Below are 576,716 nucleotides of genomic sequence, written 5' to 3' on the forward strand. Positions count from 1 at the left end.
GAATGGAATAATTGGGTCATTAGCAAGGCTCTGGAGAACTGATCTACACAAGGAGGAGGTAATTAAGCCATTTCATTCCAGTGTTTTGTACCTGTGACACTTATAAAAACTGCAGGACACCGGCCCTTGAGGACTGGAGTTTGACACCCCTGCTCTAAATTATTGACCCAGAGGGCTGAATCCATTTATGCATGTAACAATTTTTAAGGTTTATTGTAAGAAAAATAAATAAATTAAAAACTTGTAATATTCATAGTTAGGCAATAGTTTTTATTGCTCCATAATATTTGTGGTTGAAATGGGGCAAACATTCAAGGGATCTAAAGACTTTTGCAAGGCACTCTGTCTCATATGTCATATCTAAGCCTTTCTTGGTCCTTTAACTGTGACCTAAATCAGAAATCAGGAATACTTTGTTTATCCCTGGGGTAGACGTTTCGTCACAGCTACACCGGCCAAAGATTCAAAGTAAATAGAAGTGTAAAAGTAGAATATTTGGTAAAAATAGTTTGATAATAAATAATAAAGTATTAAACAAAAACTCTTCCCTAAGAAACTTTTAGAACCGCCTCTGCCCACAGCAAATGCAGTGACAAGAGACAAGAAATTGTACTGGGGAATAGAGAAAAATGAACAGACTGAAAAACATGTCCCAAAAAGAATATAAATATATTTACGCAGCATTAGGAGATAAGAAATAAAAATTTTTGAACTCCTAGACACCCAAACTATAATACAAAAAATTTTAAGGGCCAAAAAAATAAATTTTGCATATGTCTTTTAGAACCTTAGATTGTTTTGTAGTTTGATTTGATTATAGTTTTGTGAGGGTTTTGCTGCAGAAGGGACTGGTGTATTTAAAAAAAAAAAAAATTTATTCTTGGGAACAAATGGGTCTTCCTAATGGGCAATGACTGGGTGCACCACCAGTAGATCAAAGTAGATATTGGGATAACAAAATGAATTACGCCAGTTATGCTTGTAAGAGTCCATAATTTCCACCAAGTATTTGAAGGAGATCGCAGCAAGAAGTTCAAAATGTATGACTTGTTTCAAGTCATACAGTTTAAAGGCAATGCTTCCAAACACCAAGGAAATGTAAGTAAACATCTGACTGTATATGAAGAATGTTTAAAATGTGTAAAATATTCCTCTTGCATTTTTCTACATCTTAGTCAGTCAAGTTCTCCAGAGTCCTGGTAATGACCTCATTATTTGAATCAGGTGTGTTGAAGTAGAGATACATCTAAAGGTTGTAGGAGACTGGCCCTCGAGGCTTGGAGTTGCCCGCCCCTGATCTCAGTAGATGAAAATCTTTCTTGTAATCTTAATTTAAGTTAAGATCTTACTCCAATTTAGCAATATACATGAAGAAAGAAATTTTAAATATTTATGTGCTATTTGGTATCAGCTGTGGTTATGAGCTTGTTATCTGCAAACTGATCTAAGACAATTTAGATCCATCATTGTAAAGCATACAACTTTAACCCTGCAGGACCAATATTTTTTTTTTCCAGCATCTTTCTATGATTCTCAGGGATCTTGTTTTTATCACCGTCCTCTGTTTCCTTGTGTACAGAGGATTTTTATGTTAGCAATTAAATTTAGGGGGACATTTGCGCCACAGCAGGCCTTTATTCACATGCCTTCTGGAATAATAGCTGTTTAGAAGTCTCTGGGGGGATGGTAGATTGTCATCTCTGTTATGCATGAGTATTTTCTGTATTTTTGTTATTTCTTTACTTTTCCTCACTTTTATTCACCCATTTTTTTAGGCTGATTTTTTAACTTTTAATAATTGCTTCTTTTGTGACATAATCCGTTTTTGTTGTTGTTTTGTTTCATTTTGCCGTTGTGTGTTGTTTCTCATTGTTTCGCGCTTCAAGGACACTGACTGCTGAATCCACAGAATAGTGAATCGCTGTCCAATATTGTTCATTAGGAAACTTACTGACCTCATATGGCCAGCCTGCAGCAATACATTCTGAATTTTGATGATGGAAATTTTACAGGGATCATAGCTTTCCTCCCTTAAATCTCCCACATTTCTATCCTCAACAAGCTGTCATATAAAATAAATCCTGACATATGAAACCACTTTGGTCTGCAAGAGCCTGTCAAAATAATCATTTCATGCTACAAAAAAGACCAATAACTGTGGCAGACTGCTGCAGAGCTTCAAATCAAGTTTAAACCAACACATATTCTTTCAGATCTTAGGACATAGACACTGTTCAAAAATGGCCCTTATCTGGACAGTTTCCTGTCAGTCAAATCATTGGGGCTGCTGGTGAGGGTCAAAGGTGTACAGAAAAATTAGTCAATTTTTTTTTCCACATTTAGAGCCTCATGAAACACTTTTTAGATATTGTGGTAGGACTCTGTTATACCTTGGACAAAAATGATAGGCCAGTACCATAGTTCACTTTAGATAGTGTTTATTGTTCTCATCTTCAGGTGAAAAAAAACCCTGAAGAAGCTGTGCAGCATATTTACAATTGGCGTCCAGGTAAGGTAAAAAGGCAAAAAAAAAAAAAAAAATAGCAGTACCTTCATTGCAACTCAAAAGTCCATCACCTGTTGGGATTCTAAACTCAGACTTACTTGCTGTGATGCAGAGTCTGCCTGTAAGGCAATACGATTGGCAAGAAGCTGTTTACTGTTTAATTTAGAATGTGTATTCTTGTTTTTGTTGTTTTTTTAATTACCATCTCAGCATATGTACAGCATTATTTGTACACACATTTACTTCTGCTGACATTTTTTCTTCCCCGTGTTTTTCTTTAATTGTGTCTAATTACATTAGGCCAAGGGTGTCAAACGTACTTTTTATTTTGATCCACATCAAAATCACAAATGTCCTCAAGGGGTTGTAGCAGAACATCACTCCTAATTTACAAACTGGTTAATTATTAAAAACTGACTACATTTTATGAGTTCTTAAAATTAAATATTGAAATATTGGCATTATAATTTGTCAGTATACAGATAAAAACTGCTTTGATTTGATTTATAAAATAAAGTATATTTTTAGCATGTGTCCTGCTAGAGTATATAGGGCCACAAAGCAGGCCGAATTTAGCCCCTCTGCCTTGGTTTGATAAATGTGCATTAAAACAAGACAAGGACTGTTTTGTCTTATTATTTGATATCAAACACAACCAGATATGTAAAACCATTTCTTCTAAAAAAAAATCTACATACCTGATTGTTCTGATGCAAGACTATATAACACTAGCTATATATTTTGTACTCTTTTTATTCATTGGGGTTTGCTTGGTGATGCAGTGTCATGTTTTTTCTATGTGAGTCAATAGTGAAGGCCACAATAACAGACTAAAAAGGATTTAAACAGTTTACTGACAAGATAATAAGTGAATTGTTTGTCAAGATTCAGGAAGGCTAGGTCTACACTGTGGAGGGAAGGTAAGTAGTCATTGAGATACTATATGATGAGATGGTTCAAAATGTAACAATACTGTTTGTGAGATGGCAGCGTTTCCAGGAAAGAAGCAAGTTCATCCACGAAGGTTGAGATCGGCAGTAGGTGGTGTGTGATGCATGTTGCTTATGGTTTCTCTGTTCTTTCTTCCAGAAGGAGATGGAGAGATAGTGGAACACTGGATGATGGGCAAGTGGGTATGCTGGTTGAGGAGAAGTCCAGACAGCAAGAATCACAGGAGCGGTGAGGAGCGGTGAGGAAATTCATGAAGAAGATCTTGAGGTGAGTTCGCCAATGAACTCAAAGAACAAGGAGGCAGAATGCTGGAATTCGGGAATGGAATACGAACAGGAACAGATTTTCCCAAAAGTAGGATAACAAAGAGGGTATGCGCAGGCATCAGAGAATGCCAAACAATAAACTAGTGGAGGCTTGATTACTACTCGTGCAGTAAGAACAATCTGGCATGTGTCTCAAGGGGATTTACTCCTCCTGAATAAACTTATTAAGCTTCAGTTGTGAAGACACACCTGCTGGTCGCACCCTGCAATCAGAGAAGGAAGCTGCACACAAAACACTTACCAACCTGCAAACAGCCCTGTATGCCATTCAGAAATTCAGAATTTCTAAATTATAAAAATAACATAATTTACAGTATATCAAAAGAACACTTTTGCATGAAATGCTGGTAAAAACAAAACAGCCTTTGAGTACAAGAGCATAGCAATATCTTAAAAACACATTGGTCCATCATCTGTAGGACTGTGTGAAGAGGTTGTCGTGTCTAACTTGAAAAGTTCAGCAAAGGCATTAACAAAGTGATGGAAGAGAGCAGTGAAAAGTGTCTGAAATGTCAGATCTGAGGTGTTTGTATGCATAAACAAATAAAAGAGGATAATATAAACTGTTGCGACTCACCATAGTAGACCCACATGAGTGCTAAACGTGCGATTAGGCAAAGACTTCTCATATTTCAGACATGGAAGGCCAAAAGTACAAGCAGAATTGATAAAATAAGTCTCCATCTTGACCAACCTTTCCTCTAATTAGCAAACACCTTTCAATCTTCTCGTCTCTCCGGGAGATTTCCTGAGATTCTTCCTTAAAGGGCATTGAGCCTGTTCTATCTTCTTCTGGTTCCCGTTCTTTGTAGTGAGTAACTTCCTGCTGGTTTGACCTTCAACATGTCAGATTTCAGCATCTGTAAAGCCATCAAGGCTTTTGCTCAAATCATCGACCTGTGTTTCTGAATTTATCTTTGAATTCCTGTCAGGTCAAAGTCACTTTTCAGCTTTCAGCCCACAGCAGCATTCATTATCCTTAGGATCGAGAACACAAACTCTTTAATTTAATTACCCCAGCTTTGCACTCCATACGATGCTAAACTTCTTTGGACCAGAAAACAAAATTAAGACAAATTGAATGTTTGTCATGCATGAGAGAAAACAGCAGCTTCACAGAAGACAAACAAGCAGGAGGTTTGGTGAGACCCAGAAAGAGGACGAGGTGTGCTTTGCAGTATAGCTCAGCTCCTCTGATCTCAGCAGTGATTTAGTGTACTTTTATGCAGTATACATCCCAGAAGGATGGTGTGAATGTGATTTCTATTGATGGTAGATATAGAGCCGTGATCTTTCCCTGATGCCCTGACAGCAAAGCTTTCCTTTTTACAAACTAACATTTAACACATGTCTGCCTGCAGCGGCTTGTCTCTCTGTTTCTCTTTCTTTCTGTCCTGTGTGATTTACTTTCATATCCAGCTACCCCTCATTCTTTCATCTCTGAATCCAATACTGTCAGAGTCATAAACTCCCAGCGGCAGAATGCATGGTGGTTTAGTGACATTGTTAGTGCCTTAAATGTAGAACTGCTTAGTTCTAAGGGAGAAAGCCAGCGGTTTGTGTTCACAGAAAAACTTTTATTTTTGAAATGTCCTTTTAAAAAGCCCAATTTTTATTGTCCTTCTGTCCTCTAAATAAGTTATGGCCATAAGATTTCTTATAAAATAGTGTCTCGTGAAAGTATTCATACCTTGAACTATTTTATTGTTTGTCTAGTTACAACCACCACAAATTTGAGCAAATGTAGTGTTTTGACCAGCACAAAGTTATTCATGATTTCGAGATGAAGAAAAATGACATGTCTTGCAATACTTTATATGAATAAAAATTAAAACTGTACTTGAATGTGGATTTTACTGATTCACGAACAGGGCACATTCATGCTCTTTATGACAGATGGAAAGCACACAGAAAAGTTTTAATGAATATGACACAGATTATTTGCCAAGGTCAAAGTCTTTATTGAATGTGAGGGGAATTCCTCAGACACCTGTCATTTCAGGTGGGAAGAGAGATGGAGAGGGCAAAGAGAGGGAGATGGGAAGAGAAAGCAGTGCAGCGAAGCAAAGAGAATGTAGTCTGTTTGGTTCCCTCAGCACCTTTAGCTGTCAGCAAATAGTTCAAGCAGGAATTGCTCCTGCCTGTCTCAACCAAAAAGGACAAGGCAGCAATGTGATGACAGAAAGTAATGACACAGTGCCACCGTAGCAGTATTAGGAACCGGCTCCAGGGAGCAGGAGTTTCTCTAACAAAACTCCCAGGTGCAGCTGTGAGGAAACTGTGAAGCATTCACTCTCAAAGCTGCATGCTGGTTATTAAAAAGACAAAGTTTTTTTTCATAACACAGGAGTCAATGTTTCAATTTGTGCATGTTCAATGACCCTACATGCATTCATGTCCTCCTGTTTCTATACCATTCAAAATATTTCGACTGACTAAAAAATGCCTTGTCATTCATTCCGAGTCATTTTTCACAGCTGAGTTTTACAAACATATTAAATTAATTATCTAACAGCCATGCAGCCACAAACATGGGGACAAAATGTCTTCTGAAACGTACTCTGCAAACACCCTCGATTTTGAAAATAAGCCTTGTACACTTCATTTTGTGTCATCAACTTAAATTCACCATTAAAAGCTCCAAATCAATAACAATCATACCCAAGACAAGTGAAAATAAACTCGTAGATAATACTTTATGGTCTTCCGCAGCGGTTCCCAAGCCGATTTTCTTCACGTTGTGTGGAAGAATAGTTGACAGTTGTGAGGAACATTGAGGCCACCCGTGGAGCTTTCACCTGATGACATCAAACACATTATTTCTGAAATATATATATTTTTAAGATCTCTTCTTAAAACGTCTTTTCCAAACTGTCACTTTCCTTGGATACCTGCTGTGTTATAGCCTACACATAGCTATAACTTAAGCTGTAATTAAATGTTTAACAGAAAACTGTGCTTGTCAGTTTTAACACTTTAGGTATCAAAGTATCAGTTTATTTATTAAGCATACAACTCGCATGCTCGTTGGTTTGGAAAAACAACTGCAGCATCAACATAAATGCTTAATGTATGAACTATGATACAATGATTGAAAAATCTGTGTGAAAAGGAAGAAATGTTTTGGCTATGTTTAAACTAATTCAGTTTTTCAGACATTTATTTCCAATATTGCACTTTTAAGGGTTAAAAAAGACATCAGGATAAAGGTAAGAAAAAGGCTATAAAAAAGGTATATTTTTCTGAGGTCCTAATGTTTCTCAAACCAAGCTCTATGAAAAAATAAAAAAACATTTCTTTGATTTTTATCACATTTTCCTTAATTTGAGGGTTGAATAAAAAGCCCTTATTGATAGACTCTCTGTGAATGATATTTCTTCTTTTAAAAGAAAAAAATATATCAATACCTGACTTATTGATACTTTCCTCTTCCTCTGTCACCCTATGCAATGTCAAAAAACCTCTGTAACATACCCTTATATTGTCTTCAATATTTAATAGCTCCCAATGAATTTCTTTTGTAAAGCTTAGGGAAGAGGAAAAAACTTGTGTCCCTTAGAGAGAACAGAGATGTTCCCATGATGAATGGAGGCTGGCAGCTGCATGAATGAGAGAAATAGAAAGTTCTAAGTACTACTTGTTCTATTCAATAACAAGAAGAGTCAGTGGAGATTTTTTTAGCATCGTAAGTGTTATCATGATTACGTCCATCTTTTCTAGTCCGCCTCATCCACATGGGTTCACTCAGCTATTTTTGTGTATTTCTCGGTAACCTTCGACTCACAATCACAAATCAAGTGGGTGTTAATGAATGAACTTGACACATTTTGGGTGTCAATGAATGAATTCAATTCTGTTTTAAGTGTTATTTAGTTCTGTTAAACAATCTCCAAATCTACATATCCCACCTACAGATACATAGTTCATTGTGAGTAATAGTGATGGATTGCCAACATTTTCAGGGCTTGTTTCGAAACCTCACAATTCATTGTGTATTCCACCCCCTTCATCTGAATAATTCAGCTTCAATGCCAGTTCTTTTCTTAGTACTTTACGAGTGTTTGTATGGCTGCAGAAGAAGTCTTAGCATACGGACTGAATAACATAAAGAGTACATTCCCATCTCTGATCCTTACCTTCAAAAACTCTCATCTATGCACAAAAACGTCTGGGTATCCTGGAGTCTCCAGAATTAGGTAATAATTTGTTGGGAACTGAAAAATGTGCAACAATGAAATTGCAGGCTTGAATTTACACACTCGTGGTTACACACCCCCCCACACGCACCCACACCCCTACACCCCCACACACCTAGCCTTATATGGACTGGAATTAATCATGTTTCAAGACAAAGAAGCCTAGATTAAATCATGTTGGGAAGCAATTGAGTCTTCAAGGAAACATCAAAGGTTTGCAGATGTCCCCCTGGGCCTTTTCACCAGCTTCGATTGAAAGCACTGGTGGGAATGTGCTTACAGCCTCCTATTCTGTGTTTTTTTTTCTTGTATCTAACCATGCCTCAGAGCTCAGATCTGCTAATCTCTCAAGTCTTTAAAATTGTTCCTCAAATAGGTGTAGAGACAGAAGGAAAAGTGAGATTGAGAAAACTGCAGAAGGTGCTACAGTCAAGGTTGTATAACTGTTTGTGGTGGTGGTGTTGTTATGAGAAAATTATTACTGCTAATATTAAAACTCTATTCCAAATACAGTCTCTCAGAATAATATTTTTACTTTGGGGAAAGGAACAACACAAAGTAGAGTAAAGGTGAAGCGGAATGAAAATAATATAGGGTTTTCACTTTTGTTTTGCAACTAAGATATAAAAAGTGTGGCATATCTATCTAGACCTCAAATTGATACCCCTAAATAAAGTTTAATGCATCTGTCTGGCTTTAGAAGTCACCTATTTAATAAATAAAGTCCTGCTACATACCAGACTTTTATTCATACAATATATATTAAAAAAACATGCATTATTTTCCTTTAGCTTTATTAACTGTTGTCTAATTTAAAAAATTCAATGAAGTGTATTGAATTATATGATTATAATGTGACAAAATGTGAAAAAGTGCAGAGGGTGTGAATACTTTGCAAAGCACAAAACATTGCACTTTGCATGCAATGAGCCATATAGAAAGAAAATATAACAGACTTTTTGTGTACCGGTAATTTATTTTGATATCCAGACTTCATTAACATTTGCATTGTTGCAAGGGTGTATTTGCAATAGCAGCATCAAGAGAATTTCTTACTGTGAAGTTATTAATAATTCACAATAATATAGCCTGAGCTTCATCTACCGCCACTAGTGATTTGATCACTCAGGCATAGCAATTACTATAGGCCGAATAATTAAACTGAAGATATAATTTAAACTGCTGAGGAAGATAATTATGCCTTTATTTGTAGTAAACTGAGAGATTCTGAGATTTCTTTGCTTACAACCTGATCAGTTTCAAACAGACTGTCTAAATGTGATTTAACTGTTAAACTATTATTACTTAACAATGATTTAAAGGTAACCTTTCACTTTCTGTCATTTTTCATACATTTGGAAACCTTTTTCTGGTTTGAATTATTGATAAATAGCTGGCTGTTGCATGCTGAGCTGAAGGCTGAGGAAAAACCTGCACTGGATTTAGCTGCTAAGGAGACTCCCCCTGTGTCATATAAAAGCAGCTACATTGTGGACATTGTTTTCTGCTTAAATTATTCATTTTTAGTTCCTGTTTTACTATAAAACTGCTTTGTAAATGAGCTTCATTAGTAAGAGGACTTTGTAAATCTTACGCTTTTGTTATTTACAGGGCGACACTGCAATCATGTGCAGACCAATGAGACCTTTAATCCTTCAAAGCCTGATACAGGAAACAATAATCAGAGAATTCTGGATTTTAAAAAATGAACTGTTTTTGGATTCTTTTAATAGAACAAATACAAGTTTTTCCTTATCTTCAGAAGGACTCATTTTGTGTATCATGATTGCTACTTTAGGAATTTATGGTTATTTATCATATTCTCTCAACCAAGAAGATATGGATTGTAATCCTGAGAAGTCAATTGCAGAAATCATCTTAAACATCTGTTGCTTGAATTGACAAAAGTGTAAGGGACTAACTTATTGATATTGCTCATGCTATTTTGGTTCATGCTTCTTAAAAGGTTTGTGTTGATGTGTTGGCCTCAGAGATTCCAGCAGGCCACAAAACTATAAAAAAGTATTTATTCCCTTTTTTTGTGTTTTTGCTTTTTGTATCACTTAAATTTCAGGCCACCGGAAACTGTTTTGAACCAGACAACGACAATGAAAACTAGTATTTTCAAATAAAAAAAAGTATTTTAATTATTCAGGGAAAAAAACTGCCAAAAATGTGAAGATGCAATTAATAAGTTCAGAATTCACACATACTGACCATATTCTTTGGTTTAATTTTACCTGCCACAGACTGGCCTGATTGACCGACTGGTAGAATTACTACAAAAAGCACTTGTCTGACAACATGAAGTAGGCCGAAAGATTTCCAGAAATCCAGAAAGGTTCTATAGTGGTTTAATCAAAATCTGCTGGATGCAAACAAAATTGAAGACAAAACAAAAGTTATGCACTCTCCTCTCAGTAAAGCCGTAGTTATTTACTGCAGTCATCTTTGGGTAAGAGTTTTGCTTCCAAACACATAATGACTTCTCATACTGGGTTAAAGCAGGATTAAATCATCACACTAACAATTAACCTCAAAGGGAGTGAAATAGCGTCAAACTTGATGGCTGATATTAACACAGTATGATATGAGCTGTGAATTATACAAATTTCTTTTAGCTCAGTTAACTCATAACGCTCCACTAGCAACACAAGTAATCAATGTAATCTGCATACAAAGCAAGGACTGCCTCTCATTATCACTCCAGTTGTTTTTTTTTCTCTCTCTCTCTCTGAAATGTTAGCTGTATTATGGGGGAAATATTGATTCCACCGACACTTCCAGGGAACACCATTATTGACCGACTGCCACCAATAAATTGTTGAAAGCTAGCTGATGAAAAAGCTTCGAGCTATGGTGAAGAGATCCAATAATTACTGAGTGCAAATGTTTTCTTATGCAGTGTCATGCCCAAGCCTCTGTCACTGCTTGTATTCAACATGCATACTGTCATTGATTTCTGATCATTCAAAGGCCACACTAGCAGACCCAGGTAGCCTCCAGCAAGTTCAGGATTTTGGTGCAGCTGCTGCAGCTGCCGTTGCCAGGGTTATGGCATCAAAGTATGCAACCTTGTTATTAGATCCAGGCTGCCTAGGAGGCAAAAAGGCAGCGGCTTGGTTGCTTTGTTGGTTTTCGTCTTTCCCAGCAGGATAGCCTCCAGTCATTCCACAGCATCAGAAACACAGAGAGATGGAATAAGATGGCACAACTTCTTCTAATTAGAAATGTACAGTATCTCTTGTACATATAAAACATCCTTAGAGTAAAACAGCTACCAAAACTACGGGGCATTTAATGAAATTCATTAAACAGTGAAAAATTCTATATGTATTGACAGATAAATCCACTTTTAAAACACGAGAATGACCAAAACAATCTAGTCATAATAGAGGTGATAAAAAGATTTTGCTCTTATATCTTAATAATCTTCTCCAGGATGGATTTACTTATTTATCATGGAACTGCCAGTGCAGATTTTTGCATTATTTAGTCCTCCTCTGTTGGTTTTATAAAGCGATTAAAACCTTGTTGACCTTTAAGATTACTGTTTAAGTAATCTTTAAAAAAAACCCAGTAACATTACAGATTATTGTAAACAATGAAAATATAGATTTATTTACTCGAATTGAGTTTTATTCTTGCAGGATTTACAAGATCCCTGGATTATTTCAGTATTGAAAGGACATGAATGCATACGGCGCAGTACTGGACAAATTGAGTTGTTGACCCTGGAGATCAGAGAATCATACAAGCATTTAATGCACCTTACAAATAGGAATTTTGAGCTAAAACATAGCTTCTTTAGATTCTATTCATATCCATGCACTAAACAAATAAAATAGTAAAGCAAAAAAATAAATAAAGCTAGTCTCTGCCATTGTCATTAGTTCACCTGATTGTAGACACAAAAACATAAAACCAATCAACATATCCCACTGTTCTTTTGCTATAAATAGGCTTTAAAGGTGCAGAGCTGGAGCTGAAAGATACATAAAAATCTAGAACTCGTTAGTACTTCAGAATGAACATTTTGAGTGATATTTTACTATTTCCATTATTTTGATTGTGTGGCACAGTGTGCAATGGAGGCTGGAGAATCCATACTAAACATACTCTATTCCGGCTTTTCCTTCTCTCCCTTCATGTGCAGCGCTGGTTCATACGTTCAGTGATGCCTCTGCAGCCTACAGAGCGGTACAGGAAGATACTACGCTCTGCGGGACCTTTCCGTGCAAGTGACGTGCCGTGATCAGTCCTGACTTCAGATCATTTTAAAAGAAACAAGGAAATTTGAGCGGAAAACACAGGATTACTCTTTCAGGGGCTGCCGGACGGACTCCGCTCAGACAAGGTAGGCAGCAAATGTGTGCATGTTGCGTTCCCCCCCGCCCCCCACGCTTCATTCATTCTGCAGAGAGAATTTGTTTGTCATCAAGTAAAGTGATCATGTACTTTATGAAATACACACTTTTGGACTGGTGGAACTCAGACCGCAATGTCCTGTCGTGTTGTCTGATTTTTTTTGCACGGAGACGTACAACTTTGTCTTAATTCTGGTAATTTTAGAAATAAGGTTAACGTGCCCGACAAACTTGGTAGACTGCTTTATTTTAATTGGCGCGTTGACAGCTGTCCCTACTATCGCCATCTGTGATAACAAGGCAGTTGTGGAATATCCAATCTTCCCCATCCGTGCGCTTTGACGGCAGACCTGCGTCTGCTATTGCGTATTTGGCATTTAAATATGAGGACTAGCTGCAGAATTTCTGTTTTTCTGCAGCGATCCTACTTCTACCTTTTCTTTTTACCATCCATTAACGCTGTTATCACTTGTGGGATGAGGTCACAGCTTTATTCAGTGTCATCTCACCGCACATTAAGGGCTGTGGGATGTTAAATTGACCAAAGCCTCCAGTCATTCCACACCATATCTTCATTTTTGAGGAACACTCTCAAGCCTTTTCACCCTCATCCTTAGTAATAGAGACTACATGGATCGTTCATGCATCCATGTCGAACTTGTTCAGCCTCTGTGGTACCCAGCTATCTTCAAAGATAGTTCAGTTTCTCCGAGTCTTTCCTACTAGCACTTCTCCACACTGACTGTGTGATTACAGTCATTAAAACACTGCCTGAAGTAGCATTGCCAGTGCAATTCAGCCAGTATAAAAGAACAATGTTACATCTCCAAATTACTCCCCAGACTGAATCCAGCTGCGATTTGAATGGATCACTTGTCTGATCTAAATGCTTGACTGGTTTGTCTTGGGTGATAAAGTTGTTTGTCTGCCGGTTGAAGATGAAAATTATTCTATTAGGATATACCCAGTAATTAGGCAATAGTGTTTGAACTGAGGCGGATGCAATAAACCTCTTGGTTCTGGAGAGGTAGACTGAAATCCTAAGATCAGGAATAAGAGGTCAGTGAAATATGCTGAAGCCATAATTCATCAACTAATTAGAATGCAAAGCCTGAATATCAGGGAAAACACTTAACGCTGCAGTTGAACTGAATTACTTTTTTTTTTTTATTCTCTCCTTGTGTTATCGTTAGTTTTACTTTTCTAACAAAAGCCTTAAGGCGGACATTTTTCTGCTCTCTTATCTAAAGTATGCAGCAGTCCAATCCAACAATCTGTTGATCTTCCACTGCTGCCTCTGGAACTTGTGAAAAGACCAAACATGCACGCTTTCCTTATTATTCACAAGGCCACAGCAGTCTCCCTCACACGCCAGAGACTGTCTGCTTCTTCCTTGACTGTAGGGGTTTCATTGTACTGTGAAAACAGAAGTCTTGCATTTTCTTGCCTGTCAAGTAATGTTAGTGTCTGTGCTGAACTCTAGAAGCTCATGCATCATAGTCCATATTTTTCTCTTCAGTTTGGCTAATAAATTAAATAAATCTACCTCTTTGAAAATATGTTATGACTGGAACCTATTTGGGGGTTTTTTGTCAGTGAGCCAAGAGTTTTTTCTGCTCCTGAGTTAATTTTTCAACTTTACATATAATATCATCAAGTTCATCATCACACTTGCACATTTCAGCAACAACATTTAAAGTGCTTTAAATAATAATAACTGGCATGTTTGTGATTGATCTCTACACTTTTAATAAAGTTTTTAAACAACATTAGTGATTTTCTTTAATTCACACTAGCTCAAAATTGTACATATGGGGCACTACAGTAATGTGAGCTTAACATCTGTGTGGGAAGACCACGCTCCAAAATTAACACCTTCTAGCACATGCAAAATTTTCAGCTACCTGCACGAACAAAGAAGATGTTTATGGCCAGATGAGACAAAGATTGGGTCATTTCACCAACAGTTTGACAACAGTTTAATGGAGCCAAGGAGAGATTTGAAAACCTAAACACTGTACTAACTGTCAGACATGATGGTAACAGCTTTACCCTTTGGGCTGTTTTTCTCCCAGTCATATGAAATAGTGAAGAGAATACCCCCCCCCATCAACAGACTGTTGAAAGTCGAATGCTACTGAGTGTTTATTCTAATCTACTTAATCTATCTTTTTATCTAATCCATTGTATGTATATACAGTACAGTCCAAACTTTTGGTCTGTACTGTATATATACTGTGTGTATATATATATATATATATATATATATATATATATATATACACACAGTACAGACCAAAAGTTTGGACACACCTTTCTAATTCAATGGGTTTTCTTTATTTTCATGACTATTTATAAGGCAAGAAATCCCACTTATTAACCTGACAGGGCACACCTATGAAGTGAAAACCATTTCAGGTGACTACCTCTTGAAGCTCATCAAGAAAATGCAGAGTGTGTGCAAAGCAGTAATCACAGCAAAATGTTGCTACTTTGAAAAAACTAGAATATAAGGGGTATTTTTAGTTTTGCACTTTTTTGTTTAGTGCATATTTCCACATGCGTTATTCATAGTTTTGATGCCTTCAGTGTCAATCTACAATGTCAATAGTCATGAAAAGAAAGGAAACTCATTGAATTAAAAGGTGTGTCCAAACCTTTGGCCTGTACTGTATATATATATATATATATATATATATATATATATATATATATATATATATATATATATATATATATATATATATAATATTCTGCTTACATTCCACCCTGAAAAAAGGGAACAAGTTTAAATAAATCATTAGTGCCCCAAATTTAATCACATTATGCCCTTGCATAAGTATATGTATTTTCTGACCTGCACTAAGTCATCTTCTCTGCTACAAGACACCTACAAAGACTGCCTTAGTTAATCCCTTGTAGGTGATGCCAGTGGAATATTGGGAATGTTTTCAAGTGAGATAAGAGCTGTTTAATAATTCAACATCTCTGCATCTTTTTCACACTTCTTACATGCCCCAGCTCGTCTCGCTTGATTATGCAGATAATGCTGTCCAGATGAAATGCGTCATCACAGAATGGTCTTGTTGTTGTACTGTTTGAGATCGACTTTGAAGCATCAGAACACTGAAATTAAAATGAAATTATATATCTAGATATAAATGTAACAAATGGCCGTTGCGTTTTCAAGGACCAGAGGGTAGAGGAGCATTGGCACAATGATTGCTTTCTAACACCCCAGGGGTTTATCACACAAGAAGATTCTGCAAAGTGCAATGATGATGGACCTGTTACTCATAACTTGGGCCCCCTGCAGGTTTTATTAAAGAAGGCCAAAAGTCTTGGCTGTGTCGTAATAACGCTTGTGGATGACAGCAATGATGAGTCAGGTGTTATTATGTTCTCTGACGTGCTGTAAATCCTGCCCGTGTGTCTTTTCCTTTGCCAAATTTTAATTACGCCGCGCTGTTGGAGAACCGGGCCTTGTCAAGTCCAACTATGTCTTGTCTTGCAGAGGGACATAGTTACTTGCGTAACAGAGGGAGCTCTGTTACTTGCGTTGGAGAACAGGAGTTGTTCCATTTCCAAGACTTCAATTTCGTGATGAACATTCTTACACTTTTAGCTAATAACGGGACTCTTTAAGCACTCCCGTACAAATTCAGAAATTTTAGCATGTATACTGTCTAGAGCACTTTTGTGCCTTTTGAGTTGTAGTAAAAGAACTACAATCAATCTAATATAGTTTCCTAACTTTATTTCTCAGTGCTATGCTGGTAAAAATGTTAAAGGGTTAATAGATGAGTGCTGTTGTGATGACTTCCTGTAGGCAGGATTTCAGAAACAGCAAGTTTTTAAAGAGACAGATGACCAATTACAAGGTGTTAAAATAGTATGTAAAATGTCTTTTAAGTCATATTTGATATATAGATGTAGCATTTTTATAATGGCTGAAGTTAAAAAAGTTGTTTGATTCTGCTGAAAAATGTGAATGTGTTTGGAAAACACATAATGCTACCCCTTTAATTACCATGAGTCATTTATCTGTTAGATATTATCATTGATGAGACAAATAAAAACATTTTGATCAATTTGGATCATACACTGGTAAAGTGGTTTACTATTAGATATTTCTGTCGCTTTCCTGGATATGCAGGTTTATGTTCAAGATTTCTGTGTTATGACTTTTTAAAGTCACAACTTATTGAATGTCTGATGGAAAATAGGACTGTTTAAAATGACGCTAAATAAAAAAAAAATCATACCTGCAGATCTCTGATCTCCTTTAGCTCTGTAGCTATGTAGCTCTGATCTCTGATCTTTGTCGTTTGACAATATACCACTTCCAGTCTCTCTTTCTCTCTGTTTGTAGTTTGTATGTACACAAGCTTAGTAATCCATTGTTCTTTCAAGGCTTTTGTTTGTCTCAATTTTTTGTCAGCTTAAGCGTAAAGAATCTGACTATTTTTTTTTATGTTTTACAAGAATCGTAAACATAAGGGAAGCTTATTAGATTCCCTGGAATCTAATGAGCTCAAAACAATCTGGACATCAGTCATGAGCATACTCTGCTTTAAGAAAAAAACAATAATAAAAAAAAAAAAACTGTTTGTTTTCTTCTTTCTTTGTTGCAAAAAATAGGACTTGCTTTGGTAGTATAAAAATGTATTCTAGACATGCTTTTTGTCAGGGGACACTGTTAATTCTGGTGGGAGAAGGAAAGGAAGATGTGTTTGTATGCCTTCCAGCAACTGGAGCATGCTCCAACTGTGAAAGGCCAGTGCCATTGTTGGGTAACATAATCCACCAGGGAGGCCTTAAGCCGGAGACTGGGGGAGAGCTGCCTTTATCAACGTTCCCGTACGGATGCAGATGCCTTTCAGTGCTTGAGTCTACCGTAGAATGCTAAGCAACTGTTACTTAACTTGTGTGATGGAGTACACACATTCTAACCTTGTTATAATTCTGAACTTAAAGAATGCAATGTGCCATGCCTGTATAAGGAATGGCAATGACAATGGCAGCTTGTGATTGAGTTTTTTCATGATGTCAAGGTGAGCAGATATATTGCCAAATACAAATGGCTCCTCTGGGGTAAAGGCATACCATAGATAATGGTATGTTGATGATTTTAATGAAGTGTTGTGGAGTGTATGGTCATCTGCAGAATTGATGCAGATAATAATGTGTCTGTGAGAAGTCTCTTAATGGTTACTGTGGCTCAAGATAGATTTTATATAGACTTTTGCTTCTGTATTGGATTCCCTGGAATCTAATAAGCTCAGTCAATGCTGCTCACAAGCAGAAAACTTTCAGTAGATTTACAGCACTGACTGAGCATATTGTGCACTTGTTGTTAGAGCTGCAGCAATTACTGATTGCCATTCATATACATGGTAGCATTGGATCGATATGTGCACACAATGAAATCAATGTTTCATTTTCTGTATGCAGGTGCTCATACATTGGTTAGATCACTTGTCTTTAGGCATGACAATGATGAGAAAAAATTGTTCATGCCTTCAATTAAAAAAAATACACATTATTCTTTAATGGCTAGAGACACAATAGGTTATGGACCAGTAAAACAATTTGTCCTGGAACTATTTGCAAGTATTATTTGAGGGGAAAAAACAGTTAGAATTTTGGAGTTTAGAAAATAGTTCGGATTTTTTAATCAAAAATAGTTGATTCAAATCTGTTCTCATTGTATATTTTTAATTAGTAAAACAGGGACACTTGACTTTTCTGTCACAATTATCTTGACAGTGTAATAGCGTCTGCTGTCAACCTGAAATTGTAAGACAGTGTTTTTAATGTATTATAGTCCCAAGGTACATTGTCTAATTAATTTAGTAGGAGTAATAATTTTACTGCAGTCGCTGGGATGTGATGATCCACAGTCAGTGCTGCTGTCATGTCAGCCTATTTAACCTCCACAAAGTACAGATTTCATGTGCACAATAACAAATTAGTATGACATTTCGACTTTTGTCAGGCACTGAGTAGGAAAATTTGTTTTCCAAATATCTTGGTGACCTCCATTTTATTATATTTCAGTTTCACATAATTTGGCAAAAATGATAATCTTGCATAAAAAACAGCCAAGCTTTCTGATGATGGTAGGTCACTAGTTATTGGTCTGAAAACACAAATGAGATACAGCCTGCTGAAAGCTGAGCTCAATCATCAGTTGGGGAACTTTCAATCACGTGGTTATATTGACAGTTTTGGTGTTTCCCAGAGCTATGGATTAGCTTTCTGGAGCAGCAAAGGAGCTTCTATGCCAGTGTCCCTCCATGCCAAAGCTCTCTGCAGTAGCCTGCAGCTTCTGGCTTGGCCGCCTCTCACTAGCTGTGACAGGAGATGGAGAAAGACGATGAATCAGATGCATGACAAAGATCTTCCCGGCACTGATGACGACTCAGTTTCCGGAGATCGTCACATAGTGAGGGAGTGTGATCACAGTTACATTTATTTTAAAGTTCTTAAGTCAGTTTGCTTAAGGACCATGTAACTGACCAAACTATGTATCTATTGTGTACGTTCTGCAAATTCTGTTTTTTGAAAATCCTAATTCATCAAACACACTGTATGAGATTCTCATAGTGTCATACCTGAATGCAAGTGTAGCAACAATTATTCATAATTCCACTATGTAATTGTTTTATGATGCCATCATTATCAGAGTTTTATCAGCTTATGCCACAACTAGATCTGAATCTGTCTACTTCCCCCTTCTTCAGAGAAGAAGTGGGCCTTAAGTTACCTAATGCTAGTTCGAGTCTCCACAGGAGGTCAGACTATCATGTCTCCAAACATCGAAGTAAGCCTTTGTGAGCCCAGATCCTGTGTATTTAAGGCAAGGAGATTTATTTCAAGAGCCCATTACACAAGATAAGCTGGAAAAGGTAGGTCTCTGAATGGTTCACTGGAGCCTATTTTTAAATCAGATGCGCAAATCTGAGGTGATGAAGTAGCAATAAGCAGCACAAGGTAGATGATGTGTAGTGACAGGTTTTGATTGATCTGATCTTGTAGAAGAAAAATATGAGATTTTAATTGAGCTCATCCCAAGTCTGACAGCACCCAGTGGATGGATGGCTTACGCTCTTTTTTTTTTTTTTATAAGGGCTTGAAAACAGAGAACCTGTCCTTTCTTTGATCTCATCCTTGACAAGAAAAGAGAATGTAAAAGATGGTCTGAGGCAGTCCTAACTCTGCACAAAGGTTTGAAGCCGTTGTCTTGCATCCAACTGGCATCAGCCCAGACTAAAAGCCCCTTTGTGTTCCTGATTTTAATATTTAAGACTCTTGAGTCTACCGGCAAGTTTTCCAGTTGGAAAAACCAAGAGAAGCCTTTTCTGCTTTAAAACCTTCAACTGCTCATCATCATTCTGTGCCAGCTTGCAGCTCTTCCAACATCTTCCATTGGATTTAACATCAGCCAGTCTAGATTTAGCATTAAATTAATATGACTAAATTTGTTGGATTACAAAGCTTAGGCATGCTCCTTTCTAATTAATTATGACTTGTACATCAATGCTTTTTAATACCCATTTTGACAAGGCTCCTTTAGCAAAAAAACATCACATGACAAGAATCATGTTTATGCGAGTTTTACAATCATACTGATGTGACGGAAACACGTATGGCTAATAGATAATTTATAAAGAAAGAAGGTGTGGGCCTTGATGTAATCATAGTATGGTGATGGATTTCATATTGGGGCCCATGAACTGTGGAATGTCCATGTGAGGAGAGGCAGGGCCCTAAAACGCTGCCAGATTTCATTTCACGCTCCGCAGAGCACAGCTTCTGAGATGGTGACATTTACATGGCCCTCTATACCACTGCTAGATGCTGCTGGCCCAAGGCGCCGGCTAAATCAGGCACAAGAGCCAATGAATGAGGAGCCAAAGCAAGCAGTAGAACAAGGCGGAGATAGCTAATATGCTGTGTAGAAGAAGCACACAAAACGAGCCGTTATCCTCAGTTTAAACACCCTAATTCATTCTTTTTCCTATTTTCACTGATAAGATCATACAGTATAACGTGTCTTGTGAAATAATTTATACTCCCTCATCACATTTTTGCATCACAAAAACTTCTGTTGTTTTTTTTGTTTTGTGGATTTTGGCAACAGATCAGAGATCCTAAGTCTGGATCCAAACTGTGGTCTTATCAGGACTTGGATCATTTGTGATGTAAAAGTTGTTTTTTTAAATTATTTAAACAGGATGAATTCCACTGATCTTTTCATGATGAGTTTTAAACCCATTTGTGTAATACGATGAGAATTAAACTTAATAATAAAAGAAAAATAAAATTAAGGAATCATCCCCACCTGTCTCTAATTTTTTAGTAGTTATAGTTAATTTTGTGACTTGCTGAATTAGTGAAAAGCTGATCCTTAGCCTGCTGGATTTTGTTTCAATTTCAGCAGGTGTTAGAGTGGAAGTTTTCAGTGTATTCTATTTTGCTGAGGTTGTGTATAAAATAGTTTGTTATATACATACTTAATGCTTTTTTTTCCCAAGTTTCCCATCTTATTTTTAGTATTCACTGTGTTTAATTAATTGAAAAGGAAATCCGGTTGACTTGCCAGTAGTGACAATTTACCAAATTGTGTAAATGGCTTCTATAAAAAATGAAAAGATTGCTGAAAATAATGTTTGGTTAAGACATTCACTTGTATTCAGCCACATTTACTCTGATTAACCTAAATAAAGCCCATGCTCAACTGCACTACATTTTACCAATTTTTTTTTTTTTTTTTTTTTACAAACGTTTAACCAGATTAAATGACTATTATCTATGCGCATCAAAGTTTACGTTTTGCCACAGATACTCATTTGGACTGTAGTCTGGACTTTGATGAGGTCCTTCTAACAAAAATGAATTCAAACTATTTGAACTGTAACTGATTGTAAACCTCCACCCCATTCGTGAATCAGCTAAATCCTCTACCAGGCTTTTCTCGACTTCTCGCTTTCCTCTGCCTTTTGGCAAAGGTAAAAAAAAATGTGTCCATGCCATAATGCTGCTAATATTATGTTTCACTATGAGACTGGTGTGAGGATTTTTTCCAACACTGTGTTGTTCCACAGTTTTTTGTTTTTTTTCCCTTTGGGGTATTAAAGTAAGGAGAGTAAAATACAAACAGTATTCATGCCTGACTGACTGTACAGACTTTTGCTTGCAAAAAGTTTTTTTAAAACATGTCATTTTCCTTCTACTAACAGCCTCACATGCAATTCTACGAAAACACACTGAAATTTATGATAACTTTTGACTTGTAACTTGATAAACCGTTCAAGAGTTAGTCCTATTTTTTCAAGACAGTGCATGCAAAGCCATAAATTCCTGGTAACATATTGAAGCAATTCATTTATACTTACAAACTGTCCTGTTACAGCTGTACTAGTGTTTACTGTGTGTGTATGCGTGTGTTAGAGGGGAGTGAATATTGCTAAGTCTGTAAGACCAGCTTGTCCAAAGGATTATCTGCTCCAAAGACCAACTGCTCATCTCTTGACCAAAAGGTCATCATAGTGTCGGTGCCAGTGAACCAGCTCTCACCAACTTCACTATGCTAACGTTATCCTTCAACATCCCGTCTCTCTTTCTTTATCACTTGTTGCTTGATGTGTTCAGAGCAAAATGAAACCCACTTACTGAAATCTCTGCATGAGTTAACCAGTGGGGTTGAATTTCTGTCAATTAGAGAATCATTCTATGTTTGACAACTTTCAAATGGAAAAATTGTTGAGACTGGATAAAGAAATACAATTCTTTCTTGTTTTATATATACACAGGCGTTTCCATACTGGATTCTTAATGAGGCAGACAGCACTGGAGTCAGTTTGTTCTTAGAGAAAATACTGATTTTGAAGGTTGTGACAAAGTTCTGTTGGCATTCAACTAATCAGTCATCATGATCCCCAGAAAGCTGTTTGTAAAAGGAATTGAGTTTTAAAACATATTTCAGTAAAATGTTGCACAGTGACTATTTCGCCTGCATTATCAGACACAAAAGGGTATGAGGCAGATGGACATAATGACTGGAGTAACTCGAGAGCAGGTGGATGTCAGCATTGTACATGTACGTCATGGACTGATGAATCAGCGCAACTGTCACACAGATGAGTGTGCAACGCTTTGTCCATTACCAAGATGTAAATCTAGTTTTGGCTCTTGCTAACTGCCACAATGAGGCAGTAATAAAGTTAAGGGAATCATTAGTGAGGATGTCCCAGTGGAACAGCAAGGGAAGGTGAGCTTGGGGAGGTTTCAACAGATGGCGATCGTACATGGGTGTCAGTGTGTGAATACACGCTGCATGAGTGCCCTTATTTTGCACAGAAACAAGTGAGAAGGGAACCAAATGTGGTAATCCAGTTGGTGACACTGATAACAGCCGGCTTTGAAATTATTAAGTTTGTTGTTTTTCTTCAATTCTGATTCATTTCTGATTCAGGCTTAAGTTTGACAATAGCATATTGTCATGGCCCTGTTTACCATTTGTAGAGTCATTAAGTTGTAAACCTTTAGACATTCTGCCATGAAAATGCAGTCATATTCTGAGGGAGCTATTCCTGTGAGGTTATCGGCAGGTTATAGTAAACAGAGCAGGTCCAAACTATGAAGACAGTTCTGGCTGCTGTCAAAGAAAAGCCTCAGGCCATGGAAGAACTATTCTGAATCTGAAATCATTCCTGACAGTATTTAATAATCTTACATGAAAAATGCTAAAGCTGCCTAGATAAAAATTTGAGCAGCATTATCCACGGCCTTGTAACATTACAACCACACAAGTCAGTAAATTTGATTGAAAATTTATTTAATAGTCCAACACGAAGCAGTGTATAATGTGAAGTGGAAGACATGAGACAAAGCTTGCAAAATGTTTTAACACATTAAAATTCTGAAGTTTGGCATTATTTTATATTCTGCCCCGCTTACTCTGCTATAATAAGTTGGTATGTGGGTTACCAACCTGAAGGCGTACCACAGTTTTAAAAAGTATAATTTTTCAGGATACTGTTCCAAAGGTTTTATGTCCCATTAATAAAATGCCAGGGAACATCTGGAGTGTGCTGAGTTTGGAGCAGAGTTTCTCCTCACCTGTCCTTGCATCCCTGCTTAATAAAACAGCAACCCTGTCACTCTCATAACTCTGGGTGAAACCTCTTAAATTTGCTGAAAACTAAAGGATATGGCCTTCTCCAGTTATTAAAGTTATGATTTTTTTTCAAGGTAAAGTTGATATCTGAAATGTCTAGAGCATTTAGGTAGAGAGCAGGAGGACTAATGGAGCCCAACTAATTAGCCAGCTAATATTAGATTTCAGTGTGACTGTGTGTGAAGAAGTGATAATATCCATCACAGTAATTGCATTTATTTAAATGCTTCTCCTAAACTTAAAGGGTTTTTATTCCATATTATGCTTAAGTTTTCCACCACTTACAATTTCTTTTGATAAAAAAATCTAAACAACCACAAAAAACTGTTTCAGCAATGCATGATATATCTGCATTACCTTTGGTATCTGCCAATGTTTGTCAATTTTCAATTTGTTCCACACAGTTATATGTTGTTACTGTTTTTGTATGCATTTTGAGAGGGAGAGGTTTGGGCAGATAATAGTCACAGTGATGTAGTGCAGGATTGTGGGCCGTTTGAAGCAGAGAAGCAATGTGAATGGTCTGTTCATGTTTTCATGTTGTTGAAAGTACAGGGAATATATATTTATACTTGATTAAATGGTTGATATTGGTGCATCCCTGGTTTTTATATAATAACTTCTAAAAGAAGTATGCTTATTTTCCTCTTTTTTTGAATATACTTACCTAAAAGCTTTACTTTGAAAAATATGTAGTAAAAACAAGCTTTGTTTTCAATCATTTCAAGACATATTTCAATTTTTTTGTTGAGTCTACCAGCTGGTATTCTCTGTATTTGGCCTACATTACAGCATGTGGCAAAATACCAAATGTTATTTTTGTATTAATACCCAGATTATCTCCTCATTTGTAGAGAGAATAAATTGTCCAATTATGTTTGTGCTCACAAAAATCGAAGGTCATATGACATCACAAGAGGCCATTAAACATGCTAGTCAAGTATAGGTAGAGGCAGGATAGAAATGGCTCCAAAAAGGTGTTACTACGCAAAACCATGGCTGATACCAAGGTGGCAGGCCTGGAGAAGAGAGAGAACATAAGAGGGAAAAACCCTCTTCTCGCTCTAATAATCGACATGAATGGATCCTGAAGTACAGAGTCCTTGTTTCAGAGCCAATCATCCAGATTGCCTCTCTATTATTTGTCTTTCCTTTTTATCTTACAGCAAAGCAGGTAGAGTTGGGGTTATGTTTTTACACTGGAAAAAAGGGTAATTTTTCCTTCTTCCACTTACTGCTGCAGGAAAAGGGCTTGAAAAAAGTACATAAGAGACCATAATAAGTAAGTTGTAACAGTTTTGGCTTATATGTGTCATGCACAATCACTCGCTGCTAGTCAAATCTCACCCACTGGAAGAAAACAGGGTTGGTCACATTGGTTTTTGCTTTTTGTGGCTCAAAATACAACACTCCAAATAAACTGGAAACTTATAAATGCCACGTATTATTTTAGAATAAACTGCTAAATAATAGCTGTCCTAAATTATTTTAAAATGATTGTAGTCATTGAAAGTTGGAAAGAAAAAGAACAAGGTTTCTCAATGGAAGTTCTCAATTTTTTCACACCAGTATAGTCCGTTTTTCACTCCCAGGCTGAATCTTGTTTTTTTAACTATAATGTTGCAGCTGATATTAGTTGGACCATAGTAACCCTGTTTTACAAATTGAACAATGGTTAATATTGTTTTGTTACCAGCTTCCCACCTGCAGATGAGTTTGTGGGGAAACAAATTAGTCATGTTCATATCGGCTTGCCTCTACCCTTGACGTCCACACCCGCCCATTTGTGACAAAGAAATTTCATCTGGATTTTCTAGTAATTAAATTAGCAGGGAGAAAAGGTCACATTTGCTGAGATCCAGTGCATGCATAGGGAGAGTTCCTTTCTAATTGAGCACAGAAATGAACAGACAGCTGGAGGTCAGGCTTCAGCCTGGCCCTTTGGGCTGGGTGATGGGGCGGCTGTTCTGGAATTAGCCAGCTTTTTTCCTGGTTTAGTTGCCACTTTTCAGGTCACTTTTCTGACTGAGCTGTTTCTGAGACCATTCCATTTTAGATGGATAGATAAATCTTTATTGTCATTGTCACAAGAACAACGAAATTTAAAAAGTGCCATCAGTCAGTGCATATGCTTAAAAACAAAAAATAACTGTCTCACAATTTACACACAATGTAAGAAATAAGTAACCAATAACTGACAAAAAACTAATAAATAAGAATAGCCACATTCTCACACGCATCATTCATGATGATTAATGGTTGTTTTTGATTGCAATTAGTTTTGTTATTGCTATCGGGTAAAAAACAATATATTTGGTATAGATAATATAGATTATCTATACCAAATATAGAGAGATAATCTAGATGTGCATAATAGGTGGTTTTGGATTTGTATTCTAATCAGCGGGCTGGGGGAGTGCAGCCAAATGACTTCGTTAAGAGTGTTTGTGTGTATAAAAAGGGAACAGAAGATGGATGAATGTTCACAACATCCAGTAAAGTTAGCAGCTGTGAGGAATAATTTCAGCACCATGGACAGCACTAAGTTCTTCATGCATATGACAATGCCTTCTTATCTGTACTGGTGAACACTTAGACTTAGACTGACTTTATTGTCATTTTGGATGCACAGGGTGTATACAGAACGAAATTCATCTGTCATCATCTGTCCAAACCTCTCCCTCTCAAAATGCATACAAAAACAGTAACAACATATAACTGTGTGGAAAGAACACTGTTTCTTTCTGTTTCAGTCAATGAAATCTGTTTTTCATCTGCAGGTTTAGGATGTATTTTATCACAAGTTTATCACATGCACCCATTTTCAAATGCAAATGTACATTTCTAGATTAATGAAAACTGCTGTGCAACAGAAATTTGAGGCTCATGTTATACAGTAAATGTGTTTGCAGGATGTGGAGAAGGACACAACCTTACTAAGCCGATATCTTTAAAGTTGTCTGCCCCCTCATTTCTAACAGACTTTATCATCTCTTGAGAGGAAAAAAAAACGATAACCCATATAATTTTATTTGACTTTTGACATTTCTACAAAACATAAAATGAACAATACAAGATAGTTTTCTGTTTTGTTATGTGATAGTTCTAATTTAACAGATCCAACTGCCTCTTGTTGAGCAGAAGTGTCCCACTGAGTTGGTGCTCAACTTTGTTAGTCATGAGAGAGTTTAAACAACTAGCGTACCTCACTAAGGGCAGAGTCTGGGATCATGTCTCTCATTGTGTTTCAGCTTTACCTTACATTGTATTTCCATCTCACTAACTTCAGCGACTTCACTCAGTTATTTTGTCAAAGGTCCAGGTGTTCATATTTTGAAAATATGGCTTTTGTTATCACTGTACCAAGGTTTTGGTTTGTTCAAAAAGATGTACAGAATATGGACAAGCTTCTCTCCACTGTAGTTTGTGAAGGTAAAACAAATCGGTTATCTTTTTTTGTTGCCCTTTCAGTGAAATGTAATAGATGCATGATGAAATGTAGGCAATCCTTTTATTCGGTGACAAACATGTTAAAAATAGAAAGTAGTTTTTTGTCTTGTGCCTCGCCTTCTCTAACTGCTTTCCATGCTGCCTGGAAGACTGACGGTAAAGGCATATGTGTTGAAAGCATGAAATACAGGCATTCATGAAGAGATGCAGAGCTCCTTGGTGATTCTGCCAGAGAGAGAGAGAGAGAGAGAAACAAGTGCACATGCAGCAGAACATGGCTTAGTCAGGGTCATCACTGGCCAACAGCTTTGGTAGCTGTGACAAGCTGGGGCATTTTCCTCAGGCTTCAAGAAACCGAGTAGGAAAAGATTTTAATGATGCCACTTTCCCAGCATACATTTTACTAAAGTTACATCAGCCATGAGTATTGGATATTTTTTTTTAGCAGATAGGAGTTGAGCTAGTCAGAGGAAGTACATTTTTCTTTTTTATAGTTTTTGAAAGACAGCCCTATTCTAAACTATTTGAAGTTTGTCATTCTTTCATAAAGTTTAAGTAAAAGCTGAGCTTAATGTAAATAAGAAAGTTTGTAAAAATAGAAAGGAGCAAAATATTTTCACAATACTGTAACTGTTAGTCATACAGATGACTTTCATGTGGAAGGTGGTTTTACAAGCTCTTGCATCATGGATTGTTCTTAGGTTCTTAACACATACTGTATTTTAAAAGAAATCTTTTGTGCTTTTGTACATTTGAGTTTGGATTTAAAAAAAATGTACAACAATGTTGTTTTTTTCTTTTCTTTTTATGGTCTGATTTGTAAAACTGAAAGAAAGGTTCAAGCCTTCTTTCCTTCAAGACCACAACTCTATTGAAGCAGAATTAAAGCTGCATTTTTTTATATCAGGAATGACAATAACCTTCTCATTTCTTTAAACTTAGGGTTGGTTATAAACCACTAAAATTATATACCAGTACATTGCACACATGTCTTATGTAGCAAATGATTAATAAATAAAATAAAAGACTGAACATTGTATGTGTAATGTATGTGCAACCCATACAATATGTTGCACATACACAGTGTATGTGCAAATACTACTGCATTTGCAATAGCATTTTTCTTTTTTTGCAAATGCTACTGCAGAAGAAAGAGCAGCAATGCACATGAAAAAGCTTTAATACCTTGAATAAAGAAAGTGTATTGTCATGAACAATTTCTCTAATCCCCTTGGTTTTTTCTATCACTTAAGGTGAACCTTGTGATTTCTGCTGTGATATCTCATTGATTCGTTTAGCAACCTTGGATTTGCAAATGGAAGGCTGGATGCTTCAAATGCAAAGCACACTTGTTACAATCTTAATTGGTAATTTTTATCTACAAACATCTTTAAAATATTTCATAAAATGTGTGCTTTGTTGGCCATGTGTCTTGCTCAGGTAAAATCACTTTAATATGATCAAATTCTCGTGTTTTTGGATATCGTATTAAATAAGTGATTCTCATTGTGCACATCAAAGTTCATTAAATCTTTGATGTGCAGAGTCGATTGAATCTGCTTGTCAGATGAACGACTCTGTCGAGTTTTTTGATGAACTGAATCTGCCTGACTGGAATTAATCAGATTGAAATGTATGAACTTTTTCTGATCAGTAAACGCACCTATGTGCAGTACACTGTGCTGACAACAACACTGTTTGGTGAATGGAGTTGCCAGATTGAAAAAGATTAATTAGCTATTTTTGAATTTGCTGAGATACTTAAAAAGTCGGCAGAGGAGATGCTAAACTTGCAAACACTTTCGAGAAAGAAAAGTGGATTTTCTGTTTAGGCATGTCAGATGATCATTCAGGCTGCCACAGCACAGAGCATGACGACAGCAGATAACAGGATGCTAAACATTTTACATCACAGTTGATTTTTCTTTTTGAGAAGTACAATTTCTCATTTCATGGAACATGCTAGTTAAGAAAATGTCTGCAGGCGCAGGGGCTTCCCATAATTTAGATATGGGTCTCCTGGCTCTATGTGAAACACAATAATGTTAGCTGTGCTAAATTTACTACAAATAAAACATGCTATAAATAACTTAAAATGTCAACCCACAGTAATTATGTCTTTATTTTAAATGTCAGTGAGATTCTGTAACTGTAAAGTTGTGCAACACAAACCTCTCTTTGTCGCTGTCTTACTTTCTCTCGTACAGTTTGACAGGGTTCCTGATATAGTAATTGATGATCATCCATGACAGGCTTTTTTATGGCTACTGCAATATTTCAATATCTCAGTAAATGATAACAGAAAATCCTTGATGTTTATACTGAAGTGTTGGGTTGGACATCACTCTTTTTTCTGGAATTATTTATTTTAAAAACATTTTGTAATATGATACACATATTTTGAGAAGTAGATGTCTGTAAGCTACAATATGCCTTAGAGAGAAGAGTAAATAGGATGTGTTTTAATTCATTTTAGTTGTGTTTTATTTATAGAACCCTTTGTCCCAAAACTTTGAAGATTTTACTGCATTTGCAGACTTTTTTCAGTGACTCAGAGAGAGACAACTTTGTAACTTTTGGCTATGTTTGAGAAATAATTGTTTCATTTATTGCAAAGATGGTTCATTTTTCAATTGCTAGACAATGTAGTTTTTTTTTTACTGAAGTCAGAATTGACAGGACAGAACGTCTCTGCTCAAAACTAATCAGCTCAGTGATTTGTGAGTTGAGAAATCAACCACAAAGTCTGGAACTGGGCTGGTTTATCTCTAAAATAAACTGAAGATTCAAATTTGGTTTTAGGTTTGGCAAATCAAAATAAACCTGTCTTTGTCATGACTTCAGTTTTACAAAAGCAATATTTTAAGCAAGATAATGTCCAATTGTATGCATTTTTCTTCTAAGTAGATTATGTAGACATGAGTTCCTTGTGGGTTCGCAACAACAAAAAAACATATTATGTAGCTTAAATGTTAATGCTTTTGTGTAATGCTTATAAACTGCATGATCTGAGTGTAAACATGCTCGGTCTATGATATTTGTACTTTTGAAATGCTTGGAAATGTGCAAGCAGATAAAGCAGTGTCGTAGCACAACGTCGAAAGAATGCAACATAGCCTTTGCAAGCCGGAGCACAATACAATAACACACTCAGTGATGTCATTTCTATAATCTGATGGAATCTGGGCCAGCTTCAACGATGAGGCAGCCCGAGGGATGAGCAGTCACTGTCATAATGATTCGGTGTGTCAGAGGGTGGAGCTTTATGGAAGAGAGGGAGATGCATATCATTTATGTAGACATGCGCAGACACACACACACACACACACACACACACACACACACACACACATATATATATATATATATATATATATATATATATATATATATATATATGTATGTATGTAGGGGTGCGTGGGCGTGTGTTGGGTGTGTGCATGCGTGCATATTTTGTAATGAGAAGGATTCCATTTTAATGGCATTAATTTTTGTGCTTTGCATGCAGGTTGCATAAAGAGTTGAAAACTCCAATGTTGGATAATTTTTGACACACTGCTAGAGCATAGTCGCATTTACTAAATGCGGCAATTAACTTGTGTAATTTATCACAGTAGGTTTCTCTCAGCCTTAAACTTTGTTGCTTCATAATTTTTAGCGAAGTTGCCAACTTATAATTTTGATGTTGCATGTTTGGAATCTCTCCTGCATTCAGACGCCAGATAATTTAATTTAATTTTCAGGACAAAACCTTTTGATGGAGAAAAAAGCCCAAAACATTTTATTTGGTGTCAAGCCATGCCATAATTTCTTGGAGCAGACCCTGTTAAAATTACACCATGCTTTCAGACATTCTAATTAAGCTTGTACTCAGTGCCAACCACAATTTGTGGTAGTTTTATTCTCCTGACAGTAAACTGGTAGAATGTTTTCAAAGCAAATTCTGACACTGATTGGATGTCTGTAAGTTAGGAAGACATTAAATAAAACACAAACACTGTAGTTGTTAGAATAAATTTCTCTTTAAAAATGGTGTCTGCTAAAGTCTGCCCAGAGCAATACAATTATCTAAGAGTCAATGTGTGTTTATTGATTTCTTTGAAGGCTCAATAAGGCCATACTAATGTGTCAAACATTCTCATATTGCCTGAGCCAGATGTCAGCATGAATAATTAACTCAATGCATTCTCAGTGGAGAGTGAATGTTTTTGAGTATTATCCACTAAATCTTATTAAAATCAAATGTGGTGGTTTAAAATGTTTCATTTTCAGTCTATGTAATAATTCAATATTTTCCAACGGATTACATTTAAAAGATTGACTGATCAAGCTATAAGTTTAATGCTGCAGCCGTCAGTTTATTGGATTACGAGTACATGCCGGTATCTTACGACTCTCTTCTTCTTAAGAACTTCCTTTTCTTGCCATTGGGGGCTTTATCTCTAAGCCTACTTATTTTACAGATACATTTTAGCCTTAAACAGTCACTGGGATGCTGTTTCTGTGGATGGTAGCTGAAAATTTTAAACACTGGATTTAGATTATGTTTCTTTTCCTTCTCTGTACATGGCTGCAAATTAGAACTGCTAAATAGATAAAACCACAACCATCTTTCAAAAACTTGTCTTTACTTCTCTTTTTGTTTTTAGTGCTTGGAAGCAATATTTGATAGGATGTATTATTTCATGTGTTATGTTTCTACATAACACATATGTTATGTAGAAACATAGAAACATATGTTCTAACATAGAAACATATGTTTCTATGAAACAAATTGTAATTTGGTCTTTACAATTGGCCAATTGTAAAGGCCAAATTGTAAAGGTCACAGAGAGTGGTGGAGAAATTATGTTGATGGAAAATGATGAGAAGGGGAATATATGGCTTAATCACATCTGGTATTATCATGGCAATATTTAGCAAGACAGCAATGCCTGTTTTCTAACATTATGTAGCACTATTCTTTTAGTTTGAGATTCTCAGGTATGGACAACACTTGAATGAATTGAATAGTTCATTAGCAAGCCTTTACAGGGCCAGGTGGCATGCTGAGGAGGTAATTCACCCATTTGGATGAGCTGTGTTGGAGCAACGACGTATTTAAAACCTGCCGTGCAACTAGACCTTTAGGACTGGAGAGTGACAATTTCAGTGTATTTCTGTTGTAATAATTGTTCCCATGACTAATTTTGGGTGAAGTGTTTAAAACGGATATGTAACAAAATTGACTAGCAGTTAATAATCAGGTTGTTTTGAGTCACAAGATATGGAGCTAAAACTTACTTTGTATAAGTGGAGCAGTTGGTACATTTTCTCTAGTATTTTCTCTAGTAAACAGTGGAAATTATAAACCCTAAGCAAAGTTGCATTTAAATGCCAGAAATGAGCTCAAAATATGCTGTAATATCCAAAAATTGCAGTCTGTAAAAAGCTGCAATTTTCTTTGAGGACAACGAACTGCATAGAATATCATCTTAACGGTATTTCTGGGTTTCCCCTTTTAGAGCTTTTATTCTATCAGTTCTGGCAGCCTTTTGTTGCTTAGTTACTTCTTTCGTCATGAATAAGTAGAATCTTTATTGTGAACATACGGTGTTATACAGTCAAAACAATTGCTCCCTTGCAGCAAGAAGGTCCTGGATTCAAATTTTTACCCGGGGTCTCTGTGCATGGAGGGTGCTTGTTCACCCTGTGCATGCATGGGTTCTCTCCAGGTCTTCAGTTTCCTCCCACTCTCAAAAATTATGGCTATTAGGTCAATTGATTAGGTCAATTGATTTAAATTACCCTGGGGTGTGAGTGAGTGAGTTTGTGCATGGTTGTTTGTCCTTTGTTGCTCTGTGATGGAGTGGTGATCTGTTCAGGCTGTAGTCTGGCTCTTGCCCAATGTTTGCTGGAGGTATGGACTCCAAAAGCAATATAAAAAGTCAAAATACAGTTTTTAAATGCTTTTGGAGAGATGGCAATGTTGTGTTTATACGATCATGTTCACATCTTTTAAGATACGTAAAGAACAAATGAAGTCAAAAGTCAACAAAAACACTTTCTTGGCGAATTGTCCGATAAAGCAAAATTGTAGGTATTTGGAAGAAACGTGAAACCACTACTCAAACTTTGAAGTAAGAGGGTGGCAGCACCATGTTGAGTGGGTATTTTGCTGCAGTAAGGACTTATGCACTTAACATCAGGAAGTAATACCAAATTTGGAAATACCAAAGCAATATCTCCAGTCACAAGCAAGAAACTTTTAATTTTTTTCTTTATTTAATCAGGTAAACCCCGTTGAGATCTAGATCTCATTTTCAAGAGGGACCTGAAACAAACTTCACTCCCCATCGGGGAATCGAACCCCGGTCTCCCGCTTGACAGGCGGGGGTACTCACCACTATACTAACGAGGAGTTAACTTAGAGCGCAAATAGACAATGACCCTCAGCATACCGTCAAATTAGCTACAACATGGCTTAAGAACATCAAATGGATTCTTCTGGAATGAATATAAGAAGCGATATGTTTTTCTCTAACCTTCCTTTTAATTCTAGAGTGTGTTAATGAACATTCTGTGTATGTTCTGATGAAATGTTTGCTACCTTGTGGGTGTGTTTTTTGTAGCAGCCATATTGGATCCCTGCTAAAGAAGAGGCCAGCCTCAAACCCATCTGTTTAATGGACAGTACAGTGATAAGATCTGGAGTTTGATTAGTTGAAGCTTTAAGTAATTAAAATAATAAAATGACTTATAAATTGTGCATTTGCACACACAGAATTTTGTTTGATGTTTTATTATTGATAAATAATTGTTAGTGTTTACACTGTGTATGTGAAAGTCAACGTTATTTCCTTTTCTCCACTCTAGAAGGTTGAGGTGATTGGCCAATGTAAATTGAGAAGGTGGGATTTAACCAGTGTATGGGTGGACTGCTGGGTGTAGCAGGAGGACTGATGGGAAAGGCTGCCATCTTTGAAATCTGCTGTGTTGCATCAGACTTAATAGACCAACTTTGTTTGCTGTACAGCCAAGATTTACTTGCGTCTCTTTCCACACCACACTTCTCAGTGTAACAGAATATTCGAGTCTGATTTGTAATTTTGACAAAAAACTGTAGAAACACCAGGATCAAACTTGACTATACAACACTTGGGTTTCCAGAGGTCGTGCCTTCTTGTAGGCTGCAACAACCACGCTGGTAAACTGTTGCTCATTAAAAATCACTGGAAAATGTCACGACAGCCAAGATACCACAATGTCTGTAGTGGGCTGAGTAGTTTATCTGGTGCTGATAATTCATAAGAGATGGAATAAAGTCATGGAGGAGAAAGGAACGTTTATCACTCAACATATTACCTAGGTACCAGGAGGTTGATATTTTCCGAGGGTTCAGTGGGAGCAGGAGTTCATGTGGACAGACAAAAGACTAAATATATTTCACATGTCCATAATAAAATATTGAAAATGACTTGGGAATCACCCAAATCTGTAGTGAATCTTGGCAAAGAACTATTGATTTATCTGTTTTGATTAAATGAAAATATTATAATATCTTACATAAGGTTTTTCCTCTTGTTGTTTTTTTAATCCAGTGTATGTTTTTCTTTTCTGATGCTTCAACTCTTATAGTAGATGACCAATAATACAAACGGTTAACTCACTGCTTTACTCTTTATTTTTTCTACTAAAGATTATCCATGTTGGGTACAAGCATTTATAGTCAAGTTCCTTTAAAATAACATCACGTCTCCTCTGCTGTGTCACAGTAGAACGGTGCCAAGAGCTGGTATTACACATATTCCACTTTGCAGAAAATATGATTCATTTACTTTTCTCACACGGGAATTTCTTGTGTGTTACATGTCCTTGTGCATGCAGCAGATCTTCTAGTTTTCTGACTAAGCCTTATTTTGTTCAGCTTGTGTAATCCCCTTAAATTTCCCTCTGATATCCCTACTACCTTCACTTTAGATTAGGAGAGGGAGAGATCAAGACTCCTCAACGACCAGCGTGGAGAGCCTTTCTGAGGGAAAACACATGTTTTCTGGATAATAAAATGCCTGATCCAGCTTTGCATTTGGATTTCTTTCAAAGTAAAGCTCCTCCAAAATATTAAAACATATGTTGTGTGCTGTAATGTTTACACTGTAATCCTGTACTGTCACATTTTTTTGGCATTTATGTTGCTATTAAAATCCTGTTTTACATGCATGCCATTCCTTGAATTTATCATAAACCTGATTTAGTTTTGCATGGAAACTAGCTTCTTATGTCCCAGAGATATTCCCACATAGCCACTTAAACATGGACTTGTCTGGTGATGAGATTTCAACCTTGTTTTGTTCTAATAATCAAGCCCTCTTCTTGCATGAATGTCACACTCTGCTGCATTAATGTCGTAACTCAGACAACTTGTCCATGGTTACACACAGTGTAGTAATTTCAGAGGAGGCTGCACATATTGTGTACACACAGATTTAATGACCATGTACTGTCTACTTCTTGGGATTGTCATGCATAGCTTGTAGGTGTCAACAAGATGAATGGAGAGATGCTCCGCCTGCTGGCTTTTTTATATTCTACAACGGTCTGTCTCTAGGATTTTCTATCTGGTGATATACATCACCATCTATTTTTGATTCAGTTTTGCTGTCTTAATTTTTTAATTATTTTCCATTTGAGAGATTTTTTTTAATGCATTAAATGTCATGTACATTATTTTGTTGTCAATTATAAATGAATCTGTTTAAGAAAAAGTCTTTATTAAGGTAAACAACAATATAATGCTTTAAAACTTAATATGAAAAACAGGTCAGAACATTTTTATGACGATGTTTACTGGATGATTTTAAATATAATCTGGTTTCCCAACTATGCGCATCACAACTGTTGTATCTGGAATTTGTGACCATCCATTCAGCAAGAGATGGTTTTACACATTGAATGATTTGCCAGCACATCACAGAGTAGTAGAGACACGTAGGACAAACAATAATGCATCTATATACTTATATCTGGTCAACTTAGAGAGACAGATTAGACTAATGTGCATGTTTTTGAACTGTAGGAGGAAGCTGGAGTACCTGAACAGAACCCTGTTCAGAATCCTCATATAAATGTGGAGAAAATGCAGAAAGACCCCAAGACAATTTTCTTTGAAAACAACAGTTCACAAAAAATGTCAATGCACATTAAATATGGGATATTGTGGCCAACACATGATTTTAACACACAACTTATTTATATAACATTTGGTAATATATTTTTTAGTATGGCTCTATTAGAACCTTTTGTTTAATAATGAAAAATATTTTCATGCTCTGGAAAATTTCAGAAAATCGAATACTTACGAAATGAAAACTGGTTCCTAAAAGTTGGGTGTAACCTTCTTGGACTAAACTTTCAACATCAAGGCAACATAAGTATAATTACTTCACAATCAAAGGTTTATTTTGGTAACCTATACAAACTAAACTTAATTCTGCACTTTAAAAATAACATTAGCAATAATCGTAAGGACCATTTTGACATGAGCTGCATTTAATCGTCATATAAATCAGTAGTGTTTGTTTTTACAAATGTCAATACAAAAGTATATAACACATCTTAATCTTAATTTATCTCATCTTCTATTTGTGTTTTTCTTTAATTTGTGTTTTTGTCTCACCCTTGTTTCATACTGGGAGTTTGAACTACAGTATATTTGTTTTATATGTAAACAACAAATACCTCCTTTTTAGTTTCTGAATCAGCAGATATGACAATCTCGAGAGAAGCTGTCCTGTCGGGCCTGAAGCTGTGTGCTTGTGGTCATTTCGCTGCTGCTATTAGATAAAATTGGCTTATGCTGACAGCCAGGGGACATGTTTAAGTGTGACAGCAGTCAATGCTGCCAATCCTCAACAAATATTTTTGTCTTTTGAGATTTGAATCTGCTATAAGGTCATCACTGTATTGATCAAAATTTCAGCAGGTTTTTTTTTTTGAGAATTTGTCTTATGTGCTGGAGAGCCAATGTCAGGTTCCCACTCTAGTGGGCAGTACAGATATATTCTATTCTATTCTATTCTATTATGTTCTGTTCTACAGATATTCCTTTGTACCTTCATTTTGCATCCAATTTATTGATACATGTTGTTGGAGGTAACTTTAGTTGTGTAAAAAAGTATTGATTCTTGATTTTCTACGGTAAAATACCTTGTAATGTTCTTCAAAAAGTGAGGTCTTGTATATATGCTCATATGTGGCTCATGTATGCCTTCATTTATGAGACACTTCATCGCATCTTAAAGTACAATTATGACCATGCATTACCTCAAAAAAATTGACCAGACGTTCATCTGCCATATACACAAATTGGGTTTTAGGTTGGGTAAAGGCCTTACAACTAGTTTTTTCTTTAAATACTTAGGCTTATGTCAGTTACAACTATCAGTTTTTCAAGGTTTTTTTATTTTGTTATGGGTGGATATTTCTTACACTGACTCATATCTGTCTGTGTACTAGTGCAGAGTGTCCTTATAGTGGTGCACTGCTGGACCTGGTTGTTACAGGGACTCCAAAATCAGGAAACAAACCCTTTCAAAATAAAACCAGGCTATCCAGATTTGCATGCAAAATTAATACTTATACACAGAATACAGTAGATAGGTCAGATTTTTTGGCAGACACACTAGTTCTATCTTTCAAACACAATGTAGCTGTTTCTCACTCAAATCCTGAGCCACATAAAAAAATCTCAAAGAGAAAACTGAGATTTAAGGGTTTCAAGCAGTGCCTCTGAGTTTTATAGAGATGTCTGAAAATGGCAGAAATTGAGACTTCCTGAGCTCTTTAAATGTCTTTACTTGTCAATCTAAACCAAGGTTCCTTGTATTTCCAAAACGTATTTTGTCACTTCCTAAATTGGAAGAAAACTAACCCATCAATTTTAAATCACTAAAATGTCATTGAATTATCTATATGAGAAAAAGGAATTGGGACCATTTTGTTGAATTTAGTTGGACAGTGGAGGCCCGTCAGAGCTGTTTCAATTAGCTCGTTTTCAATCATGAGAGATCAATTATGTTGTGAGTTTGGGTATATCCAATACATAAAAACCAAAATAAAGCATTTAGAGTAGGTGTGTGAAAAACCCACCTGAGCTGCACATCTGCCTTACAGTAACCTACTCAAGTGACAGTTTATGCTCTTTCAGATCCATATTTATTGCTCCGTGAAACACAATTTTCTCTTTCAGTCTGAGTTAAATGTGGGTAGCGATGGGTTCTGCATGTTGCACTTATCTTTGGATTGAGAATTGAGAACTGTAGCTAAGAAATTGACATGTTTTTCCTTCTGCCATTAAGTGTATTCAAAAGAGCTGGAAAAATCCCTTTCAGACTGAAAAGATGTGTATTAAAAGTAAATATTTGTGCATATATTCCTGAAATTGATGTATCAGGTATGCAAATGTTTGAAAATAACATTCTCATTTAAGGTGCATAACATCTAGTTCATGTAAAACGGTAGGTTTTGAATTCATACCATTGTCTTGAAGCCATGGGTGTGTGTCTGCACAGTTTGTCCTGTGTCGACCTGTCCAGGATGTAACCTTAAGCGTAATTTAACAAATGAACATTTAAAACTTTTTTTGTTTACCAGAACTTTCAATTAAAAAAATATGTGTGCTGTGGATTGTTTTGGAAATGATGGAAATAGTGTTCTGTTTTTTTTTTTTTACAAAAAAAGGAAGAGGAAAGGGGAGGAAGAGTGTAGGAAGAACACTGGAAAAGTGTTCCTACACTGGAAAATCAATATAGGAGGAATGTTAAATAGATTTTTTTTTTTTAAGTGATCCAAAGTTATTTAATGAAGGGTTTACTTTCAGGGATATCCATGACGATATTATAATGCACAACAAGCATAAACAGTCTGGTGAGAAACCTGTATACATCATAGTCGACAAATTCCCTCCATTAATAATTTAAACAGCTATTTAAGTATTTACATTTCTTTCAGAGCTGGGAATCTGTGGCTTTCTTTTTTTTCTCCCCTCCAGGGGGTCTTTGGGTGGGCTCCAGTGTCCCCTACATGAAAGTAGGCTGACAGGGAAGGGGGAAGGAGAGGGGAAAGACACGCGGCAAACGTTGCCGGGTCCGGGAATCGAACCCACGACGGCCGCGCCGAGGACTCAAGGCCTCCAAACGTGGGTCGTGCCACCCCCCACGCCACCTCAGCACGCCCATCTGTGGCTTTCTTAATGTAAATGCAGGCTTAGTGGTAGCATTATATGAAAAAAGATGAGCTTGGCAGCTGCCTTTTACTCTATTTTCTGAGAAGAAACCGTAAGAACAACCCTTACGTACTTTGCAGAAAATTACCATGACAAGTTATTGGAGTTTGTATAGACTCCAATAACTTGGAGTGGACAATTATAATAATTTACTTAAATAATCCTCACTTAGCAGCCTTACACGCAGATTTGGTGAGATGATGACCCGAGTCAAGTCTGGAGTCTTTCTTTTTGCAAAGTGCATCTCTGTTTCATACACTTTTCTTTTTAACTTTAGTTGGATTCAGTTGCTTCTGACACAACAGATACTATAGTAAGCCCTTCGGACTTGGACAGATTTATCATTGCTCCCTTCCCGTTATAGAGCAAAGCTATTCCTGTACTCATAGCAGCATTGTAACCCTTCTTCAGCATTCTGTCTAAGCAACGGAAAAAATATTGCTGATATGCAACTTTTTTGGGTTGTATTCTGTCTGTGAAAGAGGAGGGGCTGGCCTGGGGGTCCTGACTGAAAGAGCTGTGGGAATGCCAGTGGGAGCAGTAAGACAGCTTTATATCTGATGGTGGAATTTACATATCAGCCATTTCCTTTTCTGTGTGAAGCAGAAATTCATTGTTTGCCTCACATGCAGGAGTATCTGTATAAAAAAACTTGATTGATTGATATCTTTTCTAGACTTTGCGTGATGCAAATTGTAGTCCACACTAGTATCCTACAACAATCATTAATATGAAGTTGACCCAAACCTGCAGGTCTATCAAATTAAGGCAGCCTTAACACAAGTTATCACACTCTCTATTCTAATCTCAGCAATATTGCATGCAGGCCATGATTGCAACTCTAACACTCCCCTCATTGATTTGGCTATTTTTCTAAGTCCAACCCTCACAGTGGGAGGTGTCCTCTTACTGTCTTTGTGGACATCTTCCTACTAAACAAAATAAGCAAATGAGTGTTTCAAAGGAAAAAAAAATCTGGAAGAAATCTTTCATTGTGGAGTATTTTATATTTTTAATCTTTAATATCTCAGTCAGTAAGAGTTTCAGAACAAGCTTTTCTATGGAGTCCAGTGGTGTACAGCTCTGAGAACCACATTTATTTTTGGATGTACTCTGAAGAGACCTGTTGTGAAAGTCATTCATGTAATTGATGTTTGAATAAGGCTTGCAATAGAATGTCTTTATTTTGTTTATTTGAAGAGCTGTTCTGTATTCGCCGAACAGTACATGGTGTGACTGAGAATAGGCACTACACTCAAAGAATATTCTATGTATCAGTTTCCCCTCCGTTCCGTAGTGTTGCAAATGACAGATAATTTACTCTGCCACAGGCACAAAAGCATGGCAAGGCCATTTCAAAGTGCTTCATGTAAAATAAAGAAACCGAAGTCAGAAAAATTGTCTTATTACTTGAGATATGTTCAAAGAATCACTATAATAATGTTAAAGCATCACTTTAGAAAAAAGATGTTAAAGCAAAATTTAAAACAAACAACCAAGATGTAATTTGCTACATGATTCTACAAAAACATGAATCTGATATTTTTAGTGAATATTTTGATGGTAATGATTGCAATTACTGCCATTTCCCTTCTCGTTCTTTTGCAGGATTTAACTGAGGTTTAACTTCTCTGGCTTGATCAAATGTAGGCAAAAAAGACAGGGAAGGTCCATCCAACAGTTAAAATATTATACAAGCAAGCAGAGTTCAAATTTATGGCTTCAGAAAGTCAGCTTACCAACTACTGCAACCAAGCAGTCCTTTGCCATTACAATATTGCACACATTGAAATTGCAATTACATGAATTTAACATGTTAAGCAACTCTTACAGCCAAAGTTATCTGATTTAGACCAACAAACATTCCTCATCCTATAAGGCAACAGGATTTTAACATTTGTATTGGTGTGATATGATTAATTGGAATAATGTCAATCTACACTCAGGCTGCATCTGTATGTTTTTTTTACACCATTAAAGACACTGACAAAAATCTAACCTAGTGAAGATAAAATAATTCCTCAGTTTTTTGTATGTTTTTATGGAAAATATTTTGTTCTACTAATGTAGTGAGGGGTAGTAAGGTGATCTGCCAATAGACTTCTCTTGCCTCATTGTGTTGAGTTTTGTGCATCTCATATCATTAGTATGAAATGCGATGAATTAGTACTCCATAATCTTAGCTAGCAGGAGCAAATATGTGGCCTTAGAATGGAGCCTTGAGGAACCTCACATGTGATTTGCATTGACTCTGGATTTGCTGAATTACAGAAAAGCATTTGCCAAGTAAGATCAGAACCACTGTACCATTATACCAGTCAATCCAGCAGATCATGTAATATCTAGAAGAAAACATTTTAGATGCATCACTGTTAACCGATACTTTTTTGGATCTGTTGTACATTGAAAAACCAGATAGGAAGACAGTGATTTAAAAAAAAAAAATCAGTATGTAATGTACTGAAGCAGTTGAATTTCGTCTCTTGAATATTTTGCTAAAAGGAGTACTTGGAAAACTTTTTTTTAACAACGCCTTCAGTCTTATACAGTTATTTCAAGTTCAGAACAGATTTAACTTAGCCGATATTGTGATTTGTAATCCAGTGCCAGAAGAAATTTCAAAGAGCACATATTGTTGGAAGATTTTTAGAACCAAGTAGTTTATTTCAATAAATGTACCCCTCTTTGTTGTCTCCGTCCCCTTTCAGTCTCTAGCTCTAGGCAAAGTCTCCATCCTGAGCCTTGTTTGCGTCTTTCTGTCAGAAATATAATTCACCTTTTGATGGTCTACTCATGACAGGGAAGCAGAAAATGCATCTGTGCACAGATTTTTTTAATAATCAGTTAAAGGTTTTGGTTGAGAAAGGAAGAAAGAGAGAGGATACCACAGACAGATAAAAGAGAACCTGACAAAAGAGGCTAATCAGGCTGAGGAAAAATGTCATCACTTTACCACCATCTTATTCGTCATTACTTTTCCCCTTTTCCACCGTATAAATTTTATTTTTCATCTTATCAGAAAGCTGCTGAGCATTGAGCTATGGACAAGAGATAAACACTTGATGTCTGACCTGCTGTCAGAATAAGCCTGAATACCATCAGATCTTTCTGCAGAAGGGGTGGAGGGGGCTCTTGCTTCTTTTATTGAGCTGGCTTGCATCCAGAGGTTTCAATCAATCCATTCACACCAGGAGCTCAAAAAGAAATTGAATTATGTCCGGGGCATTCAACCACAGTTTCTTAATTGGTACGGGATTAGTCCACATTGATTTGGTCTGATTAGAGGCCCCAGTTTGTGTTTCCACTTAATCACTGAGCACACCCTTCTCTTCCACTGCTATTTGCATGCTCCCCTTTCCAACGGCTTATGCCAATCATTTACAGCCTAGGGCAACTTTTAAAATTTGCATGAAATCACTAGTGCTGACTATTGCTTGATCTGCTGCAGCAAGGCACACACTTTTCTACTCGTGGGGGTGTGTGTGTGTGTGGGTAGGCGTGGGTGTGCGGGCATGTGCGTATGTTTGTGTGTGTTGTATTATAGTAACACTACTGCCCAACAGGTTCTGAAAAGTTGGCTTGTGGTTACACCAACCCTTTCGGGGCAGTTGAGGGCAATAAAGTAAGAAAGAAAAGATCAAACGAGTTCTTCTCTAGAGGCAAGAAAGTAAAAATGGGAAGAAAGTCCAGCTATGCATGAGAAAGAATTTTAAATGCTGGGTACGTGTGGAGATGAGAGGCAAATGCGCCATTTGTTTTTGCCCTTCAGAAATTAAGCTCAGGATGGATAACTGAAAGTTTAAATCATTATTCCTTCTGTTAAGATTTTCTGTGCATTTGCCATGTCACAAAGTGGAATTTTGTTGCCCTTGGTGTTCAAGTTGAGGGCACACAGTCTTTCCCTTCTAACCTCTGATTAGCTCCATTTTTATTGGACTTTATCTTTTTGTTTCATTGTCTTATGCACACGTGTATCTTTTTTTTTTCAATTTAATTTTGATTGTGCCTTGGTGAACCAGTGAGTCAGAACAAAACAATTGCTGGTTACATAGTCATTTTTTCAATAATTCACAACATACAGTGGGACTGTCTTGAAACGTGACTTGATGATAAGGAATTATGCAGAGTATGCACATTAAATCTGTTGTTGTAGACATTGAACAATTGAAAGAGGGTAAGAAACCATGTCAACAATACTCAGTGATTCTTTACATCCCTTCTGACCAATATCTATTCCATTTGCAATACCTTACAATGTAAAAGTTGTTTCTGCTTCAGGAGTTATATTAGCCTTACTATGTTTTTAGCTGCATTAACGATGTCAACCCGCTGGTCTGTCTTAGGTGGGTCAGCAATAACTATTTGGAGGTTATAGATTTTTTTTTCTACTGTTAATCTTTAAAATTCCAGGAAGATCTCCCAGACATTCGAGTACTCAAGCTGCGGATCCCAGCCAGTTGTGCGTTTTGCTCATGTTCAAGCTGTGCTGTTCTTGGCAGTTTATTGTTATTTTTGTGACATTTTTAATAAGTCAGTGATTAACTTATTTTTCCTAAACCATTGGGATTTAATGGTTCATTTCTCACTCCAAAATGCCTGATATAAAACAAGTAACAAAATTACTTGGTTATGGGTAGAAAAACAATCTATTTTTTTTCAGCATTGTGATTTGTGAAATAATGTAAAAATAGCAGTTGGCAAATTTCCTGATATATAGTTTCTTTGGTTGCAATACCTTGGATTGAAAATTAGATTTTCTTTCTTATAAGCTACCTAATGTTACAATAACAATGATAATGAGAACACATCTACATAGATCCACTCAGAAGCTACAATGGGAGTATACTCTCAGCCATCAGCATCCACTGAGTCAGTCTGGAGAAAGCAGAACAATGTAGAATGTTTCTTGTATTGCCTTTTATGATTTCATAAATATCACATTGGTATTCATTTCATTCCCAGGCTCAGTAACAGTCACACAGTCAGACATAATGCGCCATATGTTTCTATTTTCTCATTTCACAGCATTGGCACTACAGGCTTTCACTCTCCATTCCAAGATTTTAGTTGACTGACTGCTGTCCTTAGGTAAAAAAAATAATGTAACTCTTAATCTGATCTAACATAAACTGACAGTGGTGTCAAAAATTTAAATTTGTTGCAGGAACAATGAAGAACTGTTTTAGTAGCTCATCATAAAGAAGAATATCATGTTTAGAGGAATAGCCTTTTCTATCTTTCCAAAAGAATAGTACTTCACAAAATCACTGGTGTGATCCAGTTATGAAGCTGGGGTCAATTTATATCAACAAACATTTATACATATAAATAAACTGCATGGTTTCTTGTTTTACCTTGTTTCCTTTCAGTTATCAGACAATAACAGGGGTCAAAACGTTTCTCTCAAATGCTTATCTGAGTATTTTAAGACTAGCCATGAGTCAATATGGAGTCCTAATCAGTTCAAGCCAGTTCAAGGGCTGTATTGGTATTATGATCTAGCTCACTCCAACAGTGGCATTCTGGATGCTGCAGTATCTACTTTTCTTGATAGTAAAATTTTGCCCCAAGGGGGGATGTCTATAGGAAACTTTTTATCGTGGGATTTTTCTAAAATGACACATATAGGCTCCTAATGATGCTGTATTAATGCTACAAAGTGTTTGGCTCTTTTCTCTGTTGTGACGCTGTGATAGTTTTCCTATTGTAAACTGGACACACGAAAGCAGCCCATTACCACCTGCATAATCTGAAGCAGGGTTGCTCACTGAAGATTAGTTGGCAAATAGTATCTGGAGTTTTGTCCTAATCTTATACATTTCTTCCAGGATGTCTTTTCCGTGACATCCTGGAAGAGATGTTAGCATACTGGTTCACAGTCGTCTTGTTGAAATTGAATTGTAGATTAGGCCAAATGTCTGTAAATTGTAGTCATGAGCAAATCCTTTTTCTGAGTTTGCTTAAAATGTACAAGAAAATGATTTTTTATTTCTACTTTCTGCTTACAGTTATTTGTTTGGAGCATAAGATCAAGTAAAGATCTTTAGATATTAACCTAAAATTACTAATGTGTTCAAACTAACCAACTCATGCTTAGAAAACTGTTCCGTGATGTGAAAGTTGTGATGTGTAGTTTTTTTTAGGACTCATGGTATGTTGCTCTCCGATCACATCTCTGTCACTCAGGTGTGTGTCTGCGGAGATCTAAGCTTCATCTCAACAGGCCATATTACACGGACAGGCTGGCATAGAGCAGAAAAAGAAACAGACTCTTTGTTACTGCTCTCTTTCCCCATGAGCATCAGTTTAAATGGTACTTTTATTTGACTAGATTTGTTGCATGAAATGCACAGATTAAATCCAGACTTTGAGAAAAGCGGGGTTAGTTGGACAGATGTAATCTTTGATCACAATCAAACCAATGAAAGACTTGTATAATGTGTTAGAATCAAGCTATTTTACTCCAGAAAACAATTGTGTGTAGTGTCTTTCACCAGAGGATTCCTTGTTTGTCAGTCATATCATTGTAGCTGCACCACAAAACACTTGTCTAAAACCCCTGTTTCCAAAGACAACAGACACAATACCCTCAAAATAACTTTGAGAGTAACAAAAACATTGAGGATGAAGAATTATTTTTATCCAATCCTGAAAATACTCAGACCTGAATTCACTTCACCAATATCTGAATAAGCATTATATAAATGTACATATAAATACACTGGAGAGCCAAACACCTGCTTTTTAATAAATTAGTGCCTGTCACCAGTGTTGGGGTTTTCACATTGCACCACTGTGAATTCATTAAAAGTGCCCTTTGGAAGTCTAAAAAACCAGGTGGGGTGCCATCAACCCCCATCTGCCCTCCAAATCATTCCCTGCATTTCAATTGCAAATACTGTAGTCTTGTTATTGTCCTTGGACAAACACTACAGATTAAACAGTCAAACACTCATCCTTACATAATCTTGACTGACCAGGCAGGTATGTGTTTAAGTTTCATTATAACCCAGGGGCCTAGCGGTGCATTTAAGCAGCTCAGAGCTTCCTCAAGAGTAAAGGGAAAAAACCCCAAAAAACTTGAGACTGTGGCATCAGATGAGTCTGTTAGTTTAATCACCTACTGTTTTATTACTCCAAATCTGGAACTACTTTAATCACATAGAGATTTGGTTCTATACTAAATCGGATTGTTTTTTTTTTCTTTTTTTTTTCTGTTGCAAGATGAGATTTTAAAAGCTCACAATCATTGCTATTTCCATGCTTTCTGCTTGTCCATACATTTGCCTTTCAGGGTTTAGAGAGATGTTCTATAGTTGATTTTTACTTGATCTATACTGATGGTGCAAATAGTAAACATTGCATATGAATAGACTAAGTAAGTGACTTGGCTTGAAATTATATTTTATGAGGTGATAAAACCAAATGTTAAACATTATTTTTACATCTGGAAATATCATGAATTTAGCTGTGAATACATGATCCCCACTTTTGTAAAGGTCTGATCTGCTAATTCAAATTTAAGTTGATTCCAGTTTTCCCTTAGGAAACAAAAAATGACAACAAAACACTGGGTCAATCCTTCTTTATTTTCCAGTTACCGTACCAGGGTGGCTGTGATTCCATATGGTCATAACTATTTTAGGACCAAAGGCAATGTAAGACGGCATGTAAAAGGGATATAGTGATGTTGACATGTAAACCATGTTCGGAATTTCATGTTAGAAATAAGTGTTGCTAGCGTTACTATTGTGGTGTTTGTGTGTATCCACTTGGGGGGCGGACATTTTTAAAAGATTGATCCATGCTCTTGTATGGCAAACAGAATTGGACTCTTCAAAAGCAACAGAGCAATTTTGCTGTAATGTGTTTATAATGTTATGTGTTGACATCTAGTTTGTAATAGGCAAAGTAAACAGACTGTAGAAAATATTATTCCTTTGTAGAAGCTTCTTCAGCCTGTTACATTTACATTTGACCTTATTTTTAAATGCCTCCATGACACTGAAAACATCCGACTCAGTCATCACTTCCACACTGATGACTGTTGATAGTTTAGCCTCTGAACGTATAGGTCTTTGGGCTGTTTGTACACAATTTACTTATCAGTGTCATCCTCCTTTAATCAATCAGGCATAATTTCAGTGTGTTTTTGTATCTTTCTGTCAGTGTGTTTATCGATCTTCACTGATCTTGATTTTGTTTTGTCACTTTGGTGTTCCTGCTTACTGATAAGGAATCAAAATAACATCTGAGTGTCACAAGCTCTTGCTCCACAAATTTAATCTGCGTCCAGAAATGAGCAGCAGCAGGAGGCCTGCTGCTGTCAGGTGTGAAATTATACTGCTGTGAAAATATTACAAAGCACAGTGATGATTGCTGCTGAAGTTTGAATCTTGGTTTTGTATAATGGACTTGTGCTACACAGAAGTGGAGATTATGCCTCACGCTGGGCTGGCTGGCAGCCAGCTGGTGCTGCTGCTGACGTCGTGCGAGCATAGCTGAAGCTTGGAGGGGGTTAATGCAGCGGGGCAAACGGGCTGATCCACACCCCGTCCTCAGCTGCCAAAACTTCAAAGGATCCCCTGATAGAGTCTAAATCGCCATCTCCTTCAGTCCAGGCTCAGCAGTTCACTTCCCCTCCCTTCACCTCCATGGTCAGGTCAAACACAGCCTCATCTTTTATGTATCGCTTAGTTCATTGATTGAGCTCAGAGATTCACGACTACTGGAAAAGCTATTTCTGTATTCCTCTGAAGCAGGAGAATGGATTTTTTTTCGTGTGGAGAGAATTTATTCATTTCCTCTCAGTTTTTCTGTTTCCACTTCCTTTCTACAAGTTGTTCTTTTTTTGGATAGGTCAATCATTTTCTTTTTTTAAATAATTTAACACAGATAAATTATTTAGACTTCAGGTATGATCTACTGGGAAGTTGCCGCTGCAGTTCCACTGCTGAATTTCAATATTAATTAAAAATATATATAATGACTGTAATATAATTCATGTTTCTGTGCATGTAATTATGGGAATAATGGAGTTTCTGTTTCTTTCGCAGCACAGTTTAAGATAGAAATTTAAAACTGTTGTTCAAAGTATATAGTGTGCCAACAATGGTTCTTATGTAATTGTTTAAGCTTTTCTCTTGGTTATTTATTCATTAATTTTACTGTAAGTTGATATATTGTTTTCTAGATTGCTGCTCCTCCCTTTTTCCTGTTTCTGTGCTTTTGTTTAGGTGATGTGTTAAATGTATGCTGGCACAAAGTGTGTTAAATGGACATTTTCCCTGGAAGAGTTGGTGAAAATAATTCAAGGGAGAGAAAGTGACAATAAATATATTACGATACATGTTTTTACACCCCAAGCAGTTTTTAAGATTTCAATTTTAGATGCAGTGGTTTTCCTGTCTTGGCTGAATTAACTACTTGCTGATATGTGGCATATTACATTTTAATGAAAGTATAATATGGCAAAAAGAGAGGAGACACTAATTTTCAATGTTTAACTTAGGGGATATATTTAGTTATTCTAATGTTTTTAGATTTTTAGATTAGGAAATATTTTCCCAAGCTAAAAACCTCGGTCTTGGTGAAATGCATATGTAAAGGCAAGCAGACCAGAGACCGTGCACCGTACTATAGCGAACTATAGTACAGTGCACTCTGAGTCAATGCAACCAAAACAAACATGCAAGTCTAACGCTATAAGAAGAAAATACAAGATCGAAGACAAAATAGAAATCACACAACTGCTAAAATCTGACGCTAATCCATTTTTGTTTGCATTTTGTGAGGAAGGAAGTTGCACTCTTGTCATCTTTGAATGTTTTCGTATTGTTTCCTTCAGTGGCTCATGGTGGAGTACCACTACAGGTGAGAGTATGAGCAGGTTTTTCAAATAGTTTGGATTGTTTGACACAGTGCAGTGTGAAAGCGAATCGGACCAGCTGAAAATGTAACAAATGTTGCAATTTTGGTCCCCAATTGAACCGAGTCTACTAGACTATCAGGTGTAAAAATACCCTAACAGCTAATTGTACATGGATGACTTTTTCTGACTCCACCCAATATATGCATGCATAGTCATACAACAGATTAAAGTGATTGGATAGGATGACATGCCATGTGGTTTGCATGTCTTTGAACAGAAAATTCCCTCACTTGAATCCTTTCAGGGCATAGAGAAGCTGTAAAACATCTGATTTCAAACTGCTTAAAATTACGGCTAAAATTGGTGGTGTAGGGGAAGCATTGTAGTGAAAGTGTGATACCCTTCTTTCTTAACATTAAAATTTGGTTTTCCAAACTTTTCGAGATCCAGCAGCTGTCAGACAATAACAGAAAATGTGACGTTTCACCTTCTTTGGGAACCAGTGAGGTGAAAATAAACTGGTGAGAAGAGTTTCTGCATCATAAGGCCAATCTGTTGACCTCTACTTTTTGTAATCTCTTTGACATTGGGAATACATTTAAAAGCTAGTGAAAAATCAGGGAGTCGCATATTCTCTTATGGTGTGAAGTAAAGGGAAAAGCTGAAAATGATTTCTACTGTGTATTTTTAGCACTAAGCCCTGCCCCCTTGGTGCTTTAAACAGATGCTACTCCCAGTGGAGAGCATCTCCAGCAGAAACTCTCCCACTGTTCAGTTCATGTGTGAACATCAACTATGGAAAGGGCCTGGATTTTTTCATAATCTCCCATGTTGGACCAAAGGAAAAAGTAAAGCTGAAGATTCAACCAAACCCTCTCTTTGTTTTATTATGTTTCAATGATAGATGGGTTCATTGGACAGGTAAATCTTTTTTTTTCTCAGAAACCTCTCCAAAAACATCTTAATATTAAGTATTAGCACTTAGAAAAATGAGCGTCTCAAAGTGTTAAGCTGTTCCACTCAACTTCATTTAAACCAGATGTCAGGTGTAATGCTAAGTGGTAATAATCCTCTTTACAGATAAAAACAAGATAAACCCAGTTAATCTTAATTTAAGAGGTGTTTGGAGCTCTACTTTCAAAAGTTCTGCTTTTGCATCATCACATCTGCTGTGAGCGAAGACATGCAGCGATACCTGATCAGGCTTAATGTGACACAAATTTCATGAGTAGATGACATCAATCCAAGTAACCAATGTTAGAGGACTTGCCTGTTAAGTTACTCTGGATGCATGGATGAATAAGATTCTTTTTATCTACATGACATAAAGTTTATGTTCTTTGTTTTGTTTTTTAGGGATTTCACACTATCTTTGCTTGACCTACACTTTCATCTTCTCCTTATAAAAAAACTCTGGTGCTCACTGGAGTATTAGTAACCTTCCTCTGACCTGTGAGATAGTATGTGTGTATATGTGTGTGCAACCTGTTCTATCCCAGTTCCACCTGGCGTGAGTTATACAGACCACCATCTGTTCGGTGCCCCCACGCTGAACTAAATGCCACTTTCATAGAGTATCAGGAAATTGTTGTTTTTGCTCAACCTAATTTACTAACAGCATCAATTTTGTGTTTTTTTTTATAATTGCTTTTTTCTTTTGTTTGGTTCTGTTTCCTCCAAAGACAAAATCAGTTTGTGTTACCTTTGTGCGGGGGGAAATCAAGAGGCTAGGCCATTGATAAAAGCTATAGGAAGTGGAAGGTAAACGCAATCTGCTCGCTCTACTTTTCAGCAGTGAGGAGCCACTTCTCTGAGACAAAGGCTGGCTTTCACTCTCTTTCAGAATACCTCAAGGACTTGACATGCTAGATTTAAACAAGTGCAAATAGGCTTAAAATGAATTCTGCACATCCCCTCCCTCCTTCCGTTTCTGTTTGCAGCTTTCCAAGCAGGCGGGGTTTTAGGATCAAAACCAACATGTTGGCGCAGATTTTTTTTTTCCACTAAAACTAAATGGGACTTAGTTAGGTATGCACATATTTTAATGTCATTAATCCAGACCATTTTATGTTTGGTTTTTTTTCTAGTTTTTGATTTCAAGGTCATCTTAAAAGCAGGCATAGATTCTTAAAAATGCCTTTTGAAGAGTTACACCATGCTTTGTCACCAAGCATTTCACCAGTAATGAAACACATGCGGTGCACTCTGAAGTGAGTGCAGGAAAGAGAGCAGAGAGCAACAGCACAGCATGAGCACATGGCACATGGACCAACACATTACCCACAAAGGGGGTGGGGGATGGGGGGCTGTACGAGTGTTTTGATGTGTTGTGATGAATTCTTAAACCCTAACTGTGTGTGTTTTCTTTTTTTATTATTCTATTCAAGGTGCAGAAATGTGGAAATGCAGACGGCAAGGAGTGTGGAATTGAGAAACTGGAAAAAAAGATGCCAAAGATGAAACAATAAAGCAGGTGAGTTACTTACGACTGTGGATGAATGCTTTTCATGTGACTGTTACAACTCCTACAGTGCATTGCAAAAGTATTTATACCTTAAATTTTTCACATATTTTGATGAAGGTGTTTTTGGTGCAAAAGTGTTTGTGCCTTTTAACTGTGAATTTGAAGTCTGAGAGAAAAATCCTATAGGTGTTTTGTAATTGTAGTTTTTTTTTCAATCTTTCACAAAGACAAAACAGCAGTTAAACCTCTTCAAATTCTTAAGTACAAGTACACACATTGTATTCTTTGAGTCACATTCTGAAGATTTACTTGAAATGGAGCAAAACAAATCCACACTCCTATGTCGGGAAAAAAAAATTACTTGTAACATCCACTTGTGTTTTGTGGCTCTGAAAGAGACCATTTCCCCCTAAGACATGCTTTCAAGGTCCTTGTATAAATTAACCGAGAGCCGTGTCTGCATTCTTAACATAAAGTCAAGCTTGTTGTTAGTGCATGTTGGACTGCCTCTTGCCCCCGAGGTTTCTGTTGTTCATGGACAGGATCTCAAGGTGTCATTGTGGAAAGGAAGGGGTTTGGTTTGAGAGCCTCTGGGACACAGCTTTCCTTTTTTGCAGATGAGATTATGTTGGCATTCTCAGGCTGTGATCTTCATTGTTCCCTGGAGTGGTCCGCAGCTGAGTGTGAAGCATCTGCTGTTTCACACTTGAGTCAACGAGAGTCAACTCGTTTTTCTCATTGCTAGAAAAACGTGGATTGGTTCCTCTGGGTTGGGGGTCAGTCTCCCCTTCATTGGGAGAAGTTCGGGAACCTTAGTGTCTTCTTCAGGAGAGATGGCAGGATGACCAGGAGATGAATAGACAGACTCGAGTCACATGTTAATTTTCTTTGAGCAGAGAAAATTAACATCATCCACCATCAGCTATAGTCATTGGATATGAACCACGACCGAAAAACCAAGATGCCTGAAACAAATTGCTAAAGTTGGTTTATTCCAAGTTTACTCAGTTAGGGTGAAGAACCTCATCATTCAGGGGGAACTCTTGAAGTACTTGAATAGCAAAAGCTTCCAAAGTGGATGGATTTTATTTAGGGTTTTCAGATTAAAATAAAAAAATTCACAACACACTTTTTATATCTTTATTATTAGAGTAAAACAAAAAATCACATAAAATTGACTCTTCATTTCACATTATAAACTAGCTTGTGCAGGACTCTCATACAGAAGTCCAATAAAATGCACCGAAGTTTATGTTTGTAACATGACAAAATGAGAAAAACATTACAGAGCATAAATACTTTTACCAGGCACTGCACAGCAGTCTTCAAGATGTATAGCTTTGGCCACAGTGTCGCACATGAACAATCCAATACCGCAGTGTGAATAAACCATTTGAAATGTACAATATCAAATTTAAGTCAGCACATTCATAACTCACCTCTGACCTTTTGAGAGCCATCTTCTGTGGTGCAGCTATGGTGCATCTTCAGTAGAAACGCATCTGTCAAGGTTGACAGGTTACAATCAGCAGCAGAAATGAGAGAGAGACACAAAGATATCTCTGAGACTGATGGTCTGGGGAAAAAAAAATGTCAGGAAGATAAAGATCGTGGGACAATTCTGGAATGAGAGGGACTGCAAATTACAGACAAAATAAAAGGTTTTCTGAGGCTGCTTGAGTAAAATAATGTTTCCTGTTTGTGTGCAATGATAACTGGTGACAGAGCAGATGGCAGTGGTGGGATTTACAAGTGGACAAAGTGTTCAAAAATGCCTAATAGCAAGTAAAAGTGCTGAACATGTTTTCTCTGCCAGGCATAAGCTTTAGCACTCTTGCAGTGTTGTGCAGAAAGCAAAACAGAAGGCAGAGCCAAGGATTTAGGGACACATTTATAAAAACATTAATACTTTCATAATCTGACACTAGGATAGTAGCTTTTGCTGTATCGACTTGTTGATGGATGCTATAGAGCTGTGCACTTTATCGTCATTTTTGCCTAAAAGCACCAAATTACAGCTATACAAAAGGGCAAAAGCAATGGCCCAAATGATGGTAACAACTAGATACATATAAACTGTACATATGCCCGGGGTTTTGACTTTCTAAAGTAAATTATGTCTAATACCTGCTTAAGACTTATTTTGAAAAGGTGGTTTTTATTTGACAAAGAAAACGTATTGAAATAAACATTTTAATTGTTTATATATGTGACTGTATACAGTTAAGGCGGACATTTTTCAATTAAAATGCAAAAAGTCAGTCAGCAGTTTAAATGGTATATAAAATTCTCTAGAATTTTTCAACATGAAGGCAGTCAAACTTTTTACTTAAATAAAAAATAATTTTTATGTTAATCTGCCATTCATATAAATAATAATTTGTGAATTTTGTGCTCCTTGATCATATATTTCAATACCCCAAAGTTAGTTTGAGACTCAAAGGAAATTAATAAATTTCCTAGCAGGTTGTGTGAAGTTTAGATATTTTCCATGAATCCTTTTTTGTTCTTTATTAAATTGATTCATGTATAGAAGCTTATTCAGATCAAACACTATAGTTTTTCTGCTTGAAATGCATTATTATTGCAATATGTTATTTAAACTATAAAAGCACTGAAATATTTTTGCTGGACTTTTTAAAACTGATGTCCTTTAAAATCAAATGTCAACCTTTCTTCTTAGATATTTTCTTATGTGCAAAACAAACTTGTAGCTATATATGTGATTTTTTTTTCAGTTTTGTCATTAAATCAAATGTGAAAAATGTATGTCAACACAAGGCAAACCGGTTTAAAAATGGCACACACCTGAGGTGATGTAGTCTCATGATTTGTTGCACCTATCATGACAATAACCAGACCATGAAGTCAAAGGAAACTCTTTGCAGACAACCAGATGATTAATTTTGATAGGTGGTAAAACAGGTGGTAATGTCAGAATTAGCTCACAGATATGCTCATTGTGTAGTATTAATTTAGAAAAACGTTTTGAGGATTTTAATAACGTTTGTTGAATTGAAATAATGTAAAAAATAACATTTTATGAAAATGTGGATTATGATTTATTTAGTGGTCTCAATATTCAGCAGTGTTACTGCAGATTCACCTTTTTTCATCACATCACAGCTCTAATTTTAAAAAAATATATATATCTTTTTTTCCTTCTGCTTTTTGTAAAAATGTTATGCAGCTGTTAAATAAGATACAAATTCATAATTTTACATATTTTTGAAAGGTTTACTTTTTTTTTAGCTGAGGAAAATTGTAACTTGTTGAATGGCTCGGCTCTTTTCTGATCAGCTTTAGTTTGCAAGCCAGCTGTGAATCCTCAGGCCAAGGAATTCGGCCAAATAACTGGATTTACTGCAAGCAGAGCTTACTTACCACTTGAGAACATATCACTGCCTTGGCATAGGTCATCATTGAAGGCTATTTGAAAATAAGCCATGTTCTTTCCAACTCTAAGCCACAAAGTTGAGTATCAGAGGAAACATTAAAAAATAGAAAAGGCCCGGGAATTGGAGGCATAGATTGTGTCCAATATTTCTTCAGAGCTGCTTTGTCTTTTTTTAATCGTTTCACATACCAAAGGTTTTGATGTTAGACTGATGAAAGATGATTCATTACAACATCAGAGGTGAATGTTTAAGAGGAGTACAGTGCAAGCTAGTGAGTAACTGGGGACTGAATCCTCACAACTCTGATCTGGTGATAATGATGCACAGCCAATGGATAGGAACTGTGCAAAGATAGAAAATGAACCTTAAAGCTTGGAAAATGATTGTTGGTGAAAGCAAAACACGCCGTAATGAAGAAAGGAACGTGAAGTGCATGATTGGACATGCAGAGGAATATTGGATACACAGCTGACAGTTTGAGAGTGTTGAATCTTTTCCTCATGCAGCATTCACTTCTACATTTCTGCTCAGTTTAACAATATATAACACAGTCTCAGATAATCTACTGAAGATGCTGTGACACATTTGTTCAGATGGAGTATCTAATGAAGAATGTTGTGATTCATTTTTTACACTGTGTGCAAAGACAATAGACAAAACACTCAATGGCAAAAATAGATTTCTGAAGAAGATAATATTTCTGAGACAGAATTATGAAGCTGTGATGTGGCTGTGAATGTGATCCAAAAATCATTTTGACACATGAGTGATGACTTTTCACACAATTTATAGGGATGATATACTGCTGTTAAGTTGTACAAATTGTAGGTATTTCTAAGCCTTCTCCAGCACTTTGCTTAATACATTTTTGGATTAAGGTATTAAGAGGGGCTATTTTGACTCTTAGTCTTTTCTTCAAGCATCCTCAGTTAATTTATTTTTAATTACTTTTCAAAGTTTTAATTAAAACCTTATTTTTTAAAATATATTTCAAATGTGAATTAAGGTCATCTCTTTTGGAAAACCAAGAACCTTTATGTGCAGTACTCATCCAAACAACACCCATGATAACATCTAATAGGCAAGAAGTTAATGTTCTTTGATGCACCGTGTCACCTCGGTTACCAGTAAAATTAGGGAACAGTTATCTGTGTGTACCTGAGCAAATTACGAAATGGGAAGCTAATTCAACTTGCTCATTTCACAGTTCATTTAGCTGCTCATAAAACACCCAACCGCAAATCACCTTTTATATTCTCTGGAGTTTATTAGAAATTCAAACACTCGCGCACAGGAAAAATACAGGTAAAATTTGTGCACCAGTTATCAGCACACTTGAAGAAAAAAACAAATCAAAATTTTTAAGCATTGTGAGAAATATGACATGTACAATAGGGGGAAAAAAACACCAGGTGATATTGAAGGAGAATGTTGAATCTGGAACCGTTCTCACTATTTCACTGAAATTTAAAAAAGAATATTCTGAAAGTTTCTAAGTAATTATGTAGCATGTGAAATATTGCTGACATTTACTTCACTTTTGTAGACTTATTTTAAGTCTTAATAATGATTTTTTTTCTTTATCAAAAACACAAAGCTTATTTCCCCACTATGTCAAATTAAATCAGACCATACGTTGTTTCAAATCATTTTGGATTACTTTCTTTTGCTGGCTAAAATCCCAGAATGATGAAAGAAGATTTAAAATTCAAAGGTTTCCATATATTTTTATAACATTTTGTAGCGGTATTCTTAAGGTTATTGTCCTTTTGGAGATCGTAACCCAGGCTAATTTCTTGAGATGTTATTTCAAGAACATCTCAAGATGTATCATCTTGCAGCAAAATACCCCCAAAACATGCTTGCAAGCTCCTCCCCATATCTCAGAATGTTAAAATGTGTATTATTGCCAAAAACCTTAAACTGCAAACATGTTTTATTTTATTTTTTTCCATATTTGTTAAAAGTGCCACCATGTCGTGACAGAATGATATAAGACAGTCTCTGGAAAAAAAAAAAAAAAAAAATCAAGCTTCTCTCCCTGCTCCCAGTTCTCCTGTTGCCACCTGCAGAAATGCACTGCTCCCGGTCAAAGACAATCAATCAGAGCAAGGAGGAAGGTCTTGGCGCTGTCAGAAACAACCAAAGTAACCAGACTTAAACATGTGCTACAGGGAGTATTCAGTTTCTTGATTTTGCCCAGTGACTCTGTGATCAGAGGAAAGCAACTGGACTTCAGTCTGGAGTCTGTGATAGACTTTGGCTAAGCATGGGTTGACATGAGACATAATGTCCACTTTCTTGGCATAAACCCTGTAGACTCTTGTTTACTTAGTAATTTACGTCCCCTGTTCATGTCGCCAAGTTCTGATGTGAGGTCAGCTGGGAGCCGAGTTGCCAACCATCAGTGTGCAGCCTTCACCTGCTCTGACACCTGCTCTTTATGCTGGCATTGGTGTAGGAGGAAATCTCCACGATGTTCAGGGAGAGCTGGAATAATTCCTCCCAGTCTCAACAGGGGTATGTGTGTCCCAGTGTGTTTCCTTGGGGTTTGTATCTGTATTCGTGATTGGTTGACTCTGGCATGTGGGTGTCGCAGTGGATACATGTCTACCAGTGCTCATAGAAGAAGACAGCAAGTTGCACACCACCCTCCCTTCCTTGCCTCCCTCTTGCTCAGTTGGATCTCACTCCCAGATCTGTCAATGTGTCCGTTCATGTGTCTTTGATGTGACGTGCCACCCATGGTACAGGGGAGGCGCAAACCATCAAGATTTCCCTCATCTTTTCACCTCCCATTACAAAGTCATGACCTCTCCCCTCATGAGTTTAACACATAGCTTTATGGAGGAAGAGTAGAAGGATTTCTTGAAAATGGCCTCTTGCTAGTCTATGTTTATGACTTTTTTCTTTTTTTTTTCTGAATTCATTAGAATAACAATATATGCAAATCCTAATTATGATTGGGCCTTACTTCAGCACACTATTAATATAATATTTAATCCTTATTCTGCACGTAATGTTTAATTAAAGTTGATAAATTCAACAGCAATAGACATTTAATGTGTATTTAGACTGCATTAGCTAAGAGCATAATAACACATTAGTTGTGTGCACACAGCTTTCTTTCCCTTCATGTAATTAACTGTAGTCAGTGACTTGAAATCACCTGACACTGTGTCCCCCTCTGGCAGCATTTTGATGCTAATGCTGGATGACAGAGGCAAGTGACTATACTGTGCATACTGTACAATCAAAGAGCATGAATATAACCTGATTTTTTTTTTTTCTGCAGAGAAGGTGAGTCACTTTAGACAGGATATCTTGTCCTAAATTGAGGAAGATATTAACATAGAAACAGCTTGAAAATGCACTTAGTTGGGTACCTATTATCTGTATATGCTCTGAGTATATGCTGCACTTCCAAGTCTCTGCATAGCTAAAAATAGCAGTGATAATGAAATTGTACAGTTATTATAAGCTATAATAAATGAAGAAGGAATCAAGTAGGAAACTGCGGCAAGCCTCACATTGACATTTACAGCAACTTTTATTACCTTCTGGGTAATGCTTGCAGTTGATATATCAGGGCCCAATATGCGATAACACTCAGACTCACCAGCCTTTGATTTACTTGTCACCATCACAGTGCTAGCCTGCGTTCCCATAGACCAGAATAAGCTGCCCTAGATTTTTTACAGGCTTTAATAAAAAAAAAAGTGACATTGTTTCTCTGTTTGAGCGCAGGAGAAAACAGCATATATCCAAACAGGCATAGGCTGTTTATCGGGCGCTTCAAAAGCCTGTTTACTGACGAGCTAAAATAAAAGCTGCATGAATGCTACAGTGTCCCAATTTGAGAGGAGTTGTAATGGTGTATATTGAGAAAACAAAATCATTTGCTTTTTATTTAATTATGAAAAGCAGTGTAGGCTTGAGTCGGTATGAGGTAGTCACAGTGTAATTGCTTCAGTAAAAACAAAATGATTTTATATCACAGTAGGTATAAGCAGATTTAAAAGATATAGTATGCATGACAACATCTTATTTCTTTTATTTAAAACAAACAACAGCAATTTCAGTGTTAATGCAATATCACAGCAAATGATTACAAATATAATGTTATATTTTATATTGTTGTTTTTGGGTGCTTTGTGACTCAGGAATAGCGCAGGTTCAGCATATTGTGATGAATAACTTGGCTGCTCTAGGCTCAAGTCCAGAACCCAGGTGGAGTGCAACATATCTTCTCCTGTTCTTGTCGCTCTCCTTCCTCTGAAGCTTCTTATTAATAAAGACTATAAGGTCCACGTGACCTTTTAAAAGCAAAGCACATATGGAATAACAAAGTGTAAATATAAAAGCCAGTTTCTCAATTTTGATTGTGCAAAATATAATTAAGCATTTTTACTTTTTACAAGTTAACTACCGAGCTGGCATAAACTAGCTATGCTGTTTGCTCAGGTTTCCTGCCTTACAGACTCTTGATGGATGTCACTTTTCACCTTGAACACACATGTATGATGCATTGAGCTGAAATGTGCAAAGATGACACAGATTTTATGATGTCCACCTTTTTCACTTTCTTTTCAGAGACAAGAGTGTTTGAGAATTTAAAAGCGTGAAAATCCCGTGGAGCTGCAGACAGTGCTGGTGTGGACCGCTTTGACTGAACTTTGTAGAGGTGTATTTATTGATGTACACCATAAACCGCTGATGTGCTTTACATTTTGCTGCTCTTTTAAAAACACCAAAATTGATGCTTTTTCCCAAACTACCTTAAATTGGGTCATCTTTGTTGGATAAGTTAAAGTTTAAGAAAATTATTATTCAGTTTGTGATTGATAAAACCTTACTTAATTTGCCAAAATCACTGTAGGACAATAGCTACAATACTATAGTGGCTCAAGTTGGTCAACAAGATGACACAGTAAAAAGTCACAACAGAAGTTATGCTGAAATAGAAGTTAGCAGAACTTCCACGTTAGCAGCCAAGTTAGCATGGCTTCTGTCGTTTTTGTTTTTGGGATCTGGCTTTTGCATTTTGTTGATCTTCGTTGATCAACAACATGCACTATACAGTTTCCTTTACTGGAATCATTGTTAACCTCTAATAATACTTTGCAGACATATAGTCTGTACTTCTATGGCCCCCACATCAAAGATTACTGCTTACACCATCATCCCCTTGAGAATGCTAAAGCATATTCACAATTTCCCTACAAAGCCTTTATACACTTACAAAAGGTGATCATGTGATTGCTACTCACATTTAATCTTAAAGTACCTACCACCTGTGAGTTTTCATAAAGAAAAAAATATATAATTATTTTTTCAACAGAAAATCTATTTGTGATGATGATGGTGCCATCCTTTCTTGTCTAATTTCCCTCGGCTACTTTTTATGGATGTTTTTATTAGACTTGGGGAAATGAAAGAAAACAGGAAATTGTTATTCCGCGTTATATCAAGGTTAGTTAAAAAAGCTTAAAATGACCTCCCTTTAAATGCTGTAATTATCCTCAAAACAGGCTTTTGGACAACCTCTATAATCAATTAGCACTGTGTTAGTGAGTGTATCTTGAATTGTGAAAAAAGAAAATTACCTCTTTTTTATGAGATATTCTGAAGAAAGGCAGAATATGCTTTCACATTCTCTCAAGGGGATGATGGCAGAAAAGATAGAAAATGGAAAATGTTTAGTCAAACATTACTAGCTGTAATGCCTGACTTTCCAAACATTATATGTGAAGATAGTTCTCATTCACAACACATGCCATGTCAAGGCTCTACAAAAAGTCAATACAGTTCAATCATTCAACCATTCCAAGTGATCCGAATTTACGTTCTCTGTATTTGTATTGAATAAATGTCATTTTGAAGTTCAGTACAGCTTTTTGCTCAACACCTAGCAAAGGTATTCACGACCCTTGAGTTCTATCACATTTTTTTACATTTATCATCTAAAAATGGAGAGAACATGGCAGCTCTGGAAACTTAGCAAGACATGGCCTTGTCAAACTAACGAGTTTGACAAGAGCAGCATTAATCAGAGAAGCAGCCAAGAGGTCCGTGGTAATTCTTGAGGAGCAGCAGAGATACGCTGTACAGTTGGGAGCATCTTTTGACGGACTACTATTAGTTTTTAAGTAATGACACGAACGATCTAAGAAAATGAATTTATACATTATTGTGAGAAAGTCTAGCAGGTGATGACGTGTTTGCACAGCGATATGACAAATTCCTCACACCAAAATAGTCCTGCCACTTTAACATTATTTCTTGTAAATTTTGTATTTAAAATGGATCATTAGAGTTTTACCTGACATCTTATAGATATAACATTTAATAGAAAGAGAGAGGTAATTCCTTTTCTAGGAATTACCTCTGACATGACTGCCTGATAAAGAATAACTTCATATCTGACTGTAAATGTAACCTTTAAAATGAAAAGCAGAGGTCTGGGCTGCCATCATTCTCTTCAGTTCCTACCATATACCCTTGATGGAGTCAACCTTAAGCCATCAAAAGCAATCTCAGTGGAGTCGTGGCCTTTTGTTATGAAGTCAAAGCCAAGTGTCAAGGCTTTTCAGTTTTGTTTTTTTTCTCTGACTCAGATGCCAAGATTTCTTAAATGATTACATAAATTTTTTATACAAAGGAGAAGATATATTTTTAAGCTGATTAAAGTTTTATATGGTTTGTATTGCTATAGAAATGGTGAGCTGCTTGTCAAGTCAGTTTCCCTCTTCCAAGCCTGTTTTTTTTTTTTTTGTCAAATACTTTAGACATACAGCAGGAGCTTCTACGACAATACAGTGCCTCCTCCCAAACCCTCTGCCTAGGTTAAATTGTTTACTCTTCTCAAATAGTCCTCATCACTAGAGGAATTTGTCTCTGGAATTTGATTGGTGGGTCCCCTGCCATAAGTCAGCACAGTCACTCCATTTGTCAGGAAAAGGCCCCGACAGTCGGCCTAATTATATTGGTTGTGACAAAGGAGCTGTCTTACAAGAACCAGGCGTATTCATTCACCCGTAAAGGCTTGTTGTATAATAATGCAGCCAATACAGCTGGCAGAAATATGCAGATTTCAGTGTCAAAGCACATCATCCCATTAAGAAAGTAGATGCTTTGAAGCATTGCTGTACATTTGACTTGTTGAATGTGTTGAGGACATGCCAAGCTGTTACTTGCAGTCACATCAGGATAAAAACATGTCATGGAAGCAGTCATGACAAAGGCGTGTTAGTGCTTTATATTTCTGGGTGTAGGTTTAAAAACACTCTTGTATGAGTTATTTGGTAATATCACCGCATAAGATTGTACAAGTTTGCGTTTGTTTTTGTAGATGGTCACAAAGTGTGAAATTGATCAGCAAAACCACAAGCTATGAGTTGCGTTTTTCTTCCAAACCACTGTTCTTACTACAGCTAAAAACAAAATATTAGTTCATTCATCATTTACCTGTCTTTGTAACAGCAAGACATTAAAGTTGTCTTCTCTGAGTCTCCTGACATCTCTAAATCAACTCCAGCATATTGCGGAAACACAAGACAATACAATCATCCTTAATGTCTGACTGGCCTTTGGGTGAATTTAAAACACTATACTATATCAGTCTGGTGTAGATTTCTTCTTTAAACATTCATGACGTCTGTATCTGACTGCCTCCAATCATTTTTTTATTTTCTCTCTACAGCTTTCTGCTGATTGTCTCAGATTTTTCAAAAATCTTATTTTCTTATATTCTTTTTTTTTCTTTCACAGGGATGCATGGTGGCACAGTTGGTAGCAGTATTGTCTTGCAGCTACTGTGCTGAGTTTAAATCCCAGCCTGTTCTCTGTCTGCATGGGGTCACATTATTCTTTGGGTGTCAACCACATCTCACAATGTTAAAATGCTTTAATATTTCTCATCAAAGTGAGGTGTGTCTTGCAAAATGTTGTTTATTTGTTACTTTCAACGGTGATGCCTAGAATATTTTCTATATAATATTTTTCCACCTCATCACATGCTTTTGTCAGAATTTTCACTTGTGGAGTCCAAGACAGGTCCACTAAGTTAGCAGATTCTGAGTGGTATCCCCTCACAGATGGTGAAATTGTCGAAGGTCTCGTTCAGGCAGAGGCTGAGTGTGGGGGACATCATCAGCAGTAAAACTATAAGTGTTGGTTCTGCCACAGACTGACTCACCTTTACGACTTTTATAGAGTAATGTACAAAGGAATTTTGTCAAAGCTAAATTAAGTTTTACCTAACAACATGTATACCTGTCCACTTAGTTATATTCTCAAGGCTTATTTGATTGATCATCTAGAAATGTGTCTATGAAAGCCTTCAGTTCTGTTTTTCAAACTGGAGTTTTAAGACAAAGAAAATAGTCATACTAATTGTAGGCCCTACCCCAGACTTTTATTTTTTTCCAACAGAAAGTAGTGACAGTCCTCCTGCACTAAGTCTTATTGATTTCCCCGTTTCCTTTAAAGATTGTGTGGAGTGAGTCAATGTGGCTTTGCATTTTAATACCACATTTGTTTACTTTTCTTTAGGGAGACTTGAGGCTCAAGGTGATGAAAAGAACATTAAAGATGGAGCTAGCCACTGCAAAGCGGCACAGCTATTAACAAAGTATGTCAGATAACAAGTGAAATATGTCTTTAAGTTATGACATATGAAACCATTAAAAGCAGATTGCATCCATGCATTTTGCTGATGCAGTTTTAGTGAGCATCAATAGATTGTATTTGTTCTTTATCATATTAGTACTATCATAGTTTCAGTGTGTAAACTTCCATTTTTTAAATGTTAACATAAGATACAATAGATATGAGTTTTTTAAATATCATTACAGATATGTGTTTCATTAGATAACAGCATTCATGTTCATATCTCTCCTTTTATTCTGCTTCAATTATTGTTGATTATTCTTAGACTGCCCTTTAGAGAACTTTTAATCAATTTAAAGCAAATTTGAAAAAGTTGGTGACAGTTAGGTTTTGGTTTATACTTTTGATTGATCAATCAACAAGCTGCATCCATAAGATCAAGTCCAAACTCTTTTAAAATTTCTGTAAGTAATTATCAGATATACGGGGCTGTGGGTGGAAAAGCGTTAGTGTTACTAGGGATATGATATATAGAAAAGAACAAATTAGTTGTCTGTGCGAAAAGCTGCATTATCATTGGATCCTACTTCAAAGAGGCCTGTTGGGTTGTTCATGTGCTGTATGGGGAGGTTTGACCCGAGAGGTAGAGACACAAATAGGTCAGTCAGCTACGATGGACGTAAAGTATAATCCATGACCACAGCTGTCTTTGAGGGCTTGCCAGTGTGGGCCTTACCTGACAGGCACAATAAACCCAACAGATCTACCTGCTGAAAGCTGCACTTTTTGAGCAGCATCAAAAATCCACACAGATATGGTCTCTGTCAGCTGTACACCGTGTTTGCTTTCATGTGTGCATGTTTACGTGTCTGTTGCTCACAGGAAAAATGACATATATGACCGAACGTTGGTTTACAGCTCTAGTGCAGTGTAGCAGACAGCTGTGTCACAGACTCGGTGCTGTGGATCACCATGAGGGCCCTTTATTTAGGTCACATTCTGTGCTTCAGTAGCCAACAGAAAGGATCTCTGTCTACTGAAATGAATACCTTTACCTGGACACAACCCTGCAAGAAGTGTACGTCTAACTGATATGTGGTGTTTACTTTGAGTTCCTTCTTGTGGGTCTGTTGTTGTTGAAACAGAGCTGCTTAATATTGGTATTGGATATAATCCCGTGTTAATATTAGCAGTAAAATTGCATGCATAATTTCTGAGTTTTCAACTAATCAAGCAAGAAAATCATAAATGGACCTCAATATCTTGCTTTTGACCTACACCCTGTCCTCTACTTGCATAAAGGAACGCTTCCTCCTTTTTTATATTTCTTGCCCTCCCTTTTTTTCCCCCACATTTTGTTTATCTACAAAACAGTCTGTGCTGTATTATAAATCGCAGTAATGAATTGCACTCTGAGGCTCAGCCGTTCTGCTGTCGGTGTGCTACACTGAGGTGCATGGGATTTTATGTTTGCTTCGCTACTTTTACTTTCAGTCTATTAAAAACTGTGTGGATTCAGCAAATAGCCATCCTCAGATGAGTAAGAAAAGTAGTTTAAGGGGTGCTGATGGATGTATTTGTTTTCATGACAGGAAAAGGTCATTTATTACAGTTGCTACTTGAAGCCCAGAAGTTATTTGCTGGGTCAGATAGTTTGCCATGTAAAGTACTAAAGGTTTAGAGGGAAAGTCCACAAGCATAATTCATGTTTGTGGACAGGCGTGTACATGAATCCACTGTGTACAGGTGTACTGTAAGCCTAAAAATAAATGCTCTTTTTGACCCAGTTTTTTCATCCAGTGTTCTGTTAAAGCCCTAGATTAACTGCCTGAGACTGTGGGTAGTTTGTGTGAGCTTCTCTAGCAGAATTAAAACAACCCGTCCACTGCCCTGGATCTGATGGTTGCAGTGGGTACATATCCAGAGGCTTGGTGGACAAAAGAAAAAAATAATGATTAGAGTATTTAACCAATAAGAATCGATTAAGACCTACTTTCTGTTTGTTTGTTTAAGATAAATTCCTGTATTAAGCTTTTATTAGCTTCTTTATTAGAAACACTTGCTTAATTTCTCCTTAACACAAATGTCAACTAAATCATTCAGATGGCAGCGACTTGCTGCATTTAAGTAATCTAAATGTGGTGAAGATGACTTGCCAATGATGCAGTTTAAACGGAGCAGAAGAAGGTGTATTTACAGGATTTTGAACATGACATGGTTGTTAGTCCTGATCTGAGTATTTTGGAAACTATTGATTTGCTGCCCCAGATGACTTTCTCCCTCACAATAACTTACTAGCTCTACAGAAAATGCTAAATAAAACACAAAAAATCCAGGGTAAAACTGTAGAAAAAATGTTGGTAATATCGGAGGACAATGGGCAAAGTGGTTTGAAATAATGGAAAGGCAACAGTAGTTAAAATCACTCGTTGCAAGAATACCACATACAAGACATTTTGAAACTTGTTGGACAACGTACTCGTGCGTTCTGCACTGCAGAATTGCATCTATTTAGTAGTGGGTATTGTAGTGACCTCTGATATTTGCATATTTTATCATCTTTTGATGAGGACAGTGATATGCCTGACGGTAAAGATTCTGATGATAATGATTGTGAGAGCTTACACCAACAGGAATTTGAGACCAATTGGAGGGCTGCTGTATCTGTTCTCTGTTTATATCTTGAGTAAAATTTTACAATTTAAGATAAAGCAGCATAAATTTCCTACAGTTCAATCTGTAGGAAATTTAACTAATTTCCTACAGATTGAACTGTAATCTGGCATGTGTAAATGTTCTTCGATAATGAAAGTGGTTCAAGGTCAGACTTTTGTCATTATGTTAGTTATTTTTACAGTGATCTATTTACAAATTTTGAAAAAAATAATAAAAAAAACTTTTTGTTTTGTTTTTTGCAAAGTGCAAAGCTTTTTCTAACGTGATTTTTGAACAGTCGCTCTGCTTATAAAACATCATAAACCACCTCAATTTAGGTCTCTCCAAAAACTGCCCCGATAAGAATCTTATGTTTATAACATTTTATAATGATTAACTTAATAAAGAAAATAAATTAGTCAGAATTATTTATGTTTCATGTATTTAGGTGTATGTCAATCTTTGCCCTTTGTGTCACTTTCATGAAGTTTATTCCAGCCCTGCTAATCACCTGCGTTTTTAGTTTGGCATGACACTCAAAGATAATCACTTCCCCCGCTTTAATCCTCTTTACAAACTTCCTGGATACACCCCTGCTCAGCAGTCTTAAGGAGACATTTAAAGTGGCAGTATTATGTATTTTTCAGACACGAAGTGTCATATTGAAGCACACTCAAGTACCTATCACCTCCAGTTGTTATAAAATGCTGTCTATGTTAACAAGGCTTTAAGGAAATTTTAATTTGCAATTTAGCACATTGAAATCGGGCTTCTGTCTCTTTAAGAAGCTCCTGCTCTTTTAGACACTCTGCCTTCAGCATGTCATTACAACAATATTCCTCCATTAAGCCTTTAACAGTGTTTTACCAGCATAGCACTGAGAAGTAGTTCGTATGATGAGCTCTGTAGATGCTGCTAGGAATGGGTAACAGCATAACAACTATTATGTTATGCTGTTCTGATGATGAGCTGAGGGTGGAGTGTTGGGAAGAGAAGGAGCTTCTTAAAGAGACAGAGGTCAATTTTAAGGTGTCAAGTTGCAAAGTCAAATTTTAATTTAATGTTTGATATATACAGCGATTTTATGACAACTGGAGGTAGCACAGTTACTTGTTTGTGGTATAAAATGCCACTGCTTGCCTGGCAAATACATATCACCACCTCTTTAAATTTTTAAAACTGCTGTTTGTTTGTGGTCTTTTATTTTGAATACATTGTTGCGCAATTTGACAATATCCTTGAACAAATGCAGTTTATATCTGCTGTTTTTTTTCTGGTAATTTCAAGCCAAACACAGAAAAAAGTACACAGAAGCTTGACTACAAATACAGGTGTCAGTGGCATTGTAGCTTGTTACTTCTAAATTTAGAGTTCTTACATGTGTGGACATTAAAGGACAAACATGAAACAGTGACTGAGATGAACAGGTTCCGCGTCAAACATTTTCATCTGCATTTCTGGGTAATGAAGAACTTTCTTCGAATTGAAGCAGACGCTATAATGTGCTTTGAGTGTGCAATAGTGTTTCCTCATTATGTTTAAATAGGTGGCAACCTGATTTCTTATGTTACTTGATTGGTTTTCTGCTCCCACCTGGTGAAACCTCTTTAGGAAACAAGATATCTAGTTGTCTTCTATTATTGCAGTAAGAAATGTCATGGATGATGGAGAGTCAGCACCAACATATTTATAATTCTCTTTTCTGTCTTTCTCTTCCTGTTTGTTTTATTTCATGGATACGTGTTCCTTTATAGAGCTAGATTTGGGGCCTGTGCAGACTTTCTGCAGAAGCAGTCGGGTGCACAAGCCAACCGGGCCAAAATGACCATGAAAGGCCTGTCCAACAGCCGCAGTCATCACACAGTGACCTGCGACCCATCTTATGACTCCATGACTTTGGGGCACGCCAACCGCCGGTCCTACATCCTCAACCAAGGGGAAGCTCATCCCACTGAAAACCCCTGCTACACACAGCGGAGCGCCTTCCAGACTGAGTGCAGTGCCTATCCTGACCTGACCAGCTGCACTTTCCCTCGTAGACATTACAGCTCCCACCATGAGCTGAAGGAAGAGTGCAGCACCATGGTGCCTTACACTGGGCCTACAGGGAGCTGTAAGGGAAGCGGAGGGAACAACAACCGCATACCGTCAAACTTGCTCGAGCAGTTCGAGACCCAAGCTCCGTTGAGACATGAAGGCTACCACACGCTGCAATACAAGCATACGGCATTGGAGCACCAACGCAGTGACAGCCCTGGTCGAATTCGCCACCTTGTGCATTCTGTGCAGAAGCTTTTCACCAAGTCCCACTCTCTAGAGGGGCCCTCAGGCTCTGGAGGAGGTGGGAGTGGAAAGATAAATGGCAGCAAATCCAGCCCAGATGATCCTCCCTCATGCTCTGGGACCCTCAAGCACAGCAAGCGTAGTAAGAGCAAAGACCGCTCCAAGTCAGAACCCAAGATGCGTACAACTACATCAGGGTACTGGAGCTCAGATGACACGCTTGACCGAGAGGTGTGTCTGTACCATCATCACCAAGGGGGTGGAATTGGTTCCATGCCTTCAGGGGTCATGACTATTGGACGCCACCCAGATAAATCCCAGTCACAATACTTTATGGAGTCCTACAACACCATCAGCGCCCAGTCACTCAAGACGTCACGCAGCAACAACGACGTCAAGTGCTCTGCATGCTCGGGTGGCAGCAGCGGAGGTCTGCCGCTGATGAATGCCCTCGATGGACAAGTCCAGCTGAAGAAGAGCTCATGGTCCTCTACCCTGACGGTGAGCAGAGCGAGGGAGGTGTATCAAAAGGCCTCCGTCAATCTAGATAAAGCTCTCGTCAAAGCCGAGCCAGGACGCACTTGCCATTTCTTACAGGTAGGATTGTAGCGTCGTCCCCATCTCTTGCATGTCATGTTTCAAATATCATCTGTGGCCCGCTACTACTCCATGCATCTGTTTTTATTCCCGCATGAATATGCATTTGTTTGTCTGTAGGCGTTGAATGATTGATTCATTCTGTCAAACCTTGATCATTGTCTTGTGTTGTTCTCTTTTGTATATTCATAAAACATTCTTGAAAAACCATACCATGGCATCTCCTCTTTTGTGTTGATGTGCACTGAATTTTGTTTTGTAAGTTTGTATATGCTAATGCTGTGACATGTTTATGGAGTAGGGACAAGATCAAGTTCTTCTGTAGTTTCTTCTACTATGTTTCTTCTGTAGAACAATTACAATTGCAGCACACCTTTGTGTCAAACTACATTTATTCTGCTGTCAAGATCATGCTTGGTCTGGTCTAAGCAGCAGTCATGAGATTGCGTGTTTTAGTCAGTGTGGTGCCGCTGCAAGATCAGAGAGAGCAGGAGTTCAGCAGACAGAAGCTGAAAGTAAACTGCCCCAGTCCCAAAGCTCAGTGGTCACACAGCAACACAGAGAAACATGCATACTGACACTGCAACGTTGCCGGGTCACGCATATGTTAGGGGGGTTTTTCTGCTTTTGGAAGAATTTTCAAGATTTTCAGTTTCTTACAAAAGTATTCATACCTCATACCTCAGTCATAAAATCCTATTTAAATGCATTGGAAAATTAGCAAATAGAAAATAAACTAATTGTTTTGAATAAGATAAGTTACCAAAATGTAGTGTACATTCGTATCCAGGTCTTATGAGTCAATACTTTGTGGATATGGCTAACTACAACTGCTGCTACTCTACTGGGTTATGTCCTGACCATTTTACCACATCTGCAGATTGATTTATTTCTTCTATTTTTCTAACAGAATTGTTCAAGCTCAATCAAATTGGAGCTAAATATGTTCTAAACTTAATCATTCTACTTTAGCTTGGGCTGTACCCTCCAGTCTGAATAATTTTGCAGTAGTTACCATATTTTTCCTCCATGACTCTCCATCCATCTTCCAATCAACTCTTACCAACCTTCCTCTCCTGCTGAGGGAAGATATACTTCTCTTATTGATAATTTTCTTGTCCAGACTGCATACTGTCCAGTCAACATAGGTGGATACCTAGGCTCATGCAGATTTATGCTTTTCATCCCCTTTCTATTTTGAAATCTTAAGATGTTGTTTTATATCACAAACCTGCTTTAAAATGTCCTTCCTGTTCACAGTTTTGCACTACTTTGTTTTGGTCCATCATTTAAGTTTCTGGATGCAGGAGGACAAAATACTACAAAGTTCAAAGTGTACAATATTTTATTCCATCTTGTGCAGTTGGTTAAAATACACTTTTTAAAAATGTTGACAAATTGTAAAAACAGAGTGTCAGTGTGCACAGTTTATGCCTGTGTGTGCATACGGTGCAAGAAAAAAAAACGTAAATAAGGGCAGCAGAGAAAAGCATGAGTGAAAAGGACAGAGTGGGGGAAAGCAAAGGCAGTGAGTGTTCTCTCTGGCCATGCATTTTAACATCCTGGAAAGACGACTGAGCCGATTAAAGAAGGATGTTGTCATTGCAACGAGGCAACAATTCTTTCAGACACAAAAAGCTTTGTTTTTTCTTTTTCCTTTGTCTTCCAAGTGCATCTAAGCACTTAGTGGGAGCATCAAATGTTTACTGGTGTTTTTATACAAAAAAAGCATACTGCAAGCTAATGTTTGCAAGAAAATCTCAATCCAGCATATTACAAGTGCTTTATTTTATGAAGTGCAAAACAATAAATAAAAAAAAAATTAAGCGTGCCCTTATTTCACGAACGTCTTTTCACAGTAGCGCAAACATGTTCTTTTACCACTCTGTACTTGCCCCTGACATTAAGGTCAGCTCTCGGTTCCCTAGCTACGCAGTTGTCCATTGAATGATTCCCCTGCACTTTTTTCCTCACTCTGTATCTCATTTCTTTCACTTCAGAGCTGGTGCCCTAAAAGCCACTCACATTGGGAGTGCAGTGGTTGTGTCGAACAAAACCCCCTTTGTTTTTCCCCTCCTCTTTCCATCTCTGCTGTCTTTGACTCGCTCTCTTTTAGATTATACCAGCTAGGAGATGGGTTTTCCTTTTGTGTATTTTTTTTACCTTCATTAGTGAGTGTGAAAAGCCAGGAGAGCAGGCAGAGGCCAGGGTTTACAGAGGTATTCTGTCAAAACAATTAATTTTCCCACGCTTGATATGCAGCACTCATCATGGGACGGACAAAAGAAGGCCATCGGCATTGTGAGATTAATGGTAGGATCAAGACAGGCCGGTTTAGAATATATTCTAGTCTTGTTGGATACATTTTTGGATCTGCTTGTGGGAAGGATGTTTTTTTCTTTTTTTCCCCTCTTTGTTTTACTAATCTCACCTCATCTCTGCAGGTGCCTCAGGATGACTGGAGCGGCTTCTCTCCGGTGGGGAAGGATGATGAGATCCCTTGCCGGCGAATGCGCAGTGGCAGCTACATCAAGGCCATGGCAGAGGAGGATAGTGGTGACTCGGATTGCAGCCCTAAGCCCTCGCCCAAGGTGCAGGCACGGCGAGCCAGCTACCTGAAGGCCACACAGCCTTCTCTTACTGAAATGACCACGCTCAAGTGAGTGTACACTATAAATGATTTGGTCATTTTTGGGAGGGCTGCTTTTTGTTTTCACTCAAAAATGCATTGAGATGCAATATTAAAAGGTGGTGACCGTCAGCATGAGAAATTGGCAATATTTTTAGAGCCAGCCAAACATCATCTAGTTAATTTTTCAACTGAATTTGGACTCAATCAGGTAGTGCGGACTGAGTATCAACCCAATTTCAAACATCCCAGCAGCCAATGAAATAGAAGGCATTTGCTCGTTCATTTTTTTTCTGGTTTGCCAAAAAGTTGAATACACTCTCTTTGCTTTGACAAATTATGCCATCTGTGAGGCACAATACTTAAGCCCTTATTGTTTGAATGTATAACTTTCTAGAATAGAGTGCTTATGATTTTGCAGTCATCGTGATTCTAAAAAGGGGGGGAAAAAATAAAACATTGTTCTCTGAAGTCATTAACAAAAACATTAACAATGCACATGCCTTGTTTGTGAGGGTTGCCAGATTAGCAGACTCTCCTCTGACCGTAGCATCTGAACTTCACTCTATCAGGTCTTGTAATACATTTACTAGCTTTTTCACAGAGAAAATAAAAAAGTAGATGTCTGATCTGTACATCAACATCAATCCCAGTACCAATGCTGTGGCCTGTCAAAACAAATTCAGAGAAAATTGCACAATTCTACCAACTCAGCCATAAAAACTTAAAAGAAATTACCCATCGATTAAGCTCCTCCTGCTGCTGTCTTCATAGGCTACCCAAAGGTTTTCTTAAGAAACTTCTTCCTGTCATTGCATCTGATCTGATTGAAATAGTAAACTCATCCCTCTCACCAGATGTTTTACTCCAGGTTTTAAAAACAGCAGTTATTAAATCACTGATAAAAAAAGAACAATCTGGGCAAGTCACTTTTGCAGAATTACAGGCCAGTCTTCAACCCTCCATTCATCTGCAAGGTTTTTTGAAAAAGCTGTGTTTCAAAAGTTAAACTGCTACCAAACTGTGACCAACCACTTTGACGTCTTTCAGGCCAGTTTCTGTGCTGACTACAGTACTGAGACTGCCCTTGGCAAAGTGTTCAATAACATTCACATAAATTCAGACTGTGGAAGAACCACAGTGCTGGTTCTGTTGAACCTCAGTGCAACATTCAACACTGTTAACCATGATATATTATTGAAACGACTGGAATTGAGTAGCACTCTCTGGCACAATATTTGACTGGCTTCAGTCTTACCTAAAGAATAGGGCTTTCTTCATGTCAATATCTAACGATTTATCGGAACTAACAAAAATCACACCCGGGGAGCCCCAGAGTGCCATTCTCTTACTTAATATATGCATATTTCTAGTAGCACAGAATATAACAAGTAGTAGAAACCATTTAATTCTGTCACCACCACTGGTTGTGTGTGATTTCTGTAACACCCTCTCATCACAGCTCTGATGCAATTCAGGTTTTTTTGTATCTTTTAATTTCAAATAACATTTAAATTTCATTTCAAATACACCTTGTACAGACCAAAGCATTATTTCAAATGGATCCCTGTTTGTGTGCAGAAATCTTTCTGAAACTAATTACAACATATCTCAAAAATCTGCTATACTTCAGGAATGTTTTTGATTTTTTCTTTCTTTCTCAAAGCAGTTCTGTGACTGAGATGTGAGATTAAAAACTGAGTGTTATTAATGGGGAATCATTTAATGATATTGTTAGGTAAGGCATTTGCTTCTCAGTGCTGCTTTTATTCCTCACAGCGTGAATTCAGAAATGTTTCCAGCTGTAAGTCCATCAAGGACATCTATTAAAGTCTTGAAGTGCAAAAATCTAAAAGCACTGTGAAGACAACAACAAAAAAACTTTTTGCATTTTTAAGAATTTAAAGGTCAAAGGCATTAAAGTACACCGTGTATGCCAAGTTTGGTTTTAAGAAGAGCAAAAATCTTTTTTGCTGTTTGTGGCTTAAAGTGATTTTAATGTGATATCAACAAAATTGCGGAAATTACCAATATTCGGTGGCTTTATGAAGCATATTTACTCTCGGATTGGTTCCTTTGCAAACAGCAGCCAATAGCATGTCAAGTAGCATTGTTCCCAGGTATTTAAGTTTCCAAAGCTGTATTTTTTGTTGAATTTTTATGGTGTACAAAACAATCCACAAATAAGTGAGTCCATAACTCAATCATATGTCCTTTTACAATCATAAAAGGATATATAGCTGCAAACATACTTATGTTCAGTTGCCTGACGACTAACACCGGCTGTATATAAATGGCTTATTCAAAGGTAGCAAAATACAGTCATTCAAGTTTTAAAGTTATTCTATACCAGTAAACAAATCTCGTTCTTATAAATATTTTAAAGCATTCATTAAGTCCTAGACACTCGATCTTTATCATTCACCAAATGGAGGTATTTTACTTTATACTTCACATAAACGGAGAAAGAAAGAAGGACACATTTCTTGGTTTGAAGCACGGGGCTGTGACTGATTAGCTGTGTAATACTTGGAGATGAGAAAAACACAAGTGTATACTCAGTCATTGTTCATGGTTGCACAAACACTAGCATGCAAAGACACACATTCTTATATAAGAACATGTGGCACAGCTTGGGGCCCCACTAATGACTAGAGTGAGGTGCAGGGAATGCCATCATCATTTGATACAATCCAGCGAAACAACCCCAAACTGCAGTGCTGCATTTTGGAGATAGGGAGTGAGTCGGGAGCCGCTGACAACTTGTTTTCATACTGAGTCTTTGTGAGCTGGCTCAAGTCTGTTCCACCCTGCAATGATTGAATAATCAGCTTTGTCCGTCCATATGTTTCAAAAGGCAATCTGTGACCATTTTGTCCTTGGTGTGCCTGGAATTGCTCCCAAAAAGTTAGGCAACGTGTTTATTCTACTCTGCTACTTGAATGTTGTTTTTTTGTTGTTGTTGTGTATGTTGTTTGTTTTGTTTTTTTGTTGTTGTTTTTTTACAGAAGAACTACAAAGAAAGAATTTGCAAAGTGGGGAACAGGAGTAGAATGATTTCATCAGACAGCTAGAGTTACTCCATTATTTATTGGTGGCTATGAAAAACGTCTAAATGTCAATTGCTCTGTAGAGAGATCCTTTAGAAATCACTGACCAGTCAGTCTCATGTGTTACAAGTTGGATCTTGCTTTTAAAATGTCAAAACAGAGGTCATTGATTCCATAAACAGTCTTCACTGAAATATTGAAAAAGATGTGCAGAACAAAGACGTCAGTAGATTTTTGTTTTTGACTCCATTCCTCTGTGCATCACCTACGCCCACATGTGGAATTCAAGTTTCTGTTATGAATGATTCACAAGTATCTCTGACATTTGAAATACTTGGTGTGACAAATTTGGCTCAGTTGAAAGGTATCTAATGTCTCCTGAGTGCAGAAGAATATAGTGGGACAAGGTCAGCACAACTTCCATTTTAATTCATTGGATGTTACTTAGTTGTATTTTATTTATTTTTTTACAAAATTGTCGAACCATCAAACAAATCAAACATATTATGTACAGACTTTATTAAATTGTTAGTAAGTATATTTTCTTATGTGCAGCTTCTACATTTACAGTGAAGTCAGTCCCGTAAATGTAGTCATTTTTAAGAAACATTTAAGTGAAATTTCAATACTTACTGAGTTTGAACAGAGCTGCTCAAATAATCCTAACAGATTAAATTGAGCAAGGCAGTCTGCAGTTGATTTTAATTCAAACATTTTTAATTTAGCCCCTCTAGAGCACTGGCCGTGCATGAAATTGCCTTTAATGTTCATTATGGATTGAGGAGTTATTTTTCATATTTGATATTTCTGGGTTATGACCTGAAAATTGTACTTTTAAGATAAAAAATGGAAAGAAAGACATGGAGCTGTGCTTTTAGAATATATTGAAAAAAAATTTATATGAAAAGAATGATAATCAAACTATTCTTGAGGTGCTTGAGATCCATATTGTTTGATACCTCTTGAAAGAGGGTCAAACAACATGGATGGAAATGTTGCAATTGCTAAATGGGCATTTGACATCCTTATTCCTGTCCCAACAATTTGTCCCTTCAGTTCACCTTTATCCTCCAGTGTTCCATCCAAGGATGACTAATCTGGTTTGCTTTGCTGTGGCAACCAGGCTCTATTTTAAGGAAGAAATGCATAATTGAAGAGATCTGACCTGGAGGCAGAGAGCAGGAGCTGTACAGCATGTTTTCATGTGATGTTCTTAAATACTTGGATAATAAAATGGGAGCCAAAAGGAGAGGGAAACACTGAATATTTTTGCCTTTGTGTTAGTAGATTTAAGAATCTAATTGACGATCTTCTAAATTGTTGTTTTTGTGAGCTGTAAGCTGGCCATGATGTGTACAAGGAGGAGAACAAGTCTGATTCCTATTTCGATGTCTCCTGATTGATGACTTGTTTGACCTGTATTCAATGACCCAAACACACACAGTTGTTCACACCTATGCAAACAGACACCACAAATCATGCAGAGCAATCCGATTGGAAGCAGGTGGGAGATAATGAGGCACTGTTTGTCGCCCTTAGAGACAGGCCTAGTGGGTTTTTTACCAGGCTGAAAGTTGTAGTGTTTATTTGCTTCAATTCAAAAGACTGTGAATTAACCCAAACCTAAAGGCACAGATACAGTCACATCCATTTCTTGACATTGATGAAACAGTCTCAATGGTTAAGTGTTTCAGAAAATGTTGCTAAGTATCTCAAGGACAGACTAAAGGTGCTACTGAAATGTTGTAGTATTTTGCTTCTTCATTGGATAAGAGTTTGTCCAGAAGCAGCAGAGCTTGATCATTGCATCCTATATATTCAGGTTCACATACTCTAAGCTCCGTAACATAAAATACCATAATTTTTTAGCAGTTTTGCCACTGGTTTAAAGTAAATATTCCACCTTATGCCTACAGTTAAATTTCTAAATCCAAATCCAAAAGAATAGTCTGAAAGGAAAAACCAACCACAGGGCAGAAAATACTGAAGATAATGGTGAATGAATGGGGGTAATTACACATGACACAGGCTTGGGCATTGAATCATAACTAAGCTTTTTGTTCACTAACAACACCCACGGTCACTTTACTGGTCTGTCTGCTGATTCACCTATATTTATCTGCGACACTGGTCTGTCCCCGTCCCTCACCCTTTGATTTTTATTTCTCTTGAAGCAAAGACTGCAATTATTTTAATATACTGAGGTAAAAAGTTTTCTGGAGTAGCGGAGCTGTTCTTCATTTTGTTCAGAAACTAAATGTACTATTTTAAATTGTTAGACAGTTATCAATCAAAATAATAGTCAGTTGAGATGACACAACATTAGCCTCTCTTTACATCGGAAACTCATACTATCAAATTATATTTCTGCTGTGAAAAACAATGTAAAGATGGATTCTAATTTAGTTATTTGCAGGGTGTTTTTTTGCTCTAAAACCCTTTAAGGTTCTCCCACCCATTTGTCCTGCTTCTACCTTGATTTGTTTTGATTGGTTCATGCTCTTTTTCCTCTTTCTTCAGTAATCTGTTTCCCTTCTCTTGTGGCAGGATTTCCACAGAGCACTCGCCCAAGCTGCAGATCCGAAGTCACAGCTACCTACGGGCAGTGAGCGAAGTTTCCATCAACAGGAGCCTGGACAGCTTGGACCCAGCAGGGCTGCTGGCGTCGCCTAAATTCCGCTCCCGCAACGAGAGCTACATGAGAGCCATGAGCACCATCAGTCAGGTCAGTGGATATCTGGAGGCCCGTATCTTGTAGCTCATCCGCCACGTCTTGTAAGCTTTTGCAGTGGGGGGAAGTCTTCTCTGTGGTCAATTTAACGCCCCAACAACAATCCTGCAGAGACAGAAAGTCAGAAAAACCCCTGGACTCCTAATTAGTGTGTTTGCTGAGGCTCAGGTGATACATTAGTATTCAAATTGGCTATCTAAAGGAAAAAAAACACCCCCTGGTCTCATACTTCTTCCTTGATTTGCTTTTTCTACTGTCTAAACACATTCTTTGAAACAAAAGTAGCAAATGTGGGTGAATTTGCAGAATCTAAAATAAGGGGTCCATTTTTTTTCTGCATGTTAAATACACTAACAAACATGTTTGTTGTGGTGACCTTATCAGAATCAATTATCAAATACCAAAATATGTTTCCCTATCTTGATTCTCCAGCATGTTGTGATTTGTCTATCAATTTGTAAATGTCACCTTTCAAAGTTTCTTTTATCCCATGCTTTGTGGCATGCTGTTATTTGGGGTGTTTTCCTTTCGCAGGTGAGCGAGGTGGAGGTGAACGGGCAGATAGAGGCGGTGTGTGAGTCGGTGTTTAGCGAGATGGAGTCGCAGGCTGTGGATGCCCTGGACCTGCCCATGTCCGACTGCTTCCGGATGCGGAGCCACAGCTACGTGCGTGCCATAGAGAAGGGCTGCTCACAGGAGGAGGAAGAGGGCGTCGTCACGCTACGTGAGAGGGGGACAGACTCCCCCCCGCGCACCGCCACTACCGTCCGAACCATTCAGAGCAGCACAGGTTGGGGAAACATTTGTTTTTCACATGCTGACTCATCTACTTGTGACTCCACCTAACATACATATTCTACAGCCCATTATATATTAATCTGAGTGCAGAGAGGGTGCTGTGGTTTCGAAATAATGCAGCTCGAGAATAGAATTAACTGAGGAAGAAAAGAGTAGTCCAATTACAGCAAACGAAGGCATTTGATTGACATTTTATTGCACTTGGTAGCCCTTACAAAAGCCGTGATCAATCTGCAGACCATAGTCACACTCTGCAACCGTCCTCTATATTTCCGTCCACCTGACCCAGTTTCCTTCTTCGATACAATTAGTTGAATCCAGAACTGTTTTTTTCCCACGTAGAGAGCTTATCTAAGCTCCGAAGCTTGTGGACTGTTGGATCTTATTTTAGCCCCCTTTTGTGCCTCATGGTCTACAGAGCTTGACTTTTCAGTATCTCTATATGCCGGATTGATGCTTAGTAGTCCTGGCATTCAGCACGAGTGCCTTCATGTTTCAGGCTGCAAATCCAAACATCATTCGGGTACATTGCGCGTGTTGAGTCTCTGTCGCCTGATGAGGCCTGGCTTTCCCTTCAGCTCTTATATAATTATGCCAATTAGACGAGAGCATTTCCCCAGACCAAGCTGACAAGTACACTAGTTGACTAATTAAACACATTCATTGCAAACTGGAACAATGGTGACAACAAGTAAATTTTTGAGTGCGACAAAAGGTTTGTTCGCCAGAGTTTAACTCCTCTTCAATTAACTCCTTTCAGGGTTTCAGAGACAATCTTTGCAGTGTAATTCCTTCTTTTCATCACAGTGTCTTGCATGACCCTCGAACCTTTGTGCATTTTATTATATTACAGTCACAAAGCTCAGTGCATTTTATTAGGATTATTATTTATTAGGAGAAATTAACATTTAATTATGAAAAGGAAGGAGAATGAACCATGACGTTAAAATATTTTACAGAAGAAAATCTGAAAAGGTTTGCATGCATGTGCAGACACCTGGGCATTGTTCTTCTGAGGCTGGGGAACTTTGCCCTTTTTTCCAAAATAGCTTGTACTGTATATTATTTACAGCTGCAAAACTTTATTTTACAAGACTTGCCATAGTGTCACCATTAAATTTAGGTTTAGGCTTTGACTGGCCCATTGTAGCACATGATTATGCTTCTTCTAAATCAGTTTAGCCCTGGCTGCATGTGTATTGTCGTTGTCTTGTTAATGGGTGAACTTTTGCTCCAGGATTTCCTTGTATTTAGTTGGCTTCCATTTCCCCATCAACTTAAACAAGCTAAACTTGTCATGAGTCTTCATGACCCTCCTTGCTCTCTAATAAGCTTTAACAAACCCCTGCGGCCTTCGCAGAACAGCTGAATTTAAAGTGAGAACTCTGTTTTCAAACTGCCGTGTGCTGTGGAAAAATGTCAGGGAAATGAATACCTTGTGAAAGGAACAAACAGTGCAGGTTAACATTGCAATTAAAGACAATGATTAATTCAGCTGATTGTCCGGTTGTGTGACTGTAGTTATTGATCTATCGAAGACCGAGATGAAGACACAGATGTTTGCAGTTCCTTCCCAGGAGGAAGCAGGAGTTAATGAAAGCCATCTATCAGGGGAGATGCAGTGGGAAACAAAACTCGGTTTTCAACCTGCACAGTTGCTGCACTACAGATATACCACAGAGAATCCCTCTTCTTTTCCTCTCTTTTGCTATTTACTGTCTCTGATAGCCTTCACAGAAATATTTTCTCAATTGTAACACAAAGACAACAACTTTAAATGTCAGCAGAAAAAGCACTCATATCAGTCATAATGGCTACAGAGAAGCGGGCAGTTAAGTGGACATCCATTTTTTTTTGAGCCTCGGTTTGCCACAAGACGAGATTAGTTGGCGGTGTGGTCAGGGCCGATACAGCATTGCTCCTGATTGGTTGTCAGAGTTGTATGTAATTTGTTCTCGACTTCTTCTGACCTTTGAATGAAAATGTGCCTCATAATCAGCTGCAAACAAGCAGACGAGACAGGGAGGTTAGGTTGGTGATGCGGGGAGCAGTTTGCCGTGGTTTTCCTGGAGATAAAGGACTGCTTCACGTTACTGTCATAGTTGCACTACTGCACTGTTCATCACTTCCTGAGATTTTCACCACCTAGTCATCAGTCAGTGAAATTAATTAGCTACAGCTTTTTAGCCTGGCCCAGTGGGAAGGCGCTGACTGGAGAGGGAGAACAACTCGGCATGGCCACATTTTCTCGTTCTCGCTCCATATCGGAACATAGGCTAATGTGAAGAGGTTAACATTATCGAGAGGGTGGCACAACAGCAATTTTCTGCTCATGCAGTGTTAAATACAGGTGTCATGGCGAGTCTCATTCTTAAAGAAACTCCATGCCTTAATTAAGTCTCCTTTTACATCCTTCAAAATTGAGGGTTATTATTTCATTTTCATATCTGTTGTGACCCCTATTAGCATAATGTATTACTGAAAGAGTGGCTGCACAAGAAATATGATTAAATGCCCACTCATGTCCCTTAATGTTCAGTTTTTCCATTTACATATTTTTGTTAGATAATATTTTTAGATAACTTTCATTGAATAAAATACTAATAGGCTGCATGGACTGCCTTGTACAAGCATTGCATAATTAGAATATATTTTTTAACCTAATGCACATACAATAGCCCCCAAACTTATTGCTGTTCTCCTGATCCCTGTTAAAGAATGAATAAATAGTTAAAATTATACTGACAAATGTAAAGAAATCCAACCTTTAATTTGAATATATTTATTTAGTAGACAGGGCTTGACATGTTTAAAAATAATTTTGAAAACACAGTCGAGGTGGCACAATTTTTTGCAACATCTTTAGAGTAATTTGAGCCTGAAGACACTTTTAATTAGAAATCAAGAATTTCCTCTTTCCTTGTGGTCTAAATGTGGTGTGATACATAGATCACTTCCTCCTATGCAGTTCTCAAAATGGGGACAAACGATATTACAGACCATTCAAGGCCATGTAAGTATAACTTACTCATAATCATAGCAATAATTCTATATTTTTAAACTAATTGAACCATAAAAAGCTCAAGCCTGGATGAGGAGAAGTATGTATTTTGACACAATACATCCTACCGTCCGAACCATTCAGAGCAGCACAGGTTGGGGGAAACGTTCATTTTTCACATGCTGACTCGTCTACTTGTGACTCCACCTAACATACATATTCTACAGCCCATTATATATTAATCTGGGTGCAGAGGGTGTGCTGTGGTTTCGAAATAATGCAGCTAAACCTTCACCTTCACCTTCACAATTAGAAGGTGAAAACCTTGTTGGAGGGCACAGGCTCATAAACTCTTCAAAATACCAGGACATTTTAAATGGAAAAACTGGTGATGTTGTAACAGGTCATGACTGGGACTCTCAGCAGGATGACAGGTTATCCTGTCATCTTTTTCATTCAACCTCCTAAAGCCACCAGATTTTTATACATCTTTATCAGGAATGTCAGTATTTATGGAGAGTACATACATCCAGAAATTAATTTAACCAACAGGACAAAACAATTTTGCATTTGAAACCACATCCTGCATTCATTTATGCTCTTGCATATTGTTGTGGACAGCGTTTGCATTGCACTATACAGTCATTTCTCACAAAGCGAAATCCTTTAACAGCTTTTTCACAGTTATTTATTGCCATTGTTTCACGATACAGAAGAAGCGCAAAAGCAGGCATTCGTGCACATACACACATGCGCACATGCAAAAATTACGGTGTATTTCACAGGAAATCGACTGGGGGCCCCAAAGTGAGAAGTGAAGATGTTGTTGTAGTAAATATTGCACGATGTTTCAGAAGGCTGTTCTCAAGCACTGGTTCCAGAAAAACAACCCACACTTATGGCTCCTGCTCTCGTTTGTCCCAGTGGCAAACAGCCAAAATATCACACCAAGCACACACTCGCACTCTGGAAGCTGTGAGAATCCCATCAGCTTCCTTTCCGTTTCACCGGTGTGCTTCTCCTGCCCATTATTATTGATGATCTTTTAAACCAAAGGAGGAGAACTGAACCTTTGATCTCCTCTCTTTGAACGTCAAGTGGCTTCCTCTCTCTCTCTATCCCTCTCTGTCTTTGCCTGTCTGCCCACTCAAACTGGCACACCGCATCACACTCGAGGTACCCTCGCAATCACTCACGTGTTTGCTAACTGCAGCCCCCGACAGACACGTTTGGCTGAGACATCAGCTGCATCGGATCGGTTTAACAGAATCTGTGGCAGATCCTCTTTGTAAAGCTTGGGAAAATCCGTAGTAATCAGTTAACGTGAGGATTTCACCGCCACTAAGCTGTGGCTCCTCCACCTCGCTTCGTCTTCAGTTAACATATTAATCACCTTTTCACCCTGTTACGTCTCGCACCTCCTTCGCCTCTGTTACAACTTTCACATTCCCTTCCTTTCCTCTATAGTAAAAGGTTTAAGCAAGAGAGCTTTCAATTACAAACGTGTCACACTGATTTTAATGGAAACTTGTCATAATTTACTGTTTCTTTCTCTGGCCTGCCTTTGATAGTCCAATCACATTTTTTATGCATTTTTTTTCTATAGAAGTGGTAATAGTTTGACTAAAATGCTAGGCTTTTCCCCCCACCTAGACTCTATAAAACGATCCAGGTCTGTGTTTAATGGCTGTGAATTTTCTTCAGCTCCAAAGAGAGGCGTTGTACTGAATAAAGCACTCCCTAAGGGGTTCGGCATTTGAGGAATACTAGCAGTTTAAATTGCTGAGTGCCTTTTCAGACACTCAGTGGAATATCACCTCTTCATTTAGTTTTTAGCTCTCAGGTGGAGATGTGCTTTTATCTGCCTACATTGCTATGCTGGATTTGGAGCAACTAAACAAAGGTAGATAAAGCTGTTTGCAAGGAAAAAAAAAGATGCATGAAATTTTTGAGCATTAGAATTGGACATTTGGAAGATAAAAATACAAGAAATAATTTCAGTTATAAAAAGATCCATCTTATTTATACTTTTTAAAAATATATTTTTCCTAATTTTACAGGCTAAATGCTTAAAGAAAAAAGACAAAACAGCCGACTTATTATTTTACAGAACAAACAGACACTCAAATGTATTTATTTTCAATTATTCCACATTTATTTTTAATATTTGCAATTCCTGTATTCAGAGCCAGCTGCATTTAGCTCCTGGTGAAAGTGCATATAAAGTCTTTAAAATATATTCTTCTTCAGAAAAAGAAATTGCGTACATTTTCTCCACTGAATTAATGTATTCAAATTAATAAAGATTAGATTTTATTCCAATAAGCATGAAAGACACATAATTTACCACTTAAATAAAAAACTAAACACAGTGAGTTCAGACTGCATTACTCACCTCATAAGCATGGCCTTAGTAAGTCCCTTCTTGAACACAGTGCTCTTGAGTGTTTGCCGCTCTATTTTACAGTGGAGTACTACAAGCTGAAAGTGAAGACCTGTACAACACTGCCCCCAGGGGCTCAGTTTAACACAGCAGTCCACCTCTGCCCCTTCTTCTACAGTAGCTGGGTGAGTGGGTGGATGGAGAAACTACCAGACAGCTTGACCCAATTAAGAACAATCCTTGCCATCGCCGACTCCTTTCAGTGGGTCTTGATCTGAGAATAGAGCCCGGGAGAATAAATATCATCGGATTTCCCACACCGCTAAATATAGGCAGAAGGGATGCAGAGTGCCACTGTGTGACCAGATCAAGATCAAGCCGATCACTCGAGTAGCACGGGCCCACGCAAACATCCAGGAGCAGGGCCAGAAGTTGTTTGTCATGTGCCGGGGTGACTCAATTTTGGTAAAAGCAAAAGAAAAGACCACTCTAAGGTGTTTTTTATATTCTTTGTAAAGGTTCCCTTCCAAGATGGGCTGGGTGAGGGAATTCAGGTGAAGAATCAGTGTTGTAACTACTGGTTTAATAAAAATTTGTGGTGGAACTTGGCTGCAATTACGTAATTGGTTTTTAATCAAAAACTATAACATAATAATCAAACTGTTTAAATTCAAATACCCTTTTTGCTGCGTAATTATTTAATAAATTGGCATAGGAGACTGTTATGACAGGTTATGACTTAGTAATTACTTGGTAAGAGAAAAATGTTTTCTAGTGCAAGAACAAAATGAATTGATGACTAATTTGTGACACAAGCTAATACTGGACTTCTAAACAAAATACACAAATTATTACTAAAATGAAAAAATTTACTTTGTCCTATTCTTAAATCTGGGTGAATGATATCACTTACATACATAGACATTTGAGAAGTCAGGAGGCTCTACGGGGGGAGGTTAGGATGATGACCGTAAACGAGACTGTCCCACCCTGGATAAGTTCGTGTTGGATATGTTAGGTTGGAGAGGGGTGTAGGGGTTTCCACTGACACAAGATCCACTTGTGTCAGAGAGAAAAGTAGGACAGTAGGACGCTGTCTTGTGTGAGCTAAACTGAGATCTAGAGACTTTTCATGGAGATATTTCAGTGTTTGTACAACACGCTCCACAGCATGTGGGACTTCTGGATCCGACTCTGTAAGTAAAGCTCTAGTGCTGTTTGTTTCTGAGGACGGCATCAGGACCGGGAATTGAAAAGAGAAGCATTCACAGGAAGCAAGGATGGTCATTTCAGAATAAGAGCATGGTTTAATCGAATAATTTTAAAAAAGAAAAGTTAAGTATGTCCAAAATCCATTGAAAATTGTGAAATCTTAATTCTACTTGTTAAAGAAAACTATTTAACGGCCACATTGGTGGCACAAGTTGAACTTGTCCAAACGGTACTGAGATATACTTTTAAAATTGGGTTCATGATTTCTAATTACCTCACATGTTTTGAGGTATAGACACCAACACCCTTCTCATTCTCATGGTTTCTGATTAGTCATCCTTCATTTCAAAATGTATTTGTCTTTACAAAGCAATTAATTTAGAGGTCACTAAATTAAGTGCTATTTGAAAACAGTGTAATTTATTTTGTTATGTTTCTAAAGATATTTTTAACACAAAGTTTCAGTCTAGTAGTAGTTATCTTACTCTACAGACACACAGTGTGCCTTTTCAAAAAAATATTCATACCCATAATCATCTCTGCGTTTTCTCACACTACAGTCCCAAACCTAATTGTTTTTTTCACATTTGTATGTGATAGACCAGTACAAACTACTGTAGCATTTAATTGTAAGGTGGAGTGTACATATATCTCTTAAATTGTGGTGTGCGTATTTAGTATTTCAAAATATGCTTTTTTTCACTGTGCATGAATACGCAAGGGCAACATTTCCACTTTAGATCACTAAATACTGTTTCTGTGTGGATGTGGAAATTTTTTTTTTTAAATCTTCCCCTGTGGACAAGACCTTAAGTATGTCTAGCAGACCATTAATAAGAGATGTAAGCAAGATCTGTAACTGGTGGAGCTGCTGAAATCCACCTTCCAGGTGGGAGAATCTATAGAAATAAATGTCTTGCTCCATGTAGATGTGGTCTTTATAAAGGAATGACAGGGGAAAAAACATTGTAAGAAAGACTTCTCATTTATTGTAATGCATGGCATCCAGAAAAAAACATGCAGAAAAAAGACTGGTCAGATGAGAGCAAAATAAGACTTTTTGGCCAACATTATGTGTGATGGAAAACTAACAACCTGAATGCACCGTCTATGAGGTGACACGTGGTGGTGGTAGCATCGTTCTGTGGAGATATTGTACCACAGCACTGACAGGAAAGCTGGTCAGAGTTTATCTGAAGGTAGCTGGAGGAAAATCTTGAATAAAATGCTTGTTGAAAGCTGCTGCAAAAGACTTGAGTCTGGGGTGGAGGTTCACCTTCCAGCACGACTACAGGAAACACACAACCAGAGCTTCAATGGAATGGCTGAGGTCAAAGCAAGTCCATTTGTTTGAATGGGTTATTCAAAGTCCAGACTTAAATTCAATGAAGAATCTGTAGCAGGACTAAACATTGATGCATTGATCATTTTTCTTCCAATGGACTAGTTTAGTTTGCATTTTGTGAACACATAAAATCTATTTAAAAATACACAGAGGTTTCTGTTGTTGGATAATATGTTCAAGTGGTATAAATACATTTGAAAGACACTGTAAGTGGACTGTGGTTTACAGCAATGAGGCCTTTATAAACTTTCAGGATCTTTCCATTCTCTTTTCCCTCCAAAATGGACTCCGTATGAGCATGTGGCCACGTCAGAGCATGTGGTCGCTGGGAGCTTCCAACTGGAAGCTTCCAGCTCTGGATTTATTTTGGGACGTATTTCAGACATGGGGCGGGCTGACAGGTGATGGAGGAAGGCATGGTGATACTGTATCACAACATGAGCCTCTGCATGGTCTGGATATTTAGGTCACACTAAAGTCCCCTCTGGAATTTGGCTTCACAGGGGTTCATCTCAGAGTTCTGTGCTGCTTAGAGAAGAAAGATGCTGCACCCTAAATGCTTTCAGGGGGAAAAGATAAGTGGTGCCACTTACCGGTCCAAGGCCTGCGAGGGTCGATAGGGAACCTCTGACACCCTACTGCCTGACAGATGAGCAGTCTGTGGCCCCATGTTTCTGTTCAAGCATCTGCGTTTAAATGAGTCAGGGAGACGCTTGCCAAGCTGAGCTGCTTGCTTGCTCACCTACCATCTTTCAGAAGTCTATTTTAAGAAGAGGTTGAAAAACCCAGCTGAGCACAACATGTCATGGATACACACAAACACGTATTCAGCACATGGGCATGTTCATCCAACTAGGCCATGGTCATGAGGGATTATACTACTATTGTGCCAATAGGAACCGTATGAGTTTAAGAAGACAGAGTTGTTGCCCTGTAGATACATAAAAAAATTAAAAAATGTAATTTTAATTTACAAAATTAATTTGTAAATACTGGCAACAATGCTAGGATTTATTTATTTTTGTTGTACTATTATTAAATTATTCTGTATACTGTTATCATTTTACTCAGGGAAACTGATAGTTTGCATCTGTCTTAAAGTAAAAGGAGTTACAATTTCTGATCATTACCCTAAAGCTTCAACTTAAACATATGTTTAGACTTAATGTTTAAACTTATGGTGCTGGACAATGTTTTTAGATCTCAGCCCTGTTGAGTCACTTTTCAGTGACTGAACCTCAGACAGGAAGACCCCAAAATAAACTGCAACTAAAGGCCATTGTGGTAAAAGCAATGCATAACAAAACATAAATACTCAGCATCTGGTCATAACCAGGCAGTCAGCATTCAAACATAGTATTTCATTTTCAATCTTTCTTTTTTGTCCAGATACATTTGAGCTTCTAAAATGAAGGAAATGTATATAGCAATGGTCCTAATTTCTAACATTTGTACATCACTATTTGGTTTGATGTCCAAAGCCAAACCTTGTCATTGTCCAAATATTTAAGGACCCGACTGTAATGGCTTATAAAATGCTCAGAGCAGGAAAAAGGCAGAGACTCTGAGCTTTTGAGGATGCAAAAAACAGTATTAAAAATCTGTTGCATTTTAAAATCTCTTTAGTTGAGTCTGATTTCTTAAATACGTTTGCTGTTGAATTTAATAAGTATCAGTTTGTCACCACTAGAGGGAGGTGCATTCCTAACTATTTGTGTTGCATCCCTGCAAGAGACATCTGTATATGGAGAAATACATAACTTTTTTTTTTTTTTTCTGCAAGCACTCTCAGATATCATCTTCTAGGCCCAGATTCTGTATCGACATAATTATAGTGTGTTTACATAAGAGATGGATTCTGAGATACAGCGTGAGCATTGTTGGATATTAAAGCCCTGAGTCATGACTGACATTCATGCTTCACTTGATGTATATGTGCCTCCAAGTCATGAAGATTAAGCTGCTTTTTGTGAGGATGTTGCATTTTGAGCTCTGTCAGCCTCCCGTACTCCTTGGTTACACACAAACACATTTTAGGTTTCTTTGTTTCCTCCTCTGCTCTTTAATTACAGGGCCAGTCAAAGCTCAGATTTAACTGTGTGTGTCTTTGCATGCAAACTACAGGTGCGTGTGAGCAGATCAAAGTCTCCATCTTCTAAGAGGGAATTTATATTCAAAGAGGAATATAAATTAAACACCACTCTCTCTCTCTGTCTGTCATCCATTTCTTGGATTCTCTCTCCTCTGGTCTCCTTTACACACCTGCATATAATGCTGTCATTCCCAATGCTTTGAAGGAGAAAGTAGGTGTGTTTGACAGGAAACAAGGGCCGAGTCGAGGCATGTGGGGACGCACTGTGCTCATGCACTGCTTGCATGTGAAATAAAATAGAAAGAGAGAGAAAAAAGATAAAGACGGCTCGTCTAAGTCGTGGCTGGCAGCTGTACTCGCTTTGGAGCATGTGTGTGTTGGAGGGTGTGTGCGCACATGGGATGTGTCAAAGTGTTTGTGTGTGGCTTCTTGGTTCGCAGCTGCGGGATCAAGCCCGAACTGGGAGCTGGATGTGGGTAAACTGTGATTTGGCTATCTCTTTTCCTGGAGGAGATAAATCCTTACCATGCTGGTGTGTCAGCCACTCGGTAATTACTTCGTCCTGTCACGGCTGTCTGAGAATGCGAGCCAGTGGGAACTTGCACTGTCGCTCTTTCACTGACACAAAGAAGAAAACAAAAAAGTCAAAAAGCACTCAGCGTTTCTTTCAAACAGCTCATTGTCAACATATAATGTTAACTGCTATATAAATAGAGCCAAATGATATGTGTGAATGTTTTTTTTTTCTTTTACTTTTACATCTGAAGTCTTGTGTAGGTGTTGAGATAAACTGTTCTTTTATATTTGTCAGTGCCTGTCAAATGATTCTATTCAAATTAAGGGTCTTATTCTGCAGGTTTAGAAGTCAATAAACTTTGGAAGTGACAGATAATTAAGCGCTTATCTTAATGCTACCTTCCTTTTTTTACTGCGACTGACAAAGTCAGTGCTTGTCTGAGACATTAATTTTTGTCTCCAGGCAGGAATAGAACATAGAAAAGAAAAAAAAAAGTAGAATCTAGTTCTCTGTCATCTTAAGTGATGTTGTCTTCCACAGAATAACAGGCTAAAAGATGTGGAGACAGAACCAAGAAGCGAGCCCAACTGGCATAAAATAACTTTTTTTAAATATTAATATTTTTATTCATTGTGACTATTTAATTGTTCACCATCTGATCTTTAAAGTTCCAACAATCTTAATTATGCTTTCACTGTTTTCTGGCATGGGGACATACTGTATCAAAAGGAGGCCTTCCTCCTTTTGAATTTCCTTTTATTTTCTCTCTCTCTCATCTAAACTTAGATTTCAGTCATACTTAGAAATTCCAGATAGCCATAAGACCATTGAGTTTAGCTTTTAGAGAAAGAGAGATGTTGATTATTTCGTAATAAAATTAGGAATTTAATTAGCTAAATATATTCTACATGCTCTTTTTCAGCTCCCATCATAATTTCTCTTTACGCTAGTTTAGAGTTGTTTTGTTTTAGTTACTAACATTGCTATTCTGACATTAAATACATTTTTATAATATCCCTCACATCTATATCTGTAAAAGGTGCAACCAGGACTAAGTGATTTAGTAGAACTTTCCCATTTAAATAAATATATCATAGGTTTGATAAAGATTTTAAATAAATGTATATAAACCTAATGATCCATAGATTGTAAGACATTATTAAATCTCTTCTTTTATGCAGCACAATATAAACATGAGATATGAAATAAGATGCCATGTACCAGACAATTACATTTAGAGAAATCAATTGTCCTCAAGATGTCTGACTTTAGCAACTGAAACTAAATTGTCTTTTGTTCTTCTTGTACCTTGAAGATTATTTGGTGCTAAAATGTTTTTTTGAAGTAAATCAGGATTTTTATCAGATTCTTCACTAGATGTCACCATTGTCACACCTGTGTGTAAACTTGCTGCTATTAAAGCTTGTGTAATCTGATTCAGCTTAAGTGAATACGGCCCCTGTAAAGTGTGACATGATGTGATCTCAAGTAACCTTTCAGGAAAAGCTTTGTCTTTTTGTGACCTGAAATATTGCCCGTAACCTGCCTGAGCACGCTCGTGAGCAGAATAAAAGGTAAAAGGATAAATCAGAAGGACTTTAAGCTTTTCTTTTCAGTCGCTGCGGGGTGTTTATGTTTACTTACGACTTAATTGGTCCTGGCTTGTTAGGGGTCTTTGGAATGCTTTGATTATAGCCATTCAGGGAGGAAGAGTGGCGTTTGGATATCTTTTGACACAGGAAGCGCAAAGCATGAGAGTGTCATTCATGCTTCTCCTGCTGCTCTCAGTTCAAAAACAAAAAAAAATTTAGGAGAGGGGGCGCAAAGAGGTGGAGGAGGAGGTGGTGACGGCAAACAGCAAAAGAATGGCTGCTGCTGTGCACACCCCTGCTGTCAGCACACATGCAGTTATTTCCAGTTGAAAGTAAAGCGAGGATTACACCCACCCTCCCAGGTTTGGAAAAGAAGTAAATGGGCCGACTGGTGCATCAGGTGTGTGGTGGGTCTGCTCTGTCCCACTCCTCCTGTTTCCTGCCCATGTTTTGGCATCAGAAAGAGCAAAGGAAAAAGCAAAGCCCCGAAAGGATTTCCTCACTGTTGACTGTGGATGATCCCTGTGGCTCCTGCATGCTGAAGCTGGGCAGGGCAGGGCCTGCAAACCTAAAGCCCCAGGGAATGAAAAACATGAGGGAACGGGTTGTATAGTCAGGCTTCATGCAGGGGAGGACAAACATGTTTCTGTTCAGCGCTGCGTTTTTTGCAGAATATTGAATGTTTTGAAACTCTGCTTGACAGCTAAATGGTGTGGTTACCGAGTTCATGTTGCTTTCAGAGCAGAATCTGTCGGAGTAGCTCGGTGGAATGGTGCACGGCTGTAAGTGGGTGGTTTGGGCTGCGCAGTGTGGGAGGCCAGGCCCCAGTGCAAATTAAAGACTTCTCTGTGAAAGTCCCAGACTCGGCTACAGTAATATGACTGAGCAAGAAGTCTGTGTGCGAGCGGCGGCCAGCGGGGGAAGAGACCCTGCCCCTCCCTACCCCATGCTTTTTTTTCTTCTTCTTTTTTTTCCTTTTTTTTTAACCAGTCATTAAAAATAAGCCACAAACTCAACCCTGATACGTACTGAGAGACAGAAAAAGAGAGAAAGAATGCATCCCCTCTTTCTCCTCCCTTTCTTAACGCTTTGCTGCTTCACTAACCAAGTAAAACAGGAGGACGAGGGGGAGTTTGGTTCAAGATTTTTAAGACATGCTCTCAGTCCCCTCCTCCATGTAAAGAGAAGCAGGAGGGGTTTTTTTTCTTTTTCTCTCTTCTGCAGAGGGAGAGAGAAATGAATGGGGAAAGGAATGCCGGAGACAAACGACAGCTCTCGGCAGGAGAGTGGGAATGCTGGGGAAGCCATTGTTCCCCAGTCCTCAGTCAGATTATGCAGGTAGTGAATGTAAATACGCAGGAAGCGAGAAGGGAAGATTGGTGTGAAAAGTCACACCTCAGACAGACAGACCCAGGACTGATGTATCAGCTCAGTAATTCATATTTTTCCAGAAAAATATGCTTTTTATGCATTGCACATTCCTCCAAACTAACATACCCAGCCAAGACTTACAGCTGCCATCTGATCCCTTCTCCTCCTCCTTCTCTCTGTCCTCCTCCTCCTTCAACAGGATGTATAGGGTCACAGGGTCAGGACTGGAAACCACGAAAAACTTTATGCACCAGCGTTGCCTGGTTCTTGTTCTAAATCCCCTCCACTCCCCCACCTCTTTTCTACCTCCTGCCTTTTTTTGTTGTCTCCCTCATTTTCCTCTTCCTCTCTCTCCTAACCATCCAAACTCCCATCGCCTCCTCTCTCATAGAAGGCCTGACGTTTGGTTTTGGGCTCAGATGGCTTAAGTGTGCCTCTGGCAGTGGATTAGGCTGCTAGTGTCTCCTCTCTCCCCCTCCAGCCTCGCTCCATGTGCAAGTGGTCAGGACAAAGAACGTCAAACAGGGGGAGAGAGGGAAAGGAATGCAACAGGGGAAAAAAATAAAAACAGGCACCAACACTGATGTTTTACTGCATTCCTCAAGAAGTAAACTCGGCGCACTTGCAAAAGCAACCGTCCTCTTTTTGAAATTTTAAAGCACAAGTTTTACTTTTCTTCTTTTGTTGTGAGTCCCTAGAGAGATTGCAGCAGAAGGCTGAAAGAAGTGAACTTTTGACCACATTCTGCTGCATTTATATGTAAATAACAGCTGCAGTGAGCGCAGCAATCTTTCATGTAATGACACGACATCGGCATTGTGTTTAGGCCCTTAAGGCTGATTCCTTTGCGCCGTTTACGTGTGGTTTATTTCAGAGGTTTGTGCTAATTTTGGGGTTTCTTTTCCTACACTTTGCTACAAAACTTTTTAGGATTTATAACTGGTGAACAGTAGACAAGACAAGCTTGTACAAGATATTGGGTAATGAGTTAGAGACTGATATTTTAGCAATATTGTGATGGAAAACAGAAGAATTGAAACGGCACAAGGTGGTTGATGTGTAAGCAAAATATTACAAAAATATTTGTAAAATATTTAATTGTCTTGAAGAGGTTGAAAGTACTTTCGTAATGTTATTCAAATTATTATTCATAAATATTTTTGTGACACATTAAATTTAAGACCTATTTCAGTGATTTAAAACAAATTGAACTGCAGATGTGCAGCTCCTTCTTTCAATAAAAATAGTTAACTAAACAAAATAATTGTTCTCTGAAAAGTGATTCAGTAGACACAGTTGAAACCCTTTTTTGATTTGTGGAGACAAAACAAAAGCTAAACAAACGCTCCAAAAAATTGGCTGACCACAAAAATGTCATTCTTAATTTTTCGCAAAATATCGCTAGTTTCATCTTATTCTGGCGAGTTAAACATTTCACATCTCCTGTAAGCTGGATGCATTGATTATTTAGAACCCTTATAAAGAATCTGTCCTTTTCTAGCCCAGAGAACTCCAAAGCACTTTACACTACATTCAGTCATTCTCGCACACATTCACACACTGATGGTGGTATGCTACAGTGTAGCCACAGCTGCCTTGGGACAGTTTGACAGAAATGAGGTTGCCTCTGACCACTACAAGCAGGCAAGGTGGATGAAGGATTTTGCCCAAGAACATAATGACCAAGACAGAAGAAGCGGGGGTTGGAACTGACAACTTAGCACTTACAGGACAAACTCTTGCTGCCGCCGCCACTGACATATTCCTACTCAGAGACTTAAAAGTCCTTATAGCTTCTTCATTGCTTTTTCTAACCAAGTATGGATGGTCAACTCTACAAGTGGTCTTTCTCAACTGACAATGTCAACACAACAGAGCAGATTTAATGGAACACAACTTCTTAATTTTTTACTTCAAGATAAGAGTCTCAAACATACTAGCCAGCAACTTAATCATAACATAACCATCAGCTCCTATAAGCACACAAGCAGCAGATTTCATGATGATGAAAATAATAGTGGTGTTTTAATCTTTTGAGATCTTGTGACATCCCTAGTGGACAGTGATGTATGGCCACAGCTGTGTTTGCTAATTCAAGATAGTGAGGAGTGGTTAGTGTTCTGGTTATTTTTACTTTTCTACTTTACTCTAATTGTAAAGTAGAAAAGTTTGTTTTTCGTTTTTTTGTTGTTGATTTTTTTTGGGTGGGGGGTCAAAAGAAGCCCCCCCAAAACAAACTGTGTTCATCAAAACTGACTTGCCGTTAACTAGTTACATATTCAGAAACCTTTTTTAGCCTCAGTCACAAATCCAGTTTTGTTTAATGACTGACTGATTTCTTCCAGCTACATGATTTTGCCCTCAGCTATGCTGGACTCCTTACAGTTGCCACTGGAATTGCTGCCGACACATCTGATGTGTCACTCAGCACAGTGAGACAGTCATGCTTTTAAAGTATCAGTCAGTCAGTGAGCAATGCTTTGGGAAATGAGACTAGTGAAAGCATGCGTGAGATGTGTGGGTGTGTTAGCTTTAGTGTTTTGGCTAAACCTCAAGTTTATGCCCCACAAGGCTGCTGGAATGTACATGAGCTGAAGGAAACAGCACGGCCAACTAACCCCTTTGTCCCATTCTCTTTTTGTCTCTACTTTTTCTCACTTTCTTTCTCCCCTTTAAATGGTGACTATGCTCTCTCTTTTCTCTCTCCATGTCTGAGTCCCCTGAAGCCAGGTCTTTTGAACAGTAAAAGAAGACTGATGTGTCTCTGCACATAGTTATGGGCTAGTCAGGGAAAAGCTGTTGCCAAGGAGGAGTGAAGAACAATGCGAAGTGGCCTGGAGCTGTGACAGAGCAGGTCTACTATGTGAAAACCCCTTCATGGAGTGAGATCTAGCCAGAGAAATTGGCAGAGAATCACCACTGGAAACATGTAGTCTCCACTGCTGCTTAATTCACTTGTACTGATATCTGGGATCAGATGTTCTGGATTTTGCTAATGGGAACCACTTATGCTAAAGTTAACCTGATATTTTCTTGCAAATGCCAAATGTTTGGAAAACTTTGCAAGAACAAACACTTAGTGTAAGTCATATTCAAAAAATATTATATTGAATAATATTTGGCCCTTCTGATGACACTAACGTTATCTATTTCCAGTGGAGATTCATGTGTAGTAAAACACTGTTACCTTCATGAAGGAAAAGTCTCTATGACAGTATTTAGAGTGCTCCAGATTTTTAGAGTTACATCAAAGATTTAACTACAGAGTTCATCTTTTCTTTTGCCAGTGGTACTGTTTTTAGAACAACTTGCAGTAAAGTAATGCTAATTTTAAAGACTATCAAACAATCATCTGCATACATCATATTTACATAAACTAATAAAACTTAGACATTGCACTAAAGTCAAACTGAAAACAATTTGATTCAAAGTGTGTAAAATTCAAATTATCACTATACTTGGCGCGGAGAGCCTCAAGCCATTAAAGAAGCATGGGGGTAACAAGGCTTTTAGTTTGAACTTGGGTCATAGGAAAGTAGGTTAAGTGAAGTGAATCTGTTGCTTAACACCACACAGTTGGCTCCCATATTTAGTGGCAGCCGACAGTTGTAAACACACTCTTATCTTAGAGATTGAATAGCTTGGCGGGGCAGTTGACCGTTGTTGACACAGGTTTGTGTCAGAAAGGGCAGCCCAGCTTTGTTGATATCATTGCCAGTCAGATGACACTGCACTTACATACAAACCAAAGCTTTGCAGTGTTATGCAAGCTGTAGTTTATCTCAAAGAAGGAAAAAAGTGCAAAAGTTAGCACAGGATGTTTATAACTTCCTCCCCAACCAACGCTCACACATGCTAAATATACTCCCTTTTAAAAGGCCCTCTCAGACTGCCACCTTCCCCTCATGCTCACACATGCACATAGGCGCACACAGTGAGCTATTGTGTCTGAGATCTCAGGCATCTGGAGAGCAGAAACCCTCTACTGTGACCTCTGACCTCTGCAGGCTAAGAGTTGCAGACTGACATGAGGCTTTCAGAGGGACTTTCAGGTGGCTCAGAGAGCTGTCAGTAGGTTCTTTTAAAGGGGCTATTGTATACAGCATTTAGAGAGGCTTTTTCTGTGCTTGTGAATTAAAGACATAAAACTCCTTTTAAAAAAATTTGAAAACCCTCTAATTTGAGTGCATTTTTTTAGTCTGGGAAAACTAATCATACATTAACAGGTACTTGTTTAGAAAAAAATGGTGGTACTGGATAACATTATTATATGACAAATGTAGCTGAATATATTTTTTTAGTATATATTTTACTTTTGTAACTATTTTACTTTTGGTAATTGTTTTACTTTTCTAATCCCTGATCTGGTTTTTCCTTGATTTATAAGTATGACATGACATAGAAGCCCACCATTCAAAATAGGAAAGACAGGAGAACTTGCCATTCAAGTAATTTAGATGTGTGTTGACATCAGAAAATGGCTAAAACAAAATAGCCACTCACCTGTAGAATTTTCTTACAGGTGAGTAAGTCCTCTTTACTTGCCTTAGGAGGTAAAGAGGACTTAAATGTACCTTATCAGCACTGACAGCAGGGTAGTATTGTATGGGGAAAAAAGTCTGTTTCCTGATTTTTGAAGATCAGCACACATCTTCCTAACTTGAATGGCATGTTCATTTGTCTTTCTTTTCAAGAAGTACTAAGTGACATAGGTATCAGTGTCATGTCACATTCATACTCCAGAAAAACAGAACAACACAAATTTCTCATCAATCATAATATTCAACATTAAATAACTCTACTGAATTTATTTCTGAAGCATTATGACACATCCATACCAGTGATTGCACCCAGGCAACAATAAACTAATCAAGTAGCATCTGTCATGTTGCCTTTCTGTTCACAACAATGGTGTAATGTTGCACAGTGTGAACCTTGTAACGTCATTGTCATTCTGTGAAGCTGCCCTAGAAACAGAAGGACAAGCCTTTTTTTTTTCTTCCTTTTTTTTGACTAGGATCCAAGACAAACTGGTTGGGAGAGTTTTAGCAATCGGCTTCACAAAGCTGATGCTACAAGGCATGAGACGTGCTGGTGTATCCTGCTTTCTGTTTTATTTCTTGTCAGTGTTATGCTGGCTGCCAAGCCAGCGTTCCTGCTGTGTTTTCTTGTTGGTTGGCGCTCGGAGTAGTGTCCCAAATGGCCAACAGAAGCTCTCCTCTGCCTGCTGCTGGTACATCACAGGGCCTACTGGCAAACCTTGTGTTGCTGTGTTTCACCATGGTGACACTGTTACAAAGGACTCCAGCTGGCTCACAGTGGGAACCTGCGTGAGGGAGTGTGACAGACAAAAAGAGAGAAGACAGAAAAATGGACAGAGCCTTGTCGTAACTTATCCTCATCCCTCCTGTTCCTCCTTTTCTTCAATCTACTTCGGTTTTTCCCTCTCTCTTAGCTCACCGCCCCCCCTACAGACCTTCACCCCCAAATACAGTGCAGCTGGGCTCAGCTGTCAGTCGTTCACCATCCACCCCCTTTTCTTTATCTTTGCATTTGTTTGGCTAGCAGTGGATTTCCCCTTAGCCTCCGCACGGGGGAGCTCACTTGCTCCTCCACCAACTCAGCCAACCCTCTTAAACCAAACCATCTGCTCTTTGAAGTGGCCTATCACAGATCCACAGATTGGAGGTTACAAAGCAGCTGTCTGCCTTCAATCTGAGCACAGTGATTAAAACAAAGGAAACAGCGCACACCTAGGCAGACACACGGAGTGGGACACAGCAATCTGTGAGTCAAGTAAAGAGGTGGGCTCCAGGATTGGCAAGTTCTGTTTTTGTTTCTGGGGCTAGAAAAATGAATGGAGGCCGCTTTGTCCCGGGGGAGGGAAGAAGGGTTTTCTTTGATATTATCAAAGCCAAGGGAGGGGAGAGTGCTCTGCCAAAAAGAAGAAAAAAAACGAGCCACTATTCACACCAGTTTGTCGGCATGAGACTTTTGAAGCATTTGTCAAATAAAAAGAGATTTGGCAGGGAGACACTAGAATTTTGTCATTCACAAACTCCTCTCCTCTTTTGGGATGACAATGATCACAGCAGGCTGCAGCTACCTCTGTGAGGGGGAGGACGAGATGAAATTCCTCAAGACCATTTCCACGAAGTGAGAACGCTGTCCTTTTCTGTTCCATGCAAGAGAATAAGTACTCTCTCCTGCTTGGTCTTTGATATTATTAGGTGAGGAGATCTTTCCTTAATTATCATGAAAGGATTTTATGGAATCCTGTGTCGCATTCCTGTTTTGCTCTGTCCTTGACCGTCTCTGCATGTGGGAGGTCTGGGCGCAGTGCACTTCTCCCAGCGCCTTCACTTGTGCAACAGAACCAAACTGTTTTGTCATATCGCTGGAAACTATGGGAAGCTTCACCTCTCACCCCCCTTCTCTCTGCCCCATGTCTTATCAAGACAGTTGTTTTCCTCTCACTTCAGTCAGGCCGGAACAAATTTAGGGATTCACTTGTTTTCATCACTGGAATTTTTTTAAAACGCCAACATAGTCCCTTGCACAGACCGGCACATTGTTGACAACGCCTCCTGATGGATGGAGAGCTTTTCACGGACAGGAAGTCTGCACTACCCCCCACCTACATCTTGATGTTGAGAGGCTGAAACATTACGCTGGCTTGTGTCAGTGTTATAAGTGTTTCTCTGCAGACCTGCGCATTTGCTCGTGTGTACGTGGGCCTGTCCAGACTCTTCTGTGTGTTTACTTAACCTGCCTTAGCATTCGAAACCGCTTGTCATTCTCTGGAGTCCCTGGCTCTTGCCCTGACAGCAAGGTGGGACGCTACCCTGCCGTCTCCGGTTTCATATAGTGCTTTATTGAGAGGATGAAAACCCTCTAACTCTTCTGAGGGCCCAAGAGGAGTGCACACACACACGCGCGCGCGCGCACACCCCCACACACACGCACACCCTCATGTGTGACTTTTAGATTACTTCAGGGGATAGATTGTCTGAAAGCAGCTGACATTTTATCCTTTGAACCTCCTGGTTGATAGGGGCAGGACCTCGCCCTCTCCCTCAGTGCATCTGCATGTGTTTTGTTGTTTCTTTTTTCCCTCTCCAATTTTTACCTAAAGGGCGGTTGCAGTACTTAACAAAAATGTTCGTATTCCTTTTTAAGATGTTTCTACTGTGCAACCACAAACTTCCATGTGTTGTATTTGATAGAAAAACACAAAGTACTGCATATACATGTGAAGTTAAATAAAAATGATTGATTGTTCTCCAATTTTTTACTTGTTAAATTCTGAGGCATGTTTTGATTTTTAATAACCTTGAATAAAATCAGATGTAACCAAGTGGAATCATTACTTATTAAATGGAGACCATCTGTGTATAATTTATTCTCAGTATAAATACAGCTCGTCTTTGAAGTTCTCAGGGGTTTGTTAGAGAACATTAGTGAGCAAACAGCGAGACCGAGTAGCACACCAGATGGTTATGGCATAAAGTTGTGGAGAAACCCAAAGCAAGATCAGGCTACAGAACTATTTCCCAAAGTTTGAACATCTCCAGGGTCTTTGTTGCCTCTGTTAGTACAGTGTATGACACAGTTGCAAAAATCTACCAAGACATGATCATCCACCTACACTGACGGGTTGAGCATAAATTACAGTTTGTGACTATGGATGAACTTCAAAGGTCTACCTCTCTGTTTGGAGTATCTGTTCAATGGACAACTGCTAACTATTCACCCCACAAAAATAGTATTTACAGAATACTATTGGCTCGGGCATCTGGTCAGGATGCCTCCTGGACGCCTCCCTGGTGAGGTGTTCCGGGCACGTCCCACCGGGAGGAGGCCCCGGGGAAGACCCAGGACACGCTGGAGGGACCATGTCTCTCGGCTGGCCTGGGAACGCCTCGGGATTCCCCCGGAGGAGCTAGAAGAAGTGGCTGGGGAGAGGGAAGTCTGGGCCTCCCTTCTGAAGCTGCTACCCCCGCGACCCGACCTCGGATAAGCGGAAGAAGATGGATGGATGGATGGATGGACAGAAAAGTTGTTAAGATAAAGTCATCATTGAGAGAAAGTCATTATGCTGTGGGTTCTTCAGCACAGACAGGCTAGTTGGTCAGAGTGTTGTTGGGAAGATGGATGGAGGTAAACAGAGCAATACTGGTGGTTTGAGGCTGCAACAGAGTTTACCCTGGTACAGTCAACATACTCCATCTAATCTGACTTAACGTTATTTTACAAAAAACAATAGAAAACAATTTCAGTATGCATGCATGCATGTACCGCATAAAATCCAAATAAAGCACACTTATTTGTATGGCTGAATACTCAAAAACTCTGAAAACTTTCAGGGGTCACACATTTTTAAAGCCACCACGTGCTTTCAAAATAGGCCCATTTTGTGGCTTGCTTACTTTATGCATCCTCTTAATTGTTCAAGTTGACTTTCCTGCTCACATTTCAAGCAGATGACATTCAGTTGTTGACGTGAATACATGAAGTTTTTTTGTTTTTTTTCTGATATGCTGTCATTAAAGACACTCACGTTGTCAAACATGATCTCAGCACAGTGCAGATCATCAAAGGTACATTTCCAGCCTGTCAAGGTCTGACTGAACTCTTGTCTGGGATCATCCAATCACTGCTGCAGCTGGAGGCGGCAGATGACTCAGGCAAATCAAAGTCAGGATGAAGTCATCCCTCTCTTCTCCTCCAGTATGTCAGGACACAAAGCAAACAAGATCCTCGGCTCTAATAGTTTTTAGACACGGCTACTGGCGCTGGGTGTGGCTGGCAACAGGTTGTCTGTTGCATGCAGAGCGCCAATCTCACTAGGGTAGGATGTTTGTCTTTTACAGGGATTAAAAGAGAGCCAGGAAACCCGCTGGCCTACTTTTGCCGCAGAGCACAGAGAGTGCGCGACCTAGTTTTGATGACAGCACCATTACAGGAAGAGGGGATTCCAAGTCATAATGTTGTTAGGAGATGGCCATTTTGGTCTCTTCACAGACAGGCTGTGTTTTCGTTGTCTGCTGGAGTGTTTCCATAGACAAGCTTCTGAGTCAGGGTGTGTGAGAGCTTCCATTGTCTGTACACGACCTGCAGCTGTAACATGAGAAGGAGGGAATGCTGACAGAAAGAATGACCGTGTTACAGAAGACAGCTTTCATTATATATATATTTTAAGATATTTATTCAGGTTGAATAGATCTCTATTGTTGATTTTTGTGGTGTCAATTAACCTCTGTGGTAATTACTTGTCCAAACAACAGACAGATTCTTCAGCAGGTAAACATTTTGTCAGCATTACCAAGTTGTTTTAGATACAGTCAGCTTGTAGAGAGCTTAACCATTTAGATCAGTGGGTCAAGTTGCTCACATGTTAATCCTCTTATAAGATGCATCTCTGATTTGTCAAAGTTGCCCCTAATCTACTGTTAACGTGACTACAACACTTGGACTATAGATGGTGAATTGATGCAGAAAAACTTTGGAACTAGTATTATGTAATTGCTTTAACAAAATAATTAGCATCGCAATTATTAGCCCCTCTGACTGTTCCTATGCAATTAACATTGCTGAAGCTACTTGGATTCATATGTGCTATCTCCATAAAATAAATCAGTTATGGACAGATAAAGGCCAATCAGTGCATCTCATTCACAGTGTAGATCATTGTGAATCGGACGCAAAAGCTTAGAGAGAGTGGTAGAAATGTTAGGATTTCATTCAAATCACATATTTGAATGTAAGCTTCTCTTGTTTTTCCCATTTTGAGGAATCAAAATAGGGAATGGACTATTCACATCGTGAATACACCCTAGGAAAATAAACCATCACAGATTATGATGGAAAAATTCATAGTCATCGATTTACATAATAAATATAGTGTACTTCGAAACACTTAAGACATTTATTTCATAGGAATTTTAAGAGGTTGAACCAGAGATTTAGATTTTCCCTCTTCACCTATACATACACACTGCATAAATATGCTCATTTTAAAAATAAACCCACCACCAAAGAAGTTGAGACTATGCAAATGTAATCAAATGTAAAATTTATTTTAAAGCTTTTATGCATCATTACCTTATGGTTTTATTTACTGTCAGTATGTGCAATATGCTTTTGATTTATTCTCCAGATATCAATACGTCTTTTTTTTGTTTGTTTGTTTTCCTGCTATTTTGCCGCAGTGTCATCATGCATCACTACATACAAAAAGACGCCTCCACCTGTGCCGCCAAGGACCACCCCGTCCAAACCATTCATCTCCATAACGGCCCAGAGCAGCACCGAGTCAGCCCAGGATGCATACATGGATGGAGGCTCCAGCCAGCGGGCCGGCATCAGCTCCCAGCAGGGCCTCTCCAACTCCACGGAGAGCATCGACAGCATGAAAGCCCTGACCGCGGCCATCGAGGCAGCCAACGCTCAGGTACACGGCCCCGCCAGCCAACACGTCACCAACAGCACCATCACCATCACCGCCACGGCAACCACCTCTGTCTCGGCCAACAGCAAGGTGCAGAGAGAAGCGCTCAGAAAGTGCCTCTCCATCGGGATTCAGGTGTGAAGAAAGCGAAACTTCCAATCACGCGTCTGAAAATAAAACGTGGTTGCCGTGTTGACAGATTCTTCCCTCCTCTTAGGTGGACCCGGAGGAAGGAGGGCCAACAGACGAGCAATCGAAATTCCAGTCGATAGGAATTCAGGTGGAGGATGACCGATGGTGAGTTGGGGGGCACAAAGAGAGAAACCGGATCAGCCTAAGGGGAGGCATGGTCTGTTTGGACTGGGCCTGTTTAGACAGATAGGGATTGTGGTGTGGGCTACAAGCTTTTGACTCCCACCCCTCCTTTCACACTGACAACTCCTCAGCAGCTGTCCCCAGTTTAGGGGAGGTTGGCGTCAGAGTCCCCTCATCCAGGGGCCCCAAGCGACAGCTGGGCTAGAGGATGTGGGGCGAGCTGAGAAGGGTGAGGGGGAAGAGTTGACAGCCATCTGTTGCTCAACACATTGTGATTCAGGCAACTTTGAGGGTCTGTGTTTGTGTATGTTTAGGACAGAGGAGAGAGAAAGCAGAGGGAGGGTGTTTTATTGGGTTTGTTTGCCTCAGAGAGACACAGAGTTTCTTTCTTGCTCGGTTTCAGGACAAGCAGCCCAGCTTGCACACCGTTTGTCACTCTTTGTCCACTTTTATTCTCCCCGCCAATACAGTGAACTTCTATTCAGTGACCGGTACTGGGTTTTTTTTTTACCTCTGTTGTCAAGGTGCTGTTAACTTCTAGATTTCAAAGAGATCAGCTACACTACAGAGCCGAGTCCAGCACTTTTTTTTTTTTCCAAATGCACACTTGAACAGTGTCTGAGAATGTGAGGGGATTTCCTCAAAGACTAGGTCTCAACTGATCAGCCAAGCTCGGATTTCCATGAGTCGCCAAGCCAAATATTAACTCATGCAGACACCTTCGAGTCTGTCTTGGCAGTGTGGGATGTTATGCAGCACAGAGAACTTCTTTTTCTTTCTCAGTTAATGTTTAGAGTTAGTTGAGCTGCATTTTTTTTTTGTGGTTTATATAAACTATTTACCCTTTGGCATGCACCTACTTTCCTGGTTTGCTTGGGATGTTTTAGATGTAAGAAAAGTAAAAAAAAAAATAATAATAAATGAAAATGACCGACCAAAGTGGTAGACTTTTTTTTCCTTCTAAAATGTCTGGAAATGTTCCCAATTACCCGCTTATTTCTTTCTGTATGACATAGCAAGTTTGTGGAGAATCTTTTAAAACATGCTGAAAATCAGCAACTTGTTGAGCTTTCAGGAGAGGGTTCAGATGTTTTGGTGGCAGATGGCTTTGCAGTCTGAGCTCTGCAGTGACTAAGCCACAGTCAGGAAATGTCTTTGTAACAGACAGCTTGGCGTCATTGCCTTTTCATTGTTACCTTACTTACTAAGGTATTGACATCTGACTTTAAGCTGAGAAGACAACAAGGAATCTCATCCTTTCTACTGTCACTTTCTGGATGTGTTGTTCTGTTACCAGTCACTCAGTTATTCTGTTTTACATTAATACTAATGTTTCAGTTTTCTAATATTTTGTGATTTAAGCAATTGTACAAAATCTAACTTATATCAATTCTCTCTTTGTGTTTACAATGCCTGTTGAAAGTATTAATGCCAATTGAACTATTGGACTACCTTCCTTTTGGTCACATTACAGACCCAAATTTCAATGTATTTGGCTTATTTACAGGGTTCCTAAACTGTCTGAAGAGAACTGCAGAACTTTATAATCTTCCAAATCAGGATAAGTGCATAAAAAACTTAGTGTGGAAAAATAATTTTAAGTTTTCTGGCTTCACTTTTTATCATTATCGAAAAAATTAAAAATCTAATCAAATCGGTACTGTGTGAAGATGAGGAGCCATTTGCATTTATTTGTGTTTATTTGATGGCCTTTATTTTTGGTTTGATCACCACAACTTGTCCAACTCACAGATCATTTTAATACAAAAATAAAGACAAAGTCATTCAAAAAAGAAAAAGGGGTCATTTTATGGCTTTTTTGACCTCTAAGATACTTATTTTGGGTTTCAAACTGGACCCAAGTTTCTTGAACTGGATTGGGTGTAGATACCAAAAAAATAGATATCACTAAAGCCAATTTGGTATTCAGAGGATCTAGAATAACCCAATCCAATATTATTCTGGGTTTAATTTAATTTCAATTATAAATTTAATCAGATATAAGTTTATGAAGATGCCAAATGATGCCCTTTTACCATGCTTCTCAGGTGGAAACAATCTTTATTACTGTATAGTTTCATGTTTTATGGGGGAAAAATAGTTAAAAACAACCCAACTCTCTAAATGTTTTCTACAAGTGTGAGTAAGGCATCCCCACAGCATGATAGTGCCACCTCCATGTTTCCCACCTACGACGGCATGTTCAGAGTAATGGGCAGTTTAAATTATTGGTTTCCCAATTAAATATATTGAAATTTCCGGTTGTAAAGTGACTAGATGTGAAAATATTGTGTAAAAGCCTTGCATGTCGTCATTTATTGCCTTTTCTCCTTAAAAGCCTTTCTTCCTTTTGACCTCCTGTTAATCAATACACCTACATGTCTAGGCTGTGTTTTGCCTCGCCTCTCTCTTCCCCTGCAGGAAGTTGTAGAAATTCAGCTGAAGTCATTAGAAGTGAACACCTGCCCGCTGCAGTTACTCTTTAACTGCTCTTCACACATACTTACACACACCAGGGCTGCCTGTATGCACACACGAAGCGCAAACACACACGCTGTTTGATCTGCTTTCTGCCACTCCCCCTGGTCTTGCTCTCCTGCTCTTGCTCACAGAAGAGGAGGGATGAATGAGGGAGAGGAGGTGGGGGACTAAAGATGAATGCTTCTGGAGGAGGAGTGTTCCTCCGGAGATGGGCTGAGGCAGGGGTGATGGAGTTCTGGTTGATCGTACAGTCAGGTCAAGCTTAGGTTCTTGTGTGAGAACACTGTGGTCATGTTTGGGTCAGAGCGCTTTGAATATACTTGGTTACTGAGTCACTGGTGCATCCATTGCAATCATGCAAACCTAACGCCCGCATCCCTCCTGTATTTTGTTCATTATTGGCCTGTTAAGCAGCACTTTGTCTATGTGTGTCTGGCTTCACAGTCACATTGTGTGAAGAACTTAGTAAACCCTGGCAGGCTGTGGCACAGCGCTTCAGAGCCAAACATTACTCCGCAGCCTCCCAGGTGTGTGAATGAGGGTGTTTTTCAAGCCTTGTACCCTGTATGTGCACGTCGGCTCTGCAGCAGTCCTTGCGGTGTGACAGGTGTTTGCACACACTATTGCTCCTGAATGAGAGGTGACAAAACACTACCTATGCACACACACATATGCTTAAAACGATCGGCACTACAAAAGCTATTCATCACTATCTGCGGCGAGATCACTGCGATGATGATTTCAATTTTTCACTCTCGGCAGCCCCTCCTGGAAATCCATGTTAATGAGTTGGCTGTGGCATAAAAAGAGAAAAACACGAACTACTCCTTACCAAAGTTTCCACACCTCTTCATTTTACATTTTATGTTACAACCTCAAATATCAATTTAGTTTTATTGTGATTTTTTGTGAGAAGCCAACAAAGAGATGTGTGATTTCCCATATTAACGTTCCACCGCACATACAGATGTGCAGTATAAGATTTTGTGTTTCCACAGCATGACCTTGCCACTGTCATGTCTCATAATGTTTGATGGAGGTCAAAAGTGTCACATTTTAGAATTTTCTTCCAATTTTCAATAATCCACTACTTTGTGATTGTCACATAAAAATCTCAAGAAAATATTATTATGGTTCTAAAATGGTAAAACCTTTAAAAAGATCAAGGAGTAAGAATACGTTTGCTAGGTACTGTATGAACTCTAATACCTTACCTTGTTTCTGCATCTGTCTGTAGTCACCGCAGGATGACCCGGTCCAACAGCGTGACCACAGCTGTGCAGGCCGACCTCGATGACCCGGCTGATGCCCCTGAGCTCCCGCTGCGGCAGTATGCCACTATGCCTCGCCAGCATTCCCACGACGCCGCCACCTCCACCGTCAGCATCCAGGGCTCTGGGAACCACTACCACGCCTGTGCCACAGATGAGTATGGCGAGGTGGGCTTTGACCCATCCATCCTGCCTCCCCCGGACCCCTGGATGGACAGCGTGCCCGAGCCGGCTGCAGCAGTGCAGGCCCTGGAGGCCGTGAGCAGGTCGGTGTGCCCCCGTGATGGGCGCTGGTTCCTCAAGCTACTGCAAGCTGAGACGGAACGTATGGAGGGCTGGTGCCGACAGATGGAGCAGGATGAGGTGGAGAATGAGCTGCCTGATGAGGGTAAGTTAGATAATTTGATGTAAATGTCACATAAAGACATTAACATTAATTGTACAGTAGTATTAGATGTGGCTTCCCATCATTGCATCCTCCCTGGATTTAGAGGGTGCAGGCATTCGTGGTATTGGACCACAATAGCTTCTTGTTCCTGTCTCAGGCCCTTTGGCCTCTACAGACATACCGTGCATGCTTATCAATAGGCCACTGCTGGCCCCAGCTCCACATGTGTCTTCTAGTCTGTGTAATGATCTTCCACCCAAACAGTGCAGCCCTCAGTGCTGCTCCAGAGCAAGTATTTGATCTTGAAGAAACCCATGAGCAGCTCCCAAGTGCATGGTCATACCAGTGTGAGCAAACAAGCCCCCAGGCAGGAGGCCCTGTATTTATACCTGTCCTTACTGCGCAGCTGATTTCATGCCTTACTGAAAATGTCATTGCTTATGCAGCTAGTGTTTTTGGTTCCAGGCAAGAGATTCTTTCACAGAGCGCAGAGAACAGGGAGGGTGTCTCAAGGTTATGTTTTCCCAGATCCCACGCTACCAGACACACACACACATGCGCACACGCCCGCATACACAAACATCCCGAGGGAGCTGAAGACTTAGTGCCGATTCATTACTCCCCATCTCAGGTTCTGATTCTTCTAAATGTGGCATTTTAACTTGCCTGGTAAATGGTGTGCAATATGGGGCAGAAATATGCAATTTAAGCAAATATTCAATTTTCCAGGATGGATTATATCCTCTAAAGCACCTGTCCTTTTGTTACATTACCAATGCACCTCCCCTTCTATAAATGGTGCAGCATGCCTGCAGTATGCAGCTCTGTGAGTAATTGCATTGTGAATTGCGTGCGTGTGTGTCTGGTATGTCGGTGCACGTGTGTGTGTGTGCATGCATGTGCTTCTATGTCTTTTTTTTTTTTCTGCAGTCCTAGGGAAGATCCGCAGTGCAGTGGGGAGTGCCCAGCTGCTGATGTCCCAGAAGTTTCAGCAGTTCCGGGAGCTGTGTGAGGAGAATCTGGTATGTGTCACCTCATCCTCTGCATGCCGTCCCTCTGTAACCCCTTCCCCCTCTTTACACTGACATCATCCTGCACAAATCATGCTGACAGGCCAGACTAGCAGTCATTTAGTATGCATCCAGTGTAGACATTCCATCTATTCCATCCATCACATATAGAAAAGATCTTACTGAGTTTAACTAGTAGCCTGATGAAGATGGATCTTTGAATTCAGACACTTGTACATTTAACTCCTTACCCTTTGTTGCACAACCTTATGTAACAAAAAAAGACACTACTTATTGAAACTAAATTGTGAAAGGTTTTGCTTTCTGTTTTGCCTTGTATAACTGCCTACTAAATGACAAGAAGATAGCCTCTCTTCCTAAAGTATTTATATTCTTTTGTCACATGACAAAAACATTTCAATGTATTTTAATGTTTTTTTCTTTTTTTGGTGATAGACCAACTCAAAGTTGAGCATAATTGTAAAGTGGAAGGAAGATGGGATACGATTTTCAGCAATTTCCTACAAATAAAAGTCAATTGTGCATTTGTACTGGCCTGTTACACTGACAGCCATGAACAAAATCCAGACAACACCTAGCTAGTAAACAGAGCTAACGTGTATAATTCCCATTATGAATTCAGCTGTTCCTTGAGGGCCACTGAAGTTGGTTGGAGAACATTGGTGAGCAAAGACCAGGGGTCACACCAGATGTTTTAGGTATCAATGTCCAGGTTATAAGGCCCAATCTTTGAACATCTTAAATGGCATTTCTTAGTCCATCATCTGAAAAGAAAAGCAATATAGCACAACTGTAAAATCTACCAGGACATGGTGATCCACCTAAGCTAACAGAAGAACATTTATCAGAGAACTAGCAATGGAAAAGTAGAATGATGCTCTACATCGATTCCGACTGAGATTACGGTGATCCTACATTTCTCTAATTTTTATTTGGAAATAAATAAATAATGTTTATTTCATTTTCCTTTTACTTCATGATTATATTTTGCTCTTTGTTGGTCTGTCATGTAAAAGTCCAAAAATGACATTAAAGTTTATGGCTGTAAGGTGAAAAAACCTAAAAAGTGAAAGATTAAAAAAAAAGCTTCTTTGTCCTCGCTTGAAGAAAAACAAGGGGTATTGTAGTTGTCAAGGAACATACTGTAAATCAGCCCATTTTCCACTTATTACAGTATGGTGCTAAGTGTCTGATAAACGCCGCCTCCTTCAAATATGTGCCAGTAGAAAAACCAATAATCAAAGCTGTGAGTAATCAAGCATATAAACAGTATTTGTCTGCATGCTTGTGTTCATGTGTATATGTCAGAATCCAAATGCACACCCGCGACCCGTCTCCCAGGATCTGGCGGGTTTCTGGGACATGCTCCAGCTGTCCATCGAGAACATTAGCCTGAAGTTTGACGAACTCCACCAGCTCAAAGCCAACAACTGGAAACCTCTGACCCCCCCAGAAATTCAGGTGCGCACACATGAGGCACACATAAAATCCCACAGAGCAAATCTTAAGTGCTTTAGCCTCCAATATGGATTTGGAATGCATTAGTAACCTTGCATGCTTTCTGCTGTCATATTAGCTTTGTTGTAGCATGTATATATGTGTTGCCTGCCTGACGCCGCTACTTGTCTTGTGTGTTTTGCTCTATCTCGTTATTGACAGTGAGCTGCTTTTGAGAAGCCACTCTACCTGCCATGCACCGTTGGGGCCTGTCCATCTCCAATGGTCTTTTTACCTCACACAAAGGCCACCATTGTGCTCTCTTACCCCACACAAATGGCTGCCACCGTGAACCATAACCTCATTTGAGATTGCATGTTCTCACATTATGCCGCCAACTGCTCTGCATAACCTCCATACAAACTTACAGTTTCCCTGCTTATTTAGCTTCCGCCTGCCCACAAAGGAATCCCAGCTTTAAGATTGTTTGTCATCCCTGTCCAGGAAAGAAGGATGCCCCCCCCTGTGCCAAAGAAGCCCCTGAAGGGCCACCCACCTCTGGCTAGGGACCGCTCGCTGGAGAGCTCTGAGCGCCAGCGCCTGGAGGCTCGCAAACGCTTGCTTGCTGCCAAACGTGCCGCGTCGGTGCGGCAGAGCTCGGCCACTGAGAGCGCAGACAGCATTGAGATCTATATTCCCGAGGCTCAGACCAGACTCTGAGACACACGGAAGTGTACGCCTACATGTCTAATATTCTACACTGTCTCATAAACACTGTAGTAGCACTGAATGGTAAGGCTAGGGTGCTAGCATAATATAATCACCTTTTCTGCCGACTTTCCAGATCACTGTGGGCTCACTCGCCGTGGAGGGTGTCTGAACAAGAATTGTACATTTACAGTATTTATTGAATTATTTATATATCTCACGCTCATTTTCTTTTTCCCAGCTTTGATGTAGCAATTCTGTTCATCACTCACAAAGATTTGTCTAAAAACAAAAACACCTCTTCTGTTAATATACATGAGAAAGAGATCACGTCCTTGGCACTTTTACACATTTTGTCACATTACAATCACAAATTTCAGTGTTTTATTCTGATTTTATGCCATATTGCAGCACTAATTACTGCTTTTACAAAGAAAGCCATTCCTCACCATGTTTCACAGTGAAAATTTACAGTTAATATTCTACCATGCGTAGTGTGTTGCATCTCCACAGCATGATGCTGACACCGCCATGTGTCAGTGTGCGACAAGTGGATTCACAATTCTATTGCACAACATAAAGTAAAAAAGAAAAAAATCTTAATTTTACTTATTTTCAAAATTAATATCATTGTACTGTACATCAATCTCTGCCCAATCTAATGTATTTTGGTTTTCATCTGGGAAGTGCACACCTAAGACTTTGTTAAAACAAGACCACTGTCTGGAAACTGTTGGTATTTTAGATGTTTGAGAAAAAGTTCCACATTTAGACGACACTGCATCACTGTTTAGACAACACCGCCAAGAAGCCTTGAATCTGCTGTAGTTGTCATGGCAGGTATCTAACTATATGGCGTCGAAATTCTTGTAGAGATGTAGATGCAGTTAGAGATGTAGATGCAAACCAGACAGTTTAAGACATCTCCATATCAGAAGATGTCTTAAACTGAAAATATTGAGTAGCACACAGTACAATGCTAACCACCTTTTTTTTTGTTTTTTACTGTTATCGCCCATGCATACGTAGAACAAATCCTGCAGCTGTGCGTTCTGCACGTGTGCCCTTTCACACCTGCAGAATACTTCACACCTCTGTTGGGGGTGTTCCGGAAAGTTCCACTCTAAGAGCAGGTTTCCTCACCAGAGACGTGTAAACAAGCGGCTGGAACGCAACAAAAATATTTGGGTTTCACCTAAAATCATCTCCTTGTAAACATAGTTTAAACATAGTGTCAGATTCTCACACCTGAGCTTTGGAACTCTGCCGCTCCCCCAGAGGTATACTATAATGTTATCTAACAAACCTCAAACGTAAGGCTTACAAAACAGTCATATTCAAACTGACATTCAGTTAGGCACAAGTGAAGTCTCATTAAAAGTGGGCTCATTTTTAATTAATTTTATTTAGAGGTATCAGAATAAAGAGGGCTAAATACAAAATCACACCACACTTTTCAAATTTCTGTGTGTAAAAGTATTTGTAAAGCTGTGTATTCTTTTCCATTCACATCACCATCACATAAAACATGAATATTTGCGGTTGCAATGTGACGTTAAAACAAGTTCAAAGCATTTGAATACTTTTGCCAGGTTGCGTATTTGGCACAACTAGATGTCTGTCTAAGCTTCATTGGAGCAGTTTGAAAGGCCGGATCTACATGAGGCCAAGCAGTTGGGACTGCAGTCCTTCTTTTGAAGGAGCCACAGGCTTAAGTTTGTGTGTTTGCGTGTCACAACGTGTGTGTGCTTTCATTCAGATCTCAAAAGTGCTTCCTATTTTTCTAGAGCCTAAAGAGTCCTGACTGTCAAGGTAGCAGCATAAACAAACTGAGTCTGTCCTGTCTCATTTCAACTCAGTAAGACGTCTGTAAAAAGGAAACACAAGTATAACGTAACATGACTCGCATGTGGACGTTCTTTTTTATTTTTATTTTTTTTTAACGTTTATTCCTAGACAAGTGTTGTGTTCACACACCTCCTGTATATCAGACTAAGCTAAAATACTGATATTTGGTACAATATAATGTAGTTGTACTATATTTTTCTTAAATGTCATTTACAGCCAAGAGACGTCTTGGTAGAATTGAGTCTAGAGAAGTGGAAAGGGACTATTTCTCCTCACTGTGTGTGCATCTCTGCCTCCAAATGAAGCAATTACTGAAGGTCATACAGAAGAATTCTATTTCTAATATTTTGTATTCATGTTTAATTTATTGATGGGGGAGGGATGATTGTTTATTGACATTGTGATTATTATTATAAATATTAATATGCACTAACTATACGGCCCTTATACTGTGTTTGGGTTTTGTTTATTGGCTCTTCTGCATGAAAGGCACCTTTTGGGTTTTTTCTTCTGTTCCTGTGATCAGCCTTAATTTCTACTACAATAGTTGAGCACAACAGCAGTCTCAGGGGAAGGGGGGAGTGTGTGTGTGTGTGAGGGTGTGAGTGACTGTGTGTCTTACTTCACATGAGTGTTTTAGTAAATCAGTAAATTCAAATGTCATAGAAAAGTTCATTTACTACAGACAAATTGAAAATTTAACATGGAATAATAACACAGAGTAAAATATTTCAAGGGTTTTTATTATAGTTAATTTGATCATTTTATTACAGTTGTTAGTTGTTGTTTTCTGGCCATGTGATGGCATACACATTCATATGGGGAAATTTTGACTTGCCAGTGTTGCCGTTACACAAGTAAGAAAAGTTCATTTCTATAGAAGCTGCCTGGGTCGCAGCATACTAAGGAAAAATTTTGTGAAAGGAAAAGCTGTTACATCGGCTATAAGTAGATAATGATTCTTTTTAGAAAAAAAAGATCCTGTGAAATATTTAAATCCAAATAAAAATAATCATAATTGCCTATAAAGTGTCATCTTTAAAATTAGCTGGAATATATTACTCTGTGTGTAATGAATGCCTGTATGAATTTAACATTTGGAATTTAATTACCGCATTAAGTACTGTTTCTATGCTAATCTAATTTATTGAACTGCACCTCTACTGTATGTGACCCAAAGTTCCATCTCTTGTTGTGTTTAGTCCTTCTTATAAGGATTATCCCACATAAACTGAAAATAATTTCTGCCATATTCTGAACAATTTTGATGTTGGGGACACTTGACCCAACTTTCTTCAACTGTAACAAGGTATTTCAGTCAGCTGCTTGAATGTGGAGACAATCCTCATCCGGCCTATAGTCATTTTTATTAGTTTAGCTAACCGAACAGCAGGATGTCATGTGCAATTTAGTTGTCCATGTTGATCTGATAACGTTTGTGCCATTGAATATGCGGGAATACATTTGATCCTGCTATTTTACCTTACAAAACAGCTACCTTACGTTTTCATCAAGAAAGAAGTCATTTGTGATGGAAGTGATGATGTAATCTTACAATTGGTATTTCTTTTGCTGGATGGATGAAATTTTAGAGAATACACATAATATTTTTGGTCAAGGCCATTTTAGTTGTTTTTTTTTTTTTCATTTATTTTTTTATTTACTTGTATTTGCATTAAATTGTCTGATAAAAGATAGAACCTCTATTTCTGTTTTTTAGTATAACATATCAGTATAAACCTCCTCATATAGCAGGGAATTAGAAACCAGAATGTTGAATTGTGGGCAACAATCTTGACACTTCTGAAGCTTGTGACGTACACCAGCATCTCAATAAATTAAAATATCTTTGAAAACTTAGCCTATTTTAATAATTCAGTTTAGAAAGTGAAACTCATATGCACTCGTTACACAGTGATATAATTCAAGCTTTTATTTCTACTCATTTTGATGATCATGACTTAACACCAATACAATTTTAACCAAAATTGTATTAGCATTAATGTTAGATAACACCAAATAAAAATAATTTCCAATATCTAATGCCAGGGCTACTGAAAGCAATGTAAATGTACATTAGAGTATGTACACTTAGTACTTGGTTGGGGCTTCTTTTGCCTGAAACTACTGCTTCAGTCTGCTGAGACATGGAGGTGAACTGCTGGTGTCTCTGTAGTTTAACAGAGTTCAGGTCAAGAGGGTTTCCTGGCCAGTCAAACACAGCAACACTTTTGTGATTGAATATTTGAATGGACTTTGCTTCACCGATACCTTTAAACCAGCAGTTACCTGTGTGCTCTGTCACATTTCTTCACCCGTTTTACTGACTTTTACTGAACTTTCAATGCAAGTTTCTCGAACAGCTGTGAGCTGTGGTAGCTTACTCTCCTTGTGGAGGCTGTCAGTGACAACTGTTGGATAACTATCATGTCTGCAGTCTTCTCAATGATCGCATTACCCAAAGGTTCAAGTACTTTGACTTTTCCCAGCATGTTTTACATCATAAAGTAAAAACAAATATTTTTATCCAGTTCAAATTTCCAAGACTGATGTTTTTAAAAAGTAACCAAAGGGTTCGTTGGAGTTGTAATTTTGAGAAAGTTGAGACACTGAGCATAATAAAAAGCAAATGCCATTGGTTTTTTCCAGTTGCATCCAGGTTTTGAGTTGAGAGATATATGGGCCAGCAGCAGAATTTTTTGAAAAACCTGATTCTCTGAAATGATGGCTATTCATTAGCTGAAAGACATAATCATTAAAATTAAGACAAATAAAGGCTTTAAATATCACTTAAATTGTAAAATTACATGAGTTTCACATTTTGACTTGAATAACTGAAATTAAACTTTTTGACGATATTATAATTTGAGGTGCACCTGTGGTTGGTCAGATAAATATTTGTACATAAATGAATGTTTCCCTATGTAAATGTAAACTAAAACACATGAATAACACACTGAACAGATATACATTTTGTAATTATGTTATTACACTGTTGATGTTATGGCACATGTATAAGCTCTTATCAGCATTAAAAAAAAGAGTCCTTGCTGTTATTTTGTTGGGTTCATTTCTTCTTTCCCTGTCTCCACATGTGTTTTCAATTGGAATATAATTAAGCAGATTAGTAGGTCGTTTTTGGGCGTTTCCCCTTCCGCAGGGGCAGAGCCCCATAATTAGACGGCACTCTCGGGCTCGGTTTAGCCTTGATGCTCCCGTACACAGCGCAGCTTCTGGTGATTTGTCACTCACACATCAGTCATGCTGAGAGGGAGGCACATTGGTCTTGGTGGTCACAATTGGGGTTAGGGGTTTGTGCTGTGATGGTTGTGGGAGGATGTTGTCTTTGTGTGCACTCTGGGCCAAGGTCTTCTACCATATGCATGCTTCAACTTGGTGGTTAGTACCTGCTGTTCCTGAAGGTCTCCTTTAAACTTTTATTGGTGTGAAAGTTTTTAGAAAGCATAAAAATTGTAAACACTTATACCAGAGCATTTGGGACTTAAAACGCTTCCAGACATTTTTAGTTGAGATCTAACAGGAACCAATATGTAGTTCTCTATTCTCTAATCTACAGAAAACTAAAAACAAGAATAGATTTTTCTTTGTCATACTAAATCATGATTCCACTCTAGAATTGAGTGTTTACTGTTATACTTTTCAAGAGCTGTATGTACCAAGTCCATTATTAAGCTCCAGACATAAATTAATATCCCATACCTAAAGACAGAATATTTCATCATTTATATCCTTAGAACAAGAGGATTTCATTTGTTTCATTATACATTTTTTTAGTATATTTGAAACAACGGATTAAACAAATTAGCTTTTGAGCTAATGGGTCAATACAATTCTAGTTTTATGGCATGTTCAAGTGACTGGAATTTTTTTTAAATAGAACAATTTATATGAGGGCTACTTTGGAAACTAAACCTTCCAGTTTAGTTATTTATAGAGAAGTCTGTGGTTATTTACTCTGGAGACTGTAGTTAGCAGTGTGGAACAAACATAGTAAAATGCATGCTGTAAAAAAGAAAGCATCAAACAATATTTTTGGTTTCTATTCTTTTAATAGACCTCAAATATTAAGTTTTTTTAAAAAATTTTCAAACACTGTGCTCTGAGGTGATTGGAGGTGGTGCACCACTAATGATGTCTCCTGAGTGAAACATGTAGATGATAGAACATGAACATGCATGAACAGAATGGTAAAACAGTATTTGCTTAATTCAAACACTACAGATTTACATGTATCGTTCTTAACAAATGTTGCACACAGGAACATCATTTTTGGTGCACTGCCCTCTGTCCCCATTGGCTGTGAAATAATCCTTTGATTTTGTGAGAATAACTTCTCAGTGTGAACACAATGATGATTCATTTTTTCATGAAATAGTTTTTTATATTAACTGAAATATTTCAGATTAGAGATGTTTTAACATAGCAGAAATCTGCTTTGGTCTTGGACCCTCTTCAGCTAACAGTCAGTTTGGTGCTAACTAACCTGTATGTACTAAATTATGACACTATAAGAGACTTGTCTATTCCAAGTTATATGTTATTTGCTTTTTCTCACTTTTAAGCTCACATCAGAAATTCTGAACTACCCCTTTACGTACCCCTTCTGCCCAAACAAACAGCAGGCGTAAAAGGGAAAAATGTTACAGTGGTTCAATTTTATTGTACTTTGTGAAACTTTCAAGGTGTACAAGTCATTAATTACTTTTGCCCAATATGTTTAACATGCTCTATTTTGTTGAATGTTTCAAATGGAGAGGCCATTGTTGGAGAAGGAAATGTACAATCGTCATTGTAAATAATCATGACTTGGTCAATATCAATCTAATGTAACTATGATGGCAGTTTAAAAAAATTAAAACAGCATTTACATGCATTAAGACACTAACAATTGTTTTTAACATGTAAGAAATATATTTTTAGCTGCCTGAAGTGGGGGAAAAATAAGAGCTTTCAGCTATTTTGACAAAGTTGCTGATGTACACCAGCTCTCTGGGATGTTGACCTCGGAGACCCCAGGGACTGCTGACTTTCCAAACTGGAAGTCACTCTTTGGTGACACTTGAACTTTTCCGACTTTCAACTCTGAGATTTATATTTCAGAATGTAAATCAAGTGTACTGATTGATCATAATCTCCTAAATAAGCTTCGCTTAAAAACCTTTGGGGTTTTTTTTGTTTTTTTGTCAAAGATGTAAATAATTTAGATATTAATTTGGAAGTTAAATAGCTCTCGATAAGGCCATTGATAGAAAGTATTCAGCAGGATCAGAATGATGCAGTTCAAGCCTTCATTTTCTGCCTGTTGTGAGCCATTGAGATGTAGATGCATCAGCCCCTGCTGTCAAGAAACTGTTGACGTCTGCAGTTTGCTCCATGATAATTTATGCAGGACTATGCTAATTCACAGGACTTGTCGTAAAACCTCTCACACCCTGGAATGCCTGTGGAAAGAATGAGAGTGCCACACTGTTTCTGTGCTCCTGTATTCCCTGCTTTTATTTACAGAACAGTCTAACTCTACGCCTTCTGCTTACCTTGAAAGGGTGAAAATGTAATCTCCAAATTTAAATTTTATTTACAGGACAGTAAACGCATATTAAAGGGATAGTTGAGGATTTTTGAAGTGTGGTTTTGTTAAAAGAATATAAGTAACTAATATCTAATTCAGTAGATATCTCCCAAGACTTAATTTAATGTACATTAAGACTAGTTGGTCCCAGAGGCTGAAACTAACCTCCACTCTCAGAGGGCAAAGACCAAAGTGTACTTTTGACATTGTAATACCACATAGAAAATGGCAGTTGGAGGTTGTGTGCCACCTATTATCTATCGACGTGAATCACCCTGGAATGCCTGTGGAAATAATGATGCAAATACTCAGATTGAGGTTGTAAAGGATGTACAGTCAAGGTAGTTGCTTCTTTTGACAGCGGGGCACTACAAAAAATCTAATTTTTAAGTTTAAGTAACCTCTTTCTTATTTGTATACTGCCCTACTCTTCTATTAGGCAGTTCGTAGCTGTAACTGGAAAGACATTGCGTGTGATTCTTAGTATACAGGTGATACATTAACTATAATAAAAAAAAAACTCCCGACTCAATGCATATTTTATAGAATCATTAGCTGACAAAAACATACAAGTCGACACACATACAGTGTGTCGAGTCAATATTTGGTTGTGACTACTTTTGCATCTCTTAATACTTCAATGCTGTGTGTCATGGAGATGACCCTACTAGCGAGGTTATTCTGTCTGCGAACTTTTCCTTGCACTCAATGTTCTAATGGCCTGCTTGGATACAGCGCAGCCATAACAGGTTTCTTCAACAATGACGATTAGTGGTTTAAGCAACAAGGAATTATCACAAAAAATAGAGAACATCAATATTTAGAAAAAACAAAACTTTATTTGAATCCCATGTGACCACTTTTTGCCACAAACATTGCACAGTATGAAAAGAAATCACATCATTGGGCATTGTGTCACATCAATTGTACACATGATCCTATTATAGGTGAAAATGTTTGTTTTTGGTGATTTCAAAATAATAAAAAAAAAAAGTCTTTCAGTTTGTAAAACAGCAATATGTAGTGTTTAACTTTACAGTCCACTGGCCGTTGTTTTCGCTGAGTGATGGTGAGGGGTGAAGGCTCAGTCTAAGAACCTGCTACATTGATCATATGAAAAATATCCCTTGGTATGAAAATAAGAGTATAAAAAAAAGTTCATTTTAAAATTAGCTAAAAGTAAATGACAAAAATCATAACTATACTTATGAAAACAGTTAAACATTAACTACAGTAGTGAATAAGTTTTTCATCGATGCCAAGAGCAAAGTGTAAGACACTGAGATGACCTTTTTTCTGCCTTTAGTGTGCAAATGAATGAGGCAGAGCAATCAGGAACTCTGAAATGTTTTTAACCGTAAATGAGTGTGGACGCGACCCGTCTGAATCATCCAGCTCTTGCTCCATCCCTCTATGGCGATATTCAGTACAAGTCAAAGACATAAAGACAGGCAGCATTTCTTTGATAACATTTTTGGTCCCTGTGTGCAAATAAAATACACATGTAGATACATACGCATGTATATGAAATGACTAATCTTACAGCCAAGGCACCTTGATACAGTTTTTTTAAAATTAAAAAAAACAAACAAAAAAAAAAACATCCTCATCATGTCGATTGGTATACCAAAAATAGAAATGATCAGGCTTTCATGTGGTTTTGTTCTTTCTTGCGTGCAGAAAAAAAAAGTCACTGAACTGAGGAGTTCCATCCACATTCGAGACGCAAAGTCAGTCTCCTCCCCCTCCCCCGCTTCTCCTTTAGGACACCAGCTGTTTGGCTTGCAGCTCCATCTCTGCAGCCCGTTTGAGGGCCACGTCCACCAGGAGCTGGAAGCCGCTGAAGTCTTGTGTGAGGTCTGGAGGGGTTGGGGGAGGGGTGTTGAACAGGCCGCTGCGGGGGCTGAGGTTGCCCTCCATGCTGGTGCTGCTGAGAATGGTGGTGGTGGCAGAGAGCGGCCCCTCATCCCGGCACCGGAACATCGCTTGAGCCTGCACGGACTGCAACAGCTCGGCCGCCCTGTCGCAGTTCATTCCTGGCGCTGAAGGATGGGAGGCTGTCGGGCTGGCCTGCATGGCTGTGGTGACAGTGGTGTGACAGATGACAGAGGGCCGGTTTGGAATGAGGCCAGGAGAGGGAGACGAGGAGACTGGAGAGGACATGGAGTGGGACACGGGCTTCCTCAGGACGCTGGGAATGCTAGGGTCGAAGCTGGAAGGGTGGAGGGCGCGTTTGTCACAGGCCTCCTCTGCGCCCGCAGCAGGACTGCTGTGTTTCGGGGACTGGGAGCTGTCAGAGAAGCTGTCACCAGCCTTGCTCCCTTTCCTGGAGATGGTGAACTGGTTGGGGTCTTTGCCGTCTTTTCTCAGCATCTCTGGGAGGAGTCGTCGCCGGGCATTGATAAACCAGTTACACACCTAAAAAAGACAAGCACATAAGTCACTTTAATGAGAAAGCTGCATTGTTTGGCTAACATTTTATGCCTACAAAAAAAAAAAAAAAAAAAAAACTTTTCACAAATTAAGAACTGATTAAAGTGGGTAAAAGGCAATTACCACATGTTCTGGGACTGCAGAAGAGCAGAGTTTATCAATTCAAAGTTTTAAAAATTTAGACTTCATAGAGTGGGAACTTTTTAAAAGTTCTTTTTAAGGATTAGCAGTTAATACGAGACCAGAAGTAAATGGTGCATTCGATTTGTCTCATAAGAACTGGGAATGTTGCATCATTCTGGGAATGATGCAACATTTCAGTCAAATTCTAGTTCCAAGCAGGAAAGTCACTGGGTTTTGCTTACTGTCGTGGTGCCAACTTGATTTGGCATTAAAAGCTGATAATGGATTTCTCCAAATTTTACATGTTCAACTCTACAGGAACATATTGTGCGCTACTTGTTTAAGCAAATGCATACCATCAAAAGATCAATTCTTATTCCCTATAACTTTCACTAGGTTTTCTAGGCACAATCGCCATTCTGGAAGCTCTTCTACAAGGAGACTGCAAACTTCAGGAGGACCTCTTGTTGTGTTTCTCACTGGAGACACTAAAACTACACTTAGCACAAATAGCATGCACCATAATTCCACTGGCACCATTTAATTCGCATGAGTCCAAATGAGTTGTACTGAAAGATATAGCTAATGGCTAGTCCAAGAGAGGCCAAGATCAAAGTAGGCTGTTGCCATCATAAAAACAACTCTTATCTCAAAACCAAAGTGGCTGAAGCAAATGCTATGTTATGAACCTTTAACCCTTCTCATTTTATCATTAGGCAGTTAAATTCACAAATTACCTATGATAATTCAGACAAGAATTAAAGGATTCTTCCTGTGCATCACCAATGAGCTTCTACAGTGAAACGCGTCCTGAGAAGGAACATGTAAAAGGTATGCAGGCACTTCTTTAATAGAGATAAAGAAGTGTATAATTGAGAAAATAGGCATTTATGTGAATTACATTTTACTTATTTTAATCATTATTTTATACTGCAGTTTCTATCAGGAAGACACCACCTCAAAATGAGACTTCTCTGTAAATAGCCAACCAAAACAAATTAATTATGAATAAAAAATTTGTAAAATAGTATTCACTTAAATGTGTATGAGACTGTCGTTTTTGTATTTTTAAAGATAGTTGAACTTTGCTTTTGATCTTGGACCCTGCTCTTGAACGCAAGTGTAGGGAACCAACTTATCTGGATTAATACTGAATAAAAATGCTAAGAGTCATCTACAGCGAGTAGCACATTAACTACCTATGACTTAACTTGAAAAATCCTTAACTCTCCCTTTAAATGATGTATTTTAACAATAAGAGCTAATCTCCTTTGTCAAACTATTAACAACCATTGTCCCACCCCTATTTTTGTTCACTCCTTTAGGCTAGTTGTAACTGGCTCAGGGAGGCCTGTAACTCTAACTATGTAAATGACTATGCATTGTTCCCAGACAGCTGGGATGGAATGAGGCTGGAGGGAGGGAAATTCCTGTCCAATGTCTCTTAGCCAAACCCGCAGTACTCACAGGGAGTGAGTTTACTCACGTTGCCTCATATACTTTTTGTGTTGCAACGTCAAGCTGGTTTGGATGACCTTCAATTCACTGTTGACGTGTTGCGTTTGCCATCTTGACAGGATATGAGTCAGTAAAGCTCACGCTTGTTTCCTCTCAAGTTTTACAGTGGTGGTTTTTTTGGGGGTTTTTTTTTACTTTAATTGTTTACTGGCAGCAGGTCTTTGGTAATTTTATGTGTCTTCACTTCATACCTGCAACGTGGAGAGCTGAGTCTGCTTAGAGAGAAGAGCCTTCTCCTGCTCTGATGGGTAAGCATTGTAACGGTGCTCATACAGCCAATCCCTAAGAATCTGGACCGACTCTTTGGGCAGGTTCCCTCTCCGTTTCCTCTTCCCGTTGCTCCCGGCGCTCGAGGACAGATCCAGGGGGGTGTCAACGCTATCCTCGTCATCCGTTTCGCTCCCCGACAGCATTGTCAGACCTGAAACAAGAAAAGGAGAGCACATTAGGACAGGACAGGGTGGGGGGAGAGAGAGAGCCTATCCTGTTTTTATCAAGTCCCGCAGAGGCTGTCTGGAAGGCAGCTGATGTGTCAGAAGCGAGCTGTCAAGTTCAGCCATGTGATTCATATAAGGAGCGAGGGAGGGAGGATGTGAGAAGGAAAAAAAGAGGAGGGGGAGAGATTGAAGGAGGGGGGGACGTCACAAAGGCTTGCCTGATGCTGTGTCAGTTAAAAAGCCCTGCCTTCACAAACCAACCAAACAGTAGGGAAAGGAACATTTAAAAAGGGATTCCGTTTTTGAACAACAGGAGCGGTGCCTTTAAAAAAAATTAGAAGGTTCTGCTTTCAATGTTAGTCATTATCAAACAAGGTTTTGGGTGTTTTGAATCAGCATGAGAGTGACATATCAACAAAGTCACTCTCATGACTAAATAATATACTTAACCCCTTTTTTCCCAGAATTTCTCTGATTCTCAGTCCCATAATGTATTTATTATGTCATCTTAGGTAAACAGCAGTGGTTCTGCTAGGGGGAAAACAAGAGATTCCTCATGCTGACTCTTCAAAGGCTGGTATGTGATCCTCACAAGAAAGCAAACTTTTGCAATATTAATGCTACAAAAACTGTAATAATTGAGGCAATACATTTGTTTTTGTTAAAACTGAAAATATTTCTAATTATTGCACCCAATGAGTGTTATCGGTAACATGCATTTTTGTTCCCTTAACCCGTGCATTGACTAATTTATTTTTATGCATTAAATTAAACCATGAATAACGCCCAGTAAATCTGCAGTAGTTTGTAAATGACAATTTGATATTAATTTTGATATTTGTTAGACCCCACAGCCCTACTACATTAGAGCGACGTGTGACACCTCTTACGTTTTTACACCATGACTGTCAGTCTGACTGACAAATTCAAGAATTTCAGGCCATATCCATGTGAGAATGTGTTCTATTCATTTGTGTTTTCTAAAAGATGTTTTGTAAACATGGCAATGATTATTGTCCAGACATATGAAACAAAAGTGACCCAAATGTCACACTAACTATGCCTGTAGGTGGCGACAAATAGCAGTCATTGAAGTACACCAAAAACAAAGGAGGAGGAATTAAATCTGACATTTTGGGGGTTTGAGGTTTAAGTTTGTATTTGTGAATTAGGTGTGTAAAGTATATCTACTTGGAACAATACAACACCTTTAGCACTATGAACCCTTATGGCCTCTGTAAACCTGCAAATTCTTGCTGGTCTGGTTAGAAATATTTCTAAACAGCCAAATGAGTATTTTTTTTTTTTTTTGTAAATGAGAGAAATAAACATTTCAGCCAGCAGATCAGCAGTACGCAGCAACAGGTCAGAAGGGGGCAGTGCTGTGTTACTCTATGCCCTATAAACCTCGAGAAAACTCCAGTGCTTTGGGACTTTCCCTGGCATCTTATGCAAATTACTTTAAACTCCAAGAACGGTACATGGAATTTTTTTAAACTTCAAATTTAACTTCAACATATTGATAAGAGTATATAATCCCTGCCTGACTGGCAGCAAACTGAAAACTACATTTAAGCAGAAGTATTCATTTGGAAAATTTATCTTCTGAAAGAAATAACTTTTGAAGCAGCTTGCCAGTAGCTTGTGTGATATTTAGACCAATATTTACACCTGGACAGCTTAGAGAGCCATGTAAGAAAATTCAAAGGATAGACGAGGTTTAAGTGGTCTGCATAAGAACAAAGTAGTGGGAAAAGAGCAAGAAAGTTCCCAACAGGATGAGGTAATTACGTAGGCTGGAGAAGAGGGGAAAGGGGGAGGGGAGACCTGTTGCAAATCAGCGTCTCCAGACTAAACAAAAGAACCCAAGGGCTGCGTGCGTCTTTGTACCCAACTGAAAAGTTTCCACTCGCCAAGAGATACTTTATGCTGAACTCAACACCTTCCTAAAACTTACAACTAATCAGAATGATCAGAAAAGTGTTGAAACTCATTCAAGTCGTTGGTTTAGTAAGTTTAACACAACTTGTAAGATGGTTTCTATTGTGTGCCTGCGTGAAGGAGCTGCACCACGAGGTCCATGAACAAGGCAACAGCCAACTTCCCAACAATGAGGTCAATAAGAACATTAGCCTACTTTCTGATTTCAGACGCTTTAAAACCGTGCTTAATGTGTTTGTCTCTTTAAGACCGAAAATATACAACGTATCGATTTTTTTTATATTCGAAAGCACGTTGTGAAAATGTCACAAACTCGCGAACACAATAGTGCCACCAACTTGGGCTTTTATCATCACTGTCTTACTTCGTCACTTATTTAATGAAAAATGCCTAAATACAAAGGTTCAAAAAGCAAAACCGTGGTGTCTTCCTCTTAAGTTTTAACGTTTTGCGCTTTCAATCTAGGTCGAGACTTCGTTATAAAAACACGTAAACATAGGATAGCGCAACACAAACAAAAGTAGCATAAACACACGTGTAACTAATCTTAAACGGTGAGTGAAAAACAAGCATATCGACTTTTGACACCGCGCCAGCACATGGTGGAAGAAAAGCCCCCTGTCATGTCTGAGAAGGAAACAATGGACTGCATGGTTTGCATATGAGGCGAATCATTCTGTTTACCGTTTTCCCAGCAATGAAGCTCCATTTTTTTAAATATTCTTCTACAACAATCTCATCCAAAACATCCCACCTACCTTTTTTCGTCTTCATCTCCGTTTGTAAAATGCCCAGTAATTCCTCTGTTTTTCGTCCGTTCAGTGTGTATCCCAGGGGGGGAAAATCCTTATTCATCAAGTTTCTTTTTTAAAATATGTTTTATATTGGTCTCTCTTCTCTTGGTCCCTGTTGTGAATCTTGATATAAAAAAAGAAAGTAGAGGTGGCGGTGGGGGTTTACCTGAGACCACTCCGTCCCTTCGGCTCTCAAAGCCGTTTTCCTCGTTGACTCTGTGTGTGTGTGTGTTTGATCCTGAAACTGGGTGACAGCTATCTTTGACAGCTGCGTGACTCAACGCAGAGATCCTCCCACCATGTTGAGCTGCATGGGGAAGAAAATCTCTGACATCAGCACGGCTTGTTCCACTGACATGAATACATACGGTTTCGTAAGGCTTTAACTACTGCAGAATTACCCCTAAATGCATAATAACTTACACATACACACACATTTGAAAACAATATGCTGGGAAAGCATGTTATTTCTTCAATAAGGGAGATCGGAATGAAAACAAAACAGGCTGGTGGAGGGAACACTGCGGACCTCGTGGCAGTAACTGAGTGAAACAAACACGGTTTGTCTTTAGGCAAAACCTCTTTTAAAAAGTCTAGAACATGTTTTGTAGGTTTATCTCCAGACTTACCAAAGGCTGTGCTTTTTAAGATCGTGATCCTATTATGCGTATTAGGGTTCAAACCGTTCAATTATTAAGTGTTGGACAATATAATGTGCCTGCTCCTCCTCCTTTCTCTCTCATTTTGCCGTGTTGCTACAGGAAATTCATTAATGTTAGTTAAATTTGTTAATAATGTTACCATTCCTAGTATAAACCTCCAGACGTGGGTGTAGTAGTGACTTATTGACCCCGCCTTATAGTGCGCCAGTTCAGGTTATTGAAACCAACAACAAGGACGGCGATGGGGAGGGAAACGATCGATGCCTTCATTTGTATGCGGACCACAATCTTGCGACAGCTGCTGTGGCATCGGCTGTTTGCATGAATTTGTTCCAAACAACCGCTTGGGTTCCATCTTTGAGGTGAAAATGTCCCCCTCTAGTGGTTCGTTTTGCCGCAGATTTTATATTTGAATATGAGGGAAACCTGAGGTCCTCGAGCTCCCTCTGGTAGTTAAAATGCTTCCGTGCAACCCCATATGCATAAATACGAGAATAAAATAACACGTTTCAACTATAAAGTAAAAGAAAATCTTCTTATATATCTCTTTGTAGCCCACATATCAACTGAAGATATCTGTTTACATTTTTGACTGAGAATAACTGAGAATGCCTTGCACTTTTTCACATTTTGTCATTTCAAAAACCGAGGTGGATTTTTATTCAGTCCTTTTTAATTTGATGTCCCTAACTAAAATTAATTTGAACTTTTTGCCTTTAGAAGTCATCCAATTAATAATGTCTACATTTGTGTTGTTTAATATCAGTGTGAATGCAGCTTATCAGTGAACAAATAACATCATGAACGCAAAAGAACACAGAAGATTGGTCAGGAAAAAACTCAAAAGCACAACTTTATGGAAAACTGTCAAAAAGAATGCTATTGTTGAAAGAAAGTCCAAGTTAAAGAGTTCCCCATGCCATGTAGAGGACACTGCAAACGAATGGATGAAGGTGTTCTGATTTGATCTAAACAAACCTGAAATATGTGGTAAACATAGACTTACACCACCTGGTTCCTTCTGTACACCATGTCCAAAGTGAAACATGCTGGTGGTGGGAGCATCTGAGAGTAAGGATATTTTTCTTTTGCAGGGCCTAGTTAGAGCTATGAGGAAGGAGAAGGGAAATCCACACTTGATCGTCAATAAATCTTTCTCAGTACTTGGTTGCACCTGCATTGACAATGCAGGTGCTATTCATATAGATGGTTTCTAAGTCAAGTGTATTCTACTAGTCATGTCCCAGATCTCTCCATTTTATCCTGACCTCAATCCATATGACACCAATTTTGCAATAAATATTGGAATTCTACATCCAGCCTTTAAAACAAAAACAGAAAAAAAAGTTAATCTGAAAATTTAACAATGCTTCTATAAAGATTTTATAACATAACATGGATATTCTACAGACTAAATAATTACCTCCATTTATTACTAAGCATAATATTTCCTGAACGTGCATCAGGAAATGCACGTTCAGGAAATATCAGAACATGACGATCTATATCATCATACTCTGATGATATCAATTAATCAGAACATGTAACAGCTTGAATTGTAACCACATGACTGCTATGAGGTAAAGGCTATATAAAGCAGTCACATTGTGGGAATCTCCAGAAGGTATAACAGTCCAGGCGTTAAATATAGGCATATGAACAAGTTTCTCATATCAAAGGCTTATAGCCTTCTGTCATTCAAGAATAAATCTAATTGAAAAATGTCATAATAATATTTAATACGATAATATAAATATACATTCAACAATTTGTAGTTTGTTTGCAATTATTGTGGTTATTGTATGTATTTATTGTATCCCTCCCAAAAATGGACTGTCTACAATTATTACGTCCAAGTCTCATAAGATTATTTCTTTTTCTTCCTTCCTTTCTTTCTTAATTGTGACTTTTCTTTAACTTCTTTATCCCCCTCTTTCTTTCTATGCTTCTCCTTGGCTATTGGGGAGTAATCTTGTAAATAAAAAAGAGTGACTATCTATGACTTGCACTGATGGGTCAAGTCACCTAGTAACAAAAAAAAAAGCGGATGGCAAATGCGTCCTTTCAAAATAAAACTTTATCTTTACAAATAAACGTGTAGGCCACTTGTTTACGACAAAAATGTTGTCACCTTCCTGGGCATGTACTTGCTAAGTAGCTAAAATATAAACTCTTAATTAGTCACTTTATAAATAGCTATTTTAACTTTGATGTTTAGACAGATTGCAGTCAAGTCAAATGTATTTTTTTTTCAATGAAAACTTAAATTTACCATAGATATATTTGAGAAAAGTCTTTAAATTTATCAATTACATTTTATTATTAAAATGTAAACAAAAAGAATCTGAAGGACTATTTACTGAATTAATAAGGGAGGGAAAAAATCATACAAACTGTTTCTGTGTGCTAATCTGCTTTAGGAACCCTTTGCTTGCACATCTCAAATACTGCCCTAAGTGTTGTTTCACATAAGTAAATGAAACAAGATGTTTTCAGAATATGATTTAATTTATTAAGGGAAATAAACCGAACCAACATGACCTTATATTAAATGTTATCACTGTCTAAACCTGATAACTTGTTTCACAAACTCCTAGCATCAGCAACTACCAGACAGCGTTTGTGAAAACTGTTTATGGGCTTTTCATAACACTTTGGAGTAACTCTTCTTTGGATATTTGTTTTATTTTTGCAACATTTTAGGGTTTCAAAGTATGAATATCATACTTGTATTTGTCCAAGCTTTGACGAGGCCAATCCGAAATGGACTTAAGTCCTTCTTTATAACTCACAGCTATAAATCACCACCTGACAACTGGACATTCTCCTTTATTAGTTTCTAATAATTGTGGCAATTTGTCCAGGCCCTGAAGCAACAAGGCAGTCTCAGACCATTGCTTTTTCTGTGTGTTTGTCTGCTGGCATGTTTGACTGTAGTTGTCTTGTGCTATGTCACAATTCATGATTGGTGTTTTTATATTTTAAATACATTTTTGGACAATTGTACATGAGAAACTGGCTTGAAAAAGATACCGAAACTTTTTTAAATGTAATTTTATCTTGAAATTCTCGAAGGGAAGTCTATGTGATTTAAGCCTGCCTGACTGTATAACTAGCAGGGTCCAGTTGCAGTTTCAACTCTAAAATTAGGGAGGCACCCTGTCTGCAAATGACGCAAAGAGCCCGAACTGGAGCTTGTCGTCGTCTCTGCGTGTTGCTGATAAGGTGACTGGGGGCCATGGAGACGTTCCCAACAGCTCCCCGCTGTTGTTACCGATGACACGGGTCTTAATATATTTTTAGCCGCTGTTGTCATGTTTTCGTAACGGCACGGCCGCTTCGCCTGCTATAAAAGACTGCGTTTCAAACATGCAGCTGTACAACAGCGTTCTCACACACTACCCGAGGGCGTCCACGTCCAGGAAAGTTACTGTCAACCTGTCTCCGGCGTCCGAACACTCCAACGCGGCGACGCAAAGTTCCTCTGAGGTCGACGGACAACTTCGACTGCGCACAACTTCAGCGACTAACGGCGGTGAGACAAACATGCCAGCCTTTTCCTGCTACGAAGCCTCACCGGTGAGGCCAGTTCACTTCACATCGACGGCTGAGATAATAATCCGGAGACCTGATGGAGTGGAAAGGTCTGTACCTGTTCACATCATCAAGGAGCCCAAGAACAAGTCGCAAAGAGGTGAAAATGAGCTCTGCAATGACTGTGATTCAGATATAATGGGGGAGATGATTAATCATCTGGGACACGGAACTGATGAGATGTTTCCTGGGAATCATGTTTTTAGGAGGAGCAGTATCAGTGGGATGAGGTATTCATACGAGGATGAAACCTCTTCCCAAACATCTTCTTCTAGAAGGAATGGATTTGCCTCATTGGATATGGAAGAACTTTCTCCCATGGGGTCATCACGTAAAGAGGAGAAGGCCTTTGAGCTCAGTGTCCTCCAGGAGTCTCCACCGCAGAGATGCCAAAAAACAGGGGACATCAACGATAAGGTCACCAGGTATCTGGCTGAGGTGGAGAGGCAGAACAAGTACCTCCAGGAGAGACACAAGTACAGGTACCACATCATTCCAGATGGCAACTGCCTGTACAGAGCTGTGTGTAAGGCCACATATGGAGACCAAGCAAGGCATGGGGAGCTGCGGGAGCAGACCGTGCACCACATCGCCGACCACCTGGACGAGTTCATACCCATCATTGAGGGGGACGTTGGAGAGTTCTTGATCAGCGCGGCGCAGGATGGTGCCTGGGCTGGGTATCCAGAGCTCCTAGCCATGAGTCAAATGCTGAATGTCAACATCCACCTTACGACTGGTGGCAGCCTGGAGAGTTTCACTGTTTCCACCATGGTGCACTATCTTGGGGAGGAGGACGCCTCCAAACCGGCAATCTGGCTTAGCTGGCTCAGCAATGGTCACTACGATGTCGTATTGGACAAGCGTCTCCCCAACCCAGAGTATGAGGACTGGTGTCGACAATCGCAGATGCAGAGGAAGCGGGACGAGGACCTGGCAAAATCTATGGCAGCCTCGCTGTCTAAGATGTACCTAGAGCAAAATGGTTATGTTTGAAATAAAGTTTGTCTGACGGAGCACATATTTTCTTACAAAATGACAGACAGAGACTCTTCTGATGACTTTTTTCCTGCTTTAAATTATTTTTATAAGATTTCTAAGTGTGAAACAAAGTGCAGTGCACAGACTTGAGTTTTTCTATATACCAGAACTTCCAGATTGGAATTTGAAGGATGTATGCTTGTTCTTTGGATGATTTTAGTTATGTTGACATCAGTGATGCTTTGAGTTTGAGTATTTTTGCAGTGTACAGCATTTATTTGCCTTTTCTTGGCTGACCATTTATACTTTTAACATCATTTGTGCAACAATTGACACATTTTAAACAGGGCTCCAATGTAGTCTGGAATTTGTACAAAAAGCACTTAGGAAACTGTTAGATTTCTGACTTTCCCTTTTCTATTTTCTGAGGATAAACATTTAAAAATGGCAAAAAAAAAAAAGTGTTTTTATGTCTAAATAACATGCTTTGTCTTTGATTTGCTTAATCACAACTACATTTTAATGTTACCCATTATTATGTTTGGTTTTTGACTCACTGACTGAATGTACCTCAACCCCCCACAAAGAACCATTTCACTACTTTTTAGGTTTCAGGCAACTGTAAAGTGAGGTTAAACCAAAGATGTGGTTGGTGATTCAGGCCTGGGTAAAATGTAAAACAAAGCACCGTATTTGCTGATCTTTGTTATTTTGACCAACCCTAATAAACTTGAAAAAAGTTCTTGATCTAATATAAAGAGCCCACATGTTATATGAGATCCTTCAATCTTTATTTGAGAAATCAATTATAGATTTTAAGATGGAGCTGATCTCAGTTAGTCCAGACACTAAAAAGTAGTGAAACCTTGCATTCCAAAAAATTAAAGCCAGTTTAATTTTCATGACTTGCAAAACTTACAGATAATAGAACAACTGACAACTATTTAACCCATTTCAACATTAGTTTTTTTATATTCAAATGTCCAAAGTGTTACGAAAGACTGCTGAAAAAAATGTCCATTTGAACTGGGAAATGTATGGAATTTTGTTTTGAAATGTTTAAGAACCCAGTTTGAAATGCAGTGAGTTTTAGATTGCATTTCCTTATGTATATATGTATTTTTTTATTTGTCTTTTTTTAAATCTCTTTTCTCTCTTTTGCACAAAAGTTCTAACTAGGTATAGGTTGGTTATTGGATTCTCACCACGCTTTATCCACAGTAGTACAGCATTAACAAAAAAGTACAACCTGTTCTAATTGGTTTTCTTTAGCTCAGTAAAACTTTCCTACTGCTTCTGAGGTAATATATTACTACAGCTATAACTGTTTATCTTTTTTTTATCTTAATGCATTGGCATATACAAAGATATAAATTGTACCAACTCAGTTTTGCGGTAGTTTTAAAGCAAACATGTAGTACCTTAGTAAGAGTGATGGGTTTATTTTCATTTTTTTTGTTTTAAATCATGTTTCTTTCTCTTTTTCTAAGCAAGTAAATGGTGCATTTTCTTTTTTTCAGACAGCTGACTAGCAGCAGCACATGGGGGAGGGGTAGCGGTAGAGAGTCTATGCTCCACACAACTGGAGAAAATTCCAGTCACTCTGGCACTTTATCTGGCTTGTCATTAAAACAACCATAAACTGTAGGCACATAATATAGTACAATTTAGAGTTTGTGAAACCAGATTTGCTTCATTCAGTCCATGCCAAGTCCCACCACAATTAAGTTTTGGTGTCTTGATGATCTTGAGTTATTTCTATAAATTTCACGGAATTGTTTTTATTTTTTGGGATTGTTTCTGAATAAAATGTAAAAATGAGATTACATTTTCCTGCTTTTTTTATATACATATTAACATTTCTTTTTTTTTTTCTAATGTACTCTTGCTAATATTATCTGAAAGGCTTTGTAGTACAAAGACTGTACTTGACTCCATTTGAACTATGTCAATTACAATGATCCTACAGCCAATTCTTCAGGTCCAACTGCAGAACTTGGTGTAAAAACAAAATTAAAATCATGAGTTTGCTTCCACATCAGTTAGGTGCTAGTTTGTGTTGGTCTGTCACATAAAATCTGATTAAAATATACTACAGTTTATGGCAGTTTATGTAACGTAACAGTTTAGAGATGCGAATATTTGTGCATCACACAGTACATGACAAATCTACGGATTTATAAACAGAAATAGATGGAGGTGGCAACCTTTGTCACGTTAGAAAAGGATCTTCACTAGTAATCTGTATCTATGACTCTTATGACCAAGTAAGGATTTTAAAAGCAAAGTCTGCAGAACTTTCAAAAACAAAAAATACCGTAGTCTTACTGCAACACATTCCAGTCTATTTTTATAAGGTTCCTGGAAGTGTTTCCGAAATACCTCCATTATGGTTTGTTTCAGTAAATTATTTGGAGTACAGAAAATGACCCTTGAATTTTTTTGCTGCAAGAAAAAGAAAAGAAAAGAAAAGAAAAAACAGTTTGACTTTGCTTCCACTAGATGGCACTCTAAACTCTAATATTTCCTAAATTACGTTAACGTTATGCAGTAATTATTATTTTTCTTTTTCTTTTTGTTCAAATGTAGGGGCTTCTTTATTAACTCAGCGCACAAAGCACAAGTCTTAGTAAAATGTATATTTTTAAAGTGTGCGTTTAGGCACTTCATATTGCGATTTTCATTTTAGTTAAAAAAATTTAACTTTTTCCTGAAACAACCTAACAATAACATAAAAGTTTTGTGATGTGAGCTTCAACTGCTGCTTTTGTTACATTCTTTTACCTGAAACCTTTACAATAGTGATGTAACGACGCAATCACAAGCACATAGAAGAAAGTTTTAATCTCTTTAATGCGGGAAGAGGAATGGGCTCCTCTGGCGCCTGAGTTTTCTCCTACGGATCATAAACAAGCAGGCAGGCTGAGCAGAGCAGAGCGGAGAAGAGAAGAGGAAGACAGGTGAGAACGGACTCCTTCTCTGCAGTGGACTACTGTGCTGGCTCTGAATCAGCGCACAGAGAGAAAGAAAGTCACCGACGGACACTGACGCTCTTCTGTCGCGCGCGGTGCGCCTGTGAAGGATTCCCACGCGCCAGAACTCACGGTCCACCTCGACACTCGGGAAATTTACGGAGCGGATTCTGAGGAACAAACAGCCAACATGTCGGGACACCGGGTGCAGTTCGCGGACCTTCCTCCTAGTGAGCACAAAGGAAGCCCCAAATTTACCAGTAAGAAAAAATATATATATATTTTGAAAAAGTGCGTTTTATTCCCTTTCCAGTATTAAATGAAACCTGTGAAATACCTAATTAGCTCTAAAACAGCTGTACTGTACTTTAACATTGCTAGTTAACTTTATAGCACATTTTTGTCTAAAAAGCCCAAACTTTATTATGCATAATTATTAGTCATGTTAAAAAAAGCTGCATTTTAAAGGGTCGTTTTGTTCTTAAAACTAATATTTTTCTTAGCCAACATTACTTTCACTAACATGTTACTCATGCTACTAGAAATTGTGATAGTCATACACTGCAATGACAAAATGATGGATTTATGATAAATTACTGGGAACCAGTGGTTGTTTTACCAGTTTTAGTGCCCTTCTTTCCTCATTTAACTCATTTTTGGAAAATACATTGTTTCCTTATCAGAACCATTAGGAATAAATAATTCTGCTTAGTCAGATATTTGACATCTGCAAGTTTATTTAAAACACATGACAGTGGCATATGTGATATTCTGATCTGAATGAATTATATCCATTTGCTTACACAAACCCCCACTGTTATTGCTATGTATACAAATATACCTTGATGTGGATGACTGTGGCTCAGTGGGAAGAGTAGTTCTCTTATAATCGGAAGCTTGTAGGTTTGATTCCAGCCTCCACATGGCATTGTTCCCCTGGGCAAGACACTTAACCCCAAGTGGCCCACCAATCTGCATGTCAGTGTATAAATATGTGTGTATTTCTGAGTGCGAATGGCTGAATGTGACTCCTGTGTAAATTTGAACATGGTTTGATTTTTATATACAGCTTTGAAACAATATACACCAACAAAGTTAAATAAATAATTTCTATAAAATAAATATTGAACATTTAAAATGTATATATATCTACAATGTTGGTCAGTTTGTTTCAAGTTAAGTCACAGTTCTTCATCAGGTACACAAGCATGATTGACAATTCTATGACCTTCCTCCTGGCTCTGATTGGTTCTTTCTGACGACAGTGTAATTTGGTATTTTTGCAGATGGCAGTAGTAGCACTGGGAGAAGGGAGAGAGTTTTATTTTTTCACAGATATATGTTTCATATTATAATATCACAACATAATGACAGTACACAATATACATTTTATTACAGTGTATATTGTGAGATAATTTACTGTGAACAGAAATTAATTTTAATCCTTAATATGACGTGGGAAGAACAGCTTTCAGTAATTTATTGTAAATACCTCAGTTGGTTTTTACATCGCCAGTGATCCTTTGAGCTTGGGCGTCACTGGGAATATTCCATGTGCTTCCCTTTTTATACACTCATCTGAGGTGGCAGTTTGACCTTTCCGTGATGCTGCAAACTTTTTTCCTCCCTGGTCAGACCCGCCTATCATGAAGTCGAGTGGTATTCATGCCTGATCTTAAGCTGATGCTGAGCTTTTAGAGCATTTAGGGATGAGCTGACTATAGCTGCCATCCTTTGAAGATCAATGAAGTCAGACCATAGTATATCAACAATAGAAGGTTAAAGATGTAGTACAAATATGGTTTATTCTCTGTAATATTAGATGTGACCCATCTATGCTTTCCTCTATAGCTGTGTACTGCAGCACAGGGACTATGGCAGAGAAACTGAGCCCATCTCCATAGTGACAGGTTGAGTGACAGAACAAGTGAGCTAGGATATGGTTGGTAAATTGCCTGTTTACTGCAAATCGCTTGAGGAGTGCATCTGTAGTCCTTTGTGGGTAGGTCTCTTTTTAGTTGTGATACAATAGAAGCATTTGTGACAACTTATCATCACTTCATATACAGTTTTAATTTTTTTAAGTCATTAGGTCAGGGACATTCGTTTTGACTGCAGAGGGTAGAAGTGCTGATGCTGTGTGCAGGTTAAATTCAGATTGCATGTGGGCCATGCGGGGTTGATGTATGCGAGGACACAACAGCAGCTTCAGCAACAAACTACACATTCTGACTCAGCCAATCCATTTTTCTGCCGCTTTGTGGCAGGTGACATGGAGTCGAATTTCACTGTCTTCATCTTCTTCTGTTCTGTTGCACATGCTCATAAAGCATATGATCACAGGAATAATGGTAATGCACCCGCTTCACAATTCATTGTTCTAGTCTGCTTTTTGGAGTATGTTACACTGATTTGAACATTACTGAAGATGCTTTGCTTAAGAAATTATCATTCAATACTGATTTGGGATATTTTCAAAGTCTCTCTAAGACAAGATAAATAACTTCAGGTTGAAACCGTTAATGTATAAGAAATGCAAGGTAATAAAAATGTAGAATTGTAAATAAATTGATTTTTAATTGTTTACATATACTTGTTTATTTGTTGAAAAATCTTTACTTTCTTGATGACTGCCTAGGAAACAAGTCATAAACTTAATTGCATGTTGTCACCCTTAGTCCCTGCATGATCGTTTCAGCAATATGGTAAAATCTGTGTTGGAAACATAAACACAGATTACACTTCTGTACCATCTATTTAGAGCAGATGGTGTCTGTGTCTACATTAATCTTCAGAAGCTGAGATGAGATCCTGCCAGTGCATCTTATAATTCTCTGTGAAAACAAATCAAACAGACATGAAGGTGAGGATGAAGCTTTATGTTTCTCAGACATATTCTGCTATTGATGGATCATTCACTGTTTTTCATTTTAGCTGCTGGTAATTTAGGTACAGTGTGAAATAGCAAAATCTGGTAGGATGATTGCATCTGATAACCATTTGAGGTGATCCTTCTTCTGGACTTTGTAAGCTGTTCAAAATGCTAAACAGCTGTTTTTACTCTTAATTAAAGACATATCCCTGAAGGGTTCCTTAAGTTCCCCTAGAGAGCAAAACAAAGCATTAAGCATGGACAACACGCTGTTGTACTTCCTGTTTTAATTAGCCGCATTCCAGTGGTTTTCTTAGAAAAGGTAAAAAAGAAAAAGTGAAGTAGTGGAAAGAATAAAACCCATTACATTTCCCCTGATGCTTAAGAAAAGTTTGAGGTGGTTTTAAGGCGTTTCAAATAGGATTTTAGGGGGATAGAAATAGCAAAGGATCTCCAAATTAAGATTTTATGTTCCAGATGCCAATGAGGGTCACTTAAGTTTCAGCATACTAATTTCCAATCTAATAGTACAATAGTTAAGTTAGTACTACAAGTTAAGAAAGAAAAACTAATGTTTTGTATACACCTGGAAACCTCATAGCTTTAAAGTGCAGAAAAGGAGAAAAACTGTATTCTATTAGTATAACATAGTCTAGATTGCAACTACCCTCTGCAGTAATTTCAGGTCTAGCTCATGCTGATGATGCTATTTGTGTAAAGCATTAACATGGCATTTTATGACGTAAAATCAAAGCATAGTAAAAAATCTCTAACACAGTCGGTTTAAATTGCTTTACTGCAATCCCAGTTCATTTCTGTGGGTGGTATAAGGACATCCCTATAAACATCTTGAATTGTTTGACCTGGTATGAAAGGAAATGACATCACTGAGCAGCTGTTCCCTTTCTGCTCAAAGTAATTTCACATGACTGTGTCATAATATCTCAGATATCTCTTATGACCAAAATGTTTCTTAAAAGGAAGCACTATGAATTCCCCTCTTTCAACAGTGGTCATTTCACTCCTTAGTATCTCTGTTTGTACAATGGCTTCTTTTTTGAGGGAAAGTTGTTGCCTATCTTTTTTTTCAGCTTTGTTTTTTTTCCGAAAAACATAGTTGATTTACTAATAAATCAATGACATAATGAATTCTTCTAATTGTTTTTTTAAAATACACTTTAAAGCTTAGAAGTTTACAAAGTGAACATATTTTTTTCTGACTGCCATGTAATGCGCGGCATATCCAAAGTGTATATTATTTCAGAAAAGAAAAAAAAAAAACAATATATACTACACCCTGACTTGTGACATTTTGTCCTGTCATCAAGTGTGAGGAAGGCAAGTCTGAATACAGGTCTTATTTGAGAAATGAAGATAAACATTGGGAGGGAAGTTTATTATTTATTTATTTTTTTTACAAGACTAAAGAAGAAAGAGAAACACAACAGGGGTGGACAAGAGGGTGTAAAACTTGTTATGCAGCATATTCTTGTGGTTGCAATTAGTCTTGGTAGAGTCATCATCTCCTTCTAGCTGGCTGATGAGGCTCTAGATGCCTGATGAATGAACCACCCTCCTCTGTCTTCTTCCGCTGCTGGAGGCTCCAGTGTCTCCTACAGTGGGATACTTGTGTTGTAGAGAAGGAACAGATGTTTTTTTCTTTTCGTTTTTGTTTTGTTTTGTTTTTCTAAACCATTTCCCTGCATGAATTCCTTCCTGAAGATGATATGATGGAGTAGCTAAAGAAATGCATTTTAGTGTAATGGTATAAGTCGGATATAATGTGGTTTGTCGTCTCTGGGAGCAACAAGTGATGAATGGAATCGGCTCCTTTTTTGTCACATGTAGAAGCAGCTGAGAAACAACCGACATGCCTGTGATGTTAATAGTCATCTCAGAGGATCTAAGGTCGAATAACACAGAAGAAAATGTTCACTGTTAAAATAAAAACACCCTGTGGGCTGCACAGCTCTCTGCAGGGTTATTATTCATCCACCACAAGATGTGCTTTGGAAATAGATACTCCTCTTTACTTGTGAAGTGAGACAGTTTGTCTCGGTGTTAGGACTTAGGATGTAATCACAGTCTCCATTTGCCCTTCCCTACCACTAACCATGTATGATACACTCCCTGATTAAGCTTCTTTTTTCATTTTTTTTCCAAAGGAGCAAGGTGAGCAAAAAACTGATTTAGGCACACATCAGTTAGAAGTGAAATAGCCTCTCGTTTGATGTTGCAGCCAGGTCATGTTCAAAGGAAAATACCAAATAGGTGTGTGGGGAGAAAATGGGCCAGGTTTTATAAGGGTTTGCGCTGATTTTCAACACAAAGTACGCATCTGCATTCATGTCTGCATACACACCCTTGTATGGTGGTACTTGATAATGGAGCTTGTGTAAAGCTTATCTCTACACTCCATGCTGACAACACTGAATCTTTCATCCACATTTGGTGGGTTTAATGACTTCACAAATTGATCAGAAGATCTCAGTCACTGCTGCAGAGGTCAGCTATTATTACATACACGTGCATGCACGCACACATGCACAAAAAGTTGATTTCCTTTCTATTCACTTTTTGATACTTCTAACCTTTCTAAACTTAGATGTTTGTATATGGTGTACCATTTGCTTTTCTTCACAGTGCAGATTCTACTGTGAAAAACAAGGGTTGACTTTTTTCCCCATACACTCATGCCATGTACTAAAATAAACTGCGGTGTTGTACTCCTTGAGAAGTTTTCTTGTTTCAACATTAATATCTGCAATCTTTATTGACTTTAATGAATCAAAATCACTCCAGCAGTTCATGGGGACCGAACCACACAATTCTGCCATATTATGGAGGGTCATAATATGCACTATTATGCTGAAAAACTATTAACAAGAAAGGCAGACTGTTGCAATGTTCAACATTTAAAACACCAGCCCTGTGACAAAGAGGGTAATGAGGTTGTAAAACAGTATTTTAAGCATGCTTTATGTTTTAATCTGTTACAGTTAAGATCATAATATATATTTTACTAAATCAGACTGAATAGATTCTGGAAAAGTACTCTAAACCATCTGTTATGCTGAGTGGTGTGGTTTGGATAGAGAAGTCAGTCAATTGTGGCTGTACAGCAAACAAAGCTGGTTTATTAAGTCTGATGCAACACAGCAGATTTAAAAAATGGCAGCCTCCGCTGCTGGAGGCTCCAGTGTCTCCTACAGTGGGATACTTGTGTTGTAGAGAAGGAACAGATGTTTTTTCTTTTCGTTTTTGTTTTGTTTTTCTAAACCATTCCCCTGCATGAATTCCTTCATGAAGATGATATGATGGAGTAGCTAAAGAAAGTCAGTCCTACATCCAGCAGTCCACCCATATATCGCCCTCTCAATTTACATCAGCCAATGACCTCAGTCTGCCAGAGTGGAGAAAAATAAAACAAAGTTAACTTTAATATACACAATGTAAACACACTCCTTTTTGTGTCAATAATAAAATATCAGGAAAACCTTTTCTGTATGCACATGCACAATTTAAAAATAATTGTATTATTTTAATTTCTTTAAGCTTTAACCAACCAAACTCCAGCTCTTATCACTGCACTTTCTATAAAAGAGCTGGTTGAAGGCAGGGCTCCTCTTTTAGCAGGCTCTCAAGATGGCTGCCACAAAAGACACACCCACAAGGTAACAAACATTTCAACCAAACACAGACAAAAGGTTCATTTACACACTCTAGAACTAAAATGGTTACAGAATTACTTAATGCTTTTTAACACCATCTTTGTTTCTGACTTTTGTTGTGCTCAATAAAAATCTAAACTTCAAATGAAAACCAGTAAGACCAGTACAATTAAAAAAAAATAAATAAAGATTCTAAGCTCATCACAAATCAAAATGACAAATCAAAATCAGAAAACCAAGACAAGTAGTCATAGTTATAGGAGGTATAAGAGAAACCAAAGGCAGTTACTCTGTAACTGCCGTTCATTTAAACAGTTCCTCCTGGTTACTTATTATTTACCTCACTTGGCAAACAGCAATCATTTAACATTCCACACGCTTTGCTTTTGTATCTAATTTGATAACTATGTTTGTGAATTTGAAGACAGTCTGCTCCCAGTCAATAACCGCAAGCCGCTCCTGTCAATATGACAAATGGGAGGTTTGGGTGGGCGGGTGTGTGTGTAACTGGATGGGACGCCACTGATTGGGTGCGGTAGCAGCATAGCGGCTGTGGGAGGAATATATTGAGAAAATGCTGAGAAGATTTTAACTGCAATCCATATACAGCAGTTATCCCTTTCAGCTGCTCAAAGTCTCCTTTCAATGATGCAGTGTCTTGCAAAAATATTCATACCTTTTGAACATTTTAACATTTATGTTACAGCTATCAACTTCAATGTATTTTGCAGGAAATTTATGATTAACTATGTTTATACATTCCGCATATACTGTTATCTTAAGCGATTAACAAATGAGGATATAATAGTGCCATTAATACCAGAGATAACAATAAGCTACTTAGAAGGAAGTCTGACATGACAGTCTAGAAATAGAGTGCAAACATGCAGAGAAGTGCACAAAGAGACGGTGTGTGAGAGGGATAGGGAAGCTTAGGTGCCAGCGTCAGAAACAAGCAATGCCACACAAACAGGTATTTGAACCCTTGAACATCAAAAGTTTGGTGCTCTTACATCTGAGCTACCTAGCACAAAATAGATCATAACTGTGCAGTCAGAGCATAATAAGACACAAAGTTTTTACAAATATTCACACCCCTCTACGAGGAAGAATCTGTTGACAGGACAACTCTTAGTCATTCATTCCACAAATCTGGCCTTTATGGGTGAATGGCAAGAAGGTAGCCGTAAGAGGTCTTGTTTGTACCACAAGTGCCACAAGTTATTTATGTTTCACAGGAAGCATGTGGAAAATTGTGTTCAGGTCAGATAAAACTAAAAAGTAACTTTTTGGCCTGCATGAAAAACATTAAGCATGGGAGAAAATTAACATCGACTATCACACCAAACACAAAGCCCCCATGATGAATCATATTTTGTAAATCATCTTCACACCATGCATCCCTTTCTTTTCAGTTCTCTATATTTACAATTCCAAAAACAAAAACAAAACATTCACCCAGTATGTTGATCTGTTGCATAAAATTCCATTAAAGTACATTGCAGTTTGTAGTTTCAGTGTGACAAAATGTGAAAAAACTGTCAAGTTCTTTTTGTAAGTTATCGGAGCTCAGCTCAGAATAATGAGCACTGTGCTACTGCTTTATCAGCATCTGTCTCATAAAATAAATGCAGAATACATATTTTGTGGGAACTACTTGGTTTTGTTTAACTTCTTTTAATATTTTAGGTCGATTTGGGCTAATCCACTTTCCTCACTGAAAGGTCTTTGAAATACGAACATGCCAATAAGTGCAAAGCTGACATCAGCAAATAGCTGCTGATCCTTTGATCCACCTCTAATCTAAAGACAAAGGATTTCTTCAATCAGGAGCTGTTTCTTTCATATTGAAGAACTGACAATGAAATTCTTTCTTAACTTCATGGTCAAGCACTTTCGTTCAAAGATTAAAACAATCCTTGTATTGATTTAGCTTTTTAAAGAAAGAGTAACTAATTACAATTTAATGAGGATTTTTCAGACTATTAAACATCAACACATCTTTAAAGTCAACTCATCAGCACTCTCACAGGTAATCTGGCTTAAAAACTAAAATATGATGAGCAGCCTCTGAAGTCAGTGATGATGAGGTCTTGGCTGTCAGAAGCCACTGCAGAGGCCAGCAGTTGTGTAAGAGATTTAATGGCTGTGGCTTTGCTTGATAATCAGACATCTTGGCAAGCTTACTGAGAGCTTTTACTCTTTGGCTCTTTCAGTCAATCATTTTCTGTTTGTCAGCCTAAATAATAATTTGTTGATCCTACATGCAAACCTTTTGGACACAGGACTCCTATGAAGTGTTGTAGGATCCTTTAACATTTTGAAATGTTTTTCAGTAAATAACACTACTTATAAAACCAAACTTTTCATCATAACTGAACAGACATCCAAAATATGGTTCAAGATATAAGCCTCATATACATCTATGCATTAAAATCCGATGTCTTCCAGACTAGAGCTCAGGCCTCTCTCCTGTACTCGAAACTATCTTCTAAATGTTCACACTGCCCTGGGGAATTGTGGTTGTTTTTATCTTTAGATGATGACACACAGAAATGCATGTTGCTTTGCTGCATAAGTTCATGTGTCAATGTTCGTGCTTATGTGTGCAGTAAGTGCAGATCTGGAGTTTATTGGACAAACACTTTGGGTTCTTCTTGGGGTTATGATTCATTACTCTAAGAAGAAACATATGTTCTTTGAATGTTTTTCTAATCTTCAGCGTCTCCCTTCTGTATTGTTTGCATATGAGTCTGCTCAGCTGCAGCTCTTAGACCACCAAGATGGACCCAGTGCTAATCTAATACTAATCTCTTTAGTATGTATGGAGTCATCTAGGACAGGTTTCTGTTTCATTTTTGTTAATCCCTGGTATTTTTTAACTGTTTGATAGTGAGCTTATCATTTTCATACCAACGCCTTTAGGACAAAACAAAGTGCTGTGCAAACATTAGCATTTTTATTCTGTTTTAATAAGACTCATTTTGCTCATAACAGGTTTCAGAGTTGTTTCAGTTAATAATGTGCAGAAAAATCTCACAGAAATAGTTGTTCCTTATAAACTTAAAACTTCCTTATAAACTTAAGGAAGAAAGAAAAACAAAAGGAAAGAATGAGAGAAAGAAAGGAATAAAGGGAAATAAATACACAAAAGGACCTGACACATCAATGAGCTTCATTTTATTCTTATTTTTTTAGTTTATTGATGCCAGCTCATAAATGATCAAAGTAAAAGAGTTACTACAGAAAGGTTCATAGAGGTTTAAATTACCACCTAGCCTGAAATTTGGTTGCAAGAGATTTTCTTAGAATATAGGTTCAAATTTGAAAGTATTTTCTTAAATCAGTGACTGCAGCAAGCCACGATATGGTTAAGTTCACTCCCAGCAAGTTGATATTACATTTTAGCTTACTGGAAAACTATGAAAATCATAAACAAGCAAAGGAAGTCAGAATTTGGTCAACTTTGAAATATAACTAGAAAAACATCCTTCACAAAAAAGTAATTGAATGTAAAAAAAAATGCATCATTGAGTTTTGAGATCAAGTATGCATTAGAGCTAATAAATAAACTCTAAATGAACTATGTTCTACTAATTAAAAGCATCTGAGAGACTTGTGTCTTTCATTGTAAAGTGTTTTAGATCATACTCACAGCTCTTATTCCCCCATTATCATCCCATAGCTGCTGGCTATCATTATCTCCTATTTTTTCTTCCCACAGAAAGATTGTTAACCGCAGGGAAACACTGAGGTGGGCAAAAGTTAACTTTCTTCTGACCTCGAGGACCTTTAAGTCCCCCAGCCCCAGAGTCAACCAAGTTCCTCTTCATGTATCAGAACACTGAGCGGCGCCCAGTTTTTAATATCATGGGGATTGTGGCTGGTCTTCACTGATAAAGGTTTTGGGTTAGTCTTTGATGTTCTTTGGACTCTTTAATGAGCATCAGACTCTTGGGTTTTCTGGCCAAAGCCACAGAACTCTCTTACTGCCCTCCCTCTTTTACTTGGAGCAGTGAGGTAACAGAATGAAGAACCAGTCTCATCAAAAGAGAGGGATTTTCTTCCTTCTCTTTCTCCTGGAGTATAGTTTCCTTTCCTGTACTGTCCTCTCACTTCATGTATATTTTTAGTCCAGTTTCTTAGCCCCAGGAGTGACTTATGTTATCATTTCATTGAGGGGAGCTTGCCTCAGATGAATTCCTTCCCCAAAGGAGCACACTGGGGATGCATTAGAGGTTTCCAAAGACTCGGGATAGGAAACATACCCAAGGGGCTCTGACTCAGTCTCGGCTGGGCATAGACACTAAAACGTGTGTACAGACAAACCAACAAGCAGCCAAAAGGGTTAGGTTAGGTACCAGACAAAGTGGGCGTCCCTGACTGACCTCTGACCTTAGCTCTGAAAATAAAAGCCAATCAGAAACATGTGTGCTGTGGTTATATTTTCATTCTGGCTGGAGCGTCACATTTGCTCAGGAAAACAAAGACCCACTGTTTCTTCCTTAACCTTTGGAGAGAAGTGGAGATCAAGTAAGGCAAAGGAAGTTCTTGCAGAACCATGTACCAGTAAACCACTTTACCTTTTTGTCCTAAAGTGGGCAAAATATGTTAAATCACATTCTTCAAATGAATATTTACACCACAATCCTTGTCTTAAGTATCCACTTCCAAAAATTGGCTGGAGCAAATTGTGATACAATTTATTGCAACTAGCTTCAAGTTAGTGATAGTTGTAGTTCAGAGAATTGACTATAAATTTGAATTATGACCACAGAAGGAACATATAAATTGAGGGACCATTATTCCTGTGGGATTCCACTGTACTATATAATGAAGAGAAGAAGAGCCAAAGAATTGCCCTTCTAGTTCCAAGCCAGGAACCCATTACTACAAGCAGATATCCCACAAAGCTGTTCCTTCCCCCATTGTCCTTCATACCTATTTCCAGTCCTTTTTATGCCATGATTTCTTTCAACACCATCCAGCCTTTTCAAACTTTGCTCAGTCTCCTATATGTGTCTGTCTCTTTTTTTGTGTGTCTCTTTTGACTTAGATTCTTATCTCTGTCCGGTGTCAGCCCAGGCCAAACGTTTCTTGTTTGCTCAGCAGATCTCTACTGCTGACTGAAGCCCTGTGTGTTTGTGTGGCCATACATATGTGCACCCATGTCTGTCCACTTGCATTTATGTGCACTGATGGGAGACATCCTGTTGTATAGTGACATAGATGCTGGCGTTTGCTGCTGCTGCAGTTCAAATGCTTTGCTCTATTCTCAACTAAGTATTAAAGAAAGGGTCACAAGCACAGGGAAGTATGATTTTCTTTTCGGTCTGTATTTTAAAAATGAAAAAGTAGTAAAATAAGAGCATCAGTACATATTGAATCACAGTCATGAGTTTCTTTGTGTTTGGTTAGCTATGTAGAATATTTGAGGTACCATACATTCAAATTTTGCCAGTGAAAGAATGTCTGTTTGCAGGTATTAGGAGGTAAAATGGATTTTTATCAGTTTAAATGACATCATAGAGAGGTGTATATGTTAGGTCTTATCCAATCTCCTGCCCAGATCTGCCATATTTTTGCGGTGAGGGAAGGATTAGATGAAGTGTGGAAGAAATGCCATTTGGGACTTATAATATTTACATGCATGGCTAGCCTAAGCTTTCTCTCAAGTGTCGATAGACACGCCAAAGATTCAGTGATTACCTGAAGTTTTGAAATTAATTAACTATTTAATCCTAACCCAGTTAATTTGTTGCAGAAATTTAAACATTGGTTAGTTTTTTTTTTAAAGGTATATAATTCCAGCACATGACTTTCTGTATTCACGCTGCTCCACTGATTTACAACTAATCATACGATTTAAATATCTTATAGACTTGAGATGGAAAATAAAATGATACATGCTATATATGGCACGCTAAATTATTGTGCTGATATTCAGTCATTGAAACTGATTGGCTTGATTTAGAGAGCGAAGCACAAAAAATCCTCCAATGGAAATCTCTGGGCAAGCATAACATACGTAAATATAGACTCAGAGACACACAGATTATTTATAATCCCCCCAGAGAGTGCTCAGACAAGTGGCATTTTCACATGTGAAAGATCACAAATGAAATAACTGTTAGCGTAAATTACAACCACATGGCTGTGATGGTCCAGAGGGAGTCATCACTGTAAAATGTTACTTATTTCAGGTTGAAAAACTTGCTGAATAATTGGTGAGGAATTCAAGCTTGGCCTTATGAAGGCCTATATAATTCAGTGAGCACGCTCTTTGCAACATATTTCACTCTGGGTGGAGGATTCATGGAATTTTATAACCATTCTGTCCCATTCGGATAAGACTGAATGTTGATTTAATGGTGGAAAAATTATCTTCTGTGCATGCACTGTAGAATAATTAGCCCAGATCACATTTAAATGGAAGAAAAAAAGTGTATTAGTGTAACTATTAAGCAATGGTGGGTGTGAAAAGATTTCAGTATAATATCCTTCTGAAAACATACACCTTTATGCCATTGTGACATTTAAACAGACCTTTTAGAATGCTTTAAATAGCTGTACTTGTATGTAAGTCTCTTTCTGTTTTAGTGTAGATTAAATAATTTTGTGTCAGCATTTTACTTTTATTTTATTTTTTTCATATATAGATGTTACACATTAAATACATTTTTGACAAAAAGTTTTGTTTAGTTTCATTTTATATTCCTTCAAGTTTTATTTATTTTTTTTCAGTTTGAAACCGTTAGCCTGGTTTTGATGTAAGGGGAAGGACATCAGATGACAGCATTTCTTATAATATGATTCATGATGCATCTAAAGGGAAAGTAGAGGTGCTTCTGGGTTTGTAAATATTTGATTCAATTTACTTTATAGGTTATATCAATAAACAAATAAAATTCTCAAACAAGGTCCTGCCCAGGAAACCCAGGAAACAGGATCATTTAAAAGTTCTGAAATCAGTGCAGTGGTTTCTTGTTTGTAAAAAAAAAAAAAAATTACATTTTGTTATTGGTCTTAAAGGCACTGAATAGTCCTAGGCTATTCAGTGCCTTTCAGAAACTCTTGTTGCTTCTCTATCAGGAACTGTTTAGACCTCCTAGGTATAACCAAAGGCTTTATAGACCTGTTGAGCAACATTTCGTTTCTATGCTTCTCTGGAACATACTCCCTCAATAAATAAGAGGTGTAGAAACTGCTTGCTGACGACAGAAAATATTACTGTTTAATACATTTTAACCATAGAGGTGACATATATATTTATTTATTTTTTTTATTATCTGATTTTACTTTTGTGTAGCTACTTGTTTTAAATGAACTGTTTAAAGTTTAATTCTTTTTTATCAGCTCAGTAATGTTTACTGGTATTTCCTTAATGTATTTGTAGTTTTTAAAGCATGTCTCTTTCTCTTTGAATTGCCTTTTGCAAGAAAGATTGCAGACTAACCTCCTTGGCCTTCCATGTGTTTCCCAGGTTTCTGGTTTATAGTGTTTTCAGTGTTTTGACTCAAGTGTTTAAACTGTTCTGAAAGAGTGAAACTGACGTAGTAAGAAAGAAACCATACTGTTCCTCATGCCGAACAGATGATTCAATAAGATGCTTCTTTCTTCCTCAAGCTTTTTGCATAATAATAAGTACAAGCTCACACAGGTGCTGACCTGCTGAAGTGTCTTCATGACTGTATGCCCTCATTTTGGGCATTTAGTTTTACCAAAGATGAGGGAGGAAGATATTAAGTAAGAAATTCTTGTACAAATATTTATTTCCTTTTTCTTTGACTGCAAACAGTAACATTTAGAAAACCATTGTAAATATTTTGACAGTTTAGGTTTGCATAATTTCTAAAACATTTTCATTTTAGAAATTGAAATGTTCCAGATTCTTTAAGGAAGAATCTGGAACCTTAATTTCTCATGAGAATGTTACTATCATAAGATGAGAATCTCACAAGGAAATGCAAGAGGTTTATATTTATACCTGTTGTTGTAGTTACAGACAAGAGTATATGATGTAATAAAATAAACACATAAATTACCATAATTTCCCTACAGCAGTGTGATTACCTGTTTCTATCTTTCATTAGTTAGGCATAAACTTGTTTTCCTTTTCCTAGCGGAACGCCTTTAATGTGCATAGAAAGGAGCCTGGGACTCCTCTCTGCTGTACAGTTTATCTCCCGTCTTCGCTCTGCAGTCGGCCGCTGAACAAAAAATCAATATGCCATAAAGAGAATGGAGAAACCATTTATTTACATCAGTCTGGATGGAGAGGTAGTTTGTCTTCCCTCATATCCCTTTTATCCACTTCAGACAGAAGCATTTAGCTTTTCTCCAATCTCACACTTGACATGCTGTCAAAATAAGAAGCTGAATTCTTTTGAAATGTTGATGTGTAGTTGCTGCCTGTGGGACAAAGAGGCGGAAATATGAAGTTTAGATGTTTTCAAATGGTGAGTTGGTGCTCACATGCTTCATACCCAGATGACCGGGGACCGGAACTGTCTCACAAGGCCACAGGGGGGCCCCAGAGACAGGATATAAAGCCCTGATGACAGTACTGCGTTCTCACTAGAACCTGCATTATTGATTTTTTCAACCTCACAGTCTCTCAATATTTGATTTATGCAACAGTTGAGCTAAAATGTTTATATTCTTGTCTCTGGGATAATAAACCATCTGGATTCTTCTTAAGAAAGACTGGCTTGTTACCAGGGTTGTAGGAATATTTTGTACCTTCACAGCAGCTTAAAAAAAGAGACAAAGCCACTCTCATATCTGCTTTTATTATTCATCTGCTACAACAGCGAGGGGGAAAGAATTTGGCTATTAAGAACAACATTGGCGTTTTTCAAGCAAACCCAAACTAAAGGGGTCTATGCATTGAATGGCAGTTATAATAGCACTTTGTATGCAAACTTACATGTCATTTTGAACCCAAAAACAAACTGTATCAGGGAATAAAAATTTAATACACATATAAAACTAGTTTGGAATTAAATGACAATGATTACAGAATCACCTTATGGGTTTTGTCCCCCTTAAAAGTTACAATTAAGCATTGGGGATCAGTCATTTGTTGGCATCCATCTATCCGTCCATCCATCCAGAAACTTTCAAATAATTGTTGAATTTACGTTTTCTAGCGAAAGAAGCTGTATGTTGTCCATCCTTCATTTTTAGAATCAAGTAGGTTTAGTTTTCTGTAAGGCAAAAAAGTCACTTTCTTGCTGCTACTGCAGCATTTTTCACACTCAACAGTCAGTGTTAGCTTCTGTCTGTCACACATTTTTTCAGTTGGGAAGTTTTCTATGCAATTCTTTGTGCTGACCAAGTTTTTGTACAGGTCACCAAAGAATGATTAGCATCTATACAGCTCATTCTGGTCAATTATCCTCCAGAAGAGTCTCATGTACCATGAATCTGGTTTAAGCAACAGATGATAAACACTTCTCTTGACTACAAAAGCATCTCAGACTTGTTAACTGAGTGATGGCCCCTTTCTCCAATGATTGGGATAGCATTATCTTGACTTGATGCGGCAAATACTGTGAGACATGCTTGGTGGTTCTCTCCGGGGAACTGCTGCAACTTAAAGCTAATTGGTTCCAACTGTCGCAGCGAATCTAGTCGTCTCATTTCTGCCCTTGAGTCACTTTTCTTCAAAAGGGATTTAGGGACAATCAACAGCTGAAAATACACAAGGGAGTAAAGGATTTCTTATTGAAAATGAAAAGCTCACTTTGTTCTTGTGTAGGATGGTGTGTTTCAGAGAGAGATTGGAAGCACATTTTAAATTCATGAGCCTGAGAGTTACTAAAAAGTCTCTAATCAAACATTGATGGCTTGCTCAAGTAGGAAATTGTGATGGAGATCAATTTAGGTCAACTGCAGTATAACTGAAAGTTTGACAGACCTTGACACATTTTTCCAACAAGCTACAGACTAAATGATTATTTAGTGTCCTTTCCTGTGGGAAGGATTGGTAATGCTACCTCTCTGTTTGCACAAAAGAAAAATATTCCTTAAGTTTTGTCAGTGCGGAGCTTTCTGTTGCCCTCATTTACAGATTGAACTGTTGATGTCAACCAAATGCTACAGTCATTAATGACTCATGATATGGTTGAGAGGAAGCTCTGAGATGAAATGAAGGAAAAGAAACAACCACCCCTTAAGGGTTGGAAAATATACTCATTGTTAATCCTCTCCAAAGAAGTACAAAGCACACCCTTCCCCCCTGCATCGGCCTCCCAAGTCCTGCTCCCACCGCAGGCCGACCTATCCTTTGTGTTTAGTTAAACTGCAGATAAATTAACTTTACTGATAATTATCAGTGATCCACAGCTTTGCTCTTTAATCAACAATGTGTTCAGACACTGTTGCTTCCTTAAAATCCAATCTGATAAGGGCCCTGCAGGCTTCCTGTTCATCACCACAAACCAGACAGACAAATGCTTCAATTTTTTTTTTTTCTAGCCATAGTGGTGCTTAGGCCAGTCCTTTTTGAATGCAGAAACTAAACAGAGTCACCAGGTATGAAAAAAATAAAAGAAAAGTATTTGTTAAAAATGGTACAAGGTGGTACCGTTTAAATACCTGAAACCTCTGAGTTAGGATTTATGTTTGTAAAATTGACTTTTTTGAGCTTTACATCATGTTATAATGTTATTCCCTCATCTATAACATCCCTGGGGTGCTGCTTTGATTCTTTAATGCAGGCTTGAGAAATCTTTTAATCTTTGTTGGCAACCATTCAGCTATGCAAAACTCTTTGGGGGGACCGAGCTTCACCTTCAAGGAGAAAGCTCCTTCTTGGTGCTGCAGTTTCCAGGCTTTCAAGCTTCTGCCTCACAGAGCAGCCTATCTCCATGACTCTCCCACTGAGCTCCTTCAGACTAGCCATAAGCAATTACCAAACACCTAGTAGAACTGCACATCTGTTTCTTAAGTAGACAGAGGCCCAATTTCAACGCATTAAATCACAGAGTCAAATTCCTTCTATCATATTCGACATGCAGACGTTTTATACCAACTGAAGGTAACATAGTTTCTTGATTGTGCTATGAAATTGAACTGTGTGCTTGGAAAACATATAATACTGCCCCTTTAATACTTCTAATCAGACAAACATCAAACCTGGCCAGAATGTAGAAACATAGTGTTGCAAATCAAACAGGGTTCTTAAAACTTTAGTGAATCAGACTTTTGATAACACATTTTAGAGTTCTTTTATATAAAGAATATAATCTCTACCTTCCTAATGTTGCTTGGAAATGCATTGAATAACTCTAAACTTGAACTCAAGTCAACTACGATTCAGAGTTCCGCAGTTGTATAGACAGACCTGCACAGCAGTAATTTTAAAATATCCTCTCTGCTGAGCTGTTCTGAGAACTCTGGCAGATTGTGTTTTTAAATAAATAATACTGCTTACCTCCTTCTTGGTTTGTCTTGTTTTTAGAATATTTTCTTTTTCTCCTCATTAAACCACTCCAGTTATGGGAAGCTGTATCTGCATAAAGTCTTGGTGGTCATCATCAGTTCTGTTTTGAAAGGCCCTTTAGACAAGCTTATGGAAAATACACACTGGCGAGCTGATTTTGATTTTTCAATCAAAAAAGAGCGGTTTATAAAGAATTTGTACTCAGTATAGAAAGTTTATAGATTCTGAAATATAGCTTTTCTTAAATTATTTGAGTGCTCATGCTGACTCTAAGGTAAATCCACAATGACCATTTGCCCTGAGCAAAAACTACAGGTGAAGCATTTTCTCTGAAAACTATAGTGGAGACAATCCCCACTGATACATCAAGACTATATTTTTGAGTTGCCATGAAAGCTGCATTATGTGACATTTATAAAGAATATGTTTTTACATATCTGCTAAAACTATCACAATGTCCTGACAGCATGTTACGAGAGAGATAATCTTGGATAAGATCAAGCTCCTCCACCTTCTCCCTGAGCTACTAATAACATCTGAAGAAATGCACCGCTCCTGACTAAAAACAACCAATCAGAGCCAGGAGGAGGGTCTTGACTCTGTCACTCAATTTCATATACCGGTACTCAATGCTAAATGTGCTAATGGTAAATAAACAACTTTACTGTTGCAGAATAACCATTAATCTTCTGTCATTGGTGACTATGCTAACTAGCCTTTAGCATTCACAACAGGCTCTGTTGACAGAGAAAAGCTGTAATGGTAGTAGAGAGCAAGGAGGTAGTTCGAGGAGAATGAATAGCCCCACAAGATTGAGACTCACAAGCACTAAGACCCTCTTCCAGGCTCTGATTGGTTGTTTCTAGTTACCACTGGGAGAAAACAGAGCAGCTGAATTTGTTCACAGATTATCTGTCACATAACATACTGTCACAACATAATGACAGTTTCAACAAACATGTAAAAATATATATTTTATGAAAGTTACATACTGCCATTTTAAGATGATAAATTTACTACAAGTTATCTTTAAGCCAAATGATTGCAGTATAACTTGCTAAGTTGCTTCTGAATTTAGACATGAACTTTTAATGTTCCATCAGCTAATGACTTACATAACTACCAGTTTGGTATATTAGAATAAACCTGAAAAACCATTGCACATGCTCTAAAAATGTCTTCAGCCTTTCTTGATTTATTGTCAAATGTTGCACATTCTTTACTTGTTTGTCACTTTTACAGGCATGTCTAAATTAACAGCCACTCCTCTGCACATTTATCGTCTAAGATCAAAGTCTGTGGAATTATCTCCATATTCCTACAAGACCTGCTGTTTTGTTACTCTGATGTGTCAGTCTCTTACCTGCCAATGTTCAAACTGTAGCTGGCTCTTAGGCCTGGACTTGCACAACAACAGGCTGCAGGTTTGCTAATTTTGCTTTAATTGCTGGTGCTGATTTTAACTCATCAAACAACCATCTTTTCCAAGTTGCTTAGTTGCAAATTTGAAGCGCGAGTAGTAGATTGTTTTCTGCTTTGACTTTTTAAAAAATGTTTTATACCTGATTAATTTCCCCTCTGCATTTATCTGCCCTGTGATCAGTCAAATTATGCTAAATTACAGACTTAATTGGGAAACTGAATTATATCCATTCCTAAATATAATATTTAAAAACCCTTTGAGGTGAGTTCCTACTATATATTTGGATTATGGCTTTAAGTGTTGGAGGCTTTCAGTCGCTGAAGAAGGCTTTCATTTACTCCAACCATATATGTTGATTTACCCAAAGCCACAATCAAATCATAAAAGAGTTGACGTTTTTTGGCCTGCTTTACCACTGTCCCTATTTCTTATGCTTGATGTAATCCTGATTACTATAATTTTGTAAACACAACAGCTACAGTAGTGACGCACAAATATAATCTGACACAATTCTAATATTTCATCTTGTCTCCGCCCTTTTCTCTAAAATCCACCAGACATGCAGCAGTTCTCACGAGGTTCTTATCCCTCAGATTTTTGTCAGCAAACTATTCGTTGGGAAAGTATGTAGGTCAATCTGCTTTGGTCTTTGTCTAAAGCCACAGAGATAAGTGGCAATGTGATTAATATTTAATATCTATATGATCAGCGATGGCTGCTGTCATGTTCAGAGCGGGTTTAGAAGTGTTACAGGCAGTCCATAAGGGGGATGGGAAACTAAAATCTTCTATAGAAAATCTCTGTGTTTTATCATTTTGTGGCAGCACATTTGACTTTTCATGCATTGGAGCTTGTGTGTAAGTCCTGTGCCACAGTCTATGCAGATTGCTGCTCTTTTATTTATGAGTGTTGCCTGATCACAGCTGATCCTTTGCTGTAATCCATTTTCTGGTGTTTACTCAGCGAGCAAACATTCACATCCGTGTGTGTCATTTCACATGTCTGCTTAGATGCTGTGGCATATTTTGAAAGTGTCACAGACTCATGTGGCATGTGGATACGGTGACCTCTTTGCAGAGTTTGGCACATTTAATTTTTTTTAGATTAGCAATAATTATTTTAACAACTGAAAATAAACTGATTTGGAAATGCACAAATGTGCATTTGGTACTGTATATCTTATGTCAACAATAAAATAAAATGTTGCATAAGGTGTTAAATAACTATCTCTGCTAAATGTCAAATATTATAGGTCAAAACTGTTTTACAAGTGTTAGAATGTATTTTAGAGATGCATTACTCTTAATTTTATGGGCTTTATGTAAAGGTTTGACCTGTTGAACAGTGTGGAAAATGTTCTTCACACGTTCCTGCTATTAGTGGTCATTTGATGTGATGTTGCTATGAGAGGAGACCATCTGTAACACTGTGTTGACAAAATGATCACAGACTTGACATTTTAATCTGTACTTAAAGTTGATACACAGGGCACACTTTGGTTGTGATCGGAACTGTCTGTGAAAAGCTGAAACACTAAAGATGAAAATGTTCACAATTTATTATTTTTTTGCAACACTATATATGCCAGTGATTTAATGAGATACTTGTCAGAAGTGATAATAGATAGTAAATGCCAACAGCTTTAATGATGCTGAACTTGGGGCTGCTTAGTCACCTCCAACTTTCCCAGCCAGAATTCTGGGAGTATTCTTGTTGCATTGCCAACTATGCAAATTAAGTTTTGATGCTATTTAGCAACTTTTAGACAGTTAACAGCTACCTTTCTTACTGAGCAGTTAATACCCAAATTAATTGTATGCAATTTGCCAATACTAAAAGAATGAGATCCCAGATACAAGTGGCTGAAATGAGCTTCCTCTGGAGGGAGGCTGGACTCAGCCTTAGAGATAGGGTGAGGAGCCCCATCATCATTCAATACATGATATCTAAAGTTTTTCCCTCACTAACAACTGGGATGTTGAGGTCAGTGTGACATGGTAAAGATTAGCATGGTGCATTAACTGACTAGAAAAGTTTGGATTTTTGAGATTCTGACCAGTATGTCACTGGTGAGGGACTATCACACTGAAAATCGGCCAGTTTTGATCACTAGCTCATCTTCAGGGATGCATTCTTAAAATCATTCTCATATTTAAAACATTTAAAATTCAACTGCTAGTATTCCTAACTTGCTACATGCATAATGAGATATTTCTATTGATCAGAAAACAGAGTTTGATTGTATTTTGCGTTTTTTTTTATTTTATTTTGTCTCTGTCAAACATGTACATGTAACAACCCAAATCAGCTTTACTGTGTGTATCTTGCAGACTCATGCACATTTACTAATGCTCTGAGGATTCCCTCCTCTGGGCTTTGTAATTCTGTGTAAAAATCCACACATGAGTGTGTTGTGTTGCGCATGTGTGATTCCTGGCTCTGAACATTTCATCACATGTGAGGAGCGCAGGCTGACTGGATTTAAATAACTCGAAGCTGACAGAGAAGGAGTTGAAGAAGAGAAGAGTAGGCAAAAATAGGACGAGGCGAAGTAGTGGTTTGCGAAGAGTGTTGCTCCAAGGAGTCCGCCGATGACGTGAAACGCTGTGTTCACATCTGGAACAGCTTGTGCAGCTGCACCTGAAGAGAAAAGCTCCTCCGCGCAGCCTCTGCCGGCAGTTTCTCCTTCCTCCTCCTGCTCTTTTTTCTCCAGTTTTTTTTTCTGGTGCTCTGTAATTCTTTCTCTCTCTGGTTTCTGCCTGCCTTAGTGCTGGGATGGTTTCCTGCTGTGCATCAGACAAGAAGAGCATGTAAATTAAAGACAAAGAGAAGAGGGGAGACAAGAGAAAGGCGGACATTAACACGGGAAGGAACTATTAAGTATGAGGTAGGAAAGAAAAGTTCATGTTTGTGTTATGAGTGTAGGTGCAGAGAAGTGGGGGCAGGAGAGGAAAAAGAAAGGGATGGAGGAGGAGGCATAGGGGGGATTAAGAAGCTGGAATGTGCTGACATTGGAGACCTGAGTTTTTGTTTGCATTTGGCACAGCACATCCTGTCACTCCACAGGTTTGTCCACACGTTCAGTTATTTACCAACACACACACTTACTTACATGCTCACTGTTTGCTTTGGAGGATGATCCCAGGAGGCCATGCCAGGAGAGGTGAACACCTTCCAAGGAGCTAAGTTTCCTCCCACCCTGCTTCCCAATAGTACCCTCCTTCTCTCTTCTCACTCCTTTTCTTGGCCCATCTGACTTACCTGCACCAGCTTCAACATGCTGCAGCTCCAGAGTAACAAAAAGACAAGAATTCTTCCAGAATGCCCTCAGGATACAGCTGCAGTCACCCCGGCTGAGGAAAACTAAGTAGCTTTCACTTGTTGACTAACCTACAGGATGTCTAAAGCCTCCCGGCTTGCTCGCCCCCCATCGGCAGGAGCAGGATCCAAGCTTCCTTCCCCAAGGAAGGAATGCCCCAGCACCACTGGCTTGACTGGCCGTGCCCGGGTACTAAGTGTGGGGGAGAAGCTAATGAGGGCAGGTAACGATGGTGCCCTGAACAGACAGAAGCCCTTAACTGGAGCTGTGGCACAGGACAAACCCCAAAGTGAGACCCAGACTGAGATTCGGGATACTAGCCAGAGTCCATTTGAAAAGGACCAGAATGCGGAGATGGTATCTTCCAAGAGCAGGATCAGCCCACCTAAAGTTTCAAGTCAGCAGCAGGGCTCAGTGCAAAGTAAGTAATAAATATGCATTATTCTAAAATAGATAGTTTGTTATTGGTCTTGTGGTTTATTAGTATGCTGTACTTGCTGTGTTTTTTTATTATTATTTCTGCTGTTAACTTTATTAATAATGTATAAATTGACGCAAATGTACATAGTCTGGGGTTCATTTTTGTTTGAGGGGTTGTTTTTATTTATTCTGCTAAACCAACTAAAATATCATCTTGACTGAAGTGAGATATCATGAGAAGGAATTGGGTGATCTACCCACACCCCAAGACTATGCTGCCAACAATGATAAAAGCTTGTACCCTTGCAACCTTCAGTAGAGCCCCGTCACCAATTTTAGGAACCTTTCAGGTGCAAATGATCAAATCGGCAAAATTGCAAAATGGTATAGTAGAGAAATGTATGCTAGAGCATCTAGCGAACTCTATCTGTTGTATTTGCCTGAATAAACAGCTGACATACCTCCTTTTAAAATATGTCCTTAGAGCTTCTCTGCTTTAAGTACATTAAAATATCCCATTTTAACTTCCACACTCAAGAGTGTTGTGGTTGTGTTGACATATATGAGGTCACTGTCCTGCTGTGTTGGTGTCCACTAGTGCTTATTTCTCTCCCCTTTGGTTCTCCTCAACATTCCCAACTCTGCATGACACCTGTTTTCATGTCCTGCTAGGACTCAACCTTTTAACACTTTCAAGTGAAACTTGGGCAAGACTGTATGCAACTGAAGATTTATCAGAATGCTTTACATCTATGATGCTCTTGTTGAGAGCTTGACTGACTTTTCTTTGAGCTGCTGTAACGTTCCCTGTCAGTCAGTCATAAATCACTGCAGACTGATTGGTTTGTAGTCAAAGACAGGGAATTGCAAAAGGAATGGGGGTGATGTAGATAAAGGCAACAAGGTGGAGTCCAATGGTAGAGTGACAGAAGGAGGTCAGGAATGTGAGCTGGGCATGCTGGGAAATCTACAGGTCCCGAGTTGTGTCTCTGTGTGAATCTCGGATCGTGAAGTCAGGTTAGGGGCAAGAAGGGGGAGCAGGTTTGTTCTGGAAACCAGATGTGCTTGTTCTCGCTGAGCTTCTAGTATCTTCTTTATATAAAGAAATGGTCTTTCTGCAGAACTGATGACCTTCTTAAAAGCCTGGGTCAGCCCCTGTAGAGATGATTAAACAGCAAACCCAAAGTTCTTAATTAACCACACTTTGATTATGTCCGGTAATTAAAGCTTTCTTTGTTTTCTTTTATGTCCTCACGGAGTTCTTCTGTCTTCCCTCACCCCTTACTGTGATTCCTTTTGTCTTTCTCCTCACCAACACCCTCTCCGCTTTTGTGTCTCCTTGAGTCACTCTCCTCTTCCTATCTCTTTCTCCTGTTGTGTTATGACAGCATTATTGAAAGACTCCTCCACCAGCCCCCGTCATACACATAGGCAATCATAAACTCACAAAAGACCATCAAATAGAATAAATGAACTGTTCTCTACATTTGCCCGTCCTGCAGTGCATTTTTAAGCAGGAGTTTTACTTCAGTGGCTGCTCAACTTTATTATATCTCTGGACAGTACCTTTGAAGTTCTCAGTTGAAAAAGCAGTACATCAGCAGCACACTCTCTGCAGAAACTTTCAACAAAGTAAACCTATTTCGCATAACTTTGATGTATAAACTTTGTGCAATGCAGTGTCTTGACTTAATGCAACCTCTGTTAAGTGGTATCTTTGTTTTTGCATTTGAAACACATTTTGCTGTTAGCAGTATAATTAGCTATATCGTGACCTCTATAAAAACTGAGTGTTAAAGTTAAAGTCCATGTATAGTCAATTCCTGAAATAATTCCAGCCACTGGGCTTGAGAGTAGCAATGACCCAAGCCCACAAGTCAAACAGAGCTGTTGCACATAGGCCTGTCAGACAATAAGTGTGTGTGACAGGTGACATTTCCACTGTGTAAAAGCTTCAAAGATGACTGCTGCTCACCAAAGGATCCAATTTCAGCCGTTAAAGTGAAATCCCCCACCAAGAGTGAAATCCGTTTGATATATTTGCTCCAGACAGTGTGTAACATTAAGCGTAGATTCAGGTATAATTTTCTTCAAAATTCTGCAGTAACCCTCAATTTGATACTATTTTGGTGAGCTAGAAGTTTGACAATATTTATTAAACTTCAAAAAGCTTTTGAAAGGAAGCAGAGTTGAAGCCTTACGTAACACAAATTTTCTACTTTTGAGCTGGTTTTCCAAAGTTTGTTCACATTATTACTAATGCAAACCAGGATCCACTATGCTGGCTTGTTTTGAGCACAATTTGGTTATTTAATCATTGCTTATACAGTTTTGCTTAGATGCAATCTGTATTTTGTTGCCTTGTTCTTCCAAATGGTGTAACTTGGAACCATTACAAGTTACAAAAGTGCATTTCACCCACCCCCCCCTCCCCAGGCACTGTGACTTTTGCAATTTTTCATACCAACTCTTTCATACCAACTCAGTTTGTTTCAATGAAAACAAACTGCATTTTGAATTTTGCAAACTGCATGTGTAGGGAGCAGTGTTTTTGAAGTAAGTATAGCTAAATTTGTTCCCACACACTTATGAAGACATCCTTACAAATCTTCAGTGCTTGTTGTGTTGTTCACTGCTGTTTCTGTATTGGGATGAGGTTAAATTTGTGGTCTCACCAATGTGTCTGTAATAGGAAAGCAAACAAAAACAATAGTAAAGCAGTGGCTGACAATCTTATGTACAAGTGAGCTCCCAAGTCAATTTCTTCTGTTGGGCTGACTGTGTTTTAACAGATGAACTAACGCATGGATGATTCCAATCTAAAATTGTTCTATTCACTAAAATTTTCAGTATTTGTTTAGAATTAATTTGTGACAAAAGTAAAAAATGCTTTTGGAAAAAGAGGTTGGAAAAATTTAGCTCTCCACTGCGTAAGTCTGTCACCTCTCCCATTTCCCCCCCTCTGTATAATCTTCTGCAGCCAAATAAACATTAGGCACTGTCATCATGTGAGTTATCAAATGTTGTGATTGACATAAGTGAGACATTAAAGTCTGTCTTCACATCGACAGACACAAAGTGTCTATGATATGCAGTGAGCCCCAGACACCATTTTGACTCTTGAGTCAAGATTTTACCCTTATGTAACCCTGAAAATCTTTAGCCAAAGGGAGGTGAATTGACTTTTGCACTTTTGTCATGAATGTTTTGTACCACATAAAAATATTAAAAATAAAAATTGCAAAATCCAATCTATTTATCTATTATAAGGGTGACTATAAAGCAGTGAAAGAGTGTGTAAAAGAAACAATCATTTCATTTGAGGTTTGATAAAGGAAACAATATTCTGAGGATATACTAAGCGCATAGGAATGCACTGGCCAATTTTGTTTTAAGTGCGCCTTGTTTGTAACAAGTTGGAGCATCATGCACACAGGTTGAAGCATCACACGGTTGCTGCAACACCCAGTTGCTGCTGATGTGTCAATTACACGTATGTGATGCATATCTCTTGTTCTAACACATCCCAAAGGTGCTCTGTTGACAACTATGGAGGCCACTGGATTACACTGAACTAATACTAAATTTCTAGAAACTTGTTTGAGATGATTTGAGCTCATATAAGATGGACATGGTCAGCAACAGTACTAAGGGAGACTGTGGCATTTAAATTATGCTTAATTTATATTGAAGTATGACAAGAAAATATCCCCCACACTGTCTTACCCCTACCAAAATCTTGTAAAACATCTTCAAGGAGCAAGAGATGAAACCCAGTTTTCTTCTGTTTCAGCATGACTCTGATAGACTATTGAAATTCAACATGAACTTCATCAGGTTATTTTGAACAAAAACTTCAAGGCTGTGTATTTATGAGAGCATCTTAACTTGGAAAGTCAAATCAGTTGGTACAGGGATTTGGAAAGGTTAATGTTTGGACAGTCTCTAGTTGATAATGACTCAACCTGTCTTTATCTCCCGATCAGTCTTTGTTATCATCAAAGCTCCAGGGATTTTTTTTCAGTCTAGACAAACTTAACGTTTTCATCATGTGTATGATCATTAAAGTCTTTAGACTTTATGACCCACCAGGTAGCAATTTGTCTCTGGGAATCTCTGATTCTGGATGACCTCACTTCTGGATGACTGGAAAGGAACTGAGAACAGTTTGTTTTAAGAGGCACTCACACTTGTGTTTTTGCTGTGTCTGGCTTTTAACTGTGTAACCACATCAATATGTGCAGGGTTGCTTCAGCTTGTCTTCAAGTGTCAAAGGTTAGTGAGGCATTTGATATTTTGTTGTACTCGCCTGGGTGTCTGTAAAGGTTTGATTCACTGGTGAGAGATTTACTTTGACATATTCACTGCTGAGATCATCATGTCAGTTTTGCTCACTTACTGTAAAAGTTGTGTTGATATGTAACTGACATTTTGGTGACTATGTTTGTTTCTTTAAAAAAAAGCTGAAAAGCAGCTTAGTATGATATAAATGAGTTTTAGAATTGGAATATGTTCATTCATTTATTTGACATTGAATCTTTGATTGGAGATAAAATGAATTTGTAAAAACAACATAAAGAAAAAAACATAATTTCCTGATATTTTCATCTTTGACAACTGTAAAATTGCAAAAATAAATACCAAATTAGTCCAGAACAGCAGCTTACAAACATAGTTGACATAGCATGTCAAATTTAATGAAAAACCTTTGAAGATTTTGACAAATCCGTTTTAAAACCATTTCTATCTGAGAGGCCATGTAGACTTAGGTGTGAATTCTTTACTAGACAGAAAATAATGATTTTCAGTGATTTTAAAGGATCTTTCCCATCTTTACATTTGAATTGAATGTCTTGATATATTGTCAGTAAGTAGGAAGTTGATTGCAAGCTACACCCCCTGCTTTTACCCTGAATCAAGCAATCAGAAACTCATTTTATGGGTTTATGTGAATTATGCTCAGTTATTCCTACATATTTATATTCATTTGCACAAAACTGAGAAAATTTGCTAAATCACATACACTTGTTGCAAAATAATCAGGAGGCATTGGATGGGTCTGAGCAAGCAAATGTTGACAACATAAAGCTGCAAATTTAACACACTTGAGAAAATAATTAAGGTAGTTTTAGTCATTTATATTGCACACGTTTGAGAATGGGTGCTGAAAATAAACCATATCTGTGGTTCCTCAATTCACATAGCTCAGGCTAGCTAGAACCTCAGAGTCATCGATCAGAATGTTCATCATATTTAGCCCTTTTTGGATATGCACTTCTGCCACATACTGCATACTGTTTCTCCACTAGAAGTAAGAAGTTCTAAAAACACGCATCAGTTTTTGCACTGGTCTAGTACTTCATGCTAGCACAACTAATCTTGCTATACAAGCACACTGGCGATGGCTCAGCTTAAAAACAGCTCAGTAATCTGACACAGTAAATGACTGTAATTTACAGACTATAAGCCACAACCTTTTTCTCATGCTTTGAACATTGCAATGCTACCAATGTGTATATTTATTATTCAGAACATGACTCGAACAAGAGCAACAAACATGCTTCAAATATGCAATTGCTATTCATCCAAATCCCTGTTATTGCCTCATGTTTAGACATGTGAAACATGCAGTTTTCAATAAATCAGCATACATGGGAAGAACAGAGACATTGTAACAGCACTATTCTATTTAACCAAAGTTGTGTCAGTTCTTTCTATCAAAAAGACTAAAAAGGATCAATATTAAGCTGCAAAGATTTCAAAAAAGAGAATCATAAGAGAGAAACTGAATCATATTGAAACAGAGCTCTGTCATTGTAACCCATATCACTTGCTATTGTATGTAGCCAAAGCAGAAACACTTCTCTGCTTATCTGATTTCTGTGCTTAAAGAACTTGAGAGAAATAAAAAAGAGCATTGCAATAAGAAAAGTAAAACAAGTGACATACAATGCAATGGAGACAGAATATCTCAAATCAATTTTTGAACCTCTAACCCTCTAAGTTTGTTGCTTTTGTTAAAGTTAAAGATTTTTTCCTTCTACAGGAGAAAAAAGTCAATTAAGAGAGTTTGGACAGGGCTTTCCATCTAAATGCCTCAAAGGCAGCAGTCACAATGCCAGGATGTTTTCACAGCTCTAGGGGACAACTTACCTTTGTCCTTGGTTTGTCAATAAGTACCCAGCAACTGAAGAAATGTCCAATGAATCATTAGAAGCAATGGACTATAGGTGAGTTAATGGTGTGTTCATTGACCTGGGGCTTGTGCTCAGAAGATGATTGGATGTGACTCATCTGCCAAACACAAACGGACAATAACTGGTTCACTGAGCAAGAAGAAAGAGCTAAAGTTATGTGGCCACTCATGAGTGTCTACTGTAAATCCTTCTTTTTGGGACTGGTGTGTGTATGTTTTGATTCTAAAGTTTAGTTCAGGGAAGCAAGGCTTTTCTCTTGATCCTTAGTCTGTCTGGTTCTCAATGAAAAACAGCAGAGGGGGTTTGGTTTCTCTCTGTGTTAGATTCAATATGAAACAAAGGAATTGGTTTCAGTCACAGTTTCTCTGATTTGCACGTGCAAGGTCTTTACTTATTTATCAACATCTTGCATGTATTTTTGTTCCACAGTTTCCATTTATTGGCTTAATTAAGGGATAAAATGATCAAAGCAAAAATTCCAAATGCAGCGTGAAATTCTTTCCATCTAGACACTGAGAGATAGATCTATTTTATGTTTGTGTTTTAGTCCAAAGGATAAATGAAGTTAATTCAGCCAACTGAAGGGTGGAAGTGAATTTAAAGGCTCCCTCAGGGTTTCCTCTCAAAGAGTCGACAGAGAAATCGATATCTTTCCACTTTCGCTCTTTTTCCCTCTCAGGCAAATGTGATGCGTACACATATGTATTCATCCATGTCTGTCTGTTCTTCTGACTGTAAGCAAGAGCAAGAGCACGTAGATATACTTGTTCGACGTCAGACATTTTTAAAGCAGACTTCTACGTAGTATGTTTTCAATTTAAACCTATTAAAGTGCTGGATTTTTGTGCTTCTTTGATTGAAATGTGAAGATTTATTCAATTCTGCACAGCATATAGTTAATAGAACTATGTAGTTAATAGAAGGGATGGGCTTTTGAAAGATCAAGTTAAGATTTGTAATTAGACGTTTGATCCACAAATGATCAGAAATGTCTTGCTTTGATGCAGGAAAAAAATACAACACTAACATATCAATATAAATATTGTATGCTACAATTACCAATAAACAGTAAATACTCAGAATATTACTCAAAGTATTACCTATCTAGGTTTTGACCAGCCTTTCAAAAATAATTGGCTTGGATCATTCATTCACTTGTGTTGTATTATTGGAGAATGAGAATTACATCTACTTCTTTAGATAATGTAGTTGTGATGCTTTTTTGTCTGTCCGTCTGTCCGTCCAGCCATCCACAGCATACTTTTTTAGATGCCTTTTTATCTTCACATAATCCCCACTGCATTCCTACCATCATGTTTCACAATGTGGTTCTACCTTTTGAAATTGCAAATATTTATCCATTCAATATTTGTTAAAGTGGTATTTATGTCTGGGTGGGCAGTGTGGCATAGTTCAAATTATGGGTTCAAATTCCAGCTGGGGCCTGTAAATGTGTATGCCAGCTTCTTCCCACAGTTCAGAAAATATGCATCTTTGGTCTGCCACACTGAATTGGTCTTGGGTTTGTGTAAATGATTGCTCTTTGATGGTCTGGACCTCTCCATTTTACTTTGCTTTCAATCTTATTCATATAGAAGTTAATTACTATGTTTCCATTAATTTATATTTGTTACCCTTGTAAAATGTGCTTGTTCACCATCTTCTCTGCAAATAATCATAGTTATATGTAGATAATTATCTAATGCAGCAGCGACATTCACCTAAATGTTTAAACATTTTTATTGAGAAAAGAAACAATGAACTTTTTGTGACAGGAGTTGTTTTAAGTTGAAAGAAATCAACTTTGCAAAGCTAGGTTAATAGTTCACGCATTGAACCAGGCACAGGAGGGCACACGCTAACCGTGCCGTCCCAGCTCCTGTGTGTTGACCTTGGACGCTGTCATGGTGCCTGGTCATGCACCTCTGAATTTTGCCACACTCACGCACTCTCAGTGCAAACTTTCAAAAGTGCAACTATAACTTATCCTTATCTTGGCCATAGGGTTCTGGTGAGAAATTTTCTCCATACTAACACCACTCTGAGAACACTTGACCACTGGTAAGTCAATGACTGCTGATAGCAGCTCCATCAAAACCTTACTTCAAAACCAAACAAAAAAAATCTTCCGTAAAGACAAGGTTTTGCGTTCACAGTTGTATTTGCTTCCTGTTGTATTGAGAAACCAGGTTTCTATTTGTTGTTACACGATGCTCCTTATAATTACTCCCTTCAGTCCATATTTTCTTCTGGATTGCTCTTTCCCATTTTTTGGTTGTTTTTCTGTAGGTGAATTTTCTGGATTGAAAATAAGACTAGCACATAAGGTTAGTACAGTGAATGCAGTCCTTGCTTACTTTTTGATGATGCCTTTGGGAGGGCAAAACTGTGTCCCTGAAGTTGTGTTATGTCATGCCCACAATGAAACAATGAAACACTTCTTTCTCTGTAATTGGTTGCTCCAATAGAAGCATTATGGGTGTCTGAATCACCACAGTCACTCTGTATTTTCCTTTCAACTTTAGTTTCTTGTCTTCTCTGCCACTTTCCTGCGGCAGCAGCTTTTAGTGCCTCAGATGTGCCCTTGTCTGCCCCAGTTTCTAGCACTGAAAATGACAGCAAACTGTGAACAAACCACATTTGACAGCAACCTAGATCAGCAAACAACTGAGATGAAAGGAAACAGAGTTCCTAAAATACTATTTGATGATACACCTTGATCTGTTATCTAGTGAGGATATTTAAGCACTTTTTATAAAAGAAAGAAATTTCTTAATACACCAAGACTTGATAAGTAATTTAATGCAGTGGAACATTTGTTGCTGTTCAATCTTATTTTAAATGTTTCCTCTTCTGTATTCTTATAATTTTAATAGAACAATGTTTGTACAGAGAAGCCAGAGAAGATACAATGTAGAACACATGTTCAGTGGTTCCTAGTATTAGTCCTTGAACACCAATATTCTACAACTTTTAGATGCATCTCTGGCATGAGCAATCTTGATCCAAATTGTTGTTTCTCTGTATATCTGTTTATTTGTTAGTTTTGTTCAGTTGTAAAGCATCACTAACCAATAAGTAAAACCCCATTGATTTAAAGAATAAGAGTTTTGCAGCAGGAGACCACCCCATGGCATTTGTTTTTTGCATTTAAGGTCACACAGAAATCTCTCATTTCTATATACCACATTTAAGCTTCAAAAACTGGCTAACCCTTTCATTAGTTTCTTTTTCCAATTCCTTCCCTACCTTGTTTGGCAGCTCAGAGGAGGGGTACACTTCAAACACAGAGATGGCTTGAAGGCAGCTAAGCTCCAGCTTTAAGTGTTTTGTGACATGGTCTTCATATGAATTATGTTTATAGGTCTGTTCCACTTTACACACACCATCTGAAGGAAAGAGATTATTCAATACAGACTGTAACATTGGAACAACTGACCTTTTAAGCTTCTGCTGGTCGAAACTCATTGTTCACTAAAGTACTGCTGATTGAAGACTCACTATTTATGTCAAAGCACAGTGAATGATGGCCCTTTGAACTTCTGTTGTGTTCTGGGTGTAGCTATTTTTGATTGACTTTAGATGTCACTATATTCTACCAACCTTTTCATTATTAGCAGAATATGTAAGAAATTCCCAATTTTCTCAGTATTCCCAAATACTGAGAAAATTGCCTATGTACCAGTTTTATTATGGGTTATATAGATCCTTACCTTTAGGAAGAGTAGAGCAGAACACATGTGTGGCTTATTTGATGTGCAAATACCACATGACGTCACCTAACTTGTGCACTCCACTTTCATGTGCCTTCAGTTTTTCAGATGAATTCAAAATTTGAGGCCAGACTGGATTAATGTGAATAAATACATTAATGGGACAGTGTTTTAAATGGCTGTTTGAAAGGGCTCCCTTCAATTCCCTTCAACAATCTGTAAAACTCATTGCCAGGTAAAAGTTTATGAAAACCACAGCCTCTTTTCACTTAACACTTCTATTATCAGCTGAAAGTCTCACACTGTAAACACATTGTAGAAAGTAGATCTTTCTTTGAAATCACTTTTTGCATTGCTGTGCTTTCTCTAACTTAACTTTACTCAAAAGTCTAAGCCAACAAAACTCATTTTTGTGTGTTCTTCACTCAGTAATAGCACTAACTAAAGAGTGTTGTTGTCACTGCTACCAAGGTTGCACTTTGAAAAGTCTGTTCATTGATTAAGTGTCCAGGTCATTTCCAGTCACTAGGACATGTCTTAGTGCATCTTTACTCTACATCTCTTTAACTCTGATGGAGCTAATGAAGGTATGGGAAGTAAATGAGAAAAAATATGTACTTTAAGCATTCTAAAAAAATTTAAAACATACATTTTCAATATTACACAGAATTAAAGCATTTTTAGGAAGAGGAGAAACATGTGGTCCTTGTTTATACATCAAGGCTTTAGTTTAAGATTGATGACTTGGACCTTGTGAGCTGAGCAGGATAAGACAATGTTAAACCTAATTGATCTAAAAGGCCTTTCTTTTACTTTGTATCACCCTCACTTCATCCTTTCAGAACAAAACAGACCTTAAAGACAAATAAATATATTAAACAGCAGAATAAAACCTTTTTTCTGATCTTTATTGGGGCTCTGTAGTAGTCACTGATCACAGTTCTTCTTGTTGAATTTACTTGGAATTACATTGTAGTTTTTTAAATCGGAGGCTGAATGCAGGATGTGTTTACCTGCAGAGTTCAGTTATCAGTGGAGTTGATACTTCAAGGTTTTTATTTACCCCTGAAGTATCTGGTTGGTAGATTTTTACTGGAATGTGCCCCATTTTATGACTGCCAGAGTCTGCAATATGTGGATAATAAATAATAACTAATGAGCTATGGGCTGTTTTGCCAAATGTCTGCTTTAGGTTTGCAAGATGAAACAAATTGTATTCCCTAGAAATTCCTGTTGCTGTAAAGGAGTGCTAACATTCTTCTCCAGTTTCTGTCTCAATATAAATGGATTTTTAATTCAGATATTACTTATTGCATTTCAACATTTTTTTTTTACTAATGTAGTGTTTTTCTGAAAGTACCAGTTTGCTATTTACTTTTTAGAGGGGGAGTCTAGCATCTCAATTTAAATGTTCATCAGCTATGCTGCTTTTGGGCTTTGATCAGATTCCTAATTAAGACTTTATTCAAATATTACGAGTCAAACATATGTAATGCAGTGTTTGAATTACTAGAACTTAAAGTTTCCACTGAAAATAACATTGATCACATATTAATTAGAAAGATAAAGAGTTGTCCTGCTTTTCCCAGAGCTTCACTTCAGTCAGAGAGTATATAAGGTTGTTTCCCCATCTGCGCTGTAGTACTAATAAGACACAAATAAGTTCAGAGGCAAGCATTTGGTTCTAAGTTCAGAGCCTGACCTTGGGTTTACCAGCGATAACTGACTCCTTTTTAAATTGAACACATTTGGCTCCAAAGCAACAGACACTTTGCTGTAATTAGCATGTCCTATGTAAAGTTTTAGCTTCTGCGCCTTGCTCTGAAACTATAAGAATTGCTATGCTGAGATTCCTAAGTTATACACCCTTTATTGGGTTGCAATTTAGAAAAAAACTATCAAACTAATTCACATGACTCTCTTAGTTGTTCTCACATATGTGTCTTATTCATCTTATTTTTTTATTTTTCCCTAAATCAAAATTATATTTCCCTGATGTCTTTGACAAGAGCCATTGGTTGGTTTTTGATTTAAAAGTGAATTTCTTCATACACTATTTCTGTGATTTAAGCACTTTTTTCATGACATGCCCATGGCAGTATGGGTTATTTTTTTCATCACATTGTATGTAGTGTAGGGTAGCGCCCCCCTTTCTCCCTGTTGTTACTTCAATCTGTCAGTCAGCTGTGGATGATGGCCTTTTGAAGAAAAACTCTCTGAAATTCCAATCTCCTTGAAACTACAAAACGTTTGCAGTAGCAAATAACACCAAAAACACAAATCATTGTCTGGATACAAGAGTAATGTCATCCATCACTCTTTTCAGACATTTTTGTGTTTGTTGGATGTCATCTGGTCTGCTGGTAAAATAAACAATACAGTCCAAGCTATTTACCGGAGCAGAAAAGATGGCTAACTAGCAAGCTAACATCAATGTGCCAGGCTGCTAACGTTACATTCAACCTTATGGGGGTCCCAACAATAAACTCACAATAATCTTGTCAATTTTGAATGTAAACAAATACAAATGCATATGAGGTGACTCTTTGTGTGGTGTTGGTGCTTCAGAAAGACTTTCGAGTTACTTTGAATATTGTTTTATTTCATTATTATTTCACCATGCAATGCTAATACTGACTATGCTTTCAAGTAGGAATAACACATCTGATGTGCACGTTTTAAGAGGAGTTGTCATAATTTTAATTTCCATTTGCAGTTAGGAAAATTTGTTTCATTTATAAAAGTTGAAGAAGCAAATCACCTTTCTGTATTTAGTATTGACAGTACTGTAACAAATACACTGAAACTAAAAGGCATAATACTTAATATATTGAACATGCTTACTTTTTACTTTAAGCTAGTGTTAATTTTACATGTTTATGTACATCTTCAGTCACTGAATTTATGTTTAGTAATAAAAGCAGTTAGATTTTTAAAAAATTGGTTTAATACAGAAAAAACTAAATTAATTATTTTAACTGCATAACTATATGGGAATGGATGTTTAAAATATATTTTCACAGAGTCTATCTGCTTCAGACAAGCTTGTTTGGCCCATATGGAGACATTTCAATAGCTTGCATTCTTTCTACAACTTCAATAAATTACAACAAACAGTTGTAAAATATTTTACATAAAAAAAAGATAGATTTCCCTCCACACCAGGTCAATCAGTACAAAATCTCCTGGCATGTACAGTAGCGCCCCCAGGTGTACGGCTTCTTGGATTTCAAGTTTAGCCTGCAGTTTCCCTCTTGGTTTTGTTTTGATAGAGTTTAATATGACCCTATTCACTTTATCCCCGCCAGCACAGCTCGTTCAGTTAGGATGTGACTAAAACTTCACTTTTGCCAAGTTTCTCTCTCTCACCCCGTTAACAGAGAAGCTGAGCCGACAGCTGCCCTGTGCCTCTGAGCGTCTCTGATACATTCTTACAGTATCAAACACTAAGAAACATTGAAGCAGGGATCAAACATATTCTGTCCCCATACTCACTCTGAAATCTGGGGATTTTTCTTCTCTCAAAAGGGGGCATAAAAGGGTTTGGCTGTGAGATGACGTCACTGGTGAGACTCACATGCTTTTCAGCTCCTTCGCGAAAGCTCGTGATGAGACTGACACAGCACTTTTGTGCAAGATTATGGAGACTGAAGAAGGGGATTTCTTCTTAACTGTAATCACCAGCTGGAGGTTTTGATACTTTTTCAGAAAACTGTGACTCAGAAGAAAAGTTTCCATCTTTTTTTTTGTCTTTGTTTCATTTCTTTTTCCCACCCCTCTCACTTTAAATCAGTCGAAATCGTATAAAAAAAACTTGAATATGTAATCGGATTTTGTGCCTTTGGTGAGTACTTCACAGACAAAGCAGCAGCAAAACAACAATTCAAATAATCATACTTTGGCAGTTGTTCTGCACAAAATGAATGTTTATTATTATAATTAATTTTTTTTTATGAATATGCGACCTATATCTGACTTTTCACGGCATTCCAATTCCGATCTTCACACACAAAAGCAAAACCCAATTTGTGCCACTTCCATATGTAGTACGAAATCGAATATGTATCCAATTGTTTCTGCTGTGTGAACGTGCCATTACATCTCCTGTTATATAGTAAAGTAATTGAATGACAACAGTGTAGGGGCAAAAACAAGGCTACACAAAGAGTACATATTTTAGAACAAAAAAACAACAGAGAGCTTGAGAATTGACTTTGTGATTTCCTAAAATTTTTTTTAACTTTCTTTTTCTCTTTGAGTGCAGAATGTAGTAAATTCTCCACCTTGCTGCCGCAAGTCTATAAAAAGAGTAAGAAGGTAATAGTGCAGCTGTTTTGAGGTGCTGTTGCATGTTAAGTTCATCGGGTGATGGTAGTAACACTATGTGGATGGTTCCACATGTGGTCTGTCCCTGGAGGCTTGTTGTTTTCACAGAACAGATGCTGAGTTTTGACACTCTGGTGACAGCCCTAACCTGCAAACCTTCCTCCAGACCGTGAACCTCTCTCAAAAATCACCCAACTTAACAACAAGAAAAACCTCAGAGGAGATTTGGTGTTTCCAACATTTGATAAATCTATTTCTCAAGAAATTAAGGACACAAAAACTGCATGCTAACCAAAAAATTACATAATCCTGTCTCTTCAGTTTTCTGAAAAGTTACCAAACAAGCCCTTTGTCGCCCCCTAAATGAGGCTTTAGTTAAAAAAATATCTCTGAATCAAAGACTAAGCTTCAACTCCCCTCAGTGCGATCCAAGCTGCATGCATTCCTGAACCCTGAGAAATATGTGGAGACCTTTAAGTGTTTGCTGTAGATCAATGTTATGACATTGTTCTGACATTTTGCTGTTCTTTCAGCTGGACACAAACCTCTGTAGAGTTTCCTTAAAGTCCTCTTTCTGACCCCTTCATCCACCACAAAGATCAGCCTGAAAAATGCCACAAATGCAACCAGACAGCAGTCAAAGCGATGTACCCTTTTATTGTCTCTTCTTTAGCAGATTGAATGTTAATTGTGTTTGGGACCAAATGCTTCTCTGTGCTGCAAATATCATAATGCATTTGTTTGTTGTATGATCCCCTGAAATTAGGTTTTGACAGGCGTACTGTGCGAGTTCTCGCACCGATGAGACGTCGACAGAATTATGCTAAGTTGCTGATTGAGGCCAACAGCTCACAAGGCGACATCTGTCACTTAATGTGAAGCTCAAAATCATCAATTATTCACAGCTAAAACACTTTTAAAAGTACCAATAAAGTGAGCATTTATAGATAAGCAAATTACTTTATATCCAAAGTCCTTGTAGACATGTTCCACAAAATGAAAATTTTTAGATGGATGAAGTTCTTCAGCTTGCTGTAAATCCCTTGCTCATTGTGAAAGCAATGTTTCTGTTGACATCGTAGGGCACAACTGATAAATATTTCATACTTGTTACTGTTTGCCATGCTAAATGGATTTTATTAAGCCCAATCATTCTTGTCTTGCACCAGAAGGCACAAAAGTGCACTCATGGGCCAAACACAATTAGCCTAAATGCCTTTTATTACTCTATAAACATTATTAGATCTACATTTCTATGACAACAAAACCCATATTTACAACTATGGTTTGCTGCACTTGCAATGATTTACATGTGTGCCTTGAATTTTGGTTCCCTTATTTGTTTGTTTAAGCATTTCTACTGCTTTCTCCCACCCATTATTACTTTAGGTTGATTTTAGGTGCCTTGCACAAATATACACACCTGTAGAACTTGTCTATATTTTATTATGTAGCAGCAGCTATGCAATTTTGATGTATTTTGTATATTTTGGGTGATAATCAATGCAAAATAGGTTCATAACTGGTGAACCATTCCATTCCATTTTTGCCAGTGACTCAGTTTGATTGAACAGAAAATGCCCTGCTCTTTGGACCTAACAGCTTGGACAAGATCCTTGTTGAGTTCTCTCCTACGAGAACCTGCCCAGTGTGATCGCCATTTAAATATGACAAGGAATTTTAACATTTAATCTAAAACGCATTTGTCTTCTTCCCATTTTAAATGTAGATATCTGAAATGAGGGTTTCTTCTATTGATGAATTCAATTTTAGCCAGGATATTAACTTAAAAAAGCAGGCATATACATTTATTTATGCATGAAATTTTGACTGGAGATGTAGCGTTGTGCATCATTTTGACGCCTGCTTCAACCTGTATATGGACTGTGGAACTAACAGAAGTTAAAACATTTGGAATGACAGCGAAACTAAGTCACTACACTGGCTAAAATTCAAAGTGGCATGCAGCTGCCTAACTCCTGCAAACAGAATTGTCCCTCTGTTTGGAAAAAGTCCACAGAAAAAGGATAGCTGTTTAAAAATACCACAGGGGTTTTTTGCTTGTTAGCTGGTCTTCAAAGGACTATATTCTTCAAACATGGGGGCATCACAGAAGGCATATCTGTATTAATATCAAACTAATGATGCAAATGATTGAAAACCACAGAATGCCAACAAACTGGAAACCAAGAAGAGGTAAATGCATTCAAATTTGTCAGCCCCCTCCACTCCCCCTAAGAGTTTTAATACATAGATATCCCCTTGTGTTCTATGTATAATGGTTTTGAAAATTACGGGTATAAGATAATGGGTATAAACTTTCAAACCCCTCTATTCTATTGCTTGTGTTTTAGGATGAGATTATTTTACTGCTTGGAGATGTTAAATCACTGTAACCCTCTGCTGGTGGACTGGGATACACTTAGGGCTCATACACAAAAGTTTGGAGAGGTGACATTTAGATTTGATTGAAGTATTATCAGGTCCTTCCTTTCTTCCTTCTTTCATCTTGGAATCTTAGAGAACTGAGATAACAAAGAAACAGGTCTGTAGTTTGCAAAATGATTTCTATCCCCTGCTTTATAAAAGAGCCTCACTTTAGCAATTTTCATGTTACTTGGAAATAAACAGGTGTGAAAAGACAAGTTACAAATGTGTGCAATTGTTTTTTTTTTTTAATTCCCCCAAATGCTTTGGATGATTTTTTAAAATAAAAAAAATCATACAGTTTTTATAATTTCTTGTTCTTCTATAGGGCTAAGAAGAACTCTACTGGGATTATTGAATTGATTTATCCTTTGATCCGATTTTCAAGCACCAATATTTTCAGACAACCCCAACTTTAACGCCAGTCTCTGCCAATTTTTTCACCTTTACTTGTTTATGTTTACATGACTAAAAAAAGGAGACGGAAACAAAGTCATATGGCTCATCTGACCTCCTGTGTGGTGTTTACTGGGCGAGCTCTGTCTCATTGTTCTTTTGTGTCACTGTAGCAGCAGGCTACGGGACCGTCAGATGACCTCATAGTGCCACATTCATTTCTACAGATTGGCTCTGATGTCACACCTCTCACTTCATATTCTCATTACTTTAATGTGTTATTAATTTATTTAATCAAAATCTGTTTAGATCCTGCTCCCAAGAAACTCAAAATGGCAGCAGATTTAACAGTCTGCTTTATAAGCGTGTTTCCAGCAGTCTAGGATGGATTGCAGTCAAAACACAAATGTCCACTTACTCAAAACCTCAGTGTTTAATGACATTATAGAAAAAGACTACTCAGTGGGCCTGTATATTTGTAACGAGGACATTTGGCCCACACATCTGACCTGTTGGTGGCGGTAGTGCCCCATTAAGTTGTTTGCCAACCGCCATTTAAACAGAAGTAGAAGAAGAAGCGGAACCAATTGCAGTACAGCCAGCATCACACCTAGCAACATGGTTTACCTCACTTCCTCACTAAGATGGGAATTTCTGTCATCTCCTCGCTCAGTAGAGACTGAATCACTCTGAAGCTGGGACTCCTTGGCAGAGTTTTAAGTCTAATGCATGGTAAATAATTGTGGCTTTAACACAAGCCCCTGTTGTATGCCACACAAAATGTTCGAACATTCAGAATTAAACACAGACATCAACACAATTTGTTGCCTGTTCGTTATTTTTTTGCATGTTAGCTGATAACGTAAAAAAATATGGTCATATTTTTGTTTGAAATAAGACTCGTCTTTTAAATCAATTCATTCAGCCTCATCTAGACTCCTGTTTTCTTTCATCTTTGAAATGTTGAGATCAGGTTTACTATTTATTCATAGTAGAGATCATAAAGCTCTTCGGTCTCGTTTTCTGCATCCGGTTTGTATCACAGAAGGCAAACCACACACCATTTTACCCTCTTTACTCAAGTTCAATAATACAAGTGCCTTCTAGTTCTTCCAAGACTCACAGGTGGCTCATTCACTGTGGTGACTGACTGAAGGATCGACTTCTCAGAAGCAGATTGGCATGGGCTGAGACACTGAGCTGAAAAGCCTGATGTAAAATCCTCACCTGCTCTTTTAACTATTCAATCCCCAATTGTTTTGATTTATTTTGTCTCCTTTTGGCATTTGTTTGGGTCTCCTTTCAACAGTGGAAGTATTTAACGCTCAAGGATTAGTCAAAGTGAGACCCATTTGCAGTTTTGATGAAAAACTAAAAATCAGGAAAGGAACTTCAATGTCGCACCAGCACAAAACCAATGTGAGCACAGATGTGAAAAAAGTTAAGTCACACCCATACAAAACACACATTTGCTGCTCCATAAATATCTCTCACTTTGAGTCAACATATCTTTCTCACCCATTATTACGTGATTAAATAAATGCTGATGCATAAGGCCGTCATGCCTGCATATCTGAACCACAGGTAGAGTGACAGCACATTTCATCTTTGCACATTTCTGCCTTGAGGTCCATACTAGCTGCTGCTTTAAAGTGTTTTTTGTTTTGTGTGACTGTCCAGATCACGTCTGTCAGTGTGTGGTTTTTTTATTCTGTGCCAAAGGGAAAAAAAGGGGTTTGGTGAAGGAGGGAGGCCTCTCTGCTCCAACACATGGTGCCCAGACTAAACAACTAGACGAACGTTTCCTGAATCCAACTTGGCACAGAAGCACCCCAATCTGCCCATGTGTCTTGGCTGAATGGCTGAAAGGCTTGCATTCAAAACAGGATGAAAGGAGAGGTTAGAGGAGGAATGGGGTGAAATTAGTACAGTCAGATTGAAGGAAAGATGATAGAGGGGCTCATTTTGGTCATTTCAATCTCCCATGTAAAAGTATTCAGATCTCTTGAATATTTTTACATTTTGTCACAACTGCAAATCTCAATGCATTATTAGGATTTTATTTTGTAGACCAACAAAAAAAATGCACATAAGAAGTGGATAAAAATTACAAATATCCATAAAATCTGAAATGGGATGAATGTATTTTCAGCTTCTTTGAAGTCAATACTTTGTAGAACAGCTGCAGGTGTAATGGGATACAACTTACCAACTTTTGCAGATCTAGACACAGAATATTTTTGCCCATTCTTCTTTGCAAAGTTGATCAAGCTGAAATGGATTAAACAAGCTTCTGTGAACTGAAATTTAAAAGGTTTGTCCATAATTTCCAGTTAGATTTTGGTTTTGACCATTCTCACACATGAATATCCTTCGATCTAATTCACTCTATTTGTAGCTTTGGCCACAATAGAGATCACTGCTTCAGTTTGAACCTCCATGACAGTAAAATTTCTTCCAAGAATGAAAGAACCTGAAAGAATCCAAGGTGTGTGGTAGAAAATAGTTTCCTTTCTAGATAGCTTCTTGCATTTTTGTGCATCCTCCAGCTTAATTTTAAACAAGTCACTGATTCTTGTTCATTTAGTAATATCCACCACACTGATTAGAGTTGGTATTAGCTTGACCTGGTCACTGTTTATGTTGTCCACTTCCCTGCCCTTACTGCTCTGTACTCACATGTAGCACCGTAGCTCTTCTTTTATTTAAAATGAACATTGGCTAGCTTGCTGGGGAAATAATAATTGAAAGTTTTTAAAGGGGTTGGGGGAGTATGGAGAAAATTCTTGGCAGACTGCAGGAGAGGCTGAGGCTCTGTAGGGGCTATGAAGGGTTGAGTCGGCTGTGGTTTTTAACAACAAGCTGTTGGATTTGGAGAGAAAGTTCCAGACACACCCCCAGCCCTAACTGAACACTGCACCTCCTTTTCCCATATGCCTTAAAAATGTATCTGTCTCACTAAGACGATTTAGCAGGAAGCCCTTCCTCCACCTTCACCCTTTCTCTCTTGGTCTTGTGACGGAGGAGAATCAGATTCCCAAATTGTGGCGAGAGGTTAAAACACCTTTTAAAGTTCGGAGGGAACACACAAACGGATGGACGCCTGCATGTGACAAGCCTCTGACAAACAACATTTTAGAGAGAGAGAGAGGCAGAGAGAGAGAAGGGAAGGGGCTAGCAGTAGTTTCTTGGATGGCCTGATTGGAGCATAAACAACAGCCCAGGAAGTGCTGAAGTAAGAGCGAGAGAGAGGTTGGGAGGGGAAATCAGGAGATCTGCCGGCAGAGAGCAAAAAGTTTTAGGGCTGCGGGGAGCAGAGTGTTCGTTTGTGTCGCTGTGGTTGTTTCCAGTGGGAAAAGAAAAAGAAATCTTATCAGGACATACTGTGTTACAGAAAGAGTTCAGGGTGAGTAGCTACATCTCATACAATAACATACTCTCTCAGAGAGAGCTGATGGAAGCACGGATGTTTCATCTTCAAACATAACCCCTTTTTTTTCTATTTGTCTGTGGATTCATGCAGACCGAAATAAACTTGTTTTGCTTAAGAAGTGTCTCCACACTTGCAGTATGCAATGTTGTCTTTAATTATACCTGGACTTGGAAGTTTTTCATTCAGCTCACTGTTTTTAAAGTGTTGCTACTTTCTGATGCTGATCCTGGCTCTGAAAGCTGCTTGTTTTGCATAGTTGTTTTTAGTTTTTGGGAGGTGAGGGGGCCTGAAATTCAGCCAACCATTCAGTACAGGGCTGAAAAAAAAACAGAAAGAAGGCAGAGAAAAAAGGAGCCACTAATGTGTGTGTGGCTTTGTCTAATTAAGCTGATGGGGGAAGAGGAGAGTGTCGAGGGTCAGATCATGAGAGGGTGAACTGGGAAAAAAAAAGTTTTTACAAGACACAGTCCTCACACTATCTGTCATTTTAATTGTCTGAGATCTGTAAAGTCCTAGCAAGCTGAACTTTTCTCAACCTTTGAACCTTTTTCATCTTTTTAGATCATGGTTATCTGTAGCATCAAAGTAGCCTCTTGTGCTTCAGATTTACTGGGGATTTGGTCTCGTTTGGATCTAATGGATTGCAGTATTTTCCTAGTCAGAAGACTCTGCATTCCTCCACTCAGATTAAACATTAGTGTCAGAGGAATCTTGGACTTAGCTGCTGTAAAATCTGTAAGGGAGTCCTAATTAGTGACTATCTCTATTTTATCTTCACAATTTCCTCCGAATCTTTTCTGTAACACTGAAGACCATTTGCTTTTTTCCTTGCCTCTAGAAACTTTAAGCATAGTGTCAAACTTAGTCCGTGTTTAATTTATCAAGGTACAACCAAAATATTACATATTTATTTTTACTACAGTTGATTTCAAAGAGTCAGAATATAACAGACAAATGAATCTATTTCAGTTATTTAAGAAAGTGAATGCCATTATGGCCTACAGATAAAGAAAAGTCAAGATACAGTTCCACTGAAAATGATAATATATTACTTAAGACTAATAAAAAACTTATTTTTAAATAGACGTTTTGTTTTTGCCAGGTTAAGATTGCTGGCACAAAAATTGCCCACCAGACAATTCTGGACACCCAGCACAAGTTGGATAAGCCACAGAAGGTTACAGGTGTAGAAGTTTTAGAGAGGACCATATTCAAACATGTTATTTGAAAGTTTAGTGGAAGAAAAAAATGTATCGCAAAAGTTGCACAAGCAACATCAATAAGATAAAACAGGAACTTTCCTATGCTGGGTGAATCTCGATGGTCCTTTTTAGATGTAAGAGCATTTTATATTTCATTTGTAAAACAAGGTACCAGTGTAAAGGAGAAGCACAGAGTCAAAGTTGATTAAGGTGTACTCTGAAGTTTCCATAGTGAGCCATGTTCTCACTAAGGAAGTCCATGACTTCTATAGTGAGTATATTGCAGGTGTTGGTTTTATTTAGTCCAGGGTCAGACAAAATTGAACTTTTAGAACTCTTCATGCTTCTTTCTCCAAGCATAATGAGGATGTGGATTTTCATTCATTCAAGACTTGGCAGCTACTCACGCTACCACATGTATCAACACATGCTTAAAAGATCTCTGGCCAGAAAACTGATCTGTTGGTTTATTCATTATTTATTTAGAATCGTTTATTTTTAAGAGAAAAAATCAGAGACACCAGATACATCAATGCAGACTAAGCAAAGACAGTGAATAAAGCAACTTGTCTAAATGCCTCTGTGCCAAGCAGCAACTTGCAATATGGACATTTCTGTATTAAACATTCTTCTTTCTTGACATTCTGCATAATTCAGATTTTCTAAGAAACTGAATTGTGGCTGTGGTAAGCTAAATGAGCTACACTTTCTAATTTGCTGAATTAAATGAACTTGTTAGCTCCTGAATCGCAAGTTGTTGTTGTGATTTGTTGTGTCTGTTTGAGCTGCGAGTACATCGACCTCAGTCTTCCTGCTGGGAAACATGATGAAAAGACAGAAGATGAGTGTTCCTCTCAAAAAGACAAACGAGCTTTCACCCTTACACCCATCTGAGAGCCCCCAAAATTCATCATTTATCACCAGTTTTGGCATGTTGGCTGAGCTTAACTGTCTCGCAGGTTTTATGTGTGCTTTGCTGATATAGCAAGTTGTCTTATTTTTTTTTTTTACAAGACCACAGGAAACTGTTATTAAGTGTAAGGTAATGCTTTGGCTGCCAGTGCAATATAGCCGTGCTGTTTTTCTAAGTGCTAGCATATGAGGCGCAGCGATTTTGGCAGCGCTTTTATAAGCAGAGGTACTCTGTAGCTTTTAATCATATGCTTCAAGTTGTCTAACATTATCAGACAATTAACAAGTATTGAATTTGAATACTTTAATACCAGTCTGAACTAATACATCGGATCAGTCATAGCATTTTCCATTTGTGACATACATCAAGCACCTGAGCCAGCTATCTTAGTTGATCTACAACAGAGTTTGATGGCTGTCATTGAACATAGAGATTTGTGATTACTTACCTGGACCGATGGCATCTGGTGAGTGAAGCAGAAGACGTCGTTGGGATACAAATCTGGATTTATTATGGAATTGTGTGAGAGATCTGACTGGAAGTTTTTCCATTAAGCTGGCTGCACTGTCATCTTTCTGTGTGGCCCGAGTCAGCTGTTGACACATTGAGTTCTTGAACTTGATCAAGCCTTCTGAGATAACATCCATTATCAGTCGTAGGCATGATTAAAGACGGATGTGATTAAACTTGCCCACACAATGGAAATCTCAAAGGCTTTGGTAGGCTTCTGCTCACATAAACAGAGTCTAATATTAAGGCAGACACACCCTTTTTTAAAACACATTGTTAATCTAAGTCAGTATTACTCTAAAGTTTTCCCAATATTTATGATTGGCCAGCAGTTAGCTCCCATATTTTACTAAATACAGCTTAGCTAATGAGTGGTTTACTGTGTTTGGTATTTGCACTTATTCAGAAAACTATTGTATGATAAACTCGATATTAAACCACAAAAGATGGGGAATGAGTACTGACAGTTGTTACTAGAAAAGGAGCAGTTTGTATAAATACATTATATGTATTTATACAAATACATGATATGTATTTGAATAAATAAATACATAAGATGTATACTCAACAGAAAGATACTTAACAGAATCTTTTCTGTTGAGCATTGTTAGAGTCAGGGATGTGTGATTTGTTCAAATGAGGATTATACAGTGAAAATAGTGTAGGATAGCTAATGAAGAACTTGACTGGGTAAAATGAAAATTTTCTCTTTGATTTTTGTGTCGGAAGAGCATTTTAATCAGCTCAGACAAGTTTCACTATATCTCCTGATTAGCAGTAATTCCACAGCACGGTGCCGTCACCACCATGTCCCACTATGGTGATGGTGTGTTCTTGTTGACGTGAATATGATCAATTTAACGGTGCTTTATGAAATGTTCGAAGTTTAAACTATTCATTATATTTTGCTGCTATAAATGTCTTCACAACTTTGTCCCTGACCAGTTGGCTGTGTTCCTTGTTCTCTATGATGTGCGTTTATTAGTGTTCTCAAACAAAACTCTGACGCAAGATATATATCTACATAAAATTATACACGGGTTGTTGGTTGCAATAGATTTAATTTAGGTGTGTCATAGTTAAAAGGGGCTGAATACAAATGCACATCTCATATTACTGGTACCTCTTTGCAAAGAGAAATTGAAATCCATGTATTAATTTCCTTCCACTTGACAGTAATGCAGTACTTTGTGCTGCTCTGCCACATAAAATCTGAATAAAATGCAATAAAGTTTATTATGGCGAAGTTGCAAAATTTGGATGAGGTTAAGTAACATGATAAAAAAAAACTGAAAAAGATATTGATACTGTTAACCTGTTGTGGGGTTTTTTCTTTCAAGATAAATACCCTGGGTCTCCCATTTATCATGTCTCTGAGGCTTTTGGCCAGACATGGTGCCTCCTGCTTTACACAGAGGCTACTGGGGTCTGCTTGTACCAGTGATAGACAACTTTTGTATACAAATTAACAGAAGCTTTACGACTGAGCTAGTGCTAAAGTGAACCCGTAGGGAAATGAATGAGAATCATGTTTGAGATGTGATAAAGATTTGAATTTGCCTTTATTAACAACTTATAAATATGGCCACATGTCACAGTTTTTTTGAAAGTATACATCACCGAAGGTTTTTTATCCTCATAAGACATTAATTAAGAAATGGCTGAATTTGAGAATTAAGGCTGACTAATCCCAATAAATATGAATGAGACTTACAGCCTTGTTAAAAACCTGCAGTGGCTTGCCCTTTTCCTTCAGATTTATTTTTTTAATGCTTTCTATGGATTAAATTGACTTTCCACTAATAAGTAATTATTAACATATGATTGTATAATTACTCCTCAAGGCTCCTAAACTCTTATTTAAGCATGACTGAGATTACAAAACTCCAATCTCTGAAATAGTTCTGGTAAGTCTGTGACAAATGCAGGATGTTTTTTTTTAAACTGGGATATTCTAGGAACGGTGGCTAATCGGGTTCTGGAGTTTGGACATTTTGAGGAAACCTGTCCTCTGTCTGTATGTGGTCTGTTTGGAAAACTGCTTCCTGCCTTGGCTGATAAATAGACAGGACCATGTAAATACTGGAAGGATGCCCGGCAGAGCAGTTTAATACTTGGTGTCTAATAAAACCATTATATGCTAAAAGTAATGACAGGTATATATTCAGAGAGTTGCTGCTTTTGCACAGAATGAACTCCATAATCTTTGAGGACTTTATTTGAATTGGATTATACAAGTGTGACAGCTTTAAGTCTAACTGCGGTTGAGGATAGTTTTGGTGAAACATGTTGAATGCAGCACATTGTGAACAAACATGTTTCCTAGGAATGTTTAGCCAAGCATAACTTTAGCTCGCTTGCCTGACAATTGGTTTGCTCATAAAGTTAGCCATGACTGACATTTTTTGCACATTTTTCAATAAACCACAATGAGATTTTGTGCAGAGATTCTTCCTGTTTGGAGCCTGAGATGGAGACGTCTAGTTTCTAAGGTTTTCTTAAAGCTAAGCTAAAAAAAATGTGTGTTTCTGAAGGGAAATATCTACATTTAGCACTGAATTCAGTTGGCAGTCCTAACAAATATCTATTTGTTTTCCCTAGTTTTATTCACTAAGGAGACATTAATGTTTTACAAGAAGATTTAAATAAAATTTGTGGGTAACATAACACTGATTTCCTGAATCATCCACTTTAACCACTACTCTAACAGTACATCTACCTGTATATTTCTATTTATGTCAAGGTTTTCATTTTGCTGATAGTTTCTTTAATATGAGGTAGAGTTACTCATTTCACCTTTAAATCTGCAGAACACTTTATAAGGAATTGCGTTGATCTGTTTTTAGAAACAGAAATTGTGGAAACATCCACTTCACACACTATTTTATGCACTCACATTGTTGCCTCAGCTATGCCCCTCGACACTTTTTCTTAGCGCTTTATTTCAACATTTCCTTCCTGTAAGGTTTTCCTTTCACAGGAGAGTGTATCCTTCCCAGCAGTGCGACAACAATGCCCCTCTTCATTCAACTTTCCAAGATGTAAGACCCCTGGAGCCAATGGTCTGGTGGGCACATGCTAAAATCATCAACTCGTCAATAACTGTGGTTAGCCACACAGACATCACAAAACTATCTCACTGGGTGCAAAACGAAGCTGAAGGCAGGACTAGGGTGTTGTTTCAACTTCCTCCCTGTGGATTTGCATCTGTGTTGAAATGTGGCATGCATGCTCTCCAACCAGCGGATTGCCAGCTTTTTAAACTTTCCTTTGAGCTAGTAGAAAGTGGAAAATAGCACCGTATGCCTTGCTTGCATACTATAATATCAGTTTGACTTATTTTGAAATTACCCGATGTCCTCTTGCCTTTCACAGAAGCAAGCCGCGCTGAGGGTTTTTATTATTAGCCACAACTCATTTGGCCTCCAAAAGCTCAGCTCAGACATTTTGATGGAGGACTCTCTGTACAACTGGAGAATTACTTAATTACAGTCACTATCTTAAACTGAATTAACAGAGTGGACATCTATTATGCATGACTTGATGTTGATGCACTTCTCCTTAGAGCCGAGTAATACCCATGATGTAGTTAAGAAGTTAAGGTTCTTTAAATTACTTTATCTGCATAAGGAAGAAAAGTTGCAGCAGGCATGATTTATTTATTTTACCACTTGTTTTTAGCTTTAATTAGGTGAACAATCATAAAAAATGTAATGTGGTGGGATTTCTTCCCCCCATTCTGGTAAAGTTCAACAGTAAAATTGTGTACTTGTTTTTGATGTTTGTCCAAAAACAATCTGTTTGAATAGGGAAAGTCTGTATTTGGACTACAAACATGTAAATTATATGAAATGTGTTTTTATTGTACTAAGAAGAGTAATCATTGGGAAGTCAGTAATCATTGCCAAATTGAAAAGCACTCTTTAGACTCATTGGTGTTGCTATCTGCTTCAGTCAGTGGTTCTAGTTTATAGCAGGAAAATGTGCCTATTTAACCAAAGCTCTTCCTTAGAGCTTTGGTTCCCAGCGGCTCACAGACCATCCCTCCACTGCACCTCCTCCACACAGCTCCACCAGACTAGCGGCAGCAGCAATTAGTACCTGGTGAAACTGCACATCTGCTCACCATGTGCAAACTACAAGGTCCTTAAGAGGGGTTGTAAATCACATCATGAAGAAGCATTGTTGTGATGACATGCTGAAGGTGAATGTTGGAAAGGGTTGCGGTTTCTTAAAGGGACAGAGGCCAATTTCAAGGTGTGATGTGAATTCAAATTTCTTTTGAGTTATTTTTGATATTTATAGGATTTTCATAGCAACTGAAGATAACATAGTTACTTGAGTGTGCTCCAAAATGAAACTGGGTGCCAAGAAAATATGTATTACCACCTTTTAACAAATTTAAACTTTGAATATGCAATGCATTCTTTAGCTTTACTTTTACCTGCAAATTCTTACCACAAGTTTGATATTTTGAAGAAATACACTAGTATTTTTATTTTTTTCGGTTCAGGAAAATAATTTTTGATTTCTTCATATTTGTCTTTTGATATGACAATACAAAAAGCTGACATTTAGAAAAAAATGCGGAACTTTTTATCCTAAGATACAAACAGTTTTCAATGGTAAAAATAAAATCTTGAAGAAATGATGGTATATATGTGATGTGCGATAATTAACTGGCACATTGCATAAAGTTTGTACCTAAGCAGTTCAACTCGACTCATCAACTCACTTGATGATGCTAAAAGATGGTTTAAAACAACCAACAATAGCTTATAAGAGTTTAGCAGTTTTTCTTATAGCTTATAGTGTTGGGGTTCAGTTTGCTTCCAAATAAGGCGTTAGTTCTGTAAACATGTTGTCTTTTGACCACACACATTATCGATATTATGTTAGGGGCTGAGAGGCTGATGTCGACGTATGAAAAAGAGGGCCTGATATGTCTCCATTAACAGTTTGAGTTTCTATGGAGCAGCTGACAGCTGCACGCTTTGCACTTGATGGCAGCACTTTGAATGTCTCTGCCCAAACTTCCATCTTTCTTTTTGTCTCCCTCTGACTGGGGTTCCTTAAATTGTAAGAAAGATCTACTAATGCTTCCAACTGTTGCTGTTCAAGAGTGATTCTTCATTAAAGCTGGCAAAATGTCTGCCTTTGGCCTGCATGCTTTTGCCTCTGCGTGGGTTATTTGTTGCACAGTTTGTCCCAGTAAGCTGGATTCTGCGGCGCTTTGATCAGGGCAGAGTACCCTCTCTAATCCGCTTGAGCTCTGGATGTTTGCCGAGGACATATATACGCACACACACATCAACAAACTGTGATTAAAAAAACATATGTGTAGGTCTTGCCAAAAAAGGGATGAAATAGTCTGAATAAATTATAAAGGAACAAGCTGACATAAATCTCAGATTACATATTTGCATCTGCTTCGAGTGTCACTTTTGATAACTTAGAGGTTGAATTTGTAATAAAAGTTTGGGTATTACACCAAGTGTAATATATGTAAGTGCTAAGAATAATATTTAGCACTTTATCCAGAGGAGTTTAGTGCTTAATTGTGCAATGCCCACCTCAGTTTGCACCTCAGCTGGAAAGAAGGTACAATCTCTGATATATATTTTAATAATAGCCACAGGACATTGGCATTCATTAAAAACTGCAAATTGTCATGTCTTGATGATTGTTTCAGAAGCTTCTCACTTGCTCTTGGCCTATTGCGTTTGAGTGCTATTAAACAGACAGTGAAAGATTTGATCTGAATCCAGCTGATGAGATGAGAGGCTGCAGCGAAAAGATAGAGGAATTATGTGAAGAAATAAGAGTTAGGTGGTGGAAGAGAAAAAGGAGAGGAGGGTGCTACTTGAGCGTTTATGATGGCCCTCCCTGCATTACATCACTGAGATGTTTTGGCACTGATTACATTGTCGGCTGGAAAGGAGGTTTGGATCTGGAGGATGATGTCATCAATAGCCAATCAGAAAACCTGAAGGCTGTTACAGTCTGGCCAGCTGTGGAGATGAAACAGTTGCTTTTCTTTGAAAATGAGTTTTCTTCCTGCAGCCTTTTCCCGTTTATTTGTTTTTACATTTACATGATTAAACCGATTTTATCACATTCTGCTACTGCCACTGTCATTAGGCAAAATGCATCAGCAGCTGACTTGAAAGTTTGAGCAGGATATCTAAATATACCTACAAAGGAAAAAGTGTTTAACTAATTCATAAAGAAACAGTTTTCCACCCATCCCTGTTAAAAGAACACAAACTATTCTAAAAATGCCAGTAATGCCTTTTAGAACTGTCCAACGTTAACATATACTTAATGGGAAGCGGGTGAGAGCCTTTACTGGAACATAATGGTAATTTTAGAAAAGTCTCGGCATTCATCTCTGTGGGCAAAATGTTTAGTAAAGCAGCCATCTTGGCTAGTGCCTCTCTACTTCTTAGTCCTGAAGGGAAAAAGGGCTTGCCTTTGATCAGTTGAAGGAACTCTGCTATCGCTGCTCAATACATATATATATATATATATATTTATCTATGCAGTTTCCACAAAAATATTTAACTGAGAAGATTAGCTTAATTTGGTTTGGTGCTGTGCTGCTAACATGCATCCCAGGGCTGTTGGAGGGATACAGGAACTCATCCAGCACTTCTAAAATGTTGGACAAGTATGTCAATGAAATAAGACATTACACAGCATTTTCAAAGATTATTCCTGTGAGGAACAGTGTTCCAGGTCATGTTTGTATTTCAGTGTGACATAAACCACAGTTAGAATGTGGTCAGGTTCCCTCTTTAAGAAATGTGTCTTCTTTGCCATCTTTAATTTATCGATACATTAATTTTGTGGGAAAGACCACAAATGAGCTATTAATAAAATAGGGGCATGCTATTTAAATATTTTTTCCAGTGGCCATATACTTAGCTTAGCAAGTTCATAAACTGTTTCATAAATCACACATGGAACAGGTCCTAATGACTTTTGTGTCCATTTTTGATAAGGTAATAAGGAGGTCTAACACATATTGTCTAGTGTATAATTTTTTTCATCCCATTTTTATCTGAATTATTTTCTTATTAAAGTAGCTTTAAAAAGAAATAATTTGATATTTCGCTGTAATAATTAACTTAGTCTGTTGCTACATTGTACCCTGCGATTGAGTTAACTGTGTAATTTAATTTAGTGTCAAATTAGGTTAAAGGTACAAGTTCCTGATCAGAGCGCAAAAAGATCTGGAAGAACTTTCTATTGAGATTTTGTTTAAAAAAAAAAAAAAAAAACAATCTGTCATATTGTGCGTTTCTCCTCTGATTCATTTTCCCACGACCTGATTATAGCTTTTGTATTGTGGCCCCAACATGGAATAACTATTAACGTTTGCAGAAAGTCACTCTTTGTCAGCCTCTGCCATGGGAAAGCTGTAACATTTTTTTGCTTTTCACATCTGCACAACAGTAAAGCTTCTGTTTCTTTCCTAATATCCCCTTAGAAATAATCACCTGCATTCTTATGATCTCATTAGAAAGTCCATGCTTCCAGCTCCTTTATGGGAAACATAAACCCTGCTACATTGCAGTTCATCCAAATTTCCACTGTTCTTCAGAGCAGATCCAACCAAACTGGTCCACATTCAAAAACCTCCCAGTCGAACCCCCTATCTGCTCCTTGGACTTGTACGCTTGGACACAATCCACCCAGCTCATTGAATGGCACACATATACATTAATGTGGGAATACACAGTCAGAAGCACACAGAGGATTTCACAGATAAAGACTGGGACAGAGGCACCAGTGTTCTCAGGAGTGGATCCCCCCCTTCATGGGGGCCCTATTTCATCTCCCACCACCTGCATCACTTATCAGCTCAGGCAGCACTCACCTCCCTCAAGCAGGGCCTCGTGCAGCCACTCAGCTTCACCTGCTACCCTCGAATGCACAGAACTGGACCTGATTTATCTCGTCATTGAATATAAAGAAGCTCAGAGCTGACGGGGACAGCACAGTTTAAAACAGAATGCCACAATGTGAATCTTCTGGTTGAACAAATGCTGAATTGTGGTTTTGCATACTTGAATCGTCAGTTGGTAATAACCGCTACAGCTGATTACTCCTGGCTTGCATGCAGGGCAGAACGAAGCGGGCGAGATATGAGGTGCAGCAAGAAAAGTGAGCGACACATGATTGACTGGCTGCAAAGTCTGGGTCTTAAGCTGCTTATCGCTAGGAGGGATAGAGTCAATTGCAACGCAATCACTTTTTAACAAACTTGTGAGAAAGCCGGCATATTAAAAGAGACATTTAAATGGAGGAGTTGTGCAGGATGAATACGTAGTTAACTTCCTGCAAATGAAAACATTTCAGTCATTTGCATAGGACTGCAATTATAACGCATCTTTTAAAGTCTCCCCGGCTGCATCTAAATTTCAAATGAATGATTTATTCCAAAACTTTGAACCACTTCAGTTCTAAGCAGGTAGCATCATGCATTTTTTGTGGTTGCATTACACTTTTTTAGGTTATGTTTCTGTAAGCCAACTGACTTCTAAAGTAAAATAATTTTTAAGCTTCATATCACCTAAAAACCATCTGTGTCTGGGCACCATCCAAATCATTTCTGTATGCTTTGTGCTTTCTTGTGTGTTCATGTCCATCGTGTTAGTTGACATAGAAACTTGCCAATAAAGATCTTAGATATGTTATCAACTCATACACACTCACACATACTAAAATGCCTGAGTTTTACCTTTTTGTCATCTCAGTTCATGCAATTGCATTTCTTAGTAAGAAAGGGGCAGACTGTTATCTTGCATTACTCCATAGGCACATATAGTGTGATACTATCAGTCAGGAGTTTTGAATATCTGGTAGTTCTCCTTTAAATTCTGATGAAATTCTCAAAATGGCCATGTTTTGTTTGAAATGTCAACATTTGTGAAATAATCTTTCATAGGGTTTATACTGATAAAAACGAGTGCCATCTGATAAAAAAATATGCTAGATGCAATGACATATTTACTTTAGCCATATAATATAATGTAAAAGTATTCATGCCCCTAAAGGTTGTAGACGTTGTGTAAAAGTAACATCAAACTTCAATGCATATTACTGGGGTTTTGTGTGAATTACTGACACAAAGCAGTGCATATTGGGAAGTGGTTTTCCACATTTGTTTTACAAATGAGAATCAAAAAACCAAAGCATGCATTTGTATTCTGCTGCCATTTTTCAAAACTAACCTCTTAAAGGAATGACACTTTTTAAGGTTATGTTTCTGTTAGACCGGCACATTTGAAGACAACATTTTTGTGCATTTATTTTTGCAAAATAGCTCAGAAAATGTCTTGCTGCCGATTCTCAATAAGATTTAAGTCTGATTGGGCCATTCTGGCTCACAAAGCCATTTTAATCTAAACTTTTCCAGCTCTGAGTAGGGTTGATTTATCAAACCTGATATTGTCTTCATAATATTAAACAATGAAAAGTCATTGGATGTTAACCAAAAAGATAAATTCTGTGCTCTTCTGTTCAGATGTAAGCTATTTGTTAAAATGTGACACAGCTCAAGACGTGTGAATATATTTTCTGAACAAAGTACTTTTGTGAGTGTAATCTACAGTGTTTGCTTTCATACCATTTGTTTACTTTTTTTTTTTCTGAAAATGACCAAAGAACCACTAGTTGATATGCAGCCTTGCTACACTTGTTTAGATGTTAAACTGGTTATTCACACTGGGTATATGTTATGATTAAATGAACTGTACCCAGAGCAATTCCTATCTTTTATCCAGCAAGAGACCAAATTCCCTTTGGTGATTAAAGCGGTCAAGCCAGAGTGAGTCTGATTCTGCAGTTAGTTTTTAGACACAGAAGGAGAGGGAGAAAATTCCTCCCCCCTGGCTCCTCGGTTGATGTCCTCTCAGTCACAGCTGTCCGTAGCGTCGCTTTACCCCTCCCTCAGAACTCCGCTGTTGCCCCAGCAAATGTTGTCAAGGGAAACTAGCCGACATCTGAGCCGAGGGCTGGATTGGCTTACACCTACTCTGGCCTATGAGTTAATGAAGTGCACACACTGCTGGAGATTACTGGCAGTCACGCACAAAGTCACAGCTAAACCAAAAAGCACAGCAACAGACACACCAGTCCGGTAAGAAGCACTTAGTGTTTTAATTAATAAATGACAGAGGAAATATTAACATCTTGTTTCTGGTCTAATGTTTGCAACAGATGCTTTGTTTCATACACGCACATATTTTGACAACAAAACATTGCATAAGTGGGGGGGTTTCAACAGCACCCCCTGGTGGGGAGGGAAGAGGCAGATCTTTCTAAACACAGCTATTTTTTGTTTGATAGAGATAGCTCAACAGGTAAAACAATATTGTGGATTCATTAGGTTACAAATAAATAGAAGCTTTTATTTATCATTTTTGCTGATAGATGGAGATGTGGTTGGCCTCTGAACGTCTAAAGCAAAAGTTGCACAGCTCATCTCTTTCCTCCTCTCTGTTTTTTATTTTGCTGGCTGAACAATGCGGGAGGAAGACTGAGGGGGAGGACAGTGAATGATCTCTAAAAGCACAACTAGCGACGTTACACTTGTCTAATGTAATATTGACTTCTACAAGGAATATAGAACATCTCCTTATGACTGACTGTGCATTTAGAGTTTTAATGACATCGTCTATTCAGTAAGGATGTAAACTTTGCACTCCATTTAAAGAGTTACACCTGTCAACTTCTCAGGAGGAGCTTCGTCAGGAGGCAGTAAACAAAAAAAATCAATTACTGCTGCCAATAGCCTCATTTAACACTTGGTATTTCTTCTGTACCCATTTTTTTGTCTTTAAGTAGCTCACATCCTCCTTTGGAGCTACTTTGGTATACTAGTCACTCATTACTCTCATATGCTGATGCTCAAGTAAACACACACCATGTGTCTGTGGCTCATCTTTTGGCCCTGTGCCTTCCTGTTAATGCGGGTATGTCAGGGCAGAAAGTCTGGAAAGTCTTGTGTATCTGATTATGCACACTCACACTGATAAAGCACACATAGTATCTTAACTTGAATAATAGCTGCACTAACAGTATGTAACACAGAGATTTAATTTGTAAGTTTTAGACTTAGATCTCTTTGTGATCTTAGTTAAAGGGATGGCTCATAATTGCTGAAGTGAAGTTATGATAATTGGTTATAATAGGTAGTAGCCTATTTGCAGTAGGTCATTCTGTCTGTGCTTTCATGATGTATGAATCCAGATTACTTGGGTTTGAAGGATCAAGTCTAAAGCAGACTTCCACCATCCTTAACAACCCCAAGCTCAAAAAGTTCATAGAACCTCTAAACCATTGCAATATTTGCATTCGGTGCTTATTTACAGAGAAGCCAATGATTATTTGCACATCAGATTGAGATTGGAGGTGGTATGCCACCATGGATCTTCCTGTGTCAAATATGTTTTGAAGTAGCGAGTATATAAAGCAACTCTGGTCAAAGAAACGTAACACAGTGTTAAAAAAAACAAAGTTATTATAGAAGTTTAAAAGAATGCTAATTCACCAACATGTTTTTTTCCTGCAGACAATGGCGTAATGACGTTACAATCTTAGTGCGTGTTTCACAAAAGAAGGTTATCGGTAGCGCATTGTCATCCTAGAAATAATCATCTGCTTCTCTGTAAATAACCACCCAGTGCAGAAAGCACAATGGCAGAAGTCTGCTTTGATCTTGGCCTCTCTGTGACTACATTGGATCTGTGTCAAATAAAGATGCCACATACAGTGATCCACCACACGTCAGATTTGACTTTTTAACATAATCTCATTTCAAAAATTCTGATCTATCCTTTTAAATAGTTTGGAGCAGGGACATATTTATAGCAGCATATAGATGTTTAATTAATTCGCGACTCAGCAGATCACCTAAGCATAGACAAAATAAACCAATATTCTGAAATAAAACAACATTTCCAAGTTATGTGAGTTTAATAAAGGAAACTTTCTTGATAGACATTGCTAAACACAGTAAGACCATTTTCAGACTTGTTGACTTAAAACTGATATAATTCTTCTTAATTATTACATAAGGTATGTATTTCTCCCTTTAAATAAGCAGTTGCATACAAAGGTTAAAACTCAATGTGTAAAATATGTATATGTCTGAGAATTTTAGTTTCATACTTTGTGCTTTAAAAAAGGAAAGCCAATATCTTGATCTGAAGAAAGATATTTCCGTCAGTAGATTTTTAAGGTATGAATGTGTTGAGTGACTTTGAAATATGCGACAGAGCAGCATTGCCTTATGAAGCTGCATACTTGGAAACATGTTGGTCATATTTGTAATGTAAGCTTATTTATTCTTGTAGGCTACGTCTACAATTTAATGCTCTTTCTGGTAGCTTCAATGTGCAGACAGTTTGGTCAGAGGAAAGTGCATGTAAACAAATGAAGAGCATAGAATACATGTATCAGCATTAGCAATGAATTCTTTCAGGTCTTGAAGGAACCTAAATGTTCCTCCATTTTGGGGTTCACATGGCCAAAATGAATGGTCATGCAACGCCAAAACGCTGAGAAATTTCTCTCTGCTTTTTTAAAATCTTGGTTTCATAGATAGGAATATATTATTCAACTGCTGTGGAAGAACAAACAAGATCTGGACCATGGTAAAGTGGTGTGCTTTTTCTGCAAAGGTAGTTTTCTGGTGCTTGGAAATTTATGTGTTTTGTGTTTGGAAACTTTAATTCCTTCCATGCCTTGTCTCCTCACAGACTTTTTCATCACAGAATCAACTTTTGTCACTCAAAATTAAATTTCCAAGAGAGACCAAGTAAAATTCTGAAGAAGGTCATACCTTCTACCAGCTTAGATATATTCTACATCATTTCCTATGTCTATCTTTATTTACAGAGCCATTTTGATGAGGGTAACAGAAAGTTATTTACACAGGATAAAAATATAAGGCAGTAAAAAAATAACAAATCAAGCAAACCAACAAGAATATAATAATGAATTATAAAATTCATTATTTTCATATGTTAATGCTAACTATTGTAATTCATTACTTTGTGTTTGTGATACAGCTCCGTGTGAGGTTATCCCATCTCTGATTACTTACACATAATAAACACTGTAACTATAGCAGAGAACCATTATTGGGTTCCTGGCTTCAGGGTATTGCCATGTGAGCCCTGCTTTTATTGCACACAACAGATCTTTGTGTCCAACTGCATAGTTATGGGACAGTAATAGCAGGGGAGAGTGGGTGTGTGCACACTGAAGCATTCCTCCATAAATAAGTGACAGACAGAAAGTCACTGCAAACAGAAGGACTGCCCTGCTGTTCATTGAGCAAGTGCCCCATGTTGTCTTTCAATTGAGATGGCCATCATTTACTCAACGGTGGCAGCTGGGCAGAAGAGAATCATATTCTTGAGCCACTACAGTTTGACATAATTCACTTCCAGGTCTCTTGTGACACCCTAAAAGGAGGATGTCTTTTCTTCCCTTTGTGGTCTGAAATGCTGACAGCGAAAAGTGCAGCCACGCAGGTTGTTGGGACGTAAGGTTGTAATTGTTGGTTTGGGGAAACTGCTTTGATTATAGGTTTGATTTTGGAAAGACTAACCTGTTGGTTTGGGATGATGTATTTGTCATTGTCAAGACTGAGGAATTTTGACACATAAACACTAGCATTGCTTTCAAATCATAGAATTTTTTGGGAGTAACTTAACTTTTAGATGTAACTCCAAAATAACTCTTTCCCAGTGTAATAACATTCATTTTTCAAGTCCTCGGGTCACAACTGAGACCATACAAAATTCTGAAATACATTTCAGTCAGTTCTGTCATTAGAAATACCCCATACACTTATTTGAAAATGTGCTAATTTAATTCAGTCATTGTCAATCATAACATTTTTAGGAAAACTGCCTGTCAGCAAAAAAAGAACAATAAAACCTGCATGAGGTTAATTAGATGCTAAAAACAACTAATTTTTTTCAGACAAACCCTGTATTGGGAGGGGGTCTATTAAAGGTTTATTTTCGCAACACCCAAATGACTAGATATTGCATTTTTATACAATTATTTTCCCGGGGCTCCATTTATCTGATTTACAGACTGTGAAATGTATTTTAGGTCAGTTTTATGCAAATCATGAAGGCCATATACTCCCTACAACCAGAGCAAGATTTATATGAATACGGTTATGTAAGCACTGTGTTAAAGCTCATAGCCAGGAATGTAGTTTCATGTTATCCTAGCTCCAAGAGTCATAGTGGGGGAGAAATATGTCTTAAGTATTTCTGCAAATAATGAATACTACAGAGTACAATGAACCTCATCAGCATTGCATCAGCTCCGCAGTATGACCAAATGACACTACCCCCCTGTGGCCTGCTAATTTTCAGCCAGTTGTGAGCAAGTTCCCAAGCATGTGGGTGGATGAAAGAGGCAAGCTCGTCCTCATGTGGTTGACATTACAGGTCAGCTGCTGCATTGTGGGTTCTTTTCACTCATTCACCCCAGAAGTTTTGATTAAACAAGCCACAAACTGGCTCATTGATCCTATCATGTTTTGTTGATAAAACTACATTACTTTGTTCCTTCTGCTGGTACATTCAGACTGGGTCACCTTACATCAGCAACTGCAGAGAAACTGATTTACAAACAGATGCAGGCCTTTTCTGTTAAGACAAATAAAATGTAGGTAACAGTTTGTTTCAATTGAAGACAACATTGCCTACTGGAGTGGCATGTGTCTTTTTCTGTCCCATACATCAAATGAGTTGATTAAATAATGGCCGACTGCATATGCTGAGAGCAGTTTGTGATGTGTTCAGAAGTAGATAATGACACATTGGGATGTGTTCTAGCATCTGATGCCCCCCGCCTCAATATAGACAGAAAACTTAATGAGACACAGCCTGCAGACAGAATCCTGATGAAGAACAGATTGCAGGCAAACGCGTGAGGGTTCATGTCTGTCAGTCAATCTGACACCTGTTAGTCTCTTAGTATATGGTGATAGTTCCTGCTCTTTATCTATTGGGTTTTGGGTTTTTTTTTCCCATTTTGCATTCAGTCTGTGATCATTCCAAAGCAGCAGTAGAGCCTTTAGCCAGAGGGGTGAGGGTCTGGTCGCTCTGTGTCCTGGAATGCAGTTGACTTTCTAAATCCCCACTAGTCTATCCTGGGGCAAAGGGGCAGGGCCTATCTCCGGCCCCCTTTTTTTCCACGTGAGCTGCATTTGGAATCTGTAAGCCTGCTGAGAGTTGGTCCTCCTAGCTTGGACTTCTTTTTTTTTTTTTTGAAAGGTTGATTTTATAGAGCAATGGAGAAAGGAATTGCTGATGAACCTAAAGATTGCTCACTTAGGAAAGGTAATGAACTTTTTGATATGCCTCCCATATATTATTTCACATCTTTCACAGTATTTGAGTGTTTTCTTTCTACTGAGTGTAATTTTGCTAGCAGTGGGGAAACTGTTTTGGGAGTTAAAAATAGTATTGGAGTACATGAGACATGCTGTGACATGAGCAGGGTGGAGGTTTGGGTGGATGACGCAAGACCACTTAGTTTTTATTGTTTCTTTTTTTTCAAATTTATACCTGTTTTTGTAAAAATAAAAAATCATAGGTGAAAACAAAGCAGACAGTACAAACAAAAATGTAAAAGCTGCAGTCCTCTGGATAGATTCTCAATCTTTCAGTGCTTAGACAAGTCTTCTGGATTTTATTTGTGTGTCGTGACAATATTTCACATCTCATCTCAGAGGCTTCTTCAGTTCTGGCGTACTTCGGTTATTAGTAGGTGTGTATATACTGCAGCTGTTAAACCTACAGCAAGGTTACAGCAGAAACTTTGAAACTGTTTCAAAGTTTCTGAGAGGGTAAGATTAAAAAAAAATAAAGTCTTTCCCGCATTTGTGGTACACTGTGTGCTTTTAAGGTTTTACAGACAAAAAGTGTGGCAACTCTCTGGAAATTATTAATTCAACTGTTCATGGGCTGAAATCTGCAAGACGTGCTTTATTTTACCCTTTGAAAGGTACAGATTGTATCTGCCTATAAAACAAGAAAGCAGATAATTTCAAGATATTGCATTTCTACCCTCTGACACATTTTCCAAGGCACCGTGACAGCTTTTCAGTTCCAGATTGATTTTAATATGTGAAAATAAACTTAAATTATAACAGGTTTTTGACAAATTAGTCTGGTAGTTCGAAGACTGTTGGTTTTATTCCAGCTTCCTTTACACAACTTGTTAAAGTATCCTTAAGCAAGACACCAAACTCCTGATCTGCAAATAAGTGTGCGAATGTGTGTCTCGGTGTGAATGTGGTTTTTTGTGGAGCAGCAATTGAACAAGTCTACATAAACGCCGTTCACTAACTATTTCAGCCAAAAACAGACCCAATGAAATATTACCTTGGTTACAGTGACTTGAGCTCCCTGTTTTAAAATTCTACAGAATAGTTGTTTATCCTGGATTTGTGGGTTCAGACTTTTACAGGAGACATCACAAGTTAGGATTCTACTTGCAGGTGGGATTGATTAAAATAGTAATTGTTCAGAGTTTTGACTCCTTGTCTCTCTGCTTCCCTTTGCTGTCTCAGAACAAACCAAAAGCAACCTGAAGGTGACCTCCCCAGAGGACACTGAACATGTAAGCCGCAGGCAGGCATCTCCAAATGGGACAGCTTCTACAAAAGGGGATGCCAAAGGCAACCGCACTGTCCCTCGAAGGCACACATTAGGTGGGGCCCGCAGCTCCAAAGAGATCCTGGCCATGCAGCCCTCAGATATGGACAAGAAGAGAGAGGCCTTCCTGGAGCACCTGAAGCAGAAATACCCCCATCATGCCTCAGCAATCATGGGCCATCAGGAGAGGCTGAGAGAGCAGGTCAGTGGGTTTAAGGAGGTTTAAATTAACTCCAGCAGAAACAGGAGTTGATTTATGCAATGTGTATGATTTATGTAAACAATCTCCTTTTACACTAAACAATGCTTTGGAATTTTCTTTAAGCAAAAACAAGCAGGTATTTACAGTGACTAGCAAAAGTAGGCATACCTCTTGAACATGTTCATATTTTCTCATGTGACAACAGTCCATTTTAATCTACTTTATTCAGATTTTATACATAATTAAGAAGAAGGAAAATGATACACTAGCTTTGGACAACTAAATGCTGAAACTTTAGGAAGTTCTTTCTTGATAAAAGCTATGAATTCTTTAAAGTCTTGAAGCAAATCCTCCCTTGAGCTCTGGCTATATGTTTGTCTCCTATCCTGCTGTAAGGTTAAACATAAATGGAGCTTGGAGTTTGAAAATAAGACCATATGAATACATTTGCAAGACACAGTAAGACTTAACAATGGGATAACTGTCTCTCTTTGTAAATACAAAGTAACTCAGAAGTTGTCTGCAATATGTGGAAGATTGTAACTGTTTCTTAGTTATTTTCTGCACTATTAGTCAGTGCACAGCTGTTTAAGCGGATGGTGAAGTCAACATCTGAAGTTGATAAATTGTGTGATACATTAAGCTTTGAGTAGGGTTAGTGGCCATTAGAGCCTCTTACAGGTTTGGTACCCATATGTGCCTTAGCTGTGGTTAAGTTAAGCCCTGTCTTTTGTTGCCAAATAGATCTGGAACAGCTGCAGTGAAACCAGACATTAGACATAATGCCTGATGTGACCTAAGCTAAAGAAAACCCCACTTGATAGTTTTGTTCCCACCAACCTTTAAAAATAGGGGCAGGATGGAAGAAATTATTTACATCCTGAAATACAAAACATACAATAACCTAATATCTGCAATAAAAATGGAAAACAAACAAACAAACAAACAAAAAACATACAGATGGAGAAATGCACCACAGATTTAGCTGAATCATTTAGATAAAATTGTATTTTATTTTTATTTAATTTATGTCTGAGGACGTGCATGACTATGGGAGAAGACGGATTTTGAAACCACAATCCACTATATATGTCATTTAAATGTCATTGTATTTCAAAGAGTTTCATGCACTCTCTCAAGTTTCCTGTTTGGAAGAGAAAATCTTCCAGCCCCACGCTGAACATTTGCTATGACATGTTTTCTCATCATGCTTCATGGTTAACCTATCTGTGATGTTTGTTGTCAGAAAAGTTCATATTTAGCCTGCTCTGATCACAGGAGATGCTATTCTAGTTAAACTTCCGTAGCTTTTCTCAAATCTACTTACTTTAGTGATGGTAGGACTCATGGGGTTCTATTTTGGCACGTCGCCTAAGCAAATGATTGACGTATGGATGGCATCTAATGGTCTTTATGGAGACTTGTAGCCTTAAGATGCCATTCTATGCTTCTGCTCTCCCAGTGGAGTTTGGAGATTTTGTACCTTCTTCCTGCTCTTCATGCAGACTGACGACAAGTTTAGTTCCTCATTTGTTTTTCTTTGCAGTGTCGTCATATTTATGCATCAGGGAAACCGAGAGAAGTAAATGTTTCCAAATGTTCTAAATGCTTAATTTGTGTTTAGTTGTAAATGATTTGCTATGGATGCTGACTATTTTGCCTCTGGTGATTTTATTAAAAAGATTTTTTTTAAATGTTTTTTTTGTTTGTTTTTTTTCCTCTTGTTGAATAAATGCACTGAAATTTTTGTGCCGTTATTATGCTACAGCCAAGAAAGTTGCATTTATTTTAAAGATCTTTACTCATCTTTTCTGGGAGAGGTAAGAAACGTGTCCATGTCTGAATTTGTGAAAATAACAGCTGTGTAAAGGGCTTTTGTTTAGTTTTAAATTATGCTGATTACTTTTCTTTGTACACTGCAATGAATCTCAAAACTATTTCCTTCCTCCTTTTTGCCGCGGGTAATATTCGAGGTGCATCCAATAAATCTGCCTGTCATTGTTCCCTCCCACATCTGTAGTGAAAGAGTGTTATGAAGTATAGCAGAAAACATGCAAATATCAACAGTTCAAATTGGCCACATATGCTCCTGCTTTAATCACCTCATTTGACTTCTCTTCAGTTTCAGGCAGACTGATGTACTCTAAGCGACACGATAATGGAGAATATATATTTCCCAGTTTTGTTTCTGAGTTTTTGGAGGTTATAAAGTTGTGTCGTGTCTTTCAACACTGATATATCTGGGCTAGAATCAAGGTGAACATTTCACCTCACCTGGTCATTCTCTGCCTGTTTGCTTTTGGTCAGAGGACACTAAAAGGATGAGCAAACAGAGGGTTTGTAGCCAAAACAATTCAGGTAATGGTAAGATAGTTACTGAGTCATGGGGTAGCCCCAGGCGAGGGTGCAAAGCATTGTCCAAGAGGGGTTTTGTCAGGCAGCCTTTACACGCACAGTGAAACCTTCTTCCACAACAACATCATAGACTCTGACATATGCAAATCTGAGTGAAGATAATAGGACGACACCAGCCCAGTTGTTTACATCTATCTGAGTCTAGTCAGAGTTTTCCCGTCATCCAAATATAGATAAATATACAAATCGTGTGGTTTATTGAATTAAAAATAAAGGGAAGAGAATACTTCGAGTCGGAAGGAGTCAGACAGGTAGGATCAGCTCCGGACCGGGGTGGAGTCAGGGTTGCCATAGGGACTCGTGATGTCACAGCTGAAGGGCTCAGTTTACGTGTAGGTGCTTGTAGGAGAGAACTGGCTCGATGTGAGAGGAGCAGGAGAGCTCTGTTTGAACGGGCTATGGACCTAAAGGTGGTTTGGAGGGATATGGTTCTCTGCACGTGAAGTCCGGCAATAATTAAACTGAAAAGGAACTTTCTGAAATTATTTGAGCCAACAGGAGTACATGCGCCCGGATCAGAAGCAGTAAAGGTAGAGTACATCGAGATTTGCGATGTCTTTCTAGTCAGCAAGTGCAGCTGAAGTCGTTTCAGTTGCTACTGTGTTGGAAGTTTGAGCTGGAAGAGATCACACCGATGCGTGTTTTTGTTGCGGTTTTCTAACACAGCAGTGCGCCAGCCTTAAGCTGTTTTGTTTTTTTTCTTCTTACCGAACCATGCTGTCACAGTTTGCGCACAAGTTTTACTTGCGGAAAAAATTTCCAGCTGCTCTATGACTTAATTGATAATTCGTTTGAAAGACCTATTAAGGTAAAAAAAAAAAAAAAAAAAAAAAAATCAAAACGATGCGTTCACCTTCAACTTAATTGCAAAATAAGTCACATTATGATCGCGCGTTTTGGGGTCTGCAATAAGGCTACATGTTGCATCTTGCATGAAAATAATTGTGATGACATAGTAATGACGAGTAGTTGCTAGAAATATTGACTGCTGTGTACTTGTTTATATATATATATATATATATATATATATATATATATATATATATATATATATATATATATATATATATATATATATATATATATATATATATGCTACCAGAAAGTTTTTAAATGGGTTTCCTGCTGTCCTGCTGAGGGCCCCAAACAGTCTTAGAATGGCAAAACAATTAAACCCCAATGCCTTGACTGCATTTTTTTTAAATGGACATTCTATAAAAATAAATAAATGGGAAATGACCTGTACTTGTTTAGCGATTTATCAAGTCCAGAGCAACCCCAAAGCGCTTCACAGTACGTTCAGGCAAATGGTGGCAAGTCACACTGTAAAACGGTTTGGTACAGACCCCACATCACTGCAGATGTATCACCCATCTGCACCAATCCCATGGGCTTGTTCACAAAAAAGGGAAAAATAGAGCGGGAGATTGATAGCTGGATGGTGTTGTGTATGGTAATAGTTAATACTCCCCAAATTCCCTTTTTTATAGTGTCTCACCTTTTTTGGTGGTGAGACAACAAAATTACAAAGGCAAAGAAGTTGCCTTTGTAATTTTGACATTTTTAGACATTGTATTGAATCAAGTGTAAAACATTTTTTATAGATGAAGACTGATGCTAGATGGGATGTCTGTAACATGTTCAGAATTGTTTAATTTGTTTTGGCTCTAATGGTCTATCATTATCTCAATTTTACAAGACCAGATGCTTGCTGCCTACTTACAGGAAGCCCCAAGCTCCTTTCTTTTATTTTGTATCTAAATATACTTTGGGTCATTCCAAGTACATGGATCGTTGAGGATGTAGCCCAGTATCCTCAGAAGAGGTCATTTCTGATAATATTACTTTAATCTAAGTTTAGATAGTGTAAAAAAAACCCAAAATGTGTTGTTGCTTTTAAAGTTCATCAACCCAGAGTTTAGAGGCACAGCTAATGCTGATTGCAAGTTTGTTATTCAGATTGGTGAGATGGAGCTTACTGGTGATTACTTTGAATTTTTTACAGGATATTGCCATAAGGCAGGCAAATACAAGTATGAATATTTGACAAGTGAATTCAGGGTTCATGAATAGAGGAAACCATGATTGCAAACTGTGCTTGGCATAATCTGATTGGCATTCTCAAGAGGAACGCAATCAGTAACTGCTAACACATGCAGTAGAAAATGAAAACAAAGTACAAACAAAGAGTTTATTGCAGCATTTGTCATCTTGCATCCCGGGGAGGTGTTATTCAGCTTCAAGACAAAACAAGCAGAAAACAAGCCTCACAGTAGCACTGCTGTGTGAGCGATAGAGTGGAGGATTTGTTGCCTTTCCCATGCAGGTGTAAAGATGCCGGCCATACAGGAAAAGCCGCATCAGTGGCAGTGCATGCTTCAGAGGTGAGAATGAAATGTCTGCTTGGGTTTGAGTTACATAGGCGGAAGTTTTATCAAGGTCAGCCGGAGGTTGGAAAGATAATATCATGGGAGCCGGAAAAGTTGATGACCCTTGTATTTTCTGAATGGCTGCCCTAACACTGACTCAAATGAAGAGACTGATGAGATACTCTTTTTCTCCAACAAAAGCAAGTGGTTTAATCTCCTCTACTCCTCATACCCCCCCTCCTCCTTCTCCAAACACCTGGAAACCTCCCAAAGGGAGATGAGATAACTTCCCACTGGCCCAGACTGCCACACATCCTCTTCACCCTTCTGCCTTTGCCCAGGGGCGACGACTGCGACTAAATGAGCTGCTTGACCGATCACAAACACACACAGAGACACAAAATCCAAATTCTTTCCTGTGGCTGTGTCAGTTTCTGTGCATGTGATGAGCTGTGAACAGGTTTTTGAACAGAATGAAGCAGATATTTTGGAGCATCTAAGTGCCTTTGTGTTCAAAAGGCAGACAAACTGACCGAAAGTAAATTAAATTCTCCTTTATTCACCTTTTATCTCCCCCACCATCATCTTCACTTTGCATTATGGTGAGAGAAACGTTTTTGGAATCAATTTTCCAGGTTTTTCATAATTGCACAAACTATGTGAGCTTAGGTAAGAAAATATTTTGTTGGAGCTATTTTCTGACTTATAAACCCTCATTTGCCTTACTTGAAAGTTATGTCTCTGTATCTTTCCAATTTTTAAGAGTAGGTAGGACAAATGGGCCTTTGTTTCACATTGTATCAATGCCCAAGAAAAACAGGAAGTTAAACTAACCCAAAAATTCTTGACACTCTTAACATATCAAAAGTGAAGTATACTTAAAGTATACTCTTTAATTTAACTGGTTTTATAGAAATTGTTGGGGGCACAAATTACTGTAGTAGGCCTTTTAATCATTTAATTTACTGTAGTCAATTATTTCTTAAGGTGAAAATCACTCCAATTAAAGTGATTTTCCAAATTGTTTCATTAAGATTTTTCCTTTCTTGTACAAAGAAAGGTTACCTGATTTGAGGGCTTTTCACATATTTACCAGTGATACAAAGAATGTGGAAGGCTTTCTTCAGTATTTCTTGTTTTCGAGGTCACAAACTTCATGCTTCTATCCAAACATTTGCTAGATTGTGTATGTTAGAAGATGAAAGTATTAACTCTGAATTATGTCACTTTGGATATCAATAAATCAATGTCATTGGAATATCACTTGAAAAACAAACTGAAGAAAGTGTTGATATTTTTTCTTATTTAAAATATTTTTAAATTATTCTGTTGTTTGAATTAGTATAAACATAAAAACTGCATTCAGTGCTTGTAAATTACAATTTTTATTTTTGCTGACAAGGATATTTCCATAATTTTTTATGTTAACTTTTCCTCTAATGTTAGATCTGCAGTGATCATACATAATATTTTTTCGATATGCTTTGCTGAATGAACATGCACATTGAAACTGACTGATAGTCAAAAGCAGCTCTGTTTTCTTATGATGTTGCTTTATATAACAGGTTGTAATCATTTTGCTGTTGTTTTATTGAGATCAAAGCTGTTGTATTTCAAGGAAACTTTTGCTTACTTACCACCTTTAGTGTGTTTTGTCTTCTGTATATGCATTTTTCTGAAGATGTGTAATGTGTCATAAGCTGCGGTTTAAGTTAATTTCTTCCTCATAGTTTGCCTAAGATTGTGGTGAAGCAATACTCCAGAGCATTTTGGGGTAGTTTTCCTACTTCTATACCTTCAGCTTAAACTTTTCCTAAATATCCAGACCCATTTGGAACATGATGTGACGTTATTTTAAACTCTGCAGTTATGCTTTTGGATTAGGTTTAGAAGGTGGAACTTGGACGCCCTCATAGGTAAATTGAGCACACTTTATGTGGAAAAACAGCTGGATTTAGTGCAGTAGCCAGTAAAAAAATACTTGCTGGTCTTTTTGTCATTTTATTGTTTTGAACCACTGTAGTCTTGGACATGTGCTGTGGGAAAATAGATTACAACAATGCAACATTTCATAACCTTTTTTCACCTAAAAGGTGATTAGTGATGTTAGTGATTTTCCTAAAAAGAATCTATTAATAGTTAAGTAATCTCGAACAGATTTTGATTGATTAGCCGTGAATCTATGAAGCAGGAAAATATAAAGTTTTTGATGGGTACATAAATGGTAAACAGTGCCCTTAAAGTGCCTATGCTTGTAGAGACCGTGTTATAGAGTATATCTGCATCTGAAAAGAGGATTATAAATTCATTGCACCACTGAAGAAAGACCTCACCTTACCACATTTTTTAGCAGCTTAATCCATGTTTGAATATAATAAAAACTTTGAAAATGGGAGTTTAGAAAGTAGAGACAGTTTTTAAAGACTCCACCTGAGTCTTTTTTAAGCAACATTTGGTCAGCCTCCCGCATTCTTTTCTCTGTGGGTTCCTGGCTCCGCTACACTCTTGCCTCACAGATTCAAGGTCAACAAGATAATGCTGACTCCAAGTGCAGCGTCCTGCAAGAGATTGGAACATGATTAAAGAAAAGTTGAACTGAGCTGGGATTAGTCTTGGGATGGAATCGCCTCTGGTTTTAAATACAAGCTAAACTCAAGATAACTTACCGTACTTATATCCAGTGCTGCCTCAGTATCCCTGTAGGACTTCACAGCATAACTCATTGAAATATAAAAACTGGAACTTTTAAAATCCTAGTAAATGGTTTCATGTTATTCTGTTGTTTGTTACATTGTGCCTTGAATGCAGTAGGTTAATTATAGATAACTTTAATTTTATTTTTAGTTGATTTTTTTTTTTACAATACATACAAAAAATTTGGATTGCATTTTGATGTGAAACCTCTGAGTGATAAATCTTTTTTAGGGTGTGCTGCTTGGTGTGCAAATTTCATGTAAAGTACAATGATACATGTTTGGACCCAAACATCACCTTTCAAATCAGCAGGAGATGTTCTTGCTGCCGCTTCTACATAAAATGACGATCGGAGAAAAACAGGACGCAGAAAGATGGAGATGTCTATTTGATGACTGGATCATTAACCAGGATGTTTTGTTGGGGAATAGGGTTTGTTTTTAGGGGTGCGGTACCCCAACTGAGAGGACAAGTGGCGCCGAAACTGTGTCTAATCCCAGTGTCATTGGAGGGGTGGGGAGTTTTAAGCTGCTCTGACAGAAGGCCCTGATGGACCTGCCACTGACCAATGCTGATAATGAGGCAAGCCAGACAGAATTTTACACGCTGTCTCAAACGCAACGCCAGTGCACTAATCAGACCAGCTAATCAGGTCTGAGCTCTTCTCTGTGCCCAGTTCTGCAGCAAAAACAGAGCTGTATTACCACTGGCTTAAGTTAACAACAGCAGTCTGACTTGGAGCTGCTCTACCCCAAAAAGGCATGCAAAGGTGATGAGGATCCTAACAAGTTTGGATCATTTTGACAGGCAAAGGCAGTGACATTTTTAACCTTGTGCCCTTACGCTCCTTTGGAGCACCATGAATGCCATTTGTCAACATAGGAGCTTTACTGGCTAGTTATTTAACATATTTCTTCAGCTTGTTTGCCCTTTTACAAAAACTATGCCGACACAAAGAAAGCAAAGAGGCAATTACATTAATTAACAAAAAGTTTTTTAATTTATGATGATTCCGACTAATGCGTTTTGAATTGAAGAGTAATAATGGAATCACTCTGGAGTAAAGATGACTTGCATTAATTATTTCTGAATTTATGGTTATGGTTCTGGCCATGTTACTAAGCAATGGTAGAAGTAAATGTTGTGGCCGAGGCTCAACACCAGCATAAGTCTGCAGTGGAAAAGTACATCTGAGTACCAACAGTGAACAGGGCTTATATCTGACAACATATAAACCAGTGGCTTATAACTTTAATTTTAGTGTCTTTGTTAAACGTCGTCAGATTTGGCAGTGGTTGGATTGAGTTATTTTGTTAGTCATTGGTATTTAGCATTGGTATTCAATGCTGTGCCATAATCTCACACTGAACATTTCAGAAAAACAATAATTAATCTCAGTACTTTAAATCAGAGGTGGAAAAAATCCAATGTGAAGACACAAAGTAACTGTTTTGAAGCCACAACTCTTGCTACTCCAACCAATTTCTACAACACTTTTTAAGGAAGCCATTTTTGTGATTTATTTTTAACACTAGGTTAAAAGCAAAATGTAGGGATTTTTAAATAGTGATTCCAAAAGCTCATTCTTCCCTAGAGTATAAATACAATGTGACATAAGATCTATTTCTGTTGGTCGTATGTCTTTATAGAAACACAAAATGTTTCCCATTTTATGTTTCCCTTCAAAATGGAAAACACAAAAGAACATGCCATTCACACAAGGCAGACATTCATAGGCCAGAGATTATGTACTCCCCTTAAGTATTCTGCTGTTGGAGCAATAATTAACAACCTCTAAAACAACTGCAACTGTGACAAACAGGGCTGGGTGACGACCAAGCAGTAAAAAATAGAGAAAATCTCCTAAGTTCTAGACAACTGCAGCAATAGAGTAGCTTCTAAAGAATACTAAGTAAGCTTTACCAATTTACTTTTAAAGCATAAGCAAATATCTTAATGTTGGCAAGAATAGTTGTGGGCACTGTATTTGAATATATAGGTTGAATTTTCCCCCTTTACCTCCAATCTATACCTTTGGTATGCAAGTCTATCCTACATCTGGACCCATTCCTTTGCGTCAAATGAATGAGCCTCACTTCAAAAGACGATTCAGAGATGAAGGAGTACCGGGATGATTTCACAGCTCTGAGCATCTGGCTCAAACCTATTTTGATCCTCTGTATTTTATTTCCCGCTGGCTCGCTCTTGGTGAAGATAAAGGGATGGGTTGGCAGCACAGCAGCTGAATTATTTAAAGTCAAATAAGCTGCATTCATAAGATATTTGAAATACGTTTTCCAACTAATAAAATGAGCGCACAGATTTGCCTTGCACTAAGCAAGATGACATGGATGATAGGAAGCACCTGTAATTTGCAGCAGTAAAGTTTCTCTTGGTATTTGGAGCTAATTTGTAGTAACTAATTGGTTTGATAGATGTGGAGTGTGTGGCACAGTTCTCTTAATGTTTTTGCCTCAACTGGGGTTTCATGCTTTACATAAGCAAGCTAGTCACATTTTCTACTAATTGATCATGTATTTTGTTTAGACTGCAGTTTAAAAAGTGCAGTAGCTGCTAACACATTAAAACATAAGTCCAGAGATTTAATGGTTTCTACTGTTAATTGACTGGAACAAAGGTGGATGATTGGGAATAAGTTTTTGGACGAGTCAGCAAAAATATGAGAAAAAAAGTACAGTAATATTGAGTGCTAGATGCTTGTCTGTGATTCTTTTTAAAACCCTTGGCTAATTATTAAGTATCTGCTCATGCAAGCAGAAAGTAGATATAATAAATACTGTATGTGGCACAAAGAAACCATGCAGTCTTCAGGAAGTTGCTTATTGGTTTCAAGCATTCCTGACAACATGTTGTGTCTTACAAGATAACAGGTTTCCCATAGAAAAACAAAACAAAAACCAAAACATTGTATCAGTTATTTAAATACACCCATGTGCCACTTTATTAGGTGCACATTGTTAGTACTAAGATGGACACCTATTTGGTGACAGATTCAACAATGTTTCTGAAACATTCCTTAGTGATTTTGGTCCAAATCAACTTGATAATATCACACAGTTCCTGTAGATTTGTCCGCTTAATGTCCTTGAGGTGAATTCACCTTTCCATCACCTTTCAAAGGGTGCTCTAATGATTGAGATCCAATGACTGTGGAGGCTGCTGAAGTATGGCAAACTCATCCTTTTCCTCCTGGATAAAACCCATCAGAGGATGGGTATACCGCGGACATAAAGAGATGGACAGGATCAGCAATAATACTTAAATAAATTGGAGCTCATTGATCCAATGTGCAGAAAGGAAATATTCCCCACATTGTTACACTACCAGCACCAGCCTGATGCACCTGAATCCCTTTATGTTGTTGACACCAAATTCTCATGCAACACTACAGTTTTTGTGTTGAACTGAGCGCGGTGGCATCCAGTGTCGGCTTCTGCTGGCATAGCCACTTACTTCAAGGTTCAACTTGCTGTACAGTCAGAGATGGTGCTCCTCATATCATGGCAGTAACAAAGGGTTATTTCATTACATCTAGATAGTTAACTGCACTGAATTGGCATTTGTGTTAACAAGCATTTAAAAAGCTGTACCTAAAGTAGTTAGCATATGTTTCACTCTTCCTTTTGTGAATTTTCAGTTTGCTATACAGCATGAAGGATTTTCCTTTTATAGGAGAGAAGAAAGCTCTGTTTCTCTTTGTAAAAACAGCTGTAACTTGTGCAAAGACCGGTTTTCTGACTAGTGATGGCAAATGTGTCCACTTTTTGTTTTACCATGAAGGATTTATCTGCACATGTAAGCAAATTGAGCACGTATTGCGCAGTTCTGGGCTGTCCTAAATGTTCAGTCTCACGGTCGACATCGAGGAGCAAGTTGGGACAAATCAAGCCGTAAGCAAATAGTTTGCATGTGTTTGTTTGGCAAGAAGGATAGTAGGTAGGTGAGAAGCAGACTGAATATGTGCAAATTACTACATGCAGTAAGGGATCTTTCAGTCTTGGTGTAAGTTTGGACCTGTTATCTTTTATAACTGCCTGTCTTTAGTGCAAGACTTTAGTAACTTTTTGAAAAGCAAATAATTTTGGTAACGACTTATTAGAATATACTCAAAAACAAGATGAGCCTTTCAAGAAAAGAATATAGCACACTCAATTTTGTGTTGGCAGGTTAGTTATCAAACATTGGCCACAAAAACTTTCATTGCTGGAACAAGTAGGAATACCCTTTGTTATATGGGGGAAAAAAACAAAGGTCAGAAAGAAAACACAAACTCTCCTGCTAAACAAACTCAAAGTGATTTTGATGGCAGACTATGTCTGCCATCAAAATCCTGGTTTATTACTATTTGATGAAAATGCTGGCAACTTATAATTTACAGCTGTGCCAGGAATGGCATAATTGGCAGAAGTCTAACTGTATCTGAAGCTGCTGTTCCACCATTAAGTTGCTTCCTCAACTGCAGGACTTGTGTTAGATAGTTATCTCTATCATTTTGTCAACCATGTCAACCCACTCATTTACCAAATATCAAACTGATCATCTGTTTACCATTTTAACCCCCTGAGTTTGAAGCCAAGACTAGCTTTGGATTTTCATTAACACTAAAACCCATGTTGTAGTGTTGGAGCAGTTTGTTTTCTATTAAATACAAGTGTCTGTTTCAACGTGTCTTATTTATGAAGTTTAGGGTTGCTGCAGGTGTCCAGAATTTAACCTCTGAGCCTTCAAGAAAGTAAGAAACATTCAGACATATTCAATAAGTCCCTACCACTCCGTAACTTGGGCTGGACAGTCATAGTAAAATTTAAAAGGCTCACATAAAAACAATGGTTTTTCCCCTGCTGTCTTCCTACTGTGGATTGTGTGTTTGCTTGCAATGTGCTGCTGGATCGTTGGGGACGTGGTAGGTGGTTGTAGCGGTGGGGGGCGGTGTCTGCATCCGCTATGGAGTGGAGTAGAGAGGAAAGGGAGCAGGACAGGGGCCAGTTGTGCAGAGCAAGTGCTGCGACGATAACACAGGAAGAGACTGTTTCTCTCTCAGAGCAGGGAGTTTCTAGTCTCACATGGAACTCACTGGTGGACTGTTGAAACTTGGCAAAAATGGTAAATAGTGCATTTTTTAGCTCTCTACCAGGTTTTGTGCTTCATTTATTATTGAAGATTGAATATTATGTTGACTATTTATTAGTAAGTACAGGCCAAATAATAGCAGAACTAGTGTGCAATGCATTTAATGTTTTACATGTTTTTTTGTTCTCACAGCTCCTTTTACAAGGTGTCTAAAAGATATTTGCCATGCTTCCTTTATCTTATTATCTTATGTAACGTCCTGTTCTGTAGCTACGATCCTAATTTGCATGTGACTAATTTGTTATCCTACTACTCAATCTGATATTTAATTAATGCATAAGAGTTGTTATTACTGTTTTGCATATTTAATTTTGCGAGGGTCTCTTAATATTTACTGGGTTTTCTGGCACTGTTCTTCCTCTCCATTGTACGCTTCGATTGTTACTACTATAAAGTCATCTGAATAAACACACCAATTAACAAACAACCCATCTGTGAAAGGTCATGCGAGGTTTGTAGCAAAAGGATTAGAAGAGAAATGCATCAGTGGAGGGAGCGGACAGAGGGTGGTGTTTGCAGTGAATGGGAATTGGTGACTGGGGAATTTTGATATAATGTCTTTTAGAGTATAGAAAACAAAAGCTGATCGTCAGCCCACAGACAGAGTACAGACCAGTTGTGTAGAGCTTTCTGTACACTCATGCGCTTGATTTTCAATTAACTCCCGCTCTGTTGAACACTGTCTCTGCGGCACACATAAACACATTTATCCTAAGGAGATGAGAGTCCAGCTTGAACTTTTTCTCATATCACATACATTTTCCCAGGCTTTGCTCTTTCATTGACATAATGTGTTGGAATGAAAAAAAAAAAGTGAAGTTACAGCATTTCTAAAGCCGCCTTGTTCTGTTTACGAGTTTGCTGTTGAGCTCACATCCCGGTAATTACCGTAAGCTGTACGTCTTCTCCCCAGAGCTCCAGCCAAATTAGCATCTTAAGTGAAAAGTCGTGCTCCCAACATCAGTGTTTGCATTTTTAAAGCCATAACAACCTCCTCTTCTGTCCTCTGTTGGCTTTCTTTTCACCATATAGAATGAGTGAATAAAATGTGTTTCTCTGGTTACCTTGTGTGTATTTGCTCTGGTTGTGCACATAGTAGATGTTGTGTGAATACATTCTATTGTATTCAGATAAACACCTCCACAGGTGAGCTTTGTTTGATATCTTTGGCTGATATAGCAGTGCCATAAAAAGTATTTACACCCCTTGAACCTTTTTTTGTTTTGTCACATTCCAACATCACTTTTCTGTTTGAAAGAATCTTATGTCATAAACCTGTAAAAACAACACTTAGAAATTTAAGGTGGAGGGAAAATTGTGCATTGTTTATAATTTTTTTGCAAACAAAACCTTAAAATTGATGTATGCATTTTCTATTGACCCCCTTTAACTCTGATACCCTTAGATAACTTCCTAAATGTCTAATTTATTCTCAGCATAAAAACACTTAGGAGGTTTGTCTGAGAGATGTTTACCTGAGAACATGTGTTAAGTTATGTAACAATATCCCAAGCTTTGAACATTTTTAGGGTACCATTTAATTCATCATCCCAACATGGAAAGAGAAGGACATCAATCCTAACAAAAAGGCAAGGAGCGCATTAAACCTAGTAGGAGGCCCCTGGTTACTCTGGAGAAGTGTCAGAGATTCACAGCTCAGGTGTTGTGAAAATGCCAGTTTTTAGAAGCTGGTACATGCCCTTCAAATATTCTACTTGTAAAAAGCTCATTTACAATTTTCTTCCACTTTACAATCATGCAGAAAATTTTGTCTAAAACAAAAAACTGTGGTGTTACATTTGATAGAGACATGTTGCAGCTAACAGGCCAAAAAGGGTTTGTGCAAAAATGACAGACAAATGTTCACTCCTTACAGTAAAAAAGGGGTTTGTGTAAGAGAAAGTCATTATAACTTTAGCTATATACTGTAGATTATATAAGAACGTAGGCACCAATCAGCTGGCTTTGTGTGGACTGGCTGCAGGAGGTGTGCATAACGGCAACCTTTGAGGCCATATCTATACTTAAATCTCCATGAGTGACACAGCAGGCTCCTGCTGGAATCCGCTATTATTCTTAACAATCATAATTTACTTTAATCGTTCCAGCTCTGCTCCGCGTGGCAGCCTGTCCATCAGGAGCCAAGACGATGCCTGGATGACATAATGTCATCTACATTGCTTTAAGAAATCATAAAACATAGCCACTTTGCTTTTAAAGAGCTCCTTAAAGACTCACAACAGGTGATAAGTTGCAGTAAAAAAGCTTTTATAGGCGAGTTGAAAATCTGGAAATGACAGCTCTGACCTGCTCTGTTTGAACAGTACCTCAACACACAGACCCGAGTTTTCTTCATGATGACAGCAGACTGTTGCATAAATGTTTGCAGGATGTCCCGGGTTCAGGTCAGATTTTCTGGAACAATGGCCCGAGTCACTCATGCACGCACCCAGTCCTTCTTTACATCTCTCTTACTCTTTCATGGGCGTACAAGCAGACTCACACAAAGCGACAGAGTGCAACCAAACTACTTCCAGCCTTCTCTGCTTTTTTCCCCACAACCGTGGCTGTTTGCCTGATCACTGCTTGCCCACACTGCATTAGTCTTGACATCCATGTCACATAAAGCTCCCTTCATGCATGGCATTCAGACAAATTTAGGAGCAAAGGCTTGATGACTCGAGGAAAAGGTTGGCTGCAACTGCAGTCACAAAACTGAGACTTCTGATTAGGCACCACGTTATTTCTAAACCTTCTCTAACCTTTTCTAATCACAGTGACTATTGGACATGGGCCTCTTATAACAGCCTACTGGCACTGGCTGCAGCTCACCACACAACATGACATTTTCAGATTTTTTATTTATTTTTTTGACATGTTCAGGTATTATTTTCAGACATATTGCCTCCCAGCAGCCTTGTTTCATGACTATGTACCTTTCCATATTTCAGCATTGAAGCTGAAATATGTCGCCAATGTCTCTGTTTCACATTCATCATAGCTGTCAAAGCCAATGCGGTGTAAAACAGGGACTCGCAGGCTGCACAATTTTGACTGGAGTGTGGGATGGAATGCACTGTAGGTCCAAGAAGGCTGAAGAGGGTTTTACATTGCGGCTTTCACATCTGAAAGCTGTTGGCTGGGACAGCTGTGTTTTCATTACATTCAAACTGATAATATTCTGGTAAACTCAAAATTATTCATATTCCTGGCATATTTAAACTTGAAGAGCCAAGAAGCTTTTAACTTCCAGATTTTAGCGTTATTTAAAAATAAAATCCACTTTTGCATCGTCAATTTGCTTTGGTAGTGGTAATGCCCAAAACTTTTAAACACATTAAACTGTGATGGCACCATGAAATGAACAATTTCAGTTGCATTACCTAGCACATCACAGCAACATTACCAAATGTTGCTTAATAATGTTGTAATAGTGTAATGATGCCTGTCTATGGATATGTTCACACTTTTTGCGATAAAACTTTAGTGCATTTGCTTTGATAGAAGGGTTTGACAGAATGGTTATCAGGTGCACTTCATAACAGGAAAAAGAAAAATCTAAAACCTGTCCTATATCTGTATTCAAAACATTAGTTAATTATATATGATTTTTAGCCATATTAGTAAGAGCCATGGAAGATTCAGTTGTTCCTCCAGAACCGCAGTCCAAGGCATAATGGAAAAACTGTTCAATAAACATAGTATTTCATCCATAATAAAAGGCAAGCTACATGGGAAAGTGAACCTATGATCAAGGCCAGGTTTGGAAAAATAGAGCCACTGCATTCTCCAAAATTAAAAAAAAAATTCTGTTTTATTTTTCTAACAGAAATCTATTATATTTTGTGCTGTTGCAGAAAAAATGCAATAAAGCTTACATTTTTAAACTTCTTAAATATTTTTTTTGTTTGTATTGTTCTTCTACACCTTTGGAGTTTCAGATGATATACTGTAAGTTTACACAGACATACCGCGCTGACATAATTAGTACCTAAAGTTGGTGGAAACCACTAGTTCTCCCAGTGGAGCATGTGAGAAGCTTGAGCAGCGGTGTGGGAGGGCTGTTTGCTACCACCATCACTGAATGAGCTTTTAAATCATTCAGTGCTCAGATTAAATTCCCAACACTTGTCTGGTTTCAGGTTACATGTTAACTCCATGTGACCTCATTCTTTTTAAAGGTCACCATAACAATACATTACAAATGCATGAGCGCAGTTTAATGCTGTTACATGGAGCATCATTTTAATCCCTGATTTATGAAACGTATTGGTGTGAAATACGTTCATTGTCTTGCATCTATGTCTCTCATGCTGCTTCTTTCTTCTTTTCTTTAGCCTGCTAAAGAGATTGATATGTTACCAGGGCTCTTCTGTTTTCTTTGATGAACATCTCCTTTTCCATCTCAAGCTCCCACTGGCATTTTTTAGCCATGTTGTTTTTGTTTTTTCTCCTTTTATCCCTTTTCTTTTCTGCCATCAGTCTTTACAGGCCATGATTGCTTCTCTTCACTCTGAGCTTGACATTCAGAGGTATTTGATGAAAATCCAATCACCCTACGAAGTTAGTTTGCCTTTTATCTTATCTGCAACATGCTGGGTTTGTGTGTCATTAGGTGTGTGTGGCTGTGTTCTCACCCCTACTAGCATCTGTTGTATGACCGTGTTCCCAACCTTTGTGCTTCTCTCCTTCGCTGCCAGGATGAACTGGTCCAGGCAATGAAGGCTTCTAAAATATCAACTAAAAAAACAAAACTTTGGTTTTGAACATTTTCAACAAATGACTCCGAATGTTCAGTAGCATGTTCATGTAGTGTGTTAGATAACCCAATAGGCCTGGTCTACAATATTTCAGCTCTGTACATTTTGTCAGAGCTGAATGTTATGACAAAACATTTGTTGTTTTGTCAGAACATGTAATTTTGTCATGTTACGAACAAGTGACAATTGAGTGAAAAAATGTAAAAATGTTTTACAAATAAAGATCAGAAAAAGGGTGTGCATAGTATTCAATCTACCACAATTAATACTTTGTAGAATCTTCCTTTACTACAATTACAACGACGAGATATTTGAGGTTTGTCTCTACCAGCTTTGCATGATTCGCAGAATTTTCTTTGCAAAAAAAAAGCTCAAGCACAGTCAGATTAGATGGAGAACATTTGTCAACAGTAATATTCAACATTCAAGTCTTGCTCAAAATTGTCAAGTGTAGTCATACCTGAGAGTCTTTTCATCTAAACCAATCCACTGACTTTAGGTTCCGACTCTATTTAAAATTTAAAAAGCAACACGGGAAGTTTTTATTTGCAAAAATGTCAAAACACCATGCAACATTTCTCTTCCATTCCACAGTAACTTTGTGTTGGTCATAAAGAAACATCCTATAAATACATTGAAGCTTGTATTTGTAATATGACAAAATGTGAAAAGTTTGAGTGGTCTGAACATTTTTACCAATTTTTTAAAAAAGTAGGAAAAACATCAACTTAAAGGACAACAAAGCACCTGTGTGATACTGTTGTCATTTTCCTCTTTAAGGAAGTTTTAAGGAAGCCACATCATACAGATTAGATTGAGGTTTATCATAAATGGAGCCCCAAAATCCTTAAACTGTTTTCAAGGAACGTTTTTGAGATTAATGCCTCCCTGCATATTTGCATGGCTGCTGTTTTAGCTTGTTTTGTTACTGTGCATGAATCAAGCAGGGCAATGTATTTGACTTAAAAAAAACCGGGCAGAGTCCAAGTTATGAGCAGTGTGGTGCTGCAAAGCAAACAATTTCAAATTTGAACTTTTATCTTTCATTCCAGTATGTGCAGTTTCATCATAAGCATCAATGGTCTCACTCCTGTTTCCATTTGCCTCCTCCCACTCCAGAGCAGAAGTCCAAAGCACGGCCCCAACCCACAGCCTGGCGTTGGGGATCAGGTCGACCACCTATCCTTGGCCTCACTAGAGTCGTTGGACACCATGTCTGAAACGGACGCACCCACAGCCTTCACCCGCGGCAGTCGAGTCCGTGCCAGCCTGCCAGTGGTGCGATCGACCAACCAGACAAAGGACCGCTCATTAGGTATACTCTCTTATTTGCTTCTTTGGTATCACATTTATACTTGAATTTTTTTTACATTTTGTCACATTACAGCTGCTGCTATCAGGCACATCTTGCCTTGACATACTGTATGTCATGTGGTGTCAGAATATATGTATTATTTAAAGTACTATGTTGTATGATGTTGGAAACCCTGAAAGCACCATTTCCACAAATCGTGGTGGCAGCCTCATAAGGAGGGTTTACTCGAAGCTTGATTAAAGAGGATGGGAGATGGAGCTAAAGGGGTATAATGAGGTTTAAAGGGGCATGAATACTTTTACAAGGGATTGCGTCTGCATTGATATCTGCATTGGATAATGCATCAGGACAGTAGTGGTGTAGCATCCCTACTGTTACTTCAGAAAGATACAGTTACGGAACTTGTGTGTTGTGTTTTATTACACAACACACAAGCAAATACAGGAGTCCTTAAATAAGACTGATGACTTTGCAGGAGAAACATTTATAAAGCTTATGTTATTATCAGCTATAAAAAGTGTTCTCAATAAGTACTTTATTACAAAGTTCATGAGCCTTCTGTACATGGTGATGTCTTTCTGCAATGCAGCACTGAAACCAGGCCTGCACCTAAACAAGTTCTAATAAATTTGTTTTTGCCAAATAAAACTTTTAAAGTCAAGTACAAAATAAGGTAGAAGACTTTGCAATTTCCACATCTTGTGTTGCCAACAGTTCCTCTAATTTTCAGTTTACTTTGCAAAACTATGTTTTCCATTAGTTCTAAAGACTCAACATAAACAAAGTAATGATCAGGGATGTCCTCTCCCTAACTGCATTACATTCCTATTTTTCATTAGAGAGCCCGAAAACCTTCCCTGTCAAACTGAACAGTGCAGAGCAGAGTAGTCTTAGCCCAGGGCAGAAAGTTTGTGAGACTGGGGAGTCAGTGAATCAGGATGGGTCTCTTGAGCAAATTACCCTAATGGCTGCAGACTCAGCCCTGTGGCGTGCCCACCATCACCTCACTATGCCATAGGCTTACATCACAAAATGAAAGAGAAAATACATTAGAAGAAAACATTTTTTGCTTTTCATGTCTTCCCCAGATGGCTTAACAGCCTCAGTCTACAATTTTACACTGAAAATGTTTTCTCTTTAAATTGGTAAACTTCTATGCTCATTCTTTCAGTACAAATAAAACACCTACACTATCCATATTTTGCAATAAAGGTTTGTAGACAAGTAAACAAAAAACAGTTGATGTTGGTTCTACCATCTTCTGAAGATCAAAGTGCTAAATGCAAAAAAAAATAGTTTGTTTCTTTTTTTTTTCTTTGAGAAAGCTTCTTCATGCTTCTCACTTCATTATTCGCTGTCCTGCCTTAAAAACTAGCAGGTTTTTAACTTTAGAGATGTCAGTATTGACATCTCTAAAGTGTTATGAAGAACTTACAGGTGGATGATTTTGTTTATTTAGGGCTAATGTGGCTGTTACACAGTGTTGAAATCCCAATGTTTGGTGAAGGAAATTAGGTTTTAAAACCTGAACTGACAGCAGGAGCAAGGTGAACATTCATCATAAAAACAGCCAAATATCAACTTCAGTATCAAAATATAACAAATTGAGAAAATTTGTTAACAAATCAACATATTTGACCTTTTTAAAATAGTGACAAAAAGAAAACCATTTTGAAAGAAAGTTAATAAATTCCATTTGCAGTTTACCATAAGCTGCGTAGGGGACACAGTAATAAATGTAGTCCCATCTGGTCACATTATACTAAACCTCGGTGGCAGAAGACTCAACAACTGTCTCTACAAACCAGCTCGACATTTAAATAAGATGGTGGCAAGATCATGCTGTGGGATTTTTTTCTTGACCATGGACATGGAAGCTGTTAAGGGATGGTTGTTGGTGGGTGGTTGTGAAATTGGAATTAGCCAAAAACCTGTTTGTCGGCTGCGAATTACTTGAAATTGCAGTAGAGGTTACTTTCCAGCAGGACAACCTTAAACATACATCCAAAGCTAGTACTAAATGGTTCAATTCAAAGAATACACACTGGTCAAGTCATCACAAACAAGTGACAAGTGTATTTGCCGTGGAAGGTAGTTTTACATTTTAAATAATGGGGGGATTGAACTGAAATGCACAACAGTATTATCAGATTTTCTTTTTTCTTTCACTGAACTGTTTTGAACTCATTCATGTTGGTTTGTCACATGAAACCACAATAAAAGCATGCTGTTAAGAAAATCTCATGAAGAATTTGAGACACTATTGTTAAACCTCTTAGTGTTTCTGACTCGTTGTAAGTTAATCTTCATTTTAAAAAGTTTTCCACTGTTACTCAAAAAGGTGTACAACTGTCACTTACAGTTACTAATGGACTTTTAACGACTTATTCAGTTAGTTCTGACATCAGCAAACTGTTACATAATTGAACACAAAAATTATTATGTTTTAACTCTCCCAGAATTCACTGACCCAAAAAGAAAAATCTGAAATCAACACTTAGTTGGTTTGCCTTAAGATGTTAGTTTCCTGTATGTTTTTAATATGCATTCTTGTTGCAAAACTGTATGTACGTTTTTGCTTTCATCATTACATCACACGATTACACACAATTTTTGCCTTCAATCTAATAAATGGAAAGATATCTTTAATTCACTTTACAAATCACTACAAAAAAATAATTGTGGTCTAATTTTTTTTTTCCGTCATGTTCTATCTACCTCTTATATTTCTCCTTTCACCATCTTTCCACCACCCCTCTTAGTTTTGTCTTAGTTTGTATCCATTTTTTCTTGTGTTGAAATCTTAGTGAATCCTCCCATGGAATTCCTAACAGAATCAAAAAACGTTGTGTATAACTTGTCTGCAGATGCAGAAAATGTACAAATTTTGTCAGTCCTGGATGTGTTACTGCAAGGAGCTTTCACACTTTTCAAACAAACAATAATGTTTGAAGGTTTTTAGATGATTTTTTGCAGTTCCATTCTTAGCAAACTCCATGGTTACGGATAAACAAAGAGTTGCGTATTTTGTCGGAAAGAATCAAGCTGCTGTGGGGTGTCGTTTTCCACAGGTTTTGATTTGTTCAGTGCAATGACTACTGTAGAAAACCAAACCCCATCAGAAAAGAGGCTTTACGACACACATATATGTACACGCATGAACAAACTCACACATATGTGTACTCTATTGCGTTCCTTCTCTCCATCGAAAACATCAGGACAAAGCGTGGGGACAGCGGGGTGTTATGGTGTGATGTATGGGTGGAGAGAAAACGGGGGGCACCACTTTACAACTGTGTCCCTCCCACAGTTTCTCAGGCACATACGGGTGCACACACAGAGGCAACGGCACACGCTCCACTTTGTCCCAACGGACATGTGGGGATTCCTTGTACCCTCGTCTCTCGCTGCACAAGTTGCTGCCTGGTCTTTTTCTTTACACCATAAGGCTGAGCAAGGAAACTGGAAATCCTCCAGACCTCGTCAGTGAGTATCACATTCAATAGTGTAGCATCAGTTGGACTCTATTTAATGGCTTTAACTTGTGGCTGAAATTTAGTATTTTACTGTTGTTTAGTTGTGGTCCAAGTGAAATGGGGGTCGGGGGTTACTGCTGTGTTTAGTTCGTGCATCTGTTTTTCAGGGAAGACATGTTAAACTCAAAAAGTTTCCAGTCTGTGCCCATTTGGTTACAAAACCAGCTAGCCATTTGTTACAAGCTTTCAGCAACGTCAGGCACCCTGGAATGTAACTCGATTCTTCTTTCTGACCTACTTATAGTACTTTAAATTCAGAAGAAATCCTCATAATAGTTGTGTTTCTTTCCAAGTGGACAACATCTGCATAAAAAATGTACATTATTCTAACCTATCTCACAGAAAAGATGCAAATTTTCACTATGTGAAGTTGCGACTTCACAGAAACACAGACAAACCAAGGAGTGCAGTGCAGAGACTCAGCAGTTTTATTTCCTGGATTTGCCTTCCCCCTGTCTCATGAAGCATGTAGTGTCTTGTATAATATTTCACTAACATCTGGTAGCTTTTATAGACCTGGATTTTATTAGTTTTACCAAGTAAAATCATGTCTCCTTTCTGTTTTCATTGGAAAAATCATAAACATACTACTAATCTGCCTTTACATGTAAGGGTATTTGATGTTTGGGCTAATTTTTGCTATAAAATGGTTGAACTTTTACAATCCAATTTTATCAAGTTTAAATGTTTCTACTGCGTATGTCAGTGTCAACCATTGAATCAGACAGAAAATAGAATTTGTTTTCTCCCCCCTGGCACTGTTTATACAAGTGCAGTGTGGGTGTGTTCATAAATGTTGTGGGAGAGCCATCTGTTTTTTTTTTTAAAAAACACAGCACAGAAGCCACACCCAGAGTTCAGAGGTTCAGACTTTGGTCTTTTTGATACATAACATTTACCATTCCTCCCAGAGCACACAGCTTTGCCTCTGTCCCATCTAACATGTTATTATCAAGTAATTTTCTTGACTAAAAATGCTTTCTAATTTCCAGGACAGATTGGGACTGGGTGAAAGATTTAAATAAATATTCTGCCTATAGAAAACCTGACAGTTTTTAGGGAATCACTTTGATTTATTTTGTTCCATAGCCTAGGGTAGAAATCATTCAGCATAGAAAGTAATGATTTTCAGTTCAGTTAGGACTTTTACTAAGGTCACTATGTGTCATCAACTTAATGGGAAATTTCTAGAGGTACAAAAACTTGGGCTGATATCAATATCCAGTATTAATTAATACCACTGTTAAGACTGATATTTACTGATATTATATGTACATTGTATGTGTTTCCCTGTACTTATGACTCTGTGAAAGCAACCACACCACCTACATTGCTTCTCTGCTTCAAGCACCCTAACAATCCTGCACTGCATCACTATCTCTGTCACATGACCAAACTAATACCACATGTTGAACCCATTCCATTCCACCTCCTGAAACACTCACAAACGGCCCGGTTTTACTTCTTAGATTGATACCAATATGTTAAAAAATGACTAACATGTGCCAATGCCGATGTTGGTGCCAATATATTGTGCATCTCTAGAAGTTTCTTTGTTTTTTTCTGCCTATACTTTTGTACTGTAGTCCAAAACATGTCATATCAACGATCACATTTGGCAGGTCATCTAGTGCAGATATATCGTCTATCTTTGTTAAGCTTGTGCAAACATTGTCTCCAGATCCCTCTATTCCGTCCCTTAGCTTTTACTGGATTACACTTTAAGCTTCACATTAGAACTTCAGCTAAAGACAGAGCTATTGTATGACAGCTTTTCATTCTTGGTGTCCAGTCATTAAGTTATCACCATCAGTAAAGACATTCTACTGCTTTCTAACTGGACAGTTTTTATAGTTTTGTAGCTTCATAAATGGATTACTTCCACAAACCAAACCAAATTAAAAGTTGTGGGTTTCCTGTTGTAAGAATAAATCAAATTATGCATTTTCATACTTGGAAACCACATCTGTTTTTGAGATCTTAATTTCATTCTAATTTCATTGCTCTTCTGTCCCTAGGTGTACTCTACCTGCAGTACGGCGATGAGACCAAGCAGATCCGCATGCCGAATGAGATCACCAGCATCGATACAATCAGAGCTCTGTTTGTCAGTGCCTTCCCGCAGCAGCTCAACATGAAGATGTTGGAGTCACCCAGTGTTGCCGTCTACGTCAAAGACGACATGAGGAACATGTACTACGAACTCGCTGACGTCAGGTAAGGAGTTATGTTTGTATGTAAAATCAAGGAAAAAATTACTAGGATAGTGTGTTAAATGACAATATCCATCCTAACAAAAGGTCCTGAAACAGTTAGTGATATGCTGTCAGTTTTAGCAAGATGTTGTGTCACATAATAAGCTAGTCTTAGCATTTCAGCACAGCTAGCTGCTGCAGGAAGTTAGAACATTAGCAGTTTAAAACACCAAAGCTAAACAGTTTCAACATTTGTGACATTTTGCCCTCTGGAAATTATTTAATTGGATTATTTTTGTCGTGATCCTGTTAATAATTCAATAGTTAGCTTTTTTACACATTGCTGTAAAATCAGTGACTGATAATAAAATCAGACTCTCTAGCAATTTGTGATATGCTCAGTGTCCACGAGATGTCAAGCTCTCAAAAAGCAAACGTATATATCAGAGTATTTTTTATATCTGCTTGAAAAGTATGTAAGCCATACTAATGTTCTAGCTCACGATTTGTGAGTTAGAACATTACAGTTGAATTTACTGACAGCTACACTTGGAAAAGTTGGGTTCTCACTTGTTGCATTAAACATCTGCAAATATCCAATCTCTGGTTTTCAAATACAGTAATTCTTTGACAAGTCAGAGATATAAATGAAAAAAAAAACCTGAAGGAATAGTATAAATTAAGTTAACATTTTTATTGGTGCATTGAACGCTCTGTCTAATTAGGAAATTCACCCAGAACTACCCTGAGGAAATCTATTGCTCCAGTGACAAATCTTCTAGCCAAACTAGTCTGATATCTGGCTCTTTTGTTCCTAGTTTCCTTTGAACAGGAAATGTCTCAGGGCAGGAAAGTTTGCATCCTTTTCCCATCTATGTTAAAAAGAAAGTTATTTTGAATGTGGAGCTGTGTTTCAACATGTCTCGAGCAAACAGAGGAAGACTTTTTGGAAATGTTTTTTCTTTTGTCCTCTCTTATGCAAAAGTTTTGCAAAACTTTAGGTTTGTTTATGCTTGGGGAAAAAACTTCAAAAGTATGGTGTTGTGTGGTATTCAATTTATGTGCGCAGCAATACAGATTGTATCTAATAACATGTTTTATTTCTTCTTGTGGATTCATGGTATTAACTAGAAAAGTACATCAAAATGGTGGAGCTTCTCTGTGCAGAGATAAAAAGCAGGAACCAAATGCTCCGAGACATAATAAACTTTGCCCTCTTACTCTTACCCTCCCGCTCAAGTGAAGTGTGTACTTTGTGACTAATCCTTTATCAAGGTTGTAAAAAATTGTCTTGTGGTGCCTTAAGGTTGGTACAAGGTGCAACACACTTAGAGTGAGATCAGCACAAAGGAAATAACAGGTCCGCTTGATGTTTATGTAGATCAGCCGCATCCCAGGAAACTATTAGTGGATATTTTTGTTAGAAAAAATGTCACTTGACGATGGACTGTCAGACGCTCTGTCAGGTTATGTGCCGTTGGCTGAGCAGTTAAAGAGATCTAGGTTGAGGCAAGACCGGCCGCGTTCTGACGGGGATATCTGGGCCACCTTCCTACCAACCAACACCTCCTTCCCTTACAGGAACATCACAGATCACTCTTGCCTCAAAGTGTACCACAAGGATCCAGCTCAGGCTTTCAGCCATGGACCTCGGCCTGCCAACGGCGATGCCAGGGTGAGTACGTCTCTTTTGTCCCAGCAGCTGAGGGGAGATGAATAGATCTGGTGCAATAAAAGAGCAGGCTTTCCCTCTAGTTCTTAAACTCACATCCTGTTTGGAGTTGAGGGAAGGAATGTCCCCCTGGCTCTTGTTAATCTGTCTACAGGGGGGGTTCTTTTTGTTCTCCCAGAGACCTTGCCTTATACGCTCTAGTGAAACTTTTTAGGGGACAATCCAACTCCATTCCTCGGACTATATCCCTTACTCATTTCTTATCCCAATGTAAGCCTTAATCTCTTTCTCGGTTTCTAATTCTACTGTTTATTTCCTGCTGATTTACCAAAACCTAAGCCCAAAAAGCTATTTCCTCAAATGTTCCTCCTCAATCTGTCTCTCTGTAATCCTCATGGCTCTTTATCTGACAGTCTTGTTATTTCCTGTCTTCAATAGATTTACTGTTGTTTCACTGGCAATATTATTTCTTTAACATTATCCATAGACTTGTTGCCACAAACCAGGCCTTATGTCAAAAAAAAAAAGATTGATAGCAAATTATGTATGGCACAATGTTGGTTTTGTAGGCCTGAACTCAGTTGGTAGTATAAGTTTTTAGTAAAAATATAAAAAATATTAAATGTATGAGTTAATAAATAGAAGTTGACATTCTTTTTTATTATCAGTACTTATAAGATAGTAAAACACACCATAGAAAATGCTTAGTAAATGAAGAAATTAAAAATAAGAAAAATAAATACTTAAATTTGTTAAGGAATTAAATTCTGTCACACACTGTGCAGTTTCTAGCATGGAGTTAGCAATGCAGAAGAGTGGTGTTGTCCTCAACAGTTCTGTCATTGTTTAACAAACCATCAGTTGACATAAACTTTGAGGATTGAGTAAGGCTGTGGGGTACTAGAGATTAAGTATAACCAAAGGAATTACTTTGTTGACATTTTATCCATTAATCCAAACCAATGTTGCTCTTTCTTAATAGCGTTATTGTTGCAAGTTTGAAAACTAAAACAAAACTACAATAAAAATGTATTATGGGACCTATAAAGATTTGAAATGACAAATGATGTGGAAATGCTACTGAAAAACTATGCAATGATCAGTCCTTATATTGATACCATTCATAATATTACTGGCGCAAATCCAATTCTTATGAAGCTCATGAGTAGATCAAGTCTTTGTAAATATACTTTTGCACTGCCCTGTGCAGCTCAACTTATTGCCCATAGATCATGGTTAAGACTAGTAGAAACTAAATGCCATCAGATCTGTCTACCCAATTATTTCTACAACCACAACAACTTGTGTTGTTACTTAATGTCAATTTAACTTAAGCCTGTGAAGCACTTACAGAGCATTTTTTGGGTATCAACTTTGTTTTGTTGAAGGTGAAATAGCAATATAATGCTTCATAATCACTGGAGCAAACTGCCTAGCAATAGGGAAAATTTAGTAATATTATTTGAAGACGAATAACCAAATATTTTAAAATACTAATATTTATTTAGATCACCTACTGCAAAGAAATTTGCAAAATAAACAAGATTTTACAGACTTCTGTTGTCACCAGTAGTCTATGTCAGAGAGTTTTGTTATGTACACTGAAAAAATATGCTTTGTAAACAGAACATTAATTTTTGCCCAACTTCTGTTCTGCTTTTCCATTTTCAATAATAGTATTGAAATGATAAATGTTTCACTTTATGTAACATCATTATTTCCAAACTCTAATCACTTTCTAACATCATTACAGTTATTTACACATTTACACACAGTGCGTCCATCCAGTGAAGCTTCTCTAAATGTTCACACTCTACTGCTTTACCACCACAGCTCAGCTCTTTATCTGTTTAGCTTGGCGTCCTGTGACTCTCTGCAGTTTGTGAATCAGTGTAGAAACCTTATCCAATGCTGACATGGCAAGAGACTGAAGCAGCTCTGTGTACACAAACCAAATAGGCAACCCGCACTACCGGAGGCTTAAGACCACAGTGGAAAAATAAGCCTGGGTGTTGGAGTTAGCTGTTTTCAACAGGACCCCTCACATCAGTCTAATCTGGTTGCCTGTGTGCTTATTTTTCAAGCCGCTGGCTTGTCTTTTTTTTATCTCAAAGCAGAAACTCATCCTTATTTTACAACAAAATATGTGTATTTTAGGGCTATTTTGAGATGTTTTGTTTGGTAGTTTAGGGTTCTAGCATCTGTTTGAGATTGACCTAGAATGGCTAAATACTTTCTGAATATAGCTCTGTTAGAATTGGAATTTTGCTTCTATGCACCAACATTTAGAGAAAGTCAAGATTTTTTCTACATCAAGGTGTAAACTTTCAGAATAAAAAGTCATTTATGCTCTGCAGATCACACTTGTGATACTTTATGCAGGTTGTGCGAAGTTTCTCTGTAAATATGTTTCTCTTTTCATTTGTTGTCACAGCCAAGCATGAACTCTTTGTTACAGTACATTTTCAGGAGTTGTTTTCCTCCAGTTCACAAAGCACACTCACTTTTGCACACGCAAGAGTCACACCCACGTCATTGTTTTCTTCCCTACAATGATCTGTCTCGGCGTGCTTGAATAAAACAGATAAAAAACAACACTGCACAAAAAAGTGCTCAAAGAAAAACTGTCCCTGACGTGTTTAAGAACTTCCACCAGGGCTTTTGACACATCTTGGCTTCTAGGTGTAACCTATGAGTCATACCTTGATGAAACAATAACTTGTTTGTTTGACAGGAAGGAAAATGGAGTGAATCCAGATCTGCATGTGACAGCTTCCTTCACAGTGTTATCATACAAAGCATATCTCAAATCTTGAGGTTTTGTTACTGTTTGTGCACTCGATATTAGCCTTGCTAGTTCATTTGTTCTTGTAAAAACAAATTGTCTTGAACTAGTAATACAGAGAGCATTGTTACTTTTTTGTTTGGTATCTATCTAAACTATGGTATATATTTGCAGCTGCAGGTTTGGATGTGAGCTAAAGTGGCTAAAAGGTTTAACTTTTCAACTTTTCTTGATTGAAACAAAATCTGCACTCCAGACATCATGTAAACAAATTCTCATTGTAGAGAATACATTTATTCATATTAGTGGAAGTAATCCACACATTGTACCCAGCTAAACAAAGGGATATTGTGTTCAAACTGTTTTTTAGATTGTTGATTAGATCACATCATGTGGTCCTCTATAAAACCTAGATGTTAATCTTGATTCCAATTCTTTTTTTTTTTTTGCTAACCAAATCTCAAAGGTAATTTCCTCAAAAGTTATTATCTGAAGCTGGTGTCATTTTTCCTACATAACCCATTAATGTTTCTTTAAGTTAGTAGGGCTAACGATAAATGACAATGATTAGCTGACTGGTTAAACAGGCATTGTTTGGCAGATCTTGTTGCAAATTAACCAACTGCAAAGGCCCACACTTGGGTAGGCTAAGCGAGCAGCCAAAGATGAAAAGATGAAGACAAAAGTCTAGGCTAAGATAGACATAATTACCTTTTCAAATATTCAAATAAGGAAATACAAAGAAGCACCTCTGTACAAACCTTTAGGAGTTTGGCTTATTGTTTACTAAACCATACATTTTGCACCTTTCCAGCTAGGATTTGGTATTTTCCATCAAATTATGTGCATTTTTACAACTGCAACTATCACACAAAGCTTACTCTTTACTGTTCCTGGTTCAATTTCTTCACCTCTAGGCTTTCAGAAAAAACACATAGAAAAATTGTAAATAAGGCAATTCCATTAAGTGTGTCTAATTAGAGTGCTGTAAAAGCAGCAAGGTACACAAGGACATTTTTAAATGAAAAAAGACTTTTCCTACATTAATTAAGTGCACAATTAAAAACTAATATTTGCAGTTAAGCCTAGGCTTTTCTTTGCATAGCTGAAAGCAAATGCAAAATCCTATGCTAGGCTAGGAGAGGCTTATGACTTACGACTTTGGCAACACTGTGTTTTGCTTAATTGGTAGCTAAAGACAAACTATCTAGATTTGTATCATAATTTCCATTCTACAAATACAAGCATAAAAAAATATTTTAAAAAAAACTTTATGTTCTAAACACCGTGATGGATCCAAATACTTATCCATATCCTTCAGTTTTGGTGACAACCAACAATGGAGGACACAGTGGCTTATCAGTCAGTTTCTTTGTTTCAATTTGACAAAGTAGTTTTTTTTATAATTGTACCAGTCAGCAGACTACCTTTTAGCCTTTCAGTGGCTATTAAATACTTTGTACACAAATGCTGTTTTAAGCTTGCACATCTGTTTAGAGGGTCTGACAGTGGTGTATTTGGACACATTAGTCAACACATTCTCACTCCCAACTCGTCATATATTGACGAGTTGGGACGATTTCTGACCATGCGTCACATATTGACGCGAAGGGTACCCCCTTCGTGTCAATAGTTCACGACTTGGGCAGGGTCCTTCAGCGTCACATGTTGACGATTTTTGACGCGAAGGGTTCTCGTAACCGCTGCCAAATCTTCAAAACCCACTGATTTGGTTAGGCTTAGGGCAAAAATTACGGTAAGGCATAGTGTAAAACCCCTCGCGTCACATATTGACGCGAAAGGGGTACCCTGCGCGTCAACATGTGACGAGGATGGACCGTCCCATGCATCAATATATGACGAGTTGGGAGTGAGAATGGGTTGCATTAGTTTAGCCTATAGTGCATAAGGCTTTGCTGTCTAATACACCAGAAAATATGATTAAACAGCTTTTACTACATTTAGTAAATACTAAATAAACAACAAAGGCATTCAATGGAAAGACTGAGTCTAAGGAAATAGCAAATCGCAAATAAAAATACCTAGGCTAGGCTAAGCTTGAAAGATTACTGGGCAAAGATAAAGGGCTAGGCTTGTAACACTATTGTCTTTCTAGACATTAAAATAAGGAAATGCAGAAAAGTAGTTTTCCATTGCAATCTACGTATTATCAATAATAGTTGAACAAATAAAACCCATATCGTATTCACCTTTAAGCTATTTGCTAATAAATGTCCATCAAAAGATTAACATTTATACCACCGCACCCTTTGTTTGCTCTTACTGGCATAATTTCTTACTCTCCAGGTATGAAACAGAATTGCTGTATCCGACAGGTCCTTTAAAGAGTCTTTTACATGAAACAATAATAATGTTTTGGGATTTTTCCAGATGCACAGCGAGATGGCACATGTCACCCGTGATGGTCAGCACCCTCTAAGACATCCACCTATGGGTCCTCCATCACACCATCCCCTGCAAGGAGCACTCCCACCTACTCCCCACTCCATGCCACCATCCCCCTCCCGAATCCCATTTGGCCCACGTCAGAACTCTGTCCCTGGAAGCGCCACTATCCCAAGAGACCGGATGTCTAATGTCAATCCCTCAACCCGGTCTGTCTCTCCTTGTCCCAGCGCTATACTGGAGAGACGGGACGTGAAGCCAGATCAAGACTTGGGTGGGAAAAGTCACACTCTAACTAGAGGGAATGAGGGTTTGTATGCAGATCCATATCTGCTCCAAGAGGGACGAATCACCATGACTGCAGGTCATGGGCAGCACAGCAGCCCTGGACTTGATGGTCCAGAACATGGCATGGGGGGATTTCACCGTGCCTCCATCCGCTCTACAAGCTCTTATGGTGGGCCCAGTCCTACAGACTCTGTGGATCACTCTCCTTTGTATAGGCAGAAGTCTCGAAACAGTCAGTTGCCTACTTTGGGTTCCAAGACTCCTCCTCCGTCCCCTCATAGGATGACTGAGGTACGGATGATTGATATCCACGGCATGCCCCCTCATGGTGTACCACCTCATGGTGTACCACCTCATGGTGTTCCACCTCATGGTGTTCCACCTCATGCTGTCCCACCTCATGGTGTTTCCCTGGAGAGAGGCTCACCAGTGCGCCAGTCCTTCAGGAAGGAAGAAGTTGCAGGGGCTAAGCCCAGGAACAGCATGGGATCTCCTGTGGTCCCAGACCCTCAGGGTCACTCTCAAGGGCCGGCTCCAACTCCAAATGACCAGGAGACACGGTAAGCAACTGAATCCTGGATGTTGCAGTCATTTGGCATGGGATTGTTTGTATTAGGATTAAAGCATAGCATGAGAGCATGTACTAATTCTGCATCACAGTTTTACTTTCACCATAAGCTGCTGAGCGCCTGTGACTGGCCATTTCTCTAATTCATCATCCACAACTAAAGCCAAATATAACCTGTGTTCTCACTGTTCTTTAAGGTCTAAAAATTTGGTTATGCAGACTAATTCATTTCATATGTGAGTACATAAATACAGATGAAAGTTCTAGAGGCTTCTCTTCTATGGTGTCTGCAAGAACTTTATGCATATGGAAAATCCAGAAAAATATTGACCTGGCTTTACTCACTCTGTCAGTCAAACAAGATCAGAGATGACCACCTGGGAGACTTTAAAAATTTCATTAGGAATGCTCTTGCATACTTAAAATGAGCAGATGAATTCTGTTGGAAAGAACTAAAGTTAACCTTTAAGACAAACTTTATTGAGCTGCCTTCATGTCTATTCGTGTGCGATATTCTGCGTGAGACTGTAATTAGGACTTGACTGTGTGTCCATCTATTGTCGAAAGTAGCCACAACCACAGTCCGCCCTGTGTCCTTAACTTGCCTCACATTCTTCTTAAGGTAAACATTCCGAGCAGAAGACAAAAGTTGCTCACTTTTCCAACCACAAACAATCTCATTGTATACTTTTGTGTTACTTCTTCTGGTGTTATTATTTTCAGTTTTCATTTTTATTCTACTTTTGATGGCTACCACAGTTGTTTTATTTAAGGAGAGTAAAACAGTTTCTCTCCAGTCTATTAATAAAACAGTCTATTAATCTATTTTTTTTTGTTGGGGGTGGGGGATGGCGCAGGATGCTAACTATGTTTTGGTGGTGCAAATGCAAAGTAGTGTTCTTACTTATTGAGTTGATTTGCATTTATTATACTTATTAAATGCAAAATGTGTATGTGTATAAATATTGTATTTTTAGTTTTTATAGAAAAATATACACCATCACTAAAAGCAAGATTGTAAAACAAAACCTGGAATATTTTATCAAATCACATCACCTACAAGCTACAATCAGATGTTTCAATCAAATGTTTGGGATTTTGCAAGTGATTTTTTAAAGTGTATTAAGGATTAGGAATTGCTTTCACATATTAAATAATTGCAAGGCTATTTTTATTTAGTATGTAATAGTGAGATATTTGCCACCAAATAAAAAAAATATATGTAATTGTGTATATTCATACAAAATCCATCCATTTATCTTTTATTTACCTGTTTAGGGTCATAGGTGAGGTTTGGAGCCTATCCCAGCAGTTGCTTTGTGAGAGGTGTGAGTTCATCCTGGGGAGTGTGCCAGCTAGTCATAGGGCAACACAAAGACACACAGTCTACTTGAGTCTAAAATAATAAAGAAAGAATTTCCACTATGTTACTAGTATTTTACTTTTTTTATATTTCATTTTACTGACTCACCAGAAACAGACGACATAAGCAGTAATATTTACTCCGAGATATTCACAAGTCAAATTTAAAAACAATGTTCAGTAAGCAATAAAACAAAACAAACTATTGTGTTAAGAGCGTTGGTAATTAGCTGCTTTGTGTTAGTGCAAGATTTAACATCAGTAGCATTTTTTAATGTTTCTGCAGAGAGCGAATGAAGTTTATGGAGCAACAGATTACCAGCTTGACTGGTCTTGTTCATCATGTACTTTTAAAGGCTCCAAACTCTAGTGGCAACAAGGAGTCTCAAAGGTAAGCAAGTCCATTATAGAAGAGAGTGAGATCCCAGAGAAGGTAAAAAAGGAATAGTGAGTCAATAAAGGAAAGGAAGGATCAATGGTCTGAAGAAATAATCAAAAGTGAAAGTGATTTGACTGATCTTAAAGTTGGTTTCTATGTATTGACATTGTTTATGGTTTTGGCTGCATTTAGACTCTTTGCATTATGATCTTCTGTTTTAATGTGTACTTGGAAATTAGAGTACAGTCTATGTGAATGCAGTGATTTTATACATTCCTATGAATGTCATTAAGCTTAACAACATTAACACCACCTTTACCCTCTGGTTTAACTTCTCATACTTTGTTAATGTATTCATCATTACTAATATTACCCTGTAAACCTTTTTTCAATATTTCTTTTGTGTGTGTCAAAATCCTGCTCTAATGGGTTTGTTTTTTGTTTTTTTCTGCCTGCAGCGAGAGAACACCAAATACTTCATCTCCAGCTCACAGCACACCTAGTTCAGGTTAGTATTACTGTAATTCCCCTTAACCTTCTTTTTTTCTAAATCTGTTCTATCTTTTAATGCCAAAATATCTGGTGCAGACAAGACCACACATTGGCATCTGTCAACAGGCTGCAATGAGCAGAGTGTGGGGGGAGTAAAAAAAAAACACAAAGTCTGGCTTCTTTTGCTTGTCATCAGCTTATATTTTCTTACAATACATCCAGTTTAATTTGAAGTAAGAGACAGGAGACAGCAGATCTCACACCAACACCTCAAAGCACTTCTTAAAACAAAATGCTGTTATTTGCTAAGCCTGCCAAGATGATTCAGTGATCCAATCTATGCTCTGCAGCCCCCTGCCACCTGATCTGTGTTGAAGGAAAGATTCACAAATGCCACCGCCAGTGGCAGAGCAAAGCATAACACTGTTTGTGTGCTTGAAAAGTTTATCAGGAGACAAAATCTTTCCTGTGACTGTTCGTTGCAGTTTTTTTAAAATATCTAAAACAGTATCAATTTGTCTTTTGAATAAACATAACAACACGCTGAGAATAAAACACAGTAATGTACTGTATGTGTCCTTTTTAGGTGAGAGGTATTTCTTGAAGCCAAACAACAGCAGCAGTTTGAATTGTAACTCGTATTTCAGGTCACGGCATCTATCAGGTGGACACATGAGAAATTTTAAGGATTACGCAGATTACTGTTTCTTTTTTTACAGCCTCACGGTCTGTTTCTCCTGTTGACAGACTTCTGAAGTTAATGGATTGCGTATGCAAAGAAGCTTTGCTTTTACTTTGATATAAAGGTTTCAAGTGATGATTATTCTGTTTTCTATTAAATGACCAATTTTCATTTGCAATGCAAGCAAATTTGGAAGGATGATTCAACACATACATGGCTGTTCAGTCTAGAGTCAGTTGTCTCGAGTCTCTATAGGTCATATGCAGCTCTTCCAAGTACCTTACTCCTAATAAAATGATAACCAAAAGAATAATGTGGCATACATAGCACATTTGTGCATTTTGATGCAATTCACAATTACAAATTATCATATTAGCAACAAATTGCCACTATCTATTGACTACAGTTATGCCCAACTGTGGGTTATTTTATTAAATTTAGAATTTTATTTGTGCAATATTTAGATTAACAATCTGATTTATTCAGCAGACACTTGACAGCAAAAAACACAACATATTAAATTTGTATATATATACTTCTAACTAAATGCAGTTTGCAAATATTCTAAATTACCATCTAAAACTGTTCAACTAATGTAACAGAAGAATTTCACCAAATCCTGCTGGGTCATAAATTGGAACCACATGCGTGAGACAAAGCTTTTCAGCACCAAATACTCTAGGTGTGACTAGTGTGAAATAAAGAATGAGATGTGGAAAAGTCGTTAAGCAGGGGAGGATCTGTCATTCTGCAGGCCTGCTTTTCTTCCAAAAGCCCTAGGAATCTTCTTTGAATGAATGGTATCATGAACTAAAATAGAACATTTTAATAAAAAATATTGCAGAGTCTGCTAGTAAATTGAAAATTGGTCCTCACTGGGTCTTTCAACAAGATAATGATCCATGAGAATTGGCCAAATTACCCAGAAATGGTTCACCAGACATTTAATAACTGTTCTTCAACGACTATTAAAGTCCTCAGGCATAAATCCAATTGAAAACCTGTAGAGTTGAGCTAAACAAAAAAAAAGCATAAGAAAGTATACAGGATTCTAAGTGATCCATACGGTACAAGCTGTGTGAAATGCCCAAGTTGCCTTTCTGGGAAAAGGGGGCTGTACAAAGTGTTAACAGCAGGGGTGCTAGTACTTGCAGTATATGTGGTTTCACATCAAACAAAATATATACAATCTTCATACAAGTGAAAGTATTTAAATGGTTTCAGCTTTCCATTTTATTTCAGGGAAAATATAAGAGAAAAGTTCATACATTGTCGACTGTGTGGTTTATTAGTGCATTTGTGCTCATTTTAAAGGCCAAAAGCTTTGCCGCAAATTATGAAAATGTTTATAACGTATTCTTTTTTTTTTCTTTGCCCCAGCAGGTGGATCTACTATCGTGGCTCCTAAAGCCAATTCAGCCCCACCAGACAAGAACTTATCTCCACTCAAAGTGAATCTCATGCAGTTCAGAAATAATGTTTCTGACCTCAGGATACAACTTCATCAGATGAGACAGCTGCAGGCAAGAACTCCATCTCCGTTTACCTGATCTGTACTGTTCTGGTTAAATTTCAGACTTGAACTCGTTTGCACACCTCTGACCATGCACGCATCTTAAAGGCTCCTCGCTGGAGTCCTTTGATATCTTATTTTACTGTGTACATCCCCTCCAGGTCCAGAACCAGGAGGTTTTACGGGTGCAGCTGAAGCGGGCAGAGCAGGAAATTACTATTAAACTCACAGAGGCAGTGCGGCGGGCAGAAGACCCTGTCCAGAGGCAAAGAGCTGTGGTAGAGGAGGACAGGCACAAGTACTTGGGTCTGGAAGAACGTGTCCTTGTACAGCTCAGGTACGATTATAAAATAAAATTAAACACAAGTCACATTTTAATTTCTGATAAGGTTTTTTAGATGGATAAAATAAACAATTTGGACATTTTTTTTACTTAATTTTTTTGACTATATGAGAATGTGTTAAGATTTGAAAAAGACTACTTCATGCCATTAATATATTGCATGTTTAATATTGCTGATCAAGCATAAAGAAAATAATTCACAACACCTATATTTTGCTCCTTTAAGTAAGAAAAGGGACCTAAAGTACTTTTCACTTGTAGATTTTGACCCACTGTGAAAAAACATTTGAACACAACTGATTTATGTGTCAGAATGACCCAAATCTAATTACGAATCTGTGGCAAGAATATAGATGTTTTACTTGCTGTAATTGCAGCAAGAGATGGTTACAAAGTGTACAATGTTTTCAGATTTTATTTTTTAATTTTAATCTTGTGTATCAGTTTCCTTTCTTTTCACAGTTCCTCCTACTTCATGTTGGTCACATAAAATTCCATTTAGATTCATTTTTAGTTGTAACGGGGTAAAATATGCCCAGTAGGTTTGCATCACACCATCTCACTGACATGCTGTACTTTCATAAACCAGTCAGGATGCTTCGCTCAGCAAATCAGCTACTTCTAGAAATCCCACAGAGTAGGTTAAAAACCAGAGGTGACTGAGCCTTTGGGAAAACACCCTCAAGGTATTAGAATAGCCTGCTATGGCACATTAGATCTGCTGTATTTTGTTATTTTTAAATCTCTAAAAATCTTTGTGTCATTGTGCTTTTAACATGGTTGAGTTCCTGCTCAACTATGGAAAGTACCATTTTCAAAATGAGAAAATGGCATTTTCTCATTTTTTGATGGATATGATCACTTTTAACCCTATTTTGCACAATAATGTTGTCATTGTTCAATAAAACATTAGTTGTGTACTTCCTTGTTATCTATTAAGTAATTTGGTCAGCCTTTTGGTTTAAACGTGCCTTCTTGTAAAGCTGAAGGCACATTTACAAGATTATAAGACACCTTATAAGTGTCTTATAAAGTGTTCATAAGACACTTTAACTCGCAGCCTGCATGTTCAACTGGTCATAAACTGATTTCAATAAATTAGGAACCGTAAACTGGGAATGTTTGAAAAATGTTATCAACATTCTAATTCATTGAAATGAAAATAAAATCACACTCCAGAAAAATCACCATGTTTTAAGGTGTAAAGCTAAAATTATGTGCTAAACCATCAAAACATGAACAAGACCTAGAGGTACTTCTGCCTTTTTATTTTTTTCTTTTGCATAGTGTATCTAATTTAAATTCCTTTATGGAAAATGAAGAAGTCATTAAGAGCACATCCACAGAGCCACAGCTGAATCATCCTTGGATGGCACAGAAGTACTTTAGCATACTGGGCAAGGTAATACTACCTTCCAGACAGCATCTTTTTCAAGGAATATTTCAGCAAGATAATCTCAAACCAATCCCTGAAAACCTGGAAAAGCACAACTCTATGATAGAATGTCAAGGTGCCGAAGTAGCTGAGCTGCTGTCCTGTCAGTTCAAAATGTATTAGCCACATTTTGCCTTCAGCTCCTAAAACATGTTTTTTTTTTTTAAAAACTGATGCAACACAATGAGAACCCTACCACATTTTAAACTTTTAGAAGTGCCTTGGTAAATAGCAGTTCAAAATAAGCCCAAATTAAACACACACAAGTTGCGTGTGTCTGCATCAAAGGCTTTTACAAGTCTTCAAGCAGAGAGCAGACACACCCGTGCAGCTCCAATCAGCGCTGCTCCATTTGTAGGAAATCCCCCAGAAGGTTTCATCTTCCTCAGCTCACCTGAGCCATTCAGTCTTGTACTCTTAAACAAGCCACACCCTCAAAACCCTCTTCAGCTCAGGTTTTCACAGGCAAGCTGTGCCTGCGCTTCTGAGGCTGCAAAGAACAATAGGGTAATTACTGACTACCCTGCTCTTATTTTAATTCACTTGCCTCGTCATGCCAGCAGGGATCCCTAATTAAATCCTTTTTATTTGGATGTGTTTGCAATGCAAGGACAAAAAGTTCTGTATTTAATCAGCACAGAGCCTTTCAAACTTATTCATAGCTCTTGAACGTTTCCACATTTTATTATGTTACATCTACAAATCTCAATGTAATTTATTGGAAATCTTTTGTCACATAATCTTAATACCGAAGGAAATTTGTGTTTTTGTTTTTTTCTTATAAATGTTCAATGCAACCAACTACCTTGTAGTAAGTAGTCCACTTGTGACATGGCTATCCACATAAATTGACAGATGGGGCTAGCAGAGCAATAATCAGAAAAGCAGCCAAAAGGCCTGTGGTAACCCTGGAGGGGCTTCTTAAATTAGGGCAAAACCAATAAGTAGTGGAGAATTCAGCCCTTATTTATAAAAATATATAATTTAAAAATGACACTTCACTGTTTGGCAAAACAGTTGATAAGGTAACATATATGGCGAGAGAGAGAGAAAAAAGTTATGTACTTTTGAGTCAGTTGTGCAAATATTTTCTTTTATTATAATTTCATATCTTTAGTGTGCCAGTGTGTGCTTCCATTAACCTGTCAATTTGATGTTCTTAAGAAATTTTACTACAGAGGGACAAAGAGTCATTCCATGCAACATGGAATCCTAACATGGATCTGGTCTATGCAGATATATTACAATTACTGTCTTTTAGTAATCTTGTATAAGATTTTCTTTAGTCATCAACTACAGTAGCAGGGCAGCTTGCACTGCTTTGATTTTTGCTTCACTATTTAGTAGCACACTGATTAACATTTCCCTGCATTAATTCGTGCCACAGTAAACGGAGTGTTGTGGGATTCACAATTTTGTATTTGGGAAGTGTATTTTGATGAACCAACAGAACACCATCACTGGGCTGTTCATGTTCGTGACGCTAATTTTTAAACAGATGGTGTTAGTTTCATATTTCAATGCTACAGATTCAGGAGCTTAACTAGCATTTATAAGTTCCTCTGAAACATCGGTGTCTCAGATGAACCCCTTTGGATAATTATTTTATCTAGTATTAATTATACCATCATATTGATTATTTTGATCGCCATAGTCTGGTCAAATTAAACCAAAATTAGACTTTTTTCCTACATGGATTAGAGATGCAAAAGATTAAAACGGCAAACCAACCTGAATACAAAACATCTATTGTGACACTTGGTGGCACCAGCTGTAATAATGCTATTCTACTGCAGGGACAGGGTAGCTGGTCAAAGTTAATGGGAAGTTGGATGGAATTAAATACACAGAGAAAACCTGTTAGAGGCTGTAAAAGCCTTGTGACAAGAGTTTTCCATTGACCAGGACAAAGACCCTAAACAAACAATGAAACAGTTCAGATCAAAGCCCCGCCATGAGTTGGAATTGCCCAGTGAAATTCAAGACCTAAATTCAATTGAGAATCAGTGGCAGGGCTAAAATATGTTTACATATTCTCTCCATCCAGTCTGACTGGGCTTAAGCTATTATTGCAATAAAATGGACAAATATTTAGTCTTTTTGTAAAAGGTGGTTTTACAAAGTGTTGACTTAGAGTTTTAAACACATTTGGACACTGTGCTTTTCAGATTTCTATGTACAATTTAACTTTAACTTCACATTTGTGCAGTACTTTATTTTGATGTGTCAGGAAAAAAAAGAAACTTCAAGTTTTTGATTGCCATTTGAAAAATTGCTAAAAAATTCAATAGGTATATATATATTTTGTTTATTTACTACACTTTCTATCACTGGACTTACAGTGCCTTGAGAAGTATTTTGAAAGGCATTGTAAGTCCAATGATAGCAGTTTATAGCTTCTTAAAAAAAGAACCTGGCAGAAGGACCGGATGGGGTGTCACGCCAATTGTAGGTTAGCAAAATGTGACTACTTTCACTCTAAATAAGGTGTGGTAATTAGGACTATTTTACTTCAGGGTGAGTCGGAAACTGCAGTTTGAAACGCTTACAATCTCACTTTTTACTTATTTCTCTCTTAAAAGGTTTTAAAAATAAAGAAATGGGTCCTGTAAAAAATAGCTCAAAATGTTGCCAGTGTAATAATTACAGTTTACAGGAGAAGGGTTAAAGCAAGAAGAAAGAGAAAACTTTTAGGCACATTATGGCAAAACCTTGATACAAAAGAGAAATCTGTTTTCCCAGCTACAATTTCCATGACTCCTCTCACCAGCTGGCCTTGGCATAGCCGGGCATTCAACTCACTGTCCCCATTAGGGAGCTCCATAAAATGGTGTATCTCAAGGGTACGTGACCACAATGAAACACCATTTTAGCAGTTCTCATGCAAACCAACTTGTCACATAATGTTATAGTTCAGCACATTTCCCCTTGGATTTAGTGCCTTTCTTTAAGAGTTTTCTGAAATGGCTTGGTGAAACATTTTCAGTGTGGAGTTGCCACTTCACAAATAAGCCCTCAATCAGTGACTGAACATTTGTGGTATTGGAATTGGACTTGGTTAAGTCGGGTCAAAGCAATAATTATAGTGTGGGAGTTGCTTTTAATGGTGGGTGATGATTATTGTCAATATTCTGAACATGTTATAGACTCAATTTACTATTTCCTTTTCTAAGAATTACGCTCTCCTCTGTTCCCCTACTCTAGTGTGAGATAAATTACTGCTCCTTGCCCCCTGGTGTTTGCTAAGTGTATATACTACACAACTATTTATTATTTATTTCTTTTTTTTTCGAACTGTACAGCAGAAACTCACAGCACAAAAAGTGTATATATTCATGAACTATTTAGATGAAAGGGAAAAAAATATATTTTAGCTTTTATTATTTAATGAATTATTTATCTTGCTGTTTTTGCAGTGAGCTGGAGCAATATGTAGCATCTCTGCAACCGGATTCAGCAACAACAACTAGGGTGGTGACCTTAAAGGATGTAGAGGAGGGAGCAGTAACTCTGAGGAAGGTGGGAGAGTCTCTGGCTGGCCTTAAAGGTAAGATGATTAAAAATAAATAAATACAAAGTAGTAGTATATTAATGATAATAAATTAAAATGAGCAATCATGCAATGACATAGATTATCAATTATCAATTAACTGGACTGAATTGCACTAAATTATAATAAATGGAGTTATATTGAATTAGTTTAAACTGAATCTAGATGCATTGTGTTAAATTAAATTGAAACGGAATTTAATTGATTCAAGAGGAACCAAGTTAAGAAAACATAATCAACATGACAGATATCATCATGCTAATCTGTAACATTGATACTTTTTTGTGCATTGTAAGTAATATTCCTGCAATTATAAAGTAAAAAAGAAATCTTTACATTTTTCTCATGTTTGTTTCCTCAGGAGAGTTCCCAGCCCTGCAAACCAGAATGCGAGCTGTGCTCAGAGTGGAAGTGGAGGCTGTTAAATTTCTGAAGGAAGAGCCTCACAAACTCGACAGCATGCTAAAACGGGTCAAGAGCCTGACCGATACTCTCAGCAGCCTGAGAAGGTAGGAGGAAAATGCAGCTGAAGTAGGAATGAGGTGAACAGGTACTCCTGGAGTATACTGTGAGTGTGTGAGGGGGCAATTCAAGATTAAATCAAAAAGACCTACACAGAGCTCCTCAAAGAAGTCTGATGTCTGGAGATTGTTCTGTTTAATTATGCTATCTCCGTGCCATCGAAGAGGTCACTCTGTGTGAATCCAGGATTCAGCTAGATTTTCTTTCATCACCTTCACTGAACCGATAAGCGAATTAATTTGGTGGACATTGTAGCACCTCATTTCCATTTTAATATGTCACATATACCAAGCTCAGTCTTGGCTTTTTGCTCACCCATGAGTTGAATCTTTAAAAAGAAAATCTTCACACTTTTTTTATTACATAGTGTTTTTAACGTCAATTCAAATGCCATTTCCTTCCTCTGCAGATATGCAACCGAAGGGTCTCAGAAAGGAGTAGATATTTCCACCAATGCCTCAGTAGGTGTCAACCACACAACAGCTGCAGAAACCGCTGTAGAAGCTCCATCAACATCAGTCCAGCTCACCTCTTCCTCAGCTCCACCAGAGGCACAGAGCTCCACCGTAAGATCGGAGGTGATGCCCTCCTCCCCAGTGGTCATCCATCATGTCCAGAGTTCTCCAGTTCACATACAGCAGTCCCAGCAATCTGCGGCCCTCATAGCTCAGCCCAGTCCTCCCCTCACCCCTAGCCCTACTCAGATTCCAAGTCCTAACCTGAGTAAACATCAAGACCGGGAATCTCCAAAAGGGTCGGTCTCAGATCCATCAAGTCCTGCTCGCCTCAAGAAGATTCATGGGAATCTGGTAAATAATGGCAACAGCGCTCCTCATCAGGATCTTGTAATAGAGGAGCTCCAGAACACCAAGGAGAAAAGCAAAAACAGAGTTATGTCCATTGAGGTATTTTTAGCTGTTTTTCATATTTTACAGTTTACAACCCTTGAACCTTTTCACATTTTGTCACAAAATAGTCCCAGCCTCAATAGTATTTTATGGTGATTGTATTTGTCTGACCGATGTCAAGTAGTGCATACTTGTAAAACAGAAGACAAAGAGTGTATGATTTTCAATTTTGACTTGTTTGTCTTGTTTTCATTTCTATCACTCAAAAACTTCTAGATCTAGTGCAACCAACTGCACTATGTGCATTTAATTTCGTCATGAATACAACTGTTATTTGAATACTTTGAATGTTTCTGAGAGAATTTTGATAAGTATACAGCATCAGGAAAACCAAGGAACACAGCAGACAAGTCAGAAATAATGTTGTGGCTATTTTAAATCAGGGTAAGCAGGGTTTCCCATGGTCTATTATATGCCTAGCAGGCAACTAAGCTTTACTTCTGCCCCCACCAGGCTTGATAAAAATATTTGGACACTTTAGTTAGGATGAAAGCAGTGGCATTTATTTTAATTGCACTTTTTATGTTTGCTCTTTTTTTGTATGTTCATCTTCATAGATGATTTTTAGGTATTGTTAATGATGCTTAGTCATATTTTAAAATTTCCTCTGAACTTTAGACATGTTTTACTCCACTTTGAACACCTCACAAAAAACAACCAAGAATGGTAACAAATTAAGTGGGAGAATCTGCCATTTTGTCTTTAAGGAAGAGTGACAAAATGATAGTCAATGTTGAACAAAAGTGAGCAGCAGCAAATTTGTGGGAGAAGCAACTCTAGTGATATGATATTACAACTGATTATGGTTCAGTAGGAAAAGAAAAGCTGAATTCAAGTTTACACCTAGACCATTTATCACTTTTTTCCACTTTACAATTATGCACTACTTTGTCTTGGTCAGCTGCATTAAAATATTGAACATTGAAGTTTGTCCTTGTAAAATGACAAAAAGTACAATAACATTTAAGAGGCTGTTATACTTTTGCAGACCGCTTTATCTATCTTGTCTATTACCTAGCTGTCTTATCTTCTATGTCTAGCCATCTAGAAGTTTAGAATCTAAGCAGCTAACCAGTTAGATAACTAGAAGTCTGCACTTTATGCATTCTCTAAAAGGTTTAGAGACTTTTTATCTTCTATCTTTTTCTTTTAGGCAGCTGAGAAGGAATGGGAAGAGAAAAGGCAGAATATGGGTCATTATGACGGCAAAGAGTTTGAGAAGATCCTTCAAGAGGCTCAGGCCAACATGATGAAGGGAATTCCAAGCTTAGAGGTGGAGGAAAGCCAAATACTGCTCTCTGCTGGCATAGTGGAACAAAGTGACATTCCCAGCCCTTTTGAGTCACCATCAGGTACAAATAAAACATACATTCAACTTCATTGAGCCATTTTATGCATAATAACACTTTACTTAGCACTCTTTGTTTGAATAATGTGTTTTGCAGAGGAGTCTCTAGTAGACAAACCCGCCAAAAAGGGGTCCGATAAACTACCGAAGCCTTTATTGGAGAAATCTATCAAGCCAGCATCTTCTAAAACTGCCATTAAGTCAGCAGCCACTGACAATTTGACCAGACAGGGGTCTGACAAATCAAACAAGTCCCCACCACCGCCACCTCCAAGAAAAACCTTCTCCAGCTCAAACTCAGGCATGACTACAACACGTTCTGGAGAGGTGGTCTATACAACTCGGAAGGAAAGCATCTCAGCACAGGTCAGTCACATTAGTGTCATATGGATCAAGAGTAGGTTCTGCCATAATTATGGATGCCATGTTTTGCTATTATTTTATTTGGGTGCTCTGAAACACAATATTTAATGTAATTCAAGAGGCATTTATTAATTTTTTTTCACATTTTGAAATTACTGACAGTAGATTTATAGGTTTCCTGGCTATACAACCTGTTAATATATCCACTTTAAGTGATAAACCCACTTTAAACTCTGTAATTGATTCATTTAAAAGTACATGACCTTCCCTCTTCAATTTTTCATCATTGTACTACATCATTTTTCTTTTTATGGTTAGCATATTGACACTTAGAGAATACTTGCTGTGTGCCAATCCATCCATTGTCTCTATCAATTATAATGAAAAGTAGTTTAATTCATTGATTTTTCACAGGAGGTTGAGGAAGATGCTCCTCTTCTATCCCCTCAGTTCAAGCCCACAAAGGTTGCTCCGGAGACCAAGCCGAAGCCCATCACACCCCCTCCTGTCACTGCTTCTGTTAACAGAGAAGAGGAGGATGAAGGGGACAAGATCATGGCGGAGCTTCAGGTTAGATGCATGTGAACACTCATATACGTCCTGGCAAACTTCTGGGCAGGGTTTATTGATTTCTGCTTACTGGGGGCCTTTTGCTTATCGCTTCTTCCTGTGGTCGTTGATTTTATTGGAAGTGGCAACGGCTGGGTGCTAACGGATGCCAAAACAAAGGATCCTTCTTGTCACCTGACAACAGTTGGTACAGCTGTGGCTGTGGTGCCTTAAGTCTGTATCCCACCCTAAAAGTCTCTATCACCCCCATATCCCTTTGACTTGTCTCCAACCTTCAGGTTTTCCAGAAGTGCACAGTTAAGGATCTAGGGATAAAAAATTTGGTTGAGCCTACCAATCGAATTGAAACCCAAATCAAAGAACTAAGACCAGGAAATTTGTTGCCCCACAAAGAGAAAAAGGTAACACATGTACCGCCGTGCAGCTGCCCAACTAACCGCCTGTCTCCACCAGCTGTGTGATGCACTAATTGCCTGTTGTTTCCTAACACTTCTTCAACCCCTGTGCTCCTGCTTTGGCTCGAGAGAAACCTGTAACAACTGTCTCCACCAAACTCTTTTCCTTGCTGGCTTGGTTCCTTCCCTTGTTTGATTCTGCTGGATTCCACAGCTTTGGTTTCTTTCAGGATTAAGTCTGCATAAAATTGAGCTGGTGTGTCTTTTGTATGACCTGTTTCAAGACTGATTTAAATATAATTTGTCTTTTCTTCCAAATGAATAAAGACCTGTAATGTACTTTGTATGTTATGGGCAATTAAATTGTGTTGTGTCTTTCTTTTACTGGCATTTTTTTTCACATAAAAATTAAGTACAAAAAGGAACTTAAAGATTGACGTTTCAGAAAACTTACATAGACACAATATGTTTTTGCAGACTTGGTTCACCAGAGGTCAATCTGGCCACTTTGCATGCTCCTGTTCCCCACTTATTTTCTGAGATATTATTTCCCAATCTCTTTGTCTTTGCACAACTTCACCTCAATTTGCTTTTTCAAGTTTCACACATTTATCCAATCCAACTGCAACTATATTGTTTATTATTCTGACAAAACTCTTTCTGAAGAATATGGATATGTTCAAACATATATTTAAAGGGTTAATTGTGTGAAGTTATTTGTTTGTCTTTAGCAGAAAGACATCATATCACCATTAGCTTTTTGCAAATGAAATAAATCCTAAGAGTGCTGGAAGGCTAACAAGCAAGTCAGACAGAGAACAAATAATCAGTGAAACCATGGCAACATATACAGGAGTATAGGAAAAACAAGTTATATGTCATCATTAAAGGCAGACAGAGTGGACTTAAAATTTGAAATTTAATTGATAGAGTAGACCCACACCAGATGCAAAATATGATTACTTGATTACTTATGCTGCCTAACATTGCATTTATTAATGTAAAGAATTTGGTGTTGTCAGTGAAGCCCTCAACCAGTTTGTCTAGTTTGGCAAGAAGTGTGTGAGTGGCCAATACAAAGGAAAACACAGCTGTTATTACCAGCAAGGTATTCCCTCCCTAGTTTATAGTAACTCTTGATAAGCACAATAGGCTATGAACTTTCTGAACATTAGCATTTGAAAATCTGCAATTTGTCCATAAGCAAAACTAAGCCTAAATTCAACATGTCTATATTCAACAGAAGTCTCTAAAAGTATAATAGATAGACTTGGGCCTAGATATAGCCCAACACTGGCCTGATGAGGCCTGAAAATATTGTAAACCTGTCTTCTTTTGTTAAATGTTACAATAAGAGTCAAAGATTAGACCAATATACAATGAGCAGGTGCAGGCATGGTGCAGTCTTAAATTACACAAGTCCTCTCATGTTATTCAATGACATACAGACCATCTTCATCTTGATAGTTCATCTGTTTGCTCTTCCAGATTGGTGATAAGGACTGATAAATTATCAGATCATCATCTGATGAGGCAGATTGACATACTGCTCTTTGGATTAGTTTGTTGACTTCCTGCACATAGGATTACTTTACTTTTCCAAATAGCTACTGGTAATATGTAATCTTTGCATCACAAGAAAGGTAACTGTGACCAATGATAATTTTATATGATTATACTTTAAACAAATCTGAACTAACTGTTAAGTGATTTTTGTAAAACACAAATGTTAGTGTGGAGTAGGATGAGTGTAATGTGTGTCTCAGTGTGTTTGTAAACTCTGAACAACCTTTGGTAATGTTTCTTAAATTACATCAAAACATCTTATAAGACATTAGTTACAATCTATAACTAAGTGCCATTACTACATTTGGGCAATAAAATCATGTTTGTTTATGTCCCAAAGTCAAAATGTTCCTGAGATAAGAATTGTATTATTAATCTATAATCTCAGCTTACAAGAAGTTATATACCCAACCGGTTTTCAAATGAACAGTCTCTATTTGTAGTTGTAGTTTTATTTCAATTTGGAGAATATTGTTAACAACTAAATCTTAGAAGCAACAGATTACATAAAAGTTCAAAATTGGTTTGTATTACATTGAGCACAGCTCACAGAATCACAATCATTTTTGCTTTGTCATTGACAAAATAATTGCAAAGTATTAGAAAGAAAGGGGAAAAAAATGGCTCAACTTAGTTTCTGGGAGAGACCAAATTAAATTGTTGTTGTTGATTAGTTATGGCATGATAGACAGGTTTGTGAGTTGGCAGCAATTTGAAATGGTAAAAAGTTATTCCATTATGACTTTAAAGAAGTCATCACTCACTCCCTCCTACATATACAGGTTTATTCTGTTTGGTGACAAAGAAATTTTGCATTTTTTACAACTATCTATAGGCGTTTCTATCTACCTGCTGGTTCTCAGTCATGAAGGACATGGCAAAACTAAAAAAGGCTTAAAAATAAAGCAACTAAACAAGTTATAATTTAAACAGCTCATAACTTGTATTGGGAGCCTTTTCAATAAATCACTGTTTAGGAGGAATTTTATTAACAGCAGTTACTCATTAAAGCTTTTTTATTTTGTTTTTTTATTTTTGTAACAGTGTAGCAGAGATTAGATCAGTGACACTGAACAAAACTCGTACAGAAGCAACATTTGAATTTTTGTTTTATTTCTCAATAGTTTGCTTACCGAGAATAAAACATGTTTGATATGCATTACTCATTTTTGGTCTTGCAGCTTGAATGTGGTTTAAAAACGTTCTAAACCACATTCTACGTTACATTTCACTGCAACTTTGCCGACCCCCCAAAATTAGTCTTAAGAAATGTTCCTGTTTATGGTCCCCCCCAATAATGAGATGGGATTTACGCCCTTGCAAATATCTCTATGAAAGTTCTAGAAGTTAGTGTCTCTTCACCAGTGTTGTTCTTTCCTTCTTCTTCTATTAATATTTTGCGAAGTACAGTAAGATCAGGTCAGGAAAACACAATCCAGGAGGCAAATCAGCTTTCACGTGGAGCATACACTGCCCAGGGTTATGAGAGACATATTCGGTTCATGTGCACAGTAGAGAAACTGTATCTGACCAGAGCACTACTTAACTATCTCTAGATTATTTGAACGTTTTCTGGCAAGCTCAAGACAGTTGTATGTCTTTGATGGCAAGGGCTGGTAGATTTCAATCCATTGTTGTTTTCCTGTATTACTAGTTTTGTTCCTGAATAGTGTGATCTGAACTGCCCTCAGCTCCTTAAAAGCTTTTCTAATGTTTCTGGTCAAGTCCTGTGAGTTAACTAAAATCAATGGAGTCATCCCTTTGTTCAACAATATCTCAATTGAATGTTTTCCTAAGATTACTTAGCCCTAACTGATAATCAACTTACATTTATTTGAAACAGACAAAAAAAATCACCAATTGTTACCATCCCCCCCAAGAGTGGTGTTAAAGCAACAAATCTCTAGGAGGCAGATATCAGAATAAAGATACAAGTTTATTAAAACAATTGCAATTGGAGAAAGGTCATTTAACACACAACGGTCAACAGCACACATGAGCCTCAATTAACGGTAGCTGCTGAGTGAGCTAGATTGTAGTCAAGAAGTTTCCTGTTAAAACAGTCTCTATAGAACAGACAATTGTCACCCTTAACTGCAGTCAGTGTCAGAAACTGTGACCTTTAACATACTTAACACATACTAAAATGAAATAAGAATAAATGAGTAATAGGATTAAATGAGTAAAACAATCAATAGTAAGGTAATAATAGTAAGCTAATCAATAAACACAAATAATAAAAGTAATCAAGTAAAGGTAAAAAGTAATTAATAATAATAAAAGTATTCAAAAGTATTCAAAACCTTTATGAAATAATAGTCATTAATAATTTACTTCAACAGTGGAATTTACTAAATGACCAGAAAGTTAGTGTTTTAGCACATTCCACATTTGCATACTTGCTATCTTATCCCTGATATTTGTTTGTTGCTCTGTTCTCTAAGTTGGAGAAGACATTAGAATGATAGACCTCCACTGATATCTGAGAACCAAAACCAAAACTTACTGACTTGGTAATTGGGGAAAAATAGTTCTTCAGTCAATTACATGAAAATATAATTTTTATGTAATTCTTCAAGAATTGGGGTTAACATTATTTCTCTCTTCTTTATAGTAAAACTTTAATAAAAGAGACTGTTCATTTCTATCTACATGACAACCAAATCAAATTAGCACTTCCCCCTCTGTACAAAAGAATTCAGAAAGACATTGCAATATCTTGTCACTGACCAATGGAAGACAAATAATGTTGTTTTTTATATAGAGGTGATCTGTTGCAACCTGGTACACCAGTTGCACAGTAATATTATTCCCTCACACATTGTCCTAGCAGAGCTCAGAACCAAGTCGAGAGGATAAAGATCCAGACACAGATGAAAATGGAAACACAACTACAAGACAAAGCCCTGGGGTACGTACAACTTTTTGTATCTAACACTCTGTCAATTCATTCAATATTCATTCTAGAGTTTAAGGATATGAGAGTAACACCACATTCTAAATGTCCCATTGACAGGTCATATATTATGTGACTGGCCAGATTCCCAAAGATCAACCACCCCCATCAGGACTGGAAGACACCCCAGAACACAGGGAGTCCTCACAGCCTCTAACACAGGTGTCAAATGTCAATGCTAATGACAATTCTCCAAGCCAGCAACAACAGATGCTGCAGATGCAGATGTCTCCACAGCCAAAATCACCTCCACCTGTTACACCCCCACCTATATCACCTAAACCCACTGGACTCAATGGATTCAAACTGCCACAAAAGCAAGTTAAGCGTGCTGAATCCTTGAAGACTAGTGCAGAAGTAAAGAAGGAAAAGAAACTCAACAAAACAAACACTGAAAAGAAAACCAAACAGGCCTCAGAGCATGTTTCCTCATTTAAAAATACAAAGCAAATATTGCCCACATCCAACAATCCTGTAAAAGAGGTACCTAAAGTTCAGCGACATGGAAAGACTGCAAGTAACAAACGTGATTTGACTATAGCTAATTTTGATGATGGTGATGATGGAGCCGGTCTTAGCCCTGACTTACCTGGAGAGGAAGCTCCCCCGCCACCAGACATTGCATTTATGATCACTAACAAAAAGGTTCAGCCACTTTCTTGTGGCGAGTACCAAGAACTGGTCAACGCCAACAAGGGTAGTGTCCAGACAGTTACAGTTGGCAGTGCATCAAACAAAGCCAACACCACAGTCGATCCCACTATGCCACAAGATAATGGCTTCCACAAGAAGCCTGTCATCATCATTTTTAATGAGCCAATGGATATCCGCTCAGCTTACAAGCGACTGTCCACCATATTTGAATGTGAAGAAGAACTGGAGAGAATGCTTGCAGAAGAGCGCATAGATGAAGAAAGTGAGGAGTCAGACACTGAAAGAAGCACTGGATTGCAAGTAAGAGCTGACAGTGCAGAAATGGTTGATGGTGAAAAGATCATTTCCACACAGAGTACTGCGGAGCACACAGGATCATCATCCTCATCTTCATCTTCAATATCTGAACTAATGGACAGTGGAGTGAACACAGATACAAATGGAGATGCCAAACAAGATGGAAAGAAGAAGTTTAAATTTAAGTTCCCAAAGAAACAGCTAGCAGCACTGACACAAGCAATTCGCACAGGCACCAAGTCTGGAAAGAAGACCTTACAAGTGGTGGTGTATGAAGACGAGGAAGAATCTGATGGTACAGTTCGGCAGCACAGGGAAGCAAAGAGATTTGAGATCACTCGCTCAAAATCCTTTGCAGAGGGCACCAAGGGATCAGTGTCTATCACACAAACAGACCAGAACTCAGACGCCCTTTGCAGAACCAATGAAATTCGGAAGAATGCCTACAAGACTCTGGACAGTCTTGAACAAACCATCAAACAGCTGGAAACAACTATTAATGAAATGGGACCATGCTCCCCGGAGGAGCCAGTCAGCACTGAAGACACCAAGGCAAGACCTGGGAAAGAATCTGATGTGGTTGGGTTGAAGAGGTCTTCCTCTCTCCCTACCTCTAGAGCGCATGGGCCTAAAGTATCCAGTAAAAGTTTGCTGCAGAAGAAGACAAAACCTCAGCTCCTTCCTCGCCCTGTTGTGGCCCCTTCTTCCACCAGCACCTCCGCCACAGTCCTCAGTGTACCCACCAGCATACAACAGGTCTCTCTCTAGCTATTGTTGCTCCAGGAGAGTTTGGGTCCTTCTATTTCACTTTTCAACCTACCTTCACTCCAACCCTAACCACTGAAATTACAAAGTCATTAATCCACTCCACAGGTGCTCAGAAATGTTGAAAGCAACCCTGGTGGTTCTCTGCCACTGTGAAATCATGGTGACATGATTGGGGTGGCATTTTGTTGGGTGCCTGACTAGCATCTTTCTCCTGCAGTTCATTGCTAAAACTCTGAGGTTTTCAGCAAGTGGTGCACTGATCATCAGAGACTTTGTCGCGATGGTCGTTACTTCCTTATTCTCAACTGCATGCACTATGTATACTGTCTTTGAGGTTTATGGTCCTTCTGGATGCATGGTCTTTTACTGGTGTTGATTTTTTGAGGTGTTGAACTTTTTCCATGTTTTGACTTCTCATACTTCCTGTTTTGGTCTATGTTTTTTTTTTCTACCTTTTGTTTTATTTCTTGTTTTGTTTTTCGTTTGGATCCCCTTGCAGAACACCAGTGCCGCTTCCCCTTCTAGTCGGATGCCGGTCCCTTTGTCTGCGAAGTCCAGACAGTCGCCGGCTACATCTGACAAAGCTGGAAAACAGCAAAAACTGCAGGACGCTCAGAGGCAATTTCGACAGGTAGTTTTACTGTAGGGTTTTACCGGAGACTAGCAGAATTAAGGTCATGCCTTACTGAAAGCATGGAGCATATATGAGAGGACTACCAAAGCCGTGAGATCTCACAAATGAAAAAGAAAAAAAAAAAGAAAGCCACAATGGTGGCAACTGTTCTTGTTTCTCTCGAATCTGCAAAGACGCAAAGGCATGTTTGACTGTTGACTGTTACCCCATAACATCACTGTACTGTATGCTTCTGCATGTCCACACTGCTCATGGTTTTCACTGTGTTGGTGGCTATACAAAAAACAAGATGGAGAAAGGCAAAGAAAAGTGGATTCCTGCCTTATCATCATCTGAGTTGTCATCACACCTCCAGTTTTCCATCACAGCTGAGTTCCTTAACAGTGTCGCCAAATCCTAATATCCTTCTGGCAATGTTCAACTACAGGTTTAACTTTTTTTGTTGTTGTTGTTTGGCTCCTCCCTTCTTATATTCCAACTCTGCTCAAACCCGACGTCACTGCTCAGCTTCCTTAACCCCATGGTGATGCATTTTCTTGCCATCAGGACCTTGGCATAACCTACTGACATTGCATCATTGGTTCAGTGGAGTACAAAACCACATTTGTCCTCTCTGCTGCCACCCCTTTAACTTCTAACACTTTTTCCCTATTCATTCTAGCTCATTGAGTGTATCTTTGCCTTCTCAATTTTATTCAGCCTCTCACAATACCTAACAATCCCTCTAACACAGAGACACTGCTGTCTGCCATCATGCTGTCTAACATTTGTAGTGTTTTCTTTTTCGGTAACGTGTCTCTCACTTCTATAATAAAAAAAAGAAACAGAACTGTGTACAGCATGCAAAATAAGTATTAAGCACTTCATACATTTTTCTCAGTTAAGTTATTTCTTAAACATTGTTGACATTAAAACTAAAACAGATATCTGTAGTAACCCAAATAACCTACACCTACAGAAAATTAAAGCAAGTTACTTTATAGTTAACCAATTGTTAGGATTTCAGTCTCAATTTAAAAATGCTTTTTAATCATGACAGGAAATTAAATATTTTATTAACTCTGTCCAAACTACCAAAGTTTCTTTAAAGGAACAGTTGTGCGTGGTTATTGTTGTACATAGGAGGGATCTCTCTCCTATTGCCGTCTGTATTACAGTGAATGTGAAAAAGCCTCAAAGGCTTTGTATTAGTATAGCGCCTTATCAAGTCCAGAGGCCCCCAAAGCAATTCCACTACAGTCATTCATCCATTCACGCAGACACACAACTGAAGACACTTTGTTGTGTCCTGTCTTGTAAAGTCATTTGAAAATCTATTAAAGAGACTTGTAATCAGAATGCAGAGAAGAACTTGTGACCTCGTCCATCTTGTTTCTCTGTGCAAAAGACACCTTGAAGTTCTCAGTATCAACAGTCCTTTATAAGTATTTAATTAATTTAAGTTAGTTTTTTTTTAATAGTTTTATCTTGTGTACTTCTCTTTTATTAAAAAAAAAATACATTATTTATGGACTTGCCTGTTTTGATTTTTTTGCATATGTTGATTGCCTGGGTTGTTCCTGATAACTGGTATACATTTCAAGTCGACAGGCCCAATAGACATATATTGACTGAGAAAAAGGTTGTGTGTTCAATTCTTATTTTCTTTGCTGTATGTTTTTGGTATCTCTTAGTTTGCCTTATTGATGTTATTGTTTGTGCAGCCATATTGTTTGTCCATGTGAATAACTTTTAGTTTGTTTTTTAACGTCGCCTTGCCTTTTACATGTGTTGTGTAACCAGTTTTCTTTTTTTGACAACCAGTATCTGTTTTGGCATCTGTTTGCAGGCTAATGGAAGTGCTAAAAGAGTGGGAGGGGATCATAAAACTGCTCCCCCTACTATACCCGTCTCTAAAATCCCTGCTTTTTATCCTAGCTCTGCTAAAGGCAGCTGCCAGTCTGCGCTAAACTCAGATGCTACTAATCCCATTAACCCGTCTTCTGCTCCTCCTTCTGCGACAAAGTCCTCTCACACCCCCCGTTCCGGTTCCCTTCCCTCATCCCATATCCCCTCACTGTCTAACGGATCCCTCAAACTCCCTGCACCTTCACAACACACAGGTAAAGCTCTCTCGTTCTCCTCACAGACTCAGAATGGTCGAGTGCACTCCTCCTCCTCTTCATTCTCCTCCTCCTCCTCCTTCTCCCCCTCCCCTCTGTCTCCCACACCATTGGGGCCAGGTGGAAAGAGCATCCGCACCATACACACCCCCAGCTTCACCAGCTACAGATCGCACAACGGCAGCAGCAGCAAATCCTCCATCCCAACAACTACAGCAGCTAAGGACACAACTTAGCCACATTATCGCCAAGCGTGCTTTACAGCACAGCAGGTAGACCTGAATATATTCCATGTAATACTTTTTGTTGCTTTTTCTGTTATTTGAACATCTTTTTTTTATCATTTGAAAGTATTATTAAAATAATGCACTCACTCTGTTTATATTTTGACACTGGCATTTGCGCACTGTTTGTTTCTTTTCAGTTCCTTTCCTTTTCTTTCACATCCCTTTTAGATTTAAATAACACTTGTATGGATTCATATTCTGCATCAGAGGTGAACCCTATGACTTATGTTGTAATTTTTATTTTAGTGGCTCTTTCACATAATTGTAGATTGATTTTATAGTTGCATTGAAAGTTTTTATTTGTGGTGAAAATCTATATTTTTTGCAGTAGTTTTGAATAGGGAATATATAGTTAATTTGCAATCAACATATCATATAAATTCTTTCAATTTTGGGAAAAAGAGAAATGTATTAACTAGTATATTTAATCCTCTATATTTCTTACGTTCAAGACAAAATGTAAAAGAATTTAATGAATTTATACAGAATTTATGATGAAACTCATAATTAACTTAGTTTTCCAAGAGTATTTTCCTATTTTTCACTGTCATGAACTGCCAACTTCTTTAACAGATAGCAGCTGTTCTCATCATTAATGCAAGTTTTCGTTTTATTGTGCCTATTTGCCAAAGTGGTTGTATACTGACTTACTTCATGCCTAACTACAATCATCTACTTTTGGAAAATTTACTTGGCTCTTCTTGGTGTGACGGCTGACATCAGTGGTCAAACGTTGTGCTAACGTATTGTTGCTGTTCATGTGATCTGTACTGAAAACAAAGTCAACGAGATGTACATACCAGTAAATGCTTCTACTAAGAAAATAAGTAGTTTTTTTTTTGTTTTTTTTAACATACCAAAGTTTATTTGTATGCATGCCTTCGAAATATTTTAGGAGAATAATGTAAAAGAGACAAAAATATGTTTGCACAAATAGATTTTGTAAATATTTTGGTTTTCTTTCTCTTTTTTTGTAAAGCTTTAAGTCATGACAAATGAACAATGTGGTTAAAGGCAAAAGTTTGGTGGAGTAGTAAACACAAATAAAGACCTGCATGCTTCTAGTGCACTGAATTTCTGTTAGTTTTTTTATATACATACATGTTTCCTGTCTTGCTTCCTGCGTCACATGGCAATGTGTGTATGGGAGTGTGTGTGTGTGTGTGTGTGTGGGGGGGGGGGGGGGGTTGTATGCATATATAAGGGTTAACATACCACAAACCATAATGATAGATATCTCACTTCTGCTTGACTATCAGTTTCTCAGTCACGCACTGAAGTCTTCCACTCTTAGTGAGCATATTTTAGAACGGGGTCCAACTACAACTACAGGTAAGATTATTAGAGACTTTAAATCTCTAATAATTTAGAGATCTCTAATAACTTAGTCTAAAGAATATTTGCACATTTACTACTTTTTCTGTACTTATTTCTGCTATATACTTGTTTGAAGGCTATACATTGTGATTAATAACCTTCACATATTTAACCAGGTAATATAAAACTAAACTGCAAGAAAGTGATATTTAAATGGTTGACAGTTGACATCACCCTTTACTCACAGTAATTCTCAGGAAGGCAAATGAAAAAAGTAAGAGTTATAGGTACATTATATAAATGCATCCTACTTATAAAGAGGAAGCCGATGAGTTCCTTCTTTCTTGACAAGTGACCTTTTGATAGTTGTCATTATATTCATACATTTTATTGCCAAAAACGTTTAGATGCTTGAATTTATACATATGTGAACCTTAAAGCTGCAGTATGTAACTTTTATAAAATATATACAGTATGCTATGAGACAGATAATCTGTGAAAATACGGAGTTCATCTGCTTTCTCCCAGTGCAATCTAGAAACAACCAATCAGAGCCATGAGAAGGGTCTTAGTGCGGATTATGTCTCAGTTCTTCATTTTTGTCACAAATACTTGTAGAGATAACCATAGAAATAATTGGAACGCACGGATTCAATAACTTGGAGGGGCATCTCAATACTTTTGGCAACTTTTGTCATCTCACTTTTAAAGTGCAGGAAATCCAGCATGGTTGTAAGTTAAAGCCTGGGGTACATGGAGTAAGAACCTAATATCCAGCCCATTGAGCATATTAAAATCAAAAAGGAGATATTATTGTAGTAAAAGTTTTTTTGTTGTTGTTGTTGATTTGTCTCATTCAATGTTCTAATTTTCAGAGAAACTGGTTTTTTTTCCATTATCTGTAGCCATAATCACAAAAAACAACAAAAATAAACACCTAACATGCTTCAATTTTATTAAGACAAACCTTTATGTGCCAAGAGTGATAATCACTGACTACACAATATGCTTTACCCTTCACTAGACCGCTCCTTGCCATGACACATGCAAATACTTCCTCGGGGAATGAGACCAGATTACCTCCGTGGGATATTGTCCTTGCCGTGTTTTACATGTTGATCTTCATCATTGCTGTACCTGGGAACTCCTTGGCGTTGTGGGCATTCTGTCATCAGAAGGGCACTTCACCCTCCAAGGTCTTCCTGAGAAATCTGGCTATTGCCGACATCTGCTATGTCCTTATTTTACCTATGCGCATAGTTTACCACCTGTCTGGCAGCCACTGGCCCTTTGGAGACATCCTATGTCAGCTGTCAGGCTTTCTATTTTACCTGAACATGTACTGTAGTCTCTACCTGATGAGTTTCATCAGCCTGGACAGATTGATAGCTGTGACTTTACCTCTAAGGTCCCAGGTGGTAAGGAAGCCTATGTATGCACATATAGGTGTGACCATACTGTGGGTGATAGTCATTGTGTCTATGATTCCAGCACTTTTCTCACAAAAAAACCAAAACAACTCACCTAACAATTGCAGCATGCTGTACCTTGAAAGAACATCACCCAAATCTTTGATCTCCACCATAGTTGCTTTTATTATTCCCTTCACCACCATAATTATCACCTCCCTAGTGATTCTCTTAAAACTGAGGAACCTGAAACAACAAGAAGAGCGTCCAGTTAAAGACAAAGCTATGAAAATGATCGTACTTGTAGTGCTAAACTTCATGTTTGCATTTGTTCCCTATCACGTGTGCAGGGTGATATACACTCAAAGTATAGCTGGAAGGTTGGAGTCATTGTCATTGAAAAGAGCCAATCAGATCACATCTGCGCTGAGCTGCATCAGCGGTGTACTGGACCCTGTCATGTATTTCTTCTTGAACCGAGTTTACAGGAATACGTTTCTTCATCTGTTCTTTAAAACTCAGAACCCGTCTCTGTAAGCATCAAAGTAAAATTCTTGCTAAATGGCTGTCTTATTGTTGGACATTTTAAAGATTGGAAGGTCTTGTAACTATAATTTAACACATCAAAGAGAACTTTGGAGAAATATTTTTATTTTTCAAATCTGTAAAGCATTTACTAGAATGTAAAAAAAATACTGTACTGGGACTAAGGCTGGAGTCCCTGGAAACTGTGGTGGAGAGGAGGACACTGAAGAAGGTTCTGTCTATTATGGACAATAAACAGCACCCTCTCCACAACATAGTGGACAGACAGCGGAGCACCTTCTCACATAGGCTGCTCCAGCTCCGCTGTCATAGGGACAGATACAGGAAATCCTTCCTGCCACATGCCATCTCACTGTACAATAAAAGCTAAATCATTGTTCTGCACTAATCAGTCCGATTTTGCACAACGGCACTGTGGCACACTTGCTGTACATATATTTACATATACATATCTGCATTTTTTTTATCTTTGCAAGGACTGCTCTTAAGTTGCTTTTATATTAACAGCATTCATATTTTTACAATTTATAGCATTTTATTTTTTATTTTTATTTTATCTACAACTACTACTCTGTGGTAGTTGTTATTGTGTCTTGTCTCTATGCTGTAACTGCGAAGTAATTTCCCTGCTGGGATGAATAAAGTACTTCTATTCTATTCTATTCTATTCTATTCTAAAGAGTTTGATATGACTTTTTCTGGTACTTTTGACTGATGTTAAATGAAATAGATAAATCTCTGTACATTCAACAGTCAGAGTGTAGCTTATAACCTTATAGTGTCAAAAATTTAAAAGAAAATGAAACTGTGACATACTTATGGTCTAACAAGTTTTCAAGGAACTTAAAGCTCTGCCTACTCTATTAGCTTTAGATTGCATTCAAAAGATTTTCTCCCTTTCAAATGTTCTATATTTTTTGTCTTATAATAACCGCCAATTTTTTTTTTGTTAAATTGGGGGCAATATATTTTATAGGAAAAGGTACTTTCTGTTTTTCTTTATTATGAACAAAGATTGGATTAAAATGCTTTTTTTGTGCAAATACGCTCTCTTGTGGGTTTCTGACAGGTTTGACCAGTTCTTTTAGAAAATCAATATTTTCCAAATACAATAGTACGTTTCCATGTGTAGTAAAATCACACTTGTGTTGTTCAATATGTTTGTACTACTATCAAGACCTTTTATTACAAGATTAGGCATAACACCATTCCTTTAAAATACCATAATGAATGTCCTTAATATCAATTAAACTATGAACATTAAGGGTAGACTGACCTGTCACAATTTTCAAAGAAGGTTGCTCTTTTTGACTAATTTTATACAAGAAACCTTTGTGTAACAATTGACAGCTCTCAGAAATTTGACAACCATATCAGAAGAGAAGTGAAATCACATTCTTCTTAGACTTTTAGCCAAGGCAAGGCCAAATCGCTTTCCTATATATTTTGAAAACAGTTATTTGAATGAGGCAACTACATTTGCAAATTCTGCAGGAAATAGAAGAAAGCCCAGCAGAAAACCAGCACATAGGTGCTTTCTCTCATGACTCTTGCATCTGCATGAAACATCTGGAAAATAACTTGTCTTGACAAGGAAAGGTGAGTACCATGAAACTTATGGCATTACCAATAGAGAAAAATTGTTAAGCAATGCATGTGTGTCGTTGCTTCATATGCATGCAAATGATGTTAATTCACTATTTCTATGCAGATAAAATACTCAAAAGAATAAAGAAATGTGCAAATACAAATTTCTTTCCTAAACGAGAAATGCTGAACACTAAAGATCAAATAGAAAAAGGCAGAGTTCTACTTCAGAGAAAGTTCTTGGAACAGTTAAAGTAGAAACCATAGAGGAACTAAAACGTTTCTAAAACTTCCTTTTTCTTATTGATAAATACAGCTTTACAGCTCATGTAAAAGTAGTTCTGGCCTATATAAAATAATATAGTGTGCCTGTCATACAAAGATAATTATGCTTCCTAATCTTTTCACATTTCATGTTATGGCCACAAACTTTGATCTGTTCTATTAGGACCAACACAAAGCAATGCACAGTGCAGTGCATAGTTGTGAAGTGAAAAGTTAATGATACATGATCAATATTTTTTTAGAAATACAAATGTGAAAGGTTTGGGGTGCGTATGTATTCAGCAACCTTTACTCTGACAGACCATAGTATAATTCAGTCCCACCAATAACACTCTGAAGTCACCTTATTAGTTAACAGAGTGCACCTCAGTGAAACGTAGTATAAATATTGCTAGACTGTCCCAAAGGTTTTTTTCAGTATCAGAATAATAAAATAAAAAAAAGTGGAAAAACAGTATCTTTTTCCTTCCATTTCACATGTAGGCTAAGCACTACATTTAAGCTTGCAACATCACAAAATGCAAAAACCTTTAAATGTTTTTATAGAGTGTTTCCAAAGCATTGTAATGCGTGATAATTAAGTCGGTTGGAATTAATTAAACAACCTGCCAGTAGAGTAAACTCCTTCAAAACAACTAAAAGTCCAATTTGACTTTTTACGGCTTCCGTACTCTGAGTTTGTTACCAAGGCAGCCAGGAAGAAGCTGTGAAAAAGGGAGCGGACCGTTCTGTGCCTGTTTTTTTAATCCTAGCTTCACAAGTATTCTTTTCGACCCAAACTAGCAGTGTGTAATATTTCGAGACAAAAATGTTTATCGAAATGGGTTTGTTGCAGTTTTTGCATTTTTAGCATGTGACAACATCAAATAGTTTGTTAAACGGCCACGTTGCGTTATTTAAGTGTGTCTTTTCGTATTTTAGTCTTATAGGACTACTTAAATATAGTTCTAGTTGCTGGTGTTTTGTCACATTTTGATGCTTGTCTCTACTATGTTAACCAAGTTTAGTTTTGTAACTGTTGCGTTGTGGCAATGTAGTGGAAACAACCTCATTCTTGTTTCAGTCTCGGTAGATAAAAATGTCCATCCGCTCTCTGTTTTTCACGGCTCCGTAGCAGCTATGTTGATCTGAAAAAGCTAATATCTTGGATCTTCGACATTATGGGCACCGCATCCTCTTTGGTCAGTCCAGGAGAGGTGATCGAGGATGGATATGGCGGTGAGGGAGGGGAAGCATGTGAGATACCCGTTGAAGTTAAGCCCAAAGCCCGACTCCTTCGCAGCTCCTTCCGCCGTGGACCTCGAGTTATCGGGGCCAGTTTCAAATCCACGGGCTCCGTGGACCTGGAGTATGCTGCAGAGTACGAGAGACTTCGTAAGGAGTATGAAATCTTTCGCGTCAGCAAAAATAACGAGGTCACATCCATGCAGAAGAAGGAGGCCAAATTGGACGTGGAGAACAAGAGGTTAAGAGCCGAGCTGCAGGTTAATAAAGAGCTACATATCGAAATCACTCAGTAACATGTAGTTCTGTCAAAAAGTATTTCTCTCCTTGCATATTTGTTTTGTTTGTGCTTTTTAATGTTTTAAGTGATCAGACACAACCTGATTAAAAAAAAAAAGAATGAAGCACCCTTCTCCTCTATGAAGTATTTACCCCCCTTCACATAGTACCAGGGTGAATTAAGAACATTTATTTAATTTACTAAATAAAGTGTATTTTGTGTTTAGGCAAGTCTTTGTTCAACATCAACGTAGTTTTTTGATGCTCTGCAATATTTTATAGTGGCAGAAAAGCAAAAGAAGAAGAAATCTCTATTGTAGCAAATACATGTTCATATAACTGTATTTATAGGAAAGTTTGTGTTTAAACTGTTCTGCTGGGGTTTGACAGGCTCTTCAGAAAACCTACCAGAAGATTCTCAGAGAGAAAGAGGCTGCTCTTGAGACAAAGTACCAAGCTATGGAGAGAGCTGCCACATTTGAGCATGACAGGGACAAAGTAAAACGGCAGTTTAAGGTAAGATGCACCAATACGTTTTATACATTTGTGGCAGCAGTTTTTAAAATTTGTACCAGTAATTTAAACTGGGTATTTACTTAAATTTAGATTTTCCGAGAGACAAAAGAGAAAGAGATACAAGATCTGTTGCGTGCAAAGAGGGATCTGGAGGCCAAATTGCAACAGTTGCAGACTCAGGGTATTCACATGTTTAGCCCTAATGACTCTGACTCAGATGATAATCAAACCACTGTGACTGGTAAGATGCAAATATCTACACACATCAGGGTCAGTTTTGTTCTTTTTCTTTCTAGTTGTGTTTAAATCCACATACTCTTCTTGTATTCTACAGCTGTAGGAACTCAGTGTGAATACTGGTCTGGTGGGGTGCTGGGAAGTGAACCTTCTATGGGTAGCATGATGCAGCTGCAACAGACATTCAGAGGACCGGAGTTTGCACACAGTTTAATAGATGTGGAAGGACCGTTTGCAAATGTCAGCAGAGGTAAGAAAATGATTACAAAGTCATCCTGTAGTGATAGGAAGATAAAAAATTAGTCACTGCGGTTGAGTGGACTTCTTGTTTACAAAGGCTCATCTCTTACTTTTAAAAATAGACTGGTTCTTTGTCTCAATGTGTCATCTGTTTCTAACCTATTTTCCCAGACCATCAAATAAAAACAAAATAAATAATAATGTTAGTATATTCCACAATAATTGCAACTAAATTGTGAGTTTGTTATTCCTTTTAACACCACTGATATATCACAGAGAGTTTGTTTAAAAATTGATTAGTTTCTAACATGTAGGCCGCATTAGTGTCACATGTTTTTCTTCCTTCAGATGACTGGGATGCTGCGGTGGCCAGTCTACTTCAAGTGTCACCTCATGTACCCCAGGCCTTATGGAGTAACACCGTGCGCTGCTACCTAATCTCCACACAAGATACCAAAGCAGAGATGGAGATCTTTGTCAAGGTCAGTTTGATTGAAGTTTAAAGTCAGCAACTAAATATTGTTTTTAGGGGATATTTTGAGATTTATATAATATGTGTAATGCACCTTCATAGACATGGCTGTTTGAAAGACATGTATCTGACTTGGTGTTTAATGACTGGAGCAGATTTAAAGTACATTTAACTATACTAATGTTCATAACTTGGTCAGTCTCGTGTCTGTCTGAAGAAATGAATAGCTTGCTTTCTAAACTAAAATCTAATCAAGTTAGTCACAAATCAAACAATATTGCTTCAGTGGTGATTAACTAAATCGCAACAAAGAGTATAAACTGAGAAGGAGCGAAGCACTACACAAATGAATTTACAGAGTAATTTTTAAAAGTGAACATAGAAAATTACTGTTTTAAATAAAATAAATACATTATCAGGATCTTATTGGGTCTTCGGAACCCAGAACAAGAGGTTCTGTGACTTTTGTCCAAGTCTAAAATCTAACTTTAAACTGAATGGGGAAATTTAGGAAGAGGTTGTACATGATTAATGTTAACTTGGGACTTTTATTCCAGTGTACTGTCCTCACATGACAAAGTAGTGATGTGTCTAAGCAGTTATTTGAATTGGTAGGAGCTTTCAATAATAATTTTCTTTTAAATGTCATTTGTTTTATTGACAGAAACACTCTGTAGTGTTACGGAGAATGTGTGAGGGTCTGGGCCATTTCTACTTAAACGTTTACTTCCCAGAGGAGAATGCTGCTTCATACGCTATGGTGCGGAGGCAGGAAATCGAGCGAAGTTCAATATGTGTGCTTCTTCTCAAATCCACCGTTACAAGGTATTGACTGCACATCCTGTGTGATTAAAAACTTTTCTGTAGGGTCAAAAACATCTTTTTTAAGGAGAACAGCTGAGTTTGAGTTTTGCGACAGGCAAAGTCTTCAAAATAAGGTTTTGAGAATTACCTCACTGTGGTAGAGTGAAACCTATTTCTTTGTTCACAGATTTTATTTTTACAGCAGATGAAGTCGACTATTCAGGGCAAATTATTGGACAAAATGGGTGTGATCTAGTCAGCAATTTTCTGCGAATCTGAGATTTTCCAAATTATGTAAATGCAGAGTAATTTTACTCCATGTAAACTCTCTCAGTACTTTGACATTTATCAAATAGAAATAATTTTTGTATTAATAACTTGCCTAAAAGTTTTTGTCTTCAGAAATAATGGATCTTTATAATGTTGTGACAAACATTCATTTTTGCAGCCCTGTGGTGGAAGATTGTGAGGAGGCTTTTGTTAAAAACCCAGATGGACATCCACTGGTGCTGTACCTCAGGACTGAAGAGGACAGGGGTTTGACTGGACCCATTAGGCAGCTGTTGGAAAGGATTAATGCTGCAGACAAGGCTGCCAAAGTCAAGGTCTGGAGCTTATACATTAAATGTTTCTGGGATTATTATTTCAGTTCACTGTAAGCTGTTATACGTTTTATAGTTACCCAAACCATCTTGTGTTTGTTAAAACAGGCTGAAAATGAAGGGAATGTGTTTACTTTGGCTAAACAAATAAAACACTCCTCTTTCAGCTCATTTAGTTTTCCCATCTTTATATATAGAAGCTTTCATATAGTGGGTATGTTTTGTCTCACTACTACTTTTTAATCACAGAACTCCTGCACTATCTGTGAGGAAGCATGGAAGCATTTTATGTCTTTATTTTCTTTTAGTCTAGATATATCAGATTAGAGGAAAATTTAGCAGACTTTATTCCTTATTGCATTTTCTGAAATGACAGGATTTTGGACATTTATAGACATAACAATTACATTCCCTAACGTGGATTTAGCACATTGCAATTTGTTTTTTTTCCATTTATATTTAGTTTTTGTTTTTGAGTCTCAGAAAGAGAATCCTTTTTTGAAAGTAAAAGGCATTTTTTCTGCCTCTAAGTCATGTTCTAACAAGGTTTCAGACAGAGTTTGAGATTCAAAGCACTGAACCCTGTATTTTGTGTTTTTATAAACATAACAAAGGTGTCATAGATCTTAAAGTTTGTTTTTTGTTTTTTTTTAATTTGACCAAAATTTAAAAACATGAAAACCATATTCACCATTGTTCTGTTTCATTATTTGCTGAAGTTGTGGTCAATGTTTTGCACTCTTGTGCAATCTAGAAATTTTGTTCTGGGAAAGGTATAATATTTTTAAAATTAAAGCTTTGTGTAAACCTTACATTTAGGCTTTTAATAGTCTGTAATATCTGACATAGTATTAATAATATTTTTTGCTTTGACCTTACTGTTCACCAAGAGTTGTTAATAATATTACAACATGTTTATCATTCAGTGTTTATCATAATGTTTATCATCTATCCATTACTAAATATAGAACAAAATTCAGATTCATAGTCTTTCATTTTAAATATTCCCCAGGTGGTGGATCACAGCAGCTCTGCAGAAGAAGGGGCTAGCCTGATTTATGCTCAGCTAGAGAAAGTCATCAAACAGGTGTACCATTATTCAAATACATTGGTTTGTTATGTTTTATCACCTTAAGGGAGGTGTATACAGAAATAATTTTTGACTGCCTGTTCTCTCCATGATTTTTAAACACTGAATTTTACCCTGTTTGTATAGGAATTGTTGGGTTTTGAAGGAGGAGATGATGACTCTAAGGATGCTGCCATAGACGAGGGCCGTGAGGAAGACCTGGGAGACGTGCTTTGGGATCTGCATGACGAACAGGAGCAGATCGAGTCCTACCAACAGGCTTGCAGCAGCACCACCTCCCAATTAGGTTTTCAAAAGGTACAACATGCATGCATATTCTGTTCTAATCTCTATCATTACCTTCAAAATGCCTTACTTTCTATTCATTAATATCTGTCGCTCTGTGCTGCGTGCGCTGCCCTTCTCAGTATATAGATCGTTTAAACGACATGATAGCTGCCCCACCTCCCACCCCGCCTCTGCTGGTGTCTGGCGGTCCAGGCTCAGGAAAGTCTCTCTTGCTTTCCAAATGGTGAGATGAGTTTTGCACATAAAATACATTTATCAGTTATATTGGCTAAGATCTGTTTAAACCAACTTAATGATCCATTCCTTCAGTTTGGCTCTTAAATGTAGTTCATGTTTTGTATTTATTTGTGTTTTATTACTTAAGAATTTTAAAAAATATAGTCTTATTTTTTATTGTATTGTGTGTTTAGTTAGTTTAATTGTCAGTGTGTTTCTGCCAATCTTTTTTAACACTACTGTTAACACTGCTTTGTATGAAAAGTACTCTTTAAATAAAGTTTGATTGATTGTTTGATTGAGAAGTTGATGCAGGATATAATCAGTGTGATGGATTATTATAAAGGGTATTCTTTTTAGCTTTGTGTGGTTTTCCTGTTAGACGTGAATTGTTTTATTTCTGCAGGATTGAGCTGCAGCAGAAGCAATCCCCAAACACTTTGTTCCTTTATCATTTTGTCGGCCGCCCACTTTCCATAAGCTCTGAGCCAGTTCTCATTATCAAACGCCTCACAGTGAAGGTAAAGAGTGACATGCTTCAACCAAAAACATGTTTTACTTGACAAATAGGAGAATCCGTTTACTGTTAATATTTTGTCACTTAGTTGCTGCAGCACTTTTGGTCCATTTCTGGTTTATCCATGGATCCCAGTAAGATTTTGGAAGAGTTTCCTCGCTGGCTGGAGAGACTATCTGCACGGCACCAAGGAAACATCATCATTATCATTGACTCAGTCGACCAAATAAAGGTATAGCCCTTCTCTAATTTAAACCCAACACTGAACATATTTTATCCCAGCCTGTACGGTTTAACTCCACATTTCAGGAATAATTTTTGTCCATTTCAGCAAGCTGAAAGACACATGAAGTGGCTGATCGACCCTCTTCCTGTAAAAGTCAGAGTGGTTGTGTCTGTCAATGTAGAGACGTGTCCTCAGGCGTGGAGGTAATAACTCTGACTGCAAAACTTTGAATTTATTAGTGTGATCCATATAGGTTTAAAACTGAACTTACAGGCCCAGATTTATACATACACTCCCATAAATATATTTGGGTAAACATCCCTGATTGAGTTGCAGAGAAACTGCATGCTTCTTCTGTAGCCATCAACAAGGTTCTAGTATCATTCAGGCTGGATAATTGATCACTCTTCTTATAAGAAATAATAAAGAATGTTTAATTTGGTAAGCATTTGCTAGCATTTCTAAATGTGCACTTTTTAGTTGCATCTGTAAAAAAAACGATACTTTTTCTCTTAAGGTTGTGGCCCACACTTCACTTGGACCCACTTAGTGCCAGAGAAGTCAAGAGTGTAGTCAGTGCAGAGTGTCAAACCATGGATTTCAGGCTCACCAAGGATCAGGTCAGACTGCTTGGTTGAAGTATTTGAGATAGAAAACAAATGTTTGTTTTTGTAAAACCTATACATTTTGTAATTTTGTTGTAGGAGAAAAAGCTGGAAAGGCACTGCCGCTCTGCATCGACATGCAACGCATTATATGTCACACTGTTGGCAAGGATGATCACCAGGTCTGTTGTGTCAACTTTTTGGTTCTTTATGTGCAGAAAAATAGGAAAGTGAAGAAAATTGTAGATGTTTGGTTTTGGATTGGTTAGATCAGGATTGATCTTAGATTCTTTGATCCTGTTAGGGTCATATTTTGACAGTTACAGACAATTCCCTTCAAATCCTATTTAATTTTTCAAAAACTGCTTGTGAACCGGACTGTAATTCTTAAAACATATCAGAATTTTCAATTACCTACTTTTAGTATTTGTGTATAAGTGCATTTTGTCTGACTTGCTGGGAAAACATTTTTAACATTTTTGTAGACTATGTTTATTTCTCTGACAATTTTCTGTTACATTAAATTTTTTAAGGATAATTCTGCATATTTTGGATTCATAGTTTTCAATCTGGCTGGTCTCTGGAGAAGAGCTTGGAGCAGTGTCTGCAGTGTCAGGACACCTTGTCTCTGTTCCGCCTGGCGCTTAAAATGATGTTAAAGTTCCTCAACACAGACAGAGAGAGACACATAATGAAAGAGGTAAAACAAAGGAATTTTTGGACTTTGGTGTTATTGCATTACTAGATAAACAAATACTCACATTAGACTGCATACTTTTTGATGCTCTGCAGAAGGATTTGCATATTGTATTTTTTTCTCTCCTAGATGCTGTGCCTTGTATTTTCCAGCCACAACGGAGTGAGCGAGTCAGAGGCATTAGATCTTTTCCCAGAGCTAGAGTGGGCCGCTCTGTCTTCTCTGCTCTACCACCTGAACAGACTCTGCATTGTGACCCTTCGCTGTGGACTCATCAGGTTTCAGCACCTGCAGGTAAACGGGCTCACTGGCAAGAACACACAGAGAAAGAAAATGCAAAATATATACAAGTGCAATATATTCAAGTGCTGTGATTAAAGAGCAGCTAAATGATAATGTTCTTGTTTGTCAGAGAAGTGTCCATTTTCTGGCTGGAACCTCAGCATAATTTGGATTCATCCAGCTTACAGCCAGTTCCGTGTCTTTGTAGTGGCATCATTTTTTCTGCTTAAAATGATTCTTCCAGTAGCATAGAGGCCAGATGTCTTTATAAGCATTACCTCTGAAACCAGATATTTCCATGCAGAAGCAGGTGTATGAGGGGCCGTTTAGGACAAAATTTACGTTTTGTCTCTCACACACTACCAAAAAGTCTCGCATACTCCAAAAAAGTAGCCACGCACACTCCAAAAAATTACGTTTTGTCTCTCACACACTACCAAAAACTCTCGCATACTCCAAAAAAATAGCCTCGCACACTCCAAAAAATTACGTTTTGTCCCTCACACACTACCAAAAACTCACGCATACTCAAAAAACATACATACATACATAAAACGAGTCTTAGTACTGTGTGTGTGTTCAACTTTAGTCTTGTGTATGTGAGAGATAAACGTCTGTGTGTGTGCGAGCTGTTAGCAGTGTATGTGAGCGAGAAAGTTAACGTTTGTGTGTATGTGCGCGAGCTGGTAGTAGTGTATGTGAGCGAGCTGGTAGTAGTGTATGTGTGCGAGAAAGTTAACGTTTCTGGTGAGCGAGCTGGTAGTAGTGTATGTGAGCGAGAAAGTTAACGTTTGTGTGTGTGTGTGTGACATTTTAGTAGTGTGTGTATACGCAATTTGAGTATTTTTTGAATGTGCGTGAGTAATTTTTGAGTGTGCGTGGCTATTTTTTTGAGTATGCGTGAGTTTTTGGTAGTGTGTGAGGGACCAAACGTAATTTTTTGGAGTGTGCGAGGCTATTTTTTTGGAGTATGCGAGAGTTTTTGGTAGTGTGTGAGAGACAAAACGTAATTTTTTGGAGTGTGCGTGGCTACTTTTTTGGAGTATGCGAGACTTTTTGGTAGTGTGTGAGAGACAAAACGTAAATTTTGTCCTAAACGGCCCCTCATACAGGTGGATCATATTTGATTCACTTCATCATCATGGTTTACCATGCTAACATGGTAAACCATGAAGTAGACATGCTGACACCTGCTGACCCATTGTGGTACTGATTTTTTTTAGATAAACTGTTCCAGGATTCCAGGATTTGTTTGTACATTTCCACAAACAATTAACAAGTACATCTCAATAAAATAGAGCGCCATGAAAAAGTTAATTTATTTTAGAGATATAGTTTAAAAACTCAAATGCCACACAGTAGCATATTTCCAGAGCTTATTTCTGTCAATTTAATTAAGAATCCAAAATTCAGTTTTTCAGGTAGTTTGAATAGTATACAACACCGGACGGAAATGTTATATTATGGACATGTTATCAGAGGACAGTTCACAGAGGATAGTATTTAAGCATATTAATGGAAAGTTAAATGGAAGAAAAAAAAATTGTCCTGACTAATTTTTATTAACTGTATATCAACAGTTTAATGACAGTCTAATTTCTAATGTGCTTCTATACCTGGCTGTCCAAAACCACTCTGTGATGTGGACTGTTTAACTTTTAAGATTTCAGTCAATCTATATATGTGAGGTCCAACATTACTATGTTAATAGATTTAATGTAATTTGTACATTTCTAAAATAGATGTCATACTAATATTTGTGAGTGAAAGTGTTGTGTTTTTTTATTATTATCTGTCTGCTTTTCAGGCTTGTGAGGCTGTGAGGCTGGAGTTCCTAGGTGGAGGAAGTGGTTGTGCTTCTTACAGAGAGAAACTAATCCATTACTTCAACCAGCAGCTCAGGTTGTGCAGAATATTCGTCCATCCCTCTAACATTTGCGTTACGCATTGCTTCATTTGGTGAAACTCAAATCATTATTTGTAAATTTGTAGCCAGGACTGCGTCACATGGCGAGTTGCAGATGAGCTTCCCTGGCTGTTCCAACAGCAGGAGGACAAAACCAAACTTCAGCTCAGTCTTTTGAACCTCTTTGTCTCCCAAAACCTTTACAAGAGGTAAATATTTGTGTTGACTGAAAACGTGTATAGTTATGAGATGATATTCCTCATTCTGAGGTATTGCCGCTTGCTTTTCTTCCCCAGGGGTCATTTCTCTGAGTTGCTGGCTTATTGGCAGTATGTGGGCAAAGACAAAAGCTCCATGGCAACTGAGTATTTTGATTCCCTAAAATGTTACGAGAAGAGCTGTGAAAGCGAGGACAGTATGACAAAGCTTGCAAACCTTTATGAAACTTTAGGTCGGTTTCTCAAAGACCTGGGCCTGCCAAGTCAGGTAGATCTTGTTTGTTTTGGTCATACTTAGAAATCTATCAACACTTCTGTCTGGCTGATGTAGATGGGGTTTTTTTTGTTTTTTGTAGGCTGTTGCTCCTTTGCAAAGGTCTCTTGAGATCAGAGAGACAGCCCTGGATCCTGACCATCCCAGCGTTGCACGCTCCCTGCACCAGCTGGCTGGAGTTTATGTCCAGTGGAAGAAGTATGGGAATGCTGAACAGCTGTACAAGCAAGCACTTGAGATAAGCGAGAACGCCTACGGCGCTGAGCATGTTGCTGTGGCACAGGAGCTGGAGTCACTCGCCATGCTTTACCAGAAGCAAAACAAGTAAATGTAGCTTTTGTGTACAGTACTCTCAAACTAATTTGATCATTTATATTAGTTTGAAGACTATTCAGCTTTTCATTACATAATCTAATTTACATTCAAGACTGGTTATTTCTTGCACTTTAACCATCAGGTATGAACAAGCTGAGAAACTCAGGAAGAGGTCAGTAAGGATTCGGCAAAAGACAGCGCGACAAAAAGGTCAGATGGTGAGGGAATTCTACAGATACTAACATATGAGAAATTGCAAAATAACTTGTGTTCCCTCAATTTTAACATATTTTATTTGGCTTTTTTGTGAGAGACCAACAAATAATGAGGAATTGTGAAGTGGAAGGAAACTGATACATGTTTTTAAAAATGTTTTCCGCTTAAATCCAAAAGTCTGACTTGTATTTAAATATAGATCCGTTTGCTCTAACGCACTTAAATAAAATCATCAAAAATAATTCAAATAGTAAGTGATTCATAATTGTTAAGTGGAAGGAAAACTATAATTGGTTTTCTAAGGGTGGCAAAAATAAAAACAATTCTGATGTGGAATGGTACTCAACCCTTCACTGTACAGCTATCCCCCTAAATGATCCCAGTTGAACTTATTACTTTCAGAGGTCACGTAATTAGTTAACAGAGTCCACCTGGGTGCATTTTAATATCAGTAAATCTATACGTTGCGTTAATGCGTCAGAGGTTTAATCAAAAACATTAGAGAGAAAACAGAATCATGAAGACCAAGGAGCGCAGCAAAGAGGTCTGGGATAATGTTATGGAGAAGGATTGGTTTCAAAACAATATTCCAACTTTGTACATCTCCCAGTGCACTAATTTTGAAAGCTTGTGTTCCCTTTATCTAACAGTAACTTGATAGGAAAGAAGGAAGACATGCAACAGATGTTCCAAGATGGGTAAACCCAATGCAGCCTCAGTGACGACTGTAGCCCTACCAACTCATTTGCCTTAAACGTCACTATTTCACACTACTTTAAGTAGGGCTATCGCATACAATTCCAATATAACACTTTGATATCTACTGTTATTAAAAATGATCCCTTATGTAGTCCACTACTCAAGTAAATTAGTATCATACTGACTTAACTGAACATCTTAAACCTACTGTATTATTTTTTTTAATCCTGTATCAGTATGGATTCACTTTGTTGAGACGTAGAGCCCTCCAGCTAGAAGAGCTGACCCTGGGGAAAGACTCTGCAGACTGTGCTAAGACGCTCAATGAGCTGGGTGTCCTCTACTACCTCCAAAACAACTTGGAGTAAGACCCACATCAGTTCACCTTCAGCACTGCATAATAAATACCCAGCATGAACTTCTAGCCTGAAGCAGCAACATTTGCCAGTATCCTTTTTTTGTATACCTATATCCATAAAATTCTTCTTCATTTACCTCTCATCAGTGCTGCCAAGGTGTTCCTGGCTCGCTCTCTGGAGATGCGCCAACGTGCCCTCGGTCCAGATCACCCAGACTGCGCGCAGTCTCTCAACAACCTGGCCGCGCTGCACACAGAACGGAGGGAGTACGAAACGGCCGAGGATATGTACGAGAGGGCGCTGGAGATCCGCAGGAAGGCCCTGTCACCAGACCACCCCTCTCTGGCGTACACCGTCAAGCACCTGGCTATGCTCTATAAACGCAGAGTGAGACATAATCAAAACCAAATGTTTAGATACTTTTCTTGTGAACCTCAAAATGTTTTATTTTTGTTTTTGGTATTTAATATTTGGTTTGATGTGTACTACAAAGGGCAAGCTGGAGAAAGCCGTTCCACTCTATGAGCTTTCTCTGGAAATCAGGGAAAAAAGTTTTGGTCCCAAACACCCAAGTGTGGCCACAGCACTGGTGAACCTCGCTGTTCTCTACTGCCAACTGGTGAGACTCATCATCAAATACTCTTCCTTGATTTACTGTGCATTGTTAAAATATTCGTACACAATACATTACAAACATCACTACAAATATCAGTGTAGTTAAACTTTTGATCAGCTGATGGACGGACTATTTCAGTTTAATTGCTGTTTGCAATAAAATGCTTACTCAGATTTTTTTTTTTAAGTCTCACTTCCATTTCTCTTTGCACTTTAAAGCTGTTATTAGAACCTCCTTAAGATTCAACAGTGCATATATAAATTCTTGTAATTTTTCAACTAAGCTTAACATTTTGATCAGGAGTGTATGTTGACAGTTGTGTGCATTTGTTATTTTTGTAGTTTCAACTGTTATTATTTTTAGGTTTTATGGCAAAAAGCTACCTGCAGGTTTCTTTTATTTTCACAGAAGAAGCACAGTGAGGCCTTGCCACTTTATGAGCGAGCACTCAAAGTCTATGAAGATAGTTTGGGCCGCTCACATCCGCGGGTCGGAGAAACCCTGAAGAACCTCGCTGTTCTAAGGTACGAAAAATACGATTACTTATCCTTTTTTTTTTACTTTGCATTACTTACATTCTTTCTTACTTCTTTTGTTTTTATCTCGTCTTCTAATGCAGTTATGAGGAAGGTGACTTTGAGAGGGCTGCAGAACTTTACAAGCGTGCGATGGAGATTAAAGAAGCAGAGCCGTCGTTGGTGTGTGGCAACGCTCCGTCACATCATTCCTCCAGCGGAGACACTTTTAGTCTGAAGACGCCTGCTCCTCAACCACATGCTGCAAGGTGACTCTGTTTACTGCCATCACTGCAGAATGGTTTGCTATAGAACAGCTAAAGCTGAAAATTCCAATCTTTATCAAAAGGGGAATCATTCACTGTGATAGATACTTTATGAAGGCACAAGCAGAATGCTTTGTGGAGGAAGAAGCATAGCACAGAACAATAATGTGTTCAAAAACTGTACGCTGAAGGATTTTTTTCCAAACAAACTTCTGATAAATTCAGGAAAAAGGTACAGGCATTTTATTGTTTGGCTTTTTTCACATTTGCTTTGTGCACATTCAATCCAAAGCAGGATGAGCAACTATGAACGGCCTAAATGTTCAGTTTTCCAGGAGACTGCTGGTGCATTTGAGATAAATTTTTCTCTGCTCTAACTGTACACTTTTATTCACTTTTAATCTGGGCAAGTTTTCTCTGAATATTTTGTATCACCACAACACTAATATAAAGGAAAACTATTCTCATTTGTGTCGTAATGTTTGTGAAGCCCTCAGAAACTTTTAAATAAGTATTTTCAGAAATTTAGTATTTAAAGTTTACCTCAGCAGACATCACTATTTTTGCCTTAAAGTACCCTGAAAATGTGCCAGTTAATACTCTTATGGATTTCCATTGTTAATTTTTATACACTTGTAGTTTTTTACTATAATAAAGAGAAAACAACACTAACATCCAAGTAAAACAGGATTTTTTTTCTCATGTTTAAACTCACTGCCCTCTAATAAACCGGATCATGAGATCTCAAGCACTTACATTGTCATGTTTACACATTTCAAAGCTGTCGATTTTTTATCCAAACTGCATTTTCATAGTGATAATTGTTGAAATATTGTAAATTATGTTAAAGCACTTATAATGTCTAACTAACCTTGGAACAAGCAAGCACGGTTCAAAACAAGGTTTTAGTATGTGTAAGAAATGTTCTCATGCCAACATCATGATTTTTATGCAAACCCCCTCCCCCCCTGAAAAAACCCCAAAAACAGATAAACTGTTAGATTTAATGACAATAAAAAAAAACATACTTAAAAAAACATGTTTGTGCCTCTTACATTTCTTACTCAAATGTATGTACATTCAAAGGTTTGTCTTATCTAAAATGTACAATATTTCTTTTCTATTTCATAGTACTATTCGAGTTAAAATATCAGGTTTATGTGACAAAAAAAGTGGGACTATAATCATTTTAATACTTCTTCTATGTTAAAGAAGAAGTTATGTAGGTTGTGCACAATTCAACTGAAAAACAAACACATCTGTTAGGAAACATATATATAAAAAATAAAGAGTACAGTAACCTGGTTTTCTAAGTTTGAAACCCCTTATTGTTAAATCCTCACACTGGCATTTTGACACTTTTAAGTTAACCATTTCTTCTTTGGTAGATGTCTGTCACCACAGCACGCTTTGGCTTTACCCCTCTCTCTTATAAAGATTTTCTAAATTCAGATTCTCGTTTTCTCAACTTTTATGTGATCCCACAAATTTTTCTGTTTCGGATTTAGTTTCAACTTCTGGTTAAGCTGCTCCTCTGTCCCAGTTCCTTTATGAAACCACTTTTGTTGATTCAAATGTATGAATTTACTGCCAACAACATTGAAAAATTATATTAATCTTTACTTTTTGAAGACACTTAAAGGTTGCTCAAAATAGTGCAAACCAGAAATATAGAACAGATTCAAATTAGCAAATCTTACTGGGATAGCTGAACTTCTTTTTGGGTTAATTTGATTCACTTTGACCCAAGATTATTTTAATGCTGAACTTGAAACCCAAAATATTTTTTTACACTAGAGTTGCTTAGGACATCTGTTACTAAACATGAAAAAGTTTTAAAATCATTTATCAAGATTTTGTTCTTTACGTCAGAAATATCTGACAATTTAACTTGAGTATCTGCAGGTTCTATATCCACTCTAGTCATGTCATAATATATAAATCTACTGAAAAATGAATCAACCAACATTTCAGAGATTAGACTGAATTTAATAAATACTTTATTGAGACAATGTTCAGTAAGTAGCAGAAAGACATGATTGAAAAGTTTAAGGATTCAAAGTAAAATTGTACTAAACAGATTATAGAGCACTTGCTCTTTAATTTGGGGTGTTTAGACATTTTGTGAGAATCTGATGTCGTTCCAAGTGATATTTTGTGTGCATGCAACCATCATGCACTGTATATCTTTCACCTTTAGTTTATTTTTTTACATTTGGACTTTGGGATGAGAATGTTAAAAAAAATATGAGTGTAAACAAAACAAAAAAAAAAACTTAATATGCTACAGAAAAGAGTCTTCAGATCACTGTCTACAACTTTCTCATCTGAGCCATTAAATCTTCCAAGCTCACTTCAGTCTCCTCCACGGTGTCTCCACTGACCTTTTCCTGGTACAAACACAACAGGACATGATCGTCAAAATTATTTACAGGTAAATGCAAAAACTGGAACGTACAGAAATTGTCTTTATTTTCTACCATTAACGAATTTAACCAGTTCCTATAGTCGGTGGAAAGTTAAAGGTAACTCACCCCAGCTGGAATGGTGTACGCCACAGTGATGCCCTCTGGCAGGTCAGGTACAGCCCCCGAAGCAGCCTGTAACTCGGCATCGGTCACTTCAGACACCAGCTCGATACCTGCACAACCAAGATGGGTGTGTTTATTGTAGCTTAGAAAGAGCAAGGGCAGCAACTAGAACTAGAAGAACCAGAGCTTCTGCTGACCCCATTCGTTGTCTTCGTGTATGATCTCTTCCTCTTCCTGCTGGACAGCTTCCACCTTGGGCCGCTCTGCTTCTTTTATCTGAAGACAAAACACCACACAGGTAAAAAACTGTAAACTTTTCCGACTGGTAAAGCAACTAGCAGAAGAATTCATATTCCCACATTTTCTTCAGCTGCAATCGTAGAATTTAAAGTAGTTTATCAGGATTTTAGACGATAGAACAAAACAATATAGTGTACAAATGTGAGGTAGAAGAGTTGATTCTTTTCAAAAAAATAAAAATCATCACCACAGCACAATGCAACAATTATGTACCATTTTGTGTTGGTTTATTATATATCACCCCCCAAAATATACGTTAAATTGAGTTGCTGCAAAATGAGAAAATGCATAAAAGTATCAGGCAGTGTGAATATCGATATAAGGCACCAGTAAAAGCGCCAAGCAGAAGTTCTTGAGAATCTTGAGTCAGGTGTGCTAACCTTGAATTCCTCTTGTTGCCGCCTGCAGTGACGGTCATTGCACTGTGGGTTGGCCTTCATGGCCATGGTCGGAAAAAAGTCCTGCATGGCGTTGTATCCGAGATAATAGCTGACCGTGCCAAACTTCAGGAGATATCTGAAGAACAAAACATTAAATTCACGTTTCTCCTTAAAGTCTGTGAGGTTTTGTATTTGTAAAACCACTATAGGTTTCATGCCAGACAGAAAGTTGACCACATACTTGAGGACATTTTGCACCAGGAGGCCTGCAACCACACCCATAGTTGTTGGCAAGCTGGCGGCACATACACCCTCCCGCTTTAGGGTTTTCTCATCAATGTTAGCAGCCACCACCAATGGAGGGGCACACTAAGCGGATAAAGTCCACATAATCTTGGTGAAAAGAACAATATTAATGACAAACAGAAGCTTTTGCTCCTGCCCCTGCCTACGTACAGCAAAGCAAGCCGTCTCTCCAGGAATTATGAGCTGGATGTGTCCTGAGACGGCGTTTTCACTCACGCCGGACTCCATCCAGATCTGACCCAGTTCGTTACAGGCCTGAAATAAAAACACAGAGATGTTACAATGTGAACGGCTCATCCTGTCGGCCCTCTTTCTTCTCACAGTGAGGTGCTTACTGTATTGATGGCCATCCTGGCCTCAAAGTTATCCACACAGCTCAGAACCAAATCCACTGGTTTTCCTTCTTCTAACCCTCCATGACTAAAAAACCCCAAAAAGATTTATATTTACAAACAAGCCTTCATAGGTACTAATATGTCAAGTAGGGAAACCAACCTGATGCGATCCATGAAATGTGTGAAATTGTCCAGTGTTGTGATGTTGTAGTTATGGGTTTCAAATGCCACATCTGGATTAATATTTCTGTTGCAGGGGAAATAATGACTGATAAAGGTAGGAGAAACAGGGAAGCTGTGGATGGGGGACGGTGTCCCTCTGCTGACAAGAGGTTACCTGAGTGTGTGTTCTGCTGCCTCCACCTTACTCAGCCCTGCTTGGTGAGGCTGGAAGAACAGTCTGTTCATGTTGGCCAGCTCTACTTTGTCATAGTCAAAGAGCAGCAGCTGCAAAGCCAATAATGAAACAGTATGAAGGCATTGAACATGTGGCAAGAAAATGGAGAAGGATCCAGCACAAAGGTAAAAACGGGAAGGTTTCATTACCTTACCAATGCCACATCTAGTGAGCATTTCAGCTGTCACGCTGCCGACGCCTCCGACACCAACTACAGCTACTGAAAATGTCCGGATTTTCTGTCAACAGAATCCCAAATAGTTGTTCAACAATCCAACTGGCAGAAAGTAAAGTAAACAAAATCCAGTCCAGTACAGTCACAATATGCAAGCATGCACAATAATACATCATTAATGATAATCCTGCAGATATGTAATGTTAAGCATGTGGGGACATATGAACATCAGTTCTGTTCCTTTGTTTTCTTCATGTTTATCTTTAGCAAAAACATATATGAAAGGGAAGATGATCAGCCAAATATAGAGAACATTTTCTATGAAATGTCCTACCTCATAATCATCCACGATGCCCATTCTTTTTAGAGCCATAAGGCGGCTGAAACAGAAATACAGCAGAGATTAGTTTGTGGTCTATGGGAATCCATTCAAGGAGGTGGTGAGTCACAAGGCGTTGCCTCTCGTTACTTTTTACTTTTTCACAAATATAAATAAAACTATGAAGAAAACAAAAAGTGTCAAACTTAAATGGAAAAGTCACCTGTACGGGTTGGAATCCACTACCTCGGCGCTCATCTTGTCAATTCTGGGTCTATTGTGAGCATCCTCCGCGGCACACTGCCTCTGCTTGCACTTTATCAGTTCGTTTTCCAGCTCCCTCACCCGCAGCTTCAGCTCCTCCACCGTCGCCATTGATCCTGCCCAAGAACGGCGCTACAGTGTGGATTTATGAGCCAAAGCAGAGGGAATGAAAACGCGCTTAAAACCAAATCGGAGCAGGGAGAAGTACACGTCTTCTTTTCTTGAATCAGCTGTCAGGATATGTGCGTCCTTAAACAGCGTCCGTGTAGAAAGTGACTACACGGACCTTCAAGTGTTCCGACATCCATGGAGATTTTCGACGAATTATCCTAAGTATTATTAAAATATTGCTTGTACAAGTCAGTATATTAGTTTCATTATTATAAGCTATATTTGAGAAAATTGTGTCGATTAGATTTTTTTCAGGTAAAAATAAATGGCATCACTGAAGTTGGCGTCTGATTAATGGCTTCCGCCTCCCCTCCCCACATGTGTGTAAAGGGCTATTTCACAGTTTTTAATGAGAACATTTGGTATCGATTTTTATTTTTTATTTTTTTATTTTTTTGTATTTTGAACACTTTAGACATCTGAATACTTACATTAGTAAAACCTGGACTGCATTTTTATATAATAAAAACATCTATGATGAAGGAAAACAAAACACATTGCTCTTACGCCATTTTCAAGGGGTCCCTGCTTTATAATCTTACTGGACGACTTTCTGCAATACAGGAATGTAAAAAGAATGTAAACATATAATTTGTAAAAACTTTCTAATTGAAAACACTAAAGGAATTTTCAGTGCTATTGTTGCAGCTATTTTAGATGGATTTGAACATAAAAACTGCAACAACAAAAAAGCAAACTTGAAAGAAATATTCTTCACTACTTACATCTTCATTTAAGACTATAGCACTAAAATTGCCTTCATTTTTCATAAACAAAGTTAATTATTCACAAATCCCAGTCAGTGTGGCACATAATCTTTGAAGTAGATTCAATGGTCAAATTGAATCTTTGAATAAGAAACCAACTTCAGCCCTGTGAAATGTTTGTGCAGCCCGCTCAGCTCAACAGTGTCAGGTAATGATTAAACCAGAAGACTTGGCCTGAGACATGGAAGACCAACCAACATCTGTGCGAGAACAACATAAGTTCAATGTTGGCAACCTTCAAAGATACCTGCATGAGAAGTCACTGGTATCTAAGAACAACATTCTGACCGTGAGACAGTACAGGTAAAATAACTAATTTCAGCAGTCTGCTTTCACTTTCCCAGTCACTAATGATAAGAATGCTAACGATATACTTTATCTTTGCAGCGCTGGCCAGTCCAACCCAACCTTCTTGATTCAGACGCCTTCAACTAACTATGTTCTCAGGAAGAAGCCCCCCGGTGAGCTGCTGCCGGGGGCGCACAAGGTGAGCTTTACCCATGGGTTGCCAATCACCTGGGCAACAATGTTTCAAGACCTTAAACACAATATTGCACGTAAATTTGCTAACTTTCTGGATGTAGTTTTGTCTCTTTCCCGCAGAGGGCAGCAATGCAGCCCTATTTAATTTGTAGATTATTACTGGAACAGTGATGCGAATCTTTTTTATTCCGTCGATTTAACGATATATTGTTATTAATATGCGTTAATGACAATTAACGCATATTAATTGTCATTAACGAATGACAATGCCTCATGCTTTATGTGAGCATAAAGCATGAGGCAATTACCTCATGCTTTATGTGTGCAGTTGGTTGAGTTTTTTAAGTGAAATAGTAGTTCTTCTACTTTTGTGCGCAGATTTTTAAACTTTCTTCTCAAAATATATTTTTTCTTACAGAAATCTGTATTTTTACAATATTTAGAAGTGACAGTGCTTACACAGGACAGCATTGCAAAATGACAGTTAATGGCGCCGGCTCAGCTGGCTGCATGCAGACGCAGCTCCCGTCCTGTATGTGTTAATCTGTGTATAAAAAATTCTTGCTGTAACTGCGAAATAATTTCCCTGCTGGGATGAATAATGTAATTCTTCTACTTCTTCTACTTCTTAATTGTTTTTGTCTTGGATAGCTCATCATTGTTTCTCTAAGCAATGATGAGATATAATGGCTGATAATCAGCTGTTTGACAGCCATCAGCTTATTGGAGAAGAGTGTAATAATAATTGGCCTGGTCAAAATCTTTATCTGGTGTGTCAACACCCAAGACTCACCTTTATTGTGTGAACAACCCAAATGTGGCCTTAGCGCTCAGAGGGCATTCCATGTTGCATTCAGTGGTGCTCACCTGTGTCCGGACATCCTGCAGGTGGATAGAGAGTACCGGGTGCAGACTGCTCTCTTCTCTGCTGGTTTTCCCGTTCCTCAGCCACTTTTGTTCTGCAATGATGCTGAAGTAATAGGAACAGAGTTCTATTTGATGGAACATGTAAAGGTAAGCATTTGAATGCATGCACTGTACAACAACATATGCATTTAGTTGATCTGTTTCACACAGTCCCTTTCAAGCGTTTTTTCCTGTATTTTATAATTGTGCACAGCTTTGTGTTGGACACTTAAATTCAATAAAATACGTGGAAATTTATGGTTGTAGCATGATGGAAATGTTCAAAAAGTTCAAGTAGTGTGAATACTTTTGCTGCAATGCACTCTATGTACTACACAATAACATACCCATTCAATTTATTTTTATCTGTTTTTTTGTATGTTTTATCATGAGCAGGGCCGCATTTTCAGGGATTTTCAGCTTCCTGGAATGAGTCCAGCTCAAAGAACGTCCGTATATACAACTGCAGTGGAAAACCTGGCAAAGTTGCATTCACTGGATTTACCATCACTAAAGCTTGAAGGGTTCGGGAGAGGGCCGGGATACTGCAAGAGACAAGTTAGCTAAACACTTTGCAAGCTTTCTTAAATCTGTATGTATGTAGTCAGATTTGTAATGTAAAAAATTGTTGCTTCATTTCTCAAGTTGTCTACATGGACGAAGCAGTACACTGCATCAGCCCATAGAGACATTCCTGCTGTGAATGAGCTCTGTGATTGGTTGATGAGAAACTTACCAGATAAAGATGATGAGGTCACACTCGTCCATGGAGACTACCGACTTGACAACTTGATATTCCACCCAACTGAGGCAAGACTTCCTAGAAGGTTGTTATGACCACAGAATGCATTTTTCACCAATTACCTCATCGGTTGTCCTTTTTATGATCAGACCCGGGTGATGGCCTTGTTGGACTGGGAGCTGTCCACCACTGGGAACCCTCTAGCAGACCTGGCCTTTTTCCTCGTGCCTCTCTACTGCCCCACTGATCTGAAAATTAAAAGCTTTATATTCAACCTTAAAGAAGTAGACGGTAACGCAAAATTAAATGTTGGTCGTGATTGTTATAATTCACACATTGTTCAAATAAAAAACAACATTTTATATATATAAAACTTTTCTCTGTGCAGGTATCCCATCACCTAGTGAGCTGATCTCCATTTACTGCAGGTGTCGGGGGATCCCATCTGCTTCCCTGCCGCCGCTGAACTTCTACTTGGCTCTGTCTCTGTTTAAAGCAGCTGCAATTTCTCAGGTTTTCCACCACATCCAGCTGTGCACACACACTTGCCCTTGTGATAGAACTAAACCATATCGGTGTATGTTTTATGGCCACAAATTTCAGTGTGTGTTATTAGTGTAACACACACTGAACCTGGTGAACCTGGTCCAACAGGTTCCAAAACAGCTTTTTCCCACTTGCCATCAGACTGCTGAACTCTTAACTGGACTGCACTCAAAAACTGGTCTCCACTTCATACCTTGCACATATACATAGCTAAGTAACTTCCATTTTACTGTCAGTCCTGCACTTTATATTTTATATTCATATTTATATTCATATTTTATACTGTATTTTATTTTATTAGTAACCTCACAACATTGAAACCTCAAAACACTGTCCTGAGCCGTATGCAACGAAATTTCGTTCTGTATACACCCTGTGCATGCAAAATGATAATAAAGTCAGTCTAAGTCTAAGTAAGAAAAATAAAGAATGAAAAAGGATGGATGACTTTTTAAAATCTCAGAAAAAAAACATCTTAAAATTGTGATATGCATTTGTATTCTGCTTTGCTGTGTCAATACTATGTGGTACCACTTCACTGTAGCTGAAGTTGCAACATGCTTAGGTCTTTTGGGGCCTTAGTAGAAACTGAAACTTGTTGCCCATTCTTCTTTGCAAAATAGCTTATTGTCAAACATGAGTGAAACGTTGCCTATGCTCTTGATATGATCTGGTGACACGTTGCGTTCAGTTACTTTTCAACAAACTCCCGGAAATTGTTGACTTTGGCATGAACGTCTGCTGGCATTGAGGCTAATGTGTTGCATTAAGCGTTAAAATAACACCATAAAAGCCCACATGCAAAGTAATTCATATTCATCTCCTTGGCAACTACCAGGGCATGAAGATGTAACTGCACGGTTCACAAGCCTCAACAGGGGTAGCAGTTTCAAAAGGTACAACCTTTTGAATATAGTTATCTAGACGCACTATGGTAGGAAAATCTGATGAGGTAGCACAGATCGTCAGTACACTGTCGATCTTTATGCGTCCATCTATAGACTTCATCCAGCTTTCAGCCTGCGAATAGTTTTCCTCACAACTAGAGACAGCAATGTTTAATCTTTGGTTCTTCTCCTTCAGTATGAAATTATATTTAACAGTCAAAAATGCTTCCGAAAGAAGTAATTAAAAAAAGCAATGTAAGTTGCACCTGACTTACATTAGTGAGTCGCAGGAGTGGTCAAAATATGAAAAAAGGTGCAACTCAGGAATATACAGTAATTTGGTAAGCTTTGAGTGCAGTAACTTTCACTTGATTTTATTTTGGGGTGTCAGACTAAAGCGGTTTGAACACAAATGCACTTTTCAGAGTTGTGTTTGTAAAAAAAACATTATGCTTACCAGGTATCATTTATTCCCCTTTTTACAGCTTTGCATCACATTGCATATGTTTCTCATATGGCTGTAAACTGCAATGGCATATGTTACTATTAACCCACTTTTTTCTTTTCTTTCATCAATATTGCATAACATCCTCTCTACAATGAGCATTAGCATCTACCCAAATGGCCAAATACATTATTTGTATGCATCGCCTGGTTCTGTGACACTTGAAATATAAAATCGTACCACATATTGCATCCAAGCCAGCCCTTGAGTTACACCCACTCATGTTGTAATGACAGTTGTGAGTCTTTCACTTCAAATTATTATTTTTCTGTTTTATCGCAGGGGGTCTATGCTCGTTACCTGCTGGGTAACGCCAGCGCGCCCGATGCAGATCAATACGGCCAGACTGTTGAGCCTTTGGCTAAAGTAGCGTTGCAGTTAGCCAAAAGGTTAGTTCCACTAATGAAATGAAAAATGCACAGAAATCCACTTATTTTAAAAGTTATAATTTAATGTGAACACTGCGACGGACTGGTGGCCTGTCCAAGGTGACCCCGCCTCTCCCTCGTTGTCCGCTGGAGATAGACACCAGCACCCCTCGCATTCCAACTTGCAATAAGCATGTAAGATAATGAATGGATGGATGAATTTAATGTGAATAAACCAGTATAATTATTGCCCACCATGGCTGACATCAAAAGGCTCGTTACCAGAATTTGTTGTTGTTGTAGGTAAGAATACTAATTGAATCCACGTGCCGACTGATCTTAAGCAAGCAGGAGTTGGAGCTTTGCGAGTGCATCCTGCCAACCTTTCACGTGTTTCCGATGTGTTTCCTGCCAGCCCACTTGCAGGTCCAACAAAAGACAGGCTGTTCCCTCAGACTGCCAAAGGCCAGGCTGTGCTCCAGCAGGTTAAAGACTTCATGCAGCAGTATGTGCTTCCTGCTCAGCAGGTCAGTGCCAAGAGCTTCAACGAGAACAGGGGGCATTTTATTTGCTCAGACAGACGCTTAATTTTGATGTGGGAAGATCTGACAGACCAATTCATCCGTGCCACATGAATTAGTTAATTAAACGGAGAAAACCATAAGTCTGTTGATAGTTTGCTTTTTACTGCACACAGAGCCCTCATTGTTCACTGAACATCAAAGAATATCTACTCACTTGGCTTTGTTGTAAAAGAACTGGGCACACCAAAACAAACCAACAAAATACAGTTTAAGACTTGAGCAAATTAACCTTTTGTATTGCATGAGAAGGCTTTTCACTGATGAGAAAAAATGAGGATGGAATTTTTTATTTTTTTTCTTCTCATAATGCAATTGTTTATTTCCTCAGGAAGTTGCAGAATACTACACTAAACATTCCCAGTCTCCTCTGAGGTGGCAAGCTCCAAAAATAATAGAGGATCTAAAGGTAGGCTGGAAGAATATACCAACTTTGTTTGACTTTGGATTTCAGTCCTTTTTCACCAGGTCTTTCACTGTTAACAAAGTCTACCAAAGTTGTTTTCGCCGTGGACTCAGCCAAGTGTCATTCATTCCTTGTAATAAATGTTTTTCTGTGAGTCCAGGAGAAAGCCAAGCAGGCCGGGCTGTGGAACCTGTTCCTGCCGGCGGTCAGTGGACTCACTCAGTTGGATTATGCCTACATTGCAGAAGAAACGGGCCGCTGCCTCTTCGCTCCCGAAGTGTTCAACTGCCAAGCTCCAGGTAAAAAAGAAAGCAACTAAATAATATCATATCCTGAGGGGTTTTGAGATATGGGGCTCATAAATGTCACAATCATTTATTTATTTAAGTTACACGAATATATTAACTTCTCTCATGTTCTGTTGAAGTTGTCTTTGCATACAAAATACATTTTCTCCATCTGTCATAACATTTTTAATCAAAACTCAACCTGCTTAATCTTTTTCACATTTGTTATGACACAACCACACCTACAGGATTTTATGTGACAGACAAGACAGAGCAAGACATAACTGTGATGTGGAATGAAAATTGTACATGATTTTCTTTTACAAATAGAAACCTGTGAAGTCTGACTTGCAGCCTCCCTGATAACGTTTTGCTGCAATTAGAGCTGCCAGTCTTTTGATGCGAGTCTCCACTAGCTTTGCACATCTGTCAATTTTGCCCATTCCTTTTTGCAAAATTACTCCAACTCTGTCAGATTGAATGGAGAGTGTCTGTGAGCGTCAGATATCACGTTTTTCCAAAGATTCGCAGTTGAATTTTGTTCTACACAAAAAGAAAAAAATAATAATAACACCTGGGAGACTGATGCTGCAACTACTGGGTTTCACTGAAGTTCTGTGTTGGTTTTCAATGCAATAAATTAATTTATTTATTTTTTCCGAGGCACTTGAGTAGTACAAGAGTAAGAGAGTTCATAAAATTCATATACACTTTGTATGTAAAACATGCACAAATAGCAAAAAGTGCAGTGCATTTATGGTGACTATGTGCTGTGTGAAGTACTTACATGTAGTCTAAGTCCAGCAGTGTAGCAAGAGTTCATAGTTGGTCTGTGACCTACATTCCTGATTTGACAGGAATGTAGGCTGTGAAAGAGGGGGGAGACATGTGGCAAAGGTCAACAGGCGTGGATTCGAACCATGAGCATGACGACTGCATCCAGAACAGCAGCCTCCACACACGGGTCTCGCGCTCTATGCCTGTGCCACTGCCACGCCCGGTGACACTCTTTTACAATCTCTGTGGTATTGTAGTCAAATCTCAGTACAGAACATGTTTTTCACTTACACCCCTTGTGGCCTCTTTGTCAGAAAGTCCATAATCCACAGCACTAAGGTGTTTTTTAGATTAATTTAAGGGCGCTTTTCTGCCAAGATGTGAGGTTGCCTAGTATTGAATTGAGGGAAAAAAAATCAGCAAGAAGAAACCTGGCTGTTGTGTTTTGAGGTTGCAAGTTCTCTAAGATTTTTGTGTCATCTACTCCTCTTTAAGCCTGATATGTGAGCTGGGAACTGGGAGTTTACCTCAGCAATGATGGAAGTTTTTCTCATCCACTCTAGAGCCTGTATATTAACACCCCCACATCATCTGTCTCTGGGATCCCATTATTTCTCCCATAACAGGAAAAAATCCACTATGATTTGCACAACATAGATCACTTTGTTTTGTAAGGCAAAACATCAATTTATGATCTTACCCGATCCTGAGCACCTGCTTCCATGTGTTTCCCCTCCATGGCTGATTGTAAACTACAAATGGGACTTTCTTCTTCCTGCCACACTCCCATGGAGGCCAGATTTGTGAACTGCAACAATAATAGTTACAGATTCTCCCAGCTGACCTGTGGATATCCTCCAGAGTCCAATAGGCCTCTTGGCTGCTTCTCTCATTAATGTTACCCTTGCCTGACTTGTTTTTGTGGAGAGCCATGTCTTGGTATGTTTCCAGTTATGCTAACCTACCAAGACATAGGAATATTTTTTTTAAGTCTATTGGCTTAGTTTATTAAGAAATATTTCTGATTAAAGAACTCCTCCAATAGAATGGGCGTGTAGAAGAAGCTTGTATAGAAACTCCATTAATGATGTTTTTCCACAGATACAGGAAACATGGAGGTGCTCCATATGTTTGGCACCGAGGAGCAGAAGAAGAAATGGCTGGAGCCTCTACTGAGCGGAGAAATCCACTCCTGCTTCTGTATGACAGGTATGATCAAGTATTTATCGGCAACCATACTGGAAAAAAAATAAAAAGCCTTGAAATTTTTTTTAAAATTATTTTATTGCAAATTTTCACCTAATAAAAATGTAGAAAACTTTTAAATTTAGTTCATTTATGCAGTGGGGAAAAATCTGAGGTTAAGAAATAATTTATTCTAATTTGAAGTCATGACTTTATTAATGATATGCTTTTAAAGTGAAGTAAAATGAAAAGCTGCGATTTAAACATACAGTCCAAGTTATTCAGTCATGAGTTAAATTTGATTAGGTTGCTAAATATTTTTTGCAAATGCAGTCACTCCGAGGGATCGAGAAACAGGAAGAGTAAACTTTCCAGTGTCTCGTTCTTTTTGTTTTTTGTGGCTCTTAAAAAAAGACCATCTTTTAACAGTAAAGGTCAAACCTCCTGGGATTAATCATCAACATTAAAGCTTCTCCTCGGTTTATGTGGTTTTGCAGCAACAGTTTCCACTGCCTGAATATTTAGACTCGGCCACCGTTTATTTCTGTCAATGGAAACTGGGAGGTTTAGTTTAGTGCTCCCAGTTTTACTGGCTAATTGTTGAGATCAAAATCCTCCAAAATTTATCTGGATCTACATAAAATACGTAGATTCACAATTCATGGTAGATTTTTAGAGCAGAGGGATTGACAGTAAAAAATTAAGTATTTAGAAATTGGTCTGCTTTTTAAACTCTTGGACATAATATTCCCAGAAGACTTTATCTCTTTGTCTTCGGACCCAACCTCTCTCCCGACAGCTTTAAGCACAGAACCAGAGTTTATGAGCTTCACTTTGTGTTTATATTACTCAGGAGTTTTCCCCCTTCATTCTGAAGGATCACACTTCAGCTATTTTCCCCTTCTTTTGATTTCTCTCTTGCAAACTCATTCACACCGTATCACTGTACTTCACTTTGCAGCCATAAATTTAAATATATTACGATTTTATGTGATACATCATCAGAAGAATAAACTAAGTAGAAGATATCAGGTATGTGATTTAAAAAAAAAAAAAATATATATATATATATATATATATTACTTTGCAGATAAAAATCTAAAAAGTCACATTTTTATTTACTTTGCTAATAAAAATCTAAAAGTCCAAGCAATCCCCTCTTTGCTTGGATGCTTTGAAATAAAATGCACCTGCATATAATCTAATCTCGACGTAAATCCAGGTGTTCTGTGAAGACCTTCAAGGTTTTTTAGAGAACAAACAACATCGTGAAAACTGAGGCACACATGGTTGTTTCCAGTCTTTGAACATCTTACAGAGCACCGTTCCTGATAGGATTATAGCTGCAGTCAGCATGAATAACACATAATGGAGTTTATGGCTCAAACATGAAAAATCTGAAAGGCTTTGAAGGATCTGAATACTTTTGGAATAACCTGTTCTTTGTAAAGCAAGGCGTGAACACAGATGTTCACAGCTGAACTCATAAAGGGTTGGAAAGTTGAAAGTTCTGATCTATTCCTACAAAATCCTTCCGCTTCTTTCCACTGGATTCATGTGAATGGTTGTGGTCTGAAGCGAGGTTAGTCTACCCTCGGCCGCTACTGACACTAAATCTCCCATTTCAAAACATCACCTGCCAGTGGCAACAAATACTGAGTAATTTCCATCCATGTACTTCCCACGCTGCCTGGAAATGGCGGCATGCCACTTCTAGAGGTGATTACAGAGAATACAAACATCCCTGTGGTTTTTCTAAACACAATTGTTTTTTTTTTTGTTGTTTGTTTATTTGGTTTCTTATGGGGGGAAGTTAACAGTTATTTCTTTCACCGGATGATGTGGGAACATGAATCTCTCTTTTGCTGGTCAATCGTTTACATTTTGGCATTGAGCATTCTGTTTTATTTATATTAACTACTGACTGCGGCCTATGCTGGAATCTGAGCTTAAAACAAAGACACGGGAAAACCCTGGAAGTCTCGTTGACTCATTTTCTCCTAAATTCTTACCACCAGAGCCTGACGTTGCTTCCAGCGATGCAGCTAACATGGAGTGCAGACTTCACAGAGACAAAAACACCTACATCATAAACGGCAAAAAGTGGTGGAGCAGTGGTGAGTACGTCAAACGTTATTTGATCCTCTATAAAAGGTTTCTATGCTGTTAGGGAATCAAAATGCACTCAGAACACTTTAAACTTAATAAACGCAGAGCAAGTAGTTTTATTTGGAATAACAGAGCTTGTTTAAGAGCGTTTTATAAATGGAACAGACTCATAAAATGAGAGAATGATTTTGGAAGAATAAACCTGAAAATTTTATTGTCTCAGAGAAGGTTTGTCTCTCAGAGAGAACAAGCTGTAGATGTAAACAAGATGTTATCCATGTTTTTTAGCGGAGCCTTAAAGAGATGCATATGAGCTCAAAGTGCTTTCATATGGACAATAAAACTATACAAATGACTCATGCAATGCTTATTATATAACATAAAACTTTTTTAATGAGCTCAAAAGTGTTGAATGTGGTTTGTTTTGTTTTTTGTGAAAAATAGGCTTTTAGTTTGCCAGAAGATAAATGTGGTAAAAGGTCATAGATTCCAAGTGTTATAAAGAATCTCTCCATGAGAGTCAGGGGAAATAAATGTTACCTCTGATGTGAGTCATTCAAAAGGAGTGAAGTTGGTTAAAAAAAACAAAACAGAAGGTAACACGTGTAATCAGTAAATGTTGAAAGGCTTTAGAAGCACTGCCTCCATTAAATTTGTCATTTAATTTTGATTCGTATGATTCTTTTTTTAATTGGCTTTTAATTGGCTTTAAAAGACAAACTACATTTTAAATATTTACTGAATTAAAAAAATGCTCAACAGGATGATGTCACACAAGACAAAACCCAACTATTAATTTGAGAAAATTTTCCTAATGGGGGGGGATTATTGTAAAACAAAGCAAAATACATTTAGCCACACCTGTGACATTTAAACCTCAAGTATGTTTATAACACCGCCCTTAACACACTCCAGCAGGCTTTAATCTTCTTCCCAACCTAAGCCAGGTGCAGCAGCTTTCACATATTGTGACAGCTGTGGTAAATAAAGCCTTTAACAAAATGTTAGTTTTTATTGCATCAGCAGGAACCCCGCACCAAAAAAAGAGAAATATATAACCCTTAAATTAATAATGTGTTTATCACATAGGGAAAGAAATCCCATGTTAAATAACAGATTTTTAATCCGCAATTATTGGTGCGACTAATAATATGTTTTGCTTTATTTAGTATCCAGGAACTTTTAATTAACATCCATAACTGTCTGTTTCCCTGAAGCGTGAATATGATGTGACACCTTCAAAATGGGAAAGATAACAGAACATACCTTTCCAGTGCTGCAGAATGTGATAAGTTTAATGAAAGATACTAAAAAAAAATTATTTGACCGTTTTTAATTTTCTTTATTTTTTGGTTGCACTAGTAAGGCTAATGATGTATGTCCGTTTCCGACTTGGATGTTTGCATTCTTTAGAAATGTTTTGGCTTTTCAGCTCATTACCAGCTGGACAAATTTATTACCGGTAGCATAGAATTTGTTTTTATTTATTTTATTTTTTGGGGGGGCTTTTTCCTGAGATCATTTGTATTTAGTCAAAATACAAATAAGTTCTTATACTGTAACAATTCAGCATGTAAATTTAAACAAAAAAGTTAGAAGTTCAGTAAAATTGCAGCATCTCTTCTGGGTGGGTTGTGTGTTTATGACACAGACTGTCAGCAACTCCTGAAGAAATATTTCTTCATAAAAAATGTACTGAAACATTGGTAGACATGTGGCAGCTAGGGTTTAATTTGCAGCAGTAGTGTTACAACTCCTTGTCATGTTATTTCCCCAATAGTAAAATCATCACCTGTGCCGATGTATCTGTGTTTCTTTTTCTACAATGAAACTGTAGCTACTGTCTTACAAAAATTTACAAGTTCAACTTTTCTAACTTGTCCTGCGACAGACTGGCGACCTGTCCAGGGTGTATCCCGCCTCTTGCCCGGAACGTTAGTTGGAGATAGGCACCAGCACCCCTCCCGACCTCTCTAAGGGACAAGGGTGTACAGAAAATGGATGGATGGATGGATGGAACTTTTCTAACTGCTTACTTATTTCTATAAAAACATTTCACCTTGTTTTTGGTATGAAATAATGTTTTTTTGTTGTTTATTTTTTACATTATTGGCACATTTTTACTTCACAGTGCTAATATAGATAATATTACTTTTGGAAAAGAAGTTGCAAAAAAAAAATGTTGAGACTAACTGAAAAAGTCAGACACAGTACAATTACTCCTGCAAGTGTTTTCCTGGCTCCTTGCATTCCATTAAAGCCAATGTGTGTTTTAATTCATGTCAGTAAATTGCTGCCAGAAAACAATTACTGGCTCAAACTTGCCTGTATGTACAGTCAGAGCAGCAATTAAAGTTTTAAAACAACTGGAGGTTTGGCTAACAAGGCCGGATGAGAATCCACGTTGAAGTTGCCACCACACACAACGAGGAGGATGGTATAAAGAAAAAAAAAAGAATCTACAAAGCTCACTGTTGCACAGCAAAGAGTGGAATTTCTTTGGCACAACTATCATAACAACTATGATAGTTGTTATGGAAACAACCATACCCAGGCGTGTCCCTTGTTATGGGAGGCTTGCCAGAAAAATCCTTCTCTGTCCTACCTTCACCTTCACTAATGTAAGTGTGGAGTTTGCAAAAAATATTTTGGCTTTTAAAACCCAAATACTACAGAAGGAATTAATATTATTATCATATTATATAATATGCAATATTATATAAATCATATCCCCCCCCTTTTTTTTTCCTGATATGTGTGACCTGAAAGTTTGCCTCACATTATCATGAAAAAACTGGTTGTTAAATTGCACGTGAATTCTTCTCTCCCCTGAACTTCTTTCTTCTTGCCATCAAACCACAGTTTATAGTTCAAGTCTGTCACACATCTGCATTGACATTCTTCCTGCTCAACCTTCCTCCTTTTCTTGGAGGCAAAAATGTCCTGCGATGGAAAGAATTTTGTGATGTGACAAAGATCCTCTGCCAGCATTTATATATCTTCCTGTTAGCAGGAAGAATGTGGGTGTGCTGATGGACGGGTTGTTGCTCTCTGTGACCCGTGGTTACTGCCCTGTCCTCGTTTTTTTTAATATCCCTATGAGTCATAATATCCAAACTCGAACTGTTTGACTCCACTAAGTAGGAAACAAGACAAGTGAAACTTGACAGAGCTGTTGTAATTCAGCATAATTCCAAGGTAGTGTTGCTGTGGTCGACTCATTGTTTCCAGTAATCAATGCTGGTTCCTCAGCGACGTGTTCTGGGTGAGTCCCAGAGAATCTACTAGGGGGATTCTTTGGTTTGGTTTTGCCGTCTATTTTTCCATAATGAAACAGAAAGGAACTTCCTTAACCAAGGTTCCATGGTCAGGAAGAACAATTTAGTTTCTGTTTTTAAAGCACAGCTACTTGCCGTAGAAATACAATCCCGGACTTAAACCTATTAGAGTTCCTCCAAACCGTATGCATCACATAAAGATGCTGTTTTCACCTTCACCATTTCCCCCTGAAGCTGTTGGACGTGGTTTCTAAATGAAAGGGTGCACAGAGGTTGGCAATGCAACTCTGTGGTGTGGAAACTGTATAATTCTATCCCATGGGTATGATAATGCACTCAAATTACTCCCAAGCTTGCTATCTGTTATCTGCATGCTCTGGGGGGGAGGCATCGTTACACAAGCAAAACAACAAAAAACGTTTCTAACCGCACATTTTTCTAGATGTTTTTTATCTCTTTCAAACTGTAGAATTCGGCACTTGTTTTTTTTATTATTTTTTTTTATTTTGGAGGAATGAGGCAAAACACTCACCAGAAGAGAAGGGCCATGCATTCCATACGTAGTGCAATTCTTAAAGTTAATCTCAATTTTTCCTTTGAGTCCTTTATTTCATGTCTTTACTGTCACTTTAATTTAAATCTTAAACCTCTGAAGTGAGAACAAAATCTCAGTTTTAGTTTGTATTTTATTAGGATTTTATATTGTAGATCAGTACACAATAGTGACAGAATAAAAATACACATAGTAGTTTTTCACTTTTTTATAATAAACAAAAATATCTGAAAGGTGTTGCGTGCTTTTGTTTTTTGCCCCCCTTTTTTGCCCAAAGTATTCAATTATTTGCTGCATAATTGAATACTTTGTTTGATGCAATTGAGTCTTTGTAAAATTGCTCTAGAATAGTGAGAGTGGATGGAGAGCACCTGCGAACATCAGTTTTCAAATCTTGTGGCACATTTTAATTTAGATTTGAGTGTAGGTCATGCAAACACTTCAGTGTAAACAACAGGATTGTGGTTCTGCTGAGTGCAAAAAAAAGTCTCTGCTCCTTTTGCAGTTTCTACCAGGTCTTTTTCCAGTATAGCCGGCAGTTCATCCTCCTACTGACTCTTCCCAGCTTTGTGATCCTGCTAAGGAATAACATGCAAAACACTGTTCCTCATGCAATCTGACGTTCCTCCACGTTTGCTGGGTTTCCGGCATAATTCTGGTGAACTTCAAAACAGAACGTTTTGCGGCTTTTCATCACTAGAGGCTTTTTTCTGCCTGAACTGTTGATGCCTGTTGCCAAGAGTAGCCATAGGCTTCTTGTCATCTCCTCTGAATAATGCTCTGCTTTGTTCCAGACAGTCCCTTTCTAGATAGGTTTGCAGTTGTGCTGCAGTCACTTTTCATTTTCAAATGACGGACTAAACTCTTTGACATGTTTAAAGTTAGGGATGCTGCTCTGAAACCAGCTTTCCGTCTGACCCTTCTGATGTATGCTCTTCATGATGCTGTTTGTTGCTTAATGTTCTCTGAGAAACCTTTGAGGCCGTCACAGAAGACGCCACATTTATACTGAGATTAAACCGCACACAGGTTGACTGTATTTACTAATTGGGTGACGCCTGAAAGCGGCACAGGATTTTACAGTGAGAGGTTGCTTTGCTTTTCTGATTTTCATTTGTAAAAAATGTTTTTTTTTCCCCCTTGCACTAATCTACATCACTTTGTGGTTGCAGTGGGACAATTTGTGAAGGTGATAATACTTTTGCAAAGTCCCATACCTCGTCTTCACATGGTTTTCTACTATAGATTTTGTTTTATACATTTTTACACTGCTGAGGTTTGGCAAAAATACATTTAGAGGCTAGACATCTGTCTTTGATGTACGAACCAATGTTCTTTAAGGATTTAGAGAGGCTGACTCAGGTGGGCTGATAGCTACTAAACACGCCAAAAAAGTAAACAGATTGTATCGTGTCTGAGGTGGATTTTAAGACCAGGCTTTGCCAAGACAAACTCAACCTTCTTTGTTGTCAAGCACAGAGGCTTAAACAAACTATTAAACATTGGACTCTGGCAACCCTGCACTCTGAGCCAAGATGTGAAGTGTATCAGGGTTGGTCTGGCATTATCGTGCATAGTGGCATCAAAAAAAATAAAAAAGCGAGATCTAGTGGGAGGTTCTTTTCCACTGCAAATCATTTGCTCTTTAAACTTTATTTTATAGAAATAAACAAATATAAGTGGATGAAAAACAGCGGTTAGGCTTTAAGCTCCTCTAAGGAACATGCGACTTTGCTGTTTACTACTCTAATAGCATGGAAGGATCCTTCCTGCTGCGAGCTCTCCTGTCTTTGCTTGCCAAATGTTTTTCGACTCAATGGGTCACCCACTGTGCAACCGAGCCATCCGTCATCTCAACCCAAAGCCGCAGGATGTGATGAAATGCGATGCAGATGAGATTTTGGAAGACAGGGCTGATTGTAAAGTTGGATTGGAGTTGTTCTGAACGGTTCCCCTGAGCAACTTGTTATTCAGCTGCATTTAATTGTAACAGATGCATGTCGCTGGAGGCCTTGTTTTTTATTTAAGAAAATACATAATTTATACAAAACACATAGCTTAGTGCGTTTAACGTTATATTACATATTTTTTAGCCATTAAGTTATGTGCGGCTACACCTGTCTAGCTTGTATGACGGCTATTGCATGTAAATATATATATATATATATATATATATCAAGTAAATAGGCATATAGTATCAGAGAATTGTAGGTGTGCCTGTGGTAAATACCTGTAAAAAGCCTTCAACAAATTCCTCTTTTATTACAGTAGGATAATCACATGCTGTAAAATTAAGAATAAGGTTTCTGCTTTTAAGGCTTTTAAAGCACTTTAATATGATAATATTAGGCTTCAAGAAGTGATTAGCAAAGTCTTCAGAGTGACTCAATAGTTAATGTAGTGCCTTGCAATCAGAAAATTATGGGTTAGATTCCAGTTTCCTCCTGCCTCATGTTGACGTGCCTCAGGGCGACACACATTATTATACTGTAAGTTCCCCCATTGATTTTCTTATCTGTAAATAATATGCGGGTGTTTGTGACTAAAAGACATTTAGGGGTGGTTTTGAATAAAAAGTATATTAATTCAGGCTGTTTAACATTTTACATTTAAATGATTCGGATGAAAAATAATTGTTTTAAAAATGTAAAACCAATTAATTTATGAAAATAAAGTATTTCATGCCCAACCCTCACATTAGGTGTGAGAGCACTTGTTGCATGCCAAAAAATAAAACTAAAAATAAATCATAATGATCTTAAACATGTTAAGTTCTAATTTAGAAAAATAAGAAAAATTGACCTATTAGTCCAGTTACATTCATCCATTAAGTCTCAATTACCTACCATCAAAATGGTAAATGTGCAGAGTTTGGTAAACTTTGCTTTAATTTGAATTGTGTGCTACCTCTGTGAAAATGTCATAGTATGAGTCCTGTTTTATGGGCAATGATAGTTTGTGCAATGATAGTTTGGGGGTATCAATTATTGTGCCCTAAATATTTCTTAGCAAGAGATTTTTTACTCAATTTATTTTAGTTTGAGAATATACTACTGCAATAAAAATGAATTTAATTTGAGGCTTTTAATACATATTGACCAAGATTGCCAGTAAAGGTGGCTAACACTGCACATGCTAAAGTCTCAGATAGTGAATGTGCTGGTGTCCTGGTCCTCCGAACCAGACTGAGACTGGTTCTGGCTCGCTGAGTGGAGTGCGATCTCCACCGCCGGCTCCTCGTTGACTTGCCTTGAGTGTCTTCCAAGTCTCTGTCCAAGGTGCTTGGCAGCCTTCAGGACATGTCCTCTGAAGGAAGACCCGATGAAGGCATAGAGGACGGGGTTGATGCAGGCGTGGGTGAGCGCCAGGCTCTCTGTCACCTGCCGAGCGTGGTCCAAGCGCTTGCTCACTTCGCAGTCCGTGACGAGGTGGTAGATGATGTCCATCGCTCGACATAGCTTGACCACGTTGTAGGGCAGCTGGGTGAGCAGGAACACGGCCACGACGACGAGGAGGACCCGAAGCGCTCGCCATTTCCGTTCTCTGCGCACCCCAGGAGCCTTAGTTAGCGCCCGGCCTATGCATGAGTAGCAGACCACCATGACCAGGAAGGGAACAAGGAAGCGGAGGATGACTTCCAGCAACTCCAGGGCAGCTTTTGCAGGTCGGGCCATATTGGTTGGGTAGATGGCTGTGCAGCTGGTCCTGTGATGGGAAGTCTTTACCGTGGAGAAGATGAGTTCAGGAAGGCCAAAAAAGCTGGCTAAAGCCCACAGTGTCACACACACCAAAATCCACTGCCTTCTGACTCGGGTATCCGTCCCAGTTCTGCCTGCTGAGTTTTGGGCCACCGCCCGATAGCGATCCACACTGATGCATGCCAGCAGTAGCATGCCACAACTGAAGTTGGTGCTATAGAGGAAGGAGTTGAGTTTGCAGGCAGCCACGCCCAGCTTCCAGCCATGGATGGCGTCGGCGGCCCAGAACGGCAGGGTGAAGAGCAGCAGCAGGTCTGAGATAGCCAAGTTGAGGATGCACATGTCAGTCAGGGTCCGGAGTCTCAACTTGGATGTGTAGACCGCCACCACCAAGGCATTCCCAGCCAGGCCCACCACCAGAGCCAGGGTGTAGATGATTGGGAGGAAGACGCTGCCAAAAGAACGCACCGATTCTTTCTCACAGACACTGTGTTCATAGTCGTATTCATAAGTATCGTTGAAACTGATGTCCGCATCATCACTGGTGTAGAAGTCTTCCATGTTTCCTGCACTTGAAAAGAGCATAATATAAAGATGTGCTTAGTGAAATAGGAGAACATTTCACTGGCAGAAATATTCACAATCCTTAAACTTTCTCTCATTTTGTCAGAGTCGATGGAAAAGCCTATAGACTTGTATACATGCCAATGGTAGAGAAAACAAAATGTAGGACAATAACTAAGCACACAACCAGAGCTACAATAGAATGGTTTAGATTAAAGCATATTAATCTGCGAAAGGCTGTCAATTTTTTATATTATTAATTAGGCTGCTGTACTGGATTTTATTTACAAGTATCAGGGGGGAAATAAATGCACACCACACTTCTCAGAAATCTAATTATCAAAAAGGGAATTGACAAAACCTTGCATCATTTTCATTCCACTTCAAAATTAGGCGGTATTTAGTGTTGGTGTGTTACATAAAAGTCTCAATAAAATACAAGGAAGTTGAATACGTTACAGGGAGATGAATACTTTTTCAAGGCACTCTAAGTGGTGAAACAGGAAATGGGAATTCTGTTTGGGTTCAAAGGAATCTTCCCTGCCTTTCCCTAAAGTCTAGCCTTTGTGCATGTGTGTGGGCTTCAAGAACAACAGTAAACGGATCTCTGCAGAGGGTGATGAAAGAAAACAACCAAACTGGCCCGAAGAGCTTCTAATTACCTTTTGAGTTTGCTTAGTTTGCATGCAGCGAGCGATGCCAAGTGATCCGCAAACTTCAGGAAACGGCGGCTTCTGATTTATTGAATAAAGTATAATCTGTCTATAGACATTTACTTGTGCAACCTGTTGTGCAAGCTGATAACATCTATTGTAGGGTATTTAAGATGGCATGTTTACATCAGTTAACAGTGCAGTTTGTTTTTCCCACCTCAGTGTGATAATAGCTGCAGGGGCAATCCAAAACTGACAGGAAATGAGTGCAGCAAGGGATGAAGGTGACATGCAAACTTTTTTCAAACCCAGGATCCTGGCTCGGTTGCACGGCTTCAACAGGACATCCCATTATGTGAGACTTTTCACACATATTGGTTATGATGTCAATGCTCATTTCCTGACACTTCACTGCACATGTAGAGGACAATGTGTCCGGACAGTCTTACTGCCTCATACAGTAAAGTCTTTGTTAACCTTATAAGGCTGTCATCATTTTTAATAAGCTGAGTTCTGAGATCATCTTTAAATAAGCTGTTGGCTTCCAAAAAACCCCACTCATTTAAATCTTTTCTACTTTTTCTACTTGCTGACAAAAGATCTAAATCAAAGATGGCTATATGAAATTTTCATGGAGTACAAAGTCTTTCTTTTAAAACGTTGACTGCATTTAATTAATTAATCAATTTTAGAACAGTGTCCTGCAGCCACAAATGACTGATGCTAAATTTATTTTTAATTTAAAAATAAACTGAGACAAATATGTATCAGTTATGATGTCTAATAAATAAGTTGTTTTAAGTGTATTTCTGCTTGTTTTGAAGCCGTCATTCAATCCACATCCTTTTGGTTGGAAAATATGAACTATAAAGTTCATATTTTCATATCATAATTGATACCTTATGTATCAATTATGATACAAAAATAATTTGAGAAATCCATGATATTCATGAACAACATGTTTTTATTACTGACAGTCATTTCTTGAATCAGGATTTTGGTGTTCAAGAGAATCATTTATGGGGCGGATTGTGTTTCATCTAATTTGATTCAGTCAAAGCGGAGTTTAATAACCTGTCCACCCCAAAGGCAAAGCCTGTTATGAGACTGATGACATAATTCCTGAGGGGGTATGGGTAACCTCGATCTTCTTTTTGTCTTGAGTGGACTTCTCGCTGAGACAACGGGAGTCTTGTTTTTTTCATGCAAAGTGTCCAGTTCTGTTACATAATGAAGTACGATGTTCCGAATGGGAGGAGTGACAGTGAATGTAGCAGATGTTCTTGGAATAACAGGAAAAATGCCAAGCATTTGCCACTGTCAACAGCTGCGTGTCACTTATAACAGGTTCAAACTTGCTGCCATTCTTTCAAAGTGCTTGTTTTAGATCTTACAAGCCAATTACAGAACAATTGTGAAATGTTTTAAAGGTGTTTAAAAAGGAGTTGTCAGAAAGGTTTACACTTTTAATTTTGCATTAAATTTATGTTTTGCTTTACCTATGATACATAGATACTCCTGGTATATTTTGGTTAGTTTATTAAGTAATGCAAATATCTTTTTTTTGCCTTTTTTAAACCTTTTTCTTACTTTATTCTAGCTGTCTTAATTAAATCTACTTTATATAAAATGTTCTATTGCTGATGCTTTGGTGTGAAGTTGTAGCATCAACATTCTGATTTGATTTTGCTCTGAAAATGTTTTTTGCAAATGCAAAAACACTGGGACTTCTCACCATGGCTGCATTTGTGAGGTAATGATACCAAAGCAAACATTATGACTTCACTCTAAGTTTAACAACGTCATAAAATCTTCGAAGCAGGACTTTGACTTTAAGCCCAATTGTAAATCAATCTCTTTCCTATTTGAATAAACACAAGATTAATTTCTGTGCTAAACAGTGTCCCAGGAACATAAAAGGGATTTTGAATTGAGAATTAACAGAATAAACTAGCATAACCAAGCTTTTATACTATTACTCTGCCAGCTTAGTGTTAAATGGGTCGAATCAAAAAATGTCTTACCTGTTGTCAGCAGTTTTTTTTTTCTTAGAGCGGTAAGGATTAGAAAAACCTCTGCGAGCCGCATACAAACTGTAGCCGAGTCCAGAGGAGGTGTGTTAGTGTTTTCACCAGGACTGAAGTGACTAATTTCTGCTGCTCAGCCTGCTCTCCTCCCTGCCCTGACGGCACGAGGAGCGTGTCCCTTCTCCACGTAGCCCTGAATACATGTGTGTGTGTGCATGTGTGTGTGTGTGCTCGAGTGTCTGAGTTTGGGTCATTTCCTGAATGCATAGTTTGGATGACTCAGAATCCCATAGTTTGTTGGTCCATGCAAAGCGTTATGCAAGGATATAGATAGAGTTTATCTAAAAAGAATGAATAACTCAAGTCTTTCATTCTTTTTAGATAAACTCTATTTTTTTTCTTTGTCATTGAGAGCAGGGAGTGCCAGTAGGAGCTTTGCTGCGTTTGTGAAGGTTTGAAGTAATGTGTGATAAATCCTTTCCTATTCTAATCCTATCCTATTTATATTAGGTAAATAATCTTTTGTATTATTTATTATCATTTGTTTTGTGTGTTATGTATTAGCAGTTGACAGTAGGGTGGGTGTGGTTGCTATGCAGTGTCACTGGCAGATTTGCTCTATATAGGAGGGTTAAATTACTTCTGTTGCATAGTTTTCTTTATTGATTTAAGGCATGATGGATCATATCTGGTTCGGGCAGACAACACACAATGAACAATTCCTAGTTAGGAATTTTTATGACTTGGGATGAATGTATTATTAAATGTGAATAAAACATATTTTAGAGAGTTGTTGATTTGTCAGGAGTCTATGGAGATTTTTGTTGAAAGTTTCAGAAAAATGGAGAGGCATGCAAGACAGGAAGAATTGTCAGGATAGAATAATTTCAACGTAGTATACATCATTGCAATGTCAATAACTGTTTTGCAAACAAAAAGAACTGCTTGGATGCAGTATTTCATTGAATGTCAGTTTTCTTGTATTCACAGTCTTTTTGTCAAAATATATTTAGCGAGTTGGAGAGACTCAATATACCACATACTGTATATCTGTTTTTCTAAAACTCCAAGAAAATGGTGGGATGAATGTAGGAAAATGTTGGTTTGTCATAGCTGATATTGCCATCAACATGTTCTGCAATATTACCACAAATATTTGCTTTCCTGATATTGTCCAGCCTTGATTTGATTCATTGTCAAGATCATAAAAACTGATATTTTTTGGCTTCAAGTGGAGGTCTCGTCTTTGTGGGTTTAAGGGTTGTTACAGTCCAGCAATGAAGTTATGAATGACCAGGATGTAAGCAGTTGCATATGTGGAAGATCGGATCTTATGTATTTGTATGCATTACACTATTACTAGCAGATCTGTTTCAGAAGCTGTTAACCCAACACTGTGCCAATGTTTTTTTTCGTTTTTTTTCCCCATCTGCTTCCTCAGAAATTCCAGATTGTTTTTTAATATCCTTCAGTGCCACATTCCTTGTCTTTCCCTTGCTTCATGTTTGTACACTTATACACAGTGCAAACAAACCCAACTTGTTTGGGATCAGAAATTAAATAAATAGCTAAATATGAGAAAAAAAAAGGTTTATCTGACAACTAAAAAATTTCATTTTGAAGGATGATTTAGTGACTTAAATAAAAAAAGAATAAAATGACATGTTTGGGTGTCAATGCTGGAGTCTGGAATGTCTGTTTTCATTCCGGTGTGGATGGGACTTGTTTGGGCATGATCACCTCAGATCGTGGTCCATGTGACTTATGTAAGGGTTCAATGAGAAAGTTGAACCTGTCCTCGGGCCAAACAGGCTTTCCTAGATGTGTTTTTTATTTTTTATTTTTTTTTACTGGGTGGAGCTGTTTGTATATTTTGTGTTTGTGGTTACAAGGCTGGTATGATCGGTTATTTTTGCAGTTTGTTTAGTAACTAACTACACATCTGTCACACCGAATTGGTTGAAAGAGTTTGCATGCAGTCGTGCTGAGATTACCATGCTGTGATTTCCATAAAACACTCACGTCTTCTCGTCTGTTCCAGTCTGGTGACCATATGTCTTGTCCTTAGGGGACAGTTTTTCCAGCTGGGCAACGATCTTTAAAGAGGAAGTCAGGCCATCAGTCCTCGCCATGTACATTGGGCCTCATGGGCGTGACCTGAAATGGACCTCTAACCAAGGAAATTCCAAAGTAATCTGTATTTTTTACCAATCAGCAGTTTGGAGTCACGCCTCTCAGGCTGTAAAACGCTACAAAAGGCAAAATGTTTTTGGTAAACATGGCAACGAGACAGAAAAACCAAAAGGAGGGCACTTTTTCAAAGCTTTCAGTGAACAAAGTAAAGAAATCCTTCAACATTTTGGAGACAGTAACAATAACAGCGCTGGGATCAAGCATCTAAACAGGAAATGCCTAAAAATCAAAAGAAAAGTGCTTCATATAAAATACTGTCTTTTTAGTTTTGAAATATAAATTTCTCACCCTTTCTGGAATACTGCATTTTTTGATCATATCACTTTTTGTAAAATTACAACTCCAAACTTTAATGTACTTTATGATATGATTGCCTGTTCATAAAGTGCAAGAATCTGAAAAGTGTAGTGCACTTCTGTATTCAGTCCCCATGGATCAATGAATTGGTGAACTTTTCGCTACAATTGCAGCGAAGGTTTTTTTTGTAGCGCATTTACAGGTTGATATTTTTACTTTTGAGAATGAATTCTGCAGATATGGGTATTATTTTCTAATTAGGAGATGTCTAAAGGCAATTGTTTGGGGTGGGTTTTATTTTAGGGGTATCAGACTGAAGGGGTCTGAGTACACATGCATGCCACACTTTTCATATTAAGAAATCTTTCAAATGTCCACTGAGGTCATTCATATCTCTATGCTCACTGTTTTCGGTTTGTGACATGCTGAAGATTCCTATAGAATCTTAAAATTCAGCATGGAATAGTGCCCTCTAGTGGTAGTATTGAAATGCAATGTTGGGGGGGATTTTTGTGTCAAGAAAAGAACCAATTTTTGTTTAATTTCAAACAAACGTGGTCTGTTCCCAATAACAAGCTAAAACCCCAAAAGAATCCAACTGCGGAAATGTAAATCAACCTGTGGCTTTTCCCCGCTGTCGGGCCGTTAATCTCTCTCAAGGCTCCATCCAAGCTCAGCACTTCCCAGGGAACAACAGGGACTGTTTTCCAATCATATTCAGGTCATACAGTGGTTAAGGTCATGGAGCATGGAAGGTTCAGCTCGTCTTTTTTTTTGTTTTTTTTTATGGTCCACCGCGATGACGCAACTAGACATGCATCCAAATCTAAATCAGAGTTTCTGTGCTCTGTGTTTTCAGGTGCGGGCAATGCCAGATGTAAAGTGGCCATCGTTATGTGCAGGAGCAGCTCTGAGCATGGCCACAGCAGGTCAGCTGGGTTTTCAGATGTTTTTTGTGATTTGTTTGCTTATGCTACACATTTTATACATTTTTCTAATTTTGCATAAATGATCAGATTTTATTTAATTCATATTTTCCAGTTTGTTAAATAGTTTTAGCTCGTTGTGTGTATTTTTTCGCGATGGAGCCCAAAAATCTCATGTTTTCAGCCCACAATGTGAGGTTTTAGGTTGCAACTAAAATTTGCTGTTCCTGATTGAAGTTTACTTACTTACGTGCATTTACTTTTAAACACTAATCGTCAGTGTTTATTCGCATATTTACATTGCATAAAGTCATGATCTAAAAAAAAAACAACCCTCGTAGATCTGCATCTCTCTTGTCTCTACAAGTATTAATGGAAACAAAATCTATTAACAGTCACACCCTCGATATAAAACACGTTGTCCTTGTTTCCAACTCCAAGTTTTAAGTTCCAACACACCCATAATTTTTTTTGGCAGAGAATTGATGACGCATTACCACCAGCGGTAACAGCTGTAAAATTGATTTAACGTTAGTAAAAATCTAAAAATTGATTAGCTTTGGATACGTTTCATTATTTAAGGGCGTTGTTTGAACTTCTTTCTCAGGCACGGCCAGCACAGCATGATTCTCGTACCTATGAACACGCCGGGCGTAAAGCTCATCCGACCACTCACCGTGTTCGGACATGATGGTTGGATTGTCTCTCAGTATCCCCTATTTGAAAGTTGAACCGATGTGATGTGGTTTACAGATTCTCCTTGTTTCTTTTCAGATGCCATCCATGGTGGCCACTTTGAGGTCCACTTTGAAAACGTGCAAGTCCCAGTTTCCAACATGATCCTGGGTAAAAAGCTCTCCCGTCTTAAATAGGAGCGGCACCTTTTGAAGTCTTGAGAAATTGATTTGTTTTATGGAAGAGAGGAAGTAGCCTAATAACCTTCCCCCACTCATATATTTTCCTCCAGGCGAGGACCGAGGGTTTGAGATCGCTCAGAGGCGTTTGGGTCCAGGCAGGCTGCACCACTGCATGAGAGCTGTTGGCTGCGCCGAGCAGGCGCTGGAGCTGCTGTGTCAGCGGGCCGCTTCCAGGCGAACGTTTGGGAAAAACCTTTACCAGCATGTGAGCGAGTCACACAGGCATTTCCTTCTGCTGTCAGATGGACAGGTTAAATAATCTTGTGTTTCTGTGATGTTTGAAGGAAGTTGTCGCTCACTGGATTGCAGAGTGCCGCCTGATGATTGAGCAGACCCGCCTACTGACTCTCTCCGCTGCTCATGCCTTGGATACTCTGGGCAGCAGGGCCGCTCGCAAACAGGTAACACTGTTGGTAGTTTGTGGTTCTGGTTTACACATGAGCAGAAATATTGAATCCCAGTCTCAAATCCACCTGTATACACAAACATTAAGCATGTTTTCCTTTACTGTAACTAGAAGGGATTCAGACTGACAGCTGTTCAGAATGCTCATTACCTAATTTGCAAAACTAAGCATTTAAATTATGATTAGTAGCATAGCATGCTAATGTCACAATCTGTCCTTTAGATTGCCATGATCAAGGTGGCAGCAGCCAGGATGGTGTGTAAGGTGGTGGACTGTGCCATCCAGGTTCATGGAGGCGCTGGAGTGTCAGGGGACTTCCCTCTGGCACAGATGTAAGTTTTTCTTTACTTGCATAGAAGTGCATGTGAATAAATCATCATGCAGTGTGTTGTACTTTAAGTGGTGATCTGGATGATTATGGCTTCCAGCAAATGAGAACCCAAAATGTTTTTGTTTTTTTTTATTATGTAATGAGTTTCATTACATACAAATTCATTAGAAGATGCACTTTTTTAATTCTGATTCACCCTTCTGATTGTACTGTTCCTCTCGTTTCCCAGGTACTCGTATGCACGAACTCTGCGAATCGCTGACGGACCTGATGAGGTTCACCTTTCTTCCATTGCAATACTGGAACTAAAGGATCAGCTAAAGCAGGCGCGGGCCAGGCTGTAAAATTGATTCAATAACGCTTCAAACTAAAAATTCTAAACAGTCCATTAACTCTATTTTAATATTTCTAAAAATGCAGGAAAAAAAATGATGCTCTGCACACCTGCATGCAGGTTTAGCAGTTTGTTGGGGATAAATGAATACTTACTTGTGGTGTTTGAATGATTAAAGTAGTAAATTGCAGAACTGTGAGACAGTTTTTAGGTGGCTGGGTAAGAAAGTAGATGCAGTATTTTTGTGATCAGATCTTTCATGTGGGTGAAAATGAAATAAATTGCAACTAAATTAGCACTGCTTTTATCAGTCATTGCTCCAGACATCTTAAAAATGACACTTGTTTATTAGGAATTATTTTTAATGTGAACTACAAAAACAGAAGTCGACAGCATGAATGTAAGACTTTTCCTCTCACACTACATGGGTGTGGTCTACCACATGGATGATTTCCATTGTAAGGTGGAGAAATTAGGACACACAAACATTTTTTTTTAAATCTTTACAATATAAAACAGCAGTGGCCCCATCTACCGGTTACACCAGATGGCAACCCATGCAGCACCCTCCACTCACTGTTGTTCATTCGTTAACCTACAGCCATCGCAGATCTGTAGCTGCCAATCAGTCCACCTTTAAATCAAACGCGGCGCAGAGATGGGGGGGGGGAATGAGAGGGGCTGGTTTACGAGCGAGAAACAAAAGATGTCAGTGTTTGCTCTTCTTAGATTTCTTGTGAGATCGGTGGGGGGATCTAGATCTGGAGCGGGACTTCTTGGTTGATTTCTTGGGTGTCCTGGAGCGCGACCGCCTCGATCGCTTCGGTGTGCGAGGTAAAGATGGAGATCTAGCGGGATTAAAGGGACATTGCACATTTAGAGTTCCTAAAAACAGCTCACGTTTTAAAAAATCTCCCTTACCAATACGATTTAAACTAGGTGTTTACATGCACTTTAAAAAAAAAAAAAAGCTTTATTTATTCCCAAGCTCTATCTTCCTGATTTGCATCTCCAGATGCTGCTTTAAAGTTTCCACTTAATTTTTCTCTCTGAATGCCATTTAGATTAATAGACTGGTCCCTCTTGTAGCTCACCATGCACACAGCATGATGCTGCCACCACCGCACTTCACATTTGGGATGGTGTTCCCAGGCCTGCAAATTCTCCCTTTTTCTTTCAAAGGTAGCGATGGTCGTCATGGTTATTTTTAGTTTCATCATATCTCAGATGTATTTAGAAATTAAGGTCTTTGTCCCTGAGTTCAGTTTCAAACTATGATCAGGATTTCCACAATGCTTTTGGAGTAATGGCTTCTTCATACCCTTTCAGCTGACGCTAGAAAAATACTCATTTTTCTGTGTGGGTAATGTCACTTAGCAACCTTGAAGAGCATCTACATCCACAGCTCTGTAAACTTTGAAAAGACACACGCATAACTAAGGGCAACTTAGAGTAACAAATTAACCAACAATCTTATTTTGAGACTAGAGGGAGAAGACGGAATACCAGCTAGAATAAATGTTTAAATGCAGTGTAAGCGTTTACCTCTTGGACGATTTTTTGTTGCTGGACCGAGGAGAGTCTTTATGGGATGAGCGTGACGATGTGTCTTTAGAGTATGATCGATCGGAGCGTTCCGATCTCTCTGAGCGCTCTGACCGCGGCGAGGATGACCGGCCTCGTCTGCTGCCGCTCCTCGATGGACTGGGAGAGCCGCTGTGATGCCGCTTTCTGAGAGGAGGGAGAGACGTGTCAGATTGTGCATTAGTCAAATTGAAGCTTTACTTTTAGAAATGTGACTCTATTTAAAATGTCTGAATCACCTTTCTTTCCTGGTTGGTGTGTCATCCTTCTCCTTTTCCTTCTTCAGTTCTTTTAACCGCGCCTCTGCTTTCTCCTTTTCTTTTTTCTCCCTTTCTTTCTCACGCTCAAGTTTCTCTTTTTCTTTCTCCTTTTTAAAAGCATGACAAAAGGAGCTTGGTTATTGTTTTGTCCTGTATCGTATATTAGAGGTAACAATAACCTAGGTTCTTACCTTCTGTAGCAGTTTGTCCCTGTAGTGCTCCACCTGCTCCTGGATACTCTGTCCAGGCTTCTTGGGCCTTTTCCCAGACTCCAGCTCATCCTGGAACTTCATGACTTTAACCTGTTGTCAAAAATGTATTGCACCATGATATCCTGCTACTATGCATTCTCCTCACTGGCATAATCTTCTCGTCTTGATCTTTTAATCATTTTGGTCAACAAATAACCAGATCAAACAAATGCTAAACTGTGACAATACAACAAAATAATCTGCAGAGAACTTAAAAAAAACCCCAACTAAATACAAGCATTTGATGCAGCCTGATGGAGCATGTAGGAGCCAAACACCAAAACATCAGAGCAGCAAATGCATAAATACTGTATGTTATTGGGAACTATGGAAAATTATCAGCATTTATAACATCGTACATCATGCAGTGACTGTTTAAATAAACCCTGACAAGCTAGAAAACAACAGTGACAAGGGAATAAAAATCCTGCCATAAACTTGCAAAAAAACAATATTAAATTGCACTTTTTAGGTTTATCAGAAACATGGTCAAATGTGAACAGGAAATTGTTTTAAAAAGATTTTAAAAGATATAGGTATAATAAATGTTATAAAGACTACTTCAAATGAATACATACAATGGCCACAAAACCAGCAGAAAGGTAATAAAGGCTGTTTTACAGCAGCAAAGCAAATTATTTACAACCAGATTACTGGTCTAATAAGGAAGCAGTAGGAAAGTTCAACACATTTTTATCTGATTAGATTCCAAACAATAGCGCAAACTTTGGCTGTTCGAATGGAGGCCAGCTAAAATCTCTATTAATTCAACATGCAATACTGAAAACTTGATAGCTCTTGCTGCTGTTTTTTACATTTCTAACTGCGTTGCTATGATTCCTCGGATCACCTGACAAACCAGAATTTTCTGAGTGAGCGGAACAGATAATGCAGGCAGTTTTTCAGCTCTACAAGTGTATTTTCCATACTTAAAAGAAGACGTGTGCCAAGAAACCAACTTAGTTAAAATGAGGAATCTACAATTTCTAATACGGCCCAAGGTCAAATATTCAGCCAGATACTGCATGTAGAACAGAGGCTGACCAGTTGCTACAAAAAGCATTTTTTTCCTAAATATTTTTGTGCTATTTATTTAAATCAATCCACTTCAAAAAGAAAACATTTCAATCAATCATTTAAAGCCCTACATTATTTAGACATATATTTTAGTTTGCAAAATAGATTAAAAAACACAAAAAACCTCAATCTCTCTGAGCTTGGTGCGTTTCTCCTCATTCATTTCAGACATCTTGGCTTTCATATCAGAGTCGTCTCTGATGGGGTTGGAGTAGCTCTGATTATCCTCTGAGCGAGGGCTCCTGTCGTCATCATCACTGTCTGCCTCACCCCTACACAAATAGAATAAGGTGGTGAAAATAGTCTGCAAATTCATAAGTATATACCATGATGAGCAGATGGAAAACAAAAAGGCATCTTACTTCTTTGATTCTTCTGGTTGCTCAAATATCTCCCATTTTGAGGTTGTTACAGCTGAGGAGTGAAGACGTTCAATTACAAAGACAGAAAAAAATCAAATATGATCGACAGGTAGAGGCTTCCCAACGTTACCTTGAGCCTGTAACTCTGCCTCATCCACCGCTTCCCATTTTGAGGGTGCAACCTTGAAAGTTGCTCCCGCTGACTGATCCACTGTCAAAACCAGAATAAAAGTTAATAAAAGTTTTTTGGAGATTTGAAACAATCCATAATGGTCATTTATATTTGGGAGTGTCCTGATCAGGACTTTGCCCTCCTCAGGCCTCTCTGTGCTGGTCCCCGCTTCACTCACGAGGTATTCCATCGATGTCGTCATCAATGGACTTAATAGGAACCCCGTCTAAATCATCGAGAGGAGCTCCATCGATTGGCGCCCCATCAATGGGTACAGCATCAATAGGGACCCCATCCACGTCCTCCAGCGGGGCTCCATCTACAAACTCCCCCAGAGGGGCCCCATCGAGGTCTTCTGCAGGTTCAGGCTGGAAGAAGACAAGGAGGAGAAAAATCAAGCATGATCTAAGTGAAAATTAAAATTTGGGGATGTATGTGTGATTTATTACCTCTACAACAAGAGGGACCTCCTTTTCCAAGGAGAGATTAACAAGTCCAAGGAAAATATTCTGCAGCTTAATAAGAAAGGGATCAGGGTACACAGCCCAATCCTCCCACGCCCGGAAACATGACATCACTCGTTGCTATTACGACAAAGAAAAAAGGAAACAAACTTGGTAGCTGAGTGATATGAATCACCGGCGAAGCAGAGCGTTGTGAAGTTTGATAAACTAACGCAGCTACCTTGAAGTTCTCGCTCTGCAGGTGTCCTTGTATCGTCTTGTATGTGGCGTTGAGATCAGCGAAAATCTGGCTAAGCTTCGTCTCAAAACTATTTAGAACAAAAACAGACTTACTCACCGAGATTCATTTATTTACAACAAATAAACTATCAATTCTATTTAAACTAAACTTACTATTTTCTGTAGTAAGACGCATTGGATACTTTGGCAGAAGAGTTGTACAGCACATCAGAAACGAGATATAACCGTGCAATCTGAAAGATTAACAAGCAGCATGACGGTTAGACGTCGTTGATGAATGGTTGGAGGGAGGCAGCACTGAGCTCTGGACGTGCCTTCTTTGGTAGAGGGGTCTTCAGAATGGAGAGGGACTCAGCGATACACTCCACAATCTCCTCAGCAGCTTCAGCGTGGTTCAGACAAAACAGCATGGCCTCTGCCACGTCTCCTCTCCTCGGAGACAGACCGCGGAGCATCTCCTCCAGTTTGTCCCGCTCCCTGAACACAGCATTACTTTATAACCAATCACAGTTCATCCTGAAGGTGGCTAACTCCAGACCAAAACAGAAGGTATTCTGATTGTTCTACATCTGTTGAATTGCATTTAAAACAGACTTGAACACAAATATGCTGCACACAAAGTGAGGAGATAATTAAGCTCTGTTGGAACAGAAACATCTAAAACACGCTGAACATCGCCGCCTAAGGGCCGGAGTTGGCCACCCATGGTTCACTCGCATATCAAATCCAGTAGCTCTCTATCTAATCATCCATTTATCGTGTCCTCCACTTATTTGACGATGGATTCAGAAGTGAAACCCAGACTTCTTTCTCAGCATTGTATGGAGGGTCAGAGGGGGTCTTGATGCAATCAAACGGTCTGACCTTGGAGAGGCTCCTGATGCCTGACCCACCTCCACTGACCGCTTTCAGTGCAGAGGAGCAGACGCTCAACTCCAAGCTCTTCTACATCATACTGCTACAAATTTGTATTAAAGCATATTTTCCCAATTTGTTGGGTCTTATTCTTATTTTGGAAACATTGATTCATAAAATATGTGGCAGATTATGACCCCTGATCAAACTGAAATTACTCAGACTTCCTGCAGGTATAAATGTATTAGTTTCAAATACACATGTCCTTAAGAGTGGTGTAGCATATAAGCTGAATATGAAATTTTTTTAATCAAAATTCAAAGACTCAAAAGCTCCCCCTAATGGGTGTCATTTATGGACTCATGGAGTGTGCATAATCTCATGGGGTGAGTTTGAGCCAAATCCATAACTGAGGCTGGGCCTTTAAGTTATCAATTTATGTCTAATATTTATGTTTTACTTTGAAAAAGGTTTGTGGCTTTACTGTTTATTATAAATAACTATAAGCCTTGTTTTTAAATTTGTTATAGATATAAAATCAACACGAACAACATCAATAATCACAAGTTAAACAGCAAGGTGAAGTCTAATCATATTCTGAATAAAATGTGCAACCATTTTAGGTGATAATCCTACTCTTCTTTCAAGGAGCCTTTCTTGTTTCCCTCCTCCTCTTCCTCCTCTTCATCACCATCATCATAAGGACCGTGTAGGTACGGATTAAGAGGAGGCGGACGCCATAAAGAGCCATTTTTAAACATTCTAAAGTCCTCTGTTCGCCATTTGGCCGGGGATTCACCCTGAAAAATGAAGCATTTACATTTAATATAAAGATGTAGAAACAAGTGGAGGAAATCTGATCGCAAGTTAGAGTTTTTTTTTTTCCCCCTCTCTCAATTTTAACGACAAACCTGTAGTATAGTGTAGAGCTTCCAACGATAGTATACGTGTGCCGGGCTCTGGTTGTCAAATAAAAACCTGGAAGAAAACAATAACCATCAGTCTTATCTGTGTAAACAGCCAGCTAATAGTAGAAACTATAAGCTTCTAACATGTTTTTTTTGGGTAATTTAACTGACCTGTACATTGGATTGTTGATTTCTCTGTTCATGATCATGGCTTCAAACATTGGGCCTTCACGCACCACAAATTCGATCATGCGGTGGATAAGAGAGAGCAGATTCCTACAAGAAAGACACAGTTAAAGCAAACTGATTCAGACTGGACTGGAGTCTTGAGCACTACTTCCTTCCTCTCTCATTAAAGTATAAATTATGCTTGGCGGTTTGACACCCACAACAGTTCTCTGAAAATTACATTATTCTTAATTTATAATTACACCATTTATCACTGAAAACGCTGAAGCTACGACCACAAACATCCACTTTTTGGATACGACAAAAATGATCTGGAAAAGTGACACAAGCAGATGGTACCTAAATGCTCTGGAAATGTACAATAATATGTTTTGTTTAAAGGAAGCCTGATGAGAAAAACTGTTAAAGGGGTGTCAAATCACCAGTAACAAGTTAACTATAACAGTGACTATATATTTCGGTCAACATTGACATAAATACCAAAAATTACATTTTAACATGAAACCAATCATGAATTTAAAATAAATTAATCTTTTCTATTACTTAAATTTACTCATTGTTTGAAGGGTTTCTGTCACATATTTCAAACATTTTTAAGAGCTTTTTTGTTTTTTTATTTAAGACCTTAATGCCTTCCAAATAAATAAGTTAACTTAAAGGCTTTTTAAATTATTCTCAATTTATTTAAAACAATATTGTAAGATTAATTTATGTGATTGATGAAATTTCAGTCCTATGAAATGAATAGATTAAGGCTTTTTAAAGACCCTGCAGAAACCCTGTGATATGTTAAATACCAGTGTTCCCTAAGGCAAAAGTGCAACTGATTTTAATTACATTGCACTGCCAGAATTGTATCAAATAAATGATCCTACTTAAAAATGATAAAGAAAGAACAGAGGGAGCAGTACATATCTGGGGAACAGGTGGGGAGCACTGACATGACATTGTTTTGACAAAAATGTTTTGCCAATACAATGGCTTTTACATCCCACTCAACTCCAGACTAGTTTGAAGTTAAAAAAGAAAAAAAAATAACAGGATTCTTTGCCTGACTTAGACAATCAACTGGTGGACTTTGTGCTGACTGAATATGGTGCAGAAGAGATTATTTAAATACTTGTGACGATTTTAATGGAAATGTGTCCTGTAGCTTGAAAACAATCAGCCAATAAGACAAGGGGTGTCTTTCATTTGACAACACAGATAACATTTATGTGTATTGGAGCCGATCGTACCAATGGCGGGGTAAAATTCTGTATACTTTCCCAATCCATCCCATGATGCTTTTCAGGTCCCTCGCTGCTGCAGACAGTTCAACTTGTGCTGCTCACCAAGGCCAATGTCAAAGGTCATTCAGAAGCTAATTCTAAGGTGGGTTTCTTGGCTGGGGGCCAGATTTACTGAGCTCACCCACAGAGTGACAGAGGCCAAGGGGGGAGACGGTCTGAGTGAGCAATGGCCTGAGAGGTGGCTTCAGATCTAGAATCAGCAGGTCATGAATGTGGTAGAGCTCAATGTCACTAATCTAGATTAACACAATCAACTGTTTATGATGTGGAAGTATGAAGGTGGTGATGCTTTGCTACAGATTTAAAGGGAGGGATTTTTTGGAGTGAGGTTTTGTGATGCAAACCCTGGTTATTCTCTCATCTATAGTAGAGATTTAATTTTACAAACAGTTTTGTAAAACTAAAACTATATATATATATATATATATGTGTGTGTGGGTGTGTGTATGTGATGCAGGAAGCCATTAAAGGAAAACTATGTCCCACAAAATGCTGTACATGAAGATTCCAACCTCTGTAGGTTAATGAAACATTTTGGATTTGGAAGCTTTTTGAAAATCTCAGACTTAAGGTAAAGGCCCACATTCTACAGAGATTGCCATTTTAATCATGCTAACCACAAGAAGTGCTAATATAAGACACAGTAAGGCCACCAGTTCTCCTTATGAAAGCTTGTTTTCACAGCAGGAACGATATTTTGAATTCTGCCCTTATATCTTCCTCTTCCTAAAAGATAAATCTTAATTGGCTAAATTCAGAATCTAAGCTTTACAAATAAAAATCAGCCAAAAACAGTTTTTCATAAGTGCATCTCTACACACAAGACCATATTGGAGGATGTTTAACACCTAGACCTCCGAAAGAGACCACTGCATTTGCTAGTTTTTAAGACGGTGTATAAAATCTGTTTGATCACATAAAATTATATCAGTGAACAGATGACAAGACAATTGGTTAATGTCGCTGTAATTATCTGAGACCAGAGCCACTTCTTGACTAGCTGTTAGCTTCCACTACTCTCAAGATTTCTTCACTTTTCAAAAAAACACATTCAACATGAGATTTCTCCAAAAGCCATTTCAATTTCACTAAAAGCAAGGGAACCAATACTAAAAACCTCTCTTCAAAAAATCTCAACTCAACTAATCACTTTAAAGGAAAACATGAACAATGGAGATAAATGAAGGAGCAAGATAAAATGTGTGGGTGCTACATTATGTGCAAGCATAAAAACAGAATCCATTTGCCTCAACCATTGCTCATCCACACTGAGCTGCCCCCCTGTAGCATGCAGTGATCAATTGATCGAACTTTTAGCTTCAAAATGGGATGTTAGGTTTTTTTCTAAGTTTGTACACCAATTTGAAAAAAGAAAAAACATGTACCTTTCTGTTGGGATAACCACTTTGACTATGGCTTGCGACAGAGTCTGTATATGAAGTCACATCAGATAATAAACAATAGAATGTGAGTATTGTTAAATAGGCAACAGGAGAAAAATATAAAAAATGCATTTCAAACTTCACAGAGAGAACACATTTCCTTTTACTAAACGCCAAAACCCCATAAACACTTACGTATAAGACAAGCTAACTGAATATATCCAAACTTTTCCTATTAAAATCTAGTAAATGAAATTTAACAAGGAAAAAAAAAATCTAATAAACTATAAATAAAACCTGCACTGACTGCTAACTACAATAGCTAACACAATACCAGCACAATTAAACACTACCATATACCATGAAAGCTCAGGCTGACATTCTGAGTTACCTTCTCAAACTCCTCCTTGTTTTTGGGTGGAGGAATCATTGGAGCATTGGGGTTCTTTAGCCTCTCTCGGGGCTGCGCGTTGAAGGGTAGGCCGGAGGGAGGGGGTGGGAGTGTATGCTCCATCATGGAGGGAGGGATATATATGGGGTGAGGGGGAATGGGCACACCTTTGCCCCATCCTAATTTCATTTCAAAGTTCATGATCATTTTTCCTATAATTAAAGGAAAGCGGAAAAAAAGAAGTGTTTACATCATCAGGGTGGAGTAAAATACGAGTTCTGTGGTCTTTATGAAAGAAAAACGTACCATTTAGGTTCTTGAGGGCTCGCTCAGCATCCCTCCTGTTCATAAAGGCCACAAATCCACAGTTCCTCTCCCGAGCTCGCTCCTCATCCGTCCTGGGCCACATGATTTTCACGCTGGCCAGAGGGCCATACCGCCCGAATTCTTGACACAACATCTCCTCATTCATCTGTAATGATTCAAACACAAAATATTTATGAAAATATGCAGAGACAAAAATAACCATTTGCAAAACACATAATTCTGTGCAGGATTCTATATCTGGAATAACCAGTATTTGAAACTACAGCATTCAATTCAAGTCAAAGCTGTTTCACCAAGCTTCTTTGTCTTATTTTGCCTTTCAATATGAGTCTGAAAAAAAAAAAGATACCTGTGGATTGATGTTTCCAAGATACAAGTTAGTAGTGGATGGATCGCCGACATCATGGGATCCTGGCGCGCAGTCGTCCAAAACTGCAGACACAGAAACGAGAAAATAATTTCCCGCTGCTGTCTGAAACCTCGATTCGATTTCTCAGCAAGTTGGAGATATTCACGGTCACTGTATTAAGTCAAAATTACCACTGGACGGACGGTTTCTTCTTGAAGAACCATCCGCTAAAAGAAGCAGAAAAGCAGTATAAATTTTGTTTCAGGGTGAAAGCAGCACAAAGGGGGCGGGGAGCTGAGTGAGGCGTGCTGGACGGGGCTGCTTCGACCATGTTAGTACACAGAAGACATTAAAGCAGCTTAAATTCACTCACAGGAGCGTCTTCCCTCTGATCCAGGCAGAGGCTCGAAGCGACTGACGCGTCCTTTCATCCGGTGTCTTTCATCCCTTTCTTCTTGGATTCTGAAACAAGTGGCACATATTGAAATTCAAAATATATATATATTGCAATTTTATTTAAAAAAAACCCCAGACCAATAGAAAGTAATATTGTCATATGATAAATCATACTGTTTAAGTTCTTCTTTAAAAAGTTCCAAGTTACTCTTCTTCTTTTCCTTTTCACTGCCCTTCTTTAAAGTCTGAAAAACAGAAACATATTATTACTAACAAAATAAATTGTAAAGCACAAACAAAGGACACAATTAGTTGACCTTGAAAGGACTTACATTTCTTTTGTCTGCTGGTAAAAACTGAGATGGAGTCTCCAAAGGCAGGATGCTTTTTGGCTGGGTCTCAAAACGGGATTTGGGCTTGTATAGCTTTCCCCTTTTCTCATCAGAAGATGATTCCTCTGAAAAGACAAACAGCATGCTTATTTCAAAATCCTCCTGTTAATATTTGGTTTAAAGAAGAGAAGCGCAAAGAAATATCAGGATTACTATATTTTACCCTCATCAGAGATCAACTTGTCAGAAACTACAAATCCAATCTCTTTGCCAGTCATTGAACAGCACCACACCAAAGCAACCGGAAGCAAGATTAACAACAACACTCTTTGGTGTGGGAGCTGTTGCTAAAAATAAAAATGCAACTTAATTATATTTTCAGGATGAGTGGTATCAACAGAGAAGTTAGAGGGAGCATGTAGATATAGGAGGTTTTAATCTTTCTCAGTGTCCTCTTCCATGCGTCACTGAGCATGTTGGATTAGCAAATGTTGACAGTTTTGCAGTAAGTCTTGAAGTTGAGGTAAAGAGCTACAAACTACACAGGGAACACAACCAGGCACTGATGCTAGTAATGCTAGCAACACCAATCCCCAATATAAATACTAAAAAAAAGTTTAAAATGTCAATTCTGATCATTTTGTAGTGCAAATGTATTTAAGATATGTGTAACTCCAACTGCTCTCTCTTAGTCTGACTTTATCTCGGCAGCATGCATGAAGAAGAGCTAATGATTGGCTACTGAAAGGATCCTAAGGGCTCACAAAAATGCAAGATTGTGATACATTACTTTTTCAGAAGTGCAAAAGAAAAAAAATCTGAATACAGTTATATTTTAGATTGTTATTCTTTTTAATATGGTTTCATAAAAGGATGTGTTTCTCTAGTTATTTATAATTCAGAGATTTAGAGAATTGCTTATTAGAAATCTTCTACCCTATAAGCCCACTCTTATTTTATTTTCAGTCTGTTTCTTCTCAGGCAATTTTTTTTTTTTACTGTACAAAACCAATGCAATTGCATTCTAAAATGTTAATCAGACAAATTTAATCCCAAAATGCTACATTTTAGGAGAAAACTTCCTACAAAATTAAATATTGCATTCTAAAATTAGAAAACAGATAATATGAGGGCCTTAGAAATCTGTCAAGATGTCTGATCAGTGCGTGTCCAGCTCATATAAAAAGCTTTTGCATTTTTTCTCGGCATATAATGCAACACAACTTCCTATCAAAATAAATAAGATAATTTCTAATTTCCAAAGCAATTTAACACAATTATCTCCCACAGTTGGTCTGTTTTCCTTCTTGGGCAAAAATGTTATTTCTTAAATTAATACCTTGCCCCTGCAATGATTATCCTCACATACATTTTCTTATGTAAAAAACATAAGTGGTATAAAACATAGTAATTCCTCCTTGCGCAGGATGACATGTAAGATTATTACAGTTTGTAGCTATGTAACTGACAACAGTCCAAACACTGTACCTTTGGATGCATTTGCAAGACCCCCTCGGACAAATGCTTTGACCTTGCCCTCTCCTCCTCCTTCAAAAGCAGCAAGAAACTCTTCATAAATCTCTGCCGCTGCTCGCTCATCTTCCTGAATATGAGAAAAATCAACAAAAAATAAGCCGATATGCAGCATAAAATAATTAATAAAACCTTTTAAAAATTGATTAGATGAGTAAACTTAATTTTAAAAAAGAAGTGCAAACTTGCCTTTTTCTTTATTTCATCTTGTTCCTTCTTGCTTAAAGTTCTTTTTGCCACAGCCATCTTACCAATGCTGAAAGACTTGAGTTTGCTCTCAAGCAGCGCCTGCCGATGTAAACAAAGAAGAGCTACGTTTCAAGGCAATGTTTACCAGGACTCAGAATGACAATTTCTATAAGCAACAACAGATTCAAGTAACCAGACGCTGAGCCGGGTGTGCTCAGTGTTATTCTGACAAAATGACAGACACTCTGACAGCCAATTTGTGCATAACTGTAACTTATAAAGATATGTATACAATAAAAAACTGCAAAAGACAGACAAAATATCTGTTTAGGACTGTATGCGTTTCGTTTACTGTAAACTTTCTTCTAAGTTACAGTCTGACGTCTAAAAATTTACCAGAGGCCTAGCAGCTCGGTGTAAGCTGCAGCGGGACTGCTTGAATCCAGCACGCTGAGCCACTAACGTTACCATGACGTCTGCTTCTTAGTAAGAATATACATTAAATTGTATATTTCAAAATTTATCATTTGTGTGGTGACTACTTTTAGTTATCAGCTTTGCCTTGATGCAGTTTGTAAATAGCTACACCGACTTAGTCCTGGGGTGCATTAGCTATATGGTTAGCCTAGCTATGCTAGCATGGATAGGTTTCGTTAGAGCGGGGTGTCACTTTTCAGTAAGCGCGCGTAGCTCTTGCGGCAGCTACCATGTTAACACCAAACGTTTTCCGTGAATCTAAAAAAAATACACAGCTTTCACTAAGATAGGAACAGCTTAGCTAACACGAGAACAAATGGTAAATTTCACCTTAGCGCTAGCTTTTTGAGAGCCAGGCGTTCGGTCCGCCATCTTTCTCTGCAACTGAAAAGAAAATCGATCACCGATAGCAGCTAAGTTGAATGCACAGGACCTACAATCAAATGTCGAGTCAGTGAGAATGTTGTGTTTGCTAAACTAGAAAAATCAATGAAGAGTTCGCTTTAAAAAAAAAAAGGTATGTTAAATATGGCCTTCTATGATTTCTCTTGATATCGAAATCTGAAAGCAAAGAATAACTTTTTTTTGGATTGCATTTGATACCTCAGAGTGTTTTGTTTTTTATGAGGAAGACATGGCTTTGGAAAGTAACACAGCGACAAAAATAAATAAACCTTCTGGCAGGCAAAACATTATGTGACAGTCAAATAATAATAACCTGAATGCCACTTCCCTATTGAAAACATTTAGGTGGTGGCAACATAATGTTGTATACATTAAAATGCAAAAATACATAAATAAGTAAAAGTATATTGTTAATTCATTTGGGTCTGTCTTGGGCTTTCAATGCTGCAGCTATCTGTGTTTCTTGGAGACCTTTTTTCAAGACTTTTTCCTTTCACTGAACCTTCCATTGATATACTTGGAGTCAACACGTTGTGTAAACCTTTTGTCTCAAGAAGGTATCAGTCAACTGTCAATATAGCATTTTATATCTCTCTTTTTAAAAATCTTAGGTTATATTACATTTTTGGGGGGAGAAAATGAGAGGATGACAACTCACTCTTTCTTTCGGAACTAAACCAGCTTCGTGTTAAACTGGAGACTCACCTTTAGTGTGTCATAAAACTCCAGCAGGTGGCGCTTTCCTTCCACCCACTTGAGATTGACATCTCATCGTCTTTTGACGTTCGTGATGATTCTTCTTTATCATTATTAAAATGAATTTCGATTTTCTACCTTTTTGTCTTAGCCTAGTTAAATTAAATTAAATTTAAATGCAATTCCCTAAAAAGTGGAATACAGAGTTCTTTCATTCAAGCCCCTGCCACAAGGAGGAATTTGGCTCCAGGAATGTTAAACCCTGCATGAAAGCTCAGTCAAGTTTTATCATGCCATCTTCTAAGTGCTTTCTAGGCCAGGTGAAGTAAGAAGATATTATACACCCTTCCAGCGTCCCCTCCACCTTCCTTTTTTATTGCTCCTAGCTCCGTCCCCTCCTACATCCCAGGACTAACTCTATATTCATGTGCTCGATCTTGCAGTTGCTCAAACTCCCCACAGCAACTCCCGGGCACACCAGCCCTCCATCGCCTCCACAGCTTCAGCCGCTCAGCGCAATGCCACGGAGTGAAAACAGGCGCAGCGCCTGCTCCGTTCACAACACCATGTGGAGGTCATGCAGTATCTTTTGCGCATGGACTCTGCTCTTCCTCACAGAAGTCTGTGCGCAGTCTCAGCGGAGGTATATCTTTATTTTCGTATTATTTCGAATGTATGCAACAGAAAGGGTGACGAGGACGACAAGAGGGATTTCGAGAGGAATATTTTGCAATCTGAGCTGCCTCTGGTCATATATTTAAGCACCCAATGTGTTTTTATTTGCTAATAACTTATTAAAATTCAGATCACGTTATGGGTTGTTTTTTTTTTAATCCTGTTTTGTTATAATGTCATTATTGTGTGTAAAATGTCCCCTTCAGAACAATCTTTACATGTGGCGGAAACATCACAGAGGAGTCTGGAGTCATCGGAAGCCAAGGTTACCCAGGAGTTTACCCTCCAAACACCAAATGTGTGTGGAGAATCACAGTGAGTCCAGTTAGCTGCATATTTACCCGTTTGTTAACCATGACTAAGGAATATGATGGAGAAAAATGTTTGATAGTTCTAAAAGTTCTAAAGAGTTGAACTAGTCAAATATGACAGATCTAACTACTAGTTTCATTCTAAAAATACTTCTGAGCAGCCACATCAGACTGAGTCTGTTCCTTCTATAGCTGCTTGGCTCTCTTAGATAACTAAAGCATTCTGCTTTAGAGTAGATTAAGATGCTGCTCTGTACAGTATGTTCCTACCAGCTCTGCATGTGGAATGTGTAGAACTGGTAGAAAAATTTATCTTTTAAAAAAAGTTTCCAGACTTTGACTGGGCCATTTTAATACTTAGCATACTTTGATCTGAACCATTCCCTTGTAACTGTGGAAGAGTTGTGTCATGTTATGCGGTGAGAGGTGGTGAGGGAGACGCTGGGGACCCACGTTAGTTAAATGAAATGACAATTTAATGAAGTCAGAAATCCAAAAATCCAAAATCCAGGCAGCACAGAATGAGCAGGAGGCTAAAAGCTCAAGGCTGGTAGCAAGTGGTATAACAAAACCAATGACAGACTTTATGGCAGACAAGACAAGGACCCGACGAGGAACAAGGAACACAGGTGGGATTAAATACACAGAGGGTAAGCAGGGAAACGAGACACAACAATCTGGGAACAATCAAGGGGTAGACAGGACAACACAGAGACTCAATAGACACAGAAACATAAAATAAACACAAAGAAAACTCAAATCCTCACAAGCTGTCCTGGAAGGTGAACCTCTGTACCAGTCTAAACTCATTCACACCCTCTAACAGGTTAACAAGTACCTGTTAGAGGGTGTAGCTTCACCTAGTTCAGCCCATCTTCCTTGTTGTGGTTGAGAAAAGGAACCCAACATCACTATGGTGAGGGTAGCGTATTTAAGATAATGTCATTGTTAGTTTTCTAACAAAAAATATAAATTACAATCTCATCTGATCATCTTCATTCTGCTGTGTCTCCTGCATGTCTTCTGAAGAACTGGAAACAAAATTTATCATGGCTTTTTTTTCAGCAATGTACTTTTTTTGTTGATGTGCAGTGAAGGGCAGATTTGAGCAGTAGTTGGGCTCTTGATAGATTTTCCCACTTGAGCTGTGGATCTGTGCAGCTCCACCAAAATCACAATTTATCCATTGATGAAAACCAAAAACCAGGAGTTATTTTCCATCTACTTCAAAATAATGCACAACTTTGTATTGATGTATGATATGAAACCCAAATGAAATGCTTAGAAGCAGTAAAATACCACATTGATTAGGCAGTTTGCTTTTTCCATTATGGGCTGTTTAGTTTGGAACACATTACCAACTGAATTTAATCAGATTTCAGAAATTAGATTTCAGAAATTTGATTATTTTAAACAAAGGTTAAAAGTTGGATGAAAGACTAAGCAGCATTCTTTCACTTATTGTGTCTTGACACAGATCATATTTGACGTGGAAGATATTTGTTTATTATTGTTTATGAATTATTTGCATTGGAAGTTGTTTTTTTACATTTTACTAACGCCGTGCACTAGAGTGAATGCAGCAAGTAAAACTGTCATCATTAAAAAATGAACTGTTATTGTGTACTATGCCATGTGAAATTTTCAACCTAGGTTCCTGAAGGCAAGGTGGTCGTACTGTCATTTCGCTTCATTGATCTGGAGAACGACAACCTTTGTCGCTATGACTACGTGGATGTACACAGTGGTCATGTCAATGGGCAGAGACTTGGTCGTTTCTGTGGGACCTTCAAGCCTGGATCCCTCGTGTCCACAGGCAACAAGATGCTCCTGCAGATGGTATCTGATGCCAACACTGCTGGCAGTGGCTTCCTTGCAGATTTCTTTGCTGGCCATTCTCATGAGAGAGGTAGGCAAGAAGATAGGAATATGGTTACGGAAGGTATATTCTGACAACGACTGTCTCAGGTTTTCAGGCTCGTAGTGAGCACTGTGATGGTGTTGCAAAAGAAGTTGTTCTCGGACTGTGTAAGATAAAGGGATCCTACACCATATAGGACAGAATTTTCTTTCATTCATTTCCAGATTGTAATGAAAAAGAAAACAAAGCTGGAACTTTGTCTTTACATTGTTAAACTGTGCAAAAGCTAAAAATGAAAATGTCTAAATAGAAAATTGTTTTTACATCGTTACATCCAATTTCCTTTTTTTGAAAATTTTTTTTTTTTCAAACCCATGAAACCCATGAGTTGCTGGATGAGAAACCACCTATAAGAGTCAATAAAAAAGAAGAAAAGAAAAAGAAAATAGTGCAATACAAGTCCTATTTGAATTAATTGATTTGTGTTTTACTCTTTGAAATAAAATTTATTTAGCCCCTATGTCAAAGAAAGCATCAAAATAGCCTGTTATTGGAATGCTAAATTAAAAGCCAACTTAAGAATCGAATTGTTTCATGATTTGTGGAACATAATAAAAAAGCCGAAACTTCTAGAATGTTTGAATGAGTCTGGAAAAGTATGGAATTTTGAAATGTGAACTAGTTTGTACAATGGAAATGACCTTAATTGTTTAGAAAGTGCTCTTTGCATTTTAGCTTTTGGTGTTTAAATTGTCCAGTACAGGACTAGAAAACAAAAAATCCTGCAAAGTAACCTAGTGGTGCATGTCAGTTTTTACTCTCAGCATGATGTGGAATTTCTCACTGCTGTACCTTTTTTTTGTTGTAGTTCTTCTGGGGAGGAATTCAGTTAAAAGCCACAGTCTAAAGTATCACTTAGAGATAAATGAGTATTTTTCTGTTTCATGTCTCAACTACCGTCTTTTCTGTGGAATTTTAATGGATGGTTCCTTGTACTTATCCATGTTCACAGCTGTAATGGATACCGTCTCAGTATCCAGTTTGCTGGACTATGTCTTTATCGTAGCAACAAAAATAGGTTCATATCTGAGAAAACGACATACTCTATTTTTGTAACAGTGGTCAAATTCTTTTCACATGCAGAAAAATAAGTTCAAAAGTTCACACTGACTGAACACATTTTAGAGGAGCTCTTAAGTAATAAATAACATTTGAAAAATCATCCACTGAAAAACAGTTTGACATTTCACCCTCTGTCTTCATAGGTGACCAGTACTGTGGAGGCAGACTTGATAAGCCGTCTGGGACTTTCAAAACACCTAACTGGCCTGAAAAGGACTATCCAGCCGGTGTCACCTGCTTCTGGCATATAGTGGCTCCAAAAAACCAGGTCAGTCAACTGAAACTACAGAGGCACCTCAGTAAATACAAAACATATAGGTCCATTAATTAAATACAAAAAAAGCAACACATCTGATATAAAGCATTTACACATGGGAAATTAGAGTAAGAAGTTTGGGGTGCAGTATCCAAGCATAATAATGAAATATTTAGTGAAAGGAATTTTTTTTTTTTTTTTTTGGTGATATTCAAATGAACAAATATTCCCTTGAACTTTGTGCAGTATCCATTACTTAGAAGAATGAAGGGCTATAAAGACAATTCATCTGTGAATTATTTACTGCTGCAGATCATCGAAGTAAAGTTTGAGAAGTTTGACGTGGAGCGGGACAACTACTGCCGCTATGACCACGTCTCCATTTTCAATGGGGCAGAAATAAATGACGCCAAAAGAATCGGCAAATACTGCGGAGACAGCCCCCCAGCGTAGGTGATTTCTGTCATGCAGAAGGTACTATTTTCTAGTAAAAATCTCCATCCTGTGACTTCATCCCAGTTCATCATCGATCCTTCTTTTCTGCGCTGCTCTTTAGGCCAGTGTTCTCAGAGGGGAATCACCTCCTGATCCAGTTCTTGTCCGATCTCAGCTTGACTGCGGATGGCTTCATCGGACACTACAAGTTCAGACCGAAGAAGCTGCCCATCACCACCACACCACCAACCACCACCACACAGCCGGTCACTACTAGGCCCATACGTACGTACTAATTTGATTCCTACAACAACAACAAAATATATATATATCAACTAAAAGAATAGTTGGATACCCATTTGTTGATCTAACTATTGCACATCTCACACTTATTGGGAACACTTAATTTTAGATGCATGAGCTCACACCAAAAATATAGAAAAATACAACCATTAATTGGAGTACATTTATTAAGTAGATTAAAATAATTAAAAATAATTATTTTCAGTAAACAAGAATGTTTTTGGATAACCCTATTTTGCATAAAGAACAGTACTTAATCTTTTTCTTGAGCATTTAGCTTTTCTTTTGATGGGTACCGAGAGGGCCATGAAAGAGTGTTAATTTTTTGACTGTGGTTACCCTGTTAAAAAATGTGATGGTCACCCATTTTCAGTTTCCTGCTAGACATCAATTTCAAAGAATGTTTGATGCAAGACAAAGAGTCCAACATCATCACAGGTTCTTCACAATAGTTAACATTTTTCAAGATATGAATTTATTATCATTTCACATCAAACTCAATTGGAGTATTTGTTGCCAAAGAACTTGATCTTAACTTGTTCTTACCAGAACACACAGCTTCATTTACCATTTGAGTAGTGTTTGGAAAATCCCACATGTTTGATGAAAGGACAAAAAAGTGGTTCTTCCTTCTTAAATAATAAGTTGGCATGTAGTTACAAATTAGTGGTTGTTATTGAGACTTGGTGACCTCAAAGATGCTGCAGTTCCTGCCCTTCCACGAGGCAAGAGAAGTTTGGATCCTCCTCCAGCTTATTTTATTTTATTTTTTTGTCATAGTTGCTTTAATTTCTTGATTGGGACAGTGTGTGCTGTAGCAGTGGAATGGGCCATCCGTGCTTTGATTCCTGAACGTTTGATCTAGGCTGCTCGTCTTTCTCTGTTATTCTTCCGTCCACCTTCTGATTGCTGAAAACGCAGGCCACTAACATCACATAATCTACTGAAAAAAACTTCAAGTATGGAGTTTTTTTGGTTTTGTTTTGCTTTTTTTTTTGCATTTTTATAGTGTGAGATTTTGCTGCCACAATAAAAGATTTATTTTAAGGCTTTTTACACAACTTTACCAGGAATCCCAATAAATGTTGATGATACTGTACTTTGATCATCAATAAGTGTTATAGTATGACACACTAAAAGTAATTTTAGATAGAAAAGTAAAGTGAAAAGGCACAAAGTTTCTTCTGAAGAGAAAACACAGTCTTTGACATGGAAAGTCCCCATTAGCAGCACATATTCCACCAGAGCTGATCCTAAAAGTGTGTGTTTGCTACCATTTCCCCTGAGTAAACTGTAGATTAAACAAGTTGACTTGCAGTGAGGGTATGGGTCTGTGCCCACAATCATGGCACATTTTCATATTCAAACACTCATGTTCCCACACACTATTGCTTTTTCCCTTAGTCAGGCCAGGTTATTTTGGCAGACCCCCCCATGTGATGATGTCATTCTGGGATACTACTTTCTGTTTGTGTCATCCTCCCTGCTGTTCTTTTTTCCAGTGAAAACATATTTAGTCAGTCACCTTGTATTTTCTTGAAGCCATATTTCTTCCCTTTATAGATTCTAACTTGAAAAACAGATGTTTTTCCATTCCATTATTTTATTATTGGTCTTCAAAGTTGACAGCGAAGAGAGTATTGTGTAACTGAAAGTATCCAGTGAAGAAACCACAAGAAAGCAGATGTAGCCGTAACTTATATGCTTGCATCAATGGTTGACAAAACTTACATATGCATGTGTGTGCCCTCCTCCAGCTCTGAAGTACTCCGCCGCCTTGTGTCAGCAGACGTGCAAAAGACAAGGAACCCTTGAGAGCAATTACTGCTCCAGCAATTTTGGTGAGAACATCAATGCAAATTGTGGTTCATATAACCCTCATAAATTACCGTAATTAATAGATCACAGTGGATATTGACTTGCCAGGGTGTGTATTGGGTTGTGGAACTATTGCAAATATGTTAATCGCAACCAGCCCTTCAGCTGAGGATCAGTATATTAGCTGAAGTTCTTGACAGCCAACCCCCGCCCCGTAAGTAGCTGTTTACAGTCCTGATCATGTCCTCTCTCTTTTTTTTCTTCTTGCAACTGAAAGACTGCCTTGATAGGCAGTCAGAAACTGAAGTACTGTACACATTCGGTGCACAGTAACCTCCAGTATGAACATAAACACACTCACACACCTAGAGCCCAAAGGTAACTTGGTGTAAACAAACAGACTGTGAGATGTTAGCTGCATACGTGTTAGATCTGCACTTGGATTTGAGCCAGAAACCGATGAGCAAACGATGTGGAAAACATCCCCTGCATGTTGTGGTTAGGGGGAATTTAGCTTATGATATTAGAAGTGGTGAGACAGTAGACTGAAAACATTCTTGGCTAATCAATGCTTTAAGTCTTAAAACAGCTGGTGTTTAATCTAGTTCAGTTCTCTTTGATCCGTCCAAAGCGGTTCTCTGGTCTGTGTAACAGTAGCAACCGGCTGAGAAAGCCACTCTGGATATTCTCAGCTCTGTCAGTGCAGACATAGTGGTGCCATCAGTGTAGAGAGTCCAGTTTTTTTCCTCTACGTTCTCTTTATCTATGATTCCTCTAGGGTCACTTGCCAGCCATTACTGCATTTCCATGAGTCTGAACAAGAGCATGGAGTCCTTCTTCTGGAGGCTCCAGTCAGACTAAACAGGAAGTTATTTTAACCCCCACTTCATTGCATTTTTTAACAGTGGGGGGAAGTGGAAGCTTTGCTTTATATTAGAAGATAATTGGTTTCTTATGGACTTTTTCTGGAGATGAGATCTGATCTTTTAATTTTACCCCATTACTAAACGCTTTAAATTTCACATTATGCACTCAATCATGATCACTGCCAAGACATAAATATTCAATAATAATTGATAGAATTATCAAGTTACAAACAATTACTTGGATGTATACATTTGAGTCTACATGTGTAATTCTGAGCCCTGCATGGATAAGAGAGAATCTAAATTAAGATCAAACTTATGCTGCTGATTCTTGTTCTTAAAATAACTTTGCAATGTTTTATGTTTAATCATTAAATCATTAAAGAAGATAGGAGGATGGTTCAAATACACAGTTAAAAGCTCAACATCAATATGACAGTTTATGCACATAATGGGTTTATGTAAACTTTTCAGTAAAACTGTATTTGACATTCTCTACGTCAATGACACCTTTGGTATTGTATTGTTTGACTTTTTGAAGGAGCTTTATAGCTCGTGGCTGACGAACAGATTTGAGAAAGGCCAGGCGGGAGGTGTTGCGGCTCAACATCAAATGTTCAGAGACGATCTTGTTAACTCACAATGCCACTTTTACGGCTTCACTGCACTTCAAAGACAAGATAATAAAAGAACCAAAAAAAATGATTGGACAAATACTGTCCTCATCTCGTTTATTAATAGTAAAGATGAAACCGAAAATTTCTGCACTGCAGCTGTTACATTCTTAGCTTACATTCTTTTTTTTTCCCCTACCCCCTCCTGACAAGAAACTTGCTGTAGACTTCTTTATAAAAACCTGCATGCAGTATTTAACTAGGAAAAGTTCTCATTGAGATCTAAAATAAGTAAAATTGTTTCAGAAAGTACACATGCAGAACTGCATTATTATTACAATTTAAGCACTTTTGCTTGCCGTCCCTTATTCTCCTTTCTTTTGCGTCTGTGACAGTGATAACTGGAACGGTCATTACTGCGGCGATGAGAGGAGGAAGCATGTACGCCACCATCTCCATTATCAATGTGTATAAAGAAGGCAGCCTGGCAATCCAGCAGGCGGGGAAAACAATGAGCATCAAGATCATTATCCTGTGCAAAAAGTGTCCATTAATCAGACGAGGTATGTGCTATGATACTGCTGGAATTAAATCACCTTTTCTCAAATGTTTAAAAAAAATAATGTTATGTAAATGCTCATAGTTACAATGCAGCTCCCACGTTGACTGTTTTAAACAACAAACGGCTTTGAGTTTGCCTCTTCTCCTTTGCCGATCTATCCGAGGTGTTAGGTAAGCGGCAGAACTCACTGTCCAAATAGTCAACAACAAGTAAATATGTTTATATGTCTTCATATAAACATAGGGCATACAGACCTGCCACACGCAGACTCTCATGTCGGGCCTCCCTGAATGTCTCTGCCGTTCCGCCACTGCATTCAGGTGTTTTTTGTGTGACCTCACCAGGCTTGAACTACATCTTCATGGGTCAGGTGGACGAGGAGGGCCGGGGGAAGATCGCCCCGCACCACTTTGTCATGGCCTTCAAGAAGAAGAACCGAAAAGGACTAAATGTTCTGAAAAACAGGCAGTGCTGATCTTTCCCCGTTGCGCGTTGAGGATCTCCGCGGTGCTGTTCCTGCCTGAAAAGGCTCAGCTGTGGATGGAAACAACTAGGCAGGAAACAAAGCTCCTTTTCAATGACACAAAACCAAAGCTGGGTGCAGAGCCGGCGCAGCAAAACAATGAATGTGTATGTTTCATTAAATTAAGGGTAACACACATTGGTTCATTTATTAGGACAATTTTTTTTGCCAATTGGGCACATGCACCCTTGAGTAATTGCAGGTTGTCTCTTGTTTAAAAGAACAGCTTGTCGTTTAGTTGTTTAAACTAAGATTAATGAGCAAAAAATGAGTTCAAATTTCTTCTTCTATCCACAGATTGTTCCCTGCATTCCTGTCACAATTCTCACAGAGATTCAATTGTAGCCACTTAGAAAAACATTCCTCCATTTATTTATTTATTTTTTTGGCTGCACATCTGTTCTGGTATCCCAAAGTGGCACTTTCATTTTAACACGAATCCAAGCTACTTTTTAATATTTAAAAAAAATAAAGCTGTGGACTATAATGTGAAAAAAGGCTTCTTGAATTTGACATTCTTTTCTAATATCTGATGTGATTTTTTTTTATTTTTTACAATCAGCTAAAAATATTCTGTTTAGTTTTTAGGAACAGTTTAGATGTTGTAAATGTGGTGACTAAAGTGCAATAATTATTCATTCTTAAATGGTTTTCCAATTTTATGTTAAAATACTGACATTTATTGACGCAAACCACCAGTATCAGCTCATGTCATTTAAATACTGTCACCTTTTTATTAATTCAATTATTTTCATATACATAAGATTATAAATATTATTTATAAAGCATTGTTGTTATCCTACCTAATAAAACTCTGACATTTTCCTTTTGTCTGTCTGTTTGAAGCTATGCCCTGTTTAGCTTCGTGGTGGGTCAGGCATGCGACATGTGACATACGCATGGTCTGCTAGTAGACTGTTGCTAGAATTGATGAACAGAACAAAAAAGGGTGTAATTCTATTTTTGAAAAGATGTTCTGTTTAGCAGCTAACACCTGCAGCAAATAACTTTCATAAAGTCTTCATTTAGTATAAATTCAAGAGGCTGATGCAAACGACTTGTCCAAAAGAGGCAAAACTGACACAGACGTCTCAAACAACTCCAGTCCCAACAAAATCATGTTTGTGCAAACTAAATTTCATGAATATTATATATATTTTTTTGCATTAGGTAGTTATTTAGGCAGAAGCAGATCAGCATTTATACAGCAAATGGGAGGAGGAGGCAGTGCTCTACCAGTGATCTTTCTGTGTGAAACATATAAAAGAATGTCTACTTATACTTTTACAATAATTTTGCTTTTTGCACATCAGTTACTCTGATCAGAAACTTGTTTCTTTCTCAGAAGGGATTTGGCAGAAAAAGATAATTGGGAGGCATGCCGAATCCTTTCTTTAGTTCCAGTGTAAATAACCAATACACTGGAAACATTACCCAACCATCCAATGCAGCTATGAAGACAGTATAAAAGTTCATAACACAGTGTTTGTATAAAAACTATGATGTTTACACAACGTTAGAGTTTTTTTGCTTTTTCTTTTAAGACAGTTGTAGTCTGCGTTGGTTGTGTAACCTCTTGGTTCCTATTTCACATATGAAGAACACTGGTGGTGCACCACCTCAAGTCTTCATTCTTACAGATGCACAGATCTGTGTTTGAGGTTGATATCTAGCTGTGGGTTTTTGTAGCCTTCCAGCATTGGGTGTGCACCACATATTTGTAATAGGAACATAGGATTTAACTATTTTAAAGCAAATACACAATGATCACAAAGTTGACATTTGAAGCCCTTCTTTTCTTCCTTCTTTCCTTCCTCATTTCCTTGCTCCCTCCCTTCTTTTTTGCAGGAAATGCAATTTTTTTCTAGTTTTGATTACATTTAGGCAAAGACATTAAGGAAAATAGGCTAATACACTTTTTAATCATGTTTATAGATCTTTTTTAAAAACTTCCCCCCCTCTACATCAGAGAGGGTGGAGTCCCAGCACACCCACTGCCTTTAAGTAAAATTATAAAGGAAACACTCTAGCTTTATCTCAGATTTTTAAGCAAGTCATCACCAAGAAAGTCCAAATCTTCCACAAATCTTTTATTTTTTTCCTGTTGAAAAGAATGGCTTTCTTTATTTACAAAGTAAAGGTTACATAGCTGAACAAAGAGGGGGCCTGAGTCTTGAGGCTTTGGTGAATACATATTTCCTTAATAAAGGTCCAGGTTTTAAAATTACCCCAGAGACTTCAAAGAGCAGAGTTATTGCACATGCTTGGGGGACTCCCAGTTAAACATGAAGCAAAGATTTTATCAAGAAGGAAGGAAGAGGAAAGAGTCTGCTTTTGTTTGTTTGTTTGTTTTTTGCCTTAGCTCCTTGGGTAGAACATGGCGTATTTGGATGTCCGGAAGCCCAGCAGGTCCCTCATCTCGTTGCGAAATTTGGACAGGTCTTGGCGTAGGTCGTTCAGATTTTCCACCGTGGCTTGATCCATGCTCTGCATCTTCTGCCTCGTGGAGGTCAGGTAGCGGTGTACTAGACAGCACATGATCTTCTGGTAGTTCTCATCACGCTTCTGTTTCAGGTTCTTCCACTCCTGCAAGGTAACCACACTGATGGACTTCAGACTCATGGTGAGACATTGTGGAAACCATAGATATCTAGTTACAGTTTTCAATACCTTCAGAGGTCATGGTAAAAATAATGTGGACACTCTGTTAGCTCTAGTGTTTTACATATTGGGAAATAACAAACATCTGCTATAAATATAATATCTGTATAAAAACAAAAAGCATGACAAAATGTAAGGTCTGTGAAAAACTAAGTGCACCCGTTCTGCTTCTATATGGTGTAAGAGCAAAAATAGCGGCCATGTGCTACTTTAAATTAATGAAATACTCTTGATGATTAATTGATAAGAAGTTTAGTAAACTACTGAAATCTGTGTAGCCAGGTTTCTAACCTAGCAGAACAAGCCTAAGAATTTTGTAAAACTGTAAAACCAACCCTAATTACTTAACCGTAGCACTCCTATAGCACTTGTAATAAATTGCTTACTACAAGAGGCATGCTAAAAAACACTCATTACAAGAAGGAAAGCACATATAGTTTTCAGATTGGAGTCAATTTGGGCAATTTTTAAGCCCTACAATTTAGTTGGCTTTCTTTCTTAATATTTTTTATAACTAAAACCTTCATAAACTCTGTACAGGCAAAAATAATTGAGGCCCATCATCATTTTACAACAAAAAGGATAAGTTGCAAAAAGTGAAATACTTTCCTTATTCAGCACATTAAATGTCAAAATTCATGATGGTACAATTAGATAATGACTGAACAACTGAGCCTTATTTGAAAGGGTTGCCAAAAGTTACTTAAATTAGCAAATAGTATCTGAATAAATTTCAAGACTAAAGTAAAGATGTTTGCTAAGAATGTAGGATGCTAAGTTTTATGATGACAGGCATGACTGTGATTAGTTTTCTCACCTTGAGACTGTTCTGTCTCTTCACTTTGCCCTTTGTAGTGTGAGAACAGATCCACTTCCTTAGGCTGGTCACCAGGTAGCAGACGGTTTTTGGTGAGGTTAGGATATTGAGAGGTGGGGGCAGGGTACACTTGTCGTCAAAGTAGCTGAGCCACAGTTTGGCCCGTGCAAACTTCCACTCCTTATCCTCATGATTCTACATAAAGCATAAAAAATTACCCTTCATTCCCTGAAGCTTTAACTTTTCAAGTGAAACTACCTTGTAAAAGCAAAATCACCAGTTTAATCTAATAAGACTCAAACAATTATTCAAAGAACAAACAAAGAAATAATTTGCCATCTGTGAAGCATTTCAGGGTGACTTGAAGCCACATCTATTATTAACAGTAAGTGAAAGCAGATGCTGCTTTCAGCTTTGAGATTAACTCAAATTGCTTCAGACAACTGCTGAGCCAAATGATGTTTAAACTTACAGCAATTTGTCTGAAACTTTTATGGAGCATGGCCACGAGCAGTTTGGTCAGCACGATAACCACCACAATGTTGTAGGTGCCTATGATCAGGGCACCAACAAAGGAGCGCAGCTCCTCTGTGTAGCTGATGCGGGTGACGAAGAGCGCGACGTGCGCCAAGGAGAAAATGTACCAGAACAGAGCATAGCAGGTCCCCATAAACCTGGAAAATAGAAGACAATAGTACATAAATACAAGTATGGCTGCCGGCCAAACATCTGGCACTTATGCAACTGCTTGTACACTTTTAACCTAGCTATGAATTCCAACTCTGTAGCCATCATTGAAAGCTGCAGGGTGGATGTGAACCAGTGTGTTGGAATCACTTTTGTAGTGGAAAGAAAGGTGTGGTTTTAATTTAGAACCTAAGTGCTTAAAAGTGTCAGAAAAAAATACTTTTTAACCTCAGCTTCAAAGCATAAAATCTAAATAAATCACATCCTTTTTATTTCTGCCTGTTTATAACAGAAAGGCAGTACGATAGATGGCCATCTGGAATCTGAAGGTGCAATTGCCTGTTATCTTAAAAAAAAAAAATACTGTTTTTCCAACAAAAAATGACCTTAGTAAGGGGAATATGACAAAGCGATGGATGGTCACTTAATGTCAAGAGAAATAATGCACCAGACTCCACACTTTTCCCAAGAAAGTAAATGGGTTTAAGAGGTCAGATACCAAAGGCAGTCTCTCGGTTTAAAAACACTTATTGTCCCAATAATATGAGACAACTGGAATATTAGAATCTACAAAAATACAGCACAGAACTGAGGGACAGCAGTCAGACCATTAAGGTGACCACATGCACCGTTTCTGACCATAAAGTTCATTAAGTGAAAAAAATACATAGTATACAATATTCCTTTAACTTTTGTACATATGTAGAAAGGTGAGGATTTTCATCTGGAGCAGAAATTACATTGCTCAGCTGCCAGAAATACATATTGTTTTCATTTGAAACTGTTAGAAATTACTGAGTAATGAGTGCCATTTACACCCCTGGTTTGGGTGTTAGTCATTTAGCTTTAAAACCCGCAGCTTGTTTGCCTGAACTTCCTCAACTTCACTGGAAAAACTGGCAAATAAACCACAACTTTTTAACAACACATTGGAGTAGGAGTCTTTGGTATCACTACTTTCCTTTTTAGTGGACACAGCATGGATATCTGATTTTGGACATTTAAAAGCTGGAAATAATTTTAGAAATTATGATACATATCCCCTTTTTTCAATGTTAAGTTCTCTGGATAATTTCAACCATAAATAGGAATATATACAAAATACTAGATAATCTAATAGTTGTGCATACACAATGAATCTTGCATTGTATTTGTTCTTCAGTATAATTTTAATATCTCTTAATGAGCAATTTTAATAGTAATCATTGTCTTAAAAATTGCTTTACGTTTGCACATACGTGTGAAACGCATCGTTGCTCTGTTGCTGGCAGAAGATGCCCTCACAGTCCTTGGTTTGCTTAAACTGGTCCTTTGTGTCTTTAGCATGGTCTTTTCCATAGAGCTGGGTCAGCCCAATGGTGAAGGAGAATAACACAAGCAGGAAGAGGCCCAGAAACTTTCCAAACTCCTGCAGCATCTGACCCATGGAAATCTGTGGGACATTAATATGTCATTCCAGTGCTGGTAACACAGGTCAGTCAAAGAAATATAATACAACAGTGTTATTGTAACCTTTAGTTTTACATGCTAGAATGAATAAATAGAAGTACGCCTGTCTCTACATAAATATTAATGACCAGAGATGAACCAATTAAGTTTTTCCAGGCCAATACCGATTTCTGGTATTCAATGTGCCAATTCATAGTTTTTCCCTAATAACACTAGAACTGTAACACATTTGAAACAACACATAAAAACACACACACACACACACACACACATAAAAAAATAAAAATAAAAAAATCGCTGTGGGTTTGTTTACAGAAGGAGAAGTTTTAAATCCCACAGAAAATGATTTGTTTGTCAAAGCATATGCTCCCAATCTTTATCTGACTTTTATTTAGTGAAAATAAATGCAACAAAGCACACAGCATGGGTTGATGTGCTCACATACCAGAAATAATGTGAGTTCCTTATTTTGATGCTTTTAATTAGAAGAAGAAAAGTAAATATTTGACACGATAATCACAAATCAAAGCTAATAAAGGAAAGAATATTACTTTGGTCTCTGGCTAATTAATTGGTGTACATCAGGAATAGAGTAGACAGAATAGAATAAAATAGAATAGAATACCATAAGACAAGTACTAATAAACAATATAAACAATTGTATATACAAGTACATATTTACAATGCATGTAGGCCAAGAAGGATTACTCAGGCATATAAAGCAAAAAACAAATAAAAACACTGCTCCACAGGAAGCTAAGCAGGATGTTCTGATCCATCTTTACTACTTTATGTACCCTGGTTGCCTATTTTTACATCTTTATTTTTGCAAAGCACAAGTGTTCACACAGGGAAGTGGAAAAACAGCTGGGAAGCTCTGGGTCCTGTGAATATGAGGGAAAACAAAGGGGACAGAAAATGTCCTCAAAGGTTACTGGAAGCCTGCTATTTCTAAATCTATGTGGCCTTATCGGTTAGAAAGGATGCTCAAACAAACAAGCTTGTCACCGTAACAACATCACAAGCCTACAGTGTTTCCAGAGTGACCGCTCTGCCTGCACCGCGGGGTGAATGATGACCAGCGTGTTTGAGCAGAAGGGTAGGTCTGTTAGCATGATTTGTTCTCTTGTCATATATAAATTCCCCAGCCACTATGTACACGGGTGATTTAAGAGCTGAGTTGAGGTTGTACCCTTCCTTGGCAAACATGACATAAAGCCCAGTTTAGTAACCGTACAAACAGAGCCCGGATGTAATTGCCCCTAACATTGACTGAAAAGGCTTAATGTGTAGCTCAAAAACTGCCAAATACAGTTTTCCTGTTTAAATATTAAAGTTTTATGGCAATCCTAGTAGAAAAAGAAAATAAAAAATGAAGGCATCAATACAAAGGGGTATTGGTGATGGGTGAATACTGTAGTTGAAAATTCAACTATTTTAAAACTTGTCAAGACATATATTTTTTTGGAAGGGTCATTAAGTTCTTGTGGTTCAAGACAAAATTTATTTAGCAGGAGGCAAAAAAAAAAATCTCTTTGGTATGGTATGGGTTGCAGACCCCTGTCTTAGATGCTATCTCCATGCCCCAGGGTGTTCAGGAGATATGCCAGGAGGTTGCCATCAAAACGGTGAAGGTGTGAAGTTTGCTAAACTCTATTGGGACTTTAACTGGAACTGTGTGCCTTGCTTGAGACTAAAACAACCTTTTAAGCATAAACACTCCATGTAGGCCTGCTGTAAAACAAACAAATATATGTATTAAAGCACTCCACTGTTAAGTACAATGGAGAATCAGTGACAATGTGGGTGTGTTTGTTTTCTAGAGGCCCTGAGAATCTTGTTATTGTGCATGACATAAGCCGTCTGAATGGGTGTACTTGTATTTTCCTAACTTTTTCAGTCTGCAATAAAACAGCATTTTGTCTAGGCTTTTTGCACACCAGTGTTACTTGTAAGTTTGGAGGAACATCTCCATACAACACCATAAAATACACACAAAGAAGGACAGAATGTTTCAGTGTGAATATTGGCAATTTTTACAGTACATTTTCTTTTACTACTTACAATGTAATCTCCCCCCAGCAATTACTCAGAACCCTATTAAAATAAGATATATTGCATAGCCAGGCTACAGCTTGTGTTTGTACTCTCAAGCGCATTCCTGTATGGAGTTAACCATCAGGTATGATGGATTAATACTGTCAGTGAGGTTAAGTCTGAGCCGCGAGCAAGCTCAACACACATCCAATCATCCTTTCCAAACTCAGCACGGGGGGGGAAGTATGACTGCAACCCCCATAATCATGAGTCACTGTCTGCATGGAAAAGGGGGATGTCTGGGTGTGGCTGAGTGGAAGACTGTCTCGGTCAGATATCATGAGAGTGCTGAAATGTGTGGGGGGGTGCATATTTGTTGAGAGAGGTGTGTCTGCCGTGTGAGTACAGCATCTGTTTCCAGAGCTAATCATTTTTCCATCCTGCCAGGCCACGTGTTGATGCATGAGTGAGGCAGAAAGACGGGGAAGAGATGAAGCAGAAAGGCAAAAGAGATTTAAGCTGGAACCTGCATGTTTACTGCTTGCAGTGGGGAATTAAGTGTTTATTATCCAACCACAAATTGTAACCAAGACTTAATGACAGGAAGCTGTTCATAGAAATATGTCAGTGCATACCTGAGGACTGCTTTACGTAACACAGAACACACACACATAATGGGGAGAAAATAAAACTCTAGACACCCAGATGAAATCTGGACACTGGTTGTTTTTGTAAATCTTCCAAGAAGGCAATGTTATGATTTAAGATCAGGGAGCACAGATGGCCCTGAAATAACAGGAGAGAATGAGTGGAAAATGTAAAATCCAGACTTCACAAGCTGATGCTTAGATTTTAGTTGTTTTAATCAGAGCAATTGTACTGCTAAAAAGTTTACAGATTTCCAATGAAAACTAGCAAGACTAATGAAACTAATTAAAGTTTTCATGGACGGAAAAATGTGTTGAACGCTTTTTGTTTGACTCTAACTTACAGTGCCTTGAGAAAGTATTCTCAACCAATGGACTTATATATATAATGTAGCTTCGCTGGACTTCGCCTTGTAGGCTTTCAAGAATTGTAAGTTGAATGATAATAAAGGGACGCCACATCTTTGATCGGATGCCTGCAGTTTTTTTCAGATACACCAAGCCCTTCAGTTCAATATATATATATATATATATATATAAATAACAATTTGTGAAGGTTTAGTACGGTTTAGTATGCTGAGTAATTTTATTAACAAACAGGAAAAAAATCATCCTCTACAAAAATTCTATGTGCTTCTACTTAATGCCTATGACGATGGTATCAGACAGAATAGCACAGCTGGTGTGATATTTAGAGTGGGCTTGCCCTCAAGTTATCACATTAACAGAGAGCGGAAGAGAGTGGGCGATGTGATCGTCTGTCTGCGCAAGTGTGACAAAAATATAATAAAAAAAGAAAAAACAAAGTAGCTTCATAATCCTTACATAAGTGTTTGCTAACCTGCAGTGGCCCCAGAATGGAGCTGGTGGTGTACATGAAGAAGAGTCTCAGGTAACTCAGAACATTGGCGAAGGCGAAGAGGCCCTCAGCAACCAGGATGGGATGGAAGGCGTCCCAGTTCTTCCTCTCTGTGTCTGGATCATTTTTGAACTGCAGATCAAGGAAAAACTTCTTAAAGATGGAAACTTGTGTCAGGAACATTTCAGTGCTTTGAAATCCTAAATCACAGATAGTTTTAGCACAAATAATAAATCCGTCTTGGGGCAACATTGATCTTATAAACAGGACAACGCAGAGTTTTGGCACCCCTTGAAAATGTGCAAGGAGCCTGTGTAGAAAAATCAAATTTTTTATTTGAGTATACTTACTCAGTTGGGGGAAAAAAAATTCAATAAAAAAACCAGAAAAAAAGCAACACTTTGCTTTTGATTAGGGTATATTGATTTTTTTTTTTTCAACAATCCAATATTTTTTGTTTTAGAGGGAATCCATGATATCACACAGAGACATATTCCTGTTAGCCACTGGCTTGGACGAGGACCCATAATTTTCTCCCACACACAGTGAGGAGAATAATAAGGGAGAGAAAAAAGATTATCATTAGTTAACTCTTTTCTCAGAAATATTACAACTATTGATGAGATCCTTGTAAAGCTGTCATCTGATTAGAGCTCTTTAACTGGTTGGCTACATCCAGCCTCCACTCTCCTCCCTTCCTGGTCCATTAAGGAAACATAAATAATCTACTGTGTCAATGAGTGCTGTTGCTTTGCACACATCTGTTCATGATGAATGGTACTGCTGTTTGCTTCCACTTGGTGGCAGTCTCAAAAATAAACAGAGCAAAATAACCCTGATGCAGGCAATTCTTGTTAATGTGGGTGATGTTGGTGGTGACCCTTTTACTTAACCTAATTGTTTAAAATAATATGAATATTTTTTATTCAAAAAATAAAACCTGAAATCTAGAGGATAACAGACCCTGCTCAACGCAGAAAGAAAACCAAACATGGATGCTAGAGCATAACAGGACTGAAGCACAGGGAAAATGATAAGGCTAGATCAATGCTCCAGGTACTTTTTTCTGATCAAGGGAGGATTTGATTTGTTCAGTAAATAAGCAAAAAGCAATCTCTGGAGTTTATGTTTTGCTCTGGAACACCCTAAATAATGAAGGACACAATTTGGGCCAGACGATTGAAACTTTGGACACAGTTCAATGTTCCAACAGAACAACAATCCCAAGAATGCATTAAAACTTGTTATTAAGTTGTCATAGCTGCGTAAAATTAAGGTTCTGGAATGGCTACAACATTAATCCCATTCAAAATGTGTGGACTTAAAAAACAAATCCCTGATAGGAAGGTTACTTATTTAAAAGTTTTGGCATTTGACAGTGGTCGAATATCTATCCAGAATTTAGCAACTTTTGCACTCAAATCTTCTTGTTGAAAATCATTGACATTGTTCATAGTACAGTCTCGTTAATCTTATAAAAATAGCACTAAAATAAATAATTAATACCCAGAAATTATCAGAATTGATTTCATTATGACTGAAAAATTCCAAGCAGAACTATTTCTATTTATCTTAGCTATGTTTTCAATGTAAAAAACAATGTAATGTGCTATTACCTTGCTATGAGCAACTATTTTAAGAGTGAAGGTTGCCAGGTAGAGAGAATTCATCACAAAACTCAGCTGGTTCCTGGACTCTTCCAGAAAGTCTTCCAGCCCTTCGTACCACAAACGTTTCACGTCCGACCACACCATTCCTACAAGGGTGCAGAAATTGACCATCAGATACACTCACATAACAGACACACTGATTTTTGCAGCTATGTGGAACATATTCAGATTAACCCATAAGTCATCTCTCATACTCAGATATAGGAGACACAAGGTGAATGAGATGCAAAAATTGGTATTTAAAGAGAAGAAAAATGTGTGTCCAGTGGTATTTAGGGAACCGTGTGGCATTTAATAAAAATGGGAAGTAGCTTTCTTCAGAAAAAAATAATAAATCCATTAGTTCTGCATGTAAACAGGTTATAAAAACAGCCAATGTGTAATTATTCTATACTGTGATTCAGAGATGACTTATCTGTCAGGGGTTTTAAAAGGAAGCCAGCAAAGAAGTGACAGCCTTTGGCACAGAAAACCCTAATAGCTGTTTCTTCACCCACTCATTGTGTTTGAGAAATGAGACACACAAACACAACATGAGAAACATTAAGACACATTCATGCAGCCAAGTGCAAAGGCACACACACTCTTACAGCATCTGATTTCTCCATTAATGGGAGGCAACTGGCTCAAGGGAGAAGGAGAAATACGAGAAGATGGGTGCAGCAGGAGACAAACAGCGAACAACAAAGAGCAGAAAAAATAATTGCTGGGTGTAAAGATCAAACTCATGCAGGGAGTTTGATAGCTGCTCACATCCTGCTAACAAAATATTTTAGAGAAGGGCAATCATGGACACTTCTTTTCTATTTGCCTAACAGAGAATGTTGTATTAATGCAACCTAATTCCTGGTGTGCAGATCACATCTTTTGAAATGACAAATACTCAACCTGATCTCTGATGTTCTTTTGCAATAGATAGAGAATTATTTCACCTCTGTGGAACACATGTAGAACCCAATTTCACTTTTTTGTCGTGACTCCACTGACGTCAAATTGAAAACGTCCCAACATCCATTTCTATAACATTTAACAAATTAATCTCACTGCTTCTTCTACAGAATTCTATTACCTGTCAGGTGCTGTTAATAGAATGATTTATCAACCAAACGGTGAGCGGAATGAGACCTACAGCACAATGAGCTAGGGGAAAAAAAGCAGGATTTTACAGCCACTTACAAACATCCCAGCAAGAAGCCAGAGCCATTAACGAGACCCAAAGTGCATGATGATAATGGCTTCTTGGCAGACGGGAAAGGTAGGGAGGGAGGTTGCTCTCCTGAGACGGTCCATTTATAAATGTGACTTTTTAGCTGCCTCTGATAAGCAAGTAGGGGGATGTAATTTTGGTGTCTTGCATAAATATTCATGCTGCAAGAGCTGGAAATCTTTTACTTTTCTAAATGTGTATAATGCATTTTATTAGGACATAATGTGATGGACCAAAATAAAAGTAGAGGGAAAATAACATGTTTTGCAACTGTGGCGTGCAGTTGAATTGAGAGCCCTGATAGTCAGTAATTTACTAACTGCTGGTTTGTAGCTACAGCTGCCCTGGGGCAGATTGACAGAGGCGAGGCTGCAAAATTGCGGCCATGCGACTGTCATGACTCGTTGGTGTTAGTCGGCCCTTCTGACCAACACCAGCTGGCAAGTTGGGTGAAGTATCTTGCCCGGGGAGACAAATTACGAGGGTGGGCAGACTGTGAATCGAACCGGCAATCCTCCCTCGTCCCTATTTGTCTATTAGCTTTGCAAAAATTGAAATAGTTAGATGTTGTCAAATTTTCTTTGCAAAATAATTACTACTCTGTCAGATTAGTGTTTATGAACATCAGTTTTAGTGACTCGATTTGTGTTTGGACTTTGAATAGACCATTCAAGCCCATGATTACAAGCCCATGATTATTTTTCCTGCGGTAAGCTGAATCTTTCTTGAAATCTAAGACCTGTTGCATCCTCTAACAGATCTTCTTCCATCTTCTCATCAACAGCTCTGACCAGCCTACTTATTCTTGGCAAGAAAAGCATCCCTACAGCATGATGCTGCCACCACCGCTTTTCAACATGTAGATTATGTCCAGGGTGATGTTCACCATTAGTTTTTCTCTACACATTTTAGACCTCTTTTGTTTGTTATGTATTCATACCAAACCACACCTAATGCATCCTTCATCAGATAGATACCTTACCTATGATCCAGAGGATCAGCAGGTAATCAATCATCTCGAGTGCGGGGCCCATCGTGTTCTTCTTGCCCTCATTGTAGACCAGAGAATACAGGTTGAGCAGGAGCAGAAAGGTGAAATAGGAGGCGCTGTGGATGATGAACTTCACAAACGGCGTGTGGATTATCTGGCCGACTCGGGAGCGGGGCACCAGCAGGTAGCACACAGAGAGGAGCGGCCAGAGCAGAGCCAGGCTCAGGACCGTGCCCATCTTCAAACAGGTGTGCTTCCGTCGGTAGCTGGCCATCTCTCCGAACCAGACGGTGTTGAGGAACTGCTGACAGTTGGACTGAGCCACAAACTGTAAAGATGGACAACACAGGAATTGACAGAAATAAGAAGAAATAAATTATTAATAATAATAATAATAATAAAATTATATATATATAAGACTGCTTTATAAAGTATCATTTTTATTCTTATTTACAACTATGCTTAACTTTGTGTCAATCAATCACGTTAAACCCCAATGAAATATTGTTATATTCAATTAATTACATGTGTTCTCTGATTTAAAGCACCTTTTGAAAATAACAAGCTAGTATTAAACTTACTTTTCATTAAGCCCACAGTTCTGTATTAAAATATATTTTTTTAATTGGTCTGATTAAATATTGTAATTTTAATGTCATGTTTTCATTAGCTGTAAGAGGAAAATCATCATAATTAACAGCAATAAAGGCTTGAAAACACCAGCCTGTGTGTAACTATTAATCTACGTAATGTGTTTCACTTAGTGAATTAAGTCACTGAGATAGATGAAGTTTTCAATAATATTCTAATTTCTTGATTATGGCTACATACACAACTTTGAGAGTGTAAGAAAATATAAAAAAACATTTAAGAAGTGTAAATATGTTTACAAGGCACTACAAGTTTAGCATTTTTTTCTCATACTACATAAAAAAGCTATTAAAATATATATTTTTTCTCACTGATTCTTATGTACTTATTTCCCGTGTGCAGCTTTATATATAACTGTGTTAATGTTTTATTCTAAAGTAGGAAGCACTGGGCTGCTAGCTGTACAATACAAGGTACATTTTTCACACAGAACCTTGCAGGCTTAAATCATTTAGCAGCTTCAAACTTAGACTATCTTTGACTGCTGTTGCCTTAAGGAAGCACTTTAAACTGCCAAACTTTTGTTCCCTAAAGACAAGTTCACAACGTGCTGCTGTAGAGAGCATAAATATGACAGCAAGTACAGTACAGGAGATAAATAACAAAAGTAATGAAACCTGTAAGCTTTGGAGTTACAGACTTTCTCTAGCCTACCTCTTTTTGGTTGTACTTGATGGCTAGCTTAAGCCGGCTAAGGTTCATGCGCTCCTCCAGCAGGCCCCTCTTGTCAACATGATCTTCGCTGGAGGTGTGATTGAGAATCACTTCCAGCTCTCGAGAGTTTCGAGCCTGAGCCAGAAGATCCTTGGCAAACATTTTGCACTGTTTCGCCAGTTCTTCGTAGTCATTCCTACAGTAGAGATTGGTCTTTAAACATATCCTGTTCAGATCTATAGCTTATTATAGCATCATTGTTTATGCTGTAGGGAGAGACCTGCACAGATTTTACTTTAAAATTCCATAGTTTTGTAGATTGAAGTAACAGACAGGCCCTGCTAGGAGAACATTACTCACAGAAGTAACAGTGTTATCTAACTATTTTTTAAAAGGATAAATCCCAAAGTGAAAGATGAATTTATGGCAATTTATGGCTGGACAAATTACCTGAGAGTTGAAAAGATTGACAGAGAGATGGCTAATGAGAAAATAATATTTTCACCTGAATTCAACCTCGACAAGGCTGAGCTCCTTCAGGTCTGCGCTAAGCTCAAATGCTCGTAGTATGGGGTCCTCCTCGGTCAGCATGATAAGAGAGGGGCTCGCCAGGCAGCGATAGATGTCGAGTCGGAACCTGAAGGACAAAGTTTTATTTAAAAAAAAAAAGAAAAGAGGATTGAAGTTGCCTCAAAATTAGAATTCAACTGAAACAGCATGTAGCCAATACTAGGGCACATGTTGTATAAACTAATTAAAGTTCATTAACTCTTTGTAACTGCTTTGGTGTGCAATTACATATCATAGTTGCTTATTTAGGAAAATAAAAACAAAGGTAGTATAAAATGAAGGAAAACAACAAAAAACCTCCAGTAACTACTGTGACATAATTTACTACAGCTGTATTTTCCAGTCAGCCTAACTACATGAATATGGTAAAAGAAAATACCTCTGATGAACATTAAAAACAAGTTGCAGTTTTGGATAAACCTGCTGTTGAATGTCAGATCTGGTAAAAACAAATATATATTAAACTTTACAACAAATAGTTGTTTTGGTAAATCCCTTTCTTCACTGCAGTTCTCAAACAGAACATTTTAGAGGTTTTGTTTATTGTCCCCCTCAAAGTGCATGATGGGAAGATAAATATGGGTTGTTGTAAAATGTTAATCACTGTTTCAGTTATTTCACTTTCCAGATTACTGCTTTGGCTGGAAATAGGAAGGAAAGTTTAGGTAAGTGGCTGTTTTATTTTAGCCATTTGCTGACTTTTGAAGGTCAAGTATCTAACTGAAGACCAGCAGGAATCCTTTAAAAAAAAAAAAAAAAAAATATATATATATATATATATATATATATATATATATATATATATATATATATATATATATATATATATATATATATATATATATGGCATTTTTCCATAAAAATGCTTATTCAAAGTGAGATTATGCTACTGCAATAAAATATGGATTGATCTTTAGATGTTCCAATAAATGTGGATGTTGTAATATTTGTAATTTTAAATCATTGCATGTGAAAAAATGGCCATTGGAAGAAGTTAAAGATCTTAATAGTAGACTTTATGAAGATGACAAAGAAAGGATGCAGTAAGACTGGTGATCAGCATGAAATTTGCTGAGCTACAGATGCATCAGTTGTTATAATGTTACAGCACCAACCACAGTCCTGCTACAAATGCTTCAAAACTAAATGTTAAGGCTCAACTTTCCCAACAATCAGAAATATGCATTGAATAAAATAAACAGTCACTTGAGTTGAACTTGCTTAAAGCTCTGTGTTGCTTGGCAGAGAAGCCACACATTGATTCATTTAGACCGCTGCGTGGGACAGAAAATAAAATTGCCCAGCAAAATAACTCAGTGAAATCACATCTTTCAATCCAAGATGGAATCCGAAAGCAAAACATATTAATTCCCCTGGGGAAAACACAGTGGTTTTCTTTCCTTATGCTTAAGTTAGACTTGAAATCTCTTTTACATGTCAGAGTAAAACAGCTACATAATACAAATACTAAATGCTGTCTCTTGCTAAGCAGAAAAAGTGACACATTGCATCAGTAATCCTCTGTGTCGACAGACATAAAACAATTAAAAGTGCAGCTAAATGCATTCCTGCTACACATTTTCTATAAATGATTGCCTTGCATACAACAAGCTATCATGAAAACCACGTTTTGACATGTTTTAATAGCTATAAGTCACTGCATTAGCATGTACCTGGAGTGCCTTAAGCTGTCCTTCTTGTTTTTAGCATTGCACAGCATGCACTCGCAGCCTACAGCGTGAGGCCGAGGGAGGGAGATATCCTGTTTTAGCAGCATGGTGAGGATCTCATAATTATTTCTGTGTGCTGCCAGGATTACAGGAGCCACATCCATGGTGGTGGAGTACTCTGGGTTCTGGATCCGCTGCATCAGTTTCTGAAGAGCACAGCAAGCAAGTATTAAACACTTTTAAAAAAAAGAAAAAAAAGACATGCTGTCGTACTTGGTTATTTGAGTCTGAAAAGATGTTTTAAACACCTGCAATAAGAGGGGACTTACAGCAATAGAGGGCTTGGAGGAGCGTCTTGGTCTGTGGTTGAGGAGGATGTCCACAGCACCCACCACCTCCGAGTCTATGGCCACAAGCAAGGCATCTGTGGCCTTCCAGAAAAACAATTTTAGAAAAAAGAGGGGAAAAAACCCCCCAAAAAGCAGGCAGAGTGAAAGAAAAAGATAAAGTGCTTTGCTAAAGTACTCACACCATTTACCGGCTTTTCACATGTAACCTACCTATTTGAAAAATACCTCATTTAAACTGGTTGCAGAAAATTTCCAGACATTGCCAAAGGAAGTTATTTATAGGATCTATAACTTTGATTGGACATGAAATTTACCTGAGAGTGTTATTCCAAAGAAGGTTTGCTATCAGCCATTTGCAAGTTAAATATAAAGGGTGAATAATTACCAAAAAAAGAATAGTTATCCAAGCACATTGATGTTTGTGTTAAATAGGATCTATAAAAAATCTTAATTACAATGTAAAATATACAAAGAACTCTAATATAAATTCAGTGACATGCAAAACAACATTTGCAGATCATTTCTGACATACCTGGCAGCCGTGCTCGAGCAGAAGCTGCAGAATGTCCAGGTTTTCGTTCTCGATAGCGATGGTCACCGCATCCCGGCCCAGCACATCCACAGAGTTGACGTTGAGCTCCCCGTGGCGGTTCTCCTCCAGCAGCTTCTTCACCATGTAGTAGTCACCTAAGAAGACAAAATTGTTCATAAAACTCACAAGTGGCTTTCAAGTGATTCTTTCGAAGATGTTTAAGGAGACGCCTCCAGACCTCAGCAGTAGTTACAAGGAGAGTGGAGAGACAGAACAGGAAGCAGCCTCCTAAATCTTTGCTTAACAATAACATCTCCCTCAAAGCAGAGTAACAGCTTCTCCGCTGTGTTTACAGAGGCTTTATATGGTGAATTTGTGAACTTATCAATGACTCGTTGAGAATGCCCATGCCTCTGTGCTATTTGACCTGCGTTTAACACATCAGCTTCATCTCCTTGTTAGGAGCTGTGGAGACTCAACAGATGAATCCTGTAACATGCAGACAGTTACACATCTAGGCCCCCTGCTTTACGGATTATGTTCTACTGCTGGCCTGACTGCATCACTGCAGGTAAATACGAGCTTCTAGGACATGACAAGCCTAACATAGCTCAAAAGGGGGAATAAAAGATGGGCGAACCTTTCTCGCATGCCAGCAGGAAGAGCTTCTCGTCCAGCGTCGTCTCCTCTTTCACTTCTCTCACGTCTTTCAAGGCCAGGAATTTGTCGGGGGAGGAGGTGTCCGTGCCCTGGTACAGAGCTGCCATTACGACGGAGAGCGAGTACGGCCAAGCACTGATGTGCATCCCACTAGAAAGCTGCGACCATCACACGAGAAAGCCCGTCATCATCATTGTCACTATTATGTGTGGCTGGACAGTGGAGGAATCCTTCCCGAAGCGAGTCGCTGCAGAACGGAGGCAGGTTTACAGCGTCGTCATCAGGAGAAACCTTCATGTGTGGTCAACACACTCCCGAGGCGTTGCGTTTTCTTTAGTGCGTCTAAATACAACCTCCTGCTACCGAGTATCCGACCTCAGACTCGATTAAACTGGATTAACGGAGTCAAATGTCTGCTTACGCCAAGAAAAACAAAAGTGTCATTCCTTTCGCCGTGTTTACACGCACCATCTTCTGTCCCACATCGCAGGTTTGCTTATGGGATCTTTTTGGTCCTGATGCTGCTGACGAGGACGCTACTGCGCATGTTTCCTCCTCCGAGTCGCACGCTCTTCCTCCGTGCACGCGCAGCGCCGTGTGTGACTCAGAATTACGTAACAGTGCCGCTTTGTGTACTGTTTGTGCTGACCGTGAAGGCTGTGCAGAGGCAGACTTAATCTGTTATGCAGCAAAAAGCGCACAATGCTACAAGTTATTTACAGAGCTTCGCTACAGTATCTATGCACCTTGCATTTATTTGCACTTTGTACCGTTAAACACCAAGCCATCCTTTTTTATATACTATTCGGAGTAGATGTACCTGCTATTATGTTGTGCATATATTAAGCAAATATTATTCTAAAGTTGCTGTTTGATTGCAACGTTTGATTTATTAGGTTTGTTGGAGGCATTTCTATGTAATCTTGCCTGCATTTCATTACTTCTGGCTCAAAGCATGCTTTGAGTTGTCAGACAGATCTTTCTATAGTGCACAGTGACTCCTCACAACACAGGTTGAGAATATTCTAGAAACAAAAACAGGTATTTTAGTGTCTTCTTTAATATTTTTATTATTTTTTGGTGGGTGAGGCATTATTTGGTGACCCTGAAAAAAGCAAAATTAACTTTTCACAGCTTTCCTTCAGCAAAGGCAATTTTGTTTTGCCATTATTTAATAATGGACAGTTTTGTAGGGTGCATGGCAAATATGTCAACAGATATTGGCACTTTAGGCACTTTATGGATGTTTTTAGCTCCTCTTGTTTGTTGCTTCTGTGAATAGCAGGGCCTGTCAATTTAGATGGTCAGAAACAATTTGCTAGATTTGCAGTTAGATGATATTCTTTTCATGATGAATTACAAATTAGCTGCAGACACTATAATGCAGGCATCGGATTGCCTTGATCTACGTGTCTTGTATCTGTATCTGTATCTATAAACTAAGTGATAAAGTAATTTAAAAAATGGATAAAGCAATACTTCTTGCGGTGTCTTAAGTTTAGGAAACTGTTTTATTTACATTCCTCTCCAACTTCATTCCATACTTGCCTGGTGTGTTCCTTGATCTTTACTGTTTTTTAACAATGATCTCTAACAGATCTTTGAACCACCTTCACAAAGCCTGCATTTATACTTCGATTAATATACATCCATACTTACATACATGCATTCTTTTTAGTGTACAGATGACTTTGTTGTTTGAAATGGAATTCCTTTCATGGTACCAGAGTAAAAGAGACCGAACACAAACGAAAAAACATGTGTCATTTAATCTCAATCTTTTGAAAATATTTTGAACTCTGGTTGTAGCTTGAAAGGAGGTCAAAACATTGATAGAATATAAATACTTTTGCTAGAATCAGTATTTCAGCACATTGGGATAGAAATCATATCAAAGTTTATGTCTGGGTTATTCTGTGCGTTATATTCAGTGGCCGGTAATGGAGGCTTAACTGTGCAATAGATATGTTTGGACAACTATTTGTAAAATTAATTACATCTAGACTGATGGAGTCCATGCCAGGCCATAATGGAGCAGATGTGGAGTTTTCCACCAGCATGTCAGAACACTTACAAACATCTTTAAATATTTTACCAGAGAGGACTGAGGAAGTCCAGATTATTTTGCAGTTTGACAAAATAGTGCTAGTAGCTACAAACATAAATAAAAGATTCTGTCAAAATGAAAGCCTGGCAGGCAGTTGGGTAAAAAGAAGATTTTATATGAAGTTCAGACTCAATCCCTTAAAGTGATTTGATAAGAAGCAGTTCCTTGACAGGCCTATGTGTGCTGTTGGATAAAAAGTAATTCTTTATCCTGCACATTTTATTTGTTCTATATGTTCTATATAAGCAGAGTATAGAAAACTCTACTTATAGAGTAAAGCACTCTACTTGAAAACTCTACTTATAGAGTTTTCTACAAGTAAACTCTGAATTTATCAAATTGAATGATTGATGTATTGATTCAATCCTCTGCTTATGCTTACTGCATTCTCACTTACAGTGTTTCTGTTTTTCTTTATTATTACTATTATATAATGTTCCGTACGTTTTACTACATTCAACTACTTCTACTATTATTTCAGGTTTTATGCTAATTTCTGCTTCTGCTAGTCTGTGCTATAGTTTTGGCTAAATTTAACTCTTTAGCAAAATATTTCTACCATGTATGACTGTAGCTTTCTTTTGCTTTCCCCCTACTTCTTATGCTATATTCTGCTGTTTCTTGCATTTTCTGCAGCAATCATTCTGCAGATATGCATTCTCACGGCTGTTTCGCTATGAACAGCATTTTTTCTAGTTTGACATTACTTATTGACTTCACCTTTTATTTGCTACTACTTATACTGAAAGAAAAAATAAATTGAATGAAACGATTATTTAAAGAATCACTACATTGAAATAGGCCTATGTCTTTAATTTCTGTGGGGGTTTATATAAATGAAATGCGTTGCATTGATTGTGTTATTGTGATGGGTGAATACGCCGTTATCCACCAGAGGGCAGTCTGTTCAAAGTTTTTAGAACATCTGCAAACATTTTTAACTATACTACCGATGAAGCATGTGTCATATTCTTGCGGTCATATTCTTTACAAAGCAAGGAAATGTTAATTCTGTCTTTTAAGATCATTAGGCCTAATTTAAGATTTTGTCTCAAAAAGCTGTGATTGCTATTCCATTGTGATGACTATTTTTTATATACCCAAAAAATATTAAATGTAGTAGATCAAAAGAGTTTTTTGAATTTTATAATGTATGAAAAACCCATGTGGCCATTACAGATGGGCAAACTTATGGTTGGGGTTAAAGGATCATTTCACTCAATCCCCCCCCAGGCTCCTCTGGATGAGCAGGCTTGATAATGCCAGTAAAGGTAAGCTTCTTAGGAAAGAAGAATTTCAGCCAACAGAGGGTGAAGCTTTAAATTTCAGTAAGATGTTTGCCACTTCCTCGGGAAAACTGACAGATATATATATATTTTTACATAAAATCAAACAAAGCAAAACTAAACAGAAAAAGTCCTACAACTGTTTCATTTAGAAACCTGTGTATTTACGCAATTACAGGACGAGGCCACATATTCTCTCTGATGTCTGTATGTTCGCTTTTTAATTAATACAATATATTATCATTTTTGATTCCATATGTGTATATACATTGTCTTTATATTAAAATACTAACTGTGTAATTATTTAAAGTTTTTAATTTAATTTAATTTAATTTTTGTCATTATTCTTTAATGTGTGTGTTTTTGTGCTCCATTTGCTGCTGATACACTAAGATTTTCCCCTAGGGCAGAGAATCACTACCACACTAACGTCTCCAGTCAGTAGTCATAATGTTATGTCTGAACAGATAGAAAAAATAAATCCGGAGACTGAAGTGGTGAAAACGTGCACTTAATCTGGGACGCTGGACCCTAACAACAGACAAGTTTCCTATCTAATCTACAGTACATAAAAGTAGATGAAATAGAACAGCTATTGTATTAAAGTATGGATTTCAGTACACGATGTGATGTGGACCACAATAGGGTAGTGAAATAATGAAGAGCTTCAGATCGCTTTCTCTTGAACTTTTTGTATCTATAAAGGCAGGATGGGTGGAGACCTCTCTGGTTTATAATAAAAGCTTTCACTATGAGCCGTCTCTGCATAACATAGATGTACAACAGTGAGATCAACATCAGACGTTAACATGGCGCCATATTTTGAGTGGCGTTGTTGTCGCGACACAAAAGCGTGTAAAAGGCAATTTTGCAAATTTTAGGCCAAGCTCGTGACCGTGCGATGTGTTGTGATACTGTAGAGAAGCAATAAATAAATAAAATAAAAAAGAAAGAAAGAAGGAAAGAAAGAGAGAAAGAAAGAAGAAACAAATAAAGGTTGACAGAAAGACAGAAGAAAATAGGAATAGAAAAAAGGATTCTAACTGTACAGTTACAAAAGTTATAGTTATGTTGATTATAGCTAATTGTAAAACATTCTCTATGCAGTTTGAAGTTAGTCATGTAAACTGTATGTAATAAGTACATAATTTTATTTTACTACAACTACTACTAATAATAATTATGTTTATTGTTAATGCTCGGTTATTACTATTTTATGTTCATTAAAATTTAAGTGAACATTTGTGACACTTTCCTTTTATAATTTTATTATTATTACAACTTAAAAGATTGTGGACAGTATTAACAAACCTACATTGTTAAGTATCGCAACCAAAACATGTAGCTAATTTTAATGGCTTAGTATATTATTAAAGTTAAGGTACATTTTACGCACATTTAGGTACATTTTACGCCGTCTTGATGCTCGAGCTTATTTTGATTCAAAGATATAGGTCACTTTTGTGTCAGAGGTGGCTTGTATTAATAATAAAAAGGACGCATATTCTATTTTGAATATGAGCTATTTTAAAATTGAGCTGAAAATAAAATTCGGTTAATGTTTTGTTCAGAAAACCCCTCATTTTCCTCGACGAATTTGTCACTCACAATATGGCCCAGAAGCGCACGCCTTCTACTCTTGTATGTGTCTATCTGAGCGGCTCTGGAGACAGACGGGCAAAAAAACCCAATAAAGGAGTTACTTTATCCATTACGTCAATAATTGAACCAATGCAGCGCGTCAGAGGGCGGGCCTCTGCGCCTGCATTTGGACTGAGCCCGTTGAGTGTGTGGCAGTTAGACTAGCAGAGGAGGTCGCTATGTGGGAGATTCTTAAATCCGTGACTACGGATGCAGACTGGGCGCTGCTTTATTGCATCCAGATGATTTAAGCCGTCCGCGCAGGACTCATTTTGATTTGTTGCACCGTGTCTGTGTGTAGCTCTCGCCCGGCTGTGTTTGCAAAGATGCATCAGACAGTATGTGCGCAGAGATGCCCCCGCTGAACATGAGCAATCAGGGCGTCTGTTACAATGAAGAAGACGGCGGCGGCTCCTTCCTGTGTTGTCGCGGATCGTTGCAGCGCTCGGTATGGACAACCTAAACGTCTCCATCATCATCATCACCATCCACCACCGCGCCTATGAGGGACATTGCGCAGTGCAGTGAACGCCGTGAATCGGGTTTTTGGAATATATATTACCTAATCGTCTGTAAAATAAATTCCCAGCACACACATTACAGAGCGCGCCTTGGTGCATTACTGTCAATGTAAAGAGCTCTGCCCAGTGGTGGGAGCCACTCTCTCCAGGGGTTACAGATGAGAGGCAAGCAATACCATCAACCACTGAAGTTGACAGCGCCTTGGGAGAAAGATGCTGGCTTTGGGAGAAAGCTCAAAACCTACAGGAATCATACCAAGATAATAGCACAGCCTGGAATCGTGATGAAAGTGCTGCGCAGGAAGAGGATTGTGTTATTCATGGCCTATTTCCTGCTGCTGGTGCTCACCATGCTCAATTTGGCCAATTATAAATGGACCAAGGAGCCTCAGCAGTGCAACCATCAGATGAGGAGCACCACCTATCAGAGCAGATCGGACATTCGGTTTCTCTACAGGCCCTCCCTGGCTAAGAAGAGACAGCTCATCTACGTCCTGACCACCTGGAGGTCGGGGTCCTCCTTCTTTGGTGAGCTTTTCAACCAAAATCCAGAAGTGTTCTTCTTGTATGAGCCTATGTGGCACATCTGGCAGAAGCTGTACCCTGGTGATGCAGTGTCTCTGCAGGGGGCAGCCAGAGACATGTTGAGCTCCTTGTATCGCTGCGATCTGTCTGTTTTCCAACTTTACAACAGCCCCGGAGGCAAAAACTTTACCTCCTTAGGGCTGTTTGGGGCCACGCTGAACAAGGTTGTGTGCTCCTACCCCCTGTGCTCAGCCTACAGGAAGGAGGTGGTGGGGATGGTGGATGATAAGGTGTGCAAAAAGTGTCCCCCTCAGAGCCTTAGACTGTTAGAGGAGGAGTGCCTAAAGTACAACACTATAGTCATTAAAGGGGTGCGTATTTTGGATGTAAACGTTCTCGCCCCTTTGATGGAGGACCCGTCCTTGGATCTGAAAGTGATCCATTTGGTTAGAGACCCTCGGGCAGTGGCAAACTCAAGGATCAAATCCAGACATGGGCTGATTAGGGAGAACTTACAGGTGGTCCGCAGCAGGGACCCTAAACTGCGCCGGATACCTTTTGTAGATCCCGGCCACAAGGTCAACAAGAAGGACGGCTCCGACTACCACTCCATCGGAGCCATGGAGGTGATCTGCGACCGCACCTCCAGGACTCTGAGGACTGCCTTAAACCCACCAGGTTGGCTGAAGGGGAAGTACATGGCCGTGCGGTACGAGGACCTGGTGGAGAACCCCGTCAAGACCCTGAGGAGCGTTTACCGCTTCGCCAACCTCACCACCAACCATGACATTGAGTCGTTTGCGCTGAACATGACCAGCGGCTCCAGCTCCTCCTCCAAGCCCTTCATCGTCTCCTCCCGGAACGCCACGCAGGCAGCCAGCGCTTGGAGAATGGTGCTCAGCATCCAGCAGATCAAGCAGGTGGAAGACTACTGCCACCACTCCATGTCCGTCCTGGGGTATGAGAGGGTGAGAACAGCCGGGGAGGCCAAGGATTTGAGCAAATCGCTGCTGACGCGCTCCAAACTGTGAAGAAAAATAATAAAAGCATCCTCCTCACCACCAAAGACCTTTTTAATTTAATGTTCATTTTTCCATGCAGTGCCGTTTCCTCTTATTGTGGAATTAAAGCTTTACGTTCAAGTGTTAAAGGAGCTCCGGCTGGCTACATTTGGAATGTATATCTTGTTTTTGAGCTGCAGTTTGTATCTGAGGGGGCTGCTGGGGTCACTTCTTTTATACAGGAACACCGGCTGTGGGACAATGACTTAAGATGGGAAACAAAAGGATAATTTATGTATCTTGGTATTATTATAACACTTCAAAGTTGATGTTTTTGAGGTTATTTTTGAATGTTTAAAATCTTTAAAAAATATATTATTTTTCACTCCATACTGTCTGTACAAGTGAAAAGGAAAACTAGTAGATGAAAGGAAAAAAGTAGTAACAGATTTTAAAAATCATTTTTATTTTTAATACCCCGTTAAAGTCAGAGACAATCAGTGATTTGGTTTGATGACGTGCCATAGTTAGAAGTCTCATCAGAACAGCAGTAGTACTTCATATAGTTTTGTTTTTTACTGTCATTTAATTTTGTCACAACGTCCCTGTAGGACGATGACATGCACTGTGGACTTTTGGTCATAACTCTGGAGCAGGACAACCTCTCTTTGTGTCAGTGTGATCATTCTGTTCTGCCATCTTCAAATGTTTACAATTGCTTGCTCTTATGAAAACACCTGATCTAAAAAAAATATTGCATTGAGTAAAGTTCACAGTAAACAACTTTATGCATCATTTGTGAGTGCAACATTTTCAAACTAAAGAATTATTCAGTCTTATTTTGCTTGTGTCTAGAATTTGAAATGAGTTAGTGCTTTGAAAAATAATTAGTCTCCTACGAGAGTTTCTGCTTTTCACTTTTTTTGACACGCTTATATGTTACAAGATAAAATGTACAAGATAAAATGAGTAAATACATCATGTGCTGTTTAAATTATGATTTGATTTATTTGGGGAAAAAGCTGTTTGAACCAACCAGGCCATATATATATATATATATATATATATATATATATATATATATATATATATATATACATACACCCCCTTAGGCTAATTACTGATTTTGTTGGTGACAATTAGACATTAAATGAATATTTTACATCTCCACGGAGGAATTTTGGCCAGCGCTTCTTTTAATATAGGCCGAGGTACTGCATTTTTGTAGGATTTTTGTCCAGACTTTGATTAGGCCGCTCTAAAATTGTTCTTTTTTTGTTTGTGAGCTATTTGATGGTGTATTAGGGGTGCTTTGTATCATTTTCCTGCTTTGTAATCCAAGAGCACTTGATCTTAAGCTAGTGAAATGAGGGCCATCGGGATTTTTTGCTAGAGAGCAGAATTCATGACTTCATCAATTCTGACAATTTATCCAAGTCCTGATGCAACAGACTCTTACACTACTTTGACTGTTGGTTTGATGTTTGTTCTCTGAAATGCTGTTTTAGTTTCACAGCAGGCTAAACTGGATACATATCTCCCAAAAGTTAGACCTTTATTTTCATCAGTCCATAAAACATGCTCTCTGAAGTATCATAGAGTAGTCAAGATGTCGGTCATGAACAATGACCATAACTGAGGCAAGCGGTCCCTGCGGTGCAGTAGATGAAGTTCTGGGCTGTTTTGTGAACTCCTGGATGAGTTTTTGATGCATTCTTTGTGTTATCATGGCAGGTCTTCCACATCATATAAAACACTGATGTTTTATATGATGTTTATTTATGGATAATGTCTCACTATGGTTTGCTGAGATCTAAAGCTGTAGCTAAGGTTTTGCAACCCCTTTCAGATGAATGATTATCAAGTATTTTGCTTCTCATTTGTTTTTGAATTTCTTCAGCATGGGGAAGACATGTTGCTTTTAAAAAAAAGAAACAATTCTATTTCACAGTCTCATAGGCTCTGGGTGGAGCATGTAAAACTTTACTCAACGTTTGAAGAAATTTAAACATAGCTCAGTCATTATGTAATAAGAGGAGGGCTTGTATTTTGAAATATGACTGGGTTGGTTTGGACGGCTTATTTCCTTAAACAAATGAAATTAAAATTTTCAAAAACTTTATGTTGTATTTACTCAGGTAATCTTTGTTTGATGTTGAAATTACTTTTATGATCTGAAACAACAGAAGTGTGACAGAAAAGTGAAATAAATTTGTAAGGGAGGACAGTTTTTTCACAACACTGTATTTCTGCAAGCAATAGTACCGCCACAATGTCATACATTTGTTGCCAATCCCAATATCCTAGGGATGCCCTGTGGCGTTTGGTAAATATACTTTTTGTTTATGCTCAACGTTAATCGGCATGGGTGGAGTGTGTGCAACTCTTAGGTCTAAACAAGTTTGAGAAGTGATGTTATAAAAATATTTCCCCTTTAAAAATTCCTAGAATCCTTATTTATAGATCCACAGTTTTATTTTGGGGAGTTAAGTAGTGCAGGTGCTTTAATATTTAACAAACCCATATATTTTTATCTGCAGAGCCCTTCTGACTTATACTGAATCCCTTTTACCTTCTTCCATCCACACAAATACCTGCTGGATTATGACCTAGCAACCCAGTTTTATTAATTTAGTTCTGCATGAAATATATGGATGGAATAAAATATCTACATGCCCTGTCAAAATGCTAGGTTACTGTGATGTCACAAAATAATTTTTTCCACATTATATCACATTTATCAGTACAATTCAAGCTAAACTCTTAGAGGAAAACAATCTAGAGAATAAAAATGTGTTGGTTGTGTAAATATGCACAAACTAATACTGAATTGAAACACATTTTGATTTATTTCAAGAATCCAGTCATCTTAACATCCCGCATCTCTCACTTCCATAATGTTTCAAAGGGGAAACAGAAATGCTGTTTTGTGCCCTTCTTGAATTGTGTCCAAATTAATAAATTATGGTTTCATGTCAGCATAACACATTCTTTCACAAGATGTTGAGCAGTTTTAACAGTTCATCAATTGTTTTAAACTTCTATCTTTACACCTTACATTTTAGTCTAGTGTAGTCGTTAGTAGCCGTTATTAAAAGTCATGTAGGGTATGTATTCCAAGACTAGTCAAACCCCTTGTGTCTCTCTGGTCTGGGTTAGTTAACATATTGACTGAGAAATGAGACACTCCTTTAAGTAGCTAAGGCATCATCAGGTCTTACTGATTCCTCAGATGTAAATTAATATACCTATAGGAGATGTGAAAATACTAGCCCTACAACAAATATAATCATAGGTTCTTTTCAATCTCATTAAATGTTAAACATGATACCAGACCAAATAAATTATTACATATTAGACTGTATTGTAATATTTTCTTTCCTGGTGAAATATTTTAAACTGACTTTAAGACAGTTAGAGAGCATACATGATGACAGTGGGGTTATTTTTGCCTTTAACAGTATGCTGACTGTGAAGTATTAAGTTTGTTAATAGATTTGAAAGTGGGCTCCTACCTCTTTTTCCATGTGTAGGAGACCAAAAAACACATTTTTGGTCTGGTTACTTTGCACCCTCTCAGGAACCCCCGATAGAGCTTATTCCTTAGTGTAAATGAGTAAAATGTAGAGTTAGTTCTAAGAATGAGTTGGATTTGGCTTTTGTCTATCTTTGTAAACACACTGAGAAAATGCACATGTGGCTTGATGAGATACATGACTGAGTTCATATAAAAAGCCAAAGCAGAACTGATAAAATGTGTTTTTCTACAACGGAGGGATTTTGATAAGTTCATATCTGCATGAAGAAGTAGTAGTAAAGTAACGGTTGCAAATAAAAGTCTCTCAGGAAAGTTTATGAATATCGTTTTGTCAGACATATTAACTTTTTTATCAGGTGATAAAGAAAAAAAGGGAAAAAACCTAAATAGAGCAGTAAGCTTTCACTATTTACTTCCCATTCGCATCTTTCGCCCCGTCTTACATACTGTTGGACATGGTCAGTGCTTGTAGCTCAGCTTCAGGCTGTTTGCAGAAACAAGTGTGACGTGTAACACATGCATGTCTGGGTCTGAAGTCAAAAGCAAAAACACAGGGCAAAGACACCTAAAAACACCCCTCCTTTACATTAATCGTGATTTTAAAAAATCAAGAACTTAAAAAAAATTAAGTAATAGAAAAGCCTATTAAAACTTACTTTACAGATTAATAAATCAGATCACCATACTAGAGCTTGTTTTTTGAAGTTAAATTCAAAAAGGGAAAAGTCAAATTGTAAGAATTCCATACGCAAAACGTTATAGCTCCAAGCATTTATAAAATAATCTTTTCTGTTACTTTAAAAGTAATGTTTTTTTTTAGCAACAGTCCAGTCAGAAGTATTCCCCATGATGTTTTAAACATTTCTGTTTAAAACATTGTCCTTTATTGGTCATCCTCTCCTATTGGTTTAAAATTATATTTCTCACAAATATGGCGTTATAGAAAATAAATGTTTTTTAAACATCTATATGTAAATGCTTGCAATATATCACTATATGTGAACAAAAGCTATATGAGTTTCACTTTTTAAATATCCTATTCTAATTTATTCAATCAACCAGTCAGATTTTCCATACTTTTTTCAAAACACAGTGGTCTATAGTAAAATACAAAAAAGCAGTATGCAAACTATCATAACACCAATAAATTCTAAAACAAGTAAATAAAATAAAAAAGTAACTGCTAGAATACAAACAAAATGTGCAACCGAGGAAACTTAGATACAAACATAAACAAATAATCAGAGACAGAAACCATATAAAAACATTGCATTCATAAAAAGTACTTCAAGCACAAGACAAATAGAACATTAATCATTTGAGATAAACCTGTCTTGCTAATTTTAAATCCAGTTTTGTGAAAATAACAATAACAAGATTGTTATTACAGAAAACTACAGAAAATGGCATAACTATCAAGAGAAAAATGATGGCATTTACAAAATAAAGGAATTGTTGTTTCTTAGGTTTTGGGGTTGATTCTACTTTCCACTGGCAGACATTGAGCTCTAAAAGCAGGTCCTTGTGTTTGATCAACATCCTCTTCCTATAAATAAATTGATTGGTAACAACTACATCAGTGAGAAGAAAACCCATCGGTAAAACCTTTGTAAGATTGAATGACAAAATTAGGAAGTGAAAATAAGGGTTACAAAACTGAGATTACTTTATTTAAACTACTGTGCATAGCGACTGAAGGCATTGTGTCAGCAAATCAAACTATATTTAGTTTTAGAAAACAGCTCTTTTAAGAATTTTAGTCTGGAGACATATGATCAAAGGCTGTTGTTCTCAGCTCTTTAATCAGAGTGTAACTCTTATCAAGTTTGCTATCAGACTTACATGTTAAATATTTTCAGAAAGCAACAGCTGAAAGAACCACATTCCACAGACGTAGTCATGCATTTGTTGCATAAATAGAAGAGAGATCACTTCAAGGGCAGTGGATGTATTACACAAAGCCTAACCTACAGCAAACTGCACCCTGATTGACTCCAGAGGAATAAAAGTGGGACGACCCAGAGATTTATGAGTCAAAAAGGAAACAACGTGCATTCTATAATAAGAGCCAGAACTGTTACGTTTACAGAATGCTCTTGGATGATAAGGAGGACATGGAGGAAAATGAGTAGGGGAATTTGAAACAGCTGAAAAGGGCAAAATGTAATGAAAGTTTAATCAGGAGATGGGCAGAAAAGAGAAGCAGAACAGGCAGTGAAATAACATCCTGGGTCTGGTGATTCGAAGAAACACTGTGTATGCTGGTGAGGACGTTCACACATTATGTACACATAATACAAGCACAAACGGTTCTTAAGCACCTCTCTCTTCACAGTGTTACGTCCAAGGCAGTCATGTTTAATAAATTAGTCTAATACTGAAAATTTCATTTATTTCAGTAACTCAGTTCATTAGATGAAAAGATTAGAATATTAAAACAGAGCTATAAAAACAAAACAGTTTGAATACAGACATTTTCAATAAAAACTACGTTTAATACCTGCTTAAATGTTATTTTCAAAAAATACTTTGAATTTAACAAATAAGCTTCATTGCAAGACATATTCTAATTCACTGAACATGACTGCATACTAACAGAAAACTTAGTGGAAAACTCACGCTCGAGCTCAACCAATTTGGATTCTGCTCCTCTTCGCTCTTCGTCCAGACTCAGAGATTCTAATTTGGAAATTAAATGCAAAATGTACTTAAATATAACAGCTGGACTTAGGACCATGAGGCAGAAGTAGTCCTTTTTCCTATCATACCAGGTAACACACTTATCAGGAATGTTGTCTCTGGTTCCGGAGTGGCTTACCACAAGGAATGTGACAATTTTATCTGATGTTCTGAATGCTGTGGTGTTTGATAACTTCTGAAGCACTGACTTCATCTGCTCTTGAATGGGCGTTAGGCTGAAATCCTATTGTTCCTGTTGGTTATGGACCTTTTCCTATTATAGTTTATCCTTCCACTCAACTCTTCATTAATATTTTGGATACAGCACACAAAGAACAGCCAGGTTCTTTAGCAACTAACCTGTTGTAGCTTACACTCGTTGTGGAGGACAGTCAAATCGACAGCATCCCCCATGAGTCTGTAGAATTTAATACTCCCATAACATAGCCTCTCTTGTTAAAAAATAATTATCTTTTAATATCGTGTGATATTCCTCTGTGTAATAAATCTATGTATGAGGTTCACTTTTTGAATTGAAATAAATTAACTTTTTGATTCTAATTTACAGACATGCTCCTGCAGATGAAAATAAATTTAAAACAAAGCAGGACAATACATCCAGCAGAGAAACAGGAAGAATGGCAGCCTTCACTAATTGTCTCTTCCTTCCAGCGCGAGTGTGTTTTTGCACACAACTCAACACATGGGGGTTGTGTGACCTTATGCAAGTCACAGTAACAAACTCCCACTCAGTGGCTTTGAAATAAACAGATCATGGTCCCTGCGCTCTGTGGGAGGTGGGGGCTAGCATTAAGGCAACAGGGGGGAATAATAAGGCAAAGTTAGAGTGGGAAAATTCACTCCTCAATGACGTGAGCTGCTCCGGTGCCAAGGCCCAAATCTCCCTCCAGCAGGTCCTCTTGCTGCTCTGACCCAGAGTCGCTTCGTGTGGACGGAAGATCAGATTTGTCCAAATTGAAGTCAAAGTTCTCTGGTTCAGTCTCAAAGGGCTGCTCCTCATCCTGAAAGGTAAATAATAATAGATTGAAAAAAAAAATCTTTTGTTTCAATCCATTCTAAGAAGATTCACTGTAAAGTTTTGATCACCTCCTGCTTTTGGTGGCCACAGAAGACTCCAGCAAACCTACCACACCACTGTGGCAGCGAGTCGGTTAGCGGGGGGCCACAGTGGGTCAGCAGGGGATTTAGATATCTGTAACCTCATTAAGTCAAAAGCATAGTCAGTATAACCAATACAAATCCTTTTATATACTGAAACTGGGAATAAAAGGAGCAACTTTACAGGTTTAATGATGCAATGAAAGAATGTTGGACGATTTGCACAGAAGACTGTCAGTCATTTAGATTTTATTATTATTATTCTGTTTTAGCTGCTGATCTCAAATACCAAATCATGACACTTGACCATGTTTAAAATAGCTGTAAAATCATCTTTGAACAATACTTTAGAGATATGAACTGCCACTGTTTATATATATAAACTTTAGCGATTATTGCACACATATATATCGCTTGTATCTTGATTAAAATAAATACCACACAACACTATCTTAAAATCTTAAGTCTCCCTAAATTAAGCATAGTTCAGATAGTCTTTGAACAGAAGAACCATTATTGAGGCAGCCACAGAACTGGCCTTTATAGAAGAGAGGCAAACACAAAGCCACTGCTGAGACTAAGCCGGAAGAAGTCCTGTTTAGGGTTTGCCACAAACATGATGAACCCAGCAAACATGTGGACCAGAGTTCTCAGGTCAGGTAAGAACAAAACTGAATTGGCCTTCATGCAAAACGCTGCACATCCCACTGAACACACCATCAACAGCATGAAACATGGAGGTGCCAGAGTCATGCTCTGGGGATGCAAGAATGTTGAAGTTTGTCAGACTTTATGGGAAGATGGATGGTGTTACAGTATACCAAACATTCCCAGAAGAAAACTTGTTACAAGCTGCAAAATAAGAAAAGTAGGACAGAAGCTCACCTTCCACCAGCAGAGGACACTGACTGGACTGTCTAGGATCAGTGGTTCTCAACCAACTGACTGAAAAAAAGACATAGATTCACATTCTTGTTTGGGCATGCATACAGAATGTGCACTTATAAAATAGAGTATTACAGTACAGATATTTTGTTTTTCTTTAAACCTGACAGGCACCTTAATATTCTAACCATTTGTCTAGAGCTGTCAGTATAAAGCAGCTGCTGCAGGCTTCTTTAATTTTAACAAGGTGAATTCTCTGAATGGCATGAGAGAATAACCTAAAATCAGTCGATATGAGCTTATCAGTTGGTCCTATGACAATATTTGACATTGACCTCATTTCTCGTTCACTTTGAATCAGCCTGAAAACTGGTGAGTTCAGCACAGCAGATGCTTTGCATGTTCCCTGTGCCAGACACTTGTCAATACTGAGATTCTTTGTAAACATCAGTGAAATAAGCAAGGATTTTCTAATCCATTAAATAATTTTAAAAATCACGATGCAACCTGTTGAGGGTGTAAACTGTGATTTATATCTGTGTGGCCAATGCTGTTTAAGTATAAATGTGCCTAAAACATGAAGGTTAGTACAAAGTAGTTCTATGTATTACTTTATGCTACTTTAACTCCAAAATGTAGATAGCTACACATTGTAGCAAAAGTATAAGCACACTCCAAAAATATCTGTGTTTAACATATTTACACACATGGATATTTATTCATTTTAATTCATGTCAAAACTATCTATTCATCCCTCTATCAAATTTAGAGTTGTAGCACAAATGACAGTCTATGAACGCACTTGCCAGGCACTGTGTTTACCCTATCTTTGAATCACTACTTATATGCTGTCTCATGGCTTAAACCAGCACATTTCAACAACTTCCATAAATTCACATGATGTAAAGCTAAAATGATGGACCTCTTTGCAGATAAGCCCAGCAGGCCTTTTCTTTTATGAGGTCATTAAGAGCCAATAGCCTCTTTTGTTACAAGACAGAAAGCTCCATATTAGTCATTACCAGCTCTAGGTACTTGTGCTATTTTTAATTTGGATATCTAAAGGGTTCAAATATATTTCATTTCACACCAATGTGCATGCTCTTATCAGCTACGGGGATCTCTGAAAGTTAGACAGAGATAAAAATAAATTGTGTTAGCTTATTTCAGGAAATCAGGTCGATGTGGCTCTTGATTAAAATCAGAAACAAGGCCACAATTAGTCTCTAAAAGTGTTTTAGAGCTGATGCAAAGCAATGCAAAGAGTCACGTATTGGATGGGTGTAGGGAATAACTGCAGACAGAAATGATGTGTTAATGTTAAGAAAGGATATCAACAGGCTTAATGCGTAATAAGACTGTGAGAAGACTCCAAAACCTCCCTAATCAAGGCAGTTAGTGACAGCATATTCCATTAAACACTTGATCCTGGATCCCCTTTATTACAGCTCCTTAAGTGTGACGGCACACTCATTAGCTCTCAGCTGTAGAAGTTCTGAGAGTTCTAATTATTAGCCACTTTCCTAGTTCTGGTTGTTCCTTATGAAGAAAGAGAAAAAGCCCTGCTTCACCTTTGTCATCCTAATGGGACAAAAGCAACAATTTATACCTCTGAGTGTGCAATGGATAATGTGGGACGTAAAACTGCACAATTTCCTGACGTAAAGAAGACAAAAAAAACAATCAAATGAAAGAAAACAATTATCTTATTCATCAGCAATGAATAAAGGGTTAGGATTATAGGCTTCTTTGTGTTCATCATCAGGATTCATTTAAGAGTCTCAAAATTAGGAAAGGAGAGAACAAAAGAGGGTACAGGGATTTTCAGGTGGAGCAGTCAGTATGGTGTCCTCCTGTTCCGTGCTACAATAATACAGCTCGGCGGATGGTTGTTATTGCTAGAGCTCCTCCTTGCTTCAAGGAGGTGTTGAATTAGATTTGCGTAAAAATGTGCTGAGTAGTTCTGAGCTGGAAAAAGCCGAGCTGCTGTTTCAGCCACTCTTATCCACGTCTCCCCTCAACCACCTCTCATTAGTCTTGGAAAACGTTTTTCACAACTATCATACCTTTAAGGTTTGACAACCTTTTATGTCGTTTAGTGTGACCATCTATGCAAACAGTGGCAAAAAAAAAACCAAAACAAAACAAAAAAAAAAATATCAGGAAATATTTTGCTTTTCTTTGCAAAATTGAGAGTTAGATTGGCACAGATTCTTAGGTGTGCAGCCATTTTACACACAAGTGTGCTCTCATCTAAATCATTCCAATGAAGCTCTGGTTCTATGTTAAGGGTAGTGTCGAGTTTTTTGCAGTCTCTACTAGTTTTTTATTTTGCGTGCATGGCTAATGATGTTCTGAGTTTATTTATCATGAATGTCACAAACTTAATCTGAGTTTGATGTGATTAAATTACAGTATAAAAGCATAATCACTGTCAAATGTTTACAGGTTTACAGCTAGAAGTTTTACTCCTGACAAAAGCTGCCTCTCCTTTTTACTTTACAAGATAGAAAGGACTTATCTCTGTTGAATCTCTTAAAAATTTCTTACAGCTCCATATTTTCAGAAAGTTCAAAATGAACTCTTTTTAGGTTATAAAGTGTGGCTGCTGCGACGAGTCAAAAACAAAGAAACAAAAAAACATTCTAACTTCAAAGCCAAAATGTGCCGCGTGCACAGGAGCTCAATCCATCTTCCACTCATGTCTAAACAGCTTCATTGTCTCTAATGAATGCATCCGCACAGTGTGATGCAAAATTGCAAAGACTTTCAGTATGTAAAGAAGAGCCTGCTCACTTGTTCTTCATAGGATTTGTCTGACCGCAGTTTGATCCAGCTTTGTCTACTAGAACAGTATCACGCGCCGCTTTCTAAGGTGAAATTATTTCTGGTAGAATTTACTTATTTTGGGTGCTAGGAGTGTGTGCACCATGTGAAGAGTGGTTGTCCTTGGTTCTACTTCGATTTATTTCATGTTCAATTAAGGCCACTTGAGCCTAAAAAGTTTCTTTAAAAAAAGTTTTTTCGAGTATTGGAAAACATTTCTCCAGAGTATGCTTGAAAATATTGATGTGTTTAAGTATTTTAGCGGTGTTTAATCTGCTTGTCGATCAAAAATCTGGCAAGTTTATAGAGGAATCAAATAATGTTTAGATAACAATCAGAAGCAAAGAATAAATACTAAAATTAGGTACGCAAAGGTTTTTTGTTCCATTTGCAGCAGAAAGTGAATTTGATTTTTTCAGTCCTGGACCAAAACATATCCTGATGTTATTTTGCATGTTTGTGATTTTGATTAAAACTTATAACATACAATAAGACAGGATTTTGTCAGTACTGGAAGAGGCAATCACAAAGAATGCTTCAAACTATGAAAACCTGGCAAGGAAGTGAGCAATAAATTACAAAGGACTCCCAGAACCTAAAACAATAAACAGGACATAAGGCACACCCTCTAAAAATTGAAATCACAAGTGGTCATACTTTCCAGTGACCAGAATACAGCACAGTTGGATTTGGTGTCAGCCAAAAGGTGTTTGGGTTGAGTCCAAACTGTCTTGAATGGATAATTGATTCCATTGCTTTTCTATAAAGCCTGAAAATGAATCCTCCCTTTTTGTTTATAACCTATATTTTGGACATGCAAGGAACATCTAGTCTGACAAGTTAATTGATCCAAAACAATTTGTCTTTGGTTGATTATATCTTTGTTGTATCAGTGCATCTTAGCAATAACACTTACTATTATACTGTTGGAGAGAGTGTTGACTTTACCTTGAAAGTGCCAGATTTACAAGAAAATCACATTTGAGGGTTAAGCAGCAGAGTTGAGTGTGTGTGTAGAGTCTATGAAAACTTGCCATATTCACTCTGGCAGTACCAAATGTCTTATTCTATTGTTGACTATGTATTAATGCCATTTGTTAGATTGGATTTTTGGAATTGTAAGATAAAATGACATATTTATGATTTAAAAGTTTGCTAATTTAACACACAGAAGCCTATGGTATTGCCACTGGCTGCATAATCTCATCTCAGTATCTCTCTCCACTAAAATCGCCTCCAATTGAAGACGAACTTTGTATTTCCATTGAGGGAGAAGGTATCCCACACTGTCACACTGCCTCCACTGTTTGAAATTAGGGAAGAATAGACTTTCAGCAGCACAACTTCAGATAATCAACTCTGCTGCTCAACCAACATATTCATTTTCCTTACAAAGGAAAATAAACAGGCTTTCTGACAGTATGAGTAAGATTTATTGCCAAGAAGTGCTGTACAAGAAGTTTCTTGTAATAACAAGAAAAACATCGAACAAACACAAGTTCCAGTCCTTTACTGCTTCACTGCTATGTGAAAGTGAAAGATGACATAAATCATTTTTGATGGGTAAGGATGGCAAATGGCTGACATTTAGTTCCATGCAGTCATTGCCAAAGTTTTTACAAATGACAAAAAGTTGTTCTGTATGTTTTGTTTTTTTTAATTCACTCTGGCAGGCTTGATTTCAGATGATTGGCCACATCCTGACTGAGTGACTGTGATCCATTCTTGTCTCAAGTGCTTGGAATTGAGCATAATTTCTGTTTTCGTTTTTATCCAGAGGCGTCTTATGAAAATTGCACCGATTCTCAATGAGGTTAAGATTTAGGGAGTTTCTTTGACACAGGTTCAAACTCTCAGTTCTTTAGAGATTTTGTTATCACTTCTGTGTTCTGCCATGGTGCCTAATGGTACTGGAAACTATTTCATTCACCAGTGCCTACATTGTTTGAAGGAGATACTCTTGGAGGGGGCTTGATTCCTACATAAAAAGTGGTCTTTTACAAAACAGTAAAAGACATGGGTTGCATTATTCTGCAGACATATTGTTTTCCAGATTTTTCACTCTTTCCTTGTACTTCCTGCAGATCCTATATTCTATCATTGATGTGCTTTTTGAAAAGGAGTGACCTCTTTGCTGTCTTTTCTTCACAAGTCTGCTGTCCAAAAGAAAAGTGTCCCCACTGCATGGTGTTGCCACCACCATGTTTCACTGGGTGAAAGGGTGAAATGCAGTGTTAGTTTTCTACTAAAGATGCAGAAGGGCAGATGCAGCCTTCTGCATGGACGGTGAAGTTCTTGATATTAACCTGTTCCTAGCAGTTTTCTTTCACGTGATGCAATGCTAATAGTGTAAACTTTACAAAAAAGGTGACCACTGGTAACAGATAAAATTATTTTAATGACCTCTAATGACATCTTACTAAGAGTTTACTATGTCTGCCTCTGCTTTTAGTTACTGTTTACTGATTATTTTGTGCGATGGGAAAATGAGTGCTGATAAACTGAACGTGTCAAAGCTCCTAAAATGTTGTTTTTGTTATGGAAAGGGACGAGCTGGTTATGAATATCAAGCTTGTGAGATTTTTTTTTTCTGACTTCCTTGATCTTATCATCATATTTATAGTGGGTTTCTATATATAGGTCGGGAAATTTGTTTGACCAGACTGGAATTTTACCATGAGGAATAGATTAACATAGCCTAATTTATACAGTACTTTTTGTTGTTAAAGTTTCCTATGTTGGAGTTATTTAGTTTGGCATATCAAAAATTGCAGTTTTTTTTTGCTTGACGTCAGAGAGCAGACCACAAGGTAACAAGAAGAAGTAAACTTGGTGAAGATGAAGCCGTGATTGACAAGACTAGTTGTATCCATAAAGAAGACCTTAGGATGCCAATTAACTCTAGCTTTAGAGCATTAATGTAAAAGTTATTGTCAATGATGTTGCTCCCTCTTGCATAGCAGTTTTGCCTGCGCAAGTGGAAATATCTAAATAAGGCTCCGCTGATCTCCACTGAAACTCTTACTACTTGTTTTTCAAACACATTTCCCAAGGTTTTAATAAGTTACAGCTTCAAAATTGCTAAAATTTTCCATCATGTCATTTATTTGCTTAAGTAATTTAGATGTGATGTCAGAGATTAAACATGGAATTTACATTTTTCTTTGTTCTCAAAGCAGAAAAGTTCCAGTCATGGAAAACAAGAAGAGCCAATTGTGCAAACTAAGAGTGCCACTCGTCTCTCTTCATAAGATGATGTTGTTTCAAAACTATAGCCATTAAGCTGCAAGTGACATGTTTGTTAACATAGTCCCTGCAGTCTGTACTGTAAAATACAAAAATACATAATTATGGAGCCAATATAAGATTGCAGAATGATTCTTCTTATCAGTTTTAATTATAAATGAGTAGAAAATGTTATGTCTTTTTGTTTCAAACAGGTGTAAGTACAGTAAAATTGTTATTTAAGTCTGCCCATGTCTAATATCCAATAATTTACATTTTGCCAGCATTATTCACTGAGAAAAAAAAGGTTATGTATGTTTTAACACTGTTTGACATTAAGTCAGAGTACATTTTCTTGCTCTAGGTCATAATTTCAGCTTACTCTTCCTGACAGAACTGGTGCAACTGAGTTACGTTTGTACACCGCGTTTCTCACACACACCATTTTTTTCTCTGCCCACAATTTTTCTATGGGACTGAGGTCAGATCTTTGTATTCTTAACTCCAAAACATTCTATTTGTGGTCCTTAAAACCACATTGTGACTAATTTGGTGATTTAATTCAAGTTATTTTCTTTTTGGATGTCCCATTATTGCCCAATCATAGTGTCGTTTATTTTGTGAAGTGCACTAGTCTGTCCTTAAGCAAAAAACCTCTACAACCCCAAACTTTACCCCAGTTTCACTGGGGCTAATGGAACTCTTTCATCATTTTTATAAGGTTTTTGGCTTTCCTACTGGGACTGGAACACATACTTTGGATATAACATGGTAATCTCTAAGACAAAGAACTGCATGTGCTACTGTAAATAAAGGTTACCCGCCAAAGCCACATCACATTCACAGAAAACACCAACTTTAAATTTCTTAACCATGGGTGGCCGTCGAGATGCCCGACACTAAGCAAGACCACCTGTTTCCAGTCTCTAAAGTTGCAGCATTCAAACCAGATCAGCAGCAAACATCAAACAGACTTTGATCTCCATCTAAATGAACACCTAGGAGTATAATGTTTGTCTAAATGTGTCCCACACCCAGGTCTACAGCGTAGATAGTAAAGCAGGGTGGGAGCAGCAGATTGCCTGGAGGTTTGGACACCTGTGAGTAGAGCTGGAGTTTGACTTTGTGGCAGCAGGATTTACTGCTCCACCTGAAATCACCTTCACATTGTGTGTGTGTTTTCCCACCGTCATTATGAAACACTAGACAGAAACGTCTCTTTCATCCTGTTCACACTTTCTCTCATCTTCGCACCTTGCCTCTAATTTGCATAAGGATAATACATAAAAATCAGCTCTCCCACATATGTGCAAATTAACTCATTATGTGTACTTTTAAACCACGACCACTGGGAACAGTTTGTGCAAAACATTATAGGAATGAGCTTCAGTGATTAAATTGAACTCTGAAAACGTCTCACGATTTTGACTAAAACGTTTTTAAAATGAACTCTCAATAATGAGAGAAAGCTTATTCTTGAAAAAATGTCTTTCAACCACAACTTTCAGAATACTTGCTTGGGATATTAGGTGGACGATTTTATTTGTCAAGTGGTAGAAAATGACATGATTTTTTTAAACATATAAAACTAAAATGTTTTGTGTACATATCAGTTCAGCCCGCTTTACTCTGATAACCCTGAATAAAATAAGTCATTTTCTAATTGTGTGAAAATGAAAGTAGGTGCTAGTTCATTTTTCTCCTTCTTTCACAAATACTATTTCAAACAGGTGTAAGTACAGTAAAATTGTTATTTAAGTCAGCCCATGCCTAATATCAAATGTATGTAGTCATTAAGTGCACTGAATTGTGATTCTTTAAAAGTACTCAGGCTGAAAATAAGTGACAGGGACAGTTTCATTTGCAAAAAAAAGAAAATTCTGTAAAAGAAAAGTTACATTAAGATTTTGATAAACTTTTTTTTGTCTTAGCTTATGCTACTTTGTGTTATTCTATCAGATGAAACGCTAATTAAAACACATTGAAGTTTGTGGTTGCAATCTGACAGTATAAAAAAGTTCAAGGTGTATTTTTGAAAGGCACTTTTGAATCGTCATATTTTGGTATTCTACTATAGCACTAATCAAGACAGCAAACACCTTGCTTTACAAAAAGTAAATGTTCGTAAAGGGTGCAACTAATTAAAAACCAGCTCAGGCACAAAAATAAAACTCATAATCAGCTTCAATGTATTCAACGGCATTCCCTACTTCTTTATTCTGTGCTTCGGCAGCATGAACTCAAACAGTGCTTGATTAAAACCTGTCTGATCCTAAAAGAAAATATAATGCTCATCCTCATTATGTAAATGGTTGCTGTCCTGTTTTAAATTATTCCCAAAAAGGGCTCAATACATGTGAATTCTTTTTTAAAAAGATGTCTGACATGAGCATAGATGTCTTCGGTTGTAAAGTGTTGTGTTTCTTTAAAACTTGGCAGGCAAAGTAAAACTGCACTAACACCATTCTGCGTGAGTGTGGGTGAGACAACATCAAACTGTGAGGAGGCATTTCAGTGGCAGGAACATGGAGATGTGTGAGAGCAAGAAGGAACAATGTGACGGCCCATTTTTTTCTGGAATATCTGTTTCATTTTATAGGGCAAAATCGTTTCTAAGGATACACTGTACACTATGCAGGTATATGACAGTTTTTGGCTCTGTCTTTAGTAGCGACCTTCATGAGCATCAAATGGAAATTATGTTGCCATTTTTATAGTATTATAGTATTAACTAAACAAAACTGGGACAAATTGTGTGATCTTTAAAATATTATATATATATTGATATATATATTCTCAGTTTTTCACAGATTTCTTCGTACGGCATGGCTAAAATATTCAAAAGAAAATGCGACTTTTTTTTTTTTAGATATGTACGTCCAATACTATTAGAGATGCTATTGGCTGGTGTTTACAAAGCAGCCAAAATAACACCAAAGACTATCTATTACAGACAGAAAAAAGTACATTCACCAGAAAAACTGCAGCAAGAACATTAAGAGCAGCAGGTGTGAGAAGACTGGAATAGATGTAACAATGCATAAAAAACACATTAACCACAAGCAGAAAATAGATAAGGAAAGCAAAGTGCAAAAAAAAACAAGTAGAAAACAAGACAAAATATTCTAAAGAAATTAGCAGAATGAGAAACCCTAATTACAAAGAAACTAAAATAAAGAGAGATAACTTAGTGCAAACATAATAGACACAAAGCAACAGAAAAGACTTGTAAAAAAAAAAAAGTAAAATGCAAAAATAATGCAAATCAGAGCTCTCTGTGCAGCAGCCTGCTGCTGCATCCATTTCGATTCTTATTCTTTTTCCATTTATATGTGCTCACAGTCCTATAATTAACACAGATTCATCAAAACACACAAAGCAGTCATCTGAATCTATGCATGTTCAGCTCATCCTGTTGCAGAAATGACTGACGCACAGCAAAATGATCTCCTTTTCACTAAATACGTCCAAGTAAGGAGGCCAGCTCATGAGAGAAATTTGATTATTTTAAATTGAATGCGTTTTTGTGAAATTTCACTGAAAGGTCCAACACTAGTTTATTACAACTAACTAATTTGACTGTCTGCTTTGCTGTCAAGAATCTGAATCACCCTGTAAAAATCCAAACATTTAGTCTTCATTTCAGATTTCTTGCATGTTTCAATAACGCTTTTTTTTAATGTTCAATACCTTTCTCTGCTATTGTGTGAACATTTTGCTAATGCTTTGCAAATTTGTGAAAAAATACATTTCAATCTTCCTGAAAACTGGCATAATATTTGCTAAGCGTTTCGTAAAACAACAGTTCCTCTTGTTGTTTCATTAATTTAATTTTCTATTTTGTTGCTCCTGAAACAACAACTCTGCTTTCTTGGCAACTCAGTTAGCATTTACAGAGAGTCTAGTTCAGATGTAAACATTAACCCCAGAATAAGCGTCTAAGAACTCTGGAGGTTCACAGATAAACTACGCCTATCTGATTAACATAAGAACTGGTGTGATGCCATGATAAGAGTCTCTTATCATGGAATTAAAAAAATTGATGAGTTGGAACATGTTGGTTGTTGCTGTGCTTGCATCCATGCTGTGACACCATTCTGGTTCACAGATCTATGAACAATTCTTCCAGCCTCGTGGTTTCCGTTTTATTATACCATCTGTGATCTCCAGTCAAGCTAAGAAGAGATCTAAAAAATCACTTGAGTGACTTGGTGAATAATTTGATAAAGCCTGATGCCTTCAAGATATAGGGGTTTGTTTATCATAAGTCATTTGTATAGGAGGAAAAGGCTACAAGTTTGTAAATTCAAATATGAGAAGTAATTGAGCTGATGAGACATGATTTCAACAAACATGCTGCAGGTTATCCGCTTGTAATTGAATAACTAGCAGGTCCAGATTTAGCCCAGCTAAATCTTGAGTTAAGCATGTGAGTATAGAAGATGTGGTAGCAGATTTTGACAGAAAATCAGAAAGCTAATTTTTTTTTTCGCATATTTATCAGTGTTTATTGTATTCATATTATGTGGTACTTGAAAATTATTACAAATCACTTTGTTAGCTTGCATAGTTACAAAGTGATTTGTTCTACAAGAACTAAAAACTGAAAGTTTCTCCTACATTTCTGTAAAACAAAGAAAATTCACAATTATTAAATTTGATAGAGCTTCAGTAAGATTTGGATAAAATCTGTGGTACTGACTTATACCACAGGTTTTCTCTTTAGTCACCAACAGTGATCATTATTTATAATAAACTTACCATGCGATACTATGATAAAGACCAGTGCATTAACTATTGTGAGTAAAAGCACAACCAGGAGTCTTTCAGATAAAGAAAAGGCGGTGAAAGGATACCGGTGGTCCAGACGGTGCCATAGGCTTTGTGATGTGTCCTGCCTCTCCGTATCAACCTGTAGACCAGAAGAGAAGCAATATTACTCTTTAGCCACAAAAACACTCTCTAAAGTGTCTGCTGTGTGATGGGAAGTGATGAAAACCGGCACTCCTGGACAGCCTGGGCTATATCCACTCATCTTCACTTATACAAGAGAGACCTCTGGGCGGCCATAGTGGAAACATCACAATCTCATAACCTGCACAATCCCTAAAGTGCAGCTACAGTGAGACCACAGCCTGAGATTCTCCTGTACGGACTCACTCCCTGGGCAAGGTTACAAACACAACAGAACATGGCCTCGTACCTCCAGCGGGATGCATCTCTAGCCTTGACAGCCCCATCTTTCTTTTGCCAATCAATGCAAAAGAGATTCACAGACTTCTTCTGATTCATAGCATGCAAATAAGAGAAAGGTTACAAGGAAAAAAGATGAAAGAGATATGCTAAAGAGCTGCTGAGATGCACCAGTGATGAGGTGAGAGGTGTTTGTATGCGTAGATGTGCCAATGCAAAAAAAAACAAAAACAAAAAACCCAGCAGCTTTTACTTGCGCAGCGTAGGATGTGGTACACGAGACTCAAAAGTGCATTTCCTTTACTTTTATGTTAGGTGGTGTACAAATAAAGTACAGAGACCAGACTGAAGGTAGTAGCCTTTAACATGAAACCTGGATGCATTATAGTAGTAACGCAGCGTAATTTTGGGTAGTATTCAAAAAAAGGAAATAACTAGGGCACTTATAAATATATTTGCAGATTCAGAAAATAAAGTTTAACAGCCTCTACACACAGCATGTATGAAAAATATCTGCTGACATCTTTCATGCTAATGTTACTAATTTGCTTTTCTTTAAAGGAGACCCACACTCATTTTTTTCAAGGCTTATTTGGAAAAGAACGAAAAACTTTTCTAAGATAAACTTGTGATGAGTATGTAACCAGTCCTCTCATTTGCATTTGAAACAAGTACTTCTTTGATAATCAGTGACTGGCATATTTATTTTTTATCACATAGGTCATAAGTCATTGTAGAGCTTGCAGGGAAAAATTACAAATGCAGACTTTAGTGAAAAAAATTCACAGATATGTTTAATAATGAAAAAATTGATTCTTCATCTTTTACCTCAGAGGAAACATCCTGAAGGTTGCAGTCTGTCTCCTCTTCCACTCTGTAGTAAGACACAAAAAGATTCCGTAACATCCTGAGTCAATGACATAAAACATAGAAAGTGCTCCTCCTCAACACCTCTGTGATTGGTTGTGTCTTTTCTTTATGGCGATATTGCTAACATTACCTTAGTATACTTTGATTTTCTGACCTATAGAAATATCTTCTTGACCATTTTTATGTGTTTAGCTTTGTCTTGCTCCTGGATTGAGCTACTGACAGTGCTATTTCTGCCATTAACATTGTGTCCTTCTTTTTAGTGAGATATGGAATGTCTCAGTGCTTAGGTGTTTTTAGTTTAGAAATATGACTAAAAATGTAAAAACAAAAAAAAAAAGATTCTGTGTTTAGCAGTGTTTCTTTTCTGGTCAGAGTAACTGTAGGAGGCATTGTTGCCAATAACTTTGTATAATCTCTTTTTTTTTCTTTGATGTAGAAAGTACCCCAGGCTCTGGACTTCTTCATTTAGCTATGTGTCCTTCTTGGACACTGACAGACTTCTGACTCCTATTAGCTTGTGTACTATAGTGTTTTTCTTTTATGTAGAAAGTACCCTTGACTCTGTTCTAATGTCTGTAGCTGTCCTTTTTTTTTTTCTTAGTGGGGAAGCTGACGTAAAGCTGACGTAGGCATTGCTCCCATTAACTGTGGATACTCTTTTTACTTTTCTACTTATGGGCCAGTGATTTTTTTTCCATTGTTCTCTTATCTCCAAGGGTGTCCCTGCTGGAGTTTTATTTAATGGTGCCACATGTTCACACAGATTGAGGGATTGCAGAAACTGTAGCTGACTATGTGGACCGAGGTGGGTTCTGTACCAACTGGCATTATATGATCAATAAAATTTTAATGTGCTACAATTTAGATTGACCTTCATATACAATTTGTCATAATTCTGATCATATGTTTCTACTGTACTTCAATGATCAGATCTTGACATGAACTGAATTGGGATTGATTAAAATCTATTCAGTTGGATACACACCTGGTCTTTTGTGTTGTAAGCAGCCTTTGCAATATACTTCTCACTAATTGCTGCTTAAAAAAAACAAAAAAAATGAGTGGACTGAATTTAACTGAACAACAAAAAGACAGAGTCAAATCTCAAGGGCTTTCATTTCCAGATTGTTTGAAGCTTTAGTTTGAAAAGCCAAATCATGCACAGCAAGGAAAATGAATGAAGCCTGAAAGTCATTTTAGAACACCAAACCGAAATTTGAAAATGACCTTTCAGACACCTTCATCAAAATCACCCACTTCTTCCACATCACACCAGGAAAATGTCAGTGAGGTAAAACCTTTGATAAATGACAAAGCAGAGCAGGAATCTGCTAGACATGCTACAGGCTGCTGTGATTATGCTGTAGAGGTGCAGCGTCGCATCGGCTGCTCGTCTTGCTCACTTTGACCGGAAATACAGTGACGCAGCAGCAGCAGACTCTGAATGCCCAGTGAGCCCCTTCTTGGGAAAACAGCATCATCCTGCCTTTCATTCACCCCACTAATCCATGTGAAGTCATTGGGCCGTGGGAGTAAAATGTCTCACGGAGCATAAATGGCTGCTGATGTTTGCTCCTACAGGTCAGCAGTTAACTCTAAGAGCCCAGTAGTGCTGTTCAGGACACTTTGAGATATCCTACTGCTATTTATCACCGTGTGTCTGTGAGGCTTTTAATGTGCTGACACAAAAGGCCTTTACCAGCAGCTCCCTGCAATAACCGCCCAGGAGGTTCTCATCACAGCAACAAAGTGCTGCGACAACTTAAAGCTGTGCACATTTGGGTCTTGGCTGCCCTCCCTCCACAGCAGAGCTCTTTCTTGTTGTTTATTTAGAACAGACTTAAGATATTGCCTCTCGGATCATTATTCTTCAACATGTTGATATAACTTAAGCATGTGGATAGGGTGTTAGGTCAAACTGAGCTTTGTGGTATGCAAGCAAAATTCTAAAACTAACAATATACGTCCAATTGAACAGACCACTGCTATGTTCAAATATAGTGGGGGCAGCATAATACTTTGGGGATGTTTTTCTTCTGCAGTGACAGAGAAGCTGATCAGAGTTGGTGGAAAGACAGATGGAAATACATAGATTGAGATTGTTAAAAGACTTTAGGCAGTGAAAGGGAAGGTAAAGCACATTGACCTTCCAGCAGAATAGCTCCAACTCTATTGCCGGAAATATTTTAAAATGATTTAGATCAAAGCATGTTAATGTGATAAAATGGTCCAGGTAAAGTTCACACTTAAATCCAACGGAATATATGTTGCGAGATTTGCTTTTCTCAACAAATCTACTGAGCTTAAAATATATTTTGCAAAGGAAGAAAGGACAAAGAATTCAGCTTGTAAATGTACAAAGCTTTTGGAAGAATCTTTGAATAGACAGGCAGCTGTATTTGCAGCAAAATATGGTTCTTAAAAACCCACCCTTTTTATATTTTTATATGGAAAACATTTTGAAATTCATGTATAATTTTCTTTTCATGTCTCATTCATTATGCACTACTTTTTGTTCAGGATCTATTACATCAGATCCAAATGAAATTCGCTGAAGATCGGTGTTGTATTGTGAATAAATTCAAGAGGTATGGATACTTTTGCAATTCATTGTAGCTTCTTTTTTTTCTGCCTTTCTTTTCAAGCAGTTTTCTCTTCCGTTTTTACACCTATTTTGCAGCACCTGCTGTCTGCAGTAATTTGTCTCCCTTTTTATCTTCTCTACATCCACTTCTCCCCGATTACTCGTCCTGTTTTTATAACACCTCCTTTAAATTCTCTTGCGTCACACCTCCAACTCTCAGCCCCTGTTCTAATTATTCAGCCAACACAGTACTCCATTCTTCTTTTTAGAAGAAAAGTAAGAGGAAACCGAGTCGCACAAGGGTTTTGGTAAGTAGTCGCATGAGCTTTGTGGCTTACAAGCACAGTTATGTTGGCTCAGCTATGGAGTTGTTGTTTTTACTGCTGCTTTACGGCGCAGTGCAAATCGCTGCAAGATGTGGCAGGCTGTGACAGGCTTGGGCAGCCTGCGATGCACATGACACAGCACCTTCGTCTGGTGGGACATATTCCATGTCGACAGGCTGTGTCACCGAGCTGATAGAGAGAGGAATGGGCAGGTGAGGTGTGAGGGAAAGAGAAAAGACAGATCCAGAGTTGTGAGCATGATGGAGGACGATCGGTGATGACTTGACAGTGACAAGATGGGTCGATGTAATGCCGGAGAATGTGTGAGTAAAAGATTGAGCAGGAGACAGGCCAAAGCAGTCTGAGAAAATTACATGTAAGAGAATACAAGAGAGCTGCGTTCTTTTCCAGTACCAATGCGTAACAAAGACAAGGAAGGGAGTGTTTTTGTGTGGAGAGGCTGCTTTGTGACTTGTAGAAAATAATTAAGCTGTACATCGGTCTCCTACCACTGCCTTGCTTTTTACTATCAATGCCGCTCTTGTGCTCTGCAGCCATTATTTTATATTCATTCTGCCCAAGCTCCTCAACTCTTCTCCAATTCAGAAGAATGAATCTGAAATCTTGTTACAATGGCTTAATATTCACAGCACTTCAAATCCGATGCATTTTCTTTTTATTTTAAGATGACAAGTTTCAATATTTCTTATCAGGACTCTGTCTGATTAACAAAAATATACAAAATAATTGCAAAGTGTATAACATATTCCCCCACCGCCCCCCAAAAAATACAAATAAAAATCTTTGATGTGCGTGTCCATTTGTTTTCAAGCTTCTTTACTTTGAGCTAAGTAAAAACCATTGCAGATAAACTCCGTCAGAAGTCACCACATCTGGTGGTAGCAGCAATACACTGTGGGGAAAGTTTTTTTCAGACAGGGAAGCTGAAGAAAGTTGATGGAAGGAGTAATGTCGCTAAACCATGGTAAGAAAAAAATATTAGCAGCTGCAAAAGTTTCCAACTCGGAGCGTGAGGTTCACTTTCCATCAAGACGACAACTATCAAAAAGTGTATTCACATTTCAGAATGGCTCATTAATAGTTCAAACAAGCTGTGGCAACTCGTGAAAATGGATTTTCAAGGGACACTCTCCAGCAAAAGGTTGGTACTGTTATATTTTTTATTGTGTTTATCCAGAGATTAAATTACAAATAAACTGACTATTTCCTAATTAAGTGACTTCTCAAAACTACTGGTTGAAATGGATTTTATTTAAAGGTATCAGAATAAGGGGGGGCTGAATACATGCCACAATTTTCCAATTTAAAATCTTTTGAAAATAAAGTATCCCTTTGTTTACACTATGGGTTACTTTCTACTGGTGTATCCTTTACCATTTCAATACAATCTAACAATACTGGTGGATGTAACACGCCGAACAAAGTACTGGAAATTTGGCAATGACAAACAAACAATGAGAAGATGAAATAAAGTGCAAGAGAGACGGAAACATGAGAAACTTTGCATAGATACGTATCCATTTCAGGAAAGAGAGAACAATAAAGATCAGTCCAGTTGCCACAGCATGATGTGAAACCCTGATTGTCCCGCCTGGCTCCCAAAATAAGGTCGAGCTCTCCATTCTGCTGGGAAAGCACACCAAACACAAATAACACCCACTCAAAGAGAAGCCCACAATAGCTGTAAGTTGATCTCCTGCAATCTGGCTAAAACTGTGGGACTGAAATGTTCAACGAATCCAACAGAAACGTCTCTGCTCCTCCTTCTGAGCTCTTGTGTGCTTATAAAATCTGGACAGTCTGCCTCCGAGGTCAGTTGTGACTCAAGCGCTTCTTGACTCACTGCGGCACGTCACAGCACTTTGCACATGGCCTTCGCGTACAAGTCATCCACTTGCTTTTCATCCAGATTTCAAGGAATACCTTAATAGTTCCAGTACCTTATTTTGTCTACATCACTTTGCCAAAAAAAAAAAAAAATCAGGCATGTAAAAACATCCATGCTTGCAAGTTAACACTTCTATTATGCAGGATAACAAGGACGGCTGTTATAAGATGTGTGTGTATGTGTGAATGTGTGCTTGTATCTCAGTGGCACCATCAGTCCATCTGACGCTGGTGTAGATGATAAAGCCAGGCTTTTTGTGTTCACATAATGGACACAAAGAAGACCTCATAACTTCACTGCAAAAGATTTAACCAACCCCTAGGAAAGTAAGGTATGACAAACATGTCCTCCTGCTTATAAACTTTCTTCTATTAAGCTCTACAACCTGTTTCCCTCCCTCTGTTTCTGTCAGAGTGGGTGACAGGAAAAAGAGGAATTTAAAGAGGAGTGGGAGATGTTAAAGATAAAAAAACAAAGGAAGCTCACAAGGAATGTGTTGAGGTTTTTTTTTCAACACATAGTTTAGACCAAAGAAAGCTGTAAGCCATCATTGGAGTTTCCTGTTCCCGACTCCCACTGGGTTGTTTTTTCCCTCTGGAGACACTAAAAACATACTCGACGGCATACAATGCGCATTAACAGAAACTGGAATGAGCAACATGCACAACACATTTACAGCCCAGTGCAACATATACAAAGAGAATACAGTGTAAAAAACACAAATGAAAATGGACATTTTAGTCACTTAACTGTTAAAGATCATATCTGCTTGGACATACAGGAACAGAAACATATCACTTTTTCTTCTCATATGACTTTAATTAGAGAAAATTTGATATTACCGCAGAACTCTGATAACTTTCCTGCTGGACACTATGCGGACTTTGGACTTCATAAAACACAAATAACCAACACCAACAGATTCTGAACCACTCTAATCTTTATCCAAACACCTTAATGCTTAAGTAAAATTTTAAATGTTCTTCTGAAAATAGGACCTTAGACAACTATGCAACAGATTTATTTTTCTATTTAGCCCCATTAGGAGAGTTCTGATCCTCTCTAGTTTATCACAAGGAATACAGCAGTTTGAGTGCAAGTTCTACATACACCTGTGTGTGTGAGCTCTTGAAGCAAAGACTTCAGTCGCAGTCCACACCTTATGAATCTCTACCAAACCCTTAAATAGACTTGGCTTCTCAGTCCTCTCAAGGTTGCAGTCATCCCTGTTGCTTTTCTACCACACTTCTTCCTTCCACTAAACTTTTCACTACATGCGATATTCTGTAAGCACCAAGCTTCTTTGGTAATGGCCTCTCATGTCTTATCCATCTTTTGGATACTGTCTGTGATTCTGTGAAATCAGTCAAATCAACAGTCAAATCTTTATTTGACTGCTATGTAATATCTTCATTTTTTGAGAAACTGAAGTTTAGGCTCTTTTTTTTTTATGTAACTTTTTAGAGATAAATGCTTCAACTATTTAACTCAGAGTGAAAATAATTGATATAATACATGGATAGCACTTTTTAATTAGAATTACTAAAGTAAATGAACTTTCAAGACAGGCAGTTATCGTGCAAGGATTCAATTTCATGGCCTTCTGTCTCTGATTCTAAGAATAGATTCCACGTCTCCGTCAGAAAATCGAGTGTTTTGAGAAACAAAAAGTCATTATGCATGACAATCATTTAGGCCTCTCATGCTGCGATTTTGAACAATATATAAACATAAAACAAAGAACAATGTAAGATAGGTTTCCATCTTTGTTTCGTCAGCTTAAAAAAAAAAAAAAAGAACTACTCCTCATACATGACCAGATCCAAGCCTGCTATATTTGGGTCAGTCTGCAGAAACGGCAGATGAGAATCCCACTGCCTCTGAAGCTTTAACCTCAATTCCGCATGACTTGAGCTGGTGTAAAAATAAAATTGGCAGAGTACAGCAGTGTTTCTCTGTGTGTGCATTGGTGCATGTTATCAAATGCATGAATGTGACTGATATCGGCAAGCTGTGGAAATTATGTACATTACAGCATGGTTCATTATCCTCTTTATTTGCTTTTTGGCATACTGGTGAACAAACACCCACTCAACAGATGTCCAAATGTTTGGGCATTAATTCTTTTGTTAGGACTGTTTGGACCTCCAGGGTAATAATGAACAAAAATTGCGTTGAATGTAATCAGGAAAGCTTTCCATGCTTCGGCAATAAGACGGACACAAAATCACATTGCTTGTTTCGCTGTCTTTAAACATACTTGTGTGACAAGTGCGTGGATTCTACGTTGCTGGATTTGAACAGGTTTCTTCTTGTAAAGTATGCAGAGATGATATTTGTTGTAAACTTGTGTTGTTTAAATAAACAGTGAACAATACAAACACCAAGGCAGATAGGTAGCAGCAAAATAGACAAACAGAAAAATAAATAAATAGTTATAAACAGTGCCTTTCATAACAGAAATGATCTGCATTTCATTTAGACTATTAATGATACATGTGAGTTATTCATTTTGGGGGATTGTATACAGTAATTAAAACAAATAGCTTAGATGATGTTAAGAATGGAGTGTACAGCTTTCTATTCTACTAATAGATTTAATTTCCAAATGTTAAATACAAGCTCATGTATAAGCATACATGACTGCTAATCCTCAGATAAAAGTAACCTTAACAAAAAGTAGAGAAATCACAAATCTTCTCTTTGCTTCACTACAGTCCTATCATAATTCTAACTGAACCATTCTTATGATTAGAATTGGTAGAGCTCAGTTAAAATAGGGTTTAGGATTAGAACTATCCCAGAAGGTTAATATTAGCCTGATTCATCCATTCCAAAACCAATTTAGACGTACAGTTCAGGACCAATTTATTCATGTCATTAGTTTTAAAATAATATTTAAATTTTACTAACATGTTTCTTCTGATTAGATTAAGAGTTTTGAATGACTTGGTTAGATGCCCAATTTAAATCTGACAGATATAAGGAGGGTTACGGACCTGAAAGACTTGGAGCCCATTGCCAAAGATAAATGACCAAAATATCAGTGGAAACAAGTTGCTCAGCAGTTATTAGTAGAGCGTGGCTGCTTTTAAGCCAGCTTATGAATTTTCATTGATTATTGGAACAATTATAATTTAAAACTTAACAAATACAAATAATCTTTCTCTTTGCAAATTAGTACTTCTTTCGCATAATTTTATCATCTTTTAGAGACTCCTGTCAAAAAAAGTCCATGACACAATGAAAATAATTTCAAATCTACATCTGCCAGGGGTATGAATAATTTTGCGGTTAATTGTAAATGTGGATTATTGTCTGATTGGAATATTCAATGGTGCCAAACATACTCAACCCAAAGTGTCACTTTGTATTACAAGACATTGGTTAAGATGTTCAAAAACAACTCGGTAACCACAAAGGCTCGAGCTCATCATAAACCGGAAGATTCATGTACACCACAGTGACAGACTTCTTAAAACTTGACTGAAATATGCCTCACCATCTGTGAACAGGTTAAATGTCATCTTGGGAAGTGTTTTATGTTCAGACAAGACAATTATTGAGCTATAAGTTTAAAGAAGTCAAACTGAGGATTTCAAACTGAACCAACTGTCAAGCACAGTGGTGGCAGTAACATGCTGGAGGCCTATTGCAAAGCCAGTGGTAGTAGTAAACACAAAATTCTTCAATGAGCAACATTCCCAAACACACATTAAAGTGTAAAAAGTATGGCGAACTAATATTCAGCCACTGGAATAGACCTGATCTGAATCATCTTAAAGTGTCTAGTCTATGCCTACATGTTAAAATCATGTTGTAAAACAAAATAAGTTAAATAAGCTTTAGCTTTTTTAATAAGAACCATGGGTTAATACCATCATTGGTAGCTACAAAAAGCAGAATTATTGTCTGTGACTTGCGAAAAGCAATTTAACCAAATACCCAAAGGCTAAAATTAACATAGAACTCATGCCAATGTTGAGTGCATGGAAACATCTGACCGGCTCTTTAGATAGTTGCTATTTTAAGAGTGAAAAACGGCACCATAAGTAAAAAACATTGTATTATTTATATATATTAGCAAAACCTAAAGGACCCTGGAAAATGTGGAGTTGCTTTGTTGCAGCAGATCAATATGACTCTTATCTTTGTAAACTAAATATAACAAAACCACAGCCGGCAGCAGCATCCAGGATCTCTTTGTCAAGAGTTTAAACAAAGGGAAACAAAAAGCAATGTTCGGCTCAAGATGTTCATTTAAAGCGTACAAATTGACTTCATGTCTTATTTAAAAAAATAGAAGTAAATCAAGAGATGTGGGAGGGTTTTGGATTTGCTACTATTATCTAAAAATAATCTATACTGGCAGAGCTAAAACATTATTACATCTATAAGGATTACGTTTGGCCATTAGATATAAATGAGAAGATTTTAATTAATTAAGGGTTAGAAATTCTGTGAGATAAAATTTACAGAAATGTGTTCTTTCACATGCATTTCTTCTAAATGTTGTTTTTAATTTTATGTAATACTGTGTCAAGTGAGATTAAAACGTACACCAACATTTTTTGACACTTCCTCTGCTGATTAATCAGCCATTGGACCATGCTGCTGTTTGATCAGGAACGGAAAGTGAAACACAGCAGTTATTGCGCCAGCTCGTTCTGCAGTTTTGCTCTGTCTGATATTTCTCACGTATTTTAACACTAACTGAGATGCTGAATACATGATATGTCCCTGCATTGTGAGAACTGACAGCTATCAGTGTTTCAGATCTTGTCACCTCACTAGGAAGGAATTGTTTAGGAGATTTCAGACAATGACAGTTGGGGAGATAAGGTGAAGATTATCAGATCTATTGCTATGATGCATAGTTCATTTGCCAGCATGCTGTTCACCTGGATTCCTCAACGTGTCACAAGGAAACAAAGTAAATTTAGTGTAGTGGTGCTATCTGAGGCATGGGACGATATGACAAGGCGACAATTGCCTACACAAAAGGAAAATACTGCCACAATGGTAGTTGTAGAAAAAAAATGTAAGTCTTTTTCAATAAAAATGATGCTTTTTGTTACTAAATTCTCAGTCACAGTACCCTGCAAACATATTTACTCACTTAAAGCTTTTCAATTATTTCTCACATTACAAGTGTCAATGTATTTTGATGGAAATTTATTTCATAAATTGACACGAAGTAGATTCAGCTACAAAATGGATGGTAAATATGATTTAAAAAAAACCTTTTACAATTAAAGACTAAAATTAATTCAGCCCTTTTTATATTCAGAAGTCACCTCATCTGTAGAGACTCCCCTTGTGTGTAATTTAATCATTCCGGCAGTTCTTTGAAGGCCTCTGTTTGTTAGAGAAGTAAAAAAACAGCATAGACAATAGACAAAGCAAGTTTAATTTGTTAAACAATGTCCAAATATTTAAATATTTAATCCCACATTATCTCACAAGTCTGGTAAGGACATACCCTTGATGAAACTTGTTTAATGATTGTTTAAGACTCTCAGAAAGTTAATCAAAACAAAACAATTATTTCCCGTTGCATTCCTGCTTTCTGGTGTGTGTCAAGAAAGAGTCACTCCAAAACAGCCCTGCAAGCCTGAGACACTTTAATGCAGGGTGTTGCCTTTTAGTAACAAGCTTCAACTTGTTACTAAATGAGTTGGCTCTTAGCAGTTGTTTGCAATTAAAAGTTAATTTTATTATATGCTTTTAACATTGTGGGACAGACTAAATCCTTAGTTTCCATAGTTTTAACTTTCAACTTCTAGTGTGTTTGCTGCCAAAAACTGCCACTGCAGACACAATTTCAGGATAGAAAGATATATACAGCATAATTTATGTCAGTTGAGTCTCATCATTCCATACAGAGATATGAAGTTTTCCTTATAACTTCACAGGAGGTGATAATGCACTGGTTTGATAATGCACTGGTTTGATAATGCCTTGTTGTCCCTGGGGAGAGAATTACAGGACTTATTGTTTCTGTTTGTGGCTGGGATCTCACTTATTTTCTTTAACTACTGTTTTTAAAGCACTAGCCTTTATTTGAGAGTATTATTGTCAAAAATAAAACAAAAATTAGAAACAGAAAGTAGGTGGACCCTTGTCTTTAGGTCACAGTTGCTATGTTTAGAGTGGCACTTAAAATTAAGTAGTGCTGATAGGGGTGGTATTAAATAGTTGGATGTCACTGATGTTTATTTAATTTAAAGAAAAAAGTAAAAAAAAAATGTACATGGGGCACAATTACTTTTTTATGAAAGTAGAAGTACAAGCTGCATAGTTAATACTTTAGGGTTAGGTTAGGTACTCAGGAAAGTAGTGATAATATCGCTACATATCTTACATATCTTTATTTTCTGTCTAAAATTGAATTTCCAGCTGTATACCTAGGTAGTGCTCAGGTATACATTCTCACTCCAAAATAGTGAGTACTGGTTCCCCCGGTAGGTACAGATTAAAAACGGTTTATATCACACAGACTTGGCGGTGGAGCAGAGTATGAGGCTTGAATCTACTATTTAAGTTCTTCATTACAGTCAGGCTGAGGTCTCGACTCTGACAAGTCCGTTGCAACACCTCAAATGTTTTCTTTTTCAGAAGTTCTGTTGTGAATTTGCTGGTGAATTAATGGCTGAATCCCTCAGCCATTAACCAGCTGAGGGATTGATTGTGGCTAACTCTACCTGCCAGACAGATGGATTCACACTTGACTCTAGGATGCTTTGGTATACAGAAGAGATCACAGTCGACTCAGTGACATCAACACCGCTAAAATAAGCCTGAACCATCACCTCTCTAGATCTATGCTTGACAAATGTTATGAGGTAGTTTTGCTGAGTCTGTATCTGCTTTTTGCCAAACATGCTGTATAGTATGGCTAAATATGTCTACTTTTGTCACATTTTCCCAAAGGAAATTGCTACACCTGATTCATGGTTCATTCAAATACAACGTTGCAAACCTAAGTTGTCCTGCCATATTTCTATTGAGTTTTTTCTGATTTCTCCCTTCCAACCATTAGTCAAGATGTACTGTCATTAACTTTGATAAACATGATACAATTGTCTAATTTGCCACAATCAAGTAAAAACATTAGCTGCAGAGATGCCTGTGTTGCTCCCTGATTGCTGATTTTGAGCTTTGATAGGAGGATTATGTACCAAATATCTTCCACCTGCTCACTCCTCTGCAGCCTCATCACTCCCTCTTTCTCTTTTTTTCTGATGCAGCTGCTGTGGGGGAGATTGTTCTCTATATGTAGGTGCTGATGAAATTTTGAGGGTGAGTACTGAATTATTTAAGGGGAGGATTATGAAAGCAGCTTTTCTAGTGTGTTGCTGGTGGATATGAATCGATACGAGTCCTCCCCAACTCCCTTTAGCCAGCATCAGCATCTGGCCCCCCACTCTCTCTCTTTTTCACTCTCCTTGAAAGCCCAGAACCTCTGAACAGAAGTCCAGACACATGGCCAGGGGACACAGCAGTCTGGGTAGCCAGATGCTCGAGGCATGATGAAATGCAGGACATGTGAAACCCGACAGGAAAGCGATGGGATTGTTTATCGGTGTGTGTTGAAGGGTTTAGGTTCAGACTGACCACAGAAACAGATGGCAGGAAAAAAAAAAAGCTCAGCTGCCAAATCTGTTGTTCTTCTCCTCTGGTTGTGCCAGGCGGGGGTTGGGGGCGTCTCACAGTCCAAGTCAGACGGTTGAGAAAACAGACCATACACAAAGATGTAGAGCAAGCATGTGCTGAAAGCTACATTTCTGTGGGTCTCGCTGTCACCTTCAGCATTGGACCAGTTACATAACAGCTGCCTTCCATGAAGATTTGATTGCACATGCTTGAGTTTTGCAGCGGCAAAGCTCAGAAGGCTGAATTAATAACTGCGCTGCAGCACTCGATCTCTTGTTTTACTTGATTGCCTCAGTGAGTGAGTTCGCATGTATTTCAGCTTCTGTTTAAGGATACTTCTTAATGCTGAACAGATTTTGCTGAACAGTGTGTCTTTTTTTGTTCATCTTTGTAGTCAGAACTAACATTTTCCAAGAGACTTAGTTTTATGTTTTCATTTAAGACCAGCCAGATAAAGCCAAAGGATGCACTGGTATTTCAGCTTTCTGTTGATAGAATAAGGAGGACCACTATACAGAGAAATCGGTCTGTTTGGATGTGTGCTTATATACTCCTCTCTTCCCAAAATTGACCAGAATCTCATACATAAGCAGTAAGTTGTGCAGTATTGGAATACATTTTTCCTTCAAGAATCAAGGAACAGTTAAATTTTGATTACAGACTAAAAGAGTAATCAGCTGCTGACCATCACCAGCTTGCTCCGTCTGACCAGTAACTGCCTGATCAAAATTCTTACAAAAATCCCTGTGCCAGGTCTAGCTTTAGCTCTTTTTTTGTCTCAACCACCATCTTGTTCACTCTGGGTAATGGTCACATAAATTTGGCTATGGACTTTAATATGTTACGTCAAATTAAAGCTCTGGTGAAACAGAAGTTCTTCAATTACTACTTAGAAATTCCTTGAAATGCTGATCAACTTATATAGGTAAAGTTCAATTAAAATAATGCTTTGGTTTATATTGCATTGAACTATATATTCACATACTGTATATGCTTAATATTTGCATTACATTGAAATAAAACAAAAAAGACATTCATAAATCTTCTGTCACTAATTAGTTTAAAGGATTGGAAGCTTGTGACGCCCATTAATATTCATCTAGTATTGTAATGTTTTATTGAAGAGATTAATAAATTATCTACTGAAATAAAAAATATTTCATAATTTATCAAAGTGCAGACCAAAACTGTAAAAGTCTGTAGTTATGCCACTAGAGCCTTAGGGCTGCTGGAAGACATACTGACCACTTCTGTCTTTGCTTCATTTTCCTCCTCCTCTCCAATTTTGCATCATCAGCCATTGTTTAAACTCTCAACTTTATGTTCTCACTCTGTTGTTTACTATTCAAAACAGCTACATCTGGTTAAGCTTTCTGTTTATATGTGACACCTTTCTTGAGAGGGCCTGCTCCGGCCAACAACTTAATGTTCCCCTTCTATAGATGACACACGTGACCTTGTCAAACAGTGTTTAGCGCCGTCTCTCTCCTAAACAACAAGATCCATTTTTATTGACTGAACCTTTGTAACTATATGTGCTGTCTTTCATCTTATAGACTTGGAAACTGACTCAGAGCTAATCAGCTTGCATGTATCTGCCCTAAATAAAGCCACAAAAGGAGCTACTACTGCTGTTAACTTTTTACTTTTCTTTTTCATAGAAAGTATAAATAGTACTGATACAGGCACAACTTTATGTTTACATAATCTTAAAATTTCACTCTGTCCCAACCACCTTCTGTCTTAATTCAAAGTTCAATCTGTAATTCCTCAAGAGGCCGACAGCTGAAATTATAGAGGGCTAAACATAATGGCACTATAACTGAGAGGATCCCATTGAGAATGATTGAGAAGTGAGGTCGCTCTGCAGCTGAGGAAGTTAGGTGAGATGAATTCATTCCTGGCCTTCACTTTTAAAACAATGAATTCAAATAAACAAAACCTGTTCAGCTTTCTTCTACACAACCAACACACTGACGCAGCACTATCTCTACTTGTGCAGCGATCTGCAGACATTAAGTGCTGTCTTCCACAACAACGTTCCCATTTCTTTGGCGCATTACACGAAAGCAATGCCTTTGTTGGTGGATGAACAAAAGCATTGTTCATCCACCAAACTGTAGAAATGTACATGTGTGTTAGGTTTGAGGCAGTATTTGCACTCAAGTCTGTGCAATTTAGGCACAACATGATTGTTTTATTATTCATACTTGTGTGGATCCTCTTTCAGCCAAGGGACACCTGACAGAAAAAACACACTATGGATCTCTCTCTTTCTGCTGCCTAAATGAGGAATGTTTAAACAATAAACAGAAAGCACATCTCAACAAATCCAGAGCATTGCAGACACAGTTGCTTTTTATGTGTAAAATCATCCATGACCCTCCTTCCTGAACAGCACAAATAAACTGACAGACACACAAGTGGTCATTTTTATTGCCCTAATGTGCTTTTTAATGGCCATCCTCCACCCTCTTCATGTTGACGTCATATCCATTAGGCTGCACCTCTGGGCCTTTTTAGTGGCGGCTGGTGCACAGAACTCCAGGCTAAGAGTCCTTAGCCTACAGTCAATTTTGGGCTGATAAACTCGTCGTTTTCGCCGATCTGACAGATGCAGTTACTGGGGCAATCTGCTCAGCCCCTCCACATGCAGCCATGACTATCAATCCCCCTGCGAGTGAGTGAACCCAGTGAACTGTGTGTCAGAAGGTAAAAGCTCCCTTTCTGTAATCCCTTACCTGTGGTTTACTTGTACACGCAGAGCTCAACTATCTACACCGCGTTTATAGCTCAGCTGACCAAGCAGTATATCTGGATCTGGTGCCAAAGATAATATCCCTAGCAGGCTAATGTGAGGAGATAAGATTTCACATGTGATCAGCATCAGAGTCATAACTCTCCAGGTTTCCTCCAGTCTCGGCATCTCTTGTAACGATGGCATCATCAATTACACCAGGAGTTGACCCCATTCTGACCTGGTATTCAACAGTGAAGTGTCATCAACACCGTGCAATCAGAACTGACTTGTCTCTTCCTCTTCATGAATATAGAATGAGGAGGAACAATAGGTCAAGCACAACATAGGGTTGCCTAAGGTAATGATTGCCAACACCTTGCTGATACGTCTAAGTAGAAAACGAGAAATGGAGACTTGACATTAGGTTGAGTTGGAGTTCCTAGTCCTGCTGGTCAAAATTTTGTTGGAAAAAAAAAATTAAAATGCAGAATCAGAATATTTTATCAGTTTCCTTTTTTATGAATGAAAAATAGATGAAAACTAAACAGGAAGTAATTTAGATTGATGGGAACAAGGAAATTAATTGGCATGAATAAAAGAACACTGATGGTGCATTCTATGGCTGAAGATTTTCTGATTTCAACAAGAATGCCAGCAGAAGCTAGGTATCCCTCTGGGAAGGTTTAAACTCACTGAGCAACCCTGAGTTTGGTATATGATATGGCTGCATGCATGTAGTCTAATTTAACTTGTGCAAAAATGCACAATAACAAAAATCCCACAAAGCACCAGATAGTGATTCTCGGCTTTGAGTGAAGAAAGTCGATACTGGAAAGAAAAACTTTTTTTATGGGAACAATTCTTGCTGCATGTGGAGCAACAGTAATTGACAAAAATGTAACCATGTTAGAGAGACATCAAGTAGCAGGCTAGAATAGAAAAGAGCTGAGGATATTGGAGGTAATGCTTTGGTACCTACACTTGGGTAGTGAAGTGTTTTAAAGTCTACAAACTAAGAGGATGTGTCAATCTCAATTTCACAGGAGTAGCTGGAAGCTACCAGGAACTGCCCTCTGTGCAGGGCTGCAAGAAGCTGATTGTAGGAGTAAAAAAATAACTTTTTAGAAACTCACATTACCTGAATGAACATACCCTGGCTCTCTTGGGTCTACATTCATTAACACCAGTACATTTCCTGGCAGCTTTCTGCAGTCAGTCATAAAGCCATACTGGTCAGGAGAGTCACCATCTTTTAGTTACAGCAGCAGAGTGAATTCAAGGGGATTATTCCCCAATTACTTGACCTAACATTTAGAAATGTTAGGTCATTTAGAAATGTTAGGTCAAGAAATATTTTAATCTTTGTAATAGCTCATTTATAGTTCAGGTCAAAGAGAACCGTTGGATTTTGAAATTGGGTAAGTTACAGCATTTTTAAACAAAGGCTTATGCCAACTTAAAGTTTTATAATTGTTCCTCTGCTTTCATATTCTTTCAATAAATTAATTTGTTGTAAGTATATATTTATACAATGTATGTTTGTACAGAAGTACAAGGTTTTTAAAATCACTTGAAAAGCAAATTACTACAGAAGACTAAAATGCGATCCAAGCTAAATTAGTTTTCAGTCTTCAGTCGATGAATAAGACAACACTAAATCTAACAATGTGTTAAACTGAACACTTTAGGCAATGTCACAAAGAATTTCAATGATTTTGAAGTACAAACTGGATACAAGTGGAGGACTATGGTGTACAAAGAAAGGGTGAACTGATCAATTTGGTTGTCTATCCTAATACATTACTTTTTTGTGACAAAACTGATGAAGAACCAAAGAACTGATGCTTGCCTCTCATTTTTGACCTAGAAACTCTGAAAACCAGGGACGTCTGTCCATGGGAGAAATTTCTATGGGAAAATATGAGCTCTTTTTGATAATTAAAGGCTATGCACCCCTCAGGACTTTGCATCTAAAAGACTGCTTTTAAAATACCTTCTACAAACTACAGGGAAGCAGTGTAAAGAAGATAAATGTGATCAATGAGACAGAAACGTGATGTCTTGTGACCTTGCTGCAGTGTTCTGGATCAAATGGAATGACTTTAAAGATGGGCTTGAGCATCCAACGTTTGCAAGAGTCCAACCAGGATATGGTGAGTTTTTGTGTCAAACCAAGGCAGTCTGCTCCAGTTGTGTCTTTGAAATAATGGTTTGTACAGTTGGTTGAACTTGCACTGCTCCACTGCCACTCAGAGTTGAACATCCAAAGCCTGATGCCTACTGCCAGGTGGGAGCAATAATGAGATTTAAGCTGGAACTTTTGGCAAAGGAAGGAAGGGGAAAACTCACTCAGGAAAACCAAGGAAAGAGAGAGAGTGAAGGGGAAATGAGGTAGAGGGACAGAGCAAGGGAAGAAAGAAGGTTGTTCTGATAAATATATGAGTCAAAGTGTTCCGGGAATAGCGCAATAGCTCCAATCCATCACCAGATCATTGGGATGCATGAATAATGGATTTGCTCGGTGGTTCAAGTTTGACGGATGAATTTGGTCAAACAGGTCGAACCAGTAGCACATGACTGCATTTAATTAATACTTGAGAATAAAGCTGCCATACATTTGTTACATAGATAAATTTAATCTAAAAATTGATTTGTGAGATTGAATCCTCAAATAAAACAATGTCTGGAATAATCTGAGGACGGGTAAAAGAATTAGACTTTCTTCCTAAAATTAAGCCTCCTTTTCTCTCGGGTGCTGGGTGACGTTGTTGGTAGAGAGTGTGCATCGTGTAGTGGTTGGCCTGGGTTCGATTCCCAGTCTCAGGCATTTCAAGCATGTCTTCCCCTTCTTACCTCTCTGCATTTCTTGTCCATATGCTGTTCAATAAAGGCAACTAACGTCTAAAAAAATAAGTTAAAAAAAGTATTTGTTCCTCTCGTGTTATCCTCGTCTTATCAGAACCTACACAAGCATTATTTATCTCTCAAGTATCTTCCATGCAATCAGTTTGGCATATCTTTGTTATGGGTATTGCATGCATGTAGGTGTATGAATGACTTTCCTTTCTCCTTTAGGATACTTTGCCCCATAAATTAAGAGAAAAGAGGACATCCATTTGTTTGCTCAGTGTTAGGGTGAATTAAAAAGCACATCATCTCAAATCTAAACTGCTGTTTGACACGAATGCTTGCTACAAGCAGATGGACGTCAGAGATACACAGAGTCAGATTGTGATTGACGTGAGGTCAGTGGGGCATGAAGGAAAGGAAGAGACATCAGAGGAATGGGTTTTCCACCCGTCCATCTGTCCATCCAGAACACACAGACCAGCCATTAGCCAGGCTCCAGCTGTTATATATTAGCCTCCAGGTTACGAGGACTGCTCATTTACATGTTCTTACCCACCAACACAAAAAGGAAAAACAAAACATGTTACTGCAAGCAACTGTATTTTTTCTTTTTGAATGAATGCAGCCCTGGTAACTATACCAGCCGCCAAACATAGAGGACCAACATTCAGATTTTATGCTTCGTTAAACTGGAACAAACTTTCAGAAAGCAACCATTTGAGTAAGGTGAACACATTGGTATGCAGGTAAACTAGTTTGAGATGAGTTGAGATTGTGATGTGGTGCATTACACTGCTAGAAGTAGCCATCAGAAGACGGGTAAACTGGGGTCCTAAAGGGATGAAGATGGTCTGTAACGATACTTAAGAAAGCTTTGTTGTTTAAACAATACTCCAATATTATGAAGAGGTCCAAAGTGTTTGGAAAAAATATCCCACACATTACACTGCAACCATCAACTTGGATTGTTGATACAACACAGCATATGGCATTTGGTTCACCTTGTTTACACCAAATTCTGATCCTACCCTCTCAATGTTGTAGCTGTAGACAAGATTCATCAGACCACGCAAAAATGTTCTAATCTGATATTGATTATGTGAGCTACTGCCATTTTGAGGGTATGCTAAGACAATTGGGCCTCTGTGTTAGATTACATTTATAAAGTCCCAGACAAATCAGATGTCTCGGATGATTAAATTTAGGTTTCTAAACAGTATGATCAATGTTAAGAGTAAAGTATGCATTACATTTATTTAACACATTCACTCAATATCCATGTCTACAGTACAAGTGGTTTGTTAAAAAAAAATATATTTGTAGGGCTCTTCCCCACTGTAAATTAGAAGGTTACATTGATCTTAGCTTTTATGACAAGATAATTCTTCAGTCATAAAATGTAAATTTATTTAAGGGTTTTCAAGAAGTCTTGCCACCGGTGCCAACAAATATAAAGCTGTATGCTGTTCTACTTTTTGCCTGAAAGGTTAGTCAAACAAAGACTGCATCCCTTAAAATCTGCCAGAAGGATATTCAAGTGACTTTGTTAATCAAATCTGAGGATTCCTTTCTTAAATGCTGGCGTTCAGTCTGGCAAACTAAATCTGGTACATCATTTGGTTACACAAGGCAAAAAACCAGTTTAAGATTAAAAGATTAAATTTTGCCCGTAGCTTCTCATTTTGTCTTGTTAAGCTCTATTGAACCAGTAATTACAAAAAACTTTAGGCAGAATATGAAAAATAACAAGGAATACTCAAAAAATTATTCTGGCTCTTCAGAAGTCTATAATTTTAAAGATGGTTTGCACCTAACAACATTTGTAAGGATATAAGCAGCTGATTTAATTTTTGGACAAGAAACTGCGGCTGAGTCAATAGAGCATAGAACCACCTTTTGCTGTAATTACCCCAAAAGTCTGCTGTGTCTTCCTAACAGCTTTGCACATCTACTGGGTGAAATATCTGCTCACTCATGTTTGCAAAAATAGCTTCAGATTGGATGGAGAGGCAGTTATCCAGCACTGCCAAACACTCTCAATTAGATTTAGGTTTCAACCATTATAAGAAATCAATATGCTTTCATCTAAACCAGGGGTCTGAAACCTGCAGCTTTGGAGCTGCAAATGGCTCTTTGGACCTTCTACTATGCCTCTTAATAACTTTGACTGGAAATGATAAATACAAAGTTTAATGCTTTTAAATATAAATATAATACCAAAGGAATGATTTGGCAGTTTTACAGGTGTGTCGATAAATAAATAAATTTAATTTTCACAGCAGAATAACCCTAAAAGCAACAGCTATGTCTTCTTTTACTTTATGTTTCTTGGGGGTTCTTTAAACAATTTTTTTTACAAATATTAACATCCCACAGAAAAGAATTATACAAACCTAAACATTCTAATGAAATAGTGGTTCTTTAGAAAAAAAAAATTGCAGATGATTAACAAAAAATATACATTTTCCTTTTTCAAAAGGTCATATAACATCTGAGTCTCTAAATAAGCAGAATTGAGGGAAACAATTTCTCTTTGGATTGTAAACGCTGCAGACTGCTAATCTAAACCATTACTTTATAGCTCTGGCTATATGTTCAGGTCTATATGCTGGAAGGTGAATTTCTGCCCCAATCTCATGTATTATCATCCAACAGGTTTTGTGCTCCATGGTTTTTACATTGTGTTGGTTTCTGCCAGACAGAATTTTCTATCTAGCAGCAAAAAGTGCAATTGTGGTCTAATTCTATCAGAGCATCTTTCTCCCCTAATGTTTTCTAACAAACCTCTGGGGCCTTGACAGACCAGTTGTATTAATTCTGAGATTACATTAAAAACAATTAGACTCAGTTAACTAATAATGGAACATTTGCGTAGTTGGACTGTTTTTTATTTAGGGGTAAAAGAGTTAAATGTGTTGTCACTTGTCTGATGTTCAGATATGCAAATGTATTGGTATGTGACAAACTATAAAATCATTGAAAGCATATAATAATTTAGAAAAAGAGTTACATAATACTCACTAGGTGGATGTTTGGGAAGTGAGAAACAGCTATTTTCTGGATCAGGATTGCAATGTTTCTGCTTAGAACTTCAGAGATATTTACTGATTTAAAAAAAACATCTTTAGGGAACAGACAAAACACATAGCTAACAATTCTCAGCTTTATAGTCCCTGACAAAAAGGTTTAAACAAACATCAGTGATTATATGGAAGTGCATTTATCGCTACGCCTTCTCAGGTGGGCTCTGTAAGGTAATTTAAAGGCCATTTCAGAAATAGTAGGTTGCTGCATGTTCTGTGTTTTGCTTTTATGTCAGATCACTGTGGACCATTATACTCCTGTGTTTTTGTATTGCCTCCATGGGGAATTTCCACTCAGAAGTCATTCTTTAAATGTTAGACAGATGTTAGAATGCTTCTTTGAAAAAATTTAATCAATCCATACTATAAACTATCAAAAAATATAGTTGTGCATAACACTTTCTATGTTTTCTATTATTTAAAATAAGATCAATAAGACTCTAAGTTTGGATTACAAAAAAGTCAACAAAGGCAACATCATGAACTGCTACCACAGTGAGTCAATAAGAGGCTGAATAATCAGCTTCACCATTATAAAACTGTAAGGAGATCCTTTGAAACTGCCAGGAGATCCTTAGTTCATTGTTTGGATTTACTGGACTTGAATGGCTTGATTTATTCAGAGATTTACTCAGAGGACAGACAGATTGCACAGAAAGTTGGGAATTACATCATGCAATCTCGGCCTTCATACCGGCTCAGTCTCCGTTGATAAGAATATGATCAGATCTAGGAACCACAAAGAAAGTACAAAAGCAAAAGAAATCTGACTTTATGGACATACATCTTATGTCTAGCTTGATTTCATGCAGAGAATGGTTCTTTTTTCCCTTTATAACTGTGGAATTAACTTGTCTGGCTGCAAAAACCTTGAACAAACAACTGAGTCAATTGAATTACCAAAGCCAGCCTGCAATTCATTAACAACAGGGGTATTCCAGGTTTTGCTTGACTTCACAAATGACTTTGTTTTCATTGTTTATAAGAAGCTATTTCAATCCTTTGATGTAGGCATTGCTGGGTAACTAAATGTCTACATTTTCCACATGACAGAGTAAATCCTTCAATCCTCATAGGACTGAGTTGATTCAGGAGAAAAGTCTTAAAAGTCAGGAGTCTTTCCCATGTTTAAGTTATAATGTGGACATACCATAATATGTACATCTTTTTATTTTTAAATCCTTTCTTTGATGGTTGTGCATCATTTAAAATTTTTCTCATAAAGAACTTTGAGTTTCATTAGATTTAACTCATAAATATAAAAAACAACTGAAATAAACACTTGAAGTGTAATGAATCTCTATAATATATATCAGTTTTATTTACTAAGAGCAACAAAGGAAATCTTTAACCTGATATTTACACTGTAGAAATACCTCAAGATTTTCCATCAGGCATTGCTGAAATATGTAGGAAACTGGGATAAAGTATATCGCTATGGTTTGGGTCATGTGTTACACTTTAATAATACAGGTTACTAATTACCACCCCACATCCCTCCCACCTCTTCGGCCTGCCTTTATCATTATTGCCCACTATCCACAAATCAGATTGTGCTCAGACTTGGAGCTAGAACAGCTAGCAAATTCTCATTATATAGCAATACTTTTTAAATATATTGCACATAATGCACATTTATTCAGGCAGTGGCTTTGGATGTCCCCTTTTACAGATGTTTTAATGTTTGAAATGATCAACTATTAATTTAAAATAGCTAACCCGCATAACACCAAATGTAGTTTTAACATGATTATTTAGTTTAGTACTTAATATTCATATATTCTTGAAATAATTTTGGTTGCATTATTGGAAATCGCTATTTAAAATGGCATTTTCCTTTTACCTTTCATCTGATTTTATAATTAGTTTAATGATGAGAAACATTTAAGTGTGATTAATAAACAAGAAAAACAGGTTAAATCTGTAAAAAGGCAAACACTTTTTTCACAGTGCTACACATGCCACCAATGGAAGGAAAAGCTCGGACACATAAAGTTACTACCTCTGTACCAGAAGTGGGGCAATTGCATCTTTCTCCAAAAACAATTACAGTTTTTTTCACTCATTAAAATAGAGGAAATTAAGGACAATCCCAGTTTTACGGTGGTTTTAAAGAAAAAGAACAACTGTGATTCAAAAGTAAATAGGTCTGAGCCTCATCGGCAATGAAAAGAAATGTAAAATGTCCTTACAATACAGTCTATAAAAATTTTCTTTGTCTAGTATAAAATCGACTTAAGAATGGATCATTGGAGAACTCCACAAATAACGGATGAATCAAGGTTGTTTTTAAACAATTGATGCACTACTGCACATTCAACACAAACGTCCACAACACCTAAGGTTAGGCTCCTCTTTCTGTTATGAAAGTTATTAACCTCATTTCACTCTTCTGGCCAAGGTCTTTGCAGATCACTATGACTTTACTTTGAGCTAAAATAATATTTAGCCAAGTTGGTATTCAAGATGAACCTAAAATTGTCTTTAGGTGATTTATTTTTATATCCCTGAGGAGTTATGATCAGGAAACTGTTTATTAATACATGCACATTAATACATGTTAAATGAACCTTTCAACGTGAATTATCTTATTGTAGTTAATATCTCAGTAAGCTTTCAAAATGATCCAGGATTAATTCATAATTAGTTGAATCACTTCAAAAGTGATTCAGTATGTTTAATTCAGACTACCCACTTGATAGAGTAACAGATGAAACCTTGAAGGAAGCCGAAGATTTCAGTAAGAAAATTGCCTTAATTTTTTACCATAACTTTGCCAATGGCTTGTGTTTTTAAAATCCTTCAGAAAGGGTTGGTAACAGAAGGCTAATGCCACTATGCAAGGTTTTCTGTGAGCTGAGACTGGGAACATCAGCACAACATCCAGCATCAACAAGAAAACCCCAATTAAATCAATCCAAGCATCATCACTCTGCTTTATTTTAGTTTTTTCTTCACGGGACATTTTTGCGATTAAATGGGCACTTTTGTCCAGTTTTTCTCCATACTATAGTTGTTTTTTTTTTCAAAATTTTTCAGCAAGAGGAACATTCAGATATCCAACACCAGAACCAGACTTTAAATAGCCAGCAAACACTGACCTGAGGTCCAGATGGCCCAGCAGGGGATCGGCAGCTGCACCCAGCACCCAGACGGTGAAGCCAATCAGAAGCAGAGTGGTGGTGAGGATGGTGCGCCGTGCTTCTGTTGAAGTGTCTCTTACAGCCAGGCTAAAAGAAACGGCCCCTCTTAAACCTGGGTACAGATGGAAAACAAAGCTGTTTTTGAGAAAAACTACCAGAAAAACTACCAGAAAACTATCAAACAACAATTATTTATAAAAGGCAGCAAGCCATCCAGAAAATAAGGCCATAGAAGGGAAACAGATTACACTCCGACTATCAGTGTCACCATAAACCATTTGGCCAACAAATAGTTTAGATTGTGTGATGAAAGGCGTAATAGCAAAAATGTCCCATGGGAATTCATCAACCTCCATGGGGAAAAATGGGGGAGATGTTGGTTGCTTATATTGGTGGATACATGAAAAAAAAGAAAGAAAAACAGCAAGATAATAGGTTTTCATAAGGAAGCATTCTTACATAAGTAGTAAAGTAGGTCAGACCTGCAAACATACAGGATGGTGTATTACTTTCTACAAAAAGATTTCGTTCCCTTTCCCTAGTCTTTTAACTGTAAAATATTTGAAATATTACTGTCAAAAAGGTAATGATTAATACACATCACCTTAAACAAAAATTAGCAATGAAAGAGTGAAAAATAAAAACATTTGTGATTCTGAATATATCCATTTAAGCAGAACTGCCCTCAGGAGCAAAAGTAATGAAATATTAAAGGCTTTAAGTAGGTGCTGGCATTTGTGCCTGTCAAACTAACTTCATCAAGACATTGTGTTACACTCGTGCCACAAGAGACACCTTCCCTTATCATCCCCACGAACAATAGTAGCTGCAGGGGATGAATGATGGGATGAATGAAATGGGAAAGTTTTCTTTTTTCAAAACTTGCAGAAAAAAGGATTGCAAATCCAACATTTATCACTCCAGCAATCTCAACTGTATTAATGCTGAAGGCTTAGTAATGATTAGAAGTTGAGGAAAACACTACCTGCAAACACCATAAAGTGTTGGAAGTTGCGGGAAACCTTCTTTGTACGACCCAGGTTTATCAGGAAAGACAAAGGGTAGATGTTGCAGGCTCTAGAAATAAAAATGGATAACTGCAGGAATTGAGTATGGTTAAGGACAATATATGAAATTCACCTGTGAACAAACAAAATGTGCTATTTTCATCACAAGTCATCACATATATAAATGCTTCTCTAATTAACAAGGCAATATAGTAAATTAATTCTTATAGAAAAAAAGGGGAACTTGCAAGTCTGATTATTCTGACAGCAAATTTAAAATACTTTTGTAATCAAAATGGACTTAAAACATGAAGGGTTTAGTTTAATTTAATGTCAGATTGTGAGAAAAAACATGCTATATCTTTTTATACAGGGTATGCAAACCTCTAGCTTCAACTGTGATATGATTTGAATGTTCGAACACAAACGCCGAGTGTATATTAATAAAATGATTTCTAAACAATGTGTGTTTATGATGCAAATGCAGCAGTGTGGCACCTTGCAGAAGCATAAAACCAATCAGGCGCTGCCAGCTGTCTCAGATCTAAACATCCACTTTGATGGTGCACACAGGCTGGGACTGAATGCTAAGTGTCCAGGGAAGTAATACAGAAGATGATAGGTGGGCAATTATGAGGGACATAGCTGCCATTTTGAAAACACTTAGTGTCTTTTGTCAAAAAAGCTCCAATTGCCCTATTTTAATGTCGCCTGACCTTGATTGAACCTAAGGTTTTCTTGTTATTATGTGACAATCTGCATTTGTGACACTAAGAGGACAGGGCTAAAGAGAGCCAAACATATTTTCAAACCCTTTTTAATTTTTGATGAGAGTAATTTGTGCAGACAGGTAACCTTGTTTTAGATTCATGGAGGGAATAGATTTTAGTCTTTCTCAAGGGAAATTCAAATATGATGCAAGAAATAAAAACAGCATCAATATCTACGACAGGGGACGTTAGTCTGACAGAGCTATTACTAAAACAGAGTTCTCTCGCATCCTGCAGTCAATATTAAATCTTCTGAACCCTATGGAATTTCAAAAGCAATATCCTGCTCCCAAAAGCAGTCATCGCTCTCCAACAAAGACCTCTGAGCTATTTGAATGGAGGTAATTAAGCACTTCCATCTCAGCTCCATTTCCAATAAAAGCCAACCTCCATTGTCACCGTCTGAGGCTGGAGGCCACAGCGATTAAAATCTACTAAATAGCCGAAGAGCGATTAACATGGGGTGAATGACTCGGGTTATTTCATTTTTATAGTCACGTTTACGGCCTTGCAAGATGTCTCTGATCTCCATTTCTTCCTGTTTATACAACCCGGTCAGCTTCCAGTGGGGGATGATTGTGAGATTTTTGTGAATATTATAGAGTAGAACAGTTAAACTCAAGTCATACGTTTTCCTCCACTACTAGCCACTCAGACTAAACAGGAGCACTGGGATAGGAATCTGCTCTGTCCATGTTTCTGTAGCCCCTTTAACCCTGTGCTGGACGATGATCTGTAATAATAATTGCTGGCCGTCTGAGCAGTGGACTGTGAAAGAACAACTCCTTGGAGTGCAGCCACTTTTGTTTTTTTCTGGCGTACTCTACTTCTATGCCAGCTCTAAAGAAAGGATGTTTGTACAATGAATAGCACCCAGTTCCTACAAAGAAATCTCCCTTTCATTCTCCAACAAAGAAAAGCTGACGGCTACAAAAGCAGCTTCGAGCATAAAACTTCTCTTATCATAGTCAAACTTTGCCAAAGAAACTTAGGTACTATTAATGCTTTTGTTATCATGTACATCAGTTTTTTAAAAGCTATATATAATACTGCTGAAGTCTCATCACATCTCTTTCCTATGTGACCACTCTGAGTTTTGTTTTCTGAACTGGATGTCTCATTTCTCCCAAAGTGACGTCTTCCATGACCTAAAACGCTGCATGTTACTCTCAGTCTCAGCCTGCATGATAATCAAAACAATATTTTAACTTATTTTGCATACCAATGTTTTGTCTCCATTCCACTGTTTGCTAAGCACCACAGTGAACAAGTTGGGAATGAATTGACTGAGAAATCAACTCTCTCTGAAAAGTCAAAAATCTGCCTTGCTTAAACATTAAATCTGGCTTAAGATTTAATGGTACACATTAAAATACTTTAACGTATGAGTACAATTGGGCCCTGGTTATTAATTTTGAATGTGCAAGCATCTAACAATGTCTTCACCTAAACTTACATGGAATCATATAGGGATAATAGTGTATAGAAAGTTGGCGCTGTCAAACTAAGTCTCCATTTCTGAGCTGAGTCAATAATTATTAGACTCTTTTAATTGTTTTAAATATGTAATTATGCTAAATCTGCTCATGATCAACTTAAATAATATATGTTACAAAATAAAATTTTTATTGAGTCTACCTTTAGCAAAGACAGAAATTATAAAAGATTCAACAAGATCCTCCTTTCTGAGTTTTATAAAATAAGGCACAATTTCCAATAGTTTTTCAGCAAATGGAAAGCTAGCAACAATAATTACAATAAATAACCTACTTAAATTTATGGGAATTTTATAGTGAAGATGTACTGTTGAGTGTGAGTTTGCAGAATTAAAGCACAGACAGGCAGCTGAATGCCATCTGTGCAGTCAAAAAATTCATTTCGGAGCAGCTTAAGATTTGGGTTGTTTTTTTTTATTATTTGAAGCTCTGTTGGGATGATCAGGATGCCAAATTGAAAACAAGAAAGATGTTCCAATAACTGCACAAAAAGGGATCGGTCTCAAAGTACAGCAGACTGAGAGAAATCAAACAGAGTGAGCTCTGACTGAAATCCAGAGGCTGCACAGCAGGGGGTGAAAAGACTCTGTTGCATTGCAGAAAAGGATACAAATGCTCCAGAGATGAAGAGAGCTCTGAAGGCATGGTGACGAAATGTAAACCATATATATCCCATGTAGCCGAAGATGAAAATCTCCCCGAGGAAGTTGAGGACTTCAAAGAGCTGCAAATTATAAAAAAAAGGATTAAAAGAATCTTGAGAGAGAGGGTCAGAAAGATGAGAGTGTATGTAGAGAGAGAGGGGAGATATGTGAAGCTGTTTGCTAGTGGAGTTACGGTACAGCCTGGGTCAGAACTTTACATCTACTCCTAAAGGACATTAATGGCATTTATTTAAATTGTTATGTTTGTAGGAGTGGATTTATACATCTGCAGTATGATCTTAAATAAATACATTTTGAGTACATAAGCTTCATAGTATTTTAAATTCCCTCTTATTTATACAGGGTTAAATTACATGCACAGAGTCTAAATATATTATAATATTCCATAAATTTGAATATTATGAAGAGGTAAATTCATTTCAGTGACTTGTTTCACTAAGAGAAACATATTATATAGGTTAATGACACACAGTCGGATGTTTTCAAGCTCTTATTTCTATTAATATGATAATTCTTATTACATTAGAAATGTTCATACATCAATGTTTTTTCACATGGGTGTACCTGTTGAGCCTGCATGACTCTGACATCGTGTAGATTAGATAAAGTCTACAATAAATTCAAACATGTGCACCCAAATCTTGTTTGGAAAATGTACCCTGAAACCATGTTATGATATTCTTCTATGATGGTAAAATGCTTCAGATGCATCATTAAAATCATAAAACTAATGTGACATCATGCCAATGACTGTAAAGCTCAGATGGAACAATCTACTTTTGATATTATTATTATTCTGTTGTCTGCTTAATGTTTTAAGATTGCCTGTCTGCATTTATTAATGTCTCTGTGTCGCACAAAGCAACATTCATAACAGCTCTCTGCAGCTACTGTACGTTTATTTATGTCAGCTAAAATCTTTGTATCACCAGAGCGCTTTATAAATCCATCCTAAAATAGTTCCTCTAAACTCCCTTTGTTTCAATGTTCATTAACATCAAATAATAAATCACCAAAGGATTTCAGTCCAAGAAAACAGCTTGGTATCAGTGGTGTTTGAGATGAAGGCTCAATTCATCTCCTTCAGCAGATCAGTATTTATGGAAGTCTGTCTGCATGCTATGTAGATGCAATGTGAGTCTGACAGTGAAGGACTTCTCACTAAATAAACTGAGATTTGTACAAACATGACAAATTCAGTTTTGACATTATTCCCTTTGAGGAAACAGCTGCAGAAATCTGCGGCCCGAGGGCACGTTGCTTTTTGCGTTCAACGGCTGAGTTGTTTTAGTCAATTCTTTTTTCGGTTTACACTCAAAAGTGTTTTACTGAAAATGGGTGGGTTGTTGAAATAAGTATAAAACAAAAAGACAAAATGTTGAGCATTAAAAAAAACAGAATGTTGGTTAAGCTTTTTGATGCTTCCAGATAGAAAAATCCAACAGATCTCATTTACCTCTATTGAAAACAAATACATTTTTCAATTCGTCTATTCATAAATCCATTAATTAATGTTATTGATAAACAATAAAGTGGACATTCAGATTGTATTAATTACTTAAGAAATATGTTTTATATCACATAAAGCTTTTTTTGGTTTAAAGCTTCAATAAAAAGCTTTGAGCAGAGATGCACCAGTGAAAGAATATATGTTCGACTCACTATTCAAATGCTCTCTTTGTACCTTTTTTATTTCAGCTGGAGCTGCATGTATAAAACATGAAATAATGGATACAGGCATGCTGCCAAGTAAACACACTGCTCTGTTCAGATCTACTTTGTAGGCGAGGTCTTCAACTGTGTTACCTTTTAGAAAGCTTTTCCGTGATAAACAGCTGCACCGTGGCACTGATAATGCATAATAAATGCACAGACGAGTTTATGTGTACACTTTTGATTTATTTGCTCCACTGTGAAGCTTGTCAGCTCAGTATATCAGAAGTGCTGGTCCCCATCTGTGCTAGGCTTTATAAGCAGATAAGGTGGAGGGTTGTCTGCCCCACAGACATCTACAGGATGACCAGAACACTAATAGAAATTAATATCTGGCTTCACGTGCAGAGATGATAAACAGACTGGCATAAAAAGACCGTATGAATTAACAAAACTGAAACATGTTCATTGAAAGTGGAAGTAAGATTAGTTGAAGTCATTGAAAATAAATATACCTGTTTGGTTCTTGTACTCCCCTCGTGCGACAAATTGAGACTTGTGTACTTTGCCTGACTCAGGCCACAAGACAGAACTGCCACAATGCCTGAAATACAACACAAAACATGTGCAAATGAAGCCGATTAAACTTCTGAAAGTGCAATCAATCTACTGCGGGGGCAAATTGTGGAAAAATAATGGGGATCGGTCAGATTCAGTGGTTTCACAAAAAGAGATGTTTAAGTGTTTTATTTCGTTATACCAAGATTAGAGATTTGCACAGAGGTCTGGGGTCTGGCAAAATTGCAACAATAACAAACAGTTCTCTTGGGAAATTTATAGGGTAGGGCAATCTTCTTGTTCATGTTATCATACTCAGCCAGTTACAGCCCTTGCATCTCTTATCTGCACACAGGCATTAACCAGGTCACAACCAGAAAACCAAAGGACAGATGAAAGAGAAAATAGAGACAGAAGTCTGATACAATGCTTAGAATTTGTCAGAATATGAAAACAAAAAACATCAGATATTATATTCTCTAAAAGGGTCAGATTTCTAATTCTGTAAATGTCATCCTGTAGGACTGTACTGAAGACTAGCTGTGAGGCCAAAATGAGTAAATGCATGTTCAAATTTCATCTACACTACTAAAATAAGATCTTTATCTAATTCAAACATGACAGTGTCATGCAAAAGCATTAATCCCAAAAATGTTAGTCTATTTAATTGGGTATTGTGATAGTGACAGATCAACACAAAGTTGTGCATAACTGTAAAGTTAAATGAAAACAATAAAGGATTATAAATATGTTGCAAAGAAACATAGAAGTGTGCCACACTGGTACATCTGATCACAGCATCTTATTTCCTTTGCTTTGTCCAATAAATGGCTTGTGGCTCCTTTAAAGTTGCTACCTGCAACCTTGATGCTTCTCTCATCAATACTTTCCTTGTCTGTCAGTTTAAATGAAAGATCATGTCTTGAAAGGTTTGCATCTGTACCATACTCTCTCATTGTGAGATAATGGATTGAACATCTCTGAAATGTTTAAAGTTTGTAAAATTGTTTTATAACCTAGAATTTGTCCCATCCCAATGATATACATTGAAGTTCAATACTGGTTCCTTGTTCGATAAGTCGTGAACAGAGATGAACAAACAAAGAAAGACAAAAAAGAAAGAAAAAACAAGTGCAGTACAAGTTTATAAAAACAGTGGTTTCACTCAGAGAGCCCCTGTCGGTGAACAGAAATCTGAAGCGTATCACACAGAAAGAAGGTTGCTGCCTCACAGGACATGCTTGTTTTGTTGCAGGGATTGTATTTCATACTTTTTTTCATTTCTCTTCTTTGAGGGAGAATCACATAAAAAAGGAATCATGTGAATTTACTCTGATAGGGAGCAACACTTGCACTGGCCAAGATGTGTGCAATAAAAGCACCAACAGAGCAAATAGCACATCACCAAAGCTGGACAAATACTCTCTATTTACCAGTCACCATAAAATCATTACACAGTGACCTGCTGCTATGCTATGCTACTTTCAGCAATTCGTGTTCAGAATACGTTTTCAACCAGAATTCTGCTTTGCTTTTTGATCCGTTTTAGTTTACCATCCTCATTGGTTTATTTAACACTGACGGAGGTAACATTTCACCCACCATTTACAAAAAAGCAAGGAGGGAATTTGGAAACAGATTACATGCATCGTATAATGAAGAGCTGCAAAGGGTGTAAGATTAATAATTGTAGAGTTAAGGGTCATTAGGTAATCCCCTCCCCCTAAACTGAAGCAGTTATTGAAAACAGAAAGTGCTTCAATAACCAGACAACACCAGGGAGAACGACCACCTCCCATTGAACTCATGCTTATTCATCCTGAGAACGAGATAGAGCCTCTGCAGCCCTCTGAGAGGACTATTACAGTAAGCTCATTAACAAGGACAGGGTAGTTCAAAGTTTGTAGTGGTAAAAAAACCAAAACACTTAATAAAATGTACATTTTCTTGTTCAATGCAGAATTTCTTCAGATCTTAAGAAGCATTATAAGAACCACTGGCATAACATATGCGTTTCTCTGGTGTGTGTGTATGTACCACATTGGGCAGTATGCAGGATGGTGCTCTTCATAAACAGGGCCAAATAGATAAAGGTCAAGTTATTTCATTAGAAACCATCTTCTCTTCCTCCACAGGCCACAGAGACTACTGCAAAGCAAAAGCGAGCTTATCAGCTGATTCAGTGGTATCCCTCTGATAAAGCCACGGCCGGAGGAACAAGACCACAGTGTTTGTTGAATACAAATACTAAATTAATATTCTAAAACCCCATCATTGTGGTCAGCGTAGAGGAAGACAATATCAGGCAACAAAGCCAAGACTTATTCTTCCAAATGCAACACACTAACAATTCCAAAGCAGAATGAGATATTGTTCTAATGTCCCTCATTAAACTAAATCAAATTTACATTAGAGTAGGTTTTGAGGAAACCTTGCATTAACACTCAGAACAAAATTGATGTTAAATTACTACATTTATATATACTGACCACAAAGAAGATAAGTGCATTCTCATGAAGACTGGAATGTGTGATATAGTTTTCCAATAATCCAAGAATTTTTGAGTGGTTAATTTTACATAGTACCTTACAAAAGCATTCATCCTTCTTGAAATATTTCAGAAATACAAATCTGAGAAGTAGGGGATGCTTTTTATCACTACCTTAAATGAAATCAAGTGGAAACTTACAGAAGACAGCTATTTAATAAATAAAGTGCAGCTGTGTGTAATATCTTAGAGTAAAATCCAGCTGTTCTTAAAGGCCTCAGAGGCAGTTTAGAGAACACCAGTGAGCAAAAAGCATAATGAAACTTGTCAAAGAAACATGCCAGGCAGAGCACAGCAGGGATACGTTAAATACTATAGCCCATCTTTTGAACAAAATATTGGTACATTGCAAACCCACCAAGACATTGCAGACAGAAATAATCTGTGAATGCATTAGAATCGGCTTTATTGGCCAAAATTGTGTGCACATACTAGGAATTTCACTTTGGTTTTAAAGAGTTCGCAGCATACAGACAGATGGTATAAATATTTCAAATTTAGAATAAATAAAATAAATCACACTATATTTACAATGTTACATGTGGTGGAACAAGGTGTTGGAAGCACCATGTTGTGGGGAACTTTTATATAGATATACGTATATAAAATAAAATCCCATCTAAATCTAAGTAACTACAGCAAGAAAACCTATTAGAGGTTGTAAGGGTCTTGAAACTGGGCTGGAGGTTCATCTTTTAGCAGAACAACACTAATCACACAACTAGAGTGATGGGATTGTTTAAGTCAAAGTATCTTCATATTCTAGAATGATACAGTCAAAATCCACAACTAAATGCAACTGAGAACCTGCGATAACACTTGAAACTTGATGTTTTCAGTTGCCAAAAAGACATGTAGCAAAATGTGGTTCTATTAGGCTTCACCTCAGTGACACCTAATACAAATACCATGTATGGTTTTCCTTACACTTCACAACTATGTACTACTATGTTTTGGTCTGTCACGTAAAATCCCAGTAAAATGCATCAACATTTTATTACGGAGAGGTATAATAGGCACAGTGCAGGTTTCTGTATTAAAAAACGAGGTTGCCATGAAGAGAAGTGACTCTGGTTTGGACAGGAGATTTATAAAGTTGGCACTGTCTCTAAACTTTTGAGTATGCACTGTCAGATTTCCCCCTGATGCGGCAGCAGAACATGCCAACCAAACAGCTGCCTGTGCGACTGATGCCGAGGGGTCGCAAGCAAGTTAGTGCATGCAGCTTAGAAGTGATGCCTGGGGGTAGGAGCAGGGGGATGCGGTTAGGGGGGTGGTGAAGGCTGAGACTCACTGAAAGGCTTTTTATTCAGCAGTCAGCCACCAACACAGTTCCAATATGGCCGCAGACACACGAGTAACAGAAGTGAAGAAATGCTCACCTGACAGTCCACAGGCTTCTGCTGAGAGGAAGCTGCTCCAGGACAGCAGGAAGAAGATTGATGTTTCCAGCAGAGGATTCTCATGGAGTCGGGTGAGTTTGGTGAGGTGGAGAGAGTGTTAAAGATTTACACGATTAAAATCATGCAGTTTTTACACCTTTTCCAATAAGCTAAAGTTTCTGGTGCATCTGCAGTACAAATTTGTACATGTACGTTCCAATGCAGCAGACAGGAGGCTGAGAATTACTGCAGTGCTGTACCTACAAATAACAAGCCAATGCAGTAGGTGCTCAATAAGCCTGGAGACCTGCCATATACAATAAGAACCGGGCCTGAATGAGAATTCCCCCCCTCTTTACATCACTTTCCCACATATGCTGCATCTGAGTTTCCCGGCCAACTATGTCAAACACTGGGTCTCCCAAAACTCAGTGTTTCAACTAATTACATAAATATGTGAGTATTCTGAGCTCTTTATTTGCAGATAAGATTTCATCATTACTTCTCTAATGGAAAAATAAAAAAAACCCAGTTTAAAACTTTACTTCATCAAATCAAGAAAGATTTTCTTCCACCAGATCAACACTTGTCGTGTCACTATAAATACAATAAAACCTCCCTGGCAACCTGATGGAAGCTTAAGCTTTGCTTTGTGAATACTGTTTCTTTTCTGTGTCAGATCTGAGTGTAACATGTAAAACAGAACAGCTTTTTCAGGTTATAGTGAGATACAGGAAACACTATAACCTGTGTTATAGTGTCTCAGAGTAGGCATAGTAGAGATAAGTGCGGTCTAAAACAGAAGGTAAGAAGCTGGCAATATTGAGGGGCTTTAAGTAACTATTGCAGCAACTATTATGTTAATGATGAAGCTTCCTTCAGGTCTGAAAATTAAATCTCAAAGATGAGCTTCTTACATTTCCTTGTTAAATGCAATCCAGACTGGGATCTCTGTTATTGAGACTACAATAAGATGCTAACTGCTTATTTCCCTCATGATGCCTCGTAGCATTAAAAACAAAACATATGGATGTCCTAATGACTTTATGTTTGCCATAAGCAGTCTATAAGGACCTTGTTATTGAACAGAGGGCATGAAGGGAAATACTATGCTATGGCTGCTGTCAGCTAAATTTTAATAAAAAGTTCAAATTGTTTGTTACAGGGGCACAAACATCAGTCCCTTTACATAAGAAATGAGCACCCCACTTGATTAATTAACTAAAGATCAGAGAGAGAGAGAGAAAGATGCAGGACAACCTCACCAGTTGAAATTTCATCACACGCATGTGATTCACGACATCTCTGAGACCATCAAACCCACAGCAGCACTTTAGACCCCATTCTGTTACTTTTGCTGATGAAGGGTGCAGCATTGGGTTTGTTAGGGGGGGCAGTTACAGAGCCGAGGAAGTAGATTTATTGCAGCGGATGCCGAGGTGATAATTGAGTCTGGGGTGGAGGGAAGAGGAGGGGATGAAAGGATATGAGGGCTGTTATTACTGTGAATATGAATCCAAGAAGGAAGGAGCCAATGAGCACTCCGACGAAGAAACCAACAGAGCGGAAGAAAGCAGGTGTCTGAAAGACGTTTCCTGTTTCCATCTGGTCATAGGAGGTGATGGCACTGGAAAAAAAAAAGATGCAAGGAGAAATTAAAGCAGCGAAAAAGTAGTGAACTTTTTCTTTTTCACAAACTTCAATTTAATTTAATGGGATTTTATGTGGTAGACTAACAGAAACTAATGCATAATTGGTAAATGGAAGGAAAATAATATATACATTTTACCAATTAAACTCTTAAAAGGTGTGCTGTGCATTTGTATTCACTCCATTTCACTGCCATACCCCAAAATATAATAGAGTTCAACCACTTGCCTTGAGAAATTACCTAATTAACAATTTGAGTACATCTACTTCTGAGCTCTATTTGTAACTGGATTTGTAAATCCAGTGCTGTCCAAGATGAAAACCTGTGAGAGGCAGCAGAGGAGTTGAATCTGGGTCAAATGTTCATCTTCAAGCAGGACAATGAGCCAAAGAATTCAGCCTGAGAGCTACAATCGAAAGGTTTCGATCAGATGTCAAGGTCAAAGCTCACAGGCCAAATCTGGGCAGTGAGATTATTTCATTGATCAAATATAGCCCACCACAAGGTTACATAGGGCTCACACCAATAACACTACATATTTTATAATGCCCCGCAATGGCTATTTCAGCTGAAGACAATGCTGCACAAGCTTCACTTTCTGGGAATTATATACAACAAGAAATCTTATGCCACTTTCTGCATTGCCAAGTAATTACAAACTACTAAAAAATTTTCTTGCCTAATTTTCTGGCTTTTTAGCAAATAGAAATAATTTAGGTAATTCTAACTAAGCTAAAACAGGAAAAGTTTGGTCTGATTTAACTTCGAACAGTGAGAAATAAATGTGTTTGTGTCTTTTTATTCTGTGTATGTAAATATCTGGTTTCAACTTTGTCTGTCTGTCTATAAATAGGAGAAATAAAGATGGAGCTAAAACTTTGCGTCACCATTAACTTACCACCTAGGAATTTAAAGCTTTCCATTGATTAGAAACAAGCTTCTTGCTTGTATAAAATACATTTTTAATTAAATCGCCCAGTGACATAGTCCATGTTTCATGTTTTGGCTCCTTCTGTGATTGCATTTGACACTGGAAGTGTAAAGCAGTCTGCAGAAGAGCGCATACATTTCCAATGTTAATATGCTGAGCAAAGCCCTCCAAGTTTAGTTTCCTGCAGTCACTTCTAAATACACATGGCCTTCTAAGGAAGTATAATCTGCTTCAAAAAAAACAACACATTCCAGATGATTTCCCTCACAAACACTTCAGAGCAGTGTTAGAAAGAGGAAGGGGACACTGCTGCTAATCATAAAAATAGCAGCATAACGTTATACGTGCTGCTATCATATTTACTCTGTTGGAGTGATGGGGAATTTCAATATGCAAGTCACCAAGTGCAAAATAACCCTCGCAGGCAAGAAGGAGGGAAAGAGAAATTATCTGATTGACTGCATGGGTGTCCGTGTGGGCGTGCGCGCGTGTGTGTGTGAGAGAGAAAAGGAGGCAACAGCTGTGAAGCACGCAGAGACAAGCAGCCATGCAAGTAACCGACAGAGGCGGCTGCATTTGTGGAATGACATGATTACATTAACCACAGCAGACCACATATAGCAACGCTGTTGGGACTCCTGAGCTAGCTAAAACTTACAAAAGGTCTCATTTTACTGATCACAAAACTCTGTACAGTAAAGGGCTTTAAAAATAGATGAATATGTATACAGGATTTTTTTTGTGGTGTATTTTTTTATGAGAAATATATGCCAACAATAAAAACATCAGCAAGAAATATCAGTAATGAAGTATGGATTTCTGCTGCAGGAATTCATAAAACTACTAACACTGCTTTGTTCATATTTGAGTTCATGGCATCACAAGAGGCATCAGAAACTTATCCTATCAGCTAACATTTGCTGACATTAATGTTTGGCTAATGACTGAATTATGGAAAGAATTTCATAGCAATATATTTCAAGCTTAAGCTTTAAAGTCAAAGTTTCACTCTGATGTCCCCCAAGTCATAAGTGCTGCTGCCGTGCATGGCATAAGGAACAACCTTCAAAGCTTCAACTTGTAGAAAAATTCTACTTCATTCCATTTTGAAATTTTCTGTCTGATTGTTTCATATTCCATGTTTCCGTATTCTTTCTGCATCACATTAAGTTAGCGAGCTAGATTCTGTATATTTTCACTGCTGTTCTCATACCCTTCTATTTCTTGAAGGGAAGTCTGCTTGACTCACTTACAACTTGTATTGGGTGGTCAGTTTTCCAAAAACATCAGAAACTTGACATTTTTGGAATTAGAAATCTGTCACCGAATTCTGTTCTGTAAATCCCTAAAAGGATGTTTTTTAATCAAGTTTTCCTTAAAAGACCTGTGTGGTGTTTTTGAACATGGCTTAATCATTTTGGTGCAGTCATACATACAAGTAGACATTTGTGAATAAGGAATTTAATTAAAACCATGTAAATAGAGAGAGGAAAAAGAAAAATCAAGCACTTTTTAAAAATATTGATCAGTTAGTTTAAGGCTTATGTAAAGTTATCAGAGGAATATGCATGCAGCTGGGTTTTGGGTGGGTTGATTTTACATTCCTTCAGTACATTTACAACTTAACAGCCAAACAAACACAAAATCTTACCATGCCATGTTATTTTAAAAGAGACAAAAAGTACCTAAAATGGGTTTGATTGATTTTATATATTTTACAGAAAGGTCTGACTAGTAGCTTAAAGTTGAAATGAGCCAGTAACAGCACAGCATTTTTCATCTCCATGGCAGGAGGGGAGAAATCAATCAAGTTGTCACTAATGAGCTCTGCAAATGAAAAGAGAAAATCTATTACCCCCTCTGTGGAAATAAAGACTCCGATTGCTTCAGCACACTTAATTTAGTCGCAAGTCAATTTCTTTAGTGTATACTACTAAAGACTGTGTGTTCAAAGGTTTGGTGCTGTTCGCCTTTGGCCACAACCTCAACATTTTTAAATGCCGGACCTGCCTGAGTGGCGGTATGGGTGGGAGCGGTAACACGCCTGGGAGAGGGCACATCAGCGTACGCTGCTTCCCGAGCTTGTTAGAAATCCGGTGCCAGGAATCGACATGACTCGGTAAAAAGGTCCAGCTTTGTGTGGAGGAGCCTCAGCAAAGCAGTCAAGTGACGAGAGGAGGCAAGAGGGACAGTCACGCCACTTTATGAACAAATGTGGCACTATGCAGCTTTGTCTGGGAAGATGCTCAGGCTCCATGCAGTGCTCTGCAGCGTATACCATGACAACTCATTATCCACAATAATCTAAATTGATTGCATTAATTTTATACTTCTCTGTTTGTGAATTATGAACTCTTTCTATCTCCAATTGGCCATCTGTTTGCTCATCTTTAAGACTGGCTTTGTATAAGTATACCAGACAATCCCTGCCAAGCATCTGAATGCATATTTGAGAGCAGTGCAAGAAAAAGATGGGACAGCAGACGGAAAAGAATGAGAGGATTGTACTGCATGGACAAGGGACAAGTTTATAATGGATAATCCATTGAGCTTCCACTGATTTTATGCCGAGTTTAGCCTGAATTTGACGGCACATACATAAGCCTGGTTTGTTATCCTGGGAGTGTGTTGTAACTCCAGGAGCTGACTTCTTTAATGAGATGCTGACATCGCTAGAGGCAACTTGCTTATGTAGCCCACTGCATGCCATCAAGGCGGTCATGCTGTTTTACCCAATCACACCTTTCCTGTACAGCTGGCAGCTTCCATTCAGTTTTCCTCTACCGCTATGAGTCCACCTCCACGCTGCCAGCTGGCAAATTCCTCACACCCACACAATTAAACCGGGAAACGTACTCATTCAAAGGGCAAAGACGAACACAGAGAGATACTTACTGTGTCAAGACAATGGCCACGGCATCATTAAGGACACTCTCGCCAAACAGCAGGGCGTGCAAATCCGAATCCACACGTAGGTCCGACAATAGCCCGAGGACTGAGACTTTAAAAAAACAAAAAAACAAAACAGAAGTTGCCCTCAAAGATTGCAGGACGCTAAAACAACACAGGCGTAAAGAGAAAAAGTAATTAACTAAATTACTCTGCAAAGACGCAGTGTAATTCGGGAACTCTGCTGCAATAAGCAGAGAAGAGCAAGGGCGGTAACATCACAATTTGACAATAAAAACTAATGGGAAATGTGAAATCACTGTGATAAGGAAAGATAAGTTGTCTGACACACTACCAAAGCAAATAGTGTTCAAGAAAAACACGCTCCATCATAAAGTCTAGTAATTATGTTTGAGTACCAAGAAATTAAATCGTTGGACCAGTTATTCTCTTATAGTATCTGTTGACAAGTTTGGTCAGTTTATTCTTTAATATTGACATTTACTGACGCATTAAAGTGGCAAATTAAAACCTACTCATAAATAGAATCTATAACTGTATATAATTAATTATATATATATATATATATATATATATATATATATATATATATATATATATATATAGACATATATATATACAGTATATATATATATATATATATATATATATATATATAAAATAAAATTCCCTTCTCACCCACCGCGGGTGGTTCTTATCCTCTGAGCTCGGGTCCTCTACCAGAGGCCTGGGAGCTTGAGGGTTCTGCGCAGTATCTTGGCTGTGCCAAGGACTGCACATTTCTGGACTGAGATGTCTGATGTTGTTCCTGGGATCTGTTGTAGCCATTGGTCCAGTTTGGGGGTGACTGCCCCGAGGGCCCCGATGACCACAGGCACCACTGTGGTCTTCACCTTCCAGGCCCTCTCCAGTTCCTCCCTGAGGCCCTGGTATTTCTCTAGTTTCTCGTGCTCCTTTTTCCTGATGTTGCAGTCGCTTGGTATTGCTACATCTATCACAACGGCTTTCCTCTGTTGTTTATCCACTACGACAATGTCTGGTTGGTTCGCCATTACCATTTTGTCTGTCTGGATCTGGAAGTCCCACAGGATCTTAGCTCTGGCGTTCTCCGCCACCTTTGGGGGTGTTTCCCACTTTGATCCCGGGGTTTCCAGTCCATATTCTGCACAGATGTTTCTGTACACTATGCCTGCAACTTGGTTATGTCGTTCCATGTACGCTTTCCCTGCCAGTATCTTGCACCCTGCTGTTATGTGCTGGACTGTCTCAGGGGCCTCCTTGCACAACCTACACCTTGGGTCTTGTCTGGTGTGGTATATCTGGGCCTCTATTGCTCTGGTGTTTAGGGCCTGTTCCTGGGCGGCCAGGATGAGGGCCTCTGTGCTGTCCTTGAGTCCAGCTTTTTCCAGCCATTGGTAGGATTTACTGATATCAGCCACTTGGGTTATTTGCTGGTGGTACATCCCATGTAGGGGCTTGTCCTGCCATGATGGTATCTCTGGCACCTCAACCTCCGTTCCCTGTTGTCTGAGATATTCACTGAGCACATTGTCTGTTGAGGCTTTGTCCCTGATGTATTTATGGATCTTAGTTGTTTCGTCCTGGACTGTGGTTCTCACACTCACTAGTCCTCTGCCTCCTTCCTTGCGGCTCGTGTACAGTCTCAGGGTGCTGGATTTGGGATGGAATCCTCCATGCATTGTTAGTAGTTTTCTAGTCTTAATATCAGTGGCTTTTATCTCCTCCTTTGGCCAGCTAATTATTCCAGCAGGGTATCTGATTACTGGCAGGGCATAGCTGTTTATTGCGCGGATTTTGTTCTTGCCATTGAGCTGGCTTCTCAGGACTTGCCTTATTCGTTGGAGGTATTTAGCTGTGGCTCCTTTCCTTGTGACCTCATCGAGGTTGCCATTTGCTTGTGGTATACCTAGGTACTTGTAACTGTCCTCTATGTCTGCTATTGTTCCTTCTGGGAGTGAGACCCCTTCTGTGCGGATGACCTTCCCCCTCTTTGTGATCAGCCGACCACACTTCTCTAGTCCGAATGACATCCCAATGTCCGTGCTGTAGATCCTGGTGGTGTGGATCAGTGAGTCGATGTCTCGCTCACTCTTGGCATACAGCTTGATGTCATCCATATAGAGAAGGTGGCTGATGTTGGCCCCATTTTTGAGTCGGTATCCGTAGCCAGTCTTGTTGATAATTCGGCTGAGGGGGTTCAGGCCTATGCAGAACAGTAGCGGGGACAGAGCATCTCCTTGGTATATGCCACATTTGATGGACACTTGTGCAAGTGGTTTGCAGTTGGCTTCAAGGGTGGTTTTCCACAGCTTCATCGAGTTTGCAATGAAGGCTGTTGATGTTATACATCTCTAAGCATTCAATGATCCAAGTATGCGGCATTGAGTCATAGGCTTTCTTGTAATCAATCCAAGCCATGCGTTTGCTTATCTTGGCCGCTATGTCCCACTTTGTAGCAGCTGGTTCATTTGGTCTGCCAGTCGCAGACCAAAGTGAGTTTCTTTAGCCAGTAGGCATGGATCATGTCAGGCCCTGGTGCTGTCCAGTTTTTCATACCTGAGACTCTTTCTTGGACATCTGTCACAGTGATGGTTACCAAGGCTTGCTCAGGGAGGTTATTATGGTCCTCTCGTAGAGAGATCAACCACTGTGCATTGCTGTTGTGGGACGCCTCCCTTTCCCATATGCCTTTCCAGTATTGTTCAGAGCCGGTTAATCCTTCTGGATTCATTCTCCCTTGTGTATCTCCAAGTTTCGAGTGCTTCAGGTATGGGCATCTGCCTGTACTGGTCTTTTCATTGTACCCTTGTGGAGCTCTGACAGTTGGCTCCCTCCTTGATTTTAGCCTCTAACCGTCTTTTCCATGGTGGGTATTGGGTCTCATGGCGGCTCTTATAGCCAAGTGTCTCAAGGATCACTGATGCTGAGTTGTAGATCAGCTCATTGGTTTCTGTTATGGTGTTGGTAGGGATTGTTCTCAATGCTGCATTCACATTCTCAATGAGAATGTTGAGTCGGTATCCTCAACATTCCCTGATAATTCCCAAGATCTCCATTCTTGGTACTTCACTCAGCCGAGGGTTGTCATTCTCAAAAAAAAGTCTCGTTCAGCTCTGATTCGCTCAATGGGGCCGTGTATCCCCTGACTGGGTGGGGACTTGTAGTTAAGTCCCCACAGTTCTGACATCCAGGTTCCTCCTTTTTGCCGTAGCATTTGTGTTGTATTTCGTCAATCTCAAGTTGTGATAGCAGTTGCCGTTTGCGGATGTTGGAACACTGAGCTACTAGTTGTTTAGCGCTTAGTGTTGACTGGGGATGTCGAAGTAACCATTCCTTCACCAGTCTTTGCATGTAACCTCTCTGATTAGGGTTACTTGAGTAGTAGCATTCCAACAGATCCACATTTTCATCTCTCGCCCATTTCCGTCTTGTTCCAGTAGCCCATTTGTCATCAAGGTGCTCTGGTTCCCCAACACCTGACGCAGACCTTGTTTGGCCGGGCGACGTCTGAGCCGGCATGTTATGCATTTTTGTGTCTCTCATGGTATGAGGTAGGCAGTAGCTTGAAGGGTCTTGCCTAAGGACCCAGACTGGATTCGAACCCTGCCCTCTCGGGTGATATACCGATGCCTTATCTATTGAGCTATCCAGCCAGCTATAACTAGCTATATATATATATATATATATATATATATATATATATATATATATATATATATATATATATATATATATATATATATATATATATATATATATATATATATATATATATATTCTGCATATGTAAGTTTAACTCAGCTGATTTGCAGCTCTGGGAACTTTTTTTCTTATATATATATACACAGTATATATATATATATATATATATATATTTTTTTTTTTTTTTTTTTTTTTTTTACGTATGGGTACTCTTGGTGAAGGTTGAAAAATATGTTATTTGGAGTATTTTTTATCTTTATTTACCTTACTTGAATGGCATGGTTTGTAAAACCAACAACAGTAAAAAAAAAAAAAAAAAAAAAAAGGGTTTCAGCAACAAACTGGAATTGCGCATCAAGATCCGCTGTGTGAACAGAACACTTAAGGCTTAGCATTGCTAATGAATTCTGTTTGTGCTTGATTTATGATAATTTCTCAAAAATAATATCATAGTTGCATATAAATGGTTCTTTGTCAACATTTCAAATGTGTTTGGATGTTAGAACACATAACTAAAAAATGGAATAGAACTAAACCTACTGGCAACAAAGTGCAACTGCAAAACAACAGATGTTCTGATTGTGTTTATCTTGACCATACAGCGTATTACACTTTTCTTATTATGAGAGCGGCACAAGTTTATGTTCTACATTGCAGTGCTACTTGCAAAACATGAATATACATGTGTTCTTTACAACAACTAGCAGTCTTGGAATAAGAGGATGCTGCTAGTGGAAGAAGGAAGAAAGGCTTGAGCTTTAGAATCAGCTTATTAAAACATGCAGAAAAAGTTAGTTGCAACCTGATGTGGATGAACTGCTGGCAAACAACTCCCTGCTTTGATAAGATGCACTCGCTGCTTGACATTCATTGGTACATATTTGAGATCCCCACATAGGTGTGTCTTGAATAATGATGTTAGGTATCCGTAGCATTCTATATGTAAAATATAAACAGTGTTTAAACCAAAAAGATGTTTCTCTTTGCAACTGTGCTCTTAGCTTACAGTGTGCCTAATGAAGAAGAAATCTAATAGGAATTATATATTTTTTAGCACAGTTTGTCTTAAGAGGGCATTATTGACAATATGCACAAATGGCTTCACATCTTAAATAACTCTCCGGACTAATTGAAGTCTTAGGCAACCTGTTGTTGGTCTACTAACAGCCTTGTTCCCATCTTCCCATCAATTCTGATAAGCTTCCGTGCAAGGCACCTCAACAGCATAATGCTGCCACCACTATGTTTTACAGTGCGAGTGGTGTTTCCAAGCTCATGTGACGTGTTATAGTTCTTTCAAGTATTTTGCAAGTAATTAAAAGAGGACCTCCTCCTTGCCTGGAATGCCAGTGCAGGTGGATAGTCAAGTTTCCAAAGGTTTGCAGTTGTGCCATTATCTTCAGTTCTTCAGTATCTTCAAAAGATATTCTTCAAAATCTTCAGAGATATTTAAAATTAGTCAGAATGTCAAATAATCTAGCCATGACTTAAACTTCTTCACAATTTTATCCTTGACCTGTGTTCTTTAGTCGTTACAGAACATCTATAATTTAACTGATATCAAACTACACACAGTAGTAAAGTAGATGCAAGTCATTTATGGTTATTGGGAGTAAAAACAGCTAAATACAAACAAGTTTTTCTAACAAAAAATTAGAAACAATAAATCAAAAGCTGTGTCTCATTTTAATTCAATATAAGAATTAGTCTAGATGTCAATATAATACATTTTTATTTGCCAAAATTGTGAAAATGAGTATGATCACTAACTTTTTTCTCACTACATGGAGATAATTTTGCATCCTCTCAGAGGACCCTGGATATGAAAGCTAATGATACCAGAATGTTATGAAGTCTTTAAGATGCCTGTTACTAGGTTCATTCTACTGGTATTTTGATGTGCAGGGGAAAATACAATTTTCCCAAATTTCATCAAAAGTGACAAACACTCTTCAAAGACATGAGACAGAACTTAAAATATATATATAAAAAACAGGCTTTTTACACATTTCGCCAGTCATGCTTGTGGATGTTGTAAGCTGTTCAGCACTAGAAGGTGACCTAAATGTTTCAGAAGGAATCTTGACCCTAATTAGACTTGCCTGTACACTTCACAATGAGTTGGTTAATCTTCTACAATGCAAATATATCCTTTAATGGAAGTTTTGTGACACAAATAACATAATATTACATTTCAGACTATTATTACATTGGATGCAGATGCATGTGACCTTCTATAGTACTACGCTGGCAATATACAATGTGATTTTTAAGATCCCATTTGATGGGACCATAGTGCATAAGTAATCCACAGAATTAGCCTTAGTGAAGTTTGTGATCTGAATAAAGAGTCAGTTCTAACAGTAATGTTTGGCCCTGTGGGAAATGACAGGCCAGCAAGGGGCAAAAAGACAGGAAATGAGCAGACTGACAATAGCGAGACAACTGCCTCCAGATATATTTTGACAGATCTGGCTCTTTGGTCTTTGATGGGCTTAGAGTTCTTCTGAGTTCAGGGCCTGGAGTAAGGATTGTTCCATCTTCCCGCTCCCATAGTGCCTGACTGGTGTGAGTATGTTGTGTAACACTTACGCTGCTAGACAAAAACAAGAAGACGCCGATGAAAAAAAAAAAAAAGAAAGAAAAAACTATCATCTCCTCTCACACAAGGAGGGTGGCAGTGTAGTCATGGCAACCAGTCCTACAGCTGTCAAGTGTTTGTCAGTTTCCACAGCAACACCATGAGGTAGACAATATACAATTATCTCCAACATAACACAGCTGAGAGGATCGAAATAAGTCTTATCGGGTCAAATTATCCAGGATGCAGACGTTTAGCATCCATTGTCACAAAGATTGTGACAATGTGAAGCAAAAAAGCAGAAGATCTGCTTGATTACTTGAGCAAATTAGGCAGATGATGCTGAAAGTGATACAAAATAAACAGTGGGAAAAAATTGCTATAATGTGTGACGCTCTGACTGGTAAAGTTATAAATACAAGCTTTTAAGCTTTCTGATGGGCAATCATTGTACAACTTCAGAAGAGGTTACATCAAAGAATTTTTTTTAATGTAAATTTGATGGAAGCATTTTTGGAAAATCAATGCCATAACGATAACGGCAATGGTCAACAGTTATTGAGTTCAGTGTGGGAACGCAAGGAGGATTTGTAAGTGATGCTCCATGCTAACTGATCACCTTACAAAAATGAAGTCTGTAAATCTTTATAGCAATCCAATAAATGCTATATTGTAAATTGTGCTCAAAGTAACTTTTGGGTCAGAGTTTTTGAAGTCTGAATGTCCTGATCTGGTGTAGTTTATGTTTTGTGGCCCCACTGAGGTTTTAAAGAAGGATGGAACATTTGTACCTCTTCTTAATCAAAATTGTGCTATGGACTTATTACCAGGCTCAATGTTTTTTAAGTTTTAGAAAGTCACTAGCCCTGAATAAATTGCAGTTCTGACAAAAATGAACATTCACTAATTATTGGGAATGTTTTGATGTTTTTATTCAAACTGGAGTGACTATACAGTTTCATTCAACTACTGAAATTATCTAATCAACGGGGTGCATAGAAGTATAGATATACTCTCAATATTATCTTGCTAACTGCTCCTTAGCAAGTTGCAGAGAAACTATGCACTCTTAGATGCCATCAAAAAGCTTCTGGTAGACTCCTGGCAGATTAAAAGAGCTGGCAGAAATGGTAGAGCTCATTTTAATTGGTTGGCATCCTGGCAGTGGCTTAGCTTTTAGACACACTTCATAAATTTTTATAAAGTTTAAGGATCTAATCCTTTTCTTCTTTTGTATTTTTGGCCAGCTTTGAACTGGGTTTTGGGATGATTGTCTGTTGACAAACAAAACAAAAATCTATTTCAATGAGTAATATCCCAGAAGGGAAACTACATTTGTACTGCGAAAAAATTTTACAATCTGGTATTATTTTAAAGTTTACAGTGCCCAGACAAAAATATACTGCATGTGCGCACTCTTTCATGTGAGGAGAATTACAAAAATATGAACTCTAAGATGAAAGGAAGAAACAAGGAACTGCAAAATACTCATGTTAAGTGAGAATTTCACCGACCCTTAGTAACCACCCCTGAAGCTATAAATGTGGCACAGCAGGCCTCCCACTTTTTGATCTGAACTATTGGTCCTATATTTAAATCGGAGAACAGTTAGACTGCGTAGAAAACTGGTTATTTCGTAAAATCAAATGATGCATACTAAAAAGGAGCATCAAAGCAGGCTTTCCATGACATTTAAAGCAGATTTAAATGTGTATTTGCTCCTACTGCCAACAAAATATTTAAGGTCTTAACTTTCCCCTATGAACTTTTTTCAATATTATGTTCATTCTTAACCAAAGAAGAATCTTTTACCACAAACTAACCAGGCACTGGTTTTGAAGAAAATGCAAAAATCTATGTCAAGTATCTGAAAATGTGCTTAAGGCTGTTTACAGTTTATTATTTTGTGCTTAAAAGTAAGAAATGAAACAAACTACAGCAAGGATCCTGAAAAAGGTTTTTTTCAGAGACAGGATGGAAGCAATTTGGTCAAGGTTGATGCTTTTGCGTGGCGAATTGATGACATGTGCCACCAAATCAGGAAAACTGACCTGAGAGTGCAGCTGAACGAGCAGTTGTCTTGTGAAGACCCAGATTGATTTATGTTGTTCTAATCCTGATTAGTATTTAAGATGACATGAGAATTCTGTTTTTGTCATAGATATTCAGTTTCTATGGTATCTTACTGTTTGGAGACTTCATTATAATTTTAATAAATAATTTTAACTGACATATGCTATTGTGAATAAACACTGTAGAAGAAGAGGTATTTAAAGCATGTCCTAAACACTGTTCTTTATGACTGCAACTCTAAAAGAAATGAATGAATAAATACAATTGTTCAATTTAATAATATGAGTGCATGAAGAGATTAAAACAAACTTACTTAACTGTTAGCTAGCCACTTAGGAATACAGTCCAACTTTTTTTCTGATAATATGTCTCTGTGTCACTCACCACTCTGTCCTCTATGACTTAATATTAGTTTCAGGGCTAAAGTAATGGATTATCTATGTCTGTTAAAAAAGTTTATCTACTGGCCCTTGTTTTGTGGTGCATGTCTGTGCTAAAACCAGACTACATGCTGGTAGTGGAGGAGTGCTGCTTCAAGAAGTAGTATATCAAGTATATCAAGAAGTCTTTTGCCTTGGAACAGTCACACAATTAGGAAGTAGCTCAACTGAGCTAAAGTAAACACCACAGTGTAAAACCGGCATCTTACACCATAGATTTCAGTTTACTCTTAAAACAAAGGTGCCTTGTGCATAGTAAATATGAAAAAGAAAAGTTCAACTTTCAAAAGCTAGGAAAATATTGAAACATTTTTAATTACATGAATTTGTTTTAAGACTTTTTAATAAATGGAGATGCTTAATCCACATCTCCACAAGCTGCACAACATACTCTGGAAAAGAAGAATAAATCTGAATAATTGAGTTTAAGAGAAGCGGTGAGCTAAAACATCATGGCTAGATGTTACTGAACCTTAGATTGCCTTAAACTAATTATTATGTAAAGATAAAAGGCCATGCAGAAGTATTCATACTGCATAAATGTGGTCACTTTCATTATGTTGCTCAACTCATCTTCCCATGAACTCCATATTCTCTCCCCTCACCATGATGCTGTCAGTACCGAGTTTCTCTGTGAGGATGGTGTATTAAAAAGGATGTGCAGTTTGCTTTTTAAGCCAAGCATTACGCCGGTGGGATGCTCTTCCATGAAAAGCAGATTTATTGAGAGCAGAAATAGCTGTCCTCCCACCTGAATATGGATCTCTGCAGCTTTTGTAGAGTTACCATTATGTGAACAGCCATGTCCTGGTTTGTTTGGATTTGTGTGATTCTCTTTTTACATTTGGAGAAGATCAGTAACGTTTTAAAATCATGATTCATCCCCATTCCACTTCTTCATCACACAATACTTTGTGATGGTCTATTGCATAAAATCCCATTACATCCATTAAAATGTAGGGAATGTTTAAGAGGTAAGAAAGCTCTTATTCCTTGTTTTTTTTTAATTGGGTAATATCTGATTATATGCAGCTAGCAGTATAGCTTAATTGTTAAATCTTCTTGAAGGCCACAAATTTAAGCCAACATATGCAGGATTGAACATTAAAATGCTGAATTAAAAATCAGAAGGTCTGGGGTTTGATTTTATATTTTGACAGCACAATACAGAGCCTATAGGCCTTGCAATTTTAGGCATTCAGTTTGAGTCTAATCAAAGTGACGAATGCACGGGGGTCAAAACGAATGAGCACAGCGTGGCATTGAAAAGAATTGCCTCTCAGCTGAACCACAATTTAAATCCTCCCTTTGATGCTCACCGAGATCACTTATTGGTATAAATAATTCATCTGCAGCAAGAACTTCATCATTGTCACAGTCACTTCATTGAATAATGCTTTAACATGTCCTAGAGAACACAGAGAGAAATTCACATAGGAGAGCAATCTGTTGTATATCTTGCAACAGATTTGCTATCTGCTTTAATTCTGCACTAGATTCTCTAAGAATATTGCACTAACACAGGTAGACGCATTAAGTCCAGCAGTTGGGAGCCCTTAGCATCTCATTTTGCAGTAGGTTATAGTTTTCATTGTTTGTTTGTTGTTTATTCCTACAGCATTTGAGTCGATTTTGTTCAATGGGTTATTTATAATGTAAAGTGTTACAACATATTATAGATCTTGATTTTCTTATAAAAGTGTTTCGTTTTTACATATTTAAAGTTAATCATTTCCCCTTTTCATATAAGACACTTGTTGTGTGGGATGTGTGGTGTATATCTGCATGAAGCCAGATCAGTTCTGCTGGTAGAAAGGAAAACAACTTTTATGTGAAAATTTTGTCAGTAGGTCACCTACCAGGATCAGTGGCTGACATAATTGCGCCAAACAGGAGGCAGTCAGTGAGGGAGAACTCTCCATCTGCTGCTCGTCTCAGAAGCACCATGAGTCTGGTGAAGCCGTAGACAAGGGCCCTGGTATTGGGATCAAACAGACAGGAGAAAAACACACTGCGTTCATTTTTTTCTGGAAGGGCAAGGAGGTGCAAACCTATCAGTCATCCTGCTAAACGCAGCAGGGCTTCCCCCCCTCAAGTAGTTAGGCCCCTCAAGTAGTTAGGCTACTTGAGGGGCCTGCATTGACCCTTTTCCAGATAGTAATAGCAATACAAACAAAACAACCTTTTTTTTCATTCTCAGTCTACAGACACGATTTGCAGTTTAATTTTGAATTAAACAATAATTGGATGCAAACTGAAAACTCTGTATGTGAAGTGTTTTAACAAAAAACTTTGAGAAGACCTTGTGAAGGGCATCACAGCAGAACAATACAGAGAAAGAATTTTCTTATCATCCCTGGAGCTCGGCTGTAGAATAAATCTCAAACTCCAACTGTCCCTGGCTTTATCTTGCCTTTAAAAGTGAGCACTCTGAAGGCAAAGAAGAAAAAAAACTTTTCTATTCAGCATTCATAACTGCAGGCCAGCTCCTGAATCGAAAACCGAGGTGTGTTAAGTCCTAATCCAGTTAGCAAAGACATATCCCGTAATAATCAATATGCCACTGAGTCTTCTGGGGAGCACTCAGTGTCACTTTGTTACCATGGAGCTGGCACACAACCGTGTCCCTATGGTCAGGATTTAAAGCACTGTCCTCAGGTTGAACAACATAAGCTGCCTTATTCATGAATCTTAAGGGGAGATTTGAGGTTAGGGTGATTGTGTTTCCACCGGTGGGGTGTTTGTGGGCGTGCACATGTATGAGCATGCCAGTTAAGAGTCAGGCACTCAGGCACACACACACACACAGTGAGAAACAGGCAGGTGTCTGGCAGATTTGCCTGTTATGTTCTCAAACATGATACATTACAAGCAATACCATTGACTGGTAGCCTGCATTATAACACCTAATGTAAGGTTAAATGCAGGTTTTAAACATGGGTTTGTAAACTCCACACAGGTGTCTCAATAAAATATCAGCAGCTCTAATCTTGTGCAGAGCAGGGAGGGTTTGAGGTAAGTGGCTTACCTCCCAGTGGCACTGAATCAGTTTGAGAAGAAAAACATAACAGAAAAGAAGAGGAAACACTATCTGTTTGGAAATCATATAAACTAAACTCACATTTCTGGATCAGGCTGTAAAGTGAAGTAATTGCAGTTTTATTGTTTTTTTAGTCAATTTTAAAATGTATTAACCCAGTTTATATTGGGCTGTAGACTTAAGAGAATTTTAGCTTCAGTTTCAAATTCTGCTTCTAACTAATAATAATGTAATCGACAAGTTGAGTTGGTCACACTGTGTCTTCCTGTCTTTTCCCTAAAGTTGTGGATGGATGTCAGTGAGATCTTAAGAATGTGGGTTTCCCTAACAAACAAATTACTGGGTGCAATTTTCACAAGCAAAGAACTGACATGACAATAAAATATATTAACTAAATCGGGAACTCTATGCCAAGAGTTCAAGTGAATAAGCTTAATTAGTTTAACAGGAAATGCTTTCGAAGAGCATAAAACTATTCAATGTAGTACAGATAAGCTAAGCTCCATCTTTTCCAAAGCAGCAGATGAAGCCAGAGGCAATATTTTCAATAAAACTATGGTTTAGCTAAGAACAAAAAGCAGAAAGAAATTAACCCTGTTAGAAATTAGTTGATTTACTTTGAGGAAAATAAGTATTTGAACACCTTGTGACTTTGCAAGTGCTCCCACTTAGAAATCATAGAGGGGTCTGAAATGTTCATCTAAGGTACATGTCCTCTGTGAGAGACATAATCTAAAAGAAAAAAAATATCCGGAAATCACAATGTATGATTTTTGATAATTTATTTGTGTGTCTCTACCTGGCTTTCTAACCAGCTGGGGCAGAAAAACACACTCTTTAAATCAGACAGTGACTTAAAGTAGAGCAACAAAAGCAAATGAGTTGGATTAGCAGTGCTTGCCGACAACTGATGACATCTTCCAAGGCATGTTGCTGTCATGAGACTCTGATACAGCAACATATTTCAGTCAGAAGCCTCTTCATATTTGTTGCAAAACTGACTGATACTGGAGAATCTTACTGCCCACAGCATTACCATCCACAGCAACTCTGCTAATCTGGAGAGCAATTATGTTGTCTGCAGTTTTTAAAAGGCATACTCTCTGCTGTTTTTTTTTAAACACAAAACCAGATATATTTTTTGTTATTTTAACTGCTAATGTCAAATTCTACTAAGGTCCTCCAATATTGGGCTGGCTCAGTCTGCAATGTATAGTGTAGTATGTCTGCACAGATGCTATATTTGTAATGGTCTAGCATTCCTCCTACTGTGTAGTAGTACTTTAGGGATATGCAAATCTTTAGAATGATTCATTTCCATGTTTCATTATTTTATTTCGGTATTTGCACAATCTTGAAGTCTACGTAATGCATACCAGAGGTAGTAAGCTGAGATTTGCCTTGCATGGAAATGTCTGAAGTTAGTGAAGCATGTGTATAAGTTCCCCAACATGTCTAGTGGTTGTTCTGGGGAGCACAATGTCTTAATCAACAGCTAGATAAAGCAGCTAGCATACGGAAATTACCATTTTTGTGATTGGAATTCAGAATGATCTCTTGCAGCAGAACCTATGAAATATTTTGCGTATCTTAAGAGCAACCACTGGATTTTATTCTACTGAAGATTATCATGAAAGTCCAAACGCTTTCACTAAAAAAGTTAATTCTGAAGTCAACCCCATCCAAAAAAAAAAACAACAACTTCCAACAGATGTTAGAGGATGGCTGACATTATCTGTGGCTGGAGTCATTTCGCTAATAGGGGTCTAAATAGCTAACAAAGTCAGAGACTGCCATCTAGTGCTTTCAGGAAAGAATTGCAACACTATATATCAGAACAGTAGCTGATGTTAAAAAATCCAAATATTCTGGCTCCCCTAGCAGAGTCAGATGGTTCCAAGACCTTTTAACATCTTTAGCACAGTTCAGCACACTAAACGCTTTTGCAGACATTGTAATGCATCACTTGATAAGCTGCACAGGTGTGATTAAAGACAGCTCAGTCCATCAGTTCCATGGTGCAGCTACCACACCAACACTGACACACTGAAACCAGATGACTGGGGCACTTCCAGAACATAATTAATGTTATTTGCTGCACCTGTGCTATTCTTGCTTTAACAACACTATGCACAATAAAGCAAGGAGAAATGTTATACAGCGATGCAAAACTGATGGTCACACCAGCAAAATATGATAATAGTAACTTTTACTTGGACTGACAAATAAATTGCAGTATTAACTAAAAATGAATTAAATTTTGTCTATTCCTATTTCCATGTTGTATTCCTAAGCAAATAATTATTACCCTAGCATATTAAACTTTTGTACATTGGTGTATTATTGCTTATTGTAAAATATTGTGTGTGAATTACATTAATAAATAATGAAAATGCCTAAGTCTCACACACAAACTGATTTCATTGTTGTACACTGGAAACCATTTTCATTCTCATGGTTCTCCATTTACAGTCAATCTGGTGACTCTCATAAAGTGACCTCAGAAAATGGACTCACATTTATCTACTTTGTACACTACGCAACTACAGAAATATTAAAATATTACAGTATTACTTTGGTGTTTTTAATGTAGCAGTGGACAGCACGATGTACTGGCATGCTGTTCAAACATTGAATTTTGGATTATGTTTTATTTCATTCTTTTCACATTTGCATTTATTGTTGTTAGACATGCTGAACAAAGAAGGAAAAACTGAGTTACACAGATAAGAGTGCAGATCTTCTATTGCACTCTCCAACACCACAAGCATGAGTGACACCAACACACACACACACATATGCGCACGGCCGCATGTGCACGCGCGCGCACACACACATATAGTATGTCTTTCTTTCTTCATAAGTACTTTGCACTGACTTGCATTAATTTTGCATTCATTTCCATAGCCTAATCCTGACTTGTACTCTAAATGTAACCATTAAGTGTAAATGCCTAACTCTAAACCTAAACTAAACTCAGCTCACACCTTAGTTCTCAACCTAACCCCAAAACAGCAACTTTTATCGGACCTGGGGTATACCCTTGGAATAAATAAACAATCTAGAACTGTAGGATCTACAGGCTTTCTTGATTGCTTGGATCTGCTTAAAGGAACTAGGATCCACTTAGTTGTCATCATCAGAAGCTCAACAGACCAGATGATTTCTCTTGCAAATGTAGGAACCATTTCTCATTGGTTTGACATATTTTCTCCACCCTTTTGCAAGACATTTAACAGATGCCATTCAAGCAGTCCAAACGCCATTATCTTACTATAGTAACAAAGCAGAAATCCCCTGTTCAAACTATTAGAAGCTACCAAAATCAGTATAAGTCCTTTGAAGCACCTGTTTCACTGTACACCCCACAAATTTTCACTTCCCATAATCAGTTTGGGGCCCTTAAACATGCCATCCCTGTGTTGTTCTTTACCAGCATAGATCTAATGCAGATGAGACTGAGAATCAATAGTAGAAATTTATTTTGCAGTTATCATTCCCTCCGAGAGGGGTTAGCTCTCCCACACTTTGAAAGCAGTGATAAGCAAGTGCCATATTTTGTTGTCCATTATGTAATGGTTGATTGGAAATTTCAAACACTTGGCTGAAGATAATATTTGGTTTTGCTTCATGTTTTAAAAGTTTTGGTCTGGTTAGAGCCTATTGCAAACAAAATATGTCACTTTGACCATGAGTGCAGCTGTTTAGGCCTGAGTTAGCTGTTTTGATAATGTGGAGTACGAATTGTCAGTTGGATGAAAGCAATCAAGAAAAACTAACTTAGATAATCTGGTCTTGATTCAGGAGTGAAATAATCTGGTTAAGAACCAGTTGCTATTTTTATTAAATATTGCAGAAATAAAACTGCTCATTACATATCAAAACTAGCTGCTTTGCTGCAGCTTGAAAACATAATCTGTCCTTCAACAGCAACACAGTGGATAATGAGTACATGGAGAAACCGAGTTCCTGCATATATGACATGTTTGTGTCTACACATAGACATAAACAGAGTAAAACATAAGATACTTGGAAAATCACCTATGAAGCTGAGATACACATTCTAGCGTTGCGTGGTATTGATCAGTGTGAATGAGCAGAACACTTACCCTATGCACAAGGAGCTGATCATGGTGCCCAGAAAAGCATAGGTCACAATAGAGCCCAGATTCTTGATGAATCGGCTCTAGAACATGAATCAAAAGGCAGATGCAGTCAGGAAAACATGAAACAGACAAGATCTGTTGCCAACAACACATCCATAAATGAGGCAGCACAAAATACAATTTTATTTTATGTTTTAATCTGGTGGTCCAGTTTTCATCAAACGTCTTAATGACGCAGCTATCTCACCTGATTCAGGGTGTAAGCCCCAAAGAAGATGATGGGGGGCAGGAAAAGGTCAAAAAGGATTTGCGGATCAAGCATAGCCTGAAAAGAGAGTCACTTCATTTATTGAATGATTGATTCAGTTGAATATTTCACATATTTAAAAACACATGCTTAACTGAAGTGTTGTTTTTTGCACAGATTTTGAATAAAATCTGAATCTTAAGGCATGTACAGAGATCTCTTTGTGTTTCTTTTACTATGCTAACAATCACTCATGGGTAAGAAAGATTTGATTCTTTGTAAATGAAATGATAAATCAGTCTTCACAGTTTTATTTCACATAAAGGCATGCAGATACATATTAGACAATTGCTCTTTGTTGAATTACTTTTAAAGCAAAATGAAGCAAAGTTTTAATAAATGTAAAGTTTCTATTAAAAGTGGGTTCTCTGTATGATTTGAGGCACTGACAGTTCTTTTTTTTTTGCTTGAATTAGAAGGTTGCAATAGGATGTAATCAATTATAATAAATAAAAACATATCAGAAATATATAAGGTGTTGCCAGAATGAACTGACATAGTTGCTGAAAGCTGGAATTGATGGTGTTAGCTCCCTCAAAGCTCTCCTGCACTTAGTGATTGTATGACAGTGTACTGATTTAGCACACTGCCAATGTGTCTTGCGGTTATATGATTAATGAAAAGTACAATGCAAAATGAAAATTATAGCTGTCTGTATCCAAGAAGCTTCTAGAATATATACAAATAAGAAAGTACCACCAGTAAAGCTGAGCTGTGCCATAAATTAGCAATAAAATCCATGCTGCAAATTACCTTCAACACAAACAGTAGCCATACTGAGAGACATTTCTGTATTTATATCCTCTCTGAATGTTTCTCATCTCAGCCAATGAGATGCAATACCAGCCAATCTGTGAGGCAGGATTCCATGTACAATTTCACCCTTGGATGATTTTAATTTGTATTGTGGGTAGATTTGTAATGAAGAAAAAAAAACAAAACTGCAGCAACCTTCTGGTTTTATTTAAAAATATATACTATTAAGGGGGAAAAAAAATGGAATAGTCACATGTTCTGTCCAAATGGTAAGATTTGGTAAGAACAACCAAAAACTGCCCTTAAACAAACTAAAATAACAGCCTGAAGAGCATCAAAGTAGTGGATAGATGAAAGCTTCTGCTAATGTTTTTGATCTAGGACATGGTTGTACTCTAATGAATATTTACCAGAGGTGAATTACTTGCATGTTTCATAAAATAACAGAATACATCCAATATTGGGAAGTCCAATGTAGAAACCAGCAAGCCAGCATGATTTCTGAGTAATTCTGCATTTAAAGAGGTAACTAGATCTACAAATTGCTCTGCAGCCATAACCCAGCACTCTATAAATTACTTTTGTGTGGCTGCAATTACCAACAAAGAACAGCATCCATGAATTTTTAAAATATAAGATAAACACAAATAAGCACGACACAAACCAATATGACCACTGCAGCGAGTAAATTATGCATATCTTGGCAGCTTTATTCTAAGGGCCACCTGCACCACTACGTTGAGGATGGAGGTGTGCTGTATACACTAATTGTCTTCTCAGCTCAGCAGTGCTAAATTTAATCAGACCACAAACTTTAATGCTGTTCTCCCCAGTGGCACATAATGGACTCAGTAATGCAATGAAATCCTTATCTCTCTCTGCTAGCTCCCCATATGTATCAGGCCTAATGGCTCAAAGTCTACACACGGTCTGACTGATGTAATGGCCTCTGTGGTAGCCTCTGCTGGTTTACTAATGAGACCTTGGCTTTCATAACGGCCAAGGAGTCGAAGCCATTAGAAAAGAGTTACTCTTGGCCTGGATGATTTGTAAGGTTCACAGCTGGTCACTTCCTGGTTTAAAACATCCCCCTAAGCTTCATCAACAAATTTCTAAACACACTCCACATTCATGCTTGCTGAGTGTATGTGTGAAGTTCAGAAAATAACTTACCTGGCCTTTTCATATGTCAAATTTCTCCCATCAAATCACTAAAATACAATCTCGGATGCTAGTATATTGATGTTGTTTTTTCTATACTGTTGTTTTAATCACTCAAGGATAAATTCTGATAGTTTGCCACAAGGTTTTACTGTTAATTATTGTAAATTCTTCATTTTTTTTTTTTTACACATGTCAGCTCATTTTTATTTAACATAATTTTTCAAACACTTATTTTAAAGATTGCTATTTACACCGAGAAAATATTGATTACAAGTACTGGAACGTAGGTCAGCACCATTCAGCTGTTGAAAAGCAAACATTTTGGAGCCAGAAACTATGGGGTACAGGATAAGCCCACTCCAGAGTAGTGACTTGCTTCTGATGTTATCTCGGGTTCAACAAGGAATATGGAGAAGTCTGTGTGTTGTTACTGCTGAAGCACTCATTCCACCACAGTTCACATCTATTCTCCCCAAAACTCTTAGACTTTACTGTAACATTTTGTCATGTCTGTTTTTGTCCCTGCTGCTTGTGCTCTTTTTTATACCTAACTTTTCCCATCCACTTAACTTTTCATTACTACACTTTGACAGAGTCTGTGAAAAGTCAGCTTCTTTGGTAGTGAACATTTCTTAGTTCCTCTTACTGTGGAGGCTATCAGGTGCAGACAACTGTAAAAGCAGACTTCCACATGTTTGTGAAGGCCATAACATAATACAGTATAATATTTTTCATGTAAAATAATTTTCATTAGCTCATGCACATCAAATGGTTACATTTATGTTTGAGTTGTTCACTGCCCCTTTTTATATAAAGCTTATACTTATTATACATTAGATGTAGGCCAGAAACTTTACAGAATTAAATTGCTGAAATAAATCCTTCCATGTGCAGTTAATCTATATAACACAAATATTTTTCTGTGTTTTTCAATGTCATTTCAGCTAAATGATAATCAAATGCATGATTATTGCATTTGATTTGTAATGATCTTACAGTAATTAAGCTGAAATTTCAAGAAAAGTGTGCCCCCATGTTTTGCCTTCCAAGTTAGGTTTGTGCAAAAAATACAGGCTTGAGATGTAGCATAAAGAAATGTGTCTTTATAGACTAAAACTTTCTGATCAGCATTTTAAACACCATTTCTCTAATGGAGTTGATAAGAAAACAATGACAGAGCATATTCCTACATAAAATCTTCATTCTCTTAGGTATAATGATCTCGCTGCAGCATTTATAAATGAAATTAATTACCCCCATTTCCACCTCTCTAAATCTTCATCAGCCATAAATCTCTTCAAGGCTACAATTACCATAAACTGTACACGTCACTGTATGCTTTAGTGCCTGTGTTATAATAGAGCCTGTCATTTTAAAAAGGATGGAAGCTATCTATATCCATTACTGCGCTCTGTGCCACAGGTTGAAGTGTGAGGTGTCTATTCAAGAGGAAAAGAACTGCAGTGTCTGCTCAGACACTTTGCTCTCTTTTCTGCAGTGCAGTGCAATCTGCCACCAATATCCCCCTGCCAAAGTATCTTATTATGGGAATTCAGGATGTAGACAACAAACTGGGAAATTGTCCTGAGTAGACATTTTTTCAAGCAGGTTAAATTATGCATTCAAAGAGTTTGAGTTTGTTATTGCTATATATATCAACCTAAGAATGAAAATAAGCTGCTTCACTTGAGTGTCCTTATACAACACATGGAAAAAGCAATCTTCCGTATTTGTCCCCTAATAATCCCTAATATGAATTAAATAGCTGTCTTCCTTTCTTTACATGCGCTACTGTGCTTTTCTAATAACAAACGGACCATGAAAACGACCCGGAAAACTAATAACCAGAAGCCATTAGAGGATCCTGTTGATGCAAATTCTTGGGGTGCATCCAGAACGCTTCAAACATTCCTGCTCCGATGCTAATTAAACGTCTTTTCAAAGCCAGTGAGCTTGTAGGATGCGTCAAGTTGTACTAATCATACAACACACAAAAGCTTATCCGTGTAAAAGATTTGCTTTGCCATGCATCTCCGCTGAAGGTCAAATTAAATTGCCATAGTTACCGTGTGAGGACTTGGGAGCTGCGAGCATCTTTGGCCCTTCTTTTCAATAAGTCTATAACAGTGCTCACGGGATGAGAGGTTGACCATTATGACATGAGGAGTGTTGTTTAGACCGTGGCAAGAACAAACACTGCCCATGTTCTCCAAATGCTCCTCTCGGTCCACCCACAAGTACCTGATGGCTAAGCCCAGAAAGACACCTGCAAAAGATTCACAAAAAAAAAAAATGCTTGCAAAATGTAATCAAGGTCAATCACATAATAAAAAATAAAAAAAATTAATGCAAATATAGCATAATGGCTGATTATTATCTTTCCAATTTTGCCTTACGCTTGTTGCAGCTTAGGGCTGAGCAGTAAAAGAAAATCATGCGATAATAGTAGTGAATATAGTAATGATGTTATGACTTAAATGCAATAAACAAATACTCTTTCAGCTTTCGGTTTACTGTATTGTGAACACAGACCTGAATAAGGAGTAACAGAATAGAACTTTTCATCTGACTAAAGGAAAACTAAGTTGCTTGGCAATACAGTTTCTTAATCTCTTTACTGCAACATCTTAATGTCCCCATAAAATAGTCTCTGCTGCTTTAGCAGGAGCATCACAAAATGTATTACCGGCACAATTCACTGGACTTACATAATTAAATTATATTTTTTTCCTGTCCAAATGTCCTTTACAAGTTTGTAGTATATTGCACATCCCCTGCTGTCAATTAGTCAATTTTATTTCTCTGAGATCAAGGGAGCAATAATGGGCAGACCATAACATGATCCTATATCAGGCATGTCCAAAGTCCGGCCCGGGGGCCAATCACGGCCCGCGGTCAGATTTCATACGGCCCGCAGCTTCGGTTTTATAATGTATTATTTATGGCCCGCCTGCACCGTGAAACAGAATAAATAAATCATAAAACTTGAAACTGTAATTCCTCCTTTCACCAAATGGTGGCAGCACCACTTTAATACTATCAGTCTCTGCCTCCGTGCAGCGAACCGCTCTCCACTCATTTCTGCCATGGCCACTGCAAAGAAAACCAGTTTACAGTGAGGGCCGCCGCTTTCAAGAGAGATGGGAATTATAATACTTCAATGAAAATCAAGCCAATTGTGCTTGTCTAATTTGTAATGAGACGGTTGCCTTGTCTAAGGATTTCAACGTAAAGAGACACTACCAGACTAAACATGCTAACACATACAACAAGCTAACAGGAAGTGACCGTGCTGAAAAACTGAAGCAGCTCCAAGCTGCCCTGGCATCACAACAGCGATTTCTTTGGGCCTGTGAGTCAAAAGAAAATACCAAAGAAGCTATGAAGTTAATGTTAATAGCTAAACATGGCAAACCTTCTACTGGAGGTACATTTATCAAAGACTGTGTTATGAAAATGGTGGAGAACATTTTGCCCTGAGAAGAAGCAAGATTTTGAGAAAAATGTTTGCCTGGCAGTAACAGTGTGGCACTGAGAGCTGAGGACATGAAACTGAGTGTTTTGAACGGCAACGTCTGTCACTATCAGCAGTGAAGAGCCAAAAAACATTTATGCACCTGGATTTATGGCACTTATTTTTATTAAACTCTTGAGTAAGATTTGGTTATGAACCTGTAGATATTGTAAATGACAAGAGCAAAATTCACTTGTTTTAAGATTTAATAATAACAGACAACTTTGCATTACTTATAACTCCTGTTTAAAATGTTCTTGAGGCAAAGATATTTTTAAACTCATGTAAATTTAAGGTATTTCATACAGTTTGTTCAATGTTATCTGACTCTCCAGATATGAATGAAAGGCAGAATTTGGGTTTTTAGAGTTGTTCTCATTTGCCTGAGTGGCTTATATTTGGTTATTTTGTCATTTGAAAAATAAAGATAATTGTGACAATGAAAATTGTTTTATAACGGTGTGTGAAACTTTTGTAGATAAAAAATGTCCGAACAAACTATTGGCCCCCGGGCATCTTGACTTTATCAAATCTGGCCCTCTTTGCAAAAAGTTTGGACACCCCTGTCCTATATAGTATGTCTGTATTCCTTTTCTCTAGTTGACCTTAGGCAAAATTAACATTTTCTGAGAAACAGGTTACTTTATTTTAATTGTTGCTTAGATGTAAGCAACAATCGATTAAAATAAACCCCAATTATGCGACTCTGTGTGCAATTAATCTACTTTTATTTAGTTTTATTGAGTTACTGGAATAAATGTACTGTTCAATGATAATCTAATTTACAAAGATGCCCCTGTAATGTCCTAACTTTTGTGAAATAAACATTGTGGCACATTAATTGAACTGAGTCCAGGAAGTGTTGCTGAGCAGCAGCTTCCGCGATTTACTCTGTAAGACGTGGGTCTGGAGTTACTTACCGTAAAACATTGCACCTCCAGCTTCATTAATGAGTCTGTATTTGAATTGCTTTAATTTCCAAACGCTGATAATTGTTATTAAGGCTAAGCATACTGCGGAGAGAACAAACAGTGCCGCACTATCTTGTCGGCCCCTCGCGGTGTTTGACATCTTCACGGTGTTTGGGTCAAACTTTCCTCCTCTGAGTTAACAGTGAGACTTCGGAAAGACGCCGCTGCAACATCCGCATCTGCAGCGTGCATGACGCATTTCAGATAACTCGGAAATTCTTGTTTTCTCGTCACGGATTAATGATAAACTTCTAAGAGAAGAAAGTCTTAGATGATATTGATCTTAGTATGTAATTACTTAAAGACGAGCAAGGTGAAATATATTTTTACCTAACGTGGACAAGTCTAGACTCTGAAAATGAACACAAAAACTAAAGAATATCAGACAGTGCGGACATTTTTTTTTAAATCGAAGAATTAGCTTTTTAATTTGTCAACCATCTTTATTGTCTAGCTACTTCGTTTGCCACTAACTGGCCTTGCATTTGATCTTTTTTTTTCTGTGCCAATTTCAATGTATTTTTTTCCTTTATTCTAGCTTTTGTGAAGTAAACTACATGCTTCTTATTATTGCATTTAACTTGTCTTTTTTTTAGAATTGTGATTTTCCGTATTTGCTGGTACACGACTAAATGCTTTCAGTTTAATGTTTTTATTTTTGCACTATTCATATACATATATATTTTTGGCTTGTATGATTGCTGGGGATACTTATTTCGCAAGTTATGAGTAAGGTTTTTCATCTTCCACCAGATGGCGCAGTAGACAAACTAATGCAGACAGTGCCTTCAAAATCTCAGTAAAATCTTGCTGCTCATTGATGCTGTAGTAAACGTTTCTAGAGCTAAAAGTCATTTTTGTGGTGGAAAATGTATCAGGTTATATTCACAAATTTATTCATAATCCATGGAAGTTGAGACAATTGTACTTTCCTTGCGGTGAACCACTACTGAAAAATATTTTCCCTTATATTTGAGATTTTAAGTTTTTATTGTATTAAACATCAATTTTTGCCTATTCGCATTTTTAATACAAAAAAGTAACCTTGAATTTCACTTTAATATCTATTTTGCAACTAAAATCAACGAGCAATGTTTATATATTTATTGTGGGGTTTGATAAGAAAATCCAGTAATTGTATTATTCATTTCGTTCTTTGTGATTGTGGGAAATACAACCTATAATTATTAATAGATAAAGAAAGAAAGAGAAACAAAACATAACCTACTTATATCCACCCACTACACCTGCATTTGTGCAAATATGTGCTCCAGTGACGTCACTGCCTATACACATCGGGGTGAGTACTTTCGATTTGGCTCCAAATGCAATAACTGTTACAATTTTTTTTCTTCATCCTTGTCTAAATCCATTAATATTTTGCAGTTTAAGAGTTTAAACTCTTTAACACCACAATCATATTTGTACTCGATATTTGTAATCATACTCGAATATGAATGAACAAAGAGCGCCTCATATATAATTGTATGCTAATCATACAATTTGATACCTGACTATGAAAAAATGTCAATTTCTAATTTCACTTTGTATTTTATGACCATTTTAAAAATTGTATTTAATGTTTCTTATAAGTCTATCCAACATCCATGCATGGATCCTTACAGCATCTTGCACCTTGCACACATGAAGCCTGAGCTCTTTGTAAAAATATTCATAAATAAACCCAAAATAAGGGTTCATTTCGCTCAATCTTAGAGTTCTTAATGCGATGAGAATAATAAAAAGGGAGAAATTATGGACAGGGAGGCGGGGTTCCAGACTCGACAACATGTATTAAAAATGTCGCTAAGCAACCACTGCCGCAAAGCGACGTCGGACGTCGTAACCCGTAAAGATGCTTGTGTTGAAAAGAGTCGGCACAGAACCCATTGTGGTGTGTTGAAGAGGAGTGAGCGGCTGTCTGAGAGAAGGAGAAAAGAAGAAATTGTGTGAGCACAAAGAGGACTATTAAAAGGGGGACAAAAATGAACGTTTGTACACGACACGTCTGCTGCTGCCCCCTGTGAAGAGGGACCTTTACGTCCAATCGGAAAAAAAAGATCCGGAAATTGAAGAGTTAAGAGCCCCCACAAAGCCAAGTGTTTATTTCAGCAGCTAGCAGGCTAGCTCTTCAGCTAGATGTGTGTAACTGAGCTGAAAACTGGAAGTCCGTGTGGAGTCGTCGAGCTCTGGAGAAACGGCTTTTCCGTGAAGAGATAAGCGTTGGCTAAGATTTTTTTTTTTTTTTTTTTTTTTTTTTTTTAAAGCACCGTACGCTCGACTCGAAAGTAGGCGCAACTTTAAAGAATGATACCAGCTGAGTGAGCTCTGACCATTTCACTATTACTTCACAGCCAGAAGAGTGGAGAAGTCTGTCAGGTTTGTTTCATTGTTTCTTCTCTTTTTCTCATATCGCTGAATCACACGTGAGCTGGCTTATCTTGAGTTAGTGGAGTCTGCGTCTTGAAACCCAGATTCTACCAATTTCTAAACGCAGAAAAAAACTCCTTTGTGTTTCTCAGCGGTTCAGTGATACTTTGAGCGTCACTGTTGGGACTTGAAAGATCATTAACTTCTAAGATAAAACCCCTCGTGGTCACAAGGAGGCTTTCTGTAATCAGTACAACAATTCTACCTAATCTATTTCAAATAATCTCCCTTTTAATAATTTTCCTAACTTAGACAAAACTGTTTACAATACAGATTTGTTCACACTATGCAAAGTTATCTTGTAATGAACAAAAAGCTTACAATAAAGCGTCATTAAGAATTTAATACACAGCTGATATATTTTTTAGTAATGTTATTAAAACGTAGGAGAAAAAAAAGGAGGTAGAAAAGATGCTGGTACAATATTCAGACAACCTAAAACAAGCTACACCACTGCAAATCTTTTGCAAAAATGATAAATTGTATTTGCAAATTCATTCCGTTTTTTTTAAGGTACAAAATCTGTCACTACATTTATACCGAACACACCATCTAATGCTGCTCTAAAAAATTATTTGACTAACTATCTAATAAAATACAGTGTGGCTAAACGTATCACTCTAACTTCATTTAATCATGTGCAATTTGTCTTGATGTTCTCAGAGTACAAACAAGTGCGTAGTTAAAGTAACACACTCAATCATGGTGTCAGTTTTTGGGATAGATCAAATTCACCATAGCTTTTAAATGAAAACGATAACTGCTCATCATCAACAGGTTCCTACATGAGATTATTGCCCAATAATAACATTGTACGGAGGTGGACTGATGAGGCTTTTCTTTACTCATGCTGATCTCAAATCTTCTTTAAAGTTTGACTTGCTGATTTGTGCTGCAGTTTCCTTAATGGGGGGCTTCTTATGACTCCAAAATAAAACGGAGGGGGTTACAATATAAGTCGTATTGAGTTTATGCATGAGAAAATATGTTCCTAAACTTTATTAATGTTTTTGGGAACATTAAATTGCATGCTTTTAATTAATAATAATTGTTTTATAAACTGGAAATGGTGCAAAAATCTTTGTGTTAATGCAATTAAGGAATAGAAAATATGTATTTTTTTTCAGTATTTAACTTGCAGATAAAGGCTTTCCAATCTCTTATTGATGAATTTCTAGTTTAGACAAAAAACATAATTTAGATTAATTGCTAAAAGACATTTATTGTGAGATTCACTCCGTAGTATATGGCTGCCGTGGGGCTTTAAAGAGCCTAAATTATTGCTTTCAAAAATTGAAAATTTCAGCATTAATAGGTCCTAAGAGGTCTTGAATGACATTTTTACTGGTGTCTTAAATTTCTGGTGTTGAAGGAGACTTATTATAGCTTCATTCATTACAGCATTCATTACTATTTGTGCATATTTAACTGGGTTTGGCTTAAAAGTATAATTGTTTTAATTGGTTGGGTAAAACCTGCCATCAAAACAGTACTATTAATATATACTGACAGAAGGGGTTAAAGTTAATGAACCTACGGACATCAGTACTGGAGTTGCCTGCCTGTGCTTAAAAAACAATGGCTTGAGTTTTTTTTTGTTTGTTTGTTTGTGTTTTTTTTAGATCCTGATAGTTTTAAGATAAAATTGATCTTGAAAAGTTTAAAATATAGAAGTTGTTTAACTTTTTAACATCTTTGAAAAATCTTTATTTAAATTTAAAACCTACAAAAGTAAGAAAATAATTTCCTTTGCAGGGCTTTCACAGTTGTGCCCTTGATTTAATTTCACATAAAAATATCTTACTAGAATTGTATAAAAGATTCATTTAAGACTTTCTGCTGGTGGTTGATTTGAATGTTTCTGATTGCTCTGCGGGTGGGTTGTTTTGTAATTGCTGCCTAAAAGCTCCCAAGGGAGCGGTGTAGTTTTATTTTTATTTATTTTTTACTTGGAAGTCGACTTAAAGCTAAAACAACAACTACAGCAGACAGGCGAACTTGTCTGGAAACGTCATGTAATCAGTCAATTGTCCAAACGTTTTCCACCATCTTTTTACTTCAAATTGCAGCATCTTTCAACAGCTTGTTTTTAATCAATAACGTTGCCAAACTTGATGTGTTTCTCTAGCTTACTGCATGGACTTAAATCAATGGATGGCTCTTCAAAATCCAGCAGAGGGATGTAGGTTGTGAAACATGCTGTTGAGTAAATCAAACAAAACAAATATCTGCTTTGGAATCCAAACCTGCCTGTGCTTCTGATTTGCTGCATCTTTTTGTTGCAGCGTGCACAATATTGATATTCTCTTAAAACCACCTGCTCTATGATTTAAGGATGAGACGGATAAGCTAATGTTAAAGTGACGCAGGTAATTTGTGCAGATATTGGAAGCACTTTATTTGTCTGTGTGTCAAAACGTCCCCTTTCACTTGCGTCTCACTGTCCCACATGTTTGCTGTTTCGAGGCGATCCAGCTGTTGCTGAAAAAAAAGTTTTTTATGATAAAACATTATCGATTTGCCCCATCAGTAATCTTGGCTACAGTAGTTTGTTTCCACAGCAAGAAGCGGACAGTGCAACGTGACCGGAGGCTGGGGGCTATAGAGCGGATTCTTTCCTGAGCTTTGGGGCTTTGTGATGATGCTGGCAGCCTCCCGAGCAGACATTAGTGCGTTTGTGTGTGCGTCCTGTCAGACAGAGAAGAACAGCCGCTCTGATTCAGTCACAAAAGCAATAACTCAAAGTTTCCCTTTTTGCTGGATTTTAATTAGACGCATATTTTGCTCCATTTGACTGAGTCCTCATAATTCCAACATGCACCGTCCTTTTGCATTTCCAGTGGAATAAATCAAGCATGTTGCTGTGTGGCTTGACTTCATTATGTTGTAATGAAGTTTACCCCCAGGTGCCGCGAAAGAAACCACTTACCCCCAAATGTCAGCTTTTCCTTTGTACTCCCATTATCTGAAACCAGTTTTACACAAAGAGCTGGGGAAAATGGGTGAACATTTCCATTTTAACCTCCCTCTGTCTTATCAGTTATTCTGTCAAAATGTAAGTTTAATGCAAAACGAAATATTAGATTACCCTGTCCTCCTCCACTGTGTCGACCTTTGCCATTCTGTTTTAAGCCTACGCTGAGCCTGTTGCTTTATCTTGTGCTTTCTTCAGTCCCAGTAATGAGCCATTTTGCGGCTCTTAACATCTGCCAAACTTGGAACGTTCTGCTTGCAAGACTCATCTCCAATGCATGAGGAGTCAGGCACCCTTTTGATTTGCCCTCTTTTCTTGGAAAGTGCTCTCCGAAGTACTTTGTAGAAAAAGCATGCTGACAAACTTTTTTTTTTCTTGTTCCCCCCAACCCTCAAGTTCCAAATTTGGTATTTTTTTAATGATGAAAGGTGAATTGGTGCTTGCTCCAAATAATGTGTTCCTCTTGATCTAGGCCATCTCTCTTTATCTCTGTGTCACCGTGGGAGAGCAATAGTGTGGGGGTGACTAATTAGAAACACAAGTTTTCTGTGAGCACTGTCAGGTTTGACTGAAAAGACAACTCAGCTTTAAAGGTTAACACTATGTATTCCAGTGTGTAACATCTGTGCTTGAATGCAAAGCATCTGGCTTTTTTAGAGATTCAACTGAACTTTACCCTTGTCAAAAACTCTAGTTGGTAACCTTGGTGCTTCAGTGCCTCACAGTATGCCATTAACTCACACATATGGGTAAATGTTTATCATTTATTGGCTGAAGGAGCTCTAAACAGGTATACCCTGTTTAAAAAGCCTGAAAATAAAGAAATATGTTGCAATAAAGTCACCTCTAAATAATTATCAGAAATTTTGTAAAAATTCAACTTTAAACAGAAGTGTATTTATTCCTTGTGGGGGGGAAATATGTGTTAAAAACATAATGGCTAGTCCACTAAACCTTCCCTAATGCTGCTATCATCTTTATGTGCAATTGCCTTGATAATCCTTACTTCAACTCTTTGATCTACAAAACTTGCCGAGATTTCCTAGTCCATGTCTTTCATCACAATATTACCATTTCATATCAGTCAATGTCTATAACTATTGATTAGTTTTTTTGTTTGAAATATTTGAAATACTGCCAAACTGGTGATGTGACCTTCCCTGTTTTGCCCAAAATTTCTTCTCAAGCTGCTGTATGCATTTTCTCCTTTCATTCCACTCTATTGTTTTTTTTATTTTTAAAAATATAAATGAAACTTGACTCTGCTGTTGTGCAAGTCACTCAACAGGTTGTTTCTAGCTTACCAATTAGTAATTGAGTTGATGTCACTCACCTTTCTCAGCTGGCCTTGAGAAATTGAGAGGTCACAGCCTTTCCTCTGCCTACATCCCCCAGAATGCTGTGCGGTTTTGGATCGGCGTTCAGCGAAATTATAGATTATTCTATCAGATGTACTTTCTGTTAAAATTGATCATACGTATACACACATATTTTTATATTTATTGCCCAGCCCTATTTTATGACAGAGATGGAAAACTTTAAAAGATGAAACAGCTACTTTGTTGTACTCTGTTCCTGATGCAAAAACTGAATAACTCCGACTTTTCTTCGCTCAATTACACAATCCAAACCAAACAGTGTCTACCACGGTGTCAACACGTGGTAGAGCTCATGCATGCGGCATTCACTGATTGGAAAAAGATTGGAGTTCTGAGTTTCCTATCCGTTAGTCACCTCATCAAGGCTGATCGAGCTGAAAATCGCATGACTTGGCCAATTTCTCAGTGCATTCCTTATCCTTTCCAGGAGTGCCAATGAATGTCAAGGTTGCTGCGTTTAGCTGTAGACCCTGAGCAAATTAAATAAACGGTTTTGCAGGTGTAAAATAAATTTTAAAAAAATCACTCAATGAGTAATTAATTGAGGGGAAAAAATATCCCAGTCTTATTTCACCACATTATCCTTTCAATTAACTGAATGATTTAATCTTGATTTAAACTTCAGCACCAGCCCGCTACAGGAAATATTTTTTAATCTATTAACTTCCTGGTTGATAAATTCTCTGCCTAATACTGCCAGGAAAAAGAATCACAGATGAGCCATATGCTAGATTTATAGACGCAACTGACAATATATTAAGGATGTTATCGCCTCACCTCACGTCTTTTTCATTAACAGAACGGCCTGTGTAAATTAACCCATCACTTGAACAATTAGTGCACTTAATCAAGTTTGATACATAAGGTGCTTTTCATTAATCTGGTGGCAATCAGACATGTTTGTGTGAAGTTTTTAGTTCTCGGGTGGGGGGATGGTTAGCATTCTGTGACCGAAATTTGAGGAACTATGTGTCACATCAGACGACGTTACAGTTGCTTCAACTAATGTGCAGAACAACAGTACCGTAAGTTGATTCAAACAATTATCAACTGCTAAGATGATTTGGTCAGATCACTACTTTACTCATTTTTTCACTGTCAGCTAAATAAATGAGAGAACATTCATGCAGATCTGCTACTGTCTGAAGCTATAGCTAGTCGGTATTTACAAGTCTCGCTTGTCACAGTTTTAATGAAGTACTGGCTTTTTATTTGCTCGAAACCCAATTTTAATGTTTTCATGAGAACTGTAACTATAAGAGAACGTTGAGCTTTTGACAAGGGAGCAGCGGCTTAGCTGTGTGCCGACAGCATCTTCCAGTGAAAAGAAACATTATGCTTTCGGTAATCTGACAGCATTGTCACAGTAGTGCCATTAAACTCTAAGAAGAATAAAAAGTAAAAGAAAATGTCATTTAGTGTATACCAGTAATACTCAATGAAACAAAACTAAGTCTGTCTTGTCTAGAGATCCAATTAGATCCCTTGTTTAGATCTTTAAGGATTCAAAGTGTATGTTTTATCACTGATGCCCAGGCAGCAGAGAGGCTTGTTTAAAGTATCAGTGTCACTGCTTTTGTAAGCAGTCTGTTAAAATATCAGCAGCAGACCATCACACTGCCACCACCTTGTCGTATGATTTTTCTTGACATTCTTTTTTTTTTTTTTTTACACCAGATGTAACAGGACAAACACCTTCTGAAAAGTTCTATGAAAAAAGTCGATCCACTAAACATTTTCCTAAGTCTGTCGGGTCATCAAGATGCCTTTTTCTTTTTTTAAATCCCGGATAGGACTTTGCGTTCTTTCTGGTCAGTGGTCTTGGGGAAACCCATGGCGGCCATTTTTGCCCAGTCTTTTCTAAACATTTGTGTCAACAGCAGCTTTTACTCACAGTTATAAGGAAACAGGCAGAGAGAGAACGGGAAGAGATGCATCAAAAGTGCTGAGCTCGGGAATAGAACCCCAGACAGCTGCCTCCAGCTATTGGGCACACGCTCAAACACTATTTTTGTTAAACATGTTTCTTCTAACTGAGGCAAGTAAAGCCTGCAGTGCTTCAGATGTTCTGGATGCTTTTGTGTCCTCCTTGATGAGTCCATCCATAAATCAATCAGTCAGTCATGTTCGGGGGTCAGGTCATGAGGGCAGCAGCGTAATCTCAGAGAACCAGACTTCCCTCTCTCCAGTCACTTGGGCCAGCTCCTCCAAAAGAATTTAAGAGTACAAAACATCATGTATATGAGAAAACTGTATAAGAACTTTAATGTTTTTGCTGCCTTATTCAGCTGTATGATTTGATCTTGTTCAAATTATATAAAACCTCTTTAGTAAAACGGCAAATAATCGCCCGTATCACTCGTCACCTTTTGCACCTCATTAGTCAGTGATGTTCAGCTCTTGATGTCGCTCACCCAGGCTGTTTCTGTCTTTCTCCCAAATGAAGAGGGAGGTGAAACAACTTTATGGTTTTGTGGGGTGGCATTCAAGCCTTTAGTTCATCCTACTTAAATGTCATATCTGCTCCCAAGATTTTGGAGCTACATCTGCTGCGGTTGCCTGTGTCACACACTAAACGGCACTTGAATTGGGCTTTTAGAGCAGCAGGATATTCAGTTTTCCTCTCAAGCAATCAGCTTCCTCTCGCGTCTCTGCAGCAGAAGGCAAGCACATCCTTGTGAATCCTTCTGAAGTTGTCGTTTTTGAAAGGAATGGAGGCACAACTCCACTATGTATTCCTTCGTAAAAGTATTCATACCCCTATCCACAGTGTGTCCCTTTAAGGTCACGGACTGTTTAAAACAATTGAAAGGGATTACAGTTATGCAAAGTTGTGCATAACTATAATATGGAACAAAAACAAACATGGAGTTTGTTTACTTTTTTTAGGTAGGCAATGTTTTAATTTAGCAATTGTAAGAAAAGGCCAATAATTCATAGATTTTTTTTTTTTAAAGAATAGTTGCACATTTTAATTTCAATTCAATGTATTTTCAGTTAAAATCACTGCTACTGATGATGTCACTCAGGATCTTTTAACTCTATATTCTTATACATTTGGTGACTGGGCTTTAAGCTAAATTAGCACATTTTTAGTTGTTTTCAAGCTGAGTCATAGTGCTGAAATGATTGATTATTGAATAATTGTCAACTAATCTAGAAATTGGTTAATAGTTAACTAGAATATACAGATTGAAACATGACGTTTTTCTGTAAGAATAACATTCCTCATAGCAGTAATTAAGCCAAAACTGTACAAAACACATAAACATTTAGCATTTAAGATGAGATCCTTCTTTGTGTGTAAATATGTTAGACCCATACTCCTCAAGTAGCATAGTTTTAGCTTCAGCTGATTCAAATTATTTAAAAAGAATGTACTATTAGGCACCTTTTAATATCCAATTATTAATTTGCTAATAAAGTAAATCAACATCAGCCTATTCATAAGTCAAACAGAAAAGACTGAGCTTTTCACATGTTAAAATGTTAATATATTTTAACTGTATTCACTCTTTGTTTCTGTAAAGGAATACTACATCATTGCATTTAAGTAATAGAATAATTTTCCTATTTAAAAAGGAAGTTAATTATTTATTTGTATCTTTATGAATTTTTATAAATCTACAAAATAAGCTAGAGTGGTTAAAAGAAAAATCTGCAGAATGTGCCACTGTTTTTTTTAACATTCTTTTTTTTAATCCCTTACTTGATTAGTCATCAGACTAATCAATAGAATGCTTGATTACTAAAATAATTATTGGTTACAGCCTTAGTAAGTCACAGTAGGCGAACATCTTTATGTCTGGTGCACAAAATGACTTGATTCTCTTTATGAAAAGGGATTTTTTTTTAAATTTTTATAAATGTCTTTTAATTACATCTCGGTGTAAATTTAGTTTTGGTTCATCATTGAGCTGACAAGCTGTGATATTCCGTTGTACCATTTTATCATTAAACAAGACAATATTTTTGCTCCATAAAACTTAACTGATGTGGGTCACGATTTGTCATTAAGTGGAGGCTCTCGAAATCTGACCAGTTGAGAACCACTGATCTTAACAGTTCCCTTGGAGCTCTGGTTATGTTTGGAGATTGAACTTGTTACAAGGTGCACCCTGCCCCAATTTCAACTTTTTTGTAGCCTGTAGCAGATTGCCCTCCAGAATCACCCTGTATCTAGCTAAGTTCATCCTTTCATCAGCTATGACCGACTTCCTGTTCCTGCTGAAGATAAACCTACCCACATCATGATGCTGCCACTGCCATCTTTCAGGAATCAATTGAGTAGTGCACAGTGTGATGTTTAAAGGCATATTGTTTTATGGTTTACCCTGGATTTTAATTCAGGTATAGCAGAGTAAACGGGGGGCTTGTACAAATCTACACGTTGTAAGATTTTATTTGTTAATATTTAACTATCTATCAGTTTCCTTCAAATTAACAATAAAACCACAGTAAAATAAATTGAAGTTAGTGTTTGTAAGGTGACAAAATGTGGAAAAGTCTCAAGAGATATGAATACTTTTTCATTGTACTGTACTTTAAAAAAGAAAGTTGTGTTTTCTGAATGGCATTGGATATTTTGTTTTATTTATCACACCAGTTCTGTTTTTGTTGAAGTGAGCTTAAATACTAACTCATGTTTTGTTCCAGGTAAGATACTTTCTTTGAATAACATTGTATGTTTGTTTCTGTACAATCCCAGTTAAATTAAGGTACTTTTATAAAAGTATTTTTTGTAAATGTATATCATGTCTAAAATAACGGTCTTTGTGCTTTATTAAATATCAGCTGAAGAAGCAGACCCAAATTACTTTAAGAAATTTGAAAGTTTAAATTTTTCCTCTTAGAAGATATAAAGCAACTTTTCTATTTATGGTACAGAGAAGTAAATGAAAACTGTTTTTGCCTTTTAAAAAAATATGCGACACAACTGTGTGTATCCTCCATGTTTTGGATATTTTCTATTTTTACATTAGTCATGTTAGCCTGATCTGATCAAGGTATTTCTCAGACAGAAACGAGACGCAAGAGTAAATGCTTTTTGCTCTTATCTGACACATTGCAGGCGTTTCAGAACCGCTGCTCCCTGGCTGCGCTTAAACCTCGCCTTTTAAAAATCTCTGCTGCTTCGATCTGAGAGGAGAATCCAAGGAGCCCGTTGACACGCCCGCTAATGGTACTAGTGCGCCTCCTCGTTAGCCATGCCCTCTCAAGTCAGCAGTCCTAATAGGCGTGTCTTAATGAGTTCTAATTGAGAATGGCTAATTTGCGTTGCCTGAGTCATTGTCTTTCTTAAAGCGCCTTAGAATACTCTTTGCTAAAAACCTGATTGGAGAGTCTAGAATGTCTTCATCAGGGGTATACTATCAGGAGCTTTTATTCTCCTTCTGTTGCCTAATCTCTTTCATTCATTGCTTTTACCATTTCACTCCTCTTCTGACACCGGTTTGCTTAGTGGGGATATTCACAAACCCCCTCTCCCTCGATCACAAACGTTATTCCAGTGACACTCGCCATTTTTTTTTTGTGTTTTTTTTTTTCAAAGAAACCACTTCAAAGTGTGATTAAAAAGAAGCAGGGCAGCTCTGATCAAAGGTTAAGTTTTGCACAGCGTGACTGTCTTCACAATGCAGAGCAAGATTCCTCCTAAGATTCCTGAGCGCAGCGTAACTGTCAAGGCAAGCAGACTGCGAGTTATTTAGCCGTTCTTAGGAGGACAAGTGATGGATTTTTGTGTGAGCTCCTCTGAGCAATCATCCTCAGAGTGTGTACGTTTTCATTTACGCTGTAAGAGAGTTGTATATTTCCTCTTAATTTGAACATTGACACTATTTTCTCCCCTTTCCCCCTGCTTATGTCTCACAGTAGAATATTCAAGGAGTTTAAGAAAGAGAGGGCTCTAACGGCACTGGCAAGTTTATTGCATTGGCTGTAGGCCAACTCATTTTGTCCCAAAAAGTAATGAAATCTCCTAAATGACCCAAGCAATTCAAATTTGTGAGACAATTTCTTATGCCACAGAAAGTGCTTTTTTGTCTTTTATTTTTTTTTTTATTTGATGTTTCACACTTTGGGAATTGGATTAGGGCAAGATGAAATAACCATTTTTCAAATTGTTATCTCTGACCAAAGGGACAATTTTAGATTTACGCAATGCAGTTCTCTTTTATTTTACCCAAAGTTATGAGTTCTCCTTTTTCTCTCTGTGTTTAATTTCAGAACTGCTGGCTCCCAGACTCCAGGAAGAGAAAACATGACGCACTCACCACTGCCAGAGAGCGGCAGTGGGCAGATGTGCCAACCGTGCCCCCGCCTGCAGCTTTAGAAATTTCCACTGCACTATGACAGATAATCATTAAGGTTTATTCCCTGACATTTGACTCGATACCCTTCCTGCTTCCCCATCCCTTGGTACCCAACCATCCCCACCCGTTCCCAACATGCTGCGGTTCCTGCCTCTCAAACTGGGCCGACTGTACCGCTGTCTGAAGCTGCTGTTAGTGCTGGGTTTGTCTGTCATCTTGTTGATGAACACTCACAACCTGTTCGCCTCCTTTCAGAAGAATGAGCTGACTGACAGACGATTCATTAACCTCAACAAGTGTCCCGCCTGCTTCGGCACCAGCTGGTGCCGCAAGTTCATGAACGGTCAGGTTTCCTTTGAGACCTGGGGTCGCCTGAGGTTTCTAGACGTCTTCAATGTCAAAAATGTTTACTTCGCGCAGTACGGAGAGCCCAGGGAGGGAACGCGACGTGTGGTGCTCAAGCGGCTTGGCTCCAACCAGGAGCTGGCCGAAATAGACCAGAAAATCTGCAAGAGGGCAACAGGCAGACCTCGCTGTGACCTCATCCAGGCCATGTACAAGACTGAGTTTGCCCGGATCAACGGGGATGTTCGCTTGCTCACCCCAGGCGTGGTGGAGGGCTGGTCGGACCTGGTGCATTGTCCCTCACAGAGGTTGTTGGACCGTGTGGTCCGAAGATATGCTGAAACTAAAGACTCGGGCAGCTTCCTGCTAAAGAACTTGAAAGACACGGAGAGAATGCAGCTGTTGATGACTTTGGCATTCAACCCAGAACCACTTGTACTGCAGGTATTGTATCTCATCTTCTTTTTAATGTGGTACGTTTTAACCAACGATGGTAATTCTAGTTGCTTTTAGGTCTGTAAAACAAAGGCTTTAGACTTGACTTAGATTTGTGCTCTAAATACTTGAGTTTTGACTCAAATGAGGTTTAAAACTTAGAAATGTTATTTTCATGTAATTAGGGATAAAAGAGAGGCAGTATTTAAACCACTCATCACATATCTGATGGGGATATGCAAATGACAATAAGTTTATGCAGTATCTTCATAATAATTACCACACGGTTTGCCTGGTACACTGTTTATCATGTCATGACAATGGCACAGCCTTCCATCTTGTTCTGTTCATTCACCCCTTGCTTATAATTTGGTATGTTATATATGGTTTTGGACCAGGTTTTGTTTTAGATTCACCAAAAATGTTTAAAATGCAGATGCTATAAGGTTTGCTGTAAATCATTCAAATCTTCTGACTTGGCATGGAAAAGAAAACCCTCCCAACCCTTCATTGTTCTCTATGTGGTGAAGTTTTAGATGATTACCACCTCATTCTTTGGACATTTCACATTCTTCAAAATAAAACCACTTCTTGTTGGATTCATTCAGAAGTTTGACATGAATACATTTCCACCTATATCTGCTAATTTCCTTTGAGGAAAGATATTTGTAACAGTACGATATACTTGAAAAATAAAGAAGTCACAATATTAAGACGTAGATTTAAACAAATACTTAACATGACACAATTACTTTTGTTTTAAGAAGTAAAAAATATGACCTCCACTCATGCTAAAATCATAACACTGGTTTCTCATTAAAACAACTTGTTACATATTTAGTGGTTTTGAAACTATTTTTAAAACTTGACTATACTGTCATTCTAGTAACTTAATTTGCACATCAGTTTACAGTACAACAGCTTTTTAAATTGAATTTTATATCTTTGAAAGGATAATTGTTGAATGTTTCTAAAAATGAAACTGTTCCTGACTACATAACCTACAGCAGTTCAGTGCTATAGGCAGACCAGATGGTATTCTTCCAATGAAAAAATGTTTATTTTAAACTTGAGTTATCTCTGGAGAGTACACGGTTTTAAATTGTTCTCAGAAGGATGTTTGACTGTCGGACAAGAGGATAAAATATTACATTTACATAAATAGATGTTTGTCACCTGATCTGCTGCAGCAGGTGTTATCATGCTAGTGTATGAACTGCGGATCTTGGATTATGTAGGGCAGGATCAGAGCATCAGAACCAGGGTGTTGGCCACTAAAAGCCCCCAGTAAATTATAGGGTGGGGATCATCTTTTTCCTTCCTCTTCTATAGATCTCAGACGAGCAATTACACCCTTTCCTAAACTCTAGACTAGATCACGACGGCACGCCACTATATGGAGCATGAACCTCTGCTCAGAATAGAGACGAGTTGAAGGCTGTGGCCTCTGAAAAAAAAAGAGGGATTTTGGCTGCCGGCAAAATTGCATATTTAACACCAAATGTAGGGCAGTTCTGAATTATTCAAGGATGCATTTGTAAACGGTCCAAGTTGTTTTTAATTTTAATATACATTCATGTCGTCTGGACTCCTGTCAGTTGTGGGCGACTGGAGCAGCAGGATCTCTTGAGAGCTGCTAAGTGGGATCAGATCCAGTATTCTTCATCCTTCATTAATCTTCCAAGAGTTTTTCTTTTTTTTTTTTCTTTCTAAATATATTTTCCCCTGGAGATGAGTTTCACATTATGGAAATGTTGCTTTTATTAGAAAACTAAATTAACTAATAAAACACAACATGTAATTACTGTAATCATAATTTTCAGGGAGATTATTTCAAAAGCACAAGTGTTTTTATTTTTGCATTTTAATAATCATGTTAAATATTTCTTATATAAAAACATGCTTACTTGTATTTGAGAGGATGTTGGAAATAAAATGCGGCCCATCTTTGTTCTGTCATCCAACATGTCAAACCCTGCCCCTCCATATGCCCCATAAACACGCTCCACATCTTTTCCCCTCACTGATTTATGAGCAGCCAATCAATTTCAATTTCTATTTGCCATTGACCCTGTCTCGTGAGAGGACACAACAACAATGGTCTTGAGCCCATGTAGACATTGAATAACGTGTGCTAACCCCTCCTCACCTTACCTTGCTCTGGGCAGTTTGGAGGACAAAAGGAGACCTTGTTTCTTTTTGCTTGGCCAAATCTATATAATCTGATTAGCCTTGTGTAGTTGCTTGCTGTCCTCTTTCCTTCCTTTCTCCAACGTTTTATTCTGTCAGCCCATGTCCCTGCCTGGCTCTCTGTTCTGTGAGTGTTCCCTCCACAGATAATGCCATCAGTGTTTTTTAATGCCATTACGCTTCGCTTCAGAGACTTGGTGAATCACCTTGTCTTGCAAAGAGCTTCAGACATCTCACACCAACACATCATGCACACACATTGTCCACAACTCTCTTTTCTCTCCCACTCTCTGTAGCCCTTGCATGTTTACAGGGACTCATGAATTGTTTATCTTGTGCAAAACTTGTGACCCATGGGGATATCACACATATAGGGTTGTGTGGTTGGATGGGATGTGAAGAAACCTCTCAGGTATCCTCAGTTCGTCAGCATCACTGAGCTCAAAAGATGAGAAAATTTGCTGCGAGACTGTGAGACCGTATACACAAGGTTAGGCAGCAGTGAACCATAAAGAATTAATGGCGTCTGTAGAAGTTGAACAGGAGACGTGCTGCACTACAACACCTCACTCTCCTGTTTTTCCAGAGGTTAGGCCACTGCCTTGTGATTGATTCTGAACAAAAGACAATGGGATGTGGACTCAGTTTTATATCAGTGCAAGCAATACACACACCCCAAAACTGAGATATCAATGAGCGATAACTCATTGATATCACAGAGACACTATATTTGCGATGTATTTTGCAGCTCTAATCTACAAATGAATAAATCCAACAATATTATGTGTGTTATTGTGGATTCCAATTAGTTGAATTTCACTATTTTGCATGTGTTATGATGATGTGGATATCAAGTAAATCTATACTAATACTGCTTATTAGCATTGAAATGTGCAGCATGAATGTTTTCTTAAATATTAATAACTTATTACAAGCCATAACTGATCATTTCTTTTTTTTAATTTACTATTGAATGGAAGAATTAAGATTGAGTATCATGCCACATCACTATTTTGGTTTTGTAGCTGTTTCATACAAGACTCTTTGGTGTGAAATGGAGACATCTGCTGCTGATGGTTTCATAGCGGGAAGGAGTTGTAAAGGAAGTAGCAGAAAGTTTTTAAAGGATAATGTTTGTTTATCCATTTGGAATGTTTTGACTAAAGATAAATGGGATGGTAGCTCTGAATGTGTGTAGTGCGTTTCTAATCCTACCCACCATTCAAAGTGCTTCTACACTACAAGCAGTATTCATCCAGCCTCGGTCATAAATGTGCATCCATTATTGTGATGATATGAAGAGTGGTAGGCAACTTGGGGTTAAACGCCTTGCCTATCTGCAAATCGACATGTGTTGGGCAGAAGCTCACAACTGTCCAATTGCAAGATGATTACTCTTCCCACTGAGTCACAGCTGCCCATGAGAGTCGCTTTGGCTCTTCTCCAGACGTTCTTGCCTTGTTCTGATAGTTTTAGATTTCCAGCACCAATGTTATGATTTCTAGCCATAACTTTGTCTGTAGCACCAGCTTGGAAAAATGAAAGTCTTACCTTATATCATGAAATTTGTATTGAAATATTCATTTTGACCTACCTTAATGTTCAACATGTTCCAGTTCTTATCAGTTTAATATCAAGTTGCCACAAATGTTTTACATATTGTGGTAAAACACCCGTAGTAATGTAAATGTCACCACTTTAAAATATTTTAGATGATTTCACGTACCACATTACATTTTGCATTATGAAACTAAAGTATTAATCTATAGATTCTCTTTACTCCTCCTTGTTTTGTTTTTACAGTTGAAAAATGTGAATAACATTTCTGCTGCCTGCCCAGTGAGCTGCGTGCACTCTTAGAGGGGGCTTCTGTTTCCACTCTTTTGAAGCCACAGGCAGTAAATCGGCTCCGAATCACTATGAGAAACCAGACCTCCTTTGTCCGTGGAGAAACAATCTGCTGTGTTGTTTTCGGGTCTGGCCAACAATGGGTTTTCTGTGTGTTTTCTGTGCACACGTACACACACACTCCACCCCCTCTTCATTGTCACGTGGAGGACATTTTGGCTTTGGGGAGTAAATATTTTTGGAAGACAAAATAACGACAGGCAAACCAAAAAAAATCCTTGTGCAATGAGAGACACCTCCTCTAACTTAATCATATTTTTGTTTCCTCTTACCAATTCTATTAAATTGCTTTTGAAGTCTTTCTGTAACTTTGATTAATCAACTTTTGTCAAGGTCTTGTCTCTTTGACTATCAGAGGAATTACCTGATCTTGTTTAATTTTACTCCTTATTCAAGAATAACTTGGTTTGCATGAGAAGTGAGTAATTTATTCTACTCATTTCCATGGCTCGAATCTTATTTGCCATCCTTGGATTCTCTCCTCCAAGCGAGATGACTCACTGATTCATCAGGTGATGGTTGTGTTTGATGAAGTGCATCTGGTCCAACCTTAAATTAGTTCGATTTAGCCCAGCCCTGCCTTCCGAATCATTAAGCTCGGCGAGTTTGCCAGAAGCATGTGACTGCACTTGCACCCTTTTTCCGTCCTCAGCCGTGTCGTGCTCAGCGAAGCCGAGAATAGGATGTGACAGGCCTGTGGGGTTAACTCAGTCAGTGGTACGCTCATCTCCTCTAAAACTCAAATCTGTGCAGTCCAGCCACCCCGCTCCATATTTTCATTACCGTCTCTCATCTACTTCTTCCTCTGCCTTCATGCTCTAACTTGCTTGCATTAACTGACCAGAAGATGTACTTATGAGATGGCACGAACTCCTTGTGTAGCTTTTGCTCTGTTTGAAATCAGGATGGAGGTTGATATACTACTTTATCTACTGTACTCTGTTAGTATTTTTTCAAACACCAATTATTCACAGCTCACTAAGAAACCTACAGAAGACACAAAGATATACATTTTAAAACCTGATGGACTGAAGGTATTTCAAACTGTGGTTTAGAAACTAAATGTGTAATGTAGTCCAGTGGTGTGGCCTAGTAACATGATCCTAAAAATTAGGACAAAACAAATATTTAGCTTTTTCTGTTTTTCCTGGGTTTTTTTTCTTTCTTTTTTTTTTTTGTCTAAAATCCACTTCAGACAAGCAATATTTTTAGATTGGTTCAAAAACTGGTAAAAAAAAAAAAAATGCATTTTGCAATTTGCTCTATTTTAGACCAGCACCTCCATCAGTCATACACATTGCCTCTGAAAAGTATTCACACCCCTTTTTTCACATTTTCATGTATTTGATTGGGATTTTATGTAGTACATAATTGTGAAAAGAAAAGAATGGATACTATTAATATTTTTACAAATAAGTCTGAAAAATCAGACATCTATTTGTATTCACTCGCTTTATTCCAGTGCATCAAATTCCCTTCAGAAGTTATCCTGGGTACAAAGTGCTGTATATCAATACAGTATTTTGGCGGGTCCTAATTGGTTTGTCAGAGAACATTTGATCAGAAACAGCATCATGAAGACCAACGAATGCAACACTCTATTTAGGTAGGAAGTCATCATAAAGCAGAGTAAGGTAATAAAATATTTTAATCTTTAATAATCTCATAGTATGGTTCAATGAAACATTTAAAAATAGTCTGAAACCAATGGAAGCCTATCCAAGCACAGCCATCCACTTAAACTGAAAGGCAGGAAAAGCATTTTAACTGGAGGAAATCCACAGCTTGTTTGTTTTGAATTTGAGAACATTGTCATTTGTGCACTCCACAAATGTATTTTTTTTATAAAATTGTAAGAGAACGCAAGCCATTAGTGGAAGGAATCCAATAAAAGTCCTACTTTTGTATTTTTGTCACCAGAAACCCAGTCAATAACATCCATGCTAGTTTGATTCTAGTCATAAAACATTGCAGCCATACTTCAATGTATTATGCCAGTTGGTACAAAGGTTTTCTAAAGGAAACCCAGTCAGTTGGATTGAGTCACTGAGTTTGTAGCAATCCATCCCCTTGGACAAGCATGTAGCAACAGTGAACAACACTGTTCAAAGTCACAATATCAACTTTTCTGCAATCTCTCATAAGGACTATGCACAAATTACCCATTGTGAAATATGGTGGGGGTGGCAGTATCATGGTTTGGGAATTCTTTTTCTAAACAGAAGATGGAATGTGGTCAGAATTGATGGGAGGATGAGATAAACGTTTTATAGCCTAGAACTTAGTTGAGACTTAGTTGAGCATCCAGCAGGATAACGGTCCTAAGCTTACAATGGAGGGATTTCAATCAAAGCATGTTTATGCAATAAAAATGGCTAATCCAAGTGCATTGCTTTTTGAGTTGTTTGGTCATGTAAAATTAAGATAAAGTACATTCAATTATGTTGTAAGAACTTGATAGAATGCAGAAAACATGGATTAGTTTGTAAGACATCTTTTTTCTGTGATCCCATTTTGGTTCATTTATATATATTCCTGCTATTTAATCAACAAGTTACACGGTGTTCCAGTTTTAGAGAGCAATAGAATGTTCTGACTCTGTGGTTGATATCCACCAGTAAATAGTCTTTAAGTTTTAAGTTGCTAGTCTTTAATTAGTACTTTTGTTTTTAGGTCTGGGGGATTATGGCACTCTTTTCACAAGAGGTTGTGCATTCTGCTTAACCCTGCTTCAACTGCTCACAAACCGCCTTTCATTATTCTTATAAGCCTTTGTATACAGACTGAATCCTGTTAGGATAAGACGGAGAGAGTTATCTGAGCTTGACTCCCTTCTTTTTGGCTGGCCCTCGCTGGACGAGGGCCCTGATGGAAAGGAGAGGAGATGAACGGAGCATTTCTGCCACTGGGTTTTGTTCTAGCCACAGTTTTGTGGTGTTTTCTCCCATTCGAATGAGCCAAACTCCTTGTGTTACCATAATCCCTTCTCTCTTTCCTGCCATATCGAAACACACACATACACACACGCCTGACAGCTGTGTTTGGTTAGGTAAATGCCTGTGGCGACCCCCCCTTTCCCTTCTCCACCCACAATCCCACTCTCCAGCTCCTTTTTTAGATTCACCCCTCAGCCCCCCTGCCCCAGCTTCCTACTGTTACAGAGTGCACCGCAACCTACCAGATGCCCAGCTTGAGAAGACACAGTTCTGCTGTGAAAGACATGCCCAACTCTCCCAGGGCCCCTTAAGATGGCCAATATGGATCAGTAACAAGCAGCTTTTTACTTTTCTTTGTCCTCTGGGGAGATTAGGCTCTAATGTTAGAGCTAGAATATGCTTTTTAGCACATCAGCTTGCCTGCAGTAATAAAACTGCCCACTGCATTAAAGCACGAAGCACCTGGTTCCTGCTGGAGAAATTATGAGAGGTCAGCAGTATACTGCCTCGCTTCCATGTTTTAGCATTTGCACTCCGTACTAGAGCAAAAATGACTTACTTTAATCAAAACTCTCTGTGGATGTTAGGGGAAGCTGGTCAAACCCTGGCACCTCTTATTAGGTCTGAGGTCTCCGCTGACATTTGAGATATTTAATTGGGGTTGTATGGTGGTGGGGGGTTTGTGCATGCTCTGCTCAAAGACAGGTTGAAGTGCGAGGTCAGTGACAGCACTCTTCCTGCTCGCCATGCCACCCCAGCTGCCCCCGAGATAATTGGCGTTGCTCTGAAACGTGCAGCCCTTCATGTAGGCCTTAAACCCACAGTCGTCAGGTCTGAGGCCAAGTTTCACTCAGGCTCCTTCACTGTTGTGTGGCCTGCAATACCACCTAGACAGAGTCAACACCACTGCCTGTGACTTGATACATTCCTCATATTCCAGCAGGGTGGGTTTGAGGTGCCTCTATGTTCAATGGTTCAGCTCCAGGTTGGCAAAAGGTTGTGTCTGTCCACTAACAACACTGTATGCACTTTCAACCTCAAGCTGCACTGTCCCCTGCACTCATTCTTCATCCTGTTCTCATTCTCTCTACAGAGCAAAGGCCTGCAAAACTCAAAGACCTATGTAACCTATTTCTGTCAGTGTGACAGAACAGAGTCATGTGCGTGCCCTTTCTGTCAGTGCTGTAAAGCTTTACTTTTCCTGGTTTGAGGATGTAAAATCTCGGCATAATTCTTACTACTGATGCTCCAGAAGTAAGAATGGAGCACCAGTGCACCTGGTGCTAAAGGCATATCTGGTGCCTTTAGCACCAGATATGCTAAAGATATGCCTTTAGCAAATGTGCTAAAGGCATATCTGGTTCTTAGGTTCTTATCCTTTTCAAAGTTTCAAAACCACTGAAAGTCTGTACTGTTCCTATAGTTTACAATAAGCCTTTGACCAATATTTACCTATATTATATAGGTACTATCTGTAACTTAGTAGCATCACTACTACTGTTACATGACCAAGCAAATACCACATGGTAGACCCCCAAAAACATGTCCCCAGCAGCACCAGGGTGGAAAAAAAACTTTGATTGTTTTATCTGTCCAGTTTTCTCTCATCAGGCCGGTTACAATATGTGATGAAATGACTAACATTGACTGATACCGTTGTTAATGACGTAACATGCAATAATGGTTTAAAGCCCACCTAATGAAAGTGCTAGCACTCTGAATTATTGGTCATTTACCTGGAAAAAAAGCTATGGCATTTATGAACATCTGTCATAATGTAGCAACTAAAGGACCACTTTGGTTGTATAAAGGTAATACTGTGTTAAAAGAATGACCTGCATACCTGTAAAGCAGCTATACCAGGCGAGCTATACCAGTGAAGAACCGTGCAAAATGACACAGATTCGCAGATTAGGATTCTAAGATGATTACTGATCTAAAGTGTTTGTAAATTTCAGTTTCTTATTGAGAACTTTAAGATGTGAAAACAGCATTGAAAAGTTTTTTTTGTTTGTTTTTTTCTAGCCTTCCTTCCGTGAGCACTCGTTAAATTTTATTAGAAGCCGAAGTGAAGACATGCCAGTGTGTGAAAGAGGACAGTCATAGGAGTTTGTTTTACAAATCAAAAAAAAAAAAAAATTGGACCTGATTTTGTTTTTACTTTGTTTTGTACTACTGATACAGCATTCTACACTGTGAATGAACACCAGAAATGTGAAGTATACCGTTTTTATTTGAAAAGCTTCCCGCACCTCTAAGTTTTTTTTTCCTACTTCATTTAGCACTTCACGGATACTAATAATAACATTGCATTTCTTTCCTCTTTCCATCATTCTCAGGAGAGCCAGCATGACCAAGTTGAGCTTATAATGGTGCGTCCACTGATCGAGAAAAAAGATCTGATTCTTGTATTTCTGACCAGGTCAGGGCCAACTGAGGGAAAAATCGTCCAATTCTAGTAAATTTCCTTATAATAAACCGGCTAACTTCGGCTTGCTAAGTTGGCATCAGTGGGATACCATGCTGTTAAAACTAAAAATAACTGTATTATGTTAAACAGCTCTATTTTAAATGTTTCTACAAATGATTCTGTGAACCTGGTATTTTTACTCAGGGTTTAGTAATTCTCTTCCTTAAAACTTTTTGTTTGAAAACAACCACCGTGACTCTACAGTATCTGATTAGAGCGCGTCTGGCTTTACGGTTACAACAGAATCATTGTTGGGTTTGTGGATAGAACAAAGATACGATGGGGAGGGGGGTGGCAGGAAAAGCAGCGGTAGCAGCTTGAAACGAGCCTCACTATGGGGGGAAAAAAAGCGGTAGTGACCATGTGTGCCTTGGCTGAGGAGTTAAAGCCAGCTCCCCTGTGGGGCCTGAGCACTCGCCTTGGACTAACAGACTGTATTTTAAACTTAAATGGCCAGCAAAATGCCAGACGGGGCTCACCACACTTCCTTCCAGACACTCAAGGTCAACAGGAGAGCTACACAGAAAAACAATGCGTTTCTTACTCCAGCCTGGCAGCCCCGTGCTGCCAGCCTTACAGAGCAGATGTGGCTTCTTCTTTAGCAATAAGCCCCTGTGATAAACAGACTACAAAAATTTTCATCTGACAGTCTTGGGTTTAAATAGGCTTTGTTTGGTATAATGCTGTCGTCCGCTGCATTTCCTTACTTTAAAAAGTGATCCCTGGACTCCAGATGAGACGTGTCCATGCTTGTTTGCTATTGAAGCTACAGGGTTTTGTTCAGGAGAGAAAATGTTAAGAATTTGCACCACACCCCACTCAGGGTTTTATTAAGCTGCTCACATGCAACACTTTGGGGCAAACTGCTAATTTCCCTTTTTTTTTTTTTTTTGCTGGAAGTATTTGTAGATGCAAAAGCAATGCTTCTGTTTCCTCATAAATATTGCATTAATAAAACACTGTTCTGTGTTCACCATATTTGTGTGTGTATGTGTTTGATGGGCCAGTGTTCTTTGCAAGGCAGCCAAAGCAATAATCTTGGGAGCCACTCGTGTTTACTCGGCTCCTGAATAGAGGTTGTTATCAGCCCCGGTCACGTTGCATGTTCTCATTCACATTCACTCAGATACACTTGCGCATAGACATGTGCTCACTTGCACACGGGAAAAAAGGAGCCACTTTTCGAACCCTCCACAAGCGCACACACAAAAAATGCTTTTCCCTGAGTGGTCCTGTAGAAGGGCACGCCTTTGTCAGCAGATGTCAGGACGCAGGTGTGTGTTCCTACGCCTCTCGCTTCACTCGTTTCATCCTCTTCTCCAGAGGCTGCCCATTTGTCTGTGGCCCTGTTTCATTTCGGCCCGCTCCTGCCTCCCCGCCCATCCCACCCTGAGGAGAAGACTCCAGAGAGCCTGTTGTGTTACAGGGGAAAGGAGTCAAAAATCAAACCCCCTCCAACATGGACTTGATGCTGCTGCAGTGCACCAGCTGATCCTTTAAAATTAGATTACAAAAGCCTTGGCTCTGTAAGTTCCTGGTAAATAATCTCAAACAAGATTGTATGTTGGTCTTGCTATTACCTCTGGATGCGCTGATCTTTTTTTTTTTGGCCAATTTCTAATCACCGATGTTTGTAAAAATCTATCGTTCAGGTTCCAATTATCTTTAATAGCCATAATTAACAAGAAAACTGTCCTGCTAATTGGATCTTTCATAAATGCATTATGCAAGTTGAATCATGTTAACAAATGTTGCTATCAAAATTAAAAGTAATTATCTATTTTAACTAATAGCTTGCTAACTTTATTGATCTCAAAATCTAGAAAGACACCATATTATGGCGTACACTGTTTTTGTAGAAGATCTCACATTTACTGTTTTTAAGATTGAACAATCACCACTTCATTCACAGAACTATACGGGAGTCCTCATAAGCTTTTATGTCAACAGTCATTAATTATCTATATTAGGACCAGAAGTGATTTCGCACAGAACGAGAGAGGGTGGTTGTTATTACACAGTTAAACAGAGTTTTCCTTAATCTTCCATATTAAAGGTGATGCTTTAAGCTGTCTAACACTTTGTTGGTGCTTTGCTCAGATTGTTGTATGACCAGCCCTTTTCCCTGGCTGTGGAATAAACACCTTTACTCTACCTGTCAGATTTCCAAAAGACTCGCAATTATTTCGTAATTCAGTGTTGCTGTGGCTCTGAGGAAAAAAATTGTCTCTTTGTAATTGGAAAATTTTTTTAATTTCCAATTCCATATGCCCTTGGGCAAAGCACTTTAACCAAGTTGCCCATTGATGTGTGTATCATGTATGTGTGTGAACTTTGTGGGTCATTCTGCAAGAACACTTTAAATGGGTATGACTAGAAAGCTGATAAACCAGTTAACCACAATATTCTAACTAGTAGAGTTGGACTAATCATAGGAATCACACAGAGCAATAGTTATTTGTTGCTGTTACTTGCTGTTATTTGCTTGACTTCTATTTTGTGGCAAACTGAACGAGCAGCCATCATGCCTCTTAAATTAAGTTTCCTTTTTCAAGAAGTTTGCCATGTAATTCTGTCTGCGTTTTAGCAGCTCTCTGATATTGAAAATAGTCAACTTCAAATCTTCCCTCAGTAACAAATACTAAAGAGAGTTGGTATTGTTACTCAGTTATGCTTATCATTTACAGAGCAGAAAGATCGGATTTGTTTTATCTTTTCTAAGTATTATAGACTTTTAACTGATCTCAGTTTTCTAAAAATGACTTAAAGGAAAACGTACCTGTGCCACACAGCAGAATCGAAAGCCAGCTTTTGCTTGATTTGAGGGAAAACGATGAATAAAACCCAAGTTAGTGAGCTTTTTACTCAAAGGTCCTCAACATTGTAAAATCACCTGGAAGTTTTGAAACAATTCAGTCTGACAAAGCGTGAACGTTTTATAAGTCTTAAGGAAGAGAGTTTATATTGTGCTGGAAATATAATTAAAATAATTCTATAATTAAAATAATTATATTTCCAAGGCAGTGTTTTTTTTTTTTAATCTTGTGACAGGATGATCAAGCCTTTAAAAGCAGTAAATTTCTTGGATGTCATTGGCAGTTTAGCACCCTCAGCATTTTTGAAAAGCTTAATACCATCAGGAGACGACTGGTAAAATTCACAACCACACACATCTTCACATTTTACTTCCTAGGTCTACTCACAGTGCAAAAAGATGTAATATTTGGCTGAGCCTTTCTATATTCCCTCTCTCACCACCAGTACTTCCCTCAGAACGCCTCATTGCGGCCGTTAATGACTTCTGCAGTGTAACCATTTAGGGAGTGCTAAGGAAGAATGAGTGTAGTATTTATCAACCCGCGCAATAGGAGGGCTTGAATCTGGATGCTCAGGTGCACTCTTCCATGTGCCTGCATGCACTGTTCAGTAGTTCTCTCCTTAAAGCGTTTTAACATTCAAAAGTTTAAATTTAAGAAGCTCATTAAAGCAGTAAGGAAGTACAAGTTGAGGCGCAGATCGCTAGGCAACGGACCAGCCAGTGTGGGTAAATGACCGACAACTATGTTGAGAGCCGAGGACGGGGGCCAGACAGACATGAAGGCCTTCTCATAACAGCCGTTGACAGTGTCTGAAAGTAGCCTCGAGGCATTCATCCCGCAACCCCCCTCCACACACTCCTTCTGCCGTCGCTTTACTTTTGCTCCCATTCAGGCCTGCAATCTGACAACAAAGAGAGAGATGTTTAGCAGGCAGGTCTTTGCCGGTTTACTCCTCCTGTCTACTGAAGCGAAGAAGCGAAAGACGCTCTGTTTGTCTCTTCTGTTCGTCATCTCTCATTTCTCCTCCTTCGCACTCCTCCTACCCCCACCAACCAACCACCTCCTCCATCCACCTTTCCCTCATTTATCTATCTGCCCTGCGGGGGTGAGAGAGGGACGCTGGTGTTTTACAAAGCTAGTTTAGCTGTAACAGTGGATGGGCTGCTTTTTGTCAACAGCACTGAAAGCTTCAAATATTTCCACCAACAGGAAAAAATGCATTCCAGTAGCGTTTATTATGGGTCAAAGTACGGTGTGTGGGCTTAAAAAGGATGTACCATCTGATCCATCATCTACTTAATCGTTTTATAGGCAACTTTAGAAATTAGAAAGCCATTTTAGATTTATAGCCTATTAAGTCTCTAATCCTGAAATCTCCTATGAGGGGAAAGCTTACATGATTGTCTCCTATCCAGCTAGTATTTGGAAAGTGCTGTCAGTCCAACTCTGTTTTATTATTTTATTTTTTACAGCCACAGAACCTTCATCCTGTCAAGTTTTCTGTCTCTGAAAATGTAGAGAAAGGATAATAAGGCGAGATGATTTGGAGAAGTCCCAGTGAGTCATTGCCAAGTGACAGGCACAGACAGACAGGCTGCAGGGAAGCAAGCACTGCTTTGTGGACAGACTTTTTGTCTTGCCCACAATTGATTGGGCAACCTCAAGGAAATGGATCCTACTAATATGGCATGTAGTTTATCATCATGCTCTGCTTTTTCTTAAACTGGACAGAGGCGATGAATTAATTCCGTAAAAAGTGATGCTCTGTAAAAGGTCAGTCTTATGTGTGGAAAGTTATTGCGACATAAACAAGGTGATTTTTAAATTGATCATATTTTGCTCTATTCTAGGAATTATTTTGTTGCATGTTGCTCTACACAATCTGAGGGTTGCTTAAGGTGAAATTCCTCAGTGATTCTGTGGTTTTAAAGTGAAACTGAATTTTTTTGTTTCCAGTGCATTTCCAAATGGTTTAAAGCTCCATGAGCTTATTCACATTTTGTCTAGTTACGATCTCAAACTTCAATCTATTTTATTAGGATTTTACTACTATTAGATTTTAGATTTGACTACTATTAGGATTCTACTATGAAATCTAAACCTTCTGGACAGTGCGCGGCCACAGACCTTAACACAATGCAGCATAGTATGTGGTGCCATAACCACAAATAAAAATGATGAGGGTGAAGTGAAAGGAGAACCAGTATGACAGCTCAAGAAGAAATTGTTAATAAAAGAGGAAAGGTCACTTGACGTCACTTGCTTGGCAGTATTTTTTATATTTTAAACAAAAATCTAATCAATAATTATCAAAATTGAATGATGGGAAATGCTTATATATGGTACCTTTTTCAGCCATATTGGGCATGCCTCCTTTCTAGTTATTCCATAATCTGTCTTCATCTTCAGATGTTTAATTTGCTTATTAGGTGACTTGACAATTGTTTGCCACTCTTTCCAGATGTTTGGAAATTTAAAAACATGAAATTTAAAACCTTTTTCCTTTCCCTCTTAAATGTGCTGCTTAATTCTATGTCTATCATGCACAATACATTTACCAGTAGGTATTTTACTGCAACATGGTAAATGCGAAAAAGTTCACACGGTATGATTACTTTCACAAAGCACAGTTGCCTATTCTTTAGCTTTTGCATCTAGTTAGATCTATATGCGGTATGGGTCCAGCTGTTATCCTGGAGATACACCTTCTACGTAGCCAGTGGGGAGCATTGCAGAGGGTGGTTAACACGTACGCCTGTAAATAATTTGTATTCCATTAAAGTTTAAAACAAGTTGAGGCAGCCATGCATATTTAACCCCCTCATACCCTCTCAGCAGAAATTGAAAGCTGGTAAAATATTGAATTACCGAGAGAGCAGACTGGGACGCAACAGTCATAATAGTTCACACCTTAGCTGCAGCGTCTTGGTGTTTCCTTTCCAACATTTCTCTTTTTAGAGAGAAGCAATGAAGCGCTGCCGGTTGTGTGTCTGCATCGGCTGCGGGCCAGAAAAACGGCAGAAATTTGTTACATGGAAATTGTGAGCTGTCATTAGCCGAGCATATGGCAGGTGTTTATTATGAAAGATTGAGGCCCTTGGTGGAGAGTTTATGTTACATGATGGGAGCTTATTATCATTTGCAGCAAAAAAAAAAGAAGTCTTGCGTCGGCAGAAAAGTTGGATTCCGTCTGTTATTTTCCATCGATTTTGTTCGACTGCTGCAACAGCCTGTGACAATGAAATGGATCTAGAAGAGAGAAACAGAGGGAAGGAAAATTGGGAAATGCCAGAGCTGTAGTCTCATAGCAGCTGGAGAGAGAAAGTTTGTTTATTTATTTATTTATTTTTAGGCAAATTTGTCTTTCATTTATTGATAGCATTTAAAAGATAAACCTGCTAAGCTGTAGGTTTATCTTGGTGTTCTGAATCAGTTGGAACCCATAAGATGCAGTGAAATGCTGTCAGTTTCCCAAACTGCATTTAACCGGGTTAAACAGCACCACGAAGCAGTTTAAACGCCCTGCAGTCGCATCAGAAAGCATAAGGCTTTTCTGCTAACTGCTCCCTGCCACAAATCACCCCCTATCAGTTCTCTGGAAGCACACAGTAAAGCAGCAAGCTTTGGCTCGTAGCTGTAGGGCTTAAACACAAACGGACTCTATGCTTTTATTAAATTTAATCCGTTATACCCCAAGCTGGCGCTGCTTCACGTGATTCTCTGGCTCATTTTCAGCTATTGTGTTTAAAATTGTATATCAGAAATCACCCAAGGCTATACCAGCGTCTTGTTTTTTTTTCTTCCTTTTTTAACCCCCCCTTTCATCTTTCTCTGGATTCAGGAACTGATTTCAGAGCAAATTAAAAAAACTATCCTTTGACATGGTGACTGTTTCCACAATTCATGTGTTAGCCTTTACCTTTCAATGTCGTTCGTTCTTTCACCACCTGACCTTTTTTATCCATGTTTTTCCTTCCCAGAGCTTTCCATCGGATGAAGGGTGGCCGTTCGCCAAGTACCTGGGAGCGTGTGGGCGCATGGTAGCTGTCAACTACGTGGGCGAGGAGCTGTGGAGCTTCTACAATGCGCCGTGGGAGAAGAGGGTTGACCTGGCGCGGCAGCTGATGGACATTGCCGAGCAGCTCACCAACAATGACTTTGACTTTGCCCTGTACCTGCTGGATGTCAGTTTTGATAACTTTGCAGTCGGCCCTCGGGACGGAAAAGTCATCATAGTCGACGCCGAAAACGTCCTGGTAGCAGACAAAAGACAGATAAAGCAAGGTGAGGGTCATTGTCTAATCGTTTATCACATAGCTGCTTCCATTTCTTTTTTTTTTCTTCTTTTTTTTCCGTCTTTGACTAGCTATCAAAATGCACCTCTGGTAGAGATGTGTAAAAATAAAAGGAAGGAAGTTACTTTTCTTTGCTCTTTTTTTTTAAAAAAAAAGCTGGTAATTTTATTAAATTTGATCTTGGGGAATGGGGGGATCTTGGGGGATGAAAAAATAGTTTGTAAACATATAAAGTGAAAAAAAAATAATTTTGATTTGTGACATTTCAGTATACATTTAGCCTAGATTTTTCTTCAAAGTCTCCTGGTATTTCTAAGAACTATTTTCAGGGGTTTTGGAGGAGAAATGTATCCACAGCATGTTAGATCATCCACCATACTTAAGAGTTGGAATATAAACATATTAAGGTAATGATCTACTTTTATGTATTCAATCCCAGTTTAAACGTGGCTCTGCGACATCTGCCAAATGTCACATTAATACATGAGAGAAACCAGGCGCTATGGATTACTAATAAGCTTCTAGAAATCTTGTCTACTTGAAAAAGTAAATCAGAATTTTGAATAAAAAAATTTAAATAAATTAATTTTAAAAGGATTATTAAATGATTTTGTGAAACAATAATTTTTTTGCATGAAAATCTGTTAAACCTCCAGAGAAAAATTTAAAAGGTTACATTTTTCTCAGTATGACATTGAGCATTTGCAATTAGACTAATTTCTCTTAAGGCTTTTTATACATCTTTTGACAAGGGTGTTTTTAAATATGATATTTTTTCAGCTCTTCACTGGAGAAGCACAGTTTGCAAACTGTTTGCTTTTACTTCATGTAATTTGCACAAATTGACATTTTCAAAGTGAAATTGCTGATTTCGTCCATAACCTTACTCCTCGTCCATCTCTCTTGTTCATCACTGTTCCTCAGAAGCTTGAACATGACATGAGGCATTGACCATAGTTTCAATTCTGCAAAAAAGAGATTTGAATGAGCAAGCACTGAATGTTTTAGGAATGGCCTCTTGAGACTTTAGGCTAGATTTGCATATGCTGGAAGTCTCCTCTCTTCTAAGAATATATCTAGCAACACCCCCACTCCCTCTAACACATGCGTCCCCATCAAAGCAAAGATTGTTCGGATAACGAGCCATCTCTGCTGCCCTAGATTTTTGCCTCGCAGATAAAAAAAAAAAAAGCATATAACAAGGTCCAGGAAAGCTATACATCACACCCTGAGTGCTGCTGCTCGCCCCCCTTCAGTCTTCCTTCCAGCGGCCACTTCAGAGAGAGCGACGGCCACCTCGTCCGACACTTAGATTTGTCCCCTTGTGCTGAAATCCTATTAAAGTGATAAACTATTGTGTTGCTAGATGTTGAGGCTTCACCATTGTACCCTGTGACGAATATGAGATATTGCTTGTAAGTGAAAGGGAGTGTGCATTTCCTTTTTCTTTTTTTTATATACTCATAATAGAAGCATTGTGATAAATTTATCCTGGGATAAAGCGGCATTTTACCAAATTACAAGCTTCAACTCCAGGAAACCACAAAGTAATGCAGAACGTGTGAAGGAACTCCAACATCCCTGCCATTTTTCGCTTGAATTTCTGCTTCATTTCTGCGTGATTATGCTTATGTGTGTTCAGTATTTGCCTTCCTCAGAAGTGTGTATATTTATCTTTGTTGCCAAGAGCTGCAATTTTCCAGCCTGTCACCGAAGCCCTTTGCCAGTCCTGGAGCACAATCCAGGTTGATACTCCCTTTGTCTGGCCCGACACATTTAGAGCCTGACAACTCAAGCTGCTTACCCCTGGCCTTTCAGAGCTTAAGCCTCAAGTTTATTTGCTTCCTTCATGTTTGTGTGCCTGGATCTGTTTGTGTGTGTGTGTGTGCCAAAGCGCTGCAACGCAGCAGGAAGAAGAGGGGGATCATGGTGGTAATGAGCATTACTAGGTCACGGCCGTGTGGTGAACAGCAGTAGGAAACAGGCGCGGCAACTTCCCAAGGCTCTGGGAACAGAGAAGCCAATCCCTACAATTAGTGCCTGAGCTGGGAAAGCATGCTGAAGCGTGCGACTCCAGAGTCATCGGTCCAAACTGAAACCAATCGATTTGTAAATCAAACACGCAGAAAGCAACGTGCCAATCCACCCTCTTATTAGAATCATCCATATGGATGCAGGGGGTTCCGGAGACGGGGAGCTGTGCCCTTTTTGTCTGCACAGTTCAGTGGTGCGAAATGAGCGATTTCCCCATGATTGAGCTCATGGTGTCACTGCCTGGCTTGACAACACTCGTGTTACTCATTTTCCTCTTTCTCCTTTACACAGTCTCCCAAAGATGCACTTGCTTTTCCCCTCACACTTGTCTCTGTTCCCAATATCCGACTTTCTCTTCTGAACTCAACAGTAAGGCTATGTTAACGAGGTCTCAGGCCATGCCTTCAAAGTTTGTTCAACCTTGTGAAAGGTAGAGGTGTGAGAGGAATGCACACAGGTACAATCTGAGCTCTTTAACGTGGAAGATACCAGATTCATGAGACACACAGGGCTAGATGGTCTTACCTCACCTGATTCTACTGCTGATTTGAATAGAAAATGATTTAGTTTGCTTTGTAAATTTGCCCAGACCTGCAGGTAGAAAGAAACTCAGAATGTCTTACATAAAGCATTCATTGCCCTTAAACTAATGTGCTTTAACATATTTTTATGAACATCTCATGTAGTAAACTAACACAAAAGCATACGATTGAAATACTGTTAGTTTTTTTAAACTAATGCAAATTTTTAAGGCTGGTCTGGATTTGTATCCCCACTAACAAAGCAACATGGTGCTGCCACCACCTTGTTTCATAATCGGAGTGGTGTGATTTGTAGTGTCGGCTTTCCACCTCAAATACTGTTTTGTATGAAGACTTAAATTACCTTGTCACCTTTTTTCACATGTTTGCCATATCTCCTGCCTCTGGAAACAGCGCTTCTTATGATGTTCTCTGAACACTGGTTTTCTTCTTGCTATTCTTCCATACAGGACAAAATTTTTGTCTACACAATTAAAAGTTGCCCTGAGCTGTGGATCTTAGTAACTCCATCTTGTTAGCATTTTGCAAAGAAGGAAGTTGCACTCACATCTTCCTGTCTTCAATAGTCATTGGTGCAGCATGTGAGGGGTTTGGGATTTTTCAAAGGGTTTGGTTCATTTGACAGTGCAGTGTTAAAGCGAGTCACACCAGCTAAAAATGTAACTAATGTTGCAATTTTGGTCCCCAGTCAAACAGAATCTGCTGGACTATCAGATGTGAAAACACCCTTATATAAAATACAATGCAAAACATGTAGTCATAAAAAAGAAAAAAAAAAAAAGCATTTGGGAGCCATAGGCTGCTTCCCTGCCCCAGCTAATTACTACACAGGTAGTCACTGAAGACACTTTTTTGTTTGTTTTGTTTTTTAGCTTTTATTTGGGGGCATCTGAAAAACCCTTTAGCTGCCATGATGCCATTGGTGTCCTCATAGATCTATTGACTTACATGGACGCACTGGAGTGATGGTTAGTCTAAATAAAAATGCATGCCACACTTTTGGGATTTGAATTCATTTTTATTTTTCCCTCATTTTCCTTCCTCTTCAGGCATGCATTACAGTCTGCATATGGCACAAAATCTCAATGAAGGGCATTTAAATTTGAAAATGAATCCTGACAAAATGTGAAAAGGTGCTCTTGTAAGGCACTATATACTCCACTCATAACGTCCTTTTTGCTTTTTCCTGAGACTCAAAATAGTTTGCATATGTGTCCTTGAGTATGTCTTTCTCGGCCCTATTTTTTTCTTCTGAGGTTTTTCTAACCGGTGTGTGCGCGGGGGGCACAATTTTGTGAGAAGAGCAGGACACTCTCCCGATGCCATCTGTCAATCAGCGCTGAGGTTTGACGCATGACTGGTTCTGAAGCATTAATTGCTTCTCACCTCACCTCCCTGCATTTTCATGTACATCTTTATATGCGCCGGTGCGCAGATATATCCATCTTCATCACCCACTCTGATTGAGGTTGATGTGTCTCGCCTTTTTTGGGGGGTGGGCCCCACAGTGAGGCCCCCCTCTTCTCACGAACAGGCCAGTTCTGGATGTTTGATTGAGTTGTTCTGATGAGCCAGAGGAGATGTGCATTATAGTGCCTGATGCACTGATTATATGTTTGCATCCTCTGGGTCCCCTCCAGTCTACCAACAGTGTTATTGATCTGCTTTTAATGCGCAAACCAATAGCTCTCTCATCATTCCAGGTTTTTTTTTTTTTATTGCCTCCCTTCTTTCCTAACCCAATCCTCTAAAGAGAATGAAAAAGGAAAATAAAATGAGCAGGGGAAAGAATTTTATTTGCTCTGTAAATCAAGTAAAAGGGTTCATTTCTGTCAAATAAAACTGTAGATGGTTGTTCGGCTGTGAGCCCTTAAACAAAAGGGCTTCTCTCAATGGCTGGAGACTTCTTAGAGATTCTTTGGTTTCTTAATGTTTATAAAAATTGTGGGGGTTATTTAAATACACGCAATAGTTACATAAATATAAATGACAAAGAACAAAGTCTCCAACTACGAGAGGTGTGTGTGTAACTTCTGTTCAACATTTTTAGTTTTGTTGTTTACCCTTTTTTTAAAAAATCATTAACATTTCCTAAAACATGGAGCAACCAGGAGCCAAGAAAGCCCCATTCTTAAACCTGCAAAATCCAAAGATTTGAATTTTAAAAAATGTTAATGTAACATTTTCTTTTTTGTTTTTTAGCAAACTCTGTTTTGACAATGGTTACAAGCAACCTTATATTTGCAATTTACATAGTTAGAATTTGTAACTATCACCCGTGTATTTGTCAATGATAAAGATTTACGGTGAGATATCCAACCAGCAAATTTGAAACCTTAAAGCGAAAACATTTCTCACCATTCTCTCTACTCTTATTAGTCAACACACAGTACAAGTCATAAGAGCCAAAGAACTCTGTTGTTTAAAGAAAATCCCAATATTTTTCTGATCAGTGTATACACCATACATAATCAATACCAAATCATGCTTACAACACCACACTTTGTTGCATTGGTTAGGATGCAGTTACCGAGTGAAGACATTCAAAGTTGAAATTTTCAGTATTATCAGGGTGTTTTAAAACTTACTACAAGAAGCAAAAGCAGAGGTTGTGGCATATTATGTAAAAGAAATATGTTTTCCATTCACTGAGACTGCAAGAGAGCAAGGCTTTCATAAGATAACAGGGTCACTCAATAGGGAGGAAAAGGGGCTTTGGTTTATTATTTTAAAACATGTCATGTTCATGCTTTAATGCATAGTGGATTGTGAAATGCTGGCAGCTTTTGAATGCTAGTTTGTAATGCTAGTCATGCTAGTAGCTAATATAAGATGCCAAGCAAATTTAAAATGTTTTGTTTTTTACTTCTGTTTTTAAATATTTAAACACTGTTTTGCGGTGGCATCTCCTTTACCCGGTGTAAGCTATAATTAATGACCACTTGCAGGAGAAAGCTTTAAAATTTTATTTTTTATATCTGACACAAAATGGTTCGTTGAAAGAAATTAGAAACCTAAAATTGGTCTTGGCAGAACAAAGCCTTACAAGAACTAAAGAAAAAAAATGAACCCAAAGCTTCCTTCTAACTCTGGGGAAAAAATCCGATGTCAACTTTATACATAAAGCAGATCTAAATTAAAAAAAAAGGTCAATAGTGCTTAAGTTGTACCAGTGAGCAAACCAACTAAATGAAATGCAAACATAGTAAATAAAATTATGCAATTCACAATGTTTACTATTACTATTATGAATTGCATAAGTAATCTAACAAAATCTAATTCTTTTAAATGAAAAGCCAAAAAGAAAAAAGAAGTATTAACTAAAGATTTAAGTGATTCTATATCAGTGTAGAACAGTATTAAGCTAGATGTTTCACCCACTGCAAAGGTGATTTTAAAAAAAGTGATATAAACATTTTTGTGTCCACCTGCAGACAAGCCGGAGAACTACGACGTGTGGTATGAGAGCCGCTTCGAGGAGTGCGACAGGGAGGCCTGCCTTTCTTTCTCCAAGGAGGCCCTCTGTTCCCGGGTCACTGTGGACCACAACTATTATGCCGTGTGCCAGAACTTACTGTCGCAGTACGCCACGTGGCGGGGAACCACCGGCGGCCTCCTTCACGACCCGCCCGCTCACATAGCCAAAGATGGACAACTTGAGGCTTTGTTGGATGAGTGCACCAAACCTAAAAAGCGCTACGGCCGCTTCCAGGCGGCCAAGGAACTGCGTGAATACCTCACACGATTATCTGCCGCGTCCTCCTCTGCCATGGCAAGGTAATGCATGGGGTCGGCATTAGCCCGACGCTTTGAGACATGATTTTGTACTCTTTATCGCTGGACTCGAGCTATCGGTTCTTGTTCATGATGTCATTTGCTCCCTTTGCGCATTGGAGCAAGAAAAAGGTGTTCAAATCAACTTTGTTAAAGCCCTAGCTTTTACCATGACTTTTCTGCTTTGTTTAAGAGGATTGTGGCACTGCAAAAAAAAAAAAAAAAACTACCTGAGCCAAGAGAGCGAGGTTACGGGGTTAACCTGTCGGCTCTCAGGGTGGGCTACCACCTCTGGAGCAGAAATAAGGAAGGGCTCCGGTAAGCGCATCCGTCATTGGAGCCAGGCTAACGCAAACCAACAGTAACCAAGCAACAGCAGCAGTAACATCACACAGCCCAGATGATGATTATTTTCCTTTTTATGCCTCAGTTTCTTCTTTTTTTTCATACCATTAAAAACCTTAACATCTGTTTTAGTCATACTTCTCAGTTTTATTTCATTTCTAGAAGGGGTGATTCTGTTTTGCAGAGCTGAATTGTAGTAATTTGAGCCATGGTTATTTTTTGCTGTGTTGTGGCTCTTTATTTTCTGTAGCAATGCTGCCTGGAAGGTGGAAGTAGCATGAATCACCTGCTGCAGGATGGCAGGAAAGGCCAAGGGAGAAGAGGTAAAAAAAAAAAAAAAAAAAACAAAGAAAAAAGAAGAAAAAAAAAGTGGGTTAGAAAGTTTTGGATTTCAGAGGACATATAATACAAAAAAACTTGACAGCTACTCTTTATGTACAGGTACATCTCAGTGATCATCAGAAATAATCAAAAAGTTGATTTATTTCAGTAATACAGTTTAAAAAGATAAATGTGTATATGTATTCATAACACACAGGGTAACATCTTTCAAGTGTCCATTTCTTTTAAATTTAATTATTATGGCTTGTAGCTGATTAAAATTCAAAATATATTTTTTCCTGATTATTAAATTAGACTGAAAATATATAATCATGTATGACTCATATTTGCGTCACACATCTCAATAAAGCTCTTTATTGAAAAAGTGACTTAAGACGTAGTCTGTGACTATAAATGACGCTTGAATAGTCTTTCCTTCACAGTTCCTTTGTTTCCCCTAAACCTTTTTTTCCATCCACTAAACTTTCCATTCCATTTATGTGCTTGGTAACGGCACTCTATAAATAGCCAGTTTTTTTAGCAATGCCTTTTTGAGGCTTACCCAACGCAAAGTGTTTGTTTAAAAACAAAACAAAAACAAATGCTGCTTATTGGTCTTACATTAGGACTGCAAGCGTTTGGAAAAGCATGCAGCATTAGTAGCATTTTGGTGAATATTGCAACAACAGTCTGACTTGCAATATACAAAAACAATATGACTTGCAAGTCTGAGACATACTGTAAAGCCCTATTTCAGGTAGCATTGAAATTTTAAAAAATTGCAATAGATTCATTTTCTTTAGCTATAAGCCATAATGATCTAAATGAACTCAAATAAGTGGTCGAATTATAAACTGTGTGTAAAGAATCCTTAATTGCCTGTAATTGAATTACTGAAAGAAACCAACTTTTCGATGATATTCAAATTTATTGAGATGCACCTTTGTTGTTGTTGTTTTCCAATCATTCAGGTTTCAGGATTGTGGCAATCATTTTGTTTTTTTGTGTGGATTATTATTTTCTGTTTACTAGGAATCAGAAATGGCGAGACAGCTGCTCATAGGAAAAGGAAGGCGATAATTGAACTGTGGCAGTCCGTTAATGCAGATGTGCCGATACCAAAGAGGCTACTGGTAGTAAGAGAAAACACCTTTCCTAACGCTTGGTCCACATTGTAGAACCGATTGAGTACTGATATTCTTTCTCCTAAACAATGATCAGCCACAGCTGTTTTGAACGATCCCCTTTACTTCGTCGGCCTCCAGCAGAATTGATAAATGATTTGTTGAACACTTTTCCCTCCATCAGTGTCATAAAACCACTTAATTTAAAAGAGAAAATGAAGTGATTCTGAAAGAACCAGAACACATGATTAATCCCCATTCTATTTTCCCTTCTTTGTCTTGATTTGATGAATGAATTCTATTGTCAGAGTCCTCCAAGTGCTGCTCGATGCAATAACCTCTGTCAGGTCAGTGGCATAAGAAAAGGGAATGAAGATATCTTTAAAATTACTTTCTTGTTCCAGAAACGGCTTCCAGACCTGCACTTTCTAAATTTCGCAGCCCAGAAATCTCTGCGTTAAATATTTAAACGCTCTTCACCACTTAGAGGTTGGGGATGATTTTACACTCAGTGGACCAACAAATTAAAAGCATAATCACAAATACTGGCTCATTTTGCTCTTGGTTTATAGGATACATTACTCAGCATAACTTGGTTTAAAAAGGAGAAGAAAAATCTGCCTCGAAGTCCCATTCGTTTTTTGTTGGGTTTTTTTGTAAGTTTTGATATCATGAGTAGGATCCTAAAATACCCAGTGGAGGTTTGTTTAATGCAGACCATAAAAAGTTGGGATAATATTCAAATGAATGCTTCATTTGATGAAACTGATATGACTCTTGCCAGCTAGGAAAAGCAATAAAGACAAGTTTGGCTTACGGATTTGGGTTTTTTTTTCTCTCTCTCTTTTGTTTCAACTCCATCATTTGTTGTGACAGCTATGTTTGTTTACCCATGTGTCGGATATATTTAACTTTGGAGGACGTTGAACCTAGAGGGATTTGTTCATGCGTAACTAACTGTCCACTTTTGTACTGTAATTTTCTTTTAAGTATTATATCAGCATTGTCTGATTTTTCCTGTGCCTTTCATTCAAAAGTTGTATTTACAACTTTTAGTGGATTTAAATATTAAAATAAATGAAGATATATATATAAATATATATATATATAGATATAAATATACTCATGCTCTGTGTGGACTCTTCTTGATTCTGTGTTTCTTTTGTTCTGTTTTTTTTTTGTTGGCTCCAGTTTGGTTGCTTTAAAAAAAAAAAAATCTGATTCACTGCAGCACAGCTGGATATCGATGTTTGCCAAGTCTTTTTTAGTTATCCTTTGTTTTGATCTTTTATATCTTCATCTTCCCTCAAATTAAAAGCTCAGGCTTCCTTTTGCTGTGCTCTCCACTGAACTAAGATGTGAGTCTTTCTCTTTTATCCAGTTTTATTATTTTTATTTAATATCTTTACACAATGATTACTTTAAATATTAATATGGTGACTTTTCAGAGAAGCTTTCCTCTTACACACTTCAATTTGGTCACATAGATAGTAAAATAGCCCTTTTTTTATTGTGCAAGTACAGTTTCCGCAGAAAAATGTCTCCTCACACATATAGTGAGGCCCAGAATTATTCACACCCCCAGCAGATTTAATTAAAAATTATTTTAATGCAATCAAGAGGATTGTTTCTGGTGAATATATCTCGAAAGATAACAATATAAACGGAGTATGCAATCAACACCTTCATATAACTGAAGACCAGGATGTTTGCGCTGGTATCTTTACATTTTATTTTTGGTGATGAGCTTCAAATCTTAAAAGTTGGAAGCCCTGTTTGCTATTACTTGGTTTAGCTCCCTCCGTTAATTATCTGTCAGATTCAAGTTGGGACTCTGGCGGGGCGTCTTCAGAAACGTTAATACTCGAAACATGTTGGTGCAAGGAAAAAATTAAAAGATTATCAACAAACCTTACTCTTGCCAGTGGTATGAATAATTTTGGACTGGACATGCTTTATGTTTACAAATAAATGTCACACCAAAACTGTTGTATTCAATAGTGAAACTTGCACTTTTGAGAACTTTTAAAAGAACAAAGCTTCTTTTTACTTGATGAACATAAAGTGAGCACAGCTTGTCCTGATGACATTTAAACAGTAATTTTTTTTATTTTTTTTTTTATTAAGGGGGTGACAGGACTTTGAATATTTAATGCATAAATAGGCACAGTATTTTCTCTCAAGGTGAGCTTGCTTGGGTGTGTGTAGGTATATTTGTCAGGGTTAAGCTGTTTGATTATTTTATTGTTATTGTAAACCAATATTATGCATCTTCTGCCTTTAAACGTGCCTGTGCCACCTTGTGCTTTATGCAGAAGAATTTTACTTGAAATCTCATGTGCCACCTCTCAAAATTAATAGATTAAGCTGAGGATTTTAACATCACCAAATATTGTTTCTGGGCAGAAGATACAGAAAGACAAGTGAATAAATTGCAGCTATAGTCTTTTGCATTTCTGTGTTTTGGATGAACATTTTAGTCTCATTTTTTCTGAAAGCAGAAGCTTAAAATGTGAATGGGAGCAGCTGTTTTGGGAATTAGACCATTTTAAAACACAGTTTATGTTCGCAAAGACAACAGGAAAGAATTGAACAAATTTCAGGCTATGGCATAAACAACTTCAGACAGTATGATAAATGAAAGAGATCTAGTTCATGTGGGAACTGTGAATGTTAAGTAGGGACCTGAATTCACTCAATTTAATCTGAATAAACTGAATCTAGAACTAATTCTTGTTAGGGGTGATTTGGTTTGACTTCTAAAATAATCAAAAATATTTAGGCCTATAATATTGGCTATTATTACATTGTTTGCTAATTTTCTCCAAATAAGTTAATATAAAACTCAATTGACAAAACTTTGTGTTCAAAAATGAGTGTTTATAAACTCTTTGACCTGGAGTTGTGCAGAAGTGTTGTCTTTGCTAATTGTAGCCCAAGTTCTCACAATGAGACATAGTAGTGCTTAACCCACAACCACAATTAGAAGCTGCATCGCTGACACTCGTTACCACTCCCCTGCCCCCCCACAATTTCTGTTCTTCCTCTGCATGGTCATTTTTTCTACCTATTCCCATCTTCTTCTCTGTAATTGTGCATCTCTTTGATACACCCGCTGGTTTGTGTACCGAGCTGATGTCACAGTCGTGGTGAAGAGCTGTTAAAGGCCTCCGTGCTGTAGGCCCAATTGATGAATGAATCCAGGGTTGGCCAGCTGTAAGAAAACACCACAGAAAAATGAATGTGGGGGCTGAGGAGGGAGCGGGCGCTCGACTTTAATAAACAGGCTTAAATAAACATGAGGCCATTTCCGGGGCAAATCCACCGGGGATTTTTCTACATTAGGCACAGAGAGGGGAAGAAGTCGGCGCTGTTAGGGTGGGGGGGAATGAGACAAACAGTATGGCTGTGGAGGAAAAGCATCAAGAAATTACCACAAATAGAAATAGAAATTTCCTCACCACGCTGTCCAATTTGCTGCGAGCGAGTTTACTTTCACAAATTGCAGCCTAAAGTTGTCAGTGTCGAAAACAAGCAAGAGCAGCTTGCTTAGTGTGGTTTGCAACTATGCAGAATGCACCATACAGGAAGAAATCTTGTTATCATTCTAATAGAAATCTGCCTGTAGTTGGGCAGACGGGTGGCTGGAAATAAATATGGTGCCTGTCATATGACTATCTTTCCAATATCACAAGTCCACAGGTTTTTTTTTTTTTTTTTTTAAATCCACCCCTGGATTCTAGCTTATCGGGACAGAGGGAAGTCTGGAGCACAGAGGTGCAACATATTTAGTGTTCAGCAAGCCGTGTTATCTAAATCTCAACATAACTTTAGCCTCGCCTGTCATATTACAAACCCGGGGAAACTGCTGATATCTTATTCAGGTCATCAACTGAAAAAAAGAATGGGAGGCGAGGGAAGTGCCAAATGTTTGATTATGGCTATAAACAGGCATAAAAAACAAGGCAAAAGCTGAAAGTTTCCTGGTTGTTGTGGCTTGGCTAAAGTGATGTAAAGTCTATTTCATGCTCCGGCGAGCCTCAGGGACAGCCAGCCATTTTTAGACCCAGAATGACCTATATATTTTTCCGAGGGTAGATTGTTTAGTGTTCGGAGTGGGTCAGAAATAACGCTATGCCAAGCTGTGTTTTTCGGAGCACTCACCCGTGTGAGCATGGCCTGTTCTTTTGGGTCTTTTCCGGGTCTGAATGCTCTGAAGACTCTTTGTAAGCTCCTCCTGGAAAATCATCACTAATGCAACACAGGACTTGCTAGAAGCGATGTTCCTGTCATCCCGCTTACATTGCTTCAACATGTTTATGTCACTAACACATCTATTATGCCTCATTTAGAAAATGCTGGGATGCTTTTTATTTTTCTTCAAACACCACAGCACACTTTGGCCCAACATAAAAGTCCACCAGTGAAAATATTTGCACTCTGTGTGCTTGACAAGCAGGAAAAAGGAAAGTATTCTAGGAGAAAGGATTTGCTTTGACTTTCTAAGAGCTCATTTTGGTTTCAGTTTGATGACCTCTTTCAGCCAAACTTGACTTCAGATGTACTTTCAGACGATTTTCTAAAAAAGAGCAGGGTTTTAGCAGCCTTTTCATTGATTGTGAGAGCATGCTTACAGAGTGATTCAAAAGTGGAGGACATGCAGCGAAGGAGAACTACACCACAAACAACTAGCATGTGACAGAAAAAAAAAAAATCACAAAACCTGGGCATGTTCAAAATGTACTAAAGATCAAAACTGAAGCATAAATGCATGGCAAAATTAAATGTAGAGCAATGAAATACTGAAATATCTGTGATTTTGGAATTGTCTCCTTGAAGAGCAAATTTCATATTTTATTGTCACAAAATCTTGACCATACTGATATAAGTAACAATCTACAGTTCCATTGTTTTTCAAAGCAGGTGAGTATTTTATAACACTTCTACAGAGCAAAAAAAGCCATGTGAAGCAGGTCAACTTAAAACAGGAGGTTGTGAAAATAGTTCTTATATGACACTTATTCCGAAACACTTTCTCAATGTTGGGTCTTTCACTTGTACAAAACATCTGCCGATGCTAAAGGTTATCATAATAAATAAATCAATGACTTCTCTCTTCAAAAAATGTAAAAAACAAAAAAAAGTAAAAAATTATGAGTGACACTTTAAATAAAGCTGAGCTTTGAACATTTGCTATCTCATCACAAATGTTGAGTTTTGCACTTCTGGACCCCATTAACTGCTACTTTCTGTAAAAGCTGATCTCTCAATATTCTTATTTTTTTTTTATCAAAATACATAAACTATGTGTGGCAATAACCCCAGTTTCATGTTGAATTTTTAACCTAATGATCAGCTATCTCCACACGAATGGTACAATATGCATTTTTGGGAGGATTTGTTTTTAAGTTCAAAACATGAACAAAATTCCAAAACCAGAGCATTTTGGAAAAGTATTTTCCAAAAATACATGGAAAAGTATTTTTTTTGCTTATCTGAATGTTCCACAGCACTGTGTTAGCAGCACTGTTTATAAAATAACTATAGAAATCCAAGAGGACTTCAATCATGTCCACATCAGGGTGAAAAGTACTAAATCTGACAAAACCGTCTGGAAACTCATTACAACACATGCTGACTGGACCAAACTACTTTCAGAAAGAAGTCACAAGGTCACTTTGGCAAAAGGGGAACAGTAAACAGCTAACCACATGCAGTCTCTTAGCTGTGGATGTGTTCTCTGCAGTGCCGGAGAAAGTACTCAAACAATGTATGCAAGTAAAAGTACAAATAAATAGACAAAAATGTACTCTAGTAAATGTAAAATTACCACATTAACAGTTTTACTTGAGTAAAAGTAAGAAAGTACTGGCTTTTAAAAATACTTAAGTATTAAAAGTTAAAGTACTTGCTGACTGTATCACCTAATCGCTAATACAATATCGTTAGGTGTACCTAGCATGTAAATACTCTGTGATTGTCAGTCTACAAATTGAATATATTCTTTTTTTCCAAGACGTATAAAAAAAAGGTTCATAGAGGTTAAAAATGTTCCGGTAACTTCAATCTGAAAAGTTATAGAAATTTTAATCACATGTATTTTGATTCTTTATCAACTCTCTTTCAACTTGTATTTCTTTCTCCTCTTTTATTTATAGCTCACACCATCTCACTTATCATTACCCGTATTGCTCTTTCACAAAGGTTCCAACCCAAAGACAAACAAATGAAAGCCATGCTGTGGCTCTCTGTCCTCTCTACTGGGGGAGAGGTCACAGGCACTCTCAGGGGGTCTATCAGGGGACCAGCATGTCTGCAATCCCATTACCCATCTATGCAGCAGTTTAGACGCACATAATCATCTCCAGTTGGTGGGGGTTGCTTGGGTAGATGAGGAGCTCCACAGGCCCCCTCCTCATCTCCCTTGACACATTAGTTAACACCCAGGGCAGTGATTAAAACCATCATTTATTCAGCAAACTCCTTCATTCAGGCGTGTGTTCTTTGCCCTTAAATGTAAAATGCTGTTGTGTGCGAAAGTGTTTACATTGATCATGTCATAGGTAAAAATATCAGTGAGTTTCTTGTGGTTTTACTTCACAGAATCATACAAATTAGCAATTGTAAAAGAATAGACATGTTTCTTTTTCTTTGTACAAATATTGTGGCCTGCATTTTGCATTTGGCCTCCCATTAAATGGATACCCTAAATAAAATCTTGTTCAAAAAGATTCTTTAAGAGGTCAGCAAATTGCATTTCACATGTGGGTAATTTTATCTCATTATAAATACAGCTGTCCGATATAAGCCTCAGAGGTTTGTTATAGAAAATCGAGATGAGTGAATGCTGCAAGTCACTTAAAGCAATCTGCTGGGTTTGCTTAGATTTTAACACATTTGAATAATAAACTGAACTCGACTGCATTGTTTGACAAATAATTGGAATGGATGTTATGATTGGACAGAAATAATAATGGATGCCTTGAGCTGACGTGTGCTGTGAATTGATGCTGGACAAATACACTGAATTGAAACTGAATCGAATCAGTGAACAAACGGCAATATGAAGACATGAAGACAAAGGAACACAGCAGACAGGAGCTGTGGAGAATTTATGAGCAGTTAGGCTGTACAACCATATTTTAGGCTTTGGACCTTTCATTGAGCATTGTTCACCAAACATTGTGAAACATGGGGTGTCAGCATCATGCTGCTTTTCTTCAGCAAGTAACAAAGAAGCTGTTGAGAATTTATAGCAAGGATGAAGCTAAACACAGGGAAATCCTCAGAAAAAAAAAAGAAAAAAACTTTTAGACTGCAATAAACTTAAGACTGAGGGCAGAGATTCACCTTGTAGAAGGAAAACGACGATAAACACACAGCAACAGTGAAAGGTTAGAATGGGCCGTTCAAAAGTCCAGACATAGGAAAACTTGAGAATTTGTGTTCTGACTATCTGTGCAAGTAAGCAGTATGTGACGTAGCATCGATGTGCGCATGCGCATTACCACAAGGTAGGATGGATTAATGGGTAGCACAGACAGTTCGAACAATTGGTATCAAAACTGATAAATGCTGTTCAGACATTGTCCATCCAAACTGATGGAGCTTGGGCTTTTTTTTTTTAATAAGCATGAATAAAACATTTTTGTCCATACATTTATACCTCAACACACACACTTGCAAAAGGTGGATCTATAAATTGATTTAAGGGACCTGAATACAAAGATACATGCCCCACTTTTCTGTTTTTTGTTTGAAAAAATAAAGCAAAAACAAAAAACTACTACTATCACATAAAATCCCAACACATTGACTTGTTGCATGGAAAAATGATAAAAAGCTTAAGGAGTATGAATATTTTACACGTTGCTGTATCACAGATCACCAGCAGCATCAATGGTCCAGATGAAAGGCAGCATCAATCACAGACGCTAGCCCCATGAATCAAAATCTGACGTGTACATCTGTTAAATTCCCTGTTTTATTCCACTGAATTTTTCAGGCTGTCCACAGGAAAGCTGAGATTAAATTCTTTTTTTTTTCTTTTCCCCAAATCTTATCACTTGCCATATGGAATGCTGTGATTCAGGCAAGATGTAATAAGCATTTAGCAAGTCGACGATGACACCAGGTGGCATTTCCACTGATTGTGATAACCGTTCGCAGCTTCACTGGAGAGGGAGGGTGCAAAATGTCGCCAGAATGGAGGGATGTGGCTACAGACGCAATAACAGAAACTAAGATAAGACACTTCAGATATCTTTATATTGCACGGGCAGAAAAATCCTATAATCCATTAGAGCATTAGGCGGCCATTTCTTGCCCTTCACCGGCCTAAATTGAGGTGCCCTCCGGAGGACGGTGAGGACCGGCACATCTGATGTGAGGTCCTCACTCCCTCTGGGATAAATTTACTCCTATGTGACCTCACATGGCATGTGCGCTGTGCTTGTGAAAAGCAGCGTTAAAATCCTTGGAGCTTTTCACGTTCCCCCAACCCGCAGGCGGTTGCACAACTTCAGCCCGACACACTCCAGAGGCACCCATCACTTAGTGACACTTGAGTGGACAAAATGAAACATTTTCTGTGCTGTCTGTCCAGCTCACTGAGTGACAGCGGGCTAAAGCCGATAACATAAGGGGGAAAAGCTTCTTCTCTAGATTGTGTCCTGTTTGCTCAGTTCTCCTTTGAGTTTAGAAAGGGGACTCCACAATGGACGGGTACAAAAAAAAAAATTATATCTAAGCAACACAACTATATGCCGTTTCAATACTACAGAATGGTGATAGCCCATCCATCTATTCCTCCGTCTGTGATTCTTACAGAGGTCCCAGTATATCTGCATTAAATTCATAGTAAGCTTTAGCATTAACTGTTTACAAATGGACTAGGAACTTGAGTAATGGAAAAGTATGGAATTTTGACACGAGCAAAGTGGAGGACCCTTGTTATAATCTTGCACGATTTTCTCTCTGACAAGCGCAAAATTCATGAAAAGTTGATTACAGTTATTCAATGGTTTCCATCTTCCAGCTTTGACTGGAAGCACTGCGAGAGTAAATATTTCAGATGCGATGCCCGAGTGAACATTAGACACTCACATCCATCACTAGGGTCGATAGTGAGCTATGGGGCAATATTATTTACTTTAGATTTTGATTAATGCTGCAGATATTCCTGCTCGAATCAAAATGGGAAATCTGGGGGGAAATTTTCTAAATGCTACTACTTTCTGCAAGTTCTTTGCAGATAAGTTTTTGCACAACATCCCTCCCCCTCCCAGCACTTTGGTTAAAAACTGCTTTGGTCTGTAGATAATAGTAAAAAGAACAACAAATTGAAACACCCAATCAGAAGTTGTCATGTTTATCTGCTGGGGTCTCACCAGCAGCTATTAAATGCACCCATCTCCTTCCTTCAACTCTCATCTGCCCACCAGCCAGTCTGTGTTGATAGCTAGATGCAACGCAGATGTGAACTAGCATGTAGCGCACGTTTGTGCTGTGCCACTATGCTGACAGAGACTTCAAACAGCTCTGTTAGTGGCCCTCTGAGGGATTCGCTAGACGTCAAAGCAGCCAACAAGGAAAGACAGACAATTATTTCCACAGTTTCCCTACTCAGCTGCTGCTGCACCGAGACTGTAGCTTGCATGTGCAAGCAGATCACTCCAGAGAAACTGCTTCATAAGCAATTCAAAGCTGTCGCTCCAATACTAAGACATAATGCTCACGGGCCTACAGCGGGCCGGACGGCAATTTGTTGAGTAGTTACGGTGTTCGACTGCCAAGAAGCAGGTGGCATGTGAGCACAAGAGGCCGACGAGAGGAGGGGGTCCGTGAGCGTGGGTATGTACACTGAGACAAAACATAAGCCCTTCTTTTTTTCTTTTTTTTTCTATTCCTGCCAGCAGTCCACACGCACATTATGCTAAAGTTGTGAAGCAAGAAAAACACACCGGGTGAAACTAGCGTGAAGACACCAAAAGATGTAATAAATAAGAGAAACAAATCACAAGAAAACGGAGAACACAACTAAAGACTGAAAGCACATGTAACAGCACAACTGTTACAGGAAATCTAACTACAGCAGCGTGAGATTAAAAACGCAAACAAAAACACAGAAAGGCAACTACACAAGACATGATAAAAAGCAAGAAGGCACAGAACTTCAAAAAAACACAGCTTACACACCATAATATGTAAAAGAAAAAAAAATCTAAAATTGTGGTTTAAAACTACGTTTTAAGAAAAGAAAAAAAAACCTGAAAGTGTCTGCAGCTGACACACCCATCCCCCAAAAAAGAACCCTCCAAGAGGTTGCTGTTTCACCACAATCTCCCTCTATTCTTTGACCTTGGAGCACTGTGCCTCTTCTTGCAGCCTGAGATCATCCGGTCAAAGGCTGGTAAATGGTTCCACAAACACATTTCAAGACCATATGTTTTTATATTTGATTTTTTTTTGTAAAGTACTTTGTGGTTTTTAACCTGTAAAAGGTGCTCTATAAATAAAGCTTACTTCCGTTTTGTGCCAGTGAAATTACAAATTGTATTCTTCTATTAAAGAATAACTCCTTATTTGTTAGCTTCTCTTGTTAAATACAGTTGAATGTTGAACAATTCTGAAGGAAAATGCTTAAGTTTGTCTTATTAGAGATATTGTCTCTGCAATAGTTTAGTTATGACCCCCAATCAACCAAAAATAACTATGTGCAACCTCATGTTAATAAACAATATTTATTGCTGTCACGCTGTCCAAGTCCATAAAGAAGTCCAGAATTGGCTAACTGCCCAAGGGACCAACCTTTCAGGGGACGCTAGAAATGGTTAAGGATATATATTTGTAATTATTTCAGCTGCCTTGAATTAATTTTGTGCTGCTAATTAGCATAACTTGCCAATGTAGAATGATGTGTAGAGTGTAAGTACAGCAAAAGAAATATGGGTTTGCACAGCTTTTGGCTAATGACTGAGGCTGGTTTGTGATAGAAGCCATTAAATGGTCTCAAAATGAAATGACTACTTACTTATTTTAAATGACTGTGGGCTGCATCTCACAATTTCCAATTCAATGTTTGATTTTCTTCTTCAGGCAGAACAATTTTAAATCAACAATTTTAAACTTATGAAATCTTAATTCCATGAGTGAAAATACAAAATGAGATATTGTTCCATTTCTTTTTTGCCTTTGGGGCAACCTGATTGAACTCAAACTGACAATCAACCACACATTATTTAATGAAAGAGTTTGTGACTGGGGAAATCGTTCTGATTACACTAATAAGAGGTATTCTTAGTTTTCAGAAAAACACAGCTACTTGATTTTCATTGGACTCCCATCTCAAGAGGTAAACATAATGTGTGTGTGTGTGTGTGTGTGTGCCAGTCTATGTGTCACAAACAAAACAACTCACCCATGAAGCCATTCATGCAAGGACAACCCCATGCAGAGGTAAATTATATTATTTATTCATTTGTATCATTATTAGATTATAGGATCAGTGGTCAAAGGTTCACGCTATGGAAACCATACCAGACATCTCCCTTTCATCACTACAAAAGTCTGGAAAGAAGAGAACAAAATGGTGAACGAACAAACTGGGGAAGTAACGATGTAACCTGCATTTTTGCAAAAGATGTAGTTTAAAACCAAAATTTCTTTAATTTAAATTTGCTCTTTTTTCCGTTTCTTTGGGCTTGTTTAATGAAGTCATGCTATCTTTCTTATGTTTCAGGTTTTGATTTTCTGTTTTATTTCGTTTTTAATGTGTTTGCACATCGGACACAATGAACTGCGGCGTCCTTATTAATCCTCTGAGTAAATTGTTGGCTGTTAACTGCTTATCTCTGGGATAATCTGAGCTTGCATAAGATCAAACTGGTTCCTTCTCCTGAGACTGGATCAGGCAAGCGTTAAGGGAAAATGAGATTGGTGCCCAGAAGAGCAAAGTGGAAAAGCACAACCTTGAAAGGGACACACTGTCTAAATTGGATCTTCGCTGGCCAATCAGAGATTTTTCAAAAGGAGTACAAAGACAGGTGCTGAAAGTGACTGCAGACGTTACTTAAGACGGATAACTGAGACCTCATTGGAAAAAAATGTGAGTTATTTTATGATATAACCTGACTGTTGGTTGTAAATCTAGCATAATTACATTTTACCATTCGTGATAACTGTGGTAAATTCTCCATATTTATGAAACCCAGGACAGCGTTTGACTTATTTATGTAGGTGAAATACTGGTTTTCAACCTTCAAGTTGACATTTCTTACAATAAATCACATGCTGAAACTGCCTTCATTTTACATGAATGAATCAACAATCCTTCTGCTCACCTGAAGCAATTGTGCTAACATGGGAGTGAGGAAATCTTGTAATCAGAAAATAATATAATAAACTACATAATATGCAAAATTGAATTTGTTGAAGACATTGCATTTGATGGATTATTTTTAATATAATATCACCAAATAAAACACTAACTAATTGAAAGAGCAGTTGCATTTTACTCAAATTTCTGTTCTGTTCTGTTCTGTGAGAACAGGATACTAGAGTGACATTGAAACAAAATAAATGATAGCAAGAACATTGTCAGTACTAAAGTCTATTAACAAGGGATGACACTGATTATTTAATACATTTTTACCTAACAGTTAAAGGGCAGTAAAAAAGTACTGATCAGTCCCTGGGTTCCTTCAGGACAAATTGATAGGAGCTTGTTTGTGCATTTCTTCAGATGAAAAGTGCCAAAAAGCACATGTGAGCTGAGACTTAAATGGCTTAAATGTAAACATGCATCTGCATCTTTTAACAATCAGTTCTATGTCAAAGGGGATGAGGTGTGAAAATAAAAAGATAAAAGTTGTAATTTTTTAGTTTGATCCCATCCTAAATGAAATCTCATGCCGTCACACCATTTCCTACACTAGGATATATGGTGGCCGAATGAAAAACTCATCTTTTACGGGTTTGAGATTGAGGGAATTAACAATTCCTCTTTCTGATTAGTGCATGTATACTGGGATCAAGAGTGTGCCAACATTGTTTCATGTATTTTGTACTTTTTTCAGAATTAAGGATCAATGACCATCTGAGAAAGAGATGTCAGTACTCTAAGAGGAATCCCAGGTGGTCAAATAGTTGTAGCCAAGTTAACCTGTATGTAATACAAACTGTCAGACTTTCAATTTTAAGTATCATAATCAGTGCAAACAGTAGCATGAGAATAAATATCATTATTTGCCCATTCCTGGGATACCGGGATTCCTGTTGGATTTATTCTGTAGCAGTGAGACACTTGTGTGGCATACATAGCATGCAAGTACTGCAGAGCACATAGTTGCAAATATATTTGACATGAAACAAAAAACAAAACAAAAAAAGAAATCTATGGAAGCCTGGCTTATCTGGTGGTGACATTGTGTAGGCTACAGTGTCAAATCCTTAAAAAGTTAATGTTGGAGTATTATTTGACAGCATGTCTTTCTTAGCCATTGAAAAGAAAACTGATATGCAACACTGTAAAAGCAATCTAAATGTTGGTTTCTACTTTTGTCCCAGCAAGGCAAAGCTTTAGGACTTACAACCACAGCCAAGATGTGCATGTGAGCATGGATTCAACCACAGCCTCTTGCTACAAAAAGGATAGTCTTTGTTAAGCTGAATACATTTCTCAGTTTGTGAAACGTATCAAATATGTGGATTATAGCATCTGCTCAGTATTGATTTCAGCTCAGTGTACATCAAAAATATGAATCCATATATTGAGCAAGTCTGTAAAGAAAATTGACAGAACGACAGAGATCACAGAGTTAGTAAAATGTTGAAGAATAGCCTTGTTTTGCTGGCTCTATTATACATTTGGCTCACTAAGACCCAAACTCATTTATGATGGGTAAAATTTCACTATTTAAATATATTATTAACAGTGTTAATAATAACACTGTTACTAATGAGGGTGTTAGTAATGATTTGGTGTTAATAATTTTGAACAACTGGGATTTATTAGTGCTGTTTTTCACATGATGAACTTGCATTAAACATCATTCTCTCTGGTGTAATTCAATAGAGCTCCGTTCAAGAGTGAACACTCAGGGAACTGAAAAACCTTCAGGGCAACCTTTAGCTTTTTGTGGACAGAGAAGACATTTCCCTTCAAAAGTAGGAGCTTTTTAGCCTATACACATGTGTGGTACAAAGAGATAATATGCATGCTCTTTGCAGTGCACATTACCCTTCAGTGATGTGCACTGAAGGGTCAGGACCTTCTCTTCACAAATGATAAGACTACAGTGTTGTTTCTGCAACCTGATTCTATTATTTTGCAGGAGCATCCTGCAGGTGAGGGAGCTGAGATGTGCAGCAAAGATAAGTAGAGCAAAGAAATGGTTTCTTAATGCATCCATTTAATTTTTTTTTTAAAACTGACGAATGCAGAGGCAGCTACATCTGAAATAACTCATTTGCTCATGACAATTTTGTCAGGTGACATGCCAACACCAATTGTTTAAAACAAATCTGGATTTTAATAAATACCTAGCTCATATTCTCACTGGACTGCTTTTCAAACTGACATCCAGACTCATTTTGCTTTCTGACAATCAAAACAAGAGCGTAATTTGTGTGGATCAAAGCAGCTTTATTAAAAATTCTGCTAATTTAAATTGCAGCAAGAAAAGAGAACAGCTGAGAATTTAATAGATAAAAATGGGCTGTTGCAAATGCTAGGCAATGACATAATCAAAATGGAAATTGGCTGTGTAGTGTCATGATCTTCATAGTTTAAAAGACATTATTTCATTAAAAGACTGATGAAAAAAGTGATTTAATAGTGGGGCTGTGCATTTAGTACAAATTGTGCATGTGAGCATGGATTCATTAAATTGTCACCTCTGTAAACTTCACTTAAAATAAGTTGTTGTTAAGGATGAACTTCTAAGAAATCACAAATTTATGAAAGCTCTTCCAAATCATAGATTATTTTACATAGTAGTCTCACCGCTGCTAAAGTTAGTGTGTTTATTTTCCCTTTTTACTGTAATTTGTCTTTCTTAACCATGACTAATATCTAGCAGTTGTTGTATTGGTTGTGACCTCTGGTATTTATGTGAACACTGTGAAAGAGTTGAGTGTAGTTCAGTTCACCTAGTCTAATAAGATAAATCAGAAGCTTTCAAATAAGAAAAAAACAAACAAAAGAAACAAAAACAACAACAACAACAACAAAACAGGTTTTTTATTTTTATTTTACTTTAATGCACTTCTAAGCTTTTCTGGATGTAGGGATTATACTTGTAACACATCTTAGCTCTCTACTTTTCCCATAGATCCTAATTCTGTCTGAAGATGGAATGACGAATGTTACAGCAGTTCTTTTAATCTCAGTAAAAGTTACCACCCACACTGCAATAGAACAATAAATCTTGCATGAGAACTGCTTCACAAGGCTGCAACTATTTAAGCATGTGCTGAAGTGGGTGTTAAAATGTTCCAATTCTTTAAAACTAAAATATACTACACGTTTTGCCCTCTTTGTTGTACCTTAGAGATAATATTTTTTTCTTAAAAGATGATCACTAACAGCCCCTAATATGACATTTTAATCTTCTCACCTGGTCATGTTGCCCTTAGAAGCAGGAATTGCAGCTGCTCATTCCTATTTCATTATAATGTCTAAAAAAATTAACTGCCATCTTCAATGCCTAAAAATAGTAGACCACAAACCAAAGGGTGCCATCAAGAAATGTTCATACTTTGTCTATGTGGCATAGCAAACAACAACAACACAACATTCAGATTTCACTTTAGTTTTTAAAGACTGTTGTAAAGTTGTTTGGCTTTCTTTCCTCAGTGCAAAAAATTACATTTTTATGAGATGTTTTATCACTATTTGCTCCTGTTTGGCACTTCTATAATCAGTAACCACAAACCACTAACCTTTTATTCTGTAAATACTTGACAAATTCCATCTGCTAAATGAAATATTTTAACCTTCCAGCAAACATTGTTATTCATGTAAAAAATATGAATAACAATAAATAAAATGGCCCTTAATTATCAAACACAAATTAAGAGCTGAGTCATAAAATGTACTTGCCGTTTTTCACACTGAATTTGAATGAACGAATAAATGAATGAATATAACCAAACGACTGAAGTATAAGAAACCAGGCCGCTTCTGCCACCAGAATGTTGGCCGCCTGGAAAAAGAGTAGACGTATTTGGGAACTGTAGCTATTTGGAGTCTACCTCTCCTAGGACTAAGCAAAAGCATAACAAAACTTTCTTGTCATGCTTCTGTTTTTATAGGAAACAGGTGTGTGTTTCGAATACCACAATGCCTAGGGGGCTATCAGCAAAATACAACCATGAGGGCAGCAAATGGGGGATTGCAGGAACTGTGACAGATAAAGAAATAGCAGCTTACTGAACTGGAACATTAGACAGGATTTCGCAAAGAGCATCACTTTTTTTTTTTACCAGTGGATAAGCACACAAATATTTTGTTAGCCTGTGAAGGAGAAATAAAAATAACACAGCCAAGATCGATTCTTCACTTGCTGTTTCTGTTTTTTTTTTTTTTTTTTTTTTTTGCGAGTTTGAGGTAACTGGTACAGAGCAGTGAATGAATACCATACATCTGGGACTAAATAAATCCTTGTACAACAGTACAGCTAGCTGTCACAGGAAGTCAGTAAAGTGGTAAAATTCCAGAAAGCTGTTGGTTAAAAAGTTTACATTTTTTATGATTTTGTTTTTGTGTATGGTTATTTTTTTTAGCAGTTTTCAATATTGTTGTTTACTTTAATATCAAGATAAAAACCCACTGTGAAGTTGTTCCAGCCGTATTGTCAATTTTCCAGAATGTCAATTATGCACAGGCTTTATAACTAGTGATCTGCTTGGGACATGGGAAGTGCTCTGAGATAGAAGCTATCATTCCAACCATTCTGTTTCATAATCTATAGTATAAGTATCACTGACAGACATGAAAAAGATTTGGGATTGTTTGTAAATGAAAACAATGAACTGTAACATTGAGCTAATAGGCACCAAATACCAAATGAGTGAGTTGTCCAAACTCATTCATCTTAACTTCATCAAAATCCTCTCAAGGCAGGAATTAAGCAGTTACAAACATTTTAGAAACTCCCAGGATGACCTGAAAAAAAAGGAAGGAAGAAATACGAGTGAGCACCATGTACCTTTAAAGTTAGAAATGGGATTTAACAATAGAAAACCTTGTCTTTATGTCCCCAAGTGGGGTCTGCTTATTGATATGCTCAGTGAACAAGGGCAAGCCACTATTAGCATTTTACCAAACACTGTAGAGTAATGTTCACTACAGACAAGGTGACCATAATGGATTTTGAAAGCGGGATTGTTGATAAATCCACAACTTCCACACTTTAACTTAAGGCTTCTAGGTACTTTAAAAGTGACACTTTTCACTTGTGTAAAAATATAACACATATCTGGAATGCACATTATAGCCAACTGTGGAATAAAAATTTATAAGAATTATATTTATTTTTTTTATATATATAATTTGCTGTGTTTGTTTGACACTATTCTATTGTTAAATCCAGATGGTGGTGCTTGGAAAACTTGATATTTACTGAGGTGTTTTTTTTCTTCAATAAATGTAGAGAACACCTAGTTCAGATGATTGCATTTGCCCCCTTAAAAATATGTTTTCTCTTGTGTCGGAATACTAACAAACTGATAATTAGAAAATGTTGGCATAAAAACAACCATTTTTTCCCCTAAAATAAATATGTGATAAATCTGCAGGAAAAATAAATGTTAATCTAGAGACTTGTTAAACAAAAACAAATAATTTAGTGGTTGATCCTGCATGCTGGTTGATGTAACAGCGTATATTTGGACTTTAGAAGAAATAATGGTCTGAGAGGAAAATGTTCTTTTTCATTTTTATATTTTGGTGAGTGCTTGAAAATCTTTTCCCCCATTGCCTGCAAAAGTAGTTTTGTGCATTTAGTATGAATATTTGACTGTTGAGTTTATTCTTATTTTAAAATAATGTACACTTTATGTACAGTACAGAAGCAATTCCGACTTCCATATTTTCTAACAGAGCCACAGAGCCCTTTATTGTAACATTGGTTTAATTTGTATACTAGTTTATTTCTCCTCTATGTGTCCATTCATGCATAATAAATGTAGAATGCATTATTTATTCAAGTCCATACTTCTTCTCAGGGCTCCAAATATATATTTAAGCCATATAAAATTCAGTCTGGATGGACCAGTCAATGCAAGAGGCCAAAGAACTTCATTTTTCATTCTGTGCAGCAAAAGCACCAACATTTGTGAACTGAAATCATTTAAAAGTGTATTATTTGTAAGTTAATTTGCTATTAGTATGTAATGATGCAGTTCATTCACCAATTTACTGGACTTTTGGTTGATAAAGTAAACTGACAAGGAGCTTCTTCAAATAGGTTTCCACACACCTATACATCAATAGTTCACATTTGTCCAGACTTTTTCTGTGTCTTCAGTACATTTTGTAGTAATTTCTAAAACAAAGAAAACAAAAGCTCACAATTAACTTCCTGCAGATGTTTCTACAGTGGTACAGGCCTGGGAAATATATATTTTTAATGAAATTACATTTTTCAAGACTCTATAGAAACCCAGTTTCAATTACGTCCCTAACCCGTTGCTAAAAGAGACTCCATTCATGCCAAGGAGCCGCTGATAGGGGGCATTTGTCAGAAAGACGTTCGGACGAGATGAAATCTATCTCTGAAAATAAAGCAGCGCGCAGGATTAGATGTGGCTAGGTACTGAGAGATTGCAAGAACAAAAGGATTAGCCAGGAAGCAGGATGTGGGTCACGCCTGGCAAAGCGTGAAACCAGCCAGTCAGACTGCCCCAAGGCGTTCTCCTAATCTGCTGCGCTTTGTGAGGGCCGTGGAGGCCTCGTGCCAGGTGGTGTGGTCTGGAGGGTCAACGGTGGGGGATGTGCTCGAAGAAGGCCTGGCCAGAGAGGTATTCAAAGGGAAAACATGTGTCAGTGAAAACCCATCTGTTTACTTATGTGCATTTCATTTATTATTAAATGCAGGTCTTCTTGGATTTAACAGGAGTGTTGTGCTTTGTTTTTTGGATTGTGCACTTTGACCCACAGCCAAGACGCTAAGTCACTAAGAGGACAGTCCGCCAGATTGGCAGCTGAAGAGATTACACCATTAAGCTTCTTGTTAACCCTGTTGCATGAAGCAAATCATGAAAGATGCTTAGAGAGAATCATGTTCAGGATTTTCTGGTGCCGTTTTTTGGGCGGAAAATGCATAATAAGCATATTATCAGGCACTGATGGCATCCCTTAATGCCAGTCATCCCTTACTGATTGCATCACAAGATAGCAACATATTTCCAAAATAAAAACACGTCCAGTTTATGGATTAGGAACATAAAAGATTGGGGTCTCACAATGTAAGGATTTAGCTTTTGTTGCCATTAAAGGATCAGCAGAGGGTAGATTATATCATTGCACAGTAATTACTCCGACATGTCCTCTACAGCACTCTCAAAAGACATAGATTTTCCTCAAGCGCAGGAAGTGGGACGGGGCAGTAGATCAGATAGGACGTCGTGGCGGGGAGCGGCCTCAGAAACAGCCCCGTCTTTATCCGATGGCATCGCTCCGAGGCTCATGCAGGAAACTCGCTGACCTACATCTCTGTCAGACAGACATCTGTTACCTTCCATTTCTCACCCTGTGCCGGAGTGGAAAATCGCCAATTACCAGCGTAAACCACTCTCACAGCAGCCCTCCTTGCAGATATACTCGTGCTATTAATATTCAGGTAGTGGTATTGCACTGAATAACCTCAAGAAATGTGTGCATCCTCATTTTATTCCTCGGAATATTAACATGTGTGGCACAGAGATAATTACAGAGATCCATGGCGGCGTGTGGTGCAGGCAGGGGCACAGCTCAGAAGGAGGAGAGATCATTATTATTATTATATCATCTCAATAGAATGGTGTATTCACTCTTGTGTTCTAGACCCCTCGAGGTCAGAGTCTAAGAAGGAGGATTACAACCTAGGAGCCAAGTAGATTAAACAGCAGCTGACTCCAGTAGTAAACTCATTCCTCCAGCACGCACAGTTATCACAAGAAGAGTTAGACTGATTACAAAAGGGTCACATCCTGATGAAGCTGCAGAGGGTGAGAAGACCATCTGTGAGAGCATGCAGCTATGTGTTCTTTCTCTGCAGCAATCAATCTGCAATAATCAAAGAAAAGCCTGTCGCTCAACGAGAACAATCAACCAATGCAGGCCGGTTACGTTGCATTGTGAGCGCTGATTGTAACCCGGTGCTTCTGCAATCAGTTGTTATAAATAGATGGTCATTGCTAGCATTTCTAAAAATATGCACAAACACCATGAAAAGACTGAAGCAACAGCAAGATATTCTTTACACTGAGAATATCAGAAAGTGTTCTGGTATTAGGTTTGGACTCATCATCGGCATGGCTGTTAAATAACTTTTGTGCTTTTATTTATTTAGAGTTAGGTTCTCCTTGTCTGAGGCCATGGTTCTAAGCCCAAAAATGGTAAATAGCTCTACTGGAGATGGAGGCTTGGGGAGAAGTTGTCTGCCTAAAGCAGACAGCAAGGAGTTCATCTTGCTGTCATGTTCATAAGTGATGGTGGAATGAGACGGAAAATGGAAAGATGGATTGGGGCCTCTTCTTCTCTAATGTGGACAAGAAAAGGCTGGGCCAAAAACCCAAACTCTCAATTTACTAGACCATCCATCCTCTGACCCTCACCTCTGAGCTTAAGATATTGATTCTCAAAGAAAGAAAGTGATTCTGGATGCAAACAGCTGAAATCACCTTCCTAAACAGGTTGGCTGCGCTTTACCTGTGAGATAAGTTGAGCAGCTCCATTATTCAGAGGAGAACTTGGCGTAGGGCCACTGATCCTCTTCATCAAGTGGAGTCAGTTGAAGTGTGTTGAGCACCTGAGCCAGATGTCTCCTGGGCAAATTGGCATGGAGATTTTCTAACCACATCTAATGAGGAGGAAACTGAAAATACACTCAACAGTATACAAAATTATCACTGGGGAGAGGAATATTTTAGTCCTGGGCCTGTCGATTTCCCAACCTGATCTTGAATAAGCAGGATACAATGGATGGACTAAAGGATGGATGGTTTTGTTATCTTGTCTTTACTTGGTCAAAAATTAACAAACCTTCATGCCATGCATTACTGTGTTTGCTTAAAAACATCATGCAAAGATGTGAATTCCACCCACCTGTTTTAACTGGTTTACATCATCTGTCTGTGTCTTTGGCAATTATTCTCAGCAGTTGTGGCAGATAATGTGGAAGATTCACAGGTTCTGGCAGAATATGTAGTTGGTGCTGGGAAACACAATCTGCCCCTTTTCAGTCCACCTGGGTCAGTCGTTTTGCTGCCAAATTATCCATAAATGTATGCAGTGTTTACAACATGCAGCTCAAGCGTTTTGTTGGTACTGTAGAGAACATGAGTGAATCTTTCTGAAGAATAAAAGTAAATAAAACACAAAGAAAAACACAAATAAACGTAATTTGACTTAACACCTTGTTCTGTAAACTAATGGCTTCTACAACATCTCCGATGGACAACGACTTAAAGCAAAGTTGTGTTTTTGTTGTTAAATGAGGACTGGTACAGAGTAGACTGTATGCACAAAGTCAATCCAATAAGCAAATGTCTGCTTTATCTTTTCCAGAACCAGTTTTGATGTTTGGAATTATTGTTCAGGTGAAACGCCCGACTGGTTTAGTTATTTATACAATTTAGCTTCCTGATGCTTCCTGCTTTCTGACAGTAGGCAGCACATTTCTCTCCAGATTGACTTGATCGTCTTGCGGTTTCATCGTACCCTGCACAGATTCAAAGCACCCTGTGTCAAATGGAGCAAAGCAGATCCACAACATAACCAAGCTTGAAGACATCTGTATTACTAATTAGAGGACACACTGGAGTTTAATATTTCCCTATGGTGAAATTATTTTTTAAAATCTTTTTCAGAGGTATTATCATTTTTAACTAAGCTCGTTTCACTAGTTAGTTTTTTGAAATTATTCCATTGAGAGACAATTAAAAATCAATGTCAGAATTGTATTGGTTCATTTTAAATCTTTTCTTGTTTAGTTTTCAGTCATTAACAGAAGGGTGCAATTTTGTTCATGTATGTATATGTTTGAGTTTTGACTTTTTGGGATTTGTAGAAAACCCACAACAATTTATTTCTAATTTGCCATGTGAACATTCTGCCTTTAAAAATAAGAACATGTCAAATAAACTGCTGTATATACACAAAATATCACATTGATGCTCATTTATTTAAAAAGTGCATCTCAAACATAACAAATGTTTCTAAGTTATTTGCTCTTTTCTAGCAAGAAGAAAATCCTCTTTTGACAGTTCAGTTTGTGTGAGTGGGAGTGTGTGCAAAAATTACCACACTGAGGTCATGTTTGCAAACCTCTTCCAGCTCACTTGAAAGACTAATCTCATTAATGAACAGCTATCATGCTGCATTTTGCTCCAGTGCTTTAATGTGGCCCCCTCATAGCAGCCTAAATGCCAGAAACCACATTGAAACGTATGTTCTCGCGTGGGTGTTGGAAGGCCGGGGTAAGCTGATGCATCGGCAACATGAGGTTGATCAGAGAGGACACAGGATTCATACTTCATGATGACATTAGCAGCACTGCACAAGTGATTTGTACTGGTCTAGCTGAAAGGTAAAGATTAATGTGCAATTATGCAATTTACAGTACCATATCAAAGTATGCATATCCATTGAACTTCTCCATAATTTGTCATGGTACAGCCACAAATCTCAACAGAATAATAGTAAATAAAAAACAGCATTTCAGAGAAATGAACAGGGGAAGGATAATCTTCAGAGAAATGCATTAAAGGGTTAAGTAACAACAAATGAACCCAAAGAAAACGAAGAGTCTGACACAATTGAAACCAAGTTATGAGTGCCCATGAGCTCCAGAGTAACTCTGGAGAATTGCAGAGAAAATCTTTGACATGGACAACTATTAATGGTGCTGCACAAATTCTGGAAGAGTGAAAAGAAAAAAAAAATCCACTAGTGAAGGAAAGCAATCAGAGGTTTAGTTCCTTGTTTGCTACCAATAATGTAGGCAAACATGTGAAAGAAGGTCCAGTAAAACAAAACTGAACCTGAATGTTTTGGACTACTTGCAAAATTCTATGTGATTAAAAAAAAAAAACCCAAAAAAACCTGTCAATGCACCTTGAATTCACCATAAATCACAGTGGTTGAGGCTGTGAGACACTTGAGACTGGGGGTGAAGTTCACCTTCAAGCAAGGTAACGATTCAAAACATACAGCCAGAACTAAAATAAAATAGTTTAGATCAAAGAATATTCATGTGCTATAATGGTCTAGTCAAAGGTCAGACCCTAAATCCCACTGGGAATTTTTGCAAGTATTAAAAATTTATGCAATTGATATCCAGTCTCACTAACCTTGAGCTTTTTCAAGGCCTTCCAGGATGCTCCTCTCGTGGGTCATTTCACAAGTGCTGCAGTATTAAATTTTTCCTAATAATCAGCCCAGACTTTGGCAATGACAAGAAATAAACTTTCTTCATTATTTGAAGAAAGATAATTAAATATAATCAAAGAAAATCTATTCATATTTAATAAAAAGCAACAAAAAACTGATGTAGCTTTGTTCTGAAAGCACTTGTGAAGAAATGAAATGGTTAAGACACTTTAAAGGGTGGAGGGAGTTATCGTGAATGGAAACCAACTCTAAGGTCTGGTAAACACTTGAACACACTCAAGTGACTTCTTATCTAACTGTGGCAAGTGTGAGGGTTCATCTTATTAGACTTTCAGAAAAAAAAAAAAAAACTCAGAGTGAATTTTTTTCCTCATATGGAGAGATTGGCAGGGTAGTCAGAGAAGTGATTTCAGCTCTGCCTAGAATTGAATTGCTGGGGGGTGGTTGGTTAAGCTCGGCGCTTAATTTGCTCTGGAGTGTGTATTCTCATACTGATATGCCAAAATGTAATTGAAGTCTGTATAAGAGTCGCTTGTTTTCATCGGAGATCCGAGAGTGTTCGTTTGAGATTTCCTTTCCTTCCATGGAAATCATATCACCGGAAGAGTGCGCTTTACCGAACCCACACCTCAATCGGTGTGTGCAGTGAAAATCGCTGTCTTATCTGGAAGGGTAGGGAGCATAAATGACCTGTGTCGGGGCAGCCACAATCTTATCTAGTGCAATAATAAACGTATAATACGCAACACCTGGTGCTAACCGTCAAATCCAAACACAACTACAAGTTTTCTGATTGGATGGGATTGTGACATATGGAGATGAATGTCAGTAAACACTGGTGCGCGCACACACCCCGTCACAGCCACTTCCCACACACCTCTCCCAGTGTGATTCCCGTGTAATGATCTGGGGAGTCTGGACAGCCGTCTGCTCAGCTTCACCTCGCCATGGGGTGCTGAGCTGAGCGAGAACGGGAGAAATCACGGACAAGACAGGAGGAGAAGGTTTCCTTCTTTTTTTTTTTTTCTTTCTGGCAATTCTCACTTTCCTGGGCAGAGATGTGAGAAATTAACAAATACAGCCTCCTGCTGAGACCAAAGAAGTTTAAAGGAAAACATGATAGCATAAAATAAAATCCTTATAAATGGTGGCGGTTCACTGAGCTCACTCAGCTAATCAACTTCTAATGCTATGACTATCTGTCTATACAGTACTTGTGTGCTTTCTTTGCTGGAGAAGGAAAGAATAAAGAAAACGTAGTGACTGTGTTTTAACCAGCTACTTGAATGATACCCATCCTATTATTTCCAATGAAAGAACAAATTCCTTGTGTTTGGTCAAGCATAGACTTAAATTACACCCTGTGGCTTTCAGTTCATGTGTAAATATTACTCATACATTTTCAGCAGTGTCAAAACTTTAGACTAGTGGTACTCCAACTTTCAAATCAAAGTTTCACCTGAGTAAATACAGTTTTTTACCAAGCATCACTATCTTTACTAACTTTGTCCAACAATGATAGAACTGGATTGTATTACAGCTTATTGTGTTATGTATATATATATATAAAAAGAAGAAAAACATTATTAACCTTTGGCACTATATCTTTGTTTGAAGAGTGTGTTTTAAATTTAGAGTCCAATTTTGACCCAGAAGTTGACATTTCCAAGGGTATCCCTGACCTGTCTGATGCGTTTCTCGGTCTTCAAGATACTCTTTCTTCACTACTGTTTCTGACAAACCTCTGGTACTTGAAACGTTTTTCACATAAAATCTATTTATTGATTATGGGACTACTAAAACCATTTAGATACAATACATTTTATTTATGGGAATCAGAGTTAAGGAGGCCTACCCAAATGTGTCCACACTGTTTAAATGATAATTGGCAACAAACATTCAAAATTATACACTTTTATTCCAGCTCACAATCTACTTTACTTGTATACCACGTAAAGTCCCAAAAAAATTCATTTAAACGTCCTGTGTGAGAAGACCAGATTGAAAATGACACACTTCTCCACTGATTGCTACAGAAAAACTTAAAGATAAAAGGATTCAGCCTAACTGGTGAGGTCCTAAACCCTTAAGACTATTCAGTAAAGTTTAAAAATCTTCACAGAACTTGCAATTGGGGCATTAATCAAAAGGAAGCACATAACCACTGGTTTAAGTAGGTCACTCTTGCTGAGTTTGTACTTTATTTTTGTGCTTTAACCTCACACACACATAAGGCTATTTGTGAAGCTCTTGGCTTAGAAGAAGAAGGAGATTTGACACGTAGATGTGCTTTCACTTGTCACAGCTGTTTACTGAAAGTCTGACCACTTAATGTAAATCCTCAGCAGGATGAAGTCTTGTCCTCTTAACATGATCTAGAAGTGCATACTCACAGAAACTGTTAACGTGACCTGGTATTTACTTGTTCTTTGTTTTCTGCTGTTTTTCAACAATCACAAATGCCGGAGAAGGTGAGAGTTTAGGATAAGAAGCTTATAGGCAGTGCAGCCCTATTATCTTGGCACAAAAAAGTAACATGAAAGGAAGATACAGAATAATGTGCAGAAGAAGGAAGAGTGGAGACAGAGTTTTGGAAAAAAAAAGAAGAAAAGACTCCCTATAGGGTTCTGTAATTCACAAATGAAGGAGTTGCGACTCTGAGACACCCAATCTGACAACGTGCATTAAAGCAATGAAAGAAAAGGCAAGAGGCAAAGCCTGATAAGAGAGCTGCTTGCAGTGAAAAACTAAAAAACGAGAGACTGAGAGTGATCGAATGATGAGCTGGAAAAATTGCCAGTGCTGGAAACCAGCCATCTAAAGATCCATGAAACAATAGCACCATGCTTGGCAAAGTACACAGTCAACGGGATTTGGCTGAGTGATTCACTTTCATTCACTTTATCTCTTCTCTATGTACCTTAAAGGACACACTGTGCTTCTGCATCACAGCCAAAACCCATTTTTTACTAATTCTGTAAATAATGGGCTCTCTTTGAAAAATGTTCTAATTTAAAATTCTCTTCGTAGTCAAATTTGAGCCGTATGTTAATCCACACACTAACTTTATAGCAGGAGATAAGAATTAAAGCTGATTTAACATAGAATGCTTAGATTTAACCAAAACTATTTAAAATTAAACCTTCCATGGATGATGTGGTCTGACATTGCGTGGTCCACTTCAATTCTAGCAATTACTCTGTGTGAATTGCTTTGTTTAAGTCAAAGCACATTAAAATAGCATTTATAGGAGATTTGATTATCTGTGGAAAAAGGTCAGGTAAGCCAGCTGATTTAAATACAGTATGAACTACAGTCTGAAAAGCAAACAATTTAAGTACGGGAAATGCAAAATTAACAACAGCTTTGCATTTGAATAAATATTAATTCTTAAATCTTAGGCTTGACAAGGCTGATAAATTAGGACAGTAATTTTGTAGTTTCATCATGCTGCTTTTTATTCTCACAACACTTAAAGTGAGAATTTGGCATTGACAAAAGAAAAAAAAGAAGTTATTTCTGGTCTCATGTTGTACCTTGATTTGGAAAAAAAGTGGGTCTTTTCGAGGATCATCTGAAACAGTGGTTCCCAATCTCGGTCCTCATGGACCGCTGTCCTGCATGTTTTAGATGAGTCTCTATTCCAGATTCAAATGATTGCATGATTTCTTTTGCCACCAAGTGCAGCAGAAGTCTGTTAACCATCCACTTATTTAAGTCAGGTGTGTGGCAACAAGGAGACACCTAAAACATGCAGGGCATGTTTCCTGTGGACCAAGTTTTGGAATCACTGATCTTAAAAAAATGTTATATTTCTCTGTTTTATAAATATGACAATGTCTCTACTGTTGTACAAAGCCCTTGCTGTGCATAGGAATTAAGACAGATGGGTGTTGCCTTTGGGCAAGTTAACTGAAGGATTCTTGTTCAAATCATTTGAACATGACTCTGGAATGGATATTTTGTAAAGCATTTCCTCTTTCTGATTGTTCATGTCGGTGTGCACTTTTTGTTTCCACTGCACACTGAAATTCCTCTGGATTGCTCAAATAGATTAAACTGATGCAGAGCAAAAGGCTACAAATTTCTTACAGTGCTTTGTTGATCCTTGCAACATTTAGTAAAAGCGGATATATTTTCAAAGTAACACTCAACCTTCCCCAAATAATCCTTGTTATTTGTTCACTAATTTCCCCGTTGGTGGTTGGGGTAAGCAGCAGATTTTACATCTCTTGATATCCAAGCAGAAGTAGGACTTGCCAAAGAAATCTGTGAAACTCTTTAGACAGCTGCAAGTCGTCTCTACCAGCCTGCTCCCAGTCTCCATGGTAGCCAGTTGTTGTTGTTGCTTCTTTTGCTTTAATCCATAAATGCCACAACATTAGGATGTAGGTTTCTCAGCAGACCCGTCCCTTTGTTATCTGGTTGGAAGAATAATAATACCCTAAACCTAAACAACTAGTAGTGCTGGGGTATTATATTGTACTGGGTATATGTTTTGGTATTGAACTGAACAATAATGCTGCAGTCTCTTTCCCACAGGTGTACTCAATGAATGTATATTTGCAGCTGTAAATAATCCACCCTTTAATTTAAGGACCAAGCATTAGCAGTAAGAACAGTGGTTTGATTGTTTCATGCAGGCCTGCCAAAAGCTCAGTTAATGACTCTGCTGTATCCAAGCACATTGTATTTTATGTATCCAAACTCAGTCAGCTTGGTCAAATGGCAGCCTCCACAAGAATGTGCCCTGTAGTAAGTATTTTCTGTTGTACGTCATTGAAGATTATCCTTATCTCCCCTGAAAACAAAACAGAAACCCTGCATGGAGTCAATATTAAACATATGTCTCCTTGAGCACCACAGGCTGCAGAGAATATACACCTTTCATGGAATTTGAATGTTCCTCTTTATCCAGCCATGATAAGACTTTTTAAAATGAAGCACAGAGACATATTCCTTTCCTGTACCCAAATAAAGCACCAAGAAATTAACCAATATTATTTAAAGGGGAACCACATCAATACATGCCTTTTTACTGTAAATAATATTTTCTCTTTTTTATGTTCTGGGGCTTTAAAAAGGCACCTTCAAATAACATGTATTACTATATATGAGTAGAAAATATCCACAGCATTTCTGGAGTTCACTTCTATGAGTATATCGACAAGGCACCAAGGTGTCCTCACTCACTGATGTGATTAACTCTCAATGCTTTAGCAATTGCATGGTAACTGTATTTCTTCACTTTGCACTTCTATCAAGATGCACTGGGTCTTTGTAAATCAAATAATTAAGAACATATACCCATTATGTAAGAACGTATACTGTTTGGCATGGACTAAATTATATTACTATTTTGGAAAGTGTTGCCATCCTTAAAAAAAGAGTAAAGGCATATTACATTATCACATATTAATACAATGAATTGCAAGACATGTTTTTATACCACAGATGGACTAAGACTGCAAAACAAGACTGACAATTCTGACATTGCTATGGACTGAGTAATGATTCACTGCACCTTTTTTTTCTTACTTTTTAAAATAGCCAATGGGCATATAAATATTGAACCATGTTGAAGCTGAGAGAGAAAAGTCTAATGCGCCATGTGAGACAAGATGTAGCTATGGCTTTTACTTACACAAAGTCATACATTTTTTTAAAGGTTTTGCATGTACCTCAAATCCGGGAGTTCAGTGATTCAGTTCTACAAAATCTAAAACAAATAGGATCTCATTTGCGGCTGAGTTATTCTGTGAGTGCAATGAAGCTTTTGTGTGTCCCATAAGGCAGTCTTTGCACTGCTAAATATGACATTATCGGAATGAAAGTTTATTTTGTTTTCATGTGAATCCAGAACAAAGCACTTACCAGAGGACTCCAATAAACCAAACCCACGCACATGTTGGCAGGAAAGAGAAACAAACATGTTGGGGTTGTGGGTCGGGTGAGAAAAGCAGTATCATTCTGTCAATATGTTTTATTTACTGTGCCCACATGGATGTAGCTGATGATGCTTTAAGTGAGAGCAAATGGATTTTTATTTCCTGTGAAGAGATGACAGGAGAAGCTTGATGCTCAGAGAGCAGAGCCTGTTTGTTCCAGATAAATCTTGGCCTCCCTAAGGCATTTGGGTTTTTTGTTAAGTAAACAGTGAACAAAATGTCTAACATCCCCCATATTATATGTATTTCAGTTCCATATGCATTTACTGTGTATCTAGAATTTCTCTTGAAATGCCTTAATGACATATTATAAGTACAAACTAGTATATCACTGAAGGTGTAGAAAAGAGTCAAAAGGCTTTTTTTTTTTTTTTTAAGCAATGTGGAATCTGAAAAGTGTGGCGTGCACTTAAATTGAGCACCTTTTATCCTGTTGCACTGTGATGGATACTCCTACCACCGCCACATAGTGTTAGTATTTTTTTTTTCTTACAGAATAAGCTAAAGCAACATATGAGACACAAAAGCAAAACTAATTTTAACTTAACACAACTATAAGTGAATATTATAGTGATAAAATTAAATGGCCAAGGTCAAGTTTAACAAATAAAGTTTCTTCCTTAGTCTTTTGGAAAAAGAAGCTGTATGTTCCAGGCTTCCTCCTCCAGCTGGTCCGTTTGCTGAACCTGAAAGCAAAAAGAACAAGTGTAAGAAAACCACTCAAATATGAATTAAAGTGCGCACCCATTAGAAAATGTATATCTAAATAAAATAACTTTAACTTATGTTTAGTGTAATCTATAACTAATAGTAATGTAAATAAATTAAAAAAAAATGTGGTGGTGCTAAGAGCATTCACCACATATGGTTTGGACTTAGGGTGTCTAACTGAGGCAGAGGTTCATCTTCAAGCAAGAAAATAACCCGAAACACACATCCATAACTACACTGGACTGTTTTAGATAAAATAAGGTACATGTTAGAATGGGCAAATTAAAGAATAGACCCAAATCTATCTGATAATCTGTAGCTAGACTTGAATTATCTGTAGCTAGACTTGAATTATTGCTTTTCATGCAAATGTGCTGCATTCACTCTAAATGGGCACGTGCAAAGCTGTCAGAAACAAACCTCATACTAGCTGTAATTCCAAATAAAGGTGGTACTACTCAGATGCAGGTTTTAGAATTATTTGTAAAATAACTAAATTATCAGATTCTACCTTACAGTTCACAATTGTGTGCTACTATTATGTGTTAGTTTGCAGGTTTTGGCTGTGATGTGAATAAATGTGAAAAGGGACATTTGTAAAGCACTGTGTTTGGTATGTAGACCGCCTTATGAATCATTTAAAGCATTTTTAGTTTTGCCATAAGGGGGTTTTAAAGACCAATCAAAACCTCTTGTTTTTCTTCCAAAGTCATATTTTAAATGAGTACTAGAAATTACATCTGTAAAAGAGAGAAAACGAAAACAATTTTACTTATACCTTAAAAGTATTTTCTTCAAGGCAGCTTTAAGAAACCCTGGATGTATGTTTTTTTTCATTCTTGTTCAAACAGATAGAACAGGAACAGTTGTGGAGAAATGAGGCCAGACAACTGCTCTGCTGTACATCAAGAGAAAAAAAAAGTAACAAAGTGTTTGGATGACTAAACCTACTGAGCACTCTCATCATATGCATATACTCTTTTTTTTTCCACGGCACAATTTTGTTGATGCAGATTTGGCTGCTGGCGACAAACACGGAATGTTTTACATTCATTCCCATGTGAATTGGTGTCAAAAAGCCTCGCAGGCATCTTAATCCTTCTACATCAAAATGGGACACGTTTCCCATAAATTACAATAGCGCTCTTGCATAATTATTGCGGCTCTCATGTAACATAAACAAACGGAAGAGGCTTGAGTGAAGTGAATGTGAAAAAGGTGTGACTTTATGAAGAATTGTGAAGAGTGCTGTTGAAGTCTGTCCAATAACAATGCACTTAAACACACTAGCAGTAAGGACTTCTGTGTAATGAGAACAGTTTCTTGAATTGGGTTTAATTAGTGTTTTCTTCTTATTAGCAATGGCGCCAGGCTAGGTAAAATGGTTTCCAAAACATTCTTAACACCAAGGTTGAGCATGTATAAAATTAAAACCCCATACATGAGTCTGCTTGACACTTCAGCATTGTACAATGCTAGATAAATTTGTTATTAAATTGGCTTTAAACATAACAGTTGCGCTGCACGATACATCAGACATATATTGTCATCGCTATACCGGTGTGTGCAATGAATATTTGACAGATGAGAATACAAAAACAGTTAGCAAATATCTTCCAAGTGCTTTGAAAACACATTTTGCAAGCCTATAAGATATCCAACCTGTTAATGTAGCATCAGTGCATTGGAGGTCCACACCTGATACGGATCATGGTGTCCAAGAAGCTACAGAGGGTGCTGAATCAAAAAGGCCATTGAGTTAAAAAAAAGTTATTCTTGACTTGTACAGAGCAATTTAAGGGGTCAAAACAAAAAAAAAAAAGATTTTTACCCAGACTTCAACAGCTATGTAACCCATCAAATCTTTTACTAAATAAGAGGATTTTTATGTATCATGTCCTTCTATACATACAGTGAGGTGGCAAGTGATTAAATTTGGAGCTAAACTTAGCCCGATCAAGGATGTGCAAATGGTTTTATGTTGGATCAATTTAGAAACATTTGACCAAATGGATGGGGAATCATGCTTTCCTTTGTTTTAAATGAAACATTTATAAATTGACTAGAGTGGCATGTCTGTATCATTAAAGATGTATTTAAACAAAGAGAACTGAACTAACCTTAACATTATCATAATAGCAAAGCCTTTTACATGTAAACACCTCATCAGGGGTGAAATGTTACTTCATCATACACATATCTGGATGAAAAGATCACCGTATATCCCAGTGCAACAGTCTAACTACTAATTTTTAGTTTGGATTGCTACAATACAAATTCAACTAGCACCAATGAGACCTTGCACTCCAAATCATAATGGATCTTTCACTATTTACTTAGGATGCAGTGACTCTATACCCTCAGTTTTATAAATTGGTTATTAGTGGATTCCAAGGATGAAGCCAAGTTCAAAGCACCCTGTGGATAACTCTAATTTGTATAATGTGTGCATGTACATGCCTTCCATAATCTTGAGTCTTTAAACCTGTGTGTTCTTCCCAACCATGGGGATCTTATCTCCTTTAAATGCACATCAAGCAGACAAGAGCAAGAGCAATGGCGCTGCTTACACAGTTTGACATTCCTTTAAGAATGATAAAGAAACAAACGACCTTTGGAATATTTTATTTCTGATCCTTACTTCTTGAGAAGACCATTTACTGGGAGGGCAGAAGGGCTGCATTGTTGTGTTACAGACGTTAACAGATATATTGTTACCCCACAGTAACATAGTTACTGATTAGGAACGGGGTTAGCTCTCATATTGGATCGGTGATATGAGCAGCTCCCAGTGTAACTTGTGATTAAAAGCAGTAGGAAATTATTTGGTCCTTCATTTTTGGTTGACTCAGAAGTGGAATGAAAAAAGTACAATCTTTTTGTGAAATCAAGTGCTAACATTCAATAAGATCATTCTCTATATGAGCGTATGACATGCTTGTTCCACTGTGTTTTTAATTTTATGTTGATAAAGAACGTTTTAATCAAAATATGTTTTATATCTGCTTTTCAGGTTAAATTTTCCCAGAGTTGAGGCTTCTTCATCCTTGGATGGATGTAGATTAGAAAATGTCTAATTGCATTAGAAAAACGTTGCTTTTCAAATGTATTGATCCAAAGATATTTATTTTAATACACAATGTTCAAATCAAACACTTCCTTAATTTTTCTCATGAAAAATCTTTTGACAATATGACTTATTGTTGAAGCATTAATCTTCTGCATATTTCCTGTTCAGCCTCTTCCAAACACTTTGAAACCAACTGACAGCTATCTAGGCTTTGTGTTTTTGATTATTTCTCTGCTGAAAAAAAAATCACCATCTCCATCATCACCATCTTTAGGTTCTTGTCAGAATGACCTGGCATGTTTCTCCTTATATCATGTCTTTGGTTAAATGAAGTCTACAAATACAATAACATCTAACATATATTTCCTGAGAAAAAGGATGTGTTCATAAAATTATATATATATATATATATATATATATATATATATATATATATATATATATATATATATATATATATATATATATATATATATATATATATATATATATGTATCAATTTGTGGTAAATATCTTGTTGTATTTAACAGCATAACTGCTCTTTCTGTAAAAACTGAGGTTTTTGAGGTTATCTCAGATGTAATTTGGAATAAGATGGTTAAATTTAACCTGCCTTTATAGCTGTTAAGTAAACCTTGACAGAAGCACATTAAATTAACAATTAAAGATCATATCAGTGAAAAAGCAGAAAATAAATCTCCCTCTGTCTAAGCTCACTAAGTAACACCAAATGAAGCTGTTGGGGAATAAACTGTCAGAGCATATTGAATTTATTATTTTTTTTATGTTTGAGTGGCGACCTGCAGCAGTAACCTTTTGTAGCACCAAAGATTGCCAGAGAACTGTCTAAAAAATTAAAGTTAGGTGATAACACACAGGTCAGTGTGATTTAAAATATGTTGGAGCCCAAGTAGGCCATGGTTTGTGTTCCATAAAATTCAGAATTATTCTAGGCCGGGTTTTGCATATGTATGTAACTCATGACTGTAGTCTGAATTTATGATTTGCCTTTTAGTCCTTCAAAAAACAATAACACAATGTCTTTCTTGTCTTTCACAATGTTCACAGTGTCAGGGTTTCATTTTGTAACAGCTGCTCTTACATGGTGCCGTCACTCCTAAAACAGTAATTTATGCAGACTTCAAAAATCTTACTGAGCCATGTCAGTCCTCAGGCTTTTCCTGTGACCTAAAAGGTATTTCTCAAATTTTCAGTAATACAAAAAAGTTTGACAGATTTTCACATTATTGCTTATGAGATTCCTGCAAATGCTGGCATGAATCATGAAGTAAAAAACAAAACATGGTGGCAATTTAGGGTCCATATTTGCATTACCACTACTGAACAGTGGTATTACATCTTAGATGATATATCCATCAGGAAAAAAAAGTGGCTACTCAGTTATTGACTTTGACCTTAATGCTTGTCATAATTTTCAGATTTTTATTTGTAAAACAATTACTGAAATTATGCATAATTTACATTCCAGTTAACTATTAGGGATATTACTGGTCAATTACTTTAATTCCAATTGAATGCAGGTTTGAGGTTTATGGTTGTATTGTGGCAAAATGTGAAAAAAATTCAAAAAGTACTAGTGAAAAAAAATACTAATAAAGCATTATAATTTGGTTGTTTTTCTTTCAACGTGAAGAGATCCAAAATATTCAGATTAATTTCTGGCTCCTGAGAGTGAACCTTTTGCCAGCACATTGAATAGCAAAATAATGGAAACAGGTAGGTGTTGCTTAGAAATGCACATTAGACGGTATCTGGCTGAGTGCACACTTTATGCACAGGCATCGGTGTAAAACACATACTCGCATTAACGCTTGATGTACAAAAATCCTAAGTACTTTATTTATATCCATCAGGCTAATTAGTGTGCACAGGATCCAAATACTGAGAGGTTCTTACAATGTTTGGACAATTATAAGTACATAAAGTGCCATCTGCTCGCGAATGCCTGGCTGCCCAGCAGCTGAGATGCAGATAAAAAAAATTGCCAACTGCCTACTCAGATCATGTATAGGTTCCTGCTAAATGCATTGATTTATGTCAGCTCTGCTATAGCAGTTACAGACCTCTGTCAGCTCAAAATGAATGGCATTTTACTTCATTAAAACCATGAACATAGACCAAACACTGACTTTTGTTTTATTAAAAATGAAGAGGAATCTTAAGTAGGTAGTATAATCCCCTTTATTTTTTAATGATTGTATCATTAAAAAAACACAAAAACACCTTGTTTTCTTTTTTTTAAATGTAATATCTTATGATAGACGTTTATGGTCACATACTATTGAAACCATATACTTACATACTATTGCATCTTTACTGTACATTGTGATTCAAACATTTTGGGTATCCTCCCTTGAGCTCCTCACATCAGTTGGTGGAATCTTGTCCCAGTTCTCCTCAAATAACTTGTGTAACTTTGGTAAGGATTGTAAGCTTCCTTGCTCACTCACAGCTTTCTTTTAGCTCAGCTTTGCTGTGGGACTAGGGCTTCCCAATGGACACCCCAAAACAGAGACTATAATTTGCTGTCCTTAAGCCCCTTTTCAACTAAGTTGGTGGCGTGTTTAGAGTCATTGTCAGATTGGAAGATCCATTTGTACTCAAAACATGGTAGGTTCTCCTGTACCTACAGTATGTGCAGCCTCCAATTAACTCAAATGTTGTGAGTTAAACAGAAGCTTACAAAGCCAGGGGATCTTTAACTGGGCTTTCCAAAATTCCTTAAAAGCATTGTACTCTTAGTATGTGTTATTTACTAAATTTGAAGAAGGTAGCACATTCTTAAAAAAAACCCCAAAATAAATATTAAACCCCCTCTCTTCTCTCATTATTATGGAATTTTGCAAATGGATATCATATCGCAAATCCTTGCAGACCTTAAATAGTGACTCTATATTTTTTTATACAGTGTATGTAAATATCGGGTGTATGTGGTATTTTTCACATTTTTTCCAATCAAGAGGAAATAAATTTAAAAAAACCTCATGGCTGATTTTTTTTAAAAGACAACTGCTGTATTTAATTATATAATGCCACCTAAAGTATCACAATCTATGCACACAATTTCACTACACTTTCCCTGTAAGCCTTAATTGAAATCATGTTAATGAAAACCAATGAATGTTTTGCATCTAATTCATTTCTGGTGAAAATAAAGAAATTTGATTCATTGTGACATGTAGTATGAACATAAAAAGATGAAACATTGTCAAATTAATTATGAGTTACCATTTTTAGAATGCAGGAAACATTTTTGTGCTGCATTTCTTTTCAGTCCCCTTATTGTACAATCCCTAAGGTGATGTTTGCATATTTAAACTCAAGGGTATGAGTATCAAGGGATGTGAGATCTCAATCTCACATCATTTGCACCCATGTTTATTTTTAATCTTTCTTTTTGGTGTTACAGGCATGTAGTTAGGCATGTCTGTTCTGTCGGGAATTCAATTGAAATCGATTATTATGTTACTTTTTTTGAACAGTGTGATGTGTGTTTATTGTCAGAGTTTCAATTAAGGCTTTACGCCTTCTCAAGCTCACTAGGAACTTTGACGATTGGACAATTTATGGAGTTCATCTTGCTAAGACACAACTTTGATGTGCTGGGAGTGCATAAAGAAAAATACACCGTCTAGACTAACTGTCAAGAGTTAGTCCAATGGCTGTAATTAAGTTTTTTGGAATGCTAAAACTGTTTTAATAATGTCCTGTTGACAATAATTTAAAAAAAAACAACCTTTTTTGATGCATGTTTCCAGGCAACAACTACCTGAAACAGCTGCATCAGTAAAATATCCTTCCAGGACAGAAATTCACCTTGAAAAAGTTCTACACTGAATAATGAAAAAAAAAGTAGGTATTACATGGCTATAAATAAGGAATGGCACAAAAAAAGCTCAGGTTTGAAGTGAGATTTTGTAGAATTGTCAGGAGACGCTGTCGGTAACACTTTATTTGATGGGTTGTGAATAAGACTGACATGACACTGTCATAAACATGATATAACACCTGTCATGAACATGAGTAAGTCTTCATGAATATTTATGACTGTTGTCATAAAGTGTCATTCGGTAAATAATGACACTTTTAATACAAAGTTGACATTATTGAAAATGTCTTTGTTATGACAACTTGACATTAACCAAGAAATCATGATCTGACATAAATTTGTTATAAAAAATATTACAGATTAAACTTTAGCTTTAATAACATAAAGCTACATAATTTTTAAAGTTTAATCAGTAATACTTTTATAACAAATATATGACAACAGTCATACATATTCATAAATTATCTTCATAGTTAAGTCTTCATAAATCGTGAAGACTTACTCATGTTCATGACAGGTGTTATGTTTATGACGGCGTCATGATAGTCTTAGTCACAACCCGTCTAAATAAAGTGTTACCGACGTTGTCTTACCAGCATAAGGTAGCCATCTGAAATCTCAGTTCCCGAGAGTTGTGGTAACAGCCTGTCACACTAGGGTCCAATCCCATATTGGTGACAATTCCACTCTCAAAAATGTTAAAGGAATGTCATACAAAAAATAGTTATGCACAGACAAATATATTACTGTTCTTTATTTTACTACAAACCATTTTTAAGATTTTGTAGCACAACTGGTCTTTATTGAGAGGAATCACAAAGATTTCTGTCAATAAAGGCACAGAGAAAGAGAACAATGGACGACATAAGGCAAAGAGCTCAAGGACGAGAATTGAACCCCAAACAAATGCATCAAGAAGTACCAGACCCTGTATACAATCGATGTTTGCTAGCGTTGTATTGATTACATTTTCTTTACCATAGAGACTCTGGATGCTGACTGTTGGCGAGACATTTCTGACCAGTAAATCACTCATTACTTAGGCAAGTCTTCTCCTGCTTGAATGTCAAGAATTGTGACATTTGCTGCTCCTGTCCCACATTCTGTTTGTAATGTCTCATATCTGAAGGAATATACTACTTTTCTGAATAAGAGAAGTGCAGTTTTATTCCCTGTAACTCTGTCACATTACAGCAAGTCTAACTGGTTTTAATGAGTTGATGCAAGATTAGGAACATTACAACATTGACTTGACATACATTGAACACTGTGCCATAAACAATTTGAGCCAGTCTACCACAAGGCATCTAAAAATTCAGCTGCATTAACATAACAGCACTCATACAGAATGTATACTGCATGTTTGTGTTACTATTACAGAATTGATACAATTGTGATTAAAATATTTCAGTAAATGACCAAAGTATTACATTATCTCTCAATATCCTGTAAGCACTCCAGCATTCCAGGTTCTTGCAAGTGATGTATGTTGATCTTTAAATCAACAGACAAATGGGAAGTCATGACAAACGTACCACACCCTGTCCTGATGCAGCAGAACAATGTGATCTGTACACTTTTGATTCCACTATGCATGTCCTATTCATTTTATGGGAGCACATAAAACTACAAAGACAGAACAGGATCTAATGTTCCCCAAAATATGCTTAATTTCCTCATACTGAGAATTAAATAATGCATTTTAATACAAAAAAAGGGCAAGAAAAAAAGAGTGTGACAACAGGTTTATATAATTTTATGGAAAGTCCATGTTAATTTCATAAAGGTGTTTCACAAGTTGCATTTTGAATTTCCATATCAGATAGCATTACTTACATCTCAGATACCAGTAAGCAAATAGAACAGGCCAGTGTGCAGAGAAGCACAAGTTTCCCTAAAAAGGAAATAACTCTCTGCCCTTTCATTACATTGACAGGTCAAGATGTAAATAGGTATTGGACCTGTAACCACGGGAATTTAATATGCAAGGCTATACAGCAAATTGAACAGACCACCATGGGTTTCTCATATAGTTCTTGTAATGAGTTTTTATCTGACTGTTTTTCAATTGAAAGGAAGTTATTGCCAAGGTTTTAATAGAAGTGCAAATGATCTATCTGTATAATAATGTAGCTGAGGACATGAAAATGCAAACAACTGCAGTTTATCCAAATCCCACTTGGGATTGGCTACAAAAAAAATCAAAATTTATAGAATTTCAATCCCCCCAAAATTGGAAAAGACAACTAAATTAATCAGTGATTACTTACTTGAAACCTGTTAATAACATATTAACAAATATTAATGTCAGGACAACTACCCAACTGATGTGTTCTTGGTACCATGTTGTCACCATTTGACTAAAGCATTTTGAATGTTCAGATGACTGAACTCCAAATGGCAACAGACACTACCCCCAACTTAATCATGTTCTATATGCAAGTTATTAGGCTAGATGTAATTTGAAAAACTCTATGCTTAAAGATGCTATTAGTTTTACAAGCTAACAACAATGCCTTTTTCTGTGTTTTGAAAACACAAACATTGTAGCAACGCTGTTACTACCAGAAGCTGTGTGGTATAATCTGTGGGGCTGATTTAGTGACATATGAACCACTAAAATGATCAAAACTAAGTGATATTTAGCTGAAGGTTCATTACTTTTGCAATAGTTGAAGTCAGGATTGAAGAGAAACCTTCAGCTTTTCATATTGGAAATGCTCCAGCTAAACTTCCAAACTGAAAGTGATTACACCATTAGTCTTTAGATCAGTTGTCAGTAAACTGCAGACATTTCTGACCGTAGTAGACAGAGAGTATCTTTCAAGCAATGATCATGAATAAACTGGTACATCAGATTACGTTGCCCTTACAAAGAGCTTGTGTGTTTTTCCATTGTGCTCAATGCACTGTGAGTCATTATTTACATCTTTCATTATGTTGGGGTCTTTGTGTTGTCACTCCTTCACCATGTTTAGTCAGTTCCCTGAAAGTGGATGTGTAAGTGCTGTGTTACTGCAGGACCTGCTGTAATTAAACCCAGTTTGATCTTTGTCTGGACTTTGACTGGTCCATTATATCAAATGTACTGTATATGCTTACATCTAAACCATTCAGTTCTAATTCTGGCTGTGAGTTTAAATTATTGACATGCGGTGATGCCTGTCAGGTGTCTATGGATGAAAGAAAAAAACATAAAATCATACTTTGAAACTTGACCTTATACTTATGTTGTTGTTTGTTCATATTATTCTGCAAACATATATCAATCTTAACCATGTAACACAACTATAACTTCATTGTTCTGTCAAAATTAATGGAATCAAAGTTTTTATTTATCATCAAAATGTATTTGTTTCCTAAATGATCACCATCACCACACCTCATGCCTTAAAGAAAGAAAGCATAAAGTGAAGAAACACAGAAGGATAATCTATAACCAATACCTTTATAATTTGTGGTACTCCATATATGAATGTTCAATGTATCTTTATCTTAACTGATTCCATCAACATATGAATCTGCTTGATATTAGTTTTGACAAAGGATTTCTAACCAGTACACAAAGTGACTGGAGGCCTGCCGACATTTTGCCACAGCCATTGTTATAAGTAGCACAACTAACAGAAATAGTTAAAACCAGAGGATTACATACACGTGCACATTTTTTGGCACTGTCTGAAGTTAAATCAAACATTGTGACTGTGTTGCTCAATGTGCAAGAAACAACTTACCATTACAGGAAAATGTTTTATGTGTTGTCATTGGTGGTCTCTAGCCTGAGCATTCATGGCATTCTCTCTTGTAAGGAACGAGTTGCAGCGCAGCAGAGAGCAAGGGGAAGGAGCACATATACATGAATGATTAAGAGCACTAACACCGTCCTTCTGGCTGTGATTGGTTGTTTCTGACTGAGCAGTGTATTTCTGCAGAAGGGAGGAGGCAGGGGAGATTATCTGTCTCCTCTTATACTGTCATAACATAGTAAGAGTTTTATACAATTTAAATATAAATATAACATATTTACTTTAAGGTGAACAAAATGAAATAAATAAATATGAATTACCTTTTTGAACAAGAGTAGTGCTGCATTTCTTTTTCCTTTCCAAATAATATGTTATTTTTCAAGTAGATTATTTCTGTGTATAAGAATATAAACTAAAATATGCTCATGGAAAACCAAAATCAAGCAAAATATCAAACTATGAGCAGGAGGACATTTCTAAATTGAATGTTTAAGCATCAAAGGTGAATAATCTGGCTTGTCAACAAGAAATGGTCAGCACATGTTGGTCTCTGCTCTCCTTGTAAAACATGTATGCTTTTCCCATTGTGCTGCATTAATTATGAGTCACTATTTACATCTCCCTTGTATTATGTTGGGCTCGTTTTGTTGTATTAGCTGCCGCTCCGTTGTTGTGTTTATCCAGTAACCTTGCTGCGGCTGTTGCTCTGTAAACTGCAGGGCCAGCTGTGATTAGACCCATGCCACACGCACACTGTTGCACTTTGTGTTCATTACCAGAATGCTGTTGGATAAATGAGATGTTCTAGGCCAGCGTTTTTACTGGAAACCCATGGGCAGTCATACTTTCATTTGACTTATATTGCTGCAAAAGAACAGCAAGACATCTACATTACACATTTCTGCAGTTTTTTTTTTTACTTAATTGGCAGTATTTAGTTAATATAAACCAAAACAAAATCACTGTATGCAATGCTTTTTCTGGAGTCCTTTATATATTTGTGGCATAACAAAGATCATAGATTGTATATGGACTGTATATTTGACAGCATTTTACTCAGCTCAGTATTAGCTAAAACTCTAATGATCTGTAATTAAAATAAGAAGCTTTGATTACTGCCGGTTCCTTTCTGGCTGCTGCCTCAACTTTACTTCATTGTTTCTTTTTTTTTGTGTGTGTGTGTCAGTCCTGTCTCGCCTTCACTGTTTGTAATTATGCAAATGAAATAAAACTGTGAAAGAAACACAGAGTGGCTTGTCTCCGCGGAGAAGGCGCCTCTGTTTTGTGTCTCAAAACACGGCTGCTTCAGTGGATTCTGCTTGTCGATCCAGAGAGTCATTTACTCGACGTTTCCAACTTTTTTTTCCCCAGCTCTTGTCGGCTTCTTACAAGCGTGGTAAAAATGACAGGGAGTATTAGAATCCCACACAAGGCTATGTGCCACCTGATATTTTGCTTCACTGATCAGGATGGTGCCAGCATGCCCAGACTCGGCCAAACAAAACTGGAAGCTCTCTTCATTTCAAATATTATTTTATGCTGCTGAAGATGTGCAAAAAGCTGAAATTTTCTGATAAAGTCACAAGAGGGGATTTGTGAAGCAAATGTACACAGAAGAGGTTGAGAATGTCAGAATGTGCTTTATGCGAGTCTGTAAGCCATTTGGCCAAAATAACTCTCAGCAAATGTGTGGATTTAGTGTATGCTCACAACATTTTACACTGCTAGACCACTTTCTGTTTCCCTATGTGTCAGTCTATTTATTTATATAAAAACCTAGAAAAAAACGGGACTACTGGGGATTTTGTTTTCTGTGACAATGTTTGTCTTAAATTGCACACTTCGGGCAGTGCAGACAAAGTTAGGTGAGGATGTTTTACGAGCAGGCATCAATCAAAAAGACACCTGGCAGTTCATTATCCAACACTTCCTTCACTCTGCTTAAATTTGCATAGACATCTTGAGCTCTCCTTTTTGTGTGTCCCTTCCCTGCTTGCAAATGTTCAGTGCTCACCTTTCCGCAAGCCTTTGCATTCCAAGTACATGCCTCTCTCTCCAAATGAATACAGGCGGTAACTTTGCATGTGAATTTAAATGCTGGTCTCCTTGGATTTAACCTTAGATTCTGTTGGACTCAATGATATGGTGGTACTTTGGCATTTAAATGCATGGTGTGTTGGGAAACACAATCCTATTCTTATTAATAAGTCTGCAATGTTGCAAGGGAACTAAGTATCTGCATTTCATGGGAATGAAACAAAGGTGTTATATATATTTAATTGTAGCTCCTCTGATTTAAAAAGGCCTTTTTTGAGTAGCAAGTTCTCTTGTCTTCCCCATTTTGAAGAGTGGAAAAGAGAAATGTGCCTCTGTGCCATGTCACAAAGGGACAAACTGCTTCCATGGGAACCATGAATGACACTCTACTATTTCATACATTTTTAAAGAAACCAGAAATAAAGAAACACCAAATCAGAAAAACAAGAAAGCAGTAAATTACACAGAAAGCAACTGATTAATTTGTCTTATTGTCTAGAGTTGCTTTGATATAAAGATAATTGCTATCAAGATTAGCTTTTTATTTGGCCATTTTTTGTGCAGAATCAAACTGAGATATAACAACCAAGAAATAACCGCTGCCTCTGTTGTTGTCTGTGTACACCTAAAGATCAAAAATTATCCCTACATTCTGCAGCAACATTTGCTTGGATCTTTAAATATTTCCACTATCCAGACTTCTGACAAAAAATAAAAGCTTTGGTTAACAAGGTCAGCACCAGCACTACCCTGTCTGTCTCTCCCGCTGATTTCTTATCATGTAGATAACAGTGCACATCCTTTGATGCCAGACCAAAGAGATAACATGGTGTAATGAAAATGTACAAAACAAATAGCTTTCACTGTCTCCAACAAGCCCTGACAGTGCTTCTGGACATGAATCTATTCTATTGGTTCTGGGGCAAAAGTTACCCACAATCAAACATTGAATTTTTTGCATGAAAATAAACCTTAAGGCAAACATCTCCCAAAGTAAAGGTTTTTAAGCTGCTGTCAAACTATTTCCTCTCTTGCCTGGTGTGCAGGAATATTAAAAAACATACGTTGTGGAAATCTAAACATGATGAAATGAAGCATATTTTGTGGAATATCAAGTCCAGGTATGTTTTTAGAGTACAGTAACAGGGAAATGATAAAATAGACTGGATAAAAAGTTATTTCCTCCTTGTTTGACATAGTATCAGATTAACACAATCACAAAACTCTTAAAAAAATGACTACATATATTCTTAAAATGGGATTGAAAGTAAGTAGTTAATAGAAAAAAGTGCAGTATTGTAAAAGGCTTTTAATGAAGATGAATAAAGAAAGGCCTTGACACTTGACCTTCGCAGTGGGAATAAGGTTTTCATTAGCTAATGTTTCGATTCAACTTGGATCCTTATCAGGTCAAAACTTTGAACAGTGACAGGGCATGCCCATCTATGGATCTTTCAAGGAAATCACTAAAACACATGCTAATTCAATCCATTGGGAAATATTGTATTGAACTCACTGGAAGATACTTTTTTGTCAAACAAGCAAGCAAGTTAGGCCTTGAACAACAGTTGAAGTTTTCCAAAGGATATTGTGACCAAAAGTTTTGTTTATCAGTGTCTTATTGAGAAGCACCAAAAGTAAAAACCTGGGAAATTCACAGTTTTCTTGACTACATGGACAAGAACACCATAAAAGGTTGTAATTATAAAGTAATAAGTATGGTTCTCATATCATCTGCTTGGAAGCCTACAATGAGTACAAAATCTGTAGAAGACCCAGTTAACTTTCACAACAATCATCAAGCGATACCAAACACATTTGTGACTTTTGACTGCATGGCAAACTTATGGGGTTTAAATACATCACTACAATCCCCCACTTATTATCTGTTCTGTAACCTTGAGGAAAATACCTTTACAGACCATATCAACATAATAAAACAAAAAGAATAAAAGTTGATCAATACATACATTGCTTAGCTTTTAGAGTCTCTATTTTCATGATACTACTGGAAAACTATGGAACTAAGATAAGGTAGAAATGATACAAGCTAAGGTCTGTCTTTTTTGAGATTGCAATGTTGTTTACAAAAAATGACACAACCTTGTTGCACCCAAATTGATTCACTAATCAGTATCTCTCTGTTATCTTATGACTGATACAAATATAAATAAGCTGACCTTTCTGTTACTCTTAGAAGAAGATGAATGCTGTGTGAGCAAATTTAGATCAGCACTATTTTAAAGTTCAAAGTTCAAAAACAGTACACAGATTGTATTTTATTTATTTTTCTTTTCATTTTGTAATAAGTACCTTTTGAGGAACATTTTAAATCAGCTCTAAGGGATTAAACATTTTTAGAACAAAATAAGAGGAAGATAAATTCCTATCCTCTGACACAGCATGGTTATTTTAAGAATTTGGTTTAAATATATACTCCACTTTTACTCAGAAACTGAAATTTCCAAGTGTGACATGGGATAAATCAGGAGCAAAGTCCCTTGTGGTGAGAATTCTGAATGGGAACATCAGGGAATTTCTTTCAATCATGACTTTGAGGCCTAACAATAAATTCTTGCATAAAGAATTTTGTGATAGCTACAGTAAAAATTTCTTTATTTGCAACAATGATGGTGTGTCTTAAATATTATTCTTAGTACTGTAACATTTTCTTTAATGAACATGTTGCAGCAGCAAAAGTGCAACAATTAACATTAGTATTAACATTAACAGTCATGGGCCAGTATGTCATTAACACAAACTGTTGTAATAAACAAACAGATAACCTGTGAAAAAGATCAAGCTCCTCTCCCTTCTCCATGTAGACCTTCTAACATCTGCAGAAATATACTCCTCTTTGCCAGAAACAACCAATCAGAGCCAAGATGAATGTCTTAGCGCTGTCAATCACTCTTGGCAACCTGCTGGTTCCAGCCTCAGGAACTCCATGGTTCCCTCAAGTGGCTTCTATAGCTCCAATACCACAAAGACACCACAAACCACATTCCTGACAGTGATGCTATCATATAATTATGGGCCAAAAACCTTGGTCAATATGTGTAATAAAGAACTCTGGTACTTCTGAAGAAAACTTCAGAAGTACCTTCAACTTGGTACTAACGAGGGGTGCCTAACACAGTGCAGAGTGAATGCATAGGTGCAATTACAACTTCTTAAGCCTGGTTCCACATCTCTGACCCAAACTACTGTTCATATCTCTTGGATTACATTTTCCTAATGCCCACTTATCTCTTAAGAAGATCAGCTAGTTTGAGAGTTTCTTCACCATTTTATGTTTCTCGCATGTGGATTTGGCAGAAAATGACTGACAGACGTTCAGTTGACAAGACAGCTGCCAGCACTCTATCCAGCAACTGGGTCAAGTCCCTCTGACATTCATGACAAGTTCCTGGTATGTCACTGTCCCCCCAGGCCCTGTGACTTACCTGTGTGTCACCTCTGCTCTGTGGAAGCCCTTTGAGAGAACCTTATAGCTCTGCCAGACTCTCTTGTGGTTTTCCATTGGTGCTTGCGTCCCTTTGGATAAGAAAGCAGGCTTTCTCTTATAATTAGACTCTGTGGTGTTCTTGGCCATGCAACTGAGGTCTGCCATTTAAGGATGAAGATGACTGCTCCTTCCCCATCTCTGCTGCATTATTAAGTGTGACAGGATTCGTTGCAGCGTGCCTCACCCATTCTCTTTGTACTGTTTCCCTTACCCCCATCACCAACACTCCTCCCCCCCACCTCCTCATCTCTACTACCAAAAAGCCCTTCTCAACATCCCGCCACCACATGCGTCCTCTGTGAAATGGAAATGCCGCCCTATTAAAAACCGTCAACCTGAAGCAGATCAGTGCTGCACTTATGCTAATGTAGACACAGGAAAATATCACACAAGCAGAGGAAGAGAAAAAAAAAAAGCGTTACGGAGGGGAGCAAATCGAATAAAAAATTACCAGCTTCACTTGAGAGATGAAAGTGCAGTATCTCCAAATTGAAAATGAATACCGTTGTAGTGAGAGGTTAGGAAATATTCGCAATTGTGCAGGGACTGGAGTGGGTTTAAAGTGAGAGTCATGCATAAGGAAGGACTGGAGGCAGAGACACTGAAAACTGGAGATAATTATGTGTTGTTTGGTCCCCTGTATAGTAAATACAATAGATTTACAGCTGTTTATACTTTTTAAGAGTAGTTTTATTTGTCTAAACTTGGTTTCTAAATAGCTTTCCATTGCTGAAGCTCAACTGCAATCTTAGAAAATGTTGCTGTTGGCACGTGGAAAAATATGCCTTACAACAACCTCACAATTAAAATTTAACAAGACTTTAGAGTGCAAGTGGTGCATAAAATCACAGCAGAAAATAAAGGTCTTCTTGCTAATCTATTTGGTGGCTTTGGGATCAGCCCCTCTGTCATCATGGAGAGTGACAGTAATGATAAACCGTAATCAAATCTGCTCCCGCGAGGTTAGGCCTCATTCCTCACTGCACATAATGGGGAGAGGGGAGGAAAATTAAGTGTCCCTTTGATCCACGCAGCTGAATACTGAGCGTATAACAAATTAAAGAGATGTCTAGTCCGTGTGTCTGGAGAACGGCTACCCGAGCACTGCTTTTTCCACACTAAAGTTGCTGTTAATGTTTCTCCAAATCCAGTGCCTTGATAAAATATTCACCTTTTTCATAGTTTGTCAGTTTACAACTTGTGGTTGTTAAAGAGACAGAGGTCAATTTGATTTCAAAGTGTGAGATATGGCTATGATACAAAGTCAAATGTGTATCATAACCATACAAGATTTTATAACAACTGAAGGTAACATAGTTATTTGATTGTGCTATCAAGTATCACTATGTGCCTGGAAAATACACAGTACCCACCTTTACCGTATTCAAACTGTGTTAAATTTTTCCTTCACGTCTGAACCACTTCGTGTTACATACTGTATATCACATAACATTCAAATAACTTACTTAAAAATATCGACCTGTTATGCAAACCAAGCTATAAAACCTCAAGAGGTTCAGATAAGAAAAAGACAGCTCACAAATATTTAAAGGATTGCACTTAATCTTTTCACACATTTTGTTTTGTTTCCATTTTTTCAACTAATCTCAGTAGCTACAACACAATAAAAGAAAAAAAGTGCAAGCGGTATGAATATTTTTGTGAGTTATTGTATGTAGTCTTTAAAGAGAACATTTTCTGAGTGCAAAAATATGTGCATTTCCCTCTCAAATTAAGGACATCTTAATCCTAAGTGTTGTTTTTTTACATCAGGGTTACCATGACTACAGCTTGATGTTAATTGGATAAAGTGATTGCAATTTGCTGTCTGAATATCACCATGTCATACAAGTTGTTGCATTGGTCTCACATTCTTAAACAGCCTTTTTTTGTGTGTGGCTGAAAATATGCAGGGATCAATTTTTTCTCTTTCTGTAAACACAATGGTTAAGATGATGATGAGCGTAATGATGACACTGAGATGAGTGCTAAAGAGAATGATTAGAGAAGCGGCTCTCGCTTCCTAGATGTATAATTCTGTGAGGAATAAATAGATCCAGACAGTGGCTGGAGACTTTTTTTTTTTTTTTGATAAATTTTTTGTGTTCTACACTGGACACATCTTGTACAAATTCAAATAAATAATCCACAGTGAAGTGTGCCCCTCCTCTTGTTTGGTTTTAAGTCCGTTTTCTCCAGCTTAGTACAGCAAAGTTCCCCATCCTCCATAGAGACCTCACTGTACATGCACTGCCGTTCAGCTGGATGAAAAAAACTTGCCTGCTTTGACAAGTAGTTTTTCACAATCTACTATCACTCTAAGGCAATAGATCTTTTGTTTGAGTTGGAGGAATAGGTTAGTTTACTTGTTATTTTTAGTTTGATCTGAAATCATAATCATATTTCATTAGAGTAAAACAGGATCTTTGACTAGCTTAATCATAATGAAAAAATATTTCAAATTAAACACATCACAGAAGTATTTTCAGACTGTTATTTTATATGTGAGACAAAAAGGCAACATTTGTTGCTACCGATTCTAAAAATGGTCACATATTTATTATTACAGTTAAAATAGATATTCATAATATTTAATTAATGATATATTTATTTTAAACTGCCTTTATTCATCCTTGGAGAGAAAATTGTTAATTTCAAACCACTATCTTCTGGTTTGCAGTTAGAATACTGTCTGTCAACACTAGTCAGTAAAGTCCCAGGTTTGCAAATTTGAGCTATCCCTTTAAAACAAGAAAATTAAAAACATATCCACTAGAGTTCTCTGCAGAAAACCTGGTTGATCTTTTGTTCTTTTATTGCTGCAGCAAAAAAGTAATAATTTCTTGTCTCCTCCTGACACTATGTGCATCCTTAAACTTTAATTAAGTGTGTGCAATAATTTGTTATTTAGTATTGAGAGTGTAAAACAAAACAAGATATGAAAGATATAAAAACCAATGGCTGTTTGGGGGGATTGTTGATTCCCTTAAGTCATATTCTCTCTTCATGAATACTGAAGTTTATGGGAAACAAACTTTGCTATTAGTTTATATATTCTAGTGACTTTAATAGGGCTTGAGTTTGAACACTTCTTAACTAGGTTTTAGAGTGATAGCATTGTTAAAATTTTCAACCTTCTCTTGTGAAGGGTCAAACCCTTGAGGGGGAACAAATTACTCAAAAGGGGGGGGGCAAAGTTGGTTTTATTGCGCACACTTAACTTTTCGGGTGAAAACGAACGTGAAACGGCTCACAAGAGACCATCAAGGCAGAGTTTTAATTATTGTCAGTGTCAGACTTGAGCGCAGCCCCTTGGGAAGGCAAAAAATAGAACGAGAATTAGCCTCTTTCACTAACCCTGACAGCTAATTACATTTAAAATGGCTAACACCACAAAACAAAAGCGACCTGACAATAACACTTTGCTACAACTCGAGTTGAGCTGCAAAAACGACTGCAACATGGAGGGCTTATACTTTGATTCTAAAGAGGACTTTACACTTGGATCCTGAGAGCTCTGACTGCAGCAGACATATTCAAAATGTTAGCAATTTTTTTTTCTTTGCCTTTTCTGAAATCAATATAAACCCGTTAAGTCTGGCAGAAAATGGGGTGCATGCTCAGTTTAGATATGGCCTTGCCTCTTGATGCAGCCTTGAGCAAACGGCAGAGTGCATGCACACGTCTGAGAGAAGTCAAACGCAATGAATGTCGAATATGAGCCCAGCCGGGAGGACTGCTTTATTGGCCCGTTTCCAAATGAGCATTGACTTCTTCATTTATTTGATTCATTTCTGACTTCGAAAAGCCCATATGAAAAGGCATTACAACTCCTTAAATGGCTGATTCTGTCCTATGTGTCTTATTTCAGTTTTTTTCATTAATCATATTCAGAGTTGTTCCATCAGTTTAATTTGTGATCAACAAACTCTCTCTCTGGACCCCCTCCCAGGTCCTCGCTTCGTCCTTTTCCTTTTGCTCCTTTCTTGGCAGGTTGATGGATAAATGGGAGCACGTTTGAAAGGAAATGAAGAACTCTGTGGTTTTGAAGGCTCCCTCCTTTGTGTCCTTTCCCAACCTGGCAGAGGCTACATCCTCACCGGCCAGAAATGGAGGGAGAAAAGACGGCAACAGCAAACACTCTCTGGACCCCCTTGCCTCCTCCTGAATAAATTCTGATACATTTCATATGTGTGCTTGCCTGCAGTTTTACCTCTGATGTTTCACATGGGAATGTGAGAGCCCCTATATCTTGTTGTGGGCTGAGTGTGCAATATGATACTGTCGTAGGAGTGTTTGTGTTTGACAACAAGGGGCAGCTGTATTTGTCTACATGCGTGTGCATATGTGTGTGTGATTCCAGATCAGCCACATCTCTGCGCCATTCATTCGCAGTCTCGTTGCTTGTTCCTGGCATAAACAAGCAGGGGCTGATCTGTGTCATCCACACATGACAGCTTAACAAAAAAGGATACACAAATCACACGTCGGCCTCAACTGGAGACAGTGGGAGACAGTGGTACCCATCGGCAGCCTCCCCTGATGTGTCGCCTAAATTGCATTTTCTCATGAGACAGCAGGAAAACATCATACTCCATGACTACTTTGATCATTTCTCTAACATGTTTCATCTTCCCCAGCTTGTACTTTATGATAAGATTTTATACGCCAGCTGGACTCAAAGACTAGTATTTGTAATGTCAGTGCTGCATCTGCTGTTGACCAAGCCATAATGTTAGCCATAAGGCTAAGGTAATTATGTAAGGTAACTATGAAGGGAAAGGACAAAGATACATGGTTTTCAAAACTTATTACAAATAAAAATCACTCTATTGCTCTCTATTACCCCTAAATAAAATCCATTGCAACATTCCATTTCATGTGTTGATTCATTTCTGTGCCTCTAAGTGTACATCTGTTCAAACTATAATACATAGAAATAATCTACAAAGCTGTTCAGAGCTGAACAGAACATAGATGGAGCTAAATACGGGACATCCTGGAAGAAAATCTGTAGAGGTTGACCTTCCAGAGGGACAATAGCACTGAACATTAAAACTACAGTATGTGTCACCTTGTTTCCACTACACAACAAAATACACTGGAGAACGCACATGTAATGTAACAAAATGTGAAAACACAATTTAAAGGAAAAAAATAAAAATAAAAAAAATCTTTGCATGCCTCTTCTGAATGAATGAATGAATGAATGATAACAACAATGATGACCCAACCAAAGAAAATGTGAAACTGCTTTCAATGAAATATGATTACTTAGTGTGCAGCATGTCAGGACCTCTCTATGCGTACACAGGACCTAGACAAGGTGTCCTTCGCTTGAATAATAAGTGGTTGTTAGGTGATTCATTTGAAAGTGTTTCTGGATGGAGCAATAATTACTGACATCTACTGCTCATTGCTAATCCAAGTTTCCTATGTCAGTGCATGAAAAGAAATGAAGATATAATCATAAACTTTCTTAAAGTACCTTCATTTGAAGCTATTTCCTTGTTTTTTCTTTTCCTTAGCAAGTGTTCTGAGCTCTGAATAAAATTGTAATGAGGTTAATGCACATGGTGAATGTTTCTAACTGATGCAAAGCAGGAAAATTATAATGCTTGAAAGCATTGGCAGTGATTGAGGCGCAGTAAAGCACTGCTGAATGTGTTCAACTGATAGACGTTTAGGGGCCCATTAATTTAAGAAGAAGTAGTTATGGAGGTGGGGGAAAGAAATTAAACTAAAAGCTCTTTAAAAGGACAGCTCTAGGTGACATCAGGAAAAAGTAAAATAATGTTTCTTTTTATGTCTCCATGAAGGGAAACTCATGGTATACAGAAAAAAATATTGGGAAGCGGTATCCTAACAGACAATTCTGTTTTTATATTCGCAATGAAGACTAAATGGAGTCTCGTTTAATCTGTATGAGCAAGCAAAACTGGTGATAAAGTTCATTTCAAATATTAGTATTCCTCTCTGCATTATACTAGGCTTCCTTTTCCCAAATGTTTTCTCTCAAGAGTGTACAGATTATTCATACCCTCTTCTTTTTAAATTTAATTACTTGCCACATTCCCAGATTCCGGTTTTGAGTTCTGAGTACCCTACGTTAACTACTTTACCTTTCCTCTTAATGTGATTGATGGTGACTTCTTCCTTATCTGTTAGCATTTTTAAGGCAGCTTTTTCATCATGTCCCCATAAACTTTGATAGGACATCTGCTGATAAAGCCAATACATCATTATTGTCTTCATTACAACAAATAAATTCAGCAACTACTCATTGATTGAAATGAGAGCAAAAAAATGAACGAAAAAAGGGAAATGGATATAACCTTAGCAATGCCAATGGATCTAAAACCTATGAAGTTTAATCATATTTACCTAATTGGTAGCATGGACAAGTGTGCTGTTTGTTTAGTTTTTAACAGTCTTACAAAGTTTATACCTCAAATGCATCAAGGTATTTGCTTTTACAAATAACCATTAAAGTGTTTAATATTCATCCTCTGTGAATCATATCATATTAAGTCCAATGTATCACTGCTTAAAGTAGGGGGAAACACTGATAATATTGAGAAGCCTTAAGTTAATGCGGTTATCAAAACACTTTGGTTTCTTTGCAGAGAAGAGGCGCTGCAAAAATACAGTTTGTTTCTACAAAGATTGACTCGTTTCACTGAGTCTGTGCAAAAGATTATCTTCCCATGGAGACGATGCTCTGCATGGGAGCTGCGACTGTGTGTGTAGCTAGGTATAACAGATGGGATTCAGTATAAATGCTGCGCTCCTGCTGAGCTCATGCAGCTCTGCTGCAAATTCAGTGCTGCATGTTAAAGATTGCACTTCATCAACCATAAATATGTCTACTTTCAAATCTGTGTCAGCTTAATGGGATAGTGCAGACTGAAACATTTATAAGCAGTAAGCATCTTTGTCACCATTTGGCAGATTTCAAAATGAAAAAGTGAAGTTTACCGTGCAATAGATAACTTCATGGAAATATTCTCTGTAGCATTCTGGTTGCAAATTGTGACATCTGTATGGATGCAGATTTCCTTTGCAGATGAATACAGTACATTTATTTTTTACAACCCTCCTACTAAAGAAAAGGACACTTTCCTTACTGTGCAATTTAAGTGTCACAATCTGCCTTCTACAGCATGCTGACTGCAGCTCAGACTGCTACATTTTAAAACTAGATGGAAAGAAAACTTCTGTTATGATTGACAAAATTTCATGATTCATTATGTAGCTGCTTTTAATTGGCAAGCATAGTGGTTTTACTTCCTAGTGTGAGGGACTGAGCCAGTTAGGTATGCGAACACATACTGTAGGTAGTTTAAAAAAACAACAATAACAACAAAAAAACCAAGAGAAGGATCTATTTTCCCAAAACAATAAACTCAAACAATTAATACAGGGCCATTGAAAGAAAAAAAAGGTTATATGAAAAAAACAACACAATAAAATAAACTGAAGCCAAATTTTGAATTTAACATAACACAAACTCAAAATAACTGTTCAAGCATAATAAACTTACCTACATGGTTACTGGTTGATCACACTTGGGATGGGGGAAGGAGTACATCTACTTTCAAATGCAAAAATACACAGCATAAAAAATAATTGAAATAATTAATCACTAAATATAAAGTTAACCAAATAAACTTATCACAATGCAAACTCAATGGTCTTCCCCCATCAGTGGATTCTGCATTGTATCACCCAATCAGCACTTCCCAGATCAACGTCTAGAAGTGAAAATGCATCTTTTTGCCTTCCACAACACAGGCAGAACATGAAAACACCAAATTCAAAGTGTAAAGGGTTGGTTGACAACGTTGTGCAGCTTCAGGCGTGGTCAAATTTCAAATAAGAGAAATCTCAGAAGAAATGCTGGACATTTAAACATAACAGTTAATGGAATTTCTCTAACAAAATCACAACTCCCTACCCATCCTCCCCCCCCCCAAGAAAACAAACCATACGTGTACTAAATTTTTAATTCCTTACTTCATCAAAACTTCTCCAGATTTTGTCATGTTACAGCAACAAGCTGTAGGTGTAAAGGGCATGTCAACCTATGAGAGAATAGTATGATGAAAGTTGTCCTATTTCAAAGGCTGAAATAAGTCCCAGAAATGCAGCCTCTTCCAGAGCCACAAAGGCTCTGGTGCTTCAACATGGTGCCTAGCTGAACCACTATGGACAAACTATAGTCAGTCAATCACCTGCTAACTGGTTGCTGTGGTGATTCATAGCAGGAGAGAGAAGAGTAAGAGAATCAGAGAGGAGAAGAGAATAAACACCAGAAATCTTTATCCAGCAGAAAAAGAGAAAAAAAAAGGACCGAGTTTAGCCTGTTCCGTCATTATTAAATTCACAAAAATAAATTCAATGTAATGGGGTTATTAAGAGCCTATGAGAGGAATTACAAAAAGAAAAAAAGAAAAACAATGGAAAGAAAAACTTTTTCATTGAAATTTTCATTGTTTTGGGAAAAAAAAATCTCTTAAGCATATAAATGGTGATTTCAGAGTAGAAATAGATTAAATTGTAGCTGAAATTAAAATTGTCGTACAATTTAATAGAAAAAAAAAATAGATATAATTAGCTTTCTTGTATTTGGACAAATAAAATATTTAACAGTCAAGACTCAGTCCTACAATTGGACCGTATCCAAAATTACCCAGTATATTTAGTCTCAGGTTTCCGTTTTCTACAGTTAGATCCTTTTTGCTTCTTGGTGTGACTTAATAATGCTCATAGCTTACTGTTGGCTGATTTGCTGTTTTATGTTTCTTTGATTAAAAATGTCAAATCACAACTTTAGTTTTTTTAACTATTCAAATAAAACCCTTCAGTATTACTTTTGTAAATGCATGTTTACTCCTTCATTCATGTAGTTTTAGCAGACTGAGTTTTGAGCAATATGCTGCCTTCAGGCGAAAAAATTTTCAGGAAAGTCAATGCATTTTTCAATAGTGCAATGGAAAACCACATTCTGTACACATGGTGGGGTCTTGCGGTAAAAGAGAAGGGTACAGGACACTGCCTCCAGTCCTGACAAGTCTCCTGTGGAGAATGTGTGGAGAAACATTTAAACTGATGGGGTGCTGGTTGTTGCCTCACAGAAAGAAGGCCTCTGCTGTATATTCCATTGGGGGCTCTTCTGTGTGGAGCTTGGAGATTTACAATGTGTTTGTGTTAATATTCTGTTTTCTTCTCTTAGTGATATACACACACTATCGCGCACCCCCACATCCATCCATCCATCCATCCATCCATCCATCCATCCATCCATCCATACATACATACATACATACATACATACATACATACATACATACATACATACATACATACATACATACATACATACATACATACATACATACATACATACATACATACATACATACATACATACATACATACATACATACATACATACATACATACATACATACATACACACGCCCACACACACACACCCCTACACGCATACACGCCTACATATGTACACCCCTGCAAACACATACTTGATCACCTAAGTGGTAGTTTAAATTGATCATTAAATGTGTTACACTGCTGGAATGGTTTGTTATGTAAGGAAGGGCTTTATTACAGTGCCCTAGCTGATTTAAGGTTGTACAGCTTCAGTCAAGGCTTAATTATATATTTTGTTAATGTCATACAGTATTCGATCCAACTAAGTGTATATGTCTACTTTTATATTTTAGGTATCCAAACTCTCCATTACCACTGATTATTCAGAGAGGCCAAGGCTTTTAAATTATTAGCTTGTGATGAAGCTTCATTTCTAAGGACAGTTATGCTTACAAACAGCAAAGACATAATTGATAGTTACATCTTTCTTAAAATGATGCAGCATGAAGACATCCTCTGTTTTCTTCAGGTTGTATTTTCTGTCTGAAAAAGTTTTGCCTCATGAAAGACAATTTATGCCTTTCAGCCGTTAATGAAAATGGACCTAATTTGCATTCTATTTTTCTGACAATTCAAAAGTATAACTCAGATTCTCTTGACAGCTTGATAGAAAAAGCATTAGAGTCACCGGCTGGAGCCAGCGTGAATGCACTGGCAGTTCAAAAGAACAATTAAACCTGAAACAAATTGGAAAAGAGACATAGGCAGAGGGAAAAAAATGAAAGAAGATAATTTTTTGATTAGTGGCTGAACTCTTAAGACAGACGAATATGTCTTGCGGCTTTAAGAAAGATGGAAATATTGAACTTCAAAGTCCCTGTAGAACTTTGCATATTACAAGTGAAGACTCGAAACTTGTGTAAGCAAAATGTGTTAGGAACTCAGAGGCACACTCAAAGTATCCTTAGGAAATGAAGTTCCATGACAACTTAGAAGAGTAAATTAATTGTGGGGTCATAGTTCAGGTAGACTGATGAGGTGGGGTTATGTCTGCTGGGCCAATAATTAAATAGAAGCAAAGCTCATCTCTCTCCCTTCAACATAATGGTTTTTTAGATGGAAGTTTGAGGTTTCTTATAACCCAACACATACAAGATAGACACCTTTGTACAGGTATCTTTTTGTGGAGATTAATTGATTTTCATTGTAGTATTTTAACCTTTATTATACCAATATCCGAAGACACATTATAATAGTTTTAATATTGTTTGCTCTGTAACAAAGTTCTTACTAATTAATTATTAAATTAAACAGAACAAAAATGTAAATATGTCCCACTTTCCAGTGGAATAAAATGTAAACTCTGCACATAATTTAGATAGGCTGGTGGCATTGTGAAGCAACATATGAAAAATACTGCTTGTGAAAAAAACATGTTTTGATTTCAAGAAAAAGCACAGTTAATGCTTCAATATCTTAGATATGACCCAATATAAGATTTTGGGTCGTCTCTCTTTCTACGTATTAAAGAATTTCAGTGTGATCCAACAAACATTTTAGGATGTTCTTAAATTGCACGATGTTCATAGAAGTGTTTTGTTTACCAAAATGTTTGCCTAGTTATGTATGATGCCAAATATGGGGATAGAAGTTGTGTTAAAAAAAGTATTTAAAATTTAAAAAGATGAAATTCAAACTTTTCTATCTATTCTTTAGGTGACAAAATACAAACGCAGCCGTGGCTCTGCTACCAGCAGAGTGCCAGCGAAGACTCTTCTTAGTGCACTGCTGTTTTGAAACAAACATTTTGCAACAAGCTATGAGAGTAAGGACATCTAAAAAGCAAGCAGTAAACAAAAACCCATTTTCCAAATGAAGAATATAGACTAATCCTTCTCTTTCCCCACATCTTATTGTTGTCTCCAATGTGAATAAGCTAAATTCCTTCTTCATTTAAAAAAAAAGAAAAACAAAAGCAGTAGATGTTTGTTTTGATAATAGAAACACAGACATGGTTTGACTACCAGTGAGTCATTGCTGTTTCAAAACAAAATGTTTGCACTAATCTACAAGAGTTAGCATTTCTGTTAAGAAAAGGAAATAAATAAACTGCTGACAAAAAAAATAAATAAATATCTAAAAAAGAAAAAAAAGAATCATAATGTCCTTGTGGTTTAAATTGCCTGTAGTGTAATGCCACAACAATTACAGGTTGTATTGCTTTTAAAAGTAGCATTTAGTCCCCCCCCACAAGTTTCTGCAAGCTATGTAAGGTGATTGCTGAATAACGCAAATTTAAATATTATACTTTGTTCATAAAATAAAAAAATAATAATAATTGCGCCAGATGGATGCCACCTAGTATTTGTTTTTAAATCACTGCTATTTTGAACAACAGGTTTGCAGGTACAATAAACAGCATGGAAAACCTGGCTAATTAATTCGCTAAATTCAACTCACTATAAATGTAATAGTAGTATACAATTAAAAAATATGGCAGGTGGATTTGGATGTTAATTTGACTTTTCCATTCCTTTGGAAAGAACATTTGTTCTCATACTGCCTGCTGGCTCTCTTTTTCAAAATATCTGTTCCTGATACTGATTTAAATTAATTTATTATTATTATTATTTTTAATTTATTTATTTATCACAGGGACAGTGCATATTCATAATATTTGTATTAATTTGCCAGAGTTAGCCAGAAGGCTATTTTTCACTTGGAATCCTTAAACAGATGCATACATTAAACTGAAATTCAAAATAGCTGAAAGCAAGTAATAAAGCAATCTTATAGCTCTAATGATAATCTGTGGAACACAGTATTTTTGCAGAAATAGAGTAATACCTATTTTCTTCTTAAATATAAGAAATACAATAATCCGTGGGTGCACCATTTTTATTTTATATTTTTAGCTTAATGCCTTAAAATTGTGATAATTTTCCTCTGCTGTTATGCCAACAAAACCCCACACGGGACAAAGACCAGTAACAACAAAGATAACGCCTAAAGCAAAATTTGCTTTATTGTCCCAGTCAAAAAGGTGGTGGAGAGGCACTCTGATAGTAGCTAATCAACTCCACTAATGTCCAACTTTAATTCAATTGCAGCGTAAAACAGTTACATGACATTGAGAGAGCTATTATCTGCGAGACAATAATTTGGTTAATAAAGATCCCATTAACAATCATTATGCAACTTTGATAATTCTTTTATCTCAAGGCAAGCAGGAGGGAATGAGGAGAGATGCCCGAACTGCTGACAAAGACCTTATTTCATCCTTTTATTCAAGGGTGAAGACAATTAGAGATAGCCTGGTTTTTTAGTCCTTTTTTTTTATAATGCATCAGCTGTGTTCAATTTCTTTCTTGCTAATAAGGCTTAGAGGACGACACTGGAAGAATGACTCACCTCTTTCTCTTCACTTGTCCTCTACTGGCAATGTCTTATAAAGCTAGCTCCCTTTATTTGCTCTTATGTAGCTAAATAATGAACGAGTGGGGTGTTGTGTAACCGGCTCAGTGCCTAAAAATCATTCAGGCGCCTGAGTTGAAGGGTAGCGAGGCATCATTTCTTACTTACTTACACAGATTCCAATAGTCTTCAGAGTCATAATAGACTCAGTCTTAAATATGTATTGTAAAGTGACCACAAGCAGTTGTGTAAAAGAACATTCTGATAGGCGGCTACATGGGTTGTTTAAATGTCAACTCCATTAAAATATCAGATCTGTAGATGTGTAATAAAATATTATCCATGCAATGTATAAGGAAGGTGGACATATGACTATCAGAGCGGCATAATTAAATGACTGCCTATATATAATTAACTGAATTACAGTGGAGGTGGAAGCTATCGCATAATTATGATGGACGACGCCTATTTTGAGCAAATGTCAACTTAGATGACATTTCTTGAAAGTCGTGGAAGGATTATATGAGAGATGTGCACCCAATAAATCAATAAACTACCATTACAGATAATATTAAATGTGCAGTTTTAGCAGAGCAGGTTCTCCAGTAAAAACATTAGTCTTTACTCCTGCAGGTTTTTTTGATGGATCCTTATTCTCTTCCTCAGGGGGAAAAAAAAAAGTGTCGGGCCAATGTGGGACGGCTCAGCAATGATCTTGCCTACGAGCACCAGGGCCATATATTGGGTTGTGGCTGATCAATGGAGGGGTTCTTTGTGGCTGATGATATTTTTTTGACTGAGTAAATGATGCGCAGCAGTTTCTTAATGTCAGAGAAGTAGTGTCTTTTGGGGGAATGCTCTGTAGAATACAATGAAAAAAAGCTAAGCAGTAGTACTCAGGCAAAAAAAGGGAGACAGGTGCTTGCCTCAGGCTTTCCATTATAAACCCCAACACTGATCAAACTTCATAATGTGCCCAGAAACTCAGCAGTGCATCACAGAAAAGAAAATACCCAATATACTTGGATGTTAATACTAAAGGTCACATCTTTATGAAAGAGCTGTCCTTCCTTAAGGAGTCCTTAAAAGCAAAACATTTTCTGGTGAAACTTAAAACACCGCTTATATATATATATATATATATATATATATATATATATATATATATATATATATATATATATATATATATATATATATATATATATATATATATATATATATATACAAACATAACCAGATGAATTTTCATTCAGCTGGATAACTTTTTAATTGCTCGCATTGCATTTGTCTCTGTCATCATATTTTATAAAAAAAAAAGCCAAGAAAATCAAGGAAACTAGAATGAAAAACATTCATGACTGTTTTTATAGTGTTGAGTTTGTTTCCCTGCACAGACACTGCCCTCAGCTTTTACTTCACACTTCCAAACATGGTGTTTTTGGACTGTGACTTTTGTGTGAAGGGTGAGTAGACACGAGTCAATAAATGTGAGCAGGGAAAGAGATGGAGGAACAGTGGTAAGTTCACATCTCTGTCATACACATCCTGTGGTTATGTTGCTACAGATTTATATTGCTGGGGGACAAACTGACCACTGACAACCTTTCCTCGATCTTCTACTTTATTTCACTATTTATTTTTCCCATTAGTTCTACATTTTATGTCTGTTTTTCCCATCAAAGAGGTTTCATCAGAAGTGGCGTCTGATTAGCTGCGACACCTTCCTGGAAGGGGACATTGCCATCGGCTACTCCTGCCAATACTTTAATGTTCTCTTTCCATAGATGACACACCTGCTTGTGTTTTTATGTTCATCCCTTGGTCTAGATGAAGCAAGGGAATCAGCCTTTGCTGTGACTGTGTGTGCTGTTTTTGTTCTCTAGATTTTCCAACTATACCAAGATGAGTAGCAACTGCTGTAATTAACTCCTTGCTTTTTCTTTAACAGATAAAGTACTCCAAGCCAATGCTTCTGTGTTTGTTGTGTGTTGGGTTTTCTAGACAAAAACTAGAAAAGATTCAAAAACCACAATTTTCTCTAAATATTAAATAAATGAGAAAGTGAGAGTTAATCTAATAAATGCTGCTTTTACTTTGTGTCTTTTAAGTGCTACAAAGTAAGCATATCATCAAAAATAATATGCTTGAAAATAACAAGCAGACAAAAGCACTGATATGTCCTCATCTTGTAAAGGTTTTAAAAAACAAAACTGGAACAGCATGCTGCTGAGTTTCAAAGACCAAAACACAGTACACTTAAGAGACAGAGGAAGCATGGAGTATGGAAGGAGGGGAGCTTTTCTTTCTTCACTTTCAAGATAGATACTTTTGAGAATCATCAGCTGTTTTCTCCTGGGGACCATGGCTGGTTGGAAAATAACAAAAACGACATGTATCACTGGAAGGAAAAGCTTCTTAGAAAACAATTTTATCAAACAACACAGTCATCTTTGTCGTGTAACTGAAAGGTGGAGTGTATTTTTTCACACAGTTTGAGCCTCTGTGACTCTGCCAAAGATGTGAGTAAAGCAATATAAAGCTGCTCAGTATAGAGCGATTTACATATCATAACAACATAAATTAAATAAAATTTCTTTGCTCATGAAATTGTTGTGAAGTGTAGCAAAACCCAAATCACTTTTTGCAGAAAAAATGTATGAATTGGCCTTAAGAAGTTTCTATCTTTATGTAATTGTGCAAATTGTGACATTTTTGTATAGAGTAGCTAAATTCTGCAATATTGAGGCTAAAACTGTCTTAGTGCTGATCTATTTGGGTTGAAAGGTGGCTGCAGTGGAATTTTCATGCTGGTTACAAACGGTAAAGCTTGGTTGGTGTTTACGCCACAGCCCTGTGTTTGGGTGTATAACTATCTCACTCAGGCACCCAATTGGTGAGTCAAGAGTTGGAATTGCGAGCATTGATTGATGCTGTTTTGATTGTGATTCATTTGCAATGTGGACACGAAGTAGAATAGGTCTCCTTTCTGCTTAGACTGCAGGCAGTGTTTGATGCCTGTGAGACTGCCTGTAGAATGTAACTTTATCAAAAAATAAATAAAAGAAATGTGTTTTTTTACATATTTGTTAAAACTATCAATATGTCATGACAGTGTACTATGAAACTGACAATCTGTGGAAAAATAAGCTGCTTTGCCTTCTCCCAGTGCTCCCAGTGCTGCTTACTGGCTCTGATTGGTCAGAAACAACAATCAGAGCCAGAAGGATGGCCTTAGTGCTGTCAATCACCTTGCTCTTTGCTATGCTACAGCTTCTTTCTGACAGAAGAGCCTGTTGTGAATGCTCAGGTATTACCAACAATGACAAAGGATAAACAGTTTTCCTGTAAAGTAAGTTGTTTCTCTACCATGAGCACATTGATCTCCTACAATAGCTTGATTGACAGCGTGAGGACCTTCCTCCTGTCTCTGATTGGTTGTTTCTGAATTGGGGCAGTACATATCTACAGATGGCCATAGTGTCACTGGAGAGAGGTGAAGGAGCTTTACTTTTTCAGAGATTATCTATCTATCTGTCATGATAGTATGGCGTTTTGATTGTGATTGTCTTTAACTATTATTAAAAACATGTGATTTTTAATCATCAGGAAGAAATCAGTTGTGTTTTCTAGTCAGGATTTCCTCTATTTTCTTTTGATTTTATTGTTGAAGTCGAGTCAAGCTAACATCTACAAACAAAATATGGAGCAATATTTAACATTGCATATAAAATGTGTTTTTATATCTATTCATATTTATTCATTGAGCATCCATAATAGGTTCAAACATTGATGTTTTGCACAGCTGCCCTCCTCACTATGATCCCAGCTGAGGATCATTTCAGTTATGTGGCCCCCCACCATCAACCCCACCTTCGAGCTACTGACCTGGGTCTACTGAAATTATCTTTATGGTACCCAAACCCCAGGGGATCTGCTTCCTTGGTCCTCGCAGACACATCTCTCAGTTGGTAGCTCTGCTGCCTCTCAGCATGAAGGACATATGATCAATACGTTAATGACATCTTGCTTTTCACATGTTTGTGGGCTGTTTCTTCTTTTCAAGTTGAAAAGCACAAATTGGGCATTGCAAGTTCAACTCTGTTTACTTGTTTTCAGGAGTGAGCCAGGCAACAAATTTGATACATATGTCATAAAAAGAGGGCAACTAATGCCAATCAGTGTAGTTTCATTGTTACTGTACCTCTATTTTGTTGCTTTTTTGTGTCTATATGAGAAACTGGTTCAGTCTAGGAGGAGATCTGTAGCTGCAGATTAAAAATTACCACTGAGCAACAAGGTGCAGCAGATGCCAAGGTTGCTCAGAAATGAGTTTTCTTGGCTTTTTGATTGAAATGGTGTGCTACATTGTGACTGGAGGCCAAGAGGTGCGAGGTGAGGACCTATTACAGACCATTCCACTGGTCAAGCCCAGATCATTAGATTCAAAATCTCTTCACTTTCCAACTCTCCATCTAGACATATATTATCGAGGGCAATGCACAAGGCCTACTTAACTCTCTGGCCATTTTAAGACCTAAGTGGGTCAGGAGATCTGCTTTCCAGAGGTCTCCTTGCTGGACACAGTTAATTAGAGTCCTCTCCCTTTGCACAATCTATGGGGAGCCCGAGGAGGCTACCAGGCGCACCTGTCAATATTTACTGTTCTAACAAAATACATCATTCATTGCCATCTGCTCTCTGGGAGCACATGTAGGGGCTCTGCTGCTGCAAAATTAATAGCTCTTCTAATGTGCCTTTCCTAATGGGCCTAATCAATTAATCAGCCCTCTACAATCTGGAGACATCATTAACCAGTGCATATGTCCCTAATGCTGTCGCAAAGATGAGCTGGCTTCATTGCTGCTGTTGCCAACTTAACACGAATAATGGCATTTAAAGTTGCTGCTTTATTAATGTAAACATTGTAAATGTGCCTCAGCTAATGAGGGAGTACTCACAGACAAAATGTCTTTATGGTGTTTTTGCTGCTCCCGCTGTCTGATAACACATTGGATACCAGGGTGAAGATATGCATCAAAGCAGAGAAGCTAGATTTGATCTTGATTTTTTAATGTTCTGTCTCTGGGGTGTACTCAGCAGCATCCACATATCGCAGTTACCCTGAGCTGGTATGACTTTTCGGCCATGTGGCTGTATGTTGCAGGGCTTTGCTTGTCTTCTAATATATCTGGTAGCATATATTTATTAGCTTACCGTTTTAAAATCCGGTACAGAGATTTTTGTGTGATAGGCAACACAACACAGCATAATTTTGAGCCGGGAGGGATGTCATACAAGTTTTCAAAAATTTTTACAAACCACAACCTGAAAATCATGACATTGATATCTATTCAGTCCGTAGAACTACAATTCACTGCAATCACAGCAACAGGCTTTTGAAGGTATCTCTCTACCAACTGCAAGATTAAAATTGATAGTCATTTTTCTTTTTAAACTAGTTCAGTCAGTTAGATTCAACACAGAGCGTATCTGATCATCAATTAACAAGTCTTGTAATAAATATTTCATTAAATTGATATCTACTGTATATCATAGCAGGAGAAACTCTGTCACAGTTTTCTTAGTGTCTGACAGATTTTTTTTTCCCAGAGTGCTCTGAATTTAAACTTCAACCATCTTCCCGTCAACTCTGACCAGGTTTCCTGAACCTTCTAAAGATAGGAATTTCCCCAGCAGGATGCCACCCTGGTCATTTTGCAATGCTGGCAATGTGTTACATGCCTTTGTTACACCATTAACAGCACAACATACAACAGAAAAATAGCACTCATTTACCATCAGTTTGCCATTCTGCTATACATAATTTGATCATTAGAGTAGCCATAGATTTATTTGGACATGTCAAAGTTCCACAGTTTGGGACTAATATTTCTTTTCAATAACTAAACAATCTTTCCACTCTTCCACTGAGGACATACTTGTGTAGGTCAATTCAAATACTTGTTCTGTTATCAGACTGTCCATCTGTGGTTTGGATCTCGGCTTTTTGATTGCTTCTCTGAATAATGCTGTCATTGGTTTTATTGTACTTTGTTCAGGGTCATCAGATTTTTATATGCGAACTATGTTGAAAACTACAGATGCTTTTCAACTCAATATACACTGCTCAAAAAAATAAAGGGAACACTTAAACAGGTGTTTCACACTTAAAGTGTTCCCTTTATTTTTTTGAGCAGTATATATTTAAGCATTGTTTTCTGATGCTATATTTAAAAAAAAGGAAAATAAGTTGAAGTTTTGTTGTGTGTGATGGGTTATTAATACTTCTGCAAGATACTGTAGATACAAAACAATGTTTGTCAAACATTCTTCTCAGGATCTGTGTTATTTGATTTGGCAACCTCAGGTATCAACGCTGTTTAATTTTTCGCTCACCTTTTACTCTAGCATGCCAAGTCAACAATCTGTGGATTAATGTGTATTACTGATTGTGTGCCTACTGGACTGGGTGTCTTGGATATATACAGATATTTATTGCCAAACTTTCATTTTGTGTGTGCACTTTCAAGCCATCGACAGTATGATCACGCATCAAAGCGGCTGCTGTGTCTGACTGCATAAACACTGGAGCAAATCTCCCTCCCATTCGCTCTCCAGTTATCACAAAGGATATTGTTTTAACCCTTCCTCATGTAGCTTTTCCTGTGCACAGTGTCTGTGCCAAGGTGGTTGATACATGTGTGCCACAGCTTTTTAATGCAGGCAAATAATCCTGCGTATATTTGAATTGCACAAATGGTCATACACAATGGTGTCTAATCTAAACATATTCATGTATTCCCATTTCATTGCAGAGTTTTATGCACAGCTTGTGATCCTGGATTTTCATTCCTCTTATTATTTGTCTTAACTATATGCACAAGCACATAATATTCACATATTTGCAGCCCTACCTTTGCTTTGTCTGAATTCCTGTGGTATCCGTAATTCTCAGGCAGACAGGCACAGCTGGATGCCCCACACCCTGCCTCTCTCATTCAAATGCATGACCATTCAGATATTCTCAGATCATTTTTTGGCTTCTTTCCCTGAGCAGCACACAAAACAGGAAGATGATCCATCCCCACAAGAGTGCTCTGCATCTGGCGGCCAGATCTGCTGCTACTTCTCCTGGATATGGCCTTTTACTGGACCCCGACGCGTCCTGATGGATCACCCGCAGACCTGGATGGATGATACCCCGTACCCCTCCCAGGCTTTTCTGTGCCATTTTTTCCTATCTTTGCCACTGATCTGTCATTTTCAAGGCCTATTTATTACCTCACTTGGACTGCACATTTCACACATTTCGTGTGCCTGAAAATGCCCGTACATGAGATTTCCTGACCTATGCCAACAGCTCGTATTGTTCTGGGTTCACCCATGGGACATGCTCTCCCCACTGTAACAATTTGTCTCATTCCTTTCTATTCTCAACAGGAAGTCAACTTACGTGACTGGTTTTAAAACTCATCAAAAAAGAATGTGTGAAGTTGGCAGACAGACTTTTAAGATAGCAGTAAGAGCAAACAATTTTAATTATTTCATATACTGTATGTGTGGTCTGTATTTCTTAAAAATCTCTGCTCCATAGAGTTAACTGACAATTCTGAAAAAACCTTTACAGCTTTGTTTTCAAATACACCTTAGGTTTCTTGAATACAACTAATATGGCTCACGTCTGTATAGATTGAGCAGTTGAAAACTGTTGATGTACACAAATATTTTAATTAAATCAAACTGTGTTTGACCTACATTGCAAAGTAGAACGGGAAAACATTTCAGTGTGTATCTGGCAGTGCAATGTGAAAAAGACATACCCCTAAATACTTACAGCTGCATTTGTATTGAAATGTGAAAACCTTTAAACAGATATGAATACTTCAGATGGTGCTTTATAAGGATGAGTTGAAATTTGGATTAATCAAGACATAGTTCGCATAAATAGGAATGTTCATGTTTCATAATTTGCATTACTTATGTGGATTCTCTGATGATTCTGTCTCCATATGCAGCTTGGAGATGCATCCATAAAAATTGTGATGTACTGAGATTACATCAGCCTTTAACTCATAGAGTATGGAAAAGAAAACACACTGCAACTGTAAAATTTGTTAATTCAGTGAAAAAAAAAAAATCTAAAATTAAAGAATTTATTGAACTCCACAAACTGGAAAAAGTAAAATACTTCTGGCAACATCAAAAGAACTCCCTCTAGTTATCTGTTTTTGGTTTTGAGGCATTTTCGCCTCTCATCTGATGCTCTGAGTGTTAGTAGGCAAAGAAAGACATGATGCATTGTCCAAAGGGGAACCTGTCTATCAGTCAAAACACTCAACTCTGAGCCAGGGGACTTTAGGTATCACTCCAATCCTCTGCAACAAAACATGTGTTTAGCCCCGCAGCTGTGGAGAGAACCCAAATGGAAAATCAAGGAAATGGTAAACAAAGTTCAACAGATTTGTGTCAAACAAAAACCTTTTGCCTGGGGATAGACAGCACTGGCCTGCTTTGCTCTTTGGCCTTGAGTATAAACACATGAAACGAATCGCGTGCCTCGCCCCCGTCTGCATGTGCCGAGGCTGTTTCCTTTCAGTAGCATGTTACTAAATAGGGCCTGGATGTGATTTTAAGCATGAGCCTCTCTGTCTGCGGGAACCTTGCTTGGGATTTTAAATCTTCTCCCTGGAGGCCCAAAAGCACAATTGTGTTTACACAAAAGTTTCCCGGCTTTTCTCATTTTATGGGTTGTGTCAGTAGCGAAGCCCTGTTTCATTCATTTTTCCTTTGTCAGCCTCTGGGCAATGTCCTTGCAACTTATTGGAAGCAGCAGTAGAAGCAACAGATAGGAAGAGCTCAAAGCTGAAGTGCCTGTGTTTCTACCACCTAAATCACTTGGTATTTGCCTATAAGATGGCATGGAAAGTGTGTTTTTCTCCCTACACCAATTTTATCAAAGCAGTGAGGACTACATCTCCCAGTGCCTCTCTGAGCACTCTCAGTCAGAGTGATACAAATCAGCAGCACACAAAGCATTAATCAACAGCCAGGGAGGTCAGCTAAGCATACCTGTCCCCAAACGCATCCTTCTGGTGAGTCCTCGAAATGTAGGCCGCCACAATCAATCACAGGTAATTCCCCCATGAAGTCTGGATGATAAGCTTCTTCTGGTTGTTGGAAGAAAAGGAGTAAATTAGGAAAAGTTTAAACCTGAGTCTTGTGCAATCTGTCAATCTTTTTTGTAAAAAAATAAGTTGGGACAGGTGGGTGGAGGGTGGGGGTACTGCTGAGGCTAAAGTTCTCTTACTAGCTACTATTTAGTTGTAGCTACTGTGCAAGCTGACAGGGTTACTTTACCTCTTAAATTGAGGTCAAAAAGCAATCTGCCAGAAGCTCAATAGACAGTATACTTGGCTTACTCTAGAGTAAATACTGTATATTGTTCATATTTTTGTATAAAAAAAAGAGAAAATATTAAAATGGATAGTTGCAGCAGAGTCCTACCTGTTTTCCTCTCTGGAGAGGAAACAGAACCAGAAACTGCAACTTGAGCGAAGCCACAAATAGATTTTATTTGGCAAAATTACATTTTTGAGCTATTGTAAACTGCAGTTATAAGAGATAACGAGAATAGTTGAAACATTTTCTCATTTACCGGTCACAAATCAGGGTAAGTAAACAGAGGTTATCACAATCTTGTCGTTATGTATGGTAAACTTTTGTCCTTCACTGCACTATTTTTACATAAAAATTGCTATCATATTTTCTAAAGAAAAAGTGATGTATTGGTGTTTAATCACCAAGCTACTGTTTGGGCTGGGTCCAGGTTTAAGCCTAACAAGAAGGAACCACGTTAATCTGCTGGTCTGATGATGATTGTGATCCTGGTTGATCTTGCAAGAGACTGAGAAAGGGGAAGGGGAAAAAATATTTTCAAAACTGACTGTCAAAAGAGAAGGGGAAAAAAGCAGCATGTTTTGAAAAAAACAAAAAAATGTCATTGTAATTTTTCCAATTTGTTAAATCTTAAAACAAACCAAATTCTGTATTTTGTGCACATCAGCGAGAGACATAGTAGGTGCTGGTAATGTACTCAATGTAAGTCTATTTGGGTTTTTCTTCATGCCATTTAATTCACATTTTTTATAAAGAAGGGGTTAATTGTGTATTATGTATGACTGTGCAACAACTCATAGGATATTGAGAACACTGTGTAGGCTTCAGGATAATTCCGAAACAGAAAACACATTGAAAGTGGTTTATGAAGAGGATTAGGATGTCTGAAATGTGAAGATTTCATTCACCTCAAAACAGCTGCATAACCTCCCAAAACTTCCAAGGACTGCCAAACAGAGAGACTGTGTGGTCTCAGTGTAACCAGTAAATCCCAACTTGACTTTACATTAAAGATATTCCAAGGTACATTTTTATTCACAGCATAAAGATTGATATGCGACTGAAAGAATGAACATTTAAATGGAGCCCCCCCACTCACTTCTGAACAAATCACAAAATTAAGTGCTCTGGTCTGCTCATGCACTTTACAGAGTGTTTAATATATCTAACAGTGGATTTATATGTCACCGGTATGACTGCTCCGCTGGCATGTCACATAATTGAGAACGAGGAAATTGCCATTTCCCAGTGGCAATTTAATATGTGCAAAAATCAATCAAGTGAGCAGCATTAAGGCACAGTATAACTAAATTCATTCTGGTTTAGGTTTTGTGGATAATTATTAACTTTTCACTGCTTATTTCAGTCTCTGTATTGATGCCAGCATCAATCACAGTTTGTGGATTAGAATCCTATTCTGGACTAAACATTTCAGACTGAACAGATTGTGTACTGAATAAAATTTCAGAGTAGTATTCTTCAAAGAAAAAAAAAAATCAGATTAGATTAGAACACTTCACAATCTGAGTTTAAATTTGTTCAAACAGTATATATGAAAGCCACCAGTTCAACTTGAAAGTCACTTACATGTGTCAGCAATATAAGTTTATGACTATTTTCACCTTCTATTGTTTTTTTTTCTTTATGACTTCCCTTGACAATGATTGACCTTGCTGTTTTTTAACATTCAATGTATATGGGTTAAAACAGAAATGCGCTTAGGTCATGTAGTTTAAGCCATTGCTGATAAGTTAAACCTGTGTACAATATGCTTTGCTTGTTGTAGCTGCACAATATTTTCTTTTCTGAAGGTCTATCCATTGATGTTTGTCTTTTATTTATGCTTGACAGATCAAACAAGTCTTCTGGCAGGAGCCACACATTAGGTTTCACAGCAGCACGACTGGGATGGGGGGAGATAAGGTGATCTGATGCAACAGTTTTTTTGGAAATCAAATTTGTATTCTGTAAGAATACTTTCCAGTTAGTAGTCAATTAGGAACTTTTCTGTGAGTTCTGTCTTAAAACAGAGAGCAGATGCCCTTCTCTTAGCTGCTTCTGGTCATTTGAAAGTTGAATATCGAGCAGCTGATATCTCACAAACCTGAGTTTTCAAAAGTCAAGCTTAACAGGGTTTGCATTGAGTGTGACAAATTAAACAAGTTTCAATAAAATTTTGAAAGGTTAAACACATCACATGTTGGGAGGTTTTGTTCCGTTTTTAAACATGACATTTACTGAAAAAACTTTGCTGGTGCAGGAATCTGCACCAGGCAGTGACATACGTAATGCGGCAGTTTGATGCTAAGAAGCTTACCGGAGATGGCCTGCGCTTTAAACAACCATCCGGCACAGCAACAAGAGAAGTGCTGAGCTGAACAAAGCACTGTTCATGTTAATTAAATTTTTTTGAAATCGTGGCCAACACGGATTGAACGGCTTCATTCACTTCCTCTGCTGCCATTGCTAAGAAGGCAGATGACAATTCTAAAACACTTCAGAAAATCAACGTGTTTGTTCATAACTTCTTTGTCGGTTCACTGATTGGCCCAGCAGAAATTCTGCTGGTGGAATCCAAGTTAATGGGAGAAAGCCCAAACTGTGAGATTATAATCGAACATAATTGCACAGGAATGAAACAGTCAGGCACAGAGACATTAGAAAGGTGTCTGAATCCTGCCTCGAAGTGTTTAGTGAAGGTGCATCCTCTTTCATTAACATGCCCCTTCTTTCCTGGTTATTTAGTTTATGAGGATGACCATGTTGTCATATGATTGCATTGTGATTTAAATTAATTAGGTATGTATTTGAATATGTATGTCTTTTTTTAAATCCTAATAAAATATGTTGTAAATATTTTTTAAGGAGTAATACAAGCAACCATGTTAGTGACAGGTAATTATCACATAGAGAAAAGTTAATTTGTTGAAGAGTAACAATTCTGTCAGAGGTTAAACAATACTGTATCAAAGTTACAGAACCAACAATGTACTAAATGTAAATACACATAATGTATGATGCAAGTACTTGTATCAATTCTGAACAAATATTTCTATTATTTTACTGTAATTAGGCAGCTTGAGTTTATACAGAGGCATGGAAAGCTAATCGTGCAGAGAAGGACTTATTTTTTCATGCGTTTATGAAATTTTTTGGACTACTAAACTCTCCCTGCAAACTAAAGATAAGAACATGCGGACATCCTCAAACACTTACCATTAATGTTTATCAGACGACTGAAGCCACTTGATGATGCTTGCCATAACTGCACAAGGCATTAATTAAATTCACAGAGCAGTGGTGCTTATTTGATGGGAACTGAGGAGAAGATTAAATGCACTTTTCCTTAAATATTCTGTCTGATTTTATCATCTCTTCCCTCACCACCTGGCAGGATTCTCTCTTTTGATTTCTGATCTACTGGCCAGATATTATCACCATCCTTATCTCAGACTTGCACAGGATTTAAGGACGCGACCCTGACGTTCACTGTGCCAAGCTCATCTTGGAAATATTTAGGAGACACAGAGCAACTATTTCAACTTTTATGTACAAAAATTGTAATGAGTAGGAGTTTTAAATCTGTGAAACAGTCTGTGTTCTTATTTATGGTGAGGTTAGCTGGTGTTTTGTTCCCATTGCTTAACATTAAATTAGATTGGAAGTGTATTTTCTCTTAAAGAAATTAGTTAATGTTTAAGATGGCTGCTGTTTGCGTGACCAAAAACACTTTTAGACAAATGTTCTCTTACAAGTACCATTTCAGTCTGGAGATACTCAGACGGAGAAAGACAGCGATTAAAAGGGTTTATTGACATACATAAATTAAAGTTCTTTGGCGCTCGGGCCCCGGCTGAGGACGTCGAGCTGTGAATTGCAATAAACTCGGATGAGCATAGGAGTGGTCAATGGGAAAGTTGTAGGTTTAGGTTAGGAATGTCATTCCCCGAGGCCCGACACTGGTGGTGGAGGTCGGTGGATGATGTGTGCCTGGAGAGCCGGGAAAGTGGAGGTGGAGAAGGGGTGAAGGAGGGTTGAGCGCAGCTGGAAAGCGGAAGATGACATGGATGGAGGCCCTTGTCAACTGGGGCTTGGTCGGTGATTGGCCGTGACATGGCTTGGTCCAGTGTTGATAAGTCGGCGGCGATGAGCGGGACGCGCCAATTGGATGATGCAGGTGAGGCAAGAGAGTCTTCCAGTTTGAATTTGCGCCTAGGCTTCATTTCATACTTCACACTTCAGTTCTAAGGCTGGTTGCCACTCCTATTGTAAAATACTAATATAGTAGGTACTTGACTTTTCTAGTTTCTGGATATTTTTTCACAGGGAAAAATAAACTGACAATGTCCATTTTGGAGAAACATATAAATTGATTTTGCATTCCATTTTTACTCAAAAGTTAATATTTTCAAGGTCCAAGTTGGATAAATAAGCAGCAAGGTCTCCTAAGGTCAGAATTCCTTGTGGAAAAGTCAGAAGCTTATCACAACCTCAAAATATTGAATCAAAAATGGCTACACATTTGTTTTTTCACACTTCTGCCATTTTGTTTCTTTATACAAAATTACCTCTAGGCAGATTTTTGTTTAACATTTGAATACCTAAAATAAATTTTAACGCTAATAGCATTTCCAGTAGTAGTTAGTTTGTAACTGAGAACAGGAAGGAATTATGATTCTGATATGGGTTTCTGACGTTTCTGGCAATTAAAACACTATTAAGCTCAGTTTGATTTCACTCCCTGCGTCACTTTCTGATTTCAAAAGTAAACAAGAAATCATTGAAAATTATTCTTGGCTGTTCAAATTTGTCTACTTTCGTTTATACTGGGAGTTCTGGAAATATGTTCCACTGAACCAGAACTTGTTCCAATCATTTTGGTGCCCTGGGGAAAACTATGGTGTGACTCTAACTTATTGGCTTAGCATAAGCTGTGAACTGTTGTAGAGCGCGTCTGCCAGAAAAACAGATCTACAACATACAACAGTTGAGATGCACCATGTTGGCTTTCCACAGAGAAAACACAGTCCTATAAGGCTGTTCAAAAATCAGTTCACATCAGTTTCAGGTAGAAAAACGCCTGACTGAAGTTACTGTCTGAGTTAGAGCTTTCAGTAGTTAAATAGGGCAAGCTGCTCTTAGGACAACCCTTTCGGAAGTTGCAAACAATCAGCTTGTACAAGAAAACCTTCCGATTGACTTCTTTTTTTCCCAAATTGAATAAAAAAAATAAAAAGGTTAGCATTTACACCAAGCAAGATATAATTACCAAACTGTGAAGGAAACAATAGGTACGTGAACTAAATATTAATATTTCCTTTCAAGACATTGAGTGGGTAGGTTCAAACCCAAATCTTTGATTTTTTTTTTTTTTTTTGTAATTCTTTGAATGGACAGAGATTAGTGTTTAATTCTGAAGTGGAAGGAAAATGTTCTCTGACTTTATTTACACATTAAAGACTAAAATGTTTTCAGACCAATGGTGTTCAATTCGGTGGTTTTAATATGTGAAAAGGTTTAAAGAAAGGCACCATAAATTTTCATTATGTAGACCCTTTTTTTAAAAAAAATGTGCATGTGGTTATTGTTTTTTTTGTATGCCAAAAGGATCCTAAAACATTGCTTAAAATACTGCAGTGCTTTCGATTCCCTGCTGGACTCCCTGCCTGAGTCTGGGTTCTGGCCTCCTATCGCAGCATGGTATCACATGTTCTAAAGGCATCAAACCCCAGCTGCACCTGTGACTGACAGGCCCAAGCTATCCATCGCTGGCACAGAGAAAGAGAAGGGGGGGAAAAAACAAAAAAACCATCTAGCACATAAGCTGGCTTCTCTAACTCACTATTCAGAGCTGGATGATGGTTGAGTTTTTGCAGCAGCAGTGTGCTGGATGTATCTGTCTGCTTTCTGAACAGGATGTGGGTGGGGGAAAAAAATGGAGCGTGCAGTGCTATGCAGCTTTCTTCCATTAATCAGTTTGGTGACCCCCATCCTCCACCTCCTACCATTTCCTCAACCCTTTCTCTCTCAACACCAGCCAAGCATCTAATGAAGATTCAACGCATCAAACATGCCTGGGCTCTGACTGATGGCAGGAATCTTTTGCTTTCCTGAAGCTATTGATACTAAGAAGGAGGACAAGAAGGGAGAGAAATAAAAAAAAGAGACTTGCTCTCATTTCTCACTGTGATCGTCCATCTGTGAGCCCACGGTGTTGGCATGATGCCCTGACCCCGTTGTGGCTCAGTTTCTTGTCAAAGGTCCGAAAGGTCCGCTATAATGTATTCGTATTAATGTAAGCAAGACTTAATAGAGCAAGAAAACACACAACAAGGTCATCACAGTTGGGTTGTCAGAACAAGTGAGCAAAGGAGTCTTGGAAAAAGATTTTAAAAAGAGGAGGAAGAGAAAGAGACACTGCATTTCTACTAAAATAGCTTTTCCTCTCACATCACCCTTACTTCCCGCTTCCTTTCCCAACAGCTGCTTTGATAGATCATTTTGTCTCCTTAATAGTGCCTCCAAATCCCTGGATGCTCTCCATTTATGTTCTTTCCCATACTGTAAGAATTTAGCAGAATTCATCCAAAAGATTAGTGCAGGAACTAAGGAAAAACGAAAGACAAAAGTCGAAGCTTTACCCAAGAGGAAACCAACATACACTTTATTTAGACTTTCTCTTTCTCTTTAGTTTTCTGTCAATATTAACTGAATCCAATACTTCCCTTTTTGATTTTTTTTAAGGAGCATGATATAAATGTTGCAATCCTTCAGGCTTGCAGATGCCTTTCAATCATGGATGAGTGGCGGATAAGTGATGGGAGCTGCTATGGCATGCCACTTTCTCTTCCTGCTCATCTGGTTGCCATCTTAACTGCAGGGAAAAGGATGAGAAAGATTTTCTATCACACCCACCACTTCATCACAAGTATCAAGAATGGAGAAGAAAGCGAGTGATGTCTCTGCCAGTTTTGCAGATATATATGTACAGTCCCGGAGACGTACCGGATCAGTCGGAGAAAATCATGAGCGATAACTTTGGTCTGTCAATCAGCCATGCGTGGATAATTCCTTCCTTGTTCTGGGCTTTTCACAGCACATTAATAAAATGATCATGAGTATTTTGATCACACTCTCTGATTGTTTAATATTTATAACATCCTAAGTGTGCATTTAGGAACAAAACTGCATATTGGAGTAGAGTTTTTCCCAGAAAAGGACTAATTTAGAATCTTCTGCTCTCTGCTCTCTGATGTAATTGACAGGCTTTTGGTCTCTGTGGTAGTCCTTTGGAAAGTATTTCTATTATTTATGTGACACTGGTGAGAAAACACACTTAGTTGTATAGTTTATTAGGACACATCTCTGGTAAACTTTTTTTCCAACAGCATTGCATTTCTTATTATGCCTTTATTGTCACAATATGCTTGTAATTGTGTCATGAAATGGCATTCCAATTGTGTATAATGCTTCAAGAAATTTCATTCACTAGCTATAGTATGATAAAAATATTTTGACAAACTTGTATCAGGGTATGGACTTTTGAGATTCAGATGTAAATCCAGCCACCTTAGCAGTTTAGCTGAGGTGGATGTATCAGCTAACTAGGGAATCCAAGTCATCTCTGTCTCCCTACTTACTATCTCTCATTCATTTTATATCAGAAGTGACATCACTATATTAGAATATTCTCAGAAAGTTTGTGTTTCATTAACTATTTAAAACTGAAACCCATGCTCTAAATCTCTATTGCACACCGGAGGACTACATTTCAAGTCTTTATTTGTCATTTAATTATGATGACCTTGGCTTCCAGCTAAAGAAAAGGCAAAATGTGATTATCAGAGAATTTGAATGTGACAAATGAAAAACAAAATGCAGAAGTGTTTGGCAAAGGTATTACTTTCAAAACTGACTTGAAAGTTATGACGCCCCCTACAAGGAGGGTAAGTCACAAAATGCAAAATGCCATTGCTAAAAAAATCAATGTGATTAGCCTAGGCATAAAAACAAAAACATTCAGTGAAAGGAAAATATTTGGAAAAATGGTTGTGCAGGTAATATGAGCTGTAATTGAAGCCATCCTTGTGATAAACCAGGAGACATTATCTCCTGAACCAGAGATAATGTCTGAATTATAACTGGGCTGAAGAGGATTGGATGTCACCGCTGCAGACCCCAAGTGGAGTGTTTTTGTGAAAATCACTTTGTAAAGTTTGTGCAGATGAACTGCCTTTTAATTTAGCACTCATTATTTTCTGTTTTTGTTGTGATATGGCATTTCAAATAGATCTTCTTTGTTGTTTTAGCTCACTATCTACCCTGAATTTACACCCCACCCAGACAAATCATAAAAGAAAAGAAAATTATGTGATGATGACTGCCAGAGGACTGATAAAAATGGATCCCCTTCTAGTTGTGATTTGGAAATCCCTAGGCAGTCTAAAACAACAAACTGTTGATGAGTGGAATGAAGTTCTATTTTGACATAGAAATATATTTTCAATTTAATTTGCACAGAATACAAATTGCTTAATGTACAGTAGGATATTTCTACACCCAGTAATGATTTGGGGAGCCATGTCATGTGCTGGTGTTGGTCCATGTGTTTAATGAAGTCCACTGTCAGCTCTGTCCACTACCAGGAGATTTTAGAGCACTTAATCCTTCCCTCTGTTGGGGAGCTTCATGTAGACACAGTTTTTTTGTTCTCACTAGTAGGAGCTAAAGCAGTCACCATAATTTGATTGATTTAGACCAATCAAACTGTGGTGAATGCTCATTACAATTTCTTGTATCAGGAATCTTGTTCTTTAATGTAAACTCACCTAATTTAAGAATTAGGTAAGTTTGGATTAACTGTTAGGCATATACAACACTAAACTTTAATGAGTTGTGTGTACTAGTTTTTTCTTGGTGGGCTTTTTATGAAAAAGAGAAAGATGGGAACAGACAGAAGAAGACAAAAAGACACAAACAAGAAGAGGTCACAGACACATGATACCAAATTGTTAGTCTAACAAAGAAGACAAAAAGACACAAACAAGAAGAGGTCACAGACACATGATACCAAATTGTTAGCATATCTCTAAATTCTAATCTAAATCAAAATAAGTGTGGGTTTCCTTTCCTGTAGTTCAGTTTTCCAAGCCACATAATCATAGCATAAACAGATTTCTGCTAGACGTCAGGAATGATAAACACAAGCTAGAGGATTTTTTTTATTTTACATCTTGTTTGTAAATCTGTTTAATTTTGTTTTTTTTTTTTCCCATGAGAGTCATCTCTCTTCTCTTGATATACATGAACCCAATCCTTCATTGAGACATCAGTTGCGTTATAATAAATAGAAACAGAGAAGTTTATGACATTCATAATATTTTTTATAATAAATACTAGGACACCGTAGCATTATTTAATCAGTTATGTTGTCCTCTCTGAAATGGCTTAACACGTTTTCTATTTGATTCTGGTACCAGGTACATTTCTGTGCTTTAGTTTTTCACAGCAGCCTTCACTTTGGATGACTCAACTTATCATCAAAGCAGCACTGCGTGAAACTGGTGTGACAGGGAGACAGGGCAGCATACTTCTGTGTGACCACTTTGCTGAGGACTCATTGGACCGGATCAGAGTACAGAAGCCTTGGACATCTCTCTGTAGAAAAGCTTAACAACTTTGTGCTCCAAAGCTCACCTCGGGTCAGCCGTTGGGGGGAAAACACATTTGTCCCGTAAGCCGTGCTTTTCAGGTGTTTGATCAACATCAAAGAAAACTTGTCACTTTTTTACCAGATTTCATTGACTACCATTGACAGCTTGCCTGACTTGGTTGAACCCAAAAAGACACAAAATGCATAATATATCCACACATGGAGGGCTACAAAGATGTTTGACATCAACAATAGAGCAATAATTTCCATTTAAAAATATTCTACCATCAAAACAAACCATATAAATGTCTTTTGTATCTAAAGATAAAGGTAATTTTATTTACATAGCACATTTCCAGGAACAAGGCAAGACAAAGTGCTAAAGCTACATGTACCTTAGCTTAAAAGAAAACTTATGTAAAAGGGAGTAAGCATGATACGTGATTAAAACAACCCTTAATGGGTCATGTAATACATTGTTCATACCATTGGTTCCATGGCCTCTTTGTACCCAAGAACAGAGGAGCTCATGTTACAAGACTATCAGTCATCAAACTGGAATGAAGCTTGAACAGTTAAATTACTTCTAGCCTCACCAACACTGTGCTCTGATACCTGCTCCATTCGGAACGTCAGTGTCAGGATTCATTAGCTGCTGTGGCTAGCAAAACACTGTCCAGCAACGGAAAATAGGCTTGGAACACGGCGTCTCACCTTTGGCCTGGAAGGCAGCCAGCATCAGTTGTCCACAGCAGTCTTGTGGAACCTGCATAATTTTGGGTCCAAATCTTCCGGAGAAGGAGCTGCCTTCCTCCGCCTGTGAAGGAAGGAGGGATGTCATAGGGATGTCTGTTCATCCCTATGTCTGTTATAGGAATACCTATAACAGACATGTTGTGGAAGTCTGTTATAGGCTTCCACAGCATAAATGTTTCCATCCTGAAACAACTACTCTTCCTTCTACTGGAATCAATCAATTGTTATACCGGTTAGTTATAGGGTTAGCCAACACAATTTACTGTGACAACCATTCTTGTTACTAGTTCGACAGCTCCCCTACTCAGTACTTTGAATCAGCTGTTCATTAGTGCTCCAATTAGACTCACCTGTTTTCAATGCTAATCAAACCCTGTCTTTATTTAAGCACCTGGATTTTCTCTGTTCTTTGTAAGAGTTTTCCATTATGCTCACTCCACTTTGACTACTGCAGTTTTTAATCATGTAATTCTTTTTCAACCCTTGATGCTTTTGGTCTGTTACATTTGAATCAGTAACGCTATATGAACAAAATTATCTTTAAATAAAAATGCTTTAGATAGTAAAGCTTTTATATGTTTTAGTGTATCTAATTCTTAAATTGAAAAAATGAGGATTTTAATTGTAATGGTTTGATCACCCTGAACAATATTGTCATTCTTCTCTGGATGATTTGGAATGGATATGATCTGAGGTGCAGCAAAAAACCCTGTGTTGGTATATAGCTTTGCTTTGGAATTCCACTGAAAGAATTGTTTTGTCAGTAAGTTACATTTACACAGTTCTCTTTTTGAGTTCCTCCAGGACGGTAGACCTAAATGCAAAAGCCAAACCAGTTCAGATGTTTGCTCAGCAAAACAACACAAATAAAGCAGGAATAGAGGGTCACCGGGCCAAATCCTTGGTTTGAAGAGTCAGGTCCTTTTCCTGCAGTAAGTGTCTTCGTTCTCTCCTCCCACAACCTCTTCCAAATTAGGCCATTACCGTGGTAACCCGGGGAAACTGCCAGACGATGGGGGGAACAGTGAGACGCGGCAAGACTGACTGATTGAGGTCAATGGAAGGGGTCAGCAAGCCATTTCCAGAGGAAAGTTCCTGTTACCTTTTGGCAAACTATTTTCCCGTCCCTTGGCTACCAATCAGCCGTGTTTGTGAGCTCTCTCGCTTCCTCTCAAAAGAATTTCAGGATTTCTCTCAGCTGAGCTCTTAAAATTTAATTAGAGCAAGTGGGCTTGTGATATTGACACTTACATTTCACCTCAAAAAAGTGACTTCTTGGGCTTTATGGGTCTGCTTCATACCTGCAGAGAATCGTATGGTGTCCTTTTACAAAAAATAGAAAAAGCAGACTTTCTGTCCCTTCATTTTTAAATGGTCTCTTGGGAGGGTGACAATATTTCTGATGTTTTTAAAAGGCAAAATGAGTGGCGTTTAAGAGTATCATCTGATCTTGTCACTGACAGAGCTCTCTTTGTACCTGTTTATTGAATTGAAACTGCTGTCAGGCAGTTAAATGGGTCCAGCTTGTACAAAACGGAAGCCATAAAGACTGGTTAATATTTCATAGTGATAGGTTAACAGGATGTCAGGGTTGGTTTTCCTGTGTAATGGTCTCTTGATGAGGAGGTGACATATTCAAAGCAAAACACACCCACCATTATATCATTTTGCTTTGATAGACTACTTTATTGTTTTTTTTTTATCTATGCAAATCCTGCAATCATTTCCTTATTAGACTTTCTTTTCTGCTCAGAGGTAAACTGGTGATTTGAAATCACACAACTCTTATATTTTATGCAGGATTTTTACTAAAAATCTTCTTCAAAATACATGGAAGAAAATTCTTTGTCCTAATCTTTACATCTTTTCATAGCTTTTCCCTTTTATTTTAATTATGTTCTATTGTAATGTGAAATGTATAGAAAACATTTTTACATTTGAAATGTTTTGAACATGTAAGTTTGGCTCAATTTATTTAGTGAATTAATGGGCTATACTGTGTATACAGGTACATAAAAAATTTAACGTAATGAAAAAGTTCATTATTTTGTCACTTATTTCAGAAAGTGAAATTTACTTTATATTCATATATGATTATACTATTTCTTTTCATTTTAAGTCTTACAATTAAAACTGACACGAGTTACAAAAACAATAAAACTTTTTCCAGATGTACTTGTTTCTTTTTCTTACATAAGAAGCCCTTTGCTAGTTAAACAAAATAACTGCGACCTATAATTTCTTGACAGTGGAGGTCCATGTTGAGAAAACGAGACAAGAAGAAGATGAATGGAAAACAAAAACTCAACAGAAAGAAACAAGCTTTCAGTGTCCAGCCAAACCTTTTAATTTTCCGCCTCATTAAGAGCTCCATTGCAGGTGCGGAGAGCCCAAGGCCAGAGGCCGCTTGAGACATGGGCAGACCTTTTTAATAGCCTGTTTACAGCCAGTCTTGGGCAGCAGAGGGAACAAATGGATGGATTGGGCTTGTTAACAATAATGGCTGCAGCCACTGATTTAAGGATTTACGTGCTCACAGAAGGTCATATTTGTTAATTTCTTTACTGGGGAAGACTTAAACCTGCTGGAGCTGAGGTTTATGATCCACACTGATCGTTGTCAGGGATGGTTAGTTGGAATGAAACATAATTGTAAATTGCGTTCTTCCTTTCTGGTCACCTTATAGCTCAGAAATGTGTGTTTTGTGCAAGAAACCAAGGTATCAGGGCTTTACATGCTGTCATGCTTAATTAGTTGTGCTTAATTGTACTTCAGTGAATACACATTCAGAGTACAACATTCAGATTTTATTTTTCAATCACATGAATGATCCAGTAGTTCCAGACGTCGCCTACATGCTAAGTGGGTAGCATCAATCAAAATGGCTTAAGTTCCTTTTAAGTCACAATTCTGTATGGATTCAGTAATATTTCAGATTAAAGTTCATGGTTCTGTTAGATTTTTATGGTTCTTACATTTGAAAAGATAGAGGTATTATTTTTATTTAATAAATTATTTTGTAAATGTAAACAGGTCATTTGTGTTGAGAGATGTGTCATAGAAAAAAAATAAAAACCCAGCGACTGAAGGATTTTCTTTCCTAATAAAATTCATGCTCCCCAAGAGCAATAACATTTCTATAAATGGTCTGGTTGTTGTCTTCCTGTCACAGCTGTAGTTTAAAAAGCCCCACCATTTTGTCTAAGCATTTTTCCTTATCAGCTTTAACAAATGATAATATGAGTGATTGTAATTCATTTTTCTAAACACAATAGTTTTTAAGAGTTCCTGGGTTTAACATATTATTATATTTGCCCTGTAGTGTAAATCAATGGTCTTTGAGTTCTAGTTTCTCTGCGCTGTTTTGCTATGGTGATGCCTTTTTGTGTTTGATCAGAATTCTTTGCATGAATGGTTGCAGCCCTAAAAGTATAGTTAAGAATAAAATTGTTGGATGGATAAATTCACATATACTGTAATTTGCAAAAATGTATGCTCACCATACTTATAATGTGATTTTGTTTTTTTTTTTTATTTAAAGATCAACCCTGACCTTCAATTGAAATTGTATTTACATAACAATCTGAAAGCTTTTTAAGGTAAATGAGAAGTGATCTAACTCACAATTGTGGCAATCTAAAATTGTTGTGGAGTATTTTGTGATCTGTATAAGGAAACTAAATAAATAATGACATCGTGACTTAGAAATCCATGCACCTCAGTGACTTCTGTCAACTCTTTTTCTCTCTTTGCCTTCTATTTTTCCCTCTTACACTCAGCAAGAGTCCGTCAGAGCATGTAATACATGCAAGGTAACAAGTGTTCTAGACGAGGACTAAGGGCATACAAAGTCAATGGACCTTGACTGAAACGAGTGTGAAGTTTTAGCAGAGAGTGGGAAAACCAAAGCTGACGAGTGGCCAAGGTTGCTGCCGCTGCCGCTGCTGTTGTGATGTGAATTTATGGCCGATGAATGTGTGGGCTGAACCTGCAGACAAGAAAAAAACAAAGGTGGAGGACCTGCTGAGAACTAACACACTCTGACATCTGATTACATACCTAACCTGAGGCACAGGTCGACCCATGGAGGTGTTTCAAGGGGGTGGGCACGCAAGCTCCATTATTCCACCTACAAATGCATGCCCTTCATTCTCATTACTGTCAGATTTGCTTTATTTTACTGTCATCAGCCTCATAATCATAATTTTCAAAATCCACCTCCAAACATAGACCTGGGATGACCTGAAAGTACTGCTGCTCATGTACAAAAGCTGGTATGCTTGTGGGCTCTTTGTGACGTGCCTGCTTGATATTTGTTGTTTCTGACTGTCTATATGCCTCTGTGAACATGCACTGAAATCTCTTTAAGTCATTCGTTATGACAGGTTTTGCCTTGGCTCTTCTCTGTATGAACAAGTGGGATTGTACGCTCAAGGAGGGCAGAAGATGGAAGAATTTGTAAAATAATTTGTCTCACTGGAAGCCGACGGAAGCAGAGAAACCATCACACAAATGGACACAGAATTGCTGCAACATAGTTTCAAAGGTCAAGGCAGGGAGTTGAACTTTTTTCAGAGTGCCTTCTAAAAGCATTCAGTGTCTTTAAACTTTTTCACATTTTTCCACAAAATAGATTTTAAAGCACATCAGTCCATTTTAGCTCAGGTTGTATGATTAGGGTTTCTGTCCTGTTGAAGGTGAACCTTAACTGTGCCTTAGGCTGTTCTCTCAACTTGCTGCTACCACCACTATGTTTCACAATGAGATTGGCGTGTAATAGCTAGTGTTCATATTGTTTTTCAGATGGAAAAAAATATTTGTAATGAGCCAGTGCATCTTCTTCTACATGTAAGCTCTACCTGCTTATATTTTTTTGTAAACTGAAAATCTTAACCTGTAAACAGGTACTACCACCTAAGCTTGGGATCGCTGTGGTTTCTTCAGATTTACCTTGAGTCTCTTTACCTTTTCGCTGTCTGTCAGTTTGGGTGAAAAGTCAAGTCTTGGTAAGTTTGCAGCCTCTGTCAAGCTTCATCTATGACATATTTGGGACATTCTTTGGTTTCCATGATGTTGATTTGTACACAGAGAAACCTTAGAGGCAATCATAGCAGCATTACTACTGTGGTGTATTATTATTAAACAAGGGCAATGAAGTTGACTCATCAGGTGATCTTCAAAGGCAGCTGGATTACATGTAGGCACGTCAGAGTAATAGGAATTGCACACCACAACTTTCTAGATTCCCCTTCTTTGTGCGTCTTTGTGTTAGTCTTTCACAAAAAATCCCAATAAAATACATAAATGAGTGTGATTGTTTAATTTTTTTTTTCAAAAGTTCCAAATCTGTTTATGTAGTCATTTCCGCGACCCCTGAAACTATGTTGCAGGAGTTCTATGTTCCCAGAGAGACCTTCGTCTCCCAGAAGGAAGAAAATCTTCATGTCCTCCAGCAGCCAGACCTTTCAATAGCCACTCCCATCCTCCCCAGCACAGCAGCATTGCCATCTGGAGCACACTCTGGCCCCTGTCTTTATCGTGCTCTGCTGTGTGTTTGCACAGAGACTGCACAAGGATGTACACTGAGGAGTGAATATTTTATCTGAACCACTGTGGACGGATGAATTCCTGAGATGCACACCCAAACAACTGGAAGAAAAGCTCATTTGTTTTTATCAGGAGATGAAAGCCCCATGTGTGATAGTTTAGAGTCTGCACACAAGACAGTACATATTAATAATAGATATTTATTGAGTAATGTATTCTTTTCATGGGCTCAAAGAGACTATCAGACTGTATGGGGGATTTTATTTTAGAAACCTGGGAGAGCAGGAGCTTTTCACAAGTCAACAGACTTTTTTTTTCAGCTGTGCCAAGAAAAAAAAAACAGTTCAATGTAAATAAAACACATACATCCTCCTGTTGTAGAACATCACTACATATTGATATTACCATAGTAAAGGTCAGTGTTTCCGTTTTTCTCAATTCCCCCATCTTGCTGCTATGACTCACTTGCGCTAAGTAGATTTTTGTCATGCATTTATGCTACAGGGCATTTGCATTTGGCCTGAGGTTAGCTCTTCTCTTCCTTCTGTTTTGACATTCTATTTAATACTCCGTATTTTCATATTATGCTTACTCTGCGTAACAAACTGGCTGTGCTATCACTCAGGAATAAATTCAGTGCCTAACACCTGACACACCTGACTGGCTGATATTATTTCCATTAGCTTACAGCGCAGAAAACATGAAATATGTGTTTAATCCCCCTACAGTGACTGATCACTTTATACAGCTTGTACTCTTTACTGTGTGTAGTGTATAGGTGTAATTCCAATAATGGCCAGTCCTTCAAATCCAGTGCTTGGGTATAACCATTCACTGCTGCATACAGAGTCTTGAAAAGTATAAATATTCAGTGAATATTTCTTATGATTTTTGTCATGCTCAAAGTATAAATCTTAATGAGTTTCATTGGGGTTTTATGTGAAAGACCAACACAAATTAAGTGGAAGGAAAACTTTACATGTTTTTAAGTTCTTTGGAATGTAAATTCAGAAAGAGGGTCACACATTAGTATTCAACTCTGTAAGACAAACCTATGCAGAACTGCTTTTTTTCTGAAATTATAGCAAGAAGTTTTAAGAGGTAGGTTGCTTCCAGCTTTGCACATTTAAAGATTGACATTTTTGTAAATTTTTCTGTTCAAAACATTTCAAGCTCAGTTAGATTGGATAGGGGATGACTGGAAACATACATTTTAAATTATTACCACATGTAAATTTGGTAATACTGTGCTACTGTTAGATCCAAACCATCCTTTTCTCTCTGGCTGTATGTTTCAAGTTGCTGTCTTGCTGAAGGGTGAACCATCAACCTGGAACCAACATTCTGGCACCCTCTAACAGCTTTTCTTCCAGGATTGCCCTTTATTTAGCTCCATCTATTTTCCCAGCTACTCTGACCAGCATTCTTGTTTCTGCTGAAAAAGGCAATGGCACAGCATGATGTCAACAGGCCAGAACACACTCTTCCACATGTTTGTTGTCTTCTACATGGCTTGTGGCAAACTGCAAACAGGATTAATAGTTTTCCTATCATCAGATTCTGCTTCTCTTTTTGCCAATCCACTTCTTGTAGGTGTCTTCATGCAAGTTTGCACTTTTCTACTTTTGTTCCATTTTTAAATAATGAATCAAGCAAAGAAATGTGCATAATTTTGGTCATTGTTTAATAATAAAATCCTGGTTTAAACTTCATGACAATTTACCTGGCCTCCCTTCTAAATTCATTGTAATCAGATGAATAATTGGATTGTAATCAGACTACATATAAAAAAAAGTACAAGGGTTTTGAGTGTTTTTGCAAGGCACTGTGGTGATGCATCAGGTATGCAAGCTGTTGCTTTACTGTGATTTCATCAGAATTCAGTTGCCTGTATCTTCAGTGTATGAGCAATGGTGGGATGCCACAGGAAGAACAAGTGGAAGAAAGAATAATTACTGGTCCTATTTCCTCCTCAAGTTATTCACGCACCGGCAGCCCCAACAAAAAACACTCTCCACCCTGCATTGTTACTAGCAAATGAAAAATGGGCAGTGGATGAGTACAGTGACAGGCTGTTTGGTGTATTTACCTGTCATTTGTCTCCTTTTGGACAGGAGTGGACGCTTTGCAGGTTGAGGCAACGCAAAGCCAACTGATGAGATCGGTTTTGCAGGCTCCGCATGTGCTGGAGATGGATGTCCTCCGCTGTAAGTGCTTGGTGTAATCAAGCCACATGCTGCTGTTGCACACAGAGATGAACAGTGTTTTCCAGATACATTTGAACGCTGGCCTAATTAAAAAGCGACCAGGCACTTGGCAAGCTTTGATGTTTGTGTACCTGCGAGTCGAGGATAAGGGCGAGACCATTCTGCTGCAAGGATGCTCGGTCTCAGCCGTGGAGAGAAAACAGGGTCTAGATTTGAACAAGGGGAACATGAGTTTTGAAGTACTGTCATGGCTGATCCCGAATTTCTGAACCACTGGATGTCTAATTGTTGATCATGAATAACAACCGAATTAATAAAAAGCATTCACCTATGCAAAACAACTAAACCCAAGCTGTTTTTATGAGCTGGGCAAATAACTGCATGAAGTCATTTTGATTTTTGTGTCGACTTGGTGAGTTTACACTGTCTCTCACCAATAAGAATTAGAGCCACCATGCTGAGTTAGTTAATGATCACAGAATTCTGTTTTTTTGTTTTTTTTGGTTCTTTCTTTAGGAAGTTTAGCGTTATTTATCTCTGTGTATATTCAACAGCTTGAAAATTAATTCCACAGATTTTCTTCATATAATGTGTGCACAGTGACCTTTTTTTTGAATTTATAATTTTAGTTAAGTTTAAGGCCATAAACTGTACAATAAGCACGCAGAAAAAGGTGAGGGCAACTCTTCAAGGCGAAAGAGTTGTGAAAGCAAATGGGGTTGAATAACAGACGGCAGCTGTGTGGTAAAAGTACCGATGCAGTAAAACAAAGAAATAAACTGTTTTACTCGCCCATGATTACACTTAAAAATTAAATCCAGTCTTCTATCCATTTAAATGATGTGCAAATAATCTATGCTAACATCTGGAAAGGTTTAATGATAATCATTGCTTTAGGACTGCCCTTGGGGTTCAGTGATTCTGTATAACTTTGGGAGAGTGGTAAACATTTTTTGAATTTCTGATCTTAGCACCATTCAACATTCATGGTCTCAACAGCATTAAAACACCCCTGAGATGGAAAAAAACCCCTCCTTGAGTTGAGAGAATTGTTTCCCGTTGCTAACGTGATAACTGCAAATAAATTCAGGGTTCGAAAAAGCTGAGCAGACATTTTAACCAACGTTTGTATTTTAGTGTTGTAGCATGTAGAAAGGAGCATAGGATTTGTTTTTATGTTATGATTTTACATCCACCTGTTTCACTGTTTCTAAAAGCAGTTGCAAACTTCTGATTTGGAGACATTAATAAATACAGATAACTTATTAATTCTCCCTATATTGTGCCAGTTAGTACATATAAGTTATTTTGGTTGTTCTAACTAAGATTAAAGAAGAGAAGGTTAGCATGATTTAGCTTTAGACAGTACGAAAAAAAAAAGTTCTGTGTGTCTTTTAATATCAGTATATGTAAACTTATTGTTTCAACTGAATATGCTTTAAAACAACCAAAACCTAAACATCTTCATGTTGATTTAGTCGGCACAACATACTTTTATACACTGTCACTTTTGCACCAAACTCTTATTTATTTCTTCTTCGGTTTTGTCAAACAATTAACATCTGTGTTGAAAGACTATATTGGATGGCTAGATATGAGTGCAGAAGAATCAGCCGGAGATTAATTACATCTGATCAGCTGCAGTGATATGCAGAGACAATATGTATGATTTTTGGTATAGAGAAAGTTGGAAAAAGGTAAACATTGATTGTAAAAGTGACAAGTGGCAAAATTGCTTTCGTACTGTTAGGTAATGCCATAGTTTGAGTTGTTTAGTATGGAAACCATTTGTTTTTTAATTTTCCGATTAATGTTAGCTTAGCTTCTCATTCTGTGTGATTACTCAGACCGAGGAGTATCCTTAAAAAGTTAACATTTAGATAAAGACTGCTGAACTACAATTTCAAAGTGTCGTATAAATATTCTTCACATTGATCATTGGTTACCAGTAAAGTTGGCACAAAGAAAATCAGATTCTGACACTTTTTCTTTATTTTATTCTCTCAACTGTTAGGATAATGTGAAAGGCTCACAATGTGATCTGTCATCGAGGCCTTTGAAGGTTCAGAATATCAAAAAAATATGTAAAGCAATTACAATCCATGTCCGTTCTGCTGGATTTAAAGTTTCACATTAACTTGTCATGATTTTAAGGGTGACTCTATACTTTGTGCACCCACTGACAGTCTTTTGTAGTAGAATGTACCAGGTCTCACAGTCTGAGTAGGAAAGGACAAAGTTTCAGAGCTCCTGTGGAGCCTTTTCAGTCAAATAATTTGATACCTATAATTTTAGCCACAATACAAGTCAGTAAAAGGACTTCAGTAACATTTACCTAATGGACCTAAGTGATTATAGGACCTTAATCTAACGTACTTCACAAAGAGAACTTTACTTTTACATTGCAGGTTTAATTGCTTCTAGAAATTACTTTGGGTTTTAGTAACAGACTTTTGTATGTGTGCTTTAGGTGTAGTTTCTAATGCAACTCTCAGCATGTAAGCACAGCTTTAGTAGAAAACTGGCTTTATCTGGATATTCATGTCAAAATCAAGTTGAAAAGTGCCAGATGGTGGTCAGATGATCATTAAGAATAGATAAAGTGACATCAGTGACAATAATGAGTATCTTTGTCATGAAGCAGCAACATTTTATAAATGTTACACCATTACTCCTAGTACACATGCACTATAAATAATGAACCTCTCATATCTGACTAACTTTAAGACTCCCAAAATGTGCTTAGTTTGTTCATATCTACATGCATTGAGATAAACCAAACATGGGCAAGATACTGTATGTTATAGTGTTAAGCACGCTGAACCCTTAGCCTATAGGATTTAGCAGATTAGAAACAAAGAGCTTGAACTGACATGATACAACAGGCATCTGTGAAACCTTTCATCAGAATTACCTTCAGTGTTATCAGTGCATGGCTATAATTAGATTAGCATCCAGATGGGATTTTCCATTTTTTATGCTTTTGGCATAAATTGTTGAAATGATCCTCACTATTTCAAGAGGCAAAGGGAAGCCATTCTGACCAAGCAATTTGCAGAGGCAGCTCGTTCCAGGCGCACTGTTGACTTTGATGTCCCCAGTTGCAGCCGCCAGAGCCACATGTTCTGAACTCTCTCCTGTGAACTCTGCGGTTACCGCTTTTGAGGTTCACTCTCTCTCTTCCCTTTACCTCCTCCTGTCAATACGCTCCGAGCACACATCCCGGGCGTGCTCTGCTGCACTTAGCTGCTCAAAACACAGTCATTAAAAAATAAATGCCTGATGCTGATGGCAGTGAAGCAGGTGGGAGCGGTAGCAGTGTGAGCCTTTTCGAACGTCTCAAATTGACTTCCACTTCTGCCCACTGACTGAATGCATTTACTCAAAACCACCGCTGACAATATAGATTCCAGGCATTGATTTTCCTATTTTAAAACTTAATGAACTGTATGAACAGGAGGAAGAAAAAGACATCATAGAGTTCAGCATTTCCTATGTGGCTGAAGTTAGTGAGTTATTTTGCCATGCATAATTAAAAGCTTTATGATTTAATCGATTTAAAAGGAGGCCCCATAAAATCTTCTTGTTATTATATACACTAAATTACCGAAAATGACTAAACAGTAATCCATATCTGCTGTAAAGTAATTAATGACCACACACTTATAAATTGCAGTCATCCTATTATCTGCTGCACACTGCATTTAATCATTGCAATAGATCAATCATTTCTTGCTTTAACTTTTAATTTGCAGTGATCTGTGAAAATAATATATTTATGAGTTCATACATTTGCAAAAGTATGTCTCTTTTTTAATCAACTGCAACTACAAAGTCCAATATATCAAAATTTCTGTCTTGTACTGGGGCCATAAACACCACTTCAACAATATTTAACACATTAACACGGCCAACAATCTTGAAAATCTGACCCAGCATTCTCACTTCAAGGTTCTTTGCTCTGCTAGCAGATGGAACTTGGCAGTTCTCATGAAATATAAATTTTTAAACTCCTCTTTTTGAGCCCTTTTCATCTTCCCTGGCTAAAAGGTTCTTTCAGAGTTGATCTTCAATACAGCCCATCAAACAGTCTTACCTTGATATTTCAACATAATGTTTAACTTGAATGAGATGACAATCAAGAAAAACTTTCATTCAAAAAGGCTGTCTTTGGAAAAAAAACAAAAAACTTTTTTTTATCTTTTTTTGCCAGATGACTAAAATAATTACAAATTAAAATATAGAACAAATGGGCGTGTCGTGGTGGCGTAGTGGTTAGCGTGACCCGTATTTGGAGGCCTTGAGTCCTCGATCCGGCCGTCGTGGGTTCGACTCCCGGACCCGACAACATTTGCCACATGTCTTCCCCCTCTCATTCCCTGTTTCCTGCCAGCCTACTATCACATAAGGGACACTAGAGCCCACAAAAAGACACCCTGGAGGGGTAAAAAAAAATATAGTACAAATATAAATCTATTGTTCAACTGAGTCCTAAAGCCAGTTTTTTTTGTAATATTTTATCCCAATGATGCCACTTTCGAGTCATTATAGTTTCTCTTTTAGAACTAAGATAAGAGAGAAGCTTGTGGAATATCTGTCTATAGATTTTTTTTCAGTGAGTTTATTTCAGTCATGTAGCAGAAATGGTTACTTAAGTTACCATTTTATGTGATTTTGAACAATTTTCAAATTAACATGAATCTGCTTCTGGCAGACTTCTGAATGGTAAGTAAAATAGTAAATGATTAAAAGATAATCATTAGAAAAATTCCAATATAATAAATGTCATATAAATAATATTCATGTAATGAATGGCCTAGGGACAAACAGTGCTGGATTGGAATCCCAGCCCAGAGCAGGGAGAGCTGAAGTAGATGTGATAAGAAAATATTTATTTCAGTTGTTAGTGACTTGAGGCTTGACTCTGAATTGGTCCAAAAGGCTTGAGGCTTGACTTGCACTTGCTTTTCATTGGTCATTTAACCTGATTGGCCAAAACAGAGATTGTAGTAGACTAGGCTTGTGTCCTGGTTGTATCATGAATGTTGTGGTTATTTTTCTATTTCAAAGAGAAGTATGTGTCCTTCTCTTTGCTTTGTTCTTTGCTGGCTGCAAAATAAATTGCTCCTTGGGGACAAAAAAGTTTATCTTCAGAGATGGCCTGGTGCTCCAGCTGGTCGGTGTGGGCCACAACTGGGTAATAACAAGGTTATGCTTGCTATATTCACTGATGAGAAAAACATCAATTTGTTTATTGGGTTCTTTCTTTTTGGTGAGTCCTAAAGGTCATTTAGAACTAAATTTATTCTTGCTTTCCCCTTTTTCTTTTATGAGAGCATACACAAAGGTCTTTGATATTATACTGTATGTGAAAGTAGAAATAAACACTGTCCTAAACGTGCCACAATTTTCTTATGTACAGTGTACAGTTAAAGCAGTAGCCTTTTACTCTGCAAACTTTAGTAGTGATGGCAGAAAATTTGTCATACGCAGAGTGGAAATTGCCTGTAGAGGCAAACTATGCTTTAGAAAATTACTTTAACAATTAAAAAAGGTTTTAATGGTAAATGCTCACAGCATATGAAATATGAAAAGTTAAAGTTAAATTTTGCATCTTAGTTTTTTTCTACTCAGTATTTTAACAAAATCCCACAAAGATGATTTTCTCAAATTACATTAAAATCTAGATTAAAAAAGGCAATGCCTCTGATTAGTGAATAGACAAATGCATTGCAAATGCATTTATTGTTTGATTTGTTGCATTGCAAAAATGTCAGCAATGAAGGTAAAGGAAAACTATTTAAAATGCCTTATTGTACAAAAATAAATGATTAAATATTTTTCATTGGCAGGATCTGTTGCGGATGCTGAAGTAATCTGACACTGCTTTTTCTTTTAAGAAGTTTCTTTCTGAAACTACAGCAGCTACCCTCTAATTATTGTATTCCAAACTGTGCCGACTAGACAGCCACAGGTTCACTTCTGGTGTTTATGCAAGAGGCTTCCAAATGATTTTGTTCTACTTGGTTGCACACTTTAATGAAAGGGTAAATGCTTTCGGAATGTTGGAATCAGCTGAGTCGGGCGGATTAGCACTTCCCCTTTCCACACCCTTGATGTTTAATTACCACAAGTTTGTTGTTGTTTTCTTATTCATCTGTTCTCTTTTGCTTTTCAACTTCCAGCTAGCTCCTATTCGGCTCTGAGCCTGAGGGGCTGGTGTATGAGGGAGGGGCAACAGAGAGTGAGAGCCTGTCGGGCCTCTGCTTGACTGACGTGTGTAAAGCTAGTTTGCTGATTTTATAATGCCACAATTTTTCAAGCTAAAAATCACAAGTGACAGGTATCTGTGGAATAGTATATGAATTCACTCTACCTCCTCACCATGTCACTCAAACACATACCTCTGATCCTGCATTATTACAAAAGAAAAAGTATGCTTAGCTAGATTATTGATTTTGACCGATATTAACATTTAAATCAGTCCGGGCTTGGTGTTGATTCCTATTACAGGACACCTGGCTATGTATTTGATGTAAATTCCTCCAGGATTGGTCGGGGTGAGAAGCTTGTCCTGCAGCTAAGGTAATTTACTGCAGCAGAACAAGATAGAGAGATTGTGTTATTATAGACTTGATCGCTTGGCAGGCCAGCTCGTAATTGATCAGTGCTCTGCAGAAGTGCTCAGCAGTGATGGAGGGTGTGGTTGTGGAGGAAGAATTCGATGACAAAATGTAATACATACTGTAAAACAGTCAGGCCGATCCATATTTTGAAAAGTGAGAGGGCAGGCAGAAGAGGATTAGACGAGAAAATATTGATTAAAGATATTCCTTGTGACACACATTTAGCAAATGATATAACAAGATTTTTTTAAAGTTTGGCTCCTGCTCATCTTTATTCATCCGAAACATCACTCTCATAGCAATACTAAATGTAGTTACCTTGGAGAAATGAGAGGGAGGTGCCAAAATATTGCCAGACTGCAGTAAATTTCAATTGAGAATGAGGTAATTTGAGTGGCTGAGGAAATGAAAGGGGTTAAGTAAACCCAGTCAAATGTTTCACTTTCTATGTCAAAATTCTTGAAAACCACAAAAAGTTTCCTCTCCACTTTTTGTGTGAATGCTTTTTTAGGGATCATAGCAAATATGTTGAAGAAAGAAACTGTTGATGGAAAGAAATTAGGTCACAAACAGGGCAATCCTAGAGGAAAATATTTGATGCACTTCTCTGTTTTACTTCTGTTTTTATCGAGCCCTTTAAGAAAAACTATCCAAGACTTTTAGATGAGCATCAGGGTTTCAATATTATTCTTGATGTCCTTTACTCATCATTTATACAAGCAAAAACTTCAAAACATCAAAGTAGGTGACATTACTTGATCCAAACTGTTTAACATACAATCTATCTGCTATGTATTGCACATTTTTTGCTCAGGTCCCTCTTGAAAATGAGATCTAGATCTCAACGGGGTTTACCTGATTAAATAAAGGAATATATTGACAATGTGCTGTTAGCATTCTCATTACTATGGTAACAGATTTAAATAAACAAAGTACAAATCTTAAAATCCTATAGCTCTTATACAAATCAGAGAGTAGAACTGGCTACACTGTCCATTCTTTAGTATTTGTAACAAGAATATTGTATTTATTGTTGTGCTTGATGATGTCAAACCTGCAACAAAAATAAAAAGCTCATCTGAGTGACTACAAACAATTCCACTGTCTTGATCTATCTGCTTACAGCAGGGCCCCTTGGGGAAGCCCATCTATTGGACACTCTGAGGTCTACTTATTGTATGCTGATAGATGGTCCAAGAATAGTTTCTAGTCCAGTGGAGTACAAAGAAGTAATTTAATATCTCAGTGGAAGAAGGCTAAAATGCCAGCAGTCTTGTTCAACCAAATCATTAGAATTGTAGTCAGTTAAAGCTCCAAAGCTCCTGGCACAGTGCTGCAGTGTGGACCTCTTCCTGCCTGAATTACCGTCTTTAGACAGAACCGCAGTGTTTGAAGTAAGCCGTGATTTGGCAGCAGTGTCACTTCTTATTCATCAAAATGTCTGGAATATTTTTGAAAAGAAAAAAATGCTTCTTTTCATATCAAGTGGCTTTGGCCCTGAACTTGCCACACAACCCTCTCCCCCAGCATACCATCTGAACTTTGTTTTCCTCTTCTTGGTCCACCGGTGTTGCTGAATGTTTAGCTGTGCAACAAAAAGAGTCGGCATCTAGGTCAGTATGAGTGACTCAGATCTATCACAAGAACATAGAAAGGACTGTAGGCGGTTAAAAAACTCAACACACATGCACACAACTTCTGTTTCAGTCAATGTGTGAACTTGTTTCAAAAATGACCAGTGCAATTAGTTAAATAGAGTAGTAAATAATGTATACAGCAGAAAAAATGTTTTCTCAGGTTCTGTTTGAAGCTGAGATATTTAACGTTTATAAAAAAATATATGTTGTCTACATAATTGTTAAAACTGTCAGTTTGTCATGTATTATGACACAGATAATGTGTCAAAACAATCAAGCTCCTCTGCTTTATTCCAATGCTCCTATTGCCATCTGCAGAAATACACTGCTGGGTGACAATCAGCCAATCAGAGCCAGGTAGAAGGTGTTTAAGCTGTCAAACATTCTTGTGTACAAGCTGCTCAGACCATCCCTCTTACTCTCTACTACAACTAGTTCCTGTCATGAATACTCAGATTAATATTTCCGATGACAGAGGATAAACAGTTTATTAGTAAGTTGTTTCTCTGGCATTAACCTATTGAGCAGTGTGTACACTATACTATACTGTCATGACACAGTTTAACCCTCTGATGCATGAATTATGATCCTTTGTGTCAGAATTTTTTTTTTCATTTTTTAAAATTCTTTTCTTAAGGCATAAAAAAGGTAGGAACATTGTTTTGTAAAAATAATTTTATTTTTATTTTTTATTTTTAAGTGATCAATTGTAATTTTGTCCAAATACAAAGTTGTTATTTGAAAAATACATCAGTAGTATTGTTCCTTAGGGGTTATCTGATGTCACAATATTTTTTTTACTTGCAAGACTCGTCTACAGTAGAAGGAGGGACCGGGTCGGTTCTCATGCTTTTTTGTCTGTCGGCCATATTGTATTTAACAAAAATAATTTCTTGCATTTGCAGCTGATGGCCAGTAGTTGATGCTATATTTTATGATGCATTAGTGTCCACTTCAGTGGTCTGTGTGCATGTATAACATAAAAATCCACAGGAAGCACAAGAAAATGGCTTTTAGATAGCTGTCCACTGTAGTGACCACAAATATGTATAAAACTTTCTCATCTCATTGTTGCAAAACGTACGGAGGCTGTGTCATAGATGTATTTTCAAACTTCTGAATATTCCAGTAGGCAGCGTCAGAGCCGTTGTTTAAAAGTGAAAGGAAGAAAAAAATCATCATACACCAATCCTGACACTGCTTCTTGGAAGATTGAAAAGTTAAACAAATTCTCAGAATAGTTTTTCAAGAGCCAAGGATCACTGAGAGAGAGCTATGCAATACCTGGGATTAGCTGGTATTTCTTTTTCAGTAAGCAAATAATCAATCCATTCAACCATAATGGCATCACTGTACAAAGCTCCACTGCTGAAGAAAAAGCAGATGTAAGGTTGTTTAATGTCCTTTGAAGCAAAACATTTGAATAAGAAACTGGAAGACATTTAGAAGTATTTGCTAATATTCAGTAGGACTGTTGGATACTTTTGGGTACAATTTATGCATGTACTTGTGTAGAATGCCTGAAAGTTGCCAAAATGTTGTGAAATTTAGTGAGAAAGCCATTGATATGTTCAGCACCTTTTCCAGTATGTTTTGATACCATTATCCACTCAACTGTGGCAAAGACAACGTTGATTTTTTAAAAATATAATATGTTCTTTCTGTTTGTTTTGCAGAGGTGACTGTATTATACAAATTGAATTCAAAACCCTGTGGCCTTCTGTTGTTTGTCTGTGTTTGTTTAAATTCCCAATGAACCGCACAAGATGCTGTAAGAAAAATATTGTTTTATTGTTGCAGAAATTCATTAGCGCTACTGTTCTTCTGCTCTCTGCCTTAGATTGATTATTTCATGACACTCTCCATTAAAGCCCCATTAGCTGCCATTATGCCAGCCTATTTTCATTGCCAACAATAACACTCAACCAGAATGCAATTGGAAAAGAGCACAAGACACAAGCACAGGTTGACAGTTACAGGATTGTTTATCATTAGCTGACATTGTCTATGAGACAATGGAATATGTCATTCTCTAAAGGGCCATGGCTGTGGTAACGCCACATGCTTTGTAGCCAAATGGCTTAAATGACAGAGGACATTCTTCTTGAATTTCTACAAGGTTCTTTATCAACTGTGCCAACTGGGGAAAGGGAACCAACGAGGGCTCAGTAATGACAAAAGATGCGATCCATTTAATTTTAGTGCAAAAACATTCATCCATAATATCCTTCACTGCTCTGAAGTTTTGATTAAGAGATTCAGCGAAATTGCTTTAAAAGAGAGAGACAGGAGGTAAAATATGGACCATTTAGGCTCTGTCTGCAATGCTTTTTCTTATTTCCCTGCTGTATGATAGATAAGCTTAAGAAGGATAAAAGGTTACTAAATAAATGAAGAGTCAGCTGAAAATAATTAACATATTAAGTTGGTTACAGTTACTAAAACTGGGGCAAACGTTCATGTTGTTTGTGCCCATCTATCTAAACAGTACACCATTATTTTTCCTAAAGTGATTTTTTTGAAAAGATAAACGAATCCTCTGTAAACACTGGGATAATAGTGTGGATGGCGAGTCAAACCATTTGATATCAAATAATTATTCATGTCAAATTTATACTCCATTTAAACAAGAAGAGCTATGCTCTATAACACAGTTCCTGGAATTCATTGCAGAAGTCAGATTATGGAAAATGCAGAATTTTTTACATTTTAATAATCTAGAGGTACTGTTGGATGACAATTCCTAACATACCATCAGTTTAATGCATTTAGACATCTAGATGTACTACAGACAGCTTTACTGAGAGTGAAACACTTCTTACTGATATGGAATGAACCTTGAGTATGTGGAATTAACCTGTAATATACAAAATAAAACCTTGACTATATTAGATGAAAGTTGGAGTGACCTCAAGGACTCTCAGGTAATGTGGTTTGAAAACATCCAGAGTTGTCTGTACTTGTGTACTCTCATACTTATAAATCTTTATTGACTGTGGGCAAATCCTGTTTCAATGCTAAGTATGCGTCAATGTATGCTGAAAGTGACCATACCTGTTCTGGTTTCGCCCATGTTATTGGTCGTTCTGCCGACTTTGGTCAATAATATATATTCCACAAAGCATTGTGGTACCAGTAGCTGTAAACAGAGAATTTGAGGGCAGAAAGATGATTGTTTTTATATCATTAATTTGTCACAAATATTGTTTCAAGGTGTTTCAAAGAGGGGTTAGGGGAATAGGGGAATATATATATATATATACAGTACAGACCAAAAGTTTGGACACACCTTTTAATTCAATGAGTTTCCTTTATTTTCATTGACATTGTAGTTTCACACTGAAAACTATGAATAAAACAACTGAAAATACCCCTTATATTCTAATTTCTTCAAAGCAGCAACCTTTTGGTGTGATTACTGCTTTGCACACACTCTGCATTTGCTTGATGAGCTTCAAGAGGTAGTCACCTGAAATGGTTTTCACTTCATAGGTGTGCCCTGTCAGGTTAATAAGTGGGATTTCTTGCCTTATAAATAGTCATGAAAATAAAAAAAAACCCATTGAATTAGAAAGGTGTGTCCAAACTTTTGGTCTGTACTGTATATATATATATATATATATATATATATATATAATAATCCAGAGGTACTGTTGGATGACAGTTCCTAACATACCATCAGTTTAATGCATTTAGACGTCTAGATGTACTACAGACAGCTTTACTGAGAGTGAAACACTTCTGACACTTACTACATTTATTTGAGTTAATCAATTCAAAAACTATAAAATTGTCAACATTCATTATTTCATGCTTGGGGTTTTAGGTACATTTGCAAAAGCTTTTTGTTTCTTGATGAATGACATCATCATCTGAAAACATTCTTTTACATTTGTTATGTTAACATTGCTATTAATGGTTATGCATATGTAATGCACAACCATACCTCGTTACTCTCGTTACATTCCAGTATGCAGTTAAGCAAAAAAATGTAACATTTTTATAAGATGCTCTTTGTGTCTCCATTAGCTATAATTATCTCAATTGCATAAACTTAAACATCTGTAGAATGGAGATTAACTTTATATTATCTATATGGTCTATGGCACATTTTATCTTAGGTATGACTGCCAAAGAGTCTGTTGTTATTGTACTGCTTATGGATCAGAGTTTAATATGCATGCAACATTTTCTTGGAGAATAAATGGGGAATAACAATGCACAAGCAATTACATGGTGGGTGGCTCCCTCCCAGCATCTGTCATTTCAGTCAGCTTGTTGAATATCCTCATGCGTATTCCATTTCTCACCCCAAGCAGAGACTCAGAATTTTAATTTGAATTATGTCCTGACATGGGCACTTACTCTACTCAACAATATCCGAATGGAATTAAAATTTGGATAAAGTCTAAGGGATATTCAGGAAATGTAAAGAAATGTTACAGCAAAAAGTCTGTTGTGATCAAGTATTAATAAGTTGCTGAATGAATTTTTATGCGTAAACGGCAGTAACTCATGTTGTTAAACGGACTTGGAATAGATATTGACATTATGATCAAAAGGAAATGACAGCACAAAGATGACAAGGGAAGTAGCTGGAAAAGTGGACAAAAGGGCTGTCAGGGGGAATGAAAGAGAATTCTTATCACTTCTCAGAATTACTGTGGACACAACTGTCACAGTGTGCCCCTCTGGTATCTGATCCCTTTAATACATTGCTATAATCTGAGTCAGACCACCCAAAAAATGTCCAACGTGCACTGAAGCAATGTCAATATACATAACATTTAAGTAAGAATTTGAATTTCAATGTATTTTCAAGCTTTAAGCTGGAACTACTTAATGGCTATTCAGTTATGGTGTGAAATCACTTACCATTTAAAGTATTTCTTTGGCAAATGTTTGACACCCAACCGATACTTAAGTTAATTGTGTTTCATTATAGTAATTAATACAAAAGATCTATTAGTATTGAGAATTGGCTGTTGGGTGACTGCTGACTGACCATATAATGTGATTGAAAATATGGATGACAAATGTGAATCTATTAATATCCAGTGCAGATTTCAGCACTTCAGCAGTCGTTGCTACATGGATAAACTTCAGTGCAATACTCATGACTGTAAACCAGCTTTGATTTGCAGGGCATGTGTGGATGATGAAATGAATATAACCGATTTCTCTCTGTCTCTCAGAGTTTGATATTGATGTTTCACATACAGTGCACTCTCTTGGAGAGTAATCAATTACTGTAGACTAAATGTGCATGTGTGGACTTTGGAAAATGCAAGATTTTTAGTTGCCTGATGAGAATGTAAATTATTAGTTTTATTAGAATGAATGTGTTGCAAATAGCATGCAAACGCCATAGTGCTCACTCTACAGTATTGAATTAAGGTCTAGCCTTAACTAACCCATTGTACCAAGATGATTGTTTTGTTTTCCAGCCATTCTTTCATTGATTTAATTATGTATGGTGGACGACCAGTCGACTTCACACCCGTTTTTTCCAACTTTGAGTTGCTGACAAGACGGACTTACAGATTAAGTCAAAATAGTAGTCAAAACTCAAATCTATGTCTACATGGAAAAAACAAAACAAAACAAATTAAATGTGTCATTTGGACAAACAAGAAAGAAAGTAAATACCATATGTTTGGCTCCCTTCACAGATTCCTTCTTTGATATTTTTACCATTAAATGTCCCTTTACAGTTGCCTTATGCTATTAGTGTTTAAGTAGGCCGCCACTCTTCTGTTATCTGTATTTAATTCTTGATTTTTTTTAAAATTTATTTAGTTTTTGATCTAGTGCTGATGGCCCCCTGCTCTTTTCATTATTATTGTTTGCTGCCAATTTTTTGGAATCCTGGTGTGATGTCAAGTATATGTTGTAAAACTAAATTATATTTGTTTATTAGATTCATATAATCTTGCATCAAAAATCTCAGATTAATGAAAGAAGAGCGATGTGTTGTGGTTCTGGTTGGTGAAGTGATTATTAGGAATGATAAAAACAACAGCATACAAATATTTAGAAGGTGGCATTCCTGAAGAAAATAATAACTCTAACCATTATTTTTCCAATATACAACCACCATACAACACTAGGGTAAATCAAACACAACACATTTTTTATTAACATGACTCAGTTTTTCACAAATTATGCCTCATTGCTTAATTTTTAGAGTCATGTATAACTTTTTCAAACATGCCAACATATGTGGCAAGTATTTAAAAAAAGTATAAAAATGGCTATAAATGAATTTAAGCATAAATAAATGTCTGTATTATTACTACAAAAATATGCTTATGGATGTAAACACAATGACAACTTACTAGTTATTTTATGAACTGCAAGACAAACAATAAAATTAGTTTCAAACTTTGATGCAATATTTTGGATTAGCTTTTAATATTATGATTTATCTAACAGTGTTTAAACAATGTCCAATTGTTGTCTTGGTGATGATGTCGTTCTGCAAATACACAAACATGTATGGCTTTGTAAATTACAAGTTTTCAAAAAATCTTTCTGTTGCGTTAAGTTGTGATGAAAGATTAATGACTGAAGTTTAAAATATATAAATCTTTCAAAGCACTGGACAGGGTTAAGCTGCTCTGAAGCCCAATAATTTAGAATGAATATTCATAGATCACATACAAAACTCAGCTGTGCACATTCAGCAACTGATGTGCTGAAGTAGGCACAGTTTTTTTTTTTTTTCTCCATGGGCAGGGATCAGATTTTAATAATAGTGATGACTATTACAACCATGATAAGGTGTGAGAATTAGTTAGGTCCAATTGTAAGATTGCCATCATAAGTTATTTGTGGTAACAACATAAAAGAAAGTTAAGAACAAACTTTTTAATTAGCTTTGAAAAAGAGATGCAGCGTACAAATCTGGTAATGAACGAATATATTGCAGTGCCTGCTGGTATCTTTACGAGAATCCACTCAGCAGGCTCAGAGGAGGCCTGGCACTGAGTGGCACTTCTTCTAGTGTGGAACCAGAGATGCCAAACAGCTTTAATTACACCACAACTGTCTGCCAGCATCATCCTAATTTTAATTGCTCCTTACCTTTTGTGTTTCAGCTTAGTCAAATTGATTATCCCTCTTCACCGCTGCCAGTTGTGTGTTCAGTTTTTTAATACAAGGTTTGCAAATATATTTTGTAGAACTTAGCAAAAGGTTAAAAGAATTTTCTATGTACTCCTAAGAAAGATTCAAGGAAAGTAGCGGTCCGCAATTATAAGAAGCCGAAGCCCGTAAATAACATAACTCTTGCATTAAACTATAAGGAAATAAAACCTAAAATAACACAAAATTACTGTGTTAGATTGCTTTAATGACCCTCCTACTTTACTTTCCCTGAAAGACACAACTTAAGCTAGCCTTGAAATATGTCTTATCTGTCTACTTTAAGGTCTTCCCATGTTAGATCCTATGCATTAATCTTTCATAACATTTTTGTTTCATATCTGCAAACATTAATATTGTCTGAAAGAAACATGGCAAAGGTTACAAGAAGGGAAAACACTGCTTCCACAATCAACCTTGAAGAACTGTGGACATCGCCTGGTATGTTTGAGTTTGTGGGACAGAGATAAAACAGGAGATCAGTCACAGAGAAAATCGTTGCTGCTTGTGTTCATGCAAAACAAAGCTTTGTTATAATCTTGTTGACTGAGTTAGCTTTACTAAAAATATATTTGTCATGCTCAGTTGAACCCGAAATAATAAATCAACTGCTTAGTCAATTCACTTCACATTCAGAAGAGGAAATCTGCATGTAAAATAACATGTCGAAAAGGTAATGCAGTTCAGTATTCATGTTGTTGAATATGTATGTAGCAGAGCATAAAATGCCAACAGACATCAGGTACAATGTTTACATTTTATTTCTTGCATCAAAGGTATTAGGAGGAAAATTAGGTTGGTGTCCTAAGCCGAACTGGGTTTTTATAGAAACCTGTTAATGTTTTTTTCTTCTGGAATTTGTAGAATTTAGTTTAACTTAACACTGTCTGATACCCAATTACCTCACAAGGGATGATAAGCTGTCATTATGATTTAGTAATTCTATTATTTGATTTTATTGTGAAATATTTCTGAATTACATTTATTATTTCACGTACTTAAACAGTATTTCCACTTTTTTCCATCATTCAGAATGAGCCATTTTAAAGGTTGGAACACTCAGGTCATCTAAAATAAAATTACACTTTAAAAAAAAATCTTTACAGTGCAAAGATTTTTTTTCTTTGACACTGTTCATCCTTAACTGTCAGTGATTAAGTCCTGCAGTCTAAATTGTATGTTTAAGTGAGGCGCAGTCCAAATAAACCAAGTAATATGTGACGTTCTGGAAAAGCTCAGTTTCCTTTATAAAAAATACTTCAACATGAGAGTCAAACACAGCAGAAAAGATGGTTGGAGCCCAGCATGGTTGACTCATGCACATTTTGGAAATCAAAATGTCCTGTTCTTATCCAGAACCAAAGAAGGGTGCATAGTGCAAGTTTCCTTGATTTTATCACCTGGTTGGGAACATAAAAAGAGATAGATGACAGGCTGATTTAGTGTAATGCAGCGGAAGCACATTGTGAAATTCTCTTTTTTTAAATAAGAACATTGTGTGCTGTGCTGAGTTTGTGTTGAAAGCAGCATTGCACAGAACTCCACCTGGGACGCCTCACAGGTGTTTGTGCAGGTGTTTGTGCAGGTGCTTTTTAAATTTTGTTGGAACAGTGCATTCTTGCAATCTCATCTCTCTGTCACTTCATTGCGCTGCAACTGGAAACAGCATCATCTGAACATTGCTGAACTATTATTTCTGTTCATGTGGGGGAGAGAAAAGAAGTAACAGTTTCTAGGTCGTGTAAACTTTGTTGTTCAGTTACAATACAGGACAAATAAATCACACAAAACAGAACATCCCACTGAGGAAATGAATCTAACTTCCTATTTCAAGGCTTTACTGATTTCAAACTACAGCAATTTCATCAATGCACAAAGAAAAAGTGAGATGTTGCTGTCGACACATAAATACATTTTTGCAACAACGTACCTAAGAATCGATGTTAATATTCTAGTCTGAGGGAGATTGTGGCTAGGAGACTCATGTAAGTGGAAAAGAGCAAAAACAACAAAAAAAACATAAGTAACAAAACAATGATTTTTAGCACATATTAAAAACCTCCTTAATTACAGGCCACATACTGTATATATTTTAGGATCAGGGTACAGTACCACTATTGACTCAAAAAGGAAAGGCAGAGCAAACATCCTATTTTTTGTGATGTTTTGGAGTCACTAAATATGCCCCTCAATCTTAACTTATAAACTGTATCACTGCTTATTTATTTTATTTTATTTTATTGCTTATTCAAAATCCTAGTATGCACACTTCATCGCATATTACTATTATCCTTCAT

General features: G+C 37.7%; 15 protein-coding genes and 1 non-coding gene across 42 annotated transcripts; 9 read left to right on the plus strand and 7 right to left on the minus strand.

Moving 5' to 3' along the window:
* The first annotated feature begins 12,154 nt into the window (after positions 1 to 12,154).
* Positions 12,155 to 114,827, plus strand: dlgap1 (DLG associated protein 1). 4 transcript variants are annotated; one of them, XM_005798586.2, is made up of 12 exons: positions 12,155 to 12,336; positions 51,502 to 51,587; positions 67,996 to 69,121; positions 71,566 to 71,780; positions 77,348 to 77,525; positions 78,066 to 78,321; positions 102,054 to 102,427; positions 102,510 to 102,589; positions 106,326 to 106,747; positions 107,678 to 107,769; positions 109,087 to 109,239; positions 109,720 to 114,827. In XM_005798586.2, the coding sequence occupies exons 3-12, from the start codon at positions 68,063 to 68,065 to the stop codon at positions 109,933 to 109,935; spliced, it is 3,045 nt and encodes a 1,014-aa protein (XP_005798643.1). In that variant the 5' UTR covers positions 12,155 to 12,336; positions 51,502 to 51,587; positions 67,996 to 68,062; the 3' UTR covers positions 109,936 to 114,827. The 4 variants fall into 4 exon arrangements, with proteins under 4 accessions (XP_005798643.1, XP_023182367.1, XP_023182369.1 ...); XM_023326599.1 differs by having other exon boundaries at positions 51,508 to 51,587; XM_023326601.1 differs by lacking the exon at positions 109,720 to 114,827 and adding an exon at positions 109,438 to 109,711.
* trnad-guc lies at positions 33,310 to 33,381 on the minus strand. The gene has a single exon. It is a non-coding gene; the product is annotated as a tRNA-Asp (tRNA).
* Positions 114,828 to 118,180: 3,353 nt separating the features above from the next.
* On the minus strand, positions 118,181 to 124,866 carry LOC102235802 (homeobox protein AKR-like). Its single transcript, XM_005798587.3, has 3 exons — positions 124,572 to 124,866; positions 121,627 to 121,856; positions 118,181 to 119,779 (listed from the first exon to the last, which is right to left on the minus strand). Exons 1-3 carry the CDS (start codon positions 124,666 to 124,668, stop codon positions 119,123 to 119,125), a joined length of 984 nt encoding a protein of 327 aa, XP_005798644.2. The 5' UTR covers positions 124,669 to 124,866; the 3' UTR covers positions 118,181 to 119,122.
* A 3,427-nt stretch (positions 124,867 to 128,293) lies between these two features.
* otud1 (OTU deubiquitinase 1) lies at positions 128,294 to 131,670 on the plus strand. The gene has a single exon (XM_005798620.2). The coding sequence runs from the start codon at positions 128,639 to 128,641 to the stop codon at positions 129,857 to 129,859; it is 1,221 nt and encodes a 406-aa protein (XP_005798677.1). The 5' UTR covers positions 128,294 to 128,638; the 3' UTR covers positions 129,860 to 131,670.
* A 1,108-nt stretch (positions 131,671 to 132,778) lies between these two features.
* Positions 132,779 to 252,346, plus strand: kiaa1217 (KIAA1217 ortholog). Of its 19 annotated transcripts, XM_023326624.1 has the most exons (22): positions 154,644 to 155,971; positions 195,706 to 195,992; positions 214,501 to 214,696; positions 220,251 to 220,449; positions 222,009 to 222,102; positions 227,276 to 228,138; positions 229,795 to 229,899; positions 230,346 to 230,395; positions 232,442 to 232,584; positions 232,736 to 232,911; positions 237,769 to 237,899; positions 238,264 to 238,411; positions 238,834 to 239,329; positions 240,486 to 240,684; positions 240,778 to 241,046; positions 241,458 to 241,613; positions 241,892 to 242,014; positions 246,405 to 246,485; positions 246,591 to 248,237; positions 248,749 to 248,880; positions 250,712 to 250,985; positions 251,106 to 252,346. In XM_023326624.1, the coding sequence occupies exons 1-22, from the start codon at positions 155,629 to 155,631 to the stop codon at positions 251,219 to 251,221; spliced, it is 6,228 nt and encodes a 2,075-aa protein (XP_023182392.1). In that variant the 5' UTR covers positions 154,644 to 155,628; the 3' UTR covers positions 251,222 to 252,346. The 19 variants fall into 19 exon arrangements, with proteins under 19 accessions (XP_023182395.1, XP_023182397.1, XP_023182389.1 ...); XM_023326627.1 differs by lacking the exon at positions 154,644 to 155,971 and adding an exon at positions 132,779 to 133,076 and having other exon boundaries at positions 250,712 to 252,346; XM_023326629.1 differs by lacking the exon at positions 250,712 to 250,985 and having other exon boundaries at positions 154,636 to 155,971; positions 251,012 to 252,346.
* A 131-nt stretch (positions 252,347 to 252,477) lies between these two features.
* On the plus strand, positions 252,478 to 254,696 carry LOC102223453 (uracil nucleotide/cysteinyl leukotriene receptor-like). Its single transcript, XM_005798622.2, has 2 exons — positions 252,478 to 252,604; positions 253,614 to 254,696. The coding sequence occupies exon 2, from the start codon at positions 253,627 to 253,629 to the stop codon at positions 254,533 to 254,535; it is 909 nt and encodes a 302-aa protein (XP_005798679.1). The 5' UTR covers positions 252,478 to 252,604; positions 253,614 to 253,626; the 3' UTR covers positions 254,536 to 254,696.
* Positions 254,697 to 256,994: 2,298 nt separating this feature from the next.
* Positions 256,995 to 271,102, plus strand: nphp3 (nephrocystin 3). Of its 2 annotated transcripts, XM_005798588.2 has the most exons (27): positions 257,002 to 257,900; positions 258,310 to 258,435; positions 258,526 to 258,676; positions 258,770 to 258,922; positions 259,261 to 259,394; positions 260,049 to 260,209; positions 260,637 to 260,793; positions 261,803 to 261,877; positions 262,007 to 262,177; positions 262,288 to 262,391; positions 262,791 to 262,905; positions 262,990 to 263,133; positions 263,233 to 263,330; positions 263,645 to 263,747; positions 263,832 to 263,914; positions 264,294 to 264,432; positions 264,559 to 264,723; positions 266,519 to 266,613; positions 266,704 to 266,826; positions 266,914 to 267,103; positions 267,192 to 267,433; positions 267,567 to 267,642; positions 268,576 to 268,703; positions 268,845 to 269,085; positions 269,192 to 269,317; positions 269,723 to 269,838; positions 269,934 to 271,102. In XM_005798588.2, exons 1-27 carry the CDS (start codon positions 257,577 to 257,579, stop codon positions 270,100 to 270,102), a joined length of 3,909 nt encoding a protein of 1,302 aa, XP_005798645.1. In that variant the 5' UTR covers positions 257,002 to 257,576; the 3' UTR covers positions 270,103 to 271,102. The 2 variants fall into 2 exon arrangements, with proteins under 2 accessions (XP_023181996.1, XP_005798645.1); XM_023326228.1 differs by lacking the exons at positions 268,845 to 269,085; positions 269,192 to 269,317; positions 269,723 to 269,838; positions 269,934 to 271,102 and having other exon boundaries at positions 256,995 to 257,900; positions 267,567 to 267,634; positions 268,576 to 268,697.
* Positions 271,103 to 272,072: 970 nt separating this feature from the next.
* Positions 272,073 to 275,384, minus strand: uba5 (ubiquitin like modifier activating enzyme 5). The gene is made up of 12 exons (XM_005798589.3): positions 275,062 to 275,384; positions 274,854 to 274,899; positions 274,494 to 274,583; positions 274,285 to 274,394; positions 274,108 to 274,194; positions 273,948 to 274,032; positions 273,763 to 273,867; positions 273,548 to 273,675; positions 273,307 to 273,442; positions 272,824 to 272,902; positions 272,630 to 272,736; positions 272,073 to 272,485 (listed from the first exon to the last, which is right to left on the minus strand). Exons 1-12 carry the CDS (start codon positions 275,211 to 275,213, stop codon positions 272,408 to 272,410), a joined length of 1,203 nt encoding a protein of 400 aa, XP_005798646.1. The 5' UTR covers positions 275,214 to 275,384; the 3' UTR covers positions 272,073 to 272,407.
* A 643-nt stretch (positions 275,385 to 276,027) lies between these two features.
* On the plus strand, positions 276,028 to 302,294 carry acad11 (acyl-CoA dehydrogenase family member 11). The gene is made up of 20 exons (XM_023326231.1): positions 276,028 to 276,343; positions 276,428 to 276,527; positions 277,412 to 277,537; positions 277,826 to 277,987; positions 278,075 to 278,239; positions 278,321 to 278,462; positions 278,560 to 278,684; positions 280,392 to 280,498; positions 280,893 to 281,004; positions 281,390 to 281,467; positions 281,625 to 281,763; positions 283,630 to 283,737; positions 285,732 to 285,830; positions 299,945 to 300,014; positions 300,619 to 300,704; positions 300,786 to 300,857; positions 300,979 to 301,133; positions 301,213 to 301,329; positions 301,557 to 301,666; positions 301,895 to 302,294. Exons 1-20 carry the CDS (start codon positions 276,222 to 276,224, stop codon positions 302,007 to 302,009), a joined length of 2,310 nt encoding a protein of 769 aa, XP_023181999.1. The 5' UTR covers positions 276,028 to 276,221; the 3' UTR covers positions 302,010 to 302,294.
* On the minus strand, positions 289,769 to 296,802 carry ackr4 (atypical chemokine receptor 4). Of its 2 annotated transcripts, none has more exons than XM_023326232.1 (2): positions 296,593 to 296,802; positions 289,769 to 293,917 (listed from the first exon to the last, which is right to left on the minus strand). In XM_023326232.1, the coding sequence occupies exons 1-2, from the start codon at positions 296,654 to 296,656 to the stop codon at positions 292,797 to 292,799; spliced, it is 1,185 nt and encodes a 394-aa protein (XP_023182000.1). In that variant the 5' UTR covers positions 296,657 to 296,802; the 3' UTR covers positions 289,769 to 292,796. The 2 variants fall into 2 exon arrangements, with proteins under 2 accessions (XP_023182000.1, XP_023182001.1); XM_023326233.1 differs by having other exon boundaries at positions 289,769 to 293,922.
* A 49-nt stretch (positions 302,295 to 302,343) lies between the features above and the next one.
* On the minus strand, positions 302,344 to 315,429 carry u2surp (U2 snRNP associated SURP domain containing). 3 transcript variants are annotated; one of them, XM_014468596.2, is made up of 26 exons: positions 315,360 to 315,429; positions 314,553 to 314,651; positions 314,319 to 314,433; positions 312,831 to 312,955; positions 312,673 to 312,743; positions 312,476 to 312,564; positions 312,294 to 312,329; positions 312,103 to 312,185; positions 311,733 to 311,898; positions 311,427 to 311,638; positions 311,039 to 311,082; positions 308,344 to 308,448; positions 308,176 to 308,242; positions 307,901 to 308,064; positions 306,724 to 306,886; positions 306,563 to 306,642; positions 306,390 to 306,477; positions 306,155 to 306,289; positions 305,884 to 306,073; positions 305,664 to 305,744; positions 305,534 to 305,585; positions 305,296 to 305,443; positions 304,035 to 304,145; positions 303,823 to 303,950; positions 303,545 to 303,730; positions 302,344 to 302,847 (listed from the first exon to the last, which is right to left on the minus strand). In XM_014468596.2, exons 1-26 carry the CDS (start codon positions 315,399 to 315,401, stop codon positions 302,709 to 302,711), a joined length of 2,919 nt encoding a protein of 972 aa, XP_014324082.1. In that variant the 5' UTR covers positions 315,402 to 315,429; the 3' UTR covers positions 302,344 to 302,708. The 3 variants fall into 3 exon arrangements, with proteins under 3 accessions (XP_014324082.1, XP_023181997.1, XP_023181998.1); XM_023326229.1 differs by lacking the exon at positions 312,294 to 312,329; XM_023326230.1 differs by lacking the exons at positions 311,039 to 311,082; positions 311,733 to 311,898; positions 312,103 to 312,185; ... (5 more) ...; positions 314,553 to 314,651; positions 315,360 to 315,429 and having other exon boundaries at positions 311,427 to 311,514.
* Positions 315,430 to 316,570: 1,141 nt separating this feature from the next.
* pcolce2 (procollagen C-endopeptidase enhancer 2) lies at positions 316,571 to 327,667 on the plus strand. Its single transcript, XM_005798592.2, has 9 exons — positions 316,571 to 316,773; positions 317,012 to 317,120; positions 318,770 to 319,025; positions 320,243 to 320,367; positions 320,668 to 320,804; positions 320,912 to 321,075; positions 322,851 to 322,934; positions 324,787 to 324,954; positions 325,298 to 327,667. Exons 1-9 carry the CDS (start codon positions 316,649 to 316,651, stop codon positions 325,426 to 325,428), a joined length of 1,299 nt encoding a protein of 432 aa, XP_005798649.2. The 5' UTR covers positions 316,571 to 316,648; the 3' UTR covers positions 325,429 to 327,667.
* trpc1 (transient receptor potential cation channel subfamily C member 1) lies at positions 327,549 to 344,543 on the minus strand. The gene is made up of 13 exons (XM_005798593.3): positions 343,569 to 344,543; positions 342,929 to 343,083; positions 342,376 to 342,477; positions 342,050 to 342,252; positions 340,312 to 340,443; positions 339,807 to 340,002; positions 338,493 to 338,829; positions 336,250 to 336,389; positions 334,616 to 334,765; positions 330,880 to 331,073; positions 329,427 to 329,628; positions 328,955 to 329,149; positions 327,549 to 328,062 (listed from the first exon to the last, which is right to left on the minus strand). Exons 1-13 carry the CDS (start codon positions 343,732 to 343,734, stop codon positions 327,835 to 327,837), a joined length of 2,400 nt encoding a protein of 799 aa, XP_005798650.1. The 5' UTR covers positions 343,735 to 344,543; the 3' UTR covers positions 327,549 to 327,834.
* A 4,205-nt stretch (positions 344,544 to 348,748) lies between these two features.
* On the plus strand, positions 348,749 to 351,453 carry chst2 (carbohydrate sulfotransferase 2). The gene has a single exon (XM_005798595.3). The coding sequence runs from the start codon at positions 349,302 to 349,304 to the stop codon at positions 350,697 to 350,699; it is 1,398 nt and encodes a 465-aa protein (XP_005798652.1). The 5' UTR covers positions 348,749 to 349,301; the 3' UTR covers positions 350,700 to 351,453.
* Positions 351,454 to 356,683: 5,230 nt separating this feature from the next.
* Positions 356,684 to 433,682, minus strand: LOC106699607 (sodium/hydrogen exchanger 9). The gene is made up of 16 exons (XM_023326022.1): positions 433,494 to 433,682; positions 431,126 to 431,325; positions 427,080 to 427,157; positions 426,836 to 426,912; positions 421,546 to 421,661; positions 410,855 to 410,960; positions 406,866 to 407,004; positions 405,378 to 405,483; positions 401,405 to 401,493; positions 399,182 to 399,295; positions 396,284 to 396,395; positions 395,257 to 395,410; positions 370,963 to 371,008; positions 369,798 to 369,853; positions 357,994 to 358,099; positions 356,684 to 357,908 (listed from the first exon to the last, which is right to left on the minus strand). The coding sequence occupies exons 1-16, from the start codon at positions 433,642 to 433,644 to the stop codon at positions 357,744 to 357,746; spliced, it is 1,815 nt and encodes a 604-aa protein (XP_023181790.1). The 5' UTR covers positions 433,645 to 433,682; the 3' UTR covers positions 356,684 to 357,743.
* Positions 433,683 to 435,406: 1,724 nt separating this feature from the next.
* On the plus strand, positions 435,407 to 470,594 carry c21h3orf58 (chromosome 21 C3orf58 homolog). 2 transcript variants are annotated; one of them, XM_005797807.3, is made up of 4 exons: positions 435,407 to 435,923; positions 446,553 to 447,427; positions 463,722 to 464,025; positions 470,047 to 470,594. In XM_005797807.3, the coding sequence occupies exons 2-4, from the start codon at positions 446,774 to 446,776 to the stop codon at positions 470,391 to 470,393; spliced, it is 1,305 nt and encodes a 434-aa protein (XP_005797864.2). In that variant the 5' UTR covers positions 435,407 to 435,923; positions 446,553 to 446,773; the 3' UTR covers positions 470,394 to 470,594. The 2 variants fall into 2 exon arrangements, with proteins under 2 accessions (XP_005797864.2, XP_023182237.1); XM_023326469.1 differs by lacking the exon at positions 435,407 to 435,923 and adding an exon at positions 445,487 to 445,509.
* The last annotated feature ends 106,122 nt before the right edge of the window (positions 470,595 to 576,716 follow it).

The sequence above is a fragment of the Xiphophorus maculatus genome, chromosome 21 (assembly GCF_002775205.1).
Source record: "Xiphophorus maculatus strain JP 163 A chromosome 21, X_maculatus-5.0-male, whole genome shotgun sequence".
NCBI lineage: Eukaryota > Metazoa > Chordata > Actinopteri > Cyprinodontiformes > Poeciliidae > Xiphophorus > Xiphophorus maculatus.

Coding starts and splice junctions, on each gene's coding strand:
- dlgap1 (XM_005798586.2), top strand. CDS start 68,063: ATGACCATGAAAGGCCTGTCCAACAGCCGCAGTCATCACACAGTGACC. Junction 77,526..78,065: donor CCATGAGCACCATCAGTCAG/GTCAGTGGATAT, acceptor TTCCTTTCGCAG/GTGAGCGAGGTGGAGGTGAA. Junction 107,770..109,086: donor AGCTGTGTGAGGAGAATCTG/GTATGTGTCACC, acceptor TGTATATGTCAG/AATCCAAATGCACACCCGCG.
- LOC102235802 (XM_005798587.3), bottom strand. CDS start 124,668: ATGAATAAGGATTTTCCCCCCCTGGGATACACACTGAACGGACGAAAA. Junction 121,857..124,571: donor GGAGATGAAGACGAAAAAAG/GTAGGTGGGATG, acceptor TTCTTGTTTCAG/GTCTGACAATGCTGTCGGGG. Junction 119,780..121,626: donor CTCAGCTCTCCACGTTGCAG/GTATGAAGTGAA, acceptor TGTCTTTTTTAG/GTGTGTAACTGGTTTATCAA.
- otud1 (XM_005798620.2), top strand. CDS start 128,639: ATGCAGCTGTACAACAGCGTTCTCACACACTACCCGAGGGCGTCCACG.
- kiaa1217 (XM_023326617.1), top strand. CDS start 155,629: ATGTCTAAAGCCTCCCGGCTTGCTCGCCCCCCATCGGCAGGAGCAGGA. Junction 228,139..229,794: donor CCAAATGACCAGGAGACACG/GTAAGCAACTGA, acceptor ATGTTTCTGCAG/AGAGCGAATGAAGTTTATGG. Junction 241,614..241,891: donor AGATCATGGCGGAGCTTCAG/GTTAGATGCATG, acceptor TCCAACCTTCAG/GTTTTCCAGAAGTGCACAGT.
- LOC102223453 (XM_005798622.2), top strand. CDS start 253,627: ATGACACATGCAAATACTTCCTCGGGGAATGAGACCAGATTACCTCCG.
- nphp3 (XM_005798588.2), top strand. CDS start 257,577: ATGGGCACCGCATCCTCTTTGGTCAGTCCAGGAGAGGTGATCGAGGAT. Junction 260,210..260,636: donor CTCAAATCCACCGTTACAAG/GTATTGACTGCA, acceptor TCATTTTTGCAG/CCCTGTGGTGGAAGATTGTG. Junction 262,906..262,989: donor TCAAACGCCTCACAGTGAAG/GTAAAGAGTGAC, acceptor TTTGTCACTTAG/TTGCTGCAGCACTTTTGGTC.
- uba5 (XM_005798589.3), bottom strand. CDS start 275,213: ATGGCGACGGTGGAGGAGCTGAAGCTGCGGGTGAGGGAGCTGGAAAAC. Junction 274,395..274,493: donor CTAGATGTGGCATTGGTAAG/GTAATGAAACCT, acceptor TTGGCTTTGCAG/CTGCTGCTCTTTGACTATGA. Junction 274,033..274,107: donor CATTTCATGGATCGCATCAG/GTTGGTTTCCCT, acceptor GGGGTTTTTTAG/TCATGGAGGGTTAGAAGAAG.
- acad11 (XM_023326231.1), top strand. CDS start 276,222: ATGGAAGACCAACCAACATCTGTGCGAGAACAACATAAGTTCAATGTT. Junction 281,764..283,629: donor GTTCAACTGCCAAGCTCCAG/GTAAAAAAGAAA, acceptor GTTTTTCCACAG/ATACAGGAAACATGGAGGTG. Junction 300,015..300,618: donor TCTGAGCATGGCCACAGCAG/GTCAGCTGGGTT, acceptor CTTCTTTCTCAG/GCACGGCCAGCACAGCATGA.
- ackr4 (XM_023326232.1), bottom strand. CDS start 296,656: ATGCGGCTCGCAGAGGTTTTTCTAATCCTTACCGCTCTAAGAAAAAAA. Junction 293,918..296,592: donor AAAAAAACTGCTGACAACAG/GTAAGACATTTT, acceptor TTTCAAGTGCAG/GAAACATGGAAGACTTCTAC.
- u2surp (XM_014468596.2), bottom strand. CDS start 315,401: ATGGCGGACCGAACGCCTGGCTCTCAAAAAGCTAGCGCTAAG. Junction 305,586..305,663: donor GGCAGAGTTACAGGCTCAAG/GTAACGTTGGGA, acceptor TTCACTCCTCAG/CTGTAACAACCTCAAAATGG. Junction 303,951..304,034: donor GGGACAAACTGCTACAGAAG/GTAAGAACCTAG, acceptor GCTTTTAAAAAG/GAGAAAGAAAAAGAGAAACT.
- pcolce2 (XM_005798592.2), top strand. CDS start 316,649: ATGCCACGGAGTGAAAACAGGCGCAGCGCCTGCTCCGTTCACAACACC. Junction 319,026..320,242: donor TGGCCATTCTCATGAGAGAG/GTAGGCAAGAAG, acceptor CTGTCTTCATAG/GTGACCAGTACTGTGGAGGC. Junction 321,076..322,850: donor GGTCACTACTAGGCCCATAC/GTACGTACTAAT, acceptor GCCCTCCTCCAG/CTCTGAAGTACTCCGCCGCC.
- trpc1 (XM_005798593.3), bottom strand. CDS start 343,734: ATGCACATCAGTGCTTGGCCGTACTCGCTCTCCGTCGTAATGGCAGCT. Junction 329,150..329,426: donor AAAGTTTCAGACAAATTGCT/GTAAGTTTAAAC, acceptor TGCTTTATGTAG/AATCATGAGGATAAGGAGTG. Junction 328,063..328,954: donor AGAGACAGAACAGTCTCAAG/GTGAGAAAACTA, acceptor GTTACCTTGCAG/GAGTGGAAGAACCTGAAACA.
- chst2 (XM_005798595.3), top strand. CDS start 349,302: ATGAGAGGCAAGCAATACCATCAACCACTGAAGTTGACAGCGCCTTGG.
- LOC106699607 (XM_023326022.1), bottom strand. CDS start 433,644: ATGTCAAACACCGCGAGGGGCCGACAAGATAGTGCGGCACTGTTTGTT. Junction 426,913..427,079: donor GGGCTTACACCCTGAATCAG/GTGAGATAGCTG, acceptor TTCATGTTCTAG/AGCCGATTCATCAAGAATCT. Junction 410,961..421,545: donor TATGTCAGCCACTGATCCTG/GTAGGTGACCTA, acceptor GTTTTTTTAAAG/TCTCAGTCCTCGGGCTATTG.
- c21h3orf58 (XM_005797807.3), top strand. CDS start 446,774: ATGCTGCGGTTCCTGCCTCTCAAACTGGGCCGACTGTACCGCTGTCTG. Junction 447,428..463,721: donor CAGAACCACTTGTACTGCAG/GTATTGTATCTC, acceptor TTTCCTTCCCAG/AGCTTTCCATCGGATGAAGG. Junction 464,026..470,046: donor CAAAAGACAGATAAAGCAAG/GTGAGGGTCATT, acceptor GTCCACCTGCAG/ACAAGCCGGAGAACTACGAC.